This window comes from Camponotus floridanus, unplaced genomic scaffold (assembly GCF_003227725.1).
Source record: "Camponotus floridanus strain SB8 unplaced genomic scaffold, Cflo_v7.5 scaffold19, whole genome shotgun sequence".
In the NCBI taxonomy this organism is placed as follows: domain Eukaryota; kingdom Metazoa; phylum Arthropoda; class Insecta; order Hymenoptera; family Formicidae; genus Camponotus; species Camponotus floridanus.
Window position 1 is genome coordinate 1 of NW_020229314.1, and position 492,076 is coordinate 492,076.

Here is a 492,076-nt window from a genome sequence, read left to right on the forward strand (position 1 = left end):
TGCGAGAAGACTCCCAATCACGTACGAGATGCGCCTGCGAGGCTATCACGGAGGAGGTTGCCGCGCATACGAGAACACTCCCAATCAAGTGCGAAGACTGCCGCTCACGCGCGAAGACTCCCAATCACGTGAGAAAGTCGCCGTGCATGCGAGAACACTCCCAATCACGTGCGAAGACTGCCGCGCACGCGCGAAGGCTCCCAATCACGTGCGAAGACTGTCGCGCACGCGCGAGGACTCCCAATCACTTGCGAAGACTGCCGCGCACGCGCGAAGACTCCCAATCACGTGAGAAGGTTGCCGCGCATGCGAGAAGACACCTAGTGACGCGCGATGACTGCCGCGCACGCGCGAAGACTCCCAATCACGTGCGAAGACTTCCGCGCATGCGAGAAGACTCCCAATGACCCGCGAAGGCTATCACGCATGCGCGAAGACTCCCTATCACGTGCGAAGGCTATCATGTATGCGAGAAGACACCCAATCACGTGCGAAGACTGCCGCGCACGCGCGAAGACTCCGAATCACGTACTAAGACTGCCGCGTATGCGACAAGCCTCTCAATCACGCGCGAAGACTGCCGCGCATGCGAGAAGACTCCCAATGACGCGCGAAGACTGCCGCGCATGCGAGAAGACTCCCAATGACGCGCGACAGCTGCTACGCACGCGCGAAGACTCCCAATGACGCGCGAAGGCTATCCCGTATGCGCGAAGACACCCAATCACGTGCGAAGACTGCCGCGCATGCGAGAAGACTCCCAATCACGTGAGAAGGTTGCCGCGCATGCGAGAAGACACCCAGTGACGCGCGAAGACTGCCGCGCACGAGCGAAGGCTCCCAATCACGTGCGAATACTGCCGCGCAAGGGAGAAGACTCCCAATCATGTGCGAAGAGTGCCGCGCACGCGCGATGACACCCAATAACGTGAGAAGGTTACCACGCATGCGAGAACACACCCAATCACGTGCGAAGATTGCCGCGCACGCGCGATGACTCCCAATCACGTGCGAAGACTGCAGCGCATACGAGAGGACTTCCATTCACGCGAAAAGACTGCGGCGCACGCGCGAGGACTCCCAATCACGTGCGAAGAATGCCGCGCACGCGCGATGACTCCCAATTACGTGAGAAGGTTGCCGCGCATGCGAGAAGACACCCAGTGACACGCGAAGACTTCCGCGCACGCGCGAAGACTCCCAATCACGCGAGAAGGCTGCCGCGCACGCGCAAAGTCTCCCAATCACGTGAGAAGGTTATCACGTATCCGCGAAGACTCCCAATCACTTGCGAAGACTGCCGCGCACGCGCGAAGACTCCCAATCACGTGAGAAGGCTATCACGCATGCGCCAAGACTCCCAATCACTTGCGAAGACTGCCGCGCACGCGCGAAGACTCCCAATCACGTGCGAAGAGTGCCGCGCACTCGCGATGACTCCCACTAACGTGAGAAGGTTACCGCGCATGAGAGAACACTCCCAATCACGTGCGAGGACTGCCGCGCACGCGCGATGACTCCCAATCACGTGCGAAGACTGCAGCGCATACGAGAGGACTTCCATTCACGTGAAAAGACTGCGGCGCACGCGCGAGGACTCCCAATTACGTGAGAAGGTTGCCGCGCATGCGGGAACACTCCCAATCAAGTGCGAAGACTGCCGCGCCTGCGAGAATACTCCCAATCACGTGCAAAGACTGCCGCGCACGCGCGAAGACTCCCAATCACGGGCGAAGACTGCCACGCATGCGAGAATACTCCCAATCACGTGCGAAGACTGCTGCGCATACGAGAAGACTCCCATTCACGTGCAAAGATTGCCGCGCACGCGCGAAGACTCTCAATCAGAGTAGGTTACCGCGAACGCGGGAAGACTCCCAATCACGCGGGAAGGTTGCCGCGCACGCGCGAAGGCTCCCAATCACGTGCGAAGACTGCCGCGCATGCGTGATAACTCCCATTGAAGTGTGAAGGATATCACGCATGCGCGAAGACACGAAGGGTCCTCAAAGACCTTCACGAAGAATCCTTCGCGACTCCGCCGCGAAGGTCTTTAAGGACCCGAAGTTCGCGTTATTAACGATCACGGGAGAACCTTAATAACGTTTTCGCGTTATTATCGATCACGGGAGAACGTTAATAACGTATTCACGTTATCAGCGATCACTGGAGAATGTTAATAACGTTTTCGCGTTATTGGCGATCACGGGAAAACCTTAATAATGTTTTCGCGTATTAATGATCACGGAAGAACCTTAATAACGTTTTCGCGCTATTAGCCATCACGGGAGAACGTTAATAACATTTTCGCGTTATTGGCGATCACAGGAGTACCTTAATAACGTTTTCGCGTTATTAGCGATCACGGGAGAACGTTAATAACGTTTTCGCGATATTAGCGATCACGGGAGAACATTAATAACGTTTTCTCGTTATTAACGACCACGGGAGAACGATAATAACGTTTTCGCGTTATTAGCGATCATTGGAGAACGTTAATAACGTTTTTGCGTTATTGGCGATCACGGGAGAACCTTAATAACGTTTTCGCGTTATTAGCGATCACGGGAGAACCTTAATAACATTTTCGCGTTATTAGCGATCACGGGAGAACTTTAATAACGTTTTCGCGTTATTAGCAATCGCGGGAGAACGTTAATAACGTTTCCGCATTATTAACGATCACGGAAGAACCTTTATAATGTTTCCGCATTATTAGCGATCACTGGAGAACGTTAATAACGTTTTCGCGTTATTAGCGATCACGGGAGAACGTTAATAACTTTTTTCGCGTTATTAGCGATTACGGGAGAACGTTAATAACGTTTTCTCGTTATTAATGATCACGGGAGAACGATAATAACTTTTTCGCATTATTAGCGATCACGGGAAATCCTTAATAACGTTTCCGCGTTATTAGCAATCACGGGAGAACGTTAATAATGTTTTCGCGTTATTGGCGATCACGGGAGAACCTTAATAAAGTTTTCGCGTTATTAGTGGTCACGGGAGAACCTTAATAACGTTTTCGCGTTATTAGCGATCACGGGAGAACGTTAATAACGCTTTCGCGTTATTAGCGATCACGGGAGAACTTTAATAACGTTTTCGCGTTATTGGCGATCATGGGAGAACGTTAATAACGTTTTCGCGTTATCGGCGATCACGTGAGAACGTTAATTACGTTTTCGCGCTACTAGCGATCACGGGAGAACGTTAATAACGTTTTTGAGTTATTGGCGATCACGGGAGAACGATAATAACGTTTTCGCCTAATGAGCGATCACGGGAGAATCTTAATAACGTTTTCGCATTATTAGCGATCACGGGAGAAACTTAATAACGTTTCCGCGTTATTAGCGATCACGGGAAAACGTTAATAACGTTTACGCGTTATTGGCGATCACGGGAGAACCTTTATAATGTTTTCGCGTTATTAGCGATCACGGGAGAACGTTGATAACGTTTTCGCGCTACTAGTGATCACGGGAGAACGTCAATAACGTTTTCGCGTTATTAGCGATCATAGGAGAACGTTAATAACGTTTTCGCGTTATCGGCGATCACGTGAGAACGTTAATTACGTTTTCGCGCTACTAGCGATCACTTGAGAACGTTAATAACGTTTTTGCGTTATTGGCGATCACGGGAGAACCTTAATAACGTTTTCGCGTTATTAGCGATCACGGGAGAACTTTAATAACGTTTTCGCGTTATTAGCAATCACGGGAGAACGTTAATAACGTTTCCGCGTTATTAACGATCACGGGAGAACCTTTATAATGTTTCCGCGTTATTAGCGATCACGGGAGAACCTTAATAACGTTTTCGCGTTATTAGCGATCACGGGAGAACAATAATAACTGTTTCCTCTAATTAGCGATCAATGGATAACCTTAATAACGTTTTCGCGTTATTGGCGATCACGGGAGAACTTTAATAAGGTTTTCGCGTTATTGGCGATCGCGGGAGAACCTTAATAACGTTTCCGCGTTATTAGCGATCACGGGGGAACGTTAATAAACTTTTCGCGTTATTAGCGATCACGGGAGAACCTTAATAACGTTTCCGCCTTATTACGGTTCCCGGGAGAACCTTAATAAGGTTTTCGCCTTATTACGGTTCCCGGGAGAACTTTAATAAGGTTTTCGCCTTATTACGGTTCCCGGGAGAACCTTAATAAGGTTTTCGCCTTATTACGGGTTCCGGTAGAACTTTAATAAAGTTTTCGCCTTATTACGGGTCTCGGGAGAACCTTAATAAGGTTTTCGCCTTATTACGGGTCTCGGGAGAACCTTAATAACGTTTTCGCTTTATTAAGGGTCTCGGGAGAACCTTAATAAGGTTTTCGCCTTATTACGGGTCTCGGGAGAACCTTAATAACGTTTTCGCTTTATTAAGGGTCTCGGGAGAACCTTAATAAGGTTTTCGCCTTATTAAGGATCCCGAGAGAACCTTAATAAGGTTTTCGCCTTATTACGGGTCCCGGGAGAACATTAACAAGGTTTTCGCCTTATTACTGGTCTCGGGAGAATCTTAATAAGGTTTTCGCCGTATTACGGGTCCCGGGAGAACCTTAATAAGGTTTTCGCCTTATTACGGGTCCCGGGAGAACGTTAATAAGATTTACGCTTTATTACGGGTCGTGAGAGAACCTTAATGAGGATTTCGCCTTATTAATGGTCTCGGGAAAACCTTAATAAGGTTTTCGCTTTATTAAGGGTCTCGGGAGAACCTTAATAAGGTTTTCGCCTTATTAAGTGTCCCGGGAGACCATTAATAAGGTTTTCCCCTTATTAAGGTTTCCGGGAGAACCTTAATAAGGTTTTCGCCTTATTACGGTTCCCGAAAGAACCTTATTAAGATTTTCGCCTTATTACGGTTCCCGGTAGAACCTTAATAAGGTTTTCGCCTTATTACGGTTCCCGGGAGAACCTTAATAAAGTTTTCGCCTTCTTACGGGTCTCGGGAGAACCTTAATAAGATTTTCGCCTTATTAATGGTCTCGGGAAAACCTTAATAAGGTTTTCGTTTTATTAAGGGTCTCGGGAGAACCTTAATAAGGTTTTCGCCTTATTAAGGGTCACGCGAGAACATTTATAAGGTTTTCGCCTTATTAAGGTTCCCGGGAGAACCTTAATAATGTTTTCGCTTTATTAAGGGTCTCAGGAGAACCTTAATAAGGTTTTCGCCTTATTAAGGGTCCAGAAAGAACCTTAATAAGGTTTTCGCCTTATTACGGTTCCCGGGAGAACCTTAATAAGGTTTTCGCCTTATTACGGTTCCTGGGAGAACCTTAATAAGGTTTTCGCCTTATTACGGGTTCCGGGAGAACCTTAATAAAGTTTTCGCTTTATTACGGGTCGTAAGAGAACCTTAATAAGGATTTCGCCTTATTAAGGGTCTCGGGACAACCTTAATAAAGTTTTCGCCTTATTAAAGTTCTCCCGAGACCCGTAATAAGGCGAAAACCTTATTATGGTTCTCCCGGAACCCGTAATAAGGCGAAAACCTTATTAAGGTTCTCCCGGGAACCGTAGTAAGGCGAAAACCTTATAAAAGTTCTCCCGGGACCCGTAATAAGGCGAAAACCTTATTAAGGTTCTCCCGAAACTCTTAATAAAGTTTTCGCCTTATTACGGGTCTCCGGAGAACCTTAATAAGGTTTTCGCCTTATTAAGGGTCTCGGGAGAACCTTAATAAGGTTTTCGCCTTATTACGGTTCCCGGGAGAACCTTATTAAGGTTTTCGCTTTATTACGGTTCCCGGGAGAACCTTAATAACGTTTTCGCCTTATTACGGTTCCCGGGAAAACCTTAATAACGTTTTCGCCTTATTACGGTTCCCGGGAGAACATTAATAAGGTTTTCGCCTTATTAAGGGTCTCGGGACAACCTTAATAAGGTTTTCGCCTTATTACGGTTCCCGGGAGAACCTTAATAAGGTTTTCGCCTTATTACGGTTCCCGGGAGAACCTTAATAAGGTTTTTGCCTTATTAAGGGTCTCGGGAGAACATTAATTAGGCGAAAACCTTATTAAGGTTCTCCCGGGAACCGTAATAAGGCGAAAACTTTATTAATGTTCTCCCGGAACCTGTAATAAGACGAAAACCATATTAAGGTTCTCCCGGGAACCGTAATAAGGCGAAAACCTTATTAAGGTTCTCCCGGGAACCGTAATAAGGCGAAAACATTATTAAGGTTCTCCCGGGAACCGCAATAAGGCGAAAACCTTATTAAGGTTCTGCCGGGAACCTTAATATGGCGATAACCTTATAAATGTTCTCCCGTGACCCTTAATAAGGCGAAAACCTTATTAAAGTTCTCCCGAGACCCTTAATAAGGTTTTCGCCTTATTACGGGTCCCGGGAGAACCTTAATAAGGTTTTCGCTTTATTACGGGTCGTGAGAGAACCTTAATAAGGATTTCGCCTTATTAAGGGTCTCGGGACAACCTTAATAAGGTTTTCGCCTTATTAAAGTTCTTCCGAGACCCGTAATAAAGCGAAAACCTTATTAAGGTTCTCCCGGAACCCGTAATAAGGCCATAACTTTATTAAGGTTCTCCCAGGGACCTTAATAAGGTTTTTGTGTTATTAAGTATTTCCCGAGACCCTTAATAAGGTTTTCGCCTTATTAAGGTGCTCCCGAGACCCTTAATAAGGCGAAAACCTTATTAAAGTTCTCCCGAGATTTTTAATGCATGTTAACATATACTTCCTTAAAGGTGCATTTCATTGACGCTAGAAATCAGTGGCAAATTAAAATTACTAGACTTTCTCTAGGTTCGGCGTCAATAAAATAAAGTTCAGACAGTTTTAACTTTTTCAGCGTGTCGCAAAATTCAAGTGTAATAATGTGTAATTGTGTGTCTGTTCTTTTTAGCTGCACTTTTACACTAGTGCAATTAGTTAGACTGAAAGATAGTATGTTTGTCTCGCATATTTTGCCGCTACTTCTCTTTCCATTAGGACAAGCGGCAAATTTAGTCACTAGATCCCCATTTGCCGCTGGTTTCTATCGTCAATGAAAAGGCCGCTTAAGGATACGGTCACATAAACGGATATTTTCCGCGTTAAGGCCGCAGCACACACTTTTGTACAAGCGCATAATCATAAGCATAAGAAAATTGATTGGTTCATTTTATGCATATACTTGGGGACCAATCAATTTCCTTATGCTTATGGTTATGCGCTTATGCAAAAGTGTGTGCTGCGGCCTAATCGAATATTATGTAAATCAATATGGCGACTTAATACTCGAGGCTCATTAGTCCATATGATCTTATGCTATGCATATGTAGCTATGCAATTTTGTGTGTGATGGCCTTCATTTGTCAGTTTTTTTATGACCTTACGGTTACGACTAAAATTTTTGTACGTGCAAAGGCCTTTAAAATAGTGAAGCGGAAGGCATCTTTAAATTTATAAACTCTATGGATGAAAGAGGCTTCAACGGCTTTCTCTCAGCGCCGTTTTGGCGCATATGCGTTGATCAGCGGAACTAAAATATTGAATCGTACCTTTTCGTGTGATGTGTTGATGATGATCTGAAACATCTTTGCTAAATATAATGCGCGTATTTTCATACGATATATGGAAAAAATGTTCGCATAGTATCGTTCAATAAAATCTAGTGGAGAAATAATAATTTCATTATTTAAATAATTAAAATCGAAAAATTCGTGGTACATTATTCGACATGGATAGAAGAAAAATGTCGTAAGTGAAGAATGTCGTGACATTAAAGACGCTCGATGCTATAACTGTGATGGCTGCTTATACATCTTATCGGTTTTTATCGTCACATTTGCCTTGTTAGATTCGTTGAATATAGATGCACTTGTTTCTTTCGAAGAGAAGTGACAAGCAGTAACCTAGATGAAATTCATACTTTAAAACTTTTTTCTTTTTACCGGTTGTTACTTATATATTGTCAAAAGTAAAGATTTTATAAACGAAAAAAAGTCGTGCACATTACTCAGGTTGAACAAAGTTTATTATAAATTTCTACATACAAGCGTTATGAGATTGTCACACATAAAGAAATCATGAATTAAAATTGTAAATTTGACTCTATTTAATACAGTTGATAGGTTATCAGAGTCTGAATGAATATGTATTTTTATAATTTTTTTCTATAATCTTTCAGTCTTTCTATATTCATATATTTCCTTTATTCATATTTGACGCACTATCAAGATTGTAGCTTAAATGTTAAAAGGCAAAATTTGACAGTTTTTTTAATTAATCTAACTTTTCTATGTTTCGAAGTAATAATATAAACGAATATTATCATACACTTAATTAACAATCGAAAGTTAAAAAATATATTGTATAAAATTTATAAGTTAAGAAATCTGTATTTTGATTTTTATGTCTATTTATAGTACAGCAGGGGATTCCCTCTACCAAATTTTGGAAATCCCAAAAACTGCCACTTCGGAGGAGATTAAAAAAACGTATAGAAGATTGGCTCTGAAATATCATCCTGATAAAAATCCTAATAATCCGGAAGCAGCTGAAAAGGTAATGTTTTTAAATTTATCAAATCTAAATCAATTATAATCAAATATAAATATTTTTAGTAAATGTACATATATTTTTTCATATTCATAAATTGTTCTTGAAAACAATTTATCTGTATTAATAATTCAAGGTATATAGGTATATTAATAATTAAAGGTTTAAAGAATAATTTTAAAGTTTTTGAAGTAATTTTACAGGTAATTCTAATATTTATAATTTTCTCGCACATAACGGATTTTAAATATTTAAATATAAAATATATTATTATTCAAGTTTTTCAGTTTCTCTTTGTATTTATTGTATTGATACTATATATATATATATATATATATATATATATATATATATATATATATTGATACAACTTTAATTTATAATTTAAATTTACAAGCGAGTACAATACTTTATAGTTATATTATATTTTTATTACAGTTTAAAGAAATAAATAGAGCGCATGCTATACTGACAGATTTAACAAAACGTAATATATATGATAATTATGGATCTCTGGGTCTATATGTTGCGGAGCAGTTTGGAGAAGAAAATGTTAATGCTTACTTTGTTGTCACCTCTGGATGGTGTAAGGTAAGAGTAAGGATTAATTTGGCAAATGTCTCTTTTAACAAAATAACTTTGTATATTTTATGCTTTTTAAAATAGGAGAGTATCAAGTATTTATTATATGTGTGAAATATTTTATACATAATTTATTTTTAAATAGATGCATAAAACACATATGTGTAAAATATATTATGTAAGATAATGTTAAGAATATTATCATGAACTTATTCTTCAGAATGAATAATTTGATAATTGCATTGAAATATATGCAATTTTTAGTGATTAAGAATAGTAAATATTTAAACATTATAATTATATCTAATTACAGGTATATAATTTGTTTGTTTCTAGGCACTGTTCATGTTTTGTGGACTAATTACCGCTTGTTACTGTTGTTGCTGTTGTTGCTGCTGTTGCAATTTCTGTTGCGGTAAATGTAAACCAACTCCTCCTGAAGATAGCGGCGCATACCATAATTTACAGGTAAAACATATTTCTAAAATTCTTATCCTTTTTAGAGAATAGGTTTTATACAAATTTTAATGCTAAATCTAGATATAAGAAAAAGCAGATTGTATTTATGATGATACATATATGATAAAAAAAATTTATCACATCAAGTGTAAACATAAATTCAATTAAGGAAATTAAAATTAAGTTATAAAAAAATTCTTATTTACATGTCATCATACCAAGCCAACTAAACAATTTTCTTCATTTTTGTCATTTTTCAGCAAATTTATCATTGATTTATAATATTTTAACTATTATTTTTGAAATAAATTAAAATTATAGTTTAAAAGATATAGATTTTTTTTATCAGCAGAAGTACAATATATTTAACGTCTAAAAATTGTTAGTTTTGATAGTTGTTTTCTGTACAGTTGAAAAGCATTTGATATAATTATATGCAAACTAGTTGCATATTATATCTCTATTTTCATTCTTACTTCATGTGCATCTTATTATTACTTTCTTTTACACATTATTCTTTCACATCTTTTGTTTTATTTTAATGTATAATAATATACAAAAAATTTGACAAACAGAAAACGAAATATAATGTTTTATGTATATTTTTTATATATTTATTCAAATTTAATACAAAATTTGCTCTTATGCATGTAATATTAAAAGAGCAAATTTTAATCAAATAACACATTACTCATAAATGCATGAAATCTATGCTGTGATAATACAAGCAATTGTTTCTGTTAATGTTTATGATTATCTTATATAAAGGAAAGAAAAAATATATGCTATAGATTTTTCGCATGTGTGATTTGCTCCATTACACATACATATACATACACATGTGCATTATATATATATATATATATATATATATATATATATATATATATTATTGTATTTCTTAAATTCTCCATTTGAAAATATTAATTGGAAACGTTTCAAATATCATACTTTTAATGTCTAATATCTATTGACTTTATGATTTTCCAAGAGTAAATTTAATTAATTTTCTATTCCCATTTTTTTAAATATCTACTTCTTCATATTTAACATTAAATATTATTAAAAATAATTAAATATTTAAATGCAGTTAAGGAATAAGAGTTCACATCAGCACATTTTATTGCTTTGAAATCTTTTGTTGACAATCGCTTTAAGATAAAAATTACTAACGTATTATGTTAAAACAAATTTAGTATTTTTAATCTTATCTGTAACTAATATCTTTAATTAACTAATATTTAAAAAAATAATACTTAGAAGAATATTCAAATCCTGCATTATAAACAACCTAATTTGGCTTATATTAATTATTGTTGTACATTAATTAAATAAAATACACGCATATTGTTAAATTTGAAAAATATGAAGATATAAATTTGTCTTATTCTTTTTACATTTATGCAAATTTCCGACATATACAGTTGGAAAACATATCAATGAGGAAAGAATATTTTACTATATATCTAATTGCGAAGACAAATGATTCAAGGAGCTCGTGCAACTTAAATATGATCAACCTATACATAAATGTTTGTATCCACCTTGAAATTGCAAGTACTATCTGTTGTCCTTTTCTTCATCGGACACTATAGATGCTTTATGACAACACAATTCTCGATGTTTTTAGCTATGAATATTTAATTTTATATTACACATACACATACATAAATGGTTTTAACATTATTTCTATTGTATTTGTATTATCAAAATAAGAAATTGTTTTGTATATAGCATGACACACAAAAAATCAAAATAAGAAATTGTTTTGTATATAGCATGACACACAAGAAATCTGATATTTTTCTATAAATATTTTTTGCAATATAATCTTAATTGTAATTATTACTTATTTGTTTAATTAGTTTTTTTATTTTCAAACAAAATTATGTATTTATTTTACAAATTCTGATATAGATATAGCTCATTGTATTATTTGTGTGGAACAGTTGTAAATAAAAAAATGCATAAACTTTTATGATTGTGCATGCCAAGTTATGTTTTGTTTTTTAGGAAAGCGTACATAGTTTAGCGGTTTTGTTTATGTTATTATTGTATTATAGCGGAACCCGAATCCAGAGGCTGTTGTGACAAATCAACCGAGAGGTTTTGGCAAGGTAAGATTTTTTAACGCTCGAAATTTTAATTTTATTCTTTCCTTTTGCTATATGATTAATCATAAATATTTTAATGCTTTTTATTTTTTTCTTATTAAAATATTTTGGAATGAATCTACACACAATACACATAAGTAGTTTTTGTACTAATATATTTTGTTATAATAACTGCGCACACTACTTTACCTCTGTGAGCAATGTGAAAGGTAAATTATTGTAGATCCCATATACTTTTATACAACATATTGCATAATATACTTGTAATTAATAGAAAATGCAATTCTCTTTAAAGATCCGTTAAGTTTATAACGTATTAATAATTTATAACTTACATAGAATTGTAATTTATACTATTTCTCTCATCATAGTTATTAAAATTAAAAGATATAAATGATTTTTAATTTTTTTACTCTCTGCAAATATATGACTCTTACGAAAAGTTATAAAGTATTCACATCTTTTTTCTAAAAATAAATACCAGTGAGTTACATGTATTATTTCAATAATATAATTCTAAGCATTTAAAATGTACATATTATATTATGCATCATGTTCATGAAAAAATAAAAAAAAAACAGCAAGTATAAATTTATTGGAAAATAACTATTCATTGTATTATAATTATGCTACAAGTTTGTCTATAATACTTAATGCATCCAGATCGGAAAGTTTTACAAAATTATGTTGCTTTGTTATGCTTCTATATTGCTCATTTTTTAATCATTTCTTCTGCTGATGTAAAAACTTTGATTAAATTTCCAGTATATGTGATTTATATATTATATAAAATATTTATATATTTATTTGTTATGAAAAATCCATCTTTCCTTTATATATTATCCTTTTGCAAATCAACCAACCAAATTAATGAAGGGTAAATATTGTTTAAATTGTAAAAGTAAATATATATATATATATATATAGAAATTAAAGTTGACTTGGTATGATCATAAAAGTGAAATAAAGATACTATACACACATATACATATACATGTATATTGTATATGGACATGTATATACACAGACACACATATTATATCTATATAGTATTCGAAAATATAAAATATAAGAAAGCATATATACACATACATGTATATAGATGGAATATTCCATAACCGGTGATGATTCTATATGAAGAAATAAGTCCAAGATATCTTTTTTGAAAAAAATTCATTCTACATTATTGATTTCTTTATTCTTGTAAAATTATATGCTTCTGATTGTATTATCGGTATTATACAGAATATCATGTGTATACAGGATATTTGATAAACATTGAATCAAGACTCGTGAGGGATAGAATGAAGTAAACTGAATAGAAAAACCCTTTACCATTTCGCAATTTCCATAATAATTATTGCGATATTAATTAAAAAAGATTGACGAATAAGCGCACTTTTCGCACGGCTAGACTGTTGAATGTACTCTAGGTATGTCAGCGACAAGTGTCACATAGTAACGAAAAATTTAGCCGTTTCCTTCTTTTTTTTCGTTGGCGTACGATACTCATCGCTGACATACCAAGCCAATATTCATAATCCTTTCTTATTTTAAGATCGTTTAAAATAATGTCTTAAGATGCTAATTCAATTCTATAATTGATATAATATCTTAAGATTGTAAAAGTCTTAAATATAAAAATGTACTATCAATACCGGCCCCTACACATCTCGCAATTTAGCCATGCGAAATGCGCGTTTCGCCAATCTTTTTTAATTAATATTTCAACAATTATTGTAAAAATTGCAAAATGATACAGGACTTTTCTATTCGGTTTACTGCGCTCTCTTATCCGCTCGCAAACGTTAGTTCAGTCTTTAGCAAACATTCTATATATGTATACACACACACACAGTGTGTGTCCGATCACATCTCGTATATTTGAAATTTAATATATTTAATGTATTTTCTTCACAAATAATAGAAAATTATTATTCATTTTTTAATCTTATAATAATAAATAATTACGATTACTTTTTTGCACATAATAATTTTTTTTAGCAGTTAAAATACTGAATATAATAATAATAAAACTAATAATAAAATAATAGAAAAAAACAATCTTTTCTCACGTTTTCATCTTAATAAAAGATTCGCCTCTGGAACAATCAAATATGAATCTGTTCTATTCTACTTACTATTTCATTTCTACCTTTTTCATATAATTTTGAAAACATTTCATTCAACTATTTCATTTCTACCTTTTTTATATAATTTTGAAAACATTTAAATGAACATAATTTTAATTTTTAATTCTGTAAATTTAATTAAAATGTTTCTAAAATTATAAAAAGATAGAAACGAAACAATCAAATTCATATTTGAGATTGTGCCAAGTAGACTCTTAATTTAATTAATTAACTATTTTGAAATATTTAATTATGTATCAATGTGAAAAAATTTCGTATTACAATATTTGTTATTTAAAGAAATAATAATCGAGATATCTATTTTCTCCAAAGGTGAATTTTTTATTAAGGAGAGAAAGGACGAAAATATTGCTTTTTTTTCTACTATTATTTTATAATTATTACTTTTACTATTATATATATTCGATATTCTAATTGTTAAAAAATTATATATAAAATTATGTGCAAAAATTTATAATTATTTATTATTACCATAAATTAAAAAATGAATAACAATTTCTATTATTTGTAAAAAAAATATATAAAATACATTTCAAATTAGTTAAATCATTTTCATGGATATATAAATCATCTAACAGAAAATTACATGTTATATGTATTTTTCGATATTCAAAATGTGCATTCACAGGAGGATGAAAGTGATGATGATGCTGTGACAGCTCAACCTCAAAGTGGTGCATCGCAAAACGCATCTAATATACAGCAACCTATATTTGCCATGCCTGCACCAGGATCAGCGATACCGGCGTCAACAGTTAACGAAAGCACGAATCTAAACAGCGGCGGTGAACGCGTGATTTATACCACTGGTATTACGAGTTCTTGAATGTAGAAAGTGCATATTATGAGTTGTTACCTTCCATACATTGCCATTAATTATTCAGTTCAATATCAGTTTAATATTTGCTTTTTTTCTTTTTACTAATTCTTTTTGTTAATTGTTATAATATATTTTATACACTTTCATATTGATGACGATTTTAGCACATCGAAAAAAATTATGCTAAAATAATTTTTGGATTATACAATTATTTTAAAAAATCTAAATTAAATATAGATTTATTGTGTAAAATTATGTATATAAACTAAAAACCTGATGTTAATCATAAGTCCTTTTTTTTTCTCATATTTCAATGAGTAAAAGAAGTAAAATTTTAAATTTTTTGGAATTCTACTTGAATTTTTTAAATTAAACCACTGTTATGATTTCTTTTTAGTTTAAAACAAATTTGTCCACCGATTGTTCTTTAAATAATTAAAACTGCATTGAAAAAGTAACATGTTTTATAGCTCATATGTCTTTAATATTACAAAAAGATATCACTAAAATGAAAAGACGCCAACATTTCATTTCTGTAGTGATAAATGATAAATAAATAATATATATAATATTTGAAATTTTTCAAAAGAACTTTGCTTACAACTTTGACGGGATGTTTTGCACATTTTTGTGACAAATGATAACGTATAAATGTATGTTCCAATTAGTTTAATTGTATCCCAGGAACCACACACAATTTTATGCCAATATATGCGTATATCATGTGTATGTTTATTTATATATATATATATATATATATATATATATATATGTATATATGTATAAATGTGTGTGTGTGCGCGCGCGCGCGTGCGTGCGTATGCGTGTGCGTGCGTGCGTGTGCGTGTGCGTGCGCATGCGTGCGTGCGTACGTGCGTGTGGATATATATTTTAAATTCTCATAAATATAATGTGGATATATATTTTAAATTCTCATAAATATAACACGAATATATTTCCCGCCTTCTCAGCATTTTTCATATAAATTATTTTTTTACTTACTCTCCAAATTGAAAGTGAATCAAGAGGCTTTTCATTTTTTATCTGTAAAAATCAAGCTTTCTTAAAAATTATTTAAATCTAATTTTATTTATCCTCCTTATTAAAATATGATATTTTATGAAATTTTGTAGAAAATTTTATGCACTTATAAGATATTTAATACAATTTCGCGAATTATCAGCATGTAATATCTGCATGTAATTATACAGATTATAATAATAATAGAAATTGCGAGATATGCATTTCTATTCATAGAGTATATATGTCATACTTGATTACTTAACGTTTAATAATTATATAAATTTATTCTACAAATATATTGATAATAATAAAATAAATAAGGAGTGTTCTAACGACTTGCTATGACTAATATAATATTTTAATGTAGCGGCTGCTACAAATCCATTTATAGGAGCCAATGCAGCTTCAACTGATACCGGACCATCCAGATGGTAGACTGAGCACATGGAACATTATGGACATTCAATTTATATTTCTTATAGTGTCGGATCTTTATAATAGCTCATTATTAATATAGATCATTGTTTTGATAATGTATAGATGCTGCAGTTAGTTTAATATAATAACTCTTCTTTTTCTTTTTTTATGTTGTTTCTTTATGTGCAAAGTCTTTATTGTTTTTTCTAATTATTTCCTTTTTATTGTATTCAATATGATATATATGCGCATACACGTGTATATATATTATACATAATTATTAGATTGTATTTATTTTAATGGTCTCGACTTTAATATATCCTGCACGATTAAGAAACTATAATTTCTTAACTATTGATAAAATACATTCTATATTTGAATTTTTCAAACTCTTAAAGTATTTTTCTTTTTAAATTCTTTTTTTATAAAATAATTAATGCATATATGCATTAATTTTCTAAATATTTTATAAAAAAAGAATTTGTATGTGTGTGTGTGTGTGTGTGTGTGTGTGTGTGTGTGTGTATGTGTCTGTGTGTGCAGAATATGAAATAAGATGGAGCCTTGCTAAAAAAGATATATAAATTCTTATACTAACAAGATATGATCATTCTTTTAATCAATCGAAAACATGATCATCTCTTTTACTTCCTCAGAATATATTAGCATAATTAAAATTATTGACATTTTAATCTAAACATCTGTCTTGAATCAATTTTTTAAGTTATGTAATTATTTTACAGTGATAATGATAATTATGCAAAAAATGTAGAAAATATGAAAATATCAATAGCAGAAATGTATTTTGATTCTTTTCAAGTCTGCTATTCTCAATGAAATCTTAATTATTATAAAGTTGTATGATATTTGGCATTTATTTCAAATATTGATAAACTGCACGTTTCTATTACTTTTCAACTTTAGTACATTTAAAAATAATTTTTTTCAAAATTTTTTAAATTTCACCTTGATCTTAGTAATTGTTATATATATTTATCATTGAACTTTTTATTAAAACATTGTAACAAATTGTGTAAAATTACACGAAAAAAGTTCAATTTATTAATTTAAAAATCTTAATTGAATTAATTAATTCAAAAATACAATTATACTATTGATCTCCTATATTTTGCGATGAACTTTATTGTTATTAGTTATTGATATTGTTAATGATAGTAAAGATTAATGATTGCAAATATGCTTATATAACTAATCCTAATTATGAAAATTTATATAAAAAATCTCTGTTGCGATATAATTGATATATCTATTAAAATATAAACTGTGAGTTAAATTTTATGTTATACATCTGTGACATTTAAGTGACATACCAAAAGTATTATCATTTATTTGAATATTTAATAATCGATCGTAAATTTAGTTTAATTTAGAAATTTATTATATTTTACTGGTTTTATTTATTCCATTTTAATTTTCTAAAAATAACGTTTTTATTTTGGACATTGGGATTAATCTATGGTATAATTTGGTATTTAGTAAGTTTAATTAATATTCACGAATTCTTCTTTCTTTGAGAGAAAATATTGAATAGAATATAATCAAACCATTAATATCAAGAATATAATAAAATAAACATTGAGTCTTTGATCAGGCAAAACAAGATTTTTTTAAAAATAATTCATCTGCACATTAATGAATATATTGAGAATTACAATTACATAATATATATATAAACACAGAGTGATTCGTTCAAATCATTTATTCCAGTAATTTTGTATTTAATACCACTAGTCAAAAAAATTTGTTTGGACAAAACTGTTAAAATATAAGTCATATTGTTATCGTTAGAAACAGTTTTGCTCTTAGAGAGATTCAGAGTTGTATATTTCGTCAGCCATACACATAGCGTATTGACTATTATATGAAGATGAGAAAGAATTACAACGCCTTGTGGTGTAATGTATTTGATAATATTGTTTAGATTTATCTCTTTTCACGCATAATTTCTCCACTTTGTAAAAAGTATAATCCCATGTATATCAATGTATCGCTATGTATGTATGTATGTATCGATTAATTTGAATATTTACGCCGCATCGATTAAATGATGCAAGTATGCCTACAATAAGATTTCTTTAATTATAAATATTTATCTGTATTGTCCAAATGTGTGATTATGTAAATGACAAATATATTGTCAATCTACAAGAATATTTTCAGGACTTTTAACGGTATAAACGATAATATGTAATTTATATTGTAACGTAAATGTATGAGAGATAAATCAATTGAACGTAACATGAAAAAGCCGCCTGAATTTTTATAGAACGTATATAGATATCTGCGAAATAATTTCTATTAAGTCTATTCAAATATAAACCTTTAAGTATCTTGGAGTTCTTCACTGCGATTATATCGAATGATATCGAAAAGAGAGAAATCATGGAAAAATCTCTTCCTTTTATTATTTTATATTAATTGGCGTATATACAATTTAGTTTATTTTATACACTCTCACATTTGTATCTTACATTTTCAACAAATTTTTTAGAGAGTAAAATGATATTTTTTAATTGAATTTTATTTCTCAATAAATGTACATTTATTTAGTTACCTATTTATTTTTTTAATAATTTATTCATCTGTGTGTCGTGCGCGCACACAGAATCAATGTATCTTTATACCGATGTCATAAATACAGAACAGAGTAAAATTTTTTGGGGAGCAAAGTAAAATAAATTATTATACATTGAGATTGTTAAAAGATAGTTCAGATCCTGATAAATATGTATATTGCATTATTTTGCTGATGTAATTACAATTTGCATCATCAAGCATAAGATACACGAAGATCTTTTATCTAGTATAAAGATAAAGAGATCATTCTTTATTTGCATTCTGTATACTTGTTATATGAAACTTTAACAAAAAATATTAAATGGATAAAATGTCGATCACAAAACAGATAATTAACTCTTTGATAGACTTCACGGTTTTCAAAATTTACACAATAATCAATAGAAAAATATTATATATGTATTCGTAACTCCAGAAAACACAAAGTAATATAACATAACATAACATAACATAACATCAATGTTATAATTTTCTACTCAACAATGTAACTGCAAGATAACATGCCTCATATAAAACAATTACATTGTTGAATGAGAAATTATAACATTACTGTTATGTTACTATTACTTTGTGTTTGCTGAGAACGTATGAGATTCTCATAATGTTAAATATCTATATGCGCAGTTAATCTTAAATATTTATATGCATTTATTCAGTTGCCTATTTCACAATATTTTCAATCACGATCACATACAAATATTCAGAAATATTATATAGATGTACGTAATTATGTTTATTATATATAAAGTACTTCTATATTTAATGTTCCATAAATATATCATGTTTACATGATTGAATATACATATAAAAGCATAATTATTACAACTGATAATGTTGTATTTAAAAAAAATAATTATTGTAAAGTTAACATTGTGTAAAATATAAAAACTGTAAATAAATTAGATTAAACTATTGAACAAAATATATTTCGTATTTCGTATGCTTGCAATTTTTTCTGTTGATTTAAAATATTATTAGAATTAAAGATTAAATTTAAAAAAATACAAGACTTTATTAATAAATAAAGTTATTTTGAGTATTTAATTTTTAAAACTACATATGTAATAACTTATTAGTGTATATTCATAATACATATGTGTACAATAGTACACATGATACATAAAATTTAATCAATGATGAGTAACTTAAGATTCTTGTTTTCTCACTGCATTAAATTATGTTGTCAAAAGAGATTCTGCGAATTTCATTCTTGTAATCGAAATAAATTAGTTTTTTTCGTATATTTCCGTTCGATATATAATTATGAATTTGTAAAATAAATCAAATGCTCTTTTTTTGCATTAGTCGTAAAAAAAACTCATACACACACACACATATGTATATGTATGTATGTATTTGTGTATGTGTGTGTATATATATATACGGGGTGTAACTTAAGAAGCTTCCAATAAGCAAATACAGTTATTCGCGATTAAAAGTCGGATCGAAAAGTCCTGAACCATTTTTTTTTATAATGCTTAATAGGCCGTAATTATTATTATTGAGTAAAGTCGCACCAATTAGCATCGATCTTTAGCCGGGCGCGTAAGTAAGATTTTTTTATTTTTAATAACATTATTTGCTTAGTGAGAGCTTTTTAAGTTACACCCTGTACGTATGTATATGTGTGCGTGTGTATGTGTGTGTGTGTGTGTGTGTGTATTGCAAAAAAAGATTTGATATTATTTTTAATGTTGTAATTCAATATTGCAGTATACCAAAGATTGTAGTATACATCATATGTCAGAAGCTATTTTCCTATTTCACTCATTTTTTTTGCTGTATTTTAAAAAATTTTTTGTCACCAACGTTGAATAATCCGTGCAGAATGTTCTTGTTTTGTAAACGTAGGAAAAAACCGTTTACGGAAATGTATTATTCACATTTTTTCTTTTTGTTCGGTTGAAATATACTTCTTGTCGTTTCATCTTTTTCTATAATTTAAATATATTGCACAATAATAATCTAATAGTTTTAAAGCAAATAGCACATATGTATACATAATGCACACGAATTATCTAGGCAAAAATTACCTCTAACGTATGTTTCTCCAGCTTATCATATTTATATGCTTCATTGAGTTCCTCCAGTATTCGATATCTACTACCAATTTCTATGTCATATTTAGCTATTATTGCCAATAATTTTGATTCAATTGTCAATCTATACAGGCAATGATTACATAATTACAGGGTGTTCTATTTTAAATAACGCATTGATATTTCTCCAAGACTTTCATTAAAAAATGTTTCGTACAAAAGTTTTGTAATCTCGAGGGGAACATAAGATAATACATTGGTTTGATCTTTGATGAAGGTCATGAGGTTTAAAATCATTTTTATTTTTTGTAACCATTCTAATTTGTTTGTATAAATCGATTCTTCACAGTATTCCATGTAAAAAGTTGAAAGTATAGGATAGCCAAAAGTTGAAATAGCTTACGAGATAATTTTTATTTTAAATTGATATAATTTCACATAAACTATAAAATATCTCGTAAAATATATATTTTTCGATTATCTTATCTCAATTTATTTTGATTATCTTATCTCAACTTTTATGTACAGAATAATGAGAAGAATCAATTGATATAAAGAAAATACGTAGCTGTTCTTAAGAAAAAAATTTGTAACTGTTCACTGCAAATTCATATTTCTTCTTAAAAACATTTATGTGTTTCCTTATTCACACTGATTGATTGCCCTCATTATTTTGTGTAAAAATATTGAGGTAAAATAACAAAAAAAATGAATATTTCTTGAAATATTTCATAATTTATGTAAAATTATGTTAACTTAAAAATATGTCGTATTATAAAAAGTCAAGTTCTGGCTATTCTATCCTTATAACTTATTGCGTGAAGTATTGTAAGGAATTGCTTCATATAGACAAATTAAGGTGGTTCCATTTAAAGAAATATAAATAACTTATTTAAAATGATCTCATTGCCTTTATTCAAGATCAAGTCAATGACATTATCTTATGCCCTTTTCGAAATCACAAAATTTCCGTACGAAACATTTTTCGATGAAAGTTTTGATTTTTCATAAATATCATTATGTTATTTAAAATAAAACATCCTGAATAAATGAATATATAAAAAAATTAATAATTCAAATTTTATTTATATATATTATATATATATATGTATATATATATATATATATATATATATATATATATATATATTACCTGCGTTTACGGATAGTTTGTTCCAATTTCGTATTTATATCTTTCAAAGATTCAAAATCATCTATAACATTCTCCAACCCTAATCGTATTTCATTTTGTTCGAATTCCCACGCTTTATATAAAGTAAATTGTTTCTTCTCATATTTGATACTACAAAAATAATTCATAATATAGATAAATAATGCTTGTATAGTATATAGTATGTAAACATAATAATTAAATAAAATGATGTCATAATAATTCTATAGATTCTGTTTTTATATAATAGTAATAATTCTACATTGTACATATATATAACAGTAATAGTTTTATATTCTACATTTTACACAATGTATAAAAATAAGCTTTTAAATAGACATACATTGTGTTTGTGATGTCTTCATTACATTTTTTGTCGATTTCATTAATAGCAATTAAATTTTTTCTATATTGTTTGACTATGTCCTCGAGCATTCTTTTATGATTAATTCGTTGCCTCTCTAAATCTGTAGTAAATACTACAAATCCCAAAGGAAAAAAATGAAGTTTTACATATGTGTGTGTGTGTGTGTGTAAATCTAATATTTATTATAACTTTCCTTGCGTTGCTTATGCATTACTTTATACTGTATAAGCATGCATAGGCTAAAAGTATCGTTTTACGCGTATGCAAAGTTATGTCTTTTCATTCTGCGTGTGTGCTATATATAGTTGTAAGAAACTAAAAAGTATAAAAAAGAGGGTGTTTGTTCTTTAAAAATTAGATTCATAAATTTCTATGAAATATTTCAAAATGTGCGAGGTTATTTATGCACGGAAACATAATTACACAAAACATTTTCACTTTGCGTGTTCTTATATCATTAAAATATAAATAGGGACTGAGGGAGAAAATGCTAAGAATATAGAATTTCTTTAGTTTTAAAATGTTAACATGTAAGTTTGACTGTACATCATATTTTTTTATGTGCAAAAAATTTTATTTTACTAGCAATATCGTTGGCAGATTTCTCGTGGCAATGCCAGAATTGTCTGTAATATAATTGTTTATCCCTCGCATGTTCTGGCATAAGATGCATTCTGCATAAATTATAATCTAACAAATAACGGATGTGATGCAGAAATAAAGCTGATGGCATTGAAATATGTTTATAGCGAGGATTTGTACGAAGAATATCAATATCTTTGTCAAGAATCTGGTAAAAGAGAATAAGTGATTAGAAAATATGGCAATGTAACAAATAAAGTATTTCTATTTTTATAAAATAATTATAATCAAATTTTTGTTTATATAAATTTGATGCTTCTAATTTCAATAATATCTTTTAACAAATTTCGTGTAAATTTATATCTAATATTTACAAATAAAAACAAATTTTATGAATTTTTGAAATTTTGAAGTTTTATAAATCAAATAAATATAGATAGAGACAACCTTCAATACTTTGTAGACCATGTAATCGAAACTCAATGTGTCGTATAGAGTTCTTTTAGAATATGCTTTTATATCATTAATTCCTTGATTATAAATGCTAGAGTATAAATATTTTAATTATAAATTGTTTAATTATAAATTTGAACTATCGGTAAATACCAAAGATATGCATTTAATGATTATTGAAAGTGGATACATTCAAAATGGAGATACAAATGTAAAATAAATGTACCTCTATTTTGTATTCTGTATTTAAAATATATTTTTTTAATTTTAAAAACCATTTTACATTTTCATTGAAATAGTTTTCACTATCTATCTTCTACTTTAAGAGCATTTTTCTTACAAACTAAAAAATTAATTGAAATTATCGATATAAGCTTTAAATATCAATAATTTAAGACATTAATGTAACACTGTATTGTATTGATTCATCGTAAAGTGATTTTTTAATTAAATATTTAATATTTTAATTAAATATTTAATCATTGTGGGAAATACATCTAGTATACGTTCGCTCAATGTACACGCAGACTGGCTCGTGCTTTAGCCTGCATAGTTATAATTATTCCCATTGCCACATCATGCTGACAATAGTATGTAGTATACATGTATATCATACTAAATATAGATACCAAAATATAGATGTGTTTCACGAAATAAGAACAGACCGTAAAATATTTAATCTAATAGATAGATAATAAAAAATGAAGATAATAGGAAATAAAAATTTAGATGTAAGTATAATACGAGTATAAATATTTTTAAAAAATCATTTTTATTTTAAGAAACTATTTTTAAAATGTCTATTTTCCATTTTCTATTTTAAGTGGATAAAAACAAATTTGCATTTTGCAATTTGCATTTTTTAAATGAAAATATTCTAACTATTTACATTTTCCATTTTATAAATAGATTCGGACATTCACATTGCACATCTCTGGTAAATATATTATGTGTGTGTGTGTGTCAATCTAACGCAAATAAACATACATGTAACATTACTATTATATATTGGTCGAAAAAACTCGAAAGTTGACGAATACATCGTGATGCAGATATCAATCTCTCACTTCCATAACATACCTGCACATACGTATTACATTCAAAATATCTCGCGCACGCGCCGCTGGATGCACCACTTATTAGGAAGATCCGTGACTAGCACACAATAGTACATACATAGTAATATTACATGGGCTCAAAAAACAACATATTTATAAATAAAACAGAAAACAGATATCACATTAATTCAAGACAATTTCCATCAAACAAAAGTCTATGGATGTATATAGCATGTGTGTCTTTTAATCTGATCGCTGATTACCTGATTACACAATTTTGTTGTAAGCATCTACAGCAAAATGTAATACTGCACAAGACATCATTTATTATATTCATTTCGTTCGTTGTAAAAACTGTGGATAATTCAGGATCCAATATAAGAGAAGGCAAAGCCATCTAAGATTATATATAGATTTATTATATTATCAGAAAGCACATATATATATATATATATATATATATATATATATATATACATTGTATATATATATATATTATAAATATGTATATTAGTGAAGAAAATATAGTTGCATTATTAACTGCTAATTCCAGTTTTCTTATCATAGATTCAAAAATAGTTGTTGTAAACGTCAACATAATTGATTTTTTTTTGAGCTTTTCTCTCGTGTTCACTGTTGTATTGTTTTCCAGTAATCCTGAATACAGAGAATTTATTATCTCGTTTACTATTTCCCTAATAAAAATATAATCCAACAAATATACTTGAAAAGGCAATTTAGCATATATACAAAAAGTGTTTTACTAAAAAAAATATTATCTTTAGATATGTTTCTTGCTCTTAAATTAAACGTCAAGTTCCATCTGAGTTCTTCATGCGTACTAAGTTAATAATAATAAATTTTTCATACATGTGTGTGATAAAGAAAAATATTTAAAATTTGAGTTTGCAATATAATCAATGTATATACATACGTGATATAATCTGATTTCACAAAATATGCCTCATTATATTGATTTTTCTCGAAATTATTACTATAATTACTATAATTATTTAAAATATACATGAAGTAAATATAAATGTATTAAAAAATATAAGATTGGCGTATGTATATATATGAGAAAGAAATGAAAATTGAAAAAACAAACTAATATCGTGGAAAAGAAATCCTTCCAATTTTCGAGCTTGCAATCATAGACTGAAATATGATCCAACTGTCAAAAAAATTTTCGACGAGATATCTATTATTATTTATTTGTAAACACTTTTCTTTTTGCTTATCTGCAAATTCAAAGTATAATTTCGCCATATATATTCAAAGTATAATTTCGCCATATATAAGTAAGAGAATATACATGAATAAAAAGTAAAGAATTCATTTTGTAATTTTTATTTTTAGATTATATAATTTACTTATAGGAGACAAATGTAATAAAAGGAATCAAAGATATACTTGATTACTATATATGATAAATGATTAAAGTACAAGCCAAGCAACGATGGGCAGAAGATCAACAGCCGACGCAATAATTGCATTTGTTAATCTTGTAATAAGATATGTGTGTGTGTGTATATATGTATATATAGATGTGTATGTGCATGTTTGTAATATATATGTATATATGTATATATCATAAGATGTATTCAAGAAGGGAAATATTATTAGATTACTTATAAAATTCATGCTCAGACTCGTCTTTCTTGATATTGTTTTTATAACCCTTTTCAAAATCTTTTGCTAAAACTATATAACGATTTTCACGGACCGCGTGCATTCCCGCCTCTTGACAGATAGCATTAATATCAGCACCAGAAATTCTATCTGGGCGTGCCACATAATCCTCAAGATCCACTTCTTCGCTTAAATTCATTTTTGCTGTAATCGTAGAAAAGATTAAACGTTTCTGTCGACGATCGGGTAGTGGGAATTCAATCTTGCGATCCAGTCTACCAGGACGAAGTAATGCAGGATCCAACGTGTCTGCTCTGTGAGAGTAAATCAAAATAGCAAAGCAAAGATATAATTATCTCTGACATTCTTTAAAATGAAGAATTAAATTTTTAATATGGAATTATAATCAGCTCACCTATTTGTTGCCATGATAACTTTAACATTAGTTGTCTGATCAAAACCATCCATTTGATTCAATAATTCCAGAAGAATACGTTGTACTTCACGATCTGCTCCGGTTTGAGCATCAAATCTCTTCGTAGCAATAGCATCTATTTCATCGACAAATATTATGGCTGGTGAGTTCTCTTTAGCCAAACGGAATACATCTCGCACCATTCTTGGCCCTTCACCCAAATACTTTTGCACAAATTCAGAACCCACTACACGAATGAAGGCAGCTGGAAAGTAGAAAATGATAAATTTAGAGCATAAAATCTGTTTCTTCTTCCTTGCATTTAGGCAGTTTTTTCCTACAAGATTTCTTTTAGTAGTATATTTAGATTTGTACCGGTAGTGTGTCTAGCAACTGCTTTTGCCAACATAGTTTTTCCACATCCAGGTGGACCATACATAAGTACACCTCGTGGTGGATCAATACCGATTTGTTTATACAATTCAAAATGAGTAAGAGGTAATTCTACCGCTTCTCTAATCTCTTGCTTCTGCATATCCATTCCACCGATATCGCTGTACTGAATATCTGGCTTCTCATCTGTGTATTGTAAGTATATCTTGATATTTACAATTCTATTACATTTTAATTTAATCTAAATTCGTAATTTAAACACTTTTGGAACATATTTTCACCTGCTTGTAACATTGAAATGCTGGAATCAGCTTCTGGTGGCAGCACATCAACTAAAGCATTGCTATGCTTATGAAGTGCTACACTAGCGGAAGGCTTTAAGAGCTCTCGGTCTATAGTAGATAAAATTCGTACATAATAATTTGAACCTGTTGTAGAACCTACTATGCCAGTGTTTTGATCAACGGCTTCGAGAAATTGTCCAATAACCAAAGGTACACTCTGAATGCGTTTAACTTCTTCTTGCGCATGCAAGTATTCTTTTTTTAGATTACGTTGTTCATCCTTGATATATTCTTCTTGTACCTCAAGAAATTCCAACATTCTTTGCAGTTTCTATTCAAGGAATCGAGCAATATAACTGTAGTGTATATATGTATATATATATATATATATATATATATATATATATATTTGTTACCTTTAATAAGTTTGAGATATAAAATATACATGCCATGTATGTACTTTACTATTGTTTACTATTGTTGCAAGCTTATTTAACTAATAAAAAAAGGCATAAACAGAGTTGACAAAATGTAATGTAATGTAATGTAATGTTGTGTGTGTGTGTGTGTGGGCGCGCGCGTGTGTACGTATGTGTGTGCGTATCGTGTGCTTTTAAAATCTATCCTCTACATCAGACACATATAAAGTACTGTGAAACACACCTTATATTTGGTGTAAAGATCTTCAACATCTAACTCATCTCCAGCTCCTGTGTAATGACCCGCAACAGGCTTACAATCGATTTCAGCCACATCCTGAATATTCAATTACAAGTTTACACAGATCAATATGTATAAATCTTTCCGATTGATTAAAATTAGCAAATGTAGCCGTTTAAAGACTCGCGATTACTCAGTATAGTTTTACATGTATGTTATAAGATTATATTATTTTAAATAAGATTTATAAGGATTTATGCAGGTATGGTTAATGTGAACAATCAAGTATAAACGTACCTTATCGGGTAAAATGATACCTAATTCTTCCATTAGTCCAAGAGAAATTACAATTTAATCTAATGAAGTATATAAGAAACCATCGACTTGTGGATGATTCGTGGCGTATTGAATGACTTCAGATTTTTGAGCAGACCTCCTCACAATTGGTCACAATCGGTTCCACAAGGTACACCATTAATAACATGATTATATTAAGAAAACATACTCCGTATTAGTGTTGCCAGACTATGTTTACGCGCGTCATTAAGCCGGATCTACATTGGTCGTAACGTGACATTGCAAGTCGTAGGCAACGTGACCAATCATGGGGTGCTTTCCAGCTATGGTAACACAGTGATACACTGTGTGACACAGTGTTACACAGTGTCGACTTTTAGCTGGAACGCTTTTTAGCTTTCTTATTTTGCCACTAGAGTGCAGGGCAGTCACTTTTAATAGTTGTCACTAGGTCTAAATTTTCAGAACGTTCCCACACAACATTATGTCGTCTTAAAGACGTCTAGATGTCTTTAAGTCGTCTTTTTAGCGAATATAAAAGTTTGGTTATCTTCTATCACGCAATACCATTCTTAAAAAAATTAATGATACCAAATATGAAATGTTATGTTGGCACTCACTGGGGTGCTACAAAACGACGACACAGGCGAACACAGCATTTTTGCTGTGTACGATTGTGTCGACTTGTGTCGTAGTTGGAAAGCACCTGTATCGACACTGTAGCGACACAGTGTCGCCTGTGTTGCTTGCTGGAAAGCACCCATGTTGATTATTTCTGAAATAATCGACTATGGTTGATCACGTTGCCTACGACTTACGACTTGTGACGTTACGATACAACCAATGTAGATCCGGCTTAAAATCGAACTATGAATACCGGCCATAGACCGGTAATTAGAGGCGTAATTCTGTTATAGCATAACAAGAGCACAACAGAATGTTACGCCTCTAATTGGTTACGCATTACGCGGAAAATATCAGTCTATGTGGCCGTACCCTAAGAAAATCAAACTCCCGCGTATCAAAAACGGCGGATCGTCTGTCATTGGTCGGAACTCGATACGCCCGATACGCGTATATCGCAATACGCGCCATGGGACACGTCACCCTCTCAAGGTGCAATTTCATTGACGCTAGAAACCAGTGGCAAATTAAAATCACTAGACTTTCTCTAAATTCGACGTCAATAAAATAAAGTTCAGACAGTTTCAACTTTTTCAGCGTGTCGCAAAATTCAAGTGTAGTAATGTGTTATTGTGGGTCTGTTTTTTTAGCTACACTGTTACACTAGTGCAATTAGTTAGAGTGAAAGAAAATAAAGTTTTTCTCGCATGTTTTGCCGCCACTTCTCCCTCCATTAAGGCCCAGTTCCACAATCCAGTTAATCCGAGTTTAAGTAGTGAATGGATCAATCAGGACTCAGTTTAACGTATTAAGGTGCAATTTCATTGACGCTAAAAAGTAGCGTCAACCATTGGTTGAACAATGAAGCAACTACTTACTTCTTTATTCAACCAATGGTTGACGCTACTTTTTAGCGTCAATGAAATTGCACCTTTAAGGTGCGGCCTCATTGACGCTAAAAAGTAGCGTCAACCATTGGTTGAACAAAGAGGTAAGTATACTTACCTCTTTGTTTGGTTGAACAAAGAGGTAAGTATACTTACCTCTTTGTTCAACCAATGGTTGACGCTACTTTTTAGCGTCAATGAGGCCGCATCTTTAAACTCGGATTGTGGAACCGGGTCTAAGACAAGCGGCAAATTTAATCACTAGATCCCCATTTGCCTGGTTTCTAGCGTCAATGAAAAGGCCGCTTCACAATCATTCTTCTGAAGAATATATGGTTACATTTTTCAAAAGAATGGCTGTGATTGGTCAATAAAGTCTAGTAAACTACCCCGGAGCGATTGAACCTTGAATCCGACAAGTGGAAAACGCTATAAGTTTATGATTAAAACCAGACATATACGCCGTATACACACATTTCAACCATTTCAACTATAATTACATTTTTTCAAAAAAATATAAATCATAAAAATTTTTGAGTTTGTTGAAATTTTATAATATTTATATTTTTTTTGTTTTATATATATATATATACATACATACATACATACACACATACATACATACATACATACATACATACATACACACATCATACACACACACACACATACATACATACACACATACATACATACATACACACATCATACACACACACACATACATACATACATACATACACACATCATACACACACACACATACATACATACATACATACATACACACATACATACATACATACATACATACATACATACATACATACATACATACATACATACATACATACATACATACATACATACATACATACATACATACATACATACATACATACATACATACATACATACATACATACACACATGCATACACACATGCATACATTCATACATACATATATACACATATACATGTAATGGAACAAAAGAAGACTATAATATTTGCTTCTATTGTAAATAGGCCTAACAGTGACACGAGCACAATGTCTTTATAAAATGTATATTTTTAGGAACAAACTTTTTATTTTGATGGGAATGTGTGTGAAGCATTTCAATCCTCTGAAAGTTTCCTGCAAATTATAATCTTTTATGATATTCTTGTTGCTTGATGTAAAATGCAGTGTAAAATCGATGACTTACCTGACGAATTATTAGAATACATTCTAAGCTTAATACCACCTTACAAAGATCTCCAAGAGTGCAAGCTTGTTTGCAAAAGATGGTACCGTGCCACCAAAAGTATGTATTCATTTATTTCATTATTCCTCTTATAATTTATTATACTATATATCGTAATATAAATACGTTAGCATAGAACAAATTTCTCATATTGACATATATATATATTTATACATATATTTATATTTATATATATATGTGTGTGTATCTTTTTAATTAGATGTAATAGAACACAATGAAACACAATTTCAAAGATCCGTTGCTTTTGGATCTTTACTGTGGAGTTCATTGTCATCTACACACTGGGCACTCACCATTGGGAAGAGACATTCACATTCCGCATGTGTATATAATAATTCTATGTATGTATTTGGTGGTTGCACAGCTACATGGACAACATTCAATGATTTGTGGCAGTTAGATTTAGGCACAAGAACTTGGGTCAGACCAATTACTATGGGCAATTATCCATCGCCTAAAGCTTGTGCCACTATGCTCTATTATAAGAAAAGCTTAATTTTATTTGGAGGCTGGTCCCATCCATCACCGTATCCTTTACATCAGGTAAATATTTAATGAAAAATGAATTACAAACAAACACTGCACAGTTGGTGTTGTTATATATAATGGCTGTATTCCTATATAGACTGCCATTGTTAAAAAACCTATAGTTTATTTGGTTTAGCTATTTATATACAGAGGAACCTTTAATTTAATTCTAAATAAAATTTAATTTATGAAAGCATATTGTATAAAATATGACAAATAATTAAATTTATATAATTAAATCAATAATATGTAATTTAGAAAAAATATATAAACAGATCAAATTACAATGTTACTTAACATAGGTGTATCTCATAAATTTGTACAAACTACTTTCTTTCATCCATTTGTTGCATTTAGTTTTTGAACGAAGATCAGTAATACTAAAATATTTAAGTGTGTTGTAAAATATACAAAAAAAAAGATAATGTAATATATATTTTCAGCAATGGAAATTATTTAATGAATTACACATATATTCTATAGAATCAAATAAATGGACTGCTATAAATACATTAGAAACTCCACCACCAACATCTGCACATTCTGCTACGATACACGGAAACTTAATGGTCGTCTTTGGTGGAGTTTGTAATGGATATAGGTACAGATACAAATTTTTGTAAGATTATAAATATTGAATATTTCAATATTAAATACATTTATATTTTATATGTTGCTTGTATTAATTTATAATAGTTCTAATGATAGTTCTAATGACGTATGGTGCTTAAATTTGGATACATATTATTGGCACAAACAAACTACATCAAATTTGAAACCTCAACCACGTTATGGCCAATCACAAATTGAACTTGGGAAAAAGCATCTACTTGTGCTTGGTAAGATATTGTCAAATGCTTATAAGATTCATATTTTATTAAATCAAGTATTATTCTTTTTATTATTTATTGTTAATTTGATTTGTAATACTTCAGAGAAAATATGACTACTGATAGATCCTTGATATATATTTAAATAAAAAATAGATGTTTAAAAAAAAATTATATATATATATGTGCGCGCGTGTATGAATACGAGCTATACATATTTTTTTTAAATATTTATTCCTTATTTGTTACATTTACTACCTTATCTTATATACTACAGCACTACTGCAGTATACATGTGTGTATTACTATAAAATATATATTTATTTTTTTAAATGATGTTATTAATAAAATATAATACATTACATTGGAATTTTTACTTATTACCAAAACAATTAATCATATAATCATGAATATATAATTGTATGTTTGAAATTGTACAGGAGGTTGTACAGGACCGAATGCTGCTATGAATGATGCTTGGTTGTTAACAATGGAAGATACATCTTGGACATGGAAAAAAGTTAACATCCACAATACAGAATGGGCACCAACACGTATTTGGTGTCATCAAGCTTGTAAGGTAATATATTAAAATATTTATCTTTTTGTAAAAATAAAAAAGATTTATTTTACTTTTAAAAAACACAAGTAGTCTTGAAATATCGTTCCTTCATTTAAAAGACATTGTTTTGATAATATTATTCCTCCTATCGAATAAGAAGAAAATCAAATCCAACTTAGTTTTAGAGGAATTTGTTATCATTAATCATAATTCGCACTTTGTATATGTTGCCAGATCAATTATTATGATGCTATTATTTACATAGGTTGGGAATTATATTATTGTACTTAGTAAAAATAGACGTCAAACCAAACCAAGTGATATGAGTATTTCATTAAGAAAGATTGCTTATCAAAGAAGTACTTCACCACGTTTGTGCGAGTCAAATCTTTTGCATGAAAGGTCTGACACAATTGTTATAATTACAATCTGACATTGTAAAGATTCATACAAATAGTTATAAGAATTTCATTATCATTATTAATTAATTGAACCTTTTTAGGCAAGGAAATGTGTCTACTATAGATAGAGATGAAAATATAAATGGACGACACGGAGCATTTTCCAGATCACATTCACAAAATGCACGTACTTCATTGCATACAGCCAGTATTTCAAAAACGATACCATTTTACAGTGATAATACTCTAAGCATGGCCGCATTTCGTGATCAACCTCTGCGTAATAATTCGAATGTGGATAGACAACGTCAATTGGAATCATTAAGAAGAATGGAAGAGAAAATTCGGAATAAGAAAGCACAACTAATGAAAGTATTTAAAAAAGCCGAGAGCACATTATCTATATTTGTGTTGGATATTACTAACGTTCTTTCCGATGACTGCAATGCTTCATGGATTCCTTTAAAGCAGGATGATCATTCAGGACCTGATGAGAGAATTTTGTATTCTCTTGTAGTTGGAAAGGGAGAATTAATAGTTTTTGGAGGTATTCATAAAGAACATTCAACATTAGGTCAGACTGATGTAGATGATTCTGTAGTATATAATGATCTCCATTTTATAAAAGCGCCTCGATATGTTATTTAATATTAAATAATAATTAACAGTACACAAATATACATAGAACCTCTCTATTCTGAAATTATCAATATTCAGTTCTTTAGTTATTATTCTGATATCCATTTACTCAATTTCTATTCTAATAGAATAGCATATGCGCATAATGATTATTACTTGTTTTCTCACTTCATGCTAACATTTAGCATAGTGGGAGAACAATGCAAAAGATAAAGTTTGTCAATTTAAAGAAGAATAGTTAAATCTCCAGATCCAGAATAAAGCAGCGACCCATGTTTTACACTGTAGTATCGTATAACGAAGTTTTATATTATCTTTTATCGAGTTTTTTTATCAAAGTAAATTGATTGATATATCTTCATGCTGTGAAAAATTATAACATCGTGATCTACTAATTTCTTTATACAATATTAATATAGTTTTAAACATAACTAAAGCAATACAAATATATATGTTAATTTGTGTAAAATGTGAAAAACTTGTGATTAAAAAAGATTTATCTTCATACTTGTCTTTATATTTAAGAAAAAATATATCTTTGAGTGTATGTAACTACGAAAAAAATAAAAAATGATTCTGAAGTAAAGTAAGATGAAAAAATTGTTACAAAAAATTCGGGATTTTTAATATTGTTACATGTAAATAAATCATATTTTGCTTTATATTTATATATATACACAACATATAATTAATCTTGTTTTACTTGTACATGTATATTATATTATTATCATACTTTAAAAGCGCATAATTTCACAAAAATATATTAAGAAATGACAAAAAATATATTTCATGATTAAAAAAAGCTATATGACAATTATATATGTATATATAATATTAGATGAGTCGTATGGGTTCTGTTCAATCGTCATATTATTATTAAAGCTTTAATCATCTTCAACTATTTTTAAAATAAACTAATTATACTTGTGATATAATTCATTTTTCAATCGGTATAACGGAAAATAAACGAGATATTGAAAGATATTATGCAGTATGTAAGAATTTTTATTTTCATTCTTTTCAATATCACTATAGATTTATTTATTTGAAATAAAAAATAAAAATGTATGTATATATATAATTTATAGTTGAGGTTGTATTCTGTTACATATATTTTCAGTTTATTAAATGATAATATGTATAAAATTACATCTAATATTTTTATAAAAATGTATTTATTAAGTACGATATATATATATATATATATATATATATATATATATATATATATAGTAATTAATAAATACATTTTTATAAAAATATTAGATGTAATTTTATATGTATATATTATCATTTAATAAAATGAAAATATATGTAACAGAATACAACCTCAACTATAAATTCACAAATGAACTAAATTAATATGGATAAATATTAATTTTTTAGAAAATATATATATATATATATTTTTTCGATTTAATTATTTTATTTTGTTTAAAAATGGCGCGTAAGTAATGACACTACCGCTATCCCATTAATGGCCGCATTCAGCTGACTCACAGTTGGACAATATTACTAGATTTTCCGGTGTAATTCGGCGCTGATTGGTTGAATCTGAAAGTAGTGAATCTGAACCAATCATATTCGATTGCTACTTAGCGATTGAGTCCGCTGAATGCGGTCATTGGCGGCTTTGTCCCATCCCTCACTTGAGGCAGTGATAGTAGGCCGGGTGACTTTTTCGCGCATGCACCGCGAACACGGCGTTAACGAAGTATCTAGTAGAAGCAAAAGGTGTGTCACTGGTCGTCCTTAAATAAATTTCTGAAAGAAAATTTTTTAAAAATTTTTACGAGCGACCAACAGCACACTTTCATTTCACTAATCACTTTTCTCGCTGTATTTTAAAACACTATAACATTCACTCGGGACTCAGGACTTCTTCCTGACATCACCGACCTCTGCTTGCCCGCCAAAACTTTGGCGCCCATAATCCGCTTTCTGATACACCGTTGCTTTCCTGTGATTACTACTGCGTATGCGCGAAAAAGTCACCCGGCCTACCATCACTGACTTGAGGATCTCTATAGTGCGTTCGAAAATATGTTTGGTTGGTGTTGGGATAAAAGATAAAGTTGGCAGTATTAAAAAGTGATCCCAGTGCTGCGTTTCATTTCTCCCACTGGGATCACTAGGATTAAAAAAATTTGCTACTTGAGATATTAAAAGTGGTAAATAAATAGTTAAATATATTTTATAATAATATGTTTAATAACATCACATATATTATTATTAATACGAACGTGTGTTTTATATTAATAATAATTATAATAAAGTGACATAATTTACCTAAAATGTGATTTAAATTCAATATTTGTATATCTGGTAACAACATTTTCCAAATAATCTGTTATTTTTGGTACCATTTTCCTTTCACCTCTATTGTTATTACCTCTATTTTCGAATAAAATATTTTGTAATTCTTCATTATTATCATCATTATCTGAAGAACTACTCGAAGATTCAAAAATGATGTTTTCGAGTAAAATATATTGTTCCATAATAATAATTAGTGTAATTCCAACACTTTCATATATTGTACATACAGTACAATACAATCCTAATGATCCGGGAGCGTCCCGTTTGACCACGTTGCGATTGACCACAGCCAATTATATCGACCTGTGCCTAGGGTAACCAGCAACGATTAACCAATCAGAGAGTCCTATTTTGAATTGGCCAATTGGCGACGTGGTCAATCGGGTGCCACCCTAATGATCCCAGTGGGAGAAACGAAACGCAGCACTGAGAGTTTTCAATACTGCCAACTTTATCTTTTTTCCCAACACCGACCAAACATATTTTCGAACGCACTACATGTCTTTTGAGTGTGGCAGCACACACACACACACACGCGCACACACACACACGCACACACACCACGCACGCGCGCACGACACACATACACAACATTTTTTGAATAAATAATATGTATACAGTTCGATGGATATAAAACACGTGGTGTGGTTAATTGATATTATATATACATCAGTTTGAAAAAATGCCGGCCAAAATAAAAAACAAAGTACTTACATATGAAGGTAGCAATTATCTTAGATATCGTTTACTACTATCCACATTATCTGGGAGACCAGTAAGAATTACAGATATCAGAACGAAAGATGACGATCCTGGTCTTAAAGGTTAGTAATTATCAAATATATAAAAATTACTATTCATATTAATATAACTATGTCTTGATACATTATTAAAATTATAATTATATTTTAATTGTATTATTATTTTTTGTATAATTTATATAACATAATATAGAATTAATTTTCTTTTCCAATTTTAAAAGCTTTTTTTTTAAGTGGCAAGGAATGGGGAAACTCATACTTCCATAAGCTGGAATGAAGGAATACCACATAATAATAACAATATAATTAAACCAAATTAATTGAATCAGAAAAAAATTTATACATATATATATATATATATATATATATATATACACATATACATATATATTCACAATATATATATATATATACATATATATTCACAATAACATATTTTCTAACAAATTAATATTTAAAACAATAACATTTACTTACAAAAATTTTATTAATTAACAATATTTTGTTTTAAAATAAGGATATTTTAACTATGATAAACTATAAAATAGAATTTTAATATTTTTATGATATATTTACTGTTGTTGTATAGTTGTGTATACACACACACACACACATACATACATACATACATACATACATATATAAATACATATATACTTTTTAATAATTATACTAATTGTTTTATACAGAATATGAGATTAGTTTTATTCGTCTGTTGGACAAGATCACTAATGGCACAAAAATTGAGGTAAATGAAACTGGCACCATTATATATTACAGTCCTGGTTTATTGAATGGTGGTGAATTGGAACATGACTGTAGCTTGCAAAGGGGTATTGGATATTACTTGGAAGGAATTATAATGCTCGCTCCATTTTGTAAAAATTGTATTAATTTAAAACTGAGAGGCGTGACCGATAACACTATAGGTATTACAAACATATATTATAAGCTTACACTTGTGTTATTAGAATAAATATAAATAATTGATATGATTTTTATTACTACAAGATCCATCAATAGATAGAATTCAGACTGCTGGTATACCAATCCTGAAAAAATTTCTAGCAGGTGATAATGATGTTGTATTAACTATCTGTAAGAGAGGTGCAGCGCCTTTAGGAGGAGGAGAAATACATTTCAAATGTCCCATTAGTCGTAATCTTAAAACAATTCAGGTAATATTTGTTGGTCTTTACGCATCGTACAGTTTTAGTTATATTGCGCCACATTTTGGTTTACATGTATATAGATGCAAGACAGTGGAATGGTGAAACGTATTAGGGGTACCGCATGCAGCATAAGAGTTTCTCCAGCAATTGCTAATCGTATTGTTGAATCGGCAAAAAGTGTTCTCCTCAAGTTTCTGCCAGATGTATACATTTACATTGATCATCGTAGAGGATCAACTAGTGGAAAATCCCCAGGTATAGATAAAATATGTATCTATTATTATGATTTATTATGTCAAATAGACTTTACTCTTTATTTGTGAGTTGTAATCTATTAAATATATCAGGTTTTGGAGTGACGTTGACAGCAGATACTACTAGGGAAGTATTTTTTAGTGGACAAGCATTTTCTCCATTAATGACAACAGGTTCATTGCCATGTATACCTGAAGATCTTGGCAAGGAAGCTGCAACGAAACTTTTAGATGAAATTCATAGGTAAAAGTTGCATCATACATATATATATATATATATTCTTTTTTTTTTTAAATTCTTTATTTAAATGATTTTATAATTGTATAGAAATGGCTGTATAGATTCTCCTTTTCAAAGTATGACTGCAGCATTTATGGCTCTTGGTAAAAAGGATGTTTGTAAAATTACAATGGGACCATTAACTCCAGTAACGTAAGTGTTATATTTTTTTTATTTTAATAAATTTTTTTTAAGTAAAATTATATGAACTTTCAGGATACAATTTTTACGCGATTTACGAGACTTTTTTGGAATTGTATTTAAAATAGAACCGATTAAAGAAGAAGATAAAATATTGCCACAAGTGTGTTTAACTTGTTTAGGGATAGGTTACACTAATATAAGTAAACGAACTTTGTAATGATAAAAACATTTTTATTGTAAATAAAGTTATATTGTAGATTTTTTTCCTCTTCTCATACATTTAATATATATTATTAATTACATTTAATATAAATTTAATTTAAATTTAATTAAATATATATTAAATACATTTAATATATATTTTATATATATATATATATATATATATATATATATATATATATGATTTATTTTTTACACAAGATTAGACTTAAAAGTGTCACGTTTATATAGTAATTTTATAATGTAAAATTTTGTAAATGCACTGATTTACATGGCCATTTATGGAATGATTCGAGTTTTAATTGTTTCCACTTGCTTTGATAAATTAGCGACCATTGTTTCCAGTCATAATATGTAATCTTTTTTGGATGTCTTATCTCATTATAATTATCTTGATATTTATCAAAAATTTGCAAAAAGGTTTGCAATAGCATTCGTCTACTTACAAATAAATTATTTCCTTTTTTCTTTTTTGTTACTCCTTGTTTTCTGCCTGCAGCTGCTACTTCTAATATACTATACGTAAAATCTGTTTTCAAATTGCATAAAAATAATTAAATAATATTACAAATATCTATTTCTGATACCTGTTCCTCACAGCACACCATATAATGCTTGTTGGACATGGATGTGATCTTTGTTGTCCCTTCTTATGTATAAAAGCAATTTTTGCTTGAAAAATTTTGGGTTTATCCATTTCATTGTTAAATCTTTTATATAACCCACGTTCCATGGCATCCAGAGAAAAAGGACAAGAACCTCCAATCGTGATACTCTTCAACTTTATTGGTGGTATCAGCAATGACAAAAGTGATCCTTGTAGGCCAAGAATAAGCCACCTAGACATATATTTTCAGTTTATAGATAATGCACACAATATTTATAAATAATTGTGTATATTTTGAACTTACTTTGCCATTTTATCAGAACAAGACAAACTGTTTGTGGGATTTCCTCTACCTGGTTTAGTACGCAATGGACCTATAGTATGATAATTCACACCAGGCAAACGAGAATCCTGTATCTCCTCCCCTTTCACACACTTTGCACCTGTTCTGTGTATATCTTTACAATACGATTCCACGATTGTATATCCACAAGTATCCTCGCGGATACGTCTAATTTTGTGCACAGGGACACCATTATCATAAATTTCGTGTTTAGGAAAAATAGAGCAATCTCCGCAAGGTGTTTGACTTGAAAAAAAATGAAAAGATACATTACTATTTAATTCAATTTTATTTTTGTGACTCCATGAGAAAACTGCACTTTCAGAACCATGTAAAGCCAAATCAATCTGATCATACAAGTAACGTATAAAGGCACGTCTAGCCAGAACTTCAGCATGAGAGTCGCTTAATCGAGAACCCCTTTTTTCTCGAGTATCATTAATTAATTCCGATTCTCCTAGACATTTTGTTCCAGTGGCAAGTGCTACCAGAGACAATGATCCAATAGCATTTTCTAAAATTATGCCAGATAGAACAGTCCATTCATGAGCGTCCGGCTTACCAGTTTTTTTGAAGAAATTATATTTTTCTATACACAGTTTGGCTACATTGTCTGCGAAATCTTCCATTATTTGGTATAATTTGTTATTCATTATTGCATGTGATTTGACTTTTACTCATAATATCCTCATGTAACTTTTTCTTCTTCTTCTTCTTTACGACTTGAGTTGAAAGTATATGCCAGTTGGTACTGATTTAAAATTAATTTGCTAATATAAATGAAGTAGCTAATTAAAATAAATATAAGCTGTAGAGAGATGGTTCTCTTGGAAAGAGGGTAAAGCAAACAAAAAATGTAGTCTCCATTACAATGACTCTCAGGTGTATCTACAATTCAATCGTACAGTTGTATCGATGGTCGCTTGAGATGATAATTTCGGTGGCAAAGCAGACGTAGTAGGTACAATTTCGGGCGCAATAGATTCAATTTCTATTCGAGTGAATACTGAAATAAGGAAATAACCATTTCAAGCAACCATCGATATATAACTGTGGCTGCGTTCGCTTTCCACGCTCATGCGCTGTGAGCATCATTCTTTATTACACATCGAATATCAAACAAAGATAGAGCGAAAACTGCTTTCAGCGCTAAAACCATCAAAACGAACGGGTGGCACCCGATTGATCACGTCGCCAATTGGCCAATTCAAAATAGGACTCTCTGATTGGTTAATCGTTGCTGGTTATCCTAGGCACAGGTCGATATAATTGGCTGTGGTCAATCGCAACGTGGTCAAACGGAACGCTCCCAAACGAACGCAGAACAATACATACAACTGAAGGTCATTCTACAATGGCCGTAGCATAAGGTTGTAAGGCGTAAGACTCAAGAAATTGACCAATCACAGTCGAGTATTAAGAGAATACTCGACTGTGATTGGTCAATTTTTTGAGTCTTATGCCTTACACCTTATGCTGCGGCCATTGTAGAATGGCCTTAAGGAGTTAGCAGTCTAGTATATATAGAAGCCTGTGGTTCCGAGTTAAGCTTAAAGCACATAAAATAGCATAGGCGCATAACCATAAGCATAAGGAATTTGATTGGTCCACAAATATATGCATAAGAAAATAAACCAATCAATTTTCCTATGCTTATGGTTATGTGCTTCTGCAATTTTATGTGCTTCCACCTTTAGGGATTCCGTGTGCACGCATGTGCGGCTCTGCCTTTGCGCGACCATAAAAATACAATGAGTCTGTTCTTTTTAGCTGCACTACTGCACTAGTGCAATAAGTTAGAAAGAGACAAACATAGTTTTTTTCACTCTAAGGCCCAGTTCCACAATCCAGTTAATCCGAGTTTAAGTAGTGAATGGACAAATCAGGACCCAGTTTAACGTATTAAACTCGGGGTGTTTACGACAATTAATCGGATCTCTGATCGGACTGAGCAGTGGTACTCAGCGATAGACTTCCTAAATTTCCCTAGACTAATCCGGATCAATGATGTGTCTCTGAAGTAATCGAATTAGATTAACAACTTATTCTTATTTTATAGAAAACATCTTATTCCAGTAAAATATATTTGTTTATTAATATATATTTGATAAATAAAGATATATTAATTAAAAGAATAATAAAGTATCTTCTATAATTTCTTATGATGTTTTTCACAATTTTTTCGATCAGCTCGACCGCAATTTCTTTCGATGACTGTTAATCTAATTCGATTACTTCAGAGACACATCATTGATCCGGATTAGTCTAGGGAAATTTAGAAAGCTATCTATCGCTGAGTACCACTGTTCAGTCTGATCAAAGATCCGATTAATTGTCGTAAACACCCTCGGATTAACTCGAGTTGTGGAACCGCCTAATTGCACTAATGCAGCAGTGCAGCTAAAAGGAACAAACCCAATGTAATTTCAAAAGTCGCGTATGCGCAGAACCGCATATGCGCGCGCACGGAATCCCTAATCTCACTGAATCGAAGACCGAAGCAGCGTCATCTATCAGATCTATCCTAGATCTGAATAAAATTGGTTTTTTTGTAGTAAAATGTCTATGATATTTCGGAGAATTATTAACAAGTTACAAGGAGTCAGCAGTCAAACATTAAAATATTGCACAATCGTAGAAAATCAAACTATCAAAGATATTACACCAATTATATCAAAGATACAATATGATGATGAAACCAACGTTTATCAGAAACCTCGACAAGTATGGTTGGAAAATTTAGATACTGTAGAGGAGAAAAAATTAGGTTTAATTACTTTACATCCACACATCTATGCGGCTGCACCTCGTATCGATATCATTCATCAGAATGTGAGATGGCAAAAAATGTACCGTTGGGTGGTGAGTAAAAGTATGATTTTATCTGTATATATTACAAATAAAAATAGTATTGTTCATTACATTTTTTTCATGTCAGTGTTATGCACATACGAAAACGCGCGCTGAAGTCAGAGGCGGTGGTAGGAAGCCTTGGCCACAGAAAGGCACAGGTCGAGCTCGCCACGGAAGTATACGTTCACCGCTATGGAGAGGTGGTGGAATAGCACATGGTCCTCGTTCTCCCACAACACATTTTTACATGTTGCCATTTTATACTCGAGTAGCAGGTCTTACATCGACGCTCTCCGTGAAACTTGCGCAAGATGATCTGCATATAGTTAACGAACTAGAAATTCCAACATCTGAACCCTCTTACATAGAGCAATTAATAGAGAAGAGAAATTGGGGGCCATCGGTTCTTTTTGTGGATAGTTACGATATTATGCCTACAAATATCACGCTAGCTACCGATGAAATTAAGCATGTTAATCTGATGCCTGTTTATGGTAAGTGTAATTTGAACAATATCATGTATACATTATATAGTATATCTTGATATTTGATCAATTTAATCATGTAAATTGTCTCTAAATATACATGTAGATTAAATTATTAAAATCTTTGAGAATTGCATTCTTGTCCATAATCAAGTCTGCAATTTATCGAGGCAATGCATTTATATCCAAGATTTTCCTAAATTTATTAAAATGCAATGTTTAAATCAAGTATTTCCTGTTATATATTTAATACAAATAACATATTTATCACTGATATACTTATCACCTTCTTGACAATGAGAAACATAGGATTTCATTGTTAATATGCATTCAACATATATTATATTATATGAATTGCAGCAGCAATTGTAGGATATATTTGAAAAAATAGTAAAATAAAATTCTTCCCATTATAAAATTTTGCTTTTGAAAGAATCGATTTTAAAACATGAAAAATTAATATATTTACATTTTTTTAAGCTTGAATGGCCTTTAACAATTTTGTGCCCTACATTGTTAAATTTCATGCTAGATAATTAATATGTTCATACAACCATAGACGCCAAATTATTTTATTATATTAAAATTTTATTTAATAATTTAAAATATTTAAAATTATTGAAGAAATGTTATGTATTTAAATGCATACATAATACATGTAGTAGTATATGACTCTTAAAATCAATTTGATAAAAGTTATAATATATCACTAAAGAGTACACTACAATTGTATTTACTCCGTTATATTCCATTATATATAAAATTATTACATCAATATTTTTTTTATAAATACACAGGTCTAAATGTGTACAGTATGCTGAAACACAATACTCTGGTACTTACAGAGAAAGCAGCCAGATTAATAGAAGAAAAATTGCTTTATCAATTACATAGAACGGATGTTAAAGAATTATCACGTCCATTCAAACTTAATCAACAATAAAAAACTGTTTTTAAAAACTTGTGTATTACTGTTTTCATATATAAACAATTGTTTCTCTGTGCATATATTTTAAATATTTGTACTTAAAATATTTATGTCTTAATAACATTGTCATTTAAAAAAAAATATTATCATATACAATATAATCTAATTATTGTCATTATACATTATATATCAGTTTTTTACATATTTTTAAAACAACTATCATAGTAAAACACTTAAAACAGCTATTACCATTTTCCCTTTAACATTGATGTACTTGTGGATTTTCTTAAAAGTGGCTGAAATTAAAAGTCTTTAATAATAACAAACATTTCATTACTATTTTTCATCAGTGTATGAGTCAATATTATGATTTGTTACATACTTACCATAGGATGTGGATCTGTACCAAGCATCTTTTCCCGTACAGCCCATCTTACTTTTGAATGTTTTGCTTCTCCAGGGAAAGATATTTGTTTCCATTCTTGTTGATACTTTTGATAAAGAGCAACTGGGTCACATTTCTTATTGATGATTTTTTGTGCTTGTGGTTGCAATCTCCATGGACGAATAACTAAATATAAACACAGCTTGAAATTTACAAAATAAATATATATGTAGTATTTTAAACACACACATAAAGTGCGCATTTATCGATGACAATGTATAGCTTACACGATTTATGTCTGGAATTAATAGATGATCTTGCAGATAAAATATTTTGCATATGCACATTTCCAGTTGGATCCGATGCTACACTCTTTGATTCTGATCCACTTACACAATTTAATAATCTAGGTTTACATATCGCGTGCTCAAATACTGAAGTTATTGGTTTTACTTGATCCGCTCTTAAATTAAGCTTGTATTTTTCAGTCAAATAATCATCTCTTGTTAAGCATTTAGAAACATTTTGTCTATTTTCATTTTTTGAACATCTTATAATTGGGAAAGGTTTAACATTAACACAGTCTTGTTTGCAGCAAATCCTATCTGATTCGACTACTTGAACATCTTCTTTATGGTATTTTATTGTTGACACTTTTTCATTTGATTTTATCGCAGTTGTTGTAGTATGTTTCGAAACATCTTTCTGAATTTCTTCTTCGGATATCTTAGGAATGCATTTTATCTTAACTCTTATCAATGATTCATCGTCATTGGAATTTGATGATTCAGAGGGAACATTAATTAAGGAATAATCTGTATCTTGGTACCTATGAGATGCTTCCTTAATCAGAGTCTGTTGTTTGCTAATTATTTTTGTTTTAATCTCTTCTTTTCGTTGTTGTTTTTCGCGCTCTTTTATTTTTCTGTAGATTTTCAAATCTAGAAAATAAAATCATAACTTGTAACAAGAGAGATATCTTGCAAAATATGTATCGATTTTATTGCAATAAGATAATTTTCAATTCTTAGGAACATAAATAGGGAGGTAAAAAAATCAGTGAATCAGGCCGATGCACTTACCTTTCATAAAAGCTTTTAATTGAGCCGCGGTAATGCCAACGAATCCTAATGAATTCAAAAGAACGAGAACTTCTCGTGGATCATCTTTAATCTCCGACATAATACACATACAAACTGTATTAATTTGGAGAGATTTCAAATATACTACGATATGCTCTTTCTTTTTTCTTTTTTCTTTTCATTTACTACAAACCAACTATAAAATGCAGTACGCGTTTTTACCGGAGATATTATATGATATAAACCGCATTTTTTCTGTTTTAAATAAAAAAAAAAACGTTAAGATCCATCAGTGTTGTAAAGTGGAGCGACGAATCTCGCACATGCGCAATGATGCGAATTCTGGGGGTATCCCGATTGGACACAGCCAATCATATCAACCGATGCCTAGAGTAACCAGCACGATTAGCCAATCAAACCAGTGGTGTCCAAACGAGTGTCATCCGCAAATTCCAATATACTTAAAACCGTAATCACACTACAAGTTGCGGGCTCGGTTGCGGTTGAAATTGACCAATCAGAGTAGCCGGGCGACAAATTGCTTGATTGGACAATTTTAACTGCAACCAAGACCACAACCCGTAGTATGAAGCCAGCGGCACACGATGCTTGTTTTCGTGATGGATTGCATGCGAGCATTACGATGATTTGACAATTCTTTAATATCGAAATTACGATTGGTCAATTAAGACGCTCACATGCGATCTAGTACGAAAAATCGTACGGTGTGCCACAGGCTTGATTACGGCTTAAAATCCGTATTACACTAGTAGCGTTTTTCGAGTAATCGGGTTCAATCGCTCGTGATAATTTACTGGATGCCATTGACCAATCACAGCCATTCTTCTGAAAAATATAACCATACATGTATATATGTACACTGCGCGACAACGATTCGTTCCTCGGCCCCTCTCTCGCGGGGGCAGGGGAGCGTAGAAGTGACCAATCAGCTGGCAGCGTAGCAATGGCTGATTGGTTAGAGGCTACGCTCTCCTTGCCTCGCGAGAGGGACCACGGAACGAATCGTTGTCGCGCAGTGTACACTGTGGGACATACATGTATATATGTCCCCACCACGAGAAAAAAGAGAAGGACAGAGATACCCGAAATCATTTCTCTGTCCTTTAAATCTTTCAACCCTGCCTCTTACGATAGGGGTCGGTCTATTATATTAGTGCGTTCGAAAATATGTTTGGTTGGTGTTGGGAAAAAAGATAAAGTTGGCAGTATTGACAACTCCCAGTGCTGCGTTTTGTTTCTCCCACTGGGATCACTAAGATTTAAAAAAATTGCTACTTGAGATATTAAGAGGTAAATAAGTAGTTAAATATATTTTATAATAATATGTTTAATAACATCACATATATTATTATTAATACGAACGTATGTTTTATATTAATAATGCCATAATTATAATAAAATGACATGATTTACCTAAAATGTGATTTAAATTCAATATTTGTATATAATATCTGGTAACAATATTTTCCAAATAATCTGTTATTTTTGGTACTATTTTCTTTTCACCTCTATTGTTATTACCTCTATTTTCGAATAAAATATTTTGTAATTCTTCATTATTATCATCTCACTATCTAAAGAAGAACTACTCGAAGATTCAAAAATGATGTTTTCGAGTAAAATATATTGTTCCATAATAATAATTAATGTAATTGCAACACTTTCATATATTGTACATACGGTACAATACAATTCTAATGATCCCAGTGGGAGAAACAAAATCAGAAAAGAATTTTGAATACAAATCTCGAAAGAAATTAAGTTACGATTATTATATTATGCGACGTAAAAATTACATATATACATATAAAAATGCCTCTTCGATATGTACATAATGTAAAAAGACAAGGTGTTTCATTGCTCATTTCATGACGGCCGTAATGATCAAGCATTGAGCCAATTGAATTTTTGCCCCAATTTTTTCACAATCTTTTCTTTTCATATGTCAGTTTCATAACAACATATCTTCACATATCTAAAGCCGGGTCTATTATTTCATAAATAATCAACCATGATTGGTCACGTTGCCTACGACTTACGACTTGCGACGTTACGATACGACCAATGTAGTTCCGGCTTAATATCTAGTTTTTAGCAGTCATGTTGCTTTTTGTATTTGGGACTACTTGCTGATTGGTCAACACTGCACATCTCAGAAATGAAACACAGTGGGTCTGTTCTTTTTAGCTGCACTAGTGCAATAAGTTAGAAAGAGATAAACATACTTTCTTTCACTCTAGTGCAGCAGTGCAGCTAAAAAGAACGGACCCCTTGTCATTGGGTCTGTTCTTTTCAGCTGCGCTGCTGCACTAGTGCAATTAGTTGGAGTGAAAGAAAGCATGTTTATCTCTTTCTAACTTATTGCACTAGTGCAGCAGTGCAGCTGAAAAGAACAGACCCTTTTTACGTCATGAACATGTATACATATTTGATATTCAATAAATAAGTAAAATAATGTGCTATAAAGATATGTATTATAATTATAACGAAACAACTGAATATGACTCAATAGAAAAGAATATGAGATACAATTTTACAGATTATATATAAGTTTTTTCTATTCGTACAATATCTACGAATTTATTGAATATGTTAGAATTGGGAAGAAATATAATCTTTGTCATAATATATATATATATATATATATATATATATATATATATATATATATATATATATATCGAATATATAAATTATTGAAAAATGATACGCTATCATAAACAAATCTTGGTCAGAAATAAATTCACATTTGATTTGGGTACTTTAACAGAGGCTGTATAACAGATGGGTTGTATTTGAGAGAATATTTAACAGAGGTAAAAAAAATTCGGCGAGTTAAAAAAAAAATTAGATACGAAAAAATGAGAGATTTTGAGATGTAGCTCTAAAATTCAACGTGCTAAAATTGAAATTGATAATCATTGTGGAATTCCGATGTATTCTCCATGTTACAAAAAATATCTTTGCATATAAAAATCATAACGTCTTACTTTACTAATAATTGCAATTAAAACTTTTACATTAATATCAATAATATAAACTTCTTTCAAGTTAGTAGTATAGATATTGCATTCTATATAACGTATTTCTAGACATGGATGGAACTTGATAAAGTTCAATCTAGCGACTCTAGGTAGAATGCGCGCAAAGATGTACGATTATTTTTCTGTGCTGTTTATATAAATACGATATACTAATTAACGCATTTCTATATAATAATGTACATAAAATATATCAAAATGCAGCAACACTTGCAATGAAACTTTACTAGCGTTATCATCACTTTTGAAGACTGCATTAGGAATATTCTTCGGGTATATTCAGAGAGTAACAAATTATATATGTGTATATATACAAACAATTAATATTTATTATTCCAATATTAAAAGTAATGAGCTGTTTTCGTTTCTTAGATCTTGTTGAACGAAGCAATGTCTACAGATTGAACTAGATCCTCGAATTCTTGAATCTGTTCGATCAACAAGTCCACCGACACTTTTTCGTCCTCTATCACGCACATTATTTGTAATTTATTTATGCCATAACCCACTGGGACAAGTTTCGCTATAAAAATATAAAATTTATTTAATAATTTGCTCGCACAAGAAATCTCCATCGTGTACGTACACATTAATAAAGCGCGAAGGCGAAGACAAGACTTACATGCACCCCAAACAAGACCGTCCATCTGGATCGATCTTACCGCATTTTCCATTTCTTTCATATCCGTTTCGTCTCCCCAGCTCTTTACGTCTAACACGATACTCGATTTGGCGATAACTGCGGGTTTTTTTGATTTTTTCTCCGCATATGCCTTTAACCTTTCCTCTCTGATTTTTGCAGCTTCTGCATCCTCTTCCTCATCCGAACCGAATAAATCTAAGTCGTCGTCATCCTCGCTGGCCTTTGCCGTAGACGAGGTCGGAGCAGTAGCGGTACTAAAGATGGAAGGAGTTTTCTTTTCTCCAGGAAGCGACTTAAGATCGTAAGATTTTATATGGTTGTGCCAACGGAGTACATGAGGATTCGAAGATGTTGGTACTTTTCCAAGTGCCTCGAGTACCGCAACATCAGCTTGAGTTGGTTGCCACCTATTGGGTGTAAATTCTTTTATATCATACATTTTGTATTTTAAAGCCGATCCTTATTTGCAATGTTGGAAATTTATACAAGGCATGTTTGTCAAAAATAAAACTAATATATTTTCTTATACCGTGTTCCAACATGTATCGATTAGATTATATTAGATATAGGACTGACACAACGTTTTAAACTATCATCCTTGTACAAATTATAAGGTAAATGAGATTTAGAAACTAGAGATAAATATATAAAATTGAAAAAAATACGAGAGAATAAGAAAATTATAGAGACTCTTTCGCATTAAATCTTCGTAAATATTCAAACTAGAAAAGACCAAATCGTTTATACTTAACGTGAATAAAATATTTCTTGTCTTAAAAAAAAAAAAATAGAATATATGTACATACAATATATAACCAAGTAACAAATTTAAAGTACAGTTTGACGTCTCGTACATCTGTGAGAAGAACCGTCAAGTATCTTTCTTAATCTCTCACATGTATGCGAAAATAGGGCTGTATTTGCGTGAAAGAGAGGAAGAAGATGAAAGAAGAGACGTAAAAATAAGTACAAGGCGTGCGTGACTGTACGTGCGTGCGCTATCCGCATACGTGTGTGCGTGTTCATTTTTGGTGACACATATCCATACGCGATACTGGAAATATATGCTGCGACCCGCCTCCCGACATCGGCGAGATCGGCGGCTCTAAGCAGGAAGATATTGACGACTGAGATTCGCGACGGGAATAGGTCACCCTTTACCGGAACGTTGCGGAAAAATACGCCGGACGGGAGGAGAGAATCCGCCGACATGCCGCGGTAAGCGGAGCACGTGTACCGGAGACGTGTCGAAGTCGCGCATGGGATACGCTACAAGTAGGCTCACCCGTCGATGTAACTACGATCGGCGAGATAGGTATTGAGATCCTCGACGCCTTTATCGGTCTTCAGGTCACCGACGGCCATGGCGAGAGCGTGTTCCGGACGAGTAAATAGTCGGACCGAGAACGAGCACGTCGAATCAGCGGTCAGCGGGGACCCTTTCGTCTTCGTCCGGTCGCCGGAAGAGAGAGCTGCGTGCGTCGCGAGCGCGGCGATTCTAGGCGATTCTGCTCGACGTGACGTTCGTTCCGGTCGGTCATCTTCTCGGCTCACGAAAATACCTAGCGCTAATGAAATCTAGGGAATATCGATGTCAGAGATGTGGCACTTTCGAATGGCTGTGATTGGTCAATGACGTCTAGTAAACTACCGGGGTCGAATCAAACCCGACCATTCGAAAACGCCAATAGACGAATGAGAGACGACCAATCGAAACGGACGACGATAGATTGTGAGGAAAAACAGCCAATCATCACGCACATCGGCACGAATGATTTTCGATTGATTTCTTCCTTCGTCCATATACATGTATATACCATGTATGTACAACTGATTTATAAATTAATTTTACGGAAATAAGAGAGAAATTTATAAAGATGAGAAATCACCGATCAAAGTCCGTGAGACTGTCTGCGACATAATTAATATCGCATTTTATCTCGGAGGCAAAATTCACGCAGTGACGCAAAAGTAATAACGCATATATTTTTCACAAACTCCTCGCTCCCCGCTACTACAGTCGCCACTTGTCATTGCTCGTCATGAGCTCAGCGCGGATCGTTGGATGCTTCTGACGTTTAGAGGAGGTATTTAAAAAATGATTGTGCGTCATTTTATTCGATCGGGATTTGTAATCTCGGTGAAAGAATACTCTCGTTACTCTTTATCGCATAAAGATGTTTATTATTACACTACGATAACGCCATGTCTCAAAGCATATGTGTCTTTATATTCTTTTTGCTTATTTATAGTCTCCCGGTTAGGTTAATTCGCCATTGATTTATACGAGGTTTGTTTATTACATAATAAAGTGTGACTGCAACTGATGTTGATAGTTTGGCGCAACGAGATGTTGAGGGTACCGGTTGTAAGGGCCACAGGCCTGATAAATGGAAGGCTGTGCGCCGTCAGTCTTCATACAACATCGAACAAATCGCAGCAGGAATTGGTCGAGCTCTTTATCGATGACAAGCCTGTACAAGTACCACCGGGAACGACAGTCTTACAAGTTTGTGTCGAAACATTTGTGTTTCTCCTTGTATATTTTCATTTCTCTCTTTGATTATCTCGCTACGAGGAATAATGCAATGTCTAAATATTGCATCGATGTGTATTACCTCTGGCGTCAAACGGAAATAGATATAAACTTTATTAAATTGTAAAACTTTAATAATTTGCATTTTATATACACTACTGATATTTCTTACTTGAAATAATAAGCACTTTTGTTTTTCTGTAAAAAAAATTATGGAAATCTCTTAATCATTTTCATAGAAATTATAATTTTAGATGACAAACAATGAAAGAAGATTCTTATTGCAAATATTATTGCAAAGTACACGTTGCATTTATATACTTGAAATCAATAATGTATAATAAAAGAGAGATGTGTGTAAATTCACATTTATATGACTTTTAGGCTGCTGCCAAAGTGGGTATTGAAATACCAAGATTCTGCTATCATGAACGTCTTGCTGTAGCTGGTAATTGCAGGATGTGTCTTGTCGAAATAGAGAAGCAAGTTAAGGTATATAATAAAAAATTAAACTAAAACAGATAAAAGAAGAAATGATATATCCATATTACGTACCTTATTTTATCTTTTTATTTTACAGCCAGTTGCCGCGTGCGCTATGCCAGTGATGAAAGGTTGGAAAGTGAAAACCAACTCGGATCTGACACGAAAAGCTCGCGAAGGTGTAATGGAATTTTTGTTGGTTAATCATCCATTGGACTGTCCAATCTGTGACCAGGGTGGAGAGTGCGATTTACAAGATCAAAGTATGGCTTTTGGATCTGACAGAAGCAGATTCGTCGATATTAATTACTCTGGGAAAAGAGCAGTGGAGGATAAAGACATTGGACCCTTAATCAAGACAGTTATGACACGCTGCATACATTGCACGAGATGTATTCGATTTGCCTCGGAAATAGCTGGTATCGATGATTTGGGAACTACTGGTCGTGGTAATGATATGCAGGTATATTTAACATTTAATTTATATACTTTGATAATGTATAATATAGGAACATAGCTTATATTGCAAACTATGCCGCTTGACAAAATAAGATTATCCCCATTTAGTTTTATCATATTGATCAAGATTGTATCAAACTTTTAATTTTTTAAAGGTGTTTTGAGCAATTTAGAAATATATTTTGTACAAAAATGAATAATTGTTTTATATGATCATACAATTGTTTACGATACGAAAATTATCCCAAGGAATTTATTTATACAACAGTTATATAATAATTTTAAAGGTAGGAACATACGTCGAAAAGATGTTCTTATCAGAATTGTCTGGCAATATCATTGATCTTTGTCCCGTGGGTGCATTAACTAGTAAGCCATACGCATTTGTTGCCCGTCCATGGGAAACACGTCGCACCGACAGTATTGACGTTCACGATGCCGTTGGTAGTAACATAGTTGTCTCTCACAGAACTGGTGAGGTTTTGAGAATACTACCGAGAGTAAACGAGGTAAACATTCTTATTATTTTGCGGCAAAAATATTATAAAGAGCATGTGATTCTGTTATGTACTATTAATAATAATTTTACAATTATTGATAGGAAGTGAACGAGGAATGGCTCTCTGACAAAGCCCGTTTTTCATACGATGGACTCAAAAGACAAAGACTCATTACGCCAATGATGAAGATTAATGGACAATTACAAGCTGTAGATTGGGAAGATGCGCTTGTTGCTGGTAATATTGAATTTATTATACATTTATATCTGCTAAATTCGTTACGTTTTATTAATTTGGACTATACATGTAACATCCTTATAATTAGCCGCTAGATCTATAGCAAATGTGTCGGCGAATAAATGTGCCGCGATTGCTGGGAAATTGGCAGATGCAGAGGCTCTTATTGCCATGAAAGATTTAGTGAACAAATTGGGTAGCGAAAGTCTAGCCACGGAACAACGTTTCCCGAATGATGGATCAGGCATCGATCTTAGAAGTAGTTATCTATTAAATAACACCATCGCTGCGATCGAAGATGCAGATGTCGTAGTATTGATTGGTACAAACCCGAGATACGAAGCACCGCTAGTAAATACGCGTCTCAGGAAGGGCTATCTACATGGCGAACAAACAATTGCTCTTATTGGTCCAGACGTAGATTTAACGTACGAACATGAGGTATTAATCTTTTTTTCTAATTTTACTTTATATTTCTTCCGTAATCTTACAAAATACAACGTCTTTTTGTTTTTTAGCACCTGGGAGAATCCTTCGACGTAATAACGAAATTACGTAACGATTCGCATCCATTCTCCGCAACTCTGAAAGAAGCTAAGAAACCACTTGTTATCTTAGGTGTCGATCAGCTAACTCGAAAGGACGGAGCTAAGATTCTCTATGAAACGCAAGCACTGGCGAAAGCTTTAGGAGATAACTCGAAAGTAAATTTCTTTTATATGATAATTTTATAGAAATTGTAATATAAGTATTTATACAAGTATTTGTATAAATATTTATCTTTTTTGGACTTTTTTTAGGCTCCTCAGGACTGGAAGATCTTAAATATACTACATACAAATGCTTCTCAAGTCGCCGCCTTAGATGTCGGTTATAGTTCGACTGTAGAAGAAATCAAAGAGCAACAACCGAATGTTCTATTTCTTTTGGGTGCAGACGATGCAAATATTAAGAAAGAAGATTTTCCAAACACATTTATCATTTATATAGGTATGTATATAGATGTAACAATGCTGAAAAGAATTTACTACTAACATAAATTTATTATATATATTATATCACATATAATTATATTAATTTTATAAAATTAACTTGTATATTTGTCAAAATGAGATATATAAACATAATTAATGATATAGATTTATCTCATGTACACTATTAATTTTTAATTAACTGTAATTACATCAAATGTTATTTATGATTTTAGGGAGTCATGGCGACGTCGGAGCGGCTATTGCGGATGTTATATTAGCTGGAGCAGCATACACTGAAAAAGTTGCAAGTTATGTTAATACAGAAGGACGCTCCCAACAAACTTGCGCGGCAATTACACCGCCTGGTTTAGCACGTCCAGATTGGAAAATTATTCGCGCCCTTTCCGAGGTATAATAAATAAATACTCGCAGCAAAATATTTAAAAATATTAAGAGCATTAAATAAGTAATCAAGATATATATATACACACACACACACAAACACACACAAATAGTAATTATACGCTTTGTTAAATTATAGATGGCCGGTATTACTTTACCATATGATAATTTAAATGAAATAAGATTCAGGCTTGAAGAAGTTGCACCACATCTGGTACGATATGGTAACGTTGAACCAGCCAATTTCTTTACGCAAGCTTTTGAGATTGCTAAGGTTTGTATCTTGAGAGATAGTATCTTAGAGATGCAATGAAATTCTTAAATGAAAGATATATGAGAACAACATTATTTATATATATATATATATATATGTTGTTTATATGATGTAGCAACAATCTGGAGAATCATTTTTGCCAGACCCTGTAGATATCAAACACAAGACATTGGATCAGTTTTTCATGACTGATGTAGTATCACGAGCGTCCCTAACTATGGCAAAGTGTATTCAAGCAGTCATTAAACAACGACAAAGTGCAGTATAAATATTATATTAAATAAAATTCTCATCTGTGCTAGTTATTTGGTAATACTGGCTAGATGTTAGTAGCCAGTAATAAAAGAATTACAAAAACGAAGCATTAAAATGTATTTATAGAACTCTGTATATTAAATATAAACTCTGAAAATTGGAATCTATAAATATTGATTCTATCCCATTAATTGTATATTCGTTGTTATTATGATAATATAAGTTATTTAAAATAAATGTAATAAATTTTATTTTTGCTTTGGGTAATTTTCTATATACAAATATCGCTAGTATGTAGAATGTGTACTTCAATATATATATTAAATTATATTGAATATATTACAGGAATGTTTCGTGCGGTAATTTTTTCATCACTAACGCAATCTACACAACAGTTATATAATTTAAGAAAAAATCTCAAAACAAAACGCAAACTCATTGAATACTTGAAGAAAAAACACATTAGAACATAATTGTATGAGAGTAAAATAACATAAATTCATTTCATTTAAAACATTTCTTCATTAAATATTTAATTTGTAATTTCAGCTTCTGAGAAATACTGACATCCGTTGCGCTTAGCAACTGTTATACCTGTATATACATTTGAATATACTTCATATTTTTACAATATTTATAACATAAAATGAAATTTTATGGAAAAAGAAATGTTTATTATATATATAAAAAAATCTGCTATTAATTTATCTGGAACATCAATTAGAGAATGTCTTAATTACTTGATTCTGGTTGATCATCTGTATCAAGTTCACCTGAACTTTCATCAGATTCGACCTAAAAATGAGATTAGTTACATGTTATTTTCAATGTTATATTGCGTAAGTGATTTCATAAAGCTGGCTTACCTTATCACCCAACTCGGTTAATCTTTCTTTATACAGCATAATTTTACTATCTTGATCAGTCAAAAGTATTAAAAGATCTTCTTGATCTTTTTTCAATTTTTCAAGTTCATCTATCTTCGATTTTAACTGATACTCTAATTCCGATTCCTTTTTTTCATTATTTTTCTCTTTGTGCTCTTGTGACACGTGTACATATTCAGCTAAACGCTTTTCTAAATTTGCAACCATTGTTTTATATGTTTGCAATTCTTTTTCCATATCTATACTGTTACTAGAAGCAATTGTCTCCTTTCCATCTCCTATATTCGTTTGTGCCGCTCGAAGAACCAAATTTTGATCTCGTAAATGACTAACGGTCGATCGAAGTTCTTGCAGTTGTGCCTGTAATAATAGCAGTTAAAATAGATATTAATTATTAGCAGTAAAAATAGATATTAATTATACATATACACACTTGGAAAAATTGTTTAATACCTCAAGTTCTTGTTTTTCTTTTAATAGAACATCATTAGCTTGATTTAACTTTTGAATTTGCACATCTTGCTCTCTTATAAGATCTTTATATTGCAAAACTAATGTATTGTCAGATAAGCTCATAGATAACTGACTTCTGTTCTGATGTTCATTATTGGCATCTATTATTGATTTTATTACAACACCTGAAAGAAAAAAAAATCTTACTTACATTTCTAAACGAAACTGAGAATGTTAAATTTCCTTTAATTTCATTATAAAAGCTTTAACAAAGATATCAACACATTTGACATGAAGTTATAAAATATTGTATACGATATAAACGAGTGTACCTTCTAAACTTTTCAGCAATCTGCAAAATTCGTGGTCCAATAAGAGCTCTGACGGGTTTTTCGCAGACGGCTGCGGATGTTTTAGCGTTCGAGAATATATTTCGTGTCTGGCAATACCACCAATCGCATCTTGAAATTTTTCCACACCTATTCTATTCTCAATTAAATTGCACACTTTTTCCTGCGAAAGATAATATTCACAAAATTATCTTATTATATCATTTTATACTTCAACTTTGCACTTGTAACCTTGTAAATAAACATCATTAACTACTTACCTTTGTATAGGTAGGTACACTATCGTCGTTGAAATGCACACAAATACCGATAAGTAAGGCGCACATACTCTGCAGTAAGGTTTCTTGTAAATCATCATTATTCTCTTGCGACGAAAGAAGAGCTGTTAAGTACGCCACCGAAGAGTCAATAGCTAGGAATGATTTTACTGCCAGCGGGCAATACGAGGTCCATCGACAGAGCAACATCAACAGGCCCAATTTACACTGTGTCTTATTACCCTGTTGCAACAACATAACGCATTGCTGCATAAGTGTTACTGGTGGCTTTCCAATATTGGTTGCGAGAAGCACTCTTAAAAGCTGTTCCTTCTGGCTTATATTCTCGATCAAAGCATGAGATAACGCCACGGCAGAAAACCAATTCGATAGCGAATCTGTAGAAAATAATCCGCCGCACAGCAACTGTCCTAACAACAAATACAGGATTTGCGTCATTTTATTGTCAAAATTTGTTGTTTTAAACAAATTTCTTTGTATTTGTAAAAAGATGTATATGGTCTATATATATTTTTCGATTTGTATATATGTTATATATATATGCTATATATATATATATATATATATATATATATATATATATATATATAGAATATACAGAATGTGTGTGTGTGTGTGTGTCATAAAATAATCATATTATGCATATATTAATCAAGATTCGTTTAAAAGAGCTTAATAAACCTGTAGTTAGCGACGGCGCCTCATTGCCTTGCGGTAATAGAGTTTGAATCAGCTGTGTTTGCCCCACCTCATTTTTGTACAAGAAGCATTGAAAGCAATATAATACGGAACACCGTAGAACAAATGGTTGCTTCTCATTCACCATAGACATCAATAACACAACAATGGCTGGTCTATAATGTAACTTATTTGTAAATTTAAATCGTTTTTCATTATCTCGAATGTCAATATATAAAATGATTATATATTTAAATCATACCTTGGAGGAGTACTCGGCGCCATGACACTAGCCAAAAATTCTTGATTACTAGCATTTCCTCTTATAACTTCTGCTACAGTGTTGATAGTTTCCGTTAATACATCCGCGGGCACTCCACCAGCCATTAGTATATCGCATAATGCTTGTAATAATCCACATGCTCTCATAGTTCGTTGACAAGCTGCAACTGCCTGCATATATGTAGGTATAACATTTTTTTAGTTATTAATGAGAAAATAAAGCATGTACATATACAAGAGGAATTTTGAAACTATGATAATGCTAATATTTTTACCTGACCAGGAGCACTTGGTGCTACCAACGCTCGTACAACTTGCACCATACAATGAACATTAGATACTTTCTGTGGACTCCAACCACCAAAATTATTATCTTCTATTTCACTGGGTATTTGAAACATTGGTGTCAACTTCTGAATATAGCTACCTGTATCGCGATACAAAAATTATGACACAGGGACGAGATTTATGAAAGAGATAAGAATTATGAAAAATTTAACTAGTAAGAATCGTACCTTCTTTAAAAAAATTTTGGTTGCTGACATTTCCCCTCAGAAGATTTAACATGAGTAAGAGGCAATCTTCCACGACAATACCACCATCTGCATTACCCTCTTGATCGATGACATCAAATATACGATCAAATGCATTTTCAAACGCTACTATTTTTTGAATATTTGCATTGCCTTTTGTTAATTGAATTAGTAGCAACAAAACCTAAGTAATAATATGATATGACAGTAAGAAGGCAATATATCCTTATATTGCAAAAATATTTACTTAAAAATTGTTAATTAATTATATTAACATACATCATTACGTATAACTTCTCTACTGTCGCTCAGCAAATCCATCAACTTAGAGACTCCCATAGGACTGATCAAAATTATTTCTTGAATATCTTTAGATCTGTTTCCCAATAAATGTGTCAACAATTTCAGTGCGGGCCACCTGACACGAAAATCAAACTCTTCAAGAAACATCAATATTAATCCAACGCTATCTGGATGTTTGATAAATATTTCTGTAAACTGTTCTCCTATTTTGCTTTTAGGACCATGTTTGTCCACTGAAAATGCAGAACAATAGATGAAAAATCAATAAAGTAAAAAATTAAGATCTTACCTTCCTCGTCGAATGTTTCGGGACTTGTTATATTACAGAGAGTGTCCAAAGCTAAACCAATTATTTCGCAATCTGTCCTATCCATTTCCAACACTTGTCTCAACGCATCCATCCCTTGAGCACCAACTTCCACGCGATACGTGCGTGATAACGCTTTGAGCGCACGACAAGCATCTCTTCTGTCATTGAGTAATGTCGAAGATTGCAATCTGTCTACTAATTTTTCCACCTGTAAGCAGATATATTGTAAGAGCAATCATGTTATGAGCAATTATTTGTAAATTATATTAATTTACTAGTACGATGGTAGAAGTTTGATGAAGTTTAATGACGACGAGGAATGATGGAGATATAACCTCTTGTGTATGAAAAACGCAATAATCGAATATTAACGTTTTCACTCACTGTATCGGCACCTGTCGGCTGCGTGCCAGCGGGAGCGGTTCCCAAAACGGACTTTAGACTGCTTTTAAAATACTCCATCCTTTCCCTCCGTCAAACTTTTAACGTTTGTTAATGTAAACTATATAAACGTCACACGTCGACATTTCAAACAATTCACCGGAGCAGAGGAGATGTCGGATTTCGTACGTATGTATGTACATACATACATACGTATATATGCGTGCATCAAGCCGAATCTACATTGGTCGTATCATAATAACGTCGCAAGTCGTAAATTGTAGGCAACGTGACCAACCATAGTCGATTATTTCAAAAATAATCAACCATGATTGGTTACGACTTGCGACGTTACGATACGACCAATGTAGATCCGGCTTAAAATCTCATTGTAGACGCCGCTTAACGCGCATGTGGGAAAAAGTTTCTCTGAGACAACGCTGGAATCATGTTTATGCACGTCTTTTAAATTCGCCGACGGTGTTTGGAGAAGCGATATCGAAGTTTTTTTATCATTAATTTTTTCCATCACTAGTTTTATAAGATAAGAAATAGCGGAATTTGAAAATGCCGATTTCTGCGTTAGATGTAAGAACAGCGAAATTAATTACTACTACGCAGATAATAACCTCCGTGTATGCTGTGGTCAAAGAATTGATGGAAAACGCGCTCGATGCCGATGCAGACAATATTGAGATCAATCTTGTATGTGTAACATACACTAAAATCCCGCATATTTATTTATGCATATCATATATTTTTACAAAGAAGGCGCCATTATTTATATAGATTTTCTTTGCCTAGATAGATAACGGTACATCTTTAATAGAAGTGAAGGATAATGGTCATGGCATATCTAAAGCAGATGTATTATACGTAGGATTACCTTCCTATACATCAAAAATATCAAGTTTCGAAGATCTCGGTAACACATACTTTTAGACTTATTTTATAATTTAAATATCTTTCTAAGATATTTATTTTTTTATACTATAAATTATCTCCAGACACGTTACAAACATTTGGATTTAGGGGAGAAGCTCTGAATGCATTATGCGCAGTAGCGGAAGTTATCATTATAACAAAAACGGAAGAAGATGTTGTTGGGACTTCATATATAATGAATCATATTGGACAAATTGTAAAACATGAATCTTGTCACAGAAGTACTGGTAAAAGTATTTTTTCAATTTTTCAATATTTTTGTTTTTAAATATATATATATATATATATATATATATATATATATATATATGTGTCATATTCATATTTTGATACATTATATATGCATTTTAGGAACTACTGTGCAAGCAAAAAATTTATTTAAACAAATGCCTGTAAGGAGACAAATAATGACCGATACGAGAAGAGCTAATCAAGTTATTAAATTATTGGAGACACTATTACATTGCTTTGGGATATGTAAATCAAATGTACGCATTCAGTTTAGGGTGAACAATAATCTTGTATTTACTAAACCAAGTCTAAATAACATTAAAGAAGCTGTGAATCATACACTTGGTAGAAAAATTATGTCGAATATGGAATGGATCGAGTCCAAGGATACAGATGTAAGTATATTTTTAAAATAATTTAAAAACAAACTGTTAGACATAATTGACATTTTGATCATTTTTCAGTTTGTTTTGCAATTAATGTTACCTTCAAAAAAGATACAGGATTTATCGGAAGTTTCTCATCCTGATTTACATTACATTTTTGTAAATAATAGACCCATTAAGCATAAAAGTCTTGAAAAGGTAATACATATAAAAAAATATTGATATTATATGACATATTTAAATAAAAAAAATTAATTTCTCTTTTGCACAACAAAAATATATTTGCCCACATTTGTCTATATATTTATTTCACTTATAGTTTAAAAAAAAGTTATACTATAAAAAAATATAAGTATACATATAATTTAATTAATACTAAATAAGAGATAATGAAAATTTATATTTTTTTTATGTATACAGCTAGTAAATAATATAATATTAGAATATTTTAAACAAGAGTCACATAGGAAAAAGGTGATATTTCTTGTGTATATTATTTTGAAACCAATAGATATTGATGTTAATCTGGAGCCAAATAAAGATACAATTCTTTTTAAAGATCAGGTAAGCAATACACAACACATTTCAATTTATATTAAATAAGAATGTTTATTCTTAATAAAACATTATTATAAAAGAATGATTGTATAATCCTTGTTCAGATATTTTCAAATAAATATTTTCAAAGTTGTAACTTTATAGAGATGTTTATAAAATATCATATACATCTTATACAATTGGTATTTGTAGAGTAAAGTATTTGATACTGTAGATAAATACATGAAAAAATATTATGGACTTAAATCTGTGGAGATTGTTGAACAAAATGTGTCTAATGACATATCCATCTGTTATGAAGATTATATACTTAATTCAAGTAAGGATATTATCGATACTGAGCGGCCTATGTGTAAAAAGCGAAAAATAGATGCTCAAGAGAAAGTTATACAAAAACATATCGTCAAAGAAAAGCCAGTGCACAATAATGGATATGAAACATCTCTACATAAACAACAGAATATCGATCTCATTCAAGATCAACAGCATTACAAAGATGCATTAGCTCATATACAAGCGCCAAATTTAAGTGACTCTGATTCAAATGATATTTTCCCTGCTGTAACTTCGTCCAATAAAATGTCAGCATATATTTATATATATAATAAATAATAATGAAAATATAATTAATTTAATATAATAAATATGTATATTCTGTGTGTGTGTGTGTGTGTGTGTGTCTATTTTATATATATATATATATATATATATATATATATGAATTTAAAAAATTTTTTTATCTGTAATATATATTAGTGTTTCAATAGCATCAAATAACTATATAAATATTAACAATATAAATTTTATAGGGAAGAATGTGAAACTTTGAGCCAGTTACCTGTTATAGATCTTGGAGAAGATTTTAATTATATAGAAGAGATTGGAAGCTGTAATATATCTGCAAATAAGAGTCAGGATAAATTAAATGATAATGAAGAAAAGAAACAAATTTCAATAGAGACATGGAGTAAAGGACATATCATTGGTCTCAAGGTAAAATATTTTTTCATGATATTTTTAAAAATGATTTTAAAAATATTCACGAATATTCTTTAATTTATATACACACATACATATGTGTGTGTGTGTGAACATTTGTTTGAATTATCTTATATTGTATCAAATACAATAGGGAGGTACAGATATACAATCTGATATTGCTATTGGAAAACAATCCAATGGTAACTTAAATTTAGACCGTCAGATTAATGAGATAGAAAAATCGAAATCAGATACAATGGAATTGGATAAAACACATGTTGATAATAAAGATCTTAAATTTATAAAACATGTTAGATCGCAAAGTATGTATATAATAATTTACATATTACTTAAATTATATTTTTTTTATATATGTTGCTTACATAGTTATAACTAAATTAATTGAATTAGACTGAATATAATAGAACAGAATAGAGCAAAATATGTATATAAAAGATTATGAAAATTACAATGTCAATAATTATCTTATATTTAGTTACAAAAGAAAATCCTACATTAACAGCAGCTCAAACTGCAAAAAAAATTACTGAATTCTGGAAACAACTATCATCCAATGAGCGTGGTTATTATCGAGATATTGCTCATAACAAAGAAAAAGAACAGCAGGCTAAAACAATTGAAGAAAGAGGTGAAGTGAATAAAATAAGTGTAGAAGGAAATAAAAGTAGGCTCTTACAGCTGTTTGAAAAAATGAAGAATACAAAAAACGAAAAGAAAGAGAAATTAAATATGAGAACAATAGTACCTTGGACTATTAATAGAACTAAGATAATTACAAGGTCGAATTTTAATTTTCGATATTGACATTATTTATCGTATATTTTTTTTATTAATATATTGCCATAATATTTTACAGATTAAATTTTGAAAGTGAACATATAATAGGTCGTTTGACACCTAACTTATGGATTGCTACGATTTGTGAACAAATATGGATCATAGATATTGCTGGCTTGATCAATGGTTTGAAAATTGCTGATATTGATACAGATAAGGTATTCCATTTAACACTTCTTTCTTACAGAAAGTATATTATGTATGTACACACAAGGTGAATATAAGACATTATTTTATATATTATATAATATTATTATTATTATCATAGATTGATGCCAAGAGAATTGAATGTCTTCTCAAACAATGGTTATCGAAACGAGACGATATGTCAGTGATGCATTCTATATACGAATTTACAAGAAAACTGTAAATGTAATGATATAAAGTAACTTCTTTTTTTATTAAAAATATAAATATATTGAACAATTTTGTAAGATATTTTCTTGATATCGTGTTTGTGTGCGCGCGCGCGTGCGTGCGTGCGTGCATGTTTGTTTACTATGTAAAACATCGAATTAAAGTTGAGTTAACAAAAATACAACTACTATACGATTTTATATCTGCAACAAATAATAAAATTATAAACCTAAAAAAAGAAAAAACATCTGTAATATGAAATTATATTAATATACAGATATGTATTATATTAGTATATTAATAAAGATAAATCCAAAAAATTGTTTATGTAATTCTATTTAAATTTAATAAGGTTAAATTTTTTGATTTGCAAAAAACTTTTTAAATTATGCCGCCAAGATTGAGCATCATTGGCCGCATTCAGTAATTCAACAGTTGGGCAACATTACAAGATTTTTCGATATAAATCGATGCTGATTGGTCGGATCTGAAAGTGGAAACCAATCACGTTTGATTACCACTTATCAATTGAATCCGCTAAATGCACTATAAGGGTCTGTTCTTTTTAGCTGCACTGCTACACTAGTGCAATAAGTTGAAAAAAGATAAACATACTTTCTTTCACTCTAACTAATTGCACTAGTGCAGCAGTGCAGATAAAAAGAACAAGCCCTAAACTTCTCTCGATCGCCATCATCTTTTCCAATCTTTCTACAGCTCGAGGCTTGAGCCGTTTTCCAACAACTGTTTTCGGCTCCCTCTTTCAATATTTTGCACAGCCTGTTTGTTACAAGTGCTTGTATTTCGTACAATTTTAAAATCGTCTTGATACAATGGTGAATAAATTCTTTCTCTCAATATACAGATTTTTTGCTAAAATTAAACTTTAATATACGTGGATTATTCATTAGAAATTGATAAGAAGACTAGATGTTTATTTTTCAGAGAGATACATTTGCCGCATACTGAAAAATAGTTCTCAAAGAAATTCGCATATTTTCTTCATATAGTTTTGACATTATCTGAAATAATGTATCTTCACTTGACAGATCTCAATTGATTAGAAATCAATATTTATAATTTCCAATTATATGTTATATTTAAATTTAATCTCATATATGCTTTTTTTTGGCTCATTGAACTCTGTAACTTTTATATGCAAGATATGATGTATACCTGTTAGCAATGGAAATTATATATAGCGAGAATCTCCCTTAGAATATCCCTTAAAACAATAAGTCGGATATCTTGGACTTACTAAGTATTTACTTATTGTAAACCTCCAAGAGAATGTATGAGAATGTATCTGATGTATATTGCTAAGATACATGACACACCTAGCTCGCTTTGATGTTTCACTAAAGAAAATATAATTGTTCCCTGTATATAACCTGATTAGCAAAAATATGATCAGATAATATATTTATGAAATATTAAGTGATTAATTATTTGTCAAAAATTAATCACATAAGTGTTTAATTATATACATTGTGCAATTATATGCTTATTTATTAAAAAAAGTAATAATTTTTACCTTATGTTAAAAATTGGACCTTGTTTCAATATAAAAATATTTATTAAAACTTGATTCTCTGTTGACTTATCCGAAACATTAAAATCAATTAATTAAGTAATATGAAATCTTTTTTTTATCTAATCTTATTCTAATACCTATGTGTTCTTGTATAGGGTTTTGTTAAAGTCAAGAATAAGCAGTACTTCAAGCGTTATCAAGTTAAATTCAAGAGACGTCGTGAGGGAAAGACTGATTATTATGCCCGTAAAAGATTAACTATTCAAGACAAAAACAAATACAATACACCCAAGTATAGACTAATTGTACGTCTTTCTAATAAGGATATTACATGTCAGGTAAATTGAATGATAATAAACATAAATTCAATTAAAACTAAATATATAATTTAGATGTATTGGAGTCAGTTTCTTTATTTTCTTTCATTTTAATCCCAACTTTTATTTTAATTGCTATTTGCAAAAGGCTGTGTGTGTGTGTGTATGTGTGTGTACATGATACAAATATAGTAATTAAAATAAAAGTTGTAGATAAAGAGATTGCTTGACTCTAATACATCTAAATTACATATTTATATTGATATTAATATTTAATATATATATGTATGTATATTAAAAATATACATACAGTCATAAATGTCTGCAACTTTACTAGCAATTTTTATTTTGCATATACATGATCAAATAATCAATGTTTAGTAATGAAATAGTAGTGTGAAAAAGGCCAGTTATAAAAGCTTCATTGGTCAAGAATATATAGAGAAATATACTATACTTTTGCCAATGTATTATAACTTTTGCCAAATATATATTATGAATATGCAAAATATATATATTGTATGTTGTTATATGTATATATAATATATATATATATATATATATATATATATATATATGTATATTATTTATGCAAAAAATCAGAAATTAACTAATAATGTAATAAATCTTTTCTCAAGGTTGCTTATTCGAGAATTGAAGGAGATAGGATTGTGTGCAGCTTATAGTCATGAACTTCCTAGATATGGTGTTAAAATTGGTCTCACCAACTATGCATCCGCTTACTGCACTGGTTTACTCTTGGCCAGAAGAGTAAGTCATATCTTTCTCCATTTTTTTTTCAAAAATATGTATAATATCTGCAATATACTGCTAACATAATGAAACACCTAGTTCACTTTGATATTTCACTGAAGAAGAAAATGCCGTTGTTCAATATATATGTATTCCGATTATAGCGATATAAAATAATTCCGATTATAAAAGATATTAGATAATTTTTATTTATAAAAAACGAACACCTTATATGATTTGATAAAATCGATTGTTTTATTTTTGTAGCTCCTTAAAAAGTTGGGATTGGATACTTTGTATGTAGGTACTACAGATGTTACCGGTGACGAATATAATGTTGAGGAATTGAACGACGGTCCAGGTGCCTTCAGATGTTATCTTGATACGGGACTTATGCGCACTACAACAGGCGCCCGAATTTTCGGTGCTATGAAAGGTGCGGTTGATGGCGGTCTCAATATTCCTCATAGGTAAAAATAGAGAGATTCATATATGTAATTTAATTCTGCTATTGATTTATATCACATTAAATCTAATAATTATATTTATTCTTTTCCTTGTTTGAATATATTCTTGTCTTGAAATTTACTTTTCCTCTTGCATTTTATAATAGCAATCTGGTAAATTTCACATAAATATAATAGAATTTTGTTTAAGATTAAGTGACACCTAAATCGCAATGGATCGTAATGCGCATTATATCCTACGCAATATCTAAGGCGCGTTAAGGCGATCCGAAATTCCCGTGCCCCGTTTCCAGATCCCGTCTCTGCGCGCTTTAACGAATTGCGGCGCTCAGCAGCAGTCGCCCTTTGCAAACGCGATCACGCTTCCTTATATAGATTGTTTGAAGCTCAAGCCCGCGTGGTCGTCCGAAGGAGCCAAAAATCACAACAAATCGTTCTAACGGTTGAGCTGACCTGTGTTAAAAAGGTCAAGATCGAGAATCTTCTCGAAAGCGATATAAAGACTCTTTCGGCGAACCGCCGGACGCACTTGAACTTGGAAGCTTCCCGGAGATAGTGTGTGCTCCAATTCGTATTCGAAAAGTCGCTCGCTTTTTAAGTCCATCGCTCGTGGATTTCGAATTAAACGATATCGTCGCTCATGATAAACTCAGAATTTTCCGCCGAGTTCAATTCGCGCCGGTTCAGAAAGATCTCTTGTTCATCGCTCAGAATAAGATCCAATCTGTAATTAGATTTTGTATAAGTGTAAATAATAAATATATTAGAGGACAAGTTTTATATTAGACACCAGAGGAAATTTAGCATTATTAATTAACTTATTTGCCTTTAACTCGCGAATTAAACAGAATTAAATAAAAGTCTCTTTGACAATATCGACTTTCAAAATATATTTCAAAATACTACTACTGCTATTATTGTTCTATAGTACCAAGAGATTTCCTGGATATGATCCTGAATCAAAATCATTCGATGCAGAAGTGCATAGACAGCATATATTTGGTCAACATGTTGTAACTTATATGAAAATTCTGGAAGAAGAGGATGACGAAGCTTTCAAGAGACAGTTTTCACAATACATTAAGCACGGCATCTCTGCGAATGATGTAAGCGCAATTATATTGTAATTTTCAATATGTATTTATATTAGTTTAATATACATACATACGTCTAACTATAATTACTGCTTAGATTAATTAAATCTATGTGGTGTCGCAGTTAGACAATAGCAATTTTCATTGGTTGTTAAATGTGAATGCATTACTGCATTTATCAAAATAGACCCATGTTACATTATTATCTTATCATTAGTATCTTTTTAGATTGAGAATATATACAAAAAAGCTCACGAAGCAATCCGTGCTGATCCAGAACACAAGAAAGTGACGAGAGAAAAAGAACCTATTAAGAAGAGATGGAATCGCGCAAAATTATCTTTGTCCGAGAGGAAGAATCGTGTGGCCCAGAAGAAAGCTTCGTTCCTCAAGACCTTGGAAGAAGCAGAGGCGTAACTTCTATCAGAATCGTATTTATAATGTATGCACAAATTTGTGTGTACATGAATCAAGAATAAAAAATGAATAAAGAAAATCCAATACATATATGAGTTTATAAATTGTAAAATTGTATATTTACATACTATATTTTATTTTATTTTAAATTATCAGGAGATACACATGTTGACTTTATAATGAAAATTTTTACATAAAATTTAATTTTGTTAATAATACAAAGTAACAAAGTTACTTGAATCGCTCTTACATATTTGTTTCTGTGATAAAAATCCATTGTGTCAAATGTAACAAAGATACTCATAGTCTGAAGTGAGAATTAAATTAATCTTGTATATCTTGCATTAAACTTCTGGTTAATCATTTTTTTATTTTCTCTTGTGCTGTTAAATGATATAAATAAATTATTCTGAATTTTCAACTTTCAAAATATTTTATATACAATCTATCTACTATTTTAAATCATATAACGATAACATTACAATATGATAAAATATTGAAAAAATTCATAATTTTGATCATTTTTATCCAAGAAATTCATGACATTAATTATATTTCCCAACATATACAAAAATCAGTTTAATGTGGAAATGATTGTTAGACGTTGAAATAGAAGGAACAAACTTCGACTTTTGTATTCTTTTTACCTAATAAAAAAAATTTCTATGTGATAATTAATGATATAATTTGATACACAGTTAAGTGACATTTATTTAGGACGAGAAGACTGTTTGAATATTTTATATATAATTTTAACGAAAAAGTGACAATCTGCTGCGAGAACCAGGTAACCGACCTTGCGAATCGAGCAAGCCGTTTTGAATGTCCGTGATTGAAGGTACAGTCTTTACCTCGCCGCGTGCTGCTACGCAAGGTGGCGATTTTAATAAACGTCGTGCTACTCTATCAATATCATCCTTAGATATTCCATCTATAAACATTGAATTTTTTTGCGACTGTTATTGAGAATATAAATATTGTAATTTATTAAAAGTGCAAGTTAATTTTTGCAATTTACCGATAGCTTGCATGAAATATTCTGGTCTTTTTCTAGAACCAGTTGCCAAAACTTGTCTTCCAATATCTTCAAATACAACGGGTCGTTGTTCCAAATTCATAAGTAACATCGACTGCAATTGCTTCTTTGCTCTCTAAAAGAAAAGGGAATTTGCAAGATATAATTATTGATTATAGGAAAATGATTTAGCGAAGATTAAATTGTGCATGTGATTTGATATTTGTGATTCTTAATATTCTCATTTGATATTTGTGATTCTTAATATTCTCATTTATAGGCAATATGACATGTATTGACAATTGTATAAAATGTGACACGTTCTTAATTGTCAGTTTAATTCAAAGTTGTATAAAGCAAAATCATACCGCTAATTCATTATCCGAGACTCCGCTTGTCATGGTGACCATTTCATGTATAATTACTTCTACCATATCCTTTACATAAGATGGTGTGCATGAAGCATGAATACAAAATAAACCAGTATCTGCATAAGCATGATTGTACGCAGTTGCACTGTACAACCAATGATACCTAAAATATTCATTGAAGTTAATACAATAGTTATATATGTATATAAATATATTATATTGTTGACCGAGAGATTCGCTATAAGAATGAGATAAGTTTGTAATTTGCATATAATATCCAAGATATAAATGAACTTTACAAATTAAACTTATTCATTTATATACTCTTCAATTATAACAAAGATAATATACAATGCAAAATATGTGTGAAAAAAGAGATATAAAAAATAACTATATTTTATATCTCTTTCCTACTTATATATATATCTCTTATACAAATATAAGAATATAAAATTACTCTACCTATTCAATACATTGGTGTACAAGCGTGTGTACATGCCTTTTCCAGGACCACCAGCGCTAAAACTACCACCGCCTCCCATCATCATATTTAATACGCACATAGCGACAAAATCTGGATCTTGATGGGAACAGCCTTCCAAACCTATAACAACATGTGACAATTCAGGCAAACCACTAGGTCCAGCGTAAATTGGCACATTGCACTCCTCCTGTTTAAAATATCAAAAGGATTTCTCTTAATTTCACTTAATGAGAAAAGAATATTTACAAGCACATAATATGTGAATGAACATACCATAACACATCCTGCACTATATTGTGCGATAGATTTATCAACGGTATTTCTATTATTTGGCAAAATAAGGTCAGCTTGTTCCTCCCAGATAGGTTTTTGATCTACAAAGTACCTACATCAAAGATAATGTTATTAGCATACATAAACAAAAAAAGAAAAAATCTTTATCTTTATATTGTGACACCAATGTCATATTTTGCAAAAATAATGTGTTTAACTTGTATATTTTGAAAAATCTGTCAAATTATATATAATTATATATATATATATATATATATATATATATATATTTATGATTATTTATGGAAAATTTGTGACAATTACTTGTTAACAGCATGGACCAAATCATCATGCTCAACACCAACTCCAGCGACTACCATTCTACTAGGTACATAATGATGTTTGAGATAGATGTGTAAAGTTTTTCTATCTATCTTTTCAATGTTCTCTTGTGGACAGATCTTGGGCAAACCTAACGTGTTGTTTCTGTACGCAGCCTATCGATATAATATATCCATAATTATATGTTTTCTTTCCTTATAACAAGAAAATATATTTGTAATTCTAGTAAAAAATATGCTTCAAAAATATCTCTTATATATTTTAAACTCACAGCATGAATCATGTCCATTAATATGGGCTCTTGTTCAGGCCTAGTATGTAAAGACTCCAATTCAAATTGTACAGTTTGTTTGGCAATTTGCACCTGCAAATCATTCAACTTTAATTTGTATAAACATAAAAATATATTTAGCAAATTGATGATGTTTATGAGAACTTTATATAATAAAATATTATGAGAAATATTTCTTTATACGTTACACATTGCGTTACTTACCTCTTCCTCTGTAATTTTAGGTCTCAAGACAATATCACCGAGAACTTGAGTAATTATATCCAATCCACGACGTTCCGCCGACGCTGCATAAACAAATGTATCGCGCGATGCCTGACAGTCACAAATACCACCATGTTTTTCTAATGCTAGCATTATTTTATCCTTGCTATCATATGTATTTGTAGACTGCAACAAGTAATATGAAATAAATTTATGTATTTACTCGTAATATATTTGAAGCCAAGGTTTTATAATAAAACCATAAAAAGTGTTGATCAAAGATATAAAATAAAAGATATAGAATGTATGTTAATAGAACCAAAATTATCGATTAGAACATAGATATCGATTAAATGTATAAATCAGTAATCTGCATTATTTACTTATTACTTTGTCAAGATTTCAATAGTAATACTTAAAAAACCTTACTCCAAATGCTAATTTTTCAAGAAAGTGTGAAATACCACTTGGATATGCCGCTTCGTATCGTGGACCCGAGTCGATAAGGACTGAAAATCAAAAAGACAATATATTCATTTGCGCATAGATCCAATATATAAATTATGATTATATTATTTAAATAATATTAATTTTTAACTTACCACCTATAGTACAAAATTGTCCGAATCTATTTTCCGATGCAACTTTTAAACCATTTGGTAAAACTGTAATCTTTGTCACTTGATGCTCCTCTTTTGCAGTGGAATATATGGGTTTTGGTAGATTAGGGATAGATTCTGTCAGTGGTGGAAATGATGTAACAGATTTCTTCTGATTTTCACTCAACTGAATAGGTATTCTTTGAGAAGAAAAGTTACATCTCTGCCAGATATTAAAGTATTTCGTGCAAGTAAAACTGAAAGATGAAAAACATACGATACAAACTTTTCAAACACGGCATCTTATAAATTGCGTTATCGCAATTACCTCTTTCTAATCGCAACAATTAACGGCTTTTGCGACATTTTCGAAAACGTGTACATCGTGTACCGTCAAGAGGATCTTTAACGTACGATATAATTTTGCCGTTGAAAAAAAGAAATGGTATAATATTAAACGACTAAAATTTCGCTACGTTTTCACAAGGCGAATAAGTATTCTGCAATAATACATTTTATTAATATATACAGAGAAATGATAATAATTTCAACTTTATTAGGTTAAATTTTTCTATTCATAGATGTTTACAGTTGCCTGACGGCTATTTCATTGGCTAGATGATATTTCAAGATCGATTTCTGCATGAACGCGTTACGTATGATAAAAAAGGGGAGTGCCTCGTTTAACCACGTCCAATTATATCGACCTGTGCCTAGGGTAACCAGCACGATCAAGCACATTAGCCAATCAAAGCCAGTTGTGTCCAATTGTACTGTGGCTATGTTCCAAAATTCACTGCCAGTACTGAAAATCTATAGTGTAGGTCATGTAAACTATAGATTTTCAGTACTGGCAGTGAATTTTGGAACGCAGCCTGTGTCTAATCGGAGGTGTCTCTACATAGTTACGTACGTATATGTACACACACCTATCATAAAACTCAGATTTCATTTTTCAGCATTGGCAATCCTGAAACCGGAGTTTCACATTGTCACCGCGCGAGGTCTCCAATATCAATTCGGAGTTTGCCCGTCACTCCTGTAGACCCTTAAAGTTGTAACTCGAGAAATTGATCAATCACAATCGAGTATTCTCTTAATGTTTGACTGTGATTGGTCAATTCCTTAAGTTACAACTTTAATCCATTAATCTTACTGTCATTGTAGATGACGTGTTATATATTTTCAGTGCTGACAGTAAACTGGCAGCAATTTCGAAACACGGCCGCACAGCCCTTGTCACTCAGTGAGAGGTTGTGCTTCTAGATGCACTCGTTGATATGTGTAAATTTTACTGTAATATAACCAGAATATAACATAAAATATTTATCGATTGGATTAAGTTATATGAAAGTTATTAATATTATTAATTGATTGGAAAATGTAATAATCGCAAAATGGAAAAAACAGACGTACGAATTTTCCTAGAGTTGAAATCATGTTGCGATAATCTCTTAAAAAATCCGAGTAAGGAACATGCATATAGAATTGCAACGGTGGCCAATAACATCTCCAATGAAGTCATGCAAGACTCATCAGAATATTGTTTATTTCCCATTATCACTTCCCTACGAAATAACAGCTTGAGGTAATAAATTTGTAATTTGTATTATACATAATAGAAAAAATATATGATTATTAAAATATATATGTATAATAAAATATAAGTGATCTGACAATATATTTTATATCTTTTTTATTATAATCACATTTATCTCTCGTTATAAATCTTATAAACATCTATTTCTGTACAGTATGAATGTAAAAGAACAATTGGTGAAGACTATGAGAGTCATAATACAGAAGATTAGAATTAGAAAATTAAAGCATTTTTATGAGATCTATGAATCTTTGTTATTTCAAATCTTTGACAAAAGTCAGCCAAATCAAGGTATATATGTTATATAGATTTTATCAGTTTGTAATGGTTATTTAAATTTACTCAAATTTTATGCAGTAATCATGTTTTACGAGGAACTCAAGGAAGTAGTAGCATTATGTATCAAAGATCTCGTTCATCACAGCTTTACTGATGTCATTGAGTTACTTTATACCAAAGAAAATAGACTGAAACTTGGCCAAGGAATATTATTATGCTTAACAATTGCAAGAATTGAAAAGTCACCCATTGTAAAGTAAGTATCTATCATAAAATAAGTATTTAAAAGAAGCAACATTTACTTTAATTTCAATATACTACTATAAAAATTATATATATATATTTGTATATTGATTATATAAACTAATATATTGAACATATATTTAAAACCAATGTATTATTAGATTAGCAGCAATAGATGCGATAATGGTTCTATGCCATATAGATGACAAAATAGATAAATCTGATATCGTTATGCAAGAACAAGTAGCAGATATCATTATGGTATTTTTACCTGGTATTGTTAGTGGATTACAAGAAATAGCAATGGGAGGTGAAGTTCAAAATCATAAGGTTACAATGGTAATGTATAATTATTCATATATATATTTATGTAATATAATTACCTATTTGCTCTTTAATAGGAACAAATTATTTATACGATAGATATTAATCTGTATATTAATTGAATGTTATAGATGGCAGTTCGAGCATGGGGAAGAGTTATATCTCTTGTGATGCATGATAAAGAGGAAAAAGATATTGCGTTATCTATAGAAACACTTATGAAAAAAGACAGTATGTTTACCAATGTGTCGCATACTCCAACATATAGTGGTAAATGTGATATAAAACATAATTTAAAGGGAGCCACAAGAAATAAGGAGTGGTTTGAAGCTGCAGCTATTAAACTTGGTGCTTGTATACAGCTTGTGGATAAAATTAGGAGTCATTCACATTATAAAGTCAGAGGAGAATTGGTAGAAAGTATCAATATTATACTTAAAAATTGTCCCAGGTAAAGCATTCTCTTTTATTCTCCTTGTTTACTTTAGTAATACACTTTAATAATACACACCTAAATGTATAACATAAGTAAACAAATTTTAATATTTTATATAGAAATATGAAACCAAATATTATGATATTAACGGATTATTTGATTTCCTTGTCTGAAGATGAATCTATAGAAGTTAGCAATAAAGCACATAATGTGCTGCGCAGTTTAAGTGAAAACTACATGCAAAATCACAATATAAGACCGCTAATTGATTCATTGGAAGATAAGTTTTATGGTTTACTTACAAGATTGCCCACATTAATAAGACGGTCAGGTAAGATTTTCCCCACATCTTTTTATTATTTACATAATTTTTAAATATAAATAAAAAAATTTAAATATATGCCCCAATTAAAATATATGTATCTATATCCTTCAGATGGTAATGAACAATTAGCATCCTTGAATCAATTTGCTGGCTATTTAAAGCTGTTTGGAAAACAAAGACTACCTCATATTATGAGATCACAAGCTCACATGCGAAGATTGCTTTTAGCCCTTGTATACATTATGGTGTTAGATTGCAATGATGTATCTCCTTTGCTAACAATAAATATGAAAGATTTAGATGATCCTGTGTATTTCTATGGATCAAACTCATGGAAACAATTTAAGTTTATCAAGAACAGTTCATGTAGAGAGAAACTTGTTGCAATATGCAAGCTGCTTGGAGAATTTGGGGATTGTAGGATATTAGTTGATACTATTCTTGAGCTTATGTCAGATGCATCACAACACAGGAAAGAACTAACTTTACTACTTAACTGGATCTTAGGTGATATAGACAACATAATAATGTATTTAAATTATAAAACAAAATATTAAAATCAGCTTTTATAGTTATGATTTTCATTGTTTCAGTTTCTATTAAAGATCCATCTGTTTCACATTTATATAAGGAAATTGTGAATTTTTATACAATGCAAGAAGTATGGTACTTGCCCATAGAAGTATCTAAAGATATTCCTTTGGTACAGGTGCAAAGTAATATAGTACAGTGTTGTCTTTTAATGGAAGGACTAGGCTGTATAGCGCAAAATTTACAAAACGACCACGATAAATATCTTTTGAAAACTTTGTATATTATTATTGAAAGAGCAGGTATGTATGCATATATGTCGTTGACTTTATGAGAGAACTTTTTTTTACACATAAATAAAAGTTATATATACATGGATATGGGTGCAATTTTAGGTAGTGGAAACAGTTTGATCAGTTATATTGGAGTGCGTACTCTCGAAAGTGTCGCCAAAGCGCAACAACATGAGACGATCGGCGACCTGTTACGTGCGAACGTAGATTATTTTTCTTATCACATTTTAATGAAATTACGTCAAGTGGCTCGTAATCCTGGCGTACTCGATGTTATTGAAGTTGTTATGAAATACAGCAGATTAGACTTCTTACCACATTTAAAGGGAATTGTGAATGATGTATTCAGGCAACTATGTATGCCTTATCATCAGAAAGATACTTATTCCTTTCTAAAGATATTTCATACATTTATCGCGTGCGTAAAAACTTTAATAAATTGGGAAGATACAAAAGGAATAATAAAGAAAGATGACACACAATCTACAAATAATTTTTCGGAGACAATCATTCTTTCTTTATTAGAATATTATAACGCAAAGAAGATTGATGAAAAGATCGAAAAAAATAATGTTGAAGAGATCGAATCAGATGTGCCAAATTTTGAAAAATCAACAGAAGAGACAAATACAGAACAGCTAATAGAACATTACTCTGATCCAAATGTAGAAGGTATATATAATAAGAATCTGTATATCTATAAGTTTTATAAATATTGTGTAAATATATTGTACGCGCATTTATTTTATATATTTTAGATGAAAAAAACAAAAAGTTACCAACCCATATAAAGATAATTGTAGAAGTTATGAAACGCTGTTTACATTTTCTACCTTTGAAAGATGTACAAAAGTCATTAATGGCAATGCAAACGCTTCAAGAAGGTCTACCAATGTTAATTGAATGGGAGAATGAATTATTACCTATTGTGCATCAATTATGGCATCCGCTAGTTGACAGATTTAATGATAAAAACGTCCTTGTGATTAATCGTTCATGGCAACTTTTACATGTACTCGCTGATATATCGAACGACTTTATCAGAAACAGAACTTTACGGTACAATATTTTTCATATATTTTGCAAAAAGATATATATAATAAAACAGAAATACACCAAATATGATATCGTAATCGGTTTTTCACATGTAGACAGGTATTGCCATGCATATTTAAATTCCTAGTCGAATCTTCTACAGAAAGCATCGATAAAAGTTCTGTGAATATTTACAAATTTACACAAATCTATAAATTACAACGCGAATTATTATCTACTTTGGGAACAATTGCTCGGCTCCTAAAACTTCGTGAACGGGAATTATGGCAAATATTAAGTAACACAGAATCATATCTTAGTGCACGACAAAATCCTATGTTACAGGTAATATTGAGCCGAAAAGAAATATAAATTTTTGGATATATGCTATATATGTCTTTATTAACTATTTATTTCCTTGTCAATAGGCATGTTGTGTAAAATTGTACAAAGATATTGCCGATTATAATGGAGATATCGCGTGGTTGAAGTGTCTCAGTATCTGGAATTCAAAAATTGCACGAATAACATCTGATGCAACACTTGACATAAGTAATTTGCTGGTATGTTAGCATTTATTTATCGAAATACGATTCTATGAATAAAGATCTAGCATTATGTGTAATATATATAATGTTCAAATAATTATAAAGACTAATAAATAATGTTACTTTCCAGGATTCAGAGGTTGCTCGATCAAACAAATATTATAGAAATGTAAACGAAATCATTATATACATCCAAAAAAAGGACCTGCACCATTAAATAAATTATACATGTTATATATTAACTACAAGCTCATATTAAAGATATAAGATACATATTATTTAAGAAAAATCAGAATATTAGTAATAGAGGCCTTAAAAATATAAATAAAAATATAATAAACAACATATTGAACCAAAACTTGTCAAGGCAATAATGCGTCAATCGATTACAAAAAACGTCTTTATTCTTTATAGAATCACTAAAATGTTAATCATATATAAAAAACGTAAATAATTAGAATTGTTGAAATACATATGTACATAGAATATTTATATAGATTCATACATATCAAAAAATAGTGACAAAATTTTGATTCAATCTTTTTATTGATATATAATTCTAATAGATTTTATAATTATATATATTTTTCCACATTTTACAGTAATTTGTATACAATTATACTCCTTTTCATTATCTACAAAGCGATATATTACTTTATAAAAAAAAAGATGTACTACGGTGTACAAAATATGTATACATATATATGTGTGTGTGTGTGTGTGTGTACGTACACACGCCACTACATAATACATATGTGTGTGTGTGTGTGTGTGTGTGTGTGTGTGTGTGTAAAGTGCATATATATACATATATATGTATGTATGTATGTATGGTATGTATATAGGTACGCTTGATGATATTTACATACGATTTCTTTTTTTTTATATCGATTTTAATATGTATATGACAGTGAATATCGCATTTTCTTAATTTATATTAATCTTTCTATTTTTTTAGAAATAGATCGCTTTTGTTTGATTCTGAGACTATACGGAAATTAGAAATGAATATGCTAAGATAATTAACAGTTATTTAAGGTTTATAATTTATAAAAAAAATTTAAAGTTTTTGGGATTTTTTTAAAGTTTTTAAATTATAATTTAACAATTGCATGTAGCTATTATTCTTTGGATAAGAAAAATGCATATAAATGCAAATAATAATTAAAAGACGAATTTTTCCAATTCGCTATTTTTGGTTCTTTCAATAGAATATTTAATTTTCTAAAGTTGCAGAGAGAGATAATACAAGTTCAATGATAAATAATAAAAATATTTAAAGATACTAAATTTTTCCTCAAACTAAGAAAACACATTTTTTACAATAATTTTTTTATAAGATCATATTTCTTTATATGACATTTCTTGCAAGTATTATAAATAATATTCTCTTAAGAAAATGTATCTGTTTGTAAAATTGAGCTTATATTGATACTTTGCAAGAAATTTCAAATATACAAATGTATATAAAGTGCATAAACTCCTTACATACAATATATTATAAAGAATTATGAATTACAGGTACACAGAGGCAAATGCAAAATATACTGTTCTTCAAAGATTCTAGATTACAATCACTTTACAATCGCGAGCCTGAAATCATATAATATATATTTATTTGTAGAAATCAGGTTATCATATTATTTAATACAACAGTTACATATTTTCCTTTTTTTTTCTATATATCTCAATACATTGCCCAGTATCATATACATTACACAATATTTCTATATTCTCACTGTGAAATGTACGTTATATTATGATTGTAATTTTATTTATATTATTTTAATATTTTAATATTATAGATTCTTCCTGCGATTTATATCGCAGATATCTCGAAAGAAACCTCGTGTCTTACAAAAATTGCTGTAAAATTAGTAAAACAGCAATTAGAAATTTTGAATTATTGAGTCTCGAGTTATTTATATGTAATTTAATAATTAATGATCACATAGTCGGTTCTTACTATATATTGATCAATGTAGTTTGAAGAATTCAGAAAAACTTTATATCAGAAAAATTGCTGTAAAATTAATAAAACAGCAATTAGAAATTTTGAATGATTGAGTCTCGAGTTATTTATATGTAATTTAATAATTGATGATCACATGGTTCGTTCTTACTATATATTGATCAATGTAGTTTGAAGAATTCAGAAAAACTTTATATCCATATAGATATAGTAGTTTGAAGAATTCAAAAAAACTTTATATCCATATAGATATAAAGTTTTTCTGAATTCTTCAAACATACTACATTGATCAATATATAGTAAGAACGAACTATGTGATCATCAATTATTAAATTACATATAAATAACTCGAGACTCAATAATTCAAAATTTCTAATTGCTGTTTTATTAATTTTACAGCAATTTTTGTAAGACACGAGGTTTCTTTCGAGATATCTGCGATATATATATATATATATATATATATATATATATATATATATATATATTTCCCCCGCATTTTCTGTACTATCAAAGAGAATTGTGTGTGTGTGTGCACGCGCGCGCGCGCGCGTGTATGTATGTATGTATAGTTTTTTTCCACTTAGGATCTGAGATTGACATCTTTAGGTAAGAGATAATAAAGTATTAGAGCGTTTACATTAGTTCTTTAAAATTAGCTATTTATAAAACAGTATATTTTACAGTTATTTTTAGCAAAAATTTTTGCCTATGAACAGATTCATAAATATTACACAATTCTAGAAAAGCGAAGCATCATTTCCATGCTTGTTTTTGAGCTTTTTGTGATGCTAATTTTTTGGTGATGTATGATGAGATCAACAACGCCGCGAGTACTATCACAATAAGATAATAATCAAAGTCCTCTTTTAAGACATCGAATGTTTTAGATGGTGCCACTCTTGTGTAAAATAGATCTGCAAGAAACAATGTTTATTTCACTTGTATAAGAAGTTATTTAACATCGTCAGTATGTTAGACTTGAACTATTTAGCATTAATGTTATACTCACCAAGACCGTGTACAAAAACTAAACAAGTACTTTCAAGGCCACTGGGACTAGTATGGATACCCATTACTCTAGAAACACTTTGATTATAATTAATAATAGCATCCATATGGATTGGAATTTCGGGCATATATGGTATTACTCCTTCCTCTCGCATTTCAGGATTAGTAGGCCGTCGCGGATCCACCATCATCCACGGCAACTCTAATATTCCACCATTGGCTAAAGCAACTGATAAAAATATATAAAGATTACTAAGTGTTTCCTTAATATTTGGTGTCCCAACATAATTAGATAATTAGAATTGAATTTTTTCTTTAAATCTCATAATCCAAACTAAAACATACCTATTATATGTTTACTAGTAATTCCCTTTTCAGTGATTGTTTCCTGCATGTATTCTATAGATGCCGGAAAAATAAAAGCTTGTCTTTCTACAATTGGCAATTTTGTTGTTGCTAAAGAAGAAAATACTGAAACGCCGAACAATTATTATGAATTATAAAGTAACAATATATCTGTACTTTGAAAGAAAAAAAAAACAATATTCAAAATTCATCATTTTTTTATAAAGGCCATTTACATATATTAGAAATTTTAATTGGGAGAAAAAATCTATCTGTATCTTTTATTAATAGATTTTCTAAGAGATAGAAATGATATTAAAAATGCAATGTCTTTTGTCGTGTCTTAAAGTTAAAATGGCTAATAATCATACAAATCAATGGATATTTTTCCTTTTTCTCCTAAGGATATATGTATTAAAAAGATTAGCTTTTGATTTTTACCTGTAGTATTACTCTGTATTTTTCCTTCGTAGAGTTCTAATGTAGCAATCTCCGTTCTACGTCCTTTCTCATTAAAATATCCATACACCAACCAATTTTCCGAGTGCACAATATGGATTGGACCGCGTACTCTTTTGTGCGTGATGGAGAAAATCATAGCTCCGGATACTACATCCAGTAGATATAAATTAAGCGTATCTGTATATAAAAAAAAAAGGAAAAAACATTAAAATTATCTTCTTGTTTCTCTTGAAAAATCATATCAATGAAGTATTGTGCAGAAAACGATTACTTACTTTTATGGGCATGCCCAATACCTTCAGTTACCACAGCCACCAAGTTAGGATTAATATACTTGTATAATACCGATCTATCACTCAAGACTCTTCCTTGTGAATGTACACGTTCTATTGGGTTTTTTGCCACAACTTGCGTTATTTTTTGATTTCGTGGTGATAGTAACAACTCCCACACCTTGTGAGCGATTAGTTCCTGCATTGGGCATTAAAATAATCAATTGCATTAATGTTACGATGATGGATATACTAGGCATATCTATATATAACGAACTTGAGTCGTGCTGTATGAAAGAGAGAAGCCGGACAATATTCCTGTCGTTTGATCGGCAGTGAAGAGATATGTACTCTTGCCGAGTGAAGCTGCAACTGCGATAGCGCTGTCGGGATAAACATGAACTTTATTCCGCGCATCAAGAATGAGAATACCGCGCAAAAAGTCATCGGTCGTCACATGCAGTAGCATAGACTGCTTAATTTTGTAACCAAGTTTCACCAGTCCATCCAATGGCTGTCCAGTAATCGGATTAAAAGTATATACAACACCTTCTCCAGTTTCCTATCATAAATACGAAACAATATGTCAGATATATGAGATGACTTAAAATGCTGTATACTTATAATCAAATATATATTGTCATCATTAAATGTAATATATGCATCATACCTTGTCTTCTGCTAATAATGCACATTGAGGTGGATGAGGGAAGTGTCTGCTACCTCTTTGTACATACAAGATCATTGTATTAGATAGTTTTGTAAAACCACGGATATTAGGTAACCTGAGTTGCCAGATAATTTCACCTTTTCTAGTTTCAATACCATACAACTGCAAATAATAAACTTAATGTAATGATTTCTAAAGACAAGATACGATATTTGATCTATATATATTCATACTTTGCCAGCGGACGTAACGGCTATTATCATTTTGTGCAGGCCGAATTTATCTCTGACCAAATCGATACGTTGATTGGATTGCTGAGGCCCTAAATCCAGTATCGTTTGAAAGAATGCTTTAGCTTGATTGATTTGTGAAGTAATCCTTCGTAGAAACATACTTAATACATCCCCTGTTTAAAAACAATACAAGATACATTTAGAAAATACATACCTCCGAAAAACTGTACACTATTATTAAAACCCATGGATTGGATGATTTAGCCAGCAGGAAGATATAAAAAATTAAATGAAAGAAACAATAACAAACAGCGATGATTATTAAGTCCTTGTATTGAGTTATAAAAGCTTAATAATTTTACATATGCTTGCAACAGCTTCAAAATTCGCGAAAATCTCTTTACTCATTTTGGCATAGCTGGTTATCATATTTAGGATAAAAAGTTTTAAAATCTAAAAACAGGTGTGCTCTAACAACATATTCTTCAAACAATTTGGAGTCAATTTTTTCTTGGTGAAAATGTTAAAGTCATCTTTTATTTGCAAATGTTAAAGTCATCTTTTATTTGTTTAATTTTTTCCAACATATATTTTTGTGTGAACAATAAACTTTAAATTAAAATTAAAATAACTCTATTTAAAATTAACAAAAAATGTAATTTTATTAATTATTTATTTTTAAAAAATTTAGACTGTAAAAAGCCTTTCTTTTTTTTAATCGCTTAATAACTCGAAAATTAATGATGCTTCGACAATTTCACTATGGAAAAATTATCGCTAAATTGGTCAGAGAATTTGTTTTGAGATACTCTGTATATCAAAGAAAGATACTTTATTACATTTCTAAATTCAATAACAGCAAATATTTAATATGGATATTTCATATTTTTTTGCAATCAGATCATGCAGATAGCAATATAATAATTATTATATCTTTAAGATCATGTTAATAATTACACATATATATCACTCTACATCTTTCAATGTTTTGGGAACCTATACATAAACATTATACCATGCAAATATAAGTTTTGTAAATAGCATAAAACAAAGCACTCTGCATTAAAACCAGCCTTTTTGCTCCACTACTTACATGAACTGTCTACATCAATACCTGCCAGCAGCCATTCACACACAAAAGAGAGTTAATTAATATAACTTAACAGATATGTAGAGACAGATGTGTGTGTGTGTGTGTGTGTGTGTGTGTGTGTGTGTGTGTGTGTGTGTGTTATAGAAATTAAATTGTGTCATAAATAATGTTTCACAAGAGTATTATTAATTAAAAACCCCAGTACGCTCCTTAATATTTTTCAAATATTAATCACACACTATATATATAACTTAATTTTGAAGATAATATATATTATAATTATATATTATAATATTTTTATGGTATACAAATGTGTAAGTATACTTTTCATATATTTAATCTTAATATAACAAAGTTATTCAACAAAAATGATATATTATTTTTTTTCTGTTGTGCCCTTTTATAAGTATTAAAAAAAAATGGTTACATTGCTATGTGTGTGTATTTGTATAAAATATTATGTGAGAATATTCAATAAAATTCAATATAGAACAGAAAGATATAATTTTTTTAGATGTTGATTTATATTATTCATTTCTTATAATGTCTCGTAACATATACAAATAGTTTAACTTACTTTCTTTCTGATCAAATTCCGTTTCAATAGCTTGATCTCTATCGGACATGGGTAATTCTATGATTTCAACGGCTACAATACTGGCGAGTGCTTCTTCTCTCGTCCATACCAGTTTATTATGTTGCAATAGTGAGATGCTATGATCTTGCGAGGATAATAAATGACGGCATGTTATTCCTTTCGTTTGACGCGGGCAAACAGATGCCATTATGGTCGGGGATTGTAGAGAAGTGTGTGTTAAAGTGACTGATAAATCGGGTAGAGGTGCGGACGACGAAAGATCTGTAGCCGCTATTTCTATTTTCTGTAAATAAAATTATAGAGCGTTTGTATAAAAAGTTATTGTAAAATAATTTTCTTTTTTATTTCAAGAATAAAAAATAACATATTTTAATGTATTTACTCCATTTTTATATGTTGTTTCCAAAAGTACTTTCTCATTATCAATAGAAACAACATAAAGCGTTGCATCACCAGCGATATCTCTCTGTATAGGAATCGGAAGTTCTCCAATAACCGCCAGAATCCGCTTTCTTTGGTCATTATCAGCATTAATGGAAATTACAGGTTCCTCTCCAAGTACAGATTCTAATTTATATGGCCCTTGCGCGCCAGCCCCAAATATTGTATTTATCGTAACTGATTGTGGCTGTGCATTAGTATCAAATAAATGTACCAACAACACTAGAGCTAAAGAACTATCTCCTTTCAAACATGCTAAATATGGAGCTGCTAGAACGCATCTATAAATAAGATTAAATTAAAGCAATTTTGAGCACATTACAACAAATCACAAATTGAGAAACAGATCATTGAGAAGGAGAAAAACAGTATTGTAATATATTATATATAAAGAAATTTAACATGTATACATTTAATATGACACAAAGAGAAAAATAATCTGACTTAAAGATTACTCACTCTGTTTCTTGACTTATAAATGGTGCAGATACTCTTCGAGTCTTTAATTTTTCTCCCGTTTTGCTATCGTAAGATGTCACTTCAACTCCACTATTATAAATAGGTAGTATATGATGTAACGTTCCATCTTTGATATGCCATTTTACATCTTTTATTCTGAAAAACAAGAGATTGTTATTTACGTGCTCGAAAAAAAAAGAATACACAACATAAACATTCTTATAATTTTATCCAATTACAATAGTATATAGAAAAAATTTGGCTGCTATCATAAATAAATCTCTAGATTATATATTTATTTCCTATACTGTGTGTATACTATATAATTTGAAAATGGTGAGAGATGATCGAAGGTTGACAAAAATATTAAATATTGAATTAAGCGGCTCAATTTACAGTAATAAATCACAATTAAGTGTACAAAATATATTATAAACTGTGCTTTGAATGAAGGTAGAAAAACCTGTCGGTGGAATACAAGCCCAATGTAGAAAATGATATAAATGGAGATTCGTGTCTGCAAAAGCAACAGATTACAATTTATTCTCAATTATATTAATTTTAAGAGTGTGTATATACACACACACACACACCCACCCACACACACATATACGCTATATCCTGTGTTGAATATATATAACATGTGTAAAGGCACATCTATTTTTTCTTGTAGCAAAATTTTATTTAATTTCTTGTTAAAAATTGAAAAAAATTAATTGTGAAAATATTCTTCGAAACTTGGCATTATCGTACAAGCTTTATATATTTATATACAAGCATTATATCGACGTATCGATACGATGCAATTTTATACAAACCTATCGGTATTTTGTTCGGCTATCGGCCACTCGTTAAGTATATGCCCAGTTGCCAAATCCCAAGCGCGAACAATGGCAGGAACACCTCCGCTGACGGATATCAGATCTCCATCGGCGACACCTCCTAGAGTTCTGATATGTCCGCCTTTTTCCAACACTCGCCTCCATATTATTTGGCCTGTTATTAAATTATTTATATTATTAATATCTATAAATAATTTAATTTCGAGTTAATTTAATGAATCAGCTACCGAATATAAGTATAAAGTATTAGAACTTGTCGTGTAACATAAACTGGAGGGATAAATGTAACGTTGAGATGAAAAATATAAATAACAATTAATCGATATAATTAAATAGAAATATTAAGGATGTTTTGTATGTACAATCCCAGCAAAAAGTAGCTGAAAATCAATATTGACGAATGTATCCATTTTTGGCGTATTTTGAGTATGAGAAATTGCGCGTACGATTACAATTTGATCTTAGCTACAGTGCAGAGATAAATTTTTTAATATTTATTACGTTTTTACTGAAATATTCCGAATTTTATTAATCGAAATGATTAACTTTTGGCAGAGAATTTCGCCTCGTGACAGATACATGGCTAACTTCATTTAATTATATTTAATATCTTTTTAATCAGATAGTACTTGTATAATATTATTTGACCAAATATTTCCTCTGTATCTAAACTTTTGCAAATTTTAAACAAATTCTGAATATTATTTCCGTGTGTTTTTGTCACTTGCATCGACGTGGTTATACGTTTCCCATAAGAACACATGTTAATTCGGTGCAAATTAAAATCCTTATAACTTGTGAACGCTTTAGTGAATCAATTTAAAAATTGTACCGAAGATTCTAAACAAATGTAAGGACATTCTGTGCGATTTTCATTAAATTCTCAATATTTTGAAAATAGGTACAAAACATCCTTAAGAAGCATTGCCAAGAATCTCGAATATGCGATACGTCGTCTACTAATCGAGAAGGAACAGAAATTCCGAGAATTACTTTATTTACCTGATTTTAGATTAAACGCAGCGATGACGTTTTCCTCGGTGGCGACGATGATCTTTTTCGCCGTGGACACCGTGTCGAAGCTGGCGAATGTAATTTTACCGACATAGTTTTGTCTCCTGAAACAGGCAGATACGTCGGCGAATTATCAAGCGATCGGCGAAAAAAATCTCTCTCGAGGAAAGAGAGATTCGATATGTTGATTCGATTGCTCCGTTTAATAATTCGCGGAGTCACTGTGACTATCTTGTCAATCAAACACGGCGGAGAGGAGGGAAGGGAACACGCGGATGTGCATTATTTAAAGGTTCGCTCCGAAGGTTGCGAGCGATTCATTTACCAATCGAATTTGCCGACTTGATCCTCGTAGAGGCACAGGGAGAGATTGAACAGGCCCGCCAGCACAATTAAATACTGCAAGATTTGCGCGTCGACGAAGAACCGGTTGACATTGCCACGGATAGTCCACGCGAACGGAGCCATAACGACGACGGTGACGACGATAACGTTGAGAGCGCCGAGCGAGTATCGCGCGCGCGCTCTCTTTTACACCGCTCTTTATTACACTTTACCCGTTTTACGCACTGCACGGTGTCACGGGCGGCGACGGCGACGTTGCGTACGACGATACAACCAACACTGTTCGCTGTATGTGCAACGTCTACTACGTATATACACGCATGTTCTACATGTATCCCACACTCCGCGCGATCACCTCTCGTCTGATGCTTCCTCCGTCCCCGCGGTCCCCGTGTCGTGTGTGGCGCGTGCGCGTGTACACACACACACACACACACACACATACACACTCGCGATCGTCGTGTAATAGATAAGACAGGTGAGCTGTATCTTTGTCCAACACGTGGCTGATTCCAAAACCGATTTACAATTTTTCAATGTCCCGCGCACGTATGACTGGTACGTAATATGAATGTCCTCCCTGAGGACACATCGCAGCGTAAACGATTAATTGACGAGGCGAAAACTGCAAAAATTTATTCCCGAAAGTAGGTTTTTCTCCGAATTAAAAAAGCGTAAGCTTAAAGTTTGTTCGTTCCATAAATTGTGCGCGCGCGACGGATAAACAAATATCGTTTATATTTTAATATATTTCCCAAACTATATATATATATATATATATATATATATATATATATATATATATATATATATATAAGAACAGAACAGAGATATTAACGTCCTAATTGTAAAACAAGGAAGGAGATTTCTCAAAATCTCTCTTTAAAGAACTAGATGTGCAAGTAGCTAGCGATGTCTCGCAACTACGCTATTTTGTAGTAGTTTTATTATATCGTTTATTTGAAAAAGTTATTTTCAAAATACATATAAATAAAAAATAAATGCTTCCTAGTGCTATATAGAATATGCGTTTATGTAATCGTGTTGCTCACATTGTAGTTGTTATTGTTAATTATAATCTTCTTAAGAAAACGGGATAATCCGATAAATCAGTTTCGAGGCCGCTATACTTGTTACCGCTGTCTTCGCTATCGTTGTGACAGCAAAAGAGTGCCTTAAGCGTAGAGAAGATATAAATAAATATATATATATATATATATATATATATATATATATATATATAAAATTTATTCAAGTATTCCATTGTCATCGAAAAAAGAAAGGTTTGTAAAAATCCACAAGATTGAAAAATTTATAAGAGCGATGGGATGCTCTCTTATGCTGCCCTTATATTAGTTATGTTAGTAACATAAATAAAAATTCTATCATACATACGAAAATAGAGACAAGTGTTTATAAATTATTTATAATTGAAGTTATATATATATATATATATATATATATATATATACACATATATATATCCTAGCACATATACATATATTTGTAATTTCTACAGAATTCCTGTTCTCACGTCGCGTTTGGTTTTTTCTGCATTCTATCTAAATTGACAATATTAAGTTGCATCTCTTTACTTTCATATCCCCATATTCTTTTTTATTTTCATTGCTCTTTTTCGCTCATTCATACGCTTATTAACCCGCTCCGATTGTATTTTTTTCTTTTTTTTTTGCTTATACGCAATCTCTCGGAGCATTTTATTCGCGTAGAAACGAATAAAAGTTAAAAGCAGATTCGTGATGACTAGAATATTTTTACATTTCTTATACATTCATTCTTTGTATACTTATTGGCAATAATCCATAACAGAAAAACATAAAAATGTTATCTTAGATCATAATATATTATTATTAACTTTGGTTTATAGCATCCTTCAATGATTTTGTTAAAAATAGAAAAGATTAAAAAGAATAATTTGCATCTTACGCGCGATTTTCGTCAAGTGCAAAAGTTGTAAGTAGTGAAATTTAAATTACGTTACACTGTTCGAATTAAAATTTGTCAGCAAAATGTATGGGCAATGTACATGCTATCTCAATCGACTGCTATTAATAATAATGTTGTGAATTCTATCAGTTACGCAACACTAAATTTGCTTCTTTTCAACAAACTATAAAAATTAATGTCTTGTAACAAAAGAATACATGTAAGAATAATAGAAATAAACCGTCAAATATTATTAATACATATTGCTGCTGTTAATTCGTCATTTGTCACTTGGCAGTATTATATGATATAAGATGAAAGCTAACATGTGTGTACAAGTATCTTAAAATTTTGTAAAATAAGTACACTACTTACAAAAAATGCAATCTACGCATAATATTATCTTATAATACATAATTATAGTATATTATTAATTGTGCTATAATTAATACGTTATTATACACATATGCAGACGTATACATATACATATAAAGAATTTAAATTATCTTTCTAAAAATTGTAATAAAAAAGATAAAAAATAGAGAGAGGCTAAACTTGATTAATCATCATTTTGAAGACATACACTTTTATATTATTTATTGAATATTCTAACATAAAAAGATTGTTTTTTTTTTAAATAAAAATATTAAAACTTTATTGCAAGATAAATTACATACATCATTATCTAATGATAGTTGTATGTAGTTATCTCGAATAATATGACTCATACAAAATACGAATAATATTGCATCCGCTTAATTACCTATCTGATATTTTAATAAATAATCCAGCAATTGCTTTGTATCAGCGTGTACACAAAGATTTTGAAAATAGAAAAGATTCAAAATTATATTTTAAAATGTATAGGTTTGATCAAAATGTAGAATATGCTTCTGCGATACATTATGCACATCTAAATAAATTGTAATATGCCTTTTTTATTTATTTTTTATGGCTTTTTGAAATAATCAAAATAATGATTTTGATCGCCAAGTCTTTTTAAACGATTGAAAAATGTATGTCTTTGTAAGTTAGCATTGGTAATATTATGAGATTGAGAAAAATCTGTTGTTTTATCATTATGAAAAAATATTACTCTTATTTCTTCTTTTAAAAATAAGACGGAGAGAATTATTCTTCTAAATAGCTGTCCACCTTTTCGACCGTTCTAGTATTAAATATTCTTTTCTTTTGAATATTTTTAACTTTGAAAAATTTTAAATTATTTAGGAATTTGCCGCGTCCCCCCCTTCCCTCCCCTAGAATATCAAGTGTGGCATTTAATTTAAGTCTGTTTTACAAATGGAAAGCACAAATATGGCACAAAAGGTCATATCCTTTCTATATATCCTTATCTTTTGAATATAAAAAAATAGAATGATTACAAGTAGGGTAATATCCATTTATCATCACACTATTTTATCATTTCTTAGAAAGAGAGTATAGTATACCTATGGCAATAAAATTTGATCTTTTCTTTAAGTTTAGTGCAAATAAAAAAAAATCTATAAATAAGAAAAAAGTATAATCGCGAGTATAATTCTTTAATAAGGTAATGAATTAGAGATAATGATATGAGCAACTTTATAGCAATAGATCACTTATTTGTACAAGACATCTCCATCTTTCTCTAAATTATCATAGTTTTTTGTGTTAATTTTTTTATGTAAACAATTCTCGTACAAATAAATGCGGAAGAGAGCGAGATATATTATAGTATTTTTAGAAAATACATTGTGCTAAATTTGTATTTTTCAATTTAAGTGGACTTTGTATCGCTGTATATTTATTATTGGCATTTTGTGTATTCAACTGATAAATTTTTTTTGATTATTATTTTTGCAAAAGAGATATTTTTAATTTACTAAAAACATATTCAAGCAACGTTAATGAGCAAATTGCGTTAATGAGCAATGCAATAAACTTGTAGAATATTTTAACTTTTTTACAAATTGGAAATATTACATTATAAAATGGAGAGAGATTATATTTAAAAATTCTTCAATATAATAAAAAATTACATTAAAATAACTTGCCTTTTTAGATTTATCAAAATAAAACAAATATTAATGTACAGATGTAGTACATTATTATTTCTTTTAATATATTTTAATAATTGGAAAACTTGTTGCAATTCTAGACAATAAAGTCCTATGCATTATCAAATTCAATTTGCACACAATTAGCACAGAATAGTATTAATTCTCCTCTTTTAACAATACGAAAAATACTATGAATTTTCATGTTTATGTTATTTTATATGGCAGTATCCTGTATGCACATCATATACATACATTTCTTTTATTAGAAATATAAATAAATTAAAGATACTAAATATTAAAAAGAAAAATGGAAAGACAAATGCTATATTATGCTGCCTAAGAAAACATGTTTTAATTTCTCTAACAGATAAAATTTCTTCCCGTTAAAAATTTCTACACTAGAAAAACTCTTAATTGCTGTTAGTAAAATACACACATATATTGTCTAGAACTGATTGTGATTGAGAGTGCTTGCGACATTTATTTGATTATTCGTTGCTATGGCACTGTATGTTGAAATAATTCTATATAATGCCAGTTTTACACGTCATAAAACTTTCCAGCATGTGATTGTTATGATATAGCTATCGCGTTATATATGTATTAAAATCAATATTCTTACTATATTGTAAATGTAAAAAGTCGAAAATCTGGCAGCCCTGATAAGTAAAGCTTCGGTACTTAATGCTTTTAGTCATCACAGCACATTTACACTGTATTATCATCGATTTGCAGGACTGCAATATTAATTAACAGAGATTCTCTGATGTAAAATATAAAGAATCGTTATTATGTGTGAGCTTCTTTTCTGATTACTACAACCGCTATTACAATCATATATTTTTCCAGCAAAATGCAAATGTATGCATAAACACAAGTTGAAAAAACGACGACTGTAAACAAGTAATAAATCTCTTCCTGCAATTACTGTTAAATAGTTATCCTATTTTCTTTTTTTCTTTTACTTTCTCGTTGTCTAAACTTTCTGGTCGTGAATTAGCAACGTGTGACTGAGACCAGAAAGTTATAAATTGTACTCTTTCTGTGATGCGGTATATTCTATAGCTGCCAGAATAATTCGTTAAAATGCACATGTACTATTCAATTTCTCTTTAAAAATTCATTCATATTTCTCCCTTGCGTTCAATTATCAGATCTATTTTGATCTGTTGCTATATATATACGTTACGTTTATTTATGCTGATTTTTTTTGCAATTCCTTTTATCGTTTATAACATAATGCACCTTCTTTGCCGACGTTTTTGCGGCTCGGGTCTTAAAACAGCACGTACTGCCTCGTCAAACACTTGCTTCAATCCACGTTGCGTGAGAGCAGAACATTCCATATATTTTACCGCACGAATCTATGACATGCAATCTCTTATTACTAAATTACTCTAATATTTAAAATAAGAATTATACAGGTTATAAAGTGTTTTTTTTTTCTTCTACAAACCTTATTTGCCAACTTCTGCCCTTGCTCACGCTTAATAGCACTAAGGCCTTGTTCAGCTAAGGCAGTAAGCGTTTCACGATCATCTCGTAAGTCTATTTTAGTTCCAACGAGTATCATTGGTGCATCCGGGCAGTGATGTTTTATTTCAGGGTACCATTTACTGGTTACATTTTCGAATGATGAAGGGCTCGTTACTGAGAAACAAATGAGGAACACATCTGTCTGAGGATAGGAGAGAGGACGAAGTCTGTCATAATCTTCTTGCCCTGCTGTGTCCCATAATCCTAGACTAACTGGAATTCCATCAACAACCATGGGTGCAGAATAGTTATCGAATCTGAAAAAATGTTAAAAACATGTACATTTTGTACATTTTTTACAATTTATTTTTTATCTATTAAATATATTTTATTTAAATCTTGATTATTTAAAACTTAAAATTTTATTTAAAACTAAGCAAAAAAAAAAAAGAAATAAACGATCATTTTTATTCTTATTTAAATGTTTATATTTTAATTATATAAAATATATAATTTAAGAAATTGCCGAATGAGATAAAGCCAAGATAGATTTGTGAGAATCTAAAGGGCAGGAAGCAACATAAAAAGACAAGTTGAAATAAATTACTTCCTGTACACAGCAGTTAGGTATCTCATACTCTCTGCTACTATTATTAGCCACTCCATTTGATTGGTCTAAGAAAGAAACTAAGGCAAAAACCTTGTCATAAAGTATGTCTTTAATAAACTATAAAAAAGTAAAGGATTCTTTTACAAAAAAGCATATACCATACAACTCTAATTTAAATAACATTAATAATTTAAATAATATTACTTACACAGTAGGTACATATTCTCCAGGAAAACTGTCCGTTGTGTATGAAATTAACATGCAAGTTTTTCCTACCGTCCCATCTCCTACTACTACACATTTTATTGGTCTACCTGAACTCATGATTTATTATCTAAAAGAAAAGATAAACGTTATTAATACTATTATATATTTTATAGTTATTACTTATATTAATACTATATTACTATATTTATATATAATGAATAATATATATTCGAACTATATTCAATATTATTCATATTATTCATTATGTATAAATTTTGAGCTATTAATAAGTACACATATGTGATAATATTATTACGCTATATTAAATGAAAAATATTATTAATGATTTTTTAATCTGTCGCTTAAAACGACAATCTTGTGAATCACTATTGATGCAAATACAACCACTATAGATAAACAACACATATTATATAAAATACATATACATGTATGTATTAGCATAGCGTGTAAAATTCGTGTTTTTTTTTCTTTACTTTTATATTTCTCGATACACGATATCGTTAAAAAATGTAAGCGTACGGAGGTTGTACAAACTTGAAGCATCATTTAAAAGAATCATCCACGTGTGTCCTTTATTTATTAATATAGAGCACTTTAAATAGAATTTATGAATTCAAAGTAAAAAGTCACCCTCCTTTCGCGATGTTGTTATTAATTTGTATTACAAATCATTGGTCCGGCAAAATTAACGTGTTCTCTCGCCGAGTCGAAGGGCTTGTCCTAAAACCGCTCACCATACTTGCTCGCATGCGGATAACGAGTACATAAACAAGGGTTGGCCAGGCGATATCGCACACTCACCCTCTGTGTATATGGGGGAGTAAAAGAGATTCGTCTTATATATAAAATCACCGAACACCGACCACAATGCGATTTCGCACGTTTATATACGTATGTGTGTACGTGGCTGTCTCAAAAAATCACAAAAGCGGGTGCCATGACAGTATCGCGGTTTTCGGGACTGAGCGGAGCTAACGTTCGCTTGGTGACAGATGTTCGACAATCACCCCTCTCTCTCCCACTCTCTCTCTCTTCACCTTCCCTTCCCCTTCTTTCCGCAAATTTATTGTTCGTGAAAATGGACTTGTGACGTCATAGATCCTCTTTATGAACGGTGCGCATTGCGTCTTAAGGATCCCGTTCGGAGGAACTTGTGTGCACAGCATAATACGTGATGCTACGTGTCTAAGGAGGAAGAAAGATGGAAAAGGAACAAATTTGCCAATCCTATTTCAATGTAAGATACACATAGAAAAATCAGCCAATGACATATATTAAAAGATATCATGTGTGTTTGAAAATCTACTTGCCAGTAAGTACGGTAGAATTGATCTTGATTGATCAATCAAGAGACAAAAAAAGGAGCACAGTTTTTAAACATACATAATTGACAGTTCTAGGTGCGATTGGTTTTCGTTTCATCAGTTTTCAAACAGACTGTGTGATTGAGTATGATCTGAAAAAATAAGGATTCTGATTAGAAACTATGTTACAAATATTTTAATAATGCATTTTCTCCTCTTTGAGGCATTATTAATTAAACAATTATGGATGCGCTGGATGTCATTTATCTAATTTCCTCGAAAAATAATGTTTTTATATGGAATGCAAATGGTAAATAACAAAAAAAAAAAAAGAAAAAGTTCATATATATATATATATATATATATAATACTATATAAGCCTAATACATATATTAGGCTTGTGTTTAATTTGATGTTTAATTTGTTTTGATTCTATAGACTGGTTGAAACTTCGACAAAATCATAGAATAATCGGCGAACTAGTGGGTTCTTTTCCAAAATCAACTAGACAAGATGTATTCTCAGGTCTTCCGTTACTTCTATTACAAGAAGAAGTAACTCTTTTACTCGAGAAAAAAATTGCTTGTCTCATACAATGCTCAAATCTAGAAAAACCACCAACTGAATCTTTGAATGAAAAATTTCAAGAATACAGGAATATGCTATTTCTACAGCAAGCAGAATGTTTGAGAGAAAACAGAAAGAAACAGGTAATTGTAATTTATACGTATTTATATTAAAAGAATATTAAGGGAGAGAGAGAGATAAGAAAATATTTTTTAATGGAATTAATTTTTTTGTAAGATTACTTCTGTGATGGATAAAATTGTCGAAGGAAAAAAGCGCAAAATACTGGGGTTACATACAAGTAAAAAAAATATGAAGAAGCCATTAGATAAAAAGACTCGGGAAGCTTTAGATAAAATTGAAATTAATACTCAAAATTTGCTCGAGGAAGAATTGGCTAAATTACCTAAATTAAATAAAACTGAAGTTCTTGTTCAAACACACACAGGTAATGCACGCAACAGCTTGTAATCTGCACATACTATATATATATATATATATATATATATATATATATATATATATATATATACACACACACACACACACACACGTTATTTGATTAATTTATTCTTATATTATTAGCATATCCATGGTTTAATAAAGGTGATATAAAAGTAATGGAATGGAAATATCCACTTACTTCCAGTCAACGACATAAATATAAAGTATATAAAGATCTTTGGGAAAGAAAATATTACATTACTAGTGGAGAAAAATTTGGTGGTGACTTTTTAGTATATCCAGGTGCAATATTAGTTTCTTTTATATCGATGTAAAATCCTCCGCTTTATGCATATTACTTGTTGAGATAAAAAAACAGTCTATTTACAGGTGATCCAATAATGTTTCATTCACAATTTATAATACAATGCAAATGCAAGGATGAAGAAATGTCTATTACAGAACTTGTGGGTCAATGTAGAATCAGTTGCCATGTTAGAAAGACATTAGTGTTTGCTACATATTATGAAGAAGAAGATAGAGTAAAATATCAATCCTTCCAGTGGGCGGAAAATAACATAATTGAAAATAGTTAATATTGATCTAATTTCAAAGCATATTTATATTCATATTTTTAATTTAATCAACCTTTTTAAAGTGGTTATTCTTCACGGATATTTCTGCATTTTGATTTTACATCTCATAATTTTAATTATCGAAAAAATTAATTTCAATTCTAATTTGGGATCTTTTAGAAATTTTTCTTTTTATTATATGTGTAATAAATTGTTAGATAAGAATAACCTCGAAGCTAAATATCTGAATATCTAGCCAGTAACATGTGTACTAAATGTTTAGATTTTAAAATAAAGAATTTTGGTATACATTTTTTACATATAATAAATATAATATAATATATATAATATATATATTCTTATATTCTGTCAATCAATTGAAATTGATTATGTTGTGACTTTGGAATAACGTTAAAGTGTTTTTTATATATAACTTGGCCTTCACGGCCAGCATAATTTCGTTTAATCCAGGGATGCTTCCAGCAAGGATTAATTTTCTCACAAGTTACCATTACTTTGCCTGCTTCCAAAGCAAATAAGGTTCCATTCCGTCCGAAACCAACCTATTACATAAAAATCAAATATATTAATAAGGATATAGAGAGCTTATAATAAAATTGGAAGACGTGAATAATATTCACATTAAGGCCTGGGTGAAATCTGGTTGTTAACTGCGTAGCCAATATTGTACCCGCTTGTACATAAGTCCCATCTTGTACTCTCCATCCTCTGTGTTTCGGTCTAGCATGGCCAGGTTTATTACTGGTACTAGAACTAGCTTTCTTCGATGCATATCTAACACATATTTTTGCTAAATAAAAGAAGATGAAATAATAAAACCTTCACACATTAAGTATTCTTATTTGATCTATATATTCAATTTTATATATATATCATATATTGATAATAATTTGTATAATCCTAATACAAACCTAAATTATTAATATCACCTAATACCGCGATCTGCCGAATATTTTGTAACGCAAGAGAGGACAGTTGTGACAGATGAGCCATTTAAAATCCAACAGATCGAATTGTATCTTTTGTAAGTAATATGCGTCTTAAAAAAATACGCTTCTTTCTTCTTCTTCTACTTTCAAAAATTTATATTACATCAAAAGAGGGATCGCTCGATCGATCAATCACGGTTTGAAAAATAATTGCAAGGAGGTCCATGCACAAATATCTTTGAACAAATATCAGAGAATAGGTCTGTTCTTTTCAGCTGCACTGCTGCACTAGTGCAATAAGTTAGAAAGAGACAAACATGCTTTCTTTCACTCTAACTAATTGCACTAGTGCAGCAGTGCAGCTGAAAAGAACAGACCTATAATCTTTTATCTTATATGGGATACGTTCCATTAGTCCCGATCTACAATAGGTAATTTAAGTCCTAAGCCTTAAAAAATTGACCAATCACAGTCGAGTATTCTCTTAATACTTGACTGTGATTGGTCAATTTCTTGAGTTTTACACCTTACAATCTTATGCTACGGCCATTGTAGAATGGCCTTTAAACTTCCGCAACACTCGTAGCAGCATCGGGAGCGTTCCGTTTGACCACGTTTCCGACGCGATTGGTCAATTATATCGATCTACCTAGGGAAACCAGCAACGATTGACCAATTGGAGACGTGGTCAATCGAGTTGTTGTTGATCGAAAATTAAATAGAGACAAATAAAGTGGAACACACTCATTTGGATGAGAATGAACGAAAGGACATTCCCGTTTTATTCACAATGGGTGCTTTCCATTTAGCAACACAAGTCGACACAAGTGTCATTCTATCTTTGTTTATTGTTATTCATTGAAAAAAGATAGAATGACGCTTGTGTCGACTTATGTCGCTAAATGGAAAGCACCAAATGGCTACGGTCGAGGAGACGCTCTGGGCTGTGTTCAAAAATATCACCCGAGTGCTCCCGGGTATCATTTTATCTTTGTTGTTCACCGAATGTTAAACAAGGATAAAATGATACCCAGGTACACTCGGGTGATATTTCTGAACGCAGCCTTGGATGCTTTGAAGCGCTTGATAAGTAATTTTTTACTCCTTTTGCCTCGATTGGTCAATCAAACACAAGCGTCTGAAGCGTTCCAATCAATATGGCGCGACCAATCAAGTTTGTTCTCACGGTCTCGTTTGCTCTCTAATTACTTTCTCATCTGTGAAATATATTCCAAAGGAGAAAGTCTTCCGCACACCTTGACACAACTGGCTGGGGATAAACGAGACAAACGGGCGTTGATAAGGCCCGTCGATATATGTCAGTTTCATAAAATTCAAGATATTTTTCAGTTAAAACAAAACTGCATTGTATTATTCATTAAAAGAAAAATACTTAAAGAGAAGGGAAGCTGAAACGGAAATCCCTTAAAGAAAAAAGACGAATAAGTTTTGACAGTTTGCCGATTTAGAGTATAAATGACAACAAAAATGACGACGAATGTAGAGGATCTACAAAAATTGGAAGAAGAAGCGATAGCTAGGGGTACAAAGTACGTCGCAAATCTTTTGCAGCGGCCAGGTCAACTGGAGAAAATCGACATGTATAAGCGTAGAATCAGTAGGAAAAAGGCATCCGTCGAGACTATGCTAAAGACCGCGATGCAAAGTCAATTGGACGGTGTCAGAGTCGGCTTTGAGCAGCTACAAAGTTCTCTGGAAAGTATCGCCGTCGTCAAAGACGATCTGGATCATGTTAATCAGCTGTTCAGCTCTGTGCTCAAGCTCAGTTCCAGGCTACAGGCGGTACAGGAAGAGAACATGCGTCATTCTCAATACGTCATTGCGAAGGAAAACTTGAAGCACATATTCACCGTTCCCGAGAGCGTCGAGAAGACGAAGCAATGGATAAACGAGGGTAAGTTGCTGCACGCGCATCAAAGCCTGATGGATCTGGAAACTTCCAGAGACGAATTGTTGTACGAGCTTCATAAATTGCCGAATCAGTCGCCAGCGGATACAATTATGCTAAAAGCTTATTTCGAAGATGTTGAAATGCTTTCCCAACTTATGGAAAAACAGATCAGGCTGGTATTGAGTCGTACCTTAAATACAGTTAGAAAAGAGCCTACTGTCATAGTAACACCTTTGAGAATTATAGAAAGGGAAGAAAAAGCGGATCAATTTGCTATTCAAAGACACAAGCAGAGTGGTTTTATGGCACCAGGTAGACCCAAGCGATGGAAGGACATGGCGATGAAGGTATTGGAGAAATCGGTGGCAAATAGAATCGAAGGAACTCAGGTGGACGAGAGGGCGGATAACAAAATGTGGCTGGTAAGATATTTGGAACTTACGAGACTTTTGATCCTCGAGGACTTGAGAGTAGTAAAGACTCTATGTAAACCTTGTTTCCCGCCTTGGTACGACATAGTGAGTACTTTCGTTAAAATGTATCATACCAGTCTATCCCAACATTTAAAGGATATAATTACCGGTGGATTGGAAGGTAACGAATATGTTTCTCTGTTAGCGTGGATTATGAATACTTATACGGGGCCAGAATTGATGCGACATCCCGAATTAAATATCGACACGTCCGATATCGGTCCGCTACTTAGTTCCGAGATGCTAAACGATCTTCAAGACAAGTATTTGCGAAACATGTGTCAAAATTATGAGGATTGGATGAGAAAAACATTGGAAACGGAGAAACTCGATTGGAGAAGCGGTATCTTACCCGACAGCAGTACTCAAGAACTATATTATCACACCGCGGCACCGGTTATTATATTTCAAATGATCGATCAAAATCTTCAAGTTGCCAAGACCATCAGTTCTGATTTAACGGCGCAAGCATTGGTCCTATGCATAGAACAAGTAACTAAATATGGGTACATGTATAGACAGGCGATATTAGAATTTAAAACAAAACATTTTGAGGACAGGAGTCAGGTTCCTTACTTCACTCATCATATGATTACCGTGGTCAATAATTGTATGCAGTTTAACGAATTAGCGCAGCAGATGAAGCAACTTTACTGGGTGCCCAATACTACCGGGGATGCCACTGTAAAATTTGAAAATCTCTTGGCGAATTATCAACAATTGAGGAACGAGGCTGCAGCCATATTGTTGCAAGAATCCTTTCTGGACCTGGAACTGCATTTTCAAGATTTGATTACACCCAAATGGTTATCGTCGCCCATCCCGGTCGAGACTATCTGCGTTACCTTGGAGGATTATTTTCAGGATTATAATCACTTGAGTCCCAAAAACTTTGAGTACGTTATTACCGAAGCGCAGAATCTAATCGCGAAGCGTTACATATCTGCGATGTTACAGAGAAAGATATCATTGAAAACGTACGACGAATGCTTGACCTGCACGTCAAAGATAATGACGGAGGCGGACAAGTTGAAGAACTTTTTCGACAGAATCGCGCCGAAAATCGGTAATTTCAATTCGCCGTTCGAGATAATAAAACGTCTCGCCGAGGTACTGAGGTGCGAGGATGCGGAGATTCTCTCGCTCGATTTACACTCTTTGATCGAAAAGTATCCGGACATGACCGAGGACCATCTCATCAGATTGCTCGGTCTTCGGGGTGACATATCGCGAGCGGAAGCGCGAGGGAAGGTCTCTTACATCATGGAAGCTCAACGAAATCGAAAGCCCGTGCAATCCATCACAAGCAGTATATTCAAGCAGATAGTAATACAGGATAGTTTTCTTGGTTGGAAGCCTTGAAATTGGAAAAAGAACTTTTATGAAGTAAAAAAATGAGACAATTTTTCCATGTATAATATTAATGTATGTGTGTATATATATCATTCTTCCAAATTGAATTTTTTTAAAGTGAAACATTAATAGAGACATAAAAAAGATGTAATAAAATATATTTGTAATGTTGAGCAAATTTGTTAGTGTTTAACATGATAATGTTTATCATGATGTATTTTTCATTAGCAATTTATAGAAACATTAAAAGTTTATTTATTCATATGCAATATATATATATATATATATATATATATAATATAAATAAATATATATATATATATATATATATATTATATATATATGTATGTATGTATGTATGTATGTAAGAATTAAAAAATGTTAATAAAAATTAATTTAAATATAAAAATGCGTGTTACATGTATACATGTGTGTGTGTGTGTGTATAAAATAACATTTTATATTTATATAGATAATACTTTGTAAAAATATGCAAACAATTACATTAAATTATATAATATAAAAATTATCATATTAACAATGTATCTTGGTTAATCCTGCTCACGCACATACTTCTTTTATATATATATATATATATATATATATATATATATATATCTTTATATAAACCTTTTATATGTATACTAACACAGTATCATAAAAATTAAAAAAATATATTTTTTTTTTAATTTTTATGATACTGTATTAGTGATTTTTTAAATTTATCTTCCAGATAATTGAGATTATGTTCAAGTCTGTGAGAAATAATTTCATAAACTTGTTTAGTCAAAAAAATGCAATCGTCTTTATCAGCTTTATGAAGAAAAAAAATACAACGGTTAATATGCATGTGTTCGTATCATATATAACGCACGAATGCACGTATCAATTAGTAAATAAGTATATCTATAAGGAAACTTTCGAGCTGTCAAAAGTAAATCACGCACAAACAGCCGGTTACTCAAATATTTATGCATTTACAATGAATGTACAAGTAAATATAAACTCGCAGAGTAAACGCGATTTGTGTGATAAATTATGACATGTGAAAATTTATATCTTCATACAGCAATAATTCAAATCTTACGTGAATCTTATAGCTATAAGCAAACGTCATCATAACCTTACAATTAATTTTAAAAATTTATATTTTCAGTAGTAGGGGCATTATATACATTAATTTAAGACAGTTTGGTATAAATATTTACAACAATTATGCGCCACCTAACAACATTGTTATTGTTATTTATTTGCGCGAGAGCGAGAAATCATTTTGATGTAGATCCACTGAAAACGATTATCTGGGGTCCAGGACTGAGCCCAACAGAAATTACCATGCGTGCCAGATATTTCTTCCTACAACTTGTAGACTTAGATGGAAGAAAGTTAATGTTCAATTATATACATAGATATCAGATATATACATAGATTAGATACATAGATATCAATTATATACATAGATATCAGATATATATATATATATATATATTTTTTTTTACATATATATTTCTTATATATATATATTTATTCAAAGTGAAATGAACATACAAATATTATTTCATAGTGAAATGAACATACAAATATGTTGAACATTTATAAATGCATCTATATAACATTTATTTAAAATAATATTTATAATTATAAAGTCATTAATGATTCCAATGGTAATCAAATGTAACAAAATTTATTACATAATAATGTAATTTTTAAAGATAAGAATGTAAAATTTCAGTTAAAAATATATTGTGTATATATATATATATATATATATATATATATATATATATATATATATATACATACTCTCTTGAAGCTAAATTATTCATTTACAATATTACAATTAATATCTCTACAATTTATTTGACTTATATGCAAAATTATATCATGCTACTTTAAATTTTAGTTTAACAGAATCTCCTGGTGAAAATATAGTCACTGGGCAAGTATATGGACAGTCTCTTAATAATGTACCATGTCGAATATGGACTCAAATTTTTGACTGTAAAGATGGAAGTTTTATTGTACGCTACAAAGTTTTTAATACTTGTTCTAACATTAATATTAAAATAAAAATTAAGGGAAAAGAATTACCATTGTCTCATTCAAAAATCAAAGGTATGCATGTATTTTTTATCTTATAAAATCATTTTAAAAGATTCTCTCTTTATTTAAGCTTAATAAGGAAATCTTTCTTTAGGTCCTGTTTATGAGGAGGAATGTTACTGTCCAAATCCATCAATCATTAATTGGCTATATCATTATCAGTGTCGACAAAATTACACTCAAATACATAATGATCTCTCTCCATTTTTGAATATTGACTTTGATAAAATACGCCACAGTATTATCAAAAGATATGATCAACCAACCAGTGTTAGCATTTGTCATTATGTATTGAGATCCAACAGAGTAAATATATTACAAAATATTATCAATCTATAATACATATTTCCATCTATAAATGTCTCAAACTAGATTAAATTAGATTTACAGGCGATGTTATGGTCAATATGTTGGCTTTAAAATATTTATGGATGCTATATTGTTGTCGCTTGCACGTAAAGTGGTATTGCCAGATATTGAATTCTTTGTAAATCTGGGCGATTGGCCGCTCGTCCCTGATACAGGCCCGCTTTATCCTATCTTTTCATGGTGCGGATCTGACAATACGAAAGACATTGTTATGCCTACATACGATATCACAGAATCATCCCTGGAAGCAATGGGAAGGTATAATATACATCGATAATAAATTAATAATCTCTAATTATCATTTTACTCGTGATATTATATTCCTGAAAAATAGGGTAATGTTAGATACACTCTCCGTACAAGGTAACACTGGACTGTCATGGAAGAACAAGACTGAACAATTATTTTGGCGTGGACGTGATTCCAGAAGGGAACGGCTAAATTTAATAGATATTTCAAGAAAGCATCCAGAGCTTTTCAATGTCTCTATTACTAATTTCTTTTTCTTTAGAGATGAAATGGATAAATATGGACCTGTGCAAAACCACGTATCGTTTTTTAATTTCTTTAAGGTGAACATAAGAAAGTTAAAGTCTCTTTATCAAAGTTACATTTTTAAAAATAGTTATACATTTTATGTCATTGCAATATTTGATACAAGTGTATATATAAAGCCCATGTACAGAGTTTAATGCTATATTTTAGTGCTATATTAGTCAAAGAAATAATTATTCTTTTCTATTTCTTCAAAAATGTATTACAATTTTGTAAATTGTACACGCATCGTATATAAAAGCTTTAAAAATGTGAATAGAAATAATAAATACAATATTACAGTTTATACATTCATTAAAGATCAACAAAAAAGAGAAATTAAAATCGTATGTATAAAACTTTGTTAGCAATCTTATATTGAGTCTGTAATAATTTTTTCATAGTACAAGTACCAACTGAATATTGATGGCACAGTAGCAGCATATCGATTCCCATATTTACTTGCTGGAGATTCTTTGGTATTTAAGCAAGAATCCAATTATTATGAATTTTTCTACAAAGATCTTACACCTGGATTACATTATGTACCTGTAAAAAGCGATCTCTCGGATCTTGTTGATAAAATTATATGGGCAAAGGAACATGATGAGGATGGATTGAAGATTGTTAAATCTGCGAGACAATTTGCAAGGGACAATTTATTACCACGTGATATATTATGTTACTATACAGTTTTATTTCATGTATGTGAGAAAGTCTTATTTTAGATATATTTCTTAGGGGTATATTTTTGCCAAATAATATTGAGTTTTATATTTCAGGAATGGAGTAAACACTTAAAGAGTAAAGTTGAGATACTAGATAACATGGAAGAAGTACCACAACCTAATCATTCTTGTCAATGTCATTTTAGCAATTTAAACTTTAAAGATGAGTTGTAAAATTTAATAACATCTTCTTTTTTTAACATCTTTCTATTATTAATTATTACAATGGAAACCAACATTACCATACGAATATCATGTGTGTGCATCGATTTATTAAGATTTCATATCTATCATCACGTATGGGTGTGTATGTACCAAAAATAAAAAAGAAATATAAACATCAAAGACAATTTGAAAAGCAAATAATAATTTCTCTCTCTATTATTTAATGAATTTTTTTTATAACGCACATTTTTTACACACACATACAATAACAATTATTTTCTCGTTTAATATTTTTATTTAATTTAAAATTATGTCGCGAGAACAAGATATATTATTTGTACAATTATCAACATCTTCTTCGAAAAATATTTATAGAATAAATATAGATATATGACTAAATTTCGTCATGCTCCATATTTAATTGTATCGTTAATTATATACGTGTAATATCGGAAAGTATATTTTATATATACATTCCACACATTATATCGATTATGAAATTAAACTTGATATAAATTGCAATGACAACGCGCAAAAAATTGAAACAAATTATCTTCTTACATGGTATATTTGTACCATTGCATTGTAAAATTCTCTTTCACTTTTTATTTATATTTATTTTTTAGTTGTACGAATAAAAAGTTATGTATATATTTATAATAAAAATAAAATTTTTGAGGTTTATTTTTTTTACTATAGTTAAAAAAAAACAGATATAAAAAATTACAAATCTAATGATGATGGATATCTATATTATTATTTGTGTACACGGATAATGAAACAAAATATCAAGGAACAAATACGTATACGTTTTTCAGATTAAAAGTTTCGCTACAAGACAAGAGTCGCACAAGTCATTTGGCATACTTCTCATCTCAGAGAGATCATTTAGTAATGATGAATTTAATATAAAAACGAAATTGTTTTTCTTTTTTTAATGTAACTTGAATTATATATGTATACATGTAAACAAAATTATATATAAATTACACAAAATTATATATAAATATAAACAAAATTATATATAAATTACTATAGATTATACCACACATTAAAATATATATGTAAATACTGAAAAGTGTCGATAGTTTTAATTTAAGTTCAATTGTATTATTTATTATAGTAACTCCTAAATTTCAATTTATACATAATTTTTTGTTCCAAGTATTTATTTTATCATAATGTTAGAGATGTGTATACGTTAGAGATTGAATTATATAAAGTTCTCCATACAATTTCTTCTAATCTCATCACTGGTGGAACTCTTTGTATTCACGTTAATATGGATATCCACAATATCTATAATAATATTACGAATTTACATTAATAAAGTATATTGGCATACGCAATAAAATGCAAATGATAACGTAAATATTCTCAATATGTACATTAACTGAAGATTTTTTGCGAATTTAGAAATTAATATATTTTATTGTGTGGGTGGTTGATAACCATAACCTCCATACTGGTTAGGTGGTGGTGGCCCTTGTGGTCCTGGTGGAGGAGGCATGTGTCCACCGGGTGGTCGTGGAGGATACTGTGGATATCCTTGACCTGTTGGCGGCGGAGGGTAACTTTGAGGAGGATATTGTGGATGTCCATAGTGCGGTTGTCCTCCTTGCGGTGGATGCGGGCTATAAATCTATAATTTTAATATAGATAATGAACAGAAAAATAAATGCATTATTTAATATCTGTATCTGTATACCATACAATACTTTTTCTAAATAAATAAATAAGTATAAAATATAAAAAAATTATATAGCGCTTATATAACTTATGTAATAATATAAATATTTTTTTAATCAAGATATAAAGAATTGCAAACTACATGTAATGTAATTCCAGCGACATATGCATTTTAATGAATCTCATATTATGAAGCAAATAATAAATGTAAATGTTTAAATCCTTGAGTGTTTAATGTATTCGAGTATAATATAGAATACTTGAACAATACCTGCGGTTGCCCTCCTGGTGTCGGTGGAACGTACGTTTGCGTAGTAGTGGGTCCATAAGCGGGTTGTTGCTGAGGACCGGGTGGTGGGGCGGGACCTTGCGGCGGGCCGGATGGTGGTTGAAATCCACTCGGGGCTGGACTTTGAGACGGCTGCTGTTGCGTCTGTGAAGCTGTTTGTGACTGTTGCTGAGATTGTTGCGATGGCTGATGCGGCGATTGATGAGAGGGCGGTTGATGCGAGGATTGATGCGATGGCTGATGAGGTGGTTGATGCGGAGTGTGCGGTGGCTGATGAGGTGATTGATGCGGTGGCGGCGGATGCGGGGGATGCGACGTCGGATGAGGTGTTTGATGAACGGAATATCCAGAAGGGGCCGGCGGAACCGGGGGTGCATAGCTTCCACCCTGCGATGTTGGCGGCGGACCGCTACTCGGCGGATATGTCTGCGTCGAGGCAGACGGCGTGCTTGTCGGCTGACTGCTCTGAGCGTAAGTATTGCCGCCGCTCGCGGAGGAAGTACTAAATGGCGGAGATGTAGAAACGGGACCGTACTGCGTTGCACCAGGACCTGGGCTCGGTTGGCTAACGTAGTTGGGCTGCGGACCCGCATTTTGCTGAGATCCAGGTTGAGGAGGTTGAGTCGCGCTAGTTGTCGGAGGTGGTGGGTAATTTTGCGGCGGAACATTATTCGCGTATGCCTGTGAGGATGGAGGGGGATAATTTCCAGGTTGTCCAGCGGCGTATGCATTTTGAGGTGGCGCTTGGGACGGAGGCTGTTGATAATTTGGTTGCGGACTAGGGCTACCATATTGTCCTGGTTGTTGTTGTTGTTGACTACCTGATGAGAAATTTTGCTGCGAAGCATTAGACGGCGGATAGCCTTGCTGATTTGGCGGTGGTGGTCCATATCCGGAAGGTGGCTGAGTCGTGCCCGGCGGTGGATAACCACCTGGTTGCGGACCATAGCTGTTCACTGTAGTCGGAGGACCGTAATTTGGCTGCGTCGCCGCGCTATATCCTTGTTGCTGAGAAGCATTTGGCGGTCCGTATTGATTCGGTTGACCAGGAGTGTACGCGGATCCTTGAGGTCCTTGATAATTAGAGCCAGGATTCTGATTGGCGTATTGAGCAGGATAACCTTGCTGAGAAGGTTGTTGGGGATAACCTTGCGGTCCTCTATATTGTTGCGGACCTGGTGCAGTTGGAGGTCCTGTTAACAAATTAAAACAAATCAAATGATAAAATATTACTAATCTCAAACATCCAGTCTGAAATTATATTTCAAATTTCATATAATATGTAATTACGAATCTGAAATAAAGTTAAATTAAGTATGAACAAAATTTCTATCGAAAAGTTTATTAAACTTAAAGTAATGTACTATTTATGGTAGGTCCTTGACCAGGCATCACAGGCCCACGATAACCTTGCGCTATTGGTTGGCCTTGATTAAAACTCGACATTGGCATAGTTGGCTGAGTATTCGGAGTCATCTCTCCCCCAGGACCAGCCGAAGCACCTGGACCGCTTGGAAGCCCTTGCGGATTCATCATAGCATGCTGAGGACCATTGGGGATAGAACCTTGAGGTAGCTTAAAACAAAAAGTTAAAAACGTGTTGCAAAAATTTTATTCAACTATGCAATTTTATTGGATTAAATGTTTTTTTACTTATTTTTATTGCATACTTTTTCTTTTAAAATTTATCGCTTACAGGTAATAAAGTTTGAAGATTCTGATTCACATCTGCGATAGATGCTAAATATACCAAGTTGCGATGTAGCATTTGCTGATATCTGAAAATGAAGTCTAATAAATATCAAATTTAAAAGAAAAGGATTGCTAAAGGAATGTATTTTTTTAATACTATAAAAAATAATTAATAGCCATTATATTGAAGTAAGAATAAAATATTTAATTCCTATAGTCATATATCGAATAATCGGTACAATTCATGCAGCTTTTGTAATAGGGAATGCAGCGAAAGGTTATACAAACTTTTTTTATTAGCTGTTAATACAATGTTGTTTCATAAACAATGACGATTTATTTTCTAAGATGAAAGAAGAATGTATAGAATGTATCTGAAAAATACTGTACTGTATTATCGTTAATTATTACTTACTGTACACATTCCTGTACTTTGCCTTTATTTTGATACTCTTGAATCATTTGTATAAGTTGGCTATTCTCGTCGAGCATCTAAAGAAATGTGCATGTGTATGTGTATATATATATATATATATTTATAAAATGTATTTATAAAATTTATAAAATATATATATAAAATAAATATATATTTGTGTGTGTGTGTATATATATATTATATATATATATATATATATATATATATATATATATGCATGCATACACACACACACACCAATTTTCACAAACGGTGCAATTTATATATTATTTTTCTTATTATACAATACAGTTAATGATTATTAAATTATTTATAATAACAGCATTTTATTCCAAAGCTTTGGTCAATTCCTTTACCTTCTGTATTTGAGCAGGATTTGGAGGTGGCCTACCACGTTGAGCAAAGGTCACAGACATGTTCAAAGCAATTCACGATTTGTCTCTTTGATGAGAAAAATCGACACAATTCGAAGAGGTTCTCTTTCACGAGGAATTATCTAAAAACACTTCACGTCCATTGTCGTTGTATTTTCGAAGCTATACTCTGTTATACTTGTCGCGATACGCCACGAAATTATCCGAAAGTGCAAAAATTATTTACGTGATATTACCGAAGATCTAGCAAATTGATCGACCCGCGCGTTAACAAACACAGCTCGTCGTATACATAAAGTGTATTCCTGTTATAATACGGCTTACGCGCGATTAGCAATTATCGCCAATTTACTCTGCAAAATATGTATCCAATTTCGGGAACGAGAGAGACGAGAGATATCATTTCCGAAATAGAGCTTGGGAAAGCAACGCCACTGACGGCGAACATTAGCGAACACCAAAGCTCGCGGTATTTTCTTTGATACTGTCGAGAGATAAACAAATAATAATAAACAAACTATTATATATACTACACACACACACACACACACACACACATACATTAAATTTTAATAAATACATATATTTAGAAAAGCTACATATATTTAAAAAATTATTATAATAATTATAGCGATTGAGATTATGCGCATTCGCACATTGAATTGCGTTCGAAAATCTACTCGTCGGGTAGCATCGAGTGATTTTCGATTGACCAATTAGAATAGAGAAATCTTTGCGAATTGTGGGCTCGAGAGCGCCTCTTTGGACCACGTTCCGACCACAGCCAATTATATCGACTTGTACCTAGGGTAACCAGCAACGATTAACCAATCAGAGAGTCCTATTTTGAATTAACCAATTGGCGACGTGATCAATCAAATCCCACTCGTGGGCTCGGTTGCGGTTGAAATTGACCAATCAGAACAAAGCAATTTGTTGGGCGGCTACTCTGATTGGTCAATTCCAACCGCAACGGAGCCAGCAACCTAGGGCCCTATTCTTGAAATCGTGCGAAAAATTATCGTATATGAAAATGACGCGCGATCTTTGGTGTATATTTTTAGATCTAAGAGTATACACGAATCAAAGATCGCGTAGCGTCACTTTTGCACTTTTGCGATAATTTTTCGCACGAAGAATAGGGTCCCTGGTCTAATTTAAAAAATTTTACGCACTATTTATGTACGAGTCGTACGAAGTGACGGGTATATATATATATATATATATATATATATATATATATATACGTCTGCGAATTTTGCGAGAAAAAAGATGCTTATATTAAAGATAGGGAAGTTAATATAACATGTAAAAGTAATAAATGTCATCCTTGCAAAAAGAACAAAAATCCAGCATTCTAAATTTATGCTTTATCATGTTGATATAACTACACGTATGTACACATGCAAATGGCTTCGGCAAAGGTAAGCAATTATTTTATGCTCGTTTCTTAATTATCAAATTATTTTACATTATTGGCAAACTAAAGTACAATATTGTCAAATTTATAGGATTATATATATAATCTCTCTCATTTCTTTCCACAGATTGAGTTTGCGGTACATATGACATGCGAGAAATGTGTCGACGCAATTTCTAAGAGTGTATCGGATTTAAAGGGTATTCGAAATATTGATATTTCATTGGAACGCGGCACCGTTATTATTGAAACGGACCTACCTTATTTTATCATTCAAGAAAGGATCGAACAGACTGGAAGGCAAGCAGTGTTGAAAGGATACGGAGGTTTAAACATATTTTTTATCAATTATTTATTTATTCTGTTTTATTATTATTATTATTTAAAAAAATTTGATTCTATGTAACTTTTATAGATGGATTAAGCGCTGTATCAATGTTGGGTGGGAATTCGGGATACAGTGTAGAAAATTTAATCAAAGGTGTAATAAGATTTGCGCAGACTCCACAAGGATGTATTATAGATGGTACGGTTGATGGATTGACATTGGGAGAGCATGGTATGCATATACACGAATGCGGCGATATATCTAATGGCTGTGATAGGTAAGTCAGTTTTACAAATAAAAAATTTTTAGATAATCTGAGCAAATTTTATTGTTATCGTAGTGTAGGTGAACACTTCAATCCAAACAATTCCCCACATGGCGCTCCTGAGAATGATCTGTCAGAGAGGGTAAATATAAAAAATTATGTAAATTCTATGTATGTGCCACATATACAAGTTTTTTAATGAAATCTATAATTGCAGCATATCGGTGATCTTGGTAATATCTTAGCAGATGCTACAGGTAGAGCTACTTTTCGAAAGATAGACAGATTCCTTAAAATATCTGATATCATTGGGAGATCGCTCGTTGTTACCAATGACCCTGATGATCTAGGGAAGGGTGACAATTCAGAATCCAAAATAAATGGAAACAGTGGAATTAGGTATAAATGGAAGAAATTATTACATATTATTATATTATCACAGAAATTTGACCATTACTGTTTTAAATTAAATTTTCTTTTCTTGTACAGGCTGGCTTGTGGTATTATAGCCAGATCTTCTGGATTATTTCAAAATACAAAAAAAATTTGTGCATGCGACGGTCTTACAATATGGGATGAAAGAGATCGAGCCCTTGCAAATCATGGTATTAAAAGTTACGCAAAATTGAATGAAAAAATATGCATAATACTTTGAATATCTTAGGAAAAAGAGAACTGTTCTTAGAAATTTAACTATGCATCAAAATTTGTCACGTTCTATTTATTATTAGTTTTAAAAATCTCTCTTGCATTAATTATATTACTAACTAATGTTATTAATATAATTATATTCTAATTATATTAATAATATTTAATAGTTACAACTTGCATTACACTTTGTGTAATTTTTTCAAACTTTCACATATTTATAAACTATCAAATAGTAATTAATAACTTGTAACAATTTTTTCAAAAATAATTTAATTTGATAAGATAATTTATATATATTACTTTTCCTTCTTTTCAGCAAATTTGTAATTAATGTAACGTGTAACAACTGATCTAACAAAAAGTGATAACAAAAAATACATTCCATATTCAGAACATTGGAGGAATAAAAATAAATATATTTTTAACTTTTCGATACTATTATCATATATGTGTATATATATATACACATACATATATACTTTTATTTATTTGAATCCCCTTCATGTGCTGTCAAATTATAATCGTACATATCGGTTTTACGTATTATGCAAGTTTTTAAATTTTTTCTCCGTCATTTGATATATAATCTATCCTGTTTAAAAATTCAACGTATGGCTGCGCATTATGCGCGGAAAATCTATAATATATGTAATGTAAACTATAAACTTTCTGCGCATAAGGCATGAGACGGAACGCGTCCCATGTATATATTGTCATTTCAAGTCTAGCAGCCATTGGTAATTTGTAATTTATCATGGCGTCATGATAAATATGCGCTACTATTTACCGTGACATGTGTATATTATATGTAAAAATACGGTCAAAATCAAGCGACAAATTAAAAATTTTTAAGTAAGTTATATATGGCATTAAATAAGAGTATTATAATTTGTGTAGAAATAATCTAGAAAACGATAATTGAACAAAGAAAACGTCAAAAAATATATCTCTTAAGGTTAGATTCAGTATCGAAAAAATATGATAGGTAGAAATAAGGGAAAAACAAATTTGAAGGAGTAAGTGAATATTATTATAAACACGAATAATGTATAATATTTGTTTTTTTTTTTTTACAGAAACTTATACAATTCAACGTGAATATAATTTATGCGAGTAAAACATTAAGCTCAATTACCTTTTGAGAATGGGGATTCCTGGATTAACAACATATATATCCAACCATTCGGAGGATTATCTTGAGAATTATGCTCTACGCGATACTTATTTAGTAATTGATGGGAATAGTATAGGATGTCAATTGTATAATTGGCATGCGAGATGTAACTGCGTCTTTGGTGGTGATTATGACAAATATGCGCAATGTGTAGCAGATTTTTTTAATGAACTCTCCATGTGTAATGTCACTCCGTTGGTCCTAATCGATGGTGGTTGCGAAGACAAAAAGCTACAGACGGTCATATCTCGAACTAACGAAAAAATTGGAATAGCGTCGCATTATACACCGCACTCTCAACAGAGAACCAAATTCTTTCCTCTACTTATGAAAGAAGTGTTTAAAGATGTCATGAAGGAAAAAGGCGTCAGGTATACGCAATGTATATTTGAAGCTGATAACACTATAGCCGCAATAGCACGTATTCTCAAGTGTCCTGTATTGAGTTACGACTCTGATTTCTATATTTATGGATCGCTGTACATACCATTTGATACATGGGAAAATAATGTAATCCCTAATCCGGTAACTCGCGGTTACATGAAACTTTGCAAGATTTATTATCCGGAAAAGCTTTTCCGAATTTACAACGGTTTGAATCAATCTTTGTTGCCTCTGGCAGCGATATTACTGGGAAATGACTATGTAAAACAACATACGTTTCGAAATTTTTTTCGTCACTTAAAATTACCACGAACAGGAAGAAAAAAGTACAATGAGCAACAACGACGTATAGATGCTACATTTAATTGGCTACGAAGATACAGCTTAAATCAAGCTGTAATAGGAATACTAAGTAGATTACGGAAACGGGATCGCAAACACGTATTAAATATAATAGAAACGATAATAAATGGTTACACTAGCGCTTCATTGAGCGTATTACATATACTAAATGTTCCTCCAGAGAATTTTTCAAGAGCAAATATACTGGATGCATTTAAAACGTACAAATTTGAAGGCGATATATATAATCTGACATACATTGACGAAAAATCGAACGAAGAAAATCTAAGTGACGACGATAACGAAACAGACGAAAAAGAAATAACAACCATACTCGAGGAAAGAAAGGTGATTTCTAATGAATCACTGGTCAACAATTTGCCTCAGTGGTTTATTAATGAATTCAAATTGGGCAGATATCCTTCTTATTTCATAGACATAATAATACGGAAACTATATGTTTGTGCCGCACAAGTCGAAAATTATTTATACGTTTCATCTATTGTTGCAAGTTTAAAAATTATAAGCGTTATTTATAGATTATTGATATCGGGTATTGAAGGAAGAAGGACTTACATGGAATATATGACTAGGGATGAGAATAGGAAGATAAAGCGTTATCAGTTAGAATACAATGATAATATATTAGGGTGTACATTACCATCTTTATTTAATTTAAGAGAACTACCGATTATTATCAGAAGACAAATTTTAAATGTCACATTGGAAATTATCGATGAAAATTGTATGAAGGAAATTCCATCAAACTGGACGTTATATATCGCGACCATCAAGTATTGGATAAATCAACAACAAGAACCACTTAAATTCAGTTGTCATATATACTCCTTATTATTTGCTATGTTATTTAACATAATAGATCACAAAATAGGCCCGTATAGAAATTTAAACAGATTCTATCATAGATTCAATAGAACTGTCGAAAATATTAAATATATGAGAAAAATGAGAAACTATCGTCCACAATATTCAATCGATACTACATTAATAAATGCATTTAATGAAGTTAATGAGGATGATTGCTTGCTTGCAGCTTCATTTTTTGTATCAAATTTCGAAATTGATCAAAAAGTATATCTGCACCCAAAACGATTCAATATTACAATTGTTCATGGTTTTGCAGAATTTCAAAATTGTTTAAGACATAGTATGAATTTGAATGCATTATTGGGATATCCGTATGAACAAACTAAAGTTGCTAATATGTTTAATGGTACATTACTGTATAATTTGTGCAGCAATTTTAAAAGACGCGATGACGTTGAAGTTTATATTAATACAATTTTTCAAAATTCTCCGAGTTTATCGCATCTATTTAATATACTCTTATTAAAAGTCAAACCTCTGTTTAATACAGCATTGGAAAAGAAAGCCAGTAAATGTAAAAAGCAAAAGACAAAAAGAAAGTGTGAAAAAAACGATTCTACTACACAGGAAGAAGATCATGAGAAAGAAGCTGTAAACGCATGTGAAAGTACCAGTGAAGAAATCTTTTATGATGTAAATAATTCTTTTTCTATCCTTGGTGCTACGCAACATTAAATCTTTTTATTGTGATTAAATTGCACCTGTACATATATCACAATTATGTATTTATAATTTATATGTACCTTTTACAAATAAAGATAAGCAAATTTATACATAAAAAAAAAACTTTTAATCTTTCTCTTTATATGAAATTTTCGATAGAATGTGAAGAAACTTGTCTATTGATACATAATATATAAACAATGTATATGTATTGGATCTATTACAATAGGATATAAAATGATTTAACATCTCTCTCTCTCGATGTTTAATTTTTACAAGAAAAAAAATCTATATATCCTCACTGCTGTTAGTTTCATCGGTATTAGAAGAACTTGCATAATCCTTTCGTTTCTGGCGTGGCATTGATCGCTTAACATCGGTCTTTTTCTTTTTTCTCACGTTACGTAATCGGTTATTCTAAACGAATAGCGAAAGAAGACGAAATGATGCAAGAGTCGTGCGATATAAAGATTAGGATAAAAAAAATGATATTTGTATTACATTCTTATATATTTCCCAGAATGCGCTGATAGCTGTTTTGGCAGTATTAGCCTCCTCTCGTAAAGTCGGTATATAATATTGATCGTCTCCGTGTTTGGCGACAAGTCCGACACAAACAGCATATTTCAATTTTTCCTGCAATTCTTGCTCGAGAGCTTCGAAATTTTTATCAACTGGATAATGTCTTTGTATAAAATCTTTTAAATTTTTCGATTTAACAAATATTTGACGTTTTTGTAACTCTTTTACAGCTGTACGTAGCATTTGAGGCGTTATAGAGATTTTCTCTTTCTCCATCTAAATAAAAGATGTAATTGTATAATTTGTAAAAATATATACACACCAAATTGACAAATTATATTTTCAAAATATTTCACATATTTAAATGAAACTCGAAAAATTATTTATTTACATTATGAATCTCTTTCTATCGTGTATCTATTTTTTTCATTAAAGATATATATAGATAATATTAACACAATAACGCTATATAAAACCTATAATTACCTTCAGCGATTTTCTTAGAAGAAAATATGTAAAGATTTGTCAATAGAATTAGAATTATATTAAGGAAATAGTTTTGTAACATTTGAATTTAATAATTTGTCCACGAGATGTATGTGTGTGTGTAGTGAATCTGATGATGATTATTAGAAACGTTGGTATTAATAAAACTATATATCATTTGAATGTTTGTTAAACTATATTTATATATTTTATTGAATTTAAAGTTTCTTCAAAAATTACATAAATATGTTTATTGACTGAAAAAAAATTGTAGATAATTATGTTATAATATATATCAGGTGGATAATGTCAATTGCGAATAATTATGAATATAATGTCAAATATAAAGTGCATAGATTCTTTTATATACAAGTTTGGTACTATTGCTATCGTCGAGATATCACATGAATAAGCTTATTGTTAGCGCGATAAATAAAATAACAGCATAAGCTCTGTATTGGAGTTTTAAAGAAAATTTGTATTAATATTACGTAAACAAAATATATTTTATGTTATTTCCTCCAACGCGAATTAACTTGATAACAATTTTTACATAAAACATATAACAATTTACTGTAAGATATATTATATTGTAAATTTGATATCGCATTGAAATCAAACTACAATATGCTACGTTGTATTGTATATTAATACAGAATTAAATATAAGATTTATAATAAATTAACTACAAAAGACGAATATTTTTACATAACAATCATACGATTATATTACAATTTGGTACTGGCGGGTTGCATAAAAATTAGATTAGTAATTAAAGAGTACTACGTCTCTTCCCACATTAATTAAGCCCTATATACAATATAAGCTCATATAGACTGTTAGTATTTCCTGCATTTGACATCTTGCATTTTTGCAACTATGACAAAATACCATTGCACTGAATCTACATTGCGTGGATTCTTAATATTTTCTAATATTTTACTTCTACATAGACGAATGTGTTTCATAAATATTGTTTTAAAATAAAAATCATTATATCTCTCCCGATATGATTTGCTTTACCACGATCATGAAATAGTATCAACACCACGTTCTGCGAGAGTTGTAGAACAGACAAACCATTGATATACATAATTCAAGTGAGTAACATAAAACAATATTACCAAATTCTTCAACCCTTAGCAGGATTATTGCTCCATACGCTTATAAAGTATTGCACCAAGAAAACGATAATAATAATAAGTATAGTATCCATGAAGCTCTTAAACATACTTATGTTGTGATGCTGTTCACTGGACTCTCTTTGTTTCTTGCAAACTTGTTCTACAATTTGTTGTATACGATTTAGTTTTTCACCATGTTCTAGCATTTGAGTCTCTACTTCCTTCATAATAATTATTAATCTAAAAAGAATACATTTATGTATATACTCGTGTGTGTGTGTATGTGTATATATATATATATATATATATATATATATATATATATATATATGATATTATAAGTAACTGTGTACTATGTATAAAAGTTTTGTATAGATTATTATAAATATGTACTTTTTATTACATTTAAACGATCCTACCTAGCAGTCGAGCGTCTTCTTTTTCCTAATGATTGACTAGAATCGGTATGTGCCTCTGCGGACGAGCTCCCAGAATCATGAGCTGTCTCTGACATAGGCATGTTATTAGACAATTGCCTCTTTGAAGACTTGAGTACTGATAAGGATGAACGTGACTCAGCTTGTAGTAATGGGATCTGCAACGGTTATTATTTGCATATAATTTGAATTAATTGCAGGTTTATATATACATGTATATATGAATAATAAATAATATATTTTCTAGAAGTTTAAGATTTTGACAACATGAGAGAAAATATCTTCTTTTTACATTTTTACATACAATTAAAGAATTTTTTTAACTAATAATTCTTGAAATTCTCGTTTTTTTTCTCTTGCTTTGATAGACAAACTATTCAATATCCAAGCTAAACAAATGCTTTCTAGATGCTTATTAGATATTAAATAAATGTATATGTGCGTATATGTTGATTATTATACAAATAATGGTACACAATTGAATTAAAAATGAAATTATTTACAATGACCTAATAATTACACTTAAATGAATTAGGATATTAACTGAAGAAAGATGAAAATCTTATGAGAAATGTTAAGAATTGATATAATAAACAGTGTAATAAAAAGAAAAAGCAAGATTAGCATTTTTTCATTAACATATTGCACAATTTTTCATGCATTTCTTTGTTCATTGTCAAGTTTATTTTTGCCCTTTGCTTTTTGTTAGATTCTCGATATAATCCTTTAAGTTACATTCCTTTTCTAATGAAAGCATATATCATATGATATATGTAAATTGTTATTTCAGAAAAGATCACAATATGTGTAAGACATTTAAAATTATATAGAAATTTAAATACAAAAAAATTATGTAAATTTTTACTGAAGTCTTTCAAGATATATGTATATTTAAAACTTACTTTGAATGGTGTTAAATTCAGATTTTTCAAACTTGTATAACTTGTGCAAACTTATATAATGTAGAGTTTAAAACTAAATAAATATATCACTCTACAGAAAAACAATGTTAAATTAATTAATAAATACACTTCCTTTAGACTAACAAACTGCAAGTCGAGCAAAATATATTTATTACAAATATCGAAAATGTATACAGTCTATTCAAATCCATTGATAGCAAATAATAGCAAAGATAAGATGTAATAATATATGTAATTGCTCAGTAGCACTGTCGAAAAAATAAAGAAAAACCACAAAGCAATTAAAAATAATGTTACTTATGTATACTTATATATACGTATACAAATGTTAAAACAGCATGCAAATTAGCTCTTACATCGCTGTACCTGTGATTGTGGTTCAGTAGATACAATACTACCAGTACGCATAATAGGTGTTTTATGCCTTGTCTTTGTACGTACTATATAATTCTCTTCATATTGTACTACATCATTTCTTGGATCCCACGGTCTTACATCGGCATGCCGATAGACCCAATTTCCCGTAATAATATCCTAATAGGAAAAATTATTTCATTATTTCATCAACATCACATATTTGCCAGAATAAACGTACTTGTACAAAAAATTTTGGAATCCATTCTTGTCCGAGACTTTTCCTCTCTTTAGCACGTTCCCTTTGTGCTTCCTCGAGTCGAGTTTTAGCTTCAGTAGCAGCAAGCTGATCATCTCTATTAATAGCTTGTGTAACAGCATACCACAATTTTTCACTTTCCCATTGTCCCTGATATTCCAAAGGAACAGTGTATTTCTTCAACCTTTTCTTGCGTACTTCCGGAGTTGGATTGAAAAATATATTTTCCTGCTGTAAAATAAAAAGATATGTATTAATAATAATAAGCTAAGAATATTATCGATCAAGACTTTTCTTACTCCTGTTCGTTTGTCCGTTATTAAAATCAGCCCATCCCAATATCCCGATATAGTAGCTAGAGTTTCCTTCCCTAAACGTATTCGTCCTACAACTTGATTCATCATTTCTGCACCACCGAGAAATGGCTAAAAATATTATTTTATTGTTATATATTTTTAATAATTTAATAATTTTAATAATTTTAATATTTTAAAATTTCTTAAATTATATATATATATATATATATATATATATATATATAATTTTTTTTTATACGTTTATGCAATTTTATCGATATATAATTTTGGCATATTGTGATATAATATAATACTAGATTGTTACCTTGAGTTTAAATTCCAATTCAGTATGATAGCCGGTTTTCTCGCATATTATGTTCACTTTTCCACCAAGTTCCATAGACAAAGTTCCCATAAGAATACCTTTACAATGTGCATAAGGAATTGTCATGGTATAATCTTCACCTCTCGGTAGCATTGTTAATACAGCAACACCATCTAAAACTGCAGAGGTTGAATTCCCTGTAACAAAATTTGTACTTTAAGTTATATCGTTACTGAATAGAAGTATTAATACCTGATATCACCTCATTTTTTATTAAATACTTGCCATAAAATTTAGACTTTGCAATAATTGTAGCGCTAATAGTAAATCCATCTTGACGATTTGTCACATAAAATCCTGAGATGGGTGGATGATGCGATAACTAGCAAAAACATTTAAACGCATGCGTTAAAATAGAACATAACATATTATAAAACACAATATATACATATAAAAAAAATAAATTTTATATATAGATTGTAAATTAATAAAAGTCTGTTATTAAAAGCAAGAAAGATTTTGCGATATTTTGACAATAGAGACAACATAGAGACAAATTGTTCCATATTGTTAATATTAAATATTTTTTGGAGATTGTTACTTGTTCAGCCAAATAGAATGTTCTTGAACCATTAGGATGTTGCCAATAGCAACGGAATGTTTCGCCTAAAAGCGGATTATATGGCTTTTTCAGACCTTGTGGTTTCTTATAAAATCCCGATAAGTACCATTTTACTACAGCCTTCATGCGTGTAAATGCATCATCCTCCAACACTGCTCTGTGAAATGAAATAAAGTTTAGAAATTTAGATTTCTTATGTGGTCTAAAACATACAAGTCACAATTGAAATATGTTACATTACTAACTGAGATAATAAATCCGCGTGATAATAAGAATCAGCCAGTTTTTCCAAAAATGAACGTGGTTCCAAAATAAAAGTTGGCAATACAACCTTAGATAAATCCATGCCAGGACGTACTTGTTTCATTAAAAACCATATCAAAGATTTTTGCTCTTCTTGTAGCTCCGTAACAACTTCACCGGCCTAATTATTAATATAACGATACAATACAGAAGTAAATATACAAAATATGTAAAATTTATATATGCATCAAAAGATCAAAATGTAACAAATTATAAACATTTCGTAAGAAATATTTATTTTTCCATGTGATATATGTTTGTTTTAATAAAAAATTATATTACATTACACTTACTGTTCCAAGAACTTCGTTTTCATTGGAAACGTATGGCGTTTCAGTGATCGGCTCTGACGATTGATCTTCTTTGGCCGATGCCTCAGACTCGCTATCCGAAGCACTGATTTCAGCATCAGCTGCTACTCCATTCTCCGGCTGACTAATATCGTCCAGGTCTGTACGTGAGATGTACACAGGATCTAGCGTTACTACTTGACGGGTATCGTACTCTAAGACATATACAGAAGGAACATTCATGCTATGCGCTGGAGAGATTGGCAGGTGAGGTGCAGAAGCAGGAAGACTTGAAGAACCAGATGGCTGATTATCACCATTATCTGGTTCTTCATTGGAAATCAGAGACACAACATTTTCCTGATCTGTGCTAGGTGTCGAAGATCGTTCAAGTAACTGTTTTTCCCAATAAGCGACCGCATGATAAAGCTGTTGGAACATGGGAGTTGGTGAAGGACAAACACTCCTAGGATTACGAATTATAGAGGGAGAGAATGTCTGCGGACACGATAACAAGCGCCTTTGTGGTGTTGTAGGCGTACGCGGAGCATAACGGTTTAAATATACTAGTAGCGCAAAAAGCAGGATAAGAGATTAGGTTGATAAATAGAAAGGGAAAAGTAATAGTAAACAATCATTATTATATAATTTTTTAAACTTAACTACTTAAAAATCTTAATTTTATATACTAGAATCTTTATAAAGCAAGATTTAAATATATGTTTTGTAGAACACATTAAAATATTTCTGCCCTATGAATGTGTATTCGGTATGAATGTATCAAATCTTAATAACAGTTTTTTGAAGTTTTATTGAGACACTAAGAGTTTTTAAACTCTTCAGCAATCAAGAGCAATCAAAAAATAATTTTCTGTAATTCAAAGATTATAAAATAGATAATAAAATTTTATTTTCCGTTTATTTTATGTAATGTATAGTTTTTTCGATAGATTATACTCGAATGCAATTTAATTAATAACGAGACTATGTAATACTGCACCAATGAAAAATATGACATTAATCTATATCTCTTTTACTGGCAATTTACATGGATAAAAAGAGATTTAAAATATATCATATTTATATCACATACGAATGTGTATAAATTTTTATATTAAAATTTTCATCGTGATTTTTGTTTGGTTATACAAAACTTGAAAAGAAATATAAGCATCTGAAACCAATTACTTTCAATAGCATTGCAAATTGACAAATCGCCATACATCATTACAGATTGTACTTTTTAGACAACATATTTTTCTAATTCATAGTCGTCTTCATGAATTCAATTCCCTATTTATACTGTTTCATCAAAAATCTCAATTGATATTCTTCTTTTGTTTTGTTATATACATAAGTAATGCATTATATTGAATACTTTTTAATAATAAAAATATAACATTTTTCATATTAGATTTTAGTTATAATAAAGAAAAATTTATATTTTTATGTAGCAATCGACAATAAAATGTGACTGTGCACACAGAAATTTATACACACACACACATAATATTAATACATACATACATACACACGTACACACGCGCGCGCGCGCGCGCGCGTTTTCCCTTTTCTCAGAGTTAAATTTAAAGGAAATAGATTTTTCTTCGATAAAAGTAGAAAATACAAACGCATAATAAAATATTTTTCAAAAAAAAATAAAATCAAAATTGGCACACAAGAGCCACAGCTCTGTGGTTCTTATAGGCCAATTTTGGTTTAATTTTTTATTTACTTGAGCCAAATTCCTAACTATTAATATTTTTCTACATTGTATAAGATAGAATCTAGTTGTATATTGTATAAGAATAAAGTTTTAATAACTTATCTCAAATTAATTAATCTATATATGAAAAAATATACAAATACATATAAAAAAAATCTAGAGCATCCTGTACATATGTTATTTGTCACAGCTGGATATTTTATTTTATAAAAATTTTGTCTTAAACGTAACGTATTCCATTATACTTAAATATCGCGAGTAGGAAGCTTTGTCAATGATACTAACCATGGTCATCAAAGTGTTTTTCATAATCAGCTTCGCTCCATTGGGTCTCATGAGTGGTCGTCGTATCGTGTAGTAAAGGACGTGGTAGTGCGCTCGTCGAGCGCACTATTAACGAAGAACAACGTAACGATAATTCAAGTGCATCTAACCAACATTTGCCTGCCGCTTGGGATGGCGCTCGGAAGATTAAGTAAGATGTTGGCAAAGGTTGTACAACAGCACCTAAGGAATATTAAATTGTTGGTAATTATAAAGCTAAAATTATTTTTTTGTGAAATGTTAAATATCTATTAACAATTTAAAGAAAATTAGATATACTTTATTAATATAAAAATTTGTATAAAAATCAAATATTATTATTTAAAAACATAAACCAATTCAATTTAGCAGTAAATAAATAAGAAAAGCAATCTTACATATCTCTAACATATGTATTAATATCCGAGATATAATAACATACCAATAGCTTCTTTTTCTGGTCCTCGAGGGGCCCATATAGATTGTTCCAAGGGATGAAATAATTTAAAACAAAACCCGTCTTTCTTACTCGGACGTTCTATGACTTGACATGTATTAAGTAATACAGTTCCCACCCAATGGTTACTCTGTAATAAAGATATAAAGCGCAGTTACAAAATGAAAATATATATGGCAAATATATATATAACTGAAGAAAAATGAAAATATAAACCTTAGTTTTTGGGCTTTTGTATAATAACAATAATCCAGGTTTCAGAATACACCACAACTTGGTCCAACTTTTCAATGTGCCACGAACTTTTAACCAATCACTCATAACAATAACAGTCGGGTCTTTAAAAGAACTTAAAAGTTCGTTTGCCACTCTTTTCTTTTCCATTCGATAATTTTTTCTCTGGGCCTTATACGATTCCTTTCGCGTTAATTTGCAAGAGTCCAATGACTGAAAACATTATCAAAAGATTTTATATATTTTATAAATTAGAAATAGATTATATTTATCGTATTTGAAATGATAAAAATGCAAAGTGTGTCCATTTTTCAATTTTGATTATATCTTTAAAAAAAAATTGAAATATAAAAGCCATGTATTATATTTATGTTTCACGTTATACATTGAACATGAGAGTGCTAATTACGATAGTTTTGTGTGACAATTATTGTTACGACTGAAAACAAGAAATTACCTTGTCTGATGAATTATCGACTTTTTGACCTTCACTCATTCCTGAAAGTCCTATAACATATGCAATTTTGCATTATTTTTTAGTAAAATAAATTTTATAAAACCATGATCAGATGATCAGCTGAACATTAAGACTAGAAAAATTATAGAACGTACAATAATTTCTAGAATGATATATGTATAGAATTTATATCTAAATTCTCTCTTAATTAAATTGTTAAAATTTTAACATATTTAAAACTAGTTTTTTAAATATAATTTGTCATAAATACTTGTTTCATGTAAAATGGATAACTAGTTAATAGAAATTTAGTTAATAGAAATTAATATTATTTATTAATTTTGTAATAGATTTTATATATTATAAATTATATATATTTATATATATATATATATATATATATATATATATATACATATATACACTTTTCTTTAAGTATATATAAATTAATTAAGATGTGTAAATCCTTATAAAATTAAACTTGATGTGATAGAGAACCAAATTTTATACTTTTAGGGAAAAATAATGCATGCTTACACACTCTGAAAATAAATAAATTACTACATTGTAATAAAAAAATACAAAAAATATGTAAATAATATTATTTCACTTTAATCTTATATAAATGAAATTCATTACTCACACGTTCACTAAACTCAATCACAATAGTATAAACCGACATATATATTATATTTTTCTATATTTTAATTACTTTTAAACAAATCAAGATGATCGTTTTTTCGTCCTGATTTGTATGTATCATTCTAATTGAATCTTAATTTAACTTATTCAACATATATTTCCATTAGCAAATATAGCCAAAATCAATATTCTTTTTATATGCTTCATGTCATGAAGTAAGATATATAAAATAAATATCTCGTACAGAAGATAAACGTAAAAATAACAATTTTTTTAACAAAAATATATGTACAATGATAATGAAACTTACGATTCTTGATTTATATTATAAATCTATCACAAATAAGAATTATATTTATATCATATAAATCATACATTTTTGTTTAAAAATATATATTTATTTATTGACGCATTTTTTAGCTCTATATATAACAATCATTTGTTAAAAAATTAATACTATTTTTAAATATTATCTTTAATATTATATTAATATTTAAATGCTTTTTGCAAGATTTGCATCAAATCTTAAGAACATATTTTAAGCCAAATTTTATAATTCAGATCTTTATTTTTTTCAATGATTTTGGTGCATTATTCTCAGAGATACAAACCAAATTTCAATGCAATAAAATCACATGCTGAGCGATATTTAATACACAAAAAATATTTAATATTAAAAATGCAAATTTTGTAGAAAAGAGGGCATGCAATAAATTTTTGTTAAAAGAAAATTACCTTTTGATTCGTAAGAGAGAGAGAGAGAATGCAAACCTCATAAAATAGCTCATACATATGTATATGTATAATGTACTAATACAATGAGACAGATTTTTATCGCATTTATTATACTGAATTATATAATAAGATTTACATGTGTGTGTGTATATATATATATATATATATATATATATATATATATACATATACTTTTATGTAAATAATAATTAATAAAGATTTTTTGCAACTTATTTTGTGGAGAAAGCATGTGAAGTGCAGTAAGCATTAAAACATTACAAGCGTTAAATAATATTGCTCTAAAAGAATTTAAAGCTTTAAAAAAAATTGCACATAAAATGAAACATAAACGAATGCTTAGAAAAGAGTGTTTCGTAAGCCACACATGATTTGAAAATTTACATATATGTATCTATCATATTGCAGAAATAAAAGTAACGTCAATCAAACATTTTGAAAGCCGCTGTTCAATTATCTCAGATTATAGTAATAAAGTATTACTTTCGAAAATATTTCTAGGTTTATACCTGGAGAAATTGGAGGTGCACCAGTTGTAATATTTACGCTTGTTGAAAGAGACTCTGTTGATGGAAGTTTAGGTAATGGTGCAGATTGCACTTGAACGCTGCTTCGTCGAAGTTGTCGATCCGCTGGTTCTATATATTTGTATTCATTCAGTCGCACTCACAATATTTACTACATTTTATTTTGTATCGTATTAGAAATAGAAAGTGTCTCAAAAAACTGACTAATTAATGATTATTCGATAATATATAACAGTCAGACTTTACATTTACTACATTACAAACACAAGTAAACACAGTAATTATATTAATAACATGTGATATAACAGAAAATATCACGAGATCATCACTTTCTGCTGTGAGACAAGATAAAAGTTGCAAAAAAATATATAATTGCTTACGATGAATTTTAATGAATGATATTGCTACATTTTGCTGTATAAAGAAGATAAAGATATACATGCTTGAATTATACATGCGCAATGGAGCATGCTACTTTAAATTGTTACATGCAGTCAAAAATAATGCAAATTATATAGGAAATTATATTTAAAATAGAAAATAAATTAGCACATTCAAAATATATGAATATAATATAAATAGTGATACGCTAACTTACAATATATATTTTAAGAAATATTATCTCGATATAAATTATTAGTAAAGATACTCTACAAAATGAAAATCTGAATTAAGTTGTTTGAATTAAAGACATTTTTACATCATCTTTGTTACCTAATTTGTTATTTAGTTTTATGTATATATGTTTTATATATATGAAATAATGTATATGTGTGTATATGATATAAAGAGATTTGTCTCAAAAGATTATGTAAAATGAATTGAAAAGTTTAAATTAATCTTTTAATTTTATCCATAAGGATTTGTAGGATCCGTAAATGTGTGTCATTGTGTGTCTTTTTTGTATCGAAAGAGAAAAATGGTGGAAAGTGGGTCGCATAAAGCATAAAGTTATTATGTCACAACAAACTACGGTGCTTATAGTACTAGGGATTCCTACTACAATATGAGAACAGTTTGTTAGACTCTCAAGAGTATTGATTTCCATTTTACCAACAGTCAGACTTGCTACAGTATGTATTTCATTCATATTAATGAGCTACCATAACTATGCGCTAGGCATACCTTATTGACAAGTCTATAATAATAGTTTTATACTTGAGATATATCATAGATTAGACAGCTATGCAAGCGATACAAAAAAATATGCTTGTAATAAATATAAATTTATATATCTCGATCGAATCGATTATTATATGAGAATTCAATGCTCTTCAATTTTCATCAATTTGAATTACTTAAAAATAACAGTGTAACATATTGTAAAAATGATTACGGTATCTTGTAAAATTTATTGTAAAGAGAAATTGATTTTTATTCTTTAAAGGAAATCCCCGTGCATCCATAGAAAACAACAGACTACGCATACATAAATTTTGTGGTTTGTGTACAAGAGTGTCGATATTATATAAACATGAAAAATTGTATACACGTTGCGACAGCATACATTACATAAATCTTACTGGATCTTGCAACGCTTTAATAACAGAGAACAGTCTTGCAGAGACACGCTACTATTATGTACACCTGTATTCTTAATTCATATAGTTCAACGGTCACGGACAAATAATTTTATAAAGTTCATAAATTAGAATTTCTTCTTTTTAGGAAAATACATGCACGCTGTATACGTATTTGTGTATACACGCGTCATATACAACGAGGGTGAGGTTTTAATTTTTTAAAACCGCTTTATTATACTCTGGTTACTTTAACTTTTGGTACATCTTACAAGCTATCGCTTTGTGCATATTGTTTGAAAAGAAACAAATGTAACCGTAAGTAAAATCATTATAAATAAGCGTCTTACGACGTAATCTTACAATGTTATCCATATTGTAGTATTTGACATCGTTGTAATAAAACGTGGGATGGTTAAATGTATAATATCCGACATAGTAATATACTTACGACTAAGAGATCTGCTGACATTTGGCGGTGTCATGGTCTTGAAGGTATCCACCGAACTCCCAAGAGGTACAGAATGAGTTTCCGCATGCAGACGCTGATGATCTCCACCAGGCACAACAATCGGTTGCGAACTCATTGTGAATCTAGGATTGTAATAAAAACAAAGACTGTTGAGAACAATTTTGTGTATATACGTGTATTAAACTCAATGAAAGTAAACTTGTATTAAGTATAAAGACATTTCAACAAATTCATACACGTTAAGCTCAACGAAAATAGACACGTCGATCCATCAAGTATATATCTGGGGCTAGCGAGATAGTTTGCGAATAAATATCCTGGATAAAAAGGAAAAAATGACGAATCGCAAGGAAGGCGCGTTTACATTCGTTTTTCGTTTTCGGCATGCAACGCAGATGCGTCAAGACTCACCTTGTTTTCCAACGACAACGGTAAATCGGTCAATCAGTCGCGATAATTATGCATAGATGACGAGAGCGCGAGATACGTAAGAAGCGAAACGCGACATCGTTATCGGCGTATCGTACTTTTCGAGCGCTCTCGAGCGAACGTGGCTGAACGTCGACGAATCTTAATGCCCTGGCGAAGGCGAAGGCGAAGGACGACGCGTGTACGCGCGCGTGGACGGCCTCTCGACGGGACGGCGCGTTGCGGACAAACGTGGGTGCCAAGTGCGTCGTTCCATCTACCATTTGATCGGTAGCAGCAGCAGCAGCGACGACGACGTTCAACGAGATGCGCGCGACTGCGACTGCGACTAATGCGACTCGCTTGCATCCGCGCCCGCGCGCGTGCAACGACTGCGTGAATCCGGCTCGGACAGGCTCGAAGCTCGGAGCAACGCGACGCAGTAACGTTGGAGGAGGCGATAAAAAGAACCTTGAGGGAGGAGAGGAGGTGGACCGCAACCTCCACAGACGCGTGCTTCAACTACATACGTGCGCTTCAACTCGACAAAAACATCGCGTCTCTCGGTCGTTTCTGACGTGTGTGTGTCGGGTGTCGGGTGTCGGATGTCGGTGTCGGTATCGGTGTCGGTGTCGGTGTCGGTGTCGGGGTCGGGGTCGGATACGCGCGTTTCCACCGTATATACATACGTATCCACGTCGCCCGATCGCCCATCGACGAGGTATCTCTTTCTCGATTTTACATTCGCGGAGAATCTCCCGTTTTGAAACGGAAACGGTCGAGCGCGTCGCCGGAATGCACGATGACGTTTACGTGCACGCGGATCCGATTCATCCTTGTCTTTCTTTCATCTCCGCTCGCACAGTCGCCATCTCTCGTTTTCTCTCTCTCTCTCTCTCTCTCTCTCTCTCTCTCTCTCTCTCTCTCTCTCTCTCTCTCTCTCTCTCTCTCTCTCTCTCTCTCCTCTCTCTCTCTCTCTCTCTCTCTCTCTCTCTCTCTCTCTCTCTCTCTCTCTCTCTCTCTCTCTCTCTCTCTCTCTCTCTCTCTCTCTCTCTCTCTCTCTCTCTCTCTCTCTCTCTCTCTCCTCTTTCTTTGAGACGGCCGGTCGATATCGCTCGGCGGGTGTAAATTTTTAATAATCGCTATTAATGCAATTTTAGGTCACCGGTTCTAATGAAAAAATCTTGGTGTTCTTTATCTACACGTTTATGTACGGGCGATCACGGATCGCGCAAGCAAAGATTGACGCCAATCTCATGTCAAGATTTATCCGTCTTGGAATAGAATTTCGCTTCTGCGTTTATTTAATGAGAGATATTTCATTTTATATAAATTACCGAAAAATGTTCAGATAGTTCAATCTTGCTCGCGTGAATGTTACAAGTGATATATGTTTCTTTGATAATAATCGATCACATTTGATTCTCTGAATGCAACGCGTTAAAATTGACCCCAATTTTGCTCGCCCGTCCGCATTATGCGTAGAGCCGTAACGTAGGAGGAGCCAGCGAGTCGATAACTCGGGATTATCTGACTATTTCGAAACACAATTCAATCTATAAATAAGTTACTGAAATGTAATTGAATACATAATAATTCGAATAATGAAGCATCTTTCGTAGGATTTTCGATACATGTTGAGCAAACAATATCGGTGATGTTCTTTTTTGCGCAAGATTTATACGAAAAGAAGATTATTGCGTGTGCGCTTTTATTTTATTCTTTTTCAGAGAAAGGAAAAAAGATTGGCGGAAACTTTAAAACTATTTTAAACAATCGAGTCTAATAGAGACGGAAAAAGCTTTACTTTTTGCTACGTTTGCCTAAAGGGACGTCATGCGATTGACGATGGTGTATTCCAAGGTAAGCGTCGAAATTCATATATATATATATATATATATATATATATATATATATATATATATATATATATACAGTATAGACGCAAAATTTTCTCAAGTAAATGTTATATGATCGATATATATAGATATATCAAAGCTCTATCATAATATATATATATATATATATATATATATATATATATATATATATATCTTTTCGATTACTGTCTTTTTAAGAATAATTTTAAAAATTGTTTCATTGTTCTCCAAAAAATAAATATACATGTGCATTTTATCATAAATATACAAATAAATGCAACTAAAAGGGAAATATGTATATTTTAATAATGTCCGCATATCCCATCTCAATTGGCAATGCTGAGCAATATTTCGTATTTATAGCAACGTAATTAAGCGTCTTATATAAGTACCGACTACATTATCATTGTTTATACCGTTTACACTATTATGATAGTGTTTTTCTCCGTTCTACGTACTCATGATATATACGCAACTTTTTGTCCAATCGTAGCGCATTGCGATTGGCTGCGGTACCGATGCAAATTCTCTATTACAAGATCGTAATACGTATAGTTGCGTATAATGTTAATCGTGTGCCGCAAATGAAAATATTACTGTAGAGGAATACAAGTTTGCTAGGTTAATTTTATATTTATAATTAATAAATAATTGTGAATAATTAACGTAATTTGTGCACAAGGACAAAATTTCGTGGAAAAATATGGCTATGTAATTAAAGTTAGTCGCAACATATATATATGTATATAATCCTGTAATATAAAATATACACAACATACATGTATATCTATATACATACACACACACGCATATATATGTTTATATCCAATAATTGTATATACATGTATAAAATTTTGCATACAAAAAGGTTTAAAATAAATAAAAAAATTATCTCTATTACTCACTAAAATGTATTTACAGTTTCAAGATTTTGTATAAATTATATATAAATTTCAAAAATATATTTAACCAAACATTAATATATATATATATATATATATATATATATATATATATATATATATGTATAAATATTTACCTTTTCGATTACTATCCTCTCAAGAATAATTAAAAAAAATATTTTCTTTTCTTTAATTTTGTCGTTGTAAACAATTTTTTATAATGACGAAAATAAAATATATTTTAATTTTATCTGCTCTCTTTACTACGTGTGCGAGGAGGCGTATATTCACCAAAATATACACCTAAAATTGAAAGAATAAATCTGCATAAAGGAATACTTTTAAATTAAATAACAAAAGAACAATATCTGTGTTTGGGTCGATTTCTTATTAAAACAGCAAAGATGAATATATCGCTCCAAAGTGGAAGCGAATCTTTATACTCGAATATTCGAAAATCTGTATTTCGGTACAGATAGCATCCTCCGGTAAAAGACGACTTGGTTGCGCGATTCGAGTGCGCTCGATCAGGTCGAACGTGTCCAAAGTCGCGCGAGTCAGCGAAATACAAATGGGCCGCGTAAAGTTGGAGTAGGTAGGTATCATATATCGCGCCGTTTTCGCATCACGGTAGGTTGGAGCGACGTCAGATCCGTCAACCCCTTCTCCGTGGGAGGAAGACTCGTCGGCGGTCGGCGGCCGAAGCCGAAGGCGAAGCGGGCTCAGTCGCGTTGCGCGGAGCGTGATGGCCGCGTCTGTAAACGATCGGGTGGTACCTACGGCGAATGCCGCCAAAAAGCCCATGTCCACGATCCAGGGCAAGCCCTTGTGCTGGCAGCACCGGCTGTTTGGCAAGCAGCTGGTGCGCTGCCAGGTTAACGACGCGAGAAAGTCGATCGAATCGACGACCGCGTCCCTCGTCCACGAGGATGGCCGGCCGGCCTGCGAGATCGTCGGCATGTACTTCAGCTTTGTGAATCCCGGTGCGACTTGCGACGATTTTACGCGTCAGCTGGTCGAGCTCTACGCAAACGTCAACGGCACAACGGACGACGGCGACAGCGGAGGCGGAAGCGGAGGCGGAGGCGGAGGCGGCGGCGGCGGCGGCGGCGGCGGCGAGCGCGACAAAAGGAAGAGATTCGAGGTGGTACACGTGGTGCTCTGGAGCAACGTCACCGACGTGCTCGACTTCGAGGACAGCTTTCGCGCCCACGTAGCCGATCTACCTTGGCTCGTCGTGCCCAACCGAGATTACGAGAGGAAGGTAAAAATCAAATAATAAAACATTTTTGTACGCTCCTTTCTTCTTCTCCCTCCTCTCTTTCGTTTCTTCCTCCTTCGTCTCTCTTTTTTTCCCCAGTTAGTTTAGTTTATATTGAAAAAAGATTTAAAAAATTTATAATAATGGCGTAATCGCTCGTTGACCAATATCACTGTGTTATAAAGCAGCATCAGCGTGAGGTCGGGATAGCTCGGTGGTTTAGAGCAGTTTCCCGGAAAGCGAACGACTCGGATTCGATTCCCGATCCATCCACTTGCACCTCACACATTTTTCTAGTTTACGAATATTGTTTTCTAACAATATTCTAACAGTTATTTGGGCTTTGACCAAATGGACACGTTCGACCTCCCCCCACATACATCCCTGTCTTTTCTTAATTAGTGTACTTGTTCCGGATTCTTCTATCTATACAAAGATCCCGTATCTGGAAATCTCTTAGTTCTTCTGAAAGATCTCTCTCTGCTTTAGTAAAATAATAATAATTAAAGCAATAATAATTATATCATTCTCTATACTAAAGTAAATTTGACTTACTTTAAAAATTCTGCTCTTTCTTGACATATTTTATTATGTTTATGTAAACATAATAAAATATGCGGCCGTGCCGTATTGATGTGGCGTAGACTTTAATATATTTTTTAATTTTTTATCGTTTTAAACAGCAACCCGAGAAAAGAGCGAATAAGAGTCATCGGGGATGATAGCGCGTAAAATTTTAAAGATTAGTAATTCGCGAAAATTAAAACGCGTGAAAGACTTATGCATATATTTTACTAGGTGCATTAACCAAGATATAGATTCTCAATACCGAGAATACTATAACACCCCTCTTTACTCCCCTGAAGAGACGTAGGCGAGAAAAATATCTTGGTTAATGCACCAAGTAAAATATATGCATAAGTCTTTCACGCGTTTTAATTTTCGCGAATTACTAATCTTTAAAATTTTACGCACTACCATCCACGGTGGTTCTTAATCACTCTTTTCTCGGATTGTTGTTTAATATATTACAGAGCCTAATTTCTTTATCTATTTTTATCGTTTTGTTTCGTCAATTTTTTTTTACTTTTTAAATATACCCATCTATCTTTACATAACTTAGATGTTTTTTTCCTTAAAAATGGGGATATATGTGGCCACACAATTTTGACCATATTTTTTTACTGCTCCTTCCAATATCATATCCTATAAATAGATATTTTTTAAATATTACTATATATAAAATTATTACACACACACATACAGAAACACACAGATATACAAACCTTTTTTTTTATTGGTATTTAATGGTCAATCAATCGTTTGACCTACGGTTTTTTGAACAAAACTCTTGATAGACAAAATCGACAAAATTTTGATTTAGAAATGTTCAATCATGTTACTTATTTCTTCTTCACGCCAAATTTCATCAATATTTTTTCTATTTCTTTTCGACATATTTGTTTTTAATTTTCTTTTCCTTTTTTCTCTGCTTTGGAGATAGTTCCATCTGTCTTTACACTCCGTCTGGCCGTTTTTCTTTTAAAAAATTTTGACGATACGTGTACCCAGTTCTCCCTATATTTTTTACTGAACCTTTTAACATCATATCCTATAAATATACACACACACACAAATCTTTTTTTTATGGATATATAAGATATATCCAATTATTAAAATTATTTAAGTTGAGAACGTAGTTGGTCACGTGCACTTGATACTCTGGAAATGTATTATCTCCGATCTCCTTACTACTCTTTATTACGGTTTTTCTCGGTATTTCGCATTATCGTCGTTGTTGATAATAGAATGCAAAGGTACAAGGGAATATTGCGATAAAGAAAACTACGAAAGTGTAATTTGCAAGTATGGCCTGGCGTGTGAATAATTGGGCGTGAAAAGGAGCGATACTTTAAGTACATTAAAGTTTCTCATTATTTATATGGTTATTCGATTTTTATTGCACGTGTAATCCGCTAATGCATCTTATCTCGAACCTTCTTTGGCTCGAGAGAAAATTTAGATACGTATCGAAAAATATTTGTACATAATACACACATTGCACAATTTTATATCTGAGAAACACGTGTGAAAAAAGTGTAACTCTACGATAAAACGATATTTTATGAAATTTCGTATTTCAATGTTTTTCTCGATGAAATTTATAGTTATAAACGAGATTTTTTTCGATATAAGCCGGTGTTTACACATCTCGGCTAATGTGTGCATCGCATATGCATTTCAATAATTAATTTATAAGAATAACAATGCTTTTTATCCAACATGAATCCGTTTTTCTTTTCTAATTATGTTTGCGCGCTATCTATTATATGATTTGTATTTTATTTACATCGGCCAGTGATTAATATCTCGACTCAATATTTATTTGCGTTCTTTTAATTTAATTTCACGTTCTTTTGTAACGTTGAAAAGGAGGATCCCATCGTAACATTTGTTCAATTATGTTTTTTAACACGTTCTCAATTTTAATTATTACGCAGCATTTATCTAAGGTCCAATGGCCCTTCTTTTCTTCTTTATCAGTATGATCGAAATATATTTAATCTTTGCGGGTTCATCATTCCTTAGGATAAAATTTATTTCGCGCATAGTTTGCTTTTACATGTATAAATATTATTTCTCGCGTATATTTACTAATACAATACATACATATACGTATATAAATAATACGTGTGATACTTTTGAAATGTTTCGAATGTTATTTGAAACTTTGGACTACTTAATATTTTATTCAACTAGGGTACTTTAGATTCATCGATATTTATAATAGGGATGTACACAGAGGACAATATATACGATATATTTAATCGCTCTCAATTGCGGAGAGGCCGTAACGATAAACGCTTTAGCAATAATCAACGTCAAGTAGCACCGTGATTGGCCCTCGCTCATTAATTCTATGTTTAAATCGCTTTCGAGAGCGTCTCGCTGCAATCACAAATCCTTTGTGAGAGTTTCATTAACAATAACAGAAACGGAGTTAAGATTACTTAATTAAAACTTGAGAAAGATTAGAGATCAATTTCATTCGAAAAAGTCTATCGAAGACTCGTTTCACCGAAAAGAAAGATTCATCAATAAAATTCTATATATATATATAATTAAATTTATTTAAAAAAAAATATATATATATAAAAATATATATATATAAAAAAAAATATATATATATATATATATATATATATATATATATATATGTATAAAGTTGCCAATTATTATACGTAAGATAAATCAATATCACTTTTCGAGAAAATGTTGCTCGTTTTAGTATAATAATACTTGGAATTAGTTATAATAATCTTATCGCAAATTAAGAAAATTTAATTTTATATTAATAATACTCGGGCGCGATCATCGTAGGCATAGTTTAAAATTATTTTCGTTCGCTGAGTCGGCTTTGATATAAAGATAATTAATCGCGCTCTATTTTGCGCAGAATTATATGTTTTTTCATTTCGACAAAAATCTCGATCGATGAAATGACAAAAAGGCACGTATGCTTATCGACCCGACTTTTTCGCGCCCATGCATCTTTGATGGTCCTCCATCCCTCCATCCCCTTTATCCCGAGAGGACACTCGCGCGCGGTTGACACACTCCGTGAATAAGGCGTCTCTGGGAGGCCCGTCGCTCGTCGCTTCAACGCTTTAATCAGCGAGGTTGCTCATAGCTCGGACGTTCTAAATCGCTTCGTAAGAAAGCTCGCTCGCTTTTTTTGCCCGAGAGCAACGTTAACGAGAAAGCCGCGTCGTGAAAAGAGAAAAAGAATCGAGTAAACGACTGGGAGCCTTCTATTCTAAATACACGGTCGACCCATATCTTCCTCAAATAGCGTTCTCGTTCCCTCCACGCGATAATGAAAGGAATCGAAAGAGGAAGAGACGGAAAGAGGAGATACGAGACAACTATACGAATTGTATGAACGTATGTTTCTTTTCCTTCGCGTGAGTTTGTACACACATGAGTTGGTTCGTGAAAAATGAAGCGTGAGCCAGCCACGGCTGTATCTTTGGAATGTCTGAAAGTCTAAACGAAAGTTGCGAAACTTTGAATTCTTTTCTCTCTCTTTCTCTCTTGTTCGCTTTCTCTTTGTGTGAATAATTGTCGTTGCTTTAAATATTAATTAGAGAAATTTCTATTTTAAATGATATATTAATGACTTTAATTTGTATTTATTCAGTTATTCAGTTATATTACAATCGAAATATACGATTACGAATCGATAAATAATTGTGAATAAATCTCGAAATCGCTATTTAATTTTAAACAAGTTTTACTTTAATAAACGATAATTCGAAGAGATGCATTGTTATAATTAAAAAATAATGCTTTTCGTCGTCGTATAAATATCGTCTGATTCTGCAAACACGTGTAAACTCATACTCGTAGATATCCAAGGGAGAAAATCTTATTATTATTTCATGCGGATGGTCGCGGTTTTGTTTTGCATTTCGTTTTTTTCTTTTTTTTTTACCTCGTTGCATGCCTACGAATTGTGCACGATGTGGGCTATTAGCCCGTGGTCAAAAGGAAAGTGGCGACGGTGCAAATTGCTCGCGCGAAAAGTCGTCCTTATGTTTGTAAGAGTTTGTAAAAACGAATCTCACGACAGCAAACTTTTAAGCCACATTATCGTCGTGCATCAACCTTTCCCTACAATATAAAGCTTCGTTATAATGGAATATTTTTAAAAATATCTGTATGTATCTGGCCACATTCTATAAACGTGCATTTTAGAAATTTTGACTTTGCGTATATTGCTCCGGTTAATTTCGCGCCGAAATGATTAATCGAGAAATTATTTCCGTCGAAATAACTGAAAATTCCTCAAGAAATTATAACGTAAGCTTAGATGTAGTAGATACATGGATATGTATGAGCTAAAAAAACTGCAATTTAAAAAGTTGACACGCGCGCGCGTCATCTTAAATGAATACTTAACATTATGAATATATATAAACATCGCGGGAAATTATGATTTTTATCATCGTTGTTCATCGTATCGATAGCTATTACTGTTGAATGACTCGACGAAACCCGAAAGAAACCTATTTTTTAAATATTTCAAATTTATTATTATTTTTCCCAGAAACAGAAAGAAAAGGGATCTTTCTCTTTCTTTCTCCATTATTCTCAAACTTGGGAAAACAAAAATTGGTAAATCCCACAAGATCGCCATAACGAGCCGCTCACACGCGACTATTTTCGCTTATCTGCGAGCGTGAGCAGCGTAGACAACGGGGGGAGTGCACGAAGGGAGAACACGCAGTCGTCGTCGTCGTCGTCGTCGTCGTCGCGACGAGCGCATGGGCGTCGGGCGTCGGGCGTCGGGTTAGATATGCGATCTGTATACATTCCAGAGACGATTGAACGCGTGCAAACTAATCAAGAGTCAAAAGTAATCTCTGTTTTATCCCCCTCTTTCTCCCTCTTTCGCCCTCGCGATTTCTTTTTTAGTCGCATATTTTCGCGTCCAGTCGTATCGCGGAGAAGTTTTGTCGACGAGGAAACGAGAGTAACGAGAGCGAAAATGTAGACGACTCAAATACTCGTTCGTTTAGATCGCATCGTGTTTAGATATTTTTAAAGAAATATAAAATTGCAAAATAAGTACGAGCGATGTTTTTCACATTGAATAAACCAGAGAGAGAGAGAGAGAGAGAGAGAGAGAGAGAGAGAGAGAGAGAGAGAGAGAGAGAGAGAGAGAGAAAATTATAAGGTAAAATTATACATCTTTTGCAAATTTCTGAATCCTTCGAAGAACGAGAGAGAGAGAGAGCGAGAGAGAGAGCGAGAGAGAGAGAGAGAGAGAGAGAGAGAGAGAGAACTCGTATCGATCCTTTCCTTTGGAAATTCTAGCTCCAAGTCTAATAACGTAGGGAAGGAATATTATGTCGTCGAATGTACGGACGAGGGAAATAACGATAGCGCACCGTCCGTCGTCGAGAGCGGTAGCAACTAGCAACGCGAGCGAGGGAGGACGCACCACCGCACCATGCGTTATCGACCGCTCGAGAGGCTGCGAGGGGTGAGCGCGAACCTCGCGTCTCGCGTCCTCGCGTTCGTAGGCACCACGTGACGCGGTGGAAGCGAACGGGACGGCCGCGCGGGAAATATACGAAGGGACGAAGCGACCCTTCGCGCGCGCGGCCGACCTTCTCTCCTTCCGCCTTTCGCTCTCGTGTGTTTAAGTACCTCGCGATAACGTACGCGCTTAGCTTCGCCATACCCCCGCCTACGAACCCTTCTCTCGCCTTACGCCTCTTCTATCCATCCTCTCTACCCTCTCTCCCCCTTTCGCCCTTCATGAGCGACCGTAACCCGTAACGGAGCATCCCGCGTGATACGAGAAATCGCCCGACCCGGTCCTTCCCCTCGAGATATCGAACTGCGGGGACGCGCGGTCCGGGGGGACGGCCGATTTAATGCAGTTTCGAGAAAAGGGACGGAATGGGAGTGGAGGAGGATAAATTGGAAGGTTTAGATCTCCGCGCGCGATTCCGCTCTTGCTCATATTATAACACCTCGACACCGAGACGATCTTTGCGAATCGACGAATTTAATCAGCGATTTACGTAAAATTGGGAGGGAGGATTGTAAATATCAATATTTCTATATCCTAAATATCGATATTTCTACATCAAAAAATATATTTTGTTCGATAATGTTAGATGGTTAGAAATTTCAGTCTCTTCTCAATCGAATGAAGATATAATATTCTGATGTTTCTCTATTTTGTTGATACGTAGAAAAAATGTAGTAAAATATTTAAAAAAGTATATATAACACACACGCACGCACGCGCACACACACACACATATACCATATATAAATTAATGAGAGATTTTTTTTTTAATTAATGAGATGCAAGGATCGTTATCGTTATTGTCAACTTGATGACGGTTGAAATAACGAGAGAATAAAAACAAAAAAAATTCGAGAAGATAGATTAGAGGTGTAGGAAAAAAAGTTCTCTATTAAAGTTGCCGTTAATGATGCACATTATTCGCGAAAAGATATATAAGGACTATTATTCATATCTTATCTTAATTAAACGTACGATATATCTCTTCTTTTATACATTTCTTTTCTATAAAAAAACATACTAATCATTTCTGTCTAATATGAAAGTCACATGTAATATGAAACAGGAATTAATAATATTTGAATTTAACATTAAATATTAAAGAAAATCATATTATGCATATTGATACGCACGAGTTAAGTGTTTCATGTATGAAATTAATTTGCAATTTGTTCGGATGATTGGAAATTTGTGTAATTTAACGTACAATGCGATTATTATACAGGGTCTACCAAAAGTGTGGAAACCCCTAAATATCTCGGAAAATATACGTTTTACAGAAAAGTGTTTCCAACAAAAGTTGTAGGGTTTAAGAAGATCTATATACTGATTCTATCAGTTTGACCTTGGATGGCGTCGTCAAGGTCAGGTCAAGGTCACATTGACTTTTTTAAATGACACCCCCTACATTTGATTGCATATTCTTATAGCTTAATTCAAGAGCTTTCCAAAACACTATAATAATGTTCATTTTTATTAAGTACTTTGCGAGTTATGAGGGTTGAAATAATTTCTTAATTTTACATAAACCATAAAATATCTAGTAAACCATTCATTTTTCGATTATCTTACCTTCATACTTTTATGTACAAATTAATGAGAGGAATCAATTGGTGTAAAGAAAACACATAGTTGTTTCTAAGAAAAAATATGTAATTTGCAATTAACAATTCCATATTTTTTCTTAAAAACAACTGTATGTTTTCTTTACACCAATTGATTCCTTTCATTATTTTGTACATAAAAGTATGAAGGTAAGATAATCGAAAAATGAATGGTTTACTAGATATTTTATGGTTTATGTAAAATTAAGAAATTATTTCAACCCTCATAACTCGCAAAGTACTTAATAAAAATGAACATTATTATAGTGTTTTGGAAAGCTCTTGAATTAAGCTATAAGAATATGCAATCAAATGTAGGGGGTGTCATTTAAAAAAGTCAATGTGACCTTGACCTGACCTTGACGACGCCATCCAAGGTCAAACTGATAGAATCAGTATATAGATCTTCTTAAACCCTACAACTTTTGTTGGAAACACTTTTCTGTAAAACGTATATTTTCCGAGATATTTAGGGGTTTCCACACTTTTGGTAGACCCTGTATATTTGCAAAACATGATAACATAATACAATATATATATACTTATCTCGTTCTACTTTTTGCCTAATTTCCATCCACATATGCAGTTTTTATTCTTATTACTTCTCGAGTAACATTATCGGTATATTGCTCGCATCGTTGATGTAACTCTGCGGTAATTCACGGCTTATTGCTTTGTAGTCTATGGAGAAATGTGCTTTTAGCGCATCTTGTTCATTGGTATTATTGAGCGAGACCATTAATTTTTCTATAATAGCCGATATCTAGGCCGATATATCTATAAGGCTCGATATTTAATTGTCCACACTAATTATTAATTATATAATTTTATATTAAACGATATAAATAATAAAATTAATATTAAGCAATATGAAGCAATATTATTAATTAGCTACCTAATTACATTAAACGATAAATTATAAATTTACTATTAAAATATATTGTGAATTATCTAATGTAATATATTAAACAATATTATATCTAATATATATATATATATTATGCATATTATATATTATATATATTATATCTATATTATATCTAAGTTATATAATTTGATGGCACAAATGAAAAATATTATAACTGGATTTTTTAACAATTGTATATTTTCAATAATCTTTCCAGAGTCTATTAATAAAAATTATGTTATGTCTCGAAGAAAAATAAACAATTTGATTTATCCGTCTTACTCAAAATAAATTGCAATTTTACAATCGCAATATTTTTCATTGTTTTCATTCGTCGAATTACGCAGATTATTAATCTTTGTGTTTTTTTCAGACCAGGTTGACTCGAAGGTATCGGATAAAAGCAGGCGTACCGACGTTGATCCTGCTGGAGGGCTCCAATGGCTCCGTAGTGACAAGAGGAGGCGTCGAACGAACCATCGCTGATCCCACCGGCTTAGAATTCCCTTGGAGACCTCCGCATCCAAAAGCTGCCCTTGAAGATGGACCTCTCCTGCCTTGCGGTGCACGCGATAGCAACGAACCCATGTTGCACGAAGAACTCCGCTATTGTTACAAAGGGGTTTACTTTAGCGCGCATTGGGTAAGGAGCGATACTGAAATTATGTAAATGTTGGAATTATGCTCAATCGCATTACAATATTTTATTGCTTTTCGTGATAAGTTTAATTCTTAAACAAAAATATGTGTATCTTGAGAAAAATATTTTATTAATTTGTATAAAGCAAATTGTAAATCTACGATTGATCGATGGGAGCGAGGAAGTTGATTTTTATAAAATTATTAATTTTATTTTCATTGATTACACTACATATATTATGTCATATAATGATATAGAAGAGATAAGCGAATATAATTTCTTGTATTACATTTTTAAAAAGGCTTTAAAAAAATTCTTATATTTGGATATCAAGACAAATAGATAATAATATATATCTTTTTACTTAATTTTAAATATACATTTTAACAAAATATTAATTTAATGATAAATTACAAAAACATTTAAACGTTAGAATGTTGAAGAAAAGGTTTTTTCAAAGAGGAGATCGATTTCGTATTCCACTTATAAATCGCAACATATCTCGAATGATTGACGTTGATTTAATCTACATATTTTTGATATTGCAAACATAAATATTAATTACACATTTCATGTTCAACAATCATCTTAAAATTATATTGTCTACTTTTCATTTAGTGTCCACCTTGTAAAGCATTTACTCCGCAACTTGTGGATACGTATCAGCGAATTCGGGAGAGAGGTGGAAATTTCGAAGTAATTTTTGTAAGTTCGGACAGGTAAGTTTATTTGTGGGATTGATTATACTCTCGTACTTCTCTTCCGTGTATATGTGTTTCATAGATTTCTCTCCTTTTAAAATATCTCATTTTATTCCAACACATATCTCTTTGCCTTTTTATTCGACTGATTTCTCCGTGTACTTATCATTATATCCATAGTTGTTTTGTTTTCTTCTCTTTTGTGAAAGATTTCAATTGTGCGTTTTTATCCTAGGAGTGAGGACTCTTATAATGTGTACACGGAAACAATGCCTTGGCTAAGGATACCTTTCAATCAAGAAGAAAGACGTCGAAAATTGGCAAGGGCTTTCGATGTTCAAGCAATACCGACTCTAGTCATTCTAGATTCTCGCGACAACATAATCACTCTAGATGGGCGCACCGAATTGATCGAAGATCCAGAAGGACTGGTAAAGTTTTCAACATAATTTTCAAATTATTATATTAAAACGTTACTGTAGATGATTGAAACAAAAAGGATGTTTTATATATATTAAAATTTGCCAAAAATAATAAAGAACATAGCATTTTATTCCTCTGAATATTTGCAATTATTGAGCTTGTAAACGGAAGAAAATCTTTTTATAGAATTTTCCCTGGACAAATAGGCTGGTGAATATTTTAACAGAAAAATATGCTACGTCATTACACGATGCTCCAGCCATTATCTTGTTTGTCGGCAAGTATACAAATGAAATGTACTATGTATATGTACATACATAAACATTTACGTGCTATTCAAAAAGAAATTATAAAATCTGCTAAAAGAACTAGATTGTATATTGTTTAATCTTTTCCTATAATATTTTACAGAAGGAGAAGATTATGAGATTCAATTCGGGGAAAGTGTACTATTACCGGCTGCACAAGCATATAGAAGGGATCAGCCCGATTATGATCCAAATTATGATGATCCTGAGGATGATATGTTGCAATTCTATATAGCTTTAGATGTAAGTATACATGTATGCATGAGAGAGTAAATTAAGCGTAAATTAAATATATGTAAATATAATTTGTCTCAATGTCCATAAGGATTCAAAGGATTAAATTTTATAATTATACGTGATTATTGTATATAAAATTATATATAAATCGTAAATATGTAAAATATCTATAAACCAAGTACATTTAACGATTTTTTTTGACGCAGTGCGAAACGTCCGACATTCTTCGTGAATTCATTGGTTTGGATGATGCGGTACCTCTTTTGACCGCGATAGATATTCCACGAGGAATATATGTGGTGATGGAAGACGGTGCTGAAATTTCCGTGGACTCTGTACAACAATTTGTTGATAAATTTCTCGACAACAAATTACCGATAAATAAAATAACGGCAGTGCATAAAGTATCAAAAACAAATGAACATGTGCCAGCTTAAGGCATATTAGTATATAATTTAGCATAAAGCATAAAATTTGTACTTGTCAAATGTTAGGAAAGATTGTTCGAATGTCGAAAGAAATCTTTTTAATTTTTTTTTTACTCCTATCTCTGTGATACCGTCGCTCTTTACGTAGACAAAAAAAGGAGTCACACATAAAAAAATGTACTTCTTGTTGCATGATTCTTTGCAAAAAAGTAACCAAAAAATATGTATTATACAGTAGTCATAAATAAATCGATCAAATTGTATTTTTAAGTGTACGCACACACGAATACGTTAATAAATTATATATTACTTAATACCGAGTGAGCGCATTACCAGTATTTTTAACTAGGAAATAACTTTTTCACTGTTGCAGTTTTTAATATCAATCACACATTATATTTATGTCGTACAAATATTTGAAGATTTAATACAATATCTATATATATTTTGTGACACTGTGCACATACAAATTTTTTTTATTCCGTAAATTTACTTTGCAGATGATGATGTTAAACATTATATTAATTGTCTGATATAGCAAACATAATTTTATTTACATCTTTTTTTATTCACACTTTTTTTCCGAGTTTTTTTTTTATAAAATTATTTAATCCATTATGTCTCTTGAATTAATAATAAAAGCGTTATTGCAATAGAGTGACTTTTTATCCTTTTTTTTTTAAATATACTTAAATATACTTGTTACTTGTTTTTAAATATACTTGTTGTATCCTAGCAATTTTTATACAACACACACACACACAAAATTGATTATTACATTTATACAAAGTCATTGATTTCACACACATATCAAAATCCTAATTTATATATTAAATATTTCACAATTATAAAGCTACTGCCGTCGCTGGTTAAAAAATATACAATAAGAGTTTGCGTTTTTTAAGAAAAGGCACTATAACGTCAAGAATAATAAAGTGCATTTAATTATTTTAATAGTCGCATTAGTTAAAAATTTCATTAATGTTATTGCCATACTGTTTGTCTCTAATGATTATACAATTATGAGAATTATCATGCAAGTAGTGCTGCCAAAGCATCAAGAAACTTGGGTCTTTCCTCGATTTTCAGTCTTATTACTGCAAAGAAGAAAAGTATTAAATATGTGTGCCAATTCATACAGATTACAAATTTTATTTTATACATACTTGTACTATCAAAATAGTCTGGTTCGATGTAACAATTTTTATTTTTTGCAGTTTGCTCGAATGCTTTTCCAAATAAACTGTAAAAAATACATGGTTAAATCTCTCTCTCTCTCTCCCTCTCTCTCATATTTCGTTCATATATATATATATATATATAATATATAAATATTACCTTCTGGGTTGATCTTCACAAACTGGTGGTATACCGACAAGAAGACATGATCCTTCCTCTGTGCTAAATACAGCAGAGGCCACAAGAGGCCATTCAGAAGCACGCCTATTTCTCGAAGAATTTACATACGCTTTGAGAGCAAACTGAGCTAGCATAATCAAGGGATGAGGATGTGCGAATAAATAAGTGTCTATATTCCCATCTGGTACATTGAGATATAAAAAGGAACCAAAATTCTTTACTTGCTTAGCTTCCAATATACTCTGTGCAGTTTTAAAGATATTGTGAAGCATAAGCTTTGCCTTTTCTATCCCACTTTCTAAAATATCCTTTTTTGTGCGCGATAAACAGTCTAGCGCGTCTAAAAAGCAACGCTGTGGTTGTCTATCCTTTGTCTGTAAAAATACATAGTAACTTATACATTAGACAAAATATTAATATACTGCATTTAATAATTGCTTACTTACTGTAGAATCCAGTAAAGCCAACATGGCATATACCATGTCTGAAGCGCAATATTTAAAACGATAACCGTATTGAAGAGTAAAACTGGTGCCAATAATGCTGTTGACATTATATTTGCCAGCTAATTTTTCAACCATTTGCCTAAATTCTTGTCTAAAAGTAAGATCCATTGCACGAAACAATTGTCTGGATTGCACTAGAGGTAAACCCATTTCTGCTAAAACTTCTTTCAAACGTTGTTCTCCTCTAATGGACCAAAGACGTAACGATACCGCAGTCGACATTGAATATTTTAAGCTAGCTTCAACAGTCCAATGACGATATAATGCGAGTTGTAAACTATTCGCGATCATGATTAAGGAATTAATACATTTGCCAGATTTTTGTATATTAAATCAAAAAACTATTTATCACACAAAGGATACTCTTTGTCGTAAGTAACTTTAACAATGCTTTGCTGCTGTTGTTGCTTATCAACATCGATGCCCTGCCTATGTGTTAATCTGGAAACGTGAGCTTGAAGAGAACCTTCTTCAAGAACAGCTATTCTTGACTCTATCTTGGTAAGAATCGACTGTTCCGTCGAGCCAACTATAGCCCACCATGCCATATCTAGATTATCTTTTGACATGTTCCAAGCCATCTCAAATACTACTATCGCGCTCTGCGACAAAAAAGATGGTATGTTTTAAACATTAATTTAAAAAAATTTTTATACATTATCGAAACAATTAGTTATACGGCATACCGATTTGCCATAATAACTGTATTGTAAATAATTGAAAAGAATCGTCTCCCTATTTTCAACCCATTTCCTTCGTTCGCTTCTCCTTAAAATGTCCTCTTCGTTCAATCTTCGTCTTTTACTTTGTCTGTTTTCATTTTCACTATCAGATTCCTCGTTTGCATCCTCTTCATCCGACTATATATACATAATTAATCAGAATTGTATTGAAAAAATTGTTAAACATTTGTATGACATTTTACATCAAATTACATACGCTATCATCTCGAAATATATCATTGTATTCTGGAATTTCATCGTCTTCGTCGGGTTTACCAAGAATACATATTTGACTTTCCGAATATATATTGCATAAATCGTAAGGCCTATGACTGTCAAGAATAAAAAATATTACAGACTCATCCGGTCGAAGTAATTCCACTAAATCTAGAGTACCACCACAGTTTATCATTACAACATTCTTTATCTGAAAGAAGAACAATTATCTCTCTTAGAATAATTATCAATTAATGGAAACATGTAATAATACATACAATTGGGTAGCCATTACCTCTTCGCAATTTTCATCAAATGCATTTATCATATCCTGAACGCCTCGGACAGGTACAAGAGTATATATTATGTGATCATTTTTAAAAAGTTGTTGTAATATTCTACAGGCACAGATTGCATCGATATCAAAATTCACCAGAAGTAAACACCTCTAAATTAGGAGAATTAATTAGATATTTAATTAAATAACACATTGGAGCCATATTTTTAAATTTCGGCTATATAATATTAATAAATGTGACAAATGCAAAAGGAAAACCATCGGTTATATAAAAGTATAACTCCAACAGATAATAATAATTCTCGATAAATTTATATACTGTGTTTGTCACATTATCGCACATTCTTAATATTCCGCTTTTTATCTCAAATCAAAAGAAGAGTATTTATATATACGCAATTCGATAATCTAATCGCTCAAAAAATAAAAAGTGACAGAAAATTCTGTAAAACAATAATCTACATAGCAACAAAAGATGATCGTAAAAAAGCACCCGACAAGCTGCATTATTGTAAATAAGCTAAAAAATTCTAGAGAGAATTTGCGAGACGAGCGTGCAAGGAACGTCGCGGATGTAACCTATATGAAAGACGCGGAAGACGAAGTTATCGCGTCCCAAAATGAAGCAGCGACTCACGCTTCTTTGTATCACATCGTAGAAATCCTTTTGTAGATTCGTCACGAACATGTTGCGACCGTTTACGACGCGCGTAACATTGCAGGTTTTGCGAGACGCTTTCGCACGAAGGTCTCGGCATGGGCGATTTAGCGCGAAAATCCAAACCCACGGGATCACAGGGCGTTCGGTTGCGCGCGACGACGACGACGACAACGACAGGCCCGCAACCGTCACCGTCGCGTCGACGGCAGGTTACCTCCATAACTAACGGGATCCGATATCTACTTACGCGCGAGCGAGACTGAGTCTTGACTATTTTCGATCGAGATCGACGAACGTGATTCACGCGCGATCACTCGTGTCCGCGCGGATTTTACAAACGCCAGAAACAATGATCAATAGTTTTTCATAACAATTTGTAAACAATGCTGCTGTAATCGATAACGGATTCGAGACTAATCGAATCACGTTCGATTCGACGCACTCGTTTGGCTGCGTTCCACCCGACGCTCGTGAAATCGCGTCATACTTGTCGTTCACCGAAAGTTGAACAAAGACGGACATGATTAAAGATGTCACCTTTTTGATGCGCGCGCGAATTTATTTGCAGTCCCTAAAAATTTCTCCAACAACGAGAGAAATATTTGAGCGTTAGAGAGAGAGAGAGAGAGAAAGAGAAAGAGCGAGTAATGTAAACTTTGTATCATCGACAATGATGTTTATTTTTGAAAGTAATGGTACAATTATATACACTCGAGAGAGAGTAGACTCCAAAGAGAAAAGCGTCAAAGCGTCCATTCTGTACATTTCCAAATATTTTTCTATTTTTTTTTTCACACTTTTCTCCTTTTATTATTGTTGAAAAAAGCCTCTTTAAACGCAATGCGTGAGATTGATCACGCTTCGTTCGAGAGACGAGATGCATCGCGCATCGCGCCGATCGCGGCATTCTTCATGGCGGCGTTACTGATTTCGGTTCGTGTCACTGGCGACCGAGAAAATATCGACGCGTAACGCGTTAATAAGATTGATTAAATCGCGATCGAAGCTCAAGATGGAATTAATCCGAAGCGTATGGAGAAAGTCTTCTTTCGTGTACAAAAGCGGCGCGCAGTGTTTAACTTTGAGACACAGGTGTATACCATTTAAATCCTCTTGTAACCTCAAAATATGTCGCGCATGAATCATATATTACGTTTTAATACCGAATAACAAATAGATGTAACGCGTTGGACGATAAAAATATTTCGTGAAAGTTAAATCACCCGTCAATTTACACGACGATGACATTGTTTCAGCGGCACTACAACGTCAAACGTAGCCGAGGTAGCGGTGTTTTCACGGGACGGAGACTCTGGATTGACAATCACGGATGCCGGGGACACGAAGCCAAAGGACGATAGGATCTTCAACGCTCTCGGGGCGACCGACGAGCTGTCCTCTTACATAGGATTGGCGAGAGAATTCGCCTGCGATGGAAAGGTCGAACATCCGTACGTCGATAAGCTTAAGAGAGTGCAAATGATCTTGTTCGATCTAAGCCACGCCATATCCAAGTCGGTGCCTGGGAAGACCAGATCTTTCGAGAGCAAGCATACCAAAGACCTCGAAGAGTGGATTCTCGAATATGCGAATCAACTTCCTCCTCCGGAAGATTATATCATTCCAGTAATTATTTAGATATTATAAAGATTTTTACAGATTTTCATTCCGTTAACTCGATCCAATATTCTTGCATTAGGGCGGTGGAAAAGCATGCGCTTCCTTACACGTTGCACGAACGGTATGTAGGCGGGCGGAGAGAAGTATTACGACTCTAGTGCGAGACGGCGCTCTGGATAAAGAGGCGCAAACATATTTGAATAGATTATCAGACTTCCTGTTAACAGTGTCACGCATCGCGGCCAAATGTGATCAACGTACGGAAAATATTTATATTCCACGAGCAGAAGTGATGGAGGAGAAATAAAAGGACTGAGATTTAGAAATTTTTCTAGAATCTACAATGATTTTTTTTTTGCACCAAAAATGTATAAATAGTTTATAGCTATATATGGCGATTAAAGTATGCCATTTAGAGAATGACTAAACATCCTGATGGAATTAATTGCTTCCTGTTTGTTTTCAAATCTTTACGTAAAGTTTGTTGTTTATCAGACGATGTATATTTTGCAGCGACTGGATATCTATTGCGGTACATATATCTTAAATTGACAGTTTCAAACGATAGAATTATAAATAGAAAGTGCACTGCGTGTAATTGTTATAGTTACAATCTTAAAAAAAAATATTGCAGTTTTTCCAGTCGGAATATATCGTGAGAAAGATACTAGCTGTACGACGTATATATATATATATATATATATATATGTAGATAAAATTTACTCGAATAAGACTTGTAAATATACATATGGAAATGATTTTAACAACCATACTGTTCTTTACTATTTATGTTAAGAGTTCTTCTCCTTCGATTACTTCATTTAAATTAACTAATTCTAATAAAGCGGTACCCTTTGTTTCCGATCGTACCGTTTCATCTATTCCTCTATATTGACCTGGATCGATTAAGCAAGTAATCGTTAACGATCCGTTTTCCCATTTCTCTGTTTCCATTTTAGTTATAAATTTAACGATTTTGTCCTTTAATTTTCTCGCTTCTTTTTCTGGAATAACAATCCTGAGTCTCATTTGGGCGCGTTCCAGAGGCATCACTTCTTTTAATTGCGATATGACATCCAGCGCCTGTTGTTTGGCATTTCGATTAGGTTTGACGGAAAAATGTATTTCTTCTCGCATGGCGTTCTCGATCATAGAAACTGGATATGGATGTTTAGTTTCTGGATTTATGCACTTGCTGGCGACGGTCGTGGCAATATCTTTGAACATGGAGTCTAATGCTAAATGCCTTTCTTTATCGGAAACTTGAAGTTCGCCTTTTGCAAGAATCTGTTTACATATTTCAGTCTGATCGTCGATACCAAAAGCTTTTACGAGATCTTCCTTCTTTGCCACCTGACCCTTTGATACATTAGTGAATATTGTGTGCGTTTGTAGTACTTCGTCGATGTCTTTCTCCCTAAAATATATTTCACAAAGAAATAATAAATACAATAGCGCATTTTACATTCAGTTTTGCAATTGAATGATAAAAAGAGATGCTTTGAAAAGCAGCATACTAGAGATAAACAATGCGCTACGACTTAATCTTAGATGACGATTCGATAAACATTAATGAAAAGATATCGAGAATGTAAACTATTGTAATAAATAAAAAATAAAAAACAAAAAAAAAACGAGATACTATCTAATAGATAAAATTGTTAAGATTATATAAGCAAATATTAATTTTATAAGGATAATAACCTTTTATGCGAACATTTAAAAGAAAAGAAGTGATACATGTATACATAGATGGATATCATTATCGGTCTATTTATCATCGACACTTACAATTTATTTCTCCAGGATATTACTTTATTCTTGTAACAGGCAATTTCGAATCGCTTGCCACCCTTTTTCATGCGAACGACAGCAACGTTCGTCAGTCTTATTTGATTCGTCGGTGTAAATATTTTCGACATTTTTCAAGCGAATTCTAGAAAATCGACCCAACGTATCAGCTATTTCGAAATATCTATCTATCGATAAAAAAAAATCTCATCTCTGTCGTCTATTTTTATTTACGCTTTGAGAGATGTTGCAAACACTATTACATTAAAATTACGCGACTCACATGCGCGATGAGTGATCAGTTGCACTAGTCAGTTGACTCGCACCGCTCGCACGTCGCATACGTGCAATGAGAGAAACAGCTGATTTAAAAAACGAAAGATTCGGAGTTGATTGGAAGATGTTCAGAAAATCTACTCGTGACGTAAAATAGATTTTAATTGACCAATCAGGAGCGAAGATTTCTTTACTCCGATTGGCCAATTAACGTTATTCTAACCTATGAGTAGAATTTCCGAATACACCCTAGATGCCGCGTCGATGCAAGTAAGAAGGCGGTCATCGTAAATGTACAACGGAATAATTATTTCACTATATAAATACTATACGTTGCTTTTTTCATTTAATGTTTATCGATAAGGATATTCTTCTTTTTCCATTTTAAATTGTTGGAATCCTTGTCCAGAAAAAGATAGGGATGCGAGCAGTGTAAAAACCGTTGGCATTATTTGAAAAGTAAAAAAAAGGTATGGACAAAAAAAAATGATAAGAGATTAGAAAATATTATAACAAATCATTATGGGACAGCAGCCTTGTGTATAAATGGACAAAATAAAACGTTTGTTTTCGTTTAATAAAATCTCTACTTTTGACATGATTATGTCACTTGCTTTATTTAATAAGCAATTTACATCTCTATTATTAAAGAAACTCTAATATTCTTCGTTTTCATCTTTGGATATTTAAATATTGTCTGAAAAATCACTCAAATATACACTTTATTTATTTCTTATATATTTTTTTGTATAACTTGTAAATATGTTTTTTTACTAACAATCGGTAAGTTTTAAAGTTCGATTGCGCGAATTCATTTTACCAGAGATTGTCAAGTACGCTCGCGTTGAATCATCGCGAGCGTCAAACGATAAATTATTTATCGGCGAGCGGGGGAAAAATGGATTCGAAAAAAAAAGAAAAAACCCTGCGCAATCCTCGTATACAACATACGAAAACAGGAATTCGTCGCGCGATCATCGTAAACACGCGATAATAAGGTGATCTATTCGGCGCGCATGTCGAACCGCGAGGCGAGGCGGGGAGGGGGAAGAAGTCGGCGGCGGCGGCGCGCGCGTGCGCGGGACGGCCGTCGATTGTATCAAACATGGCCGCGAGCGTGATACCGTCAAAGGTGCGCGAAAAATGACGGCTTGTCCGCGCTCTTGACGGCGCGATCGTTGACGTGCGCGCGCGAGAACAGTGTCGAGCGAGTGTTTGTCGCGTGCAACGCGACGTGCCGCGGGACGACGCGACGCGAGGCGACGCGACGCGACGCGCGGCGTCTTTGTGCCGCGTCTCATCGCCATGGCGCTGGTCACGGTGCAACGTTCCCCGAGCGTGTCCAGTTCCCCGCAGAGCTCGGTGAGTCTCGTCCATCTCTCCTCGTCGTAGTTGCGCGTAGACGCGTGTCTCTCGAGTGGCTTGGGCGCGTAACGATAATCGTGCCGTTCCGAGGGAACGCGATTGTTACGTCGCGATTGTCGCCGCCCCCCGCGCTCGCTCGGCCGCGGCTCAACCGGCCGCTCTACCTTATTTGGCGGTGCTCCGACAGCCGAGCGAGAATGGGATAATGGGAATCGGGATTGGAATCGCAAGTTTCCCCGTAGCCGTCTCTCGGGGCGCGCGCGACGCGCGATTCTCTCGACCGGCGCGGAAAGCGCGCCGAAACAAAGAGAGACCGTCTCTCGTAGCGTAAACAACAACGCAAGGCGTAGGGATTGCTCGTTCCCGTCAAATTCCGTCCTCGTCCCGAGGAAGATTGTGTCGTACGACTTTTTTTCGCTTCCCGCTCGTCGCTTTCGCTTTCCGCTTTCGCACGATCGTCCCATTGATGGATTTCTCTCACGTAGTGGAGGACGATTTTGTAATTCAATTGTCTCTCGGCGATCTCGTATTTATTGACGTTGGCGAGATACTTTCACGATCGAGGAACGTGCCCGACGAGATGAAAGTTGGAAGGCGCGTATTTTTTTCTCCCGTCGTGGAGCGCGCGAGCGACCGACGAGTGATTATGCGCTTCCGTAGCGCTGATAATAGTGTACGCGAATGATAATTTCGTGGTTTCGTTTCCTGAAATGGTGGAACCGTGCAATAGATGACAGACGGATTTTTTTTTCTTTTTTTTTGTTTATCAACGCCGTTGCAATCCGTCGAGCGATTGATTTGCTATCGGATATCATTGTCCATTGTCGAATCATATCGCATAATTTCAAAAATTGATTCCAATTGTAGGGTAAAGTCACACCGAGTCAATTACATTATTATCAATTTTTAATTTTTTAATGTAAAAGGTATTGTATGCGTATATAATGTATGTAATAGTGGAATAAAATAATGAGATGTAATAATTTATTTTATGGACGATAATAATATGGTTGAACGTCCCTTTTCCCGTATATTTGTTTATAAATTATTTTTTATACATTTTTAATTTTAATTATTTCTGTAGAATGCTACTTCGAATAAAATTGTTTTCGGTTTCACTTTCAGTCGTCAACATCTAATAAATGAAATTACAATAAATAACAACAATTATTTATCCCTGGGATTCGATAAAAATAATGATCTTAATTTCTGATGAAAACTTTGAATTTTTCAAAAATTTCTCGATACTTTTAGGCTACTTTATTTACAATCTTGCGTGTTCCTACTACTTGATTGATTTCCATTATTAAGCCATCGGAAATCGCGTGTTGTATTAAACGATAAATTTATCGCAAGAGATCTCGCGTCGCTTGATTTTCACGCCGGTCATCGCAAATTCTTTCGCACTCTTGAACTCTTTTTCCGCAAGCGGGTGCCCTTCGGCTACCTACGGCGCGACCTTTCGTTCGTTGGCGTCATCGCCTCTCGACGCGACCTCCGCGCGCTCCGAGGGGTGAGACGATCGACGCCGCGGAGGGCGGAGGCGCTGCCGATCCCTACGTCACAACGTCGCACGCTCGCGCGTCGCAGTCGCAGCCGCAGCCCTCCTCGGCCTCGGCCTCGGCGCGACGACCGACGACGACTGACTCGCGATCAGTTGGTCCGCCGCCGCCCGCCGCTCGACGAGTGGCTCGACGAGTGTTTTATTTGTAGCGAACACGATTTTCGGTCTCGAAACGAAAAGCTTGCCACTCTTTTAGCGATGGCGTCGAGCATAATTATTAGATGCAATTGTCCGAGAGACGATCGAGTTGAAATTGATTTATAACCGATAATCTTTCTCCGCGATAAAAGTTTGCCACTTTTTCTCTTTTTATTTTTATCGCTTTAAACGCAAGGACACGACGATGTAACTTCTTGATTGATAACGTTATTATTATCGCTGCACGCTCTACCGAAGAATAATAGATCGGGAACGATCGCGGGAACGATCGCGGGAACGAACGGTTGCAAAGTGATACAAACGACACACATTTTTACAACATTGTTACAAGAATGTTGGGACTCTTCTAAATCGCTCGCACCAATTTGACACCGCGAGCCGTACTCTAGTTGACAAACTTTCACACCTCACGTAAAGGAAAATTCTGTGATCGCGCGTAATTGCATTCGCGTGTCGGGAAAAAGCTTTTGTCGATACATCGCGAGGCATGATCGCTCTGAAGCAGAAAGCTTCTCTACATTACGGTCTGCCGCCGCCACCGGCGCCCCAGCCACCCTCGCCCTGGTCCAGCATACTCTGGGGCGACGATCCGCGACCTCACGGACGAAGAGTCGCGTGTGGCGTACGCGTCACGCAACTGCGGAACAAAGTAACTGCAAAAGTAAGCAGCCTTCGTGCCAGCAGCGCTGGCTCCGTCATTTTTTCGATTGTTTATCTAGCTCGATCACGCTACGTAGCGAACCTTGCGCGTTATTCCTAGTATTACTGTACTGAATAAAAATCGGGTCGGAAATGCTCCGATATCTCGTCCTCTTGAGAGAAAACTACGCGTGTAGATGAGTAAGATTATCACTATATTATACATAATACTGTACAACTTTCAGATTTTATGAATGGATTCCTTGATCGATTTTAAAGTTTATCTTGCTTTAACAAATATTTATATTATTAATATAAATATCTCTGTTATATATATATATATATATATATATATATATATACAGAGTCTACCAAAAGTGTGGAAACCCCTAAATATCTCGGAAAATATACGTTTTACAGAAAAGTGTTTCCAACAAAAGTTGTAGGGTTTAAGAAGATCTATATACTGATTCTATCAGTTTGACCTTGGATGGCGTCGTCAAGGTCAGGTCAAGGTCACATTGACTTTTTTAAATGACACCCCCTACATTTGATTGCATATTCTTATAGCTTAATTCAAGAGCTTTCCAAAACACTATAATAAAATATTTTTCCCTCAAGCATTTATCGAGTTATGAGGCTTCAAATCATTTCTTAATTTTACATAAACCGTAAAATATCTTGTAAAATATTCACTTTTCGATTATTTTACCTTAATACTTTTATGTACAAAATAATGAGAGGAATCAATTGGTGTAAAGAAAACATACAGTTGTTTTTAAGAAAAAATATGGAATTGTTAATTGCAAATTACATATTTTTTCTTAAAAACAACTGTATGTTTTCTTTACACCAATTGATTCCTCTCATTGTTTTGTACATAAAAGTATTAAGGTAAAATAATCGAAAAGTGAATATTTTACAAGATATTTTACGGTTTATGTAAAATTAAGAAATGATTTGAAGCCTCATAACTCGATAAATGCTTGAGGGAAAAATATTTTATTATAGTGTTTTGGAAAGCTCTTGAATTAAGCTATAAGAATATGCAATCAAATGTAGGGGGTGTCATTTAAAAAAGTCAATGTGACCTTGACCTGACCTTGACGACGCCATCCAAGGTCAAACTGATAGAATCAGTATATAGATCTTCTTAAACCCTACAACTTTTGTTGGAAACACTTTTCTGTAAAACGTATATTTTCCGAGATATTTAGGGGTTTCCACACTTTTGGTAGACCCTGTATATATGCATGCATGTATGTATGTGTGTGTAACTTATATTTCTTAATATTAAATATCTTGAAAAGCCTTAAATTAAAAATCTATTACAATCCATTTTAAATTAAATGAAAAATAATAATCTCGACGAGCAATAAAAATATCTATACTTATCTCCAACTTGCGCGCGACGAGCTATAATTTGTAAATAACCATCGATGTATCGCTATTTTCATGGAGAAAAAATTTATTTCAAATTTAATAAAGAATTTACTTTTAAAATGGCTTCTACATTATGATATATTGTGCTCATTATAAAAATAAACAGATTTCTTTCGTTTATTAAATTTGTTTGAAATAGAAAGAAAAAATTTGTATTTATCAGAGTATTATATTGTTAGATTTATATTGTTTTTAAAAAATTTTGAAAAGAAAGACGTTTAGGAGACTAGACTCTTATACGTTTAACTTCTTTATTTTTAGGATATTGGATACATTTTTTGTTATGAAAATTTATTACAGTCACAAATACTCGTGACAAGTTAGTGTATAAAGTAAATTAAGTTTTGATGAGTTTAAAAATCTGCGAATCGCGGAGATACAAGTATAATAACAATTTCTGTAAAGATAATTGAAGCGAACAACGACCGTTACTCGAATTAATCGCATACTTTTCTTCGAGGATAATCAAGATGTACGATAACGGGGCATGCTAAGCAACACGCAAATTACATCGAGTAGAGAAAGTCATTTTAACGACCATACGACATTATGGACACGCGTATATTTTGTGCATATTAGCACGCAAAGGCATAAGTCGCCACACAAGGTATTAATAATTATGAGGCAGACTACTTAAAATTGGGTAAGATTATGTTTTCTATCATTGCACGTGATATACTCTGCGTGACTTTTATGTATTTCGGTGAATGTAATTATTTTTTTTTCGCTAACAAATCAGTTCATTTCGTTGACGCGATAAACTGTATCTCAATTATAAATGTGATTACATTTGTGTCAAAGTACTTGTACGCAAAAAAGAATTAACGAGTTTTAAAACAATTGGTGATAAAATAAGTTTAAAATAGAAAAAAATAGTTTCTTTTTCTAAAATACAAATTTTGTTTTTACATATAATAGTACTACTTTACATAATGCATTTTTTATAAAGAGTTTTATAAAGATTTTAATTTAAAATCATTTTGTAAAAGCATAAAAAATTAATAACATTTTTAATATTTTTAAGAATTAAAATTACGCACTTGTAATTAAAACATTATACACTTACAAAGAGTGATTCATCTATCTATTTGGATATGTATTTATCACCTCGATTTTGCACAAATTCTCATGCGTAACTGTTGTGTATTGTTCGTCACGTACAAGCCGTGCTTGCTTTTTTTAGCCTTCTTAATTAAGCAATGGTGCAATTAAGCATTAAGATAGATCGACACGTAACCGTTGTAACACTAATTTATGTGCAATCCAGTTATATTGTTAGAAAGCACATTATAGGATCCGAAAGTGTATTCTCTGTTTCCTTAGATGGTATCTCTGTATTATATTCTCTTTTTGTTACGTATTTTGGACATGCGCAATTATGACAAACGATACATTATGAACTTTGTTAAAAAGTGAAAGTTTCCTTAATTCATTATTAATATCGTTATTATTTTGATTTATGATACGTATTGAATTTTCTATTATTATAAAGTAAATTTTATTAAATCTATTTTGCTTTAAAATCTTATTTTTTTTAAATAAATGACACATATTATTTAAATATGCTCTAATATTTGAATTTGTTGACTATTTGTTACGAAAAGCTGTATGTTTTTAACATTGACTTTTTACAAATTCAATTATTTTATTTTGAGTTATATATATTTTCGTAACATGATTAGTGCTTCAGGGTTTTGTTTTAATTAATGGACATAACTGCGCATAAACAGCTAAAATATATTTTTTGAGCGCAGAGTCAACTAAGCTAAAAGATTATGCATTGAGCAATCCTAAAGAAACGACAGATGGAATTATCAAGATTTATACGCGCTGATGCGGACATAAATGATCTTTGATACACAAGAGAGGTCGATATTACTCGAATCATATACGTGAAATTTTCTTTGAATTTATATCTGACGATGCATTTTTATGGAGCTTTTGTTTAACGATATGTGCATAGTTACATATATCTGTTGTTTCGTTATCTACGAAATATTAATTACTCCCTTTTACAATGTCCTGTTATTGTGATCTCTGATTTATAAAGATGGAATAAAAACAACATGTGTTAAAGTCGAAATCGAGACTATTTTCGCACAAAGACAAATATTTAAACAGAGAAATCTGACGGTCTAAAGTTATATAATACACGTATCTGAAACGATGCGAATTTCAGATTACAATTGCATTCGAAACTGACGACTGGCGAAACGCGGATGCGAGATTTGCGATCGCGTACGACAATATTCAAACGATCCCAGATGAATTACCTCGCATTTCTCTCAATGTTTATATATGTATACATTAGCTCTCGATACATTCACCTTAATAGAGATACCCTACCACATGTATGTGCAGTTGATTTCGCTTTCTCACGATATATTCATGAGAAATTCTTCAATGATTTTTCTTAAACATTGATACAATCTCGACAAGTAAAGCATATTGATCGATATAAGATAAAGCTATTGGAGTTGATTAATATTGAGTATAAATTTATTTTGAGATAAGATAAAATGTAAATGTCTTATCTTTTATTTCATAATGTGTGATTTGATGGAAAATGTAATTATTTCTTACAAAATTTATACAACCGTAACATTTGATATAATAACATAGAGTTATCAATCCTACCCTGTTTTTTGTCAAAAGAAAAGTTAATAGCAACGTATATTTTGCACATATTTAGATCGTTTAAATATCACGTAATAAATATAATTTATTTGGCAGTTTATCTGTATAGCAGTAATCGCATAATGCGATAACCTAATCAAAATGACGAAATAATTAACATTGACCAGGTAATCTGTGGTATCAGTCATTTGCTTTCTCAAAATAAAATAATTTCGCAAATCATTTCATACGCATAATTTGAACATATATTTCCTCAATAAATCAAGTCTCTTCTAGTATTAAAAATTGTTGTTACATGACAAAATTGTGACTACAATTATTATTTCACATTGTGAAAAAATTTTTATTAACGTGTACGTTTATTCCACTTTTATGAATCGGAATACAAATAAGTTACAAATAAATTACATATTAATAACATTACAATATTAATATAAACATAAATTTGTTGTAATGTTCTGGAATATCAACAAATTGCTAATTTTAATAGTTACATTTAATTACTCCCATTTTTTCATGGGAGAAAACATGAAAACTAGCATGAACATTGCTATTTTCGAAACTCCCTGTACATGCAGTAGCTTGAACGTATCTAGAACTGTGCCCCTTGTTTATTGTGAGTAAAAGTGAAGATGAGTGGGAAGTGTACTGGAAAGGTCATGTGTCGTAATACAACGCTCAGACTTACTTCTTGAAACGGTACTTTAAATCATTTCATGTAAATGCTATTATATTCTCACAACTTTTAAAACACCTTAAATATTTTTAATGCAACGTGCAAAACTATGTATTTACTTCTTTTTTTTTTCTAAAATCTGGAAATATTGCAAAAATGTTATTGATTCTGGGCTAAAGTAATATTGATGTAATAAAAAAAAGTATACTCCCACATGATTCGAATTAAATTGACTGATGAATTTGGAAATGAAAGATTGTGTGAAGAGTATTGAAAAATTAGAAATGCTTATAATGGTAGCGGCGAATTCACTTTGTATCGCCTGCTGCTGTGCATTCTCTGTGTATTCGCCTTGAAAGCCACAATTAAAAAAGCTGTGGACCTCAACTGCTCCTTCCTTCTCGCCTTGTGTCTCTCTCTCTCTTTCTCTCTTGCATCAGCCAGGCGCAATCTTCCTTTCAGCAAATGAAAGGTTCTATTTTAAGCTGCGCTAAGGCAAGATTGGAAAATTGTACTGCGCTTCTATAATAGAGAGAGCGCGTGCGTGTTTTATGCATTCACACGATCAATTTTCTTAACCGCGATTGTAAAATATCTTCTTCGAGGATAATTCCAGAATATTATATTTTGCATATTTTGCATTTTAACTGAAAGAATGTCTTAAACTACATAATATTGATGAATATTTTTGAAATTTTAGTATCTGAATTTATATGCTGAAAATATATTTAGCTGAACGATATTACGTAATAGCTAACTGCCTTTATATAGTGATTATAATTTGTAATTGTGTCCGTGAAGATAAAAAATATTTCTATTCTTTGGAAATACTCTACATAAAATATTTTTTTGTTAATTTTTCATAGCCTAAAGTTGTGTTTGGTATTTATCCAAGCACAATTTTGATATATTTTATTTTACTTACTATACATTTTAGCGCGAAAAAAATCTTTAAAAATAAAAAAAGAAATGAACATTTCGTAAAGACTTTAATAAAGTAAAGTTAAAATAGAGATAATGTTAAGATAATTAAGATGGATATATATACATTTGCAACGTGATTTTTCTTTGTCGATGCGTAAATTATAAAAATTATTGCATTGCAATTTTTCTAGTATATCGTATTTATGCGAAAAAACATTCTCGAGGACAATTCATTTTGCTCGCTTGTCGAGCATCCTTGGTTTCGAGGGACTAGAAAGGGGTTGCCCTATCGTGCGCTTTGCATGTAGAGCATTAAGTGCACTTAATATACGAAAGGGCTAGTTGCATTTTTTTAACGTTGCGGTACAAGGGTGGCCTTGGGCTCCTGGTCGTCTATTGATTTCGAGGGTTCGTTTTCCGCGTGACTGTGCGCCACGGCGCAGGATTCGAGCTCTTCGTATCCTCTTTTGATATTTACGATGTACTTTATTAATAAAAGAGCTATCGCACACGGGCGCGTAGTCTACATGCAGCCAAATGACGCGTGGAAATGTCTCGTTACATTATATATGGGAGAAGCGATATAAAGCAACGCTATAAATTTTGCTATAATATATTAACTTCGCGTATCGAGAGAGAGAGAGAGAGAGAGAGAGAGAGATAAAAACGAAATTACTTTTTACATATCCATTGATGTATAAATACATGTAATAAACATTTTAGGTATAACATGCATTTATTAAAGTAAACACATTATATTTATATTAGTTGTTTATACTAGGTATTAATTAAATTATTAAAGTAATTTTAAAAAGTTATTTTAATAATTTAATTAACAACTAGTATAAATACAAATTTCAAGAATTACAAATTACTATTTTATTCAGATTTTATTCAGATTAAAAAATATTTAAAACTTTAGGCAGTCAGATTTTATTCAAATATATAAAAATTATGAAAATAATTTGCCAATTTAATGTAATGAAGAATAAAATGGAGATTAAAAAATAATCTATCTAAAGTTTTAAATGAAAAATTACCGATTATAATGCATTTCAAAAGTAATTCTCAACTAAATAAAAAAAAAATAGATTCAAAGATTTGGTTACATAGTTTTATTTATTTGAGTCAAGATCGGTTTGAATACTAATAAAAAAAAAAATGGTTCATTCATCAACACGGAAAATTTTTATTTGCCAAGTATAAAATTGCCAATTTCTTTCCAACATTTCTGTTTTTTACGGCAAGTTTGTTTGCACTGCCAACAATGTTTCATCAGAGTTATATAAACTTTCGAATTGAGTGTTTGCGCAGTTTTTTCGGTAGCTTGCTCTATTGTCTTCGAATATACGACTGTTTGCCGTTCTGACGTTTCGTTGTGGTCACGATGCCTCAATTATCTTCGGATAGAAGGGAAGGGAAGGAGGGCGAATAAAGGCTTGTTCGTGTTTTTTTCGTCATGAAATTATTGACATAATTTCACATCTACGTTGTCTTTTTTTGGCACTTTTACCGCAAATTATTAACGCTGCGAATTGGCTAAATGAGAAAAGACGAAGCACAAACAAGATGAGAATTTTGCCTTATTAATTATTAATTTTTTAAAAATTATATTATTAAATGATAAAATCGTGATTTATATAACGTTGGATCTTCAATTTTTGAGGATTAATGCTAAAAGTAAAGTTCCTTTTATTAAAGATATTTTTGTACGTTATAAGATGACATAAAAATTATTGTATTTTTTAGGATTCGGGAGCAGGTGCACCGGCTGATGACGAGGATACTACGAGAAGCTGCAAAAGGTAAATGCTTATACAAATGATTATTAATGTTTTTCACGCAAAATAGGCTACTTCTATTAGAATATAGACATGGTAGGCAATAATAGATATTTTGATAAAAGAATGTATGTAAAGTTACTTCTTGTGCACGAAACAATACGAAAATATACAATAAATCAGAGATATTTCAAAATATCGTTTTTTCACCGAAACGCGTAAATTATACGTTAAATTATACATTATTCTCGCAATATCGTCCTATCGAGCAATCTTACTCCGACTTTACGATATCTCAGCGAACTCGGCAACACCCTGTATAAGCGAGTACGTATATGTACCCAGTTTCAACGATGATAAGATCGAATTACACACAAGACCATTAAGTGTGTGCGACTTGGTGGAGACTTCGTGTCTCATCTCGCACACAGAATGTTTTCGCGGCTGGTCTTGTCGCTTGTCACCGTAACTACTGGCTACCGGTTTCGAAAAGCGCGAAATTAAGCGAAATTTAACACGAGCACAGGTTAATAAGTCGTGATAAGCGACAAACGATAGCTATCTCGACTGGTAGCAGTTCTCTCTACGAGTAATTTGCTCTCCCGATTGCTTTACCGATCATTGAAAGTACGATAGGCGTTCGGTCGGCTTTCCAAGGATAACTGTCTCGATATCTGATAAAACTCTCCTTATGCAGTTTCTGCGGAGATGGTATGGACTCGTACGTATTTTATTTGTTTTTTTTCCAAAAATAAATTTTTTTCGCGAAAATAACGATCTCTCGCGGGAACAGCGGGGTGAGGAGTATCCGAGATGCATCTAATACTTTTATTAATTTAACCGCTCACAGTGCCGTGTTTCAGTCTGTTTATATTCTTGGAGACAAGTATCAGTGTAGTGTAACGATGAACACTGGTCTTATCGCTATGCGAATGGATACCTAATCTGAAATTAGTTTACTTTATACGCGTCTCCGAGATTTTATCTCGAGATCCTTTTCTTTGAGCTCAGGCGGCTCGTTATTTCTGCATTAATAATTGTTTCGCGATGCAAGAAAGTTTCGTTAAACGTTAAAATAATAATACAATTGTACAAAGATAGCAAAATATGTAATATTTAAAATAATGACAATAACTTGAAAATAATAACTTCTTTAAATATTTATATATCTTTGTATTTAATTATTTCATTCGTATGAATTGCAATTATAAAAATACAGCTAATTATTTTCTGAAATACCTTTCGGCTTTACAAAAGGAAGATAATATTAAAAATACATAAAAATATGCAAATGTATATTGTAATATGTTTCCGGGCTCTTTGTAATCAAGTAATTTAATACTTTGATCTGGGAAAATGAGATGTGGATGCCAAAGTCGTGAAATGAAGATGATAAATATCTCTCTATTCTTTACGAATCAGCTGTATAGTCGTCTAACGTTCAACAATCTCTTCCGGGCGAAAGGTGCTTATTCGCGCGAAAATACAATTGAAATTCGCGATTGTCGCTGTCGGTCGCGCTCCCGGAACCGCGTCGATTATTAAGCAGGAAATAACGAAGAGCGAGAAAACGCGGCGTAGCGTTATTTAATCAACGATGAAACGAGATTTCTTCCTCGTGGAAGCGCGTCTTGGCTTCCTCCTTCGAGACGTCGCTTCGTCGTTATAATTCGCTTAACTCGATTTCGATCTTCCCCGGAGGAAAGCGGTGCGTGCTCGCGCGTGCGAATTTCCTGCCTCTCGGATGCGGAGCAGCATCGCCAATCTCATACGCGCGAATGTATATGTACGATGGCAGGAAATCCCCGCGGAACCGATTCATTCTGGGACCGTCGCCGTCTTCGTCGTCGTCGTCGTCGTCATCGTAGAAGGCTTCGCTCTTAATCGTCTGACTTTCTATCGTGCGTTTGCGTAACATCTCGCGCGCTCGCGGATCGTAACGTTACGTTACGCGAGAAACGTAATCGAAGTCTTCATTGTTGGAGAGAAGAAAAAAATCTTTCTCCTTGTGTGTAACCGGATATTAAAAAGACTCTGTCTCTAACGAAGGGTCGCGATCGTGGGAGAAATTCAATCGCGGATATTGAAATGCGAATGAGAGAAATTGCTAAGATTTTTTTCATACGATTAAATGAAAATATAAATGGAAGGAATATAATTTCTGTGTATTGATTCTGGAATAAGCGAGTCGTTAATTATATACTTTTTTTTTAATAATAAATTATAATGGATTTTTTTAATAATTAAAAAGATTTAAGAATGTAACTTTTAAAGCTTGATTTTATTATCCTTTCCTTAATAATTTTGCTAAAGAAAATGGATTTGAAAATCATGAAAAATCTATTATTCATTCACAGTTTTATTAATATTAAAATGGCATTCCATTTATATTTTGTGATTTATTCCGCGTCACGAATTCCCGATCGTTTTCAATTTCAGATAAAGCATTATTATTTATACCAATATATCACGAATTATTATGTGCTTTCCCGCCTATTTCATCTCTGTATGGAAAAGTCGATTTCTAGGCAATTAATATCGTAATATAATACTCTTCATTCGGTCTTTAACTTGTGGCAGCACCGATGCCCGCTTGCTATTTTTGACTAGATTGTTCGGAAGGCACATTTCAGCAGGGCACGTATCCGATACGTGACCTTTTAACTCAGCTAAAGTTCAGACCACTGCCAACGTAAAGTCTTGCGAAGCTATTCTAGAAGAAGAGGTTGATTTTGCAATGCACCTATTAATTCGTCATGAGAATTTAAATATATATATATATATATATATATATATATATATATCTGTTGCCTCATTAATTTTTTATATAGTTTTATTGTGCCCGCATTTGTTTCCCAAAGTACGTTTAAATTTTAAGTCTCGTAACTTGGCGATGCATATACACATATATATTCAAAGTTTGGCATGTATAAAATGTTATAAAGTTATTTATATCATTTATTACGTATCATAATTTACAAATAACATGTATGATTAGTTGTAATTATGGGTGATTGGAAAAATGTTGCGTTAAATATACCAAAATATACATTTGTTGATAATTTTTAAATATTTTTGTGTGTCGACGATAATATACATGTATGTATATATAAACCTGATTGAATTATATATTCAAAATTATTCTTAATAATTTCTTACAGTCTTAATATTTCGCCGTTTAATTAAAACATTTATATTTCGTTAAATTCATTACCTTTGACAAACAAAATGCGCAAGATATCAATTACAGAACGTAAACAGTGTCAAAGTAATTAAACTGATATCGCGATACTGATATAGATTTATAATTGCAATTAAGTCTAGCCCTCGTCGCCCAAGGGGCAGAAGCGCTTATATAGTAGATACCGTATAGTCAATAGTGCAATTATCATTAATTGCGATCTGCAATCGCGAACGATGCTTATTTCACAACTCTAGTACGATGATTCGAATCGCGTGGGTGAAACTAATGCCACTTGTTTCTATAACTTTCGAGATTTAGTAGCGGCGTCGCGGGGAGAAAATAATCGATAGCATCGATGCGATAAATGAACGCTTTGATTATAAATTTGATTAAATATATATTATTATATACGTTTATATTTTATACATGTATATGTATAAATATAAATTTCACGTCCTCAATTTTCACAGAAATTTTGACACAGCCGCAATACGACGTTAAATATCATTTCGCTTCGACAACAACTGGCGATGCGTTTTCCTTTCACGTTCCCTATGGCCTGCCATAAATTTAGAGCCCGACCGCAAACTCATTAGTGTCCGTGACGGGGGGTAGACGTTGCCCTAACTTGTTCATAATTTTCTACACGCCTCGTCGCCTTTGCCACGAAGAACGGAAATTTCGATCGCTCGTTGTAAGAAAAAGAAAGGGACATCCGGCTTATGGTTCAGCTGCAATCTCGTGCGTATTCGACGCTGTCCTAATTTTCCGTGTCGTATCGGTCGGATGGACAATTGTAAAGGCCTATTTTACAGTCGTAGAGATCGCAAGACTTTGTTGCCTTTAAGGCAACAAGTTATCTCCAATTATCTAGTGTTTGCGATTTCGATATGTCTCGCGGTAACAATTCAATGTGCGATATCGAGTTCCAGGTTCGTTAACGATCGAGTTGCTAAAAAGCAAGTTGGCGCTTTTGTCGACCATCGCATTTTAAGAGAGACGCATGGATCGTACCTGTAAATATCATATCACATCGCGAGTGGAGAGGAGCCGAGGCTCGTAAGAACTGACGACCCGCTCTCTCGGATGCCCGAAGCCGGCCGAGGCGGTCTACCTTGAACGGGATTCCTGATCGTTCGTAAATTTCACTAACAAAGAGTCACGAGACTCGTGAGGATAATAGCCGGATATACACGTATTTTCTCTCGCTAACGTGGATAATGCCGCATACACATCGCTCATTATAGACTCGCAGATTCCGATAGTTTTTCATAGATACATTTTCAGAGAGAAATGAATATAGGAAATATTAAATATTATTTCTCGTCTATTTGTAATCCTACTTTTAATTATCTACTTTCTCTGGATATGGATGTTGTAGTAGTAACTTACGGATCATGAATTTATAGTTGCGATAGGCACGCTATACGTGGTAAAAGATTTTTCCTCTTCAGATTAACGACATTTTACATCGCGATTTATTCTTTGTATCTTTGAGTTTTATTTTCTTTCAATATTCGAGATGTAACGAGAAATCTAATTATTCTAAAATGCAAATTTTATACAAGGATATTATAAGGAGGTTAATTTAAAACCGAAAAGCTTCCAAATTGCTAAAAATTAAAAATTTTAGTTATTTAATTATGATTAATTTAATAATTCCATCTATATAATTTTATATATTTTTTATTTTAAATGGCACTTTAATGAGTTCCGAGATTACTTTGAAATCACATCATATACATTTAGTAGTTACATTGATGATATGAAATTTTAATTATTTCGATACATGCGTATATTTGCTTTGGATATCATTCTCTATATTTGCCGAATTACTAATGTTTTCGAGAGTTTCGTATGTAACCCTGAACTATATTCGCTATATTTCAGCCGAGCATTTCTCGGACGTACGCAAACAAAGAGCGATCTTACACAATTTGAGATTGGATCGTGCCTCGAAACTTGGTAATTGGTTTCCTTCTTACGACATGCATTAGTCGATTGTTCTTGACCGAGGTTCGTGAAAATAGTATTTCGATAAAAATTTTTTCGATAAGACATGAAATAATATGTAAGGATTTTTGACAAAGCGAGCCTACTTTTTTGAAACTTCCAGTAAAATCATTCAATTTTATAACAAAAAAATTTTTAGTTTTCAATTAACTGTTTGAGGAAAAAGGAGGTAATAACATCATAAACGGGTATTTTGTACATTTTAGAAATTAGTTGAATTGTTGCTACATATCGAGATATTAATAATTATTTTTCGCATCATAAAACAAGTCATTTTTAAGCAAGCTGCATCAATAATGCAAATCGACGAACGTTTGTCTTTTGTTTTTTCTTAAATATTAATTATTAGATTTTTTATTAGTTTAATTTTGATGTGTTGTGTAAAAGATGAGTACAATTGATCTTGAAGAAATTTTCATTGAAGAATCGTTTCAAGTTTTGGAAAATTCTATAGTTATACATATGAGAAAGATAATTTTTTCAAACATCCTATACACCATCATTTACATCAGCTTATTGTGTCTAATCATTTATTTGTGCTTATATCGTGCGCGAATCCACACGAGGGTATAAGAAAACCTGTTCATACAGCATAGGTAGCAACGTGGAGAAAGGATGTAATCGGCACTTCAATTTGTACAAAGACTTAAAAGATGAACGTTTGTTTATACCGTTTATACTCGTCGAGGAAATTATTTTTAATGAGTTATAAATATCCTTTCACGAATACTTGCGATACCCTAATCATCATGAATCAAAATTTACGAAATCATTTATTTGTTATCAAAATTATTTCCCAAGTCTAAGTTTTATCTTCGACGCTGTTCCTCATTATTCATAATTTAATTAAATATTTTATAATTATAATAATAATTTATAAAGATACGGCGAGAGAAGTTTTTTTAATAAAATTTTTTAATAAAATCTCGTGTAAAGAAATCATTAACTAGCAGTTTATAAAAATATACTAGACAAAAAATATATGATAGGAAGCATATTCTTGTTCATTGGTTTTACATATTCTTATGGAGCATCCGGCATTTCAAAGTGGAAATGATTAAGCAGAAATGTTTAAATAAGTGACTCAACGTTCGCAATTTTAAGGCTTCAAAGATATCGTAATAAACGGCATCTTAAAATCGCGAACATTGAATCATTTATTTAAACTTTCTTATCTTCATTTCCATTATGCGAAACCGATGTATCTTGCACTGAGTGAGAGCAAAATCAATTATAACATTTCCCTTTCCAAGCGCATTAGCGGAGGCATCTTTAACGAGAGCAACGGCATGTAAAAATTGCATGCTGCCCTTTGAACTTTCCTGGCATTTTGCTTTATAAAGATAATAGATATAAAGAGGACTTTAAATGACATTAAAATATCGTTTGCTGTCACTACCGCTATTTTTACAGTACATAAGACATGTTCAGATGAGTTTGTGCAAATATCAAAAATACATTAAAAGTGCAATCTTTGTTTTAATTAATTTTCGCAGCGTTCACATGTCAAAGAAAATGCGAGACAATTTGTTTTATATACATATATATATATGTATATATGAGATAAAAAATTACATTTACATAAATCATTTTTTTTTAAATTTTTCTGTCCTTTAATAAATAATTTTTTGATAATTATTTTTTACATTCAAATTTTTTCGACGAGAATAAATTTCACTTTATATTTTCGCAGAAGGTTTCTATCGGCAACATCGAATGCAAATAATTTCGTCGCAAGATGTTCCAGCGAATTGTGCAAATTTATTATTTAATCGGGAGTCAATGATATCTCTATCGGATAGATTCGCGAATAGATGTTGTTTATCGAGCGAGACGCACATTCCGTCTCTCAGCTTCTCTACGAATATATTAGCGTTTATACGGTGTTTGCTCGCGTTTTGCATGGATGAGCTGGCAAACCGGAGCGAACGGAGTACGTATATACATACGACAATCGTACAACGAAGGTCAATGCACTGATGATGTCAGCTGACATGTGTATGAATAACGTGATATCGGTATGTGCATGATACAAATCGATTGGATCGTGATTAGCGCTGTTACTCGGCTATATTACTTATTGATCTACTTTTAAATATCTGTATTAAACTAGTATTCAAATTTTATTCACTTTTAAATAACTCTATAAACTGACATGCTCTGACGTTTCTTGCTTTATCGCGAGTCGAGCGAATAACTGATAAAGAATCTAGTTTAATAAAGAGAGCAGATTATTAAAATATATATAAAATTGATCAAAGTCTTGTCGCGAGCAATTCGCAATTAATTTATGCATAGCCTATTCTCTTCCACGAAGTCGTATATATTTGTCGATATGTCAATGATTAAATCATGAATATTCAACAGTGCGGTCGTCCAAGATTTCCAGCGTTTCGTGCGCCGAGAATCGATCTGATAGTTGAGATGTTAACTATTCCGAGAGGAGAGAGAATTATCGAGAGGGAACGGGAGAATTTCTCCTTAATTTTTACGTCATTGATATGCGTGACGTAAGAGTACGATGCACTAGGAATATTAATGTGATTCCTCGCATTAAAAGTCTATCAAGGTTTACAGTAACTTTTTCTTTTGCATTTTGCTCGTAAATTATATGCGAATATCTTGCCTATCACGCCTAAGGAACAGACCGATAACTATTATATCGTGTATCTGATATGCTTGACTAGGAATGAAAACATTAATAATATTGAAAAATATATTGCAAAGTCATTCGACACTACCTTGTAATCTTAGATATAATACGACCTAGTTTCGCTTACCCTATGGTTATATAATTGCGATTTCAATCGTAGGAGACCGGGCTGGTTGACGTAGATGATTAATGCGTCGCATGTTCGTCTCCCCTTGGCAGTGAAAAAAATTGAGAAACGATTTGTATAATGACATCTCGAAGAAAAGAGTCTACCAACGCGTGTAGGATGGTGCGATGAGTCACTGTTTGCAATGGGGCGGTTATATGCAATTAAATAGGGATATATTTATACGGGTATATTTTAAAAAATCAATATTTTTATTTTACGAAAAATCATTATTTTTACAGCGAAAACATTGCGACATAGTCGATTATTAATTTTTAAATAATTCAATTGATTAAATTTTTAATTTTTCATGATTTCACAATTCTTAATATTTATTATCGATTGATGTTTCGAGCATTTTATTATTTGTTTTTGTAGCAATTTTTGTATATATAAGCTATTTTATTGTATAAATTATAGCATATTCATGGAGTAGAGTAGCGATAACTAGTACACTGGGTCAGTGACAGTTTTTATTCTAAAGAAAAAAATAAGAGCAATTTGTTGTAGTAAAGTTGTAGTATATCGTTTCTAGTAAATGGCTTTGATGGAATGGAAGTGTACAACAATGTGAAATATCAAACAAATTGATTGGAAATTCTTCTTTGCTATTAATTGATAATAAGTAATAAATTATTAATAAATTTTACGATATTATTTTATACAGAATATCATTGCATTATACAATTATTTTGGAACCTTTCCATTTCTTGCAATTGGAACACTTTTGAATTGTTTATATGTTATTAGTTATCATGGACACAATACTCTCTCTCTCTCTCTCTCTCTCTCTCTCTCTCTCTCTCTCTCTCTCTCTCTCTCTCTCTCTCTCTCTCTCTCTCTCTCTCTCTCTCTCTCCTCCCCTTAATTATGGACAATTGTTACGATACGTGCATGTCGAGTAATGCAATAAATCTCTAAATATACTCGATGGTGTAATGTACGAGGCAAATTTATGAGATTGCTCACTGATTAAAGAGTACTTGGCGCCATTAAGCTTGATTTGCACGATGTTCTTTTGTCAACAGTTAGTGTGTTTCAATATACGAATGTGATGTAATAAAAAGATTCAGTGTAAAAGAAGATTAAGAAAAAGACAATGTTGATTAATATTGACGTTATTTGATTACATAATTTTGATGACACTGTCTTCGTCTAGCAATTACCGCATATTTATTCATGTCGGACAGCGTATATGACCAATTCATTTTGAATTACAATTGAGATTTGTTCAGTGAAATATAGCTTTTAGTATGTATAAGGTCTTTCGTAAAATCTATATGTGTATACGTAGTGTGTTAAATAATAAAAATTTTAATTAAAATTTAATTTTTAAATTTTGGTATTTTTTTTTGGTCAAAAATAAGAACAAGATTTGATCGAGAAAAATTATTTGACGATGAAAATTATTCTGATAAATATAATTTAAGATAGACAAACTGAGCAAAAAGAGAGAGAGAGAGAGAGAGACAGAGAGAGAGAGGAGAAAATTTTATTTAATTTCAGAAAAACTTTATATTAACAAAATTTTAAATTTCGTGAAACATATTTCATATTAAAATTTTTTAATGGATTTTTAGTTTAATTTTTGTAAAAGAGAAAAAAAAATTCCGAGCTCATTAGACAACCAATATATTAAAAATATCACGATCCTTTTCTTTTAATTATATTCAAAGTGTTTAGGCCGATGATTTCGCGAGGATGAAACGCATGACGAGTCTTCAAGGTCTCCTCGCAATCTACAATAATGTTTCGATATATAGTCTTTTTTTGCTGTAAAATACCTATTATATTTTACCAATTGAAAGCAAAATTATATAAATGTAGAATAAGACACTGGCTGTGTTGCATTCAGTCGATATCAATACGATTAACACATTTTGTCATATATTCAATTTTATTTAACATACCATCTACATATACGTCATAATATATGAAAATGATGAAAACATTTTAAGGTGCCGTGATGCGAGAAAACGTGTTTTTCTCTTTCTCTCTCTCTCTCTCTCTGCGATATACGATGCGCATCTTCATCGATCGAGAAGCTGCTTCGAGCGTAAGCTCGGTGAATCTGCGTGACGGCTGCGAAATAAGTGGCGGGGAGCGGGGAGCGGGGAGCGCAGAGTAGAATGGAGGGGGAAGACTCTCTCGCGCGCCGCGCGCCTCTTTGCGCCTGCTCGAGAAAGCTTTTGCCTCAGTCGTCCAACGACGTCGCACGGGTGGACGTCGATCGCGCGTCGCTTCGGCGTGAAACGCCGCCTCTCGTGTTCGGTCGCGTGAATTTAGCGTCGAGTCGAGGTTTAGCGTCGCCGTCATCGTCGCGACGCTGGCTCTTCGAAAGAGAGAGAAAGAGAGACGATGTCTCGGGGATACGCGATCCTTTCGGAAGAATCGTTCGACGAGCGTGAGCGTGTCGAAGGATTCGTGCAACGCGCGTTTTAAATGTGCTCGCGCGAGTCAAGTGCAACGTAGCGAAAAGAAGATTGATGGAGAGGCAGAGTGGTTAAGTTCTGTACACTCGCATCGAGCGCGCGGGGTGTCTCGTGGACGAACTCCGATGGTCTTCGAAAACATCGAGATGAGGAACCCTGCGGGGTTCCTGCTCGAAGACGCCAGACACGGCTACATCCAGTACATCAGGTATGTTCCCTTACTTGTAATTGCTCGTTGATCATGTCACCGATCGTGTACGCGCGTCTAAATTACAATTCCGAGTAGGGAAAAAAATATTGTAAAGCGGGTAAAGTGCTCCGAAAAGAGAGGGGGATTCGGCTCCCTCGGTTTGATCCGTGACCGTTTATCCGTTGACCGAGATCGAGACTGTTTACGTTATAGCAACGACTGTGATTTAGAAAGGGACATTGAACCATTCATCCGAGATTGGGTAAACTAAATGGACGATGAGCAACTCTGAGTTGCAGAAAAATATATGCCGAGAATGCGTGTCCGAATGTTGTTGCTGTAATGCTCGTGTCACAATGTCGATCGTCGAACGCAATATTGTCAATATTTGCCGTCTTTTTACGAGCGTATCAAACACTTGATGTAAATTGATTCAAGCCAAAACATTAAATATTTAATAGCGATTTACGTTACAATGCCCGTTTTCCCTCGATCTTAACCTCGATGTTTATTTGTAATTTTCAACGTACAACTGTTGATACAAGCGATTGTATATAAAATACGGTGATGGAAACGCGCAACAGTTTTACATCGATATGACACTCGATTATTAATAATTAATTATTTCTTTAAATAAGTCTGAAAAATATGTTTTGTTTTACAAAGTGCTTTGTAATTTTTTAAAAGATGATAATTACATATGCCGATCGTGGAATATGCTTTAAATATTATTTGACGTTAACCTTAAAATTAACTGTATATTCGCGAGTCATTCTTGTCTCGAGAAATTTCTCTTTAAGTTTTTAGAAAACAAGTAGCTACAAATATTTACCAATTAAATATTTTAATAAATATTTATATCCACTAAATATATATTTATTAAAATATTAGTGGTTATAATAAATGTTACATATAATTAAATATATTTAGCGTTTAACAATAATTATTATAATTAAAGGGAAATATCGCTATGAATTCTACATTATAAATATGAAAGGTATGCTTGAGATGTGTCTAAGTCATTTCAAGTATGACTTGAAGACACCAGTTTTTTTTTCGGGCAATAAAGGACAGTTTAAAGTCAAACAAAGAGAGACCAACGCGTCGTGTTTACGATAACATCGCGTAAATGTCGTGTTACAAACACTTTTGTACATGCTTTCGTATACATAATTCTGATCGTTGTAAAACGGCATCGTAAATCGAGTGTCATTTTCGTGGCATATTAAAGCAGATATCGAATGAGCATTGTTCGCACGATGAGAATTGGCGTCAACAATCTAATCCGCGCGCAGTAGAAACGATCGATAATATAATTCCTTAATCCTTAATCCTACGAGTGCGAAGAAGTCGTTGCTCGTTTTACAGTCTAATTGTAAGCTCAAAAGATTACAACGGATTATAACGGAAAATGCTCGTTCGAGCTAATTTATCGAATGTTAAAAGTAATTGCGTACACTACCTAAATTGAAAGGAAATCAATTTAAATTTTCTCGTGAAAAAATAACACTACTCGACTAAACGTCGATCCCGAGTAACGATTGATTTGATTTTTTTCAACTTTTGTTAAAATATTAATATGAGATGAAATAAAAATTTGAACATATTGCCAAATTTCGAAATATAATATAATATCTATATAAATCCAAGTTTGTGCGAATAATACTCGAGAACCGTATGCGCGTTAAATGTATGAGTTTAATGTTCTAGAGCTAGTGTATAATCTTGTTTCAATTTTCTCTATTTTATTCCGATTTTTATTTCGTTTTACCGTTCTTGCTGATGCAATCTTGATTACATTCGCTTTTTTTTTCTACGCGATTATTTCGTTTTAGACAGATACACCCGAGACATGCTTAGCATAAACGTTCGATATAACTGTAGATCGAGAGATTTATAACTTCTTTTTGATCGGCAATTTTGTTAATTGTTCGGAAATTATGATTTATAGAAGAAAATAAATATTACGCACTCATTTTATCGACGCAATCTCATCCGGAATATTCGAGTGTTGGTATCGTGCAATTAACTTTTTATCGTGGAAAAAGACAGCAGACCGCAATAATCTGCCATGTGATTTGTTTGATTTTTCAGATTTTAAACGATAAGTGTTATGTGAATAATTAAATGGGACTATCTCTCTGTATAAAAGATGCAAATTTAAAAGTTTTGAAATAACAAATAATCGATAGTATATTTATTATATTTATCGATAATCGTGTATTTTGAAAAGTACACTAGCGTCATCTAAGCACGAATTATTAATTTTAATATTTCACAAGTGATCTGTATTATACAAGTGTCTTGTATAATGTGTGAAATATTTTTAAAAATTATTCAAATTTTCTTTCGCGATTATTTTCTGCAATTTTCAGTCTTTGTTCGAAATCGGTTTTCCCTTCACGCGAATAATATCGTATGAAATATTTTTCCAAAAGTTTGTACAGCGAGGATTAATTGAGAGATCAGAAATTATGCAGGAGACGGGTGCTTGATCGTACCGTTAGCAATGGTCCAGTTTAAGATGGTAGGATGCTTGGCAACGCTGCCTTTACCGGCATACGAATATCTTATTCTTTGTTCTTTTTTTCGAACCGCAAGGATCCCTAACCTATTCTCCGTCTATAACAGACTCGAGCTCGCATGCCAGTCTCGATGAGGTATTTGGTCTGACGAGAAATTATAATCGGATGGCGCGCAGGTATATTTACAGAGAGAGCGAAAGACGATATTTTATGTAAATCGCAGTTGAATAGTCTACGTAAACTACGATATGCGAAAGCAAGACAAATCGACGAAATTTATCAAGGAGATGCAGTCTATAATAAGAAAAAAGTACGTAAAGGCTAATAAATACGTAGACATTTTGACGTTTTATTTTTTCATGTAATGATATAATTTTAAATAATAAATTTCGAATAAACGACAATTAAATTGTTTATAATTGGTTCGAGATCCTATTATATTTTATAAAATGACACGTAATAAAATAAAAACAAAATGTTTCTTTTCTTTCTCTCAGCATTTTGCGTAACTTTTTTTTTTTTTCTAAAAAAAGACTGAAAGAGTTCATTTCAGTTAACATTTACAGTTTTACTAATTTTATATTTATAAATGCATAAAATGTATCCATAATAATGTATTTCTATCCATTTTTGCATAATTGAGTAATTTAACGGCCTCTTGGGATAAAGTGTACGTAATATATCATTGCTAATGTTTATTAATATTAAATTTGAATCAAATACATTACGCGTTAAAATGACTAACAGAGTCGACAGCTATGTTAAAAATAAATTGACTTTATGCATATAAAAAAAAGTGAAATTGATTTTTAAACAAGGAAAAATTGTTTACGTTGTTTTCTCTAAATATCTTACGATAACATAATTAAAAATTTATAGAAAGATATATCGATCGATAAAGGACAGATTTAGTTATTTTATATTAAAAAATTCTTGTAAACAAGTTGTTTATAAATTGCATCGACGAATTAAAAAGCTTTTAAATTTTGTCCGGAATTATACATCGAATGCTGACACTCTGCGCGTTGGCAAGTACCATATGTGTATGTATATTGGAAGCAATGCCCTTTGTGTCAGCGTCAGCTGATTCGGAGCATCAGCTGCGCGCTTTTGTACGAACGAGGTGTGAAAGGGAACCCTGATTATTTGTCGAGAAAGGCTCCCTGGGAAAAAGTTTGCCTCCTGTGGCCTATAAATATATTTAGAGACGTTGAAGCGTTACGGCATGAATGTCTCATGAAAAAAAGGTATTCAGTAATATCTTTGTGTTAAAGTGAGAGTAATTATAAATAATATTGTGCAAAATGTATTTTTCACGTAAACATCTATCATTTTAATTTATTAATTTCTATCGTATATTTTTCTCAAATGAATAAGGTATTTCGATAGAAATTGAGAATGTTTTGTATTCGCTTTAGCACATTTATATGTACGTATATGTAGATGTAATTCTTGTCTCACAAAGTATTACCGTCTCGAAAGAGTAACATTTTCCGATAATAACAAAACAACTGTCGGTTCGCGATGCCAATATTATTTCGTTAAATGGATGAACCGAACGATGAACGTTTTTACACAAGCGCGGAAGATGTCGAAGATGCGAGCAGAGACAATCGATACTTCCTAAGTAGCGGTGATTATAAATTCGCGATCGGACGCGCGGTGGTATCTCTCGCGGGGTAACCGTTAGAAAAAGGCAGTCCAGCTCCCGTATTCGCCACAGCTGTCTTCCATAACATTCTCTTGCCCCGGCTCTAACGGTTCTCATTGCGAGATATAAATCGTAGCGACGATATTATTGCCGAGTAATCGTCGAATCGAACACGGTCGGTTTGTTATCTTCCTCTCCCGTGCGCACGCCGCCGATCGTAAATCAATACATTGCGAGTATATTCGAGTGTTGGTGTACGTCCGCCGTACGTAAGCCGTACGTGTACGTAAGCCCCGAGACCGATATTTATAGTCGCGGGCAGACCACGCGATTATCTTAAGATCGTTAACTTCGCATTATGTAATTCCTGAACGAAACCCCAATTAAGTCCGAGATTAATACCACTGATATGCGCGGCACCTGATCGTGATCGCGAGGGGAAAAAAAAAGAAATGTTGGCGTACGCCGACTTGGAGAAACTCGTCGATGCGTTTCCCTCTAGGTATTTAATAGCGAAAAGTCCCGCAACGCGAAACCGACGATTAATTTTCTTTACATCGCGCCTATGCGAGGAGCGTATACGATCCGGTAATAGAGTTGCACGAGTGATTATATACGACGTACTCAAAACGAGATTATCGTTTATCGAAAATAGATTTTCTTTCTCTTCGATTCTACGCAGACATGACGCGGCGATTATTCGTCTGCCTTCTCCTGCTTTTCGTCACGATTTTTTTCAATAGTTTTGCTCCTCGACGACGCTCTTTCGTACGTGTCGTAATTTTGCCGCATAAAATATTACCAGCTGCTACTGCGAGTGAAATGCATATAAATAATGTCTAGCCACGGCAACTTTCTTTATTGTCGACGAAAGTAACAAAATTGAAGATTGATTGGCAATTATTGCGTTGCTGAAAACAGTTACAACTTAAACTTAGTTTGTTACAAGCAAAAAAATTTCATACACGTGAATGCAAGAAATTGTACGTAAATTGAAGTAAATAAATATATATATATGTACGAATTACCGATAGATCACAATTAACTGTGTAATTATAGGATTATTAATGTAAATATTGTTTGCAAAATTTAATTATCGCATTTATATTATGCTGATTGTGCAAAAATTTCCTCGCAAAAGCTTATAATCATCGTAGCGTATTTATGAACTTAGAAAATTACAGTCGTTAAATCAAATTAGATTCGATTCTCGATTGTCTTAGCTTGACATTATCCGTCGTGAATTGACAATTAATAGCTGGTTAAATATGATAGTCGACAGAAAATTTATCGCTGAAAATTACAAATCTCTTCAATTTAATAGAATAGCGATTCGTATTAATCAAGTTGCGCGAAAAATGTTTTATTTGCGCAATTGAATGTGGAGCTTTGTGAGAATGCAAAAATTTGATTTAATCATCGTGCGAATCATCCTCGCGTAACGAATTTTAGATTAACGTATAATTCGCGAAAGAGCCATTTTATTATTTTGTAAACTCACGAATATCCTTTTCCCTTTCATCAGTATCAATATTGAACGATTGATTTCTATAAAGAGATAAAAACAGCACGCATAAAAGGCAATACAGTCGGTTGCGTAATAATAAATCGTCTTCGAATCACATAATTATTATTATCCCAAAGTGATTATCCGTGTTAACCTTGCAGATACTTGTCACATATTTGCATAATCCACTTTTACCGTTCCTCGTCTCTTGGAGAGATTGTTTTTTGCCTTCAAATTACTCGGCAATTTGAGGCAATCAAAGTGTATTGCTCACCCTAGGTTGCCTTGGGGCTACTTTCCATCAATTTTCTGGACGGATACACACGATGACATGCTTGATTTGTTTATGTAGATTCGACTTTTGTCCGGCAAGTAAATTGGTTTCGTCTCATAAAATCTGTTTTCGTTGGTCATGTCGGCTCGTAAGAACTTTCGCTTCGATGCGCACAATTGAAGTACATATTTTTTCCCTCAAGACTAAACTATACGTCTCATTTCGCGCAATATCGTATCGGCAAAGTTATTTAATCTAATAAGTCACTACTCTAACCAATTACTTAGGATTAAAAAGTTTTTTGATTTATTTGCATTTTTTTCTACAGAGTTTATATGACGTAATAGTTGTTAAGAATATCGTCAGGTCAATAACCTTTCGGAGTCATCGTCACGTTTGGTGTACATTCGATTATCACTTTCGTAGAAATGTACAGCAATGCGGTGTTGCTTAGAAACGAGACTCACAACACGGAAGCTAGCATATATACATATATATATAGCAGACCAAGGGGAGAGAGGCGAATAATCGAAGATTGCTGTCCTGATCTTTGTTAGATAGCTGAAATCAAATTTATCATAAATCATTTATAATCGTCTGATAAATCTACGGGTATCGTATTTAAAAATGGCTGTTGGCGGCAGCTCGAATGTAGAAACTGAATATTAACTTGGATATTAAAAGGTGCAAAATATTGCGTAATCAAAATAATTCTTTTTTATATATCACTGTCGGGAAAAGATTTTTTCCTTCAGAGAGAGAATCAATTTCCAAAGTACCTTTCTCAATAAATCTAAAAACGCAGGAGAAATTACATATACAAACACAGAATTTTTTCTTAAAATGCATTACGAGGTGGAAACTAATGTATCGAAAATGTGCAAAGATGCTTGTAAGACGTCACACGTACAAGTGTCAAAATTACATGGATTTATATAAATGAGAGAATTAATGTAAGCTACGGCTCGGGAGGCATCTTTGCTCGGAAATGTTCGGTACGCGAGTACACGACTGGGAACAATGATACGTTGTTCACCTACGACAGCGAAACTACTCTTTGCTTGCCGGTCAGCAGCGATGCGCATCACTCATCGCGTTTTTTAGCGGAATCGCCGCGCGTCATCTGCTTAGAACGTATGTCATCCAACGATTGCGCAATGATTCTCAATGTAAAATACATGCCGTATCGAGACGACGAATAAGACTGTCGAGATAATGTTTAAGGTGCAAATAACGATAGAATGGATGACTGTCGATGTTGAGCCTAATAGTTTATCTAATCGTATATGTTGTATAATCTCCGATTTCAATGCTTTCACAACATTGTATATAATTTTTAACGTGGTATTAATACGCACTGTCAAAGTACGCAAACTGTTATTGTGCGTTGTGAATAACGACGTGCATAATAGAAATTTCATTTGTAATGTCATTGTTTGCAATTTGTAAAATTTCGAAAGCAAATGACGCAAAATACTACATCACTTTGTTCTCTTTGAAATTTCAGAGGTATTAGCTCTAAAAAAAAAAATACTAATAATTTTGTACGTTTTGTTATTTTTTCCTCAAAAATAATTTGAAAAATTTTAAATTAAATTTTTAAAAATTTATCATTTAAGAGAATATATATTTGTAATTTTAATTTTTACAAGTTTAACAAAAAACGAGTTGTCTGGAAAAATTAACGATATACCCATTCATTAAGATTTAAAAAATTGATTCATCAGAGGGAATATATTTAATCATTCGCACAATGCAATTCAATGTTTATTTTAAATTCGATTCTACCTTTCAATAATTATCTCGTCGTAATTATTTCCGATTCATTCAATTGCGGCTTCCTTTCATCTCTCGCTCGAATTTTCTTCTTAATGGCAAGACGCATCCTTAATCGCGGCTTAAATATTTCCATCTGTAATTCCATTTCCTGCGAACGTATTCGAACAAACTAAACTCGCAATTGCAGAACGTAATTAGTCACTAATTAGCACTAAATTGCGCAATAGACATAAGATTGACTTGTGAGAGGCAAAAGTGTTACTTCGATTCAAGTTCTCGTCATGACATTCTCATTTCTGAGATTATATTTCTTGTAACAATAAAACAGTTATAATCGGCACTGTCTTCGTGGTCGAGTAAAAAGTGCCAGTTTCTTCCTTAAGGCTCCCTAATTTACGACGCTATTATAGACGCGTAAGCGCATATAATTGACGGATAAATTATGCGACATCTACGAATCGAAACAATGTCGAAAGTCACGGCAACGTGAATTTGTGATGCTATATGTCTATATGCGATTAATAAATTAATTTTTAATATGCAAAGATATAGAAAAGTATAATTATTTCAAAGCCAAAGAACACGGTTCAAATTTTTTTTCCAAAATTACAAACATACATATCCAAATATATGTACATATGTTAATCCTGCACAGGATAAATAGGGCGTTTACTTACATCAATATGTATCGACACGACAATGTTTTCATTTCGCATATGATAATGCAGCAAAATTGATCACGTATACGTGTGATTTTCATATTTATATTTGACGAGCTATCGCATTACAAATTGTGTGAAAGGATATAAAACAAATATACGTCGCTATTGTTAACACAACCGTATTTGATTTACAAAATGAGAAGCTCCGAATTTCGTCGTCGCGTTAAAAAGAGAGTAGACACGTTCGTTGTTTCGTTGATCTTCCTTTGGACGGCTTCATGCGAAGCGGAGATTAATGTGAAAACCGGTTCGGTTCAGCTGGGTTTCTTGGAGATAAAACTCGCGACTCTCTCTGAAGCACGTGGTGTGTTCCCGGGAAGATGATGCGATGCGATGCGATGCGCTTAGCTCTTTGTTACTTCCCCGTTCGTCTGGAATATTTCGCTAACTTTTCTCATGTGTTTCTCGTACTTGATAGTTGTATGAGTAGTTGGCGAAGTAAGTCGTGGAAATTCTTTCCATTCTTCATGTTTATAAATTACACGTCATATATATATATATATATATATATATATATATATATATATATATATGAGGAATATGTGCGTAAAATAAGAAATATATGTATATATAACAGTGTATATATTCCTCTATCTATTACTATACTATTGTCAGCATCACATGTTACTGACATTTAAGATAGTACGAAAAAACCACACTAATTATCGAATCACAATTAACGATTTTATATTAAGTCTGCCGATATCTCCCTGTCTTGTAGTTGCGTCACCGAAAACAGACGATGATATTACTCGTCGTTTAAGCGAAAGCGAGCGCTTTAGCGTTGATCGGCTTCTTAATAGAAAGTTTAACCAAAATGACGCTATCGATTCACCTTTATTACCGAGGAAAGCAGGATACGTAAACGCACGACGCGGTAATAATGCGCAAAACCGGTTATTTTTAATGATGGAAGTGTAGATTCGGAGATTTATGACGCTTTCTCGCAGACCATCTACGAGTTACCTAACCGTTAAAAATTTTGCTAGATTATGTACATATATAGCATGATAACGATCATCTGCACAGTTTTGTTATTATTCTGCATATTCATTATCCACTTCTTATTATTTATTTTTTTTCTATATTTTCCCGTCTACTAGTTGTGCAAAACCAAATAGATGCGTCTTACACGATATATCCTATATAATAAAGGTTTTAATGAATAATAATTTGTTATGTAACTTATTATATAAAATTTCGAATAAAATATTGCGCGAGGAATCGTTTGTGTAAATATATTTTTATTAAGTTCACTCTCGTTGGCAATATTTTATAATATATCTAATATAAGATTAATATAAAAAAAATCAAAATTATGTCAATCTTTTTATAAAATATCACAAACGACACTCGGATTATTTTTAAATTTATTTTATCGATCGATTTTGTTCGACAAAATTATTTCGCGACCAACTTGAGATTTATCCACGATCTGTGTACACTCATTCTTGTCAAGCGACTTATCATCGATTATGCGTTTTACGCGACAACTTTCCTCGAGAACAAGAGAGGATAATCTCGCTCGATGACATCGAGGATTCGTGAGAAAAGAAAGTACAGCGAGAAAAGTTGTATAGTTGTAAAGAGATGTGTAAACAAATATTGTTGTTAGAAATGAATCGCGTTAGTTTTCGTTTTATGCGTGACCAACTGCGATGATTCCACGGATTTCAGAGAAACTGATTTTACGCACGATCGATTGTCCCGAAAGCTGAAATTGATGGAAATTCTGATTCATCTTGCAACGATGATTTTCTATATAATAAGTGATTATTTTTAGAGAAAACTAATAATCAAGAAAAAAAATGACATACTGCAACGAATATAATATAAATCAAATCTTTTTGCTTTTTTAATATCATTTTTTTAGGAATATTACACGAGAGCAAAGGATAAAATTATGTATGAGAGATTATAAAAATAGGAAGAAATATATGTACAATTTTCGAAAAAATCTTAATATATATATTTATAACAATATAATCGTATAACGTGTATAACAGATAAATGATATATAAATAAAACAAAATAATATATAATATGATGAATTTAAAATACGCATGAAATTATACGCTCAAGGAGCAAAAATATGAATAATAAAATTATTATTGTAACTGTGTGATTCAATATTTAAAACCTGCGCATCGTGAAAATCACGTGTCATACTTATGTAATGCGCGTAATGTGTAAGATGCGTCACGCGTGCACATCCCGAGGCCGGAAAGCGCGCGAGAACCGGTTCGATCGATAAATTCGCCGATCATCCGTGGTAATCGCCGCGTAATCCTGGCATCCACTCGGTTGTTCCGTGTCGTCATCGTCGTCGTCGTCGTCCACAATCGGCCGAATTAAACGTTCGCGTGCGCTCGCGATAATCGTCTCGATTGTTCCGACAAGCGCGACGAAGGTGAAACAACTGTGAGAATCGCGAGCGAGCGTGAGAAATGTTCATTATGCTACTCTCGTAATTACGAGCGATTCTTGTACGGAAACTCTTACCGATGCCACAATGTGCCACTAGAAGAGACATTTATTCAGATAACGCGTTCGCAACATGTGCCGTTTTTATTCGTGATTATAGTAAGCGAATGACCATTATGAAAGAGAAAGAGAAAGAGAGAAAGATAGAGATACCCCAGCGATGAAATATATAAATTATAAAAAACTCTCATCTCACGATTTATGAGATGCGTGTATTTTATTTTGCGCGGTTTACTTTTGTGCGATTGAAAGTCAATTTCATATAGAAATCGATAAATATACAATATTTTATAGTATAATTAAATTTTATAATTAATAATATGTTTCACACACAATATTTTAGAAAATTTAATTTTTTCGATTTTTTTATCTCTTTGTTCCGCAGAATCTGCCGCCTAAAATATTTTCATAAATTTCTAAATCTGCTGCTGAAACATTTTCATAAATTTCATAAATGTAGGATATTGATAATGATTTATATATATAAAAAATTTTGAATAAAATGTGTACCGATAAAAATATACTCTGAGATTAATTAAATAATTTTATTGTTTTTAGAAATAAAAAATAGACTAAAAAAAAGACAAAACTAACGATCAGGGCGATATTTATAGATGACGGATAAAATAAAATATCAAAGCTGAATCAAGAATATTAACAGTCTTATTTGATGTTTTTTAGTACTTTAATAGATACTTTTTATTTTATTTTTATATATGATCTATCACTGTCTTTTTTAGGCTTTATTAGCGCATAATTTATATACAAAACATACGATTTTATTACTTGCGTAAACACGTAAAAAGTGAATAAGATTCGCAAGATTGTACATAGAAGAGCGAATTAATACGCGCAATAAATTCACGGTAAATGTGCCTTATATGATAAGAGCCTAATTTGCATAACAACATGCACGGGTTAACGCCTTCTTGATTACTGATATATTACTGCGTATCGTAAGATTTATGCGTTGGCGGCCATTTACGTATTACGAATATGTCACATAAAATCTATATATCGCCAACTATTGACGCGCGCGTATATATTGCTACGTAAGCATATATTATTGATTCTTACGTCACCTACAAGTATGAAGTGTGGCATTTATTTATAACGTATTATATACTATACGTTCATTATATCGACAATGATTATTTATGGAAACATTCGATAGAGATGATTTTCAACTATAAAACGTGGCTATAAACGATACAAGTTAATTTTTATTTTTAGAGAGATATAATGAACGGAATATTATATATATTATTAATGTTATAAAATTTCACATCAATTTAAATATCTCATAGATTTCATATTTCGATAATGAATTTTTATGAACGAAATTAAACTTTTTCTTTATTGAGAATTAACAATAACATGTATTTAACACACACACACACACACACACACACATTAATTGAATCGAAGAAGTTAATATATTGAAATTGTGTTGGAGATACACGCAAAAAGAGAACACGTCGGATGCGTTCAAGGTGATTCATACGTTTTATCGTTAAACCGTGGCTAGGCACCGTGAAAGATGCGCAGAAAGTATTATTCTCGCCCTTTCTCGACGATGTCGATAGCGAGCTGCGAGTGTACACGCAGCTTCAAAGTTTCTTTATTCTAGTAATATGTTATAACATGCTCTCTCCTCTTTCTCTCTTCTTATAAAATATGCGACATTGTTTTGTATCATGTTTTGTATTGTGTTATACATACTGATAATAGACATTTTTCGTTAAAAATATAACATTAAAGTAGATAAAGGCTTCATGATACACAATTGCTAATATAATAAATTATACTTGTATATAAAGATGCATATAGTAAATTATATTTTTACAATTTATATTTATAGCGAATTATATTAATATAAATTTAGGAATGCAAATTGAATATCTGTCAATGCAAAGTATATAAGATATGTATAGTGTCAAGTTTTTGAATCAATAAATAAAATATAAAGTTTTACTCTTAAAAATTTTTAAAGGTTTTTTTATAATAAATTCTCGTATATATAAGAATATTAATATGAAATTATAATTATAATTAAAATTATTAGCAAATTTAAGATAGCATTGCCTACATTTTGAAAAATTTTAATATACATAAAGAAAAGAATGTAATTCTTTTGAAAATGTTATCATTTCGTGATAGTACGCTTGGCAATATAGATAATTGACTCGGCAATTTTTATGAAAATTATTTAGATAAAAAATAAATATGCTTTTTGAAAGTATACCAAAGAAAATTTAGTATTTAATATACTTCGTATTATGCATCGATGCTCACATATATATGTATAGTAAGAGAAAATAAATATAATATCCTTATTTAAATAATTTACATATATTTGTTTGAAAAACGTTATCCTGTCACATGTCCTGTTGCAATTTTATCATTATTTATTCTAAAAGTCACATTGCACTTTTATTCAGAGACAAATTTTCTTTCCGTTTCATGTCGTGCACAGGTGAACACTTTGTTAGTGCAAACGTGCGCGTCATCTTGTACGCGTGCTTAGATCGGTTAATTAGAAAATCGTGACAAAGCGAGTCCACCGTCTGTTGGAGAACTTTGTTGTCATCCGAGGCCTTATCTCAGGTTAATGTATGAAAATAAATCAACGAATAATATACAATCTTTTATTTCTTTACTTATTGTTAGTATTATTTATTACTTTTGCTTAGCATTTCAGAAAATTAAATTTAAAATCTAGTAAATAATTTCTATACGTTTCTGAGACATATATACATTTTTCTACTGATTTTTCTCGTTCTATTAATTAGAAAGATTCTTATGTTTATTTTCTATAAGTAGATAATTATTTTAAAATTATGATTTACATTTAAATGAAACAATTAATTAATTCGATATATTTCTGCACATTTTTCATTTTTCTCAAATATATATGCCTCAATGACATGTATTATAAGCAAATATAAAAGATAAAAATTAATATTCTAGAGGCAAAATACATATATACAACATTGGAATAATTGTTGATCAGTGCCAAAATTGTGTCATGAATAACTTGAAAACATTTAATTATTTATGAAGTTTGGAAGCGAAAAATACTCGTTAAACACGCGCAGATAACGCGAAATTGCAAATTTATAAAAAGAATAGAAAAAGCAATATATAAAAAGTTTTGTTACAAGAAAATGTTTTTTTTATTTGTAGTTACCTAAGAATATATATTTGCATAAATTCACGGATCATAAATTCGCAACTACGTAGGCATAAGCACAGGTTCCGATATGTGCTATATTTCCTAGTGTAAGACGTCTATTATATTGTATGCGTGTACCATATTCAAACCTTTCAATCGCATTGTATAGTATACGTTGTTGATGAAAATGCAGATTATGCGATCTCTGCAACATAAAATATATATATTTATGTTGCATTGTGTCAAACAATGTGGCAACATGTGGTGAGAACTGGTAAATTCTATCTTAAATAATACGAACGCGAATAATTTTTCGTTATAATTTTTCAATATTATGAATTTCTCCCGTTGTTAAAATGTGAATCATATTTTCATGACGCACTAACGACACGCTGCTAACGTGACTTCGGGAGATCGTTGACCATCTTGCAATCGAGTACGTGCGTCAATCAGGTGCGGTTGAATCACGTTTGAACGTTGAAAAAAGAAATAAATTGAATTGATTTAACGGTGCAACGATTCTTTCATGTGACTTGTGGCTACAGTTAATAAGGTTAATTAGGACGTATAGTCGTGTGATTAATCATGACGGAGCAAGTTGTATTGTTCAAATTTTTATCTCGTTTTGATATGTTTTCGCAAGTCAAATATCTAAATTGAATGCGAAAAATACATTGTAGAATTTTAAATAATTTTTAAATAATTATTTTTAATGAGGTGTTTATTAATTCCACATATAATTTAATTTTAATTACGTGTTTTACTTTAGATAATAATGCCAAGTTTATTTAAATGAGAATAATTTTAATAATAATGTAAAACTTTTTGAATGAATATTTATAGAATATTAGTGGAAAGATACTAAAGAAACAGAGAGAGATTTATGGAAATTTTTAATAACAGAGCTTTAATTAAAATCCGAATAGTACTATATACCCGTTTCTATTTATGCCTCACACACGATTTTCAAAGGAATACCATTGACATTCTTGAAAGTGCCTGCGACAGTTTTGAGTCATCAAGGTTAATTTGAGAGGGAAGTTATTCTATATTTCACGAGATGCGGGTACCTTTAGAGAGATGGGAATCTACTTGCGGAACGTACACTAATTTTAGTAATGTGCCGTCAGCTATGCATTCGCGACTGAAATATCATTGTACAGGGAAGAACGTTGTCGAGATATCCGTGTAAGTGTACATACATACATGTACAAACGTGTCTACTATTTTCAAGAATCGGATAAATTCGAATCGAACAGCATAGAGGACAATGGAATGTAGTATATTGGGATGGATTTGAGCGAATCAAGAAACTATAGCAAGGTGACTATAATAGGATGGAAAAGTCCGGACGAAATAGGACGACGCAAAATGTTGGGAGGACAAATGGCGATAGGATAGAATGCTGGAATGTGTTGGGATCGGCTCTCTCTCTCTCGATTAGCTAAAGGATACAATAGAGTTATATTTGAATGATGTGTATAAAAGTTTACGAGTTGAGAGTTTATATCGGATATTTTATATTTCGCATGTGTATGTGTGCGTGAAACACAAGATGAATACAAAGAATTAGGCTCGTTTTAGACGATCTTTTAAACGATAATTTGCGACAAAATTTAAGAAAAATTTTATTTTAATTTGACCCGCTATGTATCTTAAAGTATGTGTACGTATCCTGATATATATTTTATTTTTCTAAATTTTTTTATATTACACATACGATTATTAATACAATTATTTTTAATTTATTATTGTTTATTTATTTAGTAGCGAATTATAAATCCTTTACAGTAAACTTGAGAGATATTCAATTTTCAAAATATACTTTTCCTTCTCTCTCCTATTTTCTGTTATTCATGAAATTTTTTTTCCTACAAGAGGAATCGATATATTGAGAAATCGATGAAAGCGTTGCAATGCTGTGCGCTATGAAATGGAACGAGGTTTTATATTATGCGAGAAGAGAATATAAATACAGAAAAGGTCTCCGATCACACACTCACAGGGTTCTCACTCTATCGTTTTGCTGCTCGGTTTTGCGCAGCGTGAAATCAACACGGCAAAGTCGTGTTCACCGGCACTTTCCTTCGTATTTATGACTTCATCTTTCCTCTTTTGCATGCGAATATACTCTCAGATAATGTATAATTTCCCTTTCTCTTCACTGTTATCTATCGAATGTCCGCGTATAAAAATTAAAAAAATTAAAATTTATTTATTAAGTACATTTTATAGCTTCGGTTTATTCATCGAAGATCAAGAGTTGTGTTTGCTATCTCGGCTTTTAAATCTGTTAATTTGTTGAAACGGTGAAAATTAAGTTTGCTGTGAGATGAAATTTTTGAAAACTTACTCTTTTATGTTTGAATCAATACATCATTTCTCTTGTTTGATAAAACAAAACATGGGAAGGAGAAACTCGGAATAAATTAAGCAAAATAATAAAAAATTTTTTAGGATGTCTCAAGTTCAAACAAATTTGATAAGTTTATTTAAATTTATTTAAAATGTTAAAAATATTTATGTTGCTTTTTATAAAATATTAAGCAGAAATTTATTTTCCACCTCTTATTATAGAATGATATTTTATTCAGGGAATTATATTATATTAGATATGATATATTTATATTAGATATTATATTAGATATTATATTAGATATGATATATTTATATTAGATATTATATGTCTGTAAAAAGGATTTCTTTGCACGATGTGAGGTAATCTTAAAATACAGATAATCTTATCACGAGTATACACAAATTACTACTACATACAAATACACATACTATATACACATTTCTTTAAAATAAACCTTTGTGAAATATCGTTCGCCTAACGTTTCGCATACTCTGAAGATCTGCTTTTAGAGAAATATATCAGATTTCGGTTAGACAAACTGTATGACGTAGTTTCTTCCCCATTGATTATATCTTCCCCATATTGATCATAATTTAAACTCGTGTGAGTAATGCGATTTCGATACGAAGATGACCAAGAAATAGGGCAATCTTCTTTTCTTTCCCCTTCACTTCTTTCTCCTTCACATACTTCATCCATATATTCGTAAATATACAGAGTGTTCAAAAGTCCCACATATTATCGATTGCAGATTTCACGCAGACCAAGCAAAATTCAAAATTTATTTTTTTATAAAAATTTAATAGGGATTATCTTTTTCACAATTACTCGGAACCGAGAATCTTTCTAAAAATAAATTTAGCAATGTTATTTGAAATAGACGCATACGTGTAATGTGAAAAAAATATATTTAAATAATATTTTAAAAAAATCGATCGAAAATGCGTCGTGTAATCACAGCGTACGCCGATTGCGATTTTTTCAGGCTCTACGCTTTGTAACGGGCGGTACCGGTACGTGACATACTTTGGCGACTTGTGCGAATCGCATCCGGCCCGTAAGGTCTCTTCGGAATACGCGAGAATGACAATCGCAGATGCAATCTGCGATTGCACACGGGGCCGTGCTCTACGACGATGATTCAGTTTCGCTGAAAGTATCGCCTGAAGAAATTCTACAGAGTACACGTACCGTTTTGCTGTGCAGTTTTGAAATATGGCGAAATTATCCTCATTTTTTTAGTTGGCGATGTAAGATTTTTCGTATTAAGTAAGACTTTTAAAGATTTAACCAAGAAATTTGCAAGACATCCTTTAATGATTTTTTTATGCTTTTTCATTAGATGTTGTTAATATGAGTTGTCAAATAATTATTTTGGATTATTATTCGAGATATCTATCAAACTAATAATATACATTTTAATAGATTACTCCCAACTTTGAAGTACCTTTATTTAGTTTGCAACATGTTTACACCATTTCTATATTTTTCATAATAATATTAAGTTGTTTATGATATTAAGCTTCCAAATATGGGTAGTAATCCAGTAAATCGCGGTAAAAAAATTAGTCAACTCGAATATTACGAGTGTCAGAGTATAATACTTGTAGTAGTACATTTGTTATACATCAAACAAGGTGCGATAATAATATAACACATTTAGAAATTTAATACTTTTATTGAAGGATAGATTGCATTGGTAAAAAATTTATACATTAATTCTCCATGAAATATATCTAAAAATGAAATAGAAATTTTTCTCTTAATACGCAGGAATATTCCACTTAATTATTTCACTTAATTATTCATAAGTTTTTTTTAAAATTGAACATTTAAAGTGTTTTACGTATACATTTAATTAAATTTTAATATATATTTTTTTAAATTAAATTAATAGGACTTGTTAAAATTAGAGATAATTAAAAAAGATATTTTATAAATACATGTATATTATCGATCAAGAGTATATAAATCGTACATCACATATTAATTAATGCATATAATATCGTTTAATTACTTTCAATTTTTTAAATTGATATTATATGGAAACAACTTTTATTAATATGTTGTATTAATTTGTATACTAAAGTTCTCGCGACTATTATCCAAGATCTTACTAATGTTATTTTTTCCATCCTTTCGTTAATAAAAAATCAGCACATCTCTCTCCCGTATATTATGCGTCCGCATATCAGAAATAGATGCGTGTACATACACGATGAGCATATTTTATATCTCGGAATGACGTCACCGCTCCATTCGCGTACACTCTTTCGCGAGATGGTGCGCGCAGATTTTGACTGGCGGTCACGTTTGCGCAGATTTTATGGACTTTTAACGGTGCTGCCGCTCGCAGCCCGGGTCATTCTTATCTGCATTGCCCCGCTACATTATTCTCGTAAAGATTGAGCGTTCGGCGCCAGTCCAATTTGCGAGACGCGCGCTTTTGATTACGATCAGCCTCTTGATCTGGCTCTGGTTCTGGCTCTGGCTCTGGCTCTTTCTTTTTCCCTTTCATTGACAACTGAACAATCGAGATCATTATACATTAGATGCAAATCTATTACACGTCACATTTTGTCACCCTACTATAAAATCAAAAACATTCAAAAATTTTAATAAATTTTCAACCATAATCTTCATCTAACAAACACATTTTTTTTTCCTTCTACCATTTTGTATTAATATTCGAAGAATATTATATATAAAAGATGTAATCACGACGTTTATTTCTTAATATAACTCTTTATTAATTATAGTTTAATTTTAAAAAAATAAAACAATTTCCTATTTCTCACATTTCTGTTTTATGAATCTGTAATAATGTCAAATATTTGCCGAATAAAATTAATTACAGACATATTTATCTTTAGAAATTTGAAAAGAAATTAAATATAAATTTTATTTTTTCAATCTAAAGAGAGATAAGAAGGAAAGAAAAAGAAGGGGAGAAGAGAGAGAGAGAGAGAGAAAGAGAGAGAGAAAATTAATTCTTTTGTAAATCATATTGAAAAAATAAAATAAAAGTTAAATAGAAACGCTGCTATATTAAATCTTTCAATAGTTCACTTTATTAGTATCTCATTCGCTTAGCTTTCTCCTGACCATTATTGATTCATATACGGCCGCAGATCAACGCAGATTATCGACAAGCACCATTTAGATCAATATAATGGAGCGAATATTCTAGTAATTACATCTGCGTTACGATCGTTAAAATGTTTCTGATCTTTTACGTTTTTGCCGCTCCGAATATTCTTTACTTTTTTTAGAGCGCATTTGTTTCACTTATCTACAAAGCGGATATAATGTTTTACGAGAATTGCGCGACTTTATTGTTCGTTGTAAATTACATTGTGCAAAGGTTTGGCCTGCATTAATGAATCTCCGAAGGAAGTTAATTATACCTATTAGCGGTTGCGAAATATAATTGAAACATTTTCTAGTTTTTTGTTTCGTGCAATTTATTGGGAAATCATTTTTTTTTTTTTTTTTTAGTATTTATTCAAAATGTATTTGTATATTTTACAATGTTTTCACCACGATAAAGTATTTTTTCTTCTAATTTTATTGATGAGTGTAAAATACAAAAGTAAAAAAAAATTGCGAGAATTTTATTAGATTATAAAAAGTAATTCATTAAACCCACATGTACGTGGGCTTTTTTTCTTAAAAATTATTATTATTATCTCAAAATATTATTTGCATCGTACACATTTATTCTCACTTCCCCCCATTATTCTTAATAATTATTAGCTGTCTATCATATGTATTATGTTTTTATATCCATCATATTAAGCAATATTTCACGTTGCTTGCTCTTTAGAATAAAAAAAACAATTTCATTCTTCCTCTCTTGCAATTTCTGTCGAGTCGAATGGCAACAGGATCAAATTATCAGTAAATTATATCTGCGCACGTCGATTCTAGTTGGGCCATTCTGACCACAGCGTTATGTCATCGTTTTCACGATGAACGACATGCAATAACATCGGGTTCAGTAGTACGTTCCATGTATATCATACCATGCGTATACCATATGAACTCGATATAATATACGAACAGCGGTTGATAAGCGCGCACTGTGCTTAGTAAGCACACGGATCGATCATTTATCGATCTCGTAAAGAAGCCGGCCTCTCGATTTATACCGTGGTGTTGTTGCGTCGCGGAAGCTTCGTATAGCCTGATGTATTCATATGTTCTTCAAGAATATTACCACACGTGCTCCATTATTAACATAAACGCTATTTATCTTTGAAATACGCAATATCGTATATAATCATCTCGCAATTTCGATGAATCTCTGTAAACCGTCGGTATACATCATTTCATCTAGCGAATGTACATGCGAAAAAATTGACAAATATATTATAAAAATAAAAATAAATCACAGTAATTTGTACGTTCATTTTTTATTTTTATACAATAAATTTTTTCAATTTAATTTAATTTTTTAATTTAATTTTAGATTTTAATAATTTAATTTCTTAATCACTTAAACCTGAAAAGAGGAAAATTCTTGCGGCATTAAAAATTTACGAGATAATTTTGAAACATGTAATTAATAATAAGATTACGTATAATTATTATCGTATATCGGAGAATTAAAATTCAGTAAAGATTATAGGTAATTGATGCGCAGTGATTGATCTATATTTCCTTCTATTCCGAATTAAAATGTATATACGTGAGATCTGGAGTCGTTGCGAATATGTACGATAAACATCGAATAAAGAGAGAGAGAGAAAGAGAGAGACGGAAAAAAAATGATAGGTACTCTATGGGTACGTATTTTGCTCGAGACTGCGATTTCCACGAATTTCTCTCGTGTCGGCCCGATGCAAATACATGTATATAATATAAGGAGGGACATATATATATATCTTTCTCTCTCTCTTTGCGCGAGCTAATAATACAGCCAGCCGATATATAACCAGCGAGCGAGCGAGCGTGTTGCTCGGCGTGTGCGGGTCCAGTGCAGAGATCCGCCCACGTATCGCCGTTTGGTTTTATCTTAAATCTCGAGATGATTTTAGTATCCCGCCGATTCTGCGCCTAATCGCACGCGCGCAAGATACATTAGCATCTCTCTCTCGGTGAAGACGCGAGCGATTATCGGATCTCTATTATCGGTAAAAGAGAATTATTTCTCGAGTAAAACGAACCGCGCGCGAGCCGTGATTTTATACAATAAACGGAATCGTGAATTTCGATGACGATTTCACGGCGACGATTTTTTTGCGACAGTTGTAAGGAATACATTTAGAAGAAGGAGTCATTCATTTTCAAGGAAAAATTGTCTCGTGTGAAATTCTCCTTTGTTAAGTACATCGCGCGACTCTTTACAAGTGTTAAAAGCACGGGCATTTAGTGGGAAATTGCAATCGATTGATTTCCGTGATCTCGCGAGTGCGCCATTACGGAGAATTCTGAGGGGAACGCCCCTGCAACATCCAACGCAGGGGTACCGGCCATTTACCTGAACGACGGCTACGTCGACAGGTAAAGATCGTTCTGTTAAAGGAAAGATGGATCCTCTTGCCTCGATTAATTCTTTTCACGTTCCTGCTGTCGGCTACCTCGTCGCGTGTGGATGCTTCGAAAAGATTTCATCTCGATTTATCACGACTGCGTCAGCTGCTGTTTGCCGCTTTGTAGATATTCCAGGCATAGAGATATTCAATCTATTGTCAGTGAATGAAAAATCTGCCTTGGCGCCGGATGTAGACATCTTTTCTTACTTGAGCAAGAAACGTAAGACGGAGTAATTATGAAAAAGAGAGAAAAATACGATGAAAAAGTTGATGATAAAAAGAGAGAGAGAGAGAGGTGTAATCTAATTATTACACACTTTACGATTATTAATTAAATAAATTAATTATATTCCTTTTCGAATTCATTAGATGAACGTTAATATTTCGATACAAATTCTTACTCTAACAATTTATATCTAGTTTTTACGCGAAGAAACTTGAAATATGAATATTTCAGAATATTATTTAGAATATGTAATAATTCTGAATCTTAATAATCATATATAACGATAATTTTGAATATTTTGTAATATTAAAAATTCACGTGGTATACGCATATTTGTCAATGAGTCTAATATTGGTGAAATTTATGTCCACTGAATATTCTCGTTATACCCATCTCCCATGGATATCTTCGTGCCAGGATAACGGAGGGCGCTTTCGCGTGCCAGCGACGATATTTAAATATCCTCGCGATACCCGCGCATCGGTTTCTCCTTGTTATTCCCGACTTGGCATCAGACACGCCGACGTTATTCCAACGGGCTGCTCGCAATTTATTTGGCCGATCATTCTCGTTAATTATGCAGTTATGCGCCGCACGACGGTCGAACGAGCCACGCGGTCTATCGCGGTTGAAACGTCGAACGAGAGATTCGCAGCCTTAAAAATCTTTAACTGTGACCAAAGTGAGCGAAGCTCCAAGCTAGCTAGCGAGTAGATTGTAGAGAGAGAAAAATGCAGGGGTGCCGTTGTAAAATATATCGTAGACCACTTTACGACGCAGTCGTGTCTCCTCGCAGTTGCTGCGTTTAATGTTTTGCGAATCGCATGCCCGCTTACTTATGCACCTATACAAACGCGACGCGGAGTTTGCGAGATGATCGTGCGTCGCCAATTTGGCTCTCGAGGCTTCTTCCTTCGCAATTAAGGTCGAACGGAGTAATTGACCGACAATGGAACGGACCCGTGGGACCGCGGCAATTTTTAAGGAATAAAATTGACAACTGTTATAAAAGCGTCAGAGTGTAATAAGCATTCTATGCGTTTAATTGTCATTATAATGTCGTTAGAAAGTCGATTTTTTATTTCAATTGCGATTGTTAAACGTGAAAAACCATTTGTCGCGCGGTTGACTTCCTTCCTGAAGATGTTAAAGAACAGGAAAGCAGCAATTTTCGAATTCTGACATAATTCAACTTGACTATAATTAGATGTACCGAGGTCGATTGGAATTGTTACGCGTTTGTCCGCGCCGAGAAAGAACTCCTGGATATATATTAAATTTTTTATATAATAATACAACCATGTGTGAATTATACGATCTCTTAAAAAATTCAAGTAATTTTATATTTATTTAGTAAAATAATGAAAGCAATAATAAACGGTATTTATTTTTTTAACGTTTTTTTTTTCTCGCAGATCCCCTTCAATTACGCGACATTCCGTACGCCATATATGATGATTTAATTTGTATATAAAGTGTATGCGAAACTTGTATCGGTTTGATTAATGACCAAAAGGCCAAACTCGATCGCTTTATAGCGAATATTAAGAGAATGTCGAGTGAGATTGCTCTCTTGGCCTAATTTGTTAATAAGCTCGTGCGTGTAATTGAGCCGCGTCACGGTAAGATAATCCATTCGTGTGAAAGTTATCGTCGTGACTCTCGATAACGTAATTAGAGAGAGAGCCATTGAGAATCGATATATCGATTTTAACGATGATAGATTTTCACTTTGATTTCCCGGCGCAGACATTATGATTATTATCGATGTGTAGTGTGCATTTACGATTTCAATCTGATTTGAGACGCGGTCGTGATAACTTGACTGCCTCGATTGATCTCAATTCTCTTTAAATCAAGGAATACTCATCGATAAAGCACAGTTTTTACAACATTGAGAGATTAGTAGGGATTAGTGAAACCCGAATGCGATTATTTTATCAGCTTTAATTGTTAGATATTTTTAATCGACAATTTTTCTTCACCTTGCAATTATTTAACGTCGGTAGTTGGAATCAATAGGATCGGTTAACATGTACAAAATTCACAAGCATTCTAATACGTAACGCGTTACGTATGACTCTGAGAATTATTCTCATATCGTATAGTAAATATTTGCCGAATGAGCGATATAAATACGTTTGTATTCTTATTTCGCGGTAAAGTCTCGGCGGAGAAATTTGCTATTGTAAACGTGCGATAGCGGAAGTTTACGCGTGTACTGCAAATGGCACATGTGTGTTGTGCGTCGCGAGCACGCATTGTCTGGTCAGCTGGTCATTATCATATGAGAATGTGACGGTTTACTTACCATGAGAAAATGGCATCGCCGGCGTAATCGCGACTCGCATACGCGATTCAGACGCGCGGTTATCGTCGTTGAAGCTATACATACGTGCGTAGAAAGAAAAGCCTCAGGTTTGATTACCCGAAGCCATCGAGAGATGGCCGCGTTCGCTTAACAATAATGATGAGACGCGGAATAAAATATAATGGGAGCGCGTTGATGTAGGTGAAACGTGAATCGCGCCGCAAATACATTCTTCCGCAAATGATTCGCATAAATAATTTTATTTAATTGTATTATAAATAAGCGTGCCGTAATTAAGATGAGCTAATTGACGACAATGTCGGTCAATGTTAATAGCTACCACAAGATGATATGATACAAAAAAGGTCAAAGTGGCTTTACCGTACGGTAAATATATAAGATGTTTCTAAAACATACATCTTATTTTTTTAACGATACGTTTCTCGACTTAATATTATGGCAATTTCACTCGGAATGTGTTTCGAGGCACGAATTGTTTTTGATCGTGAAATGATTAAAGATAAAAAATTGTAATCAGCATTTTATGCTTCCCAAGTTGAGCGAATGTTTCGATGATACACATTTGTCGATCACAATTGGTAACTAACGTTAATTAATGAACTAGATAGTCTATCACGAGTTGCCGAATAAATCGATCAATGTTTTACGTATCTTGATATCAAAGATTAAAATTGACAATTGTACATCAACTATCAAACTGCATCAAAATTCTACTTCTTGTTTAATCGGATATTTGTTTTGTACCTTAAACTAAACTTAGTATTTTTCTTCCAACTTGAGATAAGAGAAGCACATTGTGTTGTTATCGCATTAAGATAAAAACATCATGATTCATTCAAACATTTTAAGGATTTACTTGCAGGGATTGAACATCATTGAACTATGTAGATTTTTCAAACTACTAAACTACTTTCAAAACTTGTTAAATTATTAAAATTAAATATTTTATGATTTATGCTGATTTATAATAGCAAGTTAGAAAAAAGTTTCATGTGCTACATATAGATAAGATTTTTAATCAATGTTTTAAAAAATCGGTTAATAAACGATTCAACTACATATGTACATGTAAATATTTAATGCTCTCGATATATATTAATACATCAGATATATTATTTTCTTGGACTTTTTATTAATATCTATTTTTTTCGATGACAGTTGATAAAAATCGATTGACTTGTATAAACAATTATACTTGAAACATACAAAATATGTATTTCGATATAATATTTAATCTATCGCGACTTGAAATTTTCTTGACATTTAAATCATTTCGTGATTACGAAATAAATGTAGTCCTGCATCAGTTACAATTATTACATAACTTTGAATGCGGTTAAATTACCATTTGATTATTAAAGTATTTTTTTTGTTATGTTTGCAGTCTGAGCGAATGTTATTTCGCGGGCAAAGGCGCTGCCTTGGTTTTACCGCCAAACGAAAGGGCTCGTCCTTCGAGGCGAGTCTCGGCGGCAGGATGCGATATCCAGCAGCATCTACAATCCATGTTTTACTTATTGAGGCCCGAGGAGACTTTGAAGATGGTAAGTAAAATAATTTCTCCACTTAATAACAAACGAAGAAGAATCTTTTTAATTAATAAAACGCATAATTTACGCATAATTTTCGCGGTATAAATGTTAAACATTTATTAATTTTAAAATCCCTTTGCGCGATTGCACAGCGATCGATTCGTCTAAACGCGGCGCCGGAAACGATTGATCCTACATGTATGTTTTATGTAACGTGGAATATATTTCTAAGGAAAGGAGAACGAATGCGTGACTCGAAGCGCGAATTTATTTAGGCGGACACTAAAAATATTTTTGTTTCCGGGAATTGGCAATTGTAAATTGGCAACGATTTCGATGATTACGTAGCAGGGCGATTCTCGTATCTCACGGAGTCACGGAGTTTCTGCCGTTCGAAGCAGCTCGATTGCGCGATTCACGGGTAGGATTGCGGGACAATCTCGCAGTCGCGGAGTCACGTTTCGGCGCGGTTTCTTTGCGGACGGAAACCGTGCGGTCCTAATTTGCGCGTTCGAGAAATTGGCAGCTCGTTGCCTTCGCTCGCCCTCGACTCGACTCCGAGAATATACCCCGAGAATTACAGCGGCTTTACTATTCCGTTCGACCGAGAAACTCGTTGGGGAAGCGTGTAAACGTACGACAAGCAAATATACTCTACCTGCCGTTGCGCAGTTTTAACAAAGAGGCAATTGCTTATCTCGAAAAAAGAAAACGTGCTCCGACACACAATTCGTGATTCCGCGATTCGACTCTTTGTGTCGCTATCGCGTACAAACATAAATTATCATGTACAACAATTGAGGTGCCGAGAACGGAAATTAAATAACTGTAATTTCGTGACGACTAGAATTCTGTTTATAATTTTATCCATATTTGTGTCTGTATCTCTAAATATTTTCTATAAGTTGTAAAATTATAAATAGAATTTTCTATCGTAAGCTCATCTTAATTAGATTTAAGATATTTCAATTTATATTATTATTATTATTATTAATTAAAATGCTTATAAAATATTCTCAATGGATATAACTGGGATTGAAAATTGTGAGCTCTCTAGTTGTTTATTTTCAGAAAACATAATTTTTGTCTCACGTCATTTTTCTCATATCGACTAACAAGTTTCTTAACGCACAGAAAGTATGAATTCACATTGTGACTTGTATCGATTTAAAAGGCATAAATTATTGGATTTTTCAAAGAGAGAGAAACTTGGCATGAATTTTAACAGCCGGAAATGACCAATTCTTAAAAAGAACAATCCTTATATGACATGTAAGGATTGTTGACATCCTTTATCCGTGTTGATCAAAGTGTACATTGTGGCTATGACGCGTGTGCCATGTAATTAATGCGCTTTTCTCCGTGCGTTTGGCAATTAACAGGTCACGAAACTTGTTTCCCCAAGACAGGGACTTGATTCTCTTTGCTGCACGGAAGCGATTCCGCCGTTATTTTTCTTCGTATAAGGAAGTTGCGCGCAGTCTATAATAATATTTCCGTCGGAGATTCTTAAATAATATACTTTCGCAGAAACAGCGGGTCTTTACAATGCGTTCTCACGTAAAGTATGAGATGTTCGTGCAAGTCTTCCTTGATTTAACAAAAGCTTCGAGATTTAAATAGTTGGCGATATATTTAATTTTAAATAATTAAAATAAACGGCCCCGTTTTCGATATTTTTTCAAGTTTAAGCAACTCTAAATTAGTCAAAAGTTTATAGTGGATCAAAGTATTTTAAATGATAATCCAAAATAAGCTCGTATATAAAGACTTGCTGTTATTGCTCTGTTACATGGATGCTGTCAATCTATTCTTTTTATCGTCCGCGTTTTTACTTTGAAAATTAATTATTACAGATATAGATAATAACTATCAAATACTATTTATATTCGGAGGGACATCTTTTACGCGCGCGTGTCGCGTATCTTATGAATAATTCGCCGATGTAATTGGTGAATATCTTATATCGATTCGATTCGATTCGATTCGACTCGACTCGACTCAAAGTCGTGGGCTCGATAAGAGACGAGAAAGAGAAAAAGAGAAAGAGAGAGACGCGGCCGCTCCGTATCGTCTGCCGCGCTCGATCGCTCGTCGGAATTTTCCACGTGGGACCATTTCGACGATCCGCGATGTCGCGGTTGCCGGGGCTGTGCCGCGAAGTGGGCTAAGCGCGACCCACATGCGCGGGTCGTCGCCGTCGCCATCGGAGCGAAGGCGACGCATTTGAGGTCGCGGCCGATGAGCAACGGGCGCTTCCGGTCGGCGCGCGAATAAAGAAAGGCGGCGATAATCGCGGTGACAGGCTTTTGCCGTTACCGATACCGAGCAAATCGATCGCGGAAAAGACACAAGATGATCGATTTCTTTCCACAAATGAATTAGAAAGCTACAATTTATTTTTTCACATCGAGTTTGGTCATTCCAGGTGGATTCTTGGAAAGAATCGAATAAAAATAAAATTTTTTTTTGGACACGTTATATAAATTATTTAATGCTTTTATGCTGCTCGATTATAGTGAATTACGCGTATTTAAAAGCGCGTGAATTAAATTAATGAAATGAGTAAATGTAAAAAATATTAACTCGATTGTATAAAATAAGTATGAGAAACTTTTTTATGCAAACACTTTTTATACAAACACTTTTTTGCGCTCAAAGATTGTAATATCATTTACATCTCTATTAACTTGATTTATCGTCTCTCGCATAATCTACATACATTTAATATCTGCCCGTACACAAGACGAAACCTTTCGAATACTCTCACCAGATTCGCACTCGAGATATAACATGATTCATCTCGCACGATCATCCAATTTGGGCGAAAGTAGACAACAACTGTACTTCTTTTATCGTTCAAGCCTGAATGATGGTGCTTTTTGCTGGAACATTGTTTGCGCGATTTTCTTTCGCTCTTCATGCGATACATTCGAGACGATCAATCGCCATAATAAAATTTGTCTTTACCTTTGACACGAGCTCGGCAGCTTCTGGATCGGGGACAAGTCTAACTCTAGAAAAAGTAAGCCGTTGGAAGAGAACCCTGACCCGGTTCGGAACGACTCGCTCTCCTTTAGCGCGAGAGGAGAGAAGGGGAGAGAGACACTCGTGTTATCACGTTTGCGGTGTCTTCTCTGGCGGATTTTGATTCTTGATTCTCGAGGTCAAGGGTGAATAAAGATTCGTTTTCCTCGAGCGATCTTGACGGCGAAAGATGGTCGAATTAGATTCTCCTTGTTGGAATCGATTAACAGTAAAAGAAAATCGCATCGCAGGTGAGAGCGATCGAAGGTAATCGGCATTCTCTGCATTTTAATCGCGCGACTCACAATTTCGGTTAGCGTATCAGGTGTCGAATCGAGAAACTATCGAGATTTCTACTCGATTCTAAATTAATGGCGCGATTAAAACGAACATTTTATCTTGGCTGTGAGCAATATTAAGAAAGAGGAAGCGTATGTAGGGTCTTTAATATTTAATGAGTTTTTTGACGCGATGATTAACGCATCGTTCCAAGTAGTCGTGTCGTCCCCTTTTATTAGATTTCTTTGGTAAATTGGAAAGACTGTACGCGACATAAAATTTCAAAGAGCTACGATAAAAGTTTGCGGACAGTTTTAATAAATATATACGAGTAGTACCATACATGCTATATAAAAACGTAACAATGTTGCGACGTGCAGAAACGATTCGGATTAACTTTACGCGATCTTCCAAAAGTAACCTCGATTTACACACGGGGAACATTCATTTTCCTTGGCGATAAAAAGAAGTAATTGCGAAGAGCAGCTAAAGTCACTCGGTCGTATTCGCGCGCGAACGGTGGAGGCGGATAAAAGCAATAAAATCGCAAGCTCATGATTCTGACCTTTGTGACGCCGGTATAAATCGCATTACAAGATAGGAGCGCACGCAGGGGGGGGGGAGAACGCGTATAAGACTCGGACCGCATTGTGCGATCTCGCTCGTCGGTAGTCGAGCAATTCGCTGGGTTCATCCTCCTTTGGTCGAGCGACGAGAAAATGAAGGAAACAGGCTGGTCGGCGGGCCAATTTCACGAGAGCGACATAATGCATCGCTCTTGTCGCGCTTCCTCTCGTTCTCTCCGTCTGTTGCTCGTTTCGTTTCTCGATCATTCGTCAATCTAGAGCAATGTCCGATGTCCGAATGCACATTCCGCGTAGGATGCGTGATACGTCTATTGAAGAAATAAGTGTCGATGAGAAGAGCGAGAAGAGCTAAATGAAAGCTACATTATTGCTAGATTTGAAGAATCTGTTTTATACTGTTTTAGACATCTTATTGATTTTTTTCAAAATAATAGCACTATAAAGTCGAGGAATAAAACAAAATTGAGGCATATAAAAGAAACAAATTTTTTTTATGTACAGTATTATTTGTGCCGCGCGAGAAATAAATATCGAGATAATTGCGGTCCCAATAATTTAGAGATGAGGGATTACAATGAACAATTTTGTTAAATACAATATTCATTGTCAACTAAATTTGTATACGTATTTATTTCATATGTACATTTCGCGTTAAATTATATTTCGTTAAATTGGCCTGTTTTTAATCGATGGTCATTTAAGAAAAAGATAAGTTGCGCGAGCATCGGATACGTGCATGTCGATTATATTACGTGTTGCAGTAATGTGCGTTCCCTGCGCTGCGATGCAAAAAATATTGCCGTAATGATAAATCTCTCGTTTATTATATCGTTAACGTAATTTTAGATCGTTAGGAATATGCGAATGACGAAAAATGGAATCGCGCGATGTGAAACGAGCGATGAATCCGATGAATAAGAGAGGAGCCACGCGCGATTGGCTGTACGTTTGCGTAACCGGTTCAACATTTTTCTCTCGTCGGGATGTAAATCTTGCGGTTAATAATCCAACCGATCGCAGTATTCTCGTAATCTCGAATGTTGCTGCTCAACGTTTGAAGAGACTACGAAGAAACGGTCAATAAGACGCGAAATATATGGGATAACGTGTTAATTACGTTTTATGTGGCAGTCGTGGAATTATATCGACATTTCGAACGACAAGATTATTAGCTGTACTCTGCTATACATATTTCACGAATGATATTAAAATATCTGTCAATCCCTCTCTCTCGTATCTTTCCGTTTATTTCTTTCGCCGATCGATCGATGAGGGCAATTTTGTTATTTATATATTTCAGTGTTATTTATCAAAACTTTATAATGTTGAAATAATTTGTTTTTAATCTTCGTGAGCAGCAATTTTTGCGCGAATTGTAAGAATATATTTGATCGCGATGCGACAATCTCTCGGCTCGTGAATCTCGCGATGCAAAAACCGTTGCCAGTCCCCGGTTAAAAACCCGTGGCGAAAAAAAATTTTACGTCAAATAAAATTGCCCGTTGCGGTCATCCGTTGCGAGAAAGATAAATGAATCCCGTCGGCATAATGCGAGTCTCGTAGAATTAATGACAACCTAACAGCTGCAGCCGCTAAGCAACGTTGTTGCGCGTCCGTCGAGCTCGTAAATATCACGACGGGCGCGATATTCCTCCGGTCTAGCGAGAAGATGGCTGGCGAAACACGTTGGACACGTGGGCGCTTTTATGGATCGCGCATTGTTACCATCATGACCATCGGCCTCGTAAATCGTCGCGTCGATCGGCTATTGTAACTGCCGCCCGATTACCATGAAAATGAGGCTGCCATCGAGAGGAGGAGAACGCTTCTGTTGTTGCTCGTAAACGAGTAGCTGGCTCCTATTGTCTCGCTAAGATTCTGAACACCTTTCCACGTGTAATTAATAATTAAATGTGTGATTTTATTGTATTTTATTTTTTTTATTTATTAAAAAAAGTAACATATCCCAATGATGCAAAATCGTGCGTATTAAAAATTAATCATTATGTTGGCATATTATTAAACAAAAATAAATTTCCCATTGTTATATTCTCTTTTGAGGAGAGATTTCTTTATTTACATCGTTTACTTGCCGCCGTTAAATGCAACAATATTAATATCCCGATAGGAAGCACGAGAATATATTATACTAGTATATAATAGACTCGAGAGAATAATTTGCCGTTACTCGCGACGATATGATGTTTCTAGGTTAAATAAAATAGTGCGTTTAATTAGCGCAGAATTATGGTTACGTAGTAATTAATTCCCACTTTATACAATAATTCCCATCTTAAAATTTCACTCGCAGGAATTTTCATTATGTTTAGTCACGTAATGACAATTTATCTCGTTTGTGCTCGTTATACGGATAATTATCCAGAAGCCGTATTGTTCAATTGTTGAATAGTTTTTCATTGCTTAAACAAGGGTATAGCGTAGAATATGCATTTCGTAATATTCCAAAGAGCGAATTAATTAGTCTCAATTAGAGGGCGGATATTGATTCGCGCGAGAAATATGTAGCGTGTAAAAGTGTGCCCAGTCGTGTATAGCGAGCGTTTCACGGTCGACGATTCCAATTTCCTGTCGATATTCGCACGCGAAAATGCTCGCTGTCGCCACTCGTTTCGTTTCGCGCGTTGCTTATTACAAAAAAAAAAGAAAGAAAGAAAGAAAGAAAGAAAAAGTTGGTTAAACTTTGAAAGGGCGGAGAGATCCCTCTCGGCCGGAGATTCCTCGACGCGACGCGCGTCGAGGACGAAGAAAGAAACTGGTCCCTACAAGGACAACGAGGTAAGGGGGTCGCGCGATTCGCTACAGGTCGTTCCGTCGACTTCTTTTCGGCGGGACCCCGTTACTTTTTACGCCCGTACTTAACTTACGCGCCCGTGCGTATACTTGTCCGTCGTGCGGGCCCCGGCCCCGGCCCCGGCCCCGGGACCTTTTATGCGGAAGATGTCAGTGACCCGAACGACCATTAACCCGCAATTCAGTTGCCCGCTTCCGGCGCTTTATTCTCGCGCGCGTTTCCAAGTCTCTTTTTTTTTCGCTTTTTTTCTCTTTCGCCAGATACGATCGTCCCGCGAACGTTGCGCGGCAACGCTTGGCGAAAAGAGATAGATGGATCCTTGAATCCGGATCACGATGGAATAGCGTTCGGAGAAGGCTAGTAGATTATATTGCGCAAGGAGTAAATTGCTCCCTACATATTACGGAAAATTACGACATCTTTGTTTCAGAGACAGTGGTTTGTACAGAGATTTCATGTTTGCGCGCGCGCATATACGGATCATCTAATCCGCTTCCTTAAGAGAGAATTTAGCGTTTCCGAGAATCGCTTCTCGACCAACGGAACTATCGCGATAAATTATCGTCTCCCACGCGACCGCGGCCTTTCCGGGGTTTTGTAAGGTCGCGCTTCGCGATAAAGTTGCGCAAAGATCGATATATTCGGACGCTTGGACGTCCAGACTCGGCGATAATATCGACGAAATGCAATTTGCGATTGAACCAAGTAATCGAGCGCGACGACGTTGATCATTGATGCTTCGCAACAAAGCAACGCTTCTCTTTTCGTACAATAATAGAATTAAAAAATAAAATGATGTCAACATGATAATTTTTTAATCGCATTACAAGAAAGCAGCAAAATTTGTGTCGTATTTCTTGACACGCTAATCAACATTCTAAAAGTGCAAAAATTCCAAAATAAAATATACATTTTTAAAAGTACAGAATATTATCTGAAGGTATTAATCTATATTATAAGATACGCGCAATCTTCCAAAAATGTACGTTTTACGAAACAATCTACGTTACAATCTACGCTACAATCAGATATTTTAAGAGAGAGAAGCACGTAGCGTTATAATTGCTCCGCTATAGAGAAAGGTAATCTACCGAACTGAAAAGTTGAATTATATCACAGACTCGACTATTGTTGCCGCGATTCTCGCGAAAGACGCCGAGCGGGGTTCGATGGTGAATTGTAACTTTTTTCTCCCAGGATGAGTAACTTGGACTCGAGCGACTCGTGATTTATTTGGCGTTCCACGTCGCTGCTCGCGACACAAGCCGGCGCGCGCAGTATGTGGTTTTCTGAGAGCGAGTCGTGCCCCGCCGACCATTCTTTTCGGCGGCAATCTTCCTCTCGCCTGACCGGAGCGTGTCGGATCGTCGCGAAATTTACCGCGTGGTTAGGCCTTCGCCAAGACGATTCAATCGCGATACGATTCGTCTTGAACATTCAGAGAGAGATTTCAGAGAGAGAAAATAATATCAACGATATACAACATGTAAATAATATACTATCGATAATTTAAATTCGCGAAAAATTAAATTGTTTCCTCGCGTTTCAATAAAGGGAAAATTTACATTAGTTTGATGATAATATATTTCAGATAAAAGTGTTCAAGTTGTACCTCGAGTTATACCTTTGCAAAGTAAGATTTATCTAACTATGAAATCGATTGTGAGCGAGTAGGTATAAATAAATATGCGTAGCTACTTCCGGGATTATCTCGCGAATAGTATAGCAGTTTATCACGGAATGAATGGTTGCGCCGAGCATAGTTTACGTTCCATTCGTAAATCGTTATAGACGCGTAGTTATCGCGATATCGCGATGATCGAATAAAATTGTTATTGTAAGATTCTGATAAAAATAGTAATCTTCCTTCTTTACATCGAGTAATGTTTTTTTTTGTACAAAATAGTATACGGAACAACAAAATGCCAATTTATTTATATCGAACAGAGTTTCAACGCGGAGAATTATTTTGCAAAAATCGGTCGGGAAAGCCCCGTCGTTCTCGAGTCGCCCCGTCTCCCGTCGACGCTACTTCCTATTTGAGAAAGTTAAAGACGACGACAGGACGCGAAGAGAGGACAGGTAAATCGCGTTGTTTATCGCGCATGCGTTTCACAAGTGTCACAATTGTCTCGGGCGCCTCGTTGGGCGACTGGTCACGACACACTTTCATCACGGCCGGGGCACGTGACGTCCGCGACAGCGCAACGAGACGTCGGTCGACGCACGTGACAGGTAGGTACGTCGGGGAAGAGGGGAGCGAGATGGGGAGATTTCGCGTGGTTCCGGCACTCTGCGCGAAATGACTCCGTTTCGTCATCGTACGCCGCATAAAGCTGCCTTGATACATCTCGCGAATCGCGTTTGCCGCGTCGCTGCTCGAGATTACGCAATTCTCGCGCGATTATCGAATCACCTCGTTATTAGAAAGTGCCTGTTGATACTTTTTGCTGCGTACGCGCCGCGACTAATTTCCAACCGCTGTTCTCTAATGTGAAAATTTATATCGATACCGGATATATAGGAAAAAATCGAGGGAAAATCTCGGTAAATATTCGAGAGAGGGGGGCGCATGCTCACTCGTATTATTTATTACGAGCTTATGTAGTCTCGATAGTTTGAGCGTAAAAAAAATTTGTAAACGAGGCGATTAAAAGTGAGCGAATGCAAACGCATTCCGTTTCAATGCTACCGAAGAAATCGACAACGCTTTTCGCTTTCCTTGAATCTGCTGGAACGCAATTTTGCTCGATGCTTGAATTAATTCGATCGAGTTTCTACAACTCTCCTTTTTTTGCGAGATATAATATTATATTTTTCCCATAAAACGAGATTTCGACATAAACGGTTATGTAGCTTGATCGAATGTTGAAAAATATCCCGGCAATAATTTCTATAAAGACTCAACGTTTTAACTTCTTCAAGGCGTGCGTTTAAAGTTATAATACGGGAGGATAGAATTACGAGAGACGCTGCGCGAGAATCGATTTTATCGCGGTAATTGTGCTTAATTTGCACGACAGAATTGCGTAAACAGTGACGTCATACCACGTATCAATCCCCAACGAAAGAAAAGCGTGCTACGAAGCTAATCCAACTTGTGTTTTTTCGCTGGCAAAAGTTACAAACATTTCAACCGTGTTGTGACGCTTGCGTAATACACCCTATGCCAAAATATATGCGCGTTGCGGATTATTTTTTTTATTACACAATCGTGATGTAAAAACCATGATTGAAATTACGCGAGCGAATGGTTCGTTGAGCAAAAAATTTTAGAAAGAGAATAGTATGCATGATGAATTGCATGGGAGAGAGATAAAAGATCTGCGTAATAATTTCCTGAAGATTAATTCGCATTGGAATATGGGACGCGCAAGGTAATTAAACGTGAGATGTTTTGTTAAAGATGTAATGGTTATTTGATTACCATCAAAATAAATACATTCGACAAATTTAGGTTACGCGCATATTTTGTAAAATATAAAGATTAGACTTTTAATTTTTTTTTCCAGATTTTCCAACACACACACACACATACACGTGCATGTGCATTTCTTTTGCTATATTCGAAGAAGAGAAAATTTTGTCATTATCTTTAATTACTCGAAATGAAGAGCGAGCAATCTTGTAATAATTTCAACAAGGACGAAAATTGAAAGTATATATATATATGAAAGTATATATATATATATATATATATATATATATATATATATATAACTTGGTTTAGCAAATAAAAATCATAAAACGCGACGTTTTAATTTGAAAATGAGAAATGCCAACTGTTGATATAGGTTCAATTTATCCGTTGATACTGTGTCAATTTACATTTGCATACTCCCGATCTAATCTGCGCGTGAATGCGATCCATTTATCGCGACATAGGTGTGAAAAATAACGTTAAATCTTGTTCTTAAGAGTCTATGTACACGTAACGGTATTGTGTAACGACCATTAGGACAAGTTGACGCGATTAGCGCGGAGATTATCCGAATGACACGGATATAGCCGCAATAGATTCGGGTAAATCGCCGAGATAAATTAATTATGCACGCGCATTTTATATTACCAAAGTCAGTAGCAGGCAAATTATGTTAATATTAATTCTCACGTTAAATTCTCATGTTACGAGTTATAACGATGGGAAGAAAGATTGTCTAAATATTTCAACATTAATATTTATTTTTAATCATTTTTGAATTTATAATTTTTTGTGGCACACGATAAAATATGAAAATTATTTCGAAATATCTTAAACCTTTAATTAAAACGTCTAAGGCATCTTTGTGACGTTTTACTTGATTCTATGCGTTTCGAATTGGTGTGACTACGTCGTAGAATTAATGAGGTGAAATCAAAGAAGAGAGATCCGTTAATCCCGTCTCTTTGTCCAAGAGCTCGTTTAGCGGTCTCGCAAGCTGCAATTTGGCAAATTGTGGATCCTTGAAAAACCTTTATGGAAACAGTCCTGATTCCCGGAAAGCGCTTTCACCGAGATGATCGACTAAGCCGCCGCCAACTGTCGTTCCACTCTCCCTTTCCGGGTATATTAAAGCGATTTTCAGAAAAACAGAATCAGGAGCGGATGCATCAAAAGAGCGCGGCGATAAAAAACGACGAAACGAAAGGAGAGAGAATGACAGCTATGGTCTTTCTTTCTTTTGTGAATAAAATGATTAATACGTTCAATCCGCTTAAACTGTAAATTTATCAGAAAAATAGGATGGAGAATTTTTTACCTGAAATTCTCTGATTTATGAAAAAGGAAAAAGAGGAAATTTAAATAAATCTCTTATTTTGACAATTTTAAACACAAGACACAATATTGATCATGCTTTTTTATAACGTGACAATAGAAATATTATAATAATTTGAATAATGTAGAATCAAATCTATCTGGAATTATTTATAATTTTAAAATATGTACATTTTTTTCTCACCAAAAAAATTGAAAAATATAAAATATCTAACTAAAAACTTTCGGAAAAGATAATTTTACGTAGGAAAATTCTCTCCATCATTATGGGAATGTATTCAAAAACTTTTAAAAGCTTGGATTATAAATTCTTATAATTAATTTTATAAGGCTCTACAAGTGTACGTTTGTAGTTGCTAATTTGCTTTTAATAACAGCATAAGTCAAAATGAATGATTCGACTCTTACACGACATTCGATAAACTTGTTCAACTTTCAAAAGGGCTAACCGATGGCCTTTGAGAGATACTTTCTTTTTTTCTCCTCAACAATCGCTTGAACGAAACTCGTTTGACTCGATTCCTTTCGAAGCTGCATCATCAAAGTAGAACAATGGTTCCTATCTAGATTGTATTATATTTTTTATTTTCATATGACAACTTCTATTTTGAATTGAGGCTCCATCATGATTATTAAATCGATTTAAAATCTTCTCTCTGAAAAGAATTTAAATCGTTATGCTAAGACACAAACACTTCAAGTAAAAATAATTTTCATTTTTATACAACGATTATATGTGCGAATAACGATATACTTTATTTATACAACAAAATCTTTATTCTTAATCTATATTCAAACTTATAAATCAATATTTGAAAGCATAAATTAAGCGTGTTTGCGATTTTAGAGCTCCTTTCTCTTCCGGATTGAAAAATAAATTTGCAGATTTCGAGTAAATAAACCTAAGCTAATCGGAGATTCTGTTCTTCCTCTCGCTCTCTCGTTGTTTGAAAACGTAAGCGGACGCCTGCAGTAAACTAATGACGCAAGTCTAAGCTGGCTTTGCGGCATGTAACTGGATCGTCATGAGAAAGTTGGATGCTTTGCCGAGAGTTTGGCAATTCTCTCTTATCTCGATGAATTTTTTAAGACCTTTTCGGAGATCGGAAAAATGTTACTCAAGACGAAAGGCTAAATCAACAGAGTGCGAAACGTTACACTGATAGATGGGCAGGGGAAACGTCAAGAGGGACAGCGCAAGTGGATAACTGCTACCGGGTGGTCCGAGATAAATTGAATTTCGCGACGGATGGTTGCAAGGCCGATGGGGTCGATTATTGCATTGTTACACGTGTTATTCTGATAGCCGCGCACGTGAAACTGATTACGCTCTGATGTAGATGATTATCTATCCTTGAATATTAACGAAGAACAATACTTTTTTTCCCGTAGTGTTTGTATGTTAATTATGCACGTGATATATCGTCTCGAAACATATACCAACAATATTTATTTAACTGGCTTTGTTTAACTATTTAATTAAAATTGAAGCTTAATTAAGTGGCTAATTTGATGGAACAAGCACCAACGACATTTCTTCGTTAAAGTAAAAGAAAAATTTGCCATTATGAGAAATGCATTTAAAATGAAGAAATTTTAGTAATATTATAGTATATCTCATCGATTTATAAACTTGAAATTTGAATTGTGCACGATAAAGATATAAATGTTGGATCAACGTGTTTCTAAAGGAAAAAATTGAACAAAAATCACGTGATTAAAATCTTTCGCAACATCTTTTGATCCTTTTATAATTCACCTTTCCATACCTGAAAATTCCTTCGAGATACCTGGTTCCGTTTCGGCGAATTCTAAACCTGTTTAATGAGGTGTTGTTGAACTATTTAAGCATAGAGAGAAAGAGAGACAAAGACATTATACGAGATTAGAAATTTTTCTTTTCGCGTAGAATAGTTCCTTGTTGACCTAATTGGAATCATTCGATGATTCGTTTTCGTTATTTTTATCTTGCAATAATAAATTATTTTCAAACATCACATTTATATCTTGAAATCTTGACAGAAACCGACATTGCTCGCGATTCAAGAATTAATCATATGTTTGTGTCTTTAAAAAGTTTTTCTACACCAAAGATCTGGTTTTCGTATTACCTAAAGTAAAGAATCCTCTCTTCTCATTTATTCACATCAGATAGAGCCGTGTGCTGCCTTTCGTCAAAATAATGTTCCAAAAAGAAGATAAATTTATTTTTTTTTCGCTTAATATCAATTTTTATCGATACATTGAGCAAAAGATTGACGAAATAACTTTTCAAGAGTTTAGTTTTTTAATTTTAATGTTACGAAAATAAAATAAATTTTTATTGCTGTCGATATTTTTTGAAAATAAGCAGCTTTCATTTCATTTATAGCGTTGAAACTAAAAATTATTTTATATTATTTTATATACAAAAAGGCCAGGATTTTTTAATACACGAAATACATTTAAAAATAATATATAACTTATTTGCAAAGATGCGTTTTAACGTCGAAATCACTTTTCGGGAATTCGCATTTCAATCGATACCTCTTAAATGGAATCGGAATTGCATTTGCGATACCTTTTGAAAGAACAACCTGAAACGTGCTCGCATTCGAGTCAGTGAAACCGGAAACGATCAGAAACACGAGACATACGTCGAGGTAATCTCCACTGATATATATGTGTGTGTGTATATGGATAGATGGATGGATAGATGTGCGTACGCGCGCAAGCGCGCATAGATAACGAAACGATTTTAGCCGCGGTGACCTCGCGGAACGGATCAATGTCGTCAATCGGCGTTTGGTCCAGGAACGAGGAAGACCTTATTTGGTTGCCTGGTAGCGACAGCGCGCGCGGTAACTCGTTGAGTCATCATCGCTCGTCATAAACGCCGCCGCTGCATTCGGCCGCGTCTCCTCGCAATGTCCCGAAGGGCCGCGACCGATCGATAAAGCTGCGTACAAGCACGCATGCACGCACAGAACGGAACGGAACGTCGCACAGGCCGCCCACGGTCATCTACGCTAAGCTCGCGGAGAATCTCCGCAAGGTCGTTTGGATGTTGAGGAGACTCGTCGTCCCGTCTATCATCGAGAAAATACTCGCCGCTTCTCTCAATGGACTCTGAATGGGATCTAATCTCAAGGAGCGTGACAGAAGCTGACAGTTATCGAAAGATTTATAAAGATTTATTGTGCGTTATTTTTTCTCTATTCTTTCCTAGGTATTTTACTTTATTTTATTTGTTTTCTTCCACAGAATATCGAGAAATTATTTTTTTTTAATAGGATACTTTTGAAAAGTAAAACTTAATAATTTTGTACAAATATTACCTTGATAAGTTATTTTAATTTATTTTAAATTAATTACTTTTATTTATTTCAATTTATCATCTCTGGGCGCGTGTATTTATTTTTCTTACATTTTTATTATTTTATACGCATATCGCGGATCATTATAAAGTTGAGGATGAATGTAGCATTATACTCGTGCATGTATATTTATTTATCTTTTAATCGTAAATCTGTCTTCTGATTTTTTGTCTCATTTCAATATTTCATTGCGACTTAAGGCTAAATTATTATCGCTGCGGTTGCAACGAAGAATCCGACGGCGTCTTTCGCGATTCGCTTTCGTTCGCAAATGCACATAGCTGTGTATCGCATTTTACGCTGCCTACATGCGAGCGTTCGCGATCGCCGGCGCGCTTGATCGGGACACGATCGCGAAACACTTTCACGGTGGTTTGGCCTTTCGCGATGCCTCTCGTGGGATCTCCGTGGCTCGAGAATCAGTCGGGTATCGGGGCGAGCAACCTGGTTTTTGACGTTAACGAATGCCGGTGTCCTTTCGATATATTGCCCCGAGTCGAACATTGTTCGATTCGCTTATCCGATATTTCGGTGAAGCGCGAGACATAAATCTGTAGAGACGATTGCGATATTAATATCCCGGATGTGAAATATTTAGCAAAGGTTGAAGAATTTTCAACCACGGAACATGTATAATTCTTTGTTTGATTCTCCAATCGAGTACAATGCTTAAATATCAAATATTAATTTATCTCAGTAACGATTTAAATTTAAAGGTCGTCCACCCAAAAAGAGACCGACGAAATTTGACTTAAAAGTCTGGCTGGCAAACGCGACCTTGGTTAACTCGACTCACGCGTTAATCCCAAGCCGCCCTCTTCAAGGTCGTTCGCGCGAAAAACGACCGAGGATATATTCGTAGGCGCAACCTCTCTCTCTCTCTCTCTCGCTTTTTGCCCCGTATGCTTCTCTTGGATGCACCGTATAGACTGAGCGCGACAGGAGAAATGACCGTCTGGAGATGCTATCGTATTCTTAACTACGAGTTATACCCCGAGCATAGCCGGACTCTTCCTCTTGTTCGCCACGCGATTCCCCTTTAGGATCCTTTCCAGCTTTCGATAACGATTATCTCGTTTAGGCGTTGTAGCGAGAAACTCCTCCGAGAGATTAAACGGCTGAAAGTGGACCCCCGAGACGAAGCACGCAACCACGATGTGGACTGTAATTTCGGTGTCACGTGACCTAAATAAAATTACATGCGCGATGTCGAGGCACTCGGTTCTTTGCTTACAAAAGTCAGTGATTCTCAGTCGCTTTGTTCTAGTCCTAGTCTTTTCTCGAGATAATATTTATTATATAAAAAAATTCAATTTAAATAATATATATAAATTGTTGTTAAAATTATTCTTCTAGTTGATTAATTTAATAAAAAACATTATGGACATGATTCGAATTAAAAATTATAGCGCGTGGGTACATGCGTGCATGCGTGCGTGTAGAAATTACTTTACATAGAAATACTAGATATAATTTTAAATATATAATTTCATAATATGTAGTTATTAACTGAGTTATTATCGTCAACAACAAGTGAATATTAATAGAGAATTGCGTTAATAATATTAAATTGTGTATATGTTTAATTCATTTATAGCAGTTTTTGTTACAAAGAATTATCTAAGATACAATATCCGTAAATAATATATCCCCAATTCGTTCAAATACTATTTATACTTATTTCGTATTAATAATTTCATATTTATAAATATATATATATATATATATATATATATAATTATAAAATTACACCCTGCAAAATGTTGAATATTTATCGCTCAAATATTTCGCCATTTCACTCGGTTCTAATTTTGTACAAGAGCGACTCGCCAAAATGAGAACGAACGCTGTACGATAGTCAATATATGTAAATCTAATCGTTGTTCGACTTCCAGTTTCGACTTTCTTTCCATCGCGATTCGACATATCGCGATCGAAACACAATTTCTAAGGCGAGCGATCTTAATGGCACACATCTCTCTCCTAATCTCATACATCTCGGATCGTATAGGCTGACACGTGTCCGATATATCATCTGCGACGCTTATACAAAGAAAGACGAAAGAAGAAAGAAGCAGTTGATATAGAAGGAGGATATACCAGTTGGTATTTCACAGCCTGGAATTGTAATTTTAATATTATAAATTAGATTTTATTCTGCAATTAATTTTAGTTCAACTTTACTCCTTAGCATTTATTTAAATTCCAATTATTAAAGTGTCATTAGAAATTAAAAGTCGAATAAAATTGAGTCGAATAAAATGACGTCTAATTAAACTCTGTCTTATAAAAAGTTCACGCAGGCTAAGAAATTAATAAATGAAAAGAGAGCTATTTGACACGAATAAAAATGTCGAGAGAAATGCGAAATAATGCGAAATACTGTAAAAGTAATCACTCTTGTTTCCGATGCTTGAGCACTTTAATCCTGTTTTTAGACGATGAAAAGTATGATAATTATCGTAGATGGATTATCATGGATAATATCATGGATAATACGCCGACATGTTTACACTGGTTGTCATTAAAGCGTAATTGATTGACTTTAATTGTCAACCACGCTGGCGGATTCTAATAATTCGCTACGTGTGGTTGCTACTTTGTTATTAAAATTTTCTCGACACTGTCGTTTAATTTTTATGCCACGTTTCGCGAGTACGTTAATTTTAAAGCACTTTTGCATCAAAGATCTTTGCGAGATGCGCGCCTTAATTACAATCAGAAAGTTTCAACGTGCCAAGCGTCAAAAAGATTATTCGTTTCACAAATAAAAGATAAAAATCTTGCCTTTGGACTTTTACTTGTCTATTTCACTATGACTTGTGGAAAATTGCAATTATTAAGATAGCGCCACTAATATTCTTGATGGAAGAATATCACTCTTATGATTTATATATTCTAAGAAAAATGTCTAATTAAAATTTTTTGACGTTAATACAGAGCGTTGATTTAGAGATTGACAAAATTAGTCGATTAGAGGGATGAATGTAATAATGAAGTAATATTTAAATAAGAATTACTAAATTCTCTTAATATTTTTTAACATGTATGAGAAAAAGAATGTATGTATATATATAATATATTCTTTGATTTTTAAGCGACTCGTGTTAACATCATTGAAAAATTATATCTTCAATTGCTTCAAGTAGCACCTGCGAGTTGAATCAAATCGTATTAATCGAGCTTTTTGCGCATCGAATATGCGATTGATAGACTGAGTTCGTTGCTGATTATTGGATTGTAATAACCAGAATAAATAAATACAAGGAGAGAAATACTAGGCAAACTATTTGAGACATTGTGACATGAAAACAAGATTCGTTAAAAAGTTTTGGTACGTTTATATAAACAAGATACGAATTTTTTATTCTTAATTTAGTTAAAAATTTTCAAACATTGAAGAAATAAATACACACACGCATGTGGCACACACATTTGTTCTTTCATTTATACATATCATGTAGACAAAACAATACGTATAATAAATAAATAAATAAATAATATATATATATATATATATATTTTTTCCTCTGGTATTAGTATATTTCTCTCGCTAGAGAGAACATTGTTTTAATTTTATTCATTCCGCCTCTCTGGCCACATGATTATCGTTAACTGCGGAAGGAAACGTGTGGTCTATGGTGTCTTATAAGGAACGTAAATTAGCTAATTATCTATTCATTGAGGTTAACTACTCGTAATTGCGGGCCTGGAAATGCAAGTGTCCACAACATATATCGCGTAATCACATTTCTCGTCTGCATTTAAAACACGTATTCAACGTTGAAAATTGCGGCTTTTTGCAATTTTTATTACGTGTGATTTGCGCGTGAAATGGCATACGTGTTTTTCTCGCGACGAGGCAACAATTGCTTTTCGCGGCCATAATGACGTAAGTAATGACGCGATGATAATGAAAACGGAGACGGCGCGTCGGCGAGAAAGAGAGAAATGTTGTCTAATTTTTATTGTTTATAATTAATAATTATCCGGCTGTCTAAAGGCCAGATCTTTTATTATATCGACGACTTTCCGCCTTTCGCTTTTCGCCGTTTCCGTCGAGACTTTCGCCATTTCCTCGCTCTCTCTTTCTCAGAGATCCGGGGGTTTCTCTCGCGATTTCGCGGCGTGTCGCCTTCGTGAAAGACACGCTCGCACACGGACGAACGGATCGTGTAATCGCGGCGTTATTAATCGGGAAATCGTTCCGCTCGATGATTAATAACGGAACGGGCGAAACGGTTCAGCGGCAGATCGTGACTGCATTAATCGGTTGCTTCCTCCTTTCGGAAACAAGTGGAAAATCTCCGCTCGACGTCTCGCGAGTCGCGGATAATGTTAAACGTGCAATAATCGATTCTCAAATTTTTCTTAATCGCGAGATGGATACGTGAAACAATCGTAAATGTTTCAGACTACTTTCTTTAATTATTATATTCTTGTTAATGTATGCGTATATATTTATAATGTATTTTTCATATTGTACGTTTAGGATTATTAATTTAGTTTAATTCAAATTATTCTTTCGATACTTTATTTCATATTTCACAAAAGCCCGAGTGATACAAGATTAATCATGTGCAAGCTTAATTATAATTAATTTTTTAAGAAAGCTCTTTTATTTATCATTTGTGTTTTTGTGGAAATACATTTAGTGAAAATTTTATTTTTAAAAGAAAGAGAAAGAGACGCCGCAAAACATACATGTTCCTTTAATTAAATATTATTTACATCTCTTTCACGCTACATATTTTTCTTTTATGAGATTCTCGGATACAACTAAAAATAGTAAAACACGAATGATATAAGATTATACGAGAGTTTAAAAACATGAAACGGAAACACAATTAGCATCGTATCCAGTCTCGACTAGGAAGTAAAGGGATACCTCTGTCCGAGTATACGTTCCTCTTTCCGCTCCAATTCGCGGAAACATATCGGTTGTTTTCTTTCCAAAGTATCGAAACTTAATTAGCCCCGGCCTATAACTCGGCACTTATCATCTATTAGCGGCCGCGAATGCGTTTCGCGTTACACGCGAACGCGCCGGTGCGCGATTAGCGCGTTTATTGCCTCTCTTCTTTTTTCTCCTCGAGAAAAATCGCATCCGCCGAGAGCGCGCGGCGTCGAGATGTAATCGCCGACGAAATCCGGTCCGCGTTATCGCGGTCGGGGAGCGCGGAAGCGTTAATTGCCGCATTATATGTATATATCGTAAAAATGCACGGTCGACGCCTACCGGCCGCTCCGCTCCAGTCGTTGCACTCGCAACGCATTGTGGAATCGACCTGTAAAGTGGACGCGAGTGGCGATCGGTGCAACGATCGTTCGTCGAGCGCAACGTTTCCTCTCGAGAGACCGGCTCGTTCGAAATTGCCGATTTCTCATCGTCTCGCGCGCGAAATGCGAGTGATTACGTTCCCGCGTAATAATCGGTGTCGTCTCCTTCGCGGCTCTGTTACTCTTTGATTTAGCCGCGCGGAGAGGAGACGGATCGGTGAAAGTAATTAAACGGTCGGTTCGGGAGCGTCGAGTGCATTCGACGGCGGCGAAACTTTTAACCGCTCGTTACCGAGAGATCGCGGCGATCGATACGTTTAATCGAGCGAGCGAAATTATCGCGTGAACGGTCCGTCTAATCGTTTAACCCCGTACGGGATTTTATTCCAAGAGTACATGTAGGCTATCGAAGCTCGATCTTTGTTTAATTTATTTTCAACGTTGCGCGTTGATTTTTTTTATTAATTTGCATATTGAAATACATACGAAAATATTATGAAGATATTTTTTTGCGTAAAATCTTTTTTTTTCTCGCGAAAAGGAAAAATCTCTACGCGGTAAAAAATTAGTTTTAGCATGTTTATGTTTTGCTCTTTCGATAACAACTGTCGCAATCACTTTCGAAGATGTCTGAAATAAATTGTGTAATTTAGTTTTTGCGATCGACAAGAGACTAAAACGTACCTTGATTCGTAGAAGCTTCGCTGCATTTGCGAGTTATGTTTAGAAGAAAAAAAATGGCCCTGAGTAACCGGAGACTTTGTTTTTCTTTCAGGCGGTGAAACTGGAGTCGGTGCATCCAGGAAGGACGCGATACCTCGTCGTCGTCTCCTGCACGGGAAGGCAGGACGCCGAGGAGAGCTGCCTTCTCGGTATCGATTGCCACGCCAGGGCGACTGTCGGCCTCGTGCTTCGAGTTTTAGCCGATACCGCTATCACTCTCGACGGCGACGGGTAAGTCTGTGTGTACTCGAGAGATTGTTTCTCTCTCTCTTTTTTTCTTTTTTTTTTTATCATTATCTCTACGCTCTCACGTAGCGAAAAACACTACAATCTTGCTACTTTCTGTAATATTCTCGCGGCAATTAGCGCGTCTCAGTGATTACGATGATTAGTGGCGCAAACATTTTATTTTTATTTATTATTTTTTAGCTGTAACGATATTAAATAATTAATTTACATTTTTATAAAGAGTGATTCGCGGAATTTATTTCAATTTGCTCAGACTATGTACAAAAGGAATAGTTTTAATTATGGACATTGACGATATTTTCTAATCCGTCAATTTTCTTTTAAACATCAGTCAAATATTATTGAAAATATTCGATTAAATTTTATTACAAGTTTTCGCGGGTGTTTATGATGCGAAAGATTTATTTAAATGTCATAAAATAAAATAGCAAAGGGTCATATTGCATTAAGATGGCATCAAAAGTTCACGCGCAATAATTACGAAATAAACATCATCATTACACTTGCGTCATGAATAGGGTGAACATGCATTTGCAAATGCTACGTAATGTATACCGTATGGTGACCTTGGCATCAGATGTCTCTCTTCCTTTGCAGACATAATTAAATAACAGTTAAATTAATTGTTGGTTTTGTCACAGATCGTGAGTACACTTTTTATTAAGTTTTTATTACAAGGCCACTAATGTATATGATTAACGATAAAGAAGAAAACTTTCTATCTATTTTGTCAACGTTAAAAAGAAATATTGATAGATATTTAAAATATTCATTTTCTCAAACTTTCTCTTTAATTTCTTATCGAGGTAAAATCGAAGAAGAAAAATTTATTATAATTATACCAGCTATTAAAAGTTAACTTAGTGCGCTTTTCTACATTGAATTTGATAGAATTTTATAGATTGATTTCTCTTGAAATTATATGAAATTAATAGAGGACAAAGTTTTATATCCACTTACATTTTTATGTTTGCATATATTACGTGCATTTTAGAGTTTTTATATTAAATACATTTGTAAAAAAATATCTTATAAAATTTCTCCATCTTTAAATTTTTATTCTCTTATGGATATAAACGCGGAAAATATAGCTGTTGTAATTATATACAAGATATTTTTCCATAAATTATTAATTAATGCGTTATTAAATATCTAGGATTTCAAAAGCTACATTTTTCTTGACGTGTGAAAGCTATATAAAATTAATTGAGGATAAAATTTCTCAAGTCTTTCTTTCATCGAGGCTAAATCTCAATCGAAAAATCAGTAGCTGGACAGGAAGACGATCGCGTTTCGAGACGCTCCGCGTAAATCGGATGCGTTAGATGTTCTGATTGAAATCTTGGATGATTCAGACGCGATGCTGACATTGCGCCGCTTTATATCCGGCAACTGAATCGATGGACAAATATATATTTTCCAAGCTAGCGCACGCGGCTACTTTCTAACGGCTGCGCCAACTTGTCTAATTCCCTCCGCTTTAAAGTGACTCACCGCCACGGCTCGCCAGACGTTCAGACTGAATTAGTTGTACCGATAATTAGCCGAATGGCGGCGACGGCGGCATACGAAACGAAAGGAGGAGAGTATCAGTGGGCGCGGATAGCGATATACAGTAAGTGTGCGCGCGCGCGTAGCCTTTGTATATTATCTGCTTACCCGTAACCATAATGTAGACGACGCAGCCCACGTAGACAATGCTTATATGCATATATGCTTTCTCCTCCTTTCTCCCGTTTTCAAAGTTTTAAAGTTTGGCTCGAACAAGTAGGGGAAAAATTTCATTATAATATAATAATTACATTTTTTTTATATTAGATTATTGTGCCGCTTGATTCAATCGATATCTATCTTTGTGTGTCTGTAAAAATGGCGTCTCAAAGTATACGTAATTTATGTATTTTTGGTTAATATACAGTCCGTAAATTCCAAAGTCTATTCGAAAAGTATTGTTCCTTTGGAATTTTAATATGATTCGGATAAAAGAGCGAGAATTTGTATTTTGTGCAAACATGTAAAATCCCTCTCGTTCTCTTTGTTTCTCGTAATCAATCGCGTTTTCATTGCAATTTATCGAGATAATATACAACACCTCCTTCGTAAAGATTAAACGCGAAGGTCGCCACCGCTCTCTCGGGCGTAGGGAAATGGAGCGCCGTACCGTAAGGCAACACGCGTGTTGGGGAGCAAGGTACTTGACAGGTGAGTAGCAAGGTTGTACGATGGAAGGTCGCGACATAACTTGCGAAATCGAACCGTACAATTCAGCGTGATTGTTTATCGCATCTCTGTAATGCATCGTCGCAATGCGAGTCGCTTTAAAAAAGAGAGATGGGCTTTTTATAAATGTAACATGGCCAAAATAGAGTAGAAAGTTAATTAATGTTAATTAAAATAGATCTGAAACTAACTGAGAAACTATATAATTGTAAGAAGATATATTTCTGTACTTTTAAGGAGGTGTGTTTTTCTATCAACGAATAAAACGAAATTTAAAATAATTGAAATAAGTATTATATGATATTGTATTATATGATTTTTAATTCATCGTATTTTTAAAATTTTTCTCAATTAATTTGAAATAATTTTTTGATTGACAAAATTCTGAGCACGTCGCGTAAAATGTTAATTTGCACAAAGATATAATTACCCAAAATGACTTACTTAAAATTTTTTACGTTATTTTTGGATATAGTATGTACGTAATCCCTGTATTTATTGACAATCTGTTCGATCGTATAAGAGCCGAGATAACGGTATTGTAATCTAAAACACAACAGTTGAAACGACTCTGTATCAGCGGCACGTTGCAGTCGAAGGGTTAATGACCGTGGAACGGCGTGTTTTCGTATCGACGGCGGCGTGTCGCGAAGCAACAAAACGATCTCTATCGCGCCTGGTCTCCGGAGCTTGCAGTTTTTCGCGCGATTAGAGGAGGCCGGCACTTTGTCCGTGGCTTTTCCCGATCGTCGCGGGCGCGAAAAGTCCACCCACGCGAGAGCACATTGACCGGGCTGGCGACTAGCGCGAGGTTGGCTGACGTTCGCTTTCGGACGAGCGGATTCTCGCGAAATTAACGATAAAGGGACGGACGGACCGAGAGGAGAGACGGACAGGCCGAGATGCGTGACGAAGGGAAAAGGAGAAAGAAAAGGACCCTCCGGGTATAGGAAAAGAAAATGAGCACGAACGCCGGTCAGCTCGCGTTCCTACGATGTCGATGACCCTCGAGGCGCGGACGGTCGTTTCTCTCTTCTTCGTCTACGGCTCTTCCTCCGCCTCTCCTCCCCTCGATCTCCGGCTGTCGCGAGAACTCGCTAGAGTCGTTCTTTTCCGCGCGGATTTCGTCGTCGCTCGCTTTCTCGATCGGTTCCATTTCAAACGCTACCGCCGCCTGCTGCTCGCGGCGCAATAGCCTCGACTTATTTCATCGGTCCCGCTTACCGTCTCCTACATTGCCGTCTTAACCGCGTATAATGAAGTACAAATGAAGAAAATTTAGCCGACATATTAGTTAACATGTTCGATGCCGTAACGGCCACGGTTCACCGACTTTACGATAGCGTCTTATTGATAAACGCGTAAAGCGCAACCGACTGTGTTGGGAAAATTACGCGTATCGGAGAAGGAATTAGACGAAATAATAACGAATGATTGCGAAAGATTGCGTTCGTTTACCGTAACGCACAATTTAAGTGGATTTTTATAAGCTTATCGGAATCCACGCGGCATGTGTGGTAAAATCATATCAGCTGACTCATTGTCAGTGTTTTGCGCATCGATCGAACAGATTAAATTATCGCGATGCATCTTTTACCTTTTCAAAATTGATCTCAAGTTGCGCATCATGACTCGAGAAAAACTGTTTCCTCTTTAGTTTTATTTTCCAACATGAGATTTCGAATAATCACATTCATCTACAGTGATATTTTTAAGGATCGATTTATTAATTTTTAAAGTCTTATTATCTACATATTTCTTATTTGTTGGATAAAGCGTAGAATTTCTTTACGCAACAACTTGTAAAATCGGGAAATGTTAAATCACGATGTTATTACGAAAGTATTATAGCGCGAATAAGCCTGTTGTATCGAAATTAGCCAAGCTTTCGAGGAATTTTTTTCTCTCGATTACACCACGCGATTCAATTTTTCGATCGATGCAATCTCGAGGAAGCAGGCCGGCCGTAAAATTCGTCTGTTGGAATGTTCGTAGAGGAGTTTGTAACTGTAATCTCGACCAAGAGAGGCGAATTATGATCCGAAAGCGGAGGAAGGAGGGCGGGCGTTCGCTTTACGATCCGCATGATAACGGTGCGAGCCGGGTAATTTCGGAGGGGGATTGCATTTTTTTCAGTCCCTTTTATACCTCCTCGAGAGGGTAAGAGATCCGTGCGTGAATCTTGGATGTTGTTTGCGCGCGACATGAAATTTCGGACCGCGAGGCATTTTTGCGCAACTGTCGGCGACCGCGCGTTTAACGCTCGCGGCGACGATTGATATCATTTTTTCTTCCTTTATTTCGATCGTTTACGTAACTGCAATTTAGCGAGCAGTTTGGTTGCGTAAAGCGCAAATTTTGACGCGCATTCCCGTGCGTCTAACTGCTTTCGCGGTGCACGATCGAACGTTTTAAATAGTGCCCGATATCTGTATTTAAATTATGGGAAATAAATGTCGACATTTGTTAGATTCAAGGTTTTATAATAAAATGTTAAAAAATAACAAAATGTGTTGCAACCGTGTTACTATAGAGTAAATTTAAATACAATATATCGCATGTGTATTGATAAAAACGAATCATTTTAAAATATGTAACTACATAATTTTAATTTTTATGAATTAAATTTTTCAAAGTTAATTTTTGATTATTTGCAACTCGAAAATTATCGACATGTACATTAGTGTGCCAAGCTACACTAGTTGAATTAAATCTAATTTCATCTTTGTAACATCTAAATAATTTACAAGAAAAATATATCTCGAAGATTCCGTGTAACACGTGACGACAAACGCGAGTACCGTTTTCTTTCTGGAAGAGACGATCGCGGAATCGGCAACGATTTCTCGGAAATCTTGTCGGCAGCGAATCGCGATGCTCGCGCGGCGCGATCTCATTTACATAATACGTAATTAATGGCTATGCGTCGAGTGCATTCCTTGTCCCCTCTCCCGCTTTCCGTGTCGTAATCCCGAGAGAATTGCGTTACCGTTGCAGTTTTGTTGAAGCGGCGATTGCTCGGTTCTAACGGCGAAATTTTCGCGACTTTGACCGCCCGTCAAATAATCGATTCAATATTGAACCAAGAAGAATGTTGACTCGTCCCCAAGTCGAACTCGATAAAACTAGAATTGAGAAAATTAGTATTAATGTAGAAGTAACTTTCAGAGAAAATTAGTTTATACAGTCGAGTATTTTCTGAGAAGAAGTCTAGTGAAAGTCTAGTGCCAAAGTCACGCCTTGCGCCGCTAATAATTTGACATTTGGAAACGAGGATAGACACAACGCAATTAGTATAAGATTTCTTACAAAAATCAAATGTTACATTATTTATATGTCATTTATATAATTTATAAATCTTAAAGTTCAAGCATTGAAGAAAAAAGTAAAAAAAGAATATTTCTTTATTCATTATTTATATTATTTTATTCTTATATCGTGTTATTTTTCATTCAATTAAATAATTTTCTGCGATTTATAAAACAAGAATATTTTATAAAACACAGAGAATTATTGGCTGTCTCGTTGATAAAATGGAACGATACTTTATATATAAGAATAACATTATTCGGTACATTATGGTTCCTAAAGATCATCGCGATTTCACTTCCGGATTTCTTATTTTACAGGGGTTTCAAGGTCAGTGTTTGCGGCCGTCAGCACATCTTCAAGCCGGTGTCCGTTCAGGCCATGTGGTAAGTCTGCATCTCTGATAAACGAAACTGGTTTCGCGGCAGCGTAAAAATGGAACGAAAAAAAGTAGCGGCACTGAAATTTTTTTTTTATGTTTTGCGTAACGGCTGTTTAATACGTGCTGTGGAGAGTACGCTTTTGATATTAAATTGACGTTTGTATGGAGAGTAGCTGGATATACAAGATACACAACGTTAATTTTGATTCAGTGGAGGATACATGAGAATTTTTATTCCATTTTCTTCTGCTCGTTAAATAAAATAATTTTTCATCTCTTTCTCTCTCCTCTCTAACAAACTTTTACGTAAGTGAGTTACTGTTTGATTCTCAAATACAATTGATCAATTATTTGCTGGAATTATAAAGATGGGTGACGATTAACATTGATATTTCCGTACGAGGAACCGAGCAGCGAATCACGATATATAATCTTGGAGCATTCGATATCTTGTTGGTTACGCTAGGCGAGCCATGCGATTGGAAAAGAAGAATCATTGTCGCAGGTTTAACAACCGTGGCTAATAGATAATGTCGGTGTAATTACACGACGGATGAGATCCGAGACGATTGTCGTTTGTGAAAGATGCGTCGAACAAACGTAAGAGAATTTCAGACATACACGCGAGAAAAGAGCGAAATTCTTCGTACAATTATCTCTAAACGATCTTGTCACGGACAGAAACTTGGAAAAATAAGTAAAATCATTAAATGAGAGCAGATCGTTTATAAATTTATTTAAAAATTTGTCATTAAGTAAGTAATAATTTTTTTGGGAAAAACAAATTCTGTATATAATCTATATTTTCAGGAAGAAAAATACTATAGGAATGGGGAAATACTAATAAATAATCGGTAACGTGTGATTGAATTTCTAGATGCATTCGGTTGATGATGGTTGTTCTTTTCAACGCGTGACTTGACAAACGAGATTGTATTGTGAATCGAGTTGGTATCATGTGTCTCTCTGAAATCATCTATCGTAGTCTAATTTTCTATGCTTTCACAATACATATATCCAATATATGGTAGTGAAATCTGCGACGCATGATTCGGGGGTGGGAAGATGACGAAGATGTTATCGATGCGGAAGAGGGCTCGCGAGCGGTACGAAAAGAAAAATTAAGCGTGGGCCGTGGCTTAATTAGTCGACATCACAATTGCCCGACTGGACAGCAGGAACTTTCTTGGCCGCCCAACCTCTTCCGGTGTTGTATTTTTTAGTGCAGGCGAAAACACTGTCTCTTCCCACACGAATCGATTATATTCAGTCTCTCTTCTGAATGTCGCTTTGATTAATCAGCGAAACCGGAAATTTTTTTCATCGAATTGGATCACTACAAAATTATATTCAGTTTTCACTTGCATTAAGGTTGCCTTTCATTTTATATACAATAAAATGCATCTTATAATTGAAGATTTTACAAATTAATAGGAGCCTTATTGTTATCAACCGTTGTCGAATGTTTGAACAACAGAATAGATTGATGGATAACAAATAGATTTCGCTTTTTTATTAAATGTACCTTGATTGCCATTGTCTCAAAAATTAATTGAAAAATTATAATTTTTTTAGTTCTAATAATTATCTAGGGTCTATAGCGTATATCGCATATCTGAATCGAATGTATCGGCTAATGGCTATCGCAGTAGGCGTCATCTCCTTATTCGTCGTATTCGCATGACCTACGACTTTAGATTTGTTATTTCTGGCACTACCGTGTGTCTTGGACGATGTACGGCTGGATTATAAATAGGCTTGCCTCCAATCGCGCGCGCTACACGCATTAGCGTTAACTCGTGTCGATTTTTGCAAAAGCGCGATCGGCCTGGCGCACGTAGGTGCGAACACTTTTGATATCGACCGCGGTGTGAATTTTCGTAGGTGTACTCATAGATCAGTTCGCAAATTGATTTACGTGTGTGTACAGACGTAAATCGAGTCTATAGATACAATGCAACGGTATAGAAGAAATGACAGCAACTGATGGGTAGGAATTTTAGAAATTGAAGGGAAAAAAGAAATACTGTTAACGTAGAGATATTTTGTGATTATAAAAAAATTGAGAGATGAAAATTAACTTTTTACGTCAGTCTTATTCTCTTCTTTTATTTTTCTCAGATATAAATCGTTGACAGAACCGAGTCTCTTTAGAATTAAAATCGTACATTTCGTGGAGATAAAAAAGTCTTTCGAAAATGACAATTTTTTCCCCTCTTTTTATAAATTAATATTTAAAATCCAATTTCACTAAAATGATTATTGATTAATTTTGAATCAATTCGACAAGAGTGAATTGATTCTTTTAGTGCATTAATTTTTTTTTTAATATTCTGTAGTATGCAAATTTACGCGAGGCTTTCAGATGAATTTGCGACGAAAACTGTCTCACTGTAAAATTATTACATTACGAAGATTGATTATAATGCGTTTTATACCACGAGACGAACGCCGCGACGTCGAGAGCATCGTCGACGACGACGATGACGTCTCGACGTCGTCGTCGTCGTCGTCGTCCTATTTTTGGAGAAGCCTCGTTGCTCTCGACCATCGCACACCGTGGTGGGGTTGGTTACGACTATGGACCATCGCCCGCGCCATTTATGGGCGCGTCGCGACGCATGGTCACTCTTTGTCGAATTTTACCACGTGCTCGCGCGTGGCATCAAACAAACCCCCAGCCCCGTCGTGATCACGTCGCTTCCGCGTGCAATTTTTTATTTTTTTGCAGGAGACACTATACGTTTCCACTCTCGATTCTTTACACAAGTCCACGCGAGTCTAAGGATTATTATTTTGCTCATTTCTATTAAACGATTGTATTATGCTGCTTATGGTGATATTAGCATACTTGAGTTTTTACAATAAAAGAATTGAAAGAATTATTATAATAAGAAATACTCATTCCTCTTAATATTTACAAATGCATTATTAATTACATTACGCTTTTACATTAATTTACATAGTATAAATAGTAAAGTATTAATGAGAAAAAAAAAGATGAATATTCTTATATAAAAATTTCACATTAGCAAAAATAATAATATGCATTTAAAATTTATAACTAACATACATCATGAATGTACTGCCATGTGACATTGATATTATTTTATCGGTACCAAGTAATTATTTTTAATTATCAGATGTATAACACACATAAAAATAGATAACGTAATGGGATGCATTAATTGTAAGAATATAGCCTCAGAATTTGCGGCGACATCCAATTATATCTGTAGCATTAGTATAATACAAAAGTACTATTTCAAGTACTGTTATAAGATATCTCTTGTTGTTATAATTTTTTTTTCAAGTGTACGAGGTGATATATATAAAAGGATACACCGCGATCTCTTGGCTTCCGCTCGCTCGTGTGGGTGGTCGGTCTCTTCGTGACGCGACCCACATATGTAATTGCGAACGAACGTACTTAGCTCGCTTCGACTTCAAAGCTTTTTCGCTGCAGACGGGGCACTCCTCCCCGATTCTAAAACTCGTCTCTCAGTGACAAGCGTGAAATATAGACGCGCCTGGTTCAACAGTCTCGATATCTCTTCTTCGCTAGGTGACGCGAATACGCGCACAATGCACAGGAATGCTGACGTTCGTCTTGCGAGTTATTTTTCATTCTATCAATGTGTATATTCCCGACGAGTTTCCTCGGAACGATGCAAATTCTCAATCGCGAGATTTTATCAATCCTTTTAGCGGATGACTTGCTATTGCTGTCAGTATTTACACGATACCTTGACACGGAATTTCCGAACTGCCGGTCGCTGCGACCGATTACGAACGTTCTATCAAGTGTACCAACTGGTACGGGTTATTAACTAGGACATGTATATTCGATAGAGGCTTTTTTTTATCTTATTAATGAATCACGAAATTAATTAAAACATTCTTTTATCGAAAAAGAATGTATGTAAATATAACAGATTTTAGTTATAATTTTAAGGGAGAGAGAAACTTTTTGAAAAGAAAGAGATGCAGTACGATAATAATACATTCTGTTAATGTTAATAAATAAATTTTATAACGTTTTATTTGCCTTTTTTGTATAAAATATAATTATTAAATTTTGTGTGTTGTGAATTAAAGAAAAATAAATCCCCAATATATTGGAAATATCAAAGAAAATCTTAAAACAAAAAAAATTATATATTTAAAGCTATTATACATTTTATATAAGATCTTATATATATTTATATATTTTTTTTATAGTTTTATAGTTTTATTAGATAAAAATCATTGTTTTTTTACATGTGTGATTCGACCAACGACAGTCCGTGATTTAGTTTTTATTTTGTTTCAATTGGTGTAAAACGACTGGTTTCCAGGTCGTTGCGACGATATAATGAATGCTCAGCAGTAAGTAGTATTCTTCGTCTTCTCTCGATAACAATATCGAAAACAAATATTTTCACAAGCGTAAGGATTCCTCTAACGCTTGATTTCAATCATCGCCAATCTATGAGAATAAATCTATGATGAATAAAGGCGAATAAGCCTTTCCTTTAATATTTGCGACGGTTCATTAATCAATGAGATGAAATTAAAATGCGTTAAGAGATCTAAACGAAAGCGCAATCTTTTATAGCCCTGGCAAGGCAGGAAGCCTTCTCGCGTCATTGGGAATCAATGAACTTGGAGTGGACAGCCGCTCGGAACCGGTTTCCGGCCGGATGACGAACACGAGAACTCGAAATGACACCTCGTTCTACGATGAGGCTGCCGACACTCGTACGGTCTTTTCATCGAGGAGATCGCCTCGATTGCTATTGCGCCACGATAATTTCGCGAACGTATCTCGGGATTTTTCTAAAGGAATCGAATTTGTTTATTTCACATATATTTCTGCGTTATGATAATTTTTTTCCATAATATTCAATAAAATTTGCTAAACAATTTAAATTTGAGATATAAAATAGTCGCATTGTAAAACGAATTAGCACTATTCGCATATCTTTCTGAGGACTAATAAATTTGCACATGCTTAACATTTTTACTTAATATATTTTAATATATTAAGCCTTACGTATATTACATGAGAGTAAAATATTTAATTAGTTTAATAATCTTTAATCTTAATTTAATGTTTATCTTGATTTAAATATTTCTAACGTTAAGTAATTATTATTAAATGAAAATTTTTAATAAGATTCATATAAATAAACATGATAGATTGCTAAATATTTAAGCCATAAGTTGAGACACAAAATCGATAACAAGTTGGAGTTCTTATCGTCGTGCGACGCCGCTACGCATGAATGATCCCGCTACCACGATCTCGCGAATGCGTTTCCTCATGATCGCCGATCTAAAAAGACACTGCGAGACGCGCGAGAGATGCCGTCAATTACCGGCGAGATTAACCGGTCGACGATCGGTTCGACTTCGTTGCTTCTTGCTTTATATTTCGTGCGGAGGTTGTCGACTTGGATTCGCGCGTTTTCACTTTTTGTCAGAGAAACCACCGCGCCGATTTCAGCGTAAAGTCGCTTTCACGTTCTCCGATATTGAGTCCGCGATTTATCGTTGTCAAAGTCGCAGCGATATCCGTTACGTTTCTTCAACCTGGAAAAGTAATACTATTTTGCTCAAGTACGAGGCACTAGATGTGCCCTCCAGGGTAATATGAAAGTGAAACATATGGGAATATATTTCTCTCTTGAAAAGAAAAGTATCAAAATATTCGTGTCACTTTCCATATCGTTTTGCAAATCGAATTATACATTACATTTATTTTTTCTAACAAATCATAAGTCACCTATTCGGTATTAATTCGTCTTCCAGTATGAGATTTGGAAAGTAAAATAAATTAGTAAAATAAATTAGTAAAATAAATTAGTAAATTTAATATATAAAATTAATATAAATTTAATATATAAATTAAGAATAAATTTATTATAATTGTTCGACATTCGAAAGAGAGATTTCTTCATTTTTATCTTATACTATATTGTTCCGTTCTATTTAAAATAACGCAGGATTAATCCGCATAAATTTCGTTATCGCAATCGTTGCTGCTCACTCACTTTGCCTAGTTCAACGCAGACCATCGTTTCATGTATGCACGTTTGCACGCACGCTTGCACATTCGCTAAAAGGCCGTGATATATGGTGCTCGATAGAATTCGTGTGTTTGTTGTATTGTCGGACGAACGAACGATAACTTTATTCTCATCTGCGCCACATTGACGGCCGTGTTTCCCAGATAACTGAGGCAAATTCGTGTTTCCTACATTATCTTACCTGCCTTATGTTACCTTGGCTTCATTATCGTATCTCAATGTCCGATTCTCTACCTAAAACATAACAAGAGCAAAATATGAGTAGTATCGAACTTTATACTTTGAAGCAAAACACTAAGAAAAGATAACATTTAACTGATATTGACTGATGCTTTTCCAATCATTATCGATTCGGATTAATTGTATTTTGTATTAACATTAAAGTATCTCATTCTGTAAAGTGCAAGAAAAATTTAAAATAATATATAACAATCATATCTGATATTTAAAACGAGAAATTTTTTTTTCGTACATTAAATGCAAATCTTCTTGTATATATCTGTAGCATTATCTTCCTCGTGTCAATCGTCGGCGCGATAGCTTTTCAAGCAACTATTTCGAACTTTCACCACCCACCCGAGTCTCGACTCGCATCTATTGTGTCGTTCCCTTGTTTTCCCTGTCATATCGAATTTCCTTCGTAAGGGCGTGCCGGAGATAACTTTCCAAACTGATAGAAGAGAATGCTAGAACGATAGACGTGGATGATAACATTCTCTCTTGAGCGTCTCTTTCATTGCGTAATCGTGATAACATGGCGGTTGATATCCATGACACAAAACTACGATCGATTTGCATATCTATATATGCGTAACGCCTATCGTCTATCTTCCCGAATCCTTTTCTAATTTGTTATTTTCTTTGACTAGTCAACTTTTAGTTATATGTAAAATGAAATAATATAATTTAAACATATATGTAAAATATTATAGAAATATTAATTAAAATATTCAGTTTAAGGAGATTAATTTAAAAAATAAAAAATAAATTAATTTGCATAAAATTAAATTATTTATATAATTTTACACAAAACAATTCTTGCAATTTTATAAGCCTTACAATATATATTGTACTTTGACAAAATTAATCTGGTAATTTTATAGAATGCACACAAGTTTACATTCTTATGTCATATTAAAGAAAAGCTGGACATATTTGCTGGATTTTTTTCGCATACGGAAAGATAATTTAAAATAATACAGATACTACGCAAAAAAGGAAATGTAAAGTTTTATCAATTTTAATTAATATGTTACTGTCCCTCATTTAGCTTCTGCATTACAACATTCTCAAGTCTTTAGCCGTTGCTTATTTCAGTTGTCGTCATTCGTTACGGCAGTACATCTTCACGAAAATAATTTACATACCTTTTAACTTTAAGTCGGTTACGCACCTCTTTCTTTTCTTTCCTCCCTGACTCATTTTCTCTCACTCAAGTATCGAATCTTGTATAACAAACAATGACAAAGGGTCGTTAGAGAGTAGAATTTGTTCTGGTTGGAAAGCTGATCGTTATCCCATTATCCTAGTAGCTTCGGTGCTCGTTCGAAGATAGAAAATATGTCACCATACATCCTTCGTCGAGTTGCCTCTGGTACTAGAAGTCGATCTAGCTTGGGAAAGCTTAGCCGCGAGCGTTGCTTTATATCATATATGTCCTCTCTCCTTTTAGCCTTTTTTCCAAACCACCCTATTAAACTATCATATTCGATCGACAGAAATTAATACATGATTGTTCAATAATTATCGTAAAATGTGTATATATAAATAAAAATGATCGTATACATATTTCTCGGTGCGTGTAATTATAAATTTCTCCTTTTTGCGTAAATATTCTTGCCGCGACTCTTAATTTAGAAATCTGTACTGAGAAAAAAATCTGGTTGCATTAATTAGAATTCTGGTAGATTCAACCAGTGTCTGTTGGAAAATGGACGACCCAGAAGTCTTGTAGGAATTACCAGATGAATCTGATTAATTTCTTCCTGTTAAATTTTCCAAATTTTCTGGTTAATAATAAACTCGCCAGCATCAAATCGTCTAAAATTTTTTTCCATCTAATCTCAAAAGTCTGTTTAATTCCAACAAGATTATTGGATAAATTCAATCCAGATTATTGAATAAATTATTTTAAATTCAGTTTGTTAGAAATTAAACTGATAAACAGTGATGCAAGAAGAAGATGCAGCTCAAACACACACAATCAGAGAGCTAGCGTCCTATTTCTGGCACTACTGCTCGTAAGAGAAAAAAAATATACTTTGGATTTAATGTTATACTAGTTCTTTATATACATTTCGTGGCAAATATTGAATACGAGTTATGTTAAGAAGCAAAGAAATTAATGTAACAAGAAATTTTATAGATCCAGCCAGAAAATACTAATCAAATTCTTATAGTAAAATCTATTAAACGTTCTAGTTATAAAAAATCGAGTCTCATCATGATAACTAGAAATTCTTGTTTGATTTAACCAAAATGCCTTTAATCATATACGTCTTGTTGGTACAATCAAACGATTTTTCTCAGTGTGGAGTCTCTCGATCGCACATAGTGCTCCTTCCGGAGCAAAGTTTCACGAAGAAATCTCGCAAGAGGCTTTTAAAATAGGTTAATGGGTATCTATATTATTTATTCGCCGTTTTCGCTTTACGAGCGAGATAAACCTCGGGGGGGGGTTTCTCATCCATAGCATTGCGCACAATGAAACCAAAAGCGCAATGCGCGATTCGGCCGCTGCTCCATTTAATTGTTTTTCACGGTCCGGTGCATAGGATCCGACTGTAGGAGACTGCACGCCGGGTGTCGGAGAAAAGAGCGAGAGAGAGAGAGAAAGAGAGAGATCCCTATCGGCGACCGCTGGTTAACGCCTTAACCGAGGTGGCACCCGTTGATGTCACCGCCGGCCGTTCTCGCTCCCGTGCACGAGTGTGCGGCATAATCGTTTCCATTCCTTTCACTGTTGTCGCCGCCACCTGGGGAACAGGTTGTCGGGGAGACGGGACGAGCTCGCTAGTTTTGTGCGCTATCTCGCGATGGAAAGATCAAAGGGAATGGTGGATCATACCACCGATAAATCTATCGGCGGTACAGTCAGACTTAAATTCATATCTGCCTCTTCTCGCCTCTTCTCGCACCCAATGAGCACATATACATACACCTACGCAGACACGATGCTCTTTTAATCATGATGCACTTTAAACGCTTACGTTGTACGATAAAGAGAAAAGCCACACGAAGAACTTGCAACCACGCAATTAATCCCCTTAAAGGTCGCATACGGGTCATTTTGACTTTATCGAGATATTTTAATAATAGAATATCTCAAAGACCCCCTAATCGATAAAGTGAAATGTTTAAAATTTATTTTTCAACTTTTGTCGTACATGATCTTAACATCTTCTACAAATGTTGAGGAATATGTGTAGATTTTTTTTCAACCGCTTTGAGACAGCCAAAATTGACAAGACCTTATGACCTATATATGATAAGAATAGAGTGAAAAAGTATGACCTACAAAGATTAATATTTTCAATAAAGAGAAATCGTGAAAATATATTAATTCAGCTTTTAAAAATATGTATTATTTAAATGCAATTATCGCGATTAAGAGCATAAGTATATCAGAGTGAAATGTAAATTATTGCGGAAATATTAATAAATGTAAAAGTGCAAAATATTCGGGCATCTTTTCGGTTTTCTCGCAATTATTATTTAATTTCGCAAAAAAATTATTAAACCCAGGCGTTGAATTTCTGCGTTTGAAAAAAATATAGATATATAAGAAAATGACAGAAAGAAACACAAGGTGTACATTCAAATTGAAATTATTATCAAGGTATATTTTCAGGATCACGCGTGTCCGAAATCGCATTTGAAATGTTCCTCGACAATTGAATATGAAAAATTAATTCTTTCCCAATTAAAAGCATCAGTCATTTGCTTTTTTAATTTTTTTTTTCATTAAATTGTAAAATATTTTTTTCTGAGTCAGTAAATTTCATTTTACATGTATTTACTTGAATCGTATACTTATGCTGGATTTGAAAGCGCGATAAATTCGTACAATTTCCCGGCTTTCTATTATAGATATTTTCGAAAAATATATATGTTGAGATTCATCACAATACTTTCTTCAAAAGCGTTTCATCGCCATCTCTCGATCGTGGAAATTAATGAATTATTCCGATAGTGATGATACATCGCAGGAAAGATTATCGCGTGCGCGGATATAAAAATATAAATCGATAACCGCAACTTTTCTATATCACTTATCTAAAATCGCAAACACATGTTACCTCGTATTGATGATCTTGATCCGATCGCTGGCGATTCGCTTTCCAATTTCGAGCAATCGTAGAGTGCTCATGCTCCATATATTCGATATAAGACATATAACGCCTTATTTGTTCGGAATAATCACAGTCTCACTTCCATGCATGTTGTCTGTGTCCGTTTTTGTCGTAATAAATAGTGCAAGCTGACAATGCCGAAATGGATTTGCTGTCGTCGGTAACTTTCGCGATAGCCCTCGTAGACATCTCGCGGAAGAAGGCCAGAAAGCGGTTACACACAAAGATTTCTGCAACGATTGTTCCACTTTTGCGCGACGTAAAGATTCTTGTAAAGATCTTTGGGCCATCCTAACCGCAAAACAAGAATAATAGGCCCGTAACAGAAGTCGAGCGAATAAACGTCCTCTCTTTACGACACTTTCTTCGTTCTGGATGCGGGTAATGCTATTCTCGAAACGTTTTACGATGCGCAGTTACATTCCGGAGGATATTTCTGCATACTGACTTTTAAAGTCGTTGTCAGTCATTGTCGTTGATATCTATTATTTAACTGTTTTTTTATATATATATAAGATGCTCAAAATTATTTTGCATTCTTAAATCAACTTTAATCAAGCTTTTTCTTTCAACGGAAAGATGCTGCGATTCTATAATTCTGAATTATAAATGATTGAAAGCAGCTTAATAAAAAACTTGTTTCGAAAATGCAAATAATATTTTAATAATTAAATATGTATAAAAGAGCAAGGAATATTTCAACTTTTTCAAATAAATTTTCTCCGAGAAAGAGAGGAAGAGCTTTATCATCAAGTCGATTAAACTGAAAAAATTTATCGGCGAATATGCAACATCCATTTGAATTTATTTATAATTAAAATAAATGATAAGCCTATTTTTTTGCCAAAATCAATGGCCAACCGATGTGCGATTGATAAGTGCTCTGTTATCTCTTGTTATCAGCCAAATCGCGATATGCGATTTAGAACATCATTAATCAGCAATGTCAGATACGATTTGGCAAGTAAATCTTTCTCGATGCTAAACGAGTTTCACATATAGGCAAACGTGATATATTGTCTTCTTGACATCCGTCTTTATTCTCTAGACCATAGTAAATTTCAAAAGAAAATTAATCATTATCGCGATATTAAATCAGATATGCATTTGCCATTCGCGATCCATCTTGGCGTGACGTTCGAATAATGTAGGGATTTTTAAATGCTTTTCAATGTGCTTTAAAAAATATTTGCTAAAGATAAATTTTTAAGAGTAATTAAAATTTTGATCAGGGATCGACTGATGACTTGTTACACTTTTTTGATATTGTTATGTAACTCGCATAGGATATCGGATCAGTTTTCACTGTTTTTAACTTTGTTCGAAATAATATATAATAATAATATTATATGTCACATGATAACTTTGTTTATAAAGAAAATTATTTGTAGAAAAATTTTTTGTATCTTGCGCTCGCAACGCTTTTAAATAATACATGGTGCCTTTGAAAACTGGTCAAACACGGAGAAAGAAGCAGCAGGTGCATCTTTGCTGCTTTTGCGGCGAGCTACATCTGCGTTTCGCGATAAGCAGACTCCCTTCATTGTTCCATTCTCGAATATCATTGCATTATTTGCGAATCAGTCGAGTTTTTTTTATTGCGATTTTATATTATTTGAGTGAACAAAAAGCTTATTGAGAATTTTATGGCAAAAATTGCTAACGTTTCTCTTTAATATATTATATTATTTTGCAACACATTTTAAGATTTATTATTAATTGTTCATATTTATTCTCTATAATTATTTTCTTTACGAACATATAAAGAAACATTTGATATTCAGAAACCAAAACTCGTTCAATTTTGTGACAGTTGCGTGTTTTAAAATTATTTTAAAACATTTATTAGTTTTTTAATTAATTATATAATTTTTAGATTAATTTGTAAATAATATTAATCAAACATATTTAACGTATAAATACGATTCGTAAAAGTGATTCCGTATATTGCATATATCAGGATTGAGCAAAATCTTTCTTTACTGCGATGACAAGGCAAATTCCGGAATAATGATAGGCATTTGTCAACGAACGGTTGGCCAACGCGCATCAGACAGCGTGTTTTTGCGAGCGAATTTTGTTCCAAATCGGGGAAACTGAGTGGCCTTGCGAACCCTCGACAGGGGCTTAGTACAGGGTGCTACGTATTGCGTACAAAGGAAACGAGACGCGTCTGTCTGAGCCTCGTAGGGGCAATTCTACGACCTTGACAAGAATAACTCGACAAGGTCGAAGCGATTGAGAATACGCTGATATCCTGTACTTTTTATATAACACTTTTTTATTCTATCTATTTCTGTGGATTATTAGGAATTTCGAAAAAAAGAGAAGGGCTATCCATACTTAAAATTAAATCTTTCCCAATGCTTGGAAATCTTGTTAAGTAAATTAATATAGACTTACACGTTACTTATTTTTTCGATTACAAGTATATTGAATTTTTAGAGATGAGATTGCTGCAAATGTAAAAAGAAAAATATTAAAGAATTTTAAAAGTTAGAAACATGGAAGAAATGTCGGAAAAAATTCACGGTTAGAAAATTACTAGGAAAAATTTATGAAACTTACTTGCTGTGATGGACGCAGAAGCAAAATAAAAGATGGAACTTGCTTGTCTGAAATATCTATAATTTTTTGCAAAGAATTATTTTAGAAATTTTTACTCGTGCATAATATATACTTATACATCATATTTACATGTACCATATACCCCTATTGAAAATAATTTAATTCTTAAATTTAACTATAAAGGGGGAAGATGCAACGTTGGGAATATCGTATTTCTCGAAATATTCTTGACTGATTTGTTTTCTCAAACAATTGATTTAATTGAGATACAGTTTTGACAGATTTGTATGATTTTAATTTTGTTTGGTCTAATTATAAAATTGCATCATCTCTTATCGTGCAGTTTTAATCGAGAGTATTTTTGAATGACAAAACATTTACGGAAAAATGCACGACGTTTTCACTCAATTATTTCGGGTTTCGTTAGGGAAGTACGTGTTATGCGTGCAATTCTCTTGTTCACCCATAGACGATTTATCTTCGAGCTTTCTCTTTTGCTTGATTTCGCATTCTTCGGACTGTCTTGGCACGCATCCAGATGACAATTCACTTAGGAAATCATTTTAACGTACAAAATGACAATACAGTAGCACGCAATAAAATTGTATTTTGATCAACAAACCAGATTTGGATTTTCAAGTATTTAATATTTTTCCGGAAACAGTTTGATTCTGAAAAATTATAATCTATGCATATTCTGGTTATATATTTTCCGAATAATTGTTTAATCAATAAATATATCATTGTGTATAGTAATGATTAAATATACATATTTTATTTTCGATCGTACTACTAACTTTTCACGCATTATAACGTCGCAGTATATTATTCAAATACCTGCGTAGGAACATTTTACATTACACACTTAGCTGTGGAATACATGAAACATACATACGCGTTTCTTGTATGCAATTATTCATCCTGTATAATTGGCTATGTTATCTCTATGATTTGCGCGATGACAAGCTGGAGACGAGACATCTTTTTTTGACTTTTATGCGAGATGAACATGCATCTCAAACATTCAGCAATTTAAATATCTCTCTACCAGCTACTTGACACACAAACATACACTTATTTTTCTGTATTTAAATTAGCAATATAACTTTATTATTAAAAAAGAGGATGATTAGAGGATAATCTTAAAATGTATTTTACGTTAGTCTAGTTTACGTCAAACCCAGCTCTCTTTTTAGTTTTTAATTAGTTTTATTTAGTAGGTCATAATGTGTCCCCGATCAAGATCGATTAATCGAATGTCAGCGTGTTAGCGATGACATCAAGTGGGATTCGGGACTATGCGATGGGTCTGTAACAGACGTTTCACCAACCGTTCCATTTATGTTCCACCGATGACGCGACTCATTACAATTAACGATCATGTCATGCCTAGAGGCTCAGTCTGCCTCCCGCTGTTCTTCTCGCCGGGTGATCGTGTAAAAGCTCTCGCATCTTAGACCGGGTCACAATTCTCGGTTGTTTCAACGACCGTGGGAAACATTAATCTCGAATTCTTTTTTAATAAAAGTGCAATTTAAATATAATAATTGTGGAAAATTTTAAAAGTTGGTAAAAGATGATAAAAACAGTATTATTGTGGAATATAAAATGTAATCGCACAGATGCGTGTAGCTCTTGCAAATGTATAAATAGCAAGTACAAATGCATGGATATTATATTTTTCTCGTTGTTATTAATTTTAATTTTGAAATGACAAGTGCGGATTTATCAAATTCTCATCAAGATAATTTTAAGACATTATTTGACTACGATTGGGAATGTTATGTTTTAACGAGGTAATGAATCTCACGAGTTCTTTCGACAACTTAGATTTTTATATAATAGTATGACTTTTCTTAATTTAAAATGTACTCATCATTTCTTACGACTTAAAAATATATAGAAAGTGTCGTTTAATTAGAAAAATCGCTTACATAAGACGTATATGAAAATTCTATATATTTATGATGAGTACAGAGTGTTATCCTTGAAAAGATTCAGGCCATATATTTTCGGTGCGTTAACCCGCCGCTCTTATTGGTTCTCTTGCTCGTAGATTCAAAGGTGGCCATTACGTAAAAGTTTAATTATAGTATCCTGACGGCTCCCGTCGATGATCATCGCTCGTTGCGTAAAATTTTTCTAGACGTTAATTGACGCGTAAAGACATACGCGTACACACATCTTTCCTACGAGTAGCAACTCTCTCGGTTTCTTACGCACCGTCAAGAAAACGGAAGTGGTCTTATCTAATCGTTGCCGAGTCGATGCGGAACGGCAACAATTTCTTGCATGGTGTTTACTACGCTTAAGAAAGTGGCACGCGTTTTCCCTAAACATTCGTCGCCAAAGAATTTAAATTTTTCAGCGAGTCAGTGAAATTGTAGAAATGACGCGAGTGACTCGAGCAATATTTAGAAATCTAATGTCTCTTAATTTTTTTTTTGTACACTTTAAATCAAATTTCGAAAATTAAAAATTAATAATTATGTTTTTTTATCTTGAAATTTTGAATTATAAAGTAAAAGTCACAAGAAGATTTACAAATTTTATAATTAAGATCGATCAAATATACGAGATCAAATTTTATTATTAAGATTGAACATGGGTAAGAATACATTTGAAAGATTAACATTTCATTTAACGGAATACTCGAAAACGATTACTATGTTATTAATAATCGATGTTTTTTTGCATCTTTTTTTGTACATTTGCATTTATGTTTGTATAAATGAACATTATTTATTAATAAATTTATAAGACTACTTCAATTGGAACATACAAGTACATACGTGCGCATTTTATAAATGGCAAGAATTATTTGTGTGAATTCTCTCATCTCTGGACCGTAATCCAAGATGCCGGACACAGGTATTGCCGACCCTTAACGAAATTGATCTGCCCTTTAAAGGTTAAAGAAATTGCAAGGCCTGACGGTTATCTCCTTCGCTTGAAACATTGCAAGAACTTTGAAATGAAATTTATTACTCATACGGCTACCTAAGGAAGGTCAAGGTATCAAAAGGCCAAGCAGTTCCTCCCTCCCAGAAGTTTCTTAATAATGCGGCTTCGCGATCGGTAGAGCAGATAAAATTACGAGATATACAATGCGTGTTTCGTCATCATTCATGAATAAATCGTAGATCAAAGCCTAGACAAAGTATTATGTGGCAACGCGAGATTTGTGAAAAAAATACTAAATTCTCCTGTTACATCGACCTAAATTTCAATATGCGTTTATAATTCACTGATCGATTTATTGATCGCTTCACGAAAATGGACACTGAATATCCGCGAATATCGCGTATCGCAAAACTATATTTAAATGTATTTAAACTATAAAATCCAAGAATTTAATGTCTGGGCACATCATAGACTAGTTAATGCAAATTAGAAATCATTAGAAATTAAAGAATTTTAAAAAACTATTGCAAATATAATTATTTTAATTTTTTTATTATTTTTTATTACAAATAAATTATTTCAACTAAATTTTTAATTAAGACTTGCTTAATGTTATTGTGCTTACTATCGGAAATAAAGAATTATGCGAAAGATAATTAATATATCTTATATTAAATTTTCAATAAGGAGAAATCTTGATTTTTTCGAAATTTATATTGACAAAAAAAATATATATATATCATATATATGTATTCCATTTATATGTATCCACATACATATATGTATCCACATATTCCGTTTTATTCTATTGATTCATAACGTCTCGTAGATATGACGCATAGAAATCAGACAGATGTCTGTACAAAAAAATCTTACCTTCGACCGATGTCAATTATCTATGTGCCGTAGAAGAAAAATCTTCGTATTTGTAAAATATGGATACTTTGCATACTCACTTAAATTCTTCTTATATGTCTTTATTTCTTGACTACTTCCTCTTACGTGACTGGTATTTCCAACATATATTTAGCGTCACGATTGTAACTTACAACCAGTGTATGCCGTTACTCTTCATTTGCAATTTTATAACTACATTAATAATTAATATTATCATATTTTCTATTTGATTTAATGCGTTCATCGAATAGAGGATTGTTTTCACGAAAAAATAATTGAGCATATAGGTATATAAATAATATTAAGTTTTTGTCTTTTATGGGAAAGTATAGAAATCTTATTTCGGAAAATTGAATAATCAATATTTTAAAGTATCTTTCTTCTCGTGCACATTGAATTATATTGAAAAATTTAATTTTTTAAAATTGATATTCTATATGTGACATCTTTCAGAAATATTATATTTTATTAGATGTTATAATACTCTTCATATATGCGTATGACGTCTCGATGATGAATCCCGTGGTCGCTATTGAGAGTTAGCGTCCATTGTACGTTCATAGCGGTTTTCTAGCAGCAAGCCTATGACCAGCTTTCCCGATAGCAATCCGCGAAACCGGCAGACTTCCTGGATGTTGGAATCCTTGGAACTTTATAGCTTTAGTTTCTACGGCGGTCTTCAACTATCTTCTTTTGTACGCGAGAACCTCTAGAAGCGTAAATTCTTGTGATAGCGTGCTCAAGTGTATTTCTGAATTGAATTCTAATATATATATATATATCCTCTTCGTTATCTATTTATTCTCTTGAATCAAGAATGAGGAATACAAAAATAAAAGATCTGCAGCTTCAGGTTTTAATTGAAGTATACATTTTAGAAAAATGTATAGTTATATATATACGTAGTTATATTTTTTTTAAATATCCATATTATATTTTATGTTAAATTATTTCAAAATTATTTCTTTATTTTATGATTTCTTTTTTATTATTTTGTTATCATTTATTTTCAAATAGAGATTTCTATCTAATTGCTACAAGTATGATTAAAAAGTTGATCTGCGTGTGGAATTTGAGCGGAACTGAATCAAGAGATGGAGTTTAAGATGAAAACATCAAATTTCTGTTCCCTTTATGATTTTCGAATATTGCACCTTTTACAAATTGTTATATTTTTAATCATAACAATTGTGTCCGACACTCGGTTAAGCTTCTTATCACAATTCGTTCTTCAAAAATGAAAGGCCGATATCGTAATTATGGGAATAGAGCGAAGATCACTAAGAAGACCTCCAACTGCGTGAAGCAAGGATAATCGGCGTTCCGTAGGGTTTACGTTCCGATGATTCTCTCGAGAACACTGTTGACTTATTGTTCGACGTGGCAAAGGGGGATATCCTCGATCACGCTTTCTTCTTATGTGGCGGCACTGTCATGGTCGAGTGCTGACGATAACAACGTTCGAGATTTCTTCGTTTCTCGGACGATTGCGAAATGTCATCGGAAATATTTGTCAAGTGGTTTCTCACGTTGTAACAAGACGGAAAAGAGAGAAAAATTGTACACGAACTTGAATCTTGAAGAGATTCTCGCGAAATGAATGAAAAATAATCAATCGGGGATAGATGAAAAGTCATCGATTTTTCTGCATTCGCAAATAATAAATAAGGAAAGATTGTACTTCATTTTTAGTTTCATTTCATTATATATACATGTAAAGAAATTAATAGTAACATGTATAAATGTATATCAAATTTATCTAATGTGACCAAACAGGAAAGATTATTTGTTTGAAAACTAAAATTACTTTTTATATTTTATTTTTTTGTCGTTTTAATTTTTTAAAATTTGTTTTAATTTTTATTTCGAAACCTTTAATTTTAATAGCATTGTTAAATATGCATAAATAAAATGTAAAGATCGTCATCATAAATCAGAATCTTTTTTAACATAGGACTATCGCAGTTTTTATACAAATTTTTGCGAAAAACCGCAAAAATTTGCATAAACTTTCATTTATTAAATTTGTAAAAGTATATACATAAAACATTAGAAATCAGCAAAAATTTAAATGGAAAATCTTAATGATGTATAAATGGTCAATAAAATTTATCGCATTTTTCAATTTATGTAATAAAATTTATATGAGTAACAAGTCTGATTGATAGGTGTAGAATAAACAAGGCGGAGATAATATTTATCAGGATATCCTTTTCCTCATCTAGAGGAAACGATTGAACTGATTTATATGTATATCAATCTAAAACCAGGAAACTAGTTAGCGAACGCGGCCAAGTTTAAAAAATGGAAACGAAGCAAAAGTACACGTATCTACTTTTAAAAATAAAAGTAGAAAAAAATATTTACCTGAAAGTCTGAAATATCTATCTTTGTGCATTGAATTTTCATAATCGCGCAATTTTTTGATCACTTTTTTTCATATTTTGAATACAATTTGTTAGAGGAAAGTAAAAACGAACGAATCGTGAAACTTTCTTTCATGTTATTTACGTCTTATATTACTTTACATACGTCTCGCTGCGATAGCATTGTAAGATTTATCTTATTATCTGTTATTATTATCTGTTTTATTAGAACGAAGCAATGAGCGTTTCAACGCGATGCTCAGCGAACTATATCGATGACATCATGTATGTATATGAGTCTCTACAACCAGTCTCTACCAACAGATCATTTAGCAAATGTCGCAATTTAAATTTGCAACGCAGTAATCTCGACATCAGGGATCGCGTGCACAGCCTCTATTTCCCCCGACAAAAGTTTCTTAAGGTTTTATTTATGCGTCATTTTTCAAAAATGATAATCGTATATTAAAAATTACATTAAACTTGAAGTCTTTCCGTCGCGATGGAGATTGCACCTCGCACTTTGAAAAGATTTAAAGCGAGACATCGTTGCGTCCCTATTCTCAAGCAATTGGCTAATATTTTTTGCTCGCTTCCTTACGCAGCGAACATTACGTCGTGAGAATCATCGCTTAGTCTCGGAATAGAACGGGGGCGAATGGGAAAGTTACTACTTACGGTAATTTTCCTAGGGGTACGTATCTCGCGATGCGCAAGATTGACTCTCGCTGTCTAACGAAATCCGGAACACAAAGATATTTCTTGTATAAACCGTCAGCTCATACTTTAGAAAGTACACGTGCTTTCTTTGTTCTCGCAGATGATGATAACTTTCCGTCGATCTTCAAAGACCTCGCTGATAGATAGATTCGCTTCTTCACGCTTGCGAAACGTCACGTTGTAGCAGTTGTAAAACCGCAGCATCGATAATTCGGTTATTCTAGCAAAAAACATAATAGAGGGACCCTAGGGGAAAACGAGGTCGAGAAGCGAATAAACAACACGAGCCCTCCGCAAGCCAAAGTTTTTTTTTTATTTTAATCTCTTTTCAGAAAATTCTTCTAATGTTCTCATTTTTTCGTTTTCCAGGTCGGCCTTGCAGACGTTGCATAAGGTGTCCGGTAAGGCACGCGAGCAAAACTATTTTCTAGGTGGACTGTCTCACGACTGGGTCAGTTACTATGAGCAACGGATCGAGAGCGATCGGTCGTGCCTCAACGAATGGCACGCCATGGACAATCTGGAGTCCAAGAGACCGCCGTCACCGGATAGCGTTCGCACCAAGTGAGTCGAACTCTTATCACGGACCTTCGCAGACGAAACTCCAACCCTGGCCAACAGCCAGATAATAGATCGCGCGCGGAAAGCCTGCGTTTCTTGGAAGCAGTCGCGCGTTGCCTTCTCGTCGGACGATTTCGCGGACGTTCGATTTAGCTGGCGTCCCCGATTCATTTGCGTTCGGACGAAATTTTGATCGACGAGGAATATACGTATAAAACGACTCTTCCTTCGTCGAGAAACAGCTGACTATCGTGAATTTAACTTGGTTCCGTGCCAGACTCGGTAGTTCGTCGATGCGTCCTTTCTGGCTGTCTATGCAACCGCTTCGAGTCGCGTGCGATACAAGTGGAGCGTAACTTTATAGCCGTCCTTCAATTATTTCCAGTTTCTACGTCTGTTCATCCTTTCTCGAATTAACATTTCGAAACAACATTAGGTCATTCCTATTGGATTCCAATATTATGAAATCTTGGAACATACATCCGGGAAACTGATATACGTATTATATATTCGCAAAATCTTCTGCTAATTCTTCTTTCTTAATTTTTTACGTTTACGAGTCCATCTTAAACCAGTAAATAATTTCATATAAATTTTTCAAAGTTACCTATATAGAATTATAAAAATGCTCACAATTAGAAAAGAAGATTTATATTACTTTGTATTAAAATATGCGAGAAATAAAATAATCATTGATAGTTTGCCGATTTGTTGTCCTATGTATTTAATATATTTTGTCTATATAAGTAATTTATTCATAGTATATCAATAAAAATGTTTATTTTAGGCCTAGGGAGAGAGAGGAGACCGAGCGCGTGATTCGATCGACGTTGAAGGAAATTATGATGTCCGTGGATCTCGATGAAGTTACCTCCAAGTATATTAGAGGCCGACTGGAAGAAGATCTTGATATGGATCTCGGAGAATTTAAGCCGTTTATCGATCAAGAGATGCTCACTATACTAGGTCAAATGGATGCGCCAACTGAGATATTTGATCACGTTTATCTCGGGAGCGAGTGGAACGCCAGCAATTTAGAGGAACTTCAGAAAAATGGGTACGTTCGATCGCATTGCGAGATATTTCTTGCATATTTTCGTATCGTATGCAAATTTGATAGCCATTTCTAATCTTGTGTATAACGGTCTATATATTTTAATTCGGTCAACGATCGATTTTTTATGTAATTAGAATTTAAACCAAGTTCCACTTTTAAACATTATATATAGACTCGGTATTTCACTTGAAAGAATCATTATATAGATGTATCTTTATATATAATCGTTATTTCCAATATCTGGAAAACTTTGTGTGAATTGTGTATATTATCGAAAACTATCTCTCTCATTCAAAATGTATCATCTTGTTGTACTATGTACTAAACTTAACTCTAATTAGTATCTTTTAATTTCAGTGTAAGGCATATTTTGAACGTTACTCGGGAAATTGATAACTTCTTCCCGGGCATGTTCACTTATCTAAATGTACGTGTGTACGACGATGAGAAAACGGACTTGCTGAAACACTGGGATAACACATTCAAGTACATCACCAAGGCGAAGATGGAGGGGTCCAAGGTGTTGGTGCACTGCAAGATGGGAGTGTCCCGATCTGCTTCCGTTGTGATAGCTTACGCGATGAAGGCATACAACTGGGATTTCTCCCAGGCATGGAAACACGTCAAGGAGAAGCGCAATTGTATCAAGCCCAACAACAGCTTCCTCCTGCAGTTGGAAACGTACCAAGGTATTTTAGATGCGATGAAGAACAAGGAGAAACTTCAGAGGTCCAAGTCCGACACGAATCTGAAATCTCCCACGTCCGCGAAGAATCAGTCAAAAAAGGAGGAAAAATCGGATAATATAGAGAACAATATGCGGGAGATTTCAGGTTCAGAGTTGAAGAAGAGTAGCCAGAGACCAAAGAGTTGGTCACCGAATGTCAAAGTCGCCGAAAATATGTTGCCTTCCGGTAAGTAAGATTTTTTTCTATCCTATATATCTTTAACCAGTTTCGCTTCTTTTTAACGAGTTTTTGAACGGCAATGCAAAATTATTATCTTATTAATGTTTGATGTCAATGCTTAATCATAGAGCTTGTTATCGCCAAACATGACATTGTCAATCTATCGATAATTATTGACAATGTGTAAATTTTATAAAACTAGTATTTTTCTATTATTTATGCGAATTGTAATGATAAAAACCTTCCAATTGCTCATGTACTTTATAATTGAAGTAAAATGCAGTTAAAAATGTATGCGGAAAATGTACAGAATATTATTTATTTATATAGAAACAAGCGTTTTCATCGTTTATTATGTAATGTTGCAGTTCCTTTATCGCAGTCGTTGGAAAGTATCGACAAGACAGGGAACGCGGAAGTCACACGGGAGGATCTGCTCCGTGGCTCGAATCAAAAACCGGCAATAGAACAAGAGGCTCGCAACGTTCTAATGCCCTGCGACAATGGACAATCTTACAGCGTGTCGCAGAATAAAATAATGCACCTAGACCCCGCTCCCACCCCTGGCACAACACCACCTAGCGTAAAAAATAGAATTAATAAATTGGAAACTCAGGGACAGAAGAGGAAGGGTTTAGTACTCAATCTAACCAATCAATTTGAAGCGGCCAGCAGTAAACCGTCATCACCGGGATCCGACTCGGACGCGAGATCTCTGCCTCAGAGCTCAATTGCGGAGGACAACGCGAAACCAATCGAGAATGGTCACTCGCATTGCGAGCAATCGCAGGAAACGCAAGAGAGCACAGTTTCTGTTGCGAACAGAAGGCCTTCTAGAGAAGAAGTTTGGGATCCTGAAGAACAGAAGGAGAGAAAAGAAGAGACGAACCAGGAGTCCACCGAGATCAACGATAATAGTGAATGTCTAGTCTGGACTGCGTCTGCGGATGCAACATGTGTGGATTCGTGTAATGACAATAAAATTGTCGGAGATGTGAGTGTGGAGAGTGAATGTATCGCGAGTGTGGCAACGGATACGACGACATCGTCGACGTGTCCCGATAGTTTGGGAAAGAAGACTAAAAAGGACGGTGATCCATTTAGCGCTCAACTGGATCGAGTGTTTGATCGCGAAGAGAGACGGGGTGAGCTTCCTGTCACAAGGGAATCTCCAAGCAGACAAAGTTCCTGGAGTAGTTACGACAGTGCGGTGGTTCTCGACAATAATTCAGTGCATAGTTCGTGGGCTACCTTACCGTCGAGGAACAGTTCCTGGGGCTCTTACGACATGCGGCCATCCGATTTACTCGGATCCAGCGGTCTATTCCCATATGATAAGGAGGAGATACCCTGGCATCCGGGTACAGTAAAGCGCACTAAGCAAAAACTAGAAGAGGGCACGACTGTGGGCGGGGTGAAACGCGTATGCACACAAAATTCGACGTCCGCGGACGATAAGAATGACAGGTTGACCGCTGACATGGATGCGGTTGCGGTCGAAACGTACAATCCGATGCTATTGCATCATATGCCGTCGCCGTCACCGACGCGAAGAAGAGATTCGTCGCCCAGTCAAGAATACAATCTTAAAGTAGAAACAAATAGAGATTCGCCTAGTCCGGTAGGCATTGACATCTCCCTTACGTCCATACGTCAAATCGGAAGATTATCTACGAGCGCCCCTGCACCGTCCTCTTTATCCTCCGAATCCGACCTGCCACTGTCCCTGAGATCGTGCAGATCGGAAAGCGAAACGTCCAGTCCGTGCGTCGTCAATACTCCTCAATGTCCTTCCGTGAAACATCACAAAATGGTCTTGGAAAATCTGTGCAACAAGTCCGTGTTCAGTAAGCGCTGCCTCTCCGTGGACGATTCGCCAGAAGCCGAGTGTCCACGTAGCACATCTGGTATAGTAAAAAATCTGAAAAAGGAATTCGAGGCAAAGTCGACTAAGCTAGAAAGGAGCCCCGAGAACAACATGTGTGAAGGCGAAAACGCGTCACTGTCCGCACGACCAAAAAGGGACGTGAAGATTCGGAGCTTGCCCTCGTCACCGGTGATCCCGCATAACGAATCTAAGATCCAGTCGTCGTCCAGCGTCGGTGAAACCAAAGACAACAAGCAGACAAGAAGAAACGAAACTACGCCACCGTTATCGTCGCAGGATAGTACATCGGAGGATCTCTCCGTCCGAGTACTAGTGGGAAAGTACGAGGTCGCGAAGCCAGAGTCCAGGAAAAGTTCATCGGACGTGCAGTTACGCGCGCACAAAGACAAAGATTGGGACACTATGGAGGTGCATCCGCCAGCAAAATCGAAAATCGCCCCTGAATTTTCAAGAAGATCAGCGCCAATTATGATCAATAACCACTCGGCGCCTCTGTTTAACGAGGCGCCGGAAGCACCCGGTAGACCGCCAGCGGTACCGTCACCTAGCGTGGTTGTGGCCAGCGTGGTGGCAAAGGCAGCTAGCAAGAAGCAACAGCAGCATGGTAGAACTCATCCCCTCGCTAGGCTACAAGTCAGGCCTAGGCATAGCAGTCCTGTTTACAACACCATGTAAAAGTGATTAGACGATTTATTTTGCGTATGTCGAATTCTTAGACGAAACGCGAGTGCAACGGATAATTCGAAATGAAGATACCTCTGTGAATAATGCATGGGTATGTTATCGTGACGATAAAATCGTGTGTGATCTCTTCTTATTGGCGATGAAAATCAGAAAATTTCGAAGCTAAAATGGTCGCCCCAATTGTTCTAAGAATAGATCTTTTTTTTTTCTCTTTCTCTCTCTCTTTCATCATCATCGCTGCGATTGTTTGTCAATCGTTTCATTTATCGAGAAGAACGATCTTGTCATTTCGGTAATGTAACTTATTATTTATAAAACGATAATTTCACGTAAGCGTTATAGGATCTTTTACTACGAAACAACGACAGGCACTTTATGTTCCTTCTCGCCAACATATGTATATAAATATATATGTATGTGTATGTATGTATATATGTATATATATTTATGTATATGTGTATGTATGTGTGTGTATGTATGTATGTATGTGTATATATATATATATATATATATATATATATATATATATTATATATTATATATATGTATAACTTGGCTTGACGTTAGTTCAATTATTTTAAGCTTGGAAATGCAACAATTACGAGGCTGCGCGTTGAGAAGGAGGTCAACGTTAAATTAAGGAAGAGAGATATAATCGTTATTCCTTTATCACTTCGTCGTAAGTTAATGGGCTCGGAATCAAACGTGCGTTAAGAATGAAAAGTATATTATGCGATATGATGACTTAACGTGAAAAGCGGAGCGGGTTTTGGTCCGCAAAAGAAGAGAAAAAGAGCCGAGTGCTCAGTCAGGCTGTGAATGTAAGGTCTGAGCCTCAGGCACACGCTGACCTTTCTTCTGCTTCGTTTTCTTGATCTTTTTTTCTCTCTTTTTTTTTACGAATTTAAAGTTACTTCGAGAGACGATAAATCTTTGATTTGCGAAGCGATTTTGTCGTAACGGGATAAAAGTTATATACGACGAGACCTCGAGATAATGTAATATTAAGCCACTATTAGTAATTTATAGGTGATAACGTGATTAGAGAGTGCGAGATGCACATTGTGTGTGACAACGCACGATGTAGCGAAGTGTGTTTTTTGTTGAGCGATTGTTTTCGAAAGTACGAATGTGATTGAAGAAAAAGGGGGTACCAAAATTCACGAATTCAATCGTTCCCGAAAAATGATTCCTCCTGATCTTTTGTCAACGGCCATATTTTGCATGATCATGGAACTATGTGAAATTTAGTCAATCGAAGAAATAGCAATGTTGTAATAAGTGAATTAGAAAGAGATTTCTCTTAAAGTGTAAAATAATAATTTAGAGTTACGTATATTACTTTATCTCCTGAAATGTGTGATATATGTTGCAACGCGAAGATTACGATTTCAATAAAAGATCAGACCTTACTAGATTTTCATCGACCCATCTCACATTTAACTTACGATCTATGCGCGTATACGAATTTGGATCTCTTCGCTGTTCGTGATCCAATTTAGAGAGTCTTGGGTTGAAACGACCATTGTTCTCGCGAATTAGGTACCTCTTCTCGTTCATTAATTGTTATTAACTCTTGCTCTTTGTATTCCCGTATTATAAATCTTTATCTCGATTAATTCCGAGATTGATTGATCGTGTAATGCTTTTCAATGGCTGACGATGCAGCCGCAATAGTGCATCAGGAAATGTCGCTATTAACTCTCATAAAAAAGTACAATAAAATGACAAGGAAAGATATGTTGATTTACATGAGTGCTTGCATGCACTGCGTACACTTTTCCATCGATCGACTTGGAGCGATTATATCTTTGTAAACGTCACAATATTTTTTTAAACACATATCATCGACTCGTCGTTAATTTTGTAAATCATACACATTTCTACCGCGTCGCGCGAAATTTAGTTAGATGACGAAAACCTGATGAAAGAAACCCGCATTGACGACCAATTTTATACTCTGATGTACTTTGACGAATGCGACCGCTGCTAAGGGACGCTTTGCGATCGCGCGTCGCGATTTTATCGTAATATAAAAATATATTTTATTACAAATATCACGCGTTTCAACCAAATTAGGCTCGTTGATCGTTCAGATTGTAAATACGGGCAAAAAATGTGGAACATGTAGTTTTCCGAATAGGTCTGTTGGGTCGCACCTAGAGATTAACTATTATTCTACTTACACAAGTTAAGTACAATCGGATGCGATTTAGAAAAAAAGGAGGATATTTTTTTCTGTGCGATATCTCGCCGGAGACAACCGTGTCCTGTTTTTACAAAAGTTACGATTAAGCGAAAATAAAATTTCAGAAACTTTTGAATGCTCCAGCAAAATTGTTCAATTTAGAGTATATTTAAATTGTTTATGTATAGATTTTTTTGTTGTTCCTTTTCATTAGCTGAATGCGCAAGATTTCAATGACTGCCATGTAATCCAAATAAATGTTCGACGATAAGTCTTATTTATATAAGTGTTATAAAACAGGACGTGTCGCCGTCTTCGGTGCGAATTAAAACGATGCGCTTTCTGCTCTCTCAGCATGTTTGTGCGCGAGCGATCTTTTTCTACACTGAATCGCTTCAACAACCGATGGATTTGCTCGTGTCAAGTAAGTTTGTATTGTCACAAATCGATGTGCTCAGTTTTAGTGATTATCCCTATCCCGTTCCTTTGACCGTCCCTAATCCTTGTCTCTTAAGTTTTGCTTAAGTGTGTGCGTTCGTTCGATATGAGAAATGCTGTCATATGAGAAATGATAAAACCGTATGTTGTTCTGTATAAATTTTGTACTATAGTTTGTATCAAATAAAATACATTGTTTATTGCTTGAGAGCGCATGTGCTACTTTCTTCGAAAACGTACATTTACCGAAGACGGAAGAGATATAATTGATTTATTTTATTTAAATATTATCATCATTTCTTTCTTTGTATTTTTTGTTATCTTATTTCATCTTTAATAACGCATTATGTACACATTATAGTGATATCATATTTCAAACTCGCTCATTCATAAAGAGAAGAAAATATTATTTATCAAGCGAAAAAAAATCAATCAAAATTTATGATTATTTTATATAGATTATAAAACTGCATCATTTCAGTTTTAATAAAAGTTTTAATATAGTTTTACAGAAATTTGTTTAAAAAAATATTTTTTTCTTTATGATTATGTATGGATATCAAAAGAAAATCATTTATCTTGTATCAAAAAATCTTATATAGACTAGATATTTACAAATATCTTACTAGTAATAATCGTGAATCAGCTATATTAAAGATATATAATGAGATATACTTCTCATTTTCAAGTTTTGACGTACGAATTGAATATTGTATAAATTGTAAAAAAAATAATGTATATTTTTGTATCAAAAAAATTTCATAAAGTAGTCAATTGAGCATCTACCTCAAAAATCATTGTTCCGGCACAAAAAGCGAGTTTTGGGAGAGTCGTTCGTTTGGCATATCTCGTTTCCAATGGGCCGATATCCAAACTATACACGCCTCCCTTGAGATATTTGATCATAGCTATAGTCTATAAAAAAGAAAATATATAAAATGAAAATATTATCTTACAATAAGAACATATGTTGTAAAAAATATTTTGTTGTAAAAAACATTGTTGTAAAAAAACAATTTTATAATGCGATTATAATTAATGAATGACTATATCGTATTATGTTGCATATATCTTAAATTGAAATATTAAAACTCGAGGAAAGAAAATTAATTTTTCTGTTAAATTAAAATATCAAGTTTTGTAGTTAAAATTAAATTTCTAACAATCCGATACAATGTCATAATACTGATCACTCATTTTAAAATGTCATTTTTATTTATCATCTCTCATATTCCCTATAAATAACAATCAGCTCATTGCGATAAGAAAATTTTAGAAGCAATATATGTTTTCATATTGAAATAGCATGAAATATTATTAAATTTACCGAATGAGATCGCAAATCGACGATCCTGAAGAGATCAGTGTCGCAGCCTCCGCATGCAACGTACAAATTTGTCACATATTTTCCAGTATATAACAAACAAGGATAACTGTCCGGTTCCAAGTTGATAATCAGTTTGCCACTACCATAGTCCCATAATTGCAAAGGATTGTTCCTTTGCCATGAACAAGTAAGGATCTGTTATGGAGAGAGAATCATTTAATTGTAGATATTATGTAAATATTTCTAGCAAATATATATTTATAGCAGAGAATGTTATAGTAATAAAATTACCAGTTAATTATGTTAATATGTAATTATTTAGCGCATAATTGTTTCTAGATTTATTAATACACAATATTACGCTATAATTTGACATAAATTTGTCAATTTTCTAACAAAATATACATTATATCGAAAAAGAAGCATGAAATGAATATAAAATCAACAAATCTCTGAATATAAACCTCTCTTCCATTTCTACTGATATCTAGACCGTCACCGCACATATGTACACCTGATATAAATCGGAGAGAATGAGCTTGTCTGGTGTCCCAAAACTGAACGGTGTCATCCCAGCCAGCGCTTATTATCTCATGCACGGATTTAGGATTGAAGCAAGCACTGAAGACTCTGGATTTATGACCATCCATGACATCCGGTGAATCGCTACGCGTACGAAACATAAAATGCCTTGGATAAGATCAAACTTTTTTATCATTATTTTACGCGGAATCTCTTTCTTTATGAAAGGCTGTCATTTCAGAATATTTTCAACAGGTATAATTACCTTCCATGAAATATTCTTTCCCTCGTCTTTGTTTCTTCGTCGTACAAGTACAGATTCGTATCATCTCCGACAGTAACAAATTTCGGTAAATGAGGATGATAGGCTAAACCAAGTGTCTGCCGTCTTTCTCGTATCGTGTAAATGCATTGCGCGGTTGGATAATGCCAGCATTTAACACAGCCGTTGGCATCTACGTATGTAAATGATATTTAATATGTAAAATTGAGTATCTCTCACTTTCTTTTTTACCGTGAGTAAACTTCACAATTATATAAATTTAAGTTCTTTATAAAACAAAAAGTCAGGTATGCAAAATACTTACAAGTTGCTATTACAGTATGCGTGATGGGATGTGAGCTGTCGATCGGTCGATGCTTTATGGCAGTCACTGGAGCCGGATTCTGCATCATTTCCGCATCGCATAGAGTCAATATATTTTCCTCTGAACTAACTTTGTAGAACTTTAAGTTACCATCCGACAAGCCTGCCGCCAAAAGATCGTAAGTTTCCGTATAGCAGATGCAAAATATATCTTGATTAACTTCCCTGCAAACTTTACCTGTTTACTTTGCAACTAATTTCAAAAGAGAGAAGATGTAGCATTATATATTTGTAACATAAATTTGTTTAAAACTAATTAAAAATTACATGAAATTTTGTTAAATAATCTTTTATGAATAACGTAATAATTTACGTTAATTAATAATAATTTATTAACTTTTGACTTATTATTCATATATGAGATTAAATACGTGTGATTTTTTAATTAGAAATCCAGACATTTTAAGGAATAAAATAACGTCGACAAATAATATTTTTGTTCAAACAGATATTGCGTACAATTGATTGATAACATTGATATTGCCGACCAATTGATAATGTTGCTCCGTATCGGAACGTGTACTGGGAATGGCAGCGGAAGTTTGCATTAAAGCTAATGACGGAGAATGTCCTTCGTAAGTGACGGTGGATGTCATCGAAGGTGATGGTGTGACGTCAAAATTAACGTTATCTTGGACAGATGGATCGACGGTCGTCTTGTCGGAAGGTTGCTCATTGATACTGGCGTTTTCCATATTCTAGCGAAATCAAGATCATAAATTGTTTATTAAGAAATTATGTAATATAATTAATGAAAAATGGAATTCCATTTTTAATAAAAAATGGAATATAAAAGGAAATAGAAAAAATGGAGGAATTATCTCTCCATTGCGAATTATATTTAATTTAAATTAAATTTTAATACAAGTTTATATGTACACATATAACAAAGTAAAATATTACTATCAACAAATACCGTGTATGTGACATTAACCTTTTTGAATATTTTATTTAGAAGCAGTTCTTACTTGAAATCTTAATAGAGAGAAAGAAAAAATTTCTAATGTTCTTTATATGAATAAAATTTTGTAATACATCATACATCTCCCTACAATGTTTTTATAATTTAAAAATTTGCTAATCATCGTTGACAGAATAAAAAATTATCTTGATTGCTTAGAAAACTGAAATTTGAATTAACATGTGTCAAAATTTTAAAACGACGATCGCAATCTGATATATTAATATATATATATATATATATATATATATATATATATATATATATATATATGATATAAAAATAAAAGTTTAATTAAATTTTGTTGTTTCATCTGAGTATTTATCACCTGCGTATGTTACAGTGTGAAAAAGAATTTTGTTTTGGAATAAGCATTCTACATTGATTGATAATTATTATGACGTTATTATGTAAAATAATAATAAAAAAGAAAATGTGTCAACAGCACACGGTGTTCCCAAGCGGTCACCCATCCAAGTACTGACCGTGCCCAGCGCTGCTTGACTTCAGTGATCAGACGAGAACTGGTACTTTACAACGCGGTATGACCGTTGACAGTAAAATTACTTTCTAATGCACTAATATAAAGAAGCATAATTGATATCTACTTCTATGATATAATTGATATCTATTTTCTCATGTCAATTACTTTATTTTTTATTTCATTTTTATGACTTTAAAAAATGTGATTGTGTAAAAATCTGAACATGAATATCTTACAAGTGATGCAGTTATCTTTGAAAGTTTCAACAATGTAATTGATAAAATGTTGATTCCATTATTTAAGTAAAATTGATAATTATTATGACGTTATTATGTAAAAAATAATAAAAAAGAAAATGTGTCAACAGCACACGGTGTTCCCAAGCGGTCACCCATCCAAGTACTGACCGTGCCCAGCGCTGCTTGACTTCAGTGATCAGACGAGAACTGGTACTTTACAACGCGGTATGACCGTTGACAGTAAAATTACTTTCTAATGCACTAATATAAAGAAGCATAATTGATATCTACTTTTATGATATAATTGATATTTATTTTCTCATGTCAATTACTTTATTTTTTTATTTCATTTTTATGACTTTAAAAAATTTGATTGTGTAAAAATCTGAACATGAATATCTTACAAGTGATGCAGTTATCTTTAAAAGTTTAAACAATATAATTGACAAAATGTTGATTCCATTATTCAAGTAAAATCGCAAAAGAATCTCTTCATCAATTGACATTCTACTGTACATAACATTAAATTACATTAATTATTTACTTTGCATTATATCATTACGTGTTGCATTTGCAAGGGAAAATTCTTGTCCAATTTCGTATCGTTGAAAATTGGCCTTTAATGGACGTTCCTTTCCCGATTAGTAGGGCACCAAACGTCTTCTCCGTCCGAGCTTACAATTAGATCCACAACTCACAACACCTGCGGCCATTTATAGAAAGAAATCTAACCTATAACAGAAAATGATCGTGTGTCATTGGGGGTGTTATTCCGATCTACGAAAGATAACAACAAACTGTATAATTGCTGTCAACGACGTGTAAGTATTGAATATCGGGGGTCGGGATCAGCGGCTTGTCGCTGCGCGCATAGATTAATGTTAACGTATGACAAGAGATAAAAGCGAGATGCATAGAAGCGAGATTTATCTTTCGTATCACGCGAGTTTGAAACGTAACAATAACAGGCCGAGCCTCTTTACGGGACATTGTATACGCGTCGCGTTCGACGTACGACGATAATCGCTCTAATTTCACCCTGTGTCGATGCAATATTGCAATATTGTAGCGAAACTATGCTCGCGTATTTGCCGATGCAAATATCTAATTGTGAGATTGTCCGCGTTCCGCCTGAATTGAAAGCCTCTCTTTGCTCCGTTAGGTGAGGTGACGTATTCTCGCGCGCAATTTTTTGTGAATTCGAGAAATAAAAAAAAAAAACAAAAGCTCGAGAGTTTCTCTTCAAGTTCATTGTGAAGCGCGCCGCACATATTTTGTGCCTCATTGTTATTAATGCTCAAGATATTTGACTAACAGGATTGTACGCAAGTAACTCCGTAAATAACACTTTCTTCCGATTCAATTCTGTAACTGTTCCTCCTTTACATTTCTGTTTTTAATGTTGAAGGTACAGCCAATAATGTCATCGATTAACAGTATCGATTCCCATGAGACGCTACAGTGGGATATGATGGAATTAGCTCGTCATTTGCGGCAGGAAAGACTGTTTGTCAACTCAGAACAACAAAATTTGCAAAATCTTAACGAACGGGTAAGTAATATATATATCCATATATCTAGTAATTTTAAATGTATCTTATACAAATGTATCTTATACAAGATTCTGTTATTTCTAGGTTTTATATGTATCGTCGCAATTAGCACAGCAAGCATGGGTAACTGCTCAACAGAGAGTTAATCTGAATCGCTTGATAGTAGCAAGGCCAGATTGCACTCCAGCATCATGTTGCCTAAGAGCGAATGCATTGGAAAATTCACATTTTATCGATGCGTATAAGTATCTGCGTTACCAAGCATGTTTATCTTACGGAGAATTCTTGGGTGCGTTGCGAAAGTCACCCAAGCTTCTCGCTTCGTGTTTGGTCGAAGGAGACAAATTCATTCCAGAATCAATGCAGACAATTGTGCAGTGCTTAGCCGCTGGATTATATGGCAGCTGCATATTGCCGGAGGACAAAAGTTTGGTTCTCCGATTGCTGAGGCATCTTATGGTGCTGCAGATAATTCCGTCTGATAACCCACGAAGATTGCTCAGACACGGCACTTGCGCATTTACCAGATTTTATTCCATCTTTCACGAAAGCTTGTTTTCCGCGAAGCTCTTCTTAACGGCAGCTTTGCACAACCCTATCGTGCAATTACTCATGGAAGATGAAATGTTTCTGGACATCGATCCTGACAAAGCGCCTATTAGATTTCCACCTGCGGAAAGATTAAAGAAATTCGGGAAAGAAGGCACACCTGAATATCAAGCAAAGCTGCAACGTTACAGACTGTGGACAGTCAATTCTTTATATCGCATTACGCAGAGATTTATCGTCAATATTCGCGAAACAATACACTGCTTTCCTACAAGTGTCTGCTGGCTTGTAAGACAAATGGCAGGGCTTTTGAGTAAAAATGGAAATGTAGACCCAAAAGAAGTGCATGCTATGTGCACTGATCTTGTATTTACATATTTTATTTGTCCTGCTATAGTTAATCCCGAACCTTACGGTATTACTGATGCACCGATAAGTTATGTCGCGAGATTTAATCTCATACAAGTCGGACAAATTTTACAAATGCTTTCGCTGCAGAAATATCAAAGTATTGATAATAAGGTTATTGATTTGTATAAAAAATTTGAGAAAGATTCAGTGTCTTCCATAATAGACTCAATGTTGGATGGTGCAACAGAAGAATTGGAGGAGGAACCAACAATGATTGACAATAATAAACTTCAAGGCCTGTCACGATCCGCAGCACTGTTTACGGAAAGTGAATTGAATTCTTTAATTACATTTTTAAATACGATTATCAATGATAACAATGGAGAAGCAATATCGCATAATACATTTGATAGGAAACAATTAGCAGAGATGCTATCACAATTACCATCAGGTTTATTGCATAATAATAAATTGAGTAATGAATATATGGAAACACCTAATAAACGAGGTGTTACTACAGGGAAAGGTACATTAATAATAATAAAATAGTATTATTCAAATTGTACTATAATAATACAATTTTTTTAATTATTAGAGATTATAGAAAGCAATAGTAATAAAATATTTTATAATAGGAAAGGGATATAAGGGTATAAGGATGACTACATTCTCACCAAATGTAACAACTGAAAATGTAGAGGAATCTAATGGTACTTCTACTCCTGAAGAGGAAATTTTGGATAAAAATTCTCAAGATGTATTAGTCATACCTTTTGGTCCAACAATTGGAGAATCTGTAGGCCTACTCAGTGAACAGAAAGTCTGTATATATATTAATGTAATATATTTACTGCATGCTATTCATTTATCTTATCATATATTTATTAGAAAGATATTATTAATAGCTAATTAAATGATAGCTTATACAAGATTATATATCACTTATTTCTGAAAATGTATATGTTTATTTGGGCAAAATTAGTTTTATACAATATTTTTATAAAATTTACATAATTTTATTACATTGTAATATATATATTTATTACATGTTTTATAATACAAAATATCTAAAATTAATTGAATTTATCAATTACAATTTTCTTGTCTTATTATTTTTAGGTTTTATGCATGGAACTCCAAAGCAGTATGGAAAACGGACCTGTTACTTTGAATCTTCCTGATGATGCATCAACTGACCATACTAGACAAGAGAATAGTAATGGCGAACGTATCGAAACGCAGGAAAAGAGGACTCGATTTTCGTTATCACATGACGAAGGTATATCAATTATATGAATATTGACTACTATTGTTTGGCTTTTATAACACATCTACACATTAAAAATAATTAGTATTGTTCGAAGGCTCAATTGGCAATACATCTGATAATTTGGAAGCTGTATCAGAGGCTGCTTCCAATCACAGCATGGCTTCTTCCCTAGAGTTAGAGACAGAAGATCAGAATGATAATCTCTCAGATATGGTGTCTGCTAATGTATCGGGAAGAGGAACTCCTAATATATCAGGTACATTAATTCTATGTCTTATAATATGTTTCTTTTCTATACTTTAATATTTGACTTTTCTATACTTTAATATTTGCAAAAAGGATTTTCCGTATTTTCCGCAAATTACATAATTTTGCGTATAAACATTAGGTCGAGATACACCGTCGTCCCAAATCACTGAAGGAGATGATGGACGCGCTGTAGGTGAAGTGAGGCAACTGGATTTGCCGCCACCTAACATCCCAACTAAACAAAGCCGATCTGAAATTGATGACAAATTTTGTAAATTTGAAATTAAAAAGCTTATTGAAGGTAAACATACAAATATTGACACACACATAAAAACATAAATTTGAATAATATATTATTTGAACAACATTTACTTAGTAGCAAAATATGTTATTAATATTATTTTTTATTCAATTTATGTTTTCTTTTAGGAGACGAGACTGTTTCTATGGTGTCTGATACTTGGTCTACAGATGTATTGGCCTCAGATAGTGAAATAGTTGAACAACAAGATCGAATACCGTTTCTTGTTCCTCCTGAACAAGTTGCACCTATTCTGCCACCCGAGCCTACGCCAACCATGTTAGACATTAGTGAAACCGCTTCTGAAGCGTGGAGTACAGATGTATTGGCCAGTGATTCGGAAAGATTGACTGAAGTAGATACTGATGATACTGCTAGTGTTGCCAGGTATATTCTTTTACATATTATCACATTTAAATATACATATTATATATATACAATATATAATTAAATTTAAACTTTAAATTTAAAAATTTGAATTTAAAAATTTGAATTTAAAAATTTGAATTTAAAAATTTGAATTTAAAATTTTAAATTTAAATTTGAATTTAAAAATTTAAATTTTAAATTTAAATTTGAATTTAAAAATTTAAATTTAAAAATTTGAATTTAAAAATTTAAATTTAAAAATTTGAATTTAAAAATTTAAATTTTAAATTTAAATTTGAATTTAAAAATTTGAATTTAAAAATTTAAATTTTTAAATTTAAATTTTAAATTCAAATTTTTAAATTCAAATTTTTAAATTTAAATTTAAATTTAAAAATATATATACATGCATACATACATATATAAAATTAAAAAAAAAGGAAAATATATATAATCTTATGTGAAATATTCGTAACTTTTAACTTTTTATTAACAAAGTAATTAAAAAATATTATATTTATTTACTTGCAATATTTCCGATGTAGATCTGATGATACAGCTAGATCCGAGATAGAAAGTCGCGCCGACTCTGAAGGAAACGAAGAAACGCTTCAATCCGCCACTCCGTGTAAGTATAGCACAATTATATTATCAAGTAATTTCTCCAGTCACAGTTTATATATATAATATGATTTTTATTTTGATGATTTTAGGTCCTGATGGTTCAGGTATCAATTTTTCATCACTTTCGGGAATTCGAGAGGATTCTGATATAGCAACTTCAATAATTCAACCATCACCGACAACATCTCCGTTACCTTCGTCGTCTAACGTAACAGGTCGTGGTGGAACCAAATCTGATTATCGACGTAGTACAATGGAATATGTAGATAAGAATGCTAATAATATAAGCAATACGGATTACGGTAAACCGTTACGAGAAGATAGGCTGGTCCATTTGATAGATAAACTTCATATTGACAATGGTAAGCAAGTCGAACGTCAGACAACCGCGCACAATCACATCGCTGCAGCCGCAGTCGCACCGGCATTGCTGTTAGCTAATCATATTTCTGCGCCTGTTTTGCCAGAAAAGTCCCAGAATGGCGACGCGAAAACAGAGGTTTGCAATTTCTTCGCTTAATTTTTCTGCTACAATTCCTCATATTTTTTTATAAACTTTACACGCGCGTACACAAATTTAACTGTGTGAATATTGTAAATTAGGAGTTGGATAGTTGTATGGTATCAGTCGGAGATACCGTAGGCCGATTGAGTACGGCTAGTTTAACATCCAGTAGCAGTTCTGGATCCGAACCACGTATCAAGAATAACATTTCGACATCAGATTTACCGTTACCGACGCCAGCAGTTAATGGCAATTGTGATGCGATAGACGGCTCGAGTCCCAATTTTTCCAAGCCAAATGCATCAACGGGAGCGATTCCAAAGAGCATAAGTTTTGACATGACTGCAGAGCGAGGCGACAAGGAACTGTTGGATGACGATCAAAAGAACAAGCGTAGTTTCTTTGGTAAATTGAAATTGTCGTTGAGAAATCGTAGAGGTAAAGCTATTCGCGGGACTGACGATAGATGCTACGATCGAGAGGCTGCTGGTGATGGCGTCGATATTTGCAGACATAGAATACGCAGAATTATGTCGGAGGATGTGACGTCATCCGGTAATGTCGCGGGTGGTAAGATTTTAATAAATAAGTAATATATCTTCATAATTATATAATAAATTATATGATTTAAAATAGTAATTTTTTCAATCTTTCTTAATAATTTTGATATTATATAATTAAATTTTAGATAAATCGAAAAGTAATGCAAGAAAAAGATGTAACTCATTGTATTTAATGCAATCTAATAGACTTTTCCATTATATAATTTTAGATACTATTGATGACATATTAGCAAAGTACAGGAGAAAACCAAGTGCGGCTAGTGACACAGCTTCAGTTGAAAGCAATCAATCTCGCACAAAAGAGGTTGAAGACGAAAGACTTTCAATTGATCCAAATAATGTAGAATTATCTTATGCTTTTGCGGATGCTAAAAGAAAATTACGTATGGTACTTAGTACTGCTGACCTTCAACACATTCCATGGAATACTTCTGAGGTATATATTTGTTACATTAATTTTCTTGTTTATAAATACTATAATCTCATGTATCAAATAAAGTTTAATCTTTTATAAATTTATTAAATGTTCAAATATTTGTCTCTCCTTATTTTTTATGATATTATGTAACGAAATTTCATATAAATATTTTTTTTACAGAGACATTGTTGGTCGCAAAAAGAAAATGAATTGGTTGCATTTTTGCAACTACAATTGGCAGAAGCTATAAACTTGCAGGACAGGGCATTGATAGCTCATCTTCATGAAACTTTACGTTGCGTGCGTTTGTTTAATGACGATGGTTGTAGAAAGCTCTTCAAATCACTTCGAGAGGACTATCAAAAACGATCCCCTTATATCGCGTATTTAATTAGATGTCGTCAAGGATTGCTATCGACGTTGGCTCATCTAGATAGGTAACTATATATAGATATTACTTTATGTATAGTATAAGATGCAGTTATCTATATCAATAATTATACATCTTCTAGATTATGCGTGCGAGTTAAATGCGACCGGGATGCTATTAATAATCATCTTGTATCTGTTTGCGTGAGAGTATTTTTGGAGAAGAGAGAGGCTTTTCTCTTACGTTTCTGCGACGAATTTAAAAAGCTTACATTAGCCGATGAAAAACAGGATCTTGTAGATAATTTTCTAGGAAAGGTCCATGCCGAAATGGACAACGATCCAATCTGGCAATGTACGTAAATGCAATTGCTTATCGCGTTGTTATTGATCTAGATTTACGGGTTAATATCTAAATTTATCTCGTATACTTTTTAGCTGCGAGCGCTAATCAGTTAGATTTAGCGAGAGTGGTGGTAGAAAGAACCGTCATGGCACGGGTGTATCATAATGCACTTTATCCAAATGGAGACGGAGATGTATATAGGGACCAGCTTCTTCACGATCACATTAAAAAGTTGGCGAGGGTCGTAAGTCCAAATCACAAGGACTTACGCATTCCAAAGGTTTACCATTACGAATGCCCCTGGCCATGGGCGCAGGCTGAATTGGCTGTGATATCGGCGTATAAGACCCCTAGGGATAAGCTTCAGTGTGTATTTCGTTGCGCAACTACCATCATGAATCTTCTCTCCATGGCGTCGGAAAGAGGGATACCTGCTGCTGATGACCTGATTCCAGTTCTAGTTTATGTCATAATCAAGGTAAATAAGAATTAATAGGAATAATTTTTTTATTAATGAGAAAAATGATTGCACATATTATTAATTCGCGTTTAATTTCAGACTAATCCTCCATCATTGCTGTCGACTGTCCAATACGTGGACAGCTTCTATGGAAATCGATTGGAGGGCGAAGAACAATATTGGTGGACGCAATTCTGCTCCGCGATTGAGTTTATTAAAACGATGGATTAACAGTTTCTCAGGAGTATTATGATATATAAGATTAGATTCGATGCTGTGGTGATAATGTAGAAATGTTGTATCATAATTATAATTTGACGATTTCATAAAAAAGAAAAAAAAAAAGAAAAATAACAGAAGACCAATATCTTGCATAAAGCTAGCTGAACAATTTCATGCTCTTTCGGATATCTTGATTAAAATTCGCAAATAGCAATCTAACTATTAGTTCTTTCTAGCACGTTATTACGTAACATTAGCAAAGACTGAATATCAGATTATAATACGTAAAAAAGTATGGCTTTATCCTTATTTGTAACTCTATTGTACAATTTCACAAGACATCGAAGAAAAGAAACGTTTAGATATTATTCTATAATTTATGTGTAAACAAAAAATACAGAACTTATAGGATTGATAATCACTTAGCAGGATAAACTGTGTTGGAATACTTTTTCTATATTGCGTCCCCTCTTCCTTGCCCACCCCAAAACCGGAGCTCCGTCGTAGATTCGTGAGGATTGTCGATCACGTAGCCACTCTTTCTCGACGTAAAATAATCGAGATTTATATCCGAATCTTGATCGGTATTATATATATAAAATAAAATAGATTAGCTTTCGCAAATTGGTGAATGCATAATGTCGATCGATATTACGAAAATAGTTCATATTATGTTAAGTATAACATATACTATCAAACTACTATATCACATGAATATTAAATTACTAATAATATTATAAGATATTAATAAAGAGCATAATTAAAAATAATTTTTGCAAATTTATGAGGGCATAATACCTATCGATATTATGAAAATAATTCATGTTATATACTGTTAAATTTCTATTATTAATATTAAATTATTACAATATTATAAACGATATTAACATATAGTAATTTTGGATAACAATCAAGAAATATAGTGTCGCGCCAAGTTACAAACAAAGAGAGCCTACATCAATCTGAATTCAATTGCGAGTATCTTACAATAAACCATATATGGTCAGAAAATGTACATGAAAAAAATAAGTGCTTTTTTGCATTTTGTGCAATAGCACGTAATCTATATAAAATAAACTAAACGAAAAATAAATAGATACGTAAAATAAACAATAACATTAATGAAGACAGAAAAATGCTATCGATAAATTCATAAATTAAATCTTGTTTAGAACACATTTTTCAAATCTTGGGTTCTTGGGTCAAATCAACAAATAAGACAGCCATATAAAACTATTAGGGTTGCTAGAACTGTTAATTACGTAAAAAAGCAATATATACATTTAGTTAAAACAGATTATGAAATAAAACAATGGACAATCCAACTAGATGATGTTAACTTAGTGCTATATCATAATATAGTATTAGACATTGCAATAGTCGTCAATGAGTTGTCAAGAGCAAAATTTTCAAAATGAGAGAGGAATCGATTGAGACGCAATTTGAACGAGTATAATATTAACACTTTAATGTAGCAATTTAACTGATATACACAAGAGTGATTCGTTCTTATTTATAATAAACAACTAGTAATAATTATCACTTACAGTAAATATATATATATATGTATATAAGGCGCAAAAAGCAAATAAAAACTTTATAACACCTCACAATCATCTTACACAACATTAATATCTTTCCGGTGTTCTACTATCGGTACCGGAACGCATAAAAAGATAATGCTTTGATTTTTGTATTTTTTTCTTCTTTTTCTCGTTTTGTACGACGTTAGAATATGTATCGCACATGTCACACCCCCGTATGGCGTGTTTTTCGAGGAAAAGGAAGGAAATGATCAATTAATATTTGTGTCTTTGCGGAATAAATTAACGGATTAATTACCTTTGACCGCGGATTGACACATTTATTACAATGTAAAACTCCGTCATGCGCAACTTTCGCATTGGCCGCGTCGATAATCGTATTTTTTTTTTTTTTTTTTTTTAAGAAAAATCTTCAAATTTCTTCCATCGTGAAATTTTTGTTCGTGTATATCGCGAGAGAATATATTCGATATTTTTTTCCTAACGAACACGACATGGGCAGATAAGGAACGTTCAATGTGTCGAAGGGCGTACGCGGTTACCATGCGAAAGTTTGACAAATTATATCCGTCGAATGGGATAAACAATACGAGATAGAACACGTACACTTCGTATACTTAGCACCGCGATATAGAACCACATATCAAAGTAATAATAAATTACATTATTATAATAGAAATACAGAAGAAGTAGGAATTATAGAGCGCGTTGAGAGTTAAATACGCTTAGACGTCAGCAATATGCGATTTGATTTGAAATCTTAGAGGGAAAAATTTGTCAAGGGGATATACAGCAATTATTTTCGTGATTATTAAAGGATGGTGGTATTGTAAGACACCGAGAAGATTGTGAAAAAACATACGCATCGAAGAGGTGAATTTACGCACAAGGAAGAGATTAATTTATCTATCGTAGAACGTCTAATGTGTTTTCTGCGTTACATCTACGAGAAAAAACATTGGGCACTGACTCGAAATTTGTGTAATATTCTAATGACGCGCATTTTTTCCTCCACACATAATTAACTTTCATGATTCACAGTGGACCTTGAGTCACGTAACACGCAAAACGATTTGCAAGACACTCCAATGTCAAACACGTCAATGGAATGCAAATTAATGAATTAACGAAGCGAGATTCAATCATTGACTCTCGATGAGCTTCAAATTAAAACGTAAAAAATAATTTAAAAAAATGATATATATATAAATCGAGACAAACCATCAGATTCATTCAGTTGAATAAAATAAAATGTAAAATCTTTAGGAATTTAGATGTTCGATGTGCGTAAAGAAAAAGTCTTAACAGTATTTCAAAATTTTCTTACGTAATCCAATTAAATAAATTCAGCATAGAGCGAATATATAAATTGTGCAGAGATAAATTGTGTCGAGTTTAAAATCATCTCGTCGTAGTCGTTATAATTTTTCAACATTTTATCGTAAATACGAAACACAATTTTGCACATACATTCAAATTCTTAGACTCTTTTGAGAAAGTGAACAGCTGCAATTGATTCGCGAGCTACGCGCCTCTGACAAACATTATCGAAGTAGACACTAGAACATGTGTTGGCAAGAAGGTGCGGAAAAAGTTTTAAGGCATACGTTCGTTTTGAAAATCGGCGATACATTCGATAGAAATAGCTCTATATAGAATCTTGCTGATAAAACTTTGATATATAAGCGATTAACTCGCAATATCATTGATATTCTCTAGGGAAGGAACTCTCTATAAAGTGTAGTCACAAGAACGCGCTACGATCCTTAGGCAAGAGAGAAATCATAGAGTAGATAGATTAGAATATTGGGATTATAATAAGAGAATGCGATAAAGTTAAATTTCGAGAAAACTTACGTCTCTTTCATATTCGGTAAACGTTACTGCATCGTCCTCAAATATATCTCTGTCATAGATCGACACCCAGTGAGAAATACAGATCGAAGAAACGTCCATTGGGTGTCTACGGACGTTTATAGATGCAAATAGCCGTCTTTCCGACCTGTCATTTCTCATTAAGGTAATAACATGTGTGAGAAACTATTTTAACGATTTCGTATTCTATATAGGTCTATATATGTTTGTATATATGTATGATAACTCTTAATTTTTCGTATGGCTTAGTTTAGGAATCACGACAGCAAATGTCATCGATATCTGTCTCGCTTTAACGAACGTAATCGAATCTTCTCTCTCTCTCTCTCTCTCTTTCTCTCGCGTTTTATATATGTATATATAATATAAATATTTGTTCTTAAAATCTTTTTCTTTGTGCGTCTCATATGCGCGTGCAATTTTCCGTGAACTATCGTATTAACTTCTTAAAACGACGGCCAAGAAGGGATCGCTTCGTGAGAAGAAATATAGAGATCAAAAAAAAAGGAGATTCGCAATTGATTTCTATCGGTTCCGGTGCATCTATTCCTTTTGTGCATATATCTTGCGAGTGTCACAGATATGAATGTCAGAACGTAAAAGAATGCGATTAGGCAGAAAGTTCTCCGAGAGAACAAAGGATGCACAGGCGGTCTCTCAAGAATATCTCGAAAATGAAACTTTCAGCATGATCGAGACACGGGTTCCATCAAAGATAGAATTACGTCGCGAACGCGCTATCACAATCCTTTTTCTCTTACTTATAAAAATTATTTATGTCGATACGAACAAGAGAGAGAATGTATATATTATATATTATTACAAGAAGAAAAATTTTAAGTGACGCCACACATATTTCTCGCAATCCTTGCATAATACGCGCAGCTGAACTCTGATCAAAAAGCGCTTTCGATGATTATTTTATCTGTAAAATGAGTCCCTAAAATCGTTTGTAAAAGTGTTCTGTTTGTTTACATTATTTATATCGCATTCTTAATTTTTAATATCGGGAAATGCTGCAGTGCTGTTTCTTTTTTCGATCTGCGATAAATAATTAAATATAATTGTATGAGAAGGAACTGAAAACCGCTTAATAGTTGATATAAATTTTAAGTAAATGTTAGAAATAAAATATATCGCATGATATGATATGCGAATGGATTCCGTTCGTATGTAACGCGTTTTTCAGATTTTAAAAATAATATTATATATACACAACATATTAATCACGTAAAATTAAAATTTGATCGATAACCTAGTTCCTTCTTGTATATTTAATACAAAAGAGCAATTTATCGATCAAGCGAAAGAATACACTTTGAATATTCGTTTGTACGCGCACTAACACTTTAAACACAAGCTAACAAATTAAATTAATTATCCTAATCTTCGATCCAAGCATCGATTAAACGTCTTAGAAATTGTCATCGAAATATTTAAAGACGTCTCTTCGACAGTATTTATAGATATAGTTAATTATAATTATCGACCGAGATAGTTTTAGATAATTAATTGACGAATCGATTCATTAATTTTAATAAGTAAACCACTATTTTCTAGATATATTCTTCAAGAATCTTTTAAGCGTCTTTTTACGTATCTCTAAATGTCTTTTTGGCTTTAATATTATTGAATCTAATAGACGAAAGTATATGACTCGTGAAAATAAACCATTCAACAAATAGTGAGCAAATGTTGTCCTTTGACAGGTGTTTTTGACACTTGCGACTTCAACACGCGTTCACGCAACAGAGAAGATGTAGATTTAATATCTCGTGAATGCTTGCGCGTAAAACGTAATTTTATTGCTTTAAATTAAAATAAGAAATATATATGATATGCATTTGTGCTTTGAAATGTGCATTTATATTTTCAATTGATTGCAATTGAGAATGGAAATGAAGATGTTTCGCGAATAAATATTTTTCCCAATTTAAGACAACAAATTATCTCATCATTCACGAGCATTCACGAGTGGATACAATATTAATTATGCGATTAATGTAAGCACATTTCCCTTTCTGCATTTCGCGATATCTTTCAATTCCCGATTTATTGCAATTTATGTGCATCTCTTATGTGTGTTTTTTATAAAAATATCTCAGTAAAATACTACTATTTCATTTTCTTAGATAATGCAGTGTCGAATGCGAAGTATAATTTACACGTTGTATTATTGCGTAATAATTATGTAATTATAATTACGTCATAATAAGCATTAATGTCTTTCGCACAATTTTGGCGACTATAATATATAATTCACATTATAACTTATTACTCTATAGCGAGATAATAAAATTAATATGCAAAACTGTAGACATATTCATATCGATGATAAAAGAAATTTAAATTCTAAAACGCAACGTATATGTTTATTTTTTTAATAATAATGTGTATAACGGAAAATTCACATAAAGTATATATCAATATTCTTATCGATATTACATCGCGTCAGAGTGATTTATAATGATGAAAAGTAGTCAACATTGATTATGTTTCTATAAAGAGAGCGATGATTATATGACTTTTATATTACGTTGACAAATGAATTAAATTGATAATTTAGTAAATTGATATAATCGAATACGATTTCTTTCAACAATATTAATTTTGTAGTTGAAGAAAAAAGTATTGAAAGTAGATTAAAATGAGATGAAATTCAAAGAGACGTGTACAAACAGACACGATTCCGAGTTAATTGGAAATAGTATTTGATAACTTTTTCATAGCGAAAATTTTTAATAATTCTCTGAAAATTTTAATAGTCTTCACACGATTATCAATCGCGATTGCTTCATTACCGCTCGTGTTTCGTCAAGCCTCGACACAACTTTGATATTATTCACTTCATGTTCGTCATTATACGAAAGATCGAATGCATTGTGAAATATCGAGCTGTACGATATCGAATGCATTTCATGCTATTTTGAAATCATGTCACTTTAAACATTTTTTTTCGTGTAAATTTAGTCGGGATATTTTCTCATTGTTTATTGCTTTCTTGATTTGTTCCAAGGTACAATTAACTGCCGCCGCGTATTTAATGTAACGTATTGGCAGTCCTATGCTATATGTTATAATATAGATTTCGTTTTTTAATCAACGCAACTATATTTTCTGTTTTGCTGTAAATCCAGAAATCTCCGTCATTGTCGTTTCTTTTCGACACCTTGTTATAGAATAAAATCTTTCCACATTTAATATAATCGGAAAAGTTCACAAGAGTAATTTTAGAATCTTAACGTGTATTATATATATATTTATATGTATATATTAACACTAATGAGGTTATTTATTTGTTTATACAATGACTATATACTGAAAGATTAAAGATATCATTAAATAGTCTTTAGCCTTAAATATTAATGAGCACGAGATGAATAGATGTACATCTTAGAAAGTACAATAGCGATATATTATAATAGAGATTTGTGTGTGTGTGTGTGTGTTTGTGTGTATTTATATTTAATATATATATATAATATTTATATATTTGCATCTCTCTGTATATGAAACGCGTTTCTGCAAAATACAATACTGCCTTGCGCGTAACGTCTCCAAACATAATAAAATCAAAAACTCTCTTAGCATTCGTTATACACCGCAACATTTTAAAACATTGCATTGTCGGACCGGATGTCTCATTGGGAGACAGCCTAGCGCAACGAAAGTGTTCTCCGAAATAGATATCGATCACGAATGGAAAAGCGATCGTACGCGATCAAATACGTTTGTAAGAGATAAACGGGAAGGGGAGGAAGAAGGAAACGCGATGTGAAGGGAAAAGCTCTCACGAGAGAAATGCGAACTGAAAATAATATATAAGAGGATCCATCCTCTCTCGACGGACAACGAATAAGTCATCGGTCGAAAATCACTCTCCATCGTACATCGAAAAATATCGTTTATGTGCGCGCTCGTGTTTACTTCGTAATTCATCATACTCGACTGCCCGATCGTGCAATAGCTAGAGAACCGTCATAAACCATAAAACGTCAAACTCTGCTGCTGCGTGTGTATTCGCGTGGACGAAGATTGCGATCCCTTGCCACTCTGAATTTTCATCAATAATGTATAATGTAAGTGTATCTATATGTGTGTATACGTGTATATATATTTTTTTATGTATATATAATTATCGCGATCTCAATCGATCGATACTTATCGGACGATGGGGCGATAAGGCTCGCACCTCGAGCGGCTCGAGCCGTCTCTTTATCGCTTTCGCTTCTTTATATACGGGGGCACGCGCATACGCAAAATGGATATACATATACGCATACTTCTTACACGCTCACATAGGACGCACGCATTCACAAAAATAAATCTCTAAATACGGCACGCGTGCGCGCGTGAAGATTCCTCTTCTTTATCCGTCCGGTCGCTCGGCCAAGCGCGATTCCTTCGCTAAAGCTGAGGGCCAGTCGCTCTGATCGGCAAGGATGCGTTTCATTTCCTTTAGCGAGATTGGAAAGAGGCGAAAATCTTTATGCTCTATCCGACTACAATTAATCATTCTAACCATCGTAACGACAAAGATCATTAAAAATGGTAAAATGACGACGAGATGAATATAACAGTAATGTTAAAGGACAAACTCTCCGCGATTCGATCGATTAGCTCTGCGACATCTCGATCGCTAGGACGTTGTAGAGCGAATCGAGACGTCGCAACGGGACGATACACTAATCGCTGCTTCTTCCCACGGATACGTCGAATCGAGAGTATTTTCTTCGCAGCATCTTCGACGTATCCGTGTGACAATCGACAATCGTTACGCGGTCACATTTCTTTCTTCCGCTAGATCAAGCTCTAAATCCGTTTCTAAGCATGTTGCGTGTGCATGTGTGTAACTGGCAAATGCGTCTTGCTAGCGCGCGATTTCGATTTCGCAGTGATCTTTGCCTGGGATCGCGAATCTCTAATCGCTAAATTTCGTTGCCAGCGCGCAGAAGGACGCCAAGCGAGCGTAAGTCTTTTCCTTTAATGGGTCAGTCCGTAATAATAATGAGCCGAGATACTCGGGGAAAGGGAGGCTCCGTGGTTGAGGGCGGGAGATACGACAGCGCGTGTCATCGAAGGGATGGATGTCCGTCCGCGTCTTTGGTATTTTAAATACCAACGCGACGATGCGTAAGAGGACGATCATGACCGCGGTCGGAAGCTGCGAGCTTCCTGCGCGAGAGACAATTGTTAATTTACTGAAACGGCAGTCCGATGATGCGTCGATGCGCGATGCGATCCCGCTCATATGTACAAGAGTCTGCTGCCGATGACACGCGACGCGTTCGATCTTCAGAGAGCGATCCCTGGAGAAAATCGAACGTTGTCGCACGTCGGAGAGTTTTGCCTGCCATGCACCCGCGGCTACCGATAATCACGGATATTTTACGAACACAGAGTATTTTAGAATTTCGCTAATCCCGCTCATCATTTCCAACGACCGGCACAGCCGGCGAAGTTCGACGACGGCATCGACGCAACGTCGGACCGAGCGTTGATCGAGCGACGCGGACCGGCTTCCCTCCTCTCGCGTTGTTTCTCGGGCGTTTCTCAGGATGGCTCCGCGGATCGAGCGCAGCGTGGCACATACGACCCGAAAAGGCGTAACAAGCTTCTCGCTAAACCGATCCGTTTGAACGAAACGGAGCGACTGGACTAGTCTTGTAGACTAGCTTGCGGTATGCGCAAGCGCCATGGGCCCAGTGACCCTGGACCTCTCGGATACCGGCCCAATTTATAGAAGCCTTCACTAGCACGCACTTGTGCTCGCGCATAATGTGCGTGATCGTAGAATATCCGCGAGAAACCACCAAGGCGATATCTTTGAGTAACGAAATATTCTTTCTAACTCATTACTACTCATCGGAAGATATCAATTTGAATGATCGTATTAATCAAAAAAGATTGCAATTTGTTCTTTTTACATTCAACTTTCAAATAAAATACTCGTTAAAATTTCACACATGACGGAAAGTATCTAATAAATAAAATCAAATATTAATGTATAATCGTTGCGCGATTAAAAGATATCGTTAATCGTGTTTTAATTGTTAATCATAAAATGGAGAAATTTCTTTTTCCATTATTATTCTCTGTATCGAATATCTATTATCAAAACAATGGTTCTCTTATTCAACAGTCATAATTTATGCATTAATATCGTTTTCAAATAAAAAATGCTTACAAAGTGAAACAATTTCCATGGGATAGTAACTTATTTCGTTGGAATCAACCATGACAAATGAATTATACGCATCCAAGCGTCCTACAATCAAAAGCTTATGTAATAATTATTAGATTAAAATCAAAAAGAAAAAACAAACATATATAAAGATAACGTTTCGGCAAGTTTCTCGATATACCAATAAATTTGGAGGACAAATTTCTACGATCGTGCCGCTTCCGCTTGGGATATCAATTGGGCCGGGCTCCGATTCGGGTATGCAGATGGCATATCGATATTTGTCTGTATTGGCCCAGGGCCTCACTGAGCTTGTGCACTAGGATCGCACTGCAACAGTCGCACAATAGATGGGTCGCTCTTCGCACCCTCTATAAATTCGTCAAGCGATAGCTTGCCGTCCTTGTTCTTATCCATCTGTCGGAATATCTTATCAGTTCGTTTCTCCGGCGTCGACTCGTCTTCCGGCATCTTCATCACGGAGCCCACCATCTTGTAGATCGCCTGAAATCAATGTTACAATAAAGTGAAATGGAATAGAGTTGTATGTCGAGGAATATTAGTTGCCTCAAAATTACGTACAAACAAATTTACAACATTAAGAAAAAATTCCTTACAATGAAAAAACATTTCACGATGATTGATCGATATCGATAATATTTTATAGTGATAAAAAAAACTCTAAAAAATGCAATTGCCTTATTGATTGTAATGTGCAATTTATAATAAAATATAATGTGTAAATGCCACATCGAGTATTTTCAATTGCATATCGTAGAATCAATTTTCTCTCAATAGAGATTAAATATAGAGATCTAATCTTTTTACCAAGTACATGTATATCTTACATATATTTTACATACATCTTATAATTCAAATCTTTTAAATCATTTATAAATTTAGAAAGAAAAAATTTATATTTTGAATAATATATCTTTTTTCAATTACGCAATGAAGATCGTGTGACATACATAGAGTTCTGGAGAGAGTCGTAAATCGAAAAAAAAATAACATTTTTTAATAAAGCAGAAGCAATGATATAGTTGACTATACATGTATCAGGCTTGCGAGAAGTAAAATTATTATATCGTAAATTGTTGAAATATACTCTTCGCAGCCCCTTATTTTAACGGCACGTACCGTTACGATCTCGAGCATCTCTTGTCGCGAAATGTAACCGTTGCCATCCAGGTCATACATGCTGAAGGCCCACTTTAACTTCTGCTCCAACTTGCCGCGGGACGTTACGCTGAGGGCGCAGAGAAATTCCCGAAAATCGATCGTGCCATCGCCGTTCGCATCGAACGTCCTGAATACATGCTCCGCGAACTAGGAAGAGAGAGAAAGAGCGAGGGAAAGAGAGAGAGAGAGAGAGAGAGAGAGAGAGAGAGAGAGAGAGAGAAAGGAAATTATGATAAATTAAGAAAAAAAATAAAATCTGAATAATTTCGCGAGATCGCACATGGCACGCAATATGTAAATAAATTTATCGATCATATGCGACGTCTATATACGTACGGTGTATTTTTATCGCGAGATTTTTCCATTTACCTTTGACGCGTCACCGTAAGGAAAGAAGTTGCCGTATATTTTCTTGAATTCTTCCACGCTGAGGTGGCCGCTGGGACAGTCTTTTAGGAATCCTTTGTACCACTCCTGAATCTCCGCATCTTGAAAAGAAAGGATCGTAAAATATTATTTATACCGAGCTTGGCCAACGTTACTCACACGTTTCCGGGTAAATCGGCGAGCTAAAATATTTATTAACACGGCGAGTTTGTTACATATCGCATACGTCACATTTACAAATGTTTAAACAATTTTCCAATGCGTTCCAAGCAAAAATACTCTTCTTGTCAGAGAGATAAATGTATAACATTCTCACACCTTTAGAAAAATATTTAATGCAAGGTTTACTTTAATCTCGAAGCAAAAACTTAATTATTACTTTAGATTTCATATGCATATTTTTAAATAAGACAAATATTGAATAGCACACGGAAAATGTGTTAAGTCTATTAATTATCCGTGCAAAACAAACGCACCTGAGAATTCGGTATTCTGCTTGAGGTCCTCCAGCACTTCCGGCTTTAACTTGCTGTTTTGCTTCCCCATGGCTGTTTAAAGTCCTTCCCTTCCAGAATCCCTGATTTTCCGAAGAATCCCGGGACCCAATTAGAAGATAATTAAGCTCTAACTAGACTACTATTCTAATAGTGCCGTTAAGCACAATACGCTTCGCGGCTGGTATTCTCCACCAGACACGCCTGAAAGAAAAAGAGACGTAAGATAACTTTCAATGGTCCTTTGCGATCGAGCCGACTGCGGGAGTAGCAGAAGACGATAGATGCTCGATAGGTCGTATCGTTTTTTTTCTCTCTCTTTCGCTCGCGATTATTTCGAACGGGAACGATTATTACCTGTCGGGACCCGCACTCGAGATCAATCGGCAATTAAGCGAGCGAAACAAATGGATGAAAACCCGGCATAAAAATATCCCCCGGCCAAAGGAATCGCGACAAATTCCGTAAACGACTTGAATATCAAAGGTCACATGGATACTAAAGCCAACGATGACTAAAGACGAAGTAAAAAAGATTCCGCGTAAATCGTAGATGCGCGTGCTGTTCGAGACCCTTTGACAGACTTATTATCGTTCAACCTTTACGATCGATGCCGTTAAATATCACAACCGTGATGTATACGAGAGCAATTAACGCTTCAAAATTGTTTAAGGTATCGTCGATAGATTTCCCGAACGTTTCGTTTTCGTCGATTCTTCTCGGTATCCTCGACCGATTTTACATACATTTTTCTTCGACAATGTGTATTTATAATATGCAAAAACACAAAGGGGATTTCTTTTTGAAGGAAAGGATGAGTCGGGGAGTTTAAGCGACGAGATTAGGATGCATTCGCACGCATTCATACGCATTCACGCAACTGCAACAGAAGAAAACATTTTCAGAGATTAATAACAAGAAAGAGAGGCTACGTTTTTTTTTTTAACAAAACAACGACAATAATAAAAAACGCAGTAATAACGGCAGTAATAATAATACGTTTGGAGCGTAGTGTGCTTTATTATAATAATAATATTAGTAATGACGATAATGCGGGTTTCTCCCACGGTTCCTCGCCGTGCGAAGAACCCACATACAAAATATGAGTTAGTTTATTTTGATTGCTTAAACGGAATTAATTAATTATACCACATAATAATAATAATAATATATACGTAAGTACTAGATTTGTCTTATTTTTAAAATATGTGTCCGTGCGTATGTAACGTATATATATGTACGAGATACACATCGCGAGCAAAATATTTGCTCGGGGAACGACGCTGTATCATCGCGATGCAATTTCGCGTGGCCGCATAGTTTACATACGAGCGGACAGCAGCGTCATCGTCCCAAACGGGACGACGAGTCTCGAGAGGGATGCTTCGGTCTCACCCTTCGAGGCATTTTCGGTAGCGGCGGCGAGTTGCATCTCGGCGGAAAAATAGCCCGACGCCGAAAGAAATTAATATTCCGGCGACGTACATATTCGCGCGAATAATATTCGCATGCTTTATGTCGCGCGCGTCGTCGGCTCGCGATTTGACGTTTGTCCTGACGTGCGCGGCGGCGCTTGACAGCGCGCGCGCTGTCACTTTCGTCGCGATCGGGAATCGGGATCATCGATTGTGAACGCGTCAACGACTGTCACACGCGTCGGGCGCAAAATGAATTGTTCGTAATCACTTTGTTATCTCCTGTTTCGCATTCGCGTCGCGGATCCGTTTCGTGAGACTCGACAAATCGAGCTGGAATAACGTACGACGGAGCGTCGCAACAACTGTCGTGGGAAATTATATGCGATCGGACAGTGCGCTTCGTCGCGAGACTTTCGAGATTTGTCAAGTTGATACATTCTTGTGAGAATTTTCTACGAGACATTGTCGATGTAATTGCGAGTGAAATTCTGTTTGTTACAATCAGCAAACAAAGCCGTTTTCTCGTTATTATTCGCGTGACAAAAATCCATTGTATCCCACGGTTGACAAGTATATATCTGTCGTTCGTTCGTTCGCATCAAACTTATTAAAATAGAAAGTCGTTGCAGCGCGCATCAACATACCTGTCTCTGGTCATTAATCTGTCAGATTTTATATATATAAGACGGTATAAGAGATACTTTATATTATTTCTCCAATCTCTCCCTTTTCATGAACATATGTATACGTTTATCGCAAAGAGAAGCACTTCCCTCAGGATCGCGTCACAATAATCACGACAATTCGCAGATTTGTAATATATAGAAATATATCTACATTATTAACCCTTTCGGAATCAATGTCGGTCCGAATGGGACATGATAATGTACAGTTGAATGATTAACTTGCTCGAGCAAGTGAGGATAATTTTATAAAAGAACAATTTTACACGCGGAAAATTGATAAATATTATATATATGTTTGAGAGAGAATACGGTCTATATTTATATATATATTATAAATTACGTAAAATGAAAAGCACGCTTTATGCAATATCAAGCAAAGCCGAAAGGGTCAACATTACAGAAGTGATATTACACAACGAGGAATTATATTGATATTATCGTAATCATCTAAAAAAAAGAATCTATCGAAAAATCCGCGGATCACATTCATCCCCTTTTAACGCTGTTGATCGGTACATGCGCGAACACACTCGAGGTTCGTAATACGTTATTAATTACAACTTCGAGACATTCACGGCCGCAATACGCTTCGGTAATTTCGCGCAATCAGTGAATGCGCTGATTACACCGGTAGCGCTGGTAATGAAACTAATGTAGTTAACGTGGCTCTCGACGATCCGCGTGCGTACGCATTACATTACTGCAAGAGACTCGCAGAGTTCGATTCGAATAAGCGAATATTCGAATTCGCGTAACGGCAGATCAGGACCGAGTAAAACTTTTAACGACGATAATGAGATATAAAGTATCATAGGTTTTTCTTTTATTTATTTTTTTTCATTCACGCTACTATATTCGGCCGAGATTTAATTTCAGATAGAGCTCGGAGCCGCGATATCGGTTGTGTCGTCATTTTCTGGAACGTCATTTAAGAAGAGAGAATACTCCTCTTCTGTAACTTGCTGTCATTATGATACTGTGTGTCGAAGAGTGGTTCGAGTCGAGCACTCCTACGCAAATGTCCTTTTTAATACTTTTCGTTAGATATATTTTGCTTTCTCTTTCCGATCAGTTATAGTGATCGATTATAATTCTGAAAATATTCGAATAATAGAAGTTATGAGATATAAACGCACAGTAAGTATTTGTATTATTAATATCGAATGTTTTCAATCGATAAAAAGCGATTTAATTAAAAAAAGATTATGTTCTGTGGAATGTGATTTACATAAATAAAAATTGAACGATACATGTGAAATATTTTTCATTTCTACAATATGCAACTAAATTTTAATGGAGTCGTATAAAATATTTTTTTATAAATCTCCATGTGTGTATATAATTAAAACATATATATTTTATCGATACTTTGTCTTTACACGTCACATTTATGCTCCAATTTTTTTCAATCTACTATTGGCGAAAATCGTACAGAATGCGATATAGAATAATATCCTATTCAACTCCGACGTTGACATCATTATCATTATTTTTGCGCAACAGATTAAAAATTCGCATCAACGTAAATCGTTTGCACGTCGTAAGAAACGCATCGTATATTATGTGTGCCACACATTTTCTCTCCTTCTATCATATTATCTAATAAGGTAAATGCGTGCGTGTTCTTTTATCTTCGCGGCGCGTCGTCCTTGGAACAAAATTGATACCTTGTGCAAAGATTTATGCTCGTTGTCTTATGCCCTGATCGCTAACGACCTTATCCGGAAAAGCAATTTTACTCGAAATGTGGGACGACCGTATGCAAAATATCGTGCTTGCAATTATCTCGCAAGGACGTTTGTAATACCCGCGAGAGAGAGAGAGAGAGAGAGAGAGAGAGAGAGAGAGAGAGAGAGAGAAAGAGAGAGAGAGAGAGGTGTGTGTGTCTGGTTTTTAGATAAGCAGGGTTTGCGTCGAGTTAACTAGGAAGTTGGCGTGCTCTCCCGCGAAATCCCAAGCGTGTGTTTGTCGTGTTGTTCACATGTACGCGCCATTCCTTGACGTAGTCATCCCTAAGTGGCACAATGAGTCTCGAAATAATAATAACGAAGCAACCAACGAATTAGTTAGTTTTTAAATTTCGCAACTTGATCCAATCTCGATGTGAGATGTCTTTAAAAATCAATTGAATTTTTCTGTTCTTCTCCATCTGATAAAACATGAAAATAAGGATAATAATCACGTTATTGATAATTATTATAGATAAAAATGTTGATAATTAATTATCTATGATAATTACTAATAAACGAAAGAAATGAGAAATTTTAACAGAAAATTGATAGAAATCAGTCATATATGATAAAAAATTTCGTGATAAAGCATAATAAAGCGATTGTAAGTCTCGAATAAAGATAACTAGTTATATGTAATTTATCTCCGGTCAATAGTTTTATCCAGTTATAGAAATATCCATTTTATATTTATTCTTAGCATCGGAAAATAGACGTTTTATAGCAAAAGCATACTCTGCGATTAATTTGGTCAAATACCCGCAATAATGCTATCGGTGTTGATTGCTTACGCATTTATTTATTTAATTGGAAAAGCTGTTTGGTTAAGTTGTTTAAATATATCGTGTTGTGGTATGCAATTGAAGTACAAACTTTAAAGTACTTTGTAGAGTTCTATAGAGTTCTTGCGTGCTTGATACGATGTGAAAATAGTAGCTCGGGCGATTAATAACATTGTACATGTACATACACAAGATAATTGTTAAGTAGTCGTAGATGGAAATACGTATACGTCAATAGTTTCGATCGACGTAATCGACGTCATCAAATAGAGTTTCCAATTTCTAACTAAAATCAAAAATATACACGAGTCTATATCAGTCTCTGTCAGGACAGTTTTGAATATCTTGCTCCATAAATTATTTCTCGCAATTTCTTTCCAAAAATCTAGACAACATAAAGCTTAAAATATACATTTAAATTTGGATTTTGCCGCTAAATAATAATAAAAAATGTAACGATTAATTTTTTTTATAAGACTGTTTCTTAAGATTAGAATCGTACAGTAAGATTTTTGTCGTAGACAGAGATAGATAAAAATTTATTTTATGATTGTATCATTGAGAGTTGGTTAAAGTCAAGCATAAAACTTTCATTTATATTTTATGTTCTAAAAATTGAAGTATCGAATAATTTGATGACAGGGATTTTCTTGAGATCGAATCTACAGTTATTAAGTCAATTTTAGACATCTATTGACAATCGGATAATTGTTCGTCTTAATAATAGTATCCTAAAATGGAATAAGATCGCATCGTTCGAGAAGAAAATTTGTGTCACAATGACAGATTTATTTCTACTTAATATGTCAAATCGATCGACTTTAAAATTTCATCTAATGTCTAAGAATGTAATTTATAACAAAGTTTAATATCTACGCGAATCCGTCAATTATTAATTACTTCCTTAGACACTACATACTTAGAAAATCCCCTTTTTATTGCGGTGCAAAGTAATCCGTCATGCAACTCAGCGAGATCATCATTATGAGACATGATCTGGTTCTCTAGGACCTGCCTATGAGACATCAAGTATACATACTTTCTCGAACTATATTTTCAACTCGATTATTAATCGGCGAGAGCAACGATCGTGTTCTTTTCCGTATTTTCGTCGCTTCCTAAAATCGCAAACCGGTCGGAAAAATCTCAGCGAAGCATTTTCTCGCAGTTGCAACCACGCAGACTACAAATTCGTTAGTCTAAACGACTTTTACAAATATATCGTGCCATTTTACACGAACGATCTGGTCCTAAGTGTTCTATAAGCTAAATACATTGGAAAGGTGCTCCGCAGGGAAAGAAAGTCACCCGCGAATTTTCAAAGCGTTTACGAATCAAGGGCTGTAATTATCGGCAGTACATTCCCCACGAGTAGTTTTTTTATCAGATATATATCTTGACTATTTCCTCAAGATTACCACGTTAAGATGACAATTCTGACATAGGATCCTGAAAGGATCGAGACTCGCGATGAGCGAGATGAACGAATTTTTGCTCGAGAAAGATCTGCTCTCCTCCCGTGATTCTTTGCACAAAATCTCCAGTGTCAAACGAAATAGGTGGATACATGTCTATATCCATTATCCAGCGAAATGGAAAGATAATGCGAAATGCAACGCACTGTCCCCAGAGAAAATGTAATACAAAACGAAAGTGCATAATCAGAGATTTCTCCGTTTATTTAAAAATAATTGTATTTCGAGTATTTTGAAAAATAACATCGGATATTAAAAAATTCCATCCGTGCTCACCGTGATTTGAAAGAGGATTAATGCCAGAGAGCGCTAAATATACGAGAAATTTAATAGTAAAAATAGTAATAATTTGTAGAAATATAGATGTATCGAAAGATCAAATATTTAAGATGTGATTGTACTCTACTTATAATCCTTATCAACAGTAGCAGTCTGGAATTTCAAGTCAATTCTGCCCTCTAATATTCCCTTGGTGCTTTCCTCGTTCCTTGGGAAACGCTTCTCGATAAAAGTCGTAACGTGAAAGTGCGATAATGCAAAGTGCTGCGATTACCCGGGGGTGGGTCACAGTTATATTACGCGTCTTGGGCCGAATCGATTCGAGGCTGCTTTGTACGAATCACGGACTGTAGAGTTAGCTGAAACGCTTTACTTTCATCATTGCTGGTCTGTGTGTCCGGTTGACCAAGTACGCGCGTGTCGACGGTAAGATCTCGCTAATTCTGCTTGAAACAACAATACGTTTATAGATAGCCGAACTACGTATGTATACGCGCGAAATGTCTCATTAATTAACACGCACCGATTAAGCCGATGCGTTCGTTCAACGGGTGCAATAATTATGCGTGAGGTGAAACAGAGGAAGCTTGATAAAAGCTTGATACTCGAGTGTTTACATTGGAATTATAATTAATGTCATGCACATTAGATAGTTTCAAGTATATACAGAATCGTTGCTTTCGCAAAGTCCATTTAAATATTTTCGCTGAAAATTAATCCGGAACACGAAGATGAAAGTAAATGAAAAAACTGAGATTACAACGTAAATGATTTCCATCTGACACATATATACTATATTTTGCAATAAAATCTCCGCCGCCTAATTGAAAACGATTATTAATAATAGTTTATCAATATTATCGTTTTCAGATAAAGCGATTTGATTAAATTTAGCGATAAAGCTACATCATACTTTATACACACACACACACACACATACACACAAACTAGACGTATATATGTACAAAATACTTTCCGTTAACGAGACAGCAACGGTAATCTTGCCTGAACTATTGACTTAGCCCTTCCGAAGGTTAATTCTGCGCGAGCGTAAAGCCCGAGGCAAGAAACATGACACCGGAACACGAATATCTCCTTCGTGGGTAAAGCTCCGGATGTCATAAGATCCGCCTTTCTCTCTTAGGATTAGCGTTCAGTCTAACACTACATCAGACGAATATTTAATACGCTATGCGATAAGAGAGCGATGCCAGAATAATGTACGGTAATTATTCTACGTTATTACGATGAAAATCACCTTCTGATCGAGTCAATCAGCTGCGAATTTTCAAAGAAAGAACAACTTGTATCACGGATACACGTTTTATGGCGCTAATAAATGTATGTCAAAAAATACACATTCACTATAAATGCATGCATAGTTTTGTAATTCGTTAACTTTTTATTTATTATTAATCGATCAAAACTGAGCATCGTGATAAAAATTGATAGACACGAAGCGATATCATCTATACTATTTAAAATACAGGAAAATGGAGTTTGTAGTTAGTATATTTCATGAGATTCTATGAGATATATATTTATATAAATTTTTCTTATGTAAGGGACTGTCTCTTTATACGCGAGCCTGTCTTTTATTCATTACGCGATCGAAAAGCTTTAATACAAAGCACGAAAGGAAGTTATATCGCCTAAACAATCTTTCTTCCAAGACGGGATTAATTTTCAAGTTTGCAAAATTCGTCTGTTACAAAATATAATTGTTAACGATTCGATAAAATAGTTTTAATTGAATAATAAACTATAAAATCACGACAATTTCAACAAAACTTGCAGTTGCTTGTCACAAAACTATATTAAAATTTATAATCTTTCTCTCTCGTAAAAGTTTAATATTTATTTATTTAAAAATAAGTATTTCTTTTAAAAATATATTCGCGATAAGTTTTTTGCGAAAATGTAGGTAACTCTAAAAGGATTAAAAACTCTCGATTTAGAGAGTTAACAAATTGTTACGACTTGAATAAATAATCAGGTGGAGAGAGCGAGATTTTTTTTCCATGTCGAGTAAGATCGGAAATTGCAACACATAGAGCAGACTCATCGATATTGCAAACGAGTGAAATCGAGATACGCAGCTACCCTGCCAAAGAAGAACTCGTTTCGTTTATGGCCGAAATTGATCCTTCGACAAATCAGATCGGCATCGACGTATCGATCTGGCAGTGCTGCCGATGTTTCTCAGGAGATTAAATTTATCGGCCAATGCGAAATCGCACTTAATTCTCGCGACACCGGAATACCTTCCATCTTGCCCGAATCGAAATTCTCTAATCACATCATTCAGCAACGAGATTGAATCTTGCCCTCTAAATAAAGTCGAAGAAGTTGACATTTGCTAAAAAATATATGGAAAAAATATATAGAAATATTGCTCCTCTCCTTTCGTTTTTTTTTTCTCTTAAATATATAAATAAATAAATAAAAATATATATAAATATTATATATTAAAAATTATAAATATAATATAAATTATAAATATTATAAAATTATAAATATAATATAAATATGTATAAATTAAATTAAAATTTTCCCGAATTTGATATATTTCTTAAAATCGATCGAGAAGAATAAAATGATGCAATAGCCGAGTAGTCGTTCAAACTAATGGAATACGAGACGATGATTTTTACAACATCCATGGGAAACGTCCATCATGCGTCGTATAGCGCGAAGCATTTCTGCCGATCGTAAATCGACGCGAAGGCGAATGCAAATTTACGATCGTTCTTGAGAAGTGCATTTGAAGAATATTCCGGCATGCGAAAGTTGATCGTGCGGCGAAACGACGCACATGTCGCGTGTTAATAAAATTGATGACTTATTGTTAGATTACTAGAGTTTGTAGATACGTTTCGCCAAGTACCGACGTAATAGAAGGGACGACGAGTGCGATAAGACGTATCGGGAAAATGTCTCGAAGAGATCGTGACGAGAGCGGATTAAACGGAGTGGAAGGCGTAGAAAAATATAAAATCGCATAGATTGGTAAGAGAATAGCGCGCAAAATGGCTCCATTTCGCTGTACTTTTATTTAATATATCGCGTAATCTTCTCACGTCGAATTGACTTTTTACCTTCATTCGTCATTTCGCGGCGAGGCGTAAGAAAGTAGGATCAATCGTGGCGAGAACTCGTGACAGCGAGGATATTTAATGATGAACCGAATAATTGATTTTACTGACGCGTCAAAAGTAACGACATTTATTCAATAGAACGATTTGCAACAAGAATGACAATCGTTAATTATACACGTCATCGCGGAACATCCCGAAATTGTCACGCGACTATCTTGATTGATCCCGTAATAAGTATATACGCGTTCCGTCTCTCGGGCGTGCAAATCTACGGAAACCACAGAGGGAAATCTTAAGTAAGGAGGGAGTACGGGGGGAGAGTCGACGGCTTAAATCGGTACTCGATCTTAACTCTCGCAATCTCTGCGCGTGAACAATTCGCTGGCGCGAAAACGCTATTAAATGTTGTGCGACGGAAATTGAGTTCCGGACACGCATACACGCACGATCGCATGCGTAGGTGCATAGTTATGTGCGTATACGTTTCCTATCGCGTGTATGTAGGGGGTGACGGTTTTGTAAGAGGAGGATCCGCGCGTCGCCGAAGAAGGAAAGACAACCGAGACGACGGCTCCTCCATTAATGTGTAATGCACTTTAGGTCCTCTTAAGCTTTATAAAATTTTCCCGTTTTATATACGTACGTCGACTCTTTCGTAAAAGGGAACTCTTATTATGTCGATTGTCAATGCTGCACTTTCTATTCGAGAGAGAAGAGTTGCGTGAATATTTTTTTGTTTTTTTTTTACTTTTTATTATTTTTTTTTTTTACGAATCGAGTCTTGATTTAGCGATTAGCGATTAGGAATGTGTATCTTAGTGTAAGTCAATCATAGTGCGTCTATCTCAGGTCTTGCGCATTGATGATGGTTTCGCGCAATCTGAAATTATCATTATATTTTTGATAAAAATTTAATGATATCGTAGATTGTCACATTTCATAAATTTTTCGTGATTAATTTGCCTCTAAAAATGTTTGACACTTTAACATTTTAACATAATTTCTTAATTTGTACATGACGTTGGAGAAATTTTTCAAAAGGGTCTCTCTCTCAAGTCAAGATTTCATTCAACCAAGTTTCAATTTTCGCGTATGAAATCTTGGACGTCGCCTCCAGATTCAAAGATAAAAATGAATAATGTTTCGAGAAAGAATTGTCCGCAGAGATCTCATTCCTCCATCCGAAAAATCGAGTCCATCATCGCCAGTGAACAAGACCATATTTACTCGTACAGATTTACTACACACATAGAATATATATCAATATTATTAACACGTTTTAATATATATATAATTACGCGTACATGTATATATATATATATAGAAATATCGTGTTAACGGATATCTTCCTGTTTTTCTTCCTCGTTTGAAATTGACTTAATCGTGATAGTTGCGATTGAAGCACGTAGAGAGTAAAATCGCGAAGCGAAAAAGGGCCTTCGCCTCTTGCGCGTCATGGAAGGAGCCGAGATGTGATATGTACCTAGCCTAATATAAATATATATATATATATGCACGAGAGCACGTGTTTTTTTAATTGTCTCGACGACGTAGAAAGCGTTCTCCGATCTCCCTCGATTTTCAATCGTCAAATCGCTAATCCCGCGCATTATTTTACCGAGTAAAAATAACGAGCGCGGATACATTCGTCCGTTAAATTGCTCAATTTTGCCTGTAGCAGGAGGCCCACCACCCCACCGACGAAATCACTCGCGACGCGATTTCCGCAAAGAGAGTTTGTGCCGTTTTTTATCCTACCAAGCTACATATCTCTAATTTGTATCTACATAATTTATCTAGAGAGGGAAATCGATCGAGTCGGTGAATTCGATGACGAGTACCGCGAGCGGAAGCAAAGAGACGAGAGAACGCAATCGCGCGGATCAGAGAGAGAAAGCGAAAGCTTTTTTTTCTTTTTTTTCCTAATAAAAACACACAATTGGTCGAATGCTATCACTAATAGAGGCTAGTCTATCGTCTCCGTAGAGATGAGTATACACAATTCGAGCGATAGATATATATATATCTTCCTTTACGACCAGCACAGTCCGATTTAGAAGACGCGACGTACGAAAACGCGACGCTGCCTTACACGAGAGAGACCTTATCTACGTATCTCGCTGGCGGAGAATAAGCAAGGGATGCGCGATTCGCGTGTTTCCGCGAAAAGATCTTTACGTACGTTGGAGCGACATATTAGTAACACATTGTGGTCCGATTATCGTTGTTCTTTGATTAATACGATAGGGAGACGGAGGAGGTCTATCTCTCTCTTTTAGCGCGTACTATTTCACTTAAGGTGATGCAGTCACACCGAGTAAAACCAATTAATTTTCATGTTAATTAATTCCGAGGCTACCGATTAATTTTCATAGAAACGATTCATTTTATTTGATACTATCAGTTAGCATTAGTGTTATTAATCAATATTGGTACAACCTATCGATTGATTACATCGACTAACTTTAATAGGAGCGGTTAATTTTGGTATTATTAATTTTAATACTACTACATCTCGGAGATTGGCATCATCCATTAAGTTTGATCTTAATTAAGCTGATACTATTCGTTAAGTATAGTATCGATAGATAACTTTTACTCGACGATGTCAAACGATATTTTTCCTACTCCATAAACTCTCTCCGCCATTCTTTTATTCCACATTTCTCCTCTATTAGTTTGCATTTATATATAAACTAATTACTGAATAACTACACACAATGAACAATTCGCGCAATGATAGTGTGTACAATAATTTAAGAATTCCTAAATCATTGCACGCTCTTGACTAGCCCAAAGTACTTGATTCTTTGAACTTGGAATAAACACGCTCGCCATTGTTTTTATTTTATAATTAATGTCTAATATATTTTATAGATATATGAAATATTGTTTTGTATAAGTCGTGCAAAGAACACAAAATATTTTTATATAACATTATATTTTTAAATACGAAAAACATTGAGCTAATCCTTCGTCATTGCAGTTTTTTTGACAAAAGGAATTTTTTGTCAATATGCGAAATAAAATCATTTAAATTTATAATTAATCTCAATTATTTTTATATTATCTCCCTGTATAAACTTTTTGAAGATTTTAAATACATCTCCATCTTTTTTAATTATAAGACATTTCTGTAAGATGTACAATCTGAGATGTTATCGTTTTAAGATACTCGTCATAATTCTATGTATATTATTAAAGTCTCTGGATATACACACATATACACACATATATCTCGTTTCTTTACGAAACCCGTACAACGCAGTTCTCGAATGCACTTTATTCATCAAAGCACTGCAGTGGAGTCCACTTCAATTAATAAATTTAATCCGAATCAGCGTCACAAGCATTCCGTAGCTTATGACATCGTGATGCAAAATTTTTTAAAATTGCATTCGCCCATTTTGTTGATTGAGAAAGAGATTGCTTCTAATTTTTTTTATCTGTTATATAATAACCGCGAGCAAATGGCACTGAAGGATTAATTGGAATTTTAATTAAAATCCTTTTTCCTCTCATATATATCTCCTCGGTCTCATTTATAATGATTAATTTTAATAATATTTCCGATTGAAAAAAACCGACAAATTCTTACGCGTTTTATAATTTTACTTGTGTCGCGAAGAATTTTTATATCCAATATTCGATATATTATCCGTTTACGATTATCAATTAATTCAATAATATTACTACACTAATTGCTCATCAATTTGCTCACATTTTACAAGATAATATATAAATAAATAAATAAAATATTCTCTAATATTAATACGGAAAATAATGTATCTCGAAAGCTAATCTGAGATCACACATACGATAAAGATTTCGTAAATATGTTCAGATTTTGTACAAGTTATAAATTATTATATCGAAATAATTCATATATTTTAATAATTGAAATGTAAAACTGAAAATATATGTTTCCGCAAAATTTCGAAAAAAAATTGATACAAGTATTTTATTAGATAATTATCACTTGTAGATATCTCAACACACAATAGTTTATATTTGCAGTTTACAGAGAAAGCTAAGTTGTGTATTTTGATATTTTATAAAATCTTTTTCTCAAGCATTCCTCAATTACTCCGATTTTTGCGTCGTACTTCAAAATTCTTTATAATTGTAGTCTATATTTAATAATAAAAACACGCACAATTGAAATCGGAAAATTAATATTTGTTCTAATTATCTAGTCAATTTTATATATATTCGATCGTTAGTAGATTCAAGAACAAAAAGCTTGTGAATCAGTGCAATGGGTTTTTTTTATCCCCTAGAAATCCGCACGGATCACAATGTGTTGCAAGCGCGACTTAAGCCGCTTAGTACGTGAGAATTTACCGCGCCACATGCAACGCTACATGACAAAAAAAGTTGCCCGGTAGCTCGCCGTGAATAGCGATAACAATTATCGGTGGCATTTACACCCTCAAATCAAGTTTGTCCCTTATATCGCACAACAGCTGCTTGATCAATTCTCTTTAAAGTTTCACGGCATATCGCTTGCACGTGTCGTTGCTGGTTTCCTTGTTCGATGGAAGCTTGTGACGCGTGTTCTCTAACGTGACCCAGAGAATATGTCTCGCTGGACTTATTAATTAACATAAATACGAAAATCTACATATTATTTAATATAGATAAAAATTACAATCTATTTTTTATTTTAATTTATTCTCGTCCTTGTTTAATTTTAACCTTGAAGATGAATTATCACTGAGAGTCAACAATAATTCTGAATCTTCGTGGACTTTTCTTGAAGAAAAAAGAAAAAAGATTTTTAAACACATATGTTATTTTACCTTCATCGCAAAGTTTCAAAAAAATCTGTGTGCACATGAAAGAATTCATCATTATATGAGTAATAGTGAAAAGAAAAAGATTTTCTGATACCGCTTGTGGCTCGTGCAAACCACAAGACATATCTCAAAACTATCGGAACCAGGTAACGAGGCAATTACAAGCAATCTGCAACGTGCGTCCCAACATGCAGTGGAACATTTACAACGGTGTACACGATAGTTCGAGAGGATAAATTGATGACGTTACATGTATATATGTGGGTGTACCGCGGACTCAACTATTGCTTTCTTGAAACCAATCATGCCTAAATATGCATACGGCATACGTGCAGTTAATTCTGTGCATTATGAGAAAGCGTTTTCCAAAACTGCTTCCTTAAGGAAGAATAGAAATCACGCGCATTCTGTAAGAGAGATTTCAGCTTGAGATATTTCCTTTTGGTTTTAAAGAGGCGACATTTCTTATGCAAATACTCGGAATTCAAGGAAATTCCGTTCAATTCGAAAATACTCTTCGATGAGATAACTTACCTTGACTCGACGCGAGATAGAACAAATACCGTCTGTGCATTTTCATGCGAAGCATAACGTATGCGAGAAACGTCATACGGTTACGTTATTGTATTCGATACAGATCTTTGTTCGTAAATCTTAAAATATATACACGCGCGAACCACATTAACCCCGGAGCACACTGTGTTTCTCGCGGGCACCATTATGTCAAATATATTCTACATAAAGATATACATATATATGTGTGTGTATGTACGAGAAAGGAAAATAGAAGAAAGAAATCGAGGAGCCTTCGATCCGGTGAAAAGCATCGGAAACATTTGTGAGCGTCGACGAGCACGCTGTCGATTGGATTAAGACGGCCATTATGTGGTTATCAGATTGATCCTCTTTATATCGATTGGCGCGATAAGTGGACTTGACATTTTTTGCTTTCCGCTTTTCATAATTACGATGTGATGTAAAGATTACGTAACATCCGTATGTGATAATGATTAAAGTCGTATCGTATTATTTATTACGCGTAGAAAATATGTCAATCATCATTACGGGAAAATCGATTTCGTCAAATGTCAGTTAACTTTGACCGCAGGCTGATTTAGCTCCTTGTCCTTTTTTTAATTCTCTAAAAAAAGACGGAGAATCGATAAAGATTAGATTAAAGTTAACCGAGATGCTACATCTAGACGATTATGATTTGTTCGTATCTTTATAACGCCAATTACACGTGCTCTATACGACTTTCTCGCGATAATCAGGATACATACACGTCGGAAAATCTAGTACACATGTGTAAGTAATTTCGGGAGGAACAATAGCGAGACGAAATAGCGAAGCGCAACGGCGAAGAATGGTTTAAAATCGCGTAGTTTGTACGGAAATTTTGGCCGTCCGGAAATTGACTCCCCCTTTTATCGCCTTATAAAACTTCTCCCCCCCAAAGTTTCGTGGCATTTGCTTAATCCACGCCGCGTGTCTCGCGGAAATCCAGCGGATACACATGAACCGTACTGAATACTAGACCACATCCGTTGCACGTAATAACTGCTGTATCCAGTATCGATTGCAGCCTAGGATGACGCGCGTGCTGGTCGACGATGCAACCGACGTAGGGCTCTCTCGACATCGGGCCGCACCGATATAAAATTAACGTATCTTCTCTTAAGCGATATTGCTCCCCCCGTCCCCTCTATCTAATTACCTCGACGTTTACCTCGTAATTCGCGCAATTCGTTGTGTTGCCACCTCGCGCGGCGAACGGTCAGGACGACAGGGCCCGTATCGGCGCAACAACACGTCGATCTTACGTCGACCTACGATCGATCCGTGCAGAGGCCTGAAAAAGTGGGACGTGCGTGCGATCGCGACACGCGCACGCAAGTGTCTCTCGCATTCGTCTCTTAGATTCTACGACGGGCGACTTGGCGACGAGCGGATCTTCGCTTCCTCACTCACTTGTCTGATTCACGCGAGATTCTCCGTTCCTGGTCCATCGAGAAGATCGCCTCGGGTGATTTCAAACCGACTGCACCGGCTTTGGTTAATCCTGGTCCTGATTCATCCTCTGATGCGCTATTTTTTCTTCATTTTATTTGAACAAGTTTTTATTTAAAAGTATAATCGAACGAGAGAGGGAGAGAGAGAGAGAGAGAGAGAGAGAGTAAATTGATGCGACTCTTAGAGCGTAATCTGATGAACGGAACTTTGCGGAGCAGTGGAATCTTGTGAAATGGAGTGGAATGGAATGAAATGAAGATTAATGATGGCCATCAAACAATAACTTACACGAGATTCAAATCACAGTTTGGCTTTGAGCTGTTCAAATATATGAATAGGATTAGAAAAACAAGCGCCGTGCAATGATTCAACGGAGAATTCACGAGACTCAAATCGGATTAAATCGTATAGTTGGTTTTGAAATTATTCAAATACATTTGAGATATTTCCTATCCTACGCTTTATGTGCGTACATAAAAATTTGCTCCGTTTTATATATAAATGACACTATAGAGAGAGAAGATCAAGTGCTTGTGTAAATACTTGCAAACATCTGTCCGTAACAATCCAACAATCCAATTTGAAGCGAATTAATGTATGATGCGCTTGAATTATTTACCCTAATTCTCTATTATAACGAGATTAAAGCGCTCGCGAAAACAATAGGCATCTAGTAAGATCCACCGCGAGATCTGACCAACTTCTGGGCGCTATTGATAAATCCGGAGTGAAATTAGAATCGCGATATTAATATCTCCAAAGTCACTTCTGTGCGAAATTGTACGGAACTACGAAAGTCCTTATGTCTCCTGAAGCGCATCAGAGGATTAATTTATGCTCTTCGTCTGTATTATTAGACGGGAGTATAGTTTCGTCGGAAAGAGACGACGAATGCCGCACGTCTAGGACCGGTTAAGCCAAATTGTCGGTGCAAGCGCGAGCTTTGAAAGCCACCGGCGATCCTCCGTGACGACCAACGTTGTCACTTTCCTCTCCCGAGAGAACTGAACATTCCAACACCCTCGCCTCTGCCCCCCTGATTAATTCCATCCGGTCCGAGGAAATTCCTGAATTCGCACGACGAACCAGCGTGTGAGTGCAGGATTCACCCTACTTGTCGACGATGAGTTCGCAAAATGGACAGCAGGGCTTTCACAAAATGCTAATTAGATCCCTCGTCGTCACCAGTGACGTCGTTCCTCCGTTCTCCGTGTGTTCGCGAGGCTATCTTTTCCTAGGTCCGATTATCACCATCGTATTACTGTCGTCCGAACGAAGATCTGCGCGTACAGCGCGCCATCCCCTTGAAAACTTTTCCCTTTTTCAAATTCGAGCAAGACTCGATTCGACTCGTTGTCCCTCCTTTTCGTTCATCGATCATCCTTGATCATTTTCCTCGATCTCTTGCCATCTTATCACGGTTCGTGTCCTCCCATCGGACACGAGCGACGGGACTTGTTGTCGAATCGCCATAATAATATAGCGTATACGTCATAATTAATTGGAAATTTTCTCGGTATTTTATTCGGTACGTGTACGTGTTGAACGATGGCGCGTGTGTATGCGAGTGTCGACTTTGGTGGTGGCTTACTGTTGACGTTCCGTTGTCGTTGAATTTTGGGAGAGTCATGAGAACTAGTGGTAGTGGTGTGTATCCTCGTTTACGATCGCGCGTCGGCGGCTCCGGAAAGAAGGCGACGTCGGGATTAAGGGGCGAGCATCTTCGACAGCTCCTCGTCCTGGAGGCAGCCCTTCAGGAATTCGTCTTGCGTCAGCTGCCCGTCGTTGTTCTCGTCCATCTTTGCGAATATGTTCTTCGCCCTCTCCTCCGCGCTGTCCGCCGGTCTATTGCTCGAACACGCGCCGAGCATGTCGTATATCGCCTGGGAACAGAAGGACAATACTTTGTTTCTCTCTACGTGATACTCGGGCTCACGTAGGATCAAACGTATATGAATGTATGAACGTGTCTCTGTCGCATTTTCCTGAAAACCATTTCGCATATTTTGACATAATATTTATAAAATACATTAAAAGACAATTTTATATCAATATTTTGGGAAAACGCTCAATTTTCTCCATAATTTTAAAGTAACGGTTTTTCAATTTTGCTTTCCATTCACAAAATGATATTTTCGTTTGAAGCCATTGCTACATTTTTTATCATAATTCCACCCGATAAAATATTAATTTAATATAATAAAATAAATTCACATGTAAAAGCGCTTTATATCTTTTATAATGAATTATAAAAACATTGGATATTAAACTTGTGTATAATACTTCCTTTAAAAATATCATTAGATATTTCTCATCGACTTCCGCATCTAATTAAGTTGATGAATAAAAGAGATTATCATCTTACATAATATAAAATAATATGAGTTACATACAAATGATTTAAGTACAATCAGGCAGGAGTTTTATATCGATTTTAATCTTTTTGTAATGCAGAATGTACAAAAAGTTCACGTTCACTTAAATGCAATAATGATATCTAGTTTTATATTTTAAAAAAATATCATTTTTTACTGAAAAAATGCGGAGAAAAATTGTAGTCAAGGTTGTGCGTTACATAAATGAAAGTCATAAATCACGAAAGCCATTCCTGTCACGGTTTTTTAAACGGAAGTCTATCTTAAATTCATCACGAGAAGATCGAAGGTTGCGTAACTCAGACCACATCCTTATAAAAAAAGAACAGTTGATCTGATTAATGATTCGACGAGCATGGTTTTGTTATATCCCGTCAAAATGTAAGTTAAGCGTAAAGTTACGCGTCATCTGTTCATTACTTGAATAATTTTTCATTATATAACAACAACATGTTATTATTTCTTTTAATAAAAGTTGGAGAATAATTATTCAATAATAGTATAACGATTATTTCGAAATAACATAATTTTTTATATGGTCGATTTTAAATAAAAATTCAAACTTAAAAATTTTTTTTAAAATCTTGTTTATCTTGTAGAGAAAATTATCAATTTAATTTAAATAAAGACTCAATTATTGCAAAGCATAAAACAATTTCCACTTATATCATCCGATTCTCGTATACTCATTATTATGAAATAAATAATGCATTTTTACAGCTGATCGAGAATAACTAATAAGTTTAAAATTAACTTATACTCAGGATATACTTTATCTTTCTAAAGCATGTGATATTCACGGTTGAGTAAAACTTGATAATTTGTGTATCGCCCAAAAAATATAATTTATCACCTAATCGATACTTTGAATCACTAAAGCACACACCCCACTAATTTTTTATTTACAATCTCTTCTATCTTTCCAATTAATCTACTGTAAATCGCTCGGACAGAGATAAACGTGTGGAATTTATTATTTTTCATCCAACTACGTGAGGTAAAGCAAATTAATTTTATCTTGAACTAAACCAGCTGGAGACGATTATTTAAACAAAGTTAATCCTCTTTCGTGTCTGTCCACATAGTGTACATATATCCAGAGAATTAAATCAATTTTAATTACAATTTTATAACAAACTATATGCGAGATTAATTTGTGGGAAAACATAATAGGAAATTCAAACGTGTTGTCATGTAAATTTGAAATATAAATTAGCAATGTTTCATATAAATGATAATATTGTGAATACGATCAAACTATATATTCTGTTATAAGCTGTCATGTTGTCCTCGTTTCGAAAATTATTTAATTTTGCTTAGAGATTATATAAAATATCATCTTTTTATAACTTGTGTCTACTTCATTCTCAATCCTGCGAGCTACATATGAATGAATCTGTCAAAGTACAATTGTTTACTCGCGAATATTCCGTTTCACAATTTAACACGTCTAAAGTCTGAAGTAACATTTTTGAAACAATAAACTTGCTTGTAGAGATATCAATAACAGCCACTGTTATTCCCAGAGTTTCAACAATAGAGTGAAGAGTCAATTGAGTTACAGAAACACGTTTCACGACATAAATGTTCACGGATTTAAGTGTTGAATACACGAAGGCATTGAGTTTCGTCAAACATTCCGTCGTTAATTTTCATTGCGCGCGGAAAACTTCCGGTTGCCGGAATTCCCGTGGTAACGGCGTTCCGGAAGTTCCAAACTTCTAATAGCATCGAGATGAGTATCCGAACGGACGCGGGTAAAGCAACTCGACTAGCTTTTTAACGATGACGATAACGTATCTCAAAAACGTTGAAAGAATCTTTCTATTATCGCCTGGGAAAAAACTTTTTGTCGATAATTAAAACGCTTTAATTCTCTCAAGATGTAATTTTCTTATTATTTAAAATTTCAAATATTGTTTTATTTAGACGCGAGGTGATTGCATCGATTTTTATTATAAATGAAAAGACGGATGTGTACGAGTTCTGTAGAAAATTAAGAATATTTTTGAAGCATTTTTCTTTTATAACTTTTAAAGAATCATGTAATGTAATGTACACAAATATATATGTATATTAATTAAAAATAATATTGATGTTTATTCGATATTAATAATTTGACAATACATTATTTTAATATCGTATTGAGTAAGGGTTTTTAACACATTGATGAGAAAACCGACCGTTACCAATATCGCTTTTATTACGTAATTTTTGTCAAATATTTTATTCCGTTTCTTGAATAAGCTTATAAATTATAGTTGTATTATTATACAATAAAAGTAGAATTTTAACATACAAACATGTTTGCCTAAAATAATAAAAAAGTACATTAAAATGTAGAGCCAAATATAGTTATAATGTAATAATATTTTTTTATTTAAGATAAATTTTAATAATATTCTTTTATAAGACTTCTCGTTGTATCTTATCACGATTTTCCGCATTCTGCTGCATATAAGCCTGTCTCGTTTCTAGATTCACGCTCGCGATAATATGAATCTCTCTGCCATGATTTTATCTTTATGTCTTACTTATTGTGCATCACAATTTCGAGTTTCTTATATTAAATAAGAAGGCGAGTGAATCGACTAGATTTTTGTCAAATTTTGACATTCTTTATTTTATTTTTACCACAATTAAAATTCTACTGTAATTAAAATATTTTTCGTTGACACTCATGTAATTGCGATGAAATAAATGCTAGTTGAGCCTTAAAAATTTTGGAAGCATTTTACACGATTGACTTGTTTCATTGTTTCTCAATTTTTCGATATTCGAATTCTTTTGCGTCATATTTATTTGAATTTATTTCGCTGAAAAAATAAGCAGCATCGCGAATATTGAAATCAACAAATCAACAAATTTGCGTACTTTAAATATTAAAGATCGATTATATTTATCCATGTACAAAGAATGTGAATCGCAATCTTTTATGAAAATTTAATATGCAAGGTTGCATGAAAAAATTCCCTCGTTCGCTATATCGTCGCCAGCACACAAACTTTAATTACTTATTTAAAAATGAAATGCGGCAGCTGTATTTAACGAGGCTTCGCTTCAGGCATTTCTGAGAAATGCACGATGTCAAGTGGAATAACCGCGCGACTACGTCGACATCTGTTCTCGCGAGGAGGTTCATGAAATATTAGCGCGCCAGTATGCGCTGCATATGCCGCATACGCTACTCACGAGTGCACGTAAGAAGTCTGCAGGGATGCACCTCTGAGGTGGACGGGGAAAAACAGCGTTGATTTATAGTCCTTCCTAGTTTGCAGGTGCGCATTAATTAACCATCGTATGAATCGACTTGTTCGACTGTGAATTCAGGATTCAGTATTTCCTGAATATATTCGCGCGATCTCGTTTCATTAGCGAGTAACGAGAGAAAATTAATCCCATTGAGATTCATAGCGCAACGAATTCGTATCGTGTCGCGTATGTTTTTTTTTATGCACGCGTTATAAATTTTTTTATTAGAGAAATGTAAAGTACAAACCGTGGAGGCACGATAGAGGAAAAAAAAAATCATGTCGCATACATGAATATATTATACATGAATATTATATCGAATCGCTCACTCTCTTCATTGATTAATCGTGCCGGCAATACTGACGTCAAGTGATAAAAAAAAAAAAAAGAAAAAATCTGTATTCCATCGAAAGAGTCGCGGTCGAGTGCAACCAAGTGGAGATAAATCGAAGCGCATGCATTATACATGAGGCGCAGTACCTGGACGATCTTCGTCATTTCTTGCATATCGATAACGCCGTTACCGTCCACGTCGTACATACGGAACGCCCATTTCAGTTTTTCTTCCGGTGTACCGCTGGACGTCACGTCGATCGCCAATAGGAATTCCTGCAACAAAAGCCGATGGTATCCTATATCAGTAACAGTGCAATATCGAAACTTTTATTTACCCGCTGCAAAGAGGCATTTCTCTTTTGTGCGAAAATCTATATTTTTCAACGTGTATTTATAACGCGCGTTGAAAAGAGGAGAGTCGTAATTCAAGAACCTCTATCGAAACCCCGAGAAATAATCCTCCGTTTGGAATGTGATAAAATTTTTCAACACACGCAATAAAATCGGCTAAAATAATCTTGACAAGAGAATCGAGAGAATCCACGTGAAAATTAAATTATGTATTTCGAATAAGTAACTATTGCATTTGAGGGCAGAAAATAGCGCGCGTTGAAAAGGGGAGGATCGTAATTCAACAACTTCTACCGAAACCCCGAGAAATAATCCTCCGTTTGGAATGTGATAAAATTTTTCAACACGCAATAAAATCGGCTAAAATAATCTTGACAAGAGAATCGAGAGAATCCACGTGAAAATAAATTATATATTTTGAATAAGTAACTAATCTCCAGATAGAAAAGAGCGTACGATGAACATCTCTTTGTTACGTCCGACAATCTCGTACATTGAATGTTCTAATTTTATTACAGCGGCATTTGAAGACGGATCTTGATTACTTTGACAAATCATTCTATAAATCTTAAGCAGTAAAAATGACTATAATCATTTCAACTGTCTCGTCAACAATCCCATCTTCGAATCTTCCAAAGATACGCTATCAATCATCTCGCGTCATCGGCGGATATATCGTGTAGAAATTATGGCTCTTTTTACGAGCCTCGGCTTCTCCGGCGCCCATTTACCGGGTGAAATCGCGTAAGCGTAAAAGCTCGCGGTCGTGATTCGGCGGCACAATGGCGGTAGTAATCGCGCGTCGAGCGAATTTGTACCCTCGGGTACCCTCGCCTCAAGCCGATACCTTTCGAGTCGTTAGAGAGGAGTAGCGTTCCAGGAACTGGGTCACCTGCCGCCCGAGGTAGACAAACGAGACGAGGGCTTCGCAGAATGGAGAATATAGCGGACGATGGAGGTAAGAGCTGGGCTCTTTGCTCTTCTTGACCTCTCAAATGTCGCCACTTCTCGTATTGACTTCAGCGAAAAGGAAAAGGAAAGAGAGAGAAAGATGCACCGAGCTATCCTCCTTTTTGACTAGCCTTAGGCTCGCACGTATTTTAGGTGCAGCTTACCTGCCAAGCTCGTGAAAGAGCCCGAGAAGAGCTCTGACATTACGAGAGGAACGCGACTCGTGTCGAGGAAAGAAAACATCTTTGTGATGCCATTAACCGGCCTTAGGGACATTACATTCATGAGAATAAATGCAACGCGAATGTTTGAGAGTGAGCCCAAGTGGTTTCTCTAAGAGTGAGAATTTTCCGAATGAGAATTTCTCGAATGGATGTTTAAAACGTCCGTGTTAATTGCATATATTTCATAATTTTTAATATATCTTAATATTAAATTTTTCTCCTCTTGATTAAGAATCTTAAAATTATCTTAAAATTATCTTATATTATTTTAGTAATTAGTATAAAATTAATATTTCCATATATATTTTGATATTTTCAGCTCTTTTCTTTAATATAATAAAAATATTTTACTTAGAAATTATTTTGTTTATTTCAATATAATTTACACATTTGATGATAAGAAAAATTGTATTCCACCATCACCAATATGTTATTTAAAATATAAAAATATTAATATATATATATATATATATATATATATATATATATATATACGTTTGATAATATAACATTTTAGAAACTATAACGTTAAATATAATTTCTTCTAAATTATTTGTTTGCGATCGAAATTTCTCAAAGTGTTCCCTTTAGGATTGCTTAGATATATATTGTTTAACTTAATAATTCATATCTTTTAAAAATTGATATCAGATGACAATTTCTGCATTTATAGAATCATGTATACGATATGATTAATTCAGACAAATATATAGAGGTGGAAAAAGACATATGGAACTAGTATAGAAGTAAGTCTTTACGTTTATATTAATAAAGCATTGGCTATTTAAGAAGTCAAAAGAAAATAAGTCGGAAAGAGACATAGAAGGTTATGCAAGTTTCCAAATCGTTAAATTAATTCATGTTACACATCATTCAAGTTTACGCATCAATTTTACCATCATTGAAAGTTTGTAACGCGTTTTATGCTTTGATATATCACAGCCTTATTCACTATTATTTCGAAAACGAACGAGCGGTTGGAAAAGTTTAAGAAAAGAATTTTTAACTATAAATGAAACAAGTTTTATTATGTGCATCATAATATTCTATTATATTCTATTATAATATCAATTTTATATTTGCATAAAGTAAAAATTTCCAATTAAAAACATGTATAAAAGTATGTATTATTTTTTCTGCTTTTTTCTCTTTTTTTACAAAATAAAAAGATTAATGCTGAATAAAGTTTTAAATATTTTTTGTCTCAATATTTTTTTTGATTCTTAAAAAAAAGAAATATTTATATTATATAAAATATCTGACTATATATTTTAGTATAAATTTGTAAATATATATTCTGTGTGAAATCTCGATTTTTCTTTAGAAAAACCAGACAATTTTAAGTAAAATATCCTTCAATATAGAAACATTCAACATAGAAAATTTTTAAGAAACAAAAATTACAAATATGAAATAAATTAAGAGAATAAGTGAAAACTATAAATGTAACAAAATGTGTATCGTAAATATTTTAGATAAATTCTCCTTTAATAAATTTACATTTCAAATTTAATCATTCAGTCACACTTAATGTTAAAGATTGAAAATGCTTTTATGAAATTTCCTATTTACGTCTTTATTTATGTATAAAAATTGGTTGAAAACGCAAAATGAAAAATTCAAGATATTTTCGCATCACTTGCTTGACTTGAGACAATCTGGAGCACAAATCATACTTGGTGATCATTTAATTAAGATAAAATGTTTTCTTGGCTTTTTGAGCGTCTTCCTCTCTTGAAAACAAGCGATCCAAAATCTCGGGAATCTCGAAATCAATATTATTGTTTTCTAAATGAAACCGTCAAAAGCAAACGGCGTTTATATCAAACAAAGGGTTGTACACAACATTTAAAAAAACAAAACTCTACAGATTTCCCCGAGGGGCTACTCTGTAACTTTTTTGTATTGTGCTTTGAATTATGAATCCATCAATTTGAATCATCCCTCAATGTATGCAGCACATATTATACCCTAAGTTTTGTTCGTGTTTTATGAACTGTAAATAAATCCGAATACACGTATATCTACATGTTTACATCATATATTCGTTAATTGAGTTGCACCACATGTTGAGAAATTTATAAATAAAATAATATGATCTATTTATCAAGTGGATGATTTATATTTGACGCAATTCTCGTATATAATTATAATATATCATAATTATAGCTAACATAAGTTTCATCAATCCATATGTAAAGAAATTTTTAAGGAAAAAAACTTTCTACATCTAATATAAAAACTTTCTACATCTATATAATTTATGAAAAGAGCAAATCCATCATATATGTACATGACAGGTATGCCGTTTAATTTCCGACGCACCTGTTATTTTTGCGTTGTTATTTTTAAATTATAAATATAAGTGATTCGTGCTAATGTATTTTTGACGTTCACAGTTGTGTTTTTAGAATTTTGCACTTTTAACTGTTGAAAATTTTAATTCAATATTATATCGCACAAGAGATTCAGTGCACAAATAGAGTGCACGTTTTAAGATGAGCTGTGTAGCCTCAAAAATATTGGAAAGCACAACTCATTGGATCGTTAGAAATGGACTTTTAAAATAAATTCTAGTGCTGCCCGACATTAATGGAAATGTAACTATTGGAAAATTGGGATCAAGCGCCCTTTAAGAAAGAGGAAAAGGTCAAGACTATTTGGGACTTAAGATTCAACAGAAAAGTCGAGAAAGTTTTCCGTAAAACGTGTACTTTTTTTTCTGCATTAATTATGTGACGTGCATATTTTACTATAACGTTAAGTTTTTCATATAATTATTACGAAAATAATTAAATAAAAACTTTTTAACATTATGTAACAAATGTGTAACACAAATAAAAAATATTTAAAAATTTGCAGTATATCTTTTAATTCTGTAATTTACAGTATATTGATCTCTCTGATTATGCAAGGATAAATGATGTTAAAAATTTGCTTAAATTTCTTTTGAAAATAATACAAATAAAAATTATAATTCTGAAAAGTACAATAGCAATATACGAATACGTTCTTCAACTTGCTTTTATAATTAACTCTATTTTAATTAATTTTATAATTTAAACAAGAGTTATGAAAAAGCAGACAGATAAATTGACGTTTTGCAAGAAGAAATTAATTCCAGCAAAATTATTAAAGTATCACAATTCATCTCAATATTGAGGTGGAATAAGTGCAAAATATTGTTTATATGGATAGGGAATAATTCTGTATCGAATAAAAAAAATCATGTTTTCGGGAAATATTCTTCCAAGATTAACTTTCGTGCTAAGTTTTTAGCGAGTTAGTCAACTTCTAGTCCCAAATAGTGCGTTCGAGTGCAACAATGCAATTACATGGTACGACACGTGAAAAGTTTCCGTCAGGGCAAAAGCATGAACAAAGTTTGCTCTCTTTGAAATCCTCGCAAATTCTCAAATAGGGGAATTGCAACGCCATTCGTGATAAAATGCGATATTCGCTGAGAGATTTAACATAATTTGTCGGGCATTAAATATCTTTGTTTCGATACTACGAGACGATTGAAATATTGTTATTAACCAACATGTAATATCAGTTTAACATCTTTTAATAAATTACGATTATTTTTCTATAAATCATTATACTTGATTCGATTGAGAGATCCAGATCTTCTTTAAAAATATCGATGAATATAAAAAAGTCTTATGTGATAATCGAAAAAACCGAAAAAACCACCTCTTGTCATATGTCATATGTGAAATACTATGCATACACATATTTGTACGAATAGCTTTCGGCGAAGAAACAGATATCGTTTAAGCGATGCTCAAAGGAACCGGAAAATATATCAATGTCAGGAAACTAAAGAATATTTATCGTGTCACTAGTAGTACATTTGGATACAGCTTTGGTTGAGTGAATACAAAGCAGTTTTTATACGAAATAGCTTTCGATTCTCAAGATTTTAGATACTGTCTGGAGAGAGCGATGAATGTATATGGAGCTCAAACCATTCGTAAATAAAGAAAGTTGCAAGAAAAGCTGAGAGATAACTGATGCGCGCCCATTTATCATTAATCCACCGGAAATGTTCGGAAAATAAAGTTTAATCCATGGATGTATAATTCTCTGGCTAAACCTCTAATGGCTCTTTAATATATGCTAGCCGTTCAAAGCCGTTTAGTTTATTGTTCCTTCTACAAATTTAATATATAATTAAGTAGAAAAGTTTCGCCCTTAAAAATTACATTTTTTTAAATAATAAAAAATTCTCTCAAAATCATTTCATTTTACAAAAAATTAAACGTTCATCATCTAGCCTTTTTAATCATTGTTCTTTAATCTAAATTTTATTTTAAAATTACAGATTCGAAAATAATACACATTAAGCGGGAAAACAAGATAAATAAAAAAATAATTTTTGTGGAAACTAAACAACATAAAAAGATAATTTTATTTTATATTTTTTACTTCGAGTTACTTTAAACGATAAAGAAAAATCAATCGATGTTTGAGAAAATGCTAGAAGATAAAAAATTAGATTTCGTCTCTGCCAATTTGTCTTTACCAAGATCACACAATTTGATCAATGGCCGTATAATATTTTCTCGCTCAGGAGAGAGACGGGCACATTCTTCCCATAAATTTCATTGCTTATTATTGCCACTATTACTATAGACTCGGCAACGACGTCTTGTGGAAGAGTCTTTGTCGCATCGAGGAAAGTTTTTCCCATTCAGCCGATATCACGAGGGTTAAACTCAGACGACGACTTTGTTCGGATTTTCCCCGGAGAAAAACGAGCGACACGTAACTGATATTATTATATCTCAAGTGAAGATGCGACGGGGGATGGATGGCGTCCATAAAAGTAAGAGCGGATTTTTGTCCGATTATTATAGGCTGCTATTCGCGTCGATACGATGACGAGAATCGAATGGAAACTATTGTCGACGGTGTGTACCTCGCCCGGTGCTGCTTATCTCGAAGGGGATGAAACTCGCGTGTATTTTCAACTATGTACCGGATTCCACAAATGTCTCTTACCGGATAATATTGATGGCGGCACAATACAATCGCGACAAGTCAAACTATCGCAATGCAGGTTTATTCATGAGTCGCTGGGAAAATAGGCGTTTAGAGATAACAAGAGTATGTTATATATAAAGAGAGAGAACTTTAGCTCGTCGGGCGAATTACAAGCTCTCACATCGGTGAAGCTTTGTTAAAACTTTATCATCCCACGGAAGCGTGAAATTTCTTAACTATCGCGCAACCGCGTAAGATATAACCGCAAGGCAGATTACATCTGCATCTGGTCTGCATCTATTAAATGTCGGCGTTGACTTGACTCAAATGAAGTTCGTATTTGCGATTTGAATATATTGTATAGTGGTACCGCTGTTTGCTTCGAATATTCGATATTATTCTTGATTTTAAATCTATTTTAAACAACTACTGCGATTCTTCTTTATCGGAGAAAACATTAAGCAAAAGATTTAGGGCTGATTTTATTTCTTTAGAACAAAACCAGCAAGGCAACCCAATACATAAATTATATAAATCTTTTAAGTATTAGGAATATGTAATCAGTAATAAATTTTACAAATAATAATACATTTTATATTTCTGTTTATTTTTAATAGACAATAAACTCTGGTGTGGAAATTTTAAGTAAATTTTATTTTTTGTAGAATTTTTTATCGAGAACTGAATATCAAAATATTTATATTGGAAAATAAAATAATAATCCTCCATAAAATTTTATCGTTCACACCATCAAAAAAGAAGCATCAAAAAACGCATTTATCGCATACAAACGTTGTAAAACTGATATCATTTAGTATATAAAACACATAAATTTTGTATTATACAGAGAATTTTTCTAGATGAAATGAAAATCAAATAATTTATTATAAACTTAACAATATTTTATAGAGATCGCATGTTAGGTAATCGACCTACTCCGTAAATTAATATGAAATAACTAACTCCGATAATTTCATTAGACAAAATGCATTTCCATCACGCCTCTTTGTGAAGGATATAAAATTAAAATTGTCTCAACGCGGCATAAATATAACCGTTATTATTTTTAGAACCTCTTTTATGATAATTCTTAAATTAATAAAATTGTGATTTGTCCATACAATTTTTTCCGATTTTATGCCGATCTTATATATTTTATAAACAATTAACATTCCAATTATTTGTAAGAGATGTGAAAAATTATGGCGCGAGACGCGAATATTTTAATATGCACGCGTTTCGTTCTCTGGCAGCTTTCACGATTAATTATGAGGATCGCACCAAGGACAGCGTGCTAGCTATTCCGAGATTAAAAACTACATAGCAAAGGGGATGAACTTTGACCGCGGGAAGACAAGGTCGCGACGACGGTAGCTGCAAAGTCGGACGCGTTGAAGGATGCCTTTCTGTGGCGAATAGTGTACCTCTAGCGAGGCTTTGATCAGCGAGGCGATGCAAAACCACCTGCCAAAGCGCGACGTTAGACAAAGCTTCGAGTTTTACCCGACGTATTCGGGTCAGATATCAAATAGCTATTCGCCGGTTGGCGAACACGACGCGTTGTAATCTTTAGCGAAGCATATTAAATTACCGGCAAACATATCGAAACCGACTGAGAATATCTGCGAGCTGTGCTTGCAGACAGAAATGAAGGCGACGTCTTCAAAAGCACTCCTCTCGGGGAATTCCAAGTTTCGCGTAGAATCGCGTGATTACAGGGAATGAGATGAGATTACTAGAGAAAATGATGCTAGTTGAATTTGATATATCCAAGTAGCATTACTAAGGACTCGAATGATTATTTACGAACATAAATTTTCAATTATGGAGAGTAAACGGAATATCACGGGTATAACTAGAAAAGAATATATGATTTAAAAATCTCGACAAGATTTACACCATCGCATTTCGAGCGAATATTTCGCACTTGCTTGCCAAGACGTATAATCCCGTATTATGTATCTTCTCGCATATTGTCGGTCGATCCTTTTCTCGCGACACAGATTATATTTTTGATAATTTTTTCCAATATTCGTAAATTTTCCATATTACATATATATTCTGTATTATATGTCTGAATTTTGTGATATTTCCACGTCGTAGAAGCACAATCTCGACGAAAGTATTGTAGCGTCTAACACGTTTCTTCGAACCAATCAACCGTCAATTTTGTTGGCGACGATCGTGTTTAATCACGCGGAAAGATCGACATGCGACGAGTACGGTCGCCCGACGTATCTTTGGAAAATCCGTCGCGCCGCGAAAGCACGACGGTAGTCATTACACGGCTCGTTACATGGGAGCCTGCGCAATTTCAAAATGCTGTAAAGAACTCACCTTAAAATCGATGTAGCCATTCTTATCCATGTCGAATGTGCGGAAAACATGATCGCAGAATTCCTCCGCGTTGCCGGACGGGAAGAACATTTTGTACATGTCGACGAATTTCGCCGGCGTTAACCTGCCGTTAGGACAGTCTTGCTGTAACATACGAGGGAATGCAAGATTATAGAAATTCTCAGAGTTATTAGAGTTATTAGAATTTTCACGAGCGCAAAGATTCATCAAGTTTTCGCTAGAAATAAAATCGATCGGCAAGCATTCGCAGAATATACCTTAAGAATATACCTTCTCCATAAATTTAATCTAAGATTTATCAAGTATAAAAATATATTAATTCGTCTCTCGAAGTAAGAATATTCGTAACTAAAATTACATCACATCTAAATTTAAGGATTTGATTAAAATGCTTTTCCGGATAATCGATTGGGAGGTACTTGTCTTGCCTGGTTAAGAGAGAGATTTAAAAAAAATTGCATTCGCATTAAGAATATATTTTCTCTATAAATTTAGTGTCTAACAATAAGATTTATTAAATATATAAAAATATATTAATTCGTCTCTTGAAATAAGAATATTCGTAACTAGAATTACATCGCATCTAAATTTAAGGATTTGGCCAAAATGTAGCTATCCCTTTTCCGGAGAATCGATCGGGAGATATTCGTCTTGTCTGTTTAAGAGAGAGATTTTGAAAAAAATTGCGTCCTTTCGTTTCGATTTTTTTTCTGTATCAGATTATTAGCCCTAATGCAGCGTCATTTATCTTGACGTTTTTAAAACGAGAGAACGTATACGTGGTATCATCCCCGTGATATTTCTCAATCTTCCCTAATCGCGTTTCTCTGCTCCAAGATCGATACGCGTAATCGGTCTCTATTTATTTCAAAGTTGCGCGCATCGCGCGAAAACGGCTAAACGCGACCAAGTTACGGAACGTTCATTAATGACTCCGCTTAGTTTAATTAGTTAGTTGCAGACGCCACGCTGAATTCTGCTTCGTGCCCGTTTAAATTGCCTGAGAAAGTACGTGCGCAACTTTTCCGCGGCATTGGCAGCTTCCGCGAGAACGTCACGTTCTATTCACTCGTGCTGCGGCTCGTGTGAGTCGATTCTTCCCGAAGCTTTCTAATCGAGATTGATTCATCTCGTAGAGAGAATATACTGAAATGTGATGAAATCCTATTCACCAAACTTCCTAACATGTTTCCTATAAAAGTACTTGACGCGCTAGGTATTTGAAAATAATCCATTCTAGATTTTTAAACTTTTAAACGAGAATTTATTGCGTCCGGCGAATATGTTAACGCGTACATACAAGATGAAATTTCGATAGTTTGCACTTGTTGCAATGATGTAATGCACTGTCGAATTCGTTATTTGTTATCGAAAAAATACATACCAAAATTATTTTTTCGAAATAATTGTTATAATTGCTGATTACTTTCCAGCTCTGTAAATTTATACACAATTAGTGTACACATGAGATACATTATACATACTGTATACATAAGATAATGTTTTAATTAGATCTAACAGTGTCATCAAATCTATCATTTATGCGGCACGTATGAATTTATTGAATATGAATATTTAAGACACATTATTATAACGTTCATCGCGGAAATATGGGTGAGTAAGCCAGTTTTGCATAGAACGTGTCAAATATCTACTGAATAAATTAATAACTGCCATACAGAATATATAAATAAGTACCAAAATTAACTTTAATTACATTCATTAACGTGACACAACATCACAATATACTATAATAATATAATGATATCAATTATTAATCGCATCAATTATACGCGAACCAGTTTTTAATTATTAATAACAGCATAAGGCATTGAAACTTGTGATTCGATAAATACAATCATATATCGTACAAAAAAATAGATCTTTTGAGTTTTTATAAAAAGTTCAAAAATGTCGAGGCTCAAATTTATTATTAGTTTCTTATTATGATTGAATTTCAAAAAAGAAAGCCTCGTAATCAACCTATCGCGAAAAGTGTTGGAAGAATACATCTAAAAAAATACTGTTATATTTAAACTGAACGAGAGATTTCGTGACTAACGGAATGAGCTACGGATGGATAAATTCACCGCTCGTGAATTTAACCGCGCGGATTCTGATTTATGAAGTTTCATAACCGTTTCGTACGAGTTCGTATTACCCCTGTTCAGCTTCTTTATGAGGGAAAATTTCCTGGAGTGTCGCTTTTTCGCGTTTGGCTGCGCATGCTCATGAAATATCGCAGCTTGTTTAATGTGGCATAATTGCGGATACGAATGGAGCTGCTTTATTTACTCTATCACGTACGCGTGCAATATTTATTAATGCACTCGTGCAGGTTTTGTTTACATTCGCCTTTATAAATTTCTCTATGTAATTTTCTATTCATTTTTATTCTCATAATGCAAACATCATCGTATTAATTAATGGTGATTATTATCCTTTTTCGATAGAAAATTATGATTTAACGTGAGGATATTTTCGTTTGTACATAGATTCAATCTCTACAAATTTAAAATATACTCTCCAATAAGATTTATAAATGTAAATTAACAATAATTTCTTTATAAATTAATACTTAATTTTTGTAAATACATATAATTTTTCTCATATACAACATGTCTTCGTTTTTAATAAAACTTTACAACTCGATTTTTAAAAGTTTTGTAATAAATCAATATACAACTATAAAAATTTCTTGCTTTCAATATTTTATCTTTACACATCATAAATGTAAAAATTTACGTTAATCTTTATAATAAAAGAGAGAGAAGAAGGAAAGGAAAAATAGAAAGATTGATAAAAATATATAACTAGTTAATTATTTAAGAAGTATGTACACATTATAATAAAGCATTAAAAATCTTCATGTCACCCACATATGATGAATTATTCACTCATCATCTTTTAATATGTTATCAACAAGAAATTATAATTATAATGTGTTCAATGAAAGTCACTTCCTGTCAGTAGCATGCTTACCTTCATTTATCGTGTTTATATCTCATTACTGTGTTCTTGTCCACAGACAAACAATGGAAGTATAATATATAATGATATAATAAGCATTCTAACAATAAGTCATATATAGATAAAAATAAGTTGAATGCTCTCAGAAACAGAAGATAGAAATTAAAACAATTCCTTGTACGTATTAAAATACATACACGCGTTGTATAAAATGACAGTATCATGCAAATAGTTATATGATGCAAAATATAACAAAAAATCAATTGACCTCGTTGTAATAAAATTGAGAGAGAAACTAATTTTTTAACGAGATGTTTGATTTTTTTCTATGAATACACATATCTCATAACAATCAATACTCACTTTAAAACCTTTGTACCATTCCTTTATAGTGGCTTCATCGTATCGCGTGTGCGACTTGAGGAAGTCCATATCTTCCTTGCTCAACTTGTCTTTGCTCCCAAAACAACCCATTTTGATACCTACAACAATTAATAAAATATTTCATAAGGACTAACGTTCGATGATATAAAATAAACAAATAAAAATATTTTTGCGATGCACAATAAACAAAATTATTATTTGTGTTTCTATAGACTTGATCTAATTTCTTTCTAAAAATAAGGTTTATTTTTTTAGCTATTTCGTTTCATATATTTCAAACAGTAATATTATATACTTTTTATTTAAAAATATCAAACTTTACATGATGATTTTTTATTCAGTGATTTCGTTCAATTAATACGATTCTCGCAAGCATAATAAAATTTTCGCGAGTCGATCAGACTTGCGTGCAGAGTATATTAATGTTAGAGAATTTATGTCAATGACATTGGACGCACGTACAAGTCATAAATCCATAAAATAAATTAGATATTTAAATAAATGACTTTCCTAATCTTTTTTCTCACTTTCTTATTCCAAGTTTTAACAGAAAAAACGTTTGTATAAGACCCTATCAGTATATAATAAGTAATAAATTGATATTGTAAATATTTTTTAAATTAATATTTAGAAGAGATGCTGTCAATAAATATAAATATTTATTATATATATATATAAAAGTATTTTAAATAATTTAATTTTTCGTGTTATCAATTATATTTTATTATTTTTTGTTTATAGTAAATTAAATTAATATATACAAAAAATTATTTTGAAAAATTCTGTTTTAATAAACAATAAGTAATTGACAATAAATCAATATTGTTAAATTATATATTTAACAATTAATGCATTCGAAACTTGACAATAGCTTGTAAATTATAATAAGAAAATGATTAGAATTCTAAGATTATAATTTTCTTGTGTAATTCCATATAAAATGAATTCTATATTTCCAATAAGCATTAATGAGAGAACATCTTGTTTACTCCTGAAAAAAAATATTACTTGAGTTAATTATCTTACTAGCGTTTCGTTCGCAAGCGAAATGAAATTTTAATCTTCTTTAGAGGAAAAACAGAATTTTTCATTGCAAAATAGACTTAATTTTTTCCATATAAGAGAAACTAGGCATTAAAACTCCATTTTTGCTCATAGTGCGCTACTAGAACGATGAATATCCAGAGACTAGCAGATTTCTTGCGAGAGATTTCGTGAAAATATATATAATTGACGCTTCGTGCAGCAATCTTCTGTAAGGCGACATGAAACCGAGCGATCTTGATAACAACCGCGGAAGTTCTCGTTATGTGATAAGAAGCCGTACGCAATTTTCGTGATGTTATATACTGAGGCACGCACGCATGCATTTAATGCACGTAACGCACGCAATGCACGCTCATCGATTGCACCCTAGACCCCGAAATTCGACATTGCTATAACCGGCAGGATATCGAAACTGAACGCGTGATCGGAATGACAATGATATATATGTGTATACATGCATGATCATGCGCGTTTCAAAAAGGATAAACGAGCAAAATGTCTTTCAATAACTTTCACAATTAAAATTAATTTCTGTATCGTGTAAAAGGGGCCGAAAAAATTTTTTATGAGATTTTATTTAATTCGCTCGACTGTAATAATTTATTTCGCTATAATCTTTCAATATGCAATTAATATTTCCCCATTTATTTGACAGCAATTGCAGGATACGTTTGCTTTCATTAATTAAATTAGCGGTTTCTTCACATCATCTTTAACATTCTTAAGATTTTTAAAAAATTATATTTAAAAAAATAGATATATTTTTTTCTTTCCAAATAATTATGCATATTCTCCATTTGTGTGTTAATTAGTGTGTATTCCATAAAGATTACATTGAAATGAAAGCTTGTAAACATCTTTGCCTTTTAATTTATGAATTTTACATTTAATTTTCCTCCTTCAATTTTATAGTTGTAATATAATTTCGTGTTTTTGTTCTCGTAACTTTAATCAAAGGAAATTTGTCTTTACTATCAAAGGAAGGAAAATGTGTCGCTTACTGAAATGGATTCAATATCATAATGCAAGAGTTACTCTTTGTGGGTAGTCTCGGTCCATCTCCGACAAAGAGATTTATAATTAAACGCGACTAAAATTACGCAAATGGCTAGCAAATAATTTTAGCCGCGTATCTAATTATAAATTTGAAGCTGGGTGAAAAATAAACGCGGTCAAAAACGGCGATACCCGATATTACGTTGACTCACCTAGAAAATAATACGTTATTTTCTCCAGCGCCACATTAAGCGATTATCGAATTTTCGATAACAGGCGCACAAATAAAAATTACAAAGATTATAAAGATCGATACCGCTCTTCTGTATCTAAAAGTGCACGAGTGAAATGTTTAACTTTTCGTGCCAAGATCTTCAAAGGCGCAACATCTACATGAACAGAAGCATTTTATCACTGTCGGATAACCCGACGCGAATGCAAATACTAAAGAGGAATGAAGAACGCTAACCGTTTAATATGTCAAGGTTCAATATGTGACTAGTTCTTTAACATGGATAGTTTAAGGATCTTGATATGAATTAATTCCAAGAATGTACAAATAGATATAACGAGACATTCGGCAATTTCGATTCTCTTGCAGCAAAATACACCCACGAATATTCCGTCCGATGGAATTAGACGCGCTGACATTGAACGCCGAATTAAACGGCGGTCGATGGCGCAGCTGGAATTTTGAGGGACACTCAAACGCTCCGGGTGAAATAGGTGCGCCGTGCTCGTGACCGGCTTGACAACGACACACTCGTTCGTGACCGATCGGTCAGTCGAATGGTTCCCCCGGTGCCGCCGTGTTTTATTCCGTAACCGCGAGACACTCGGTGGCGTCGTCCCGAGTCGAAATGCAAAACACGTAAACGTAATTAACGTCCTCCCCGTCCCCCCTCGGCGGCGCCGACGAAACGTCGATGAAGTCGCGCCCGGCTATTTACGAGATTAAGCGCGCGCGGATGAAGATTAACGGAGAGGCCGTCACGAGAGAAATGCTCCGTATGTGTGTACGTGCCCGAGTTTCGGGGGAGATCGTTGATTATTCCACGGGGCGAACTACCACTCGAGTTAATGCGCCGTGGTCGGCTCTACCTTTTGCCGGGGAGCTTAAAGTTCTCGCTCCTGCGAAGAAATTATATGCCCGAGGCCGATGCCGCTGCCGTTCCTCGAGCGAACGGCGCTTGAAACTGTTGCTAAGAGAAATTACGTGTACATTCGCCGTATATTAATTCCCCGTCGTGGCAAGTTTTCGTTGCTCGAAAGTTTTAACGCAACGTGAAACCAACCAGGATCCCGCCAGAAAGAATTTATCGGTCGTGTTCTAGATGAGGAAGAGATTATAGTTGCTAATGCACCGTTTTCTTCTTCTCCTTGCTTGATCTTTACAAGGGAACTTTGGTAAATGAGTTGAGAAACTTTTGCCCGAAGGAGAAAAAAAATATGCCGGTAACGTCTTTAAGATATTCCTAAATGATTTAAATAAAACTATTGCGGAAGAATGAAACAAAAGATATTTTTATTGTATATTAATTTTGCCATAATATTGCTTTTTAACAAAAGTAAAATAACGATGCTAGAGAGAAATTAGTAGGATTTTAGAGATGAGAGAGAGAGAGAGAGAGAAGGGAGGGAGAGGAAAATTATAATTGCTAATGAACTTGCTTTTACTTTTTTTGCTACACTTGCTGCTCGAGAACTCGGTAATTAAATGAAAACTGTTATTACAGAATTAACATATTTATATCCCCACGATTCTATCGCTCTTAGAGATATCATTAAGAGCACATTTCAACAATTATATTCATTATTTAAGAAAAAAAATAAAGTCGTAAGGTCAAACGTAATAATTCCGTTTTTTCGTAATGATAATCATTCATTATCGCTGTCATTCGTTATAATAACATGCCATTAAGCATTCCTCTATTATACAGAAGAGTTAATGAAGAGAAAATGGCTCAAGAGTGATTTCTCAAGGACATTTTAATCTCAAATAAACTGATTAAAATTTTATAAAACGCCAAATAATGCACGAGAGAGACGAATTTTTCTCTCCTTTCTTCCTTCTCTCTCTCTCTCTCTCTCTCTCTCTCTCTCTCCAAAATCCTACACTAATTTCTCTCTAGCATCGTTATTTTATTTCTGTTAAAAAGCAATATTATGGAAAAATTAATATACAGTGAAAATATATATCTTTGTTTCATTCTGAAATAAATTTTGATTAAAATTTTATAAAACGCCATATAATGCACGAGAGAGACGACAATATAAAATTTGATTTCAGATGGAAATATAGTGAAAAAAACATCCAAATGACTTTTTGCGATCCCTTCATATAATTAAAAAAAAAAGAATAATTGTTTTCATCTGAATTTCGTGATATTATTATTATTATAAATAATCATCGTCGCTGCAAAACTCTAAAAAACGCAACGCGGATATACGTTAATACATATTAATTTAATCGGAATATCTCTCCGCGCTTCACGAAACACGTTGCTATCATTCATCTCTCCCGCGAGGAACGAGACGTTGCCATGGAGCATCCGTCGTAAAATGTATGCGATGCACATGCGAGGAATGTTTATAACGCGAGTATCGCGCGTCTCTTAGCATCGACAACTGCAAAGAATTAACGGCGGAACGTCCGGCTGCGCGCGTGATGCATTGGCATCGTTATTGTCGTCATCGCGACATAAATTCGCGTGCATATACTTATATATCTGCGTGTGGAAACATGAGAAAATGCCGGCGTGTCCGTCGTGTCCGTGTTTATTACGTGAACGCGACTCCCTTTGTTTTGCGCCCGTTGTTCCTCCAGTGGCCGTGGCTTTATTGTACTCGTGCCTTTATTATCTCCGTTTCAACGAAACGTTACTCCAATATGCGAGTAAATTAAGTGTATCTCGCACACACACTCTTCGCTCTTTTCGTGTACAGGCGAGCTATAAGGACGGCTATTCAACATTGTGGTTCGCGACGAAGTGAATTGGCTTGCACGTTTAACTTGTCTGAATTGAATAAATAAATAGATAAAAGAGATACGTGTGTGTATTTGTGTGTGTGTGTGTGTAAAATTTAGAACGTACTCCAATATCGGCTCGCTTTTTTTATTCTTCAATTTTATGATTATCACTGCAATTATCATTTAAAATTAAAAAAAAAATAAAAATTTGAGAAATTTAATTAAATAATTTAATTTAATATTGTACGAAAAACACAGCTTCTCTTAAAAATAATATAATAAATAATATAATATAATAATAATGTATAAAGTATTTAAAGCGTATACTTTTATTTTCAGAAAGACCTTCTTCTTTATGCCATTTTTTTCTCAGATAATTTGTCTCCATAATGTGGGATCGCGGAATCGAGCGGATGTGTTACTCAACTGTATGTGTATGTAACATGATATTATCGGACGCAATACCTAAAATAGATATTTGACCATGTATGGTAGCTACGATCGCTTATAAGACCGCAAATGTTTGCCGCGATAAATCGAAAAAAGAACTTCCCAACTTGGTTATTTACACAATTTTCATGCGAAAGACAACGATGTTAATTAATTTGTCACAAAGTGGGCAAACAGAGGGAGAGAGAGGGTAGGGCACGACACTTTTTCTCACGTGTCACGGAAGCGGTTTTTTATAGCCAAGTACACACTATTAATAATGTTGATACTTCTTATCAATATTGCTCGATTGATATAATTCAGCTATAAAACTATTTTTGTGACGATATTATATATAAAGAGAACGTTGATGTGGTTTCTTGCAATTCAATATAATTTATATATAATAGATATGTAAAGAAAGAAAAAGAGCGAAATATGTATAAAATATTAAAAAGAGAAGAATCAATTTGTAACTTTGTGTTTCATATTTTTCCAATCAATTATGAAAAACAACTTTAAATATATTCCTAATTTGATTTTAAACGCTCTATTTTTGACATAAAACTTAATTTGTGTCTCTATGTATATAATATTTGGCAATTTATTTATTTATAAATACTTGAAAAGGATGGAATGATTCGATTAGAATTATATAATAACTTCTTCCACGTTTCTCATCATCTCGAGAATCTTACAGCATTTCGGCAATCGTAGACGCATGTTGCGAAAATCAAACGTAAAAAAATTATTAGAATTGATGACTTTGGCAAGAACATTTTTATTCATCGATCATAGCGTCGCTACCGCGATGTCCGGCTTAAATTATAAATGCGACCAAACATCGGGGCCAAGTTTTTATTTACCGAACTTTGCCATGAAACCGTGCAGCATTGAAAAATTTCTGAGGAGTCGCCTCGACCTCAAAAACTTTCTGAAGACTATTATTGTGCGATGCTCCGCTCTGGCAAAAGTACCGCGAGGCAGTTTCATTAAAATTTCCTAGGCAATACCGAGGAAATGTTCCCCGAGGAATATGGCGAGTAGAGTTTCGACGATGTGTTCTCCTTAAAGAGGCTTTGCGGATTTTGTCGTATTAACGCCGATGGTGGGACTTAATCCTTGGCTAATTCCAAGATTTCGACAAATAACGTCTAATCTATTCGACTTTATGCACCATTCGAACGACGAAACTGCTTCCGTTTTCTCAACGAAAGCACAGTTATCAACGTGCTTTGTTTTATCAAATAATATATATACATATAACTCTAGTTTTGTAATTTAATTGAATAGACTTTTATTGTTTAATAAAAACCTGTTATTATAATCGTTAAAATAGAATTTACAATTAAAATAAATTTAAAAACCGAAATATTGTGTCCCTATAAATGCTCTTACTAATTCATTTATTAATTCAACATTTTTATTTTACATTATATAATTTATCTGTAACTTATAACGTGCTTTGGATTATTTGCAATCTTTCCATTTCGTGCACTATAATTACGTTGATATAACATGAACAAATAACTGAAATACTTTTAAAAAAATCACCAATGATTTTTTCTACGATAATAATACTAATTCATTTTCACCATAAACATTTAAATATATTTCAAACTCGCTTATCATCTTATTTTTTTATTCATATTTAAAGTTTTATTTTCACCTACAAATAAGCAATGTGTATTTTATTGTTTTGTAATTTGCAATATTTTTTTACAATAATTAGTGCATACTTTTAAATATTGGAAAAAAATATTTAAAAAAAATTTAAAAAGCAATGACAATGAAAAAGTTGTTGCAAGGAATAAGCGATAGTGTGATATTGCAAACTCGAAAGTGTGGAAAAGCTCGCTAACGTCGTTCATAGTTAAGCAGCATAATAGTGTAGTGAGCAATATTGAGACTACGTAAGAGGTATAATAAGAGACTATACAACGGTATAATGAGCGATGAATTATGCACTATCGTTCTGATGACCTTTTGTAAACCGACCAAATGAAGACAATGAAAGCAGCGAAATAATGCCAAGACTGTCGGGCGTTGCTGGCCACGGTGTTCGCTCGTGTCGTGGGTTGTGTTAACGCAGTTACGGTGGACAATGGTGCTAGAGAGAATGCAAATAATCCAACCGGTGGTCCACGGCTGTTGAAATATCCGATAGTTTCGAATATTAAAGTTTCGATAATAACGAGCTGTATACGTGACGCGGATTTGCCACAGGAATTATGGCAAATATATGAAAATACATTCCGCAATTTTTTCAGTATTATATCAAAAAATTTCAATTTTATTTCACCGCGCATTATTTTCTACTTAATAAAGTTGAGCGTATTTAATATTTAATCTTGAAATAAAACAATGCAGAAAATTTATCCAAATCCGTGCGCTTTTCTCTTCCAATTATGTTGCGTATCTCGGAAAATGAAGAGAACTTTGTTTCTCTTCTTTTACATAAATCGAGCGCAAGGTGGTGGTAAGGGTGCAAATGAAAAAGTTTCCAAAATACGCGTTGATGTATAGCACATTACAATATTCCTTACGCTATTTTCATCCATCGTATTTGCATGGCTCGCCACGTCGCGATGATTAATCAAACAAACTTGAACATTTTACGAAATAACGCTCCGCGCCGAGGAATTAAACAATAAAACGCGATTCAATTCTCTCTCGCCCGAGGCGATTTATTCGAAATTACTTCGTACCTAATTAGTTTCAACGCGATCGAACACACGTCCGTGCAACACACAAGCGATTTTAATAATCCCTCGAGTCTGAGGAAGATGAATCGAGTCGCAAACGTGTGATAAACACGATCTGACCACGCACGCAAACCACGTTGACCTAAAAAACTGAGTGCACCTGAGCAGAGTACGGGCGAGTCAGCGATTCGAGACAAGAATGTTAATTAATCCTGTAAAGTCTGTGGGGTATACAATGCGAAATGTATAACGTGACGTGAGACTTTATTTACTTTTGAGCAACCGACTTATCTTTTATGAGAAGCAAAAAATTTTGATGGCCCCTTAATCTCCTTATAATTTATTACATTTGTATTATAATTTATAAATATAATAAATGTATTATAACAAATTATAATTGTAATTATAATTTATTACATTTGTCACATGTTTTTATTAAGCTTTGAAATAAAACCCCAAATAAAAAAATAAATTCGAGTATGTTAAAGTTGTATAATTGTATTTTAAGAAAAGCTTTTCATGTTTGATCGCTTATAATAATGGAATCATTAATATCACGATATATTCGCTGCAATTTTCTTAGCTTGATATAATATTAAATTACAACTAAAAGAAATGATTATTAACAACAATCTATGTATAATAAAATTAAATACAAATGGAAATATCCCCCGTCACATTTAACTGAGTCCGGAGCATCGTTTCCGGTAGTTGAAAATAGTAATAATGTTGTCGATATTGCGATCGTTCATTACGAAGGCACTAATCGGCAAGGTACATATGCCCCGCAAATTTACTTTCCGCACATTACCGGATCGCGTGGGCGGATTAGAAGGCAAAATGGGTGTGCGGAATAACGCGCGCAAACTTTGGAGAAACAAGTCAAAGTGCTTCGAAATAAACGACAAGTCTCTCGCGAGCTACCGAGTGCTTTCGCACCAATATACGAACTGCGTTCAAGTAAAACGAAACAATTTTCCGCTTTGAACGTCGTAAACGAAGTTTCCAGTTTGTAGTGAGTGCGCGGGCGAATACACAAGTTTGCGCTCCGATGGCATAATATGGAAGGCAAACAGTCTTTATGCCCTACTTTTTATAGATAATTAATGCTCCGCATCCATTTCCGATTAATTTCTCAACACATTAAGTCTATTTTCATTACGCGAAATTCCAATGTATTTTATCATATTTTTTTCTTTAATTCAAAAGATTAAAGAACTGACAAATAAATACATCGCGTGCACAAATAAAAAAGAGAAAAAAAATAACACGATATCAAAGTACCAACAGTATAAGGTTAATGATACAAAAAAATCAATTTGCATGAGTAAAAGTAAAATGCATCGATATTAAATAATTCAGTTGTGACTATAAAATATTAAACATGATATTTGTATGTGTGTGTGTGTGTGTGTGTGTGTATGTGTGTACATATATGCTAAAATATTTTTGTTTTATCTTTTCTGGAGTAATAAAAGTAAAATCAGTTTTACGATATCCTTAGACAGTAAAACAATCTTAATGGTGAATTTCAATCTTTGGCAGAGTACTGTTTCATGTATGCTTTTTTCTTGAAAATCGTATTTTCTATAAGAATATAAAAGAATCTACGCGATATTTTATTCAGTAGTAAAGATTATTTTCTCTCCTTCTTTCTTTTTCTCTCCCTTTTTCTTTCTCTATACAAGATCTACCAACTTTTAATTAAAAGTACCACAACTATTATCAAACACTTTTTAGCCGGTTTTAATTAAAATCATCATAAATCCCACGAAAATTAATCCATGACATAATAAGTATCGTAATAGCGCACTTGTTACGTTACGCATTTAATAATACTTTTGACTGAAATTTCTTGAAAATTTTATGATATTTCACCAACTTTGGTCATCTATAAATTATTTTTACGGAACGTAATGAACAAAAGTTACTGGTTTAAAATTAACAAAAGCTTCTTTACTTAAAAAAGGATATGCAAAAGCACATTATTGCGAAAAGACTATTAGGATATTGTTATTATAATAGCAATATACATATATTATTATTTAATGCTTTATAATTCGTCATAAAATTCGCAGTAAGATCTAAATTCTAATTACAATTTTATATTTGCTGAGGCATGCGTGCATTTTGATGTGTATGTACACATTTTATAAATATGTGTCTTTTCTATATGTACATATTTTACAAATATGTGTCTTTTCTATGACACTTAAAATTATTAATAAAATCCTGTCTTGAATATTGCGACAAATTATAACTCGGTCTGAAACAGACTTGATTAAATATGTATACGAAAAAGCTATATGCAGCATAATACGTAATGTAAAATCATCACAACTTCATATGTTGTACATTATGCAGAGTCAGAATAATCGTATCATCATCGCTTATAAATTATGAGTTATCGATGCAATTCGTAGCCGACAGTTAATTCGAAATTCGACAATTTAAAGAAATAATATTGCTGATTGTAATGGTGTTGAAATACAGACAGATATTGCAACGGTATCGAATTCTAAATGCACTAGTAATGAAGCCACATGTGACAAATAGATGATGAGGCATCCCTATTAATGGATATACAGAGCACGTCCAGTAACTTTATGTAACAAATTTAAAATCCGTAAAATAATTACAAGTTGAAAATGATGCACCAGCACGATTTTTATATTTCTTTATTAAAAGATGTTCTATTTCAAGTGTAATTTCTTTTATATAAATTATACATCTACTCACATATTGCTTGAAATAATTAAACGATATTAATATTCCTTGCGTAATAATTCGCAATAATAAGTTTCCCAAATGAAGATAATTGTAGGAAATATAATTTCGAGAGTATATTCCGTAAAGTCATCGAGTTATCGTATACATTGTGTACGACAGGTCGTAGCGGGGGCGCAAATTGCAGGTTGATACCGTGCGTCGGTGGCCGGGCGTATTTTCAGCCACAACCGCAATTTGCAATTCTTCCGTTCAAACTATAAATTACTGAGAGGCCGCGCCTCTCGACGGACATTGACGCGAATCGCCAACGACAGCCTCGCGCACGCGATTCTCCCGCGCGAGCAAAATTGCAATTCTAATCGTCGGCTATACGTCATGCGGAGGCATTAATCTTGCGACGTTCTCGCCGCGAAAACCACAGAGTGTTTCCGATCGAAATGTAAAGTCGAGATTACAATCAGATAAGTAATAAGAGATAAATATCGCAAACGTTTTTAACGTATAATTAACGACAAGTTCAATTTTATAAAGATTTCCTCGAAAAAATTTTCAATACTTTTCTGATATATTAATATAAGCAAAAAGTAATTAAAACAAAACACATTTTTATCGATTAAATATAACTTTTAAATATAATTTATAATTCTGTATAATTAATACAATTATTAATGTTAAAAGTGATTTATAATTCTAATAAAATTGCAATTTGCTTTTTATGATATTTATTTTTAATGTAAATTGTTTTTTACATAATTATTATTTTATTGTACGATTTTAAATGAAAGCTATTGATTTGGAATACTATTAAATCAAAAGTGATAAATCGATTGTATGGATGAACGTATATTTAGCAAAAATTAAATGTCGATTCTGTTTAAAAAAAAACTTGTAATAACACTCCCATTTTCACTTATTATCTCTTACGCTGTTTCAATATTTCATTTCTCCGGCTATTCAAAGTTTCGAGCTCCCCTTTTCACTTGTAATGATTGTAACATCTTTATAAAAAGATGGATCGTATTCGAGACAAACCGACAGTACGCGATCTGCATGAGAATCATTGCGCAATATTTTCTGTTTCTTCTAGAATTGCCTTAAAATTACGCTGAATTTCTTGTAAAAAATATCATACCACCTTGACAATAATAGAGAGGAAATGATGGTATTTAAAGCACGTTTAATACTACGATATTTTATGTAATATACTTTAAATCCTCATTCTTGCATTTTTTCCAGAATAAAAAATTCCTTCAGGTGTACAAATTACAACTTCGAAATGTGGTCATTTAAATGATAAAAAAGGAGCTTGATGAAAAAGCTAAATAAAAACACTATTACCGCGCAATCCGAATCGCAATGTCGTAAATTTTAATTCCAACACCATACAGATAAACGTAAATCTACCACTAGGATTTGCGTGAGACGTTCCTGGTGAATTTGGGCAATACGAATGGCCCATTAATACATATTTCAAATGATAATTTGAGAGGACAATATACTATCCGGACGTACATAACGGCCGGATAACTGCATCGGCGATTGTATTCGTCGTGTAATAACGCGACACTATTCGGATCAAGAGTTTCATACACGCACATACATACCCGCGCGAGCGCGGGTGCATCCACACATACGCTTTAGTAGATTTAAATCGCAGCTACAACTGAAATTACGTGTCTTTAGAATACTGTTTTCCAGACGCGATTGCGATACAACGATATCCAGTTATTAGCGCTGATCAGATAATGTCGCCCGTAAAGCGATGGATCATGTAAATCGATACTCACCGTTCGATAAAAAAACCCGCTAACGTACAATCTGCAATGTACAATGTGTAGAAGATTAATGGATCCCAAACCATAATTACGCTGTAAAGAGACAAACTATTTCTGTGCATGCTTTATTACTCGTAACCTTAATTAACAAACAGGATTTTTACAACGAAGAAAATAATCAATCATCGAAAGGCAAATAAATAGGTAGATATTTTCGTGAATACAATTGAATAAAAAAAGAATCAAAATAAACATCCCTTTATCGATTTCCTTTAAAAAGAGATTTGTGCAGTTAAAAATTTCACAATGTAACATAAAATTTGTATAGCGAACACGCTTTTATACATTTTGGCACTCTTGTTTGAAAAGCTGGCGATCACGTTGTCAATAACACGTGCTCTACCCAACTGTGATAGATACGTCAAGTTGCTTGTCGTTGCAAAACGCCCCAAGTTTTTCCGCAATTCATTTATACGCATATGCAAGCACGAAGCGTAAAACATATTAATGCAGATAATTTTTTACATTTTATTGAAAATATCAAATCAATGAAATACAAGATCAAACATCTACATGTGTCTAACAATAAACTAAACACTTGATTAAACATTACGAACTTGTGCGAATGGCAAGCCGTTGCAGAAATGAATTTTTCTAAAGCATAACGCGATTATTGAGAAAAAAAATCTGTGATATCATAAACAAAATCTGTGATATTATAAACAAAAATCTTCTTCCAATAGAATGTACAAAAATATCTAGTTAATTGAATCAAAGATAATTAATTTTGTTTCGATTAAACATGAATTATTGAGCTATCGATTTTAATTGATAACATGTAAAAATTCGATAAAAATATATAATTTTTATGTATTAATCATTCGCCTAACAAATATAATTCATGCAAATTATGTAATTGTAGAATTGTAGGATTGCAGATTATAATCGCAAATCGAAATCTTTGTTATATTAAAAAAAAAAAGAAAGAGAAGGAAAATATATAATTTTTTTAAATATTTTTACACTTAAGTTATTTTAATAATTTTCCAGTAAAAATCAACGTCGAATAAAATTTTAAATAATCGATAAATATGCATGACGTTCATAGAAATTTTCGCTGTTTAACCGATACAATAATCAAATTGACTTTCCATGTCCGACAATCTATTGACAGATCTTGTCTGTTCAAAAGTTAGCTGCGAATTGTTACGCTTCGCGGACGTCACCGTGAATCAGAGTTTATCTAATTTCACATGACGCCATACTGTTTTATCCATAGTACGTTGTGCAAAATAAAATCGTAGAAAATCTCAGTATTTTATAACGTATTTAAAGCTAGAATTATAATTTTAACAAAAAGTACCGCACAATTTAAAAAAAATTGCACTCGTTGGAGGCAATTCATGGCATGAAATTTTTGCGCAGTTAAAAATATATACGTTCTGAAATAAAACAAAAATGCCATTCCACCTACCTCGTAGACAATTTCGAAATTTTGAATTTTTTACAATAAAGATCGCGTTCTAAAATTGTGCCGCGAAAATTTTCAGTGACGCGGCATTCGTTGTAAAGTTGATATTCATGCATGCGGCTCGGGTTGCTTTTCAACCCGCGTCAGAAATACCACCAGGTATTTCTCCCCCTGACGGGACAGCAATAGTCGCGCGCGAGCAGATCGATAGCACGCCGGAGAATCGAGACACGTGTATAAAACGTTTCAACTGTCACGCGGAAAATACGCCAAGTTGTAAACATAAAGAATATATAATATATATATATATATATATATATATATATATATATATATAAGAGCTGTGTTGTGTACTATGTGCGCCGAGGCCGCACGCATGAGAAGCGTTTCGTGTCGTCGACGGGGCCGCCGCGCGTCTGACCATAAGCGGGATTTTCTACTGCGACAATCTATACTCGTGATAAAGATAATAGAATTCCGTTTGTAGCGGCACAGAAAACATTATTAAGTATTTATACATTTATATTGGATGTCTTATGCAATCGTTAGATAAATGCAACTTTACGATATTGTAATTTATGAGGTATAATTTATGTTAATTATATTTAAACAGCAATCACGCAAATTATTATCTATAGAGTATTTCAGAGAATGTAAAATCATGATTTTTTATTACAAGACAAAATTCTGTGTGTGTTTAATAATAATCAATGTGTCTATAAAAATTTGTTTAACGAGTAATGTTAATGTTAATTAAGATGTTGATGTATTTTGTTTTTATTTTTTAATTTCTAAACGTCTTTAATTTTTGATTTCTCTAAATATGTTAGTTATTCCTCCTCATAATATCGTATACTACAATATTTTATGCTAAATCGATTATTGCGAAAGATCTAAATTGCTAAGTCTGCTTATATATTTCATTTATTTTATTAAGAATATTGATTTAAATTATTGAGAGTACAAGAAAATATTTTTTAAAAAATCTAATAGAGTATACGGTACATGTTTTGAACAAAATGTAGCGCGAAAACATGCTCCATTAGAAGTATAATGCTACTAAATTTTAATACACAGAACCGTAATACGCATAACATCTTGTTATTGCGTAAACTGCTCCCATAATTAATTGTAATGTCTGGTTTGCGTGAAATAAAGATAAATTAAAAAGGAGTGGCTCCGTGCATGATAAGTGTAAAGTGGGATTCATTATTTTTAACAATTATACATTACTTTATTAATCTTCAATGTGCGCGTGATATGTACATTCATACAAAATATACATATATACACACATATACACAATTCATTTATGTTGTATTAATATATTCGAAATTAAATAGTCTTAATTATGATTATTAAATTTAATAGCGTTTTAAATATATGTATGTAATTACAATGCAATTAAAAAATTAATTAAAAATTGGAAAGCCAAGGCACAAGATAATGGAACACAATGAAGAAGGAAGAAACGCGTCTTTTTTTTATTATCATTTATTTTGTTATATTCAAGGAAGTTATATTTCAAAATATTTTTATTTGAAAATTTTTAATTATTTTTTTAATTGTTATTATTTGAACCAATTTTTTTATATTGATTCATAATGAAATTAATTCTGAAATATTAAAAGAGATGATATTTAAAGATTTAAAACGAAATGCTTTTATAAAATATTGCGTTTCGCATTCATAATTTACTACCGCAAATTAATGTAAAATATGGCAGCATTGAATTATGTAGATCAAAGACAAAAACATTTCTACTAATAACAATTATATAGAATGTTTCATTAAAATATTACATTTTTTAAAAATTTGATATTGCACAAAAATATTTCAAATAAAATTAATAGAGTTATGAGGCAGGAAAAAGTTGATAATCTTGATTTTTAAGGTCATTTCTCAAGATTATGTATAAAAATTCATCTAATTTTTTTTTAATAGAACCCTAATTGTTTGATATATAAATTGATTGTTTGCAATATTTGATGTAAAAAATTATAAAGAGAGGTTGGCTAAAAATTTAAATTTTTCGAGATATTTTATGTTTTAATTGGACATAATTTTACATAAACTAGAATATCTCGTGGAATATTTACTTTTGTATTATCTTGTCTCAATTATTTTATGTAGAAGATAATAAAAAGAATCGATTGATACAAAAAAATTCTTAATTAAAATAAAATTATCAAGTTTTTTCTGCCTCAAAATTCTGTCAATTTTACCTGGAACATTTTTTTACAATGTCAAGTTTTGAAAAAAATATCTTGTAAAATTTCGTGTAAAAAATCTTTCGTATATAACAGACGAAGGAGAGAATATATGACGTACCACAATTTATTATGCAACCGTAACATAAAATGAATGAATCCACTTTGCTTTCACATCAGAACAAAGTTGCATCTCCGAGGGATCTTAAAATGAGCCTGCCCATCATCTAGTTACCAACTAGAAACAACTATCATTTTATGATTCACTTTGTTTTTATACAAATTTATTTTAATATAAAGCAAATAATATAAAGAAATAAAATATATAAAAATTAAAGAATGCAATTATTAACACGATAACTTTTTGATTACGTAAGAAGATATATATATATCGATAGTATCTCCGATGTATTCTGCTTTATTTTCCAATTTAGTATAAAAGTTGCAAAAAAATTGCATTGCTTGTTCTTGAGTGTTATGGAAAAAAGAGTATCGGAACAAAACCAGTTAACGTTACCAGTCACATAACACTAACTGTAAGAATTAACGTAACTTTCAAGTTTACGCGAGACATTTTTTCGTCTCGAAGCATGCTCGAATTACGCGAATACACATCGTAGAAGAATATCGCATCTACAAGGAAGTTTGTACAAACTTTTTTTAATGCGAGACTGGTACCCGTAGCAACGTCCAACAACGTCTCACAATCTATGTAATCTACAACCTGCGCTAAAACCGTAAAAACTTTCACGAAATACGCACACCGCTAGAAGTTAATCTGCATAACTAATTTCTTGCTTCGAAATATAAGCAAAACGAAACTTCCGTCATACATAAATAAGCTTTCGACGTTCATTTTGTCGGTTTAAGTTTCGTACGTGCAAAATCGCCGGTATCGTAATTCCAGCGGAAAAAATAAAATTAAAAAAGAAGATTTATGTTTATTTTTAATCAAGATTTATGTTATTCCATGTTATTTAATTCACTCAATATCGGACATTCAGTTTGTCGGACAAGAAATAAAACTTTTGCTCAGCCAATAAATCATATACTGCATGGAAAATAAATTTGTGGAATTTATAACTTTTTAAGTATATAACTTATTGTAATGTAAAATATAAGTAAAAACATATATATATACACTATTCTTTAAAAAATTGTCATCGTGGCATAAAAGTCTACAATAAATATTTAATAATAAAATCAATTTATAAAAAATCTGATAAAACATTTTCATATGACATTTATGATATTTTAATATGTGTATGTATATATATATATATATATATATATATATATATATATATTCGTGATGTAACAGATTTAACAAAAATTTTACAAAAATTTAGAATAATATATACATATATTCATCTTCAAGATGCATTCATAAAATTTATCCAAATTTATTTTCATTATGAAAAATCTTTTTCTGTATTTTTTTGAACTTAATTTTTTAAATAAATTTTTTACAAGAAGCAACTAAAAATTTTAGGCGAAAATTGATCGATAAGAGAATTTGCGGATATTCGAAAATCATTAAATATTCCTCCATTTCATCCATGGAACCATGGAATCCTTTCAACAGTTCAAATCATCTCGACTTCGACTGTCCGATGAACGTGTCAACACGACCACGATACCAAGTTTGTCGGTGTTTGCATACACCCCCCACACAGTTCCGATTTACCGCGTTACCCAATCCCTTGCCTATAGTCGCAGATTCGACGTTTGCATACGATAAAATGAAATCCCGGTAAGGTACTCCGATACTCCACTGCCATGCGATTCGCTCGGTGCCTTGTTCGCGCGAAAATACATAAAACATTTTGCCTACAGCACCGATGGATTGCAAAACAAATATGAGAAAGAAAAACAAATGTTCACTGGAGCCGGGAGAAACTTGCTCTAAACTAATTTTTATTTGAAATATAATATAATATATTTTATATGTATTATATATTTGGGAATAGAATGGAAAGGAAAAATGCTTAATAGAATCGGGAGAGACTTGCTCCAGTGAAACTAATTTTTATCTAAAATATATATTTTATATGTATAATTTAAATATAAATGTATATGTCTCTCTAAATCAATTTTTAAATAAAATATGTTAATATCTTCAACACATTTCGAAGAAAAATGTATCTATGTTCTTCGATTTTTATTTGCTAGAAATTTTTATTAAACGATTTCTAGGAAAAAATATCATTGTAGTATCTAGGTAAAAACAAGAATAAATAACAAAATGATAAGCGTATCAGTTGCTCCCCCAGTGTTCATGAACGTTAAACATTCGTATCTCCGTACGAGCTGCATATCTCGAATCGATCGAACTATTCGTATGCGAATATATTGATCATATGCTTCAGCAGTTTAGAGACACGCGATATGCGAATCAAATAATGAAATGGACAGGGGACGCGCGGTATAATTAACTAATTTCGACGAGAGGCTTGATTATCCGTGCGAGACTCGAGAGACGAATTTGCACAGGTAATGAAGTACAGTTGGCGAGTATTCAGTACGAGAACAAAGAATTATCGACTCGAACTGGAAGAATCTTTTTCCTGTATATTCGCGATATCCAGAATTGAGATAACTCTGTATCGTAGCAAGCTAGTCAGCTTTCTAGCTGTTGGAAAGCTAGAGAATCGAGAACGTTGAGGTATTTTCGCATTGAAAAACCGCAGTATCGGAGATCAAATCTGATTTTCTATGAAGCCATACGCTGATGTTCCGATATTTATTGATTCTATTACTCGCGGTTAGATTTCAAGAAATAAAGTAACAAGCGAGTCTTTTTCTTATATAAGTTATATAAAAAATAATATTCAAAATAGATAATAATAAAAAATTGATAATAATACAACGTTTCATACGTAATATACAAACTAAATAAATGAAAATCAAAAATTATATGTTATTTAAAAAATATTTTTCTTTCATGAAAAACAATAAATAGATAAGAAAAATATTTAATATATATTTTCTGTTCTATTTCGTGTCTGATATCCAGTTAAGAAAAATATATTAAAGCATTTCTCCGTGCAATATATATGTATATAAAGCACACATAAGCCGCATTATTTATTCCATTTTCGTTGCCAACTTGTTTTTAGCGGAGGAACCGTTCAGTTTCCCCGTCGTTAAGGTTTCTTTAGCGTATTTTACGACATTGGCACTGTAGTTCGATCAAGTTTGCGAACCGTTTTTCAGAATGGGGAGAAACGACGGGAACGAATCTCAAAGACGGGGAGAATCAGCCGAAACTAGGTCTTGCAGGAAATTCACCAAACTTTTATCCTTTGCACAGTTCTATAAGCGTATCTTTTCCATTCAGTATCAATCACGAAGATTAGTTTACGCGCATTTCAAAGATACTTTGGTATGCATAGTAAATTACATGCATTGCACAACAAAATAAATTGCACACGTTCGTGTACATGGCGTATTCCTAGCAGATGCGTGCATTATAAAAACATGGAAAATAACATGGAAGGAACAAAAATGTTCTAGCTAAAATTTAATCATAAAATACACTGAAAAGTCAACGACAAAAATTTATATGAGAATCTTTCTAAAACATTAAACATGTATGCTATGTAAATAATATATTATTAATGAACGTTTCACGAAATACATACGTTTTATTTAAATATGCCGTATCTGCTATTATTATCATATATCGTGTCTTTGTATTTCATTATAAATTTGTAGAAAAAAAAGAGAGGGAAAAGGAGAGAGAGATAAATATATTAAATATGAGTAACTTTTTTTCTGTGTCTAAAATTGTATAATAAGGATATGTAAACTGTGAAATTCAAAATCATTATATCAAGTTAACGTTCAGACACATAATAATCGAGCATGGATGAGCAGGAAATGTCAGTTTATATCATCTAAAATTTTTAAATGCCATAAAGAGTTTTCGAGAGTGGGCTCATCGTATCATTAGGAATTCATAGCGTACTCGTGCAGTTTGTTCATAGCTCTTGCTATGGATGAAGAGGATTTTTCCATCGCATATTTCCTTCGACGTAAGCGTACCTATGACCAGTTCCCTGCTCTCCATTGATCATTGAACGTACGGGTTAATCCCTCCTCTCTAGCCCTTTCTCTCCTCTCGCTTTAGTATCCTCGAGAGTGTGCTTATAGAATGCTGGCTCTTCGGGAATTTCACGACTCTTTAAAATTTCATTTGCCTGCCTCGGCTGCGGCATAAATAGAACACGAATTCACAAGCTCGAAATCGTAATGCATCGCTAGAGGCAAGAGTCAGCAACCGTCTCCGTCAATTACGACCTACATTGTCGTTGCTTGTATAACGAGCGTGCTTGTATAAGCGTTCCTTTTGCTTTGCGAGAGCACTACTTTCGCTGATTACGCCCTATGTTCGATCGATAATTGGAGTGATCTGATCGGAGAAAAGAATCGCAACGTCATCGCGAATATTCGCACATCGTAAATTTGGCATGTCCATTTTCTTGCAAGCCCATTTCTACGTCCATTTTCGCAACAGAGCTTTTCAGAGTCACGTAAAGCTTTGCCGAAAAAAACTGAAACCTTTTGGAGCGAAGAATTCGAATGAACGTGTATCTCTAATAACAACACAATTTAAATTAAAGAAATTGAGTAAATTGTGTGATTTAAATGTGCATCGTCTTAAAAATTCATCGGATACGAAACGAACATACTACTCACACAACACGGTTTATAATTGACATACTATGAATATAATAATTGCTATAGGATCTACTGATTTCGACAACCGACTATCGATGATTTCACGATAGTTGGTGATAATAAATGTAAAAGATGAGATGCTGCGTAAATTTAGCGACTCAGTTTGGCAGTTTCTTTGACTTTAACGGCCACGAAATGATACGCCAAATGCACGCATATATACATGTGCTATAAAAAGATGTTATGGAGACACACTTCGGGGAATGAACTTTGGGAGAATAATAAACATGTATATTCAAATGAAGACTATTACTCGGTGAGAAATTGGTTTTACTCCTCCAGGGGAGTATGATGTTTTACGGTGCCGAGAAATAAGCCGTCACCATCAAATGTCAAGAAAGAACGACAGACGTCAAGGATTTATTGTTAGATCGACATTGCCGGTAAAATTTTATCGTACGTATCGCCGCACTCTACATCCATTTATAACTACATTTATTCTCGCTGTATCGTAGTTTGAGGGATTTCGGCCATGGTTAATTTTAGCCGACGCATTATTCCGTCGCATTATGAAAAGATTTTTCCGGATATGTTCGTGCTTTCCGAGAAGGAAAATATACATGCTACGGCTATTATCGTTCTGAGACGCAAACACGCATTGGATCTAAGCCACAATGCAGAAATAAAATTCTTTCCCAAGGATAAGAATTTTTCTCTCTAGAAACTTCAAATAACAAAAAGACAATAAATATTAAATTCCTTCAATCTCTTAATTTAATGTATTTTACTTAAATTTATTTTTCCCGAATGTGTTGAAATCGGCTAAGTAAATAGATCTATTAGATTGATTTAAATATTATACATTTTCTTCCTTTTGTTTGGAAAAAGTAATATTTATACGATTCGAAAATGTTTTAAAGTAATAAATAAATAGCGAATATACATATTATACTCTCAAAAGATAAAATGCAAAAATATTATATCACTTAATAATTATGTCTACAATTATGATTAAAGATTATATTATAATATTATTTATAAGATTTTATAAGAAAAGGAAATATAAAGTATAACTTTTTACATTTTCAATATGCATATTCAAATTTGAGTATCTTCAAATACTTTTTGGCACAAAGAAGCATGGTTACAATCTCGACTAATTGTTAGGCCGATTTACAATGTCTATTACTTTCAAGAGTCAATATGTAGACTCAATTGCTCACCTTATTAAGATCAACGACTGCGCTTTACTAAAATAAGTTTACACTAAATTGCGTGAGCAATCAATCAAGAGTCGGACGAGTGTTGCAATTAAAGTCACCGCACGCGTCCGTTAATTCCAGTAATATTGCATAACAGATACATTTAGTATTCGATTCGCGTTGTTAACATAAATACGTGCCCTGCCATCGAAACAAAGATGGCGATTTGGAACACAAGAGAAAACCGCACCGGCGCGATGACATTTGCACAAGGCATTCGCACGATTGCGAGATTAACAAGATAATTATAACGAGCCATCATAATCGCGAAAGCGATTGACAGTACGATGACGATAATTCTATTGGCGGCCGGAATGAAAACGTGATGAAAGGTAGTCCCTGACGTTGTCGTGATGCGATTACGGGCCATCCGATTCCTACCATACGCCATCATTGTCCTCCTTCGACGAAGACATTCGAAGTCTCGTTTTCGATTCTTCCGACTCGGTGAATAATTTCAATTTCATCGGAATCCGTCGTATTAAATCTTGCTCCCGCTCGGAATGCATTTCTCTTCCCATAGTTTATCCGACTTTTCAAATGTAACAGCCCTTTGCGCGAAGGGTCATGAACTTGGCGACAATCATCTCGCCGAGGAAACTTGCCGCGTTTATTATTTACGATCGACCGTTATGTCGCCTCCGACTATCAGGTTTTATACAATCTCGTCTTACACCTCGTGCCGTCAGATGGATACTTGAGAGATAGCGTGGTGGGATTTACTGCCTCCGGGGAGAGACACTCCGGACAGATATTTTATTTGCGACGTCCGATCTCTTGCGGCTATTAATCATTTTCTCTCTTATGAATTCCCCGCAAAAGTTTTATTCGATTCTTGTATTTCAACCATGTACGTACGTATCATAAGCAATCGCGATCTCCGTGTGATAAATTGTTCATTCGACCGATGTAATTTTCTTTCGATCTCTCCTTCTCTTCTTTTCTTCATTTCTTCCATCCTTGGATAAGAGTCTTTATTCTCGCGTTGTTACATTCAAGCTCCTCTATTCAAGAATACTGCAAATCATAAATAATCAACGACAATTTATATCAATGATCGTTTGTCTGGGTATACACTGTAGAATCAATGGAACAAGAATAAAATGCAAGAATAAAATTACCACTGTAATCTTTCGTATGATTCTTGCAACCAGCAACATTTATCAACGATTAGAAGATAGAGTAAATTATCAAAATCCTTTTGAAGGAAGAAACATGGATTATATAGGCGATCAATCGATTCGAAAACTGATCTTCATTAAAGGTACACAATTCACGCATGTCACTTACACTAGACTGATACATCGCTTAAACGAACGTTATTAATCGATCGTCATTATCCGATCACGCTACAAAGATTGATATGTATATTGTAACGCGTTGATATCATCAGTGCTGTGAATACGATTACGCGAATTCAATACGGTCGACCGAACGCACGTGTAGCCGAAGTAAATCGAAAGGAAAGATCCACGTACAATAGGGTTACTAGGATCAATAGCTCAAGGCTGTACTAAATCCTGCTGTCGTGCTCGACATGTTCTGATATCGATTCTTCGAAACGACTCGCCTAAAAAAAATGAAGGCAAAAATTGTTGTTTCTTTTTACGTCTTTTACGTCTATCGATTGAATATAAAGCTGGTTGCAAATCGTTCGATAATAATAAGTAACCGACGCTTTTAAAAGCTTCTGTATTCATTACAGGCCTCTTCGTAATTTCTCCTTTGTTGCGAAATTATGACTGCACCAAACAAATGTATTAACGTGTAAATTATGCGCAAGCTTTACCCCTCGATATTTTTATCTCAATTATTTGTGTCATTTATAATATTGTATCATAATATTAATATTATTGTTTGATATTATTGCGTTTAGTACATATTCTCTTGGCTGGAAAATATTATTATAACGTAATATGTGTGTGTGTATGTTGTCTCTTTAATGGTAAAAAAATATTATAAAATACTACAAACACGAGTGAAATATCGTACTAAATATTGCGTTCATTTATTTTGCGAATATTTTTCAATTTGAAATTACATCATTCAAAATTACGTATCGTAATCATAATTTTGCGTAATCATACGCTTTGTAATGTTCATTTCTCTCACACTCGATGCAATGAATTATTCGAAATCATTGACTTATAATACATCCAATAGTGTTTGGTGATGACGATCCAGTCAGAAGCGACTTAGAATGTCAAGGATGACTGCTATAGAGTTCGATACGAGCCAACATCCATCTAGATAGAAGTCGATTGGCGAGCCAAGGTTGAGCTAGATTCTACATTCATTCTGTTATTAGACCGACGATGCGGTCATCGGGTACCCTGCCTCGCAATTTTTCTATCACGCGATTACGCCGATATCAAACGGCAAACTAAGAGGATGGAAATCTTCGATTTATGTTCTCAGAAAATATCCAGTTGATGTCACGCACGTTTTAAATAAGAAAATTTTATTTTTATATATATAACGTAAGAATAAAATTACGCACACTTTATATGATTTTCGTACAAACCGTATCGATTTGAAAAGATTAATATATATTAAAAAATGCGTCACTCAAGCAAAAGTGTTTTGTTGTTCAACATTTTTCCTCATATATATAATGTATAGATAATCAATAAAAAAAATTAATCGTAAGAGACAGGGAGCAATAGAAATCCCTTAATATTCTTATAGTTTAAATGTTAAAAATATCGTCAAATAGCGACAAAGCCCTGCAAAAAAATCGCTTAAGCGACTACAAAAGGGATAAATTCGTACCGATCGAGGGCTTAGTCGTAACGACCATCGGGACGATTTACAAAGCTATCGAAAGTCTTTTAAGAAGTTACCGGTGAGACGGCACGACGAAGCGAATTATTCAAATTGCCTTCGATCGAACACCGTCGATTGAATGAGAAAAAAAAAGGTTTCGTTCTTTGTGTGCGTAAATATCATTTTGTATGAAAATTTCATCAGTGTATATATCATACATGCGTCTCTGTGTGTCACAGCAATGCGTCTAGATCCAAACTATGAATATGCGAGTTAGTCGCACATCCGACTTTGTCACTAATTCGATAATTTACGGAATACATTTCGCGAAAACGTAATTTATTAGCTGCAAACGACACAAAATGTCACCTGAGATACATATAATTCTATATACATATTTTCAGAGTCGCTAAGTAACCTCGATATTAAAAAAAAGCGAGTATTCTCGTAAACTATTAAAAATATTTCTCACAAAGAGAGTTTTTTACACATTTTCAAAGTAAAATATATCTTTTATATACTTTTGAAATAATATTAAATTTAATTTAAATATCTCGTATGTTTTGTGTAAAATTGTTAAAATAATTTTTATACATATATAAAATCAAATGTATCTATCATTAAATATAATCGAATAACAGACAATTGGAAATAATTTTGAGTTAGAAATGTCAGATATGTTCAGATGTTGTGAAAATTTATTAAATTTACGAAGCGTATTTAATTCGGTCGATTTATATAATATATAACGTAATTATTTAATGTAATAATAATAAAAACAATATAAATATGTATAATTCAAATTATATATATATATATATATATATATATATATATATATATATATACACACACACACACACACACACATTCTCTCTCTCTCTCTCTTAATTTAAAAAATATTAAAATAATCAATAGTTTTAAAATACATATACTATATAAAAAAAATTGTTAAATCTTTTTAAAAATTTTATACAAAAATCTAAAAAATTGCATCTTTATATAATTATAATAAGTTATATAATAAGATATATTTTTACAAATGCTTCAAAATTCATGTCATTTTTCAACTATTCTCAAATATATTTAAGACAACAAAATATTTTTTGAAAACCTTCGACATTTCTCGACTTAAATAATTTTTAATAAAGTTACATAAGAGAAAACTAACATGAGGCTTGCGTATTATTTGATATAATATTAAACCAAACTGTCATAATGTGAAAGGTTTTAGATAAAAGATAAACTACACTTGGAATTATTGTTGCATGACCTTGTGCTACTTTCAGTACATACGTCTCGACTTTAACGCAGCTTCTCTGTATTTAAAAAGTCTGAAAAATCAATAAATGCACATTTACCCCTTTATTTAGCTTTGTATCATCGCGAATAAAATAACTCTAGTCTAGCTACTTCTATTAAATTCCCGGTCCATTGTAACAAAAATTTTAGATAAACGAGAAAAATTCTCGTGCAAATAAATGCAAAGAATCCTGAATAGATATTCCAAATTCATATAAATAGATTTTATATTTTTTATTACCTTTTTTATTAAACATATTTTTGACTTATATTTTTTAAAATATTCCGAGTATAAAATTTATGTAATATTTTTTAAAATGGTTAAAAATTGCAGCAAATTACAAACGAATGTCAAAAATTTAATACTTTCAAAAATAATATTCTTTAAAAAAATTTGAAAACTAATATAAGTAAAATTATTACCTTAAAAAAAAATTCATATTTTACAACAAATTATTTATTTTGTGACTGTTGGAACTTTTAAATTAATTAATTTAATTAATTCATTATTTTTTTAAGGCATAAGATATTAAGCAGACAAATCTCACATACACGCACATTCTAATGTCAATATTGGGCAGAAAGTGGCTTTCGATTGTGAAAGCAACTTTCTTGATCTTTCATGTACTGAAAAAAACGGAAAACGGATTGCCTTCGGCGACGTTATCTCGAGCACGCTTTACGTCGCAAGTGTACTGTGATGAACATGAAAACGGCCGACGAGCCGAAGATGATGGACGAGAGAGGTTACTGCTATGAGATCGACCATGAATTATGCAGACACTTCAAAAGCCTCATAGCTTCGTCGCGGTTGGATAGGGCGATGGTAGATTGAACGATGGGAAACGTTGTTAATGCGCAACAAGATGAGTGTTAAATCGTTCAGATGTCAAGTCACGAAATGCATTATCCTATAAAAATGACTTTACAAGAATGTCCATTGCGTCATTTAAACCAAAAAGTGATGCAGGACAATTTCAATTTCTTGTTATTTATTATCGAATATTCTTACATGTGATCTAGTATTAAAAAAATTTCATAAAGTAAAAAAATACACTGTCAATTATAATCTGTCACAATAAATGTAACATAATAATAAGATTCATAATAATAATAATAATATTAAAAGTAACGTATCTAATCAACATTAATTATCTAATATTACATAATCATATATGATTGCATATCATAAATTTCTTTTCAGCTAGAATGTGCGTGCTTCTTGACAAAACTTTTCAGTCGCAAAATATGTATAATTCTTTAACATTTTATTTTGCATGATTTATTCTACTCGTATCACTTTGCACCTAAAAAAAAATCAAAAATATTCATGCGCAAGTGTAAACACGATATTCATATAACTACAACCGTAATAGCACTTTGCATAAGTAAATATAATTAGCCCTCCATCTCCAAAGAGATATTATATTTTAATTATAAATCTTCCTAGAGAGAAACACATTTCAGATAAAATTTTCACCTAAAAGAAGCCAGACAATTATTATATCCCAAAAGTAAACAATTATTACATCCATGTTGATGATTGTAAAACAACGACCACGAATTAACGGCGCGGCGTGAAGTTTTAATCTGTCGGTCGTTTAATTTATCGAGAGAAGCAGCTGTTGTAAAGCTCTTAATTCTAATTGAACTTATATACAGGGTGTCTCATTATGGCGGTACAGAAACGGTACAAGACGCGAATGATTCGACTTTTCGTGACGCAAATACTCAAGGTAATTGAGCGTATTCCCCAATTTACTCTTCCAGAGAATTATATTTAATCCAAGCACGCGAATCCGTGTACCTCGAATTTATCTGCGGATGTCGTTCTCGACGTCACGCCAGTCATTTCGTATACAAAGTTTTACACTAATCTACAATTTATTTCCTCTTAATCCACCTTTTTACTATTTTCGAATACTATTTCACGAATATTATTTGTCGACACTTGTTTAGTGATGACATACATTTTTGAATTAGCATCTTAAGTTAAATAGTAAGACGATACTATTGCAAACCTAAATAGTGAAAAAAACTATGGATAATTAAATAAATATTATTTTATTTTATTATTATTTTAATATATTATTATTAATTTTATATTATTATTATTTTATTATATATTTATGACCTTTTTAAGAGAAACAAAACGTACTCAATCAATCTCTTTACGAATCGACAAATTTCATTTTAGATCAATGCATATAGATATTTTCATGATATACAGATTCTCAAAAATAATGGATCGAATTTTAATATTACTTACGTTCGAAAGAAATTGTACAGTAATGAAGACTGTCAATTTGCACAGAGAGAGTGCAAAACGAAAAAAAGTCTACGAACACCTTAGACGAGTTCAGTTTTCGATGTTACATCTCTGGAAAAGTCTACTTTACGTCGATTGTCGCTATCATCGCTATCATCACGAGTAAATGTACAAATTGTATTTCTACAGTGAGAATATTTAAACCGCAATATCAAATATCCCTTGCAATTTTTCCTTAAAATTCCCAAGTAACCCCGTCTCTTAGATTGGACGTATTATCGGAGCAGGAGGGGGTGGAGAAGAAAAATAAAGAGAAAAATCGAAGATATCGAATCTCGACGTTTCTCCTCGCGAAATCTAAGGATTACAGGGTGTTAATAAACCGCAGGAAAGAAGCTTACCGGTTCAGTAGGGGCGTTATTCCACAACTCCAACGTCTGTCGTGCAATACTCTCTTCGTATATATCCCTCGAGATAAACGATAACGTTCGCTCTCTCTCCTTCCCCCCTCTCTCTCTCTTTCTCGTACGAGACAATTGGGCTCGCGAATTCGGTTACGTCTCGTTTGCACTTGTTCGTCGAGCTTGAAGAGAGAGAGAAAAGCTGGGGCCGACTTGCTCACGAGAAGCTGAAGGCGTCGTTCGTCCGAAAAGCCGTGGCCGCGAGATCGGCGCCGTGGGTGGCACAGGCTCCTTCACGACACATGGAACGTGCCCCGTTCGCGAGTCCGCAAGTCACTGGTGCAACCGGCGCGATGGCACCCTCCTGGCTCGCGTACCCTCGCGCGCAATTCGCGAGCGCATATTATCTCACCTGCGTCCTGCGGATCACACATCGGAAACGCGCTATCATTTCACGCCGCTGCGAGGAACGCACGGGCTTCGACCAGCGGCGTGGCTTGGCTCTTTGCGTATATATTCGCGCTATCGATCGTACCGTCCCGGTACGTGTGCCGGCCGATAAAGGGCCGCAGCTGCACGAGGAGAAAGAGAGAAACGAGGGAGAAAAAGGGGGGAAGGGGGGAAGGGGGGCGAGGGGGTAGGGAGGTACTCGGCCGCGTTTAACCCATTACCCCCGTCCGATTGCATTACCTCCCTTTCCCGGTTCGTGCTTAAAGTTTAAACGCGTGGCTTAAAGCCGTCGTATACGTACGCTACGGTATACACGGATCGAATTTAATCTGGGACACGCGTGTTTAAAATTTCAAGCCCTCTCGCTCGACGACGGTGCAACAAGCTCGCCGTGAATCGAATCGACTGCCGAATTTCTTTCTAGCGTTTAACCCAACAACTGGAATGCGGGGGCGATGTGGAATTGTTTATTTACATAGCGAGAGAGGCCGCGGGGGAGGAGAGGAGTTTATCGATTTCGTGATGCAACGTATCGCCTTCTTTTTCTCGTCGTGCCTTTTATATGCATCCGATTCTACGCCGCTACGTCTACGTGTATACAAAAATGGATAGGAATAAATTCATCTTACCGATGTGTAATCTCCCGCATATTACCGTGATACATAAATAGATACGTCGCGATAAATCAATTTCCCCAGAGCTCTCGTTTCGCGTTTCTCAGGAATCCCATAGAGACCGTACAATCTTAATATTCGAGCAATTTCCATTGCATTCTCTCTTTGCGAAAAGCTAATTTCAAGTTTCATTACTCTAGTATTTAATATTACAGAATGGTGGACTTACTTTGGTTATACATACTCTGATTATTCGTATCGAATAAAATTTCACATAGATATAATCCGACTCAAAGTAACATTCTGTATTCGATATTAATTCCAAACATTATTTTCGCATTTTTTTTTTAATGAAATATTAAAGATGTCGAAAAGAATTTACTGTTGAAATGAATTGTCAGCTCGCAGATGTTTATCAAAGGACGTGAGAAAATATTTTCGAATTTAAATGGAAAAAAGAAGACAAATATACAGAATAACAGACAGAATTTTAAGCGCGAGATGAAACATGAATAATTTCTTTATTTCATCATTGTGTTTATTGCGTTTCGCATCAATCATATTCAACTCCAAAAGCTCTCGAGCTCGATACGTCGTTCCTTCCACGATTTAGTTTCATAAAATTCTTTCCGAATGACCCACGAAGTGACTAATCTTACAGGAGATTAGCGGTCTGAGACGTGATCGGAAAGCCAGATCTTATCGAATGACCCTAATTCTCTTTCAGCTATTTATTTCTCCCACGCTATGCGTGCAAAATGTACGAGCTGACTTTGGAAAATTCAACGGGATAGGAAAAGGATCGTACATTATGAAGATGTCTATCCCAGCTTTGTCTAATTCAAAGAGAGACGTCGGCTCTCTAAAACGCTTAGACAGCGAATAGCCGTCAGTCTCGCAGGTATGCTCGACGTTTGCGAACTCGGCAGCTACTCGGGAATTCCAGGAACAAAGGATGTAGAAAATTGAGGGATTTTTCGTCCTTTTTGCAGCCTCCCCTCTACTCGGTACGCCCCGGGGGTCCACCGAGCGTACTCGCGCGGAATACCTATACGACCCGTACAATCTCCCTTATCTTTGGCTCCTCAACCCGGTCGTAAGGACTCCTACCCCCCTTTTCCCCTTCCGTCATTACGCCTAGGATCCCTCGCTAATTAGTTGTACACTCACGTCCTTGTAAGGAAAAGGGTCGCTACTCCAGACCGTCCTATATCGTGACTTAAACGCCAGCGGGATTCTCAAGTGGTTTTTCTTCTTCTCTCTGTCTCTCTTTTTCTTCTATTTTTGCCGCGGCCCTTTACGTTTCTCTACAACGCCGAGATTGTCACTTCGAGCTGATAGCGTCGTGGCATGATTCTTACACGCGGTATACTCGCTTTTCTCCCCTCGTCAAGCGAGAAGGGTGCGTGCTCGATCAAAGAGGACAGAACGAGGACGCGCGCGATTCTCCTCTCGTGCTTCTCTTCTCTCTTCTTCGCCCTCAACCGGCCTTTCGTTGGCTGAACAACAACGAGCGACCCGATCCCGCAAGAACCCGCAGGGTCGAAGGCGAAGAAGACGGATGTCGGAGTAAAGAAAAGAGAAAGAGGCGCGATATCACGAAGCCCTTCTTCCGCTCGAAGGGAGGCTCGTCGGGATACGAGGGGGAAACGATCCGGACGGAAACGACTCGCACAACAGGCGGACGTCCCGTCTAGCGACGTGAGAGGCGTGCGCGTTTGTTACCCGCGGTGTTTCTCTCGCGGCTGAAAACCGTCGACGACGATACGGCGCGTTTTCTAGCACGTACGAGTGCGGCGGAGGTACTAGCTAGAGCGAGGCGAAAGCGTCGGTGCGAGGTCTCTCTCCCCGAGACTGATCCTGCGTGCTGAACGAACCGTCGCCGCCGCCGCCACCCGCCACCCACTCCCACCGCCGTAGGATTCCTCATGGCCTCCGCTGCCCCTTCTCCTTTTCCTGCTGCCCCCTCTGGTTTTTCTCTCGGCCCGCGAAAGCTTCCACCTCCTACTTCTCTCTCTCTCTTTCTCTTTTCCGGTCTATATACGACCCTGCTTCCGTCTCTATCTTTTCGCGCCCGTAAAGCGTATCTTCCGCCACTCTCTTCGACACCTCCTACCGATTGTCCTGTGTTCTTCGTCGCTTCTTCCGCCGTCGACGGCGACGGTGTCCGTTGGCGTGAACCGTTGCACGCGTGTGATCCAATGATTGCACAGCTTTGGATATCGCTGCATCGCGCGACATCGACGTTTAACCGATTTCACGATTTCATTTCTGCATCCGAGAGCGCGAGATCATTTCAAGATTACGTATCGCGGCGAGAATCGTCGCGAAGAACGCGACGATTTGTGTCAGAGCGGTTACATCATGGAATATCTTGTGACGAGGAAATTCGATGAAATATCACGACGCTCCTTCTCTTTATCGCGAGCACATTAAAGTTTCAAAAAGAGGGAGCATCTTCCAAGAGTTCCTGCTTAACACCTGCTTTTTTATACATTTGTATTTCTAATCTTTAATATTGTAATAAAATTGCGAGATAAATTCGCAGCTCGATAAATTATTGCCCGAAAACGTACATGCGAACATTGTAAATATATGCATATTTTATTTACTGAGCGTTCTTCTCTTCTTTAATTCCTTCGTATTTCTGTCAAAATAATGTAAAATTTGTACGGAATAAGGAAAAGTTTCGCGCGAACACATTGTAGGAAAATTAACTTTACTTAATCAACCATATAACGTTGGAGGAAGCAAAATGAATATCTACTGTTAGAAAAATAATGATCAAAAAATTCATGTTCCTTGCGCATGACTGTGCTTCCTAGCGAGGAATTTACAGTGATTTTACTCTAACGAAGATAAATATGTATCGTAAATCAGTATTATAATTATCGCGGACTTTGCAAACGAGATAACCAACCAAACAAAATAATACAGTGAGTCAATGCAATTTTCCGATAAAGCAAACTTTTAAACCGTCTAATTCCGTTGAGTCTCACATGATAATCATGCATGTGAAAATTATATCCGATAAAACCGTATTTTGATAAAGCGTGTCTTATCGCGCGATCTTGAAAATCTTGTGAACTTTAATTTATAATTTTATCAATTTCAAACCATGCGCAATTTTAAAATAATTTTAAATTGATTTTAAAATGATTTTCAAATATTTAGAGAAAAGTAAGTAATAAAACGGATACTAATAAGGGCCAAGAGCAGATAAGCAAGAGCAAAATAATTAATAACTCAACGATTAGAAAAATTGCGTTTATCGTAGCACGTTTCGGCCCATTTCGAGCCATCGTCGGTAAACAAGGAATAGAAAAAACGCAAATTTTTCTGCGCATAGTCACAAACGGGAACCTCCCAGATCGAAAACACAAGCATCCGGGATAAAAATATGTCTATACCGAGCGCACAATCGCAAAACTTTAAAATGATGAGCATTTACTGTACGTGTCTAACAATTGAGTTATTAATTATCTCGCGTTTATTAACCTGGCTTTTATTAGATTGTTTATTTATCGAGAGCCTACTCTTTTTTTTATTTCAATATTTATCATTCCTTCTTATTCAAATATTTATCACTCTCTGAATAAGTGTCTCGCATTATACGGTCTCATTTGATCTTATTTTACGTCGCATCATACCGCATAGAAGCGACTTGTCGTTCGAATTCAAGCCGCGAATGTCACGTGTGTCGCGTTTCGTTATGTCACATCGAAAGTCGAATTGTCCGGCGCAATATCACAATTCCCATGCAAATATATATCCCTCTCGCTTTAACAAAAAGCGATCGTCGATAGCCACTGCACGATCCCATGCGGAAAGCCAAACGGTTGCTCGTTCCGCATCGGGTCAACAGAGCTGAAAATGGATTCGAATGATAGAAACCGAATGATGTAATTAATATCGATTAACGTTTTATCGGTGAATTCTGAGTGTGCAATATGAGTCTGCGTTACAATCGGCCTGAACACAGAGAAACCACAGGACAGGCATCCATGGTGCGGTATCATTCGCGGTACGATACTGCAAAAAGAAACGAGAGGAGCGCAGGGCAGCTTTTCATTCACGATGAAATGCAAATGCGTGCAAACGTGTGCGAGGAACGATACGCGGTCATCCAAACTCATGATTTTTCAAACAGAGCAAAAGTCAATAATCGTGCTGGTCGCGATAAGATAAATATTATGTATGCTTGTACACGTATTGTCGTCGTTATATATATTGTTTGCGAATCAATGGAAACTCTTCTAACAAGTTTTATTTAAATATCTGAATATCATTAGCAACGTAAGCAAATTAAGCAAATTAATACAGAAAATTTAGCGACACTAATGTATTCTCATCGTGTACCGCAATATTAAAAAGAAATGATTGTTTTACAAAGAAACTTTATATGATAAATAAATTAAAAATTAAGAAGAAAACAAATTTAAGAGTTTGTCTCAAGTATCGATAAAATTAAACGATAAGGATAATATATGAAAATTTTGTACAAAAAGGTATAAAAGAAAAAACCTGTAAAAAAAGAAAATTAAAGTAAAACAAAATTATTAAAAAATTATACAAAAATATACAAAATTATACAAAATTATACAAAATTATACAAAATTATACACAAATTAATGTTTTTCTAATACTAAGAATAATAATGTAATATTTCGATGTTAAATTATATAACAAATGTACAAAAAATTTATCCTTATTAGATTTTTCAAGCTGAAAATTGCAGAAAAATGTTTCAAATTGAAAGACAAATTGATATCGTAATTAATATGCAAAAAATATTGTGTCATACATGTAAAAATATAATTTATCAACTCGATGTATATTAGATAGATTCCATTTATATTAACTCCAATGTATTCATCGTTTCATTCGATTTTCCCTATCATTTTTAAAAACTGCTTTATACATATATTGATATGATTATATACAATAATAGTAGAAATCAATCATGGCTTAAATAAACGTCATGAAAATCGCAGAATACTAAGAATATACATTCCAATAATTACTATGTATCGCATTAGATGAACAGCGTTAATCACGCATGATTACATTTACACGATGCATGTATAATCTACGTAAGCAAATTATTTGTCAATTAATGTGATCAAAACAGAGTGCATTAGTCAGCGATTTATTCCATGAAAAGGATTATTTTTCTTGTTAAAATAGGTGGAAGTAATGATTTTATAATAAATAATATTTATTATAAACATATCCGTGATTTATAATTAATAACAGTATCCAGATCCAAGTAATTAATCTGGAATAAAGTAAAAAAATATAAATTGATTGAATGTCACGCGTCTCTCTCGAAACATGGTAATTTTTTTACTTTCAATTAAAAATCGTCGCACAGCAGCTTTAAATTCATTCTATGTCAATATAGTGCAACCTTGCATCCATTCCATTTAGCTATAATTCGTTTGCCCAAAAAAGTGGAACGCGCATCGTTCTTTCCGTGCGGCTTTTCAATTTTCTGCACGAACGATCGTCGATGTACACGACAGAAAGGCAAAAGGTCTACATTGTGCGTAAATTCGTCACGCGAAAGAACAAGAAAAGACGTATCACTGTGTGTACATTCGTGTTTTTCGCGACACGTTTCATACATCAATTTGCTCACGCACGAAAAAAAAATTTTTTTTTTAGCAATCATGGAAGAAACGATCCGGGATGAAACATGTGCATCCATGGTAAACGAAATGCATAAACAACATAAATATATCTGCAATTTTAATATTGTCATGCCAGCAGGCATTCGCGGTATCGATCACGTTGGAATTCTTAAACTGAACAAATAACTCATAATAATCACAGTAGATGTAAAAGCTTCGATTGAAATATTTGTTGATATTATTAACGAATTATTAAATTGTTATTCAAATATGAAATGCAATATTTTTCTATTTTATTCGTTATTAGGAAATTTTTCTCGTATTTTTTTCACATAGAATGAAATATTTATTTATGTAGAATTTATTTGATTAATGAAGAAAATCAAAGAGTGTTTATACTGACAATTTTTTTACTTTTATGTACAAATGTATACATTTGTTGTGTATGTCTCATATTTACCTATGTTGTATTGCAAATACTAACGAATCTCCTTAAATACTAGTACCTCGAATTTTGCATGGGTTTCGTTAAATTTTTCTTTTAAGTAAAAATACTATTACTACGAAAAGTCGGTCAAACACACACACACACATTTAAAATATATTTAAGAAATAAAATATATTTCAAAAATAAAATAATGAAAAGAAACAGCTCGCTGTAGCTCTTTTACATTTTTCTTTCACTTCATTACTGTAATTGACACAAGCACAGACATACGAAAACACAGATTTTATTCTTAAGAAATTGTCTTAAAAATGTCTCTAAAATACGAGCATTGTCGGGAAATGAATAGAAAAAAATATCGATCTCTTTATCACTGCGGGAACGGAGATTCTCACAGATCTCTCTCTTTCTCTATCCTTAAGATAAAATTGGCAAAAAGTCGTGAGCGCACAGAGAAAAGCACTGTTCGTTCCTGCGAGATTCGCTCCCATGTATACTTTTCATAGCAGGAACAGCTACGGGAGCAAGAAATGCACACTACGTACCGAAAAAGGTTACTTCTAAGTGCACGATACGATTTAAAAGAACCGACATGGTTTCGTGGCGAATATCCGCCCTGACGTTGAATTGCAAGTAACTCGGAATAAATCTACCTGGGTGAGAAAAATGGGACTGTGAAAGCCGATTATTTTAAAAGAAGAAAATTTTCGAGCTCACAAAAACTTCTCAAGCTATTAAATAATACAGAAATGAATCAAATATCAATGTGTTGATATATATCTATGTAGAAAATATAAAAAATACTGTAATATCTAGTATAAAGAAGTATATGACATTGTTACCGAATTAAAACAAATTTAGGCAAATTTGTTAATATTTTTATTTTTTCCAATAACGATCGAAACATAAGAGATTTAATTGCTTTGATATTCGTCGATTTTTTAAATTAAATTAAATTTTTTATTATATATTCCATTTCTAACGTCTAATTTTTTAGCGATAGATTTTTCAGATAAATTACAAAACAAAAATTTTTATAATAAAACATCGAGAATATAATGACTTTGATGTCGGAATTATTTAAGAGCGCTGAGAATTTAAATAAATAGCAATCTCTTTATTAAAGATCAAAGATTCTAAGAAGGAGGATTCAAAGGCACACGTAAAAATTTTAGAAATATTTTAGAAATATTTAAAAAAATAATTATCTAAGACGCGAAAAATTTTCTTGAAAAAAATTCATTTGAAACAAGAATAAAATATGAGCTTAAGAGAAATTTTGTTTTTATGAAGCAAAATTTTAAAAAGCAGTTTTGCAGATACATAAATGTCCATATATATACAAATGCAATGTTCAAATTTTGTCCATTTTTATAAAATGGACAAAATATAATAAATACAAATATAAATATAACATTTTTATAAAATGTTTTAAATAAATAACAAAAAAAGAATATTTAATCGAATATATTTTAATACTAAATATGTTTTTAATACATTTCCTCCATTTTTTTAATTAAATGAAAATTACAGCTGCATGCGACGAACAGTGTATCCTGAGAAATGCATTACGTTTACTGCACTTGCGTAATGTATCGTATGCTTGCTTATACACAGTATAACTGCTAAAGTAAATTTCCTTTATAAACTTGCTGTTCTGGATCAGTGATTCCGTTAATGTTACTAATATTAGACAGCAGAAGTATAATTTTAATTTTCAGTTCAGATAAATTTATTTTGCCATTTTGACATCAATGTATAATTTGTACATGTATGATCAAAATAATTGACTATATTGTGCATTTTTTATATATTTATTTTTGATATCTAATTTGAGATATTATTATTGGAAAAAATAAAAACATTTTTTGATCAACAAACGCTTTTTTTGATCATTTTAATTCGAGAAAAATTATATAACCTCATACATATTATCTCAAAAGATCAATAAACGAATCAATAAAATAAACACAAATAAATGAATTTAATTAGAATTTAATACATTAACATCCGCTGCAAAAATTATTTAATTACAAAAAATTAATATATGTCACATAAAAGATTAAGCATAATAGGATTTAAAGAGAAAAGTCAAGAATTCGACAGAAAGAAAGAGGATATTTATTGATACTGGATTTAAAACAAATTTCTGTTTCTGCGCACAAGAATAATTGGATGTAGCTTTAAATCGACTATATTAAAAAAGAAAACATCAATATATTTCAGTGAAATGGGTCACTCTGTAAAACGACAGGTTCTTTTTTTCCATGGAATATAGAAGCAAAAAACCAGATAAATCACGTTTGCACGTATTGTCGCGATTGTCATAGAAAATGGAGAACTGCAGAAAGTCAAATATGCCATAAAAAAAAACTTTTTTTTATTGCTACTTCAAAATATTATTTTTGTTACTGGTGTTGTACCTCAAAATACACGATTTATTGAAATATGCAACTCGAGTCGATAAAACAATTATCAACAATTGAACACTCACATATGACAACACATGGATATTATTCTAAATTATTTAAAATATTTAATTCAGATATCGCATGTATATACATACATATAATAACAAGTATGTCAAACTGTTGTTCAAAATTATAATTTGTTTACGATATAAAATTATAATACTTTCTATATTTTTACTGCAGAGAAATTATCTTCAAATATATCTACGCGTACAAATAAGCTATGGCAGAGACATAACATTCTCTTCTCTTCAAACTTTAGAAAGATACAGAAATGCCTATTTCCAGAAAGGAAGATCGTCTGGTATTGTGCAAATCGAATTTATTTACTTGTCCGTATATTCTAGTCAACGAAAAACAGCATGCAATCTCGTATGAAGCCGTCGTAGCGCTCCACATTTCTGACGTGCTTGCATATAATATACATGTATATCTGTGTGTGTATGTATTTCACAAAGAATTTCCATAAAATGCACATTCATCTCAAGGAACATCTTTAACATCGTACTCTTCAGGAAATCATTGATCGTTCGATTTGCTTGCGGAAGCAAAAACAAAATCGCTCGCAATTGTTAATCTGCATGCTACGCAGCTATAAATTTATAACAGATTAATCGATTTTGCGCGATCAAAAACAGATATACTAGAATAATTTAACGCACACCAAATAAACTCTATTACTCATAAAAATATAATAGTTTCGATAATAAAACGTTGGAAAAAATTTTGTTTCAAAATATTTTTCCGAGAAAATAAATAATTGTGAGTATTTCTTTCTTGCTTCTATGCGAGAAATATTTCTAGTATCACATATAACACTTCGATGCGGGATATATTATTTTCTTAATATAAAAATTATTCAATATTACAACAAAATAAAAATCAATGAAAATCAATATATTTTTTGTCAGAAAAATTATACGCTTCGCGTTCATAAAAACTAAGACGTGTTGCAAATGCATGAATAAGAGTAAAATGCAGGCCATAATAATTGACCTAGTACGTTGATCATTTGAATAATGTACTATCGTGTATTTTGATAAGCAATAAAAAACACAAGCGTCCTTCAAACAACTAAATATAATGTTCCTCTATTTTTCATCGTGCCCAGATGAAGTATTAGAACGCCGATAAAGATATACGTGAATGCATATAATGTGCAACTCGTCACCACTACAAGTTTTCTTGCAATATACCGTAATGTGCGTGTTTTCTTCGCAAGCCAAAATAAAATCGTTACGTAAAAAACATAATTTAATATTAGTAAGTTTTTGATATCTTCCAATAAATTTACGCATTATTTTTCCTTGGAAAATTTTTTAACAGTGTATAATTGACAATTTTGTGAATGTATAATAATATATACAAATATCTGTTTAACATGGAACTTTTATGATTATATTTTAAAATAATCGTAAAAAAATATAATTATAAATCATATAGATATAATCATAAATTCTAACATATTCGTGATATATTTACTGTAGGATTAGAAAGTTCTTTTATATCCTGTCATAGCACTAATACCTTTTATATTACTAGTACATTAAAATGTCAGCAAGACAGAAAAAATTATGCTGATAAATGAATTATTATTTATTAACGAAAATTTATCGAAAGAATTATTCTACCTTTATATTATTTGCATCGTAACTTAAATTCTCTCTCGCTTAAGGTAAAGATTTTAATATATTCGCCGAAATGGCGTGTGATACGTACGATGCATACTTGATTTGTTATCGCGATCGTTATTGCACGCTGTGCACGTTGCGGATACGTTAATGATAACGTTGAAGAATATTATAATGTATGACCTTTACGTTTTTTCTTATGAGATGATATAATAAGCAATCCAGAGTTTCTGGCTCTTAATTATGCTCGCAATAACGACATGTCTCGATAAAGAAAAATAATGTTAAGCTAATTTGATCAAATCGCGAAATTTTGCTTCATCTTTAATCCACTATTTTTGTCGAATCAAAGACTATTTTGATTAAAGTAATTTGCGAATATCAAAAAAGATATTTATTAACAAGTGTTATTGACTTCTAATTTCTTTTTATTTAACTTGAAAACATGTGGAGGCATATTTTAATCTATTATGTTAGCAAAATTATTTCTGTTTTGTATGCCTTGTACCATTAAATGTCTGGAAACGCATATGAATTCGATACGCATCTTAATTATTGCCACAAAGTAATTGTGCTGCAACGAAAACGTTGCGCACACTACGACCTTTTACATTTTTCAATCTCGAAATAAAATCCGGAGATTTATCTCTACTATACGAGTATTATATCCGAGTTACAATTTCGTTCAAGAACGATTGTCATAGAATAATGTAGAATAAAAAAGAAAATGCTAACTTAACAAATATACATATAAAAGTATATTACATTTATATGTGTGTGTGTGTGTGTGTGTGTATCGTATTGATCTATCAATTTTAAAAGAAACTTTACAATTTTCAAAAGAAAATTATTCCTCTTTTATTCTTTCTCTAATTCTCATATAAAATTAAAATAATAACATCTATGTAAAAGTAATTTTGTCTTTTAATAATATCTTTTTAATGATTTGAGTAAGTTTTAATTATATAGAAATATTTAATAAAATAATATTTTTTTCTGAGAGATCAAAAAGAAATTAGTTAATAATATGTCATTATATTATATCACATAAGTGGAGCATTATAATATATAGCATCTCATTTCATTCTTTTTTACTTGATTACCTCATTCACTATTTTTTTATGATGATCATCCAATTTGTCGTTAACGATCATTTGTAAACGATAATGATGTCATAGAACCGAATAGGTTTTAAAAAGCAAAATCTTGAAAGAAAACTAATGCCTGGATTATCGCTTTTAAATATCATTATACATATAGAGATGCAAAGAATTTTAAAAGTCGAAGTAACTTCTTTAAGATTCATAAAAATGAAAAAAATTAGAGAGATTTAAAAAAGATTTAAAAAAAGATTTAAAAGAAAATATTGAGATTTATATAACTCTTATTAGATAAATTATTTTAGATTTTAATTAATTCCAATTAGATCTTGCTTTTACAAAATTTAAATTTAAGATGCCGTATACATTACAATTATACAATATTATATTATACTTAACTTTAAACTACTGTAAAAATTAACTTTTAATTGAAATTAATATATATATATGTATGAGAATGAAAAAGACCGATTATATTATATGATATTAATTTTAGCTAATAAATTTTATGTAATTATAAAAATTATGATATATTGTAGTATAAATAAAAAATTCCGTATAGCGGTTCTAAAAATGTTTAAAATCATATTAATAATTATATAAAAATTATATTTGCCAAATTTCTTGTATTTTAAATTTTACATGTTATTACTTCGATTGATTAAGCTATTTTACATAAAAATATTTAACAATGTGAAATGTATTTCTTCAAAATTTAACTTTAAAGATCTTTGTTCGTAACAGAATAATTCTATCTTACTAAATTGTTCTTTATTATATTTTATCTTTATTATTAAATTCTCATTACAACTTTATAATAGCCACTTTATGCCACGCGTTTCTCTTTATGCGCAGGTGGTACGCAGGTGGTACGCAGTTATTGAAATGCGTTTAATTTAAAATGTAATACTCAATTTATTTAAGTTATAAAATTAGAAATACTAATTCCTTAATAAATTACTTGGATTCTTTTCCTAGAAATTATTATCGTAAATGTCGCAGGAGCAATCCTCCAAAAAAAATTCTGTTACTCTTTACCGCTTATTTTATAAATTTCTTAGCAGATTTGCATTATTTCGTATACTCGCAAAAAATTATCAGTACTTTAAATTAAATGCCGGATACTAGATTATATATTTACCGATTGGTAAATATATAATTACTTGGTTTATTGGTAATTTATTAATTGATATATATAAATATATATATGTAATTATGCTTTTTGGAAAAAAATATTAAACATTATAGGATTTTAAGAAAAAAATGGTAACTCACAATTTTTTAAGAAAACATCTGTATCTGAAGAGAAAAGAATAATTTTTGATGCGCTCTGTAAAATCGCATACACATATACACATGGTTTTTGTTAACCATCGTTGTGCTACATTTCGCGTGCCGCTCGAAACTGCATCGCCTAGTTAACATAAGCTCAATTTTATAAGAACCTTGGCGCGTAAGAAGAAATTAAGATCATCGCGGATAATAATCCGTGAGTGTTGCGAGAGCAAAAAAATCTGCTTGCGTGTCGCGCGGTCATAAAGCGAAAGAGAAAGAAAGAGCGCGTATTTTATACCTTGTGCTAACTTTTGAAGAGTTCGCGGACAACTCTAGGCGGTGTCTTGCGAATGATATATCTGTGACAAGTCCACCCGGTTCTTATCTCGCAATGTCTAGTAGTCTTATAAACTTTCTTAGTAGCTTGCTTGATACTTGTGCCATCATGCGCTATATACCATATGTCAAAATACCATATATCACTGATATTGTATATTATCTCCATTGTTGTATCTTGTGCAAGAGTTATTAATTTTATTTTTAACATTGTTACTATTTCATAACTGTTATCATCAGCATAATATATGTCATTAGTATTGCGTTATAACATCTATAAGTATGTTGCTTATTTAGCATTATATCTGAAATAATCAAAAATTTCAACACAGTTCCCAAATTAAAAACAAAAGTATAATAAAAATAATCAATATATGTATTTAAAAATTAAACAAATTAATAAATTAGCAATTTCATTAAAATTTATTGTAACTGCAAAATTGCCTTTTCAGGATAATTATTTGTAGTTTTTCCTCTACAAATTTATCAGTTACATTAAAAAATTATACATTTATATATATAAAATAAAAGAAATATATTAAATAAATACTTTGTATATATATTTGTTGTGTTATTTGTGTATAATTGTTATTAATATTGTTATAATTGTTGGTAGCTCTTTGAAAATGTAAATCTAATACAAAGTAAACATTATTATCGCATTCAATTTTATATCATATAATTTCGCTAAAATATATTCACTCATATTTTCTTTCTGTAATGGATCTTCTATCATCTTTCCCTGCGTCATTGTTTTCAGAATGTTCAATATGCGATGAATAACAGTATACAAGGTATGTATATGTGTACTATAGAAACCATGTTCTGTGATCTATAATACAGAAGCAACGTTCAAGTATTCCGTTTCGAGAAACAGGCTTGTGAATATCATACAATTTCAAGTATGACATGATAATTCAGTTGAAACAATACTCTGTAACTGTATAACTTTGAATGTGATAGAAGAATTAGTCCTTACACACGCTTTGTAAAATCGTACCAAGATTTGCTGAGATAGTAATAAAGTAATCTCGATTGTGTACACATACTAATGTCACATAATGCATCAGAATGGCTATGCTCAGCCCGATGGGATATCACACATACATATATCACAAGCTACAAGGACATACACAGTTGGTTATATCAGAAATCTGCGCCCGCCAAATACATCCGTAATAGAGAATAATAGATTACGTCCTATTAGTAATCTAGATCTAGCTAACGTTCTGATATAAATGTAATTTTATTATTTAAAATAGCAACTTAAAACGCAAAATAGATTGCAATTTATTTTGCATTCAATATGCAAATTTTATCAAACTTATATAAAGCTTAATTTATTTGGCTTATTCAAAAAAATTATGCTTACAAAATTACACTCATATTCGTGTGTGTGTGCGCGCAATATTTTTAAAATTATTATCTTTTTTAAGTCACATGTGTGTTATTATGGAAATCATCAATTAAATATTTATTCTTGTCGCAACTTCCATATTTTGTATCTGATACTATCAACGACTCTTGCATTTGCAAATAGTCGCTTGTTTTTTTTTTCTTTTCTCATTTTCTTTCTAATCTCATTAGCGCGTAGAAATACGGGTTAACGAGAGATTAACATTTTATTTCGTATACATTTTGTACGTTTGAAACAATTTCCTCTATATTTTCGCTCAGAAATTTTTAATAAGCTGCTAACACTGTATCAATCTATTATAAATTTTGTTCTAAATACTAATTCTGAAGATTAAATAACTTTTTTCGTAATCAATAATACTGTTAGAATGCGTATTATTTATATCCCGCTTAAGAATTCTTCCCGCGACGTAGCTCTAAATTAAATTCTTCGATTTTACTGATGTTGTTGAGCATACGTATAAATTAAAATAAAATTGGATGTCACGAAATAAATGTATGCCTGTGTACACACGATTCAGCATTCCTTGGTTTATATTCTTCGTTGTTTTACTTAGGAACAACCAGAACGAATAACTGAGCATACAGTCAGAAGGATTATATTCAAGCAGAATATTTAATATCAAATGCAGCTTCTTCCCTCTGTTTTATACCTCGTAATAAGTATTCTTCAGTAAATAAAAACTAGTATACTGCATTCAGCATTAACTCTTTTATTATTAATATAAGTTCACAATATTTTTATTTGCATAAAAACAACAATAATTCAATTAAAAAGTATGATTAAGCTTATAAATTGTATATTATTATTAATATTATTTTTTATTTTAAGCAACATTATTGAAAAAAATATAAAGAATGAACTTTAAAAACAATTTGATTTACAAGTTAAGAAGATTAATTTATTTATATATTTAATTTATAATTTTTTTGCAACTTAATTTGTTTATACATATAGTCAGCGTCATCAGGAATTTCTACATTGGAACCATAAATTTATGTCAAGAAAAAGCAAGCTGTTTCGGTTTTAATTAATTTCAGTTCATATATATTTTATTGTATAATAGATATTCTAGATATATTTAATTTATCTAAAAATAATAAATTTTTAAAATTTTTTGTTTCAAATCGAAATGTATTAGAAAGAACCGATTTTATTCAAAAATACATATAAAATAATATTTATTTTTCATGTATATGAGATTTCGATTTGTTGAAATCCGTTTAATTTCCATTTGATGAATCGGTTTTGCTGAAAAGAATAAACGTGGAATGGAATTTATAAAGTAATGCCTTTATAGAAGTGCCATGATTGCCAGATACAGGAAATTGGTGTCGATTTCGTTTCACCAGAGTTTATCAACTATTCTTCCGAAAGTTACCAGTGTAATCATAGCTTTAATATTTCACAAAGCGGTACACGTGCCGTTATTGCTCTTAAACTATCAAAAATTATCAATAAATTATCTGTTGTCGCGTTCGTTACGGACCAGTTGTGACGTCTAAATCATTTTTGTTTACTTCAATTTTGATTTATATATTCTGAACATGCAGCTCGAGTTTTATGCGAAGTGTGTGCGATCTCATTGAAAGTTTCTATAAAGGACAAATTTCACATCTATCTTGTTTATTGAATAATTCTTTTGTTTTATTTACTTGAGAAAAATGAAAAAGATTATTGAAATATCACATATATTTGGAAGATATATACACGAAACATTGTCATTTTTAATCTGATTAAGACAATTTTTCTTGACTCCAATTTATAAAAAAAAATATATCTTAGAAATAAACATATAAATATTCGCGTTTTTTAATATATTAAATTATTCAAATTTTGATTTCCAAAAAAAGAAATAAAAAATAAAAAAAAAACAATAATTTGTGTCATACAATGTCATAATAAAATATTAAAAACTATAAAATTTAAAATATTAAAAATTATTCACTTATTTATATGCTGTATGTTTCAGTTATTCATTCACTTATTTATGCTGTATGTTTCAGTTTATTTTTTTATGTTATTTATATAATAAAATTACACATATACACAAAATATTTATTTTTTTATATTACTTATATAATAAAATTACACATATACACAAAATATTATATATGAAAATGATAGTAACAAATAAGATATTTATAAGTACTGCGATTTCATGAAATAAGAGAAAGAAAACTAAAATTTTATATAATTCCCAATTTTCGTTTATTTTCGTTTGTTAGTAAATATTGCAACGATAAAACAGTCACGTATTAATTATTTAAACATATAACGAAGGATTTAATTGTATCGTGAATTAATAAAAAGTACGTAGATTTAGTCATAGCGCGATACATATAACATCAGCATAATGAATATATTTAGCGACGGTAAGAGATACTGAAGCACTCTCTATGTGTGATTTTCTTGGCGATGTTAAATATACAGATAGAGATGTTAAATATACGCGAGACGTTAAATATACAGGTAGGTTAGATTTTTTATTATCGTAACGAAAATGTCTTAAGAAATAAACAGACACTAATTTTTTTAAATCTTCATTATAACAAGGAATAATACATTAATCTCAATCAACTAAGAGCTAATCAAAGATAAGGTAACGCCTAAATTGAGTTTAATAAAGCACTGTAATTTAGTTAAAAAAATATAAAAAGAATTAAAACGGAAAATATATGCCAAAAAAATTATAAATTCAAAAGCTTATCAATTTCTGATTAATATAAAAAGATATCCATGTTAAATTTAAAATCGAATGAAAGAAAAGATGACATAAAAAGGAGAATAATTGTAAAAATGCTATAAAATTTGCAATTATTTTATTTCATTATCTTTTCGATATCTTTTTTTTTACTAACTTTTACTTTAATTTTGATTATTCTTTTAAAAAATCTCAGATTACTTATTAATCTATCGGATATTTTATTTAAGACTAAAATGCATTTAAAGCTGATTTTTTGTTACCTTTTATAATAATAATAGTCAACCAAATTTCAGATTAAAATTAGAATCACGTATGATAAAAAAATCCATTTCCTGCGTGGTTTCGAAGAATAGAAGCCGGTTAGCGGAATTAAGCAAAAAAACAATAACGGTGCGAAGGAAAAGAAAATATGAAAAATCTATCTTTATTTCTCATGTAAAGTTTTTGGTCGCATCTAGAAATAAATTGAAGCAGAACTTTCAAAACAGCGGCACGGTATAAAGAATATTTCTGAGTTACAAAAATAATGTTTTAGAAAGAAAAATAAAATCAAATTTTTTAGTATCTTCGTTGGAGATTATACTCGGCTTTACATCAAAATGCGGAAAGTGACGCTGTTTGGACAGATGCGATTTAAAAAATATGTGACTGTTTATCGCGATGGTTTCATCATTTCATTAATCATTTAATTCATATATATTTAATCCACGTTTGTCTCCTCTCTCTTTTGTAACTGCTAAATAAATACGTAATTTGTGCACTGAAATATGTTTGTAAATATCATGAAATTATTCATGAAAATATTGAAATATCATAAAATAAATATTAATAATCTGTTTTCTGTTTTAATTAACAATCTCAATGAATTATGTAAAATGACTTTAATTGACTATTAAATGTTTTGTTTATTTTTTTTTTTATTTAATTTTTAACTACACATCACCGCATATGTCATCAAAGTATTAAATAAACATTTCTTTTTATCTTTCAAACATTTTACTTTTTATCTTTTTATTTTTTTTTTCTTTTCCTTTTCGTTTGATAAATCCATCGAATAGAAACAAATTAGAATAGAACACGTTTGTGTATATAGGCGTATTTAAAGAAATTTTGTTACAGAGCTTTGTATAACATGTCGGAAATGTTTATTGATAGTTTGATAATAATATTTAGATATCGCGTACCAATTTGTTTTAATTAATTGAAAGTTGATTAATTATAATAATGAATGATATACATTCAGGAGCCTTTAAATATAAAATAGATTTTAGTAATTGTTTTTTAATCTCGATAATAATCTGATTATATTTGATAACTCGATAATAGAATTAGTTATTGGAAATAAAAGGCATTATTCTTTAACAATATCCATATCTCTTTACACAATAATAATTATATGAAATATAAAAGAGACAGAAAAAGATTAATCCATGTTGTCAGACAATAATTTTTTAAACATTATATATATTGTATAATAATTTAATTTATATTTATTTAATTATTTAATAAATAATAATAATTAAATAATAATTACATTAATATATTTAATTAAATAATAATGCAATAATTTATAATAGAATATAAAAAAAAATTTATCTTTAGAAATGTTTTATCCCTTTTTTTTATCATATAATATTGGTGCAGTTTGACTTGAGATATTAATGGCGATACGATAGATTTTACATTAGTAATTTGAAATGCAATATCTAGCAAAAAATAGAATTTACTATGATACGATATAACGAGTATGCCGCACGCAACAACGCCGCTCGAAACCCGGGATTATCGATTTTTGCAGCTACCAGTTATACCAGTTATATGAAGCATTGCTAAAATTACTTCAACATATACTCCAGTTTACGTTTAAAATATTAAATGTAAAATAAATATCCTAAAAAGGCATTTAAAAGTTAAAATAAAAACCTTAATTTTAAAAGGCGTTGAAATAAAAACCTTAATTTTCACGCTTATAAAGATAAACTCTATTTTGGATCATAAAAATATAAAATACTAGTTTTTAATCATTTTTTTATAAATTTTCAAATTTTTACAATATTTGTGCACAATATGCATAATGAGTAATTCTAAAATATCAAAAATTATTAGCGTTAAATAAAAGTTGAACGAAGCGCAAAAATTCAATGATTCTCATCAATATCAAAAACTATATGATAAGGAAGAAAAACTCGTTTTAGTAAAAAAATATTCGATAAGAAAAATAACGGATTATTGAGAAAAGTTCAGTGAAAAAAATCTGCAATTTTCGCATTTATTTCGCTAAAATCTTATCTAAAATAGTAATAACGTGTCCTAATTAAGCGTGTTTGCACAAGAAACAATACGATTACCGAATCCAGTCTCTGACTCATGCAAGATGAAACATTGCACCGTACTTCAAATATGGAAAGATTTGAAAGTAAAATGAGCGTTTGCGTAATCGTCTATCGTCATACATACTGGTCATGTAAATTTGTTCAAGTATTCCTCGCGATTTTGCGAGGAAAGATACCTATTTTCGTTTTCAGCGCAATTTTTCTCGAATTATTAAACTCGAATCAAACGTAAAAGCATCCATATTCTCGAATGTGCTCGTTAATTTGGCACTAGAGGAATGCACATTGCGTACCATAGTCCTATAACATTTGCGAAACGGTCCGCGCATTACATGGCCGCATAATTTGATTTATGAAATGGACGTACATTTTCCAGTTATAATTCTCTCTCTGGTAACATTTACCTCTTTCGCGGGCCTATTAACACTTTGCGGTGCACCGACGGCACGGTACCCCACAATTATTTCTACATTCTGGTCCGTTGACGGCCCAATTCCGTCGCCCCTATTTCGATATTTATGCTCTACCAACGATTCGAAATTACAATTTGGCAATGTCAATTTTATCAATACATAAATGCGTCATGATTTAAGTTTTTTTATAATTTAGCAATTCTTTTTATATCGATTGAAAACTGCACAATGTAAGCTAAGTGTGTATATTCAATATATACTGGGATAAAAAACACGACAGCTCAAGATGGATTGCAAACAATGTTGCATTAAAACTTTATTACCTTTTCACTTGGATGATATTTTAAGATGTATTGATTTAGTAATTTTTTAAGTAATATTCTTAATAATAGTCGTGAAAAAATCGAAATAATCGATAAAAAATATAGTAATTCTAATTGTAATTCCATATGTGTGCAACTAGATATAATATTCAGCAAATCTACCTGTTGTTCAAAACAAATATAAAATAATAATTATATTTGCAAAAATAAAATATAAAGTAAATATAAAATAAATTCATACAAAATAATTTTTAAGGATTTATTTCACGATTCAAAGAATATAAAATAATGTTATATATAAACCAAAATATATATATTATATAATTACTTTATAAATTGTTTTATATTATTTTATATTATTTTATCGTGTTAATTCAAAATGTCATTTCCAAAATCATTATAATTTATCTACAATATATAGAGAATGTGATAACAAATTACAACAGTGTAAAAAAATTTGATTTGCTTTCATATTTTATTTTTCATTATTATTAATCATCCTTTTATCATTTATATTGTATATATCGCTGGATTGATTATATATATGAATAGTATAGTATATTATAGATGGAATACGTAGTTTAGAATTTTTCATCTTCTCGAAATTGCTCTCGCAGGAAAAATACAATAAAATTCAAAAGATATAGAATAAAGTCAACTTTTTTATACGTGAAAAAGATTTAAAAAAGCTAGTGATTTAAATTATGATCTTGATTTAAAAAAATATGTAGCATGTTTTAATTATTAAAGATCCGTGATATTTCACATAAAACGTACAAATCAACAATAGACAGAAATAAACCGACCTTAAAAAGTTCGGGGTTGATTCGAGGCGAAATGTGACGTGAGTTTTACAAACGATTGGAGGCAGAGCGATGCCAAGTAGAGCGGTATAATAAGAACATAACAAGAAGGGAACGAAGTGGTTCCCCCTGCCATCTTGGGAAATGCCAAGCATCCGAAGACAGACGAAATTAATCCGCGAGTCTTCGCGTTTAAGGAGCTGTTGTTCGCGTTCGTTGTACATTGCGCTCGACAATTTTGAGAACACAATGTAGCGAACATCCAATTATCAATGAAAAATGGAGGGGGGGGGGGGTTGAAAGATACAAAAGGTGGAAAAATCTGATAACAGGAAGAAAAAAATTGCGACAAGAGTAAATCGAATTTTTTACTTTAATGCGAATTTTTCATCCATGATTTGCTATATTACGCTCATTTTTATGCGACAATGAGTTATCTTACGCGATAACTTATTATTGCATAATGTTGTTGCATTTTTTTTTCATCTCTGAGATAATAAACGAGACGTTTCGTGTAAAATTGTTGCTTCGACAAAAAAGATCTCGCGCTCAGACATACCGTTTGCGATTTCTCGAGTTTCTCGCCGTAGTTTCATTCTGACAAAGCACGCCGAACGACACGCGTAATCGTGAATTGATGAACGAAGAGATACACAGAATTGCAAACGGAAACGACACGGTTCGCGAGAGACACATTAATTACAAGGCATGTGCGTGCATCGCGGAAATTAGTAGTAGCTCCAATTTATCCGGCTCATACTCGAGTAATCCCGGATCAGCGAGTGCTCCTTACAGCTGATTGCATCTCCGCGGAATATATCCATGCGAACGAAATCCTTTTTCTCGTCCGGGGTAATCGTGGCGTATCCTCTTAAGAGATCTTAACCCTTCGTAGGTGTCGCGATCTCACACTCCAAGTGACATTAATTATTCCGCTACTTCGGAGCATCTTGGGATAATTAAAACGCTCTGTAGCGATTCTAATGCGGCAAATGGCAACTATTATATCATTGCCTTGATAAAATCGACTGTAAATTTCGTAGAATTTTCAACGATAACATTCGGTGAATGTTTCTGTGAAGGATTTCACAATACGATTTTCAGATACTGGGAGAGATGAGGGAATATCGCAACGTACGAGTTACAGGAACGATAACGAGGACGGATTGCACAAATAGCTCCAGAGTATAATTACGGATGAAGAACTAAAGTGTGCTGTAGATAGTGTTAGCGTGAACTGTGTACACGGAGTAAGAGGTACTCGATATATTTCGCCTCGAATTGCGTTTAACTGCATCGCGCGAAAATGCCGATACGTGCACAAGAGTTATCCGCTTGCGATTGATGCATTGTATATGAATAAACTTTTGTTCAATTGTATAGGAAACTTTTGAAAACATTTTTCCACTGAAGAGACCGATTGGTATTTATTAAAAATAATTGCATTCGCACGGATTTATATATTTGTGTGACAGTTGGACTTATTTGACAAGATTTGTTACGGTGTACAATTGTCCTATCGTTCGCGCTTAAAACGAATAGCATGTCCTTGTGGCGCGGCCATAATATTGAATAACAGCTTGAAAATAATTTTTTGTTTAAAAAACCACGTCAAACACATAAACGTAACTTTTAAAAAGCTATTTTTTACTTATTTTCTTCATAATATAACCATAAATTACAATATAAATTACATGCAAATAAGTAATATTCGCAAGAGATCAAAAGGGAGGAGGATCAATATTTTATGAGTAATATCGCGACAACTTTAAAAAGGGTAGTTTTAAAATACAAAAGTGGCGATTATGAATTCTCTGCGCGCATGAGAGAAATTATAATTCGCAATTCTCATTACTGTGCGATTTCATTTCTAACATAATTGCATGAGTCATTAGACGTCTATAACGATCCTTTTCCTGCATATCACTTCGCGCGTTATCTTCACGACATGACTCTCGTGGCAATTGGATCCCTTGATAAAACGCGGATAGCTCGTAAGAATGAATAACTTCGGTTCAGGGAATTGTGGGCATGAAGCCAGAGAATGCGAAATACACGATTGTCAAAACATTTAACGTCATGCAAAGCACGTAGTTCGTTTCAACTTGCGCACTAATTATACGACAAAACCAAATTCTCTATTGATCCACTATCTACATTTATACGCATATCGTGATTTCGATTTATATGTAAAATTTAAAATAAGTAAATTTAAAATTCTTCATTGATCGATTTGCCCAGGTTAAATATTCCCACACAAATTATTAGCTACATATTATTCAATAAAATCAATATATTCACATAAATACTCTTTTAAATTTTATAATTTCAATGTTTTGTACGTATATACCTATCATACATTAATTATATTTTTTATTTTACGCGAGCATATTTTGAAAATTGTTAAAAAGAAATAAATAATTAAAAATAAAAATAAGTCTTGACAAACCAATCTTCAAAAATGCAAGCATATTTAATTTTTTCCCGCAGTTAATTTCATATAATAAACTTTGTTTTAGTAAACATGTAATTTTATGACCTAATATTACAAATATTATTATAAAAAGTTAAATTATGTATGATTATGTTATATTCCCTTGTCTCGTCATTCAAAAATTAAATATAATAAAAAAGCTACGACAGTTCCGTACACAATTCTATGTAATGAATACTTTATATAAAATTTCATGAAAGTTGACATTAAATTATTTTTTTATATGTCGCCTTTAATGCTTGAAGAAAAAAATAAAATGCATCATTTCAGAAATTTAAAAGTTTTGTTTGTGTTTTTTTTCCTTGTTAAATAAATTACTATAACTGTTTGTTAGTCGTTTTTAGTGGGATAAATAAGTAAGTATATGATTAGAAAAGTTTGATCAGCAATCCTTTGAACAGCACGTGTGCTCACGTAGTTGACAGACAAAGTAATAGTTAACTATGTGACATTAGAAAAGTTATCTACAATTTACAAACTTTTAATGTAACATTATAGCAATGAAAAATTTTCCTGTATTGTGTAATTATATTACAATTTATCTTATTTCTCTTAAAAATTTTAATTTTTTAAGAGAATATTTTAATATAATTATTTTAATATATTTAAAATATGCTATTTAAAATATATTATTTAAATATGTTATTTAATTTTAATTTATTTTAATTTATTTTAAATATGTTATTTAAAATAAATATTGAATTTAGAAAAAAGATCTCTCTAAAGATTTGTTCTCTTATCTACTTTAGTATTTTAATCTCATTCATAATAATTTGGCTTTCATCGTACCTACGTTTTATTCGTTTCCATATCTATTCTTCTAGTTTCGTAAATCGAGAGAAGGACATATCATCCGAAAACAATAACGGTATTTCACGCTCGCAACACGCAGGTGCGAATGAATCATAATTGAACGGCGCCGTCGTGCAAGACAATCTTGCTTTGTATAACGCGTGTTTTTAATCCGATTCAACGTAACTGGAGCACAAGGACACGCTTCGCTCGTGCTCTGTTTAGCGGAAATACTTCATCGTTCGCGCATCCTCGATGAGAGACTCTTCTAGTCACGGAAACAACTGTTAGATATTTCCAAAGTTGCACATCACTTTGTGAGATAAATTTGCATACACAATTTACGAAACACGAATTATCAAGAAATTCGAAAAACGTTTAATGTATAAAAATGGCGCAAATCTTATCTTAACTTTTTTACATGTGATTATTTTGACAAGATTGGAATTGATAAAAATAAAAATATATGATATATACATGTATGCACGCAATTCGTAATTTTTTAATCGTATATTAACAAAAAAAAGAGAGAAGCGAAAAAGAAATTTTGAAAAATTAATTAACAAGAGCACAAATAAATAAATCAAATATATAATTCTTTATAAAATAATTTTATGTAAAAAATTTATACCGGATTTTCGCTTGGAATTTTGCCCTCAAGAGTTAGTTAATCTTAAAAATTCTGAATTTTTGTAAAGATAATACCACATCAAATTCTTTAAAAAAAGAATCATCTACGTTCTACGAATTAGTCGTAGAATCTTGCATTCTACCACGTAGTTGGGATCCGAATTACAAGAGTACAAATACTCATGACTTAAATTACGATTGTATCTTTGCAAGCAATGCTAAGTACCTGAATTCGCCACCGCAGCAACTTTCAACGCAATTCATGATGCAGTACTATCAGCTGCGCTCGGTAGGCAAATGACACGCCAGACATGTGCTTCTCCGAGTGCATACTGTAATGTAGACTTGGGCAACATTCATTTTCCAGATAAACAACGAGAGTTGTTCGCGAAAGAGACGTGATGTCAAGTGTTGACGAAACAAATCAAGCTATACTTCGTAATGTTATGCGTATACTGGTAAATGGCGAATGTAAAATGCAGTATATATCTGATAATATTGATACACAAAGCTTATATTTATTCGATCACAAGTGTATCTTTCTTGATTAACATTTAAATATTAACATTATAATAGATATGGAAAAATTGCATTGTAAAGTCCAATAAAAAATTTCTTCGTATAATAATTATTGCAAGAATTTTTTATCATAGAAAATATATGTATTTAGAAATTTAATACAATTTATCACGAAAAACGATATTGATGGAAATTAATATTTTTGCAGGAAGACTTTTGTGTAAGTATGTATGTTCTGTATTAATAAAAACTCATTTATTCTTTCACTTATTTTCACATGATATCATTGATCATCAGACATATAATACGTATTTAACGTTTTTTTTTCGATTTTAATAGTTGAATATTCATCAGTAAAACACGATTCAAATTATTTCAATGAGAAACGGAACACGATAATGAAGGTGCGCAAGAGGCAGAACTGCCAAAGGAGAGAATGTATAATCGTCGAACAAAGGGCTATAATGTCAGGTACAATGACATAAATTGTGCGCGTGTACATATATACATACATGCATATATATATATATATATATATATATATATATATATACATACATATATATATATACATACATATATATATATATATATTGTATATATATATATGCATGTATGTACTCGTATATATGTATCTATGTGTGTGTGTTACCGGTAACGTTAATTACTTTTTCTGGCACACGCGCGCAAGTACGTGTAAAATTGGATGTATACAAAGTACCACGACATCTGTCAGCGACAGGTTCTTTGATAAACCTGAAAAATAAACTCTTTCTTTTTTGTAAAACTGTAATAAAAGATCATTGCTGGTGTGAAAAAAAATGTTTTTTAATTTTTATTAAATATCTTAGCAATTGAATATTACAGAAAATTTTAAAAAATAAAATATCCAATAAAAATTAATGAAAATTAATGAAAAATAAGCTTTCATCATCAGTTTACACATTCTCGAAACGTAATTTTAAATTATTATAACAAACAATTTTTAAGTAGAGCTCAGAATTTAAATAAAAATTATAAATACGTAGCTTTCAATTTCAATTATCAAAAATTTTTTTTACTTTTCGATTTTAAAAGAAAAGAACGAAAGGTAATATTGCGGCCACGCTGCAACCAACATGTTTATATCTAAAATATAAGCAAATATTATAACAAATATATAAATATAAATATAAAATATAATAACTTCATTTTTATGCTTTTATACACACAAAATTGTTACAATATATTTATATTATTTTGTCTTCATATATGCCATGTTATATTTTAATAAAATTTCTGTGTTGCAAATATATGTCAGTATTTTTTCTCGAATAATTTAAATTATTTAAGAGAAAATAATTACAGTAAAACAAATTATCTATTTGTGCATCTGCAATAACATTTTAAATGTATTTTTCAACCAATAAACTGCAAAAAATATATATTGCATAATTGGCTTTATAAGTAATAAGCATGCGGATAGATTTATCTTCCTTCCTTTCTTCAATTTATTAATGCACAAGTCAATTTTCTCTCATATTTATTTAAACTAATTAATTTTGCAAGAGAAACCTACGTACTGTGGGTACTTATAACTTCTGGAATTACGTGCGTAAGCGATGGTTGATAATTTAAAGATTAATAGGAACGAGCGATAATAGCGGAACACTCGGTATAGATACACACATCGCGGAAACTAGTAGCAGGTTCCCCGGCCTGCTTGGATAAAGCTGGGTCGCGGTGCTATCGATCTCCACCCACCTGGAGACCTCTATACTCCTGCTCGCAGTCGATGGCTCGCAGGATGAGCGTTGGGCCTCAGGAGAAGGATAGGGTGTTAGGAGAGGGTTCGGAGGATATAAAGAGAAGATGTAAAGGGAAGATGAAGTAAAAAGATTGTACGTATTTTATGTATATATATATATATATATATATATATATATATATATATATATATTCAAGATACATCCCCGCAGGGCTTACAGTGGAAACGCACCCTCGATAATAATCGTTTCCTTGGAATGTCGAGGAAAACGAGTCGCGCATCAGCCTGAGAGTAAGACGCGGACAAATCGACAGGTCCTAAGACGGATTTATTCGAGAGGGATGCCGTCAATCGCGAAGTCACGCATCTCGATGAAGATCCTCGTGGCACATTATCAAAAATGATGACGAAAGCATCCACTTCAGTGGCAAATTAGATTACCGTGATTTATTTTTTTTTTTTTTATTATTATTACACAGCACATTCAAAGATTAGTTTTGTGCAAGAATATATATTTGTTTAACCTAACGATTACATCAACATATTTATTATTTGTAAAATAAATGAAAATTTAATTGCGAAAAATTCTAATAAAATAATGCGAATATTATCTCAATGTAATAACTGTAAATACTGTAATAAGGTAAAAAAAATAAAACTTGACTTTATATACGTCATTTCGTATGACATATATTTCAAGTACATTATTTATGAACCAAAATATTTTTTTTCCATGTCCTATCGTAATTTTTTAATGCTTAACGTTTCGATATAAAAAAATCATTTACGAATCATTACTGTCTTTATTGAAATGTTTTACTTTTATTACGTCCCGTCCCAGCATCAACACACTCGAGTGTAGAGGATTTACTTAAAGCTCGAATTTGAAATTCAACTGACCGACTTTGAGATTTTAAATTTAAATTTTGGTAGGATTTTAAGTCGTCACGACGCAATCGGGTTAAGTGTTACGGTGAAATTTCGATAATGCAAATGGATAGTCGAGTCAAAGTGAGCTACATTTTCAGAAAAAAAAATATTTGGTTTCTATAGTCCTTAAACTGTGCTCATTGTTTTATTTCTATTTTTGGAAAAGCCATCTACATTTGCAGTACAACACAATTATTTTATCACGTATCTAATTTTCATAGCTGGTGATTGAAAACGTTTTAACGTTTGTAGTAAATCAAATTATGTGATCGGAATATTTCAAATTTAACTTAATATGTTTTTCAAACATATAACTAACAATCTCCAATATTATTGAAATTTACTGCATAATTATAATAAATTATGTAAATTTTTATAACATCAAGAGAAGCGTGTTTCTCGGTATAATAAATGCAAAATATTAGTGAACGTATAGTTCAACCAAAAGCAAACAAAATCAGCTGCTTTTGTCAGCTTAAGCCTCTCTTTATAAAGAATAAACTTTTATCAAAGTTTAAAAAAATTAAAAAAAGTATGTATAGATATTTTGTGTCCCAAATAATAATTAAAAAAATCTGTATTGTATAATTATATACATTTATATTTTTAAAAGTAATTTTACTTTCAGAAAAAAACAAGTATTAACTGTGTTTAATTTATGTTAATCGCTTCTCTAAAAAGATAATATCGAATTTTATGTGTCGAAATTTGCATAAACATCGCTTAATACCGATTAAACACCAAAATATTTGATATCGTTCTCTATTATTTAATAAATTGAACCAATGATAAAATTCCAACTTATAATGCCTGCATTTGCAATCGTATAAATATGAATAAAAGTAACATTTTCTCTCAATGACATTTAACTAGAGAAAAAATGACTAGCATATCTAGAATTTAAGTTTTATAATAAAATTATGACTCAACAATAGCATTTCCTATCAAGTTTTTTATATCTCTTCGAAAAAATTTTATAATTCTAATATTATAATTTGATTATCTGTTCGTTAGACTTTTATAATATTCGATATTTCTTATATAAATGCATTATTTTTTATTTTCTCTCTGAGTAATTTTATATATTTTCATGTAAAAGCCTTTATAAAATATATATAATTATTTATAAAGCATGTACATAAAATTTGTTCCGATATGGAAAATGTTTCTAAAAATTTAACAAATATAATGTATATTTTTGAAAAACTAGAAATGCTTTCAAATTTAAAAAATATCAAATATCAAATAATAAATATGATATAAATAATCTAAAACTAGAGTTATGTAACATAAAATTGTAGCCACGACCGTTGCCTTGAAATATATTGGTTCAATCAATTATTTTGATCCCTGGCTATAGAGCATCATCTCCTTTTAGTGGAGTTATTTCGTCATTAGTCTCATCGGCTGTATCGCTCGAGGCAGATTGCGAATGGGTCGATGGCGGAATATTTAGATTATAGTTCTCTCTTGTGAAAGATACGAGCGCGTTGATAAGAGATAATTGAAACGATAGTTTATGCAGTTTATGTGTCTCACCGTACGTGTACGTGTGCATAAAATCGAGCACACGCCTCGCCTCGAATAACATGCAAATCCACGAGGGGTTCATAGAAGTACATCAACATGTTCCGGCAGTGCGTAAGTTTCCCTCTCTTTTATTATCTGTAATATGTATGTGATGCGCCAATGGCGTGGAATACATCGACGTAAAAAGGGTAAAACGGAGGCGGACACGCCGGCTGAGAATGGAAAATATATTCCATAAGACGCATAGAGAGAGAGCTGCGTCACAGGCGTGACCAATATAATAAAAAAGTCGCTCTCGCCGAGAGGAGATGATCACTTCCGTGGCTGGTTTTTTGTAATTCCTCTCTCCTCCGCCCCTCCTCTATCGCGTCCGCGATAGGTAAGTCGATTGCGCCTACGTTGAAAGTATATTTTTATAACGTCACAATTTCGTCGCGATGTTATTTCGCATTCGCGACAAAAATATAATGCATATACAAGTATGAGATTGTATCGCGGGTTATCATATCTCTACTATTTATAGCGCTTTGAGATTGTAGGACACAATAATTTGTAAAGAAAATTTAGAATAATGTTGCTTTTTAAATAATGCCCAGTCTGTCTATGATAATGTTACTATTCATGATACAATCAATAAAATCGTTACTTTTTATTGTTATTATAATTATCTTTTATTATTAACATAATTATATTATCAATTTTATATTATTTGAAATATTTTATGCTCTTATTATATTTACCTATTACGTTTTTATTAAGAAAATTAAAATGCCAGAAAATCACAAAATTACGAGATCTCTGCTTTTTTTAATTTTCTTTCATCACATAATATACAGGGTGTTTCTAAAACAATGTTGGAGATTTTAAGGGCGTATTCTAGAGGTTAAAATAAGAAAAAGTTCATATAAACGGATCCAAAAATGCTTTTCCTCAGAGTTATAGCTCTCTAAAGTTGAGGGAAAAAATGGTCAAAACCACATAAAAATGAAGCTTATTAATTATTACGCTGTGCAAAACTTTAACGTTCTATGAAAAAGTCTCCGAGAGTTACAATACATTTTTCGATTTTTTTCCCTCAACTTTAGGGGGCTATAACTTGGAGAAAAAGCATTTTTGGACTCATGTTTATAGCTTTTTTTCTTATTTTAATCCCTAGAATACGCCCTTAAAATCTCCGACATAGTTTTAGAAACACTCTGTATAATCATAAAGTTTACATTTCCCGAATTTTTCATTACACAATTATCTCAAAAAGACAATCTTATAAGCTCTCACATAAATTGCATAAAATATTTTATTCCGTATCAAATGAAATAATCCTGTCGCATATATTTATCCTATGCTTTATCTTCCAAAAGCATGAGAAGACCGATAATCCCGTTGAAATTATTAGTCTTTTGCTACTGTATCGAGCATTACTCTCTTGCTATTGTAACAATGCCGTTTGAGGCTGACGAAAACACACCGGAATAATTAAAAAGAAAGGAAAAAGGAAAGCGCGAAAAAACGCGGTGGCATCGTGACGGAGATGTGTTTCGACAAGCGAAATATCGCGCGACGCGAAGGTTTATTATCGCGAGAAGAGAGCGCGAAATGATTTCGCGTTATTTATATCCGCGCGTAAACGCTGTTACCCGCGAATAAATCTTCGAGCAACGGCATTAAAACGCGGATTCTCACCGCCGGAGGGAAAATATGCGCGAAACGTGTTTATACGGCGCTGTTCCGCGCTGTCAAATATTTATATGCTGTGCTTTATCTTCAAAGGATTCGTCCGCTATGTAGCCCGGGAATGCTGATAAACGCGTATCGATCGCGAGAGAGAGAGAGAGAGAGAGAGAGAGAGAGAAAGGGAGAGAAAGAGAGAGGCAGTAGGTCTGATTATTTCTGCTTAGCGAGGAACTCGGTAAACATCGGCAGTGCTGGAGAAAGAGAAGCTATATAGCTCGTCGCGAAATCGTTTGTAGTGCGAAATTCATCGACTCGTCCGAAGTAAACTCTCCCAAATACCATTTGTCGTGGTTCGATTAAAACCTCAATAGCTCTACTCAAAGTGAAATAGAAATGCCTGTTGAAGACCTAACAATTGCATTCAGGTGCTACACTTAACACTACATGGTTTGAATCTAAGTTTCTTATTGTTGTTTATAGATAGTATGTATCAGCTGACGAATTTAACTTTCAACGGCCACGATAAATATTTAGTTAGATAAATCAATTAAATCAGCGAGACAAAATGTTAGTACACAAAATTAGTAACTATTAAAAATTACGAAAAATTGTATCTATAAAATATATTGAAAAGAATTTTATTTAAATTTTTTAAATACTCACATTGATTTTCTTAATAATAAATATTCTTCACATTAATTTTCTTAATTAATAAATATTCTAATAGAATCTTTAAAATAAACTGTGCAAGTATTATAAAAATAAATTATTCTTTCCTCTGGCGTGTTTGAAAAATTAAAATCAAAATCAGCAAGGATACAATAAAAGATAAAATTTACGATACTAATGTTCAAAGAAATCGTTTAGAGCTTTAAATAATAACAAATTAAACCTTATAACTTGCCTAGTAAATTGTTCTGTTTTTTGTCCGATATACACACAATTGATATATATTTAAAATATTAAATAAATAAATTTAAATCTTTAAAATGTTAAATAAATAAATTTTAAATGTTAAATAAAAAAATTTTAAATAATAAACACACACACACAAACAATAATATTTTTTTTCAGTATAAAAGATGAAATTGTGTACTTAATAAATTTCCTTAACATGATTAATATTATGATTAATATTAATTTCATGTCATTGTTGAATATGAATTGTAGCAAAATATTGGTCAAATAGAATTATTAAGCTAATGAAAAGCGAAATAAAAGCTTTGCATCATGATTACTATACCCCAAGAAGCTTAAGCCATCAATTCAGTAATGTTATCTCTTTGATATTTTTCGATACAAAAATAAATATATTAAATATTTTAAATTTTAATCGTTTTATAGGAGTTTAATATAATTAAATAATACAAGAGACAAGTAAAGTTTAAGTAATGTTATATAGCATTCAACTTAATATGAGTATTCCCAGTTGACATTATCGACATTCAATCATCGAAGCTCCGTTAATCTGACATTTCCCATTTCGAGAAATCAAATTCAAATGTATGGCATAATTAAGTATTGTTACGTATTAAGTATTATTTTAAACTAACGTTATTAATCTACGTCATTATTCCAATTATTACTTTTATAAATTAGCAAGAAATTGATATTGAAAATGAAGATGACGAATTGACCATTATGTTGTGATATCCTCATTTTCCAAAATGTATCAAATCTAACAAAATGTTAAATGTCAGCATTTCCACTCTTCTCTCTTAATATCATTTCACTGCAAATTATTAATAAATTTACGATTAAAATAAAAAATTAGCACTAAATTAGTATTTAATTTGATTATACATCCGAATTTGATTTCTCATGGTGGAGATGATGGATCAACAGAGCCGATCATCGGAAACAATACTGTATCCAGCAATACAGTATCCGGCCTGAATCGGGAATCGTTTATGATAATCTCTTGAGAACACGCGATGGAACATAATTCTAGGATAAAGCCCAAAATAATTGAGACGGTCATTCCATTGTAAAGGGAACAGACACGCCTCATTCACGAATGCGCCGAGAGAAATCAATAGCCGACGTCTCCGCGACAATGTCCGAACGTAGGCAAGTTATGACGCGCGCGCGCTACCAAGGCGACTGTGAATTTAGAAATTGGGGCAGCGACTATGATTAATCGAAAACTTGTAGCGCTTACGCTCGCGCGCCTGTCCTGATTGAAACGTAACGGTCGCCTACACAGCTTAGGGATGCGTGAGATTATCAATGTTTAGGTCAGGCATTAGCAACAATGTTGATGAAACGCAATAGGAGAAGATGAGATACAGGAGTCGCAAGCAAAGCTATTCGAATCATTCAATATTGTTCAGATGCACTTAAACTCGATAAATAAAATTAAATCATTATATATATATATATTTTTTTTTTATATGTATGAGAGATACATGTTGAGTTTTTAACATATCATTAAATCTTTATTTAAATTTAAAATGATTTAAACTACTTAATCTCTCTAAATATTTTAAATCAAGTGTGTGTATTTAATTTAAACTTTTCAAATTTTAAGAAAAAACTTACGATTATTTCAATAAACATCGAAAAAATAATTAAATATTATTACGTATTAAAAGAATGCATATAAAAATTTCATATTTATCCTCATTGTCTCTGTGAAGCGCCTGAATAATTTAAATCCAAGTATATAAAATCATTAATTAAAAAGATTCTAAGAGATTAAATTTCGAGATTTTCTATAATGGAGTCAAATGCATCCTCACTGCAGATATCACATACAATTTTCATAAAGTTTTGAATAGTGTATATATGTGCACGATTGTTCTGTCGCTTTCTTTTTTAATTTCTTATAAGCACTCACTTCTTGAATTTATTATAAAAGTACGAAATCAAAGGTCAAGAAAATCAAAATTTCTTTCACTTTCATTAATATTAAATGAGATTTATCATTTATCTCGTTTATCTATGTCAAAAGTTTCAAAATTGATAATAAAATTAATTAAATATCATTTCGTTTAAAAAACAATATTCATAATTTGAAAAATTTATTTTAAGAAACATCCGTGAATTATATGCACATTTATTGTTATTTGTATAGAAGAATATACCTCATCTATTATATATTTTTGATAAAATAAGTGTGTAAACTACATAAATTAGTAAGTGATAGGATTAATTTCGTTGGGAGTCTAATTTGTATACTGACCTCTTAATCTGTTTTAATAATAAAATATCTTAACAATAAAAAAAATCTTTGTAATTAGAATAGTGTTATATACACATTAAGTATCAACAATTTATCAATGCTTACATTATTAATTTGCATTACAATACTATAGATTTTTGCAAGAAATAATTTATGTAGCTATATAATATTCTGTTGCATACAGCAATAAAATATTTGAAGGCAATATTTAATTTAAATTTCAAAAGCATTATAAAAATATTTCTACGATGTTTCAAATAAACGAATTATTGTTCATCAAACGAACTATTGTGCATATGTATCTCGTTTGATATTCTTTATCGAATATATAAATAATTGCGATACGAGTAAATGGATGCACTAATAAATCCATTACCACACATAACACGATCGTGTCATCGATTGCGCCACTCGTTAACTATTTCTTTTAACAGGACACGTCGCCGATGATGAAACTGCGTTTCGAAACGCACGTCAAAGCGTGATGCAATGTGACGTAAAGCTAGGTATCGTCGGTCGCACGAATGCGTTGCAAAAGTTATGTAGCACGATCGACATGGCGACTATTGCGGAAATATGTTCCTGAAAATTTCATTCAACGTGTCGCCGCGGCAATCGTGCACGTGACCAACGTTTTGAAAAATTCGCATCTTACCTTTCTTGATGTTTCGCACCGCGCCCGACACCACCACATCTTCCTGGAACAAACAAATAAGTGTTTCGTAAGAGAAAAGTTGGCAATAGTCATTTCTTTCTGGTGAGAAGAAATCTTTGTCTTGTAAGTTCATTTAAGATAGGTAACTTTGTTTCTTGTTTTCGCTCTCGACTTTTCTATCTATTTAACACATACGCGTGCGTATGTGTGCATGTGTGTGTGTATTTGTAACAGTTCTTACAAATTACATTATAATCACAAAAATTAAATCTTTAAGAGTATTAAAAATTAATATAAAATTAACGAGGACTCAATCACACTGTGACAATCATTGTACATTTCATTAGGAATATATTGCGGCAATACAGTAAATATAATTTTAGAAATTGTTTTAGAAATATATGTATTGAAATAATACTAGCAATATAGGAAAAAAAGTAATATACATTTAGAAATACTTTTTAATTTTGTGGCAATACTGGCAATATTGACAATAAAATAATAATAGAAACACCAACAATAAAAAAGCAATACAATGGCAACGTTAACAATAAAATGTATTGTATTGTCAAAAATGACAATCATGTACATTTTTTGAGTAGTGGTTGACCTCTCGAGAATTAATAATATTTTAGAGTTATAGAAATGCAATTTTTCTGAATAAAATTTACAGAATATAAACTTCGATAATATTATCAATTACTATTAAAACCAAGTCTTATAATTAAAAATTCTTAACTTTTTTCGTCATTTTTAAAGATTAACGATATATTTCAGTTTCACATAAGTTCTCTTATATGAATATGTATATAATCTTGTAAAAGGACCAACTTGTGCCGGACTGATTAGATTTATTCATCGAATATATTCTCTCTTTTTCGGTAACACGATATGAATGCAGATTTTATCAGCGAGTTACCCCATCGATGCTTTTATATAGCATTGCCTGACTGACGCGGATTCATCGCATACATGCTCAAAAAAACGAATAATCCTAAAAATCCATTTTTTTAAAACGCTGTCAACTTGCATTAATTTTCATTAAAAAAAGAAAAAATTGCCAAGAAAAAATGATGCATTAATTTATATTAATAAAATTCCAATTATTCTATCTAGTAACAAAATTTGGGATTTTATCCAATTATAAATATTAATTAAAAAATGATAAAATTTCCATCAAATTCAACAAAGAATTATATGTGATGATTTTGTGCGTATGGATTTTTTAGGATATTCTGCAATATGCGTTAACAAGAGACTAGAATTCCTCCGAAATTCAACGTGAAACGTTTGTGCTTTATCACGCGAATAATTAAATAGATAAATTAGAGATTACAACAGGGCGCTCCTCTAAATTTCACCGCATTGCGTAGGCGTTTACCAGATATCGGAAATGTGCGCAATCGTTTTCGGCAAGAGCGAACTACATTGATTCCAGTAGATTATCACATTTATGCGCGTTTTGTGGTCATCGGCAGGATGGTCATCCTCGTTATTCATCTATTTATCGTATTGCTGTCGATTGAAACATTATCATGACTATGCAATGATACGATACATTCGTTTAACAACGATGATATTGTCAAGATTACGATCACCGAAATAAATTATCTTATCACCGCTCATATATGTAAAACACAAAATAGAAAAAATCAACGAAATTTTTAATACATAATTAATATAATTTCCCGCGTCAAATATTACTATATCTCAAATTACTAAACATTACTAGCATATTTCAAATAAATCATACATATTAATATCGTTATAATTTTTCACGCTCTAGATAAATATATTTTTAAAAATTTTGCAAAAAATATTACTGTATAAAATATATTTAATGATATACATATATAAAAATGATAGAAATTTGAAACAGAAAAGAGTACATAACGTATAGCTAATTTTCATTCGATATATGAAATTTATTTCATCCGATATATGAAATTTATTTCATTTTTATTAATTTATACTTAAATGTTTCATGGCAATAAAATATTTTATTACATGCGTCACGACACAATTATATATATACATTTAAAATTAATACATATGCGCACTCTAATTTAGATAAAACGTAGATTATTGAAGCGTAGTAGATTTAGAATATTGGTTAATGTGTGTGGCAAAAGTTCGTACTAAAAATGATAAACCCGCTTTTATACGCGCTACAAGAGCAACTACTATGACGTGTATACGATGAATGAGCAAATACCTGAGTCTCTCTCGCGATGAAGGGATAAATTCACTTAAAACCTCATCCATTATACCACTTTCTTCCACGAGCACTCGTGTTTTCCGCACAGTTATTTAAAAACCGGAAATCCATTTCGCTCTGCAGTTCACCCCATATTTCTACACGCGGTTTCGCAATAATCTCCGCAGTTTCGCAAGCTGTACCAGCGGACTCATTATTTTTCCTCTGTGGAAGAGAAGACGCAATATACTTTAGGATGGATACACGTTTCGACATTTTTATGTTCCTCTGCGCAAGAGAAGAAGTCGAATTCTACTAAAGGAACAATAATTATGTTGCCGTTCGTTCAGTTTATCAATTTAACAGAATTTAAACTTCCTTATACGTTATATAAAGAAACGATTTATATACATGTCGGTGTCTCGAAATGAGTGTAACATTTTAAATTTAAGTAAGATGCAGTCGAGAACAATTATACGAAATTCTCAAAAGTGTACATTCAAAATTAAAGCATATTAAAATGTATTAAATTATAATATGAACCAACATTTAAATATTAAGTGTGAAACGTAAATTAAATATTGTTTGATCATGAATCTTTAAATACATATGTCAAATATTTTGCTTTTAATCAAACACGATTTTAAAATAAAATTTAGTTTCTCAAAAAAAAATTAATTTAATTATTAATTTCTTCCTACATTTCAACATAGAATCGATCGCAGAAAAGTGATTTAGCTATCGTGCCGCTATGAAAAAAATTGAATATGAAACAATTCAAGCACTTCACTTATTCTTATCATTGTTTGTGTTTTATTCTATGAGAGATATAGAGCAACGCACGTTCATACATCAACAAGGAAGAAGATTTATTCCCCATTTTATTTTATTCCCCAAAGACTAGCGTTAATTTTACAGAGCAACTTACAACCTGTTATGCATCTCATGTTTGAAAATTATGAAAATGTAAATGAAAATTTCGAAAAAAATGTATTTTAACATATATAATTTATACATATTTTGCAAGAAATTCTTCGATTTTTTCTTATTTTCCACAAAATTCTCTTTTTTGAATAATAAATGTTCGAGATAAAATTGCAAGGGTTTTTCATGATAGAAAATGTTATGTATACTTTATCTACGTCTATGAGCAAACACTGATACTATTAAGTTCAACGTGCGCCAATTACATAACGTAGCGGCAATAATTATTGCCAGAGACGCATTACCGAGGAAGTAATGGCCAGAGGCAATATGTCATTTGGTCAATATTTATTCTTGATGTATATGATGGTCACTTCCATTACGAGTGCGTTTGTATCGATCTGCAATACTTGTTAAATAATGTTTGTACGTTACGTAAACACCTTTTATCTCTAACAACAGTAAAAAAAAATAGCAAAAATCAACAGAGAATCAAACGATAATTCTAACTGACTTGAATTAATATCTCATCAGATAAGTTCCAATAATATTCATAATGGTATATAACAAGGATTTTGAGGATTCAATCACTGAAATAAAAATGTTTTGTGATCCAAAAACAATTATTTATATATTTGAAAAAATATTTTCTTAATTTTTTCTTTGTTATTATTATTATTATTAAAAATATTTTAGCTTTAAAAAATTAATATAAATCGTGATAAATCGACATCAATCTTATTAAACATTAAAAACGAAATGTATAAGCGAAATAAAATAATTTCTTATTACAATTAATATATTTTAATCCACATACTATCTATAAATAAATAAATTATTTTTACTACCTATAAAAAATAAATTAATTTTATAATCTTTCAAAGAGAAACATGTAATAAAAAATATCAATAGATGAGAGAATGCGATCAAGTTTCTCCAAGTAATATATAAGTATCCTAGAAGCGGAAGATCCGGCAGCCAGGAAATTTGAAGACGCTACGATCTAACGATAACCAACCAACAGGTCTCCCGTTTTCCTTGACCGCATGCTTGTCCGAAGCTGAGCAACCCTTTATAAATCGCGGTCTGGCAAATGGAACTCCCTGAGAAATGCGTTGGGAACGTCGGTGACCGCGGCCGAAGGGAAGCAGCCTTTGTGTCGCGTGCACCGGCTGACTTGTGTCGTCGATTACTACTCGCCTATCTCAATGCTCTATTATTCATAAGACATTTCCAGTAAGTTACTTTAGTATTAAAGTTCGTTCAACTGTAAATTCCATGTACGTATTTTTTAATATTTTTTTTTATATTTATTGATATTTGCAATTGTTAAAAATATCGCTTGCGATTATTACGACAATATTAAATGGATACGATTCATTGGATAATCAATCATGTTGTAATGACTGTTTTTCGAAGATTTCTAAACATCAATTGATTTATAAATTTTTCAATATTTATATATTTTACCTTTCCTTATTTTTTACAAAATTTTTAAATTATGTGTATAAAGAGGAAATATACAAAGCGATCTTGCAATTTACTGCTTTGAAACGTATCATCCTTTTTCCTCCCTATTTTATTCCTTTCACCGTAATTTGCGTGTACTGCATTTCTCAAGATGTCTCGCGCAGCTTTAATAAATTTTATGCAAATAACGATTTAAAGAAGTCCGATAAGCAGATATCGCAGTTCCTTTTATTCTGCTCAATCCAACTTGTTCATGAACCATCGACAGTTTATACCAACGAAAGCTTGACGTAAGTATTTGGCGCACCTATAGCGAGGTACACTGCGAGATGTGTTTCCGAGGTGCGGAAAAAGAAATTCGCTTCGATCTTCGCGCAACCGCGCCCCGAAATCGTTTTTCCTTTGTCATTTTTCCATTGCTCCGGATCGTAAAACGAGAACGAGCTCTCTCGGCGAGCTTTATGCGAATAATTAAAGTTCGAGCAGAATCGCTCATCACGGTTTTATCGATCCTTTCGTTGCCATACCTAAGACGAATAATATAATTTAGTAGCTGTGGAAACTTTTGTGGCGTAAGAACTTTAATCTGACAATGACGTGATTCATTATAAATATCATTACTGTTTTGACACGCGATCAAATCTGTCATAAAAATTCTGTCAAAAAAATTTTGTCGAAAAAATTAGTTTTTTAAATACTTTGCTCGGATATACGAGAGTACTTAGATATTATTGATATTTTAATATAAAAGTTGTTTCTTGCATAGTTCAAATTATAGTGAATCTAAAATAAAGCGTTACTAAATAATTATTTTAATATTATTTTAAGATTGTCACATTAATATATATTTTTAAAATTTTATGTCATTAATAATTAAAAGGAACTTAGCATATTAAGATTTTATTAATTACATTAGTGCATAATATATTTTTCTTTTCGTATTAAAATTTAAGAAACATTGAGAAAAGATTGCAATCAATTAAAATTTCGATAATGATAAGTTAAGCTTTCAGAAATTAATTGCACGATAAGCGAGAATATTATGTAGTAAATTAAAAAGATTGTACATCCACCATCCGAGGATGCTAGTAGTTCCGCAAATGTTGGTCGAGTTTAAATTAGCTTCGTTAATTAAATTTCGAACTCGATTTCGATGATGAAGCGAGACGGATCTACGTGGCCAGTGACAAATTGTCTTTTCGTTCGTCGATAATTAGTTAATCAGTAACGATAGATAATTTATTTCAGAATTCAAGACTAATTAGCCCTACACATTCTATTTCGTTCCGTATAGTGTTAAATAGCGATTCGACCTTCAAACTTATTACTTGACACATAGAATTAATTTGCTCGAACTCGAACTACGACTCACTCGATGCTATTTCTCATCGATATATCATCCTAATCCGAAAGGAAGGAAAGGGGAAAGCGGACAAGCAGCGAAAATTAACTCGCGCCTTTGACTAATCTCGTTCTAATTTTCTAGCGAGATCCATTAAATATAAAATAAACACATAATAATTAAGTCGTGTATTTATTTGTTGCACTTTAGAAGAAAATCATTCTTTAATATTTTTCTGCATAAAATTATATCGTTGTAAAAAAGACAGCAACAGAAAATGGAATAAGATTGATAAGTCAGATTTGATATTCTTTTATAGTAAGAAATAATATATAATATGAAAAAATATCTTTTATGGATATAAAATTTTTATTACAATTACTACAGGACTTTTACATTCAAAGAATATTTTAATATTCTTTGAACAATATTTTAATAAATATTTTAATGTTTTATTGGGCAATCATAAGCAATAATTCACGATATGTACAAATTTTCTTTTCAAAAAATATTTTAAATACTATCATCAAATGCTCCTCGTAGAGAGAGACATATAGTCGACATAATTTAATTTTATTACAAGTAATTTTATTGGCGATATTATTTAAATCATTCAATAAGCTTGCTTATCGTAATCCACTTTTGAAGTTGCATTAATTGTATTATTTGCTTCTAAGAGGATTACATTAAATGCATAGAAATGCAACGAAGACAAGTAATTTCCTTAATATCTCAGTGTAGATAATATATATAACTTTCTCAAAAAATAATTACTTATTTCAGTTTAATAGTCTTTTCTACATTTTCGAATTCGCGTGGCTTTTGAAGAATATATTCGTTTGCCTAACCATACGTTATCATTTGTTTTACAACCCGTCGTTATTATTTCATTAAAAACAAAATACATAAAGTGCGAAAACGGAAAAAGGCAAGAATGCAAATGCGACGTTAGCATATGTCTCGTGTAGCGCTGCTAACCGTTTGGACATATTTGCAATTCCGCGAATAAATTTGCAATATTTATAACAGACGCGCGCGTAAAAAATGATACAATAAAAACCGTGAATATATATATTTCCTAGTTATTTTCATTTAATTATTTTTACTAACCGTTTATGCATATATTCAAAATATTATTTCTATCGTATCTCACGACTAACTTGTATTTCTCTTAGTACGAGATATCACATGAATGTCTTTAATATAATGTTAATATCAAGATATTTCGGCAACATTTTGGCAACCTTCTCAAATGTTAATAATAATCGGATCAGTACAAAACAGGAGCTATTATTATAACAATATTATTATAACAATTTAGATACTCGTCACGCGTACCGAATTTTACTAAAGAAGATGAGATTGCTAGAGCGAGGGTGGCTTTATTGGATTTAAATTCCTTCATTTATATGTTAATCGCAGAGAATCTCGCCGAGATTCTCGAGGTCCCTCAGATTTTGAAGACTGGCCCGCCGATATAAACAGCCGATTCATACTTATTGTTCCATCACTTCATAAAAATCACACGAGTAAAAGTAGCATAAGCGAAAGAACGGAAATTCGCGTGAGAAATTGATGCACTTATATAACTCGTTCCGGCCGCGAAGGGCGCCCCGAGAAATCCGGAGTTGAAAAACACGTTTTTAAAGGCGTTCTCGGGTCAGCTTTTAGGTCATCGTCGTTCTATGCGACCCGAACGCCGATAAAATGTCCGCTCGTAGAGTTTTCGGTCGTTTTATCTTGGACTCAATGCCAAAGTTCGTCGAAAACAAATAATTCGCTAATTTTCAGATACGTCGAGTCAGGCGTAAGTTTTAGTTGAGTCAACACTAAAAGCCTAAATTTCTTATTACGTGCCAAAATTAATTCTCTTGATGATCACAACTGCAAGATTGTAAATCCTAACATTTCCCTTATTTACAGACTAACATTTTATAATTAAAATAAAATAAATTATAATTGCAAAGATAGAACACTACAATATACATTTTTTATTATTTATATATATTTTATATTAACTCTTAATAGGAATTCTTTTTATCGTTTTATACATCTGACAAATTTTTAATCGTTTTTATCATTTTTATTTATGGATTTACGGTATTATAATTTAACATGTAATCAAATCAAACCACAATACAATAAAAATATGAGCAATAATACATCTGGTATATAAAAGTTTGTAATAATTAAAACTTTCAATAAAATAAAATAAAATAAAAACATAATCTACATCAAAAATAATATATCAATAAAATAATATTTTATTAATACATTATTACTTTATGATTTTATTTTGATAAGAAATCTTATCACAAATTTACAGATTAAAAAATTATAAATCGCAATAGAAAAAATTTGTAGTAAACAATTTGATGCAACGAACGCGAAAAAAATATTCATTTTTCCACTTTTTAATGCATCATATCGTCAAAGCAATAAATTTTATTTTTAAAAACATGTTTGATTTATAAATTTTTCTGTATTTGTTCGTCCAAAGAAAAACTTTTGTAATATAATGAAAAAAAAAACTTTGTCTCCAATTATCTCTATTTAATCTTTCAAAATATATAAAAGACATAAATATAAAAAAAGACTTCTAAAGAAGGAATTAATTCCATTTTCCGACTTTGTTTCCGCAGTATGGATTAATGACCGAATCGCGTTTGGATAAGAATCGCTTCGTGTGTACATAGAGTAAGATTAACAATAAATCGTTTTATTTTCATACCCGAGAGCGATAAAGAATATTGAGGATGATGAAGGAAATCGCCTTGTAATTGAGTGCAACGTCAAACGGAAAGGCTCTAATTTCACGGTGATAATCAAATTGATGTGGGAAATCATACGCACACGGGATCAAGTAAATTGCCGTGAAAATAAATCTCCGTTAGAGGAGAGTGTTCCATTGCGGTTTGGGATTTATTGCGAACCGTCCTTCTTATTCGATTTTTCTGCCGATATAAACGCATCAAGAGCAGAAAGCACACCGATTCGATTGCGCGCATCGAGAAAATAAATTACTCGGCTATGTCAGATACGTCGGCAAATATCACGCGTTTGTAAGCGATCTATTTCCTGCGATCTGGTATGACCTGTTAAGTTTAGAACAGAATATTTATGCCGTTTAGTCAGGATTCAAATTTATGCAAACATTGTACAACGTAAGTATAAATTGTTATTAAATTGCTCATGAATTTTATTTCTTTAATTCTTTATACGAATAATTGAAATTAAAAAAGTTTTGCAAAGATCCGCAAAAATAGAATAAAAGTCAAAATATTTATTTTACTTCATATACTGATGTCAGAGAATTAACATAAAAACCGATATCGAAAATTTTATCCTACACATTTCATTAAAGGTGAAATGTTATATTTGATTATAATATTATTCAACAATTTATTATATGCTTTACTAAGGTGTGTTTAAATTTTGCAAATTGTAATTATAAACTAATTATTTAAGCTGGACGTGAAAATATATCTTGTGAAACATCTCGAACTTATTCTACAATAATATTATTAAAGCAATAATAATAATCCAATTTTATTAATAAAATTGCTTGTGTTTTGCATTCTAAATCAAACATATTAAATGAAAATAACTGGAATATTACAATTCAGATAATTTTTAAAAAGTATTAGATTATAGTGCAATACATGAGATTATACAATTTTTTTCTCTGATAATTTTTACATGCATCTTTTTTTCGTAGAATATACTCAAATGTTGTGTATAAATTTCACATAAAAAAACTTTATACTCATATATCATATTAAAAAAATATTTTACAAAAACAAATCCGTATCAAATAGAAAAATAATAAATGTGATAGCATAGCAGTTATTATTTTTTGTTATTTATAGAAAGTTATTTAAAATGTATTATTTCCATTATTTCTATTACTGTTATATAATTTATATCTTATTATAATATGGTAATTTTCATGAAATATCCCCATCGGCAAATAATAGCTATTTTACTAATTGTAATTACATAGTAAGTTACATGTAATTGTAAGTACATAGCTTCCAATTAGGATAGGAATTTACTAATTAACAATATATGAAACATCTCTTATTAAAGAAGACAATAAATTAATTGTATTTGCTGTACATTGATCGGAGATGTAATTGCATTTGCTAGACGTATAAACATGAATACGCGAGCTAATTTATCGAATTATACGAGAAACTAATGCAAATTGTAAATTATATTAATGGTCGGTGGATATTTCTCGAATGTGAAAGTAGCAACGAAAAATTATGTATCACGTTTATTAGATGTTTAACTTTGGGCAAAAAATTACAAGTATTATTAGTTTCGTAAACGAATCGTATTTTTCTTTCCGCAATAATGTCTATTTGTGTATTTGCCATGTGCAGCATTATTTGTTCCGAAAAAGGACATGCTACACTTACCCTACATTTAAGAAAGCACGGATGATTAATGACTTCGTGACGGATAAATCGTGGATTGCTACTTCAACAAAATGTTTCGTGAAATTGATGAGGGTAAAGGAAACGCAACATATTCCCTACATTCACCATTAAACGAACATCAATATTGGCTTATACGACAATATCATCGGATTTGAAAAGCTTACGGCAAATTTAAAATAGCCTAACATCTATAATACGACAACGGGGTGAAATAAAACTCGAACTATAAGAGATATAATTTTACTATTATTATTCTTCCTATTCAATTAATTTATTTGATATTGCTCTAATGTGTCTTTAACTATTCAATTTTTTTAATAATTCCAGATATTTTATATAAATATATGTACTTTTTAGTTTAATTTAGTTTTACTTAATATGTATATATTTTTTTTTAATTTATAAAATTCTGTAACTACAGATACAACAATATTTGATTTCTATTTTCTTCAATATGTTTCATACAGATACAATAATATTTGATTTTTATTTTCTTCAATATGTTTCATAAAAACTTTGTTGTTTTAAATATCTCAAAATTTTAAAACTTTGTCGATTTATGAGATTGACATAGAAAATTTGATAGAAAACTGATTTTTTTACATCTTTCATTTTCCATATCATATATTTTTAGAGTTTATATAAAAATATTCGTATATAAAAGAGTATATATTTTCAATATATGTATATACATACATTTTTATGTATATTGAAAGAGAAACTTCTGATATAATATACGAATATTGACGATATAAAAAATTCGATGCATAGTTGATTATATGTTATGATTTTATGATATGTTTAAAGCATGTATCAAAATAAAAAAATTCATTAAATATCATATCACAGTTCCAGGCCGCAATTTCTGCTAGAATTTATATTATTGCTAACAATTATTGCTTATACATATATTAAAAAATTGTTTATTAAAATAATTATTAAACAATATTTTATTTTTTGTCTTTATTCTCTATTTATTGTACTTTTTACGTATTTTATATAAATGGTTTCATTTATCTGAAAAGTTCCAAGTTTATAATCTAAATATTTTAAGCTCAAAATCGAAAGCGGTAATATTTTGAAATAAAATAGCAATTTTTACTGTAACTCATATAAGATAATAACTTCTTCCTTCCGTAATTAAATATTTATTACTCACTATTAATCGTGAATCGTTACATCAGCATAAACTTCAGCGGTTGCTTTTATGAATGTGTGTATCAACATCATGAAAAAGAAATCTCTTTAACGCATAAAGGACAGAAAAAATCATGGAAATCAAAGAAGATATAACATTTATCGAGATATTATATTCGAAGACTTGGCAAATTAGTAGTCATTCTGGGCGGATTGTTCGAGAGATATACGCTAGTATTATCCGACTAACGATGATATTCTCAAGAAGCATTTATTGTCATTGATCGAAACATGTACATATGTAACAGTTCGTGTATTGTTCCGATACTGCAATGATGCAATTTCTAGTATTCTCCGTCCTGATATCGCTCAATTTGATTAAATCTTGAGATTATCCGATCATACTAATCAAGTGCGGATTATAGATTATAGTTGTGCATACGAACATAATGAATTGCAATTTTCTATTACATAAATAGATTGCTAAAAATTCTCTTCAATGCTATTTCAATTTTTAATATCTAATCAACATAGTACTTTTTATTATATTTTTTAGTTATAATTATTAATATATTTTTCAATATTGGCGATAAATATGCCAAAGACAATTATTTCCGATGATTAATTAGCGATCATTAATCCTTGAATTAATTAATTTTAATGTATATATTTAATATTTATTTTGCGTTGAATGAGACGTAATATAATAAAATTATCATTAAATGCGTACGTATATTATTCATATATAGAAATATACAGAAATATATTGTGTACAAAATGAGATTTTTCAGCGTCGTAGTAATCGCCTATTTTTTTTTCCTTTCATATTCTCGAAATTATATTGTGTAAAGTACCGGGCGATCGTCGTATTCTGAATGGGCGCACGATTAATTAATCATATTTCTGCGAGTGAGTCTCGTGTGAATGCCATAAAAGGGAAACAAAAAGAGAAAAAAGTCTGGAATGATATCGGACGACAGCGGAGTAATTGTGGAAAGAATAATTTATAATTTTGTTTTTCCATCATTAATATACAAATGATCTCTGTATATTAATACGTATGTCTATAATAAATATGTCTAAGCTCCCTTCGCATCTCTTTTTTTTTCTCTATATCTGATAATCAATAGATTCATCAATATTGAAATAATTGAAGAAATAAATTGATTGTTTCATCAATTCTAAATTCAAATCTTAATATAAACAATGAAAATGGTTTTTCGCAAACCTTACTTTTGAAGAATTTCACTGAAATAAAATCGTTAAAAGAATCTGCACACATGAGTACTAACGAGAGCCGTCCTTTTCATTCAAAAGTTTTAACGAATGTCACTATACTCTTTTCTAGACGAGCTATAGTTCATTTTTTGTACAAAATACAAGAGACATCTAAAAAAATGCTATGGTTTATCAAAACAAAGAAAGTTCTTTCTTTTTGAACGTTAAAATTAGAAATATCAGATACTTTTTATGATTACATATATTTCAAAAAAATATTTTGTGTAATATTTAAAAGTTACAACAAAATTTGATCTATCATTTAGCCATATTATATTATATTTATCAAGAGATGATAGTTATTTATACTTATTAAAGAGCATATTTTATATTTTTTTAGTAATACATACCAATTAATTATAATACAAATGAAAAAAGAGAAGTTATAAGGTAAATTTTCAAACTTTTTAAACTCTATTGATAGCACAAATAAAGCAAGATAATAAAATTAAGTAAAAATATCAAAAAATTTTCTTGTAAAAATGTAAGAATAATGTTTACCAAAGAATTAAAAATCTACGAAAAAAACATTTAGAAAAGAAAATTTAAGAGGACATATATATAAACGTGAAAATGACGCAAGTAAATAATCCGACTTACTCTAATTTCTGAGCATTTCAACGAAATTTCATTAACCAAAGAAAGGATAAAAACAAGATGAAGGATGTCGATAGCTACCGCATTACTTTGAAAATTGAAGAGTAAAGAGAGGTAGGAGAGCTATATATATAGTTGACAACATCATATATATGTACACTGAGTGAACTTTTATCGAATTTTCTACAGATATAAATAATTATTTTACGTATAAATTACTTCCTAATTTCTTGATTGCAAATATTTTAACAATATTAAACTTTTAATATCATAATTAAATTTAAAAAAATATTTTAAAAATAAAAATGCCATTTTATATTTGACTTTTAGTAATTAAATTTGGTCTCCTTAATGTAATGATTGTAATTATTATTTTTTAAATACAATCAATTAATTTTTTGTAATATTCATATAATTATTTAAAAATTATTAATAAAAAGATTGCAATCTCTTTCAAAATTAACTAAATGAATCTTTTTAAAATTACTCGAAAAAAAATTAAATAAATGGAATTTTCCTCAATTTCCTTCTAATATAGCAAAACAGCGGAATCGATCGAATCAATCAAGAATCTAATTTGACAAGTTTAAATGTAATTCTGTTCTAATTATGAGGAGAGAAGTTTGTTTCGGAAAGCTGGAAATGTCGTGTAGGAGGGATGTATCGGCGGTAAAGGGAGACGTGTGTGATCACCATTGCACCATCGGGGTCGAAAGGTTGTGCAGAGGCGACCGCCGGAAGCTCACGGAGCGCAGCGGCGAAAGAGGGGAAGGAAGGAGAGAGACGGAGAACGCTAAGAGGCTGGGGATCGGCAGAGCGCCGGCGTCGTGAGGACAGCGCCGCGACGCAATGCGGGCAGAACGACGATCACCATCGCGCGAGAAGAAAGCGGGTGGAAGACGAAAAGACGCGGAGGGAAAAAAGTCCTCCTCGGAGAAGCCAACAGTCATGGTAATCTCGTCGAAATGGAAACATAAGCCGCTTTTCTCTTTACCTCCGAGCTCGCGCATCATCGAGACAGATATGCACACCTGCGTATATCGCTATTTTTCTCGAGATGTGTCTCGGAAACTAACAAATGCCATTATCCCCTACGAAAATTTAAGTCTATCTCTTTTCTCATGACGATAATATAAGACTTCTCGAGTTTATAAGTCTCGATAAATAAGGGACTTTTTCTATTTACAGGACTTTCTCTATTACAGCTTTACAGGAGAATAAATAAGTAACGCAAAATTATTCGTTGTTCAATTTCAAATGGATTCTTCTTTAGCGAAACTTAACTTTTTGTTAAAGAGCTCGGTTGCTGAAATATTGAATGTTAAAGTTTCTATAGCTGAAACATAATTATTTGTTTCAATATTTCCTGATGTGGAAAAATTTATTATATATTTTGATAAATTACTTTTTAGAAAAACAAGCATACTATTTTTATGCAATCATATACAGATATTAGAAATAAAAAAATATGACACTTTTCATAAAATGTTTAATATAAATTGTAGCAAAAAGAAATCATTGATTCTCATAATTTATTGAAATAATTTCCGATTTCTATGAACTTTAGGTATTAAAATAATTTCTTTTAAATTATTTCAAATATTCAAAACTCGTTGAAATAAGGAATACAAATAATTTTGTAATTTTTTTCGTAAATTATAGATGTTTCAACAAATTATAAATTTACCTTAGACGTCAATTTCAAATATTGTCACTATCTGGGAAATATAAAATAAAATAGTAAAACTAAAAATATAACAAATAAATGTTTCTAACATTAATATAATTTTCAGATAAAATATCAACATTCTTTCTCAAAAAGAATATAATTTTTCTTCTTAGAAAAGGTAACTTTTTATCCTCATTGAAAATGCTTGTTGGATGGAGTACGTTTGTGATTTGCTCGACATGTTGCAGATGATAAAGTAAATTGCAGTCAATTGCGAAAAATCGTAACAATATGTTATTCGACAGAAATTGCTGTTCGATCTAATAATGGATCGATCGAAAATCGCTCCACTTATCCGGTTTACCACTGCAACAAATTGCAACAACACTTGTGCGTTAATGATGTACTGTACATAAATTTATCTTGCGTTCAGAATGCATTTTAAACGCTCGGGATGCAAGATAAATTTACGTACAATGCAATTCGCATTCGTTAGTGTCCTCGAACGCACTTCGTTCCGATATATAAAGATGTCAATTTCGCGACCCGACGCGTGCAAATTTTTCAATGTCACAACTTGCATAGTAACTTGATAGACTCGTAACTTTTCACGCATATGTTACTTCTCAAACTAAAATTTAGATGAGTACAGTGAAAAAATGATTTACATTTCACGGAGAAAAAGATTGTAATTAATCCGCAGGATTCGGATCCTATTTCTATTACTCAACATCTCATAATTGTTAATCGCATTAACATCTCATAATTGTTAATCGCATTAACATAATGTATGTACGTAAAGAGTATTTTAAACAAAAAATTACGTTATATATGAATAAAAAATTATTTTTAAAGCGTAACTGTCAAAATTTTTCAAATTGAAATTTTAAGTCTCAAATTCTTTCTCCATTTTTTTATACATAATATTAATAAAATTGAATTTATAATCATGTAAAATAAATAATAACATCAGAAAATAAACAATATCAGAATAGAATAAAAAAAATGAATTATATGATAAATAAACAACATGGTCATGAACAAATACAGTTCTATATAAACGAGTTTGATACGAACCGACTAATTCATCAATATCATCAATTATTGTAGATTAAACATTACTGTCATGTTATATAATAATATTCTACGAACATTGGTATTTCAACTGCAAAGCTGCGTTCGAACATTTATATATATATCATTATTATTTACTCCAAATGTAATTTATATATAATTATATTTTATAATTAAATTAATAATTACATTTTCCGAGGTTAAATCCGGCACATTGATAGCTGAATTGAATCATTATTGCAACGTTACAAAAGAAATTCGTATAGCACAGTTCGAATCATTACCTGTTACATAGTTGCAAAAGAGATTCATAGAGCGCAGTTTAAAAAAGATGAAAGCCGAAAATATATAGCATACTTTAATTATATGAAAGTAATTCGAAGCTTTGATCGATCTAACAGAAAATTTTAATTTGAAATTATATCAGAAATTTATGAACTAATAATAATGTATCTACAGCTTCAAAACAGTTTGTATATTTTTTTTATTGTATCGATAATAGTAATCAAACTTTACTCGCTTAAGCCGATAATTTAGATGAGTAGAAAATACGACAAACTCTGTCGGAAGTAAAAGATATGTTTTATCATATGCCCGGATAAGCAATTCTTTTTCAGATCGATAAGATTGTACCTGCAGCGTCGAACAGCGCACGTGCCAAGTTTTTTCTTCTGCTCCGAGTCCAGGAAAATACGTATATATTTATCGTCGAGATGCGCAACGGAAGAAGGGAAACGTAGGATATTCAAGCAGAACTGTTTTAAATTGAGATACCACATTGATCTTCGCACCTGCAATCATCGATAAATAAATAAATAAGATCTCAATAAGTGATTAATATTATGCTGTATATCGCAATAACATTCATCTGCTTATTTATTTATTCATCTATTTATTTATTTGTCTCATCATATATATAGTGATTGTTGATTTGTATTAATAAAAAATCACTCGTATATAAATTTGTCCATAATTATGTGATCTATTTATTTGGCACAATTAAGCTTTATATAATTCCAATTGTATTTTAATTATATATATATAAATTATAAATATAATTTTTCGTATAACATTTTTTACATGGCAAAACATATTCATACTGGAATCTGTTATCTGAATACATCAAAAGTCAATAAAAACACAATCAAATAATAATTTATATCGTAAATGAAGGTACTAATTTGAAGGGAAAACAATCAATGATGATATAAATATAACTTGAATGAGAAAGAGAGAGAAGATGGGAGGAATATACATGTATGTAGACGCAAGAGCATTAAAAATTTAACGTATGAATTTAGATACATGATCGAAGCATATATGAAAAATGCATATATGCTTTTGAAATATACGCTTATTCGTATCAAAATATTAATGATCTTATACATATGCATGCGTATTTCTTTCTCTCTTTCAAACTACGATATATCATTGATAGTTTTTATTTCAAATTATTAATCAATATGATATAAATTATGTTATCTATTTATCCTCTTGTTTTCAGCTAATAAAAAATTGTTCCAAAGTACCGACATTATTTACGCAATAACAATTCCTTTTATAAAAATATATAAAACACAATTTCTGATTAAATGAATTATTTACCTATTAAGTAGCGCTGTCCATATGCATATCGTTTAGACATTGATTACATTTTTATTCTCTCACTATACACTTACGTAAATAAAATAAACTCGAGGAAATCTACTCGTGTGTTGGACGCGCCATATTTACGGGAAGTTGAAGGAAAGAACCGTTTTGCGGAATAGAGCTCCATCTATGTATCCTCGACAAACAGTTACGAAATTAACGGTCGATGTGAAATTGCTATAGCGAACTACTTTACTCGCTTAAAGTTACCTACATTATCTACCACCCGTAATGGTTGCGCGTAAATTCGACTGTCGCGCTGCAGTAACGTAAATAAGGTATCGATCGGAGTTTCGGAGTATCGGAGTATCGGAGTATCCGTATATTTTCTCCCGATAAGCAAGGAATACGCTTGTTCAAGTAGTACGAATAAAGCCCGTGGAATTTTCTCAAGATAATTCATACGTTTCACTCTCTTCTCATATCTCTTTATAAAATATGCAAAAAAAATATCTTAATTAATTTAATACTTTTTTAAAATTATTATCGAAAAAAGGATTAAAATTATCATCTCATATTACATCTCTCATATTTGAAATTGTTGAAAAGCCACAGTAGATCATTAGACTTCAAAAAGGATATTCAATATTTAATAAAATGTTAATATTTAATTATTTCATTAAATTTTAATACATTTAATATGGTATATATTCCTAAAAAAATTACAAATTTGATATTATTTGATTTGATATTGAAGACGTATTTTATAACATATTCATATATCGTTATTCATATTTATGTAATGTAGATTTAAACCGCTGTTGCTAATACGAAATTGAATATAAAAATATATATAGAAAACAAAAGAGACCAAAATCTTGAAAAATGTTCAAACAGATTTAAAGTGCTTTGTATAAAATTATATGTATAAAGAAACATTCCCGATTTCCATTAAACCTTAATTTCCAATAAATTGTGTTTTACGTATAATATAAAAATTATAAATAATAATATTACAATACACATTATACAGAGTTCTCCAAAAGTCCAAAAATATCTCAAAAACAAAACATTTTTGAAAAAAATGTTTTAGACGAAAGTTTTTAAATTATTAGTTCGATACTTTTACGCACAAAATAATGAGAGATGTCAATTGATGTAAAGAAAATGTAGTTGTTTTTAAGAAAAAATATGTAATTTGCAATTAACAGTTACAATTTCTTTTACAAAAAATTATTTTAAAAAACAATTAGTAATATCATTGGAAGTAATATCATCGAAAAATAAATATTTTACGAGATATTTTATAGTTTATGTAAAATTAAGAAATTATTTCTCATAACTCGAAAAGTACTAAGCAATAAAATATTTTATTACAGTGTTTTGGAAAGCTCTCGAGATAAGCTACAAAAATATGCTATGAAAAATATGGAGTTCCATCTAAAAAAACAAAGTTGAACTCCATCATATAATCTTGACTCTTCCACTCAATGTCAAATAGATATGACCATTCAATAGAACTTTTAAAAGCTTAAAACTTTTATCTTTGAACCTTGAAACACTTTTTTTCAAAATGCTTTATCTTTGAGATATTTGACCATTCTTTTAAGACTTTTTTAGAGGACTCCGTATAATGTAAAAATTAAAAAGATCATTAAGCCATCAAATATATTAATTTGAGGAAAAAATTATCAAATATTAAAAAATATTATCATTGTATAAAAAAATACATCGTATTAAAAAATACATCGTATTAAAATACATCGTATAAAAAATACATCGTATAAAAAATACATCATATAAAAAAATACATCGTATTAAAAATTAATTATTTAAAAAAAAGTTCAAATAATCGTATCACGATTATTATAAAGTTTCAATGACATATTCTGTATCAATGATGTTAGATATAGTTCAATATAGTTTCGCGTTATTCTATAAAATATTTCAATACTTTTTATATCAGGAACATATATTTGCTATCTTGATTATTAAAGTTATAATGTAAAAAAATATGTTATTTATAATTTTTATATTGTAAAGAGACAACGTATCTTAATGGAAATCATAGATTTCTTTATATATGTATAATTTTATATAAAGCATTTTTTATAGTGGTAAAATGTCATTTTTAAGACTTCAACTTGAGTTAGAGTTGATAATTATTCATAAGATAACTAAAGATAAGATAAATAAAACACGTTTTTTCACAAAAATTGACAAAGAAAAACTTATTCTCTAGAACTAACTAACGAGTTTCATCATAATGTCGATCAACTTCGAACATAATTTAAACTTGCTCTTTATCTCCTTTTATTCTCGTTCTAAGAAGACCTCTGGGAATCGGTTAAACTGAAATGGAAATTACCCAAAGTCAGTGAAGCCGTCCGTAACGCCCTGGTTAATGAATGAATGCATTCACGACTATAGAATCAAATAGATTTTCTTCTCAGATTATAAAAGAATGGTGAGTCTAATGATTCGTAATATTTAATATTCCAAAAAGAATTGTTTTTTATCATAGATGTAATTTAAGATGCAAATATTTTTCATATACAAAGTTAACATTCTCTTGAAAATAAGATAATATTACTAATTAAAAATATACTAATAAATTAAAAATAATACTAATTAAAAATTGATTAAAAAAATCACTTTTTTTACAGTTAATATTTAACTGTGTCAATAGATCATTTTACATTTAGAAATCATTTTGTTCTCGTTATTATTGATGTGATGTTAATTAATCTTTCGTAAGAATAGTATGTGCATGTAAATTAAATTAAAAAATGAAACCAACAAAAAATAAACTGAATACGTATTGAATCTTTACGTATATATGCTATTTAAATATTATACTTTATGTAAAAATATAATAATAATAAATAGAATAACTACTAGGGTTTGATAGATCCTACTTGCTCCGAGTTATAAAAATAGATTATTTGCATAAGGGATAATGGTGTAAGTATATACATGCTACATAATATTTACATAGCATTCAAGAAAAAAAAGTGTTTTTATCTTGCATTACATGAAATAACCATTCAATTTTTTTACCTTAAATTTATATAATTTAAACTTAATTTAGACTTAATTTTTTGTATACAAATATATGAACTTCATGTTAAATAAAATTTAAATATTTTTGAAGAACTTATTAAAATAAATATTAAAATAAATATAAGACAATTCGATAACTTTTCATATTTATCTTCATAAAGAAGAAAAAGAGAGAGAAAGAGGAGAAAGAGAAAGGTATTAATATTTATAATCGTAAAATACTACATAAATTTCGTGCTTAAATTGCAACGTAAATATATTGTAATATTTATATTTTGCACTTTACTGCAAATAAGCACACACGTATGTAACAATTCATATCCATACATAAATATTAAGTAGACATTTGACTATCTCAAAAATAGCATATTTAAATATACTAGAAATTAAAAAATGTAAATCATATAAATGTCAAAAAGTATTATTCAGTTTACCATTCAGTTTAGCATATTTTATGTAAATTTGAGATTTATGAGATTAATCAATTTTTCCTGAATTGATTTTCAGATATATATGCAAGAAATATATAATAAATTATATAGGAATATACGCACAAATGGCAAATTAATGCACGTGTGATATAGCATCTGCTTTGTGATTAATAATCATTAGTTACGCAAAATATTTAGATGTATATTTAACTTAATTATACAAATTAATACACGTAGCTTTATATAATATGCAGTATTAATCATCGATTGTATCGTACATTCTCTGCACACAAATCAGTTTTCATGCGTCATCAGAACCGGAAATTGTGAGGTAATTGCTTAATTATGATCAACTGAAGAGCTTATCGCAAAATACCGACAATTTTTAATTAAAAATAGTGAACAAAATATTGTAACCATACAATTTAAATGCATACACACATATACACTTTTTTTTGTAATTCGTCGGACACATATACATACATACATAATGTTCAAAAATCACTAAAGAATGTGAATAAACATAAATAATTTTTAAAAACAAAAATTGCAAAAAATGTCTAATATGAAATCTAATATAAAATGTGTAAAAATGTATAATATTAAATCTAATGTGTATTGACATTTATTAATTATAGTCATCAATCACATATAATTATAATTACCATTATTAATCATAGCAAATCATAGATAGTAAATATATACCTTCAAATGTTAAGTATACTTATTTAAGTATACTAAAAGAAATGTTGCATGCAATTTTAATAAAATAATTGTCTTTTCATGTGCCCGTATAAATCGAAATCTGCTAAAATCGAAATCTGCGTAAATTTCTAAAATAAATTGACATTTCTCACGCACGTAATTATAGCACATGGCGCCTATTTACAGCATAGTATGGAATAGTAGAAGTGTCAATAAAGTTCAAGAAGACATTGAATAAAAATATCTAATAACTCTTCAATTAAATTATTGGCTCCTTGCGAATCCAGAAACATGAAAGCAGATGCAATATTTTTATTCGTCTCGAATGAGAATTTTACTTCGATACTATTTTGTTTAGATATAACAATATATTTTAATTTTGTTTACAACATCGAACATTAAGTTTTAAAATAAAAAAGTATGAAATGAATCATTTAAAAAAATAATTAACATTTTCACTGGCAAAGTCGTGAATCGAAATCTCACAAGAAACACACAATCCTATACGTTTATTTTGTATATTTCTCCTAAAATATTTCGCATTTATTATATTATTATTTATTTTAAGCGTTAATAGTATGAAAAATACATCTATTTGCTTATTTGGAAATAATGTGTTATTGTAAAATATACATTCTTATTTATTATTTATTATTCGATTCAATGAAAAATTTTATATAACTTTATATATAAAAAAACTTTATATATAAAAATACTTTATAATAACGTTTTTTTATTTTGTTACAACTTCATTGTTATTATTGTATTTTTCTTTTGTTCTCAGTAAGAAACTTACGAGAGGTTCGTTAAGACAGAAGAATCTGTATCGGCTCATCCTGACACAAGTAGAGAAAAAAGAAAAAATCGGAAATTATATAGACGGTGCACAATGAGTTGGATATTAAACCATTAACCGACCCTTAATTAACATTTAATATGTTGGTGAGGAATTACTCTCTTCGTCGAACGGCTCCGATCAATATAATCTGAAAACACAAACTGCCATTGTGTTCCCTCCCATTCATCATATAATCAAAAATTCAAACAAATCAAAGGTAAACAGTTATTTTTACGACTTTTGCGTTTAGAAATAAGCTTTAATATAAAAACACGACGTACTTTATGCAATTAACAACCAACAGAGTTTCAGGTCAACAGTTTAAGTATAGCGTAGACTACGTAATTAGGTTGACACGTCACCTCGATATAAAACGTACTAGAGTGTACAAGAATTATCATTAACCTTTGCATCTATGCATTCCTGAATTAATTTTAAACTATTTTTTTTTTAATAATAAATCTTCTCATGTCTCTCTTTTTATCGGCTTTCAATTAATTCAAATAATAATACTTTTTATTAATACAATATAATAATACTTTTCAATTTAAAAAGATTATAAATTTATAAAAAATAATTTTTTCTTACATTATTCGATATTCTAAAGATTAAAACTGATCTCCAGATTTTCCAGTTAATGATTCAGTTAGTTTTTATGAGATTATATAAGATCCCCATTGTCTCTAAAAAAATGTTCGATTATTTCCTACTTTATATATTTTCTTTACATTTATGTGGCAGCTACATTTTTTGATTATCAGAATCCTGAAGTGTCACGTGAGAGTGCGCTATTAAAAGAAAAATAACTGTAGGAGGCGAAAGGCTCGGGCAGTTGACCTTTTTTTTATCGAATCGCAAACCTCTTTTACGTGGCTTATTATCGGACTATGCATACGTGAAAACGAGGGTTAACATCGGGTCCGATGGTAATTGTGTCTAACGGACGATGCGAGCCCCGAGTCGTTTCTACATAACTATCGCATGGAAAATTAAGGCCGTTCCAAATTGGGACGATTTCTGCCAACGATTCCGAATGGAGCGGAACGTTGTTCGCGAGATTTACGGGCGAATTAATCTGAATAAAACTTTGATATTTGCCAAGTCAGAACACGTCGGCAGTTAATCCGGCCGCTATTTTATAACGTTCCATTAAAGCTACTAGCGCGATTACCGACATCTCATGCAAATATTTATTCTCATATATACGATTTTTCTCAGAGTGTGTCATTAATCTTCGCGGAATAAACAAACACTGATGTTTTGTTCGATAAGCTCGAAATGCAGGTATGATTATAACAATCGAAGAGATTCATAAAAAAAGAGTGATATCCTATATGAATTTCTTAATAAATACACATGTCGTATACACTGGGAGAACTCGCAATCCATCCACTTCAGCAGCAGAGAGTAGCTTTGCATTATAACTTTCGCAATTTCGCCGAGAAATTGCGTTCCCGAAAAAGATTTCGCTCATCAAAAAAAGACGCCAAAGATAAGAGGGGGGAAAAAAAAGGAAAATCGCGGACATATGGTAGGCCCTCTGCATCATTTCCATATAATATTATTCATCGTTTATCAGACAGACATCCCGGATATTTCGCCGTGCAGATACATTTCGTGATATCTCGATATTTATGTCGGGTGTCCCTCAGACAGCTGACGTTTAATCAATGGCGAGACGGCACAAGAGAGAGAGAGAGAGAGAGAGAGAGAGAGAGAGAGAGAAAGGGGGCAGAAAAAAAAGAAAAGTTTTCCCGCGCGCGAACTTGATCTATGTATTGTAAAGTCTCGGGTGTGTGGGTGCAACTCGTTGCGAGACTTTCGCGGCGAGATCAAATTTTTTCGATAGCACGATACAGGACGACGGGGGCGGCCGCGCCGCGCGATAAACGTAAATGAGGGACCCCCTCCCTCCCTCCCACCCCTCTCTCTCCGTTCCTTTTTCTCTTTTTGCTCTCACCATTAGCCTTAGCTAACACGTAAAGGTTTTCAGCGCGCGTTCCATAATGGATCAATAGCGATGAACACACAACGGCCGGATAGGCTGAATATAGATACACGGAAGAAGTACAAGGTGAAGTATTATCATTTGTCGTCCCTACACCTTCCTTCCATCTACGACCGTGTTGCCGTCGTCACTAACACGCCCGTAATTTATATCTTTAGAATAACGTCGCCGGGGAATACTTATCGCTAACATAGTGGATACGTTCGGGGAGCTCCTGCCGCCTCTATCGCAGATTAGTAAGGAGTTTTAAATAACGCGTCAAGTTTCTTTCTGCAATCCGTTAAAGACTCGCGTCACTCAGATTAGATAAAATGCGTATCTCTCGCTAATTATCTCGCGCTTGTTGTATTCATTATTTAATTCAGTCGATTATATATTGACTGAATTAAATACAGGGTGTTTCATAAGTGGTGGGCAAAATTTCAGGAATGGATTCCTCATGCTTAGAGAAGAAAAAGAAGTTAACATAGGTCTGAAAATGATTAATTTTTGAGTTATTAAGATTTTTGTAATACAAAATTTTGTCTCATTTCTCGTCTTAGAAGTCCTTTTATATCAACAATATTTTTCGGCGGCCTGAAAAACATTGTTAATGCCTGTAAAAGGACTTTAAGACGAGAAATGAGACAAACACTTATGAAACACCCTGTAGAGAATTATTTTTACAGATATCTCATAATGTTTGTTAATTTTTAATTGAAAAGCTATGTGAGTTATTCGTTGTACATATAATGTGATTTTATCATTGAAATCATTGAATATTCGCCTGTTTATTGAGAAAACTTAAGATATAAAATCTATGTTATTAAATCTATATTGCAATTTAAGAATAAAAGACTTATTTTCGTTCAATATAACGATTTCGATTTCGAGAAGAAATAATATTATCATTTCGTTTCCTTCGGTTAACATCTGAAATAGCAAAAAAATGCATAGAGAAGCATAGACTGTTTGTGCTAATCCCCATTTAACTTACTTTACGTTATTACGCAAATTAAAAAATTTCCTATGCGTGCTCAACGCAGAAATTAAATAATCAGATAAAAATAGATACATGAATGTTGCGTCCTAATTAAACTCTCTTAAAAGAATTACATCAAAATTGCATCAAAAAAAAGCTATTTATAAAACAACTTTATTATTTTTTATTAAATGTTTCCCAAATAAATATACCGTATTTGTTTATGTAAATTTAAGTTATCCGAGATTTGTTTTGATTGAACACCATATAAAGTAATAATAATTTCAAACTAAGGCAACTTTTTTTTAAATATCATATCATATTCAAAATTTTTCTTATAAATAAGAATATTTTTAAAACGTAAAAAATAAAGTAAAATTAATACTTATATTTTATATTATTGCGCAAAATCAAAATGTCTTTTATTCGCGCGATATTTTTTGCTAAATATAAAGCTACAAAAGCGTATTTGTCAAATTGAAAACCATGAGTAGATAAATTTATCATGATACCAAACTCCTCATATTTAAAAGTACTTGCAAAATTGAACGTATAAAAGGGAATATGATATTAATTACATTTGTTATGGCAAATGATTTTCACAGTGATTGTATCTCTGAAAGGGCAAAAAAATCGGTTTTTCACGAAACTATATCCAGATACACGATTCTCCTCTCTCCATTTCGCGGTTTTATCGGAATTTCGAACATTACGCGCTCGCGTTCGGAGCTTTTTGTGATAGTAAGTAAAACCGCGGTACGTCACACACTTGTCTAATTAGTGAAACGAGCATATAAAGCGAAATAGGCTTGAATTTCAGAATAGAAATTGTTACATATTCTCAGGGATACAAGTTCCTTTAGGAGATGAAGACTACGAGGGAATGATATAAGACCACGAAGAAACTTCCTTCGAGAAAGCTATAAATTAAATAAAAGATAAAATTTTCATAAAGGTGTGAAAAGAGATGTATGGATTACACATGGATTATATATGAATTACATTTTCAAATAAATCTAACACAAACATAAAAATAAATTAATAAACATTCAAATATTCAGTATATATATATATATATATATATATATATATATATATTATATATAAACATGAAATAACGTAATAATTGCATATATTATATATTTTATAATTTTAAATATTTCCATTCTTTTAAATTATATAAAAAAATATTTAAAAAAATTTTTTAATGCTGCAAGAATTAAAGAAAAGGTAAACTTAGCCTATATATGGACAATCGATTATATTAATATTCACAAAAAAAATCATCATCCACTGTGCTATATAAAAATAACAAAAAAGAATATAGAGCAAACGAGATATGTCTGCAAGATTATTCATGAAAAAATTTTTCTTTAATCGTCACATCCAAGTTTTAGAAAACCATCTTAAAGCTTCAGAAAACGTAGGAATAATGCGATTTCACTTAATCGTGCATCAACTAAATGAATATATATATGTAAATTGTGAGGGAATTCTATGGGACAATTTCTTTTATAAAAAATCTTTTTACATAAAAGAAACATAAATCTTCTTATATAAAAGAAAGAATAAGAATCCTTGTGTCAAATATATTCATCATTTTTTTGCTTAGACGACATTAAAAAATTAAATTTTACAAATTAATACTTCGTTTTATATGTAAATGAATATGTAAATTGAAATAATCATTTTCTCTTTTTTAGCCGGAGTTATGGAATTTTTGATTAAATATGTAAATCAGAATGTATACTACGTGTATGACATAATAAAGATAATAATTACGCGTTTCATAGAGAAAATTTCAATTAATTTTGAAATATTATATAAGTTTTCGATTTATATGCATATATGTATGTGTATGTACATATGTGCATATAACCTTATATCTAAATCAAACTAGAAGAAAGAGAACAGCGCGCGGAAGAGATTTATAGAAGGTGTGTGCGGCATTCTGGAATCCATAGTTCGTAGTAGCGGAAATTGAAACGATTTAAGGACCTATATTATCTGCATGAAAGATAGGATAAGCTTTGTCTTCCCGCGCCATAATCGCTTTTCCATTGAGGAAAAAGGTCAAGGTGTAGGATACAAATAATCGTAAAAATATCTCTTACACCCTGTTCTTCTTGATAGGATATCGATGCTTTTAATGCTACGCTCCAATAGAAAAGCCATCTTATGAAAGATGAAATTTAATCCGCGAATGAATTATATGACCACCGTACTCATCTAAAGCTTTTATAATTCGCGATAGAATTAAAGAAATTTAAGATAGAATTCCGTTCATATAATTTTATCTGCATATCTTGGTGTAAGTATGCGCATCTTAATATGTAATATGTACATATATGTGTATATATGTAATTTTTTTATATTTTCTGTATTATACGTCGCATAAAATTTTATTAATAATTTGTCTAAAGTAAGCTCGAAATATCTTTGTCAAAAATTACGAACTCTGTTTACTTACACTTTCAGTCGGTTAGAATATGTAAATGCTTCTAAAAGTAGATTTTCATATATATATGTATATCGTGTATACGTATTTTAATTTAAAACATTGCGTATTTAATGATTCGATCATTAACCGGTTATGTCAGAGAATCCCCAACGATCTTCAATCCGTCTTCTTTAGTAAGGACGCCAGGTAATATGTATTGATGGATGAGAAATAAAATTGATAATCGATTAATAATTTAGTAATTAATTTGATAAATAAAATGTATATTCCCCTTCTTCAATATAAGCAACATAATCAAACATATCTAAAGCTTTCAGAATTATGTTAACATATCAATAAAGAAACTTTATTGCAAGTTACTCACATTATTTTTTTCTTAAGAAATTTTATTATAATTTACGAGTTACTCATGTTATTTTTATAATATATTATTTTCTTATTATTTTTATAACATGTATAAAAAATCTAAAATTATTGGAAAATATATTTAGAAATAAATTGTGTGAATAAATATTGAAATATAAGATTATAATATTAATGTCGCATAACCATATATGAGGATAGTGTATATATGAATGTAAAAAGAATTAAGAAGCATTTAATGTTACTTTATCAGCGTATTTTTTTAAATTAACAATTTAACTACTAAATTTTTATTTCTCTGAATTTAAAGAAACAAATTCAATATTTTTCAATTATTACGTATATATTATATTCATTAATAATAATTTTGAACTATTTCTCAACACAATTATGCTTTAGATATGTTAAATATTCTTCTAATAAAGTTAGCTTTCAGCATTAATATACTGGAAACAGAATGTGTCCAAAACCACGGACTCTTAATTAAAGAGATATTTCTGTCCATTTGAGTCGTAATTTTCGAATTAATGAAGAAAAACAGGCTTTTTTATCTTCCAAGCGTGGGAGCCTTAAGATTTTTTTCGTGCGTGACACAAGAAGCAGCTGGCCTTGACTTTTCACATTTGTTGTTTCCTTTCCTGTATCCTTCCAACACATGTTTAACGCGTTTTTTTCGGATTTCTATCATTTCATTTGTATCGCAATGATCACATTAATAGAATAAAATTAATTTTAAAATATTTTTTATATACATATATATTTCGAATAAATTAAAAATATGTTGCTTTTATAACCGTGTGTGCATGTATATTTCTATTCGACTTTTGTATCAAATAAATACATAATAGGTGACAGAACAATCACTGATCGGTTTTGATGAAAAAAAATGGCAACAATTAACCATATATATTCATCAGATTCATTATCTTTTTTCGATCAAACTCTACAACTCTAGAGTTTGAAATTTCTATATGAAAATGGTTGTGTCTCTCTAAAAGAGAAAATCCATCAATAAATTTTCTGTTTGAAAATTAACTTGCACGAAACACTGCAGCATAAATCTTCAATAAAATCGATTGTTAACGTAACTATAGTTAATATTTTCATTACATTTTCTGCTCTAACACGAGAAAATTTGAAGGAAAATTGGATCAAACATTGCTCGAAGAGATCAATATTAGATACTGATGGATGAACACAATAACTGTTGACAGTTACATATATACATTGTGTAATTTATCTTTCTATATAATCTATATAAACGCTGTCAGCATTTTTTACATAATATATGAAAACAATACGCGAGTCGTATGTATAATGCTTTGATATCACTGTTTTTCCTCTCTTTTTTTAAATCAATTCATTTATCTTTAAATTCTCATATTTCTTTATTTTCTCGATGTTAAACTATTTATATTATTATTGTTCTATCTTATTTTATATTGCTAAAAAATATCTTATAAAAAAGTTCCGTTATATTAAAGTCAATGATAATTAATATTTCTGCTTTTTTATTTAAGATATTCACTGATCAATTAATTTAAACTGTATTTTTTCACGTAATTTATAAGTCACGAATAATTATATAAAATTGCTCATATACGAAACATCTAAATAAATTTTTTTACTTTGTATCTTTGCTTATACATATTGCTTCAAACAATTTATATATTTTTATAATTATCAACTCTTGATTAAAATAATGTAAAAATATCTATTTCTATTGTAAAATATCAATTTTTAATATTTGCTATAATGCAATATCGTACACTATTATCCTCATCTAAATTTTCTTTTGTATCTGGAATAGTATTGTTGCGCAGCTAAGGTGTTAGTCTGCGACATAATTCTGGTGAGCATACAAAAGCAAGAAATTGAAGTGCAGCAGTGGAACAGTGCCAAGATAGTTTGATCCACTGATTTTACGCGATTGTGTAACCGACTAGCCTCGAGCGATATCCGCCGCCTCAGATCGTTATCATCTTTGCATATTACCATCGCATCTGCCTAACCCTGCGCCGGATATGCTTCAAAGGTATTGCTGAAATGATTTACGCACGCAACCATAAAAGGTAATTTCTAAACATCTTAATTATGCAAAAAAGTAGTCGGTTGTTCTCGTGTGAATATAAATCAAAGATTTTACAGACTTTGTACAAGATAACGAATTCGCCGAATTTCAAAATAAATAATCATTCTTTATCTTCATGTTTTTAAATTTATAACAGCTAAAAATTTATATCAACAGAAAAAATTTCATAAATATGTTGCATCTTCTTTATCTCGCGGCAAAAGAATTGAAATTAACACTATTAAAATCTTATCCAAATAAATCAGATAACTACATAATGTACTAGATAACTACATGTAACTACATAATGTAACTTAAAAAAAAACTGATTTTGAAAAAAAAATTAATTTTCTAATAATTTCAAAATTTGGTTTAAAATGTCAAATATTATAAAAAATTAATTTTTAATTTTGCATCTGATTTATAGCTAACTCTACTATTAGTTGATTTCAAAAACAATTTTCAAGTACTAATCGATTTTTTATTTTTTTTATTTTTATTATATTACTTTTTTATTATATGAACTCTCTTTCTCAGATTAAAAAAGAACTTATCATTTTTATAAATAAAAACTTTACTGACATAAAAATAAGAAAATAATCTCTATGTTTGTGCATGAAAAATTGCAATAATTAAGATAAAAAGAGATATACTTTTCAAATATCTCCATGACATCTAATCGTATCTATAAGTGTGTATAAAGGATCGTTTAAATAATAAAACTAGCGATATCGTGAAAATTATCTAATAAGCATACAACGATAAAAGATAAAAATAAATATGAAGAAAATATCGATGGTACAATACACACACACACACACACATATAGAAATGTTATCTGAGGAATAATTCGTGAATTACACGAAGATTTATATTGTACGAGTCTTAAATTCCGATCACAATAGCAGATTTTTCAGTGCCAAAATCAGTGTACGATTGCATCGAACAACGTAAGCTGCTCGACGAATCATATTTCACTGTGCATTTGGCAGAGAAACACGCCAATAAACTCGTCTTTTTTGGCAATTCTTTGGCTATAAAGGTCACGAATATAAACACGCCAGAAGAAAGAATTATTGTTCACCAAACAGAATATATGGACGTAAATAAAAGTTTTAATTAGACAAAAATTTCATTAGTCACAGTGTAATAGATTACAGAAACTTTGTTAAACTATGCTAGAACGCATCAGGTTATTCCCAAATAGAATAATAGAGGACGCAGAGGATAATACTGAATGCGCAATAATTTACTGGCAAATACTAAGTAGACTAGAATGTCAAAACACATCATGTCGAGACGGATTTTACTATAATAATACGCTACAGAATGTGTGTGTGTATGCGCGTGCATTTCACATTGTGTATAGTTTCATAAGCGAAAAATATTTCAAACATTAAATAGAATCTTGTTATTAATTTATAAAAGTAATTTTTGTTAACAATTGTATTTTTTTAAACATCTCTTTGATATATTTTTCCTTGTTTTTAAATGCACACACACACACACACACACACACACACACGTGTTTAAAAATATCATAATAAAATAAATTTTCAATAATTTTAATTCATTTTAAATATATTTGTAATAATAAACACATGGTTTAGCATGGCCATTTGTCCCAGAGCGTGCAAAAATGGAGCATTCATGCTTCATAATAATATCGAATAGTAAATTTTAAGACGCGAAAGAACAAGCGTAATCTATTGCAGCATTGTGCAGTGTATTATGTCCTCGTGCACTGCAAACGAGTGTAGTATACATGTAAACACGTACATGTGAAGAAATGGAGAATTATAGTTCAGACACATTCGGAGCTATTTCGGAGGGGAAATGCGATATATCTTAATAAATTGTGCTCTAAGAAGTATGAGCAACATTCCCGCTATTCTCCATTTACATATATCCTCCACACGATGTAACATTTAACACGATGATACAGTAACAACCACGAAAGAAGAGTCTGTTCTAAATTAAATGCGAAGATCCACTATATAAATTTCTAATTAAATTCAAGCTAATTAAAAAGTATTTTGCCATATAATCATTTAATCAAGATTTTATAGCGAAAGTAAAGATGTTTTTTTAAAGAAAAACAAAGCGTTATAACAGATTTTTCGCTATACATTAATTAACTTTTATATTTATATTTTATACCCAATAATATGTATTCTAATAATCTATTTATATATTTAAAAAACACGCTTTGTACGTGATATATAATTGTGACCAAATTCTTTTCCTAGAGTTTATTTTATTTATATTTATATTTTTTAATATTTCTATTTTTATATTTTAATGTATTTAGAAATGTATTTTTTGTGCATATATATATATATATATATATATATATATATATATATATAATGTATACTTTATACTTTTTTAAACTGTTTTCTGTATCACATAATACGGAAAATTATGAAAAAATTCTCTACTAAATTCTCTGAACATCGTGAAGTATACATCGTCTAAAATTATAGATCTTTGTAAAAAATTAGGCATATATTTTAAGTTGCATGTTAAAAAAGCACATTTCCTTTAGGATAGCCAAAAGCAAAACTAATCAAAATTGCAAAAAATGTAGAAATATAGTCAAATTTAATCGTAATAATAATTTAACATCAACTGGAACAAAATTATATCATTAACATAAATACAAATCTTTTAAACGCGATGCATGAGAAATTGTGAAAATAAAATTAATGGTGACAATTTCTTGAATATGCGTGCATGCATTTATACAAGCATAAAAACCCGATATTATCATGAATTATTAACTTTAAAAGAAGCTAAACGATGAATGAGACGTTGAAATTGAAATATGTATATTTAACGACTACAAATGTACAAATATTAAGAAATGAGTTCATGTTTCGTGAATTAACAGACACATGTTGGATTCGCATGTTTCCAGCAAATTTACGTTACGAAATTGTCTTTAAAACGAAGGCAATGAACTCTCATAATTTTATCGCGTGCTTAAATGCATGTCGTTATTTTTTTATTTCAGCGCAACGACCATTACAAATATAGATATTTGATATTAATTCTTTATCTCTCTTACATTTTTATGTCTAATACCTACACACGCATACATAGTAGCGAAACAAATGACAAAAATAAAGTGGAAAACAATTTCCCACCTGGATAGTTTTTCTTTATTACAACGTCGAGATGCAAATGTAAATAAATCGAAAAAGAAATTTCGTTAACATCACATACTCTTTAGTAATAATTCAACAAATTTTAAAAATAAAATGTCGAGATGTGCACCTGGAATGTTGAGCGAAAAATAATTCTTCCATGTCGAATATAACTCGTCTTTAACTAATCGAAGCGCAAAATACAGAATATAATTATAGGATTGCAGTAAAGAAAGTTGGAAATCTGATTTCGTTTCCTTAATATTCATCGAAGTCCGTGATCTTCAGAATCGCTCGTAATTCACGAGATTAAAAATTAAGTACGTCAAATTCAATTACGTTTTCTTTTTGTTACTTTTATTTTTTAAATTAGCTCTTACATTTACACTTTTTTCAGTTTTTAATAATTTTCTATAAAAATACCGATTCTATTGTCTACAAAAATAACCTAATCGTTCATATTCTACATTTTTTCTACATCTTTTTAATTTGCACGATATATTAAACTCAATATAAAATTGTTTTTTTCAGATAGTATAAAGTATAATATTTAACTAATGTATATGTATACATATATAATGTGTGTGTTAAGTTTTGTTAGAAAACATTTATTCGAGTATTAAATGTTTTAAACTGTCCCATAATTTAGATTAAATAAAATCTATTTATTCAATAATAAAAATAGAATGGCTAACAATTGTGTTAAATTTTGATGATAAATATATTGATAAATTTTGACTAATTTTCTTGTCGATAAAAAAATATAGAGAGAATTCATGATGAATTGACGAAATTATATTTTCAAAGGTTCAAAAATGAAAATTCTATTTTGTAATAAGGTTCAGATAAAATCAATTGAAAAATATAAACCTTTCTTTAGAAAAATGGAATACGGCTTATTTATTTAATCTCGAAAAATTTAATTTGCAAGAAATCCGCTAATATATCTGCAATCGTGAACTATTTTAAATTACTTGGATATTTTTTCTTTGATGAGAGAGAAATTCGCTCCAATTTAATAAAAAATCCATCAGCAAAATATAAATCATATAAAATCCGTCACAAAAAAACATTGTGAAATAAAGGATTAAAATTAAAGTTTATTATCTTATACAAAGACTTTTAGCTTCATAATTAAGTAAGGATTTGTTAAACCAAGCATATACGGTTCTAATTTTACTTAAACATCTTTGCGCAATGTGTAACTAATTATATAGCATCTTGCCGACAAACAAATAGAGAGAGATAAGAAGGAAAAATTATACATATGAGCTGTTGCGCAGTTTCATATTGTTGGATTCTCTACAAGAAGGTTCACTCGATATTTGGTATTAGTAATAACATAACTAATTGATTCATAATCACTTTGCAAAATTTTTCAAAATAAAAAGAAATACGATTTAAGATTATATTTAAATTTATAAAATTTTAATTACAATTGCTACTGAATTTATTACTTTACTATTTGCTTACGGTTGACGAGATTTATTATTAAACCGGATCTACAGTGAGCGATTCTCTATCTGTAATTTTCATGTAAATGTAACACGCGAGAAAATAACGCGCCAGATTTATATTCGACATTCTTATTTTAAAATAGCTTTCGTCGCAATATTTAATCAACACAGGTAAAAGCGTGGAAATCAAGTGGTTTGTTCAAGTTTATATTGTAATAGTTTTATTCAAACATGTGTAATTATGATAAACTTATGACGCGTGCGCAAGTCGAAACAAAAATAATATTTACTTGAAATATTAATGAATAAATCACTGTTGTATGCATATAAATAATGGCAATATATTCATGACTTAAATATGAATTATACATTATATAATCCGGCGTTAAAAAACGCGACAAAAAATTTCCTAATACGCATTTATCATAATTCTTCCAAATACGATACACATGAGTATTGAGTAAACATATCGCGTAGTTGTATAACTTTAGAGAGCTAACATATATAATAAAAATTCTAGATATCATGTTCAAGGATTGCGATAAAACGCACGGTGTGTGATGAAGTACGCGAAATCAAGCGCATATCGCGAAATCATATCCGTTTCTATACGTAAATATGTGTCAACCGGAAGCAATTGTAATTATCATTGAATTAAATAAAAAATAATATCTTTATTCCTCCGCTTGTGCAAAACATATAATTTATTATGTAATTATCGTTGAATTAAATTACGAAATATTTCTAAAAAAGTGTCTTTCCAAATCTATGTGAAAGATTTATTAGAAAATTTTTATAGAAGACATGATATATAAATAAAAAATTTGGTATAATATTCGTGATATTTACTATTATGAAACCAACGTAATTTACATTTTTGTATTTCATAAATTATAATATTTGTCACTTAAAAATTTTTATTTCAAAAACGATATTATGTTCTACATTTTTACTACTTTAACCCATTTTTATTTTTAGAAATGCAGTTAACATGTGACAATAAATAAAAAATTTGATATAATATTCGTAATTTATTATTATGAAACCAACGTAATTTACATTTTTCTATTTTATAAATTATAATATTTGTCACTTAAAAATTTTTATTTCCAAAAAGATATTATGTTCTACATTTTTACTACTTTAATCCATTTTTATTTTTAAAAATGCAGTTAACATGTGACAATAATTATCACTAGGAAACTAAAGAGGAAAAAACAATGTGTATACGATATACAAATATTCTTATTTGCGACAATAAATATTTTTACGATATTAAATTACTGACGTAGGTAATGATGTAACAAATTATATATGATAAATAGTATGATCATGAGCTATGCAAAATAATACTTAAAACAAGTTTCGCGGTTATATTTTTATATGTAATAAAAAACGGACTTTATACCCATTCCCAACTACCGTCTACCTTTCACATTATTATCTCGTTTATCATACATTTAGAAGATGCTATTTACGAAAATGTCTTGTACACGAGACATTTTCGTAAATAACATCCTCTAAAAACAGCGGGTTACACTTGATTAGCCAAGAAGGATTGCGAAAGAAATAGAAGCAAAATGCGAGCTAATAAAATAAGATAGAGGATCTTAAAGAATAGAGAAACGGAATTAAACTCGGTGCTATATAATTCCGGATAATACTCGGAATGGAGCAGAGTCCAATACGATGCTGAATGAAAATACGACGAAAACTCTTCGAGATGAGCCATTCATTATTCGTATTTCCTCCGATAGCGAATTTGGCATAATTATATGTTTGCGATACGTTCCGATGATACCAAAAAAATAGTACACGTAATAAAAAAAATAAATAAAAAACGATTGAGTATATATACAATCACGAAACAAAATTTGATAATACTCCTACCGGCAAATATCGCGCATAAAATCTGGGGAGTATAAAATCTGCATATTCGATATAAATTCAACAGAGCACGTGAACGTGCAATAAAAGTACTAAAAAATTCAAGATATATGAAGGGACTTGCAGCATTTCTGATAACGTATTTGATTTTTCGAAAATAAAATATAAAGATATTAATGTAAAATATAAAAATATAAATATAAATATGTTACAATATATATATCTCAAAATATTTTAAATTATAGCCCGATAAGAAAATGCAAATTATGTACTCAATATTTTTTACTTCAAATACGTTAAAGTATATGATGTTTATGTATATGATTGATGTTTATGTATATGATTTTAAAAATAAATAGAAATTTATGTACTTTACATAATATTATATTTAAGCATCCCTATTTATTATTGATGAATTTTAATTTTATGTCTGTTTCTCTCACCAATTTTATTGCTATGTGTATGACAAAATTTTTTAAACAATTTATAGTTGAGTAATTTTGTTAAATGTATGCAAATTGCTGCTTGTTTTTATTCTTACTGGTATCCAACATAAATTTTCTATTCGTAATTCAATAATAAGATTAAATGTTAGTAATAGAATGCGGATTTAAATGTAATTTAATCTTTTCCAGCGTGCATTTTTTAAATTTTGATCTTATAATTATATATATATATATATATATATATATATATATATATTACACAATCAACTTGATCAACTTGATCAACAAGACCAGTCTATTATTAATTATTTTCATCAATATCTACATGAATAATATATGAATATTTATATAATTAATCATGTCGATCCATTACAGAACCATTACAAAATCGCTATAGAAAAATTCAAAATATTTTTTTCAAAAGAAATTAGCATAAATACAATATGAAAATATAGTTTCAAGAAGGATATCTTTAATGGAAAGAAATTAACACTATGAAATTCCCGTCGTGGACGATTAACATTCACATGTAAATACAATCGGAAAGAGATACACGATACTATCGTCAATACATTACCATAATATAATCATTACTTATCAGAAATTAATATCGCATAATATGACTCAATTTTTTCCTCTTTCCTTAAAGTTACATTGAAGAATTTTTATAACGACTTTACAAACGTCAGATACGTTTCAAGCGCGACGGAATTTCTGTAATCGCGATCGACAATGATCCCGGGCGCTCCGTCCACCTGTCATTCGGACGCAGACCCGGTCAAAATATAGAAGGAATGTAGACAGAAAGAAAGCAGATCGTAGACTCACCGAACGTCGCTGGGTCCAGGTGTCACGACGCTCGTGGATATTTTCGACGTAGCGTCCTCGACGTGGCGGTGCGTCCCAAAACGTACATCGGCGTCACACGTTGACACTGGTCGAAGCCGGGCGACGAACATCGGCGGGCTGCTCTTGACGCTCAAACACGCACGCATACGCACACGTACTCGCACGCACACGCGGCGACAGTCGACCGCGCGACACACGATGATAGGAGAAACGGGGAAAAAAAACGGGAAAGACGAAAACAGATGCATAAGAGTGACATTCCCAAAACAATTCCCACACGCTCCAGTCTCACACGCGCAGACACACATGTATACATAAATACGCACGCACTCACGCAGAGATACAAACAGCACACACCTGACGCAAAGACGATGCGCTCGCGGCGAGGGAGATATGACGGGGGAAAGGGGAAGATGAGAGAGAGAGAGAGAGAGAGAGAAACGGACGACCGTATGCAGTCGATGCGATTAACAGAGAGGGAAATATGCGGGCACACACATCGTCGTCGAAACGTACACAATGCGGAAGCGGCGCGACGCGGCGTCATGCGTTACGAAGGGACGGGAGTCGGCGGGATTCGACGCGGAAGCATCGTCGCGCGCGCCGAGGACCGTCGCGTACGCGTTTCGTTCGTCTCGACACCGGTCAAACGACGTCGATTCGCGACGAGCGTACGCGCGAATATCGCGGAACCGCGCGCGCGAGACGGGAAAGTGAGGGGAAACGCGAGCGACGATCCGCGACATCGCGCTTTCCTGACACAAGTCGACCGATCGACCGCGAAACGCGACCGACGCGTTTACGCGTCCTTCTACTAACCTATGCGTCACACGTCGACCGGTCGTCGCGGTTGCTCGTTCAACGAGTTGAAAACATTTCCGCGACACTGACTTGTGCGGCTATCACGACGGCTGCCATATTGGATTCCCCATTCCCACGATGGCCACGGATCAGGCGCGTGCGAGAGCGACGTCGCGCGGCGGGAGTTGGCGCGACTGTGTCGCCATCTCGTGACGGCGCCTTCGAATTATCATCTCTTGATCGGTCGGCGACGACGGATAAGTCTCTGATCTAGAAACACACATAAAACGTGTTATCGTCAGAGATTAATCAATTAGATATCAAATAGATATATGTATATAATATGTATATGAGTAACTTTCAAAAATTGATATAGTTGATTAGTCAATAATTGGCGATAGTGTGCATTGACTTTAAGATTCATATACCAAAGTTATTCATTTACAATTGGAATAAAAAAAAACGAATTTTCTTTAAATAAGGAAACATATATATACATATTAATACATATATACTAATAATATATTTCTTATACATTATATACATTAATCTTATGTCAATTGTACATATATATTACACATATATTACACTTATGTTATACATATTATATATATGTAAAAATTCTTTTTATATCTCTTACAAATATTATAAAAAAAACTATAATTTTAAATACATAATTTTACATATAAATGCAACAATATAAAATGTATTAATTCAATAAGTATTATTGTGAAAGATAAGTATATGATGCATTTATCAATAATTAAACTTATTTCTTCTATTTATAAAGAATTGAATTTTTCTACTATTCTCTAATTATTCTTTAATTCTTTTTAATTTTCAATAAAATATAAAATTGTCATGTTCAAACTTAACATAAATGTTTATGAATTTACTGTAAATATTTAAATATTCTTTCTTTTGTACAGAAAAGTATATAAAAGTATATAAAATAGAATATAAAATAGAAAATAGAATTTCATGTGCAATTTTTTGACAATAAAAATGCCTTGTCTCTCAAGCTTTTATACCAATTTTCTTCTTTGTAAACTTGCTAAATAAATTTTTCTTTTTATTCTCATATATATCAGTATTTGATAAATCCAAGCTGTCTAAATTATCCACTGATGGCAGATTTTGAATTGCTGTCTCTGTAATTAATTGGCCACTTTGCTTAGTTTGTTTCATTTTCCAATTTGTAATTTTTTCCCATCGTAACAATGTCTTATTCTTTTTACTATCAACATTTAAAGCTTTTGCATCATTTATTTTTGCAATGGTATATTTTTTATTCTTCTGTTGTAGATATTTTGATGTTTCATTTGTCTTTTGACTATTTTGAGGTATATTATCATGCTTATCAAACAAAATATCCTTTACTTCTGTAACTTCTTTTGTTGTATTCCTTCTCTGTGTTATATTGCTGCAAAAGTAATTTTATTATTATTTAGTAATAATAAAAAGTAATAATTATTTAATTTGTATTCTTAGAATAGCTTTTATGTATGTATAACATAAATGTTTCATGTGTGTGTGTATCAAATATGTGTCTTGTTATTATATTATATTGAACAAGAGTTACGTTACTTTGTATTGATAGAATTTGAAGTTTTTATAGAATCATGTAACTTGTCCCAAAAGTTATATAATCCTCTACGATTATAATCCAGAGTAGAGATATATTTCAATTGAAATGGCAATTCGCAGCTTTCATATATACATGGTATGAGCTTTCTCTGCCGCTTTTCTATGAAAAAATATAAATTTTTAAAATATACTGTTTCAAAAAGATTGTGATTTTATTCATTCAATAACAAATATGTCAAAATAGATATAATTCAATACAAAAACATACCAATACTTAAAGCTTGAGCATAATTTAAGAAGAACTTGTTTGCTGAGCTTTTTAAAAAGTTGGGCGATATTATAATGAGTAATCTATTACATCGTTCTGATATTAATTTCATCACTGCTTCATGCTCAAATGCTACTCCACCAACTAGATCTCGATCTTTCAAACAAAGCTTTCAACAAAAGGAAAACAAAAATGTAGTTCAATTTTAATTGAATCTTTGTAAGAGATATATATATTTCAATTATATATTATAGCTAATTATACCTTTAGTTTATATTCTGCCTCCAATTTTTGTACCATTTCATTTACAAAACTAACATCTTCATCTGCATATAAAAGGAATGCATCATAATATTGTGTTTCTAAACCTTGACTTAACCTATGAACATCGCCTATAAGGAACAAATATTTATTATATAGTTATTGTATAACATAATTGTTATGTTTGTTGATTAATTTGGACTAAAATATTATTAATTGCATACTCTACAAACCTAATGTAAGTACTTCTTGATCAACACTATCTATCAAATCAGCTGATACTTGAGCTCTTTGCTGTTGTTCCAAATATTTTACAGCATCATTTTCTGAAAAAAAAAAAAAAAAAAAGAAAAATATAGAAAAAATTTTTATGATAATCGCGATCAACTTTCATATATATATTTTAAATTATTATAACCAATAGAGCATATTATCTTTTATTATATTGAATAATACATACGAAAGATTGCTTCAGTGTCATCAATAATATCCCATCTGTCCATTTCTTCCATCATTGTTTGAAAATTTTTTATGGTAATATTTTTTTTATTTTTCTCTAACATTGTTAACATGTATGTTGTTGGATCAGAATGTGATACAAGCAGTGACATTATTTCTCCATTGAGTTCCAACAAATGTGCGAGACCTCGCCAATCTCTGATAATTTGATTATAAATAATAATTAGTCATTATATATAAACATGAAGAATAAAAATATGTAAAACATTATTTATTGTAAAAACAAATTATATTTACCTTGGTAAACCGTTATCGCTTGATAAAACTTTCTTGGGGTTTAACATAGCTGTAATAATTTGTTTACTCACAGCAGAGATTCCAACAAGTGGCACGGTCGACAAATCAACCGTCATTTTGATTAAATTTCTTTCTTCTTTTATTTAATGAATTATTCTTTATACTACTTTGACTGTTTTGTCAAAATTATTGCCACAGCTACATGTACGTCTATAATATTGTCACTTCCATAAAATAATTGTTCCTTACTTATCGGCATATTTATTAATTTGCTCACGTTACCAATGCTACGATATTTAACCAATAAGAAAATGTGCTTCCTAGGAACTCTAACATTTTTGTTCCTAAAGAAATAAATCCTCCTATTGGCTGCTATTGGATATCAAGGCTATGTTCCAAAATTCACTGCCAGTACTGAAAATCTAGTGTAAATCACGTAAACTATAGATTTTCATTAGTAGCAGTGAATTTTGGAACACAGCCCAAGTGTGATTGGATATATGTAAAATAACACAGGTTTAACACCATGATATAACATTTCTTTTCAATCGAAAAAATAACATTTTACTTTTTCTCTATTATACATTCCATATCTTTCACTTACAGTTATTATGGGAATAAACAATCTTTTATCATATAGTATAAAAAACAGAGATCAAATATATGAAGTATAAAAAATTATCGTTTTTTCCTATATCATATATAATAAAAAAATCATTATATTTTTATTTATTAATCAGACTTATCAGTTCAATAAATTTTTAAAATAACGTTACATCTATAACACTGCAAAAATAACAATCTTTTATAATTCAATGCAAAATAAAAATAAACTGTAAAATAAAAGTGTACCCATTTTTTTGGAAATTGTAATGTATAGAATATCACATTACTATGCAAATTTAAACAAAACTTTGTTAGAAAGATTTAAAAAATTTTAAAGTATATAATTACAGTCGAAACTAAAATCAATCAGATATTTTTTTTAGATCAATATTAGGACAAAGACAAATCAAATCGACAGCAATAAAGAAAAAATCATATGTAATATCACTATATAGAGTATTAATCTAGTATTATGAAAAATTATCTCAATGAAATATATATCAATGTATGAAAGCTATGATTTCTTTAACAAGAATGCTTTATATGCTTAAATTAAATTAAATTAAATTAAAATAAAACAGAATTATACATATATATATGTAACTATCATCATATATATCTGTACATTCTATTTATAAATATAACAAAATAACAATATAACAAAACAAGATAACAAATTAAAAGCCGAACAGTGATTTAAGATCATTGAGAGTGAGCTTCATAGCAGTATCATTTCTGTCGCCACTTAGTACATTTCTCGCTATTTCGAGTTTTTGTTCTTGTAAAGCTTTTACACGTTCTTCTATTGTATCAACACAAATAAATCTAGAAAAAAATACTCAATACCAAAAAGAAAAATATATGAGCGTATCAGCGTAGAAATTAAACGTGATGTACTAACTTGTAGATATAGACGTTTTTTTTCTGACCAAAGCGATAAATTCTATCTTGTGCCTGTGTTTCCAATTGTGGATTCCAATGAATATCAAATAATAATAAATGATTGCCACCTACCAAGTTCAATCCTACACCACCAGCAGTAAGTGAGAGTAGCAAAATTCTCGGACCGGACTTTTGACTGTTAAAGGAATTTACTACATTCTGAAACAAATACAAAATATATATATGAACATATCTGTTTCTTAAAATACATTAAAAATCACATGCTTAAGTGGCACTAGCAATTTATCATCTATAGCATACTTGGCGATCTTTGATAGCGACATTTCCGGTAAATTTGCTAAATGTAGCATCTTTTATTGAAGGCAAGTGTGATGCTATAACATTTAACAGAGTAGTCCATTGAGAAACGATAATGAGTTTATCCTCACTATTTTGTAAAATTTTTTCAACCATATTAAGCATGATCCTCATCTGAAATTTATATCACGTTTATCATATGTAAAATCATGAAACTTCTTGTATATATTAAATAATACTATTGTCACTCACTTTAGAACTAATGCGATCATCATCAAATACTGGATTCTCAATAGTAAGTAGATTTCCAACTATTCTTTTATCAATATCAACATCTTCTTCTTCCTTATCGATTCCACTAAGCGATATGTTACTCACTCGTGACAATAATTTAGGATCCACATTTTCTGCATTCATTATCCCACTGTGTTTCACATCATCCTGATCCAACATCGCATGAATCAATGCTGGATGACAACACATCTGACGCAATCTTAGTAAAAGCACCAAAATCTCATGCGTTTTTACATCGGCATGCATCGCCAGTAATTTGTCTTGAGCTTTTGAAAATTGTGTCTCTTTAGCTTGAAATAGAAAAACAAGGAACAGATAATAAGTACACATAAAATGTACTGATACATTTTTAATTGTATATAAGTATTTTAATTATACAACTATATATAAGTATTAGTATCTTATTCCAGATTCAATATTCAACTTACTTGGACTTAAAAGATAGGTAGGCACATCATATTTTCCACCATGCAAATCAAACATATGTGCCTTCTCTGCTCTTTGAGCTAAGAACTGTGCGAATAAAGTACGGGAATAAATTAAAATTTTTTCATATACGAGTTGTTCTTGTGGATCGAGTTTCACCATCATTTCCTCGATAGATTTATCGGGTAAATCCTCTACATCGCCTTTTTTCATTAATTCTTGTTTAGTCCTTCTCAGCATCAAGGTCTTCATAACCATCGCTAATCTTTGGTAGCCTGCAGCATTCTTATTATCAACCCATCGTTTCCAAACGCGTAAATCATTAAATGGCGAACAATTGAGAAATTTTAAAATAGAATATAAATCCAATGCTTTATTTTGTATAGGTGTGCCAGTAAGGGCCCACCGTTTATTTGCTTTAAGTTCGCAAACTGCTAAGGATGCTTGACTCTTATGATTTCTTACTATATGAGCTTCATCGAGTATCACTCTTTCCCAATGAATCTGCCAAAAAATTTTAAATTGCGATTAAAATTCAAAATAGATCTCTATTGTTCATATTAATAAAATTTAAAGTTTTTATTTTTGCCTATTTATCAATTAATTGATATTTTTAAGTTTTAATATACCTTATATAATGTAGATTGGGTTTTACGTTCTCGACTTAATATATTGTATGTTGTTATAACAATATCATTTTTTGATAAACGTTTAGGAATACTCTCTCGTTTGCTGCCATGATATATCTCAACAGACAACAAACCATGTTTGCATCTATTTCGCACTTCATTATCCCATTGATGTAATAAAGATGCAGGACATACTACTAGAGTACCACCTTTATGATCTGCAGATAATAATCAGACACAGTTATCTTAATAGACTAATTATTTTATACTTTTATGATAACAATAATTTAAATAAGTTAATATTTCGCGAAGAAAACAGATATATTTAAAAAGATAAAAATCTAATATATAAATTTTTTCCTGCTAAATTTAAAATAAATTTTTACATACATAAAGATTTACGATCGTTGATCCATTTGCTATCATCATCATCGCTTTCATCTATAGAATCTTTTTGAGCAAGAGTGGTCATAATTAAAGATATCATAGTCAGTGTTTTACCTAAGCCCATATCGTCAGCTGTAATAAAAAAAATTTAAGGAAAATTTATATCATATCTGACAATATAATATAAAATCTTTTTTAAATATTCACCTAAAACACCACCAGGCGGTCTTTGTTGTTCTCTCCACAGAAGCCATGCAAGAGCATGTTTTTGGTGTGGCATTAATGGTATTCTTAATCCCCTTGGATCCTCCGCCTTTTCCTTCTCTGATGGACGAGCGACAAGTGATCCATGCAAATCTTGCAATCGTTCGACTGTTAAAGCGAGCTCTCTATTTCTTGTCGCTTGTGCCCTTTCGCCCAATCGTTTTAATTCAGGAAATGTAGTTGGATTGAATGGTATGTTATTAATATCCCAATATGAATCCGAGTCGTCATCTGAACATGAATAATCTGATTCATCCGAATATGAATCTGATTCATCTTTGATGGATAATGGTTTTCCTTTTATTGAATGCGATTGTTTTGATACTTTATTTTCTTGGCTATTTAAATTTTGTACTATAGATGTTTTTTCCAATTCAAGCATCAACTCCTGAATTTCTGTTTCTTGTTCACGTATACTTTCACGCAATCTCTCTCCTTTATCAGGTAATAATTCAATATTTTCTTCAGTGAGCAATAACTAAAAAAAGTTTTTTGTATTTAAGAAAAATATTTTTTTATATGCAGAAATTATTTAGATTATTTACTTTATTAAATATAATTATTACATCTAAAAGTGTAATTATTTCTCTTATTTCTACAATATTATATTAGCTATAAATGGAATTAGGCACATCTTATATTTACTTTTGTTTTAGTTAATTGATCTTTAAGTTGTTCCAATTTGCAAACCATACTTGTCCTTTTTTGTACTAATGAATCTATATTCCTAACACCAATTTCTTGTTTTGCAAAAGATAATGCTGCTTCAGATTCACTGTTTCTTTCGGAACTGGAATCTACAAATTATAGATAATTATATTATATGAAAAAATTAATCCATCCATACATTATCTGCAAATATGTTTGATGTTATATCAATAAGAATACCTGAATCAAGTACAATAGTCACAGCTGCATCATGAGAGGATTCAATTTCCTGAATTTTATGATCTGATATTTCATGGGCAATTTGTGAGTTGTTATCATGACTAATGCTCTTACTTTTTCTATTTCTACTTTCTGTTCTATTGTCATCTTGTTGATGTGAAATATAGTTAAGAGATTCATTAGAAGAATTAAGTTTTAATTCTTTTATGTTTTCCCTAGAATTATTATGACTAACATCCTTCCTTTTCCTACTATTGTTTTCAATTGGTGAATATGAAACAAGAGAGTCTATAAAACAGCACATAATTGAATAAAAATATATAATTCTATTTTCTATTTTAGTAATTCTATTTTCCTAACAAATATAATTTTAAAATATACAAAGTTTTGTTTAATATTGGATAAAATAATCTTTACCTGCAAGATTTTCTTCATCTGAATCAAAATTACACAAATTGTTACTTATATGATATTCTTCATTCTCATTATTTATATTACCATCAGAATCTGTTATTTTCAATTTTCTCTGAGCTGTGCGTTTAGTTAAGAAAGCAACTGGTGTATTATAATCATCACTATCAATACATTTATTTCTGCAAACAAACATTTACAGAAAACATTCATCTTCATAATTTAATAATACATTCATCTACATGTTTTAACACAGAATTATGTTTAATTTAACACGTAATTATAAATATAATTATTTATATTACATGTTAAATTATATATAATAAATTATATATAATTTAACATGTAATATAAATAATGTAATATAATAAAATTATGCATAAAAAGAATAAAAAAACAAAAATTTTTTAATAAAATAAAAAATAGTATTAAAATATAAATGATATAAAAATATAAATAATATTATATAAAGAAATAAAAGAAAATATTATATAATGAAAGAGAGCGAAAAAATGAAAAAAGTAGGGAATATGTCTACATTATTTGAAAATTAAAAGATTAGGAAGATTATGAATATATTGCAGAGAATATCATAATAAATTATAACAAGATATAAATATAAAGGTTTGATAAAATCTTTAACAAAAATAATTCTAAAAATAATAATTCTAAAAATAAATAGAATGTTATAATTTTTTTTAGTAATTCCTTGTGCTTAATAAATCGAATAAGATATAATATATAATTATATATTAATAATAATATATATTATGTGTGTGTGTGTGTATGGTATGCTATTATATTTATTGATTATAGAGATGTTTTCATAGACTGATAAATAAAAATAAAGATAAATGATAAAAATCAATATTTAGAATTCCGAGGTCGCGCGCAAGATACTATTGTAAAGAAGCAACTAGGAAAGATTTTTTTATATATAGAAATCTTTGTTTATATTTATATATTTATTTTCGAGCAAATCAATCTTGAGTCGCCAGATATATGCGTGCACTTTTGCATATAAATTTAATATATGTATATTTCTTTAAAATAGTATTCCTAGTTGCTTCTTTACAGTAGCATCTTACGCGCGACCTCGGATTTCTAAATATCGATTTTTATCATTTATCTTTATTCTTATTTATCAGTCTATGAAAACATCTCTATAATCACAATAAATATAACAGCATACCAAGCGCTCTTATTAACGAATTTTTAAAACAATTAACAAATTTTTCGTTTAAAAAGACGAAATCTTTATAATAAGAAAAATTATTCTATAATTTTATATATATCGACTGCATTTATTGATTGCTTAATGAAACATAGAATAATATTTCGTTATTACACATACACAATTTCGCTAAAATTATATAATAAATTCGATATATAATTCGGTAATTATTTACGCATACTTTATCGATGACCTTAACCTTCACATATATTATTAAAGATGAGGTTGCTGATTTAATTTTCAGTTTGTTTCATTCAGCGGTTTGATATAATTTTTAAGATATTTAACAGAAAAGATTTACTGAGAGATTGAAACATAGTTTTGACACAAGAAAATATATTTATAGAAATATTATTAAAAAAATAATATATAAAAAATAATAAAAAAATAACATAATATATATTTAAAAAAAATATATATTATATACGTATATATGAAATTTTCTTAAAATACACACTGCATGTTCAATGTATTTCAACAAGATTTCAACAAGATTTGATTTCCAATAATCAATAAATAATTTCAAATCAAATAAATTATAAACATAAAAGTAGTTTCTATATATAAAAAAATTAGATATATTCTTACATCGATAAATATATTGTCGCGGTTCCTTTGTCCCAAATGCGAACAATGTTGATTCTCGCGTAGTGAAGAAGTGTCATCGGAATTTGATCTCGACGAAACAATAACGATTAGCGATAATACACTTTTTTTGATACTCACTTTTCGAAAGTCGAGTTTGTTGAAACATCGGCATCCTCGTTGCAGCTCTCATCGATGACAAACGCGCGTTTGTCATGTGTCCCAGTAGCAGAACTTTTGACGATGTCCTCCTCATCGCTATCAGAAATGACGATGGATTCACCGTCTAACAAGTGCCTCGAATCGTACGACTGTGTAATGCTCTCCTCCATTGTTCACGATTAAGATTGTATTATTCACGATTCCGATTCCTTGGCATATAACTGTCTCGTGATCTCGTAAACTTCTAACGCATTTAATCCTGCTCGCTTCTTGTTTCGCTGATAACTTGTATAAACTCGCATCGACATGTACGCAACTGAACTTTGAATCTATTGCCAACATAATTTATATTTGAAACATGATTGATAATTCACTTCATTTGACACTAAAGTTTTGAATCGTTCAATTGATCAATCGAAGGAAAGAGATCCTTATCACCTTCATTCTGATTGGTCGATCGAGAAAAATTATGAAAGTTTTCAGTCTATGTTTCATATATTTTCAGTTATAATTAAAAATTAAATGACCGCATTCATCGGACAACATTACTAGATGGGCAACATTACTAGATTTTCCGATGTAATTTGATGCTGATTGGTCGGATCTGAAAGTAGAAACCAATCATGTTCGATTGTTACTTAGCTGTTAAGTCCGCTGAATGCGACCAATCGAATTCAAGCCGGTATTACAGTCTTCCTTCTTGAGGTAGAAAGAAGGTATATTATCAGGGGAGGATCCCAGTTGCACACAGAATGAAACGGACACAACCAATCATATCGACCGATGCTTAGAGGCTTAGTACGGTTAACCAATAGAGAGTCCTATATCCGATTTATTCTATACACAACTGGGCCTCACTCTATTATCAGTAAACACGACAGTACATGACAGTGTGCCTGTAATCACCAATTTATAATATGTAATATTACTGTATGAAAAATGTTAAAATATTATTTTTGAATTAAATCGATTCCCCGAAAAAAAGAAAGTAAATAATTTATTATGGAATAAAGTGTTTATTAAGAATGGCAGCTCTAATGAAGAAACGAGTCCTAGCTGAATTCACTCAGAGCCAGGTAATAAGATAGTGTATGATATTTCTTTCTCTTCACAAAATATAAGAGAATTACTATTTTTTTATGAATTACAAAATTATTCATCTAGGTTATAAATGAACCGCCAACTAAACGGTTAAAAACTCTAAGGCTATTGTCAACGAGTGGTGCAAAGACCAGTACCGAAGGCAGTTCAGCATTAGCTTATATAGAATGTCTTGAGAAATGCAAGAGTGGAAATGATGCATTACAATTGCTTGTTCGTATCTCGGATTCCATAGCATATATAGCACCAGAGGATGTTCCTATAGCTGTAAAAAAGCTAACGGAAAGATTTGTTGTTGAGAATGAAGCTGCAGTTCGAGCTAAGATTTTTTGGGTGTTTGCTGAATTGGGAGAAGTGACACCAGATACAGTGGAAAAAGCAAAAATTGTAAATGAAACAGCTGAACTTTTAAAAAATGAAGAATCACATAGAGTAAAAAGTCAGGGATTAGCAACGCTATTAAAATTGGGAGATTACCAAAGGTATATAATTTCCTATCTTATTTTGTCTGTTATCTTATCTTATCTTATCTTTTCTCTATATGTGCAATTAAAATTTATCTTAATTTAAAAAAAAGTTAATAAGAGTAAGTATTTTAATTTTTTTTTTCCAGAACACTTGTATTGAAAATTGCACAGGATCATCTACCTGATACATGGCATGGCGTTCAAACACGGTGTCTTTCTATTATTGGACGTTACCTAACAGCAAATGCTGCAGATGATACTTTAACATTAATTGGCAATTATGCTCATTCTCAAGATCCAAGAGTACGTGCTCAAGCTTTTGAAACTATGGCAGAACTGCATTCTCATAGAGGTTGTAGACTTTTGGCAAGTTTCTTTAAGGAAGCATGTGCAGCTCTTCGGGATGATTATGAAATTGTACGCCGAGTTGTTTTGAAACTTATCTGGCTTTTGGGCAAGGAATATCCAGAAAAGTTAGTAATATAGGAATATAAATATATTTAAAAAATAAATTTTTCTTAAACTTCTTTTACATACTTTTACAGTATTGTTGTTGGATCTGATGGAGAAGATATACGTATGGTGGATTGCGCTTTTTCACAAATTTGCAGCCTCATGGGTGATTTATCACCTCGTGTGAGAGCTTCAGCAATGTCCCTTTTAGGAACAATGAAAAGTGTATCGCGTCGTTATATAGAGCAAGCATTGGATAAAAAACAAAAAGTAGTAGAAACAGACAGATCTGAAGTTGAAGAGAAAAGTGGATCCTGTGGGGCATTTATTCATGGTTTAGAAGATGAATTTTTAGAGGTATAAATTTATGCAATATGCGATATGCATATACAGTTTCATTTTGTTTAATCCAATCAAAAGCTTTTTATTGATATATTTTAAATAATTGTATAACTAAGAATTTGTTTCAGTTAAATTTATTCCATCTATTTTTTCTATGATTGCTTTCTATATTGATTATTTTTTGTAAATAAACTTTATTTTAGGTAAGAACTGCAGCAGTTGAAGCACTTTGCACGCTTTCACTAGAACAACCGAGTATAGCTAGAATTTCATTGGACTTTATGGTGGATATGTTCAACGATGAAATTCAGGACGTTAGATTAAGAGCTATCGAATCTTTAAGGAAAATGTCAACAAGCGTGACTCTACGAGAAGATCAATTGGAAACAATTTTAGGTGCGTTAGAAGATTTCTCAGGAGAAGTAAGAGAAGGTCTACATGCTATGCTAGCCGCTAGTCATCTTGCCACCACAAATTGTCTTTACATGTGCGTTAATCGCTTGCTGGATAATCTAACTCGTTATCCTCAAGATAGAGAAAGTATTAGAAGTTGTTTGGCAGCATTAGGTGCATCACATCCATACTTGACGTTACCTCTAGTACCACAACTTCTCGGACGACATCCTTTTTTCGACACACCCGAACCAGATGTAGATGAACCGTCTTGTATCCTTTTTTTATTTTTATATGCTAAATATTATTTTATATTTAAAAATTTCATTTGATATCCTTAACTTCTTGATAACAGATGCAAGTGTGCTCGTTTTAATATTTAACGCCGCATTACATTGTCCAAGTATGCACGCTCTATTTACGGAACATGCTTCCAAGCATTATCACTATTTGCGCGATACTATGCCGCATCTAGTTCCACGATTACGACCAGCGCTTACGAGCGGATCGGGGATCAAAATGGAAAATATAGATAACGAGGAGAATAGAGATCAACGTGGTCGAGAGTTTTTAGAGAAAATGGTAGCTGGAATTGAAAATGCCAGACCAGGAGGCAAAGTTCATACACAACTATTAGAAGCCGCGGCAATTGACCTTGATCGTTTAGCAGAGATGGATCATCATATGGAAGGTGCAGCACGTTTCACTGCCCTGTATATTCGATGTCTGCTATTATTGAAGTCCATTCTCAAAGAGTTTTCCGTCTCATCGGGGACATCTATTTCGGCTAATCCAATACCGAATACTAGCAACAACATTTCTGTTCTTCTTCAACACGCCCAAAAGTACATACTCTCAATACACATTTAGAAAGTCATCTTGCTATGCTTTATAAAGAATTTAATATAATAAGGAAATTTATTCAGTTATGTTTACATTATTTTCGCATTTTTTTCTAGATTACAACGCTTATTTACTGGATTAGGCGAAACTGAAATTATATTGGCTAATGATATGTGGTTGAAAGCACTCTCTATAGAATTAGTTAGGGTGACCAAAAGCGCTACCGGTAGCGCATTACCATTGGCTCGTCATTTTTTATCAGAAGCTGACGCTTTACCTCAAGATACGTCAAAATTACCACCGTTTTCTAAAGCTTTAGTTTTACAGATACCTAGTCTAGCGGACGTAAAGCCAGGTTCCTTGACGCGCCTGTTATTACCATTGCTCTTGACGCCGATGGCGCAAGGAGATGAACGATTACCAAGACCATCGGCGACGACACGCTTTTGTCGAGCGCATATCGACGAACCACGGGGTGATGCCGATGCTGCGCTTAAATTCACAGGTGGCCTCTTATTGGGAATCCCTCTGAATGCAAAGATATTGAATCTACGCGATCCGGCTACACTGCGAATAAAACTGAGACATCCGGATCAACAAGTGCAATTACTGTTACCACGACAGTCGGATTTGCGTGTGCAGCATTCCGATCAGAAAGATTACAGATTGAGGACGACAGTTCTTTTATCGCATCAAGTATGGATGGAGCCTTGTAATGTAGAAATCTCCTTGGCACTATTGGTACCATCTTCATCAATTTGTACACACTCACCTTTAGATGATCCATGCGTGATTGATTTATGTAAACCTACTAAGGTATCAATTGCACCGAAAGCTATCAAAAGAGGCATATGAATACATTATTATTACAATAATCATTTGTATATTTCCCTTTTCGAAGATTTATATTTTGTACATGTCTCTTTATAGATTAAAATTTAATATTTTATTATTTTTCACTTGAGTGAGAAATAGCAATAAAAAATATAAAATTATAGTTGTTTTTGATCATTCCCTCTTGCTTATTATAAATAATCGAGTAAATCTTGCTCGTTTAGATTCGGAAGTGTAATATTAATCGATTATTGTTTTGATGTGAATGATGACATTTTATTATAAAACCTAATTTTGTTTTCATTTATTACAACAGTAGAAGAGCACATTTTTCTTTTCATAAAAAGTACATTTTTCTGAATATAAAACAATATCCACACAATTTATAATTATTCTTGGCTTCTATTCAGTGTGAATGATATATAACAATTTTAAAAATAAGCCGTGCAACCGTACTTTATTCACCTCCAACTAGAGAACGAGCTGCCGCTGTAATAAAATAATCGTTATTTATAATTTGCTATCTGCATTTTCATATATATATATATATATATATATATATATATATATATATATATATATATCTTCTTTTTCAATTAGTAATATCGTATCAAGTTAAGTGTTATCAATTCAAAATTTATTGATATAAATGTTACATACGCAGTGAATGTAGGTTTCTCTGGTTCTGGATTCTTTTGTGCTAAACTATCAAAACTGAGACCACCTGATTGATTGGCTAAAGATTCAAATGTACTGCTACCTGCTACTTCTCCAAATAGTTTTGGCATGTTTTCCATTGTAGAACTGCCTTGCATAATGGATGGACTTCCAAATCCTATTTATAATATTTTTTTTTATTATGACAGATATACAAAATGATATAATTAACTATATCTGATATTTGGAATTAATTTTTGTGCAATATTTCCATAAGATTAATAAGAACATTGTGTATACATTTTAGTTGATTTCAAAGAAACTAATAATAAGATAAGAGAAGGAGACTTCTCCCTCTCCCTCTCTCTATCTTTTTCTTTTATTCATATAAAGATTTTTCAAGATAGAAATGTAAACTGTGTTATACATTCTTTTGTTTATATAAATAATTTTAAGAATATTATATATATTAATGAGCAACAGATATTTACCCATGCCAGAAGATTCAAACACAGGGGCTGTGCCGAAACCACTTGCGGGTTTTGAGGATCCGAAGATAGGTGACGATCCAAAGACCGGTTTGGTGCCGAAAGTAGAAGCCTGTCCAAAAGCAGGTTGATTACCACCAAGCATAGGTTGCTGTATCGGAGATGCGTTAGACATAGTAGAGCTAAAGACATTTGTTCCCGCGGAAGAACCGATCATCGGAGATGCATTACTCATCGCGCTACCAAATGGAGAAGTAGCTGAAGATGTATTCGCTGTTCCGCCGAACATTATATCGGATTTCGGAGTGGTATTGAATATAGATTCCGATGGAGCTGATGTACCGAATCCTGTCGCGTTACCACCAAAGATATTTTCGCTCGGGGAAGATAACGGAGCTGATCCGAAGATGGAATTCATGCTGTTACCTCCAAATATAGAAGTATTCGATGATGATGGAGTGGGCACATTGGAGAATACGGAGTTTCCGGTATTACCAAATGGTGAAGCAGGATTGATTAGTGGCTTTGTGAAGACATTCACTGCAGATGATGCGGATATCTGAACGCTCGGGAATTGTGCGTTCGATACCGGAGATGCTATCGGGCCGCTTTTACTGAATGCCGGCGTAATCGAAGCTGCTGATGCCGCTATCCCCGCCGTTGTTGTTGTCGTTGTCGTCATTATCGTAGAAATACCGAATGGGATTGTGCTCGCAGAAACATTACTAGAGCTAATTCCATAATTTGCAGCTGGTATACTAGTGGTGGTAATTTCGCCAAACATTGGCTTACTCAGAGAACTCTGGAAAGGAGACGGGGTGCTGCTGCTTACAGATGTTACCGATGAAGAAGTGACAGTAGTGCCGGCAGATGTGTTTGACGTCAATCCACTGAATACTGATGTGGTCGATGCTGGAGTTGATGTTCCAAATGTAGATGTAATCGACGGAAAAGCGACTACACCAAAAGTAGTTGTAGCAGGCAGTGTTGTAGTTGTCACTTCTGGAAGCGTGTTCTTTATAACTTGGCCGCCAAATATCGGTGTTGCGGATAATGAAATTGGAGGAACTTGGGTAGCTATGGATCCAAAATTAAATGTTGCTTCAGACGTAGTAATCTTTTCAATGGTGGCCGGATTAATGGGTGGCATTTCCATCGATTTACGTTGAGTGATGTTCGGATCTACAAGGCTGATAGTAAGTCCTCCGATAGTTGTAACGGGAGAAATAGCGGCAGTCATCGTGGGAACCTGTGTTAGAGCAGGAGCAAGTGCAGCAAAACTCATAGGAGGCGCATTTGTATTTATCTTTCCATTGACATTGTTGTTTGAATGATTCGTCGGCTGAAGAGTCAACGACAAAGCCGATAGGTCTATCGACGTTTGCATCGGTGCTTGAACTGCCGTTATGGATGGTTCCACGGTGGTATTTGATGTGGATTTCGAATAAACTGCGTTACTAGGTGTAGCAAAACTGAATGTAGAAGCAGCATCTGTTTTCACGGCTGGTGCTACGGAAAGCGATGGAAGATTACGAGCAATTCCTGTACGAGCAGTTTCTGTTAACGGATATTCCGTTGATAATACATCCTTTAACGGTCCGGTCGAGGATAAAGCAGAATCCGGGCCTTTAGGGATGCTATCATTGAGCGTAGATTCCTTATTGTTTTTGGCAGTTGTATCTGTAAGAGAAGATTTTGGAAAAATGATATCTTGAGATTTTAGCGTTGATGTTCCGAATGTGAGATTAATAGACGATGGGAAGTTAACATTAAGGTCCTGTTTCGCTTTGGACTGAGACACTATGGAAACTGCTGGTGGAATAATCTTCTTGTCTATTTGTTTGACAGACATCGCTGGAGAAAAAGAGACGGTTGTAGGAAGCGGTTTTTGCTGAATTTTCTGAGCAACGATACTGTTGTTCATATCGGACGAACCGATTCTCGCAACAATGCTGTTCAACGAAGCGAGGGGACTTTGTGCCTTCATCTGCTTCTGATCAATTGCTGTCTGCTGTTTGACAACGGTGTTTTGTTTAATAATTGATGATTCAATCTTGGTCTTAGTTTCAGTGACCGCAGGACTGAGAGATGCTAGGGAAGACAATGTGGCTTTTAAGCGATCTTGAATTGGTGACGGATTCACTGGCTTAATAATTCTCGGGGATGATTCGGTAAGTAATGCCTTTAGTTTAATTTGTTTTTCAGGTGTAAAACTTAAAGTCCTCGAAGCAATAGTTTTACAACGAGCGTCAATAACGTCGGTTTTTCGAATAGTCGACGATTTTTCATGCGAATTCAAATGCAAATTCGCCATCGAACGGTTAAGATTACCGGGTATATTACCGGTTGTGTATAACAATGAGCGATTAAGAGACTTCCATTGTCGTAAAATTTGTTCAAGCTTCTCTTTTTCTTTCGCAATAATTTTGTTATGTACCAGGAGATTCTGATATATGTACTCTGAGCTGGGAATTTTCATCTTCGACCTCTCTTGTGCTTTATGCTCCGACCATTCCAGATCCAAAATTTTACTAACTTGATTGAGCTGTGTCTGTGTGTAGTAATAACATCGTTGCAAATCTGCTATTTTACTGTTATCGCTGCAATTTCTGCCAGTGATGTCAGCAGCAGCTGCATTCTTGGATTTAGTTTCTTCAACCCATGCGAATGATTGAAGTAACAAAGCTTTCGAGTATGCAATATCACTGGACAAACTATTAGTAGTGTCTCTTAAATCTCTCAAGAATTGTTCTATGACGGCGGATATCTCTCCAAGTCGTTTTCTTTCTTCATCCGTACCGCATTCCCATACTTGTGGTTCCAATCTATTTCGTAATTCTTTCTCGAACAATGCTTGCTCCTGCAAATAAGCACGCATCCGTATGCTGTCATCTATGGAAGCTTTTTGTTCCATCACTTGCGGCGAACTTGCTTCTTTATCTGCTGCCACTAATTTGGTTTCTGTCTTTGTAGGCTCCAGCGCTGGTATTTCTTTGGGCACAATGGGCTTTGTAGGTGCAAGTGATGCAACTTTTTCTTCTTGCGACTTCGGTTGTATTATTGACTGTTCTACAGGTTGTTGAAAGAATCCCGCTGCTTTCAGAGAATCCCCAAATATATTCGTCATCGGAGCGGATTTTAATCGTTCAGATGCAATCTCTGGTTGTTTCGGACGTGGTGTGCTGGTCACCGCGGCGTTAATAGTAAATGATATTTCCGTGGATGAAGTAGGCTGCGACAGAATTGGTGCTGTGATAATCTCTGTAGGATGTATATTGATGGCAGGACAATTGGGTGTCAAATTGACCATGTGAAAGCTACACAATTGTCCAGATGTTCCAAGAATATGTAAAATGGGAACCGGATGTGGCAATGTGGTATCTGTACCCCAGGGTAATTTGTTAATTGGAGATTTGTCCACAGCTAATCCCAAAGGATAAATTTCCGTGGTTCTCATCAGAGGCAATTGAGCTCTACCACTGTCAACCAATTGCCATTGATTCCAATTTGCACCCCCGTCTGTAGTACCTAATACAGCTATCTCACTACTGGTACTACTACCTGCTATGATAAGTCCCCATTCCGGCACATGTTCGAAATAATAACGAAGAATACTTCCCTCTCCCTCGGCATCAGGAAAACCGTAGGTAATATCTTCAAAACATGTAAATGTAGCGTTTATCTCTCCCTTTGGCGCATCGATGATGAGAACATTTGTATGCCGCTCGCTGTTCAAATACGCGGCACAAAATTGATAATTACTGATCCACAGGATACTAATCACTTCTCCAATAGATGGAGAAGGACCTGCGATAGTTCTGGCAATCTTCAATGTATCTGGTTTCAGTTGTACAATATCTCCATTTTTACAACCAACCGCTACTTGTTTGCCTTTGGGACTCCAGGCTGCGCATAGAGCTTGCGGTTCGTTCGATATGTTGGAGAGTATAGATATTTTTGGTACAGAATTTTCGTCTATTCTTAATTGGAAACTGCCGATAGTGCAATCACTAGTAATAGTGCAAAACATTGTAGGTACAGTAGGATTCCATCGTATATCTGTCACATAACTATCTAGCTTGTATGATGATGTTGTTTCAATTAATAAGTTAAGACTCTGAAAATTAATATATTCATTAATAACAAAAAATATTCAATTTCTATAAGTGCTTCTACAATATTGTAATAAATTCAAAAGTTTCGAGATTTTTGAAAAAATATGCTATGTGCATACATTTCTAGTTAAAGAATGGGCATCATATATCAATATTGTAGACTTCAGTGCTACTGCTACAGCAATATAATTATAATCACAATTAATTGCAATTTTTGATACAACGCTTGGTAATTGGAGTTCTATCTTCCATTCTGCATTATTTTCCTCTGCTGGTTTTAAGACAGTAATTTTATCATCATGTCCTATATAAAGCAATCCTCGCTTTTTGTCAGCTACAAGAAGATTACAAGCGGCAGGAATATATGTCGGAGTTTTCAAATCAAACACTTGAGATGTATTTGATTGTTTAAATAGAAATTCCTGAAAATATAAAAACAATAATTTATAAAAGTTGAATATCAAGATATTATATATCTATACTTTTCTTATAACATTTAAATTCATGTAATATTTAATTTTAATGTATCGAAAACAAATATTATTTATGTCGATTGTTTAAAAATATCTTATTGCGTTTGAGAATTTTGTTAAGCAACAAATTAATATATATAATCTACTTATATAATCTAATTGCTCCAAAATCTAGACATTTAAACATCCCTATGTTGTTTATACTAAATAATGTCTATTGAACTTTTATACAATAATTCGGTGAAAAAGTAATTTATTTCGTAAGAAAAAATAAGTAAAAAGAATATGTAATAAATGATTGTGAATAGATGCGTGATTTTCATTAAATATGACGTTTAATATAAACATTCTCGCCGGTTGTGCTACGATCTACTAGACGTACAATTTCCGTTATAATAAAATGACATCCGATACCTGCACATATATTGGATCCGGCGCCGTCTTCATCTCTAGATGTTTTACAATATCTTCTCATAAATAATAAATAGCAATAAATGAGAGATTAACGTATATCCAACACGGAGCATGCACACGTTTTAACCAAACTTCAACAGACTTCAACAAACACTAAAATACAACTTGCATGATAGCACTCCAATGTTTTGGATTACAAGAATATAAAATGATTGCATTTACCGTAACATAAACAAAGGATGCATTCCACTTGAGTTACGAGGGATTTATTCGAAGCGTTTAATAGACCAATTGGAGTAAAGAAATTTTTGTCCCATTATGATTGGTCAATCACGAGAAGAGAATTTTTTGTCCACTTTTGAGAAAAGCTTAATTTTGTGTAAACGAGCTCAATCTACTTAATTCAAACTTTTCATGTGACATGCATATGAAAAACCCATATGAAAATTATTTAAACCTAAATTAGCGATTTTCTGTCTCTAAATCAATCATTGACTAAAAAAAAAAGAAAAAAAATTAACCTAGCCACGTAGGAGAGAAATGAACAGAATAGATCATCTGTGTGTATAGTGCTTTAATTAAAATCGAATATTTACATTTAAAAAATGAATAAAGAAAGAATAATAAATCAATGTTTTGATTTTTAATGTGTGTGTGACAGTGTAAATACAACGCAATGTCAGATAAAACGGTATTTGTTACGGTTGGTACAACAAAATTCGATAATCTGATAACTACCGTACTAAGTCGCGAAGTTTTGGAGGTAGTTATAACAATGTTATTTATTTTACATTATATAAAATCTAATTTATTAGAGCATTTCCATGTTTATAATTACTGTGGCGATTTTAGGCCCTGTCGGCGCGTAATTACAGACATCTAATTTTGCAAATTGGCAATAGTAACTTAGAACCGGATTGCACCGCACGTTATGGTTTCGATAAAATAGAAACTTTTAAATTAAGTCCGTCCATTGGAAAGTACATGCAATCAGCAGATCTTGTGATAAGCCACGCAGGTGCAGGAAGCGTATTGGAAGCTTTGGAAAAACGTAAACATTTAATTGTAGTGATCAATGATCTTCTCATGGATAATCATCAAATAGAGTTAGCTGAGCAGTTATACAAGGACGAGTATTTATATTACTGTACTTGTCAAAACTTATTGTATATTGTACAAACAATGGACTTCACAAAATTGAAACCATTTATTAATGACAAAAGTGCAGATATTGCTAATTTTATTGATAAAATAATGGGATTTAGATGATGAAATAGTTTCATCTTCCATAGAACATATGGTGGAAGATTGACTGTTTTTTAATTTCATAAAAGTCAAGTAGCTGTGGGAACAAACAGCAATATTTATATATATATTTCAATCTTTAACATGTTTTACAGTAAGGATACATGATCCATAGAGTTCAGATTTATTACTATCATAAGTGTAATATATTACGCTTAATATAATTTACAATAATAATACATTGTGTACTTAAACAACCATTCTTCAAAAAAACTATGTTTAAATAGCATAGAAAAATTTATAACTTTGCGTTAGTTGAAATTGTGATAAGTCAATGGCAGTTCAACGTTCCCTTGGATAATTTGTAAATTATTCTCGATAAATATCTGCCACTACTGAAGCAATGGCTAATGTAAATGTATTATAAACAATTATATATGCTTGCAGTTGAAATAAATTCATTCTTTAAAAAATATCAGTATCTTTTATATTTCACTTTGATCTATATATATATATATATATGGCAATGAGAACAGTTGATATATTATTAAGTGAAATTATTCTTTTTCATATTTTAATATATTACACTACTATGTTCTGTGTGAGTTATTGCTGTATGGTGTACTTTCAATTTATTTTTCATGAAGATACATGAACATGAAGAAAACTACACAGAATTATAGTAGTGCACGTCTTTTAATTACAAACCAAACCAAGTCGTGTCATTTCCTTTAGAAGTTCATTACCCATTTGTGCAGGACTCCTTGTTACTATTACACCAGCCTAATAATAAAATTCATATATATTTCATATTCATATTCATATATATTTCATTTGATATCTTTTTTTATATATAATAAAATATATAAAATTGCTACTCACTTTTTCAAGTGCATTAATTTTATCTTGCGCACCACCTCTTCCTCCTGAGATTATAGCACCAGCATGTCCCATTCTTCGTCCAGGTGGTGCAGTAATACCAGCAATAAACGATACTACTGGTTTAGCTTTTCCACCCTACAATATAATATACATACATTGTAAAAATATAAACAAAATATGGCATTAAATTCTATGATTAGGATTCTATCTTGAGGATGAAATAAAATAGGATTTGGTTAGGATTTGGTCAGGGATTTGGGTACCAATAACTCTGAACAGCAACCAACAGTATTCTTCTCGATGAGATATTCTGCTGCTAATTCTTCTGCACTGCCACCAATCTCTCCTATCATTATGATGCCATCGCATTCTGGATCCGTAAGAAATACATCTAAACAATCGATGAAATCAGTGCCATTGAATGGATCACCACCAATACCAACACATAATGTTTGTCCAAGTCCAGTCTTGAAACAAAGCATTACTTTAATATATTTAATATCTTATTAAAATATATATATATATATATATATATATATATATATATAATTATTAAAATATGCTTACAAGGGTCGTTTGATTCACAGCCTCGTAAGTTAGAGTTCCTGATCTTGATACAATACCAATCTTTCCTTTTTGATGTATATGACCAGGCATAATACCAATTTTACACTAGGATATTAGATATATAAAAAAGAATACATATATATATTTTTTGTTCTAAAAAGATTTCAAGTTGTCTTATTTCTACATACCTGTTCAGGTGCTATTATTCCAGGACAATTTGGACCAATTAAACGTGATTTATTTTGTTCAAGCAATCGCCTCTTTACTTTAACCATATCATGCTGAGGAATACCCTCTGTAATGCAAACAATTAAAGGCATCTCAGCATCAATCGACTCCATAATGGCTGATGCTGCAGCTGGAGGAGGAACATAAATGACTGATGCAGAAGCTCCAGTTGCTTCCTTCGCCTATAAAATATACTAGTTAATTTACTAAAATACTATAGTAATAAATATTGTAAAACGATAGCAATATTCAACTCACCTCCTTAACTGTTTTAAATACTGGTTTTCCAAGATGTTCTGTACCTGCTTTTTTGGGACTAACACCACCTACTATCTTTGTACCATAATCAATAGCTTGTTGACAATGGAAAGTTCCTTGCTTTCCAGTAAAACCTTGACATATCACTTTGGTATTTGCATCAATCTTTAAATTCTTCCTAGTTTCTGTATAATTAAATCTCACTTGAGAGCGTAATAAACTTCCACAGTTCTTGACTGAAAAATTACAAAGGATAATTGTAATTTTATATAATAATAGTAAATGCTAATAAGTCGATGATGATAGAATTAAGATATCATATGTATGAGATATAAATATATAAATAGAATATATTTATTATTTAAAAATATTATATCCATAAATGATATAAAAAACTGATAATAAAATATAAATTGTTCTCTAAAAAAATCTATTTTATATTGTATACAAAAATATTTTAGTAACATTATACAATTACAAACAAAAAGTAGATTTAAATTGCCTTCATTATTCTTAGTAATATCAAATTTCAAGATTTCTAGCCCAGTCTTCTCCCTAATTACATGTAATGAATGTAATCTGACATTTCAAGAGCATCATGAAAGAAAATAACAAGAAAATTGATTAAAATATATACATATATATAAAATATATTATTTAAAACGTTTATTATTCTAAGAATAGAAGATAAAAGGATAGATATCGTTGAAATTAATTGAAAGTTATCATCGTAAAAAGGATCGCGATTATTACAGGAGGGAACAAATCATTCAATTGCTTCTCGCATAATACAAGCTCGTATATCGTTCTTAATTAGGGAAACGCGCATTTTGTTATAAGATGCGACTCTATACGGTGCGATTTTATGTTCTTTCTTATATAATAAAATATTATTATGACAAGGCTGTCAGCATTATTTTTAGTCCGTTCATAGGCTGCGCGTGGCGTAATCAAAACAAGAAAAAAATCTCAGGATATTGCTGTTCAAATGTGCAAAAGTCAAACGAACATTGGAAAGACAAGGAGATATTGCGGGATCTGCGAAAAAAGAATGATACGCCCACCTGAAAATTTTGAAAATGCCCTGGCAGCCACAGCCATCTTTTAAATTGTTCTTTTCGCTGAGGCAATGCTGAAAATTAAATTAACACCGGACCACCATTAAAAGTGTTGTAGGTACTGTGATCTGACAAAAAGGTCAAGTCCAGGAGAGAGTATCATATACAGACAGCGCAGATATCATACAGAGTTGGCTTGATCGAACCACGAACTTGCGAGAAAATAGAATCGAAGATCGCTCTTTAAATGCCTCAGCTGATTGGCTGCGAATAGAGGATCTGTTTTACTGGCGAATTTTCATTTTGTCTTTCTATCAATTGAATTATTTAGAACTTATTATATCATAAATTATTTAAAAACCGAGATATATATTTCGGTTTCTAATTTCATTTTAATTCCAATATTTTTCTGTTCTATATTTTTGGACACGCTATGTATATATGTACTATTTTTTAATTTAAAACATATTACAATTTGATACTTTGAAACTTGAACAAGCCTTTTTTCAGCGTCAAAAGACATCACGTGACGAAAAAATTAACAAATTAGTAACTATTTTTAGAAAATGAATGTCGACATGAAAAGGCGCCTTTTTCCCCGATTGATTTAACCCAAATTTCTAGTCTTTCTATTGGTCCATCTAGTGAAAAACCTTTGGCACCAACGTTTGAATAACCAATCACTGTTCCGATTCAGCATCAAATGAACACAGCGGAAGCGTCCCGTTTGACCACGTTGCGATTGACCACAGCCAATTATATCGACCTGTGCCTAGGGTAACCAGCAACGATTAACCAATCAGAGAGTCCTATTTTGAATTGGCCAATTGGCGACGTGGTCAATCGGGTGCCACCCGAACACAGTCATAGAATACCTGCGGCGCAGGAGATAGCGAAAAGGTAGTATACTGTACGACCAACGGAACTTTTAAATAGTCAGCGTGTAGTTGACGAAAGGTACGATTGATGGTATCGCGATTGCCAGATGTGCATATTATGCTAACAGGGAGGGAGACCCGTCTCTCTACATCAATCTACATAAATTCTTTTCGATTTCATCATTTATATATTTTATACTGACATAAAAGAATTATATATACTTGCACATTTTTTTTTGATAGATAGCAATTTAATCAAATTTCTAGTGTCTCGGCTTCCAAGGTAATATCGGGGTATGTGAAAATATGATTTAAGTAACTGCGCGGAGTCACGGAAAATAAATCTTATAAAAATGACGTGGTGAAGATACGCTTATCGTTTGATGAAAGTGTCGGAGGAATTGTAAGGTAATGTACATTTTCGGCATACACGAATTATTTTACCGTGGTATTGATCCAAGATTTGATTGTAATAGGATATAGTAAAAGAGATCTCGGAGGTATATATCTAAAGTTTCATTATATCTTTGGTAGTATCATGCAAAACTTGCTTCCTGTAACTCGATATCGTTTTCAGTATCGAAGTTGTGCAACGCGCAAACATTGCCATTAAGAGCGAAAAATTTTTAATCGTCGAAGCTGAGCTTTTTTTTTATTCAGATTTTTGCTATTGTACATTTGAGCTTGCATTCCAAAAAAAAAAATTTTTTTTCATTACTCCAAACTTAAATTTGCAAATTTTATTTTGAGAATTAACAGAATTCTCATTATTGTAATTTTGAATATATTGTAGAGGTAGAATGGAGGAAAATACAAGTTCACAAAATGTTTGGCATAAAGGTAAGCCTGAAGAACAAAATGAGCTATTTCAAGCAGAATCTACAACTGCGTCTGTAGAAGCTCATTCTACATCGTTAGCTGATATATTTGATACGGCATTTACATCAACAGTTGATCCATCTCCGCAATCTCGGTTTCCTACTGGTATATATGAGAAAGCTGATAATTTTTTAATTAGTAACTGTATAAAATATATTTTAATAATTTCTAATAGCATAATGTATATATACATATAAAATAAATCAATACATCAATCATACATATAAGATAAATCAAGCATCTGATTTGTAGGTAATGAAATGGAGTATGAGCATTTATTTGCAGACAGTGATATTGAGGAATCAGAAGTAGCAGCTATAGATCCTTATACAAATTCAGCTCATCCTACTACTTCTGATAATAATTTTGTTTATGGGAATTATTTAACACCACCAGATACAACTAGTGATTCACAGGAATATTGGCAATCTAATCTTTTAAATTGTAATATGTGCCAAAATAAGCAAGAAAGAAATTCTAAGAAAGAGCCATCAATTCGACAGTTGAATAATTCGTGCGAGGAAAGATTATGTGATAATTATAGGACAAAAAGAATTTTGCATGATCGTGATTTGGCAATCAAACATAAAACTAAAAGAAGTGAAGAGCAAAAGTTATTGAGTGGTCAACAACCAGATAATTTGAGTATAGCTGGACCATCTAGATTATCAGATCATCCTATTTCAAACAAGTATTTATAGCTTATTACATTTGTATGCATATATATTAGTTATTTTCATGATATATTATTAATACATATAAATATTATTTTATTTGCAGTATAACAACAGCAGATATCCTAGAAAATGTAGGAGATCATAATTTGAGTTTGGCTATTAGTTTACATCGTGAAGCATATAATTCAAATGTATTACCTCATCAAGAAGTGAAATCGGTGCATACATCTCGTATGTTTAGAGCATTTATAATATATTAAATATACTTAATTAGTTATTGTTAAATAGTTAATTTTTAAATTTTAATAGAAAATGATGACACACCATCTGCACCAGATTTGCAACTAGATTGGTCGTCTAGTAGTGATAGTGATGATGAAGATAGTTCAGTTGAAGTACTTGGTACTGTTAATCATAATGTCAAGGTATGTAATGCATATAAATAAAAAAATCTTTATTATATAAAACTCATCAATATATATATATATATATATATATATATATATATATCATCATATATATATATATATACATATACAGTTTGTATATGTATAAGATTGTACATATAAAAAATATTAGTACGTATATTATAAAAATTTTATTTAAAAAAAATACACTTTTTACATTGTTATAGAATTCCTTAGAAAATACAAATGAAGATAATCGTACAGTTACTGTAGTTGATTTAACTGTAGAATCTGATGAAGAACATACGCCGTCAACATCGGCAAATCCTGTAGCTAACAATCCATGGTTGGCAGAGTATAATAGGTGAATAATAAATGTATTCTTAAAAAGTATTCTTAAATATTCTTAAATAATTTTTTTCTCTCAAATTGTGATTATTTTTTATATAATTATTGTAATATAAAATCTTTTTTAGAAGTAATCCACACTGTGCGCGTAGATTCCCAGGCATGGATTATTGGAATTTAACACATCATACTAACATGCATAATAGAGGCACGTATCATAATCACAGAATGCTTGCTCACTCACGTTATGGATCTGTAGGAGGTAAGAGAATTTATTATTTATTATTTTAATATAAAAACAAATTTATTTATAAATTGAAAGGAATTAGGCTCTATATGTATTTAAACAACACGATAAGAAACTAGCGAATAAGAGCCACCGCGGATAGTAATGCGTAAATTTTTTTTAAAGATTAATTGTTTACGAAAATTTAAACGTCACGAGGCATATGCATATGTTTTACTTGGTGCATTTATCAAGATATAGATTCTCATTTTTGAGAATTCTATAAACCCTCTTTACCTCCCCAAATTTATTTATGATTTTATATGTATGTATATATATATATATAAAATCATAAATAAATTTGTTTATATATATATATATATATATATATATATATGAACTTTAAATTTAAAAATTTTATTGTTATTTTATTTAGATGCATCTACGAACGTAACGAGATCACGCATGCATCCACTTCAAGAGAGATTGTGGATAAATCAACAACGTATGCAAGAAGCACATAGACGAAGACTTTATCACAGATTTTCGTCGCATCACGTCGCGTTAGTATTATTGTTACTATATTATATCTTATGTAGTAAAGTATATTTATTCATAAATATGTACTTTTAGTAATACAGGACCATGTAACTCTCATGTACATTCATCGACGTATGTCGCTCGTAGAAGCGGCGAAAACAGCAGTCCTTCGAATGCTCGTTGTAACAATGGAACAGATAATACAGCATATACAGAAAATTATCTTCCACCTATTTTACCGCCACCGCAACAACCTACTGTGTATAGCCATCCTGAGGCTCGAGGGCCACCTAATTTCTATAGAGGATCATGCCCTGTGCTACCTATAATTGTAATTAGATTTTTGTATGAATATATAACATCTTCCAATATCATATTTTAATTCGCATTTTATATTATTCACAGGTGAATCCATTAAATGAGGTGGAAGAAATGGAGCAGACTCCTCCAGTGATGTTGCCCTCAATGCCAGTACATCAACATGTACATCATCATATGTATCACTATGATCCGCATCAACGGCCGTCGCAACGTATGCATCACCTTCATATTAGTTTCCATCCTCATATGGTACGTTTTTTCTTTTTATTATCAAGTATATATTGTTTTGATGTTGTATTCAATTCACTTCGTTTTATATACACATGTAGCAAGGATCTGGAACACATGATATGATGCCGTTTCCACCGTTGGGTCTATCAGATTTTGTATTGCAAGGAGCACGTCACATGTCTGCTCGACTAGACAATTATATGCGCATTGTTGATTTGCGACGTATGGGTCATATAAATTGTGGGGCTACGCAAGAATCTATTGAAAGCCACACATTCCCACATAAATACAAACGGGTAAGAATAAATGCTTATAATGCGAAAATTTTTAATATTATTGCACTTATTATATGTATAAGAGCAATTCATGTTACAATATGTTACATAAACATATTTATTTATAGGTAAAAAAAGTCGAGAATGGGGAAGATGCTATCGAGAAGTGTACAATATGTTTATCCGAATTTGAAGATTGTGAAAGTGTCAGGTAAATTTTAATTTCAAGTTTTTATAGATTTAATACAATTTTATAAATTGTAAATTTTGTAATATTTCTTTTTTATTTATAGGAGGCTTCCATGTATGCATTTATTTCATATCGATTGCGTTGATCGATGGTTATGCACCAATAAACGTTGTCCTATATGTCGAGTAGATATTGAAACTTTTCTCCATAAGGAATTTACTACTGCGACATAGTTTAAGGTTTTTCATATCTGCCTCTTTTTAAAATGTAATTAGGTATAATTAAATATTCATAATCATAAATATAAATATAAATACAAATACACACACACACACACACACACACACACATATATATATATATATATATATATATATATATATTATATATGTATGTATCTATCTATCTATGTTTACATAACATCAAATATTTCTCAAGATGGTCCATCCAGGAGAAATTGTGCTGGGTTACCACTATTACTATGGATTAATAATGTAAAAATGTTATGGATAATCAAAATAACGAAACATGAACTGAGTTCCTGAAGAAGACAAGAAGAGTTGTCAGCTTCAATTTTAATACATCTCTGACTGCGGTTGGTTTTATGCATAATAATAATAATAAATATATTGAAGACTCTAAATTTGTTTATATACATTATAATGATGAATGAATATTTAATTTTTATCTTTGTTTATATATGTATACGACGTAAAAATTTATGCTATAAGAAATTTAAAATAACTTACATGACTTCACAAAAATATTATATATCTTTGAGTATAGAATATAGTTAAGAAAAATATACACAAAGATATATAAGTTTGACAAATCAATTTGATTCTATGTCGACATAATATTTCTGGGATATACAATACATATTATATAAATTATATCTATTCAGTGTACTTCAATTTATGAGAATAATGAAATTTCTATTGTAAATATTTTATTAATATCATGTAAATTTTTGTAATGCTTGGATTAAATTTGTGATCTTGACAAAATTCTAGTATTACATGTCATATTACTAATAACAATTCAAAGAATAATTTGGTTTTATCTTTTCATATACTAATTTGTACCTATAATATTAAGCCCTGAATTTTTGATCCTACATGTTATATAGTATTAATAATAACATAAATCTGAATATATTGAAAAGTTATTTGCCATTGTTGCAGTTTACTATTAATTAACTTTTATCATGTGAGAATATCATTGTGTTATTTAAATTATATTTGTAATATATTATTTTTTCTTATTGAATATTATTCAAACTAAATGAAAATACTGCGCGCCGTTTGACATAATGCCGAAAATAATATATGTGATAAGTTTATATTTAAAAACCAATAATTATTCGTATTAAATTTCTTCGATTACTATCACCGATGCTAAGCCAAAGACTTAGCCTAAGTTATAAATATAAACAAATTTGATCTATAGAATGATTAAGCAAATTTTAAATTAAAGATAATCGCCATTGTATGTATGAAAATTGCAGAAAAAAAATCACTGTATTGTCAGGCCTTACATATATTGTCATTCTTGTACATATGTTACATAATAGAATCAAATACTATTCTCTAGTTATAATAATCTATAGTAAAAACAACACATTTTATCACATTAGAATATCTTCAGTATTCAAGTTAATACTGCACATGAATAATTTTATTTTGTCAATATAAAATGCGATAAAAAATGTAGTGTATAATAGATAGCATTGAAACATGCATATAATGTCATAGGATTTTCTGTTGCTAGTTTGATATCAAAGAATGAGTTGAAAAAAGCGATTGAATTAAAGAAAGAGAAGAGAAGAATATCATATATATTATTAAAGATTGTTATAAACGGTCTGAAAGAATTTCATAAAGACCTACATTCATGTTACACACAGGTACATGCTAAATTATAAATTTTATTATTTCTGATTAGTATTGTATATTAGGTCTCACATATGTAATTTGTTTCATTACTGATGAGTGATTGTCATTATGAAAACTTTTTACACTGCCATGTACCAAAACTATTTATCAAAATTCATTTATTAAGAGTAAAATATAATCCTTTACATAGCATTGCATTTTATGCAACATTTTTTAGCAATTTAATTAATTATATTATAACTTATATAACTATTCATATACACACAATTAAAATTTTGGAAATTATATATATATATATATATATATATATATATATATATATATATAATGTGTTCTGTTTCAAGGATTATGAACAAGAAATATTTGCCATATACAATCAAGTAGTTAGATAATTCATCTCTTAACGTGCGACTTTTATTCCACAAAATAAAAGCACAAGTAGATATATATACATCTATATTAATTATAATTACAAAATATGTAAATCAGAAAAAAAAACAATAATTTTATATACTTTCATATAAATAATAAGAAAGAATTTATACTGTATATAATAAATTAAAATAATAATGTGTATATAATAGGATAATAATGCAAAATGTAATTGACTTACTGTTGCAACACTATAGAATAAACGTTATGCAAAATACATACCTCTTTCGAAAAGATATATTATATTTTAATTAAAACCCTTAATTATTTATCATATCATTATTTATTATATATAATATCATTATTTAATTCGCTACACATCATGTATCTAATATTACTGACTGTGAACATGTAAAAGATTCATTTATGACACACAGAATGTACAGAATTGTGAATAATTCACGCTTGCATTACCGGATGCAAAAGATGTAGAGTTGGTCGCCGCTATTTTACTATCGGTAAATCATCGCATACGCGGAATTACGTAGACTCGCACGCTTTGTAATTATATCAAAGATGCGAAAAATTATTAAAACGTCATTATGTATCATATATGAAAGCGTAACACAAACGATAACTCAAGGTCATCTCTCTTCACGAAGCGTAAAACTCCAGATTTAAAACAGATCCGAGAGTGAGAGAGAGAGAGAGAGAGAGAGGGAAAGAGTGTCCAAAGTAATACTGAGAAAGTAATAAGGCAAGATATAATTGAAAAAGGTCTTGTTGGATAGCCTTTTTAAGTGCGATTTTTCCTGATGACTCATCTCGGGAATTTGAAGCACATATAGGACTTTCATGAATATTTCACAATACAGTTTTTTAAAAAGAGAATAAAGTTCTTGATTGTATTTGTATAACGATATATGTATTTGTATATCATATAGATAGATAAATATAAAAAAATTGTTTATATGAAAGAGAATATTACACTTAAATAGTTTTATGTCATACTTTTTTAAAACATTGACAATATAAAATATAGAATTATTTATTACAATTTTTTAATGCTATATTCAATAAAATACATATATTTATTTATTAAAAAAATTAAAAATTAATTTTATATACTTATAAATACTGCAACATATGTATAATAAAAACTAATGTGATATTAAATTCTTTTGTTAATAACAGTTTTTTGAGAGTTTTGAAAAATTGAATTTTTCTCATCAACAAATTTATGGAAAGTCGTGATTTGTTGATATAACTTGTAATTTTTATAATAAAATATTTTTTGTTACATAATATTTCCTTCAAATTAAGTATAGTTTAATTGAAATTAATAGAACGTTTTTATTTATTTTTGATTTTGGAAATCGAGTTTTTTTTTAAATGTTTGTTATCACATATTTATAATATTCGAAAATTACTATAAAAAATATATCATAGGAAGATTTTTATGTACCTTCAACATTTATAATTTAAAATTATTTTTATTGTAAGAGAAAGAGAAAGAACATACACAACAAAGTATAAATTTATACAGAAAATATATTACATATATATATATATATATATATATATATATATATTTATTACATACACACACACATATATATATATATATATATATATATTTATTTATTTATTTATTCATACGTATGTATGTATATTTCTCTAACATGCAAACATATATTCCAGCAAGTTTTATATACCTTACATATACGTGAATAGAATTTTTCGTATTTACACGCATACAATTAAATCCTAGTCTAACGTAAGACTATTGGTTGATTATTTCTCTCTGTCCGTTATAAAGAGAATGCACGAGAGAAGAGCAATTCAGTAGACCTCGTGCAGTGTTCCTCGACGATTCGCGCTATCCTCATTGATTTATCAATCACTGATGTCTTTATTTGTGTAAAAAATCTAGCAGCAACATATTAATTAATTAGTAAGTAACGATTAAATTAGTCAGATTAAATTAATGTCTGTTGAGAAAAAAATTGAAACCAATATAATTATGAAATTTTTAATAATACAATTCAATAATTTTTCATATCAATCATCACTTATTTTGATTGTCGTAAGATGTCATACAAATTATTTTAACGCTTCTTTCCGATGACATTTAAAGGAATTAATTATATTACATTAACTTTAATCTCTTTCTCTCTCTTTTTTATTTCTCTTTCTTTCAATTTTAATGTTATGATAACAATTATGATAAAAGGATTATTGAAAAATCCTTTGATTATTCGACTAGCGATATTAAGATATTTATTAATTATGATAAACTATGTATTAAGAAATGACGTGCGTCAAGTTATCAAATAAAAAGCGCATTATATGGCACTTTAAAAGATTGTCGATGCTTATTTAACATGCGAAAAAAATAATATTTCATAATACTATGTTGACAAAGCCTTACAATTTCTGGTAGATTTGTATGATAATTATACTTGACTTGAATTTTTAATTTAAATACATATTGTCAAAATAATTACATATTTTAATATAATACACAATATAATACACAATAATTAAGGTAACAGATGTATGCCTATATTGTATTACTTTGATATACACATAATACCTTGTCATTAGACGTTTCAATAGAAACATGTATATTGTTGATAAACAAGATGGAAGAAAACATTCATAACACTATTGTAAGCAAGATATAATAATATGACTATTAGTTGATTATTTCTCTGTCCGTTATAAAGAGAATGCGGTAGAAAAGAGCAATTTAGTAGCCTTCGTGTAATGTTCGACAATTTACCCTATTTTCATTGATCTATTAATCGCTTTTTATTTCTGTGCAAAAGGATCTCAATCGTACGTTAGCAGTAATAACATTGTAATATTTAAAATTATACAAAAAGTATTCTTATATTATTTTTACATTTTATACAGTATATCTTCTATCTGTTCCAAATTTTTACAACCGTAGATTTTTTTATAAGGATATAGTCATTTTTTGGCAAAATTTAAAAAATTTGAAATATATTAATACTTATTAAATTTTCAATAATAATATTTACACATATACATACACATACATCACATGTTATTTATAAATTGTCTTTTAAATTTAACAAGAAAATGTAATTTTTAATTTTGAAATCATAATTGACTTATCTTCTCAGGATATTTTTTCTAGAAGATTTAATTGGTCAACATTGTACTTTGAGAATGTGCGTATCTTTAATCTGACATCATTAATGTAATGTTATTTTCATTGAATTCAGAGTGATTTTATTTGTCAATGTCAAATATATTATAACTCATAATTAACTTTGACCGTGAAATAAATCGCAGGAGAATCCGCTAACAACTGTTGTCACGCTAGGTTGCAAATGCTTAAATATAAATCTTCATCTATTATGGCTAGCTCACATTTATTCAATGTCGGGGGTACCCAGGCAGAACTTATTTTCATGCTGACGTTGACTAATCATAAGTACGGTAGAGGCATCGAAATCTCCGCGCACGTGCTATATCTTGGTTCATCGAATTTCTTTGCAATGGTTTTATTTAACAGTCCTCGACACATGTGTATCTTTTCTCGGCTCACTAAAAATTTTTTAAATTAAAGCAAAAGTTACTTTGAATATTTTAACAAAGTAAAATAACACATGACTTTTATTTACTATCCTAATTATATCCACCAAGTATCAGTGCTATGGACTCTATAATGATGTATGCATATATAATATATAACATGTTTGATAATGCGAACATGTAATAAATACAGTAATATTGTTTGTGAAAAACTCATTTTTTAAAAAAAGGGAACAAAGGTGAAACATTATCAGTTTCTTAGAATCATGTATAAATATGATTGTAGTTATATGATAAATAAAGTTTAGACGTAAAATAGTAGAGCTCCTTTCACTCAATTTTAAATGTATAAACTTTAAGTTTCTAATACTTAAAGGGATTAAAGAATTATAAAAAAAATTATAATATTAATATCAATACATATTAAAAAAAATTATTTAAATCTCAAGTAATACAATTTCATTTTATCAGTTTTCCTAATATGTAATTTAAGACATTTGACATTTCTTTTAATAGTCTAATTATTAAAACTATTTTGAGAACGCAAAAAATTTATTTATAATTATATTTGCATAATCTACTTAATTACTGAAGATGAGATAACATAATTTAAATTTTTAGGAAAGATTTAAAATGTGGTCTTCCGTCATCGTACTCATCAGTTCACTATGTATATTAATACCATCGACGCAATCTCAAGGTATGCGCTTTTTATTACCATTTCGAGTAATATATGTGTCTACAGATTCCATTACAATCTCGTCACAACTATCGGTCAGATTTTACTTGCAAACTACTGATAATACTTTTTTAACATAATAGCAAATCGAATTTCCGCACGAAACAAATCCGGTATATCCACATGTGTCATCTTAACTCAACATATTATCTAATTTCATAAATACATGTTGCTGTCGCGTGTTACTCTCGAGTGCGTCTTCTATCTTGCGTAATTATTCTATCTGTATTCACTTAGTCTGTACTCACTATACTCACTTAATGGCTTAACAATCTTTATTATAAGAATTATATTTATGAAAGTTGAATTTTTTGAATTATATATCATATTTTAAGATAATTAAATTTAAATATGTGTTTTTATAAAGTGTTTACATTTTATATATTTTATTTTTTTATTATTTTTTTATATTTTATATATTTTTCACAAATTTGTGAAGATTAATTGATCTTTATAAATATACATATATATAAAGGCTTACAAATTTCTTACACGATAGTGTTACACAGATTACCTGGAAATTACAGTAGTAAGCATTGACGTAAAGTTGTTCGAACACGGCCAAGGCAAGATTTTTTTAAATCGAGAGAACGAGAGTTTCATGTAATATAGCATGACCATCGATGAAGGTCAACTGGAGGCCGATTTGTTGCGACATATTACATCTTCTTTTCGATGATTTGAAAAATGCTTCTGAAAAAAATAATATCGCCACAAATTAAAAGAACTTGTTTATACAATCGATCAGATTTGCAATCGAAATTAATATGATGTAAAGTATATACTTTAAGATAAATACTGAAAGTTTCAATGCGAAAGATTATTCGTATTACATTAATTAATATATATTTAGAATGAATATTTTTATAACATTTTTAAAAATTGAATAGGAGTAACTATTATGAAATATAATATAAAAAAATTAATGACCAATTATACAATCATAACGATTCTATTTTTTGTATTAATTAGTTATTCTAATCATATGTGTAGTATAATTGAATCAGCAGAGAATTTGCCGGATGTGGTCGCTATTAATTCACACGATATTGAATACCCAGTGAGGATTATTGAGAGGAAGAAGTCTTTAAGAGGACTTTTTGAAGACTTTATTAATTTCTTTTGAAAATGACATCAATAATCTTTTTGTAAGATGTCTTCAAAAAGTTCTTTATGATGTCTACTTACTAGATGTCTTTAGAGTTTGCTTACTAGCTCTAAAGACATCTATAAGTATATAAGTACATAATAAAGAGTTTTGAGAACACATATAATTTAGATTATTATTTATTAACTTGGCAGATTATCTTGAAGGAAAAATGAAGAGGAAAATACAAAAATAAAAATAGAAAAAAAGTAAAAATAAAAGGAAAGAGAAAAGAGCACACTAGGATAAGTATAAAATAATTTATTAAAAGTTGCTTTATATATTATATAAATTATAAACGAATATCCAATCTCCCGCATGCTGTAGTATGAGTTAAGGTTACATCTGGTTTATAATTTTTATAATATATAAAACAATTTTTAATAAATTATTTTATACTAATCTTAGTGTGCACTTTTCTCCTTTCTTTTATTTTTACTTCTTTTTTATTTTTATTTTTTGACATTTATAAGAAATTAAATTATAATATTCTTTCAGATGTATTTATGTGATGTCTTTTTTCTTCTAAAATCGAGAATTTATTAGAGAACTTATTGACATCATTATGTTATCTTCCACATGACATTTGTCGAATGTCCATTTCTTAAACCTGAATACACCTTAAGAACTCTTTTTGGTAATTTATTGCTCACTGGATAATTATGAAGAAAAAATTCTTACGATTTATTACGATAAACTATTTTAATTCGTGTTGTAAATAATGATAAAACTGCAATAAATAAGATACAATTGATAAAAAAAATTTAGTTATGCAATATACTCTCTTAATACAATATATTATAGAAACGTTTCGAAATTTATAAAGAAAATTAATTTATAAATAAAATCTCTGTATAAATAATATCTTACTATAAAACAAGAAAATATATAAATTTTAACTTTTTACTTATGCGGCACAAATATCTAATAGTGAACAGCTGACCGCATCTATCTAGAATTGATTATCCGCTTGTTTCATAAATTTATTCTATTGTATAATGTAAATCATTACTTACCGGAATATTTTAAATTTATGGGCAGATTTTAAAAGATGGTATTTAGCGATGTAACATTAACAACATTAGCAAACATTACTAACTTTTTTCACAGAAAATATATTTACATACTGTAGCTAGTAGAATTTAAATAATTCAGAAGAATCAGAATTGTACATACATAAATGTACGTTATCGTAATGAAATGCATTTTATTGCGCAATAAACTATTATGCATAATAGCGATAAAGTTATACATTTTTTTCATGCTAACATTTATATTTTTATAATTATTACTCTATAATTTCTATAATTATTCTTGATTAATCAGAGATTTCGAATCGAAAGATAAATATATAATTACAAAAATGTTTAACAATATTAATTGCAATATAAGCTTCTTTCTTGAATATTCTTTATTTTAATAAAATTTATATGTGAAAAACGTCACGCGTGATAGCAAATATCAAATTTGTCGACCAAATATATAAAAGAACTGATAATTAATAACTGTAATATAACAAAGTGCTTACGAGATACTATAATTAATCTACTTTTCATACAAATATTTTACAATATATGTAAAAAATATATATATCATATATCTAAAAGTGATATTATATCAACGTATAAGAAGTTATTTTCAAGACATATATAATTTTATTTACAGTTTTATCGTGTAAAATATAGAAAATATTTGAAGAAATATAAATTTACATGTAAAAATTTACATAAAAAAATAGTAGAATGGACACATATACATTAAAATATATAGCACATAAAATGAGAAATAGAATTCTCTCTTAAGTCTTTTGTCGCGAATTATAAATCATCTAAAGCAGATTTTATAAAAATATAAGTTTTAGAATACTTTAGGATATTATACTGAGATGTACATTAATAGAAAACATATTGAAGGAACTAACTAAATATAACTAAATAAATATAATATTATAAAATTTGTTAAATTTAAATTTTTATGTTGCAGGTCAATGCCAAAACCCACAAGGGCGACCTGGTATATGCATTAATATAAAAAATTGTGCACCGTTGCTCAATCTTCTGCAAACAAATTCTCAAAATCCAGAAATAGCAAATTTTCTCCGTTCTTCCCTTTGTGGATTTGAAGGTAGAGATCCTCAAGTTTGCTGTCCTACCGACATCAATGGCGGAAATACAGGTGGTACAGAAAACACAGGCAACAATTTCGAAGGCGAGCAAGGTCGTGGCGAGATCACGAATACTGTGTATGGTCCTTTGTATCCACCTGATTGTGGATTTAGTAATATATCGCTACGTAGAGTCGTTGGTGGTTCGCCAGCTGCGTTAGGTACAAATAATTTTTATGTTAGAGGATAATTTTTATCTATGATGTATGACTGTTTTATTATATTTTTTATTACTTGTCACATATCATCAACAATCATTTTTTTAAACTATAATATGTTTCTAAGAAAAATTAAAAAGTGTCAAATTTAAAATCCGTCTTCTTTTTCTTTAAATTGGTTAAATTTTTTTAGGAGATTTTGATTAAATTTTATAGGAGATTTTTTTTAATCAATTTTTTCTTCCCGAACACATTAAAGACTTTTCTTTTTGTTAGAAATGATTGAAAAGTTGTTTTTTCACATATAATGGAAATAAATAGTTTGGTCTGAATTTAGTTTTACATAGTCTTTGTTTCGACAGATTCTTAAAATCCAATGCTTAATTAATATGATATTGACATTAGTTACAACATAAAAATTATAAGAGTGACTTAGATCAGTGTCATTGTCGGCGTTATTAATGAATCTATGACACTAATAGTAATAACTGATCCATTTTGTAGGTTCTTGGCCTTGGCTCACCGCTCTCGGATTCAGAAATCCGAGAGATTCAAATGTTCCGAGATGGCTTTGCGGTGGCGCTTTAATTTCTACTCGTCATGTGCTTACTGCTGCGCATTGCGTACATGGACGAGACGATTTGTATAAAGTACGTATTGGTGACTTGGACCTCAATAGCGATTCCGATGGAGCGACTCCCTTCGAGGATTTTATCGAATGGAAAGCAGTACATCCCGGCTACAATCCCACAAGCCACACGAACGATGTGGCTGTTTTAAAAACGACTCGAGAAGTACCATTTTCATGTAAGTTTTCCTATTTTGCTAATATTTATTTTATTTCAATCGCTATTATTTTCACGAAAGATCGAGAAACCACGTAAAATTTAATATTAAAAAATGTTCATTGATATGAAATGTGAGCTGAAGAGATCTAAAAAATGAATTAACTAAAAACTCAATTAAGACTATAATCGATTCTTCAGGAAATATTTCTGTATTGTATCATATCAAATTATTTTTTTCAATTCTGTCAATTTAATTTCTCAAAAATATTTTCTGCATTTTGTCCTTTTGTAATTCGCAACTTATCGTAATTCTGACGATAGATATATTTATTGTTTTGCGCCGAAAAGATTTACAAACAAATATCAAAATTACGTAAAAATTTTAATTTTTTCTTTTCACTCCTAAGTCAAATTTATGATCAAACAAAAATGTCAGATCTGAACATTTTTTCTATAATTTATATTCTATAATTTAAAATACATACGTATTTGATTTATAAAATTAAAATCTGCCAAATTAACTATTATCATCATATAATTTTCAAAATTAGAAATTTTAGATTAGATTTAGCTTTTAGAATTGTTTAATTTGCTTTCTTCTTCACTACGCTTTATAAATTGATATCAGTTTTATAAACTTTCAGCAATACTTCATCCTATCTGTCTGCCAGTGGATGATTTTACTAGAAATAGAAACGTGGAGAATACGTATCCTTTCATTGCTGGATGGGGATCTGTTTATTTTCGTAAGTATTGAATAAAATAAACTACATACACACACACACACACACACACACACACACACACACACACATATATATATATATAGATATATTATTTGTTAAATGTAATTTGATGAATTCCTTTAATTTCTAATTGTAATCTGAGAAATATGTATGTGTATGTGTATAAAAATCTAAAAAGAAATATGTATATGTATATAAAAATTTAATAAATATATAATAACAGTAATAATTTAATACTATAAATAAGAATATTATTAATAATAACAGTAATAATTAATACTATAAATAATAGTAATAATCTAATACTAAAAGCCTTTTTTGTTATATTATAATTATTTTCTATATTTTTAATAAGATATTATAATTTATTTTAATTTTGCATTGTTTATATTTTTAGGTGGACCTACAAGCAGTCGACTTTTACAAACACAACTTCCTGTACGTCCACAACAAGAATGCGTAAGAGCTTTTCAAAATTTTAAAGGGAATGTAATAGATGATCGCGTTTTATGTGCCGGATTTGCTCAAGGTGGAAAAGATTCTTGTCAGGTGAGAAATGATTATAGAATTATATTAATAAGACATTAATAAAAAATATTTATATTTCTTATGAATGACTTAATTAATAAAAAAGTTAATTAATAAATCGAATTATGCGTATATAGATTGTACATTTTAAATGTACTAACAATTGAAATAGTAATTCCGAATTTAGATCAATTTTCATTCTTTTCATCATTTCTTAATATCATTATTGATATCTTACTTTATTATCATTATTTAAGTTTATTTTCTATCCAACTAATAATTTCCTAAGCATAATTTTGTCTACGTCGAAAAAATTTATTATTTTTTTTTATTTTTACATATAATGACTTGTCTTAATATGACATAAGTGTAAAAATTAATTATAATGCAGCCATTTTAAAAGAAACTAAAACTTAAAAAAAGAAATTTTTATTAATTTGTTAAATAAATATTTTTTTCATTAATTATTTATCTGTTGCTTATATGAAATGATTTTTCAGGGTGACAGTGGTGGACCATTGATGTCTCCTAATCCTCGAGACAATAAATTTTATTATGTTATCGGAGTAGTATCATATGGTTTTAGATGCGCAGAACCAGGTTTTCCAGGAGTATATACAAAGGTTACGGCTTTCCTCGATTTTATTACAAGCCAATTAGTGTAAATAGCTTTTTTATACAAACATAGAAATTTTCCATCTATATTTTTTTTCTTAGGTTCTGTAAAACGAATGTTATATGATTAAAATGTATATTATTATAATTGTTTCTCATCTGGACAAATAAATATAAGTAATATAAACAAAAGTTACAATTTTATTTTTAGATATCATAAACAAATTTTAAATATTTCTAAATATTAAGTATTATTATATATTATAAATAAATCATACTTAGATAAATAAATAATTATTTCATTATAATTGTAATGAGAATGTTGTTTGTAAAATTTTATGCTGATTTTATGAAGCAATCTTTTAGTTTAATTTTATTATACGACATTTTATAATTATTTTAAGAAAGTATAATATTATACAAATATATATATATATAAAAATTTTGTTTGTTGTGTTTTGTTTAAGAATCTTATATATACATATATGTATGTATATATACATATATGTATGTATTATACATATATGTATGTATTATATCTATATACATATATATATGTATTTGACATACGTCAAGGTCATAATCCTAAGTAACCTCTAAAAAGTTTTAGTTGTGGCGATCATTGTTTATTAAGAAGTTATTAACAATTTAATTCTGTAGTAAAAACATAGTAAAAACATGCATTAAAAGGTTTTAATCCGCGTTCGTTGTTTATTAAAAAGTTATAGATAAAAAAAGTTTTATTAATATCACAAATGTATGTGTACACACACACACACACACAGACACGCGCGCGCGCGGAGGATGCGGAAGGGGGCTTTCGGCCCTCCTCCCGCAACCACACCGCCGGTGGGGGCCGCATTGCGAAGAGTTCAATCAGCATATATATCCATTGCGCTTCTTTCCAATGATATCTAACAGAATTAATTATATTAACTTTAATCTCTTTCTCTCTCTTTTTTGTCTCTCATTCTTTCTTTCAGTTTTAATGTTTTATGATAACAGTTATGATAAACTATATATTAAATTAAGAGATGACATGTGTATCAAGTTATCAAATAAAAAGCGCATTATATTGCATTTTAGAAGATTGTTGATGCTTATTTAACATCCGAAAAATAATATTCCATAACATTATCTTGACAAAGCCAACTTCTAATCGATTTGTATGATAATTATACTTGACTTGAATTTTTAATTTAAACACATATTGTCACAATAATTACATATCTTAATATAATACACAGTAATTAAGGTAACAGATGTATGTCTGCATTGTATTACTTCGATATACGTAATATCTTGTCATTAGACGCTTCAATAGAAACATGTATATAGTTGATAAACAAGATGGAAGAAAACATTCGTAACACTATTGGAAGCAGAATATAATAATATGACTATTAGTTGACTATTTGTTCTCTGTCCGTTATAAAGAGAATGCGGCAGAAAAGAGCAATTTAGTAGCCATCATGTAATGTTCATCGACAATTCGCCCTGTTTTCATTGATCTATTATTCGCTAGTGTTTTTATTTCTGTGCAAAAGGATCTCAATCGTATGTTAGCAATAATATCATTGTAATATTTAATATTATACAAAAAGTATTCTTATATTATTTTTACATTTTATACAGTACATCTTCTATCTGTTTCAAATTTTTACAACCGTATTTTTTTATAAGGATATAGTCATTTTTTGACAAAATTTAAAAAATTTGGAATATATTAATACTTATTAAACTTTCAATAATAATATTTACACATATACATACACATACATCACATGTTATAAATTGCCTTTTAAATTTAACAAGAAAATGTAATTTTTAATTTTGAAATCATAATTGATTTATCTTCTCAGAATACTTTTTCTAAAAGATTTAATAGATCAACAACGTACTTTTACGCTTAATGTGCGTATCTTTAATCTGACATCATTAGAGTAATGCTATTTTCATTGAATTCAGAGTGATTTTATTTGTCAATGTCAAATATATTATAACTCATAATTAATTTTGACCGTGAAATAAATCGCAGGAGAATCCGCTAACAACTGTTGTCACGCTAGGTTGCAAATGCTTAAATATAAATCTTCATCTATTATGGCTAGCTCACATTTATTCAATGTCGGGGGTACCCAGGCAGAACTTATTTTCATGTTGACGTTGACTAATCATAAGTACGGTAGAGGCATCGAAATCTCCGTGCACGTGCTGTATCTTGGGTCATCGAATTTCTTTGCAATGGTTTTATTTAACAGTCCTCGACACATGTGTATCTTTTCTCGGCTCATTAAAAATTTTTTAAATTAAAGCAAAAGTTACTTTGAATATTTTAACAAAGTAAAATAACACATGACTTTTATTTACTATCCTAATTATATCCACCAAGTATCAGTGCTATGGACTCTATAATGATGTATGCATATATAATATATAACATGTTTGATAATGCGAACATGTAATAAATACAGTAATATTGTTTGTGAAAAACTCATTTTTTAAAAAAAGGGAACAAAGGAAACAATATCAGTTTCTTAGCATCACGTATAAATATGACTGTAGTTATATGATAAATGAAGTTTAGATGTAAAATAGTAGAGCCCCTTTTACTCAATTTTAAATGAATAAACTTTAAGTTTAATTAAAGTTTCTAATACTTAAAGAGATTAAAGAATTATAAAAAAAGTTATAATATTAATATCAATACATATTAAAAAAAAATTATTTAAATCTCAAGTAATACAATCCCATTTTATCAATTTTCCTAATATGTAATTTAAGACATTTGACATTTCTTTTAACAGTCTAATTATTAAATCTATTTTGAGAACGCAAAAAATTTATTTATAATTATATTTGCATAATCTACTTAATTACTGAAGATGAGATAACATAATTTAAATTTTTAGGAAAGATTTAAAATGTGGTCTTCCGTCGTACTCATCAGTTCACTATGTATATTAATATCACCGACGCAATCTCAAGGTATGCGCTTTTTATTACCATTTTGAGTAATATATGTGTCTACAGATTCCATTACAATCTCGTCACAACTATCGGTCAGATTTTACTTCCGAACTACTGATAGTGCTTTCTTAATATAATAGCGAATCGAATTTCGTATGAAACAAATCCGGTATGTCCACATGTGTCATTTTAACTCAACATATTATCTAATTTCATAAATACACGTTGCTCCCGCGTGTTACTCTCGAGTGCGTCATCTTGCGTAATTATTCTATCTGTACTCACTTAGTCTGTACTCACTATACTCACTTAATAGCTTAACAATCTTTATTATAAGAATTATATTTATGAAAGTTGAATTTTTTGAATTATATTTTAAGATAATTAAATTTAAATATGTGTTTTTATAAATTGTTTACATTTTATATATTTTATATTTTTTATTATTTTTTTATATTTTATATATTTTTCACAAATTTGTGAAGATTAATTGATCTTTATAAATATACATATATATATAAAGGCTTACAAATTTTTTACACTATAGTGTTACACAGATTACCGGGAAATTACAGTAGTAAGCATTGACGTAAAATTGTTCGAACAGGGCCAAGGCAAGATTTTTTTAAATTGAGAGAACGAGAGTTTCATGTAATATCATGAAAGCCTGATCATCGATGAAAGTCGACTGGACACCGATTTATACTGACATATTACATCTTCTTTTCGATGATTTGAAAAATGCTTCTGAAAAAAATAATATCGCCACAAATTAAAAGAATCGTGATTATACAATCGATCAGATTTAACTAAATAAATATAATATTATAAAGTTTGTTAAATTTAAATTTTTATGTTGCAGGTCAATGCCAAAACCCACAAGGGCGACCTGGTATATGCATTAATATAAAAAAATGTACACTGTTGCTCAATCTTCTGCAAACAAATTCTCAAAATCCAGAAGTAGCAAAATTTCTCCGTTCTTCCCTTTGTGGATTTGAAGGTAGAGATCCTCAAGTTTGCTGTCCTACCGACAATGGCGGAAATACAGGTGGTACAGAAAACGAAGGCGAGCAAGGTCGTGGCGAGATCACGAATACTGTGTATGGTCCTTTGTATCCACCTGATTGTGGATTTAGTGATGTACCGCTACGTAGAGTCGTTGGTGGCTCGCCAGCTTCGTTAGGTACGAATAATTTTGGTTAGAGAATAATTTTTATCTATGATATATGACTGTTTTATTATATTTTGTATTACTTGTCACATATCATCAACAATCATTTTTTTAAACTATAATGTGTTTCTAAGAAAAATTAAAAAGTGTCAATTTTAAAATCCGTCTTTTTTTTAAATAAAGTAAATTTCAAGTAAATTTTATAGGAGATTTTTTTAATCAACTTTTTCTTCACCAACACATTGAAAATTTTTCTTTTTGTTAGAAACAATTAAATTGTTGCTTTTTTACATGTCAATGGAAATAAATAGTTTGGTCTGAATTTAATTTTACATAGTCTTTGTTTCGGCAGACTCTTAAAACGCTTAATTAATATGATATTGATATCAGTTAAAAAATAAAAATTATAAAAGTGACTTACATCAGTGTCATTGTCAGCGTTATTAATGAATCTATGATATTAATAGTAATAACTGATCCATTTTGTAGGTTCTTGGCCTTGGCTCACCGTTCTCGGATTCAGAAATCCGAGAAATCCAAATGTTCCGAGATGGCTTTGCGGTGGCGCTTTAATTTCTACTCGTCATGTGCTTACTGCCGCGCATTGCGTACGAGACGATTTGTATAAAGTACGTATTGGTGACTTGGATCTCAATAGCGATTCCGATGGAGCGACTCCCTTCGAGGATTTTATCGAATGGAAAGCAGTACATCCCGGCTACAATCCCACAAGCCACACGAACGATGTGGCTGTTTTGAAAACGACTCGAGAAGTACCATTTTCACGTAAGCTTTCCTATTTTGCTAATGTTTTTTTTTATTTCACTCACTATTATTTTCACGAAAGATCGAGAAACCACGTGAAATTTAATATTAAAAAATTTTCATTGATATGAAATGTGTGAGGAGATCTAAAATATGAGAAAACTCAATTAAGACTATAATCGATTCTTTAAGAAGTATTTCTGTATTGTATTATATCAAATAATTTTTTCAATTCTGTCAATTTAATTTCTCAAAAATATTTTCCGCATTTTGTTCTTTTGTGATTCGCAACTTATCATAATTCTGACGATAGATATATTTATTGTTTTGCGCCGAAAAGACTTACAAACAAATATCAAAATTACGTAAAAATTTTAATTTTTTCTTTTCACTCCTAAGTCAAAATTATGATGAAAGAAAAATGTCAGATCTGAACATTTTTTCTATAAATTATATTCTATAATTTAAAATAGATACGTATTTGATTTACAAAATCAATAAAATCTGCAAAATCTGCCAAATTAAATATTATCATCATATAATTTTCAAAATAAGAAATTTTAGATTAGATTTAGCTTTTAGAATTGTTTAATTTCCTTTCTTCTTCACTACGCTTTATAAATTGATATCAGTTTTATAAACTTTCAGCAACGCTTCATCCTATCTGTCTGCCAGTGGATGATTTTAATAGAAATAGAAACGTGGAAAATACGTATCCTTTCATTGCTGGATGGGGATCTGTTTATTACCGTAAGTATTGAATAAAATAAACTACACACACACACACACACACACACACACACACACACACACACACACATATATATAAATAGATATATTATTTGCTAAATGTAATTTGATGAATTTCTTTAATTTCTAATTGTAATCTGAGAAATATGTATGTGTATGTATATAAAAATCTAAAAAGAAATATGTATATGTATATAAAAATCTAATAAATATATAATAACAGTAATAATTTAATACTATAAATAATACTATAAATAATAGTAATAATATAATACTAAAAGCCTTTTTTATTATATTATAATTTTTTTCTATATTTTTATTAAGATATTATAATTTATTTTAATTATGTATTGTTTATATTTTTAGGTGGGCCTACAAGCAGTCGACTTTTACAAACACAACTTCCTGTTCGTCCACAACAAGAATGCGTAAGAGCTTTTCAAAATTTTAAAGAGACTGTAATAGATGATCGCGTTTTATGTGCCGGCTTTGCTCAAGGTGGAAAAGACTCTTGTCAGGTAAGAAATGATTATAGAATTATATTAATAAAAAATTAATAAAAAATATTTATATTTCTTATAAATGGCTTAATTAATAAAAGAGTTAATTAATAAATCGAATTATGCGTTTATAGATTGTACATTTTAAATGTATTAACAATATATATTGAAATAGTAATTCCGAATTTAGATCGATTTTCGTTCCTTTCATCATTTCTTAATATCATTATTGATATCTTACTTTATTATTATTATTTAAGTTTATTTCCTATCCAACTAATAATTTCCTAAGCATAATTTTGTCAACGTCTAAAAAATTTATTATTTTCTTTTATTTTTACGTATAATGACTTGTCTTCATATGACATAAGTGAAAAATTAATTATAATGCAGCCATTTTAAAAGAAACTATAACTTAAAAAAAGATATCTTTATTAATTAGTTAAATAAATATTTTTTTATTAATTATTTATCTGTTGCTTATATGAAATGATTTTTCAGGGTGACAGTGGTGGACCATTGATGTCTCCTAATCCTCGAGACAATAAATTTTATTATATTATTGGTATAATATCATATGGTTTTAGATGCGCAGAACCAGGTTTTCCAGGAGTATATACAAAGGTTACGTCTTTCCTCGATTTTATTACAAGCCAATTAGTGTAAATAGCTTTTTTATACAAACATAGAAATTTTCCATCTATATTTTTTTTCTTAGGTTCTGGAAAACGAATATTATAATATATAATTAGAATGTATATTATTATAATTGTTTCTCATCTGAACAAATAAATATAATAAACAAAAATTACGATTTTATTTTTAAATTTCATAAACAAATTTTAAATATTTCTAAATATCAAGTATTATTAAATATCATAGATAAATCATATTTGAAATGAAAATTATGAAAATTATATTGTAAAATTTTATGCTAATTTTATGACGCAATCTTTTAGTTTAATTCTATCATACAACATTTTATAATTATTTGATGAAAGTATAATATTATAATTATATATATAGAAATGTTTTGTTTGTTGTGTTTTGTTTAAGAATTTTATATATACATATGTATGTATATGTATATATGTATAATTATATCTAATTTGATTAAACAATACAAATAATTTATTATTTATATTTTTATCTTCTTTGTTATTTATCTTTCTGTTATTTATTACTTCTATTAGCATTATACTTTATGTTTATTTCGATTGATTATATTATATATACATATGTTTTAACGAATATGTATCTATACATCTCATAAGCATACATTTTATGAAAATCAATGATTAGTCATACGCTTCACTTATCTGGATTTCAATTTTTATTTTGTAGAAATTTGAAAGCCATTTAAATTCTAATTAATTAATCAATTAATTAATATTTAATTAATAAATAATCAATTAATTAACTACGAAATTAATTTATCAAATAATATCTAGTATTTTGTAATAAAGAAAAAATTGTTGAAAAGAATTTAAAAAGAATTATTATTTATTATTGTTTGAAACATAAAAAAAAATTAAATTAGTTGTACAATTAAATAGTTTGTTGTAATTCTATTAATTGAATTATAATTCGCGATTAAATTAATTGGAGCTTGATTTTTATGTGGCTATGAAAGTTGAAAACATTCAATAAGTATCTAAGTGATGCCCTCTGTGAAGAATAACGAAAAGTCTTTGACGTAATCATTCCGTTATGTATCGATAAAGAATGTATCTTTATCAAAGATTATAATATAATAAATTCGATTGAATGCATTACATATGCGTATTAGAATACGCGAAGAATGTATACAAATTTATAATCACATAAGTAATTAAAAGATAATTAATATTATTTTAAATAATAACAATAGCAAGTATATATTTTTATTAGTGTTATTCAATATAAATAACAATAATAATAATTTATAATATGATTAATTATGAATAATATAATATTAATAATATAATAATAATGTTTATAAATAATAAGAGAGAGAGAGAGATTGTTTTATTGTTTTAATTATTTATAAAATTGTAAATTTGTATACAACAGTTTCAATATGTGACAATGGCTGCAGTCAAGACTGCACTATGAATGCTTCGAAACATCATTCTATCTTTATTCTCATGGAATGTAGAACAAAGATAGAATGATGTTTCAAAGCATCCAGAGCGTCTTCCCGACCGCAGCCAATATGTGTAACACTAACCGAAAGCGCTATGTTGGCTCTTAGTCTCTGCTTTGGTCGCTAGAGGGCGACGACGATGAAGCATTTCTCGTAATAGAAATCAGTCATTCACACTATATATATGGCACAGGAACCGGCAGAAATTTAAGATCATACTTCACAGGATCAGTTCTGTAGTATTCGATCTTATTCTCCCTCCCTAACACGGGAGTAAGCGTAACCATGATGAGGAGTCGCAGTCCTCTTCCTTGAGCGTGAGAACGACACGAGTTCTTGACTTTGTTTCGAGATCTCTGTCATCGATGATCGTTCAACCTTTGTACTCAGTGCAAAGGTGATGGGGAGACGGGCTTTCTGAGTGGTTATACATGATAAATTCTAAAAATAGATCTCGAGGTATATTCACAAGTAAGATCGTTTGTTAAAATCGTTACTTAAATTTTACATTTATATAATTTCGTGTGTGCTCTTTAAATCACTTACCACGTGTGTAATATATTTGATAAATTTAGTCGCCGATCGGCTATGTCACGTTCTGCGATTATCTTTGTGAATCTTTTCGTTGAAACTAATTTAGATCATAAGAAATATATTTTCTTGATGAATCAGCAACGAAGTTCGTTGCGTAAAAATAGATATTCAATAATAAGTTTTTTTTCTCTTCGGTCCTAATAATTTTCTGCAAAAGTTTCAAAGTTATATAAACTCTTGTTAAATTGTCATTATATAAGTGATATGCCCTATTACGAAAAATACATTAAAGTACATTCGATAAATGCAATACACATATACATCTTTATAAATAATAAATTATATTTTTATAATATATAAATGAATAAAGTTAAAAACCAAGATTATAGAATATGGACGACATAAAATTCATATATGTTTATATTTTATAATATTGAAATTCTTTCTCATTTTACGAAATTGATTAGCTTTGTGTATAATATTGATAAAAAAAATTTAATACGAATACTATTTTAAGCTTCTCTGAATTATTTTAGATATATATATTAAAATAGTAGTTGTTAAATCGTTTTATTAATATTATGAATTATACACAGAGCTAATCAATTTCTCAAAATGAAAAACAATTTTATACTCAGAAATGCATATGTTAATGAAAGAATTTTTTTTCAATTTAGAATTTAACATTAGATCACTCAAAAAGATTTCGAAGAATTTAGCCGAACATTCATGCCAATCTTAGAGACGAGAACTATTATTTTTCGTTTCTTGTAACATGTACATCAACGTCTATATATAAGAAAAAAATAAAAAGAAAAGAATCTAAAATAATATAATAAAATGATGAAAAGAAGAATCTAAAAATAGACCTAGAAAAAATGTATGAAACTAATATATAAATAAAATACATCGTTCTCTCTCTCTTAAATACGATTACAAAATTTCGCAAATTATAATACTTAACGTAAGTATATTAATACTTTGTTTGTAATTATACAATGCATTAAAAATGATATAAATGTAATTTTGAAATAAATTACTTAATCACTGTTGTAACTACTTTATACAACACATTTATAATCAAGATACAGATATGACAGATATTTTTTTTAAGATATTGACGAAAAATATATATTACAATATACTATATTTAATATATATATTAGAATAAAATATGTTACAGATATATATTTATATGAGACATTTATTAATACAGAATAAAGTTCATCCTGTATGCTACAATATTACGTAAGCGCGTATAACAAATTTAATATTTTTATTAACAAAAGATTTGAGAATATATAACAATTATATTATGGAGTACAATTTCACATCTTAAACTTTAAGACTTATTTTTTATTATCCGTTTTTTTCTATCTCATTCGTAATTAAAAAACATTGCGATCGATTTTTATAAAATCATATTTTTATAGAAGCACAATGATATAAAGAAATCAGAGCACCATTATTATACAACACTGCCTTTTTACAATGCTTTAAGAATAATATTGTGCGATATTTTTATCGTTTACATTATTTTTATGTATTATAACTTATTTTTTTTGCATTGTATATATATATACACACATAACATATATGATGCGTTTATTCTATATAGTTTTATTCAACAAATTGAGTTGATATGATATACACAATAGGAATCATAAAGATATGTGATGTAGATTATCAACTATTTCTTGATAAATCACGTACACAATTTTTGAAACGATTCTAGTCATCAATTGTAATCAATCGTATTCCGCCAATTATTTGAAATACTGATTAAGAACATATTATTAGAAAACAATTACTCCAAATAAGATGTAGTAATAGAGTATTATTATGTGAAGAAATTATTATTATGCGAAAATGTATCACATAAAAATATGACTCTTAAACAGTATATGTCAAAGTGGTAAGACAGAGATGAAGTGATTTAACGAATGTATATTTATAATGAATGTGTATATCATTGTCAAAATTGAAACGCTTGGTTTATTTTCTATCAATCAATGCAAAGATATACACATTCATTAAAACTAGTTTTTTGATCTGTTGAATAAATAAAATATTTGAATATGCAACAAAAATAAGTAATTTTATTATTTCTTTCTAGAGCTTGTGTAATCATAAATTTGAATAGCTAGATTTTCAAGTTAATGTTCAATGTGCTAAATTAATTCTTAGTTTATGGCTGTATCTTATTTGGCACATGCAAAAAATATTTGCAAAATTGTTCGATATATATGTATAAGCAATGATGCAACTTTTAATTTACTTAGAAGTAGGATAGTATGAATAGTGAATAGCAATACATGAATCTTTTTAAATAGAATATCAAACATCACCAGGAACATATAGATCAATTTTCTGATTTCCTTTAATAAATTTGAGCATCATATTTTTATCTGAATAAAAGTAAAATAAAAAATTAAATTACAAAAACATGTTTCTTATAATATTACTATATAAACAAAAATAGCAAAAAATAAATAAATCTATATATTGCATAAAAATTATTAAAATTTAATTATTAAGGATAAAATATCATTATTATTAAGAACAAAAAAAGATTAAACGGTTAAAAAAATAATTCGTAACAATAAATAAATAACAAATTAAGATCTTGTGGTCATCTTTTTATAAAAAATAATCAACATAAGAATGATTAATTGTTTAACAATTATAATATCGCACTTTCACGTTATAATGAAGATTTATTAAAACAATTAAATAAATATTTTCCATTTCAAATATCAGCGCTATACTAATATAATTGTAAGAGAGCACTGGCAAAAGAAATTTGTATTCTGTCGCTGCTTTATGTAAAAGAATCGAAAGATCGTTTTGGAAAATTGTGAGGGCTGGTCCTGATACATTTATATAACATGTGTACGTACGATGTGTGCAAATGCGTTTCAGTTGATGTATTTCTCCATTTGATACATATCGACTAGCAAACGCGAGATTGGTATTTCCCCGATAGTTTCGTGAAAGAACAACCGTTCGACGGTCTTGGAAGAGACGCATCTCAGATATCCGACTAGAATCATTAACCTGCCAATTCTTCCTGGTTGCTGCGGATACCGTGACCTCGTGTAATCCACTAAAATACGTTGTGCCTGATCTTGCAATATCTCGATCGGTTGAATTGCATGTAGGCCAACTGTCTCTGCAATTCATAAAGAGAAGAACGTATGTGATAGTTCATATACATTGGTGCGATGAAGAATCGATTAATAATTTCAAGATATATCATAATAAATAATATATAAATAAATGATACCAAATCCTATTAATCTAACAATCCTATTAATCTATTAATCCTATTAATAACACTAATATAACACTAATATAATTTTAACAATCATTACTTGCTTGCATTTCTTGGTATCTCATCTTTTTTCCAGAAAAACTTTTTATTTCTTTTATTTCAATATAAATTTTTTGAATGTATTAACTTTAAAAACTTTCAAATAAGTATAAGAAAAGATTTAAAAAGAGCTAAATAAAAAATTATAACATTTTAAAATCTTTTTTAGGAGTCTATTTTTCACTTTTATTAATGTAAGATAAATGTATATTTATTGCTTTTAATGATTTCGTAACGATTATTAAATTTATCATATTCAAAAATATTGATCTGAGTTGCTAATAGTATGATAATTGCATCTAACAACGTTCTTTACCTGGAGTGAATAAAGCTACTGCCTTCATGCAGCCACACTCGCCGAAATCGGGGGATAATTGTCTAAACCGGCATATTATAGCCTGAAATATAAGAAAATATTTAAAAAAATATTTAACAAATACTTTGTTGATGAAAGTTTTCCTATCTGAAAGAAATACTGAAAAAAATGATTATTCAGAAACAGGATAAAGTCACCTCTTCAAATAAAATGACCGCATTCGTGCATTCACATTCCGCAACAATATTTTAATAAATACATTGTCTTTATTGTTGGTTGGACGTTAAAAAGCACGTAAGCCTGATAAATAAAAAATGGAAAGCAACGAAAGAAACGAAATGTCAAAAAATACATTTGTCGATGCTGAGAAGATGATTTGTTCAAAACAATTACATTGGCGATCGTTGTAATTTACTGAATGAAAAATAAAATCGATAAACCTGAATCAGAACGAGTTCTTGATTCGTCAGGTTGTCGTCTGTAGGAAGTCTGCTGCGCACTTGTTCATCATCAAGGAGCGCGGTGATGTCCCAGGAAATGGACCATTGCGCCAAATGTAGGAGAAACAGTTGCGTCCAGGATCGTTCCAACAGCAACAGCTGATCATCTTTCGATATCGTTTGGAAAGGTGGCAGGCATCGCACCCATCTGACAGCCATGAATAATAGCCGGGCCGTTGTTTCCTGCATTATTATATGTCCGCATAATAAACGGTGGATGTCATTGAATGAAAGAGAAAGATATGAAGTAGCTATGCTTGAAAATGAAGCTACCTGCAACATCTCCCAGGTCGGACTAAAACTCTGTACAGTGCCTGTCGGGCTTTGACTCGTTTCCGTCTCCATTTGCTCCACCGAGTATTCCGCCGTAGGTTGCAATCGCGCATTCCAAACCAATTCCTTAATTCCAAACACAAAGGGTTAATTTATACAACGAATGTACAATTTTTTTTTCATAAAAATGCAAAATAATAATAATAATAAATAGTGAAAAGTAAGATGAATGTGATAGATAATTAATAATTGTTTATTTCTGTGATTATATCTAAAGAAATAATGTTATGTTTCTTTTGGAAAAAGCGATTCAATAGTTTTAAATTCTACTAATTATATAATTATAAATTAAAACGAGTATCTTTTTATTAAAGATCCAATACATCATCATTTGTTTGATTCTGCTATTTTTCGATTTAATTTCAACTTGAAATATAAAACAAATAAAAAAATAAAGCCAAGATACATCTAAATTTGAATTGATATTTAAATTTTAATTGACAGTTAAATAGTATGATACAGAAATATTATTTTTATTTGTACAGAAGGTTGTGTATGTAATATCAACAATATATTTTTACGTGAATCTATTTTCCCGTCGTTTAGATTGCGAAATATGAACTTGGCGAACCGCTGATCTTTATTAAGTTTGTAGAAACGCGAGGGCGGGCACACAAATTAAGCTGAATTACTTACCTGACATTCCTCTGCGGACATTAGTATCTGCAGAAGGGGAGGCTGCGGCGCTAGGGAGACGGTCGTGGCCGCTTGATAGAGGGTCGTGGTCGTGCGAGGGTGCGGTAGAACCAACGGCACGGGGGATGGTGATTCCTCCGGCGGTTTCTGTACCAGCGCCATCGGTCGAGGGTAAGGCGTGAATCTTTGGTCGCACCTTAGCCTTCTACAGTAATAACCCTTAACTACTTCACGAAGAGTCTCAAGTATCGTTCATCAAATTTTATCATTGCTGTAGTTACGCATACGCGAAGTGTATCTCGTCGCTACCGCATTAACATTCAATGGTTACATGCCAAATTTAGGAAATGATTAATCATCGTGATTTTCCAATCTCCGAGATCTTTATAATATTTATCATTTTTATAATCTTTAAATAATCTTTGAGATGCATTGAAATAAAATTTACATAAAATATTAGGAATATATGGTTTGTTTTTTTAGTAGCTAACAAAATTGTATAAATATTATTGAAAACTTGAATATTTTCATGGAACAAAATTTAATTTATTTCGAATTATTTAACCATAGAATTATTAATGTAGTAGCGAACAAAACATTTTATATCATAAAATATATATATATATATATATATATTATGATTATTTTGAAACAATAAAAAAATATTAATTTTATATTTAAGAAATTTGGATATCAATTCGCACTTCTTTTAATATTAATAAGTGTAGAAATAAATTAATTTATAAATATAGTATTAATAAATTAATAAATTAATTTATAAATATAGTATTAATAAGTATGGAAATCAAAAATCATTTATCACTTTCATATTTTAATTACACTTAATCGTCATTTATAATTATCTTATTGTTCATTGGCATTTATATTTTAATCTATATCTGTCATATAAATTTTAAGCTATATCTAATGAGACAAATGTTTTAATGCAATTGAAGCAAATTATAGTACGTATGAACCAATTTACGGTTTAATTTATAATATAATAGCAAATGTGTTACACACCTGTGCGGTGACAGAACATACGGGGGAGGGAGTGCTGGTCTTAATCGATCATTGTGCACCGGGGTTGCGGAATGAGGGGATAACTGCGTAACAATTGACGACTGTTGCTGATGTTGTTTCTCCGAGATAATCGCATGGGGTTTTGGTTTCCTCGGTCCGCGTTCATGTTGTACTGCTAAACACCAGTTATAACGTAATTATATTACTTTTGACGTCTAATCTTGCTTCATGATTACATCATGAAGCCCTATATAAATACAATTAAAGATTATTTTCTTAAATTTATTTTTTCCTTAAGAATTCTTCCTTAATACTTTTATATATATTTCAAAAATATATATTTCATATTACATCATGTGTGTGCATTTTTTCCATTATATGTGCATGTGTATATATATTTTTTATTATTATTCTTGTGCTTCCTTATTTTTTATATTATTCTCTTCCTTTTATATTATTCTTCCTTAATAGAGTTCATTACAGTTCCGCATATAGAAAACACAAAATTATATAATTAGTTTCTGTTTTAAATTGGCAATATATGAGAACAAATGCCCTCAACCCTTTTCGAGACTCAATGAAAAATATTTTTGCGCACGCGAGGGGACGTGCCCTCGGTCTTCTGGCCCCCGGTGATCGAAAGTCCGTATCTAGGACTGCCTATCAATAATATCGGCGATGGACTTAACGGTGGGAGCGAAAAAGTGGGCGCAGGTTGCGCGGAATTGAATTCGGGGTATAACGCGCGTTGTAGGTCGTTCGAGATGTACGGGAGCTGTATATCCCGTGACCCGTCACGGAGGAGGGGCAGGAGGGAAAGGGGGAAGAGGGGCGAACGAACAAGAGGTCGAGAGGGAAGAGGGGGTGAATTGCGGATGAAAGAGGGTGGTAGATCGGATGTGGTGGCTGGCCGGGCGTCAGCTTCCACAGAGCTCGATCTTTCGAGCGTGGCTACAAACTCGGAGAGAGATAGAGAGACAGAGAGAGAGAAAGAGAGGCAGAAAGCGAGAAAAGGGCGAAGGACGTCGAAGGGAAGGAAGACAGATAGAGCGAGATGGCGAAGCGTGAGCTGCAACTGGGTGGCAAGCACATCATCATTAATGAGGCTGAGCGGATAGCAGCCGCGGATTCCCACGTTCGCACTGGCGTCGCAATATCTCCCCTTTATCACGCATCGCCCCGTCGAGAGAAATACTTTGCCACTGGCGCAACGAACAATTTCTTCTCGCATCGGGACGTCACCATTTTAACGGCAGAAGCGTGATGTATTCAAGTAAACTTATACTTTAATACGGTTCACTTGGGACGTAAGAACTGCATTCATAGAGTGTTGTATTTTCAACCGTCAATTTATTCATCGACAAGTTGATTCTTGAAATGTTCCCTCTCTTTTTCTAAATAAATGCTCATTTTATATTATTGTATTTATATTTTGTTATTTTTGTCAAGTTTAATAAAGTTATTCTCAAAAATGAGAATCTATATCTTAGTAAATGCACCAAATATATGCATAAGGCCTTGTGCACGTTTAAATTTTCGCGAATAATTAATCTTTAAGAAAAATTTACGTACTATCATCCGCGATGGCTCTTATTTGCTCGTTTCTTGTGTATAATGTTGTTAAAATACATAAAGAGCCTAATTCTTTATTAATAAAGTTATGTTATATCTGAGGATTATCTTGTATACTAAAATTTCATTTCCTTCCATGAATGATGAAAGAATGTTTTCATAAATTTTTAATTCGCGCAAATTTCACACAGGGTTTCTTTTTTCGAAATACATTTATCCTCATTAGAAACATTTATCATGTTTACATTAAAATTTCACTGTAATATTACGAAACATTATAAATAAGTAAGCTGGGATAAATATGAGGAATTTTGTATTTAAAATCGAGACAACGTTTCACGTATGCGCGGATACACGCAGCAAAAAGAAGCGATGCAAAATCCGCTTCGGGGTTGTTTGCTTTATCGAGCAAATTGGCCGTGCACATCGTAACAGGTATAAATATTATTATTTTCCAGGAGTAATTGTTCTCTCCAGCAGTGAGCTCCCTTGTCGGAAAAAAACCTGCCGATAAAGACCTGTTTACTTTACAAACAGTGATCTTTATGTTTTACGCACAGCAGCGAGATATTATCAAAACCAATACAATTTATATATTTTTATTCTTACGTGTTTTGTCACATATTGATCACGTATTAATGATATTATACAAATATATATATGGAAAAGCTAAAAAACCGATTGAATTAAGAAGAATGTACATAATATTAAAAATTGTAGAATTTTTACGGAACTTTAAAGGCCTACATAAGATATTATATTTTTAAGTTTTTATTAATGAAATAAATATTTAATTTGAAAGATAAATGTTATTGATATTAAAATTTAACAAATTGCGAAAGATAATGGAATTTCGTCGGATATTTTAATTTCGAAAAATGGGAAAATAATTTCTCACATATGTGAATATATTTGTAAAATATACATGAAATATTTAATCGCGCGTGATGCAGATCTTAATTCATCGAATATCCACGAATCAAAAGCGAAAAACGATCCGTTTTTCGCAGCCGTGGCCATTAAGCTCGCCTTTTTCGTACAAAAGCGCCTCGCTTTACAGCGCCTTGCGATCAAGAAGGAACATTTTGTCGCTCTGTACGCATCGTTGCTCAAATACAGAGCTTTATAGCTGAGCGGCTTACAGCTCGGCGAAGCGAAAACGAATGTGCGTCAAGGGAAAGCTCTTGGCATAAAAAAAGAACAGGACAAATTGATCTTTTAACCCCCCTCCTCTCCTCGAAGATCGATTGAAGATTAAATTGCAATTATGTTTTTAATATATCGATCATACTCTGAACATGCTGAAATCACATTTATTTTCGCAAATTTTTCACATAAATAAAAAAAAGTAGGTCCTTTTTATTTTGTATTAATCAATACAAACAATCTTTTGTAATGCGTCTTTTACGATATCGAAACGTAAAAGAAAATTGTTCATTTATATGTTTTATTAAAATGAAGAGTTCGCGAAATTTTCCCAAGTTCTTAAGGGAGTGCTTTAGATTTTATTATTGCAAGCAAATCCTCGAATTTTTCGCTCGTCAGTGGATTAGACGGGCGATTTTCGCGAATATGCACGTATCTCCGGACGGCGAATGGACACGGAGACGAGGATTAGAATCGCACATGCGCTGGAATGGACCGCGCCCTATTCCCTTTTCATCGTTCGTGATTCCGTTCTCTTTCTTTCTCCTTCTCTCTTTTCCATCCACTCGTACACATATACATCATCTTTTTGTGTACCTATAAACACACGGCCACCGTAATACTCTTGGCCGGCACGTGTGATCCACAATGCGAGTTCCCACAGTGGAGTGGCGTAGGTGTGGGTTTCTCTCTCTCTCTCTCTCTCTGTCTATCTGGCTCTCTGTAAACTCGCGCTTAAATATACGCACACATACATATGCATAGGGAGGCTTCCTTTTTAACATTGTACCACATGCGTATGTTGTGGATGTGTGTGTGTAGGGCACACGCGGTGCTCACACGGGCCGCGGATCACGGGGCTCACACTCTGTATCCTACTAAACGGTAAACCGATCTGTGAACATTTCAGCAGTCAGCGATCTCGAAGGCTAATCCCCGAGTGAATGGGGTTGATACATGGACACGACGCACTACCACCACCATCACCGTCACCATTACCATCACCACTGTCGGCGATCGTCAACGTCATCATTGTCGTCGAAGGAGATCGCGCGCGATACACGTGCACCTAACACTTCAGGGAGATTTTTCATGTTTATTCGAGGAATACGCATTTTAAAGGGATAAATCAACGTGGTCATTTTTAACGATATTATTTTCATTAAATATAAATTTTTTTCAATATCGGTTTTATTTATATATTTGAACATTATTAACGCAATATCAATATTAAAATATATGTAATTTTTGACACTCTATAAAGAAAATAAAATAATCCAAAATAATTGTTGCGTCAAGTTTTAATATTTGGTAAACAATTTTTAGCGAAATAATATTAATCTTGTAATAATCTCTTGGACAATCTATGATAATGAAACTCTCTCTATGCTTCGGAATGTAATAATAATACATATAATTATTATTAAAATTATTTTTTACAAGAATTTCGTTAAAGAAAAATTGTTTCAAATTGTTAAGAAATTTACAGATGAAGAAGCTATCCTCTATATGTGTATACAGACTGTACGAATAGGATCTATTTCGCTTGCATCGCTTCTATCGTTCGGAAAATCGTATGCGCACCGTCATACGTGTATCTGCATACGTTACAAAGCGTATGCGATCAGTATGTAATATCACTTACTGTTCAGTTAACGTCTTCCCTCGACCAATCTCGTAAATCAAAATTCCGTGAAACGCGATCGAATATAAAATACATATGCATAAAGATAGAGATTGTCGGGGTTTCAGCGGTTGCGTGGCATTTAATTAATTGTTTCCTCGATTTGCTCGAATATGTAACATGTTATCTCGTCAAACAGAGAGAAATAGAAATAAATATAAAAATATATTATAGTAAAAAAATATTATAAATAAAATAAAGAAAAGAATCGTCGATAAAAGTAATCATATCTAATTTTTTTAAATATATAAAATAAATATATGATAATAATTTTTAAATATTATTACAACAATAAATCAAAAATATATTTTTGTATACAATATTACAAATTCATTTCTCATAGTTCTTATTACGCGAAAATGATCATTTTAATGATGTTCGTAATATCTACGACAAGGTCATATTTATCAAAGTCTCTTTACGGAGGATTCGGAGATAAAAAGTAAATAAGTACATGTGATATATTTTCTTAAAAAAGCGTATTAATTCTTTTTAATCATTTTATTAAAATAATCAAGTAAAGTAGAACAGCTTGTTATTTTAATCTAACTTATATTCGCAAAATTAGCCGAGGGAGAAGCGATTAAACGCATAGATCGATCAAACTGTTCGGTCGTGAATGACACGAGGCGAAAGAGCCGCAGCCTCTGATAACCCGCGGATGTAATTCTCGCATTTATGCGAAGCTGGAGACGATCGGGGTACCGGGACCGGGACAGGGACCGGGACCGGGTCGCTGCAGTTCCTCCGGGCGTGTTGGTATGATGACAGGTGACGATCAAAGCCCGGCTTAGCGCAACGACCCGTTTCGTCCGCACACATCCCGCTCATATCACGCGAGGGAGGACGCGTTCTCTCTCCTCCGCGCATCTGTATCTCTTTCTTTTTATATCATCCCCTTCTCGCGTACACTAGGCGTCATAAATGTCATTTCGTTGTCAGATGGCAAATTTCAATACATCACGCGTTAAATATTTCCAAATTTAAATTATGTTCAAAATGTGCAAATTTTATGCACGAGAAAAAATTCCTTATTATTATTCTAATTAATTTTCATGTATTTGTAATTAAAATGTTTAATTTATGAGACATATAAATATATTAATTTCATAGAATATTTTTAAATTCGTAATAGGTGAGACTAAAATGTAGAAATTTATACGAAAAATATTCAACAAATATATCCACGGTTCGTTATTCCGTAAATCACGAATTGCGATAAAGAATCATTTCTAATGAATCGTATGACTATTGACATCAAAACAAAGATACAACCGTGCAATTTTTATAAAAAAGCGTGATTTGCGTACAGTTCACGATTATAATCTCCCTCTTCTATAAACTTTAAATTCTTATAATTTAAAAAATATTAATTAAGTATAAAAGAAAGAAAATTGACTGCGCTTTTATTCGATCATTTCATAATCTTTCATACCGCGGTGTTTATTTGCAACAAACATCTTGCTTTTCAGACGTGGTAAATGTCAAATATTAACTATCCTTTAACGCTTCGCGTCATCTATTTTTTTCTACACGTGCGTTATTTTAAGAAATGCCTGTCTAATGGCATTTATGATGTCTACTGTACCCCTCGCTCTGTTCCAGGCCCGCTTTACCGTTTACCGTTTATGTGGATGGATTGATGCTGCCCGTCGCGTGTACGGCACGCCTCGCTTCGTTGCGTTACCAGCCGTCCACTCTCACGCGACTCCCTCTGCGTGTTGTCACTACTCTCAGCCTCCGTCCAGGCCCGGTCAGAAACATTGCGGGGGCACGTAACAATTTTCCGGAAACAACTTTTCGGGGGTTAATGTCAAATGATTCACAAGGCTGTGCTTTAAATACACAAATGGAAATAATATCCAGAAATGTAAGTCATAAGAAACGGATTTCTAAAAAAAGAAATGAGAAATTCTCTTTTTAAATTATTCATTTCTTTATTAATGTATTTCTGTGTAAATGAATTATATTTTGAAACATGCCGAACAACTCGATTATTTAATTTTCTTTACACATGTTAATAAAACAAAAAGAAAAACGTTGCCTCTTATTGCTATATTATTACATCATTGTTTACTTATATTATACTTATATTATACTTATTATTATATTGTTGTTTTTGTAACATTTAGATACAAATGTATTTGATTTTCCATACAAATTATAAAAGGAATCAGTAAAAGAGATCAGTAAGAATATGTTTACTTCAAATTTTTAAAATTTGCAAAATTTATTTTAAAATAGTTGACAGACTTTGAATATTTACAAATCAAGAAAGATGTTTTGCATCTCCTCTTTGTCCAATCCTGTCTCTGTATGCTATTTTTCTATTTCTCTTTGATATACTTTATTTTATCGTGTCGTTTTTCTATTTTTCTCCAATCGTGCTCAAGTACCATTCGTCAATCTAAAATGCTTTCGCGTGCAACTCGCAAACATTGAGAGATTTTTGTATAAAACATGCTACGATATTATATTTTTACGCGATTAGGCATTTGGATGTAAAAAGAGCCTCGGAAAGAAAATGTTGCAGCTTTTCAGAAACGATGTTTACAACTTTTGATTTTCATCGAAAACGATTTGATATTTTTTGTAGAAATGAATAAGTCTATGTATACATGTATATGCATCTAAAATACTATAAGAAAATATAATTTATCGTTAATATAATTTGTCGTTGTTATCTCAGTTAGAAAATTATAAAATTTCTCTTTCTCTGTTCTCTCTTTTTATCGTTTTTAAATTAAATGTCACTGTAAACAAAATGTTTTGAAATTAATTTCTTTTCTTTTGCTTTTACAATATATTTATTACAATTTATTCATGTTTCATTATTTTTTATTTTACTAAAATATATAGATATGTATATTTTGCCTTTTTTAAAATATTTATTTTACAAATTAAAAACTTGTAATTTGTATCTTTATAACTTAGAATAATTCTCTGAAATATTCTCTGACTAACTAAATAAACGAATAATTATGATGAAATAAATGAAATGTCTGAAAGAAAAATTAAAAATCTATTTGTACTTATTATTAGAATGTTTACTTAGGATCGCAATGATTGGATTTTCAATATTATTGCAATTATACGATTAGACATTGAATGTTGTACTTCAAAAATAAAGAATGCTCGAATAATTTCAATTTATAACTGCCAAAAGGGGCAAATGTCTCGGGTACAAACGTCTCGATTTAATTCCGGTTCAAAGTACTTGATACTTTCAGAAAGGGTGCTTCCGAATTATGAACGGAAACAAAGAGATTTAAAGTTGGAAGTAACGGGCTGCGATCGATTGGGCATGAAACGAAGCAAAGTTTGCAGATCCAAGAGTGTTGGTGGATCTGAATGTGTGTACACTGGAAATAATGTTGACCGTACGGGTTCCAGGAAAAGTCGTGGAGCGCAGAATTTCATTGGCGAGTCGTCATCTTTTCTGGTTTCGCTTTTAGTTTAACTTTCTAACAAAATATTTAAATTTAAAAAAATCAGTATGATTATATTTCTGTCAAATAATAATCTAGAAACAATTCCGCAGTATGGCTTAAATAAATCTTGATAAAAAATTTGGAACATTATAAAATAAATATAAGTAGCATTAAAAATAGAGAAATTCTAAAAATTAAAAATTGCGATAAAAGAAACCTAAAGATGTTTAAAAAAATTATGTTATTTATTTATCAAAATATCTTATTAATGCCGCAAAAAAGAGAAAAAAAGAGAGAAAGAGAGAGAATATACTAACTAGTTATCAAATGCTTTTTAATTATTACTAAAATTAATTTATATTTTCAGAATAATGAAGAGATTTTTTCAGTAAATTTTGATATTTAACATGATATTTGTATAATAACCTAATTTTAATATATAGCTTAAGAATTTTGCAAAAAGAAATATATTTCATGCAATATTAAAAAATGTAAAGTGATTAAAACACATTCCTTAGATTTAATAAATTTTGAAAGTGAAAGATATGTAAGTGCTTCTAATTTTTTCCGTTGTTCTTACAGTTTTAAGAGATCTTTAATTTTCTTTCGACAAACATTTTTTAAATATAAAAATTAAAAGGATATCGAGTTTAAAATGATCTACGTGTACGTGTAATTAATATTATTACATTTAAATTTGACTATATTCTGATAATTTATTCTTGCAATTTAAGAGTGTTTCTTATAGATAATATTCATAATAATCTCCAATATTCATAATAATCCTCAATATTCATAATAATTTTTCAAAATATCAAATCTTTAATAATCCCGACAGGACCGCGAGCATAATCCGCAGAGTCGGAGCGCAAAGCGTCAACATTAAAAATGCAGTACGTCAGAGCGACGGTTTATGCTCCCTTCCGGAAGTCCTAACGATCGCTAAGAATTACAAATCCGCCATGGTAAGCCGCTCGGTAATCTTCCGACGTCATTTAACGCCATATTTCGCATAATACATATATATACGTCTGTACGCGCGAATGGGAAGAGGAAGGCGGCATTTCATCGTGGCAGGCGCGCGGCGTACGGCGCCAACACAGACGGATAATATCGCGGGCGGGAACGAATTTTCGTGGAAAGAGGAAAGCGCGTCGATTACGTCGGGAGAGGGGGAGGGGGAGGGTGAGCGCGTTAGAGGTTTCGGGGTTGTCAGCGAGCGGATGATTGCGCGCCTGCGGCGTCACGGGGCTTCGCGATGCGCCGAGTACTACGTACATAATATATAACGCGCCTACCACCCCCGAGTGGTCATCTACATTTTATGGGCTCTTCACAACGTTTCGCCGTCAAAAATCACAATACCAGTCAAGTTCGGGTAGAGCTAAATTTTTTCTTATTATATTTATCACGCGGATATATGTGTTAGGCGAGCGTATATCAGCATTCCCGTGGAATATCAGGTATTTACGTTATACATTGTCATCCTAAACATATTTTTATGATGTCATTGCATGCCATGTATCGTACATTGTACAGCTTCTTGTTAAAGAATTTGATTCTACTCGAGATAAAGCCAATTCTCTTTGCATTGTTATTTATCGCTCAAGAATACTAGCTATTTGATCCTTATTTCAGGTTCATATTGAATTATGCGAATTACATGTTGAGTAAATTATTCAGATTTTGAGGATTCCAAAGTGTACGGTGAGAATTTTGAATTCAAAATTTACTAAGTTTTAAAAGAATGTAATATATTTATGATTGAGAATAGAAAATGAGCTTTATTTTCTTATCATCTCAAATCTTGATAAATTTAAGTAAAAACAACGTATATCATCAAGTTGTTAAGTTTATATTGTTAAATTTATCCCGGGTACGTGATATTATCCTAAAATAACGGATCAGTGATGACGAGCCGTCTGATGTCAGATATCAGTTGAAGGAGTCAGTATAATAGTCTTAAAGTGATCAGCCGCGCAGTTAAGAGTTTACCAATAATTATTTAAATAAAATATATCGTTTGATTAACATATATATTATATTACTTATTTCTCTATATATTATATTACATATACTACATATTTGAATCTACAAATTGCAATATAATTGTTTCAATAAATCTTATGATTTGTACATTTAAAAAAAATATTTATCATAAAAGTGAATATATTACAATTATTATCAAAATAATTCAGATAGTTCTTGTCTAATAATTTTAGTCTTATTTAAGAGTGAAGATGATATACATCTTACTTTATATATAATGCTCTTTTTGGTAAATATATATATATATATATATATATATATTTTACATTTAATTATTATTATCATCTTCGGTTTATATATATTGCATGGACGGAAAGAAGAAAACTCGTGAAAGTTACTTACGAAAGGAAAAATGCTTCGACGCCATTCTGACGTCGACTATACGTCGGCAATTAATCACGGCGTCTAATTAACACCGCCAACAAAGTACAAGTAATTTCAAGACAGAGAGACGGAGAACGACGTGGGAGAACGTTAACGTGTACAAGTGTCTTCGTAAAGGTAGCGGGAGAAAACGAAGGTGAGAGAGAGAGAGAGAGGAGGGGGCAGGGAAGTGGAAGCATCGGTGTTTCAAGCCCCTGTGTGAAGTCTCCTTAACGTTAGGAAGCTCTGCCACTAATTGAATCTCCTCTCTTACTCGCGTCTGGAGCCCCGACAACCGCTGGGAACCAGAGCACCCGTCCTGCATTAAACACCCCCGACACCCTGAGCGCCCTCATCCCTGCCGAGCGGTCTCGTATCGCCCCCTTCCCCTCTTTCCCTCCCTGCTGAAAGTCCCTTCCCATCCGCCTTTTCTCTTTCCACCTCGCCGCTACCTCTCTCCACCTCTGCACAGGATCCAACCCCCGCTAAGCGTCCCAGAAAACGAGCCTCCGTCGCTGTTATATCGCCGTCGATGGCAAGGAACATCGACCCGTGTATAGCTAGCCCATCCCGTGTAACTCTGATGCGGAGAAGATCAAGCTCGCTCACTTCTAAATATCACTACTTAAACCGAGAAGTAAGGATTTATAAACGCGAAAGAGTCTACTAACGAAGAATAAAGATACGATATAAGAAGATACCATAACTCACAGAGTTCTCGTGCTTTTGTTTGATTACAAATAATATATATCAATAGATAGCTGTCAAAGAAATTAAATTAATTTTGTTCAAAGCCATCAAAGTTGATGATTATTATTTACGTGCTAAAATGATTAAAAAATTTTTTTTAATATTACTATTTGTTTAAATATTACTCTTAGAAGAAGAAATAGCGATTCGCAATCGTTGTCTTCTTATCTTATTTATTTAGTTACAAATTATTTTAAAGAGACTAAAAAGAACCGAAAAGAAGTCACAAAAATTTTAAACGCCTGTTAAACGTCATCATTATCTATGTCGTCCAGATTTATGCATTTGAAATTCATTTAATTTATCTCTTCTTTCAAAATTAATAGTCATTATTGTTGTCTAAAAATTGATGTCAAATAATATATAAGTTACTTGTATATATTTTATTTTTTACATGTTTTACATGGTTTGTATTTTTCCGTGATTCTATTCGAGTATCTACGAAGAAGAATGTAGAATATATTCAAGAATCTATAAAGTAAATAGATACTTATATAAATTTAAAGTGCTAACTAACAAACAACAAATTTGTAAATTATTTTGTATTTAAACTTTAGACTTTTGATATAATTTTTTAGATTAATTCAACGATTTAATTTAAAATTTTATTTTATACTTGAATATGTATAATATTTTATACTTGAATATGAATGTGTATAAATATAAATTAATGTCAATAATATTTAATCGAATATTTCAGGAAATATGACATCAACTAAATGACATATCACCAAAAATTGAAACGTCGCATGACGATGCGTATCCATTTGTATGACATCTTCAACAGCAGGAAGAATTTCCCGTAATATTGTGTAATAGAGACGAAATAATATTCAACTGATTGAAATGAGCATTTAACTAATTGAAATGATACATCGCCATCTAAAGTCTTTGCTAAAAATAATTCTATCGTTTAGAATTGTAGTGTGTTAGAATTTACACTGATATAAAGTGGTTCGAGCGTAGTTAATGCTTTGATAGTCCTTTACGGAGAAGTTTATTTAGGAGGGTTTGGTTGACACTAATAGTTACAGTTGATTTCTTCGTGGTTTATTTGCGGCTTTTCGCTATTTGAAAACGATTTTTTAGTCGTTGAACCGATAAGTATAAATATCCTTTTGTTATTATACGTTTCATAAATTAAGTTTTGATTTATCAAAAATTAAGTTACTCGTTTAAAAAATTTTTTTATTTATTTATAGAAAATACTATAAATACTAGAAGATATATTAGAAAAAAAGATATCAAATATTAGAATATAAAATATCAGGAATTTTTTAAAATATGTAGCCTTGATAAAAGCTATTACTTTTGACAAAGTTTAATGGTTTAGCAAATATGTAATTTATGAAATAACTCGTGAATAATATAAAGAACTTTTTTACATTATTATTAAGAGTAGAAAATGACGAGAATAGAGTCATCTTGCTTTTGTGTATCTCTGGATCGATTAATTAATTTTATTTATGCGCGTAAATAGAACATAGATTACATATGTATATATGACATAAAAAATGTTAATTTGTGGGTACTTACCGTCCTTATTCATGTTAGCTTCGAAACACTTAGCAAGACGACATGCACGGCATTGATTCCTATGGGTTTTGTCGATCGGACAACGTCCTTTCTTGGCGCCTTGGGCCTTACAGATGTATTCTCGATTGCTATGTATGCTTCGCTTGAAGAACCCCGAACAACCTGGAAATATAAAAACACGGCGTAAATTCTAATTTCAAAAATTTGCTATTGTTTAGAAATAAAATTGATATATTTTCTGTTAAAATTATTACTATAAAAAAAGAAATTAAATTCAGAGAAATATTGTTTTTCTAATTTCTGAATTTCAAATTTATACATTATTTTGATCCATTTAACGATATAATGATAATTTTTCTGTTAAAATAAGAAAATTTAGAGTTTTTTATTCTATAAAAATATTATTAATTAATATTACCGTCACAACTGTAGATGCCGTAGTGTTTTCCGGAACTACGGTCACCGCATACATCACACAGTATGTCAAGCAATCTGTCTCCTAAAATAAAAGAAAGAATATCGTTGTATCATTAATAATTAATAATATAATTACATACCATACAATTCAAACTTTTAGCAATCACATTTCTGAAAATAATCAAAAATACGAAGAATGTTTGATATATGATCTTCTTACATATTTCCCAATTCTCGAAAAAATAACAAATAATCATATTTAATAAAAACATTTTTTATAAAATAATCAAAATCATTAATGAGATATTATTTACACATGATTGTATTTCATGAAACAGTAAGGCGCGTCTAGAAGATCATACCTAATATAAACACAAGATACAAACTGTTTAAGATCTACGTGACATTATGACAAAATAATCACATTAGAAAGATTAATTGTTATATCTATACATTTACATAAATTGCGATGAAATAATTACCAGGTTAAAGGAAATCAACGTTAAAGAACTTTCGCGAAATCTCGTTTAAGAAAAGTGGACGGGCCGCAAGAAGATCACCGGTGCTAATCTGTTTCCCCTTTTCGTAGGAACCCTAATCGTCCTAATGATCCGCGGCAAGAAAAACACGGCCATGCCTAAGCCAACCAAAGCCTTCCTTCCCCAGCCTGGGGAATCAACCGCCTTCGCGTCTCATACCCAGCCGACCTAACCCGATCAACCTAGGTTACTTCAACCCCAACGGATTACTGCCTCCGTCGTGTACGCTAGTGCGTCTTCATCTTCTTCTTCTATTGTATCGCTTATGATGTTGTCTCATTCATTGTCCGTTGTTTATGACGTGCGTGAATTAAGCTCGAAACAGCCAAGAACTTGATTTCACTAATCGTTGATTAACTATCATTCCAACTTCTCTGATTCTTCTTTCGATCTTCTTTTGAGGAAAAAAAATACCTTTTTTTCTCCCATCGTGTAATTTAATATGTGATAATGTAATTTAATTATTATTTTTCAGAGTAATTATATAAATTGAATTTATCCTTCTATTTTGCAAATAATCTAAATCAAGAACAAAGTTTTATTTCTTTAAAAATTTTGATAAATCTGGAAGCATTGAAAAAATAAATAGAGATTTGAATTTCCCAAAAATATCATACATTTCAATTGCAACTTTATAAGATGATTTGCTGCCATTTTGACGGAAACTTGAAAAAAACATTATATTTTGTTTTGAAAATATATGGCAATTTTTTATTATAATATCACGCATAAAGTTTTAGAGACGATAAAATTATATAGGTAATAAAATATTATTTTATAATTAATTTCTAAACAATGTGTAATCTGAAAAACATTGTAAAATATTTCAGAGACATTTTGCTTCTTCATGCTTTCTAATTATCTGGAAAAGAATATATAAGATACAATCGAACATACAAGATAATATGATTACCTTGGAGATTCGTTTGGAGATGCATTTTATCTCGTTTATTTGCGAAATCACGTACTAATTGTTCATCAACAGAAAACAATGCACATTTATATATTGTCATCTACCAACACGATAAATGCTCGAGAGACTTAATATTTTTTTTAAATACATTTATTTAAATATTAAATATTATATTCTTTAAATTAAATTAATCGTGATGTTTACATTTTTCAAGTTGCAACAATCGCAATTTATTTACTTGCTTATAAATTGTTGCAACTTGTAAAACTATCCGCATCACGATTAATTTAAAAACTATAATGTACGAGAGGTTTAAGCACTCACTATTAATCATCTCTCGTTCGCGTTACACAATTTGTCAAATCCTGAGAATTTACCATGACAATTTATCATTAAATCCTACTAGAAACTTGTTAATTATCTTTCGATCGCAGTGTACATAAAACATTTCATATCTCGAGACTCACGGGCTATCTGTGAACAAATAGATGCCGAAAATGTATTCGAGCATCATTAATCGCATCTCGAGGATGGCATACAATTCCTCAGATTCCAAGAATCGCGATTTAGCCATTTGACAAAAATGATTATTAGACGTAGAAATTGTTCCAACACTATCGGTCGCTCGACGATCTCTCGATCGTGCGATCTCATCGCGATCTTTTGGCGCGACGCGGTCAAATGAAAAAGTCACTTTCACACATCGCGTATCATCCCGCATCCTCGGAGCGATCATCGCACTAGCTAACAATAAGCCGTAAGCGCGTAAGGGTCGACAAAGACGAGAGAGACGGCAAGAGAGTCTCGCAAGACTGACCTGTGCCCATCTCCTCCGCAACTGCTCAAAAGTCGAACATCGCCAGTGAACGCCGTACAGCCGAGCTCGTGGTCCCGACGCGGCGTCGAGGAGGTCGCGCGAAGTCCCGAAGCATTCTCCGTGACGGGATGGCTTCGAGCCTCGACGTACCTAGTCATCTCTCTCTCGTCGGGAAGGGCGTACTCGCGTACTCGCCTCCGCGTCTATGTGTACGTGTATTTGCGCGCGCGCGCGCCCGCGCGCGGCTGTATACATCTATATCTGTATCTATATACATGTATACGCGTCTATCCGTCCGTGTGTATGCGCATATATAGGGGTTGTTGCCCGACTGGCTGCCGGAGCAGCTATCTCTCCTGTCCGTAGCCACATGACGGAGAATCATGGGTCGTTCCCCGATACAGTCGACACGGTCCGGTGGTAGGAGGGGTGGTGGAACGAGGGATGCCGAGGGAAAGGGTAGGTAGGTAGATGGATAGATGGGTGGGTGGTTGCCGAGCGCGAACCAACACACCGACGCCAATCCCTAAACGACCGCGACTCGCGGCGAGAAGGCCACGGTGATGGCGTACCGGGGGGTTACGTCACGCGAATCCACGGCGTAACACCTCTTCTTCACCTCCGCCACCTCCGCCACCTCCGTCGTCGCCGTCGTAGTTGGCACGTTGGCCTACACGTCGGGAGGGATGCGTCGAACGGCAGCGGGGGTGGCGGGACAGACAGGGTGGGGAATACCAGCAGCGAGCTAGCGACTAGACTCAGCCCGGGGACTTGCTGGCCGAGTGGCTGACTCGACTATAGCGGGGTAGCGCTAGTTAGCCATCGGCAACTACGGGGCGGCTCCCGGAGGCCACGTTGTCAGACGGCCGTTACCACTGTGTCATTGGTCGACTCCACCCACGACGGTGCGAGGGGTTGAGGGTGAACGTGCCAAGGGTTGAGGGTGAGTACGCAAAGGGATGGTAGGCGGTGCCAGACGAATCGACGACGCTGATTCGACGCTCGATCACCAGTCGCGTCGCGCCGACCAATCGACGATACGAGATTAGGGTAGCTGACGACGGCGTTAACATCTGCCTTCCGGCAGCGGATATTTGCCAGCGACACGCTAGCAGTGGCGTTGCTTTTTTATGATACAGGGTATACATATGTAGGTAGGTAGATAGACAAGTGGGAAGCTATTCGGGAAAATAGGCAAGTCCTAAAGTAAGAAAATAGGCGAAAAGCTCCTAAAGTAAGTAAATAGATGGGATAAATAGGACAGCCACGATTGACAATTGCTTTTCCGCATGTAAATCTTATTTAATTAAGATTCTAGAAATCCCAGAATGTGTGACGACAAAGTCATACTCCTAGAAATTAAAAAATTATATTGTTAGACTAAATTCTTAATAAATTTTTAATAATAAATTTTTGTTAATTGTTTGCATTAAAGTGAAAGTATTAAAGTTTGCATTAAAGTGAGAAAGAGAAAAATGTATATATAATATCTCTGAAATTTGTACTCACATAGATTAAAATCTACATAATATATAATATTAAAATCTATGTAATATAGATAAATATATTTACAAACTGAAAATATAAATATATGATGCGAATATTTTTTTCTTGCAATTAGCGCAGTACATATTATATCGATTAGGCCATTTTGTCGGCGTTATGTAATGGCACATCTCGCGAG

The 492,076-nt window shown here is 32.2% G+C and overlaps 44 protein-coding genes and 3 non-coding genes across 92 annotated transcripts; 23 read left to right on the plus strand and 24 right to left on the minus strand.

Moving 5' to 3' along the window:
* Positions 1-7,378: 7,378 nt before the first annotated feature.
* LOC105255158 (dnaJ homolog subfamily C member 5) lies at positions 7,379-16,248 on the plus strand. 2 transcript variants are annotated; one of them, XM_025407845.1, is made up of 7 exons: positions 7,390-7,721; positions 8,390-8,528; positions 8,961-9,113; positions 9,441-9,572; positions 11,627-11,680; positions 14,459-14,639; positions 16,041-16,243. In XM_025407845.1, the coding sequence occupies exons 1-7, from the start codon at positions 7,702-7,704 to the stop codon at positions 16,106-16,108; spliced, it is 747 nt and encodes a 248-aa protein (XP_025263630.1). In that variant the 5' UTR covers positions 7,390-7,701; the 3' UTR covers positions 16,109-16,243. The 2 variants fall into 2 exon arrangements, with proteins under 2 accessions (XP_025263631.1, XP_025263630.1); XM_025407846.1 differs by lacking the exon at positions 11,627-11,680 and having other exon boundaries at positions 7,379-7,721; positions 16,041-16,248.
* Positions 16,249-25,718: 9,470 nt separating this feature from the next.
* LOC105255157 (26S proteasome regulatory subunit 6B) lies at positions 25,719-28,231 on the minus strand. The gene is made up of 6 exons (XM_011264286.3): positions 28,040-28,231; positions 27,746-27,838; positions 27,080-27,413; positions 26,781-26,984; positions 26,406-26,670; positions 25,719-26,304 (listed from the first exon to the last, which is right to left on the minus strand). Exons 1-6 carry the CDS (start codon positions 28,070-28,072, stop codon positions 25,986-25,988), a joined length of 1,248 nt encoding a protein of 415 aa, XP_011262588.1. The 5' UTR covers positions 28,073-28,231; the 3' UTR covers positions 25,719-25,985.
* A 2,305-nt stretch (positions 28,232-30,536) lies between these two features.
* Positions 30,537-34,187, plus strand: LOC105255155 (F-box only protein 42). Of its 2 annotated transcripts, none has more exons than XM_011264284.3 (7): positions 30,537-30,855; positions 31,016-31,359; positions 31,788-31,945; positions 32,041-32,183; positions 32,615-32,754; positions 33,002-33,138; positions 33,239-34,187. In XM_011264284.3, the coding sequence occupies exons 1-7, from the start codon at positions 30,732-30,734 to the stop codon at positions 33,783-33,785; spliced, it is 1,593 nt and encodes a 530-aa protein (XP_011262586.1). In that variant the 5' UTR covers positions 30,537-30,731; the 3' UTR covers positions 33,786-34,187. The 2 variants fall into 2 exon arrangements, with proteins under 2 accessions (XP_011262586.1, XP_011262587.1); XM_011264285.3 differs by having other exon boundaries at positions 32,053-32,183; positions 33,239-34,186.
* Positions 34,188-36,688: 2,501 nt separating this feature from the next.
* On the plus strand, positions 36,689-38,945 carry LOC105256153 (RNA 3'-terminal phosphate cyclase-like protein). Its single transcript, XM_025407866.1, has 7 exons — positions 36,689-36,919; positions 37,546-37,785; positions 37,868-38,034; positions 38,109-38,283; positions 38,376-38,526; positions 38,611-38,715; positions 38,779-38,945. The coding sequence occupies exons 1-7, from the start codon at positions 36,778-36,780 to the stop codon at positions 38,921-38,923; spliced, it is 1,125 nt and encodes a 374-aa protein (XP_025263651.1). The 5' UTR covers positions 36,689-36,777; the 3' UTR covers positions 38,924-38,945.
* Positions 38,946-39,118: 173 nt separating this feature from the next.
* Positions 39,119-40,945, minus strand: LOC105256150 (tRNA-specific adenosine deaminase 1). Of its 5 annotated transcripts, XM_025407850.1 has the most exons (5): positions 40,441-40,945; positions 40,236-40,362; positions 39,840-40,124; positions 39,516-39,767; positions 39,119-39,444 (listed from the first exon to the last, which is right to left on the minus strand). In XM_025407850.1, the coding sequence occupies exons 1-5, from the start codon at positions 40,529-40,531 to the stop codon at positions 39,165-39,167; spliced, it is 1,035 nt and encodes a 344-aa protein (XP_025263635.1). In that variant the 5' UTR covers positions 40,532-40,945; the 3' UTR covers positions 39,119-39,164. The 5 variants fall into 5 exon arrangements, with proteins under 5 accessions (XP_025263635.1, XP_011264152.2, XP_011264153.2 ...); XM_011265850.2 differs by having other exon boundaries at positions 39,840-40,362; XM_011265851.2 differs by having other exon boundaries at positions 40,236-40,945.
* A 1,425-nt stretch (positions 40,946-42,370) lies between these two features.
* Positions 42,371-44,176, plus strand: LOC105256149 (39S ribosomal protein L4, mitochondrial). Its single transcript, XM_011265848.3, has 3 exons — positions 42,371-42,740; positions 42,817-43,225; positions 44,014-44,176. The coding sequence occupies exons 1-3, from the start codon at positions 42,438-42,440 to the stop codon at positions 44,157-44,159; spliced, it is 858 nt and encodes a 285-aa protein (XP_011264150.1). The 5' UTR covers positions 42,371-42,437; the 3' UTR covers positions 44,160-44,176.
* A 118-nt stretch (positions 44,177-44,294) lies between these two features.
* LOC105256148 lies at positions 44,295-45,875 on the minus strand. The gene is made up of 4 exons (XM_011265847.3): positions 45,612-45,875; positions 44,817-45,470; positions 44,531-44,715; positions 44,295-44,440 (listed from the first exon to the last, which is right to left on the minus strand). The coding sequence occupies exons 1-4, from the start codon at positions 45,718-45,720 to the stop codon at positions 44,390-44,392; spliced, it is 999 nt and encodes a 332-aa protein (XP_011264149.1). The 5' UTR covers positions 45,721-45,875; the 3' UTR covers positions 44,295-44,389.
* A 3,103-nt stretch (positions 45,876-48,978) lies between these two features.
* Positions 48,979-50,805, minus strand: LOC105256147 (elongation factor 1-beta'). The gene is made up of 3 exons (XM_011265845.3): positions 50,602-50,805; positions 49,296-49,723; positions 48,979-49,196 (listed from the first exon to the last, which is right to left on the minus strand). Exons 1-3 carry the CDS (start codon positions 50,679-50,681, stop codon positions 49,042-49,044), a joined length of 663 nt encoding a protein of 220 aa, XP_011264147.1. The 5' UTR covers positions 50,682-50,805; the 3' UTR covers positions 48,979-49,041.
* A 372-nt stretch (positions 50,806-51,177) lies between these two features.
* On the plus strand, positions 51,178-55,565 carry LOC105256146 (NADH-ubiquinone oxidoreductase 75 kDa subunit, mitochondrial). 2 transcript variants are annotated; one of them, XM_011265844.3, is made up of 12 exons: positions 51,178-51,403; positions 51,629-51,825; positions 52,237-52,344; positions 52,433-52,798; positions 53,082-53,303; positions 53,396-53,531; positions 53,620-53,972; positions 54,050-54,235; positions 54,332-54,521; positions 54,739-54,914; positions 55,047-55,181; positions 55,297-55,565. In XM_011265844.3, the coding sequence occupies exons 2-12, from the start codon at positions 51,643-51,645 to the stop codon at positions 55,447-55,449; spliced, it is 2,208 nt and encodes a 735-aa protein (XP_011264146.1). In that variant the 5' UTR covers positions 51,178-51,403; positions 51,629-51,642; the 3' UTR covers positions 55,450-55,565. The 2 variants fall into 2 exon arrangements, with proteins under 2 accessions (XP_011264146.1, XP_011264145.1); XM_011265843.3 differs by having other exon boundaries at positions 51,179-51,403; positions 51,653-51,825.
* A 511-nt stretch (positions 55,566-56,076) lies between these two features.
* On the minus strand, positions 56,077-60,072 carry LOC105256144 (general vesicular transport factor p115). Its single transcript, XM_011265842.3, has 12 exons — positions 59,895-60,072; positions 59,490-59,718; positions 59,177-59,433; positions 58,880-59,081; positions 58,640-58,791; positions 58,345-58,535; positions 58,086-58,258; positions 57,387-57,814; positions 57,109-57,289; positions 56,777-56,961; positions 56,303-56,683; positions 56,077-56,231 (listed from the first exon to the last, which is right to left on the minus strand). Exons 1-12 carry the CDS (start codon positions 59,970-59,972, stop codon positions 56,169-56,171), a joined length of 2,520 nt encoding a protein of 839 aa, XP_011264144.1. The 5' UTR covers positions 59,973-60,072; the 3' UTR covers positions 56,077-56,168.
* Positions 60,073-60,316: 244 nt separating this feature from the next.
* On the plus strand, positions 60,317-64,411 carry LOC105256143 (PMS1 protein homolog 1-like). 5 transcript variants are annotated; one of them, XR_003122658.1, is made up of 12 exons: positions 60,317-60,596; positions 60,696-60,816; positions 60,899-61,069; positions 61,188-61,462; positions 61,532-61,651; positions 61,874-62,017; positions 62,204-62,592; positions 62,821-63,004; positions 63,144-63,315; positions 63,489-63,641; positions 63,870-64,008; positions 64,119-64,168. XR_003122658.1 is itself a non-coding variant. In XM_025407854.1 (12 exons), exons 1-12 carry the CDS (start codon positions 60,459-60,461, stop codon positions 64,218-64,220), a joined length of 2,259 nt encoding a protein of 752 aa, XP_025263639.1. In that variant the 5' UTR covers positions 60,317-60,458; the 3' UTR covers positions 64,221-64,411. The 5 variants fall into 5 exon arrangements, 4 of the variants coding, with proteins under 4 accessions (XP_025263639.1, XP_011264141.1, XP_025263640.1 ...); XM_025407854.1 differs by having other exon boundaries at positions 63,489-63,792; positions 64,119-64,411; XM_011265839.3 differs by having other exon boundaries at positions 60,899-61,063; positions 63,489-63,792; positions 64,119-64,411.
* A 489-nt stretch (positions 64,412-64,900) lies between these two features.
* LOC105256141 (60S ribosomal protein L5-like) lies at positions 64,901-68,837 on the plus strand. Its single transcript, XM_020029049.2, is given in 7 exon segments — positions 64,901-65,043; positions 65,897-66,079; positions 66,697-66,728; positions 66,730-66,829; positions 67,079-67,281; positions 68,207-68,384; positions 68,601-68,837. Coding segments are annotated over 7 exon segments (888 nt in total). The 5' UTR covers positions 64,901-65,040; the 3' UTR covers positions 68,790-68,837.
* Positions 67,832-72,947, minus strand: LOC105256142 (mitochondrial-processing peptidase subunit alpha). 4 transcript variants are annotated; one of them, XM_025407808.1, is made up of 12 exons: positions 72,698-72,946; positions 72,373-72,626; positions 72,200-72,279; positions 71,771-71,956; positions 71,546-71,638; positions 71,257-71,429; positions 70,933-71,044; positions 70,638-70,846; positions 70,173-70,338; positions 69,808-69,940; positions 69,586-69,720; positions 67,832-68,002 (listed from the first exon to the last, which is right to left on the minus strand). In XM_025407808.1, exons 1-12 carry the CDS (start codon positions 72,751-72,753, stop codon positions 67,986-67,988), a joined length of 1,614 nt encoding a protein of 537 aa, XP_025263593.1. In that variant the 5' UTR covers positions 72,754-72,946; the 3' UTR covers positions 67,832-67,985. The 4 variants fall into 4 exon arrangements, with proteins under 4 accessions (XP_025263593.1, XP_025263592.1, XP_025263591.1 ...); XM_025407807.1 differs by lacking the exon at positions 67,832-68,002 and adding an exon at positions 68,693-69,172; XM_025407806.1 differs by lacking the exon at positions 67,832-68,002 and adding an exon at positions 69,301-69,436 and having other exon boundaries at positions 72,698-72,947.
* A 490-nt stretch (positions 72,948-73,437) lies between these two features.
* Positions 73,438-78,401, plus strand: LOC105256140 (TELO2-interacting protein 1 homolog). 3 transcript variants are annotated; one of them, XM_011265829.3, is made up of 13 exons: positions 73,455-73,957; positions 74,124-74,260; positions 74,327-74,504; positions 74,653-74,830; positions 74,947-75,266; positions 75,371-75,582; positions 75,688-76,083; positions 76,149-76,409; positions 76,503-77,072; positions 77,159-77,459; positions 77,552-77,780; positions 77,864-77,998; positions 78,114-78,401. In XM_011265829.3, the coding sequence occupies exons 1-13, from the start codon at positions 73,767-73,769 to the stop codon at positions 78,198-78,200; spliced, it is 3,195 nt and encodes a 1,064-aa protein (XP_011264131.1). In that variant the 5' UTR covers positions 73,455-73,766; the 3' UTR covers positions 78,201-78,401. The 3 variants fall into 3 exon arrangements, with proteins under 3 accessions (XP_011264133.1, XP_011264131.1, XP_011264132.1); XM_011265830.3 differs by having other exon boundaries at positions 73,457-73,957; positions 76,170-76,409; XM_011265831.3 differs by lacking the exons at positions 77,864-77,998; positions 78,114-78,401 and having other exon boundaries at positions 73,438-73,957; positions 77,556-77,755.
* Positions 78,402-80,590: 2,189 nt separating this feature from the next.
* On the minus strand, positions 80,591-88,105 carry LOC105256138 (ER membrane protein complex subunit 1). 2 transcript variants are annotated; one of them, XM_011265825.3, is made up of 15 exons: positions 87,721-88,105; positions 87,384-87,499; positions 86,358-86,535; positions 85,540-85,695; positions 85,022-85,361; positions 84,619-84,922; positions 84,042-84,062; positions 82,949-83,121; positions 82,716-82,877; positions 82,323-82,607; positions 82,049-82,244; positions 81,753-81,950; positions 81,312-81,437; positions 80,968-81,195; positions 80,591-80,872 (listed from the first exon to the last, which is right to left on the minus strand). In XM_011265825.3, exons 1-15 carry the CDS (start codon positions 87,861-87,863, stop codon positions 80,712-80,714), a joined length of 2,787 nt encoding a protein of 928 aa, XP_011264127.1. In that variant the 5' UTR covers positions 87,864-88,105; the 3' UTR covers positions 80,591-80,711. The 2 variants fall into 2 exon arrangements, with proteins under 2 accessions (XP_011264127.1, XP_011264128.1); XM_011265826.3 differs by lacking the exon at positions 84,042-84,062 and having other exon boundaries at positions 80,689-80,872.
* A 4,514-nt stretch (positions 88,106-92,619) lies between these two features.
* LOC105256136 (ras-related C3 botulinum toxin substrate 1) lies at positions 92,620-95,039 on the minus strand. Of its 5 annotated transcripts, none has more exons than XM_011265820.3 (4): positions 94,845-95,039; positions 94,024-94,149; positions 93,186-93,522; positions 92,620-93,093 (listed from the first exon to the last, which is right to left on the minus strand). In XM_011265820.3, the coding sequence occupies exons 2-4, from the start codon at positions 94,137-94,139 to the stop codon at positions 92,959-92,961; spliced, it is 588 nt and encodes a 195-aa protein (XP_011264122.1). In that variant the 5' UTR covers positions 94,140-94,149; positions 94,845-95,039; the 3' UTR covers positions 92,620-92,958. The 5 variants fall into 5 exon arrangements, with proteins under 5 accessions (XP_011264122.1, XP_011264123.1, XP_025263586.1 ...); XM_011265821.3 differs by having other exon boundaries at positions 94,778-95,029; XM_025407801.1 differs by lacking the exon at positions 94,845-95,039 and adding an exon at positions 94,674-94,817.
* Positions 95,040-95,145: 106 nt separating this feature from the next.
* On the plus strand, positions 95,146-97,236 carry LOC105256137 (tRNA-splicing endonuclease subunit Sen34). Of its 2 annotated transcripts, none has more exons than XM_011265824.3 (6): positions 95,146-95,355; positions 95,438-95,657; positions 95,786-96,057; positions 96,152-96,362; positions 96,500-96,661; positions 96,738-96,927. In XM_011265824.3, exons 2-6 carry the CDS (start codon positions 95,591-95,593, stop codon positions 96,758-96,760), a joined length of 735 nt encoding a protein of 244 aa, XP_011264126.1. In that variant the 5' UTR covers positions 95,146-95,355; positions 95,438-95,590; the 3' UTR covers positions 96,761-96,927. The 2 variants fall into 2 exon arrangements, with proteins under 2 accessions (XP_011264126.1, XP_011264125.1); XM_011265823.3 differs by having other exon boundaries at positions 95,148-95,355; positions 96,749-97,236.
* A 40-nt stretch (positions 97,237-97,276) lies between these two features.
* LOC105256135 (39S ribosomal protein L27, mitochondrial) lies at positions 97,277-98,148 on the minus strand. The gene is made up of 3 exons (XM_011265819.3): positions 97,866-98,148; positions 97,575-97,744; positions 97,277-97,496 (listed from the first exon to the last, which is right to left on the minus strand). Exons 1-3 carry the CDS (start codon positions 97,945-97,947, stop codon positions 97,293-97,295), a joined length of 456 nt encoding a protein of 151 aa, XP_011264121.1. The 5' UTR covers positions 97,948-98,148; the 3' UTR covers positions 97,277-97,292.
* Positions 98,149-99,122: 974 nt separating this feature from the next.
* On the plus strand, positions 99,123-101,792 carry LOC105256134 (exocyst complex component 3). Its single transcript, XM_011265817.3, has one exon. The coding sequence runs from the start codon at positions 99,360-99,362 to the stop codon at positions 101,628-101,630; it is 2,271 nt and encodes a 756-aa protein (XP_011264119.1). The 5' UTR covers positions 99,123-99,359; the 3' UTR covers positions 101,631-101,792.
* A 657-nt stretch (positions 101,793-102,449) lies between these two features.
* Positions 102,450-105,711, plus strand: LOC105256133 (KDEL motif-containing protein 1). The gene is made up of 8 exons (XM_011265816.2): positions 102,450-102,615; positions 102,778-103,006; positions 103,525-103,736; positions 103,819-104,030; positions 104,107-104,351; positions 104,428-104,665; positions 105,032-105,331; positions 105,410-105,711. The coding sequence occupies exons 2-8, from the start codon at positions 102,837-102,839 to the stop codon at positions 105,527-105,529; spliced, it is 1,497 nt and encodes a 498-aa protein (XP_011264118.1). The 5' UTR covers positions 102,450-102,615; positions 102,778-102,836; the 3' UTR covers positions 105,530-105,711.
* A 966-nt stretch (positions 105,712-106,677) lies between these two features.
* On the minus strand, positions 106,678-110,054 carry LOC105256132 (extensin). Its single transcript, XM_011265815.3, has 6 exons — positions 109,983-110,054; positions 109,606-109,682; positions 109,195-109,276; positions 108,863-109,073; positions 107,481-108,691; positions 106,678-107,162 (listed from the first exon to the last, which is right to left on the minus strand). Exons 1-6 carry the CDS (start codon positions 110,040-110,042, stop codon positions 106,950-106,952), a joined length of 1,854 nt encoding a protein of 617 aa, XP_011264117.1. The 5' UTR covers positions 110,043-110,054; the 3' UTR covers positions 106,678-106,949.
* A 1,182-nt stretch (positions 110,055-111,236) lies between these two features.
* LOC105256130 (copper chaperone for superoxide dismutase) lies at positions 111,237-113,089 on the plus strand. Of its 2 annotated transcripts, XM_011265814.3 has the most exons (7): positions 111,237-111,424; positions 111,548-111,746; positions 111,836-112,025; positions 112,089-112,155; positions 112,231-112,412; positions 112,503-112,618; positions 112,981-113,089. In XM_011265814.3, the coding sequence occupies exons 1-7, from the start codon at positions 111,404-111,406 to the stop codon at positions 112,989-112,991; spliced, it is 786 nt and encodes a 261-aa protein (XP_011264116.1). In that variant the 5' UTR covers positions 111,237-111,403; the 3' UTR covers positions 112,992-113,089. The 2 variants fall into 2 exon arrangements, with proteins under 2 accessions (XP_011264116.1, XP_011264115.1); XM_011265813.3 differs by lacking the exon at positions 112,981-113,089 and having other exon boundaries at positions 112,503-112,752.
* An 85-nt stretch (positions 113,090-113,174) lies between these two features.
* LOC105256129 (protein asteroid) lies at positions 113,175-116,214 on the plus strand. The gene is made up of 2 exons (XM_011265812.3): positions 113,175-113,516; positions 113,741-116,214. Exon 2 carries the CDS (start codon positions 113,809-113,811, stop codon positions 116,125-116,127), a length of 2,319 nt encoding a protein of 772 aa, XP_011264114.1. The 5' UTR covers positions 113,175-113,516; positions 113,741-113,808; the 3' UTR covers positions 116,128-116,214.
* A 73-nt stretch (positions 116,215-116,287) lies between these two features.
* Positions 116,288-116,917, minus strand: LOC105256128. The gene is made up of 2 exons (XM_011265811.3): positions 116,617-116,917; positions 116,288-116,532 (listed from the first exon to the last, which is right to left on the minus strand). The coding sequence occupies exons 1-2, from the start codon at positions 116,911-116,913 to the stop codon at positions 116,404-116,406; spliced, it is 426 nt and encodes a 141-aa protein (XP_011264113.2). The 5' UTR covers positions 116,914-116,917; the 3' UTR covers positions 116,288-116,403.
* A 920-nt stretch (positions 116,918-117,837) lies between these two features.
* On the minus strand, positions 117,838-130,369 carry LOC105256127 (oxysterol-binding protein-related protein 8). Of its 3 annotated transcripts, none has more exons than XM_011265808.3 (17): positions 129,559-130,369; positions 129,127-129,269; positions 127,138-127,266; positions 125,234-125,283; positions 124,759-124,989; positions 124,528-124,672; positions 124,068-124,289; positions 122,060-122,271; positions 121,709-121,887; positions 121,443-121,620; positions 121,127-121,223; positions 120,842-121,038; positions 120,520-120,645; positions 120,203-120,451; positions 119,974-120,141; positions 118,667-118,842; positions 117,838-118,487 (listed from the first exon to the last, which is right to left on the minus strand). In XM_011265808.3, the coding sequence occupies exons 2-17, from the start codon at positions 129,260-129,262 to the stop codon at positions 118,256-118,258; spliced, it is 2,727 nt and encodes a 908-aa protein (XP_011264110.1). In that variant the 5' UTR covers positions 129,263-129,269; positions 129,559-130,369; the 3' UTR covers positions 117,838-118,255. The 3 variants fall into 3 exon arrangements, with proteins under 3 accessions (XP_011264110.1, XP_011264111.1, XP_011264112.1); XM_011265809.3 differs by having other exon boundaries at positions 122,060-122,217; positions 129,559-130,368; XM_011265810.3 differs by lacking the exon at positions 127,138-127,266.
* A 2,659-nt stretch (positions 130,370-133,028) lies between these two features.
* LOC105256126 (nucleoredoxin) lies at positions 133,029-145,357 on the plus strand. The gene is made up of 7 exons (XM_011265807.3): positions 133,029-133,601; positions 142,589-142,858; positions 143,474-143,574; positions 143,792-143,987; positions 144,166-144,256; positions 144,391-144,530; positions 144,731-145,357. The coding sequence occupies exons 1-7, from the start codon at positions 133,083-133,085 to the stop codon at positions 144,959-144,961; spliced, it is 1,548 nt and encodes a 515-aa protein (XP_011264109.2). The 5' UTR covers positions 133,029-133,082; the 3' UTR covers positions 144,962-145,357.
* A 191-nt stretch (positions 145,358-145,548) lies between these two features.
* LOC105256125 (cell division control protein 45 homolog) lies at positions 145,549-149,165 on the minus strand. Its single transcript, XM_011265805.3, has 9 exons — positions 148,691-149,165; positions 148,051-148,203; positions 147,757-147,966; positions 147,504-147,677; positions 147,181-147,419; positions 146,758-147,094; positions 146,291-146,685; positions 146,119-146,195; positions 145,549-146,049 (listed from the first exon to the last, which is right to left on the minus strand). The coding sequence occupies exons 1-9, from the start codon at positions 148,739-148,741 to the stop codon at positions 145,985-145,987; spliced, it is 1,701 nt and encodes a 566-aa protein (XP_011264107.1). The 5' UTR covers positions 148,742-149,165; the 3' UTR covers positions 145,549-145,984.
* A 431-nt stretch (positions 149,166-149,596) lies between these two features.
* On the plus strand, positions 149,597-150,957 carry LOC105256124 (cob(I)yrinic acid a,c-diamide adenosyltransferase, mitochondrial). The gene is made up of 3 exons (XM_011265804.3): positions 149,597-149,806; positions 149,971-150,340; positions 150,414-150,957. Exons 1-3 carry the CDS (start codon positions 149,727-149,729, stop codon positions 150,639-150,641), a joined length of 678 nt encoding a protein of 225 aa, XP_011264106.1. The 5' UTR covers positions 149,597-149,726; the 3' UTR covers positions 150,642-150,957.
* A 135-nt stretch (positions 150,958-151,092) lies between these two features.
* On the minus strand, positions 151,093-152,496 carry LOC105256123 (ribosome maturation protein SBDS). 2 transcript variants are annotated; one of them, XM_011265803.2, is made up of 3 exons: positions 152,409-152,496; positions 152,126-152,270; positions 151,093-151,751 (listed from the first exon to the last, which is right to left on the minus strand). In XM_011265803.2, the coding sequence occupies exons 2-3, from the start codon at positions 152,254-152,256 to the stop codon at positions 151,121-151,123; spliced, it is 762 nt and encodes a 253-aa protein (XP_011264105.1). In that variant the 5' UTR covers positions 152,257-152,270; positions 152,409-152,496; the 3' UTR covers positions 151,093-151,120. The 2 variants fall into 2 exon arrangements, with proteins under 2 accessions (XP_011264105.1, XP_025263598.1); XM_025407813.1 differs by lacking the exon at positions 152,409-152,496 and having other exon boundaries at positions 152,126-152,401.
* A 1,020-nt stretch (positions 152,497-153,516) lies between these two features.
* Positions 153,517-252,689, plus strand: LOC105256121 (protein phosphatase Slingshot homolog). 4 transcript variants are annotated; one of them, XM_011265800.3, is made up of 9 exons: positions 153,517-153,763; positions 163,558-163,613; positions 200,183-200,342; positions 221,203-221,381; positions 227,249-227,314; positions 247,558-247,752; positions 248,537-248,806; positions 249,164-249,720; positions 250,083-252,689. In XM_011265800.3, the coding sequence occupies exons 1-9, from the start codon at positions 153,707-153,709 to the stop codon at positions 252,275-252,277; spliced, it is 3,735 nt and encodes a 1,244-aa protein (XP_011264102.2). In that variant the 5' UTR covers positions 153,517-153,706; the 3' UTR covers positions 252,278-252,689. The 4 variants fall into 4 exon arrangements, with proteins under 4 accessions (XP_011264102.2, XP_011264101.2, XP_011264103.2 ...); XM_011265799.3 differs by lacking the exon at positions 153,517-153,763 and adding an exon at positions 155,484-156,150; XM_011265801.3 differs by lacking the exons at positions 153,517-153,763; positions 163,558-163,613 and adding an exon at positions 173,816-174,245.
* A 2,827-nt stretch (positions 252,690-255,516) lies between these two features.
* Positions 255,517-257,944, minus strand: LOC105256119 (uncharacterized WD repeat-containing protein alr2800). The gene is made up of 6 exons (XM_020029043.2): positions 257,867-257,944; positions 257,349-257,585; positions 257,027-257,216; positions 256,704-256,905; positions 256,240-256,434; positions 255,517-255,827 (listed from the first exon to the last, which is right to left on the minus strand). Exons 1-6 carry the CDS (start codon positions 257,880-257,882, stop codon positions 255,672-255,674), a joined length of 996 nt encoding a protein of 331 aa, XP_019884602.2. The 5' UTR covers positions 257,883-257,944; the 3' UTR covers positions 255,517-255,671.
* An 860-nt stretch (positions 257,945-258,804) lies between these two features.
* LOC112637660 lies at positions 258,805-258,924 on the minus strand. The gene has a single exon (XR_003122663.1). It is a non-coding gene; the product is annotated as a 5S ribosomal RNA (ribosomal RNA).
* Positions 258,925-259,210: 286 nt separating this feature from the next.
* On the minus strand, positions 259,211-259,330 carry LOC112637661. Its single transcript, XR_003122664.1, has one exon. It is a non-coding gene; the product is annotated as a 5S ribosomal RNA (ribosomal RNA).
* Positions 259,331-259,759: 429 nt separating this feature from the next.
* On the plus strand, positions 259,760-267,675 carry LOC105256120 (GTPase-activating protein and VPS9 domain-containing protein 1). 5 transcript variants are annotated; one of them, XM_011265796.3, is made up of 17 exons: positions 259,786-259,912; positions 260,254-260,428; positions 260,500-260,643; positions 260,729-262,070; positions 262,180-262,364; positions 262,664-262,823; positions 262,897-263,070; positions 263,203-263,364; positions 263,493-263,751; positions 264,279-264,361; positions 264,447-264,856; positions 264,961-265,432; positions 265,635-265,861; positions 266,024-266,280; positions 266,356-266,567; positions 266,651-267,036; positions 267,118-267,675. In XM_011265796.3, exons 3-17 carry the CDS (start codon positions 260,512-260,514, stop codon positions 267,247-267,249), a joined length of 4,593 nt encoding a protein of 1,530 aa, XP_011264098.1. In that variant the 5' UTR covers positions 259,786-259,912; positions 260,254-260,428; positions 260,500-260,511; the 3' UTR covers positions 267,250-267,675. The 5 variants fall into 5 exon arrangements, with proteins under 5 accessions (XP_011264100.1, XP_011264097.1, XP_011264098.1 ...); XM_011265797.3 differs by having other exon boundaries at positions 260,254-260,412; XM_011265798.3 differs by lacking the exon at positions 260,254-260,428 and having other exon boundaries at positions 259,760-259,912; positions 262,909-263,070.
* Positions 267,676-276,008: 8,333 nt separating this feature from the next.
* On the minus strand, positions 276,009-417,909 carry LOC105256118 (neurocalcin homolog). Its single transcript, XM_011265790.3, has 5 exons — positions 417,728-417,909; positions 278,889-279,110; positions 278,395-278,513; positions 277,984-278,172; positions 276,009-277,347 (listed from the first exon to the last, which is right to left on the minus strand). Exons 2-5 carry the CDS (start codon positions 278,956-278,958, stop codon positions 277,147-277,149), a joined length of 579 nt encoding a protein of 192 aa, XP_011264092.1. The 5' UTR covers positions 278,959-279,110; positions 417,728-417,909; the 3' UTR covers positions 276,009-277,146.
* LOC105256116 (neuronal calcium sensor 2) lies at positions 279,264-417,721 on the minus strand. Of its 8 annotated transcripts, none has more exons than XM_025407793.1 (6): positions 416,888-417,721; positions 378,497-378,539; positions 313,356-313,474; positions 310,002-310,145; positions 301,294-301,422; positions 279,264-279,786 (listed from the first exon to the last, which is right to left on the minus strand). In XM_025407793.1, exons 3-6 carry the CDS (start codon positions 313,464-313,466, stop codon positions 279,769-279,771), a joined length of 402 nt encoding a protein of 133 aa, XP_025263578.1. In that variant the 5' UTR covers positions 313,467-313,474; positions 378,497-378,539; positions 416,888-417,721; the 3' UTR covers positions 279,264-279,768. The 8 variants fall into 8 exon arrangements, with proteins under 8 accessions (XP_025263578.1, XP_011264090.1, XP_025263580.1 ...); XM_011265788.3 differs by lacking the exon at positions 279,264-279,786 and adding an exon at positions 292,360-297,069; XM_025407794.1 differs by lacking the exon at positions 279,264-279,786 and adding an exon at positions 299,961-300,828.
* A 762-nt stretch (positions 417,910-418,671) lies between the features above and the next one.
* LOC105256115 (myeloid differentiation primary response protein MyD88) lies at positions 418,672-420,847 on the minus strand. Its single transcript, XM_011265784.3, has 7 exons — positions 420,582-420,847; positions 420,286-420,482; positions 420,059-420,151; positions 419,829-419,956; positions 419,565-419,733; positions 419,297-419,456; positions 418,672-419,132 (listed from the first exon to the last, which is right to left on the minus strand). The coding sequence occupies exons 1-7, from the start codon at positions 420,695-420,697 to the stop codon at positions 418,727-418,729; spliced, it is 1,269 nt and encodes a 422-aa protein (XP_011264086.1). The 5' UTR covers positions 420,698-420,847; the 3' UTR covers positions 418,672-418,726.
* Positions 420,848-421,839: 992 nt separating this feature from the next.
* Positions 421,840-427,983, minus strand: LOC105256114 (transcription termination factor 2). The gene is made up of 12 exons (XM_011265783.2): positions 427,647-427,983; positions 425,693-425,868; positions 425,276-425,563; positions 425,033-425,184; positions 424,331-424,865; positions 424,127-424,255; positions 423,737-423,954; positions 423,110-423,611; positions 422,640-422,971; positions 422,391-422,561; positions 422,089-422,288; positions 421,840-422,012 (listed from the first exon to the last, which is right to left on the minus strand). The coding sequence occupies exons 1-12, from the start codon at positions 427,835-427,837 to the stop codon at positions 421,865-421,867; spliced, it is 3,042 nt and encodes a 1,013-aa protein (XP_011264085.1). The 5' UTR covers positions 427,838-427,983; the 3' UTR covers positions 421,840-421,864.
* A 524-nt stretch (positions 427,984-428,507) lies between these two features.
* LOC105256113 (integrator complex subunit 4) lies at positions 428,508-432,176 on the plus strand. The gene is made up of 7 exons (XM_011265782.3): positions 428,508-428,743; positions 428,832-429,250; positions 429,382-429,708; positions 429,781-430,045; positions 430,234-430,696; positions 430,779-431,268; positions 431,383-432,176. The coding sequence occupies exons 1-7, from the start codon at positions 428,693-428,695 to the stop codon at positions 432,119-432,121; spliced, it is 2,754 nt and encodes a 917-aa protein (XP_011264084.1). The 5' UTR covers positions 428,508-428,692; the 3' UTR covers positions 432,122-432,176.
* A 96-nt stretch (positions 432,177-432,272) lies between these two features.
* LOC105256112 (nuclear pore complex protein Nup214) lies at positions 432,273-438,486 on the minus strand. Its single transcript, XM_011265781.3, has 5 exons — positions 438,248-438,486; positions 437,480-437,782; positions 433,249-437,362; positions 432,761-432,935; positions 432,273-432,589 (listed from the first exon to the last, which is right to left on the minus strand). The coding sequence occupies exons 1-5, from the start codon at positions 438,278-438,280 to the stop codon at positions 432,562-432,564; spliced, it is 4,653 nt and encodes a 1,550-aa protein (XP_011264083.2). The 5' UTR covers positions 438,281-438,486; the 3' UTR covers positions 432,273-432,561.
* A 76-nt stretch (positions 438,487-438,562) lies between these two features.
* On the plus strand, positions 438,563-439,929 carry LOC105256111 (UDP-N-acetylglucosamine transferase subunit ALG13 homolog). Its single transcript, XM_011265779.3, has 2 exons — positions 438,563-439,010; positions 439,100-439,929. The coding sequence occupies exons 1-2, from the start codon at positions 438,924-438,926 to the stop codon at positions 439,514-439,516; spliced, it is 504 nt and encodes a 167-aa protein (XP_011264081.1). The 5' UTR covers positions 438,563-438,923; the 3' UTR covers positions 439,517-439,929.
* An 86-nt stretch (positions 439,930-440,015) lies between these two features.
* LOC105256110 (succinate--CoA ligase [ADP/GDP-forming] subunit alpha, mitochondrial) lies at positions 440,016-442,704 on the minus strand. 2 transcript variants are annotated; one of them, XM_020029050.2, is made up of 7 exons: positions 442,492-442,704; positions 441,428-441,663; positions 441,130-441,351; positions 440,942-441,046; positions 440,638-440,841; positions 440,375-440,509; positions 440,016-440,275 (listed from the first exon to the last, which is right to left on the minus strand). In XM_020029050.2, exons 1-7 carry the CDS (start codon positions 442,526-442,528, stop codon positions 440,189-440,191), a joined length of 1,026 nt encoding a protein of 341 aa, XP_019884609.1. In that variant the 5' UTR covers positions 442,529-442,704; the 3' UTR covers positions 440,016-440,188. The 2 variants fall into 2 exon arrangements, with proteins under 2 accessions (XP_019884609.1, XP_011264080.1); XM_011265778.3 differs by having other exon boundaries at positions 440,020-440,275; positions 440,662-440,841; positions 442,492-442,702.
* A 756-nt stretch (positions 442,705-443,460) lies between these two features.
* LOC105256109 lies at positions 443,461-448,110 on the plus strand. Of its 3 annotated transcripts, none has more exons than XM_011265777.3 (14): positions 443,461-443,771; positions 444,157-444,347; positions 444,495-444,933; positions 445,023-445,150; positions 445,229-445,344; positions 445,554-445,690; positions 445,806-445,936; positions 446,337-446,463; positions 446,534-446,771; positions 446,846-447,010; positions 447,091-447,288; positions 447,396-447,478; positions 447,561-447,724; positions 447,896-448,110. In XM_011265777.3, exons 2-13 carry the CDS (start codon positions 444,164-444,166, stop codon positions 447,688-447,690), a joined length of 2,076 nt encoding a protein of 691 aa, XP_011264079.2. In that variant the 5' UTR covers positions 443,461-443,771; positions 444,157-444,163; the 3' UTR covers positions 447,691-447,724; positions 447,896-448,110. The 3 variants fall into 3 exon arrangements, with proteins under 3 accessions (XP_011264079.2, XP_011264078.2, XP_025263625.1); XM_011265776.3 differs by having other exon boundaries at positions 443,463-443,771; positions 445,803-445,936; XM_025407840.1 differs by lacking the exon at positions 443,461-443,771 and having other exon boundaries at positions 444,164-444,347; positions 445,803-445,936; positions 447,561-447,732; positions 447,896-448,092.
* Positions 448,111-451,551: 3,441 nt separating this feature from the next.
* On the plus strand, positions 451,552-460,280 carry LOC105256152 (venom protease-like). Its single transcript, XM_025407816.1, has 7 exons — positions 451,552-451,678; positions 453,913-453,991; positions 457,161-457,502; positions 458,004-458,306; positions 458,932-459,033; positions 459,431-459,582; positions 460,062-460,280. Exons 2-7 carry the CDS (start codon positions 453,925-453,927, stop codon positions 460,224-460,226), a joined length of 1,131 nt encoding a protein of 376 aa, XP_025263601.1. The 5' UTR covers positions 451,552-451,678; positions 453,913-453,924; the 3' UTR covers positions 460,227-460,280.
* Positions 460,281-461,622: 1,342 nt separating this feature from the next.
* On the plus strand, positions 461,623-467,055 carry LOC105256151 (venom protease-like). Its single transcript, XM_025407817.1, has 7 exons — positions 461,623-461,733; positions 463,089-463,164; positions 464,009-464,332; positions 464,810-465,106; positions 465,734-465,835; positions 466,202-466,353; positions 466,837-467,055. The coding sequence occupies exons 2-7, from the start codon at positions 463,101-463,103 to the stop codon at positions 466,999-467,001; spliced, it is 1,104 nt and encodes a 367-aa protein (XP_025263602.1). The 5' UTR covers positions 461,623-461,733; positions 463,089-463,100; the 3' UTR covers positions 467,002-467,055.
* A 1,614-nt stretch (positions 467,056-468,669) lies between these two features.
* On the plus strand, positions 468,670-468,886 carry LOC112637662. Its single transcript, XR_003122665.1, has one exon. It is a non-coding gene; the product is annotated as a small nucleolar RNA U3 (small nucleolar RNA).
* Positions 468,887-471,808: 2,922 nt separating this feature from the next.
* On the minus strand, positions 471,809-490,591 carry LOC105256108 (nuclear receptor subfamily 2 group E member 1). Of its 3 annotated transcripts, none has more exons than XM_025407867.1 (9): positions 490,393-490,591; positions 488,125-488,205; positions 487,707-487,868; positions 475,176-475,347; positions 474,153-474,357; positions 473,457-473,582; positions 473,124-473,366; positions 472,684-472,765; positions 471,809-472,166 (listed from the first exon to the last, which is right to left on the minus strand). In XM_025407867.1, exons 1-9 carry the CDS (start codon positions 490,400-490,402, stop codon positions 471,913-471,915), a joined length of 1,335 nt encoding a protein of 444 aa, XP_025263652.1. In that variant the 5' UTR covers positions 490,403-490,591; the 3' UTR covers positions 471,809-471,912. The 3 variants fall into 3 exon arrangements, with proteins under 3 accessions (XP_025263652.1, XP_011264077.1, XP_019884601.1); XM_011265775.3 differs by having other exon boundaries at positions 475,176-475,350; XM_020029042.2 differs by having other exon boundaries at positions 473,124-473,582; positions 475,176-475,350.
* Positions 490,592-492,076: the final 1,485 nt, after the last annotated feature.

Bases quoted from the DNA above. Each gene is read 5' to 3' on its own strand.
- LOC105256123 (XM_011265803.2), bottom strand. From the start codon at position 152,256: ATGTCGAAAATATTTACACCGACGAATCAAATAAGACTGACGAACGTT. The intron at 151,752-152,125 runs GTAAGTGTCGAT...AATATATTTTAG, and splicing joins ATATCCTGGAGAAATAAATT to GGAGAAAGACATCGACGAAG.
- LOC105256114 (XM_011265783.2), bottom strand. From the start codon at position 427,837: ATGGAGGAGAGCATTACACAGTCGTACGATTCGAGGCACTTGTTAGAC. The intron at 425,185-425,275 runs GTATTCTTATTG...TATAATTTGTAG, and splicing joins GACTATTGTACTTGATTCAG to ATTCCAGTTCCGAAAGAAAC. The intron at 423,612-423,736 runs GTATATTAAAAC...ATTTTTTGGCAG, and splicing joins CCCAATCTACATTATATAAG to ATTCATTGGGAAAGAGTGAT.
- LOC105256134 (XM_011265817.3), top strand. From the start codon at position 99,360: ATGACAACAAAAATGACGACGAATGTAGAGGATCTACAAAAATTGGAA.
- LOC105256130 (XM_011265813.3), top strand. From the start codon at position 111,404: ATGCAAATGGCTTCGGCAAAG. The intron at 111,425-111,547 runs GTAAGCAATTAT...TTCTTTCCACAG, and splicing joins TGCAAATGGCTTCGGCAAAG to ATTGAGTTTGCGGTACATAT. The intron at 112,026-112,088 runs GTAAGTCAGTTT...TTGTTATCGTAG, and splicing joins ATATCTAATGGCTGTGATAG to TGTAGGTGAACACTTCAATC.
- LOC105256136 (XM_011265820.3), bottom strand. From the start codon at position 94,139: ATGAGTTCAGGTAGACCAATAAAATGTGTAGTAGTAGGAGATGGGACG. The intron at 93,523-94,023 runs GTAAGTAATATT...ACATTTTTTCAG, and splicing joins GGAGAATATGTACCTACTGT to ATTCGATAACTATTCTGCAC. The intron at 93,094-93,185 runs GTTTGTAGAAGA...TGCATGTCATAG, and splicing joins GGCAGAAGTTGGCAAATAAG to ATTCGTGCGGTAAAATATAT.
- LOC105256109 (XM_011265776.3), top strand. From the start codon at position 444,164: ATGGAGGAAAATACAAGTTCACAAAATGTTTGGCATAAAGGTAAGCCT. The intron at 446,464-446,533 runs GTTAGTATTATT...ATGTACTTTTAG, and splicing joins TTTTCGTCGCATCACGTCGC to TAATACAGGACCATGTAACT. The intron at 447,011-447,090 runs GTACGTTTTTTC...ATACACATGTAG, and splicing joins TTAGTTTCCATCCTCATATG to CAAGGATCTGGAACACATGA.
- LOC105256110 (XM_020029050.2), bottom strand. From the start codon at position 442,528: ATGGCTGTGGCTGCCAGGGCATTTTCAAAATTTTCAG. The intron at 441,047-441,129 runs GTATGTAGAAAT...CTAATATCCTAG, and splicing joins GAATAATAGCACCTGAACAG to TGTAAAATTGGTATTATGCC. The intron at 440,276-440,374 runs GTGAGTAGCAAT...TTTTATTATTAG, and splicing joins AAATTAATGCACTTGAAAAA to GCTGGTGTAATAGTAACAAG.
- LOC105256115 (XM_011265784.3), bottom strand. From the start codon at position 420,697: ATGACGGTTGATTTGTCGACCGTGCCACTTGTTGGAATCTCTGCTGTG. The intron at 420,483-420,581 runs GTAAATATAATT...TCAAATTATCAG, and splicing joins AGCGATAACGGTTTACCAAG to AGATTGGCGAGGTCTCGCAC. The intron at 419,133-419,296 runs GTAACGTAACTC...TTACTTTTGCAG, and splicing joins TCAAATTCTATCAATACAAA to CAATATAACACAGAGAAGGA.
- LOC105256125 (XM_011265805.3), bottom strand. From the start codon at position 148,741: ATGTTCGTGACGAATCTACAAAAGGATTTCTACGATGTGATACAAAGA. The intron at 147,420-147,503 runs GTATGCCGTATA...TTTTTGTCGCAG, and splicing joins ACAGTTATTATGGCAAATCG to AGCGCGATAGTAGTATTTGA. The intron at 147,095-147,180 runs GTATCCTTTGTG...GATCGCGAATAG, and splicing joins AAAGTTACTTACGACAAAGA to TTTACAACTCGCATTATATC.
- LOC105256152 (XM_025407816.1), top strand. From the start codon at position 453,925: ATGTGGTCTTCCGTCATCGTACTCATCAGTTCACTATGTATATTAATA. The intron at 457,503-458,003 runs GTACAAATAATT...TCCATTTTGTAG, and splicing joins TGGTTCGCCAGCTGCGTTAG to GTTCTTGGCCTTGGCTCACC. The intron at 459,583-460,061 runs GTGAGAAATGAT...ATGATTTTTCAG, and splicing joins GTGGAAAAGATTCTTGTCAG to GGTGACAGTGGTGGACCATT.
- LOC105256135 (XM_011265819.3), bottom strand. From the start codon at position 97,947: ATGGCTCATCTGTCACAACTGTCCTCTCTTGCGTTACAAAATATTCGG. The intron at 97,745-97,865 runs GTTTGTATTAGG...TCTTTTATTTAG, and splicing joins AGGTGATATTAATAATTTAG to CAAAAATATGTGTTAGATAT. The intron at 97,497-97,574 runs GTGAATATTATT...TTTATGTAATAG, and splicing joins GATTTCACCCAGGCCTTAAT to GTTGGTTTCGGACGGAATGG.
- LOC105256111 (XM_011265779.3), top strand. From the start codon at position 438,924: ATGTCAGATAAAACGGTATTTGTTACGGTTGGTACAACAAAATTCGAT. The intron at 439,011-439,099 runs GTAGTTATAACA...TGGCGATTTTAG, and splicing joins TAAGTCGCGAAGTTTTGGAG to GCCCTGTCGGCGCGTAATTA.
- LOC105256129 (XM_011265812.3), top strand. From the start codon at position 113,809: ATGGGGATTCCTGGATTAACAACATATATATCCAACCATTCGGAGGAT.
- LOC105256128 (XM_011265811.3), bottom strand. From the start codon at position 116,913: ATGGAGAAAGAGAAAATCTCTATAACGCCTCAAATGCTACGTACAGCT. The intron at 116,533-116,616 runs GTAATACAAATA...CTATTCGTTTAG, and splicing joins TCTGGGAAATATATAAGAAT to AATAACCGATTACGTAACGT.
- LOC105256149 (XM_011265848.3), top strand. From the start codon at position 42,438: ATGTCTATGATATTTCGGAGAATTATTAACAAGTTACAAGGAGTCAGC. The intron at 42,741-42,816 runs GTGAGTAAAAGT...TTTTCATGTCAG, and splicing joins AAAAAATGTACCGTTGGGTG to TGTTATGCACATACGAAAAC. The intron at 43,226-44,013 runs GTAAGTGTAATT...ATAAATACACAG, and splicing joins TAATCTGATGCCTGTTTATG to GTCTAAATGTGTACAGTATG.
- LOC105256146 (XM_011265843.3), top strand. From the start codon at position 51,382: ATGCTTCTGACGTTTAGAGGAG. The intron at 51,826-52,236 runs GTTTGTGTCGAA...TATGACTTTTAG, and splicing joins CGGGAACGACAGTCTTACAA to GCTGCTGCCAAAGTGGGTAT. The intron at 53,304-53,395 runs GTAAACATTCTT...AATTATTGATAG, and splicing joins TACTACCGAGAGTAAACGAG to GAAGTGAACGAGGAATGGCT.
- LOC105256151 (XM_025407817.1), top strand. From the start codon at position 463,101: ATGTGGTCTTCCGTCGTACTCATCAGTTCACTATGTATATTAATATCA. The intron at 463,165-464,008 runs GTATGCGCTTTT...TTTATGTTGCAG, and splicing joins ATCACCGACGCAATCTCAAG to GTCAATGCCAAAACCCACAA. The intron at 466,354-466,836 runs GTAAGAAATGAT...ATGATTTTTCAG, and splicing joins GTGGAAAAGACTCTTGTCAG to GGTGACAGTGGTGGACCATT.
- LOC105256113 (XM_011265782.3), top strand. From the start codon at position 428,693: ATGGCAGCTCTAATGAAGAAACGAGTCCTAGCTGAATTCACTCAGAGC. The intron at 430,697-430,778 runs GTATCCTTTTTT...TCTTGATAACAG, and splicing joins AGATGTAGATGAACCGTCTT to ATGCAAGTGTGCTCGTTTTA. The intron at 431,269-431,382 runs GTACATACTCTC...ATTTTTTTCTAG, and splicing joins CTTCTTCAACACGCCCAAAA to ATTACAACGCTTATTTACTG.
- LOC105256112 (XM_011265781.3), bottom strand. From the start codon at position 438,280: ATGAAGACGGCGCCGGATCCAATATATGTGCAG. The intron at 437,363-437,479 runs GTATGCACATAG...ATTAATTTTCAG, and splicing joins CCCATTCTTTAACTAGAAAT to AGTCTTAACTTATTAATTGA. The intron at 432,936-433,248 runs GTAAATATCTGT...TATTATAAATAG, and splicing joins GTTTGAATCTTCTGGCATGG to GATTTGGAAGTCCATCCATT.
- LOC105256132 (XM_011265815.3), bottom strand. From the start codon at position 110,042: ATGTCTGTGACCTTTGCTCAACGTGGTAGGCCACCTCCAAATCCTGCT. The intron at 109,277-109,605 runs GTAAGTAATAAT...CTTCATTTTCAG, and splicing joins AAAGTACAGGAATGTGTACA to ATATCAGCAAATGCTACATC. The intron at 107,163-107,480 runs GTATTGTTCAAG...TTAAAATTATAG, and splicing joins CACCAGGAGGGCAACCGCAG to ATTTATAGCCCGCATCCACC.
- LOC105256116 (XM_025407795.1), bottom strand. From the start codon at position 313,466: ATGGGTTGTTTTGGGAGCAAAGACAAGTTGAGCAAGGAAGATATGGAC. The intron at 310,146-313,355 runs GTGAGTATTGAT...CGTATGTTACAG, and splicing joins AATGGTACAAAGGTTTTAAA to CAAGACTGTCCTAACGGCAG. The intron at 301,423-310,001 runs GTGAGTTCTTTA...CTTTTGTTGCAG, and splicing joins ATGGCTACATCGATTTTAAG to GAATTCCTATTGGCGATCGA.
- LOC105256118 (XM_011265790.3), bottom strand. From the start codon at position 278,958: ATGGGGAAGCAAAACAGCAAGTTAAAGCCGGAAGTGCTGGAGGACCTC. The intron at 278,514-278,888 runs GTGCGTTTGTTT...TTTCTTTTCAAG, and splicing joins GCAGAATACCGAATTCTCAG to ATGCGGAGATTCAGGAGTGG. The intron at 278,173-278,394 runs GTAAATGGAAAA...CTCTCTTCCTAG, and splicing joins CTTACGGTGACGCGTCAAAG to TTCGCGGAGCATGTATTCAG.
- LOC105256121 (XM_011265799.3), top strand. From the start codon at position 155,977: ATGATCGCTCTGAAGCAGAAAGCTTCTCTACATTACGGTCTGCCGCCG. The intron at 156,151-163,557 runs GTAAGCAGCCTT...TGTATTTTTTAG, and splicing joins GGAACAAAGTAACTGCAAAA to GATTCGGGAGCAGGTGCACC. The intron at 200,343-221,202 runs GTAAGTAAAATA...TTTTTCTTTCAG, and splicing joins CCGAGGAGACTTTGAAGATG to GCGGTGAAACTGGAGTCGGT.
- LOC105256119 (XM_020029043.2), bottom strand. The intron at 257,217-257,348 runs GTAAGTATTTTG...TTACATACGTAG, and splicing joins GCATACTGTAATAGCAACTT to ATGCCAACGGCTGTGTTAAA. The intron at 256,906-257,026 runs GTAATTATACCT...TCGTACGCGTAG, and splicing joins GAAAGAATATTTCATGGAAG to CGATTCACCGGATGTCATGG.
- LOC105256108 (XM_020029042.2), bottom strand. The intron at 487,869-488,124 runs GTAATATTAATT...TTATATTTCCAG, and splicing joins CGGCATCTACAGTTGTGACG to GTTGTTCGGGGTTCTTCAAG. The intron at 475,351-487,706 runs GTAAGTACCCAC...ACTGGTGTTTAG, and splicing joins AGCTAACATGAATAAGGACG to CAGTACAACATGAACGCGGA.
- LOC105256143 (XM_025407854.1), top strand. From the start codon at position 60,459: ATGCCGATTTCTGCGTTAGATGTAAGAACAGCGAAATTAATTACTACT. The intron at 63,316-63,488 runs GTATGTATATAA...TCTTATATTTAG, and splicing joins AAAACATGTTAGATCGCAAA to TTACAAAAGAAAATCCTACA. The intron at 63,793-63,869 runs GTCGAATTTTAA...AATATTTTACAG, and splicing joins AGAACTAAGATAATTACAAG to ATTAAATTTTGAAAGTGAAC.
- LOC105256148 (XM_011265847.3), bottom strand. From the start codon at position 45,720: ATGTGTATTATGTCGGAGATTAAAGATGATCCACGAGAAGTTCTCGTT. The intron at 45,471-45,611 runs GTAAGTGCATCG...TTTATTTTCTAG, and splicing joins ATTAAAAGCTTTTATGAAAG to ATTTGAAAATCTACAGAAAA. The intron at 44,441-44,530 runs GTAAGTATGTAA...TTTTAATTTCAG, and splicing joins GTACAGATCCACATCCTATG to CCACTTTTAAGAAAATCCAC.
- LOC105256153 (XM_025407866.1), top strand. From the start codon at position 36,778: ATGCCGGCCAAAATAAAAAACAAAGTACTTACATATGAAGGTAGCAAT. The intron at 38,527-38,610 runs GTAAAAGTTGCA...ATAATTGTATAG, and splicing joins CTTTTAGATGAAATTCATAG to AAATGGCTGTATAGATTCTC. The intron at 38,716-38,778 runs GTAAGTGTTATA...ATGAACTTTCAG, and splicing joins GGACCATTAACTCCAGTAAC to GATACAATTTTTACGCGATT.
- LOC105256144 (XM_011265842.3), bottom strand. From the start codon at position 59,972: ATGGAGTATTTTAAAAGCAGTCTAAAGTCCGTTTTGGGAACCGCTCCC. The intron at 58,259-58,344 runs GTATGATTTAAA...GTTACATTATAG, and splicing joins GCGCCGAGTACTCCTCCAAG to ACCAGCCATTGTTGTGTTAT. The intron at 56,962-57,108 runs GTACACTCGTTT...TTTTTCTTTCAG, and splicing joins ATTGCTGAAAAGTTTAGAAG to GTGTTGTAATAAAATCAATA.
- LOC105256126 (XM_011265807.3), top strand. From the start codon at position 133,083: ATGGCCGCGTCTGTAAACGATCGGGTGGTACCTACGGCGAATGCCGCC. The intron at 133,602-142,588 runs GTAAAAATCAAA...TGTTTTTTTCAG, and splicing joins ACCGAGATTACGAGAGGAAG to ACCAGGTTGACTCGAAGGTA. The intron at 143,988-144,165 runs GTAAAGTTTTCA...ATCTTTTTATAG, and splicing joins TCGAAGATCCAGAAGGACTG to AATTTTCCCTGGACAAATAG.
- LOC105256127 (XM_011265808.3), bottom strand. From the start codon at position 129,262: ATGAGTTCGCAACCGATTGTTGTGCCTGGTGGAGATCATCAGCGTCTG. The intron at 124,990-125,233 runs GTAATTTCTTGT...TAATGTTTTCAG, and splicing joins TCGATAATTCATCAGACAAG to TCATTGGACTCTTGCAAATT. The intron at 124,673-124,758 runs GTTTATATTTTC...TCTTTATTACAG, and splicing joins ACAAAAGCCCAAAAACTAAG to AGTAACCATTGGGTGGGAAC.
- LOC105256138 (XM_011265825.3), bottom strand. From the start codon at position 87,863: ATGGCTCCGTTCGCGTGGACTATCCGTGGCAATGTCAACCGGTTCTTC. The intron at 86,536-87,383 runs GTAAATAAAGTA...ATTTAATAACAG, and splicing joins TGCGTTTAATCTAAAATCAG to GCCAAATAATATGGAGGCGA. The intron at 82,245-82,322 runs GTTCGTTATATA...TGCCCAATGCAG, and splicing joins TTTCATACAGCACGACTCAA to GAACTAATCGCTCACAAGGT.
- LOC105256142 (XM_025407806.1), bottom strand. From the start codon at position 72,753: ATGTACACGTTTTCGAAAATGTCGCAAAAGCCGTTAATTGTTGCGATT. The intron at 72,627-72,697 runs GTAATTGCGATA...TTCATCTTTCAG, and splicing joins ATTGTTGCGATTAGAAAGAG to TTTTACTTGCACGAAATACT. The intron at 69,941-70,172 runs GTATGATTTTGC...CTTTTCTTTTAG, and splicing joins TCTCGGATAATGAATTAGCG to AGAGCAAAGAAGCAATTGCA.
- LOC105256140 (XM_011265829.3), top strand. From the start codon at position 73,767: ATGGAAAAAACAGACGTACGAATTTTCCTAGAGTTGAAATCATGTTGC. The intron at 76,084-76,148 runs GTGATATAGACA...CAGCTTTTATAG, and splicing joins ACTACTTAACTGGATCTTAG to TTATGATTTTCATTGTTTCA. The intron at 77,460-77,551 runs GTACAATATTTT...TTTCACATGTAG, and splicing joins ATCAGAAACAGAACTTTACG to ACAGGTATTGCCATGCATAT.
- LOC105256124 (XM_011265804.3), top strand. From the start codon at position 149,727: ATGGAATTAATCCGAAGCGTATGGAGAAAGTCTTCTTTCGTGTACAAA. The intron at 149,807-149,970 runs GTGTATACCATT...ACATTGTTTCAG, and splicing joins TGTTTAACTTTGAGACACAG to CGGCACTACAACGTCAAACG. The intron at 150,341-150,413 runs GTAATTATTTAG...TTCTTGCATTAG, and splicing joins CGGAAGATTATATCATTCCA to GGCGGTGGAAAAGCATGCGC.
- LOC105255157 (XM_011264286.3), bottom strand. From the start codon at position 28,072: ATGGAAGAATTAGGTATCATTTTACCCGATAAG. The intron at 26,985-27,079 runs GTGAAAATATGT...TACAATACACAG, and splicing joins CATTTCAATGTTACAAGCAG to ATGAGAAGCCAGATATTCAG. The intron at 26,671-26,780 runs GTACAAATCTAA...TCTACTTTCCAG, and splicing joins AGTTGCTAGACACACTACCG to CTGCCTTCATTCGTGTAGTG.
- LOC105256133 (XM_011265816.2), top strand. From the start codon at position 102,837: ATGCGCCACCTAACAACATTGTTATTGTTATTTATTTGCGCGAGAGCG. The intron at 103,737-103,818 runs GTATGCATGTAT...ATCTTTCTTTAG, and splicing joins GTCTCATTCAAAAATCAAAG to GTCCTGTTTATGAGGAGGAA. The intron at 104,352-104,427 runs GTATAATATACA...CCTGAAAAATAG, and splicing joins TCCCTGGAAGCAATGGGAAG to GGTAATGTTAGATACACTCT.
- LOC105255158 (XM_025407845.1), top strand. From the start codon at position 7,702: ATGGATAGAAGAAAAATGTC. The intron at 7,722-8,389 runs GTAAGTGAAGAA...GTCTATTTATAG, and splicing joins ATGGATAGAAGAAAAATGTC to TACAGCAGGGGATTCCCTCT. The intron at 8,529-8,960 runs GTAATGTTTTTA...TTTTTATTACAG, and splicing joins ATCCGGAAGCAGCTGAAAAG to TTTAAAGAAATAAATAGAGC.
- LOC105256150 (XM_011265849.2), bottom strand. From the start codon at position 40,531: ATGAATAACAAATTATACCAAATAATGGAAGATTTCGCAGACAATGTA. The intron at 39,768-39,839 runs GTAAGTTCAAAA...ATATATGTCTAG, and splicing joins TGTTCTGATAAAATGGCAAA to GTGGCTTATTCTTGGCCTAC. The intron at 39,445-39,515 runs GTATCAGAAATA...TTTTACGTATAG, and splicing joins TGGTGTGCTGTGAGGAACAG to TATATTAGAAGTAGCAGCTG.
- LOC105256120 (XM_020029046.1), top strand. From the start codon at position 260,491: ATGTTGAAGGTACAGCCAATAATGTCATCGATTAACAGTATCGATTCC. The intron at 260,644-260,728 runs GTAAGTAATATA...TGTTATTTCTAG, and splicing joins TGCAAAATCTTAACGAACGG to GTTTTATATGTATCGTCGCA. The intron at 263,752-264,278 runs GTATATTCTTTT...TTTCCGATGTAG, and splicing joins GATACTGCTAGTGTTGCCAG to ATCTGATGATACAGCTAGAT.
- LOC105256147 (XM_011265845.3), bottom strand. From the start codon at position 50,681: ATGGCCGTCGGTGACCTGAAGACCGATAAAGGCGTCGAGGATCTCAAT. The intron at 49,724-50,601 runs GTGAGCCTACTT...TACACCCAATAG, and splicing joins GATCGTAGTTACATCGACGG to GTGGCAACCAACTCAAGCTG. The intron at 49,197-49,295 runs GTAAGTCTTGTC...ATATTTTTATAG, and splicing joins CGGTCTTGTTTGGGGTGCAT to CGAAACTTGTCCCAGTGGGT.
- LOC105256137 (XM_011265823.3), top strand. From the start codon at position 95,591: ATGGATGCGCTGGATGTCATTTATCTAATTTCCTCGAAAAATAATGTT. The intron at 95,658-95,785 runs GTAAATAACAAA...TTGATTCTATAG, and splicing joins TTTTATATGGAATGCAAATG to ACTGGTTGAAACTTCGACAA. The intron at 96,662-96,748 runs GTGCAATATTAG...GTCTATTTACAG, and splicing joins TGACTTTTTAGTATATCCAG to GTGATCCAATAATGTTTCAT.
- LOC105255155 (XM_011264284.3), top strand. From the start codon at position 30,732: ATGCAGTGTAAAATCGATGACTTACCTGACGAATTATTAGAATACATT. The intron at 31,946-32,040 runs GTACAGATACAA...AATTTATAATAG, and splicing joins GGAGTTTGTAATGGATATAG to TTCTAATGATAGTTCTAATG. The intron at 33,139-33,238 runs GTCTGACACAAT...GAACCTTTTTAG, and splicing joins TCAAATCTTTTGCATGAAAG to GCAAGGAAATGTGTCTACTA.